Source organism: Canis lupus, chromosome 4, assembly GCF_003254725.2.
Source record: "Canis lupus dingo isolate Sandy chromosome 4, ASM325472v2, whole genome shotgun sequence".
Classification (NCBI taxonomy): domain Eukaryota; kingdom Metazoa; phylum Chordata; class Mammalia; order Carnivora; family Canidae; genus Canis; species Canis lupus.
Window position 1 is genome coordinate 41,541,829 of NC_064246.1, and position 544,578 is coordinate 42,086,406.

The 544,578-nt window shown below is 45.6% G+C and overlaps 5 protein-coding genes and 4 long non-coding RNA genes across 16 annotated transcripts; 3 read left to right on the forward strand and 6 right to left on the reverse strand.

The window, feature by feature from the left end:
* Nucleotides 1-24,964: 24,964 nt before the first annotated feature.
* On the reverse strand, nucleotides 24,965-46,866 carry LOC112651639 (gamma-aminobutyric acid type A receptor subunit pi). Of its 3 annotated transcripts, XM_025434957.3 has the most exons (11): nucleotides 46,478-46,861; nucleotides 44,615-44,722; nucleotides 41,834-41,930; nucleotides 41,248-41,366; nucleotides 37,183-37,250; nucleotides 36,173-36,390; nucleotides 34,013-34,095; nucleotides 30,316-30,453; nucleotides 29,681-29,833; nucleotides 28,959-29,146; nucleotides 24,965-26,868 (listed from the first exon to the last, which is right to left on the reverse strand). In XM_025434957.3, the coding sequence occupies exons 2-11, from the start codon at nucleotides 44,685-44,687 to the stop codon at nucleotides 26,566-26,568; spliced, it is 1,440 nt and encodes a 479-aa protein (XP_025290742.1). In that variant the 5' UTR covers nucleotides 44,688-44,722; nucleotides 46,478-46,861; the 3' UTR covers nucleotides 24,965-26,565. The 3 variants fall into 3 exon arrangements, with proteins under 3 accessions (XP_025290742.1, XP_025290743.1, XP_025290744.1); XM_025434958.3 differs by lacking the exon at nucleotides 44,615-44,722 and having other exon boundaries at nucleotides 46,478-46,859; XM_025434959.3 differs by lacking the exon at nucleotides 28,959-29,146 and having other exon boundaries at nucleotides 26,695-26,868; nucleotides 46,478-46,866.
* Nucleotides 46,867-80,383: 33,517 nt separating this feature from the next.
* On the reverse strand, nucleotides 80,384-425,592 carry KCNIP1 (potassium voltage-gated channel interacting protein 1). Of its 5 annotated transcripts, none has more exons than XR_004814985.2 (9): nucleotides 128,351-128,482; nucleotides 93,228-93,352; nucleotides 92,352-92,421; nucleotides 90,788-90,858; nucleotides 89,969-90,076; nucleotides 85,435-85,539; nucleotides 84,839-84,890; nucleotides 84,468-84,530; nucleotides 80,384-81,257 (listed from the first exon to the last, which is right to left on the reverse strand). XR_004814985.2 is itself a non-coding variant. In XM_025434121.3 (9 exons), the coding sequence occupies exons 1-9, from the start codon at nucleotides 291,004-291,006 to the stop codon at nucleotides 81,210-81,212; spliced, it is 684 nt and encodes a 227-aa protein (XP_025289906.1). In that variant the 5' UTR covers nucleotides 291,007-291,320; the 3' UTR covers nucleotides 80,384-81,209. The 5 variants fall into 5 exon arrangements, 4 of the variants coding, with proteins under 4 accessions (XP_025289906.1, XP_025289907.1, XP_025289908.1 ...); XM_025434121.3 differs by lacking the exons at nucleotides 84,839-84,890; nucleotides 128,351-128,482 and adding exons at nucleotides 97,719-97,751; nucleotides 290,946-291,320; XM_025434122.3 differs by lacking the exons at nucleotides 84,839-84,890; nucleotides 128,351-128,482 and adding an exon at nucleotides 425,208-425,592.
* On the reverse strand, nucleotides 334,449-348,601 carry LOC118354465 (uncharacterized). Its single transcript, XR_004814986.2, has 3 exons — nucleotides 348,358-348,601; nucleotides 342,396-342,480; nucleotides 334,449-335,717 (listed from the first exon to the last, which is right to left on the reverse strand). It is a non-coding gene; the product is annotated as an uncharacterized LOC118354465 (long non-coding RNA).
* On the forward strand, nucleotides 341,466-351,630 carry LOC112651177 (uncharacterized). Its single transcript, XR_003130655.2, has 3 exons — nucleotides 341,466-341,598; nucleotides 343,163-343,318; nucleotides 351,244-351,630. It is a non-coding gene; the product is annotated as an uncharacterized LOC112651177 (long non-coding RNA).
* KCNMB1 (potassium calcium-activated channel subfamily M regulatory beta subunit 1) lies at nucleotides 395,918-405,071 on the forward strand. Its single transcript, XM_025434125.3, has 4 exons — nucleotides 395,918-396,318; nucleotides 398,491-398,648; nucleotides 399,678-399,849; nucleotides 404,001-405,071. The coding sequence occupies exons 2-4, from the start codon at nucleotides 398,515-398,517 to the stop codon at nucleotides 404,268-404,270; spliced, it is 576 nt and encodes a 191-aa protein (XP_025289910.1). The 5' UTR covers nucleotides 395,918-396,318; nucleotides 398,491-398,514; the 3' UTR covers nucleotides 404,271-405,071.
* Nucleotides 425,593-470,303: 44,711 nt separating the features above from the next.
* On the forward strand, nucleotides 470,304-515,037 carry LCP2 (lymphocyte cytosolic protein 2). The gene is made up of 21 exons (XM_025434285.3): nucleotides 470,304-470,659; nucleotides 474,844-474,906; nucleotides 480,413-480,459; nucleotides 488,996-489,061; nucleotides 489,492-489,523; nucleotides 490,135-490,172; nucleotides 493,464-493,659; nucleotides 495,774-495,871; nucleotides 497,604-497,670; nucleotides 497,775-497,858; nucleotides 500,507-500,532; nucleotides 500,649-500,668; nucleotides 500,747-500,854; nucleotides 502,434-502,464; nucleotides 504,680-504,692; nucleotides 505,347-505,476; nucleotides 506,872-506,921; nucleotides 510,078-510,172; nucleotides 510,768-510,845; nucleotides 512,623-512,778; nucleotides 514,291-515,037. Exons 1-21 carry the CDS (start codon nucleotides 470,582-470,584, stop codon nucleotides 514,411-514,413), a joined length of 1,599 nt encoding a protein of 532 aa, XP_025290070.1. The 5' UTR covers nucleotides 470,304-470,581; the 3' UTR covers nucleotides 514,414-515,037.
* On the reverse strand, nucleotides 477,708-489,319 carry LOC112651262 (uncharacterized). 2 transcript variants are annotated; one of them, XR_007410241.1, is made up of 4 exons: nucleotides 488,978-489,319; nucleotides 487,796-487,882; nucleotides 487,122-487,425; nucleotides 477,708-478,055 (listed from the first exon to the last, which is right to left on the reverse strand). It is a non-coding gene; the product is annotated as an uncharacterized LOC112651262 (long non-coding RNA). The 2 variants fall into 2 exon arrangements; XR_003130699.3 differs by lacking the exon at nucleotides 477,708-478,055 and adding an exon at nucleotides 485,944-486,435.
* Nucleotides 515,038-516,442: 1,405 nt separating the features above from the next.
* On the reverse strand, nucleotides 516,443-523,253 carry C4H5orf58 (chromosome 4 C5orf58 homolog). Its single transcript, XM_025434290.3, has 4 exons — nucleotides 523,143-523,253; nucleotides 522,075-522,147; nucleotides 521,236-521,329; nucleotides 516,443-516,720 (listed from the first exon to the last, which is right to left on the reverse strand). The coding sequence occupies exons 3-4, from the start codon at nucleotides 521,327-521,329 to the stop codon at nucleotides 516,569-516,571; spliced, it is 246 nt and encodes an 81-aa protein (XP_025290075.1). The 5' UTR covers nucleotides 522,075-522,147; nucleotides 523,143-523,253; the 3' UTR covers nucleotides 516,443-516,568.
* Nucleotides 523,254-524,512: 1,259 nt separating this feature from the next.
* LOC112651261 (uncharacterized) lies at nucleotides 524,513-535,556 on the reverse strand. The gene is made up of 3 exons (XR_003130697.3): nucleotides 535,243-535,556; nucleotides 534,040-534,147; nucleotides 524,513-525,065 (listed from the first exon to the last, which is right to left on the reverse strand). It is a non-coding gene; the product is annotated as an uncharacterized LOC112651261 (long non-coding RNA).
* Between the last annotated feature and the right edge of the window lie 9,022 nt (nucleotides 535,557-544,578).

Here is a 544,578-nt window from a genome sequence, read left to right on the forward strand (position 1 = left end):
TGGGCCATCAGTCAATTTAACATTAAAGTAATTTTTCTTTTTTGTCCCAGGAAAGTAGGTGATGCCAAGGGCACCAAATAAAAAAAGCTAGAAATCACATAAATCCCCCTTTTCTAGGGCAAAACTACTCTATGTGGCCCTTGGAAGTATTAAGTTGTGAACATCCAATCAAAAATAAATGGGATAAGAAATAAAACAAAAAGTGGACTGGTGTTAAATTGTTGCTTCTCAACATTAGGGAGTACATTTTATATCAAGAAACTCATAAAGAATAGATGGTTTAGCTTAGCTCTCCTAACCACCAAGTTTTTTTGTTCTATCTTGTGCTAAAAGCTCCTAATATTTGGTAATACTTTTTTTGTTTTGTTTTTCCTCTTTGGGGAGTACTTTTTGATTGCTAACAACAGTAACCTTTTCTTGGACATAAATGAATCAAACCTATTCAGTTTTAAACCTGAATTGCCCACAAATCAATTACTTTATGGTTGGCTAAAGAAAACTCATGTCTGACTTCATTGTTCAGCTACTGTCACATATTAATCAGCAAAGCTGGCCCTTTAATTTTTCTGTGTATTACAAACAATATACTCACAACAACCTGTGCTAATATTATTCATGATAAATCTACCTGTCTTGTCTGCAAAAAGGTCTCACAGACTTTCCATAGCCAGTGATCAAAGTTCAAACTCAATCTATCATATTATCTGCCAAAACCCCAAAGAAAATCATACCCAATGGACTGTTAAACCACATTAGATTTGTATTATTTAACTCAAGAACATTGAATCAGAGTTAAGTAAAAGCAGTCTTGGAAATATTTTAAAAGATTTTAGCTTATTTCTGCTAAGTATATATCAGTACGTTAAAATAATTGCAAATGATTTCTTATGAATGTAAAAAAAATCATAATTATGTTGGCAAATGGTCATCTTGCAAAGCATGTGAATTCAGGCCAATACAAGAAGGTAGTAACGTAAATGAACAGAATAATGATTAAATATATTTTTGTAAATGTAGTGAAGTTTTAGAAACTTATCAGAAGATTTTGAAAGAATTCTATTCTGTGAATTCATTTTCTTGATCTTTAATTTCAAATAACATTATTATCCATGTAGAAATTAGAAATGATGGTATGGAAGGGTGGATAACCAAATAAAAAATGGTAGGATTGTATATTCCCAAATCATTGACATCACCAGCTCTTTTAGACTCATCTTCTCAGCTCTAGGAACTTGCAGATTGCATTGAGAAGTTGTGATTCAATGATACAAATGATGTTGAAGATTACTGAAAACTAGTTTTGATGGGTTTAAAAGTGATACTAGAGGACCTACCCTAATTTAAAAAATGTAAAGAAGGAGGAGGAGGAGGAGGAGAAAGAGAAAGAGGAGGAAGACACTGGAAAACCTAATCTTATGAATACTCATTAATAATATTAGGATCACTAGACTTCAAGTGTCACTTTGTTTCTATTACTCTGGAGAAAACAACTCTTGTTATTCATTTACAACAGAATACATTCCCAATAATAGGTTACTGCTGAATGGAGAGATTTTGAACACATGGATCTTAGGCAAAAATATTGTCTTTGCTAAGCTATGTAATTCTCCAGAGTTTTGACTTTCAGCAATCCAGTACTGCAATGCTTTGCAAACAGTGTATCCGTATTTGCAATTATCATACTGTATTGAAATGGGTTAACATTATTATAGTGGGGACATTGCTGGTTAAGCCTTATTTCATTCTGGGAATCTGCTTCTTGAGATCTCAAATTTTTACTTGTTGGAAACAAATGTAGTCGGATAAATTGCACCGATGGTCTTTTGAAAACTAAGTGGAATGATTATATTCTGAAATACATGTGTTTATACAATGAGCATCAGATGACACAGTAGGTTCTGCGTACTGATGTAACTGTTGAACTTGCCCTATTCCATTAATATCTATCTCCAGAACTGTATTTTGAAGTGTTTAATGAACAATTTAGAGCTCTGGAGAGCATGCTTTAAGACATTTGAAAATCTATAAGATATTGGAATGACTCATTTTTGGAGAATGAAATTACATTAATGTGAGGATGTTAAACTACGTCTGTGAAAGTTGCTTTATTTTTCTTCATCTTTCCCAACAAGTATAGTAGTTTTATGTTTACGTTGGCTTCTGTATCCTGTCAGGAAAAATGCAGCCTTATAAGAACTTTATTTTATCTTGTAATGGTGCTTAAGTGCCCCAAAATAAATGCAAATGACATAGGAAGTCTTTCCTACTTACTTAGTAAGTAATGTAGATTTACTATCTATTTAATGTGGTCCTTTCAAGTGTTATAAGTTTTGGCTCTTACACCAAAATGAAATTTCATCCAATTGATTATATGCCATGTCTACACTTAAAAAAAAAAGTGTTAAGTCCTATACAGATATAATTCATATTTATCAAGGCATTTACCTTGTATTGCCTTTTATTATTTTTAATTCCATCTAGATATCACTAAATTAAAATTTAGTTGATTTTGCATGATAACTATAGAAAAGATAGAGAAAGCTTTATTAATGTTTTGAAATGTATAAACAGAAACATTTCCTATTATTCAATAAGGTCACATAGTTGAGCTCTAGTACAGTTAATTTTTTTATTCTTGTATAATTTTATCTAGGGAGCATTAAATCAAGTTTCGGGCAATGAATTCCTTATACCTGAGTTTTTTAGATCTGCCGGAGGTCACATAACCTGGAAATTAAGTCAGATTGTAGCTACAAGAAAATATCAGGCTCTTCCATCATTTCAACACACACAGTCAATGTCAGAAATACAAAACATATGCAGAGATATATATTCTTTATTCTTTTTTTTTTTTTTTTTTTTTTTTATGATAGTCACAGAGAGAGAGAGAGAGGCACAGAGACACAGGCAGAGGGAGAAGCAGGCTCCATGCACCGGGAGCCCAACGTGGGATTCGATCCCAGGTCTCCAGGATCGCGCCCTGGGCCAAAGGCAGGCGCCAAACCGCTGCGCCACCCAGGGATCCCTATTCTTTATTCTTTAAAGATTCAAGGGGGTGGTATGGGGATTTTGTATTACCTGATTCATGAAATCCTTTGTATTTCATGCAAATATTGGTGCTCTTCTGAAGGTTTAGCTCCTTAAACTGGCAGACATTCTCATAGGTCTTTCCTTCAGGCCCACAGACCCTTTCCTAGTTCACACAGATGCCTCATGGATTGGGGGGTTTTCCATCCATCAGCTCCTCTGCATTTAGGACACATACCAGATGGTGCCCAAAATAACCATAGAAGTGACTTTTTCTGTCCAAGTCACAGAGCTTACCTTCCACATTCTAAGCAGCAGCCGCATTGATCAAACATAGTTGCAGACAGGTAGTTTGCAGGCTAGAAGCAAAGTTTTAAATCCTATTTTCCTTGGTCATCTCTTTCCTTGAATAATGTCAGCCAGCTCGCATGATGCAAACTGCTGGGGGCAGGGGGGGCGGGGGCAGGGAGGCTGCAAACCATGTAGCAGGGCTGCAAATACCACTATACTCACCAGAGGCTTTATTCAAAGGAAAGTGAACACAAGTCTTGAATATTTGGTTTTGAATTTGGTTTTGAGTGAAGAGAAAAAAATGTCCTCATGTCATCCTTTTATTCTTTTCCTCTTTCCCTTAAAAAAAAAAAAAAAAGACAAAACCTCACAAAAAACCTCATAACACCTAAAAAACCCATGAGTCTGCCACAGATTATTTCAAGCCAATATTGACATCGAATTCTAAGTCTACAGAAGATACATAGGATATTTTAAAATCCACAAGTACTCTTCTGGGCTGCAGTTTTACAAGGACAGCTTTTGGGTTTAAAACAAACTATACTCCTGGCAACGAAAGTATAGTTTTTGCCACCTGTTGGTTCTGGAAGCCAAGTCTCCAGACAGTTCTTTTATGAGAATAAAATTGTTTTATACCACCTAATAGTGAAGCCCAAGAAGTATTAATGAAGAAAAATTATGTAAAGTATAACGTTTATTTATTATCCTGTGTGATTAAAAAAATTTAGGGACTTTTCATTCTTTCCTTTCTTCCTCCCTCCCTCCCTTCTTATCTTCCTTCTGCTCTAGTCATAAGAGTTTTAGACAAACACGTTGAGTACACCTATGCTACTATTTTATGAAATACTAAAAAATATCTATGGCTCAACCTAATTTACCTGTGTTTATTTGAGAGTCAAGTGAGATTTTAAGCCATTACATAATACACTATGATTCTAAGAGAACTGCTAAACAAGAATAAAGCATTGGACTTCTGGTCAAACACGGTAAATGCGTTCTCATATGTATTTCTGTCCCCTCCTCGCATCCCACTAAAATGATAGTGAAGGAATTTGAGAAACACGCATAAATGAAGACAAAGAGAACAGGAGAGGGCTCCATAGCAAGTGGGGAAATCAGTGTTGGAAGCTGGAAAGCAAATGAGCTGGCGGTTACGGATTTAGCACAGCAGAGGGAGTGGGAAGCCAGATACCTACAGTAGGAGAGGGTGACAGGAAGCCAGCCACATTATACTGCAGAACTCTGCAATGTCAAGATATGACAGCAACAGGAACCTCTAGAGACAAAAGTTGTGGAGCGGAGCGGAAAGCAGGTTTTGAACGATAGCATATAGAACAGTGAGATCTACTCTCTGGTAGCTGTTTAAAAAACAAAACAAACAAACAAAACAAAACAAAAAAAAAACAAAACAAAACAAACAACAACAACTTGGAGTTTAATTTCTTGCAAGGTTTGCTCAGCTGACAGGGCTCAAGAGCTGGACCAGGAGATTTAGTGTAAGTCAGCTTCCGGAACTGCAAGACCACATGCCCATTTTCCCTCTGGGCTCCAGGGATGCTGGCAGCCAGGTTTCTATCTTCCAAGGAAGAAATGGGTGTCCTTGGGAAATATATAACCTTTATATATATATATATATATATATATATATATATATATATATATATATAATATAACCTTTGGGTAGTGAGTTTGAATATCTGTGAAAAAGCTGACCCACCACCTCATCATCCTTTTATTACTCTCTAGAAAGTTCACTAGTTGGATGTTCTGTCCATGCACAGAGCTTCTGTTTCATATTTAAGAGCGCCTCAGAGTGGTACAGGCAAGAAGAGAGCCTCTCATATGGAAGATGAGAGCCAAATAAACTGGAAAAATACTGCTTGAGGAAATAGAAACTTCAAGGAAAAGAAAACTTTTTTTAAACTATAATTTTAAAAAGCCTATAATTAATATCCTTAGAGAAAATAAAGTGTTGCCTTTTTGGAGCATGCATTGGATGCCATAATAAGGAAACATTCAGAGAAGAAATGATCTTAGAAATGAAAAATAAAATACTACAAATAACCCATTAGTTGGAGTAAAAGTTGAAGAAATCATCTAAAATATACACTAAAAAGGCAAAAAAAAGGAGGCAAGAAAAAAATGAGACAGAGGATCTTTTCTGGAATTCCCACATCTAACTAGTGAGAGTTCAGAAATAGAGAACAGAGATACTATCAAAGGGAAGAATATTATTAAAAAAAAAAAAACACCATACAGGAAACCTGAAGGATGTGCAGCTGTGGGTTGAAAGAGCCTGCTAAGAGCCCAGCACAATGAATAAAGCAGACTTCAAGAGAAATCAGTGTGGATTGGTAGTTTAGGGCTGTTGGATGAATGTTGGAGAAAAACAAAACAAAACATGCACAAATTGAAAAACCATAAATCACTTGGTACATTTGACCATACTGAGAGTTTTATGGTTCTGGCAAAGAGCTGGGGATGAATTAGTAATACAAAAAACATGAAATATTAAAGAAGTGGAATGGTGATGCAATTATTAATTCCAAGAAAAACTATTATACAAGAAAAGTTATCAAACCGGACTATTACTATTGCTTAGCTGTGAATAACATTTCTATGTCCAAATCAATATAAACATTGACTACTGATTTATTTTTATTTTTTTTAATTTTTTATTTTATTTATTCATAGAGACACAGAGAGGGAGAGAGAGAGACAGAGACACAGGCAGAGGGAGAAGCAGGCTCCATACAGGGAGCCTGACATGGGACTTCATCCCGGGTCTCCAGGATCACGCCCTGGGCTGCAGGCGGCGCTAAACCGTTGCGCCACCCGGGCTGCCCTATTGATTTAATAAAAACAAATCTTATTATATTAGGAGGAGGGGAAAGGCGAATTATTGGGGACGGGGTGGTTTAGAGTTAAATTTTCATCTTTCATAGTAATAAGTCCATTATAATTCAAAAGTTGAAAAATTAAGAAAGCAATTAAGCATATTTTAAAAGAAATATAAAGATAAATAACAGAAAAACAGTCAAAAGAGGTTTCCTCTGGGGAATGGGGATTACAGGTGGGAGGTATAGGCAAGGGACTGCTGCTATTTGCTCTAAGTCTTGTGGAATTCTTTAATATGTGCACATCTTACTTGGCTAAACAAATTCTAAATTTTTTTTTTTTTTTTTTTAATTTATGATAGTAACAGAGAGAGAGAGAGGCAGAGACACAGGCAGAGGGAGAAGCAGGCTCCATGCACCGGAAGCCTGACGTGGGATTCGATCCTGGGTCTCCAGGATCACGCCCTGGGCCAAAGGCAGGCGCCAAACCGCTGCGCCACCCAGGGATCCCAACAAATTCTAAATTAGAAGTAATAGTAATAGGGGACATTTGGGTGGCTCAGTCAGTTAAGTGTCCAACTCTTGATCTTATCTCAGATCCTGATCCTTAGGATTGTGAGTTCAAGCCCTGCATTGGGCTCCACACTGGGCGTGGAGCCTACTTAAAAAAAAAAAGGTAGTAACATAACACAATCAGATAATCATGTATGGCTTGGTTTGAATTTTGGCTCAGCCTATCACCAACTTATGACTTTGACCAACTTGATCTTAAAATTTTCTTACAATTGGAGAAATTTTGTAGAGTCGTAATGAGGACAAAATGATATACTCATGTAAAAGTTTCTAGGGGATATAGATGCACTTAATAAATAGCAGCTTTTTTTTTTATTAGTTCATGGCAATCAATAATTATAGTAAAAGTAAGTCCTTTTAGAATAATTAACCTACTCTGGCATAGTAACCTTTGACCAAGTATCACTCTAGGCAGAATATTATATTGGCTTTCTTTAGACTCTTGCTAAGTGGCCCGGCTGTTGCCTGAGAAACAGTGATTTAAACTAGACGTATGGATTTCTGTCTAAGTATGATAGATGAGGTGAGATAACAACTGGAAAAGAGGGAACTTCAAGGAAGGAGGGGAGGGAATTGATTTTAGTTTTCTTCAAAAGGCTTGTGTCATTTTTCTTAGATTTGTCATCATGTCTTGTTTGATCACTTGAAATCTAGGTGTCAAATGCACACTGCATGCTTCACACAAAAAAGCAGGTTTTATAGAGAAAATGTGAAAGTTTGGGAGATAAAGAGGAAAGGAGCATTTCCTGTCTGATGCTGGTTGCCATCCTGGAGAAGGACAGCTATGCAGGGCAGAGGGCATTGAGAGATGCCTAGAGGCAGCTGGATGGGAGTTTGGAGGGGACTCACATGAAGTATCTCTTATGTTCCAAGTCTTAGCTAGTCAGTTTCTTTTGAAACCGTACCACCCCAACCTTCACTCAAAAACTAGCTCATGATGCAGCTATTTATACTCCCCTTTGACAAATGAGAAAATTTAAGCAAAGAGGTTAAGTAATTTGTCCAAGATTGAATATTTACAGAGCCAGAATTTGTACCCAGGTGTATTTCTCTCCGAAGTCCATCTACTTTTTTCACATTATCATTCTCTCCTCAGACATGAACTTCTATTTATGAAATAAGTGCACTGCACACAAGCCCTTTGTAAGGCATAAAGTATTATATAAATCCAAAACATTTTAGATGTTATTTAACATCTGAAAGGCAAAAGATACTTGAAAACCAGAGAGGTAGTTATGCTTGTGTAACGTTCAACATATTTTAGTTTGTGGGGCACGTCAAGAAAAGAGAAGGGAATACGGTAACAAAATGGAGATGAAGTGAAGATGGAGATGAAAGGTAGTAAGTTTTAGTGATTCAAAGAAAAAGAATAATGCACATATTTTTGAGTAGTAGAAATTTTAAAGTTTAAATATTGGCTCTTGCATGAAAAATTATATAATATGAATGTTCTGGGAATAAAATTAAGGTATTACTTCAAGGCTGATCCTCAGAAAGTGTTGGTTCTTGCTACTCATAAAGTGTAGCTCAGGAACAACAGCTCACCTACTTCCGCTGGATGTTTGTAGGAAATGCAGAATCTGGGCTCCACTGCATCAGGGTGGACATTTGACTGTGACCCCGGATGACAGATCTGCACAGTGCAGTCTCAGAAACATTGCTTTGGGCCAGAAGCTAATAATGGCTGTGGATGAAGAGAAAGGGCATAACTTTGGGCAAGGGGTTTATATTTTAGATCTTCTAATGAGAAAAATGAATTTCAGGGAGTATACTGAGTATTTTGCATGACTCCAGTTGCCACAGAAGTGTCTTGACTGTGGCTGGGGAGTAGGGTGTGGAGGGAAGTTATGTTGTAAATAAAGTTCATTAAATAAACAAAAAGTTTAGGGGACTTAAAGGGGTAGGAACTTTAATTCAGTCTGTCATTTACCAATTATATTTTAACTGATGTAGTTAATTAAATAAATTATGCCAAGGAAGACATAAGTGAAATCTTGAAAATTTAGCTTAAAATCTTCCCTCTATAACATTACATGCTGATTAAAACAAAAGCAAAACTTTGTGAATTTCTCACTTGTCAAAGCGATTCAGTATTTTATGAAGAAGATTAGTTTATTCCTTTGGTGTGCTGAGGTGGAGGGAAAGGGTATCTGGAGTATCTGGCACCTTGTAAAGAACCCAGCAGTGGGGCAGGAAATGGTACTCTTAGGTCTTCTGAGTCCCTGCTAGGGGCTAGGCCAAATTTCCTGGCAGCCTGCCATTACCATTTATGACTGCACTCTCAGCAGAACATTATATTGGAAGAGATTGGTGGAGGCATGAGGCAGGGATACAGAGATTCAAGAATTTGCAGCAATTGCTATGGTCTCTGATTTTTTTTTTAAGATTTTATTTATTCATTCATGAGAGAAACAGAGAGAGAGAGGCAGAGACACAGGCAGAGGGAGAAGCAGGCTCCATGCAGGAAGCCCGACGTGGGACAGGATCCCGGGTCTCCAGGATCACGCCCTGGGCCGAAGGTAGCGCTAAACTGCTGGGCCCCTGATTTAAAGGGAATTATAATCCCTTGGGTCCTTAAGAATTTACACTCTTTCAATCAATCAATCAATTCATCAACAGGTATGTAGTGGGCACATACTTTGTGAAAAGCTCAATGCTGTAAATCAAAGTGTAAGCCATCATTCTTTTCTTCCAGAATATTTAACCTCTATGCCAGAATTGGCAGAATAATTCGTGGAGAGGTGGGTGATGTACATTTGGGTAGGAGGCATCACCAAAACAATATGCTGACTGTATTTAGGATTTGACAGTGAACAAAGGACCACCAGAATTAGTTTTCACATCTTAGAACTATGGAAACAAGTTTGGAGAGGTTTCATGACCCTCTTAAGGTCATCCCCACTGGTACACTGGCAAAACTGAAAATAAAATCCAAGATCTTTCATTGCTTAATTCCATGAGAAAGAAGAATCCAGATGATGGTGGTGATAGTGATGATAGTAATGATAACGGTGATGGTCATGATGACCATCAGTAATGATGGTGGTAGACATGATAGTGATGATGGTGTGGTGATGGCAGTGATGATGGTGATGCTGATGACAATGATGGTGGTGCTGCTGCTGATGGTGATGATGACGATTATGGTACTGGTAGTTAGAAAGGATATCAGTTCAGAAAGGCAGCGCTAGGGACTCTCTTCCTTAAACAAAGAACATTCCTGCTGCTCCTTCCACCAATGTTGCTTGTTCTGGCTGAAGGAGAAAAATGAGTGGCTTTGAGAGAATGAAACTGAGGACAAAAAGAGAGACTTGGGCAACCCAATGTGATCTTAGTACGTATGGGGCTTCCCAGAGTGCTATGAAATAGATATAAGTGAATAATCCTCATTGTGACCTGCAACTGAGGTTAAAAAAATCAGAGGCTTCACTAAATGCATGTGGCAAGCATTTCGTCTTCCCCTAAATAAAATAAATTCCCTTAATAAAGCCAATGGAGGCAGGGTTGGTGGCGGGGGTGGGGGTAGAGAGGGTGTGTATGATTTATTATGGAGCAAGAAGAGGGCCTTGATGGCTCTGAACTATCTATTTAGAACTGCTGGCTCTGAAACCAAGTTGTACATTGGTTCCTCTTTTTGTGCCAATCTTACATTTTTTAAAAAATATAACTTTTATGAATATCATCATTAGTGCTATAAGCACAGGGAAGTATAAGTTAATTCTACAGTAAAGTGATTATTAAATCCATTAGTCATATACAGGGAATCCATAATTAACTTATTCTCCAGCATCAAGTAAATGATTCTACTGTGTGCTTTAAGAAAGCAATTGTTCACTAATATGCAAAATACAGCAGAACTATTAGATCATAAAGCTATGCAATCTTATAATTAAATTATAAATTTTACATATTTTAATAATGTGCTTTATATACTTTAATTGTTTTCTACGCAAGATTAAAAGGAGGTGCCATGGTTTTTCTCAGACATATTATATCTTGACCTGAACCGTGCAATACTTAATAATAATTGATGAGTATCTACTAGGGATGACAGCAGTCTTTCAGCAGCATCAGATATTTCTTTGGGTTATTGCTGAGGACAAAAATAAAGATATGCATTAGTCTTAAGTGGAGTCGTAGCTCTACCCTTGGGCTTTCTTTTGTTTCCCCCCGCTTTTGCTGTTATAACAACCATAGGCATCCATGTTTTGTCTTCCCAGGCCACAAGAATGGGCTGGCCCCCATTCCCACTGCCTTGGCTGTATATGTGGGTAAAGGCAACATGCACATTAAATTCTCTGTAGGGGACTTATGCGCCTACATGAGCAATCTATTGTTGTTATTGTATTTTGGATTAAATAATGATGCCATTCTTTTCCATGTGCACAATTAAATGTGCTTGAAAGACCTGGGAAATACCACAAATCTGTGCCTCGGGGGGTGCCTCTGTAACCTTCTGTTTTTCCAAGTCCTGATTGCTGCAGTGGGAACTGTAGTTCTAGTTCCTTTTATTCTCTCTGAGAGGGAGCCAACCTTTCTTTCAGATGATTACACTATCCAGCCTGCTTTCCAGTTTTCAGAAGTAATGTTGCATTGATGATGATGCCTTCCACGCAAGTGGAATAAGTGGTTCATTCATTCCTTCACTCATTCAGTAAACACTGACCAAGGGTTGACCACTTGCCCGGGCCTGAGGTCAACATGGGGGGCGGGGGGAATTTTAAAAGATGAGGTTTTTTAACTTAGGTCCATGAAGCAGGTTTATCACTAAGGCTTACACAGGATGCTAAGTTTGTTAGTTTGCTAGGGTTGTCATAAAAAAGTGCCATAGACTAGGTGGCTTAAACAACAGAAACTTATTTTCTTGTGGTTCTAGAGACTAAAAGTCCAAGATCAAGGTGACCACAGGGTTGGTCTCTTCTGAGACCTCTCTTCTTAGCTTGCAGATGGCCACCTTCTCCCTACACCTTCATGTAGTCTTCTCTGTGTGTGCATCTGTGTCTTAATCTCTGTTTGTACAAACACCAGCCATATTGGATTTGAGCCAGCCCAATGATCTCATTTTAGCTTAATTATCTGTTTAAAGACCCCCACACTCAAATACGATCTCATTTTGAGGCACTGGAAGTTAAGACTTCAACATATGAATTGGGAGCTGGGGATACAATTCAATCCATAACACTAAGGGATCTCCAAAGGGCTGTTCCAAACCCAGCTTCAGATGAAGAAGGCTTCTTGGAGGGTAACTCTAATCTGAGTGTTGGAAGATAAATAGGATTTGTTCAGGTGAAGTGTGGTGAAGGGGGATAGGCAACCAAGGTGGATAGGCCATCATGCGATAATTAGTTTTAAATATGGTGGGATTTGAATGTGAAAGGGGTGGGGAAGGGACTGACATAATATTGAGTCTGGAACATGGGCAGAAGGCCAAACTTGGAGGGCAATGTGAATCATGTTAAGGGGTTTGGATTTTATCCTGAAGGCTGAGAACTACTAAAAGATTCTAGGGGAATGGTAAAGATGATTTTATTTTTTACAGAGAAGTTGGTGTATTTAGGGGCCTGATGGAAAGGCTGCCAATGTCCTAAAATATCCTTCCTGTGTGATTTGTCATAGCATCTGAAATTCTCAACACAAAAGAAATATTTCTTTGAGTCATTATCCTATAGATGCAATCATCTTTATTTTCTTAAGGGCACTATTCAGGATTTGTTATTACTGAATTTGTTTACATGTCTATTTCTTTGGTGGTGCATTCTCTGTATATCCCCTGCACCTAGCACAGTGCCTGGCACATAGTGGGTGCTCAATACACATTTGTTGAAAGAATAATGAGTCATACTAGTATGACTTACAACACAGTAAGCTGCTAAAACCAGTCAATTAACACAGAGTCCTTGGGAATAGGATAAAGGTCAGATATGTTTTGATAGTGGTAAGCAAGGAAGGGCAGGCCAGATCTAGTCAAGTTAAGTAGGACAGGCCAGCAAGAGGAGCTGGCACACTGGCCACTAATTTACTGGGAGGCTGGGTGGGGGGGTAGGTGGGAAGTAAGAACTGCTTGAGACCATGCACGTGGGAGTGATCTGCACACTGAACTTGGAAGCTAGATGGCCTGCTTCAGTGACAGGCCTCTGCCACTCACTGACCATGTCACTCTGAGTGAGTGCCTTACTCTCTCTGGATCTCCCTTGCTTTATCTTGAAATGAGAATAATGATAGTCTCTACCTTTTCAGTTGCTGTGAGAATTAAATGAATTAATATGAGGGAAGCTTTTATGATAGGGCCTGGCATATCATAAGAATTATGGCAATCTTGGTGAATATTATTACAGTATGTTTAAAAAATTTTAATTAGAGGATGCACAGTTGGTCCCCTTGACTCTGATTTCTGTTTTCTTTCTCCAGCTTCTAAGCTGCTCCCATTTACTCTCTAAAACCGAAGTTGTGCTACTCCTCTAGTTGAAAATCTGAGGCTTGAAGAAAGAATCTTGGTTTCAGTTTAGTTTATCACATGTGTATTATGTGACTGTCATGTTCTAGGCCCTGGAACAGAAGATGTGAAAAATTAAATTTTATTGATGATTTCATATTTTTTTTAAGATTGTATTTTATTAGAGGGATTGAGAGAGAGAGAGAAGCACACGCACACATGTGCATGCACAAGTGCATGAGCCAGCGGGAGGGACACAGGGAGATAGAGTAGCAGACTCTGCTGAGCAGGGAGACTGATGTGAGGCTCCATCCTGGGACCCCAAGATCACGACCTGAGCCGAAGAAAGATGCTCAACTGACTGGGCCACCCAGGCACCCCAATGGCTTCATACTGTTTTGAGCAGTTTTTCAAAGCTTGGCCCACAGACCTTCCGTTAGCATTTCTGGTGCTGAACAAAACTCTGGTAGACTATGATACATAAGTGCTCAGAGCAGAGTGAGGGCAGAAGTCTAAGGCTTAACCCAACCACAAAGGTACAGCGAAAGTTGTGGTAAGGAAGAGGTAAGAAGTGGGACATTGGGAGCTACAGTGTTCTTTCTAAAGGATTGGTCACATCTTTTATACTGCAGACAGCTTCTGAGTCTGAGGGAGGTCTAAGCTCTTGGCAAAAGGGAAATGCATGAAGAATTCAGACTTTCCAGGCCTCCTTACTTGGACTATATGGTGACTCCCAAAACCAAACCTGGCTTCCTAGAATTGATTGACAGAGCAAAAGACTGTTAAATTTGTGAGTTCTGGACACAAAATCATGCTTTGTGGCAGCTCAGATATTGGCAGTTGGGAGATTTAGCTCTGTCCTGTTTATATAACAGCAGTTGATAGATAGTGACTTCATAGTTGGATATTTATGAGAGGTTTCATTTCAAATAATATAGTTTTGGCCTGTGGCAATGCTAAGGCTTTTACCCATTATTACTGAGAAGCTAAATCTTTAGGATATTGTTAACTATAACTGCAGGGTCTGTTTGATCTACCCGGAAGAACTGGAAAAGTTAATATTTTTCAAAGCAATGAAAGCTTTATTATAAAAAGTCTCATTAGGAAGTTTGTCCCTAAAACATATAGGCTATCAGAAGGTCAGGTGTTAAAAAAAAATCAACTTTTCACACTTTTCTTTTACCTTATGACTTCCATCACATAACAAGGTAATTAAAAAGAAAAAAAAAATACTTTCTACTACTACTTTCCGTTGCAGAAACAAAACACCTTGCCTTGCCTTCCAAGCTGGGTCCTGGCTCTGAGGTGAGGTGAAGTCTGTTCTTCACTGTTTCAGGACAATGGCCTTTCCTGGGTTAGATATTGAGCCCTCTGCTGACTTAGTACTATTCCCAGACCTGCAAACTGTCAGCAAATCATGAGTGTTCTCCCAGTTGGAAAAGAACACTACTCCCATTTTAACACTACCTGGGCGTATCTTCCAGAGTCTGTGGGTTTTAAATCTTTGTAATGTGATGGGAGATCCTTGGCAGCTGAGGAGGTTATCAGGTTTGGAAAAAATGGGTGGGTATGACGGTACAAAAACTCTTTAAGGATGGGCTCTGGGAGACAGCAGCGAAGCAGCATGTTACTACAACTCTTCTCAAAGGGACACTGGATGGTACAACATGGCCCGAGTCACAGGGGCTCTCTTGCTTTGGGGCAGACAGAGTAAGATCTAAAATAATTGGAGAAAAATTGGGCAAGAAACAAGAGCGATAGATAACTTAGGAGAGAGCTTAAATATTTTTCTTTTTTTGTATTTGTAGTGCAGGAAATTGAGCAGGACACACAGTAACCAGGTGCCCATCCTTAAAGAGTCTTTAAGACTCTTTACACCTGGTGTTATGGGATGAACTATATCATTCCCCCCATCTCTGCCCTAAATTCATATGTTGAGGTCCTAACTCCCAGTAGCCTGGGGTGGGTGTGGGTGGGGGGCGGGGACCTGTATTTGGAAATAGGCCCTTTAAAGAGATGAAGTTAAAATGGGGGCATTTGGGTGGTCCCTTAACCAGTATGGCTGGTGTCCTTATAAGAAGAGGAGATGACACCGACACACACAGAAGGAAGATCACACAGGGAGAAGATGGCCACCTACAAGCCAAGGACAGAGTGTCAGAAGAAATCACAGGTTTCTTGGTCTTGGACTTCTAGCCTCCAGAATTGTGAGAAAATAAATTTTGTTTAATTTGCCCAGTCTGTGGCACTTCGTTATGGCAGCCCTAGCAAACTAATACATTTACTGAAGTCATCTGGGGGGAAAGGAGGAGAAGGGCAGATAGTAGTTCCTAACTGCATAGCACCAAGCACAATGTACTTCTTTTCAAAGTGTGAACTTTTAAGTGGGAAGCTCTGCCTTTTCCTGTACTTGAACTCTTCTTCAAGCTGTATCTGCAAACTCTGCTCTCAGGTATTCCAGGGGTCTCTTATCTCGGTCAAGGTGAATTGTTGGGATCTAAAAGTTTAAGGCTAGATCTTTTTTCCATGTATGTCTCATTAACTAAATTTTATGAAAGAGTTACTTTCTTGTTATTTTTGTATTTCTTCATTACATATAATATTGAAAGATATCCAGTCCCAAATTTTGTTTCTTGCTATTTTGCTACTAAGGTGTCTAATTCAACATTTTCTAAAGTATGTTCCATAAAGTATCCATGAGATACTTTAATATATTTTAATCACACAAAGGATTCTGTTGTTAGGGCACTTGGGTGGCTCAGTTGGTTAAGCATCTGCCTTCTGCTCAGGTCATGATCCCAGGGTCCTGGAATGGAGCCCTGCATTGGGCTCCCTGTTCAGTAGGGAGCCTGCTTCTCCCTCTACCTCTGCCACTCCCCCTGCTTGTGCTTTCTTGCTTTCTGTTGCTAGGTCTCTATCAAATAAATAAATAATTTTTTTTTAAAAAAGGAGGATTCTGTTGTCAAATGAGTTTGGGAAACATGGTATATTATGCTCTCCTCTTAGACATTTCCAGTGCACATTAGCATATTACAAGCTCTGAGAAGTCCTGCATTAAAGAAAGCCCCTTAACTTTATTTAACCCAATATCTTCCAAAATTATTTGACAAAAAATGCCTTTTTATCTCCAAATCATTAGCTGCAGTGGTAGTTCAAGAAATATAATGACAGTAGTTATATTCACTCAAGTATTGTTATATGTAGGACATTGCTCTAAGCAGTGTATATATTGTAATTCTTGATATCTTGATAACAACCCAACAAAGCAAGGACTCTTACTATCCTCAGTTGACAGATGAAGCACAGAGAGGGGGATTAATGTGACTAGGACCACGCAGCCAGTAAATTTTATAGCCAAGACTCAAACCCAGGCATTCTGGCTCCAGGGGGTGCTGCTTGGGGAAATACTGCTCTAGTCTCCAGAGACAGAATTTGGTTCAGAATTTCTGGATTCAGTGAATGCATCCATTTACTCAACAACATCCACTGGGTACTTAAAAAATATATATTTATTTATTTGAGAGAGAGAGAGAGAGAGAGAGAGAGCATATGAGCAGAGGGAGAATAATAGGCAGACTTGCTGCTGAGTGGGGGGCCTGATGCAGGGCTCACTCTCAGGATTCTGGGATCATGACCTGAGCTGAAAGCAGATGCTTAACCGACTGAGCAGCCCAGGGACCCCTCACTGGGCATTTTTTATGTGAGTTATTCTGCTAGCCACTGTGGATACTCAGTGAATAAAAGCAAACAGAGTTTTTGGCCATAAAAGGTGTAAATCTCATGGAAAGACAGACAGTAACCAACAAATTATTCAAATAGGTATAAAATTACAGTTATGGGGCTTTTAATGAAAGGCATACACTGCTACAGTCTATGAAACATGGAGATATGAGCTGTTCATAAGAGGGAAGGCTTCCCTAGGAAATAAAAATTAAGCCTAAAGAGTTACTACTCTGTAAGGACTCAGGCCTGCAGTTGATATTTAGTGAAAACCTCCATAAAGACTTGTTTTAGTTTTGCTTATTGGGAACTATGGGTTTTAATTCTTTAATGTGAAATTTTATGTGGTGTCCACTCTTGGTCAAATTGTCACTTCCAAATCCTAAGGCTCCCAGCAGCCTCATTCTCCTTTCCCTCTTCCCTGTCCAAATGTCTCCCATTCTTCATTCATACTGAGGTAAATCTACATTTTTTTCTTAGGTTAAGCCAGAAGCGAAAAACGGAAGGTCTAACAGAAAAGGTTTCCTTGGATAGGAGACCTATCAAAAGAAGGTCCTCATTTCAGCTCTGCATTAACCAGTCTGCTACTTTATTTTCAGTAGACATATTTAGAACTTTTTTTTTAAGTAAGAGTTTGGGAATGGTGGGAATGAGAGCTAAAACTTAATTATGTAAAAATAAGAAAGGATGGGATGTGCATTTCAGGGTGTGACATATTAATTAAAAAATCTAGAGACTCTAATTTCACAATCTTAGCAGCCTCAATTTCCTACTTAAACTGGCAGGAGAAATCAAATGGGTTCTATTTTGGGCTGCCAACTAGACTTCAATGTTAGCTGAGCCCAAACAAGAGCATCTGTTCTTGAAAGTAGAAACCCAATGCTCGACATCCATTCTTTGCTTTTAGGCTCTCTTAAATCAAGACATGTAAAGTCATTAGGTGCCAACAAAAACCAGTTAAACCAGAGACCGTGAATTTTCTTAACCAATAATGTGTCTTTTATTTTTATATAGATACCTAACAGCAAAATTTCCAATAAAAAAAATACGTAGTATTTATTGAGCATGCAACAATCTGCTAGGTGCTGGGTTAAGTATATTGTACACCTCATATTATTCAAGCCTATGAAGACGATTTTCCTGTTTTACAGAGAAAGAAATAAGGTTCACAGAGGTTAAGTGGGGTCACACAGCTAACTAATAACAGGCAGAGCCAGAGCTTAAAACCAACCTGACTCAGGTCAGAGCCATAGCCATTGACCTCTCCAGGGTACTGCTTGGATTTCCACAGTCTATTTGCCTCATCTTATCACCGTTGTGAGTTACTGCCTTTGGAGGGGGAAAAGTTCAATGGATATTTCTAAGGTAGGAAGGTGAAGGAGACATGTTCTCAGTATCATTTGAGTTTGTTTAATTCTTATTACAGTCTCAGATCCAGATTCTGAAGACTTCTAACAACTTTCTTTTTTTTTTTTTTTTTAATTTTTATTTATTTATGATAGTCACACAGGGAGAGAGAGAGGCAGAGACATAGGCAGAGGGAGAAGCAGGCTCCATGCACCGGGAGCCTGACGTGGGATTCGATCCTGGGTCTCCAGGATCTAGCCCTGGGCCAAAGGCAGGCGCCAAACCGCTGCGCCACCCAGGGATCCCTTCTAACAACTTTCTATAAGAAGGAGGAAGCACTATGGTATAATAGATAAAGCATGGGTCTTGAGACCGAATAGAACGAGGTTCAAACCTTAGCTCTGACCAACTGTGAAACTTTGAGCCAGCCAGTCAATCTCATTAATTATTGCTGTTCTTATTTTCAAAATGGGTTAATAGCATTTACCTTATAGGATTATTGGCAGGATGAGAGCCCGAGTAGGGTTAAGTGTGTATTACATGATGGACACTTAGTAAATTATACCTATTGGCTTACATTTACTTCACATCATGGGCTCCTATCCTTTTATGTGATTCACAATAGAAAGTCTGTCTAAATTACCTAGAAGAAGCAAAATGATAAAACCCCTGATGGATTACATCATGGTGATTATTCTTAATATTTCCCCCTAAAAGACTGAATAAAAGTTATTTTGTGCCTATGTTCTATTTGCAAAACATTATAAAACTTTGAGCAGACAACAGTGTTGTGATAGCACAGTGCTTACCAAAGCAATGTATGCTTTTCTGATAAAGATATAACTTTATTGCCCTTTATGTACTCTCTTGGTTAATACAGTAAGCAAATGGTAGATAATTTGAAATACTTTTACTGCCATTTATAGTGTCAGAACATACAACTTACCTTTAAAAATGCAAAAGATTCATTGCAATGGAAGGCATTGCTTATACATACAGACGCATTTGTAAGACAATCCACAGTGAGGAGAGAATTCATGATCTGAGGTCTTTCACCATTGCAGAAATGAAATAGGATTTTCTTGCTAACTGCATTCCAGGAGCAGCTAGCCAGGTCAGAGGTACGTTTTGTGAGAAGGATGCCAGTTTTTGTGATCTCCTCTACAGGGGGTTTTAGAAGGAAGGGGGGAAAGTGGGGCCTGTAGGCTAAGAAAATGACTTTCAAAAGTCCTTCATGGGGAAGAATGATCTGATTGGGTAGCAAAGATTCTGGAGATTTTGTCTCAAAATCCTGGGGGTAGGACAGTCCTGGCAAATTGAAAGAGATCTTCAATTCTTAGGCCACACACAGATAATGCCATTAAATCTTGATGTGGTTGTGACTTTTTGTTATACTGTAGATGTTGTCATATTTTAGTGCTGCTTCTGCACAGACAGAGCGTGAAACTATGTGTACAGAATTAGTTGAGGAAGTAACAGATTCAGTGAAAAGGAGGCTGGGTTTATGAGGCATGGCTTCTAGTTATGGTGGTATCCCGTGTTTGGTCTCCGATCATTCTTTCATGTCTTTGATCCTTATCTATTAATATGTCATATAAGCTTGTGAGATATCATGATGTCCCGGCGATATCCCAGTTCTCATTGTCTAGGGATATATAATATGTGCACAATCATATCTCAGATTAATTAGAACTTGCTTCTATTACATATTTCTAAAATACTTTTTAAAAAAGATTTTATTTATTTATTCATGAGAGAAAGGGAGAGAGAGGCAGAGACACAGGCAGAGGGAGAAGCAGGCTCCATGCAGGGAGCCTGACGTGGAACTCAATCCCGGGACTCCAGGATCACGCCCTGGACCAAAGGAAGGCGCTAAACCACTGAGCCACCCAGGGATCCCCTAAAATACTTTTATAATCTTATGTCTAACCCTATCACAAACCGGTGAAGTAGGAAAGACAAATATTTTTGTTTCATTTAACATATGAGTAACTTAGGCAAATAGAGATTAGGTTAATAGCAGAGCCCAGATATCTTGACTCTCATTCCTGGGCTCCTATATTAAATGAAACCAGATTAGTCTTTGGGGATATGCATGAAAGGGTATGCAATTGAATTCTTTGTGGAAAAATATAAGTGAATAAGTTATTTGAATTACTATAGGAGTAGATAAAACAAAGTTCTATTTCCCTTGTTGAGAATTTGCCTTTGATTCCTTCTGTGAAATGGATTAGAATATTTTGTTTGGATTTCAGAAATATACAAACTTAGAAAAGTTACGTCTCGTATTCTTTTAAACGGATAATTTCTCCTGGGACTTCTTTACATTCTGAAAATTCACTTTTTTTTTTATTGCATTCTAAGGTGTGTGGCTTTAAATGCCATGCCATCTGAGTCTAGCTTTTATTGGTGATATTTGTGGTTATCACTTTCGGCTGTCATCCTCTCCCATTTCCTTTGTTTTGTTTCATAGGTACAAATTGATTTATGAATGAGGGCATTTTGATTCTTCAAGATGTATTTTGGTGAATTGGTTCAATAACTTGTTATTGAAAAGCAAATCCATCAGGGACACATTTGCCTACTTCCCGTAAAAAGAAATCTCTGGTCGAGTCAACTGGTTATTCATCAGTCATGCCCCATTTCTGTGTGTTATGAGGACATATCCACATTTTGTCCATAGAAGTATTTAACCTGAAGAGTCAGCTTCAAGACTACTTCTAAAATTTAGAAATGAAACAAGTGTCTTCATCCATGACATAATAAGCACAATATAATTTGTATTCTGGCTCCTTGCAAGGCCTTTGGTACAAATGCAGAGAAAGCCAGTGAACCAGACTGAAAGATACCTTAAGAGTGAGGAAGGAAAGTGAGTTTTCAGATGCCCTTTTTTGTCACAACTTGATGGTCTCTGACTTCTCCCTTTGTCGTTCTGAGAGTTCTTAGTGAAACTTTGGGGTCATTCCTGAGAGCTGCTTATGAGGTGTCATTCAGACCAGCTGCCCTGCTTACCACTGCAGAAGCCAGAGTCTTCGGTTGCATGTAGTCTAACTTTTTGCTTTCCTATGAAGATTTTTAGTTCATTTGCATGAATGTTAAGGTTTACTGTCTCAGAAACTGGGAGTTGCAATGAACAACTGCTGCATCCCTATCCACCTTCAACCACATGTTAATCATTGGGTGTCTTTTGGTCATGTTGTGGCCGTATCAGAAATAGGAGGTGTCCTGTTCCTTTTTTGGCACTAACATAGAAGATTCATCGAAAAAATGGAAAAATTTTGCTTTCTGGCTGCTGTGTACATTATTCATACTCAATCATCATATTGAATTGGATTCTTTCCTTCTATGTGACAGACATACTGTATTATTATTTTTTTTTCCTAGAAAATATAGCTTTCATGCTGCTGTTGTCTTTTCTACCAAGGCATTTGGCATCTCTTTTCCCATCTGACTTCATATCAAAAACATCTGGAGAGCTTTGAAAAACACAGATCTTGAGTCAGTAGGTCTGAGGTTATTCTGAAATCTGTTGTCTGTAAAGGCTCCACTGGTCAATCTTATGCTTGGGTGGGTTCCAAAATGTGTGTCAGGGGTCCCCCAAGACCACCAATGGATTCACTGATTTTCTTAAAGGACGCATGGGTCTCAGCACATAGTCCTATCCACAGCTGGGATATGTTACAATCAACAAAGGGGAAAAGAGCATGGGACAAAGTCTGGGGGAAAGCAGGCATAAGCTTCCAGGAGATTTCTCCCCATGTAGTCACCCAGGATGTGCCCAATTCCTCTGGTATGGAATTGTGGCAAATATATGGAATGTTCTCTACCAAGAAGCTCATTAGAGATACTCAGTGTCCAAGATTTTCGCTGGGCAAAAATTGGCAACTTCTGCTTAGCACGATCCAAAATTCCACACTCCCAGAAGGGAAGCAGGTGTTCAGCATAAATCACATGTCTGATACAGTTTAGCTACAGTGAGCCACTATCACCTATTGGGGAATAATGGGAATTCTTCCCAAATCCAAATTCCCACATGCCAACTAAGGACCAACTAACCTTGCAAACAGACCTTTTTAAAGATAACAGTCTCAACTCTGGTATGTTAACCTTTTTCTACATAGTGTGTTAGCCAAGTTTCAGTATTGGGTAGGAGGAAAAACTTCCAGATGAAAATGGAGATTCAGGTGATGAAATATGAAATCCTATTCCTTGAGTATTTTAATAAAATTTGAAGCAGGCCATAAATGCAGGGTATGGAGCTCCTGACTCTCCAAGTCCACTTGGCCCTTGGCTCTAGTCTGATTTAGAGAAAAAGAGATCACAGAGACATTGGATTAACATGAAGCTAGCTACTCACTTTTTATGTTCTGCTCCCCTTTCTACTTTTTTTAAAAAAAGATTTTATTTATTTATTCATGAGAGACACAGAGTGAGGCAGAGAGCACAGGCAGAGGGAGGAGCAGGCTCCATGCAGGGAGCCCAATGTGGGACTCGATCCTGGGACTCCAGGATCATGCCCTGAGCTGAATGAAGGCAGGCGCTCAACCACTGAGCCACCCAAGCATCCCTCCTTTCTACTTTTCCAAATAGGATTGTTTCTTTAATTTTTGGAAAGACACAATTATAAATAATGAGATTGGATAATCAAAAAGCCTTTTTCATATCCAAGTCACTGAAAGCTGTGAGTCACATGACCTCCCCCCCCCCCCCCAATTCCCCAAAGAGAAATTATAATTTTGGAACTCAGCCTCGTGGGCCACCAGGAATACTTGTGGGTCACCTGGGAATATTCTTAGTCATACGTTCTTTGTTAGCAATACGTAGTATGACACTTTAATTTTCTCCGGCTAGCGGCATCCCCTGAATCTGCAATCTCCCAAGATTGCCTGCTAGAATAGAGTCGTCTGCTTTCAGACCTGTTGATGGCAAAATCAGAGGAGAGAGATGATTGTTTATTCTCATGGGAAACTACCAGATGGAGACTAGAAGTTTATCTGAGCATTTCATTACTCAAGTGCATTTCGTTATTTAACTTGCACATTTTCTTCTTTCTAGACAATTAGACTTTCTTTTAAGTTCATTTCTATTTACTTTTTATTCAGCTCACTTATTCAGGTGATTAGAACAGCATGTACTTTATACAAAGCCTTTTGTGAACCTAATAATGACAATCATTATGCAGCATTGCTTTTCAAGGTGCAAAAGCTCCTCCCCCTTAGACCTGTTTTTCATGATTTTAATCACTTCTACCATTTTTCTTTGACTCTTCCCTTTCTCTACATCCTTTTTAAAGGTATGATGACCAAAATTGGACTCAATATTTTTCAACTCAAATATATGTCAATCTGACATACATCTAAATTCTCTACAAAATCTATTGAAAATTATATTGCATATTTAATTATTCAAAAAACATGAAACAAGTGATCAAATGTTCTCTCCTTTAAAGTCATTGGTGTAAAAAAAAAATAAAGTCATTGGTGTAATGCATAAAATACATTGACCATATATATTGGGGTATAATTCCCTGTCTAATATGACTCTATTTTAAAAATGTATATTAAGAAGCAAGGATCTTTGGTAGTGAATGTATTATGGACTAATCAAAATTAACTATGGGCCAGAAGCTGAGAAGAATGCTCTGTATGTGTAATAGTAATGTATGGCATCGAGGAAGGACCACATTTCAATCCTGGCTGACTAACTGTCCCTAATTTCAGATTGTCCCTAAATGTTCCTGGCACTGAAAGCCCCTACTATACTTTTTCTCCTAATGGTACCCCTCTGTGTTTGTTTTCAACTTATGGTCTATTGTAATCTCTAGCTCCTCTCTGCTATGCTCATTTCTCCATTTGTCCCTATCTTTCATTGGAAATTAACCCTCTGTAATTTGTTATTGAATGTTTAATATATATATTTAATGAATATTATTTAATATAATATACATATATGTGATTTCATATATTGAGAATATTGATATTCCCAACATCAAAGGAATCAAAAATCATATTTCTATGACTTAGAATATTCTTAAATCTACATAGTTTCATGTCTTTGGAAATTTGGTGAGGTTAGTCTTTGAATTTTCACCCAAGAAATATTTTGAATGAAGTGAGTTCTAGGACCAATCTGGGTAGGTTGGATACATGGAACAGATCTAAAATTTTAGGAGTTTTTACTGAGAACTCTGATGTTGTAGCCTACATAAATGTCAGAGTGATACAAAATGCAAGAATTTTCCCCAAAGTATATTCTCAAACTTTAAAAATATCATTAAATAAAAACAGAAGTTAATTCCAAACAATGAAGAAGGCTTAGAAGGGAATCTGTGACATTTTCAGGGAATTTGATCTTTCAATAGCAGCAGGCCCAGTTGTTTAACTGCAAGGCAAGTGTTGCGGTGCCGTGATCTCAAAGAAAGAGATTGTGCCTCAGTGCTTATCTTCCTTGGCAGGAAATAGTAGGTGTGTGTGTTTGAATGAAAATGTGTACTGTCTCTAGTGGGGGGAACATGAAGATGTAAGACTGTGAGCCCATTGAGTCCGCACTATGATGTATACCTTTTCCAAATGAAATCTTACACTAGTCATTCTACAGATGACCACTTGATTTGGTGGGTAGCTAATATGGTATGTTTATTTCACAGTTTCACACCTTTACAGCTTTCTAAAAAATATGTAATGCTTAAACAGGGTTTTAGAGCAGATATTTCAAAACTTGAAAAAAATCACAAATATGATTGAACCATACAACCACATTCCACCACTTTTAATTCCCTCATCCCATTAGAAACATTTTGTTGAAAGCTCAAGTGATTACACTCATACACACTGAATTGTGAGAATTATCAAAAAGAGAAAAAGAATGAGAGTCTATGGTACAGAGGGCTGTAGAAAAGAGAACCCATAGTTTGCTTCTGAAAGAAAAGATATAGCCATACAATTATTAGAAAAGGAAGCTAAAGAATTAAAGATGGCAAGATTCCTTTTATGGAGATTGAGACTGAACTGAAGCCTTTATCATGACATGCTGGCAAATCTCCACTTACAATGCTGTTGGCTGAGCTTGACCAAAGAGCAAGGATGCACATAATGTGTTTCTTGTGTTAGGGTGAGAATGGCTGGACTTGAAAAAGGTAGCTCATCAGCAGCCTGCATTTAAGTTCTGGAACAAGTCCCATTGTTACTTAGAAAGTTCAGGACTCAGGGCCAACATTCTCCTACTCATGCAGGATAAGAAAGTCAAAGTAATCCAGCTGGAAGGATCAGGGTTCTGAGCAAGGCCAAGCTTACTTGTTCTAAGCTACTTGTTTCTGGGTAATGTACTTCATGATCTAATAAGCATCATTCCTGGTCACTAGAGCATAACAATAAGAGCTCCTCTTGGAAAGATGCAGGAGATCTGCTGCTGAGAAAGTGGTGCTCAGTGTCAGAGAAGCAGATAGAAACGGACTCAGTTCTTCAAGTATTGATGGCAACAGTTCAAAGTAAGACGCCTTAGACTAAGTTTTTAGAAAAATCTTCCAATTCCGTCCCTGGTAGGGGGAATGGGCTTTCGCATTATTGAGGACTGGTGTACATATAATAGTAAAATGATAAGACATATAAATGGGGGAATAAAGCTCCAGAGCCCTTTCAGTTCAGATATAGGGAAATGCATCATATCTTTGAAACAAATTTATGTTTGAGATTATTGATCCATTAATGTTTCCTTCATTTACATTTGATTTTTCAATGGCAGAACTTATTGGAATTTGGGGACAATTCTGCTGTGGTATCAAATACTGTAATAAAAACTCATCTTAGTATTGAGTTAGTGCAGTGACTTCCAGTGAATTGACTTAGGCCCACATTTTATTTTAATCAAAAACAAAAACTAGAAAATGTTACTCCCTAAATAGGTAACAATGCATTTTATAAGCACTGTAGAGATTTAGTAAATAGCATGTATGATTAATTTAGAAACAACCACTGACACTTGAGGGTTACTCAATACATATAATAGTTTCCTTCTCATTTTTTATATGAGGTAAATGCAGACCAGGGAGCCACTGAGCAAATAGGCAACCCTGAGTAGGTTTGTAATCTTAGGCTCCATGGGGACGTCTTTGGTAAAGATAAAAAGGAATGAGTTGATGTTTCTATTACAAGACTCTGTAATGCTGGGACTTCTACTCAGCTTAAATAATGGTTGGGGGAATATTCTTTGAGAAGAAATGCTCAAATGTTATTTTAGTCACTTGTAGCACTATTAGTGCACACACTTGGCTTAGAATACCATTTACACCATTACCTTGTTCTGTCAAAGAACCATGACATGCAACAATTCAATGTACCCTCAAAAATACATGTAGTATGCCCAGTAAAATACATTGGCTAGCATAAAAATTAAAGGAAATAGTAATTTGGAATATCGATCAACATTACTGGGGTTTTGAATTGTGAAATAATCAACAATCCTGCCCATCTTATCTCGGAAAACAAGCTTGAACTTGTCACTGGTTTTCATTGTCAAGTCACTATAGTCGACATTATCACCAGAAATTTCAATGCTGGCAAAGCTGATTTTCCGCTTAAAGCTAGAGATGGAACTGTTGATGATGTTAGTAATATTGACTTCTTCCACTTCTTTTGACGTCCCCTAGGTCATAGAGAACACAGTTAACTTGAAGGACTTGACTAAGCAAAATAAATAAGTAGGTATTTATGTACTTAGAAGCCTAAGTATTGAATAATTAGGTTTAATAGAAAGTGGCATGGAATGCCTCAGAATCTGGCCAGTGAGCCAGACTTGGCAGTCATGTTATCCTGCTTACGGGCATCTATCCCTGGGTCAACAGCTTGTATACTGTGAAGAATAACCATTGCCTACTATTGATATGCAGAGCTGTTTGCTAAATGCTCAGGCTTTGAAGTTAGCTGGCCTGGGTTTGAATTCCATTCTGCCTCTTGCTATTGTGAAATTTTAGTCACCTTTAATTCCTTTAAAACTTAGTTTCTTTGCCTGCAAAATGGTGATGATATTAATGCCTACCTCACGAGAGGGTATAAATTGTGTAAGATTAAATGGTATAAATTGTGGAAAGCATTTAGTAGGTGTTTGATGAATTCCATTCTAGTGAGGAGAGATTAATTGATTATGAGAGATAATAGGAATCTGCAGTGTCTAAAAGTCTCTGCCACACAAACAGAAATAGTGACGCTCCCTACAATTCCAGGGAGGTGTCATTTTCCAACATGCCTAGAATGGCACGGCACGTAGGAAGTGTAGTGAAGTCAGAGAGAGCAAAGTTGGATCCTTGGCCAGGCTACTTACTAGCTATGAGGGCTTAGGTGAGCTATCTCACTTCTTTGAGTGGCAGATTCCTCAATAGTAAATTTGGGATAACAGTGGTAGCCATCTAATAAACTGTTGGGTGAACTAAAGAAGATGTTTAGCACATAGCAAGTACTCTGTAGTGAAGCTATTATTATACACAAAGTAAAATAAGGGCTTTCTAGTGACTTGGTGAAGGATTTTAATAGTTCTCCAATCCCTTTTTGCCAGTCTACTAAATCCAGATTTTTTTTTTTTTTTTGTAATTAACCATTGTCCTCTTAAGGAAGCCTATAAAGGAGTAAAATAAATGAAATTCATATTCTTCTTTGGCTAGCAGATAGGATTATTTGCGTTTGGTACTGGGGAATATGACTGTATGAAACATTTTTCACGTTAGTTAAATGCAAAGGAATGGGCAACTGGGTCTCTGGGCTATTCTGATTAATTTCCTCACCATTAGACCCTGTGTGGTCCTGGCACTTTGCTAAAGATGGGCATCACTTCTGTGCTGATCCCTATCAGTTTCTTGCTTGTTAGCATGAGCTTTGGTATACCAGTGTTTATCAAACTGGGCTTCCAAAGAATCCAAGGGTTTCATGGGCCTGTAGAGGACAATAGTTAGGAACATGGCCATTGCCCACTGTAAGTGAGAATAGCAGATAAGGGTCAGGTTTTGGAGCTAAGCAGATTTAGGTTCAAATCCTAGCTCTACCTCTTTACCTACATCCCGTGGGATAAGTCACTTACCCTTCTTGTACCTCAGATTCCACAACTATAAAAATGGAGATAGCCTTACTGGGTTGTTATGAGTATTTTAAATGATATTTGCAAAAGGCTTGTGATTAAGTCTGGTGCATATAAATGTTTAATTGATAATAATGATTATTATTATTCTGAGAGCTGGACCACAGTGTTTCACTGCTAACTCAGATAATGGCAGTCTTTCCCATTATCTTAGCAGAAAGATATGCTAATTGAGAAATTTGCTGCAATTTAATTTTTTCCATACATTTTCCACCAAACTGTTATTTGTATAATTTAAGAAAATAAGAGTGCAACAAAAGAATTAAATAGTAAATACGTATTAATCTGAAACTTGTAAGCAGCTGATCACATTTGGTTTGATACTGGGTTTTTCATGGATACTTGTTCCTGTGGTTGTGATTTCATGTGGCATACAGGCAACAGTTATTTTCTGCTAGCAAATTAAACATGTTAATAACCCATTGTACTTGATGAGAAGAGCAGTCTTTTTCAAAAGGTTCCATGACTTCCAGATGCCCTCACCTAGACAAGGATGAGAGTCGCTGGAGCAAAGTGAATCCCTGGGGGACAGGAACCAGTCTGGGTCATCTCTACAGACCAGCACATGGCAAGTGATGAATTATATATAGGGCCCTCAAAATTCTTACCCTATCTTTGGCTGCCATCTGCTGTAAGGAGCTGTAGTGGGCAACTGCATATTCCAATAGGGCCCCAAACACGAAGCTAAAGCAGATCCCCAGGTACACATCGATGGCCTTTATGAAACAGTTGGTATTGGGAAGAGAGGTGCGGGACCCGATCATCAATGTTGTCATTGATAATACAGTGGTCACTCCTGGAAAACAAGTAGGCAATGTTCTCACATCTGTGGCTAGTGCACCTTTCACCCTTACCTGGCAGACTCACCATTCAGGAGCTGGCAAAGGGGACAGAACTCAGAAATGGGACTTTTTCGTTTTGAAAAATCTGTGATCTTCTAGAACAGGATCGATTTGTCCATTTTGAATGAATATGAGTGATATGGTTTTCTAAATGTTTCACCTTCTGTCTTCCCATTGGAGGGAGGTGCTCAATATACAAAATAATTGGCAATAGACCATCCAATCACAATTCTCTCTTATAATTGTAAAATATGTTTAAAAAGGCACTACATCTCTCTCGGTCTCTGTCTCTGTCTCTCTCTCCCTGCAAAAGATTTCTCAAGAAACCAACTCCTGGAACTGCCCTCTGAATATTAGTAAAAAAAAAAAAAAAAAAAAAAACTGGTAGAAGGTAAAAAGAAACAAAAAAAGACCTGTAACTCTAGTTATTAGAAATCTCCTGTTGAAAAAAAAAAAAAAAAAAGAAATCTCCTGTTGGAGCTGCTTACCAATACAGGTTCTTGCAGGAACTGAATCAAGGGAAATCCAAAACGAAACCCAGGATAACACCACCAGGAAAGTAGAAGGAACATAGGTTTCCAGAATGAAATACAGGACATTCCTCCGAAGCTCAAATTGCAAGACCAGTCGTGTATAATTTCCTGATAGGGTAAATAATTGATAGGAAATCATGTCTCCTCACATGGCAGAGTGCTTTCAATATGGGATGTTTAATTTAGATATATTCACATTAAGTTATCTGTTATTCACCAAAACCTAGTTAACCATGAACTGTCACTATAGTTTGAATGAAAGAAATTACTGTTGCATAGAATGGGATGTATAGGGGTCCTGATACCCCCACCTATGATCCCTTTCTTATGCTTTTCTCTGTCATAGTATTCCTGCAACATTATACCTGCTGGTTTCCTTGATGTCTACTTCATTAGACTGCGAGCCCTTTGGGGGTCATTTCAGTATTGAATGTGAAGCAGATAATAGTGCAAGGCCCAAATCCTCCTGCCCTACCACACTGTGGAGGGGTTTCTGGGCCCCAAAGAGATAAAATGGAGAAGAGATGCTAATTCTGACTCAGAATGCAACCTAGTTACTTTGCTTTTGAGCAATGCGTCTCACAAGTCACCTGTTTCCTGTTGCGATCTGGTGACCAAGGTGAAATACCGTTGTATGGTGTACTGAGCAAGCCGCAGGTTTTCCAGCCCACGCACAGAGTCATTCCCTCTCAGCCAGCTGAACTCCACATCATTTCCATCATAGCCCCCTGACAAGGAAAACAGTGCCTTGGTCAGTGCAAGAAGGTAGCAGATTGAACTGGTCCAGAAATTACTCCAATATAAGGGCAGCAGGGTCTCTGTCTTGATGGTGCTAAGTCCAAGGATGATGCCATGCAAAACTTGGCATGATTTCTCATGGGCACTGCAGTGTCTCCTCAGAATAGGATGACCTGCTAGGGCTGTTTGCCATCAATCAAAAATCAGTTCTTTGCTAAGCATTACATAGACTTGATAGGTTACGGGCCTCTAGAAGTAGCTGCCCTCATTATTTAAATGGTATTTATTGAACTCATATCTGTGGGCATACATAGCTCTATGCTCCATAGTGCCTTTCAGGACAGACTAGCAGTTCTAACGGTGTTTTCAGCGACTTTACCATTGGCCTGTTCAAATTTCCATATTGACTTAAATGCAAAACAAAAACCTGCAGCTAGCCCCTTTATTGATGTCTGTTAACATAAGCATTTGATAAATCTCAAAGTGGTTTTACTAATATAGTTCATAATAATAATAATAGCTACCTTTTATGAAACATTTATGGTAAGTCTTTTATACACTACATCTCTAATGTTCTCATAAACTTGCAAGACAGCCATTTCTATATTTCTTCACTAAAAATTTTTTTCTTTATAGTTTTTGAAATTGGGATGGATCTTAGAGTTGATACATACATACATACATACATATAAAGTAGAGCTTACTTTTTTTCCCTAAAATTTTATTCAATAGATGCTGTGCCTTAGAATGGAGGAACTGTAATGTTTCACCCATTTGAAACATGAAAATTCTCAGATTCAGAGAGATTACATAACTTACTCAGATAGCAAGGCAAGTTAAAAACAAAGTCAGGATTATACATCTGGAAAGTCTAAACCCAAAGCCCATGGGTGATAATGGTGATAATAATGGCTATCACTTAGTGAGCAATTACATTTCTAAGTGCTTTATAATATTGTCATCTCATTTAATCCTCAAAATATCTCTTTGAGAAAATAGATAAGTGTTCAATGAGCACATGAAAAGACACCTGACATCATTAAGGGCATCTTAGGGATAAGCACGGCAAAATCACAGTAAGCTACCACTTCACACCCATTAGAGTGGCTGTGATGAAAAAGACACAATAATCAATGATGAGAACGTGGAGAAGATGGGACATCGCCAGTGCAAATGTCAAATGGTGCAACCACTTTGGAAAACAGTTTGGCAACTTTTTGAAAACTGAAACATAAATTTACCATTTGATCCAGCATTCCACTCCTAAGTATCTGCCCAAGAGAAGTCAAATCAGGTCCACAAAAAACTTGTACACAGTTGCATTATTCTTAGTAACTACAGGGTGGAAACAAGCCAAAGGGATTTGTACTACTTGTACTCTTTCATATGGAATAATGAAGAGTAAAGGAATAAAAAGGAACAAAGTGCTGATACATGCTCTAACATGTATGAGCCTCAAAAACATGCTAAGTAAAGGAAGCCAGATACAAAAGACTACATGTTGTATTGATTATTGTTCCAATAAAATATCCAAAGAAAGCAAATTCATAGAGAGTGGATTAGTAGTTGCCTGTGGGCTGGTGGTGGGAACAGGAGACACTGTAAATGGGCACAAGGGATCTTTTTGATTGGTGGAAAAATTCTTTTTTTTTTTTAAGATTTTATTTATTCATGAGAGACACAGAGAGAGGCAGAGACATAGGCAGAGGGAGAAGTAGGCTCCCTGTGGGGAGCCTGATGTGGGACTCGATCCCAGGATCCTGGGATCATGCCTTGAGCCGAAGGCAGAGGCTCAAACAGTGAGCCACCCAGGTGCCCTGGTGGAAAAAGTTCTAATGATGAAATGTGGCAATGTTGTACTACCTGGCAGGTTTACTAAAAATCTTTGAATTATATACTTGAAAGGGCTGAATTTTAAGGTACGTACATTTTACCTCAGTAAAGCTGTTAAAAAATAACTCTGAGTCAGAGACTATTACTTTTCCTCCTTCACTGATGAGGAAAGTGGGGTCTGGAGAGGCTAGTGCTAGTCACCCAAAACTGCAGCTAGTGACAGGGAAACACAGTGATCCCAGAACCTGTGGTCTTAAACATTGGACTGTATTGCCTTCATTTCCTCAGGCTACTGGGAGATGAGGCTCAGTGTTGGGCCTAATATTTTAAGTCTTGCGGTATGCACTGTTTAACAGTGGCTATCTTCCCTCCATAGGGCCGAGAAGTAGTCATGAGCTCTTAGGGGACTTCCAGGTAAAAATTTTCTATGGGCTTTCTCTCAGAAGCACCCTAAAATCTACTGTTCAATCTAGCTGTCCAAATAGGTCTAGGATCCCAAAGAAATTAAAAAAAAAATCTAAACAAGTGAATGTACAAGCTTCTACTTGGACACTTTACTTTTACAACTATTAAATGCTCGTAATCATTACATTATCACTGCTCTTGTGGGATGCTAGCAATTCTTTCCTAGGGATGGTGTTCAGGAAAAAAAAAACCCTTGGTGAGGTTTCTGTACCCAAATAACTGCTAATAAACACTCAGTGAAAGCTTCCTCTGCTCACTGGGGATGGTATTCGTACAAGCCAAGTGCTGAAGTTTCCAGGAGAATCTCGCTCCTGGGATTTGAGATGAGCAGAGCCACACATGGAGGGCAATTACTTTTTCCATGTGGGGCTGAAAATGAGTTCTGTTTTTGATAACTTCAAGTTTTATTCTGCCCCAAATAGCTGTATTGCTTGAAGGAGGGTTTGCATGCATTTAATCAATAGAGTAATTAATCTGCCTGAGTCTTTAATTAAATGTCTACCCCTGAAAAATGACTGCTGCCTCATAATGCTTGTGCTTCTTGGATGTTGACCACTTGTGTCCTCATGTCAGAAGTGTCCACTGATCTCCAGTGCTTGACTATGGTTTTTTCCTCTTCACACAGGCCATCCCTTGATGCCTTAATGACTCCTATCTGAAGCATTGTTTCCCCAGGACACCTGTCACAGGAACCACTTTCCCAAGTTTGGTGGGCACTTCAGAACAATGGAGATTACTCAGCAATGCCATCTGATACATATCAAGTTAGAAAAAATGCTCATTCTTCATCATAAGTCCTCAGACTGCAGTTTAGATGCCCACAATGATGTGTTAGGCTATACATAAACCTAACAACTGCTTTTCAAAGTTGGAAGCAGTAGTGCAATGAATGTCAATGATTGCTATTTACCATTTTTAACCTCTGCTGTGTTCTTTCTGGCTTCTGTGCCTTCTCAGATTCTGAGTCCCACTCCTGGTCCTATCGACTCCCATTTCCTTCACCGTTCTATCTATTCTTAGGTAGAAATATTTAGTGCTCATTCACAATGGTCCTCCCCAAATGATGTAATGTTGGAAGATTTGTCCTTGAGAGGTCTCTAAGTCTCTCTGGACAAACGCTCAGAAGGCCTGAATCAATTGGAATCAGGACCAAGGAAAAAAAGGCTGCTCTATATAGGTCTCTCTTCATGAATACACTGATGTAAGTCACCCAGGGAAATCATCTCAGGGGCCTGCAGGATATATACTCACAGCTTTCCAGTTGCAACTTGCATGTCTGTGTGTCCATGGGGTATTTAGACAGGTCCATATTACACGCAACAGTCGTTGTGATTCTAAGAAATGAAAAATGGGTTCAAAAAGAGTGTTATGAGGGAAAGTATACATTCCCTTTTAAGGGCCACTCCAGGAGGACTTTCACCTTGACTTACAGTGAATGTGTGACTTGCAGCCTACACTCAAAACATTCCTGAGGTTTTCTGTGCTAAGTAACACCTTTGAGATGTGGTAAAAGCTGGAGTACAGAATGGAGGAAGCTAGAATGTTGGCAATGAAGAGGCAAACTTGCAGCAATATCACAGAAGAGAATCACTTATTGGCTTGAGATGCTTTTGCATCCAGTTTTAGAATTTAATCTTCATGACAAACCTATGAGGAGCTAGAACAGAGAACACTGTCACCACTATCTCCATTTGACAACAGACTCAGGGGGTGCCTTAGCTCACACAGCCCTTAGTTGCAGAGCTGGGGCTGGATCCCAGGTCTCCTGGCTGAGCAGTTCTCAGGGACCCTGTCTCCTGGAGGGGATCAGGATTCTCAGAGGAAGTAAAGGATGTTGGAAGGTCCTAGGCACTGTGGCTCTTGGGGGATCAACACCCAGAGACATTCAATTAAACATCAGTAAAGCCATCACAGTGGAGATTTCAATTGGCAACCTTTATCTTCCTTTTTTTTCAGCGTCACATATTTTTATCAAACACCCTTATTTATTAAGCAGTGTGCTAGGTTCTTGGGGAAAATGAAAGGATGCATGCATGGTGCCTATCTTGAGGAAGCTACACTTATTTAAGGGAGACAGAGAATGACAACAGCTATTATTTACCCCAAGCCAGTCCCAGGGCAAAGTGCTTCACATGCATTATCCCTTTGAATTTTTACAATAGCTTTATGAGGTAGGAAATTCTATTCTCCTTTTGCTGCTGAGGAAACCAAGGTTCAAAGAGTCTAGCAATTTCCCTAAGGTCACAGAGCAGGGAAAGAATAGGGACTTGCCCCCAAAAGTGTCTGATTCTAGAGCCAGGCAGTTAACCATTATCAATAATCCTTGGACAGGATAGACTGTGTCATGTGCGTAATATAGACAGACACATACACACACACACACATGTTCACACACAGGAAGGGAGACATTAATGTTGATTGGAGTTGAAAGCAAGGGAGAGGTGTAGGTTGGTTTCTTGAAGGAAGGGTTGGGGTTTTGGCTGGTTTTTGCAAAATTCAGTGTAGCTGAAGAATGCCAGATGAACAATTCAAAAATTCAGTTTATTGGATAGCTCAGTCTGTTTCATGTCAGCCTCTTACTTGGGATCTAAGATAAGTCCCACGAGTATTGGTTCCTGGCTTTCTCCCCAAGGACTGGGAGCATAAGGTTTGCTCAGTCCTTGCACATCCCTTGCATAGGCAGTGATGAGCCTCTGCCTGTGGGCTGCCTCTTGTGGCACCTTGGGAGTACCTTTCCTATTCTGGCCAACCAGCCAGTTGATGAACAACTGGGTGGAAGTAACTTTTGGCCTCAGGGATTTGGGAAAGGGACAGAGGGGAGCTCATGGCTACAGAGGGCAGAGGTTTTGAGGCACTGCACTTGGCTTCTGTGTAGAAAAATGATTCAGGCAAGTAGAGATGCATTCTGGGACAACTCTAACTCCACTGAGGCTCATGAAAAGAAAATCCCTTACGTGGACCTACCTCTCTATCTCCCTTGCTATTTCTCTTATTCCCTTGCTAACTTTTTTTTTTTTTTTTTTTTTTTTTTTTTTTTTTTTTACTCAGTAAGACTCCGCTCAAAGTTCCATGAAAGCATACTCTAGCATCACCCCCAAACCTCTAACTTCCTCCCTACCTCAGGCCCCTGGGATTCTGGTCTTCCTTGGCTTATCCATCTGCTTCAGGACAGTGTCTCATTCAGCTCTGTATTTTCAGTGTCTGCTGCAGGGCCTGGTACAGAGCAGGCATTCAGTAGCTGCTAGTTGAGCCAAACTAAGCTGAGGGAGGGCTCTTCTATCACAAGGACAAGAGTCTAGAAAGGCAGGAGCATGAGAAGGGGGGACCTCAGCCTTATCTGAGGGGTGGTCAGAACGACCCTTTCTTCTAGCCATTTCCCCTCCCATCCTGAGGTGGCAGGTACCCAATCACCTGAGAGCATACAGGACTGTGCCATTGGAGAAGAGACGGATGAGCCTGTTTCCCACAGTGACTTCATGGAGGAAGGACTTCTTGGACTCCACGATGTATGTATCCGGCACCCAGAGGAACTCCACGAGGCGTGCATCCAGAGTAAAGCTCTTGTTGCCTTCGAACACCAGCCGCTGGTCCGTCCAGCGTTGTCTGAGGTATATGGTGGCTGTGTAGTCCTGAGGGGGAAGAAGGGCAGTGGAAATGGATGGGGGGAAGGGGAGAAAGACTGAAAATGGAAGGAAAGGGGTGATGTCTTACTCCCCTTCCCACCTGCACTTAGGTCAGGAGTACATACTATAATAGACATTGGTGAATAAAGTCTTATTCTTGGGGGAGGGGCGTGTAGCAATGAGACCAAAGCACCTTATTTATTCTCCACCAGAACTCTCACTGCCAAAAGGGAGCCCCAGAGGAGCATGTTCAGGACCTTAACTTGCTTGCCTTCTAACCCAAAGGCCCCTCCGAGTGGTTGAAGTTTTGGGTGAGCTAAGTGCTTAGGTTGTCCAGGATTTACCCAGAATGCACAGCAGGCCCCCTTGGCAACCTGCCTTTAGTGTCACTTTGTCTTTAATGGGTTCTCTTAAGTGAGAGAATGGTGGAAAGCACTTATGTGATTGCCAGTTTTCATCAGCTTAGCTTAGCTTCCACCCTGGGAGGGTCCACTTGATATTCAGGCTTCTCCACTGTGCTTTCATTCATTACCCAGTTTTTATTCCTCATCAAATGCACCCGCCCCATTCCCTCATCTTTTCCTTCCTGGCCCTTGAATCCACTTTCTTCCTGATACTCAGAAGATCTGTTTTACAAGAATCTTCCACTGTCTTGAGTTTTGGGATAGGTCTCCAGTTTCTGTCATTTCAAGTACAAGGGGGCTGTGAGTCCCTATTCTGTTTTTGAGTAGCTAGAAAGTATATCCCCATAAAACACAAGAAGGACTCCTCAGGTAAAGAGGAAAGGGCCACACTTACCATGTTACTCTCTGAAATACTAGAAATACTTGCAATGTCCATAGTCAGTGCTATCTGAACTGGTTCTCCTAAGAAAAAACCAGAAGGACTTAGAAACAAAAACATTCTACATTAGCACAGTGTTTTAAAAATTAGAAAATATGAAAGTAACACTGACCTATTGGAAAATTTAAACCACTCTAGAAGTACATAAAGTAAAAGGTAAATTTCTATCCTCCCTTGTCAGGAGGAACCATTGTGTGGAATGAGAAAAAAAAGTATGAAAAATTTTTGTATAAGAAATGCACAAATATATAAATAGCTTAATGGGTAAAAGAGACCACACCATGCTCATGAGCATATTTTAAAGGATGTAGTGGTATTTGCTACTTCTTACTTGGAGGATTTTTCCAATGGTGCTTGCAAGGGGCAAGGGACAAATCATTTAGAAATATAGTAAGAGATTTGGGAATTTGTGCACAGATATCTTTTTTTTTCTCCCCTCAACTAAGTAAATTTACCACAAGATGGCATTCAAGACTGCTCATGGTTGAGCTCTTGCTCACCTCCTGACACTTTCCTCCTCTTCCTTTACTCCCCAGATAGCCTAAACTATCTAGAATTCCAGAACCTTCCCCCTGTCATCTGGGGGATTACAGATATTTGGCCTCAGGCCAAATTCCTGAGAGTGCCAGTCTTGCCTCCTGAGACAGAGGTCTTGGAGCCACCATTCTCAGAAGCCAGGCCAGGGCAGTGTGTTCCTTCTTAGCTGGGGATATGAAAGAAAAGCCAAGAATGGGAAAGATGTGAGTCTACACCTGGAAAAAGTTACTGAATCTTTCAGAACTAAGTTCTCTCACATAATGCTAATGACATCATTGTGTCATGGAGAGGGTTAAATGAGATTAGCAAGTGACAGCTTCTTTGCAGGATGGTGGCAAGAAGGTGCTCAAGAAGAATTATCTGTACAAAGTCCCAGGACTGTGTCTGTCACATAATAATAGAGGCTCAATAAATGGCATTTGCCTTCCCCATCAGCTCCATGATCCTAGCTAATTCTGGAAGAGGAACAAATTTACTCACCAGGTTAATAGCTGCAATAGCTTCCACTTGCAATAAATAAGTAGGGTGCCTCAGGGGACTGTGACAATGCATTAACCAGGATGAGGTGAGGTGGAACTCAAAAGGAAGTTTAAAATCATCTAACTGGTAGGAATCAGACAGAGCAACCTAATCATTAACAGAAGGAAACCCAGGCATAAAATACAGGCAGGAATCTGGAAATGGAGTTTTAGAATGAATGCAATTGAAATTAATTCAGCTAGTACTTGGTGTTAATACTTGGTGGAAAAATGGGGGATCTTTGAGGACAGACCCTGGAAGGTGCTGAAGGAGCATGGTGCTAAAAGGCAGAAATTAAGAAAAGGAACTTGGAGTCACAGTGTTTGAATCCCGTGCCTACCGCTTCACAGCTGGGTGACCTTGAGCAAACTGCTTAAGCTTTTTGTGCTATAGTTTTGCACCTGTGTGTGAGAGCTACTAGTGCCTACTATTGAGGATTGGGTTGGGAAGATTATAGGATCTATTTTTAAGTGCCTGGAGCACAGTGAGCAGTGGGTCAGTGTTATATGCTCTCCCTGAGGAATATGAAAAACAGAATACACAAGAAAGTTCCATCCCACTGCGCTTTCTGTTTGTTTGTTTCTGGCTAGTTAGGCGGGCCATGCTTCTGTTGGCTTCTTTATGGACCAGAAATTTCTTTCTTCCCCTTGAGTTATAAAAGTGAACTGTGCCACCAGAGGGCAGCTTCCTCCTAGGAAAGAGGTCAAAGCTAGTTCCTGGACAGTGTTCCGAGGGCCTGCTTACAAACCTGTGCTCTGTCTACCTCATTCCCTGAAAAATCGTATAGAGGACTTGTCTCTTAAGGACCTCAGGGACCTAGAACCCAGGTGGACAGACATTACGGAAAACATCTCCCCTGCACAGAACTCCAGGCTGCCACATAAATGTAGGTTCCTTTAGGAGACAGATTGCCAAGGTGTTGGGGTTTGTGCCTTCCCATCTTTTTGACAAAGAACTCCTTGCCCCCTTTTCAGCCCATGTGGATCAGGGCCTCACACTCCTTGGGTCCACCCCAGGTTCAGAATGGGAACTTTGCCTCAGAACCTTGCCTCTTGTAGACCTGTGAGCAGGCAACAAGAAAGGCAATATCCTGGCCTAAATGTTTAGGGCTTGGGAAGCAGAGAAATTGGACCTGACCAGGGTATATGGACTCATATGCTTATCAGTAGTGTTCAGCCGGGCCTGGGAAGACCAGGAGAGCTTGAAGCCTAGGTTTGTTAACTTAAGGACCTTAAATCTTTATTGTGTGGCCATGAAAATGGTCTCTCTGATCTCCAACTGAGTGGGTGTAATTGGCCCAGATGCTGTGCTCTGAAATCTTTTACCACACTTGCTCTTAGGCCATGCTTTCCTCAGGCTGCACCCCACCAGTGACAGAGTGTGGCGGGGATACTAAGCACACTGTTAGTGGAAGGCATGGAGATGGGAGACTCCTCTGATGGGAACTTGGGCTCAAGGACTCCCTGGGGGCCTCTCTAAACACGTGTAGAACTGCACCAGCACCATAGTCTAAGACATCTCTACTCAGCCTTCCTGCTATCCCTCTCTCCTTCCCCCCACAGTCAGCTTTTCTCTCTTCCCACCCATGTTCTGTCGTAGATACTGCCCCAATAAATTTCTTGCATGGATAATTGCCTTTTGGTGTCTGCTCCTCAGAGGACCTGGACTAACCCACAAATCCTAGATTTGACCACAGAATTTTATCATGTGAAGGGAGGAGCAGGAAGGAAAGGGGATTAGAATAGACTGCACCCTGATGAATGTGGCAGGCACCATGCTTCGTGTTCACACACTTCCTCTCAATCAGCCCCCTCTGTGAGGTGGAAGATATATCCCCATTTTACAGAAAGGGGGCTTAGAAAGCTAAGGTGCTTGGCAAGCAGTAGAGCCAGGAGCCAGATGGAGGTTTGTTCAACTCCGAGTCTCTTTCTACCACTTCCTGCTCTAGGTAAGGATATGTTAGCAACCACTTTGGCTAATCTCCATTTTATAAACAGAGAGATGGAGACCCAATGACGAGGTGTGTGATTGGTCTCATGCCTTCCCTCCTTGCTTCAGTCTGCTAACAAATACCAATTTACAACACACTATATGCCAAGTGCTGAGCTGCTGCTGGGGTTAGTGAGGTAAATAAAGCAAGACTCCCTCAAGGGGCTGCAGCCTAAAGCTGAGACAGATGTGAAGCTAGTGGCAATGGTAGTATTGCCAGGTAATGGCTATGATTTGGAAGTATGTTCAAAACAAAGTATGAAAGATGGGGGCCTGCAGGACGGGGCTGGCTTCTCAGAGGAGGAAGCCTTTGATGTGAAGCATGAAAAATCGGCATTTTGCCAGGGTGTCAAGTTGCAAGAAGTCGGTCCCAGCAGGTAAACAGTCTTAGCAAAGGCACGGAGACCAGGGGAAGCCAAGGAGGTCAGGGAGCCTTTGGGGTACACTCATAGCAGGGCAGAGAGGGGGAGGGGTTGGGGCAGGCAAGACTGGCAGGCAGATAGAGGCTGGGCTGGGAAAGCCTGGTGTAGCAAAGGGCTCTGGACTCTATGCTGAGGAGGCTGGGACATAGGCAGGTATATTGAGCAGGCCAAAGACCCAGGCAGGTCATCCAGTTGGGGATTAGCCTTGAGTGACCAGGCTGAAAGCTGGAAGGCTAGGTGGTGTGGTCCTGGCAGGTTCCTTAAATAATGACAGAAATGGGGACAGAAGGAAGATAGTATGTGAGAGGTTGTTAGAGACTCTGCTAACCTCTTCAGTGGGGAAGAGGATTTCTTTATCCTGCAGGTTGAGAGGCTAAGCACGTTCTCCAAAGTAGTGTGAAAATCACTGGCTGCCCTCATTCATCATTGCTAATCCTTAACAGGTTGCAGACCAGAAAATGGAGTCAACTAGAATCTCCTGAAACCCTCCTCTGCATATTGCCTCTGCTCTTGTCCTTTGGGATCGATGTCCTGGACAAAAAGGATGACCTACCGCCAAAATTTGGCCTGAGAAATTTGTTATATCCTGCTGTGAGATTCTCAAAGCCAGGCAGGGAGAGCTTGTCACTTCTGCTGGTCTCGATGTTGAACTGATTCCCCTGGACACATATCCTGGAACAGAAAATGGATGTTGGTGCACGTGCTTATTTATGTGTGAATAAGCACGTATACACATAAACTTGAGCTCTGTTTGCATGTATAAGTGTTGTGCCCATGTACCAGCCGTGACTTGCCCAGAGAGAAATCTCTAATTTTAAGCTGCTGAGTTAACATGTCCCTATCCTGCTCCATTTTATTACCCATTTGCCATACATCAGAATGTTGAGGTAATTTGAGAAACCCTTCAAGTGTCTTTAGAAAAAAACACAAGGGTTTCATCCATCTATGACCATTTTGGAAGCTTGCATTCTCCAAATAAAATACATGGCAGGAAATTGTGTTGTCTGGGTATATCAGGGAGATGAATGGACTAGGCTTTGTCTTGCAGTTGGAAAGTAGGAGGACCTGCCACTCTTCCTATTTTGAGCACATATGCAAAAACAATTCAGACCCAGGTCATTGTGAGGCAGCAAACTCACCTTGGAGTGAAGAGACTCAGACACATGAAGGTCAAGTAGAGACTATATTTCATGTTGATGAGGCACTCACGCAGAGAGAGACCAAAGTAGGAATCACCTGGGGAAACAAGGTGGGAGAGGTGACCCAAAGGGCTCACCTCCTTAAGCCCAGCTCCATCCTGTGGGTCATCAGCATTTTCTCAGAATGCATGGGGAGCATTCTCTTTCAACCATTTAGTTATAGCACCTATTCCCTGCATGCCATCCAGGAATGGCTTCATTTTGAAGAATCACATTTTAAATCCAACCCAGATAAAGGCTGACACCTGTTCAGAGAGTGGCTCGCTAGCACCAGAAATGCAGCCAGTTCATCCCGGGCTGCATATTTGAAGGGCCCCAATTGTCCTTTCCCTGTCCTTATCCTGACTATGCCAGCAAGGACACCCCAACTATGTACTCATCCAGACAATGCCATTTATCCTCAGGCCAAATTCCTGAGAGTGCCAGTCTTGCCTCTTGAGACAGAGGCCTTGGAGCCACCATTCTCAGAAGCCAGGCCAGGGCAGTGTGTTCCTTCTTAGCTGGGGATGTGAAAGAAAAGCCAAGAATGGGAAAGATGTGAGTCTACACCTGGAAAAAGTTACTGAATCTTTCAGAACTAAGTTCTCTCACAGGCAAAGAGGGATAATGCTAATGACATCATTGTGTCATGGAGAGGGTTAAATGAGATTAGCAAGTGACAGCTTCTTTGCAGGATGGTGGCAAGAAGGTGCTCAAGAAGAATTATCTGTACAAAGTCCCAGGACTGTTAAGTAGGTCATGTAGACAGGAAATGAAAACTTCCCAATAATAAACAAACAAACTTCCCAAGAACTTTCCATGTGCCAAGGAATACAGTAGATCCTTTCCCACGGATCTTCTCACTCTATTGTCATGTGCCTTTGTGAAGTGGGCAGGGTAATCCCATATTGTGATGAGGAAACAGAAGCTCACAGAAAGGTCACTGTGCTAGTGAATGTCAGAGGAGACTTTGAGTCCAGGGCTGGCAGCCTCGCACCCGTGATATTGGCTGTTCTCCCAACCTCCCAGACCTGCTCCCTGGATGCTCTGAAGCCGTTCAGCTGGTTGGGTGAGCATCGTGTATGCGTGAGGACTGTCAGGAAAGACATGGCCCAGGGGCCTGGCCTTTTCAGGCTTGGGATCTAGTGTCAGATGTTCCTCTGAGAGAGTAGCCAGCAGCCAGGCAGGTGAGCCTGTGACCTGTTATGCTGGTGACAGCAGAGTAGGGGTTCTTGGGTGCGCCTCAGGCCATGTGCCTAGGCAGGCAGTCCCAGGGTGGATCCCTTCCTCTGTAGCAGTCTCTGTGAACCAGGCCACTTTCAAGAGTCTAGCCATTCTGGGACTTAGGGTGTGATTTAGCCATTAATCAACTAATAAAATTTTACTTAGAAAACAAATATATGCTCATTGTAGAAATGAAAACAAGTTAGAAATGTATATTTAACAGTGTAAGTCCCAATGATGTGTCGATGGAGGTTCATTAGTTTAACAAACATACTACTCTGGAGGGGGATGTGATAGTGGGAAAAGCTGTGCATAGGGTGGGGTGGGGGACTCCATTTTGCTGCAAGCCCAAAATTTCCTTAAAAAATAAAGTCTGTAAAAATAGTGCCTCTCCCTCACTTCTCTCTAGTCTCATACCTCAGAGACAATCATTTGTCTCTTAACAGTTGTTGATCCTATGCATATATTATTGTATATTTATATACGTGTTTATCTGCATGAAGAAAAAAATTAAAAAGTAAAATTGGGGTGATAGTATGCATTTTTTGACATTTACTTTTTTGCTTAATAATGATGGCATACATTTATTAAATACTTAATGCATGCTTGTACTCTAAGAACCTCAGAAACCCTTACAACAACTCATCAAGGTAATTACTTCCATTCTCCTCATTTTACAAATGAAAAAACTGAGGCTTGAAGAGGCTAAGAAACAGCCCCAAGGTTGTCTAGCCAGTGAGGGACAGACCTGAACCCAGGCAAGCTCACCCCATCACTTCTAACCATGGCACCATGACACATGTTCTTTTCCAATGCCGTCTTTCCAATTCCTAAGATATGTTTCATTCTCTCTAATGGCTCAAGGTATTTCATAAGATTAATATACCAATATTTATATAACCTATGTCCTGTGTATGGTACTAACTTATTTCCACATTTTTTACTGTTACAAAATCAGTAGTGAACATCTTTGCACATATGTAAGCTCCTGGAACTCTGCACTCTGTCATATTTCTCCATCTCAGCCCTTTCCTTCTCATCTTTTGATAAATCAACATTATAAATCCACCAATGATCATATTCAAACCTTCTTCCTTTAGTTCATCCTCCCAGTCTCCGTTCATTCCCCTGTCCCCAGTATCAAGTTTAATAGGGTCTATGGACTGGCTCCCATGCCCTCCATCCCTTCTTTCAATTTTCCAAAGGCTTAACAAACTCCTTCTGGGAATCAGACAGATGTGAGGCATCACCAGAGTTCCCGTCTAGTGAGAGAGAGAGTGTAAGCAGTGAAATGACACTGTTCCCTGTAACTGTCCTATAACAGGAACTGAAGCAAAGGGATATATGGTGTGCAAAGGAAGCAAGTGGTCATCTCCATTGGGGGAGGGTGGGACAGTGCCAGGACAGGGGTCCTGGAGAATATCATCAGATTCCTGAAGAATGTGTTTGCATTTGCCAGGTGAACAAGAGAAGGTGGGGCCCTCCAGACGCTGGGCAAAGATAGGGAGGCTTGCTCACCAATACTCTGTCTTTCCCCTCGAGCCCATGGCCTTCTGTGACTTCTTCCTAGTCTGTTCTGAATCAGCTTCATTCTTATTTTGGGATGTTCCTAAATTCTTCCTCCTCCTATGGGAAATTGAATTTTATCAGGCAAGTTGGAGAACAACCTAGCTTCAGCTCCAAGACTCCTATTGAATCATGTTTCCCTGTGCCCAGCCCTATGTTAGGGCCCAAGGCCTCTGAATCTGCTTCAAGGAATCTTGTGTCTGAAAAGCTTTGCCCACACCAGACCTGAACATATGACCCCATGTGACCCTGTTTGCTGTGGTGAGGTTGCTGAACCTGTCTTGTTTTATTAAGGAAGAAAAGAGAAGAAACCTCCCCCCTAGATGCCCCCTAGGTCCTGTGCTTGGTGCTTAATCACATTTAATTCTCATGACCATTGGGTCTAGTAGGTGTTAATTTCCAGAGTCTCAGATTGGTGAAGGGATTTAGCCAAGGCCACATAGCAATTAAGTGCCATGATTTGAATCCAAGTCTTCCAGGCCCCTTTTCTTTGCACTGCATCTAGGAAGAGGGCCCCAGCTACCAAAGTGAATCAGATTCCACTTGACTCTGGTCCTTCTTACACCAAACCCACCTCTGAAATAGAGTGCTGCATCCACACTATGTTCCACATTGCAACTGCGCTGATGCCTTCACCACACATGGCAGAGGAGCCAACTATCAAGTGATGATTTGTGTGTCTGCCTGCCTGAAAGAAGTTTCCTGCCACCAGTGCTGATACGGACACTGGGAATGGCATTCATAGAGCCATGCACTGAACCACTAGAGGACAGTGCCCTGAGGGTTGTCCCCACAGCTACAGGGGACCTGGAGATTACAGAAGCAGCTCCCCATTCCCACCAGACCTACTCAGAAGGTCTCCAGAGGCTCCTGAGTAAGGGCAGCCTATGAACTACTCTGAAGGCTAGATCCTCCTCTACTAGCAGAAAAGCTTGAGCTTTTTGGGTTGACACATCTGAGTCATTTAACCTTTCAGAGTCTGGGCTTTCCTATCTGAGAAACGGGAGCAGAAATCATTCTCCTCTCCCTTTGGTGTCTTCTATGCGGACTTCAATGATCCCACTATGACCATGAGGCCCAAAGCTCAAACTCCTCCGATGCCCTGTGCTGCCACCCAGGGTGTGAGATAATTGTTGTGTCCTTTCGAGTACACTCATTTTGCCACCACCTCAGGAATGACAGGGTCAGACATAGGACTTCAGGGGCACCTACATGGCAAAAGGCAGCTTTTTCTGGACTGGCTCTGAGAAGCAGAAGTAATTCCAGTATGTGCACATTTCTGCTGCTCCCATTCCCAGAATCTCCATCACGTAGACAGTAAACCCTAAACATGTCATGCTCTAGCCTCCTTCCCACACAGGTAGAGTTCCCCTGACTTCTCTCACTTTGGCATAGACAGAATCATTTGTTGGAAAGCAGCAGTCGAGCCTAAATTAGGTGGAGGTGAGAAAAGGCATTATTGCCATGGGAACTGCCTTAAGAAAATCACAACAGGTGAGGTTGTGCGGTGTGGGCCCAGTTGGCAGTACAGAGAGGAAGGAGCATCTTGGGCTCTAGGGTTAGACAGGAGGAGCTCTAATCTTGACTCTGCCCCTGACTCTGAGATTGTTTTACTTCTCCCTGGGGTTTAGTTTCCCTCCACTATAAAATGGGAGAGTAATCAATAGTTCTTCAGACAGTGGCGAGACCTGATACAGAGTAGGTGATCAGCGAATTCTAGATCCAGTGCTCTCCTCTCAATCCCAGCAGTGTTTGTGACTTAATTTCCTTCCCTCTCCTCCCTCTAAGTACTAGAGGGGCCAGCAGTTTTCTTACCAGGATGCCTCTGAGGTTCTGTTAGGGCAGGGCCTTCAGGCCTTCAGGCCGGGCATTCAGGCAGGACATGGTCTTCTGGGTCCCCGCGAGTCTTCTCATCCTCAGCCTTGACCCGCTGGATGCAACACACAGCCACTCTCTGATGGAGCGGCTCTCTCCGAGAAGACAGAGCTGCAAGACCGGCTAGGCAGACAGGTGGGCAGCACCTCCCACAGCCCCTCCCTCGGGTGGAGCTCTGACTTGGTTCTGGGTGTCTGTGAGAATCGCCCAGCTCCTGCTATGGCTACTGCTACGCCAGGGGTTTGATTGTGAGTTGAGCTCCAGGACCACAGCCAGAAAAGAATTTTGAGATCAAAGACCAATGAAAGTCAAACACAGTGGGTAATCCCAGCCACCATGCCTGGAAGACAAGTCCTGGGTCCTGAATTTTGAGGACAACCTCTATCCTGGTATCATGGAACAGGAGTTAGCAGCGTGTACAATCTTGGGCAAAGCCACTTTACCTCTTGTCTTCAGCATTCCATCCTGAAGATAGAACTTGACCATTTCTAAAATTCTGATTTCTCGGGCATTTTAAAAGCACCTTTGGAATCAACAGAAAGCCTAGTCTATGTAAAAGGAGACTTGCAGATGTGAGAATAACATGCTTTCTGGGCTAGGAAGTTTCAAAGGGAGATATAGAGGCCAAGGGAAAGGAGGATAAAGCCTGAGGAGGCCAGCCCAGAAAGAGGTGGGAGGGACTGGGAGAAATCTGGCTAGATTTCTCCATCTCTCCTCCTTCCCCATCCCTGCTCTTCACACAGAGGGTTCTTTAACCCCTGCAAAGTCCCTTTAGGAGCATCCATCCTCCATAGCCAATTGAACCTCCTAACAGAAGGGTTTCACCAGTGTACACTGACCCCTAAAGTCTCCCTGTCACTATAGCCAGTGGCCCTGAAACTCACTCCTGGCTCCAGCCCCATGGGAAGGTGCAAAGAATTCCCTGGAGGCTTGGCTTTGTACCCTGAGAGAGCCAGGAGCCAAGAGTCCGATGGAGGGGCCTGGGAGAGTACAGAGGCTGTGTGGTGTGAAGCCCTGAGGCACCTCCTGCCTTCCTGACACCATTGCCAAGCTCCTGCCCAGACCCCTGCCAGGCCAAATCTCAGAGGGGAGAGGGTGATAAGACAGAAGAGAGGTAGGACACGAGTGAATGAAGCTGCAAGGAGCAACAGGAGATAGGACAGAGCGGGTGGGCCATGGCATGCAATGTCCCATAGACACCTTTGGCTCCAGACCAGTTTCCTTAGTGTACCCCAGAACCTGGCTCGCTTTGCAAACATTTCTGTGTGCCTGAAGAGAAAGCTCTTTGATTTCTCTTAAGAGGCCACTTCACTTTCACCTGGGAACCTTGAAGACGGCTGAAACAGGAATGGATGAGGAGCTGGTTTCAGGTTCTCAATGAATGGAAACTGCTCAATGGCTTTTCTCAGAGCTTCCAAGATGTGTTCACATAAAACAAAGGCTGAAAAATAACAAAGGCAATTCAGAGCCAGGGGTAGGGGAGTGGGCGTGGGGTGTCCTCTGACGTAGGAACAGTGAGACTTAGATGAAAGAACACGGGCCGGCTGGGTGGCTTTTGGCAAGTTCCTTAAGCCTCTTTGGACCTGCTTCCTTTTCTGACAAATGGAGAGGATGATTTCTCTTCCTGTCGCTGAAGAATTCAGCAATGACAGGTGTGCGGGCATATCTGAAATGACCTGGTGCATCACACCTGGCACACTGTAGGTGCTCACTAAATTGTTCTTTTTATCTTGATGTCAGCATCTTCTCATGTTTGTACTTCTCTGTCCAATCCTCCACCCATCTAAGTATCTATATCTATCATTACTTTATCATATTTATCATCTCTGTCATTAAGTGGAGAGTTTCCATGGAAGCTAAGTCCTGCTCCAGTGGTTCTGGCCTGCTTCTTGGTTACAGAACCCACAGGTCACCCTCTGCACCATCCAGGCCATCTATCTTCCAAGTGTGACCTCTACTCTGAGGGCACCTGAGGTCAGCGGTATTTCAGGATGTTCAGCTATGTAGACCTACCACCCATGGGTTACTCATCCTGGTGTCCACCTCCTACACCACATGGCTACACACCCTCCTAGAATGTGTCCCAGAAAAACAAAGGCTGGAGTGAGGGAGTATGCCTTGCCTGGTGCATCAATCACCAAGCACACAAAATACTAATAGGTCATAATAACGTCATACATTTATATGGTGCTTTGCAGTTTTTAGAGCCTTTATATTTGCATGTGCCTGTCTTACTTGAGCTGCAGCATACTCCTATGAAGCAAGCAGGGTTTGTTCCTTTATTCACATCTTGCAGATGAGAAAGCTGTGCAGAGTCACATAGCTACTATGTATGGACTGGAATCCAGGTCTTAGGATTTTGAGTTAGCTGCTTACCTCACATGTCCATTCAGTGACTTGGGGTGCGGGGAGCAGAGCAGAGGAACAGAGTTCAAGTGGAGCAGGAGACAGAGACAGCTTTTGGATCTTTCTCTGGCCTGAGAGGCGATGGTGGGACAGGCTACCTAGCACCTGTGCTTCCCAGGAAATGCTGCCTATCATACTGGATACCCCACCAACCTACCATCCCAGCTGGAAACTCTAGACAACCTGGAACTCCTTGTTCCCTATCCCACATCAACACCTGACTGACCCCAGACACTTTCTCATTTGTCTCATCTGCATCTCCTTACCTTGGAGACTGGGGTCTCCAAAAAGAGGCCCACAAACACCAGGCCCTATGCAAGATGAGCCAGACCACTGAGGTTTGGGGAGAAAATATTAGAATTTCTAAGACTTTAAACAACGGGAAAGATTTTTGTATGTTCTAGTATCTACCATGTGATAGGTACTGGCAGCTCACTGCTCTGTCAGTCAGTCAGACCATCTGAGGTCACAAACCGAGGTCACATACCGAATAGCCCGAGCACACTGGCCTGAGATAGAGCAAGGCTTGGCTCCCACTCCTTTGCTTTTCATGTAACTTGACTTTCTGCAGCGCAGGTTTGCCAGGTTAAATGGATTTATTATTTGTTTTCACTAAATAAACCCTGAAGGAATGGACACATGGCTTGAAAATGAGTCCCACCGGAAGAAACTACTTGCGGAAAATAGCATTAATAATGCAAACAGAGGCAAACAGCAAGAAAATGGTAGTGTTGACACTTGGCCTACCTAATGCCCAACATAATTAAACATCTTCCAAATGAAGAGTTTGAGTGGTTTTCAAACCTTCTGCTGAAAAATATAAAAAAATACAATTGATCCGTTTGCAAGAACAGTTGATGGACATCAGAGAAGATGGAAATTTACCAGCTGAATTTAAACAAAAGCCTTTGTGTAATTGGTGAGAAAGACTGAAACATTAATATTAATAAGCACAGCCAATGAAGTGCTTTTTTCATTTGGATCCCTGAACCTTACTGAGGTATCTTTTTTCAATTCTGAAAGCTATAAGAAAGAATCAAGTATCAAAGTAATTTACACTTAAAACCAGATCTTCTAAAAATTGTACTGCAAAATGTTAATATGAAAATGGCACAAACATAAAACATTTCAACCACATTGCACTCACGAGAAACATGAACATTCATAATAATTCCTTTCAGTGAAAAAGGTTTCTTTGTATGATACATACAATAAAATAAAAACATTAAAAGTAGTGTTATTTTATTCTTAGCTCATCCATTTAAATTCTTCTTTCTATGTCTTAACTGTGGTATTGTGATTTATAATATGAAATATGTGTTTGGCCTTTGTCCTTATTTCTGCCACAGAGCTAAAAATCTTGGGATTTTCCAGGCCAATGAGCTTGAGATCATATCTTTTGCTATGGTAATACCATAACTTTTGGAATGCCCCTGGGTCACCTGAGGAGGGGGCTGGTTGTCAGAGGAGACGACCAGGTGATTAGAACTTTCAGTCCCCCTATTTCCAAGGAGAATAGAGGGGCTGGAGGTTGAATCAACCCCCAGTGGCTAATGGCTCAATCAATCATGTTTAAGTAATGAAGCCTTCATAAAACTCCAGAAGGATAGAGTTCAGGAAACTTCTGCATTTGTGAACACCTGGAGTTGCCAGGAGAGTGGTGGGCATGGACAGGGCATGGGAGCTCTGCACCCAATCTAGAAAGTAAAATATTTCTGAGTTTTGTGAGCTGTTCTAGCAAATTAATTGACCCCAGGGAGGGAGTCTTTAGGACCTCTGATCTACAGGCAGTTGGTCAGAAGCACAAGTGACCGACAATCTATATTTGTGATTGGCATCTGAGGTTGGGGTGGGGGCAGTCTTGTGGGACCTGAGCCCTTAACCTGTGTGATCTGATGCTCTCTCCAAGTAGAGTAGATAGTGTCAGAATTGAGTTGAGTTACAGAACACCCAGCTGGCGTTGGAGAATTGTTGGTTGGTGTGGGAAAAAACCCACACATCAGAGTTGGGTGTAGAATCGTTACTTACACCCATACTGTATTAGAACATGAGACATGTATGTGATTTCTAAGCACATAAATATAGGTATTGAGGGTATAGAGTCAAGAAAGTATAGAGACAGTTATTAGTGTGAGGTTAGTGAGGAAGTTCCTGGCTATTCTTTCGGTTTCCAATTATATTTTGTCTACCACATATCACTGGACTGATCTTCATAAAAACTCAGAGGGGATCAAATTCCTAACTTTGATTTCTGCTCTCTTTTGAACCCCCTCTCCTAGAAAGAGCACAGCCCTAAACGCCTTCTTGGGCTGGGCAGCTAACTTGATGCAAGAAGAGGGTTGAGTGTAAGGCATGGTAGGAACCACGGCATGCAGGAGAGTTCTTTGCCTAAAAACATTCCAATTTAAAATTTTAAACTCTGGACAGGGAAGAGAAAACCCTGCCATGGTCTGGGTAGAACTTTTGGGCTGGCATTTGTAACTCCTGAGCAGGTCAAGGCCAACCTTGGACAACACTGTCCATCTCTCCAGACAGGTCTCCTGTTGCTTCCTCCCAAATGGATTCTACATTGTGGTCATTGCTAATTGGTGTTCATCTTGGCTCTCTTCCTGGCCAGGTAAGCCCCAGTTGAACAAGCCTGGTTCTGATACTGCCTCCTCTATGGAGCAACTCAGGCTCCTCTGTCCTGGCACTGCCTTCACATGTTGCTCTTGTTGGGTTTTACTGTTCTCAACACATCACTGAACTGCTTGCCTCCACGACTAAGCTGGCTGCTCCTTGAGGTCTTGTTAATCAATGCATCCCCAATATGAAGGTCAGCACCCTGGTCACATAGTGGGTAAGTCTGCTAGGTCACTGAATGCATGCAAACAATGGCACCTGTACTCTGGGTAATAGTAGTGCATTATTAACTTTATTATTTGCTTCTTATTTCTAATAATAATAAGTATATGCTTTATCCTTTCACCTCTTTGCTCTTTCTCTGCAACTCCTCAGCATCAATGCATAAACTTTTGGACTTTATGTGCCTTAGGCCTTCCTAGGGACAGGAAGGAAAAGAAATGGCAAGTGGTAAAAGTTTCTTTCTGGGCCATATCTCTGCAGTGGAGACAAAATCATGGAGCCCAGGCAGCGGCTCCCAAAGTATGGTCTACCACACTCCTGGGCTCCTCTCCTGACCCACTGAATTGGAATCTCAAGAAGTTTGGCTTAGGAAATCTGAATTTTCATAAGCTCCCCAGATAATCCTTTCTGGGTCTAACATCTGAGGACTGCTGCTGTAAGGCAGAGCTATTTCATTCACTCATCAATTCAGAGGATCCACAGTACTGAATACCTACCTGTTCTGTGCCAGGCACTGTGCTAAGTATTAGTGGAATATTAGTGGCTCACACCTGGTCCTTCCTTTTTTTGAAGCTCATAGTTTAAAAGTAGGGATAGGCAAGAGATAAGAAACATATCTAGCTACAACTTGTGATAAGAACTTAGTGGGAAAGGAGTAGGCTGTAACAACAGGAGTTATAGGGGGAGCTGGCCAACTTAGAGTGACCCTGGGATGGTCCTTTGAGACATGACATTAAAGCTGATCCGTAGAGGATGGGAAGGAGTTGGCAAGGGAGGTAGGATGGGGGCTGGGGGATACCCACTTTGTTCTTTTTCTCTCAACCTTTTCTTTTGAGCTGGTAAGTCACTGAAACCTATAGAAGACTGCCAGAAGCTGTACTAAAGTATGAAAGACCTCAGAGCTCACTCTCAAGCCACAAACACAATCGCTGGCACTGTTGGCCATCGGGCAGGTAGAGAAAGTGAGCGGGACTGCAGGGAAGCGGTGTTTAAAGAGGGCAGACCACCTATGTCCCTTACCGTGTACCAAGTGGAGCCATTCCCAGGAAAGTGGTCAGAAGAAAGATTTGATGCAGACAGTGCACTGGGCCAGCAGCAGAGCTTCAGAAGAGGGCAAGCTCTGGCACCAAACCTCTGCCATCACTTTCCTGTAAGGCATCATGCCCAGTATACCCAGCTTTACCATATTCCCTGTGCTCAAGAAACGAATCAAAACCAAACCCCAAACCCAAACCAAACCCGTATGTCATCACCAGAGGGTCCGGCTATCTACATGACTTTTATTTGTCAAAATGTTTCACTGGTCAGTTTTCAGAGGTCCTTGAATGTTGCTGTTTCCTATGAGCCCACTGTGGCCTCTCACTGCTTTGAAGAGCTCCAGTGGAAGAAAAATTCTTTTGAACAGAAGGCATTTGAGCTCCTGAAATCTCCTTTGAGCTCCTGAAAGCATTGCTTTTATAAAAGAACTCAAAATTGTCCCAAAATCCTTCCTCCAGAACAACCATAAAATATTGATTCTTATCATCTCAGATCTGAAGTCTCCACTTCATCCTAAATAGGCGTTGTCACAAAAATTGTTGTATCTCCTACCTATTCTCCTCAGGGCCCATTTATCTTTCCTGGAAGTCATTTGTTTTCCTGTAAGTGCTCGCTCTCTCCCCTGTCTCCTATTTCTAAGAGGTCACTTGTTTTCTGTAAGTGTCCTTCTGCCCACCCCTTCCCCTTTTAAGATGGCATATAAGCCCCAATTCTAACTGCCTCTGAGCGGTGTTTCGTTGTGAACTCCCATATGTATGTAAGTAAAAATCTGTCTTTTCTCTTGTTAATCTGCTTTTCGTCTGTTTAATTCACAGACCCCTAAACACCTTCATAAGAAGATATGGGAAACGTTTTTTTTTCCTCAGCAAGGTCCGTTTCATTTACCCACTTGCCCTTGCCCACCCAGGGTCCCTGACACCTTCCTCAGAAGTCACCAGGAGTGCCTCTGGATGAGAGGGACCGAGGATCTGTTGATCATAAGGAGGTGAGAAGACTGTGGTGAGGCCATCAGAACTCAGGGCACTAGGCCTGGTTTGGGATTAGCGATTTCAATTTACGTGGCTGAGTAGCACAGATCATAAGTATTGGAGTCAAAGTGGGTTCCAATATCTTGGCTCTGACAATTCCTACTCTGATCATGATCAATCACCTAATCATTTTGAACTTCAGTTTTTCATCTGTAAAATGGGGATAATGATACCTACCCTGCAGCATTAGCATAGGTAGTATACCTTGCACTCTGCCTGGCATGCAGGTGGTACTTAATCAGTTTTTTTTTATCTGGGATTTCAGGCCCAGGGTCCTTAAAAGCCAGTTGTACTCTCCGTGGCAGTATTTTGTGTTATAAGATGCTGACATGGCACCTGGTACCAGAAACCTACCAGCCCCAAGACATTAAGAGCAGCTTACATAGCAGGGCTCTCTGCTACCCGTTCTTGGAGTCCTGTGGTGCTGTCAGCCTGTGGGGTAGTTTCAGAGCCTGGGAGTACAGATATCACAGATGTGGGGCTCAGTTCACTGACCTTCAAAGCAGCTCCTCGCCACCCTCAGGGCCACCCAAGTCTGAGCTGCGTACTGCTTCAGATAAAAACGGGCCCTCAGCTAAGTTTTCTATTTCTTAGAAGGTCAGGATCTAATTTGAGAGCCTACTACGTGTCAGATGCTCTTTGAGGGTTGGGGACACAGCTGTGAATGAAACAGGCAATAGTTCCTGCTTTCCAGAAACCTATGTTCTAGTGAGAAGAGACAATAAATAAATGCATATGCACGTAGCTACAAAATCAGGTAGAGTTAAGTGCTATGAAGAACTACCAAGCTAAAGAGATGGTTCTGTTTTAGATGGGGTTGTCATGGAGGGCCTCTCTGAGGAGGTGATATTAGAGGGAGGCCCAAAGGAAAGCATGCTGTCCTATCCTGGTTTCCCTCCTCCAAGCCCATTCCCTGCCAATTCTTTTTCTGAAATTCTTCTACCATCAGGTAAATTCTCTGCTTGAAGATCCTTCAGTGGATTTTTTTTTTTTTCTAAAGAAAGACCTTTTGCCTTGGCATTCAAAAGCCTTCAGGGTCTGGCCGTAAAGATACTCATCTACCATCTCTCCTTCTCTTCACTCTATAATTATCAATCCATACCAAATGGCCCACAGTTCTCCAAATCTCCCTCTCTTTCCTCCTCCCTGACCTGGCTTTGCACATGCTGTTCCCTGTCAGGAACATCCTTCGTCCTTTTCTTCATATCCATCAGGCCAACCCCAACAGGTCCCTTGGAGTCCCTCTTGTCCCAGTGAGGCTTTCTCCCTTTTCTCTAAGCTGACCACTACACCATAGCACAGCATCCACTATACCACAGACCATAGAGTACCCTGTTCTTGCCTGCCTCCACAACAGATGATGAGCTCCTAGGGAAAGTATTTGCAACCATCCTTAAGGCCCAGCACAGAACTGAATACTCTGTAAGCACTGAATGAATTAATAAATAGGGAAAAGAATCCATTCTATTCATTTTCTGACACCCTAGTGAGCCCTTTCCAGCATGGTGTATTTTATTTAGCAAGAAAATTAGATCCAGTCTGTTTCCTCCAAGCAGTGTCCTTTTTCTCCCCACTGTATGTTTAGGGGGTCCTTTCCACTGTTGTCACCTGGTTCTCCTGCTTCATACTGTCTGTCTCCTTTCTGGACTCTCCTCTGCAGGCCTGCATCTCCAGTTGTGGGGCTATGGCTGGGCTGCACATCTGTAGCCTTGCTCCAACTCCTCCCAGCTGACCCAGACCTTTTTCCAGATGACCTAGATCTCATCTGGAATCCCCAGGTTGAGATGGGCAGTGGGTCCTGGCTGGCTAGAACTGAAGCCATTTTAAGCTAGGAGGCATCTGCTGAAGCAGGTGGAGCCAACCTGGAGGCTACCCCAGGCCTGAGGACAAAGGCAGACAATGGAGCTGCCCATGTCACTGTGACCTCAGGTCCTAAAGGGTTATCTGCATTGACCACACTGACTAGAGTCCAGCAGTTGGCTTTGGGGATCCCTTGGCCACCACCTTAAATACATGGCCCAGCTTTAGCTTCTATTAGCTTGAGCTTTAGAAATTTAAATACTCTGACCTGTTGTTAGTTTGATTCACTACTTTGCCTTGAACCTGGTGACCAGACTGTCTGACTGGTCATTCTCTCAGTGAGAGACCATATACTCATGCATGGCTTCAGCCATTTAACATGTATTTAATGGGTTGGGCCCTTTGCTAGGCTCTAGATCAGAGTCCATAAATGTGTTCTGTAAAAGGCCAGATGGTGTGTGTTTAAGGCTCTCTGGCCATACCACAGCAACAGTCCTGATGCTGTAGAGCAGAGGCAGCCACAGGTAATGCATAACTGAATAGGTGATGTCCCAATGAAAACGTATTTATGAAAATAGGTGTTGGGCAGGATTGGCTCACAGACTGGCATTTGCTTCTGTAGACTATGTGCCAAGAGCATTGTTCATGTGTGGTGATTTGGCCCCCTCCATTTAAAAAAAAAATTATTTATTTGTAAGAGAGAGAGTGTGTGAGCAAGTGGGGGGTGGGGCAGAGGGAGGGAGAGAAGCAGACTCCATGCTGAGCCCAGAGCCCAACTTGAGGCTTGATCCCATGACCCTGACATCATGACCTGAGCCAAAACCAAGAGTGCAACACTCAACCCACTGAACCACCCAGGTAGCCCTGATTGGACCTCTTTTAATGAAACATTTTGAAAACTGAATTCATTTCCAGAATTTTCCCCAGCAAATGAATATCTGTTCCCTCCTTCTGTTTTTTTCTTTAATATAAATCCTCCTTCCTGAAAACCCACACCCAGCACTCTACTTTGCTTCCACCTCTGTTATGGAACATATGCTTTGCTCATCACTTCGTATTCTTCCTTCTATACTTACTCGAAAGTGTTTATCAGGTGCCTCTTCTGTTCCAGGTACAAAATAGACATGGTGCTTGCCCGTATGAGCTTCCAGGTCAGCAAATGCTTTTTGAAAAGGGACACAGAGTAAACATTTTCAACTTTGTGGGCCTCATGGTCTCTCACAACTATTCAATTCTGCTGTTGTAATTCAAAAAAAGTCTCAGACAATACATAAACACATGCTCATGGCTGTGTTCCAATAAAGCTATTTACGAAAACAAGGCAGTGGGCAGCCATGATTGTTGTACATTTTACCACTGCTTCATCCCTGAGCTGTCTAAAAATTGTGATTCTGTGAAACACCAGCACATGAGAACTGAGAAGTACCTGAATCTTTAACAGAACAAAGTAACATGAAACCTTAGGAAAGTATATTTGGTGAATGAACACGTACTGTTTTAAGTATCCATTTCAGCCAAAAATGGAGGTGGGAAATTTGAGTGGTAGAATTAAAGGTAATGGGACATGAGAAAAGTGTTGCTGCATTCTATCTGAGATGAGAAGCAGGGTTCAGGGAAGGTTGATACCCCTAAAGGTGATACCCCAGAGCTGAATCTTGAAAGATGAGTAGGTGTCAGAGGCAAGAAGGGCATTTCAAGTGGAGAGAACAGTGTGAGTGAGGCACAGGGGGCTGACATGATCAAATTTGTATTGTAGAAAGATTACTCTGGCCGATGTTTGGTGGAAAGGTTGCAGTTGGAGAAATGAAAAGCAAGGAACTTAGCTCAGAAACCAGAGCAGCATCCCGGCAAGCACTGATGTGGGCCTAAACTGGAGAGCTTGGCGTGGGCCAGTCACTTCCCCACCTGTCCCTCAGATGTAAAAGGAAGGGGGTTAAGTTAGATGATCTCTAAGGCCTATTTGCTTTGCCTAAGGTCCCAGGGAGGGTTCATACTCCCTGAGATAGGGAGCAGGGTTCTCAAGATACTGAGGAGGACGCAGTGTGCAGTCGGGCCAGATTAGAGGAGCACCCTGTTTCTGGTGGGTAAAGTGGGGTGCAAAAGCCTGGGACAACAGTCCATCTCCAGGAGGGCTCTAGGGTGGCTGGAGATGCTGAATTCAGGTCCTAGGGGGCAGAATGAGGTCTATGAGACTCACCTCCTGTGCCTGAGACACTGAACCAGGCTGGGAGCCTGATCACCCCTCTGAGCTATTCAGAGCCCTCTGAGTGGCAGACACAGCCACCCCATGGCATCATCAGACACCCACTCCAGCTCAGCCCCACCATCTCCTGCTGGTTTATGCCAAGTTCTGCCTAACTGCTTCCACCCTGGCAGCTATATTCATGTCAGTGTTTGCCTCCCCAGCCTCTACATCTTCCCTTATCCTGCTCCTTTCTCTTCTCTGTATCTTATCTCTTTCTACCACCCTCCAGAATTCATTTACTATGTTTATTGCTTATGATCTATTAGTCTCTTCCCTATAGCTTATGATCTATTGGTCTCTTCCCTATAGAATGAAAGCTCCACATAGGCAGGAGGCTTCATATGCTTTGTTCCCTGATATATTTCAGTGCCTGGCACATAGTAGGAAGACGGATTTGATGAATAAACCACGGTGACTCAATGCTGTTGGCACTTTAGGATTCCTGTCTTAGGAAACAGCTAAAGAGCTGGAATGCCTTGCCCAAGGACACAACCTGCAAGTGGCTGACTGCCAAGTCTGTGTCCCCTCCACCCAGCCTGGCTGAGCCCTGAGCTGAAGTGGGCTGTGTGATGTGGTCTCACCTCTGGGCCCACTGTCCCTTCCCTTGATTGAGCCCCCTCAGCCCCATGGGAAACTCTCAAGGTCCCCCTCCTCCAGATCAAAGGAGATCTGCTATGGAGATCTGCCCTAGGTAGAGCCTGGAACAAGAAGATGCTTTCGGGCTGTGGTAGTCGATTGTGCTGAATTTTTCTCATGCTCAAGGATAGAAGTTCGAGACACTTGGCTTAGGGTGGGGGACGGCGTAGAGGCAGGTGGAAGGCAAGGGGAACAATTTGGCAGAGAGGTGATGCTTGCCCAGAGCAGCTAATTCTGGAGGTGCCTGACCGGTCCTATGAGGTTAGAGAATCAACCTAACCCATTTTTGCCACAGGCTCTGGCTTGCTCCAGCCCCCTCTTTCCTTGAATATTATAGAATGCAGTGTGGTTTTTTAAGCCCTCTAACATGCATTTGTTTTGTAAACATTCATGCAGCCAGTTCAGGTGTGGCTGTGGCCTGTCTGTGGCCTCGCCAGTCCTCTTCCAGAGCCACCCTAGAAATGCCCTGTTGCTACTGCCATCTCACCGAGAGGCTGGGATGTCAACCAAGAATGCTAACAAGTGCCAAGGTCTCCAGGAAGGACCCCCTAATGTAGCACCAAATTGACTTATCTTTTTGCCTTCCTCCCTTCTCAGCTCTGCTGCCACCATGCCCCAAACATACCAGGTTCATTCACGCCTCCTTGTTGTTGCACACCCCATTCTCACTTCCTGGATCACCTGCTCTGCTCTCCCCACCCACTGAACTGCTCCTCATTCTTCCAGAGCCAGACTCAGTGTTGGCCTCTCTGGGAGGTCTTTCTGCTTGCTGACCCTCTACACAGACACACACACACACACACACACGTACACACAAAAATACACATGCACATACACCACACACCCTATACACACATGGATACACACATCTATACACTTAATAGATACATAGATATCCATAATCTCCTTCCCCTAAATATATATACACCCCTATTCCCTTCCAAATACCCCCACTATGTACACAAACATATTCCACTGCCCCACTTTTCCCACACACATCATACACCCACAGTGCCCTCTGTGCCCTCCCCTGACACAGCAGCTAGCCACCCCTTTTCCATGCTCTGTAGAGTGCTGGGCACAGCTCTCATAGTAGGTCCCATCCTGGGCTGTGGCTGTTCATTTTCTGTTCCTCACTTCTCAACCAAGAGCCCTATCTGGGTCGCTTCAGAAGATACTTTAAGGCAACGTTTAAGAAACGCCCAGGCAAAACAATTTACCAGAAATATTCTGGCTCAACCTGTCCTTGGGCAAAGGGAACACTAAATGAATTTGGATCAATGGATAAAAGCATCTCTTATCCTCAAAGGTCATCTTTATGAGGTTGCCAAATGCTCACTAATTCAAATCCCTACTTGGAGATCTTTCAAGAGCTTCCCCCTAATCCTCTTGCCTCTATTTTCTCCCATATACCACACACTGCCCCAGCCCTCTTTTTTTTTTTTTAATGGTATCTTGGGGAACCATGCTCTGATCTCGTGTTCTTTTTTTTTTTTTTTTTAAGATTTTATTTATTTATTAATGAGAGACACACAGAGCGAGAGAGAGGCAGAGACACAGACAGAGGGAGAAGCAGGCTCCATGCGGGGAGCCCAATGTGGGACTTGATTCGGGGACTCCAGGATCACGACCTGAGCCAAAGGCAGATGCTCAACTGCTGAGCCACCCAGGTGTCCCCCAGCCCTCTTTCTAAAATGCAGATCTAGTCATGTCACTCTGCCTCAAAAGCTATCAGTGGTTCCCTACTGCCTTCAGTAGAAGGTTCTACATTCCACATTATGCCATTTCAGGCTCTCTGTGGTCTCTCCCAAATGACTTTCCTAGTCTTACTTCCACTACAAGCTGATTTTCAATATGCTCACCCCGTGTCCCAGCCGCACCAAACATGTTCTGACTTTTCTGCACACCACAGTTCTTCTGCTGCTTCCATCACCTGGGATACCCCCCGCCCCCCCAATCCTGCTAGGTAGCTTATCCTTTAAGACTTCAAGCGCCTCTTCTCTCCAAGAACATCCTTCTTGGAGTGAATCTGTCCCATAGCTCTTTGCCCCTGTAATCTAGCAAAGGGCAAGAGTTGATCGGATGCATGTTTATATCTTCCGCAGTATCAAAAGCTCCTTGAAGTCAGAAACTGTGTGTTATTAATTGTTGTGGCTAATCCCCCTCTCCCTTCCCTGCATCCAAGTGCTTGGTCTGGACTAGGAATTAAATAAACTGTGGAAATGAAGGGTTTTCTACAAACTCTTGTAGGAAGCACTGATGCTCACAGATGGAGGTAGGGGGCTCTGTAATGGCTGGCAATCCATGCAAATGGGGCATGGCCGAGTGGTCAGCTGGGGGAACACCCAGGGACGACACTGAGATTTTTTTGGAGACCAGGTTCCAGTGGTTAGGGAGGCCCACTCCAGCTGATGCCATGTTATTTTCCCATTTGTGAGACCCAGGCAGTCTCTTTCCTTTCTAAGCCTCTTCCTCTTCTGTCCGGCTCCCATCTCTAGCTGTCCTCCAGGGGAAATTTGTGTCTGTAATGGCGGAATAATTAGCTCCCAGTCCTGGCATGCATTAACCTTGAATTGATGGTGTCAGCTAATGAGAGAGAGGGAGCAGGAGGGCTCAGGCATTAGGGCTCTAACTGAATTCCTTTCTCTAGGAACTGGCCTGAGCTGAACCACGGCTAAGCGGCTACCAGGCCCTAAGAGCATCCTTGTACATGTTTTCACTCCCAAGTAAGAGAGAACCTTATAGGTTTTCCCACGTACTATGTCCAGCATTGGTGTTCTCTATTTTAGTCAAATACCCGCAACCTACAAACAAATAAATAAATAACAAATTAAATAGTGTATTTCTTCCCACAAAGATACCTTTACCTGTGGAATTCCGGTTGCCCTGGCAATGGGGAGATATAAGTCCTAACCCTTGCTTACTAACTGTATGAACCAGTCTGTTTTCTTATCTGTAAAATGGAGATAATTATAGTATCTACTTCATAGGGTTGTTAAATAGATTAAATGGCCTAATGCATGGAGGTGCTCGGTCATAGGGCTGCCCTCAGTAATGTGAGCTGTTATGATTATTTGGCTCAGATGAGCTGTGTAACCTGTACCCTCTCTGGGCCTCAGTTTCCCTTTTTCTAAAATAGGGGCTGAGACTTGGTCATCAGCAATTCTCTAGTGGAATGCTCAGATGGGATAGGTCTTAGATCTTTATCCCCACCCTATTTATATACCCAATCCTGCTGCTGTTCCTTATGACTTATAGTCTTGCCCGTTGTAATGTTCCACTGATGAAAAAGATTCCTCTCATAGTTGTCATCATAGTCCAGGTAACATGCTGATGAAGAGAAGTGATTTTCTTAACAGCTTCCACTAGAGCTGCCCCCTGCAGGTGGGAGAAGTCACCACACTTCACCAACTGCCTGCTCCAATGGCTTTTGTCTCCGGGCAGCCAACTGTATCAGTCCACATACTAACCCTCATGTCAGTACAGTACAGTTTTACAGTTTTTGGAGCTTTCTCCATCCCTGCAATTCCGATTCGCCCTCCCAGTAACCCCACGGGATAGCTGGACTAAATATTATCAGTTCCATTTTATAGATGGGATGTTCACTCATCCATGTGCTCATTCATTTGATGAGCACATTTGGGAGGGAGCACATTTGGTACAAGCGGCCCTGGCTCAGATGATTGGTGTATGTGGCTAGGTGTCCTTGCTCTAAGTGGAGGCTCCGAGTCAGCCTTCCAGGCCATACTGTGCTGGGTCCAGTGTGTGATGGCCCCATCCCTCTCCTGCAGTTGGCTCCGATCACTACACAATTCCTGGCACTGAAGCCCTCGTTGATAATCACTTCCAAGAGAGTGTGTCAGCCCAGGCAGCCCCCTTGGATTTGTCCTAAGCCACCTGGTGAGTTGACTTACCCTCTAGGTTCCAGGTCCTCTTCTGTGGAAGTTCCACGATTCTACCTCTCTTCTATTGTGTCAGCATGCTACGCTGGATTCATCTCTGTCACCACATTTATCACATTACATTGTACTGCTCCATATGTGGTATCTTTACTGACTGAGCAGATAGACTCATACCTGAGAGAGGGGCCGCTCCCCTGCCCCCACTCCCCAGTAATTTAGAACTCAGAGTAGACCTTTGAGAGTCACAGAATAAAATTCACACAAAATGAATGAAGGAAATCATCTATAGACATTATCCAAGAGGATGACAGAGTGTTTTTTTATCTTTTTTTTTTTTTTTTTTTTAGATTTCATCTATTTATTCATGAGAGACACAGAGAGAGAGAGAGAGAGGCAGAGACACAGGCAGAGGGAGAAGCAGGCTCCATGCAGGGAGCCTGACGTGGGACTCGAACCCGGGTCTCCAGGATCACGCCCTGGGCTGAAGGCGGTGCTAAACCGCTGAGCCATCCGGTTTGCCCGACAGAGTGGTTTTTGAAAGCTCACACTCCACAATCAAGGGGACCTGGGTAATGTCTCCTGGACCAGGTCCCACAGTGGAGCTGTAATGAAGGAGGCTGACAGGTCTTCAGTAGGATCACGTGCTCTCTGAAGAATGTGGGAGTTATCCAGAGGGGAGTTATCAGTCTGGAACCTTAAACAGAGCTCACAGATCAAGACCTGGGCAGTGTTTATCCAGGACCTGCCAAGGTAAAGGGGCTGGAATCTGCCAGAAATATTTTCAGGTCATTGGAAAGGTCTGTCTCTTGTTGGAAAAGGATAATTCATGAGGCCTCAGCACAGTTCTGGGCACTCCCCTCAATCCCCCACACCGCCAGCTCATTTCTCTTGGCTTTGATTTCAATCCAGGGAGTGATGTTCTGTTTATAATTTGGTTTCCCTTTTGTATTTTTTACAGAGACACCAGCACCGACCATGTCACATACCTATTCTGGCTTCCTTCCCGCCTTCCCTCCTTTTCTGCCTTCCTTTTCTTCTTCTTCTTTCTTCTTCTTTCTCCTTCTCCTCCTCCTCCTCCTCCTCCTCCTCCTCCTCCTCCTCCTCCTCCTCCTCCTCCTCCTCCTCCTCCTCCTTCTTCTTCTTCTTCTTCTTCTTCTTCTTCTTCTTCTTCTCCCTGTGCTTCCTCCTCCCCTCCCTGTCTTCTTGCTCTTAGTTTCCTTGTAGGTCCATTTCTCAGAATAAATTCATAAAGCAGGGTGAATTCTGGTTTGGTCCATGAGCCTCTTGTGAGCGTGGGTAGTATGACCTGGCTCCCTCAGAGCCTCTGAGGGCCTTGGCAGAGTCGAACTGCTGGACTAGGAATACTGGGGCCAGGCCCTGGGACAAGGCTGCCACACCACAGCTACCACATCAGGGCCACCTCACCATGGCCTCCGCCCCTGGGCCCGGCTCTGAGCTTTGTTCAATTGCAACATCCCTGGGCAAATAGGCAGGCAGTTTTGTGGTTTTATATACAATCCTGTAAATACTGCCTGTATTTTTCCAGAGCCTGTCTTATTGTATGCAGTCTTATAGACAGACACAGATCCCTCCCGGAGTGAAGGGAGGTAGAAGTAAAGAAATGCATGGTTTGACTCTTAGGCATTGAATGGAAAATAAGAGGCCAGTCTTCTTCTGGTGACCTAAGGTAGGGGAAGCTGATGTAGTCTAGAATGCAGTGTTCCTATGAGTAAAGGATCCAAGACCCCTGAAAAATGGGCCCCAAAGTCTTTACATTAAGTAACTATTCACTGCTGCCTCCCTTGGCAAGATACCAACTGGCTATCCTTTCTGCCTTGTTCCAGAAAAGGTGAGGAGCTGCCTGCAGTTTCAAGCACATCTTGAGCAGGTACGCTTCTGTAATCCTCTCTTATACACTGTATAGAGTGTATAGAGTGTAATCCTCTCTTATACACTGTATAGAGTGTGTGATGAGGCTCTACACTGAGGCAGGGGCTCTCATGGCAAGCGACAACTGGCTGTCCCATTAAATGCCATTGCTTTCTTTCTGGGAGATTGTGTTTGCCATGTTGACACTGAGCCAAAAGGAATGTCCGGAGTGACATTTCAGGTTCCTCTCCTTTTGGTTATATTTTTGAGTGCTATTGCTCAGCTCCCTGGCTTAAACAATACAAGAAGGAGGCAATTCATTTAGTTTAAAGGAAGGCTTGTGTATCCTTTATATAAATATTAACAGAGCATCTGGTGTTATAATCCCCTTTCAGACTAACAGGAACGAACCTGAGAAGTCAACATCTTGTTTGCTGGTTCACTGGTGACCAGCATTGTGTGGTTTGGTAGCCTGAATCTACGTCTTGTTGCACACATTAGAACTACAGGGCACCACTAGGTCATGGAGATGGGAATGGAGCTGAACATAGGACAAAGCTGGGTGGTAAGGGCAGGGCAGGGCTAATATGAGAGAGATCTGGACCTGGGCAAGGATAAAGATCTCGGATTCCTCCCCACATTCAAATTCCAGGCCCCAAGACAGAGTATTTGCATTTTATTATCTGCATCATATGGTTTTATCTAGGCAATCAGCAGGCTAGGGAAGTGGATGAAATCTTGGATACAGGAAAGCCATGGGAATGGGAGAGGCAGGGCCCAGTAAGAGCATCAGGATGACAGAAGAGAAACACCTCTCATCCCTCCATTTATTCATTCATTCATTCACTCAGTAACTCACTCAGCACAAATTTATCAGTACCTGTTCTGTGAAACACAAAGAGAAATGAAACATGCTGCCTAGCTAGCCTCAAGATGCTTAGAGGGGAGAAAGGCAAGTCAGTCATAATGATTAGAGATACTAACTGGGCCTTGCTATGTACAGTACATTTTTGTGTGAACCCCTACTTTCCTCTGGGTGACAGAAAGAGAGCCAGGTGTCACTCACACACACCATGGGTTGCATTATAGGAGAGGAGACCTGAGCTGGGGGAACCCGAATCCTTTATAGTGGACAGTAAGCCTACTGGCTCTTTGCTTTGGAGGGGGACCCTATCTGTCTTCTGAGGCCATTTGCTGTACAAACTTGCTGGAAAGATAGTCCATAACTAAGACAATGTCCCTGTTCACAAGATGTGCAGAGACATGAGAGACTCTTGGAAAACTGTGTCCCAAAAATGATCAGCTTTGTTTCTTTAGGATGATAGTTTTTGTGGAAACTGAGAAGGAGATACGGAGGAAAGTCCTCAGCTTTGGTACTGAAGGCTTTTACCCTCCTCTGGCAGGACTCAGTCCTGGGTACGGCCGTGGTGGAACAGGTAAAAGAGGTCAGCAGCAGGAGTGTGTGTGTGGGAGTGTAGAATCGGGCACTCTCTCCATTGGACAATGATAAAGGCTTTACTTTATGGAAAACATGTGTATTTTTCCTAGTAGCATCTCAGAGCAGGTGTCTAAAGAGAAAGCCAATCAGCCCTGGGTAGGCATGAGGGAGCATGTTGTATACAATTCAATGTGATGATCCGAAGGAAAGAAATTAAAATATGTTCAAGACCTACCAGATTCTGTGATCAACATTTCTACACTCTTCATTTCATCTAATCTCATAATAACCTTTTTTTCTTTTTTATTGTGATATGTATCATATAAAATTTACCATTGTAACCTCTTAAAAGTATACAATTCAGTGGCATTAAGTTCATTCACAACAAAGTTGTGCCACCATTGTCATTACCTAGTTCCAGAACATTTTCATCATTTTTCAAACAGAAATCCCCAGATCCATGAAAGCAGTCACTCCCATTCCTTCCCCCAATCCCCCAGCAACCACTAACCTGCTTCCTGCCCCTATGGATTTGTCTATTCTGTATATTCATAACAATCATTTGATATAAATATTGTTTTTCCCATTTTATAGATGAGGAAGTTGTAGCTCAGAGAAGTTCATATCTTGTCTAAGGTCACAGAACTGATAGGTGATAGGTGTGATGGCTTCTCTACTGAGCTCCCCAGGTGAAAGAGAAAGGTCAGTCACTCACATGGCCCGCAGGAGTACACCCCCTATTAACATGTCCGGGGCGTGGAGCAGAGCAGAGGAGGAAAAGCAAGAATGCAGTGCACCGGGCCTGAATCAGGAAGGAGGCAGGAAGGAGAGGTCTCCAGGTTGAGGATGGCTCCAAGCTGTTGACATGGGATAGCCAGTCAGCCAGTAGAGCCAGGGCCCCCACAGTGGGAGGCTCTCTCTTGCAAAGGTGTTGTCTGGAGCAGAGGAAGCAATCCTGAATCTGGGGGACCTCCTAGCAAAGCAGGCTGTGGCCCCCCCTACTTCAGACCTAATGGCTTTGTTCATTCCAGTGAGACCCCCAAGAGAGTGCCCCAGGAAGTCAGCTGACTCTTTTCTTTTTCTTCAGAGAAACCCAGACCTGTCTTGGGTGACAGTCTCTCTGTCAGCTGCCAACACCCCCAGGCTGTGTGGGGGGCTGAGAGTACTGAGCAGGAGTTGGTGAATGGCCTCCAGTCAGAGGCAGCTGCCAACTGACACCTCAGAATCACTGTGTGAGCCTTTTGTTCATTTCCTGGGAGCCCATGAGGAGCCGGGTCAGGGCGCTGCACACCCATGGCAGCCAGGACGCTGCGGCTTCTGCCTCTTTCTTCAGCTGCACTCTGGGTCTCCCCCCCAAGCCTTTCGGATTCAGGAGCCTTTTTTCTTGCTCTGGAGTACATGGTAGGTGTTTGGGTGTGTCCCTTCCTTGATTCCTGAAACCCGAGAGGCTCACGGTCTCTACCTTGGGGAATGTTGGCTTCTCCCCTTCCCAGCACTGCCTGCTCCACCCTGTCCTCCTGGGAAGCAGCAGAAGGGGGTGGGGGAAAGCGGGGTTCCTCTAGGGTGCCCTGGCTCCTCCTCAGTGGAGGGGACCCTCTCCTCTGAAATAGCTCTCTCATGGGGCTGTGGCATCTTTTGGCCCTGAGGGGCCTCAGAAGGGTTAAGTGTTGAGCAGAAAGCCCTTCCAGACAGTAACAGCTGCTGTGAAGGCTCTGCCTGCCTGAGGGCCTCTGGGACACGACTGTGACAGCATCTGGCTGTGTCTGAGTCCAGTCAGATGAGCTGAGACGTAAGGCATGTGGCTTCCTTCTGGCAATGATCTGTCTGTCTGTGAATGTGACCCCACAGATGTCCGTCTGTCTGCCTTCCTCGCACCACACCTCTCTAGATGGAGTTTCCAACAGCAACCCAACTCCATGGGCGAGCCTGCTCCTTGGTGGTAGGATGATGGCAGTACCTGGTTGGGGTGAGCGGGAATGGGGTGAGGGGACAGGGTAGGCACAGGAGACATCTGGCCGCCGGAAAGATGGACTCTGGGGTAAGAACCCTATTCCTGCTTGGCGGAGCTGGCGTGGAGGCATCGTGGATGTGGGTTCAGCCAGCACTGCCACATGCGGCCCTGTGAACTTGCATAAATCCCTTTACTTCTGAGAGCCTTCACTTCCTCATTCATGAGAGGGCATTAATAACTATTTTATTGAGCTGTTGTGAGGCTTCATGAGAAAATGCATGTGAAGTTCCCAGTTGAGGGGCAATAAATGTCAGTTTATTAAAGTCTAGTTATTTTAGAATTTGACCCTTTCATTTAGCGTTAATGTGCCCTAAAAGAAAGGTGGACTTGCTCAGGGGCCCCCTATGTCAGGGAGAGCCCTCGGCCTGCTTCAGCCTTTTCTGGGATGTTTATCTGATCAGTGACCTGGTCTTGGCCTCTGTCTGAGCGAGGAGGGGGCCCAAGGCCTTGACTCTCTCCTTTGCCTAGGAAGTAAGGCTGTCCTGCTGTGTGACTCTTTTCCCCTAAAGGCTTTAAGCCACAGGTCCCTTCCTTAGGTGAGGAAAGCCAGCTTCCACTCTTCTACTTGTCTCTTAGACCTTCCACCCTCTCTGCTCACCTGCTCTGTCAGGCTTGAAGAGAGGAGTGCTGGGGGTGGACACTTGGCACAGGTGTCTGAAGCAAGGTGCTCCTGTGAGTGAAGAGCACAGAGATTCAGGGGAAGGTGGAGACCCCCATGCCATTCCCTGGGGGAGGCCCTCTGGGGGGATGTTGAGGTCAGGGAATGCCATTCCATTATTTTCTTTAGGTCTGTAAGGGGATTGCACAGAAATCTCTGTACCAGACAGATCTGTGAATGGCTGTCATTTGTAGCAACAGTGATAGCAAACCCTTGGGTTGTACTCACTGTCCTGAGCAGCATGCGTGAAGAAATGCACTCCCTCCTCACAGCAGCTCGGTGAGACAGGTACTTTTATTACTTTTTGTGCTAGGTATGGTCCTTCAAGAAGCATAGGCCAAGATGCAGGTTCGATGGGCCAGGGACTTATTGGGCAGGAGGTGTGTGAAGAGTGGGACTGTGGCTGTGGGTCTGACCGCTGAGAAAAGGAGAGAGGGCAGGAGAGGTTGGCTAGCAAGAGCCTTGCACAGCCTTGCAGTTTTGAGAAACGCTTGGCAAGGCTGATGGCAGCCTCTGCGTAAAGGATGCCCCTTAGAAGGATGTGGCGTCCTGCAAGAATGGGCTGGAACTAATATGCCCTCCACGCTCAGTCACTGGCTGGGCACAGTGTGGACCAGCAGCAGCCATGCCCAGGTGCTTCTCTCCTGGGGTGGAGTGGGCTGGTCACATTAACATCATTGCCTGACTCTGAACCCTTGCACACGAGGGGGCAGGCGAGTTCTCCTGAAGGAGGTCTGAGCAGCCTATCTCCATGGCTGCCACACCTCCATTTTACAGATGAGGAAACTGAGGCACAGAAAGGTTAAGCTTCTTGTCCATGGTCCCATGGTTAATGAGTGGCAGAGCTGGCACCAAAGCTGACTGGTACTAAGTCCACCCTCTTAAGCACCAGGCCACACTGTGGGCTGATAGATTATTTGCTGGTGTGTAAGGGAAAGTGCTGTCATGTGAGCTTTGGAATCAGGCAGACCTGCATGTACCTTCTCTCTCTAGCGTGTGCTCACTGTGGGGAAACTGAGATTGGTGTGCGTGAAGAGCCTGCTGCAGAGCTAGCACAGAGATAGTAGGTGTTCGGTAAATACTAGTTCCCACTCTCATTCTACCTCCTAGGGGTGGAAAGACTCACAGTCTTTCCATTGTTGATGTTGCCTGGTTAATGTCCCACTCACTGAACGTCAGCTATGATTCCTGAAAGGATGCTTTTGAGCTGACTGCTCTACAGGCACCAGATGTGCCTGGGGCTCGGAGTGGATGGATGCTGGGGCAGGCGCCAGGCCTGGTCTTGGGGTGTCCTCCCCACTGAAATGCAGCAGCAGAAGCCACCCCGGGCCTCCTTCTGTCCTGAGGAGATTAACATTATTGGCTTGACGAGAGGCTAGGCAAAGTGTCTGGCAGTCTACAGCTTTATCTCCAATTTCTAAAACCACCTTGGGCAGGAGGTCTTAACATCCTCATTTTTCAGGTGAGGAAACTGAGTCTTATGGAGGTGAAGACGCTTGCCCAAGATCACACAGCTAATGAATAGCAGAGCTGGAATCTGAACCCAGTCTGACCGACTATAAAACCCACTCACTTTCCCCCACACCATGCCAATCTCGTGAGGTAAGTTATTATCATCATCCTTGCTTTCGAAATGAGAAACAGAAGCTCAGAGAGGTGGAGTCACTTACCTAAGGTCACACAGCAAGTACATGGCAACACTAGGGTTGGAGCCCAAACCTGTGTGAGTCAAAGGCTCCAGGACAACCTTTCATTCTGGGCTAGCCTGGACTCCGAGGAGGGCACAGGTGCTAGACTTGGAGAATCTTTTGTTCTCTAGTCCCCAATCTTCAATCCCAGTATCCATTCCTAGCTTTGTGGGTCTGGGAGATGGAGAAAAGAGGAGAGTCATGCTGTCTTTTCTGTTCTTTCATCCCAGCCTGGCAGCCCTGACTCAGCATGAACCCTGGATCAAAACCCAGAAGACTGGGTCAAGCCATGGCGTCACTCTCTTGTCTGTGGGCAAGTCACTCATTGTAAAATGGGGCAGCAAGCGCCCTGTTGGCTTCTCAGGGGAGCTGGGAGGAGAATCCAGCAACATGAAGGACCAGAAAAGACTCTGAAACCAGTCCTGGGTTGTAGGACCACATTATCATTTTGTGGTTTTCTTCCTCCCCTCTGCCCCCCTGCTTCCTGAAGCCACGACCAGCAGGGAGGGAAGGAGCTGTGCAGGCCTCTTTCTAGACCTTTCCATGGGGGCCTGGCCTAGCCTGTCAGACAGCATTCTCACAGTTCTCTCGCCCTTTGCCCTCCAGCCCTCCAACCCTTGGCCTCCTACCCAGCAGAGTACTTCACTCCCTGCGGGGGAGATTCCAGCGCAGATAATCAGCTTCGCCTTGGTGACAAAACCCAAAAGCAAATAAAGGAATATTTACTGAGTACCTGCAACTTGCCAGGCGCTTCAAGAATTTAATCCTCTGCAGCAACCCTGAGAATTCTTTCCTGTTTACTTTTGATGAAAGCGAGGCTCAGCAGGCCGCTTGCTTAGGGGCACAAGCAGCTGGAGAGAGGGGGAGCCAGGACTCCAGCTCTGGGCCGGCTCTCACTGGGAAGGCTACCCCTTGCTTCGAGTCAGGGTGCACAATCCCCGGACAGACGGACGACAGCCAAGGACCGGACTTGCCGCCGTCCGTCTGTGCAGGAGACAGAAGCCAGGATTAACAACTTGGGCCAGGAGGGCTGCCTCTTCCTCCAGGCTGCCCGGGATTTCTCAATCACTAGAAGAAATGGAGACTCTGGGCTGTTCTGCACCACCATCCTCCATCCCAGCCTCATCTGAGCCTCTGAGCACCAGGTGGGCCGGAAAGAAGCTGCCCGGGGTCCTGACAGCCGTGGGCAGCCAAGGGCCCGCGCTGGGGTCACGGAAGCCGCTCCCAGCCGGCGCATCAGCAGCCTGTATGTGGTCTTGGACAGGTCTCCTCACCTCTCCAGGTCTCAGTTTCTCGGCCTATAAAATGGAACCGTGTCCTCGCCTCGCTGCAGTGTGGGACTGATAAATGAGTGCGGGTGTGCAAGCGCTGTAAGCAGCAAGTTCTCGGCAGGACCTGCTGCATAATTTGCAGGGCCTGGTGCAAACAGGAGGAAAACGCAGATGTTCCTGTTGTCACATAATGAAGAATTTCAAGGCGGTGGTAGCAGAGCCTGACGCCAGGCGCCGGGCCCTGGGAAGCGCGGGGCCCTGTGCCGGCGCAGGTGGCAGGTGGCAGGTGGCGGGGGCGCGCCCTCCTCCCGCAGCCTCAGCCCTGAGCCCCGCCGGGCCGGGAGGCTCCGCCCAGGGGCCCGCGGCGCGTCCGGCGGGGCGCCTGCGCCATCTAGCGGCGCCAGGCGGAGCAGCACCCGCCGCGCGCACCCGCCCGCCACCTTCGGGGCCCCCGTGCGCCTGCGTCTCCGGCCCATCAGCGCGTGGTCGGCTCCGTCCTCCGGGGTCTCACCTTGTCCCTCTCCTTCGTGAGTTCCCGGGTCCGCTCGCCGCCGGGCTCACTCCGCTGAGGTCCTCAGCGGCCGTCCCGGAGAAGGAGCCGGTCCCGCCCCGGGCCCCTGGCGGCCCCCTCCGCCCCTCCATTCCCGCGGCTGCTCCCCGGAGCCCTGCTGGGGCTCCCCGCCGCTCCAGGGAAAGCCCGTTCCTTGGCCAGGCATCCGGGGCCGGCCCCGGCCGGCTGCTTCCCTGCCGGGGGTGTCTCCAAGTCCCGCCTCTGACCACAGCCTCCCGGGACTGCTGCGTCCTCGGAGCGCGCACAGCAGCGCCGGGGGTCCTCGGACTCGGAAGTGGCCAGGTCAGGAGCTCGCATGCAGGGATTTTTGTTGTGAAGATGAGATGAAAGAACTTCCATTAGGCATTCAGAACGGTGTCTGGCCCGTCATAAGCACAGTAAAGGTAGTCACAGTCATTATCCTCATAAACTCTGTACCATTAATTGTTAATGACCTTGGTCATGTGATTTCACCTCCTTGAGCTCTTCCCATCCAGAAAATGGGGATATTATTTATAACCTTATCCCACAGGTTCGTTAGAATACTGCATGAGGCGCAGCACAGAAGGTGCTAGACATGTAGCAGGTGATCGTGAGCGGGGTCCTCTACCCTTCATGCCATCCCCTGGATGCTCAACAGATAGTCCCCTTTCATAGTTCCTTCTTAGTTCTCCAAAATGACTTAATTCTACTATGCTCTGGAGGCCGAATTCCTTCTTCCCAGGACACTTTAGTCTTTTCTCTTAAGGTCTTCAGCTGATTGGATGAAGCCCACCACATAGTGGAAAATTACCTGCGATACTCAAAGTCTACAGAATTCAATGTTTGTTGTTGTTTTTACGGAGGTAAGTGTTAAACACATCTACCAAATACTTTTATAACAACAACTAGAATGGAATTTGACCATGGTACCATGGCCTAGCCAAGTTAACAAAATGAATCATCACAGTGGGCTAATATTGATCACATATGGCATTCTCTCCTCTGTAGAATCCGTGAGAGTCCATCTTTCTCCACCTCTCTCCAAGCATGTATCTATTCTATGTTGGCATTAACAGTGAGGGGCTTTGGCCCCTTAGACTGGGCAGGGAGTGGGGGGTTTAGAAGATAGGCGGACTGGATACCCTTAGTTCACAATCCCCTGCCACAAAATCCTTGCCTCTCATCAGGCATTCTAGTCTGGGTAAGGGGCCTCGACTGGGCTTTGAGAGAAGAGGAGGAGAGATGGGACTGGATTTGGCAGCTTTCCTGGTGGGAATGGGAGTGATGCGATGTAGCTGGAGGAATTTGGCTGGGAATGAGCTGGCCAAATGAAACACCAGGGAAGGTAGGATGATGAGGATTACTAATGCAAAGTTCTTCTTGTGGGGGTTGGGGGAGGGGTCCCAGGTTGGTAGACAACCTATGAATGGTATTGGTGGTGTGCTCTGGGATTCCGGACCAAGTATTTTTTAACATCTTTAAGTCAACAGGGAATCAACCACACGTATTTAAAATGTATGATTTCATATACCTGATACATGTATGCACTAGTGAAACCATCGCACAATCAAGATAATAAACACAACCATCATTCTCAAAAGTCTCTTCTTGCCCCCTCGGTAATCTCTCTTACCCCTTCTCTCTGCACTGACCCTCCCCATCCCCAGGCAATCACTGATCTTCCTGTCACTATAGATCAGTTTGCATTTTCTAGAACTTTATATTAATGGGAACATACAATGTGTACCTTTTTTTTTTTTTTTTGGTCTAGCTTCTTTCATCAGCATGATTTTGGGATTCATTCATGTTGTGTGTGTCAAGAATTCATTCTTGTTTACTGCTGAGTTGTATTCCATTGTAGGGATAGGCCACGTTTGTTTATCCATTTACTTGTTGATGGATAGTTGGCATCAGCCTGCTCTATTACCACCACTTGCTAGTGGGGAAATGAGCTGGTAGAGTTTAGTGCAGAGGTTGCAAATTGGTGACCCCTGTGCCAAATGCATCTCCTATACTTGTTTGATTGGGTGTTTCTCCTGTCTTTCTGTCTAGTTGCCAGAATACAAAGGTTGGGGGATTTCACACGCAAGTCCAGATTTTCAACTTTACTTGAAGAACTGCTAGGTCAAATAACTGGGCCCACCCACATACCAGCAACATGACAACCATCCCTAGAGCTGTGACATAATTCCTTCCTTTACCCTGGGCGTGTATTCTCTGGGTTGCCACTAATTTCTTTAATTGCCTGGCTCCATATACTCATTGAACCTGGCAGTTTCAGGCTTAGCATTCAGTGCAGCAGTCAGAGAGTCCTGGGTTCAAACTTCTCTCTCACTTATTAGCTATTAGATTGTGGCCAAGCCACTTAAACTCTCTGAACTCCAGTTTCCTCATTAGTAAATGGCATTAATAATAGAAACAACCTTAGGGTAGTGAGAACTGAATGCATGTGAACTATTTAGCATGCAACAAGTGCTCAATAAATGATATTTAATATTCTTGTTATATTATGGTGGCAAAGTAGATGGCAGAGCAGTACAATGGATATGGCATTAGACTAGATTTCTGGTCCAAGCTCTGTAGCTTGGGGCTTTGGTTGCCCCATCTATTATAGGAAGTAGTGGGGGATCAGTTAGCATGTGTCAAGCTGCAAGTTGCAGAAAGTTCAATTCAAACAGTCTTAAATGAGGACACCTGGATAGCTCAGCGATTGAGCGTCTGCCTTCGGCTCAGAGCATGATCCTGGGAGCCAGGATCGAGTCCCACATCGGGCTCCCTGCATGGAGCCTGCTTCTCCCTCTGCCTATGTCTCTGCTTCTCTCTCTCCGTGTCTCTCATGAATGAATAAATAAATAAATAACATCTTTAAAAAACTGCCTTAAATAATAAAAAATTAATTTGTTGATGTATGCAGCACAAACCACTAGCGGTACATGTAGTTCAGGTGAAACTGGATTCAGCAGTTCAATGAAATCATGGAGTCCATTTGTTTCATCTCCCTGCCTTGTCTTGTCTTCTGTGGTATGATGTTCATCTATAGATTGGCTTCCCTGCCTTCCCTATAGGTTACAAAATATTTGCCTGTATGTTCTAGGGCTACGTGCTTAATCATTCATGTCCAGTAGGGAAGAGTGACATTGTTTTCCTTGTTTTCAGCAGTAACTCTAATAAAATTCATGCTGTTTGCATTGGCTTAGGTCTTAAGCTATCCCCGAACCAGTCCCTGTGGCCAGAGGCATGGGAGAAAATGATTGGTTTAGTATAGGTCAAGTGTTCCCTTCCAAAATGAGAGTGCAGTCACCTTCCCAGAGTCTTCTGGGTCTTCGAAAGTCCACTCAGTGGGGCTGGCTGCCCCTAGGGTTTTTCTCCGATCTTCAAGATTTGGATTTTTTTGGCCTCCAGGCTGTCACTGTACTGGAGTGCAGAGCTTGTGGAAGTCTGAGACTTAGATTGGGCTTTATTTTGATATGGAGGGACACACAGATTTCAGGTCCTCTAAGAAATCCATATGGGCATCTTTGCACATGTCCTTGGCATTATTCCTTGTAGAGGAAGAGTAATTTGGCTTGAATTCATGGACTTGTTTTCATTGCTTTTTACTAATAGATTGCATGGCAGCTGCTTTCCAACACCGTCTGGTGTTTGTATATCATTAGAGCTTGTTTTAGGAATAGGTGGAGAATGGTCTTCATGTTCTCTAAGAAATGGAGCTGGGCATAGATTTTGGAGCCTGGCATGCTTTAAAGCCCATTTCCAGCTGTGTAGGCAAGTCCCTCAATGTCTTGGGGCATCATTTCTTTATCTGAAAAACAGGTGCCTAGAATTCCTACTTCACAGAGTTGTTGTGCAATTCAAGTATGATATCATCTGTAGACAACCTGGCACCAAACCATGGTCCCCAAAGCCATCTATACTTCCTCCTGGGAAATTCTTGGAGGGGCCTTACTGGCCTCTGCTCAGAGGATTACTCAGAGATGTGATGTTAGAGAACCACAGGATGGGTCGTGGAGGGATTCTGTATTTCTAGACATGGTTTCCATGTTGGAACAAGGGATAGATTCTTGAATGCCTGAGCAAGAAGTGATAGCAAGCTTAGAACCAGATTTTCTGTAAATGCCTGGTGATCCTTCCCATCCCTGGTCCACCTGAGATCATGTCCATATCAGTTCAGAGGGGCCATCCCTCCCTACCCTGTCTAGAGTTGCCTCCCTGACCAGCCCACTCACTCTCTACCATGTCACACTTGTATTTTCTTCATGCCACTTCACTGAAAACGTTTTATCTACTATTTACTCCTACGAGATACAAGGTTCATAAGAGCGGGATACATTATCTGTCCTGTTCAACATTTTAGTTAGGTTCCTCCAGAAGCCAACACTTCTGGGTGTTGGTGTCCAGTAGCTGATCTGGGAGGGGATCCCAGGAAGCAATGGTAAGAGAGTATAGGAAAGAAGAGAGGAAAGGGAAAGAGGTCAGTAGGGCTACACTGTTGAGCACAATACTGCTGTGAACTATTCGGTCTCAATCCTACTGGTGAAGTCTGGGAGACGGTATAGAAGTCACCCTGGAGTTCTTCCTACGGAAAGGAGATGGGTTTGGGATATTTATACACCAACTCTTGCCAGCCATTGGTTAAGGGCTGCTCCAGGGAAGTGTTCACTACGTGATACTTCTGGCCTGTCCTGCTCACAGGCAGAGTGCAGGCATCCTGACCAGGGTCTTTCTATGACAGAGTTATAGACAAAAGTTGCAGGCATTTCCAGGGGGCACAGTTGAGTGCAACTGTGTGGTAACAGTGAGTGTTAAGGGTGTCTGGGTACGACAGCCACACACTCTGCTGCTTGGATGAATCCCCATCAGCAGGCATGATTATTGGCAAATGGTAACAAATGTGTTGGGTGATTCAGGAGGAGCAGGATCCCTCCAGGAGGACAGGTTGGAGTCGGGTGTTCTAAGCGGAGAGCCTAGTTTCTCCGATAGCTCAAATGCTGAGAGGCATGGATTCACAAAACATGGGCCTCTCTTTGTTTCTGTGCTCTTTTGGAAACTGCTGTGTTTATTTTTCCCTTGTTCCTTTATTAAAAGCTTTTTGCTTGTTGGTTTTAGTATCACTCTTTTTAAATTAAGTTTTAAATTTTAATTCCAATGAAGTTAACAGATAGTGTTATTTTAGTTTCAGGTGTATGATATAGTGATTCAACAGTTGTGTGTACTAGTGCTTGTCATGGTAAGTGGACTCTTTAATTCCCATCACCTGTTTCACCCATCCCCCCACCCTCCCTTCTGGTGACCATTGGTTTGTTCTCTTGAGTCAAGAGTCTGTTTTTTGGCTTGTCTCTTTTTTTCTTTGTTCATTTGTTTTGTTTCTGAAGTTCCACATGTGAGTGAAATCATAATACTTGTCTTTTTCCAACTGACTTATTTTACTTAGCATGATACTTTCTAGCTCCATCCATGTTGTTGCAAATGGCAAGATTTTACTCTTTTTGATTGCCAAGTAATATTCTAATATATATAATCACATCTTTATCCATTCATCAATTGATGGACACTTGGGATGCTTCCATAATTTGGTTACTGTAAATAATGGTACTATAAACATAGGAGTGCATGTATCCTTTTGAATTAGTATTTTCATATTCTTTGGGTAAGTACCCAGTAGTGTGATTACTGGATTATAGGGTAGTTCTATTTTTAACTTTTTTGAAAAGATTTTCTTTATTTATTCATGAAAGACACAGAGAGAGAGGCAGAGACATAGGCAGAGAGAGAAGTGGGCTCCCTACAGGGAGCCCAATGCGGGACTTGATCCCAGGACCCCGGGATCATGCTTTGAGCTAAAAGCAGATGCTCAGAGCCACCCAGGCATCCCTCTATTTTTAACTTTTTGAGGTCCCTCAATACTGTTTTCCACAGTGGCTGCACCAGTTTGCATTCCCACCAAGAGTGCATGAGGGTTCCTTTTTCTCCACATCCTCGCCAACACGTTGTTTCTTGTATCTTTGATTTTAGCTGTTCTGATAGGTGTGAGGTGATATATCTCATTGTAGTTTTGATATGTATTTCCCTGATGATGAGTGATGTTAAGCATCTCTTCATGTGTCTGTTGGCCATCTGTATGTCTTCTTTGGAGAAATGTCTGTTCATGTCTTCTGCCCATTTTTAAATTGGATCATTTGTTTTTTATTAAAAAGATGAATGGAAAAAAAAGATGAATGGATACCTATATGTTTGTAATTGCTGCAATAGTTGCTCCCCACCCATAGCCCGAGGACAGACAACTTTCTTTCTGTTGATTATTCATCTCAGGACCAATTTTGAATCTTTCTTTCATCCTGATTTCTCTCTGAATATCTCCAGATACTGATTTTCCTCTTGGCATTCAGTGTTCAGGACTGAATTGGGTTTCTTGTGGCCTGGCCAGCACAGGAAGAAGAGTGCCAACCCTTCAACTTTTCTACATCAGGGGCTCTTAGCCCTGGGTGTGCACTGGAATCACCTGGACAGCTTTTAAAGCATAATGATGCTCAGGGCCCCACCTGTAGAGGTTCTTATTCAGCTAATCTGGGATAAGGCCCAGGCCTTTGGCACTTTAAAATTTTCCCCTTCTCTGATCCCCAAGCGATTCTGATAAGCAGCCAGAGTAGAGATACACTGGCCTAGACCTTTTTTTTTTTTTTTTTTTAAAGATTTATTTATTTACGATAGACATAGAGAGAGAGGCAGAGACATAGGAGGAGGGAGAAACAGGCTCCATTCCGGGACTGGCCTAGACCTTATATAAGGATCTAACACAGGCATCTGAAAAGGTCAGATGTATTCTAGCTTCAGGTCCAGCTTGCTCCAGCAACTCAGTGATCTAATTTAAGCTTTCAGTTTCCAGTGTGTTTTGTTTTAACGTCTCTGCCTTGTCTTCTGTGATTCTGGTTTATCTGCTCTTCAGTTACCAGATAACCCCTTGGAATTCCTAAATCACTACCAACATGTCCTTAGGACTGCATGCATCCCATTCATATCCAGTAGGAGAGAGACCAACTTTATCCTTTTGTTCCCAATACAAATCTTGTGATTCATGCTGTTTGGACTGGCTTAGGTATCAAGCCAATCACTGAACTAATCATTATGGTTAGAAGGATCGATGGTTCAGATCATGTGCTCCATTCATGGCATTGAGTGTGGTCAGTTCCCCACCTTAGCTCTGAATGTACATTACAATCATTTGAGCAGGTTCTAAAGAATCCTGATGCCCAGGCCTCACTAGCAGAAATTCTACTTCAGTTGGTCTGAAGTGGGGCCCATGCACTGGCAATTTTTCAAAGTTCCCCAGGTGATTGTGATGTTCAGCCAAGGTAGAGAACCATGGCCTAGAAATTGTATAGCCTCATGATGCAGGTTCAGACCCCGCACATGGGAAGGTTCATAAATACAGATCCTCTGCTTGGGCCTAAGTGTGTGTGTGCTTTGCTAGGGGCTGGCCACATGTCTAGCAGTCCTAGATGACCACATGGCAGCACGCAGGAAGCCTGGAGAAACAGAGCTGCCTTCTCTAAAGTTTCCAACCATGAGAGGCAGCAGCCAATGGCAATCAGACTGGGAGTATTTCATGAACCCATGACATGTTGTGGCCTGCTCTTGCTAGTGGTCCATGGGCACTTAAGGCTTTCCTCTTCACTGCATCTGTTTCCTCATCTGCTGTTTGGATTCAGAGAATATCCATGCCTCTTTGAACTGACTACAGATGAATGAGATTTGTGTGTGGTACCTTCATTGCCTTGGGGTGAGGGGAAACAGACTCTCCTAACAGGAAGGCTCTATGATAGAATGGGAAGAGTTTGATCTCTAATGGAGCTGTGATACCCTAGGCAGGTCCCCTCACCTCTGAGCTTCAGTGTCGAAACCAGGAAAATGAGGACTCTATCTCCTAGAATGTGCTACATAAGCATGAAATGAGATGTATGTAAGACCCTAGTAGAGCACTTGGCACATACTAGGGGTTCAGTAAATTGATTTCCTTCCAAAAATGCCATGGTTAGCTCTTCATCTTTTTAATGTGATGTTAAATGAGGAATCTAAGACAGTGTCCAACATAAGTAGTAATTTGTTGTTTATAAGCTGAAGCCACTTGGTCAACCCTTGGACTCTAAGCCGCTCAGCAGAAGTTCCAGCCACCTCTTCATCTCTGTATCCCCAACCATACCATGAAGCTCCAGACTTTCTATACCAGAGGGTCTTGAGAGCAGTAATCTTGTTGGAAGGAAGGTGTTGTGAAGGGTCTCCTCTCAAAGACATATTTGTTTATAGTCACAGTATTTGTATTTAAATGGGATGCTTGCTTGGGGGCAGTGGAGGAGGATGCTCTGACTGGCACTGGGTCTGGCACACAGAGCAGGTATTAATAACTGGATGACAACTCAATGGACGAGCCTTCCCTTTTCACAGCTTACCTTTTCTGGTCGATGGAGTCATGGAAAAAATGAAGATTAACAGTATAAGAAATAGTTCTGTTTATTGATTAGAACATGGTATAAAATTACAGCAATTTGCAGGCATTCTGGGCTTTCTGGGAGGGGCATGCAGTGCTGGACTCTAGCAGGAGATGGACTGAGGGCATGGACCACTGGGCATTGGCTTTCTTCCTGGGCACATTAAGGGACTTGCATTACCAGCACAGATGTCAGTGTGAAAAAGAATTATTGGTTCTTGCCTCTGGAAACAAAAGATGTGGGCAGTTTGGGTCACCAGACAAGGCCATGCTTAAGAATTCAGTTTTATCCTACATATGTTAGGTGCTGGCTCTCCCAATCTAGTCATATACTGATTTGTATTGTTCTGTGTAATGCACATTCTTCCCATCAAAATAAGGGAAACAGGCACATTGGTTTGGGAGGCCATCAGAGGATGGTGTGCATTTGGCTCAGGTCATCTTGCTTCCAGATACATCAAGGTCTGCTGGACTTGGAGGTGGTGGGCTGGGGCACGCAAGCAGAAAAGTGTGCACTACTGTTTAAGCTCAAGCAGAGGGACCTTCCATGGGGCAGCAGCATGAAGAGATGAGCATGCTTCCAAAACAAACCCAATTTAATCTTCTCTCTCTGAAGAAGATGGAGAAGGAAGGGTTGGCAATCAGAGACTGAGCCACGCGATGCTGGGTTCCATAGAAAGTCTCCAGTGGAGAATTCTTCCAATTTGTAAAAGGTGTTTCTGTCCCAAGAGTTGGTGTGTAGAATCAGAACAAGGGCAGATCAATGTGTTAAGAGGTGGTTGTTCAGTACAACGTCTCTGAGAGCCAGATGGCTATGTCCACAATTACATGACATTTTGGAATAGTTGGAGGGACCTCATGATGTTGTCATCCTGGAAGGGGAAGAGGAGGGAAAGAGAGGATGGTTAGAACTCTTTGAGGTTCCTCCTTGAGAAGCTCTGTAATGGTGAGCATGTGGGTTTCCCATGCAGAAAGAACTCTGCAAGGGTATGAGAAATACAGGGTGTGTATGTGAAGTACAGGGTGTGTGTGTGAGGGGGTGGGGGGGCGCTAGAGTGTGAGCAACTCAAGGCAAGAAGCACCTTCTGTGGCCTTAAGAAATTTGTAAGAAATAAATTATCCAGTGAAGCAGTATTACTTCTTTTAAGAAGTTCTGAGCAACTGCATTTTATCAAAGGATTTTTCTACATCCACTGAAATGATTGTGTTTTAAAAAATTCTATTATGTTATTAATTATATTGATTCTTGAATGTTAAACCAAACTAGCATTGCTGTAATAAACCTATTTGTTCATTTTTAAAAACCCATTACTAGATTTGATTTTTTTCGCATCTATGTCCAGAGGGAATATATTAGTCTGAACATTTTCTTATTTTGCAATGGCCTTGTCATGTTTTTATATTAGAGTTATGATATCCTCATAAATCAAGTTGAGAAGTTTTTCCTCTTTTGCTTTTCTCTGAGTTTGTATGAGACTAATATCCTTTCTTCTTTGGAAAGAGTTTGAAAGAATTTACAGGGTAAGGGATCTATGTCTGCCATTTTCTTTACGGGAAAAATGTAAATTAGAGATTCAATTTCTTTAACATAGATAGGACTATTCAGATTTTCTATTTCTTTTTGTGTTAGTTTTGATAAATTATATTTGCAAGGAATTTGTAGATTTCTATGTTGTCAAATGTATTGAATAATTAACTATTCTCTTTATAATGTCTGTAAAACCTGTAGTGTTGTTACCCTTTCCATTCCTCATACTGATAGTTTGAGTTTTCTATCTCTTTCTCTTTTGTTTAAATCAGTCTTGCTAAGCACTTACCAATTTTATTAATTTTTGAAAAGAGGCAAATTTTGGTTTTGTTGATTTTTTTATTGTATGTCTCTATTATATATTCTCCATTTTACATTGTTCTATTGTATATTCTCTGAAAAATATTGAATATAGAAAATCTTCAAATGTTTAGCTATTAAGCAACATACTTTTAAGTTCATGAGGCAGAGAAGGAAATATTTTGAATTAAAATATACTGAAAATATGACATTAAAATCTGTGGGATCTAAAACAGTACTTAAAGGAAATTTTATACCTTTATGTGAACACATTGGAAAAGAATGGCTGAAAATAATGATCTAAATCTTCATCTTAAAAAGCTAGAAAGAAAACCCAAACAATTAAATTAAAATTTAGAAGGAAGGAAGAAATAATTTAGAGCACAAATGATGAAACAGAAAGCAGATGTATAATAGGAGAAAAAAAGAAAGACAAAAGTTGACTCTGGGTATCTGAAATCTTTTAAAAGTTGCTAGAACTTTTAAAGTAAGTCTATGGGTTCTGGAGTCACGTTGTCCAGAATTCAAATCCCAGATCTGTCATTTATAGCTGAGTGACCTTAGGCCAGTTATTGAATCCCTCTGTGCCTCAGTTTCTTTACGTGTAAAATAGCATCAATCATAGTATCTACCTAAAGGTGGGTTGTGAGCAAAAAATAAGTGAATTAATGAATAGCTATAGAGGTTGCTAATGTGAGAAACTAAACAAATTTAAAAAACTTCGCTCACCTGTGAAGCAAAGGCAAAAAGGCAAACCGAAGTAGGGCATAGAATTTAAAATTATAATGATGGAGTTCAGGTTCCATCTCTGTCACCTACTCTGCCTTAGCCATTTCTCTTAACTTTGCAATCTTAGGTTACTCTTCTTTGAAATGGGCATGATCAATACTCCTGGGTCACCTGGTTCCTGAGGATTAACATGTTGAAATATTTCTAGCCTTGTTGGTAAATAACTGCTGACCTGAGCCTTCTACCCAGCATCTTTCCCTCTGTCTATCTGGTAATTGGCCCAGGACCCCTGGAGCACCCAAAGGTCCATTGGCTAACAGGTTGGCAAGCTTAGAAGGGTTCCTCTAGGGCACTGCCCCATGGCATTTGTCAACATCAGTTAAGAGTGGTCGATTCTCAGTCTACTCTCATTATTTTTTTTAAATTTTTTAAATTTTTTATTTATTTATGATAGTCAGAGAGAGAGAGAGAAAGAGGCAGAGACACAGGCAGAGGGAGAAGCAGGCTCCATGCACCGGGAGCCTGATGTGGGATTCGATCCTGGGTCTCCACGATGGCGCCCTGGGCCAAAGGCAGGCGCCAAACCGCTGCGCCACCCAGGGATCCCTCTACTCTCATTATTAAATATGTTGAATATCACCCTGGATATAGTGCCACCACCTCTCAGGGCTGTTAGTGAAGTTTATACATACACCTGAAACTTGGTAGGTGCTCGGTATATGTTGATAACTTCTCCCTGGTTTTGTGCATCTCCTTTTCTTATGGGTAAATTCGGAGTAACTGTGTACTTTTCTGAAATAAGGTGGGGATAGAAATGCATTTTTCTAAAGTAGATAAAAGTAACTATTTCCAATTGAGTTTCTGGCAGAGACTCTGGGCTAGTCTAGCCTTAAAATGAGTGAAAATGTGGTCCAAGGACCTGCAGCACCAGTATGACTGAGGAGAGTGTTAGAAAAGTAGCCCCTCAAACTCCCTTCCAGACCTATTGAATTAGAATCTACATTTTAACCAGGTCTTTAAGAAGGTTGGTTTGCCCATTAAAGTTTTAGAAGTATTGATCTCCAGGGCCATTTGTGTTAAAACAAAGATTTCTACAGCCTCTCCCCACCCCGCCCTGCCCCATCTAGTGTTCATTTTCAGTATCACTGGGGAATTCTTGGGCACACTATGGCTTGAGATTCACAGCCTTAGATTTTTTTCCTCAGTTACTCCCTTGTAGTCTAAGGAGCGGAAGCAGGTTAAAAAACGAGTATTGCTTAACTGGGAAGTCTTTGGTTTCACAGAGACCCCCTCTGGGCTTCCACATCCCCTCCCCCCCAGTCCTTCTCAGGCTGTCTGGCTCAGGCTGTGTTTACCCAAGACCAACCACAGGCCAGTTGGGATTCTGAGTTGCTCTTGGTGGAGTTGGTGGTGAAGGCTCTGACCTGAGGTCACAGGTTTCTCATTCTCTCCCTTCTGCAGACCCCAAGCCCCCAGATTTCCTTTCCCAGATCTAGAGGTTTTATGCTCTGAGGTCTCTCCTTACCTCTTGGCAGGATTCAAGAAATTCGTCTAAAGTCACGATGCCATCTTTATTTTTATCCATTTTCTGGAAGACACAACAGGAAGCACTTTAACAAACCTGGTAATCTGCATTCCAAAACTTTCGCTTTGTTAACCACCTTTGCCCCGAGAATTAAAGTGGTCTTCCACTGGCCAGACAACCCCACCCAGGCCCTGGTTATAGCACTTTGACTCCCATGAACTTCCTTAAAATGGAAAGACTTGCTCCAGACTCTCATCACTGGATTATTCTGCTGACACCTAACATGTCTTCCCCAGACTCTCTCCCAGCCTGTCCACCTGGCAGAGAGAACACTGCACATGAGAGGTTCGACTTCGGTCTCTGTCACTTACTGTGTGACCTTGAGTGAGTCTTTAAGCCTCTCTGAGCCTCTGCTTTTCCCATCTGCAAAGTGAGAGGATTAGACTAGAATGAGCTCGGACATTCTTCAAAACCCTACCACTAGCCTTATTATTATTATTATTTTTTTTTTTACTAAAACACCACTATAGTCATGCCACTCTTCTACTTGTGGAGTAACAGTAGTCACCCAAGCAAGGCTAAACCTCTTCAATTAAAGATCTCAATTCAACCCACCTTTGTTTCCAACCTTATTTCCCATCACTCTCCGGACATAAAACCTTAACAACTACATAAACATGCTTAATGGCATCTTTTCTGGCTACTCTGCTCCACTAAGGATTTTTATGGAACTTAGAGGCTATACCGTAGTATTTATACTTCATAATATACTTCCCTGTTCTATTCTATAGTAAATACTTGCTTACTTAATGAGATCATCTCTTACTTGAGGTCAGCACATCTTGTGATTCTTTTCTGTTTTCTACTATGCTTAGAACAGAGTTGGACAGAACCACTTGTTCAGATGCTTGTGGATTGACTGGTCTAAATTGGGCTTAAAGCTCACACACATTGTGTGGGCACTTACCTGGAAGAAGACATCTACATGCTGCCTTGGAGTGTCTTCTTTGAGCACAGGGTATGTGTATTTCCCCATCATGTCATAGATGGCTTTGACAATGTCCATCATTTCCTGGAGAGACGATATGGAAGTACAAAGTGGGAACCATGAAGTCAAGCTCTTTTTAGGTGACAGTTTGAGGCTCCCTGTCACCTTTGTGAATGAAGGCAATTAAAAGGACTCTCTTCAGCTGATGAGAGGAAGTTAGAAAGCAAGCTGAAGGGGCTATATTCTGGGAGCCTCCTCCTAGAGAGAGGGCAATGGAAAATTGTCTTTGCCTTCAAAAGCTGTTGGGTTAGTTACCTTTTCTTGAGCATTATCCTCAGTGAGGGGTTATGTGTGGGATTGGGGTGAATATGTTTGTGTACTGATTTGCCCACACCCCATTTTTGGAAGACTCTCTCCCTACTCCACAATTCCTTTGAATGATTGGGTGGGTGGCTGTGTTTGTACTGGGTGACTTGTCCCTGTGATCACAGCTAACTGGAACAAAGGTGGACATCTGACTGAAGCTGAGCTACTCTGTTTTTCTCTCTTGAGAAGCTTAAGTGATGAGGTGCAGAAACTGTAATCAGGAGTGATAGAACCCTGGAGCTCAAAAGTCAAGTGGATTTAGGACCAGAGTCGGTGCCACAGGCAAGCCATTTCCAGGTTTTAGCTGAGGTTGAATGAGAGCAGACACCTAAAAGTTCTGCAGAAGAGTAGAACTTCTGTGAAGAGTAGAATGAAGCAAATACACAAGAAAGTAGAGGAGATGGGAAAAATGCAGGGAGAAAGAGAGAGAGAAGAGAGGAAAGTAGTAGAGGCAGGAGAAGAGAGTTAGGGATTGGGGAGACACAGAAATCTTCCCATGAGCACATGCAAGGGCACTTGCACACACACATACACTTACACACACTCTCTCACACACATATACATACTCACATACACTCAGGCTTTCGGAGAAAAACAAATGAAGAAGAAAAACAGTTACAAAGACTGAGAGAATCCCTAGAGGGACAGTATTTCAGAATGGTTACCCTATAAACTAAAACCTCCTCTTGTACCTCCCCACCCCTATGTTGCTAGCAATTTGTGTCATTCCTGCAGAGGAGAGTGTGGCCATCTTGATCTCAGCAGTGCTGGAGGATGGGGAGGGAAGAGAGAGGGAAAGAAGAGGTGGTGGTGGCGGGAGGAACAGAGAGAGAGAGAGAGAGATTGGAAGCTAACAACCTTCTAACTTCAATGGGGATTACACATATTCCATCAGGCTAACTGTATTTTTATAGGAAACCTCTCAACTTAGGCTAGTCTGTGTTGATGATTTTTTACCTTTAACCAAAAGACTACTTTCTATAGAGTCATTCTTGTTTGATGGCCTGATAGATGGTACAAATCCCATCATGTTTTCTTTCATCTTTCAATGCTTCCCGATACAGAATAAGTGATTATTAAATACTTCTTAAAAGAGTTCTGATTCTTAGTTTATAGCTATTTCCTCAAGAGTTTGTGAGGACCTATGCTCAATCCTAAGGTCCCTGCATGGGAGGGAGCCAAGTAACTGTTGAGTGGCTCTGTGATGTTCTGATCACACTGGCCAAGCATAGTATTCCACGGCCCCTCCTTGGAATGCAAGCAAGAGGGCACAGGAGGACGGCCTTGTCTTTGAGATCTATGGAGACCCAGGAGACAGCCTCTATCCCGGGTTCCTTGTCTGCTACTCCTGGTTCCATGTGCTTATTTTATTGTTTTTGATTCATTTATAACCTATCAATAGTTTTAGACTTACACAAAATTGCAAGAATAGAACAGATGTTCATGTATGTATACTTTTGACCCAGCTTCACCTAACTTGCCAAAGCACAGCACAATGCTCAAACCCAGAGAATTAACAATGCTACCACAGTGCTATAGTGCTATTAACACAACTATGGGGCTTATTCACATATCATTAGATTTCTCCCTGGTGTCTTTTTTATGGTTAAGGATCCCTCATCTATCTAGTTGTTGTGTCTCATTCTCCTCTAAACTGTGATGGTTTCTCACTCTTTGTCTTCAAGACCAAAACACTTCTGATATGAGTACTAGTCAGTTATTTTGTAGAATGTCCCTGTTTGGGTTAGTCCCTGGTTTTCTTATGATAAGATTGAAATTACGCATTTTTTATGAGAATACTATAGCAGTGATACTATATCCTTCTTGGTGCATCATGTCAAAGAGGTATATGGAGTTGATATAATCTTATTAATGTTGATATTAACCTTGATCACTTGATTAAGGTGGTGGCTGCCAAATTCCTCCACTGATTTTAGCATCTTTCAGTGGATCTTGCCTGCAAAAATTATTACTGTGGTATTTGTCTAATGCTGACTTTGTATTTCCTTTATTCATTCTTTATTTATTAATTGGAATTCTCCTTTAAGGAAGAGTTGTCCCTTGTCCCTCATTTATCTGTGAATTCAATTATTCATTTGAATATATATTTATTATTTATTTGAACACATATTATTTAAATATATATAATCTATAATTATATATATTTAATTTAGTAGGGACTCAGGCATGTTTATTTCATCGCTTATAATCTAATATTAGCATTTTTAATTTTGCTCCTCAAATTGTTCTGGTTTTGGTGACTGGGAACTCCTTCAACTGATTCCACATATCATCCTTTCCCCTCCCTCCCTCCTTTCTTCCCTTCCCTTCCCTTCCCTTCCCTTCCCTTCCCTTCCCTTTCCTTTCCTTTCCTTCCTTCCTTCCTTCCTTCCTTTTTAAAGCACTCCAATACTTTATAGCACTACAAGGTACTCCAGGCTCATCTTCTGTTTTCTTGTTCTCAGTCCTGGTATCACCCAATTCTCCAAGGAGACTGGGTCCTTTAATTGGAGAATGGTGTTCAGAAACCAAGGTCTGGGTGCAAGATACCCTCATTGCTAGTGGGCATCATTGCTTTTAGGCCCTCCCAACAAACAGAACTAGGAAATACATGTCTCTATCCATGTGTTTCTTTTAAAATGTGGGCTTCATAAGTCCTTCACATCCACATTATCAAACGTTTCTTTCCTGAGTATCTTTTATAAGAGAGGGGACTTAAAGACCAATTTTGATTGCTCTCTCAGGACTTTTGTTGCCTATAATTTGGAAGAGATTATCTCCAAATGATTGCCAGGGGGAAGTTCCAGCTAGCTATATTTTCTAGGAAGCTACTTATCCACATTTTCTTTTTATTTTAAAGGGTACTTTATTAAGGCTACCATCTAGAGAGATCTATGGGTATAAATGGGGACCATTTTGTCTAGTCTGCAGATAAGAAAGAGGGAGCCAGGGTTAGTGAGATTATTCAGTGATGAAATTATGGCTGCACAAAGGTTGAAGACTGTGTTATAAGTCCTACTTTAGGGTCCTTTCTTTATATTTTTGTAAAGTAGTATTGGAATATTTTGGAGTATCATATATTTGAATAGGTATAGAAGCATTAAATTATTTGCAAAATTGAGATAATATTATACATACTATTTTATAAGGTGATTTTTGTGTAATCACCTTGTGTAATGTAATGTGTCAGATGAATTTTTATATCTTCTCACTTTTGTATGACCTTAAATGGCCACCTGCTATTCCATTACATGCATTTACTGGAATTCATTGAACATATCTGTTATTAGTGGATATTAGGGTCTTCACACTCAAGGGATCATCTACCACTTTATTTGCAGCATCTAGAACATCTAATAAGCCCTCAAGTATATGTTGAGCAAATACTTGACTGAATGAACATTATAGAGAAGCTTGCAAGATTGAAGTGAGAATTGGAGATGATATTTGTAGCTCTAGGCACTGCACCTGGCACATAGAAGCTCAGGGAGTGGGATGTTGCAGGATGCTATGTCCAAGCTACAAATTAGATACTAAGACACAATGGATATCAAAGAGAGTTTTGAGATATACCTTTGAGTATTTCACTGTCTAGATACCACATGTACTTTGAGGCTGTAAAAGTGTTAAGCAGTGAAGATTCAGAAATCGTTTGTCATGTCTTTAGAGATTGTCATACCTGCCATCATCCCTTCTGTGGTTTTATTAGAAGGCAAAACAGATTGTGGCCAATATGATCCTATTGTAGTCTCCTCTTCCTCAGAAATCTCCCCTCTCTCTTCTAGACCTTGCTTTCAATTGTACCATTCCAACATTTAGCTTTAGGTTGTGGCTGTTAACCTGCTAAATGTGAGTTCCCCTGGGAAAAGTAACTCCACACTAAAATCACTGACACCCCTTTTGGAATGTGGATTGAATACATGTGACTCAGTAATAATGAATCTGCTTAATCCTTTCTTGAGTACTTGGGAACTGTGCAGGGTGGAACAATAGGGGGAGGTCAAGGTGACCTTCACCAGGAATCAGCTCTGTTAGCCCCAAAGCAGGTCCTTGCTCATTCAGACAATTTCACCCTCATGACTGAGGCTGCTTTCTATTAGATGCCTTCATTGTAGTTCTTTCATGCCCCTAGCCTCAGCTCACTTACCTCTTTGTTTATGTATCCATCTTTATTGATGTCATACAAATTAAATGTCCACCTTAGCTTCTCATGGACGGTTCCTCTCAGTAAAATTGACAGAGCAGTTACAAAGTCCTGACAAGTGGAAGAGGCATAAATGACATTAACCACCAAGCCATGGGGTGGGTGGAACCTCTGTCTTTGGATCAGACTCGATGACTGCTTTCACTGAATTATATCTCCCATGTCCTCTGTCCTCTGAAGGATGTGGTCAACCTCAGGGAAAGTACCTCCTCTTTCATTCCTTACCCTGCCACATTTTAGGGGATGGAGTCTCCTTCAGGAAGAATGTATGTGCTGACATCTCCAGACCTAGGTAGACACTGCCTAATCCCACACCTGCAATTATCCCAAGGATGGTGGTACATTCTACTACTTGAGTTCATATTCCTGCCATACCACTTCCTAGCTGGTTGACCTTTGGAAAATCACTCCATCTCTCTTTGCCTTACTGTCCTCTTCTGCAAACTGGTAATAAATAATAGAACTCTACTTTGTAGGGTTACTGTGGGGACTAAATGAGTTAATACATGCAAAGCACAACTGCAGTCTGTCATGTGGTTAGCTCCATGTGCACATGAGCTATTAAACTGTTATCCTTAGTCCCTTGAGGCCCTGAGCTCCTGGAGGGGAAGGGCAGCTGCTGCTTCTTCCCCTATCTTCAGGAAATGCTTGTTAAGTGGACAACACACTGAAATGTCTGATGATCCAACAATCCCTTCAATATGCCACAGCTTGAAGGAAGAGTTTGGGGGGGGGGCGTCTAGGACTTGGGGACAAGCATACCTCGAACTTCACGGAGCCTGTCTGGGTGGTGTCGAAGGCGTGGAAGAGGTAATGGGCATACATGCTGGCATCTGCAAGGCACAGAAGGAAAGGTAGGTGACAGGAGCTGGGGCTTCACAGAGGGGAGAAAGAATCCTTGGCAACAGTGATAAAGAGAAGAGGGTGCTACTGGGGTGATGGGAAGGAGGAAAGGTGGTAAAGGCAAACCCACCATGGAATCTGGGACCTGTATAACTGTCCTGGGGTTTAGGTAGGAAGTTCTTAGAGCAAAGACTGACCCTTGCCCCTATATCTAGCCATCCTGGGAGAAAGACTCTCCTGCCTGCTGCATGGATAATTCTTGGTGGGTGAGTGACATGGCGACTGTGTGCAGAAGATGCTCTCATGAGTGAAAGAGCAATGCCAGGGAGTGAGCACCCACTAGGGAGCAGACAGACCTGGGCTTGGCTAGCAGCTCTGTCCCAGTGTAGCTCTGTGACCAGAGCATCTCTGAGCTCCTCTTTCCTGTCTCTTACAAAGGGATATAGCAAGATCTATCTCTCAGAATTTTGGAAAAAGTGTGTTAACTTTTCACATAGTCATGTCATCAGAACCATCACCATGTCACCATCACCATCACCAAACTCAATGAAATCTTGCCTACCACATGGTCAAAACTCAAGAGATTGAGGCTCAAGAACTCAACAACAGTGATTCTGGAGCCAGCATGGTGTGAAGCTGCCTCCCCACAACCTGGGTAGGGACCCTATCCTGAGTCCCCACACCTAGGAGGGCCCTGTCTGCTGCCAAAGAGGCCCAGGAGAAACAGAGTCCAAGAAGTGTTTGGGACACTTGGATCTCCATTTCATTAGGACCCAGGGAAGGGGTCCTGCAGGAGATAGCTCCTGGGGGTGGGAAAGGAAGTGGCATGTAACACATGGAAGCCATGGGGAGAGCCACTGATGTCCTAGGCCCATGGAGCCAGAGTAGCTTCCTTCAGGAAGGAAGGCATGGCATGGCATGGCAACACAGTGGCCTGTGGCCTGGCATACTCGCTAACCTGGACTTACATGCACAATTTTATGTTCCCTACGTCTTTATGGATTCATTTATTCCTACAGTCTCTGGTATTTATTAAAATTCTCTTTCAAAATTCCACCTTGCCTCAGCTGTTGTGAGGGAAAGAATGGAGGGCACGTGGCACAATGGTGGGGCCAACACAGAGAAGCTTTTCATCAGATGCTTGTGGGATTGAATCCTGCTCTGTCACTTACTAGCTATGTGACCTTGAGTGAATTGCTTAACTTCTCTGAGACAGTTGCCCCATCTGGCATATGGTATAGTAGCTGCTTTCTAGAGCTGTTAGGAGACTTTATGATATTTATTAATCTCTCCTCTCCTGAAAATGATCCATTTCAGAGCTCTTTTCCGCTCAAGCTTTAGCTAATTCTTTATCTTATACTAAGGGAATGAAATCTTACCCTGAGTTGTTCCTGACATTGAGGAGGAGAAGCATGCACTTGGAGGAAGAAAGGCTGTTCACCAGAAAGGGGGCTGGAAAAGATCTTTTGAAGATCAGACTCACCTCCATGGGGGAAAAACTGAGCGTAGATTTGTTTGAATGTTTCTTCATTGACCACACCACTGGGGCACTCCTGCATGAAGGGGAGACAGTCAGTGGGGGGGGGGGAGGATGGGGGCCCACCCCAGAAGGAGGAGACTGTGTCCATCCTTGGGGTTTAGGTTTCCTCATCATCCCTGATGAGTAGGGACTGGACAACCACCCATATGCTTCTGTATCACCAAGTGAGTAGCTGGGAGTTTACCCTGCCTTAGGACTGGAGCTGCTTTGCAAAATGATGAGGCTTTATCAGAGAATAGGTACTGTGAGTTGGAAAGAGCATGGGCTTTGGGCTTAGGAAGACCTGGATTTGGATCCTGGTTAAGCATCTTCTAGGCTTTATGACTTTGGGTGAGTTAGTCTCTGATTCTCAATGTCCTTACCTGTAAAATAGGGCTAATAGTACCTTCCTGACAAGGCTATCATGAAGTTTAATATAGGAAGTAATGTAGCAAATTAATACTTTGGAATTCAGGCTTACACATCAGTCTCTGTGAGCTCAGTTAGCACAGACTTAAGTCCCAGCAGTCTGGGGCATGGACAATATTGACAGTGTGAATGGGTTATACTAAGGCTAAAAGCTGGGCCAAGGTGATTTCTCCAAGGTTGCGCCTGCTATCCTGTGAAGTGCCTGGGCTACTGGCCAGTTTCCCATCTATAGAGATTGCCTCATTCTTGCCTGGAGTCTTTCTTTCTAGCCAGGTGATCTTGCTCTCATGCCCTCTTTATAGAATTGGCCTTTCTTTTACAACTGCATATATGGAAGAGCTCCCTAATGGGCCCTGTTGGCATTTGGGTGGGAAATCCTGCCTGGGCCTTCAGCTTCCCTGTGGGCCTTACATTTTTGAAGCCTCGATAAAGGACTTGCAGCTCCCTCTTGGTAAAGTTGGTCTGGGCCTCAAGCTGCTCCAGTCCCTCTGGCCGATGGCAAACCATGGTCATCTCCAACTCATCTTCAATCTTATCTGGAACCAGAGGAGATGGAGTTGGAGTGGCTGACCTCAGTGGCCACTCGTCAGACCACAGTCTTGGCTGTCAAAAGAGTGGGTGGTGTGACCTGGGACACAGGGTCGTGGGCTGGGGTCACAGTGCAGATGACCTTTCTGCCTTGATCCCTCCTCCCCCACCTCCCCTGTTCCTTGCCTAGTCACTTCTGTCTTACACTTCGTCTAGCCATAACTCCAGCTGTGTCAGATGCCACACAAGAAGGGAGCTTCAGGCAGGAGAGAAACACCTTCCAAGTGGAGATGAGGGTAGATGGGCTAAAAATAAGTCTATACGAAAACATTTCCCTTTTTTTCAAAGTAACTTCTTCACATATTCAATTTGCTGTCCCCCTGAACCATCTGAATATTCCAGAGAGACACAGGTAAGTGAGTGGAATCATTAACAGCTCCCAAATAGCAAAGAGAAAATCTATTAAATATGTAGAGCAAAGTCTTACCATTTGGTACAATTAGATGAAGCTAATACAATTTAGCAAAAAGTTCCAATTATGGCATGTTAAATATTAATACAAGAATATGAATGTATTTTATAGAGTTGTTTTATAATATATACTAGATATTCTTAAATAGGAAAATGACTTAAATGGGAACCAGTTGATATAAATCAAAGCTTCTGAAGCATTTGAAGGGCTCAGAAAACAGTTGTCTGAAGTAGCAGTGTGTTTCTCCACTAAGTATGACAATGTAATGTAATTTTCCACTAGTTTTTGAGAAAGTGTCAGTTAAAGCAAGAGATTTGCCATTGCCTCCTGAAGGATCACAACCTCCAAATAAGTGGAAGTTTCAATGTTTTACCATCCCAGAAGGCTAAATGAGTGTTTCCTGCCAGACGCTTTCTATAAATTTACTCCAATCAAGAATCAATTGTCGGCTAACCTTTTCTGCCCGTTGTTGTCATGCAGACATTACCCAATCCATATATTGAACGACTGTAAATCTGGTTTGGCAAGAATAGTGATGAGATGGGCAGGGTGCTGAGAATGCACACACACACCATGTCACATCCCATGACCATAGAGAGTGGGGACAGACTGCATTTCTGTCTGAGAGAACAGGGTGAGCAGGTGCTTAACACTGAGTACATTTCTCCAGTCAGTGCCAAGTTCTTGCTACCAGATTTTCTCTCCAATTGTCACTTTTTCTTTTGAGACTGTGATCTCAATACAAAAGGAATCCATCAAAGTGAGTTTGTATCTTGGACATCTTCCCTAAGGAAATGGACGTTTGGGTAAGGTTCCAAGGGAGAGACAGAAGAACTTGGTAATAATCCCCAATGGTTGTCTTTCGTATGTGCTGGGCAACAGGTATCACTTTATCCTCCCGGGAGTAGGGCAGATTATTCAATATAAATAAGATACTCTGATAATACAACATAGCTACAAGTGACTGATTTCTTCGTAATTCTTACAGAGCCTTTAATTATTGTTATGTTTGTTACTAACAAGTTAAGTAGTAATTACCTAAACACTGCAGCATTTCTATGTAAATCAAAGGGCCAATTTCCCTAAAAAAACAACTCTCCCCACATAAATCTAATTCAGAAAACTCACATGTATTTTTAGCTCATTTTAAAAGAGAAATAAAATTGTTAGTTTAAATCTCCAGTATTAGATTTAATAGCAATTTTATTTTGAAAAGTATACAGATATTTAAAACTCTGAGAAGAGGTGAACTATGAAAATGTAAACCAGGAAGACAGAAATACATTTTTTGGAAGAAATGATGTATTTTTGCAGGTGTCTGGTATATATTTCCCAGTTTAACTTATCCAGAAGCTAAAAAGACTTCTTTTACAGTGTTGTCTCATTTCTATTAATCTTCTTGTGATTGAATTCTTCACCAGATCAGGGAAGTCTCTGCGGAAGTTTGAGAGAATCTTTCTGCTTCATAAGCTGCACTTACCATCTCCTTTATTATAAATGCACTAAGTAGTTACTGAAATATCAAATATTAAGCCCACTTCATTAAGGGAGAAATCAACTTTATCAATAAATGGTTTGTTTGCTGTCTGGGCAGCAGGATCAATTTCCATATCGGATTCAGTAATATCTGAATATTGGGATGCTGACTGCCAAGCTTTGCTTTGCTTTTGCTTTTCATCACCTTCTAATTGTCAGGCTGTGGTAACATCAGTCACTGAAGGAAATTCATGTCTTTGGGGCTCGAGATGCTGGGAAATAGCTTGCATGTCTTAAACCAGTGGTTCCCAATTTTTTTTTGTTTTACTGTGTTTCAGAGGAAGAGCTACAATTTACATCACAATCCAGTATGCACAAACATATAAACAAATATTTTATGAAATATTTTGAAGCAAAAATCTCCTTAAACACTTTCCCCTGTTAATGTGAGATGTACTCTGTTCTCACTTTTAGTCTGGTCCTTTCTAAAATTATGCTGATTGTGACCATCATGTGTCATGACCTGTGGATGTAAGACACTAAGCTGTCTATACATGTGGCAACTTTCTAGAAGGGCCCACATCTCAGCATCCCCTTCCCTCATGCCTGCTCTCCCTTCCCAGCCTTTGTCTGGTTCCAGCCACTGTAAAGACATTCTGAAGAGATTTCTGAAGGGGCTTCTGAGGTTTTCACATTCCTCCTGTTGCACCTACCCCACTTCCCACCCACCTCCAGGGAGTCCCTGGGTGCTGCCCAGGTGGTCCCAGTAAAGGAAGCAGGGCCGCTCAGCTACTTGGATGGAGGAAGAGGACAACAGTTAATAGGTGGGGAGCCTCCCTGACAGTTTCTTTTTGAGGTCTGCTAAGAGTCTGCAAGGGAAAATATTGCTTATTGTTACTTTTGTTATTAAAAAATTAAAAGTAATGGTGAACCAGTTACTAAGTCAGACTGAGTTTGGATGATAGTCATCAAAATTAACATAGAAATGTAATACTATGGCGATAACTACATAACAAGAATAAATTAGAATACTTTCTGTTGGTAAAGTACTTTTAGTCTGTAAAATGTTGCCATGCCTGTTGTCCCATTACAACCTTGTATGTGTTGGGGAGTGAGGGACCATTACCCTCTCTATCTGAATATTAGATATTTTAAACATGTGGAGCCCATGTTAAGGAGATCTCTTCCAAGCTCTGTCACTAAATGGCTTTGCCTGAGTCACACAGCCAGTTTATGACAGAACAGGACCTAGAATCCAGCTAGTCCAGGGTCTCTTTTATAGATCTGGCTTCCAGTGCTCCTATACTGGCTTCCGCTTCCCTCAAACACAGACTACAAATTGGTTTGTAACCAACCTTACAAAGTAACAAGAGCAGGGCTCTGTGCCAGAGTTCAAGTCAGACCCCTAGACTATGAGCTGTAGGAGGAGGACCAAGCCTTTGGTCTCCTCCCTAGTGAGGTGTCTCCTTTGCTAGCTCCTTCTCCCTGGACTAGGAAATAGTCTCTCCATCATGGCATCTCTGGGTTGGATTTTATAATCATCCATCTAGTTTCAAAGTTACAAAATGGTGGCCCTCGACATAGAATGTAGTCCAAAGATTGGTCTTGTTTGGTGTATAAAATGTGGTGGGTTTTATGTTTTTGGAATTAACTGACAATATTTAAAGATGAGAGGTTGACAAAGTCAATTTTTAAAATTTCTCTTGGAAAATGGGATTATCTAACAACATTGATCTTAAATTCTCACAAGGCAATAGTTTACAGGAGCTGAGCAGTAGCTATTCCCTCTGAGCAGCCAATGCCTCTATTGCTCCCTTTCTTCACCTGTGGCTCACTTAGCTCATTTATGCTACCTTCCTGGCCCCATTGGCATTTGAGTTTTTGTGTCCTGATTTCTGCCTGCTTACCTCCCACCTACCTACCTTTCTCCTACCTCACTTACCACCCAGTCAACCAACTTTTCTCTCCCTATTTATTTAAACACATTCCACTTTGTTTCACAAAGGACTTAAAACTGATTATATGAAATAAATATAATAAAATAAAAAGAGATAAAGTAATAAGAAAAAACCACCCCAGAAAATGTTGAGTAGATTAGGAGGTCAAGACCATGGGGAAAAAGAGAACTTAGAAATTCAGGTCATTTGTTCCAAGCAGTGACTAACTTGAGCCACAAACTGGCTCTGAGCTTTTATATATGTCTTGTTGCCCATGAGAGAAAACCATAACAATTTCATAGTGGGAGCAAAGCTTTTCCTATAACTTGTCTCTAAAGAATGTTTCCGACTGTTTCTAGTAGGGTTTGCTAACAAGGGGCAAAGAAAATTGGTGAGTGAGTAGAACAATTACAAAATATAATTGATTAAGAAGCTCTTCTTTTGAAAGTAATGTGACCAAAGTAGTCAAGTTAGTTTAAACTTTTTTACCTCTCTGATACTGGTAATACCACCAGGCGATGTCTAGGAAAAAGTAAGAAAACATTTTACCAAATCCATTCATCAAAAAAACAAAACATACTTTTATTTTCCATGGAGATTGCACTCTGAAGGTGTCCAGGTCACCATACAGCTCGACATATGCAAAGAGATCTTGTAGCAGGGCTGGGGCTGACCTTTTCCCTATTCTTTTCCCACAGTCCGAACAGGCAAGAGCAATGGGTCACCTCGCAGTGCCCACGGCTCCCAGCAGGGGGCTCACTGAGCATGCCCGCAGCCATGCAGCCATGCAACCTGAAGAGAGATGGAATGGCATGGGGCAGAGGATGCACGGATGTGAATGGGTCCTTGGAAGTACTCGCATATTTGATTGAAAAGTGTCTTATGTGATACCCTTCACAACAGAGGCCCCATTGTCCCCCTCTGCCGCTTTGACATTTGAATCTGCACGTTTTGTAGGATTCTATATTTGCTCGGTCAACCATCATCAAAGACGTATCTACTATGCGCATTTCAGTGAACGAAACAACTCTATTCCCTGCTCTCCTGGAGCTTACAATCTACAACCCTTCTCTCTCCTTCTCTCTTCCCTTCTAAAGCTTGATAAGTAGGGGGTGGGCTGTTGAAAAAAACTGATTAGCACATTAGGACGGGTGAGCAGAGTGGATGCAGGTGAAGTCCCCTGGTATGCTGAATACAAAACATAAGACAAATCATCAGACCTGGAAGATCTGCTATGGCACGATGGAGCTGGGCGGGTCCAGGTCCCAGAAAACAGGAAATGGGGGGCTTTACTTGCTGCTCTCCTGCTGGTCTTTTGGGGCCTCTTTAGGGGTCAGCTTGGTTTTTCCTTTGTGGGCCATTATTTGAACTTCCTCCTGTCCTTCCATCACTCCTTTGTTTTTTTTCCTTCCATCACTCCTGATGGAGAGAGTGTGTCATACAGCCCAGCCTTCACTTTAAGTGTGTTTTGATCACTTCCCACCCACATTCTCAGACAGCAGTGGTTTATTTTCTGCTGTCCCTAAAGGTGGTGGTACTGTTAGATATCCACTCATAAATATTTCTGTCTTGTGTCCTGACCTGAATCCCCTGGGAGAAGCTTATTTTGCCAGATTTACTTGCTTTCTTTTATCAATCTGATTAATCACATTTACATTCATTTACTTTTTCTAATAGATAAATTTTAGAGCAGCTTTAGGTTTACAGAAAAGTTGAGCAGAAAATACAGAGTTCCCATGCCTGTCACCTCACGGTTTCCCCTTAGCCCTGGTATGATATATTTGTTCAGCTGATGAACCAAGATTAAAATATTTTTAGCTAACATCCATAGTTTACATTAGAGTTCATTGTGTGGTATAATTCTATGGGTTTTGACAAGTGTATAATGGTCTCATATTCACCACTACAGCATCCCACAGAATAGTTTCATAGCCCTAAAAACACCTTGGTAGCATTTTTGTGGAGGTATATCTATAAATATGTATTGACCATCACTGCCATGCCAGGGATGGGTTTGGAAAGAGGTGAAAAGATGTACTGTCAGTTCATATGGAGCTCTCTGACCGGCTGGGAGATGCACACAGAGACCAAGATCACAAACTCAAATGCCACCAGTAGTCAGTATGGAATTTAGATGAGTCAGGTGCTAGGTATACACCAAGAGAGACTAGCAGGGACTGAGAACTGGTGAGTCATTGCCCCATTAAAGGGGAACAGCTCTTACACAGCCAGTTGTTATTATGTAGAATTTAGGTTCAGGGAGTCCAGATCTTTAGATTTTTCTCAGGAGCTGCTACAATTAAAAGATTGTATCTTGATTCTTAGCTGTTATTAATGAGCTTAACATTGGGAACATACAGCATGAGCCAAATATAATATTCCTATTCATAGGATGCTATGGGTTGCTGGTCTGGAACTCTTCCTTGGTAAATCATGCCAAGTAGCAAGCAGTGTAGATCTGGCTAAGACACTTGGGAGCCAAGAAGGAAAAAGCTCTTGATGAATGTCACCTGGAAGGCATAGGATTGGAAGGGGTGACAGGGATGGCTTCAAGAGAAGGTGATAATTTATTTGAATCTTCAAGGAAAAGGGGAACAAGGGAATAGCCTATGCAATGATACATAAGCCAAAAGGCCCAGGAATGGTGAGCTCTCCTACAGCAGAGCTGACTTCTCACTGAGAACAATTTGAAAAGGAGGATTAAAAAAATGAATCAATTAAAAATTTTAAAAAAATTAACATAGTAACAACAAAAAGACACCTGAAGCCTGGGGGTGGTGGGGAGCAGGGGTAAAAAGCAACACATGTGTTTGAAGGCACTGGAGAGCTACCAAGGTATCCCATCTTTAGAAGCCGTGATTCTGGAGGGAAGAAAAACTCATTAAGTGGCTTGACAGTCGATGCTGTTGTTCATCTCGCAGTGTATGCTGATTTATAAGTGGCATGGATAATGAGCTTGAGAAACTGAGCAAAAAGGGTCTGCTAAGAGCAAAAACGTAAGCAGAACTTTCACCAATCTGGGAAGACAAAAATAGGATCAGTTCTACTAAGACATTCAGGGCTCGAGGGGTCTCAGAGGAGGGATGGATGCATAGACATAAGCCTAATTGCCTGAGCTATCCCAAGGGACAGAGGTCAAGGGAAACGAAGCAAGAACTGTACCCCAAGGTTGCAGAGCTAAATGGAGCTCTTGGCAGGCTCACAGTGTAATGGGGTATCAGAGTCTTCTAGGAGGGGGTTCCTGGTGAACATTCAGGTTTTCAGTTTGGCCCGGAGAGGACAATGTTCTAGGAGAAAGGGCACATCAGAAATAGATCAGGTCTTTCAAAGATCGAAATCCAGCCTCAAAACAGCCCAGTCCCCATTTGGATTAAGTTCATCTGCTCCTGCTCAGTTACCTTGCACGAGCTGAAGGCTCAGCCAGATAGTGTTCACATTTTGTATTCTAATGCTCACCACTCATTGAAAATTTGCCAGACATATTAAGAGACTGGACCGACAGAAGACAAAATATAGTAAATAGATTCATCGGTGATCTAAATATTGGATTCATCAAGAGTGAGCTTTAAAATGATGGTGAAATATGCTCAAGAAAATAAAAAGATGGAGATTCCACTAGAGAATCAGAACCTATAAAAGTAAATGAAAAGTCCTAGAATTGAAAAACATGCTATCCAGGATTAACAACTAAATAGATCAGTTTAACAGCAGGATAGTCACAGATGGAAAGAGAATTAGTGATTCAGTGATAGGTCAAGAGAAAAATATACAGACTGATATACACATAGAGAGAAACATGGAAAATACAAGCCCATAAAAGAGACATTGGATGTGAAGAAAAGTTCTAACATATATGCCACCGGAGTTCCTAAAAAAGAGGAGATAAAAAATGATGTCCAAGCAATATCTGAAGAGATAACAACTGATCATTTAAAAAACTGGATGAACGAGATTGAGCCACAAATTCAAGAAGCATAAACCCAAGCAGATAAACACAAAGGAAGGCACACTGAGAACATCACAGTTAAACCTGAAATACAACGACAAAGAGGAAACCTTTGATATAAGACAACAAACTTCAGATAAAAAACAAGCCCTAACTCAGTACTGCTTGTGAATCTGAAGACACAGAAAAGATAGAGGTGAAAGACGGAAAGTGATACAACATGCAAACACACATCAAGCAAGCAGGCGTGGCTATGTTAACATCAGATTAAGTAGAATTTCAGGCAAGAACCTTTGCTAGAAGAGGGAGTTTGCATCATGAAGGCACTATCCATTAAGAAAATACAACAATTCTAAATTAGTATGCACAAATAATATAATTTTCAAATACATACAAAGCAAAGACTAACAGAGAAAAGGAGAAATAGCAAATTCACAGTCATAACTGGAGATTTCAAAACTCCTTTCTTAGCAACTGATAAAAAAATCGATTAGGGTAAAGAGGATATAAGCAGTGCAATTAACCAATGTATCTCCATTGATAGGAGTGGAGCTCTTTACTCAACTGCCACAGAGCTCACACATTCTCAAGTGCTCAGAGAACATTGACCAAAACTGACCACTTCTTGAGTTATAAAGCCAATCTCAACAAAGTCTAAAGAACTGAAATTATTCAGAATGTTTTCTTTTTATTTGTTTATTTATTTATGATTTTATTTCTTTACTCATGAGAGACCCAGAGGGAGAGAGGCAGAGACATAAGCAGAGGTAGAAGCAGGTTCCCTTTGGGGACCCTCATTTGGGACTTGATCCCACGACCCTGGAATCACGACCTGAGCCAAAGGCAGACATTCAACCACTGAGCCACTCAGTGCCCCTATTCAGAACATTTTCTACCCACAGTGGAATTAAACAAGAAATCAAGGGAAGAAGAAAAAAAAAGACATTTCCAAATGTTTGGAAATCAAACAACATGGTTTGAATTCCTAAGAAACCCATGTATGGAAGAAGAAATCTCATGGAAACTAGAAAGCATTTTGAACCAAATGATAATGAAAATACGACATATTGAAACTGTGGGACACTGTGAAAACTGAGCCCAGAGGGAAATTTAAAGAGCATGACATACTTGAGCTGCAAATAATTTAGGTGACAGTGTGCATAAAATTGAATGCCATGCTGCCTCTTGAAATCATATTTCTAGTGCTTCCAATGGTTCATTTTCAGTGTGCCTAAACTATGTTGGTTACATTAAAGACTGTATTAGAGATGGCATGCTGGCATTTGAAAATGTGATCTTTTCTCTCTCCTTAAACATGGTTGATTGGTTTATTCTGGATGAGTTTAACACCATCTTTTGGTTGACAATTTACCCCATTATAATGAGTGAAGATCTCGGTGGCACCTGTATGGAACCAAGGGTGAGGAGCTGGGGTATGGTGGTGCACAGAGGGACGAGTTTCATTTGGTCTTGAAGTATAATCCTGGAGGCTGAGATTCTTATAGCCAGGGCTTGGAGGTTAGTCATAAACTCACTCAGACACACACAGCACACACAACTCATCAGCTCTGAATTTTATAAACTTAACGATGAGTCCCGGGAGTGCTGAGCTGAGCTTTGATAAAGATTTTTTGAGTGTTCTGGACATTTTTTTCAGTCTTCTTGCTTCAATAAAACTCAAATCATGTTTTGCTCCAAGCGTTTGTTCTCTTAATCTTGAAGCCCTCCTGCCCCTTTTAAGCAAAATTGAATTTATACATTTCTCATTCATTTACACTTCAGTCCTGAAAATCTTCTGGAAAAAAGAGTCCTATAAAAAAATCTTTGAGTACTGCTATTTCCATTAGATGGACTTGAAAATTCTTCCATATATAGTGTATTTCAGTTCTGTGACCTTTCTCTCAGAATAAGGGTGTTTTTGAATGTGGCCTTCAGATCAGCATATTGGGTGTAGGTATGTGGAAAGGGAGTGTCAGATGTTCCTTGGAAAGTGGTGGTAGTAGAAATTAACTGTCAGAAATATAATGTGATTATTAAAAGTCCACAAAGTCATTAAACAGACCGTGACATAAATCACAACTCTGTTGTGTGACAGCATGAAATTCACACATTTTCCAACAAGACTGGAAAGACAAACTACTAGGAAAGAAGCAAATCATTTAGATCCCAGGGTTGGCAGCCCTAAATGATGTCTCAGGACAAGGAGCAAGGTCACATACGTTAGGGACTCTTGTGTCCCTTTGCTTCCATGGCAACATTGCAGTCCAGTTAAGCCCCTGGCCAGGCTGTGAAATAGTGTCTCAGCCACAGGTGGAAATCTCTAGATGATGTTTAAATGGACTCTATCTGAAAAAAGTATTCTGGATGATTTACTTAGATGGCACCAGTAGTCTCCACAGCTCCAGGGAGCAATTAGTCACACGAGGCCCAAATCCTACAGCCAGCTGGCATTCGGGAGGCAGTGGGAAACCTCCTACCACCTCTTCTTTGGTCTTAGCTGGCTACTGCCCTGAAGTTCCAGCACATGGAGATGGCCAGTTCATGAGTGCTGGCTGCCCTGTGTTGGGGATGGGGGACACGTTGCCCAGGATAAGTGAGTCTTGAATATTTCTGTAGGAAGCAAGAGGATTGCATAAATGGGATTTTGTTGCTCCTCTTGACTGAGAGGCTAACATGTCACTTCACTGTAAATGAAGGGGAGAAGGGAGTAGAAGTATCCACGGAGAAGGGCATTGCTAGCTTTAAGTTGGAAATATGAAGGTGCTGAGAGAAGTCAAAAAAATTACTCACAGGAAAAGTAAAATTGCCACATAAATAGGACTTCTCCAAGATTGGCACAGAATTTTCTCATCAATGGAAATTTAATGGATCAAGGTCAGACTAAGGTGTGAAAAGCCAATCTTTCAGCCTGTTTTTTTTCAGCCTGCTTTTTGAAGAGTAGTTCACTGCTTTCCAGCTAACTCGGCAATTTGCCAGGTGATGGGTTTCCAAGCAGAGGACTTGCTTTGGTGGGCTGGTAAATGTTTAACAATTGGCATTTGGGGATGGTAGAAAAACCTGATGGATATCATTTTCTAATATCTTTGGTGTAAATATTCCCACCAGGCTATCAATGTGAAGTCACTGGATGTGGATTTGAGAAGTGAAGCGTGCAGCCTGTGGGTATGAGCCAGCTCCATCATATTACTGCTGCTATGTCAGAATAGCTAGTGTATGTTTAATTATCCCAATTAGTGTGCTAAGGGCCTGAAAACCAAATTCATAAAGTAGGTTTAGCCTCTGTAATCCAACCAAATAAACCTTTTCATTGTTGTTATTGTGAAAGTAAAGTTCAGTACATCATATAGAGTAACACAAGCAGGGAAATAATGGAGATTGGCTGGGTGAGCTTTTGCTGGAATTCAGTATTAATGCATCTTCATATTAAGTACCTGTCTTGGGGAGCTCAGAGAGCATGGTAATAGTTTTAGGATTGATCTAATCATCTGGTTGTCCCTAGGAGGTATATCGTTATTAGACTAATTTTATAATCATACCCACCTTGTAGTTGTGAGTCTAAATGAGATAAGATACGTAAAGTGATCTATGCACATAGTAGGTGCTCAAAAATGTTATTTTTTTGGAGACAACTATCCAATTGTGTGTCATGTCCATGATGTTAAGTGTTGAGGGTGATTCTCAAAGGCAGAATCCAATAATCAAGTCTGTAGATATTTTCTAGACCATGATTATGCCTTTTCTGATGGATCTAGTTAATTAAATGTGTTCCTCTTTAATATAGGAAGATCTGTTTGTTTTGTGACTTACTCTGTCAGAAAAGCATCCAATTGCGAGCTCAGGTTGGACATTAACTGGCTAAAGGGAATATTATTATTCTGTATTAGCTGCAGTGGACGTAAGCAAACACAAGATTCTGGATGCAAGAGCACCTTGGTCTGCAGATTGCCAGGGAACAGGGATGAGCATCTGTGAGTTGTGGACACCAGAAACATGGGGCCTGGAGTGTTAAGTCAACAGATCTAATAATTGATCATCACTGAGAAATTTCCTGCCTCTTCTCCCCTAGAGTTATTACATGGCTCCATGTCCTCTGCCCTTAATAATCCAGACAGTCAAAGTGTGTATTGTTTTGGTCCATTTCTTAGCTGGAGAAGGGAATTGGACATTGCCCTCCACTGGAACATGTACTGCCAAATGCAAGGACTGTAGCCAGTTCATCGGAGAACGGATGTCTGCCTGCCCAGAGGCAGGGAGAAGATGGCAAGGTGTCATCTGCAGGACTCGGCTCGGAAGCCTCTTAACTGTGCACTTAATAAATGAAGCCTTGGCAGACATACCTTGAATTATTAATGACGTTATTCAGCTTTGATTGTTTCCTTCTTTTGGGGAAAGGTTATTCACTCAAATGCCTTTGATTAGACTATACAATACATCACAATTGGGCATATTTTATGTGCAACTTTATGGTGATAATAGTTCTGTCTCATTTAGAAGCAAATCAGACATTATGAACTTCGTGATTTATTAATGTATTGATTTCTATAAATGTCAGCGCATCTCACAGCCCGTCAGAGAGCCCGAGAGCAATCAGTGGAGAGCCAATAAAAATGTAAAATGAAACCATCATAAAAAAAGGAAATACTGCCTGTTTCGGAGCCCTGCTGCCTCTCTGAATTGTTTCAGGATCCAGATCATTACCATGAAGGCATCTCCCCTACCCCCGAGGAAACAGCCCACAAGAAGCTGTCATGGGAAGGTCTGTCCTGCTTGTCTATTCTGCATAGAAACGCAAGAAGTGAAGAGTCAGGCCCAGAGGGGCCTCCAGAGCCAGTGCCCAGCCTCTTCATCCTGGAGAATGTGGCAGGATAAGGGGGTCCCTTTCCATCAGCTTTGCCCCATTACCACCTACCAGCTCCCTCCTGAGGGATCTTTAGGATGAAGCCTGGATCCCCCCAGAACAATTTCCCACAACTACCCAGCCGGGGTCTTCCGTAATAGCCGCAGTCCTCTGTCTCTGCCAGAGCGTGTCATCAGCTGATCCCAACCCCAGCCACCCTTTAAGCCTGCCTTGAGAGCTCTCTCCTCTGGGCAGCTCTCGCAGACACCACAGGGAAAGCTCTCTGTCCAAACTCCTGAGGCACTTACTGTCTCTATCATCACCCAGAAAGTGTCAGAATCTACCCTTGCATGTTGCAGATTTCACTTATGGGAGTGGGGTGGGGTAGGGTATGGGTGGAGAGACTGTGTCTTGTGCCTGTTTTTGTTTTGTTTTTAATTTTGTGTCCCACTCCTGCCATGATGTCTATCCGCTTTGCCTATAGTAGGTACTAAGTGCTCATTGTTTGCTAGAAGTGTGTAGAACAAGAAGCTAAATGGGAAATACATTGAGTCCTGAGAAAGCAGCCAAGAGACTATCTGGGAAGTATTTGGCTAATTCGGTGGCTAATTCTGTCTGACAGTTTAGTTTAGAAATCACAGTCTGGCAGCCTACAGGGTACAGTTGTTGTTTCACTTCTTTTAAATGTGAATTTTGACAACATTTATTTCACATAAAATATGGATTTTTTGGCTTCTCTTTAGAAATTGGAATTTATGTCTGTGTAGGCCTGAATTATCACATTATCACATGGCAACAATTGGCTGGAGCTGAGGAGTGGCTGCTTGCTTTAGACATGGCACTGCTCTCTAGTAAACCTCAATCCCTTCTACTCCCTATTACCTCCCCAGAATTAAGATCATGGGACAAATCTCTATTATCACTCATCCACATTGCCTGCCTCTATGAGGCCAGTTTATTTTTTTTATTTTTTTTAAATTTTTTATTTATTTATGATAGTCATAGAGAGAGAGAGAGGCAGAAACACAGGCAGAGGGAGAAGCAGGCTCCATGCACCGGGAGCCCGATGTGGGATTCGATCCCGGGTCTCCAGGATCGCGCCCTGGGCCAAAGGCAGGCGCCAAATCGCTGCGCCACCTAGGGATCCCTATGAGGCCAGTTTAACTGCCTCTTTCCCCCACCCCATACCATGTTTTTCCAAGTGACTTTTGTGTGTTTTGTGATAATCTAGAAACAGGACAATTTCATTTTGGGGGTCCCAAGCAGCATGGAGTAAAGAGGATGCCCTGTGATTAGAGAGGATTTCTTTTTTAAAAAATATTTTATTTATTTATTCATGAGAGACACACACACACATAGAGAGAGAGAGAGAGAGAGAGAGAGGCAGAGACACAGGCAGAGGGAGAAGCAGGCTCCATGCAGGGAGCCGACACAGGACTCCATCCCGGGTCTCCAGGATCACACCCCAGGCTGAAGGTGGCGCTAAACCGCTGAGCCATTTGGGCTGCCCTAGAGAGGATTTCTGTACAGATTCAGGTTGTATCCTGAGATGTATGCTTCTGTGTGGCTAATATCACACGTGCCAAGAATGAGGTAGATTTACAGGTTCTGTTTCAGTGCATTTCAGCACATGTCTGGCTTTTTACAGACAAGAAAACTGAGGTTCAGAGAGGAAAGAAAAAAAATGAGTTTTCCCATTTTAGGAGAAATGGGTTCAAGAGATCTTATGAGACCTCTCTGAAATAAAAAAGATGGCAAGTAGAAGAGCAAAGACTAATCTCATCATCTCACTGATAGACAGATGTTTTTTGGTATAAGGGACCATCCTATGGGTTGCCCTGGGCCTCATCCTGTGTCTTTGTGGTTGTTGCTCTGTCTTGGCAAGTCAGGGACCAAATTACTCTAAGCTTCTTGCACTTCTGCACTTGAGAATTTGCAGAGCCCAGTATGAGGTGGTAGGAGGGAAGACTCCAAAGAGTTTCAAGGGTCCCTTCCCCATCTCTTCCTCTGCCTCAAGCTCTCTGCCATTCATGTAACATTTCCAATCTTATTTCCCTTACAGCAGACTTTGCTCTGGGTGACAAGCTGTATAAGTCACAGAGCATACAAGTTACAAAGAGATGCTTTTATCCTGCCCTCTGACTTCATAGATATGGCCGCTGGGGGCCAGAGAACCCAGCAGAACTGGACTCGTCCAGGGCCACACATTGGATTCCAGGCAGAGCAGGCTTAAAACTCAGGTCAGTGTTCTTTTCACAGCACCATTCACTCATTCAACAAATAATCACTGAGTGCCTACGAGGTGCCAGCCACTCTTACAGGCATTGGTGACAAAGCAGTGAACAAAAGGTGGTGAACAAAGCAGTGAACAGAGGTGGTGATGTGCGTTGTGAATGAAAACGAAGCAGGGTTCCAGGACTAGAGAGAAATGGGTCAGGGGAGGCATCAGTTTCTACAGGATCATTGAAAAAGGTGGTAGGTAGCTGAATTGAGCATCAGCAGAAGGGGAGTAATGGTGAGCTTTGTAATCAAAATAGTCAGGCTTGAATCCCAGCTCTGCAGCTCAATAGCTGGTGAGCCTGAGCAAGTCACTTCCAGTCTGCAAGACTCAGTCCTCTCAATGGTAAAATGGGCACAACAGCATCCATCTTCCCAGTCTGTTAGGATCAAAGGAACCACTGCAGAGGAAGTACCTGGCACGTTGAAGGCATTTAATTAAATCCTCTCCTCACGTGGTGGGGTGAGTGGGGGCTGAGTTTCCTAATGAGTGTCTCTGCTTGGCTAAGCAGGGTGCAGCTCTGGAAAGCCCACATGATACTCTGTTAGCCAGGGTGGCCAGCTCCAGGAAAAGGCTTTTGCAGTTTAAGAGGATGCATGCACAAGGATTAATTAGCTGAGTTAGTTTGTGAATCCATTAGTGGGTCACAGGACTCTGAAGCTTTGTAATCTGTGGAGTGGTGGGTGGCAACCACTAAGCCTGGAGTGATGCTTTGATGGAACTTTCCAGAGTGGAGCTCTGGCTTGGAATTCCTAACCCTTCTAAATTCCCTGCTGTGAGACAGCGGTTTTTCTCATCATATGAGTCTCAAAGCCATAAAGCTTAAGTTGGATCATAGGAGTCTTTGAAAATTAAATCTCACATTTAAGAAACCCAAACAGCTTCTAGTCATGCCTTTCTGTGAAGCCTTCCTAGTCCTCCCCACTGGCATCTCAAATCCTGAAATACTTTGTCTATAATCGTCACTTATACAGGATTATGGGGTGGGGAGACTGGGCAAGGAGGCACATTTTCCTTTTCACCTTATAGCTCATTAGGGTTTGAAATATGTTTAAAGCTATGTTGTATGGGTTGTTTTGATAATTTTAATATTGTGGTTAAAAACATGACATTTCGAGGGGGTAAGTAGATGCTGTTTGTTTCATTGTGAAGATGGTCCCAGAAGTCTGGTCTACTGCGTTTGGTATTAGTTATGTTTGTTGTGATATTGTTTTTATGGAATAATTTTTTTTTCAAACAAAACATGACATTGTGGTGATCATTAGTGCTCATCACCAATTACTCCTGGTTCTCCTCCTTTCATGTGCATGTTTGCCTATACTTCCAGCCCCTCTGAAGTTAGGTGTGATCATGTGGCCAGTCCTAGCCAATCAAATCAAATAAGAACAGGGGTGCTGTGTGTGTCCTTGGGTGCAGGCAGATAGCAAATAAAAAATTTGGGAGGATGCCTTGGTGGCTCAGCAGTTTAGTGCTGCCTTCGGCCTGAGGCGTGATCCTGGAGACCCGGGATCAAGTCCCATGTCGGGCTCCCTACATGGAGCCTGCTTCTCCCTCTGCCCGTGTCTCTGCCTCTCTCTGTGTGTCTCTCATGGATAAATAAATATAATTAAAAAAATTTTTAAGTGAAGTGCAATGTGCAATGGAGGGATGCCTTGTGGACTTAACAGGCAGACCTAGCTGTCACCACTGGACTCCTCTGTGGCAGTCCAAATGCTGAGCCAAGGACAAGAAGGGGATGGCCATGTGCAGAGTGAGGGAGGGAGCAGCCTCTCCAAGGACTCCCAAGGAGAGAGCCTGCTCCAGGGCATGAGAGAAGGTGTCTTGTCTGGAGTCAGGGACATGGTGAACAAGGGACAGAGGAGTGTAAGGTGGTTATGGACTGTATTGTGCTGGGTTTTGGGGTCCATGTTAATAGTTTTTGAGGGTGGCAAACAGCACAGTACAGAAGGCTTTATTGTTTTGAGAAGCCAGTGGAGAGTTAGGAGTTATAACATTAATCACCCAATGAGAGCTAATACTAATCATAAGAGAACAGAGATGTCTTTGGCCCCTCTGACCTGTGAGGACCTCACGGAGAATGGCTTTGCAGGGTGAATTCTTTGCCTCATGGCTTTGTGCCCTTCCTCTCCTTGCTAGCTCACTGCGATGGAGAGCCTCCATTAATCAAATAGGCCTGAGACCTTAGGCTGGGTCCTAGTTCCCTGCAAGTGGTTGACAGGAAAGAAAGTCTGTTTCTTCCTATCAGTTAATGAAATCCACAATTTGAGATATTTGAAGTTTCTGCTGGAATGCCAAGGGGCCTGGTAATTCCTGTTTAGAATGCCAAAGGCCAGTCAGGCGTGACTGGAGATCTGACTCCATGGCATCAGGAATACTAGAATGCTGGAGAAAATCTCCCAGGACTGCTAGACTTCTAGCTCATAAGCAACTTCCTCCTTTATTCTTACTTTAGTTACCCATACCCTGTGGGAGAAGCAGGTCCTGGTAGTTGTAATTAAAAGGGAGAGGTTAAATATGCAAAAGAGGTGCAATAATAACTAAAGCAAAGCCTAGGCAGGTAGAAAGCCATGGGGCTAGGATTAGGGAATGTGGGAAATCCTATATGCATTTAAGATTATATTCCTGGAAGTGGAAAAAAAGCAGGCTTTGTGAAACAGGAAATATCTATCTGCCATCTCAAAGATACCATACATAAAAATTTTAGTTATTATTGAGGGTTGGAGTTATGGATGGCTATTAGGATTAGGGTTAGGGTTAAGATTTGTTATATTCTTTTTGCTTATGTATATTTTCTAAACTTTCTGCAATAAGTAGGTATAGGATTTCTAATACGAAATCCAAAAGGTTATTTTTCGATTGACTTAAAGAACAGATGGGGAGCACCTCAGAAGCCCTGACTGGGGGTAGGGTGGGGCCCAGATCCTGGGGCCCTTTCTCTGAGGAGGAGCCCAGGAAGCTACCCAGAGGTGAGGGTGGAGTGCTTCTGGCTTGTAGCCTTGGTAACACATTATGTTTTTCAACTCAGTTTCAACACTGGGAGATGGTGGGAATAATCCCTACTTTGCAGGACTCTTGTGAGAGTTAAATGAGGTAATAAACGGAAGTGCAACTGGCAGGGAGTATATCCCTAGATATGAAACAGCTCCTAATAACTCCTTAACCTGTGAGGAAAAAAAAAGACACACCTGGCTAGAGGCCGTGGGTTGGACAGGATGCCCTTCGTTCTGATGGAGGCCTTTCTGGGACACTGGGGGGCAGAGGGAATGTTGGGGGGAGTCTTCAGATTGATCAGAACAGTAGCTGACATTTCAGAAGCATTTCCTAGTTACCAGGCCTGCATCTAGTGCTTCATGTACATTATCTCACAGAACCCTCCCCAAACCCTGTGAGCTCCACACTGCTTAAAGACAAAGAAGCTGAGACTTAGGGATGTGAGGTTATCCACCCAAGGCCACACAGTTAGCAAATGGCAGACCCAGGACTCAAATTCAGGTCTGCTTGATACTGAAACTATGTTCTGAACTGCTGTTATGTTGTATCAGTTCGTAACCACACTGAATTAGATTGAAATGCCAACTTTGCCACTTGGATGTGATCTTACCCATGTGATAAGACACCCAGCAGTACTTGTCGCTGGTGGTTCCTTTCCATCATCTGGGGCCCCAAGAGGACATTCCCACAGCACTTGGGTCTTTTGAGGAAATGTCTCAAAGTGATGCTGCTGAAAAAGCAATTTTTTGCTGGAGCTGTGTGGATAGATTTTTAATATTTAATTAGGAAGACCTTCTGCTTGGAAAGAGGGCAGGACTTGTTATTAAATCCCCACTGCTTGGTCTCTCTCACTTGCCTGTGGGATTATTCATTCATTTCCAGTCACACAATTTAATATTGCAACAGCTAATGGGGAGATGTTGATAATTTGTAAAACTGGTTGGTCCCAAGGCCATTGGAAAAGCTCCACGCCTGGGCCTGATTCCGGGAGTGAAAGCAGATTCTCAGGAGATGAGGGTGCCAGAGAGCTTCCTGTTCATTATCTGCAGACATTCATGAGTGTCTTCTGAGATACCACATTGAGAGCCATGAGGATTAGAAAGACCTTCACCACACAGTTTCATCTTTGAGGAGTTAGGACCCTGGGACACCTGAATACATTAAAGGCTTTTTATGTTAAAATGTGTACCTGGGATTTGTTTTAATCAGGTACAGTAGGAAATGCAGACAGGGAAATGACTGTCATGAGAGAAGAAGTTTATACTCACAGATCCCTAGAAATAGGAGTTATGACACACCATACAGGGACACACAGGGAAGCACTGGAGTCGGTCAGAAGGCAGACAGGGATGAGGGGAGAGGATGGCCCAGAGCCTTTACTGGGGTTTTTGTGGGAAGGAATGGGCAAGGCAGGATAGGTATGCTGGGATTGGAAAGTTGGAAGAATCTTGGCCACCTCTAGGCTGTAGGAGGGTTTTCACCTGTCTGGTACCTGGTCCCGTGGTAGTTTAGGGCAGAGGGAATACTGACTTGGTGTGTGAGAGCTAGCTAAAAGAGATGGTTGGGTGTGGGCTCTGGATTTGTTTGTTTGTGTACCAAAGGCACACTTGCAAGGGAGTCATTTGCTATCCCTAGAAATTAACCAGCTCTGGGAGAGGCAGTCTCTCTAGGATCAAGGTCCCAAATCCCAGAGTATCCAGAAAAACAGAAAATAAAATACAGTCGCTAGAGTTTGGTTTTGCAGTTAGGCAGAGGTTCAAAATGCCTACTTTGAGATTTCCGCTGGAGCACTGGGCAGGAACATTCCTTGGACTCAATGCTATGTACTCAGCATCTCTCCCCAAGACTACCAGAAAGCTTCAGCCTCCAGCCTGTTGCCTCAACTCTACGAATGGGTTCTCTGCATGAATAGGTGGAAGGTTCTTTGTAAAACAGTCATTCATAGAGCACTTAACTGTGGCGTACCCAGTATGTGCCAGGCACTTGAAAGGCAGTGTGATTCCAAGGGTAAGCAAAGACAGGCATGGTTCTTGTCCACAGTAGGGTTACAGTTTGGTGCATGAGGGACTTAACCTAGGAATCACAGACACATGTGTAAAATTGTAACTGTGAGGAGTGCGGTAAATGGGAACTGTTTGGTGTTAAGGGCTGGAGTGGTGGGGAGGCTCCGGTGCAGGGAAGGTAGTCAGGGGACGCTTCCCTGAGGGAGTGAAGGTAAGCCTGAAATCTGAAAGAGAGAGAGAGAGAGAGAGAGAGAGAGAGAGAGAGACATCCTAACTGCAGAAGGAAGATGGGGGGAGCTTTTCAGGAACCTCTTGTCTGGAGGTTCTGGGGAAGGAGAAAACAAGATGTTCAAAGGAAATACATCTGAATATGTCCTTTGCTTTAAAGCCTTCAGTGGCTCCCCACTGCCTGCAGGAGGAAGGCCATGCTCCTTAATAAGGCCTTCAAGGTCTTTTATGATCTGCTTCCTGCTTTGCTTTCAGGGTCTTCTCTCCCAGCCACACCACGCTCCCCATATACTCACTCTCAAGAAGAACTGCTATTTCCCAACCAGACTTTCTAAGTGATGCTTTCATACTTTTGCATATGCTCCTGCTCCATCTCGCATCTGATTTCCTTCCCTTTGTGCTGGGTTATTTCTTGTGTTTCCCTCAAATCTATCCCCCTGTGCTGCACTCTCTCAGAGGGCACCATTTAGTGTGAATGGTACCTACTGCAACTGTACAGTCTTCTATAATATGTCACCTCAAGGGCTACTTCCTCTGAAATGGAAGCTTTGTACTCTTTCCCAGATAGCATCTGTATGGCAAGATCTCTCTCCTGTAGCACCCACCACCCCACATCATCATACAGAGGCCTTTCTGTCTCCCTTGACCATGGGCACCTTGATGGGATGGTGAGTTCATTCACTCACCTAACAAATATGTGTTGAGCTCCTGTTCTGTGCCAGGTTCTGTTCCGGGTGCCAGCAATGCAAACACAAGTAAGTCAGGCAACTCCTCTGTTCAGTGGGACCCACACGTTAACTAAATAATCACACACATGAATATGCAATTATGAATCCTTTTAAGAACCCTGACAAAAAGAGTGGGGGCAGTGTGAAGAAGAAAAACCAGAAGGATCCTGATTTGAGTTACAGGGAGGGAGAGTCTGTGCACATGGGAGCTGCAGTATAAAGAGGAGAAAGCATAGCAGGAAGAGTTTCAGGGAGCAGGAACAGCATGTGCCCAGATGAGAAAATGAGAATGAATTTGGCCTTTTGAGGAAGTTAAGCAGAGGGCAAGTGCTGGAGCAGAATGACAAGTGTCAGGTAAGAAGGTAATTATTGGTCAGACCAGTCAATTTAGAGTTTTTATCATTAAAGCAATGGGAATCAGGGGTATCAAGTTTATAACTGCCCCAAAGTCGAAAACCACCCAAGCATCCATTAACATTATAATCAACAAATTGTTAACACACTGACAAAATGAAATGCTGCACAGTGATGCAAATGAATTAATGACAGCACCATCCAACAGTATGGGGGGAAAATCGAAAAATCTACCCATGCTGCTATAAGTCAGGGGAGCAGTTATCTTGGGGAACTTGTGACCAGAAAGGAGGGAATAGAGGGCTTCTGGGATGCTGTAATGGTTTTCCTCCAATTAAAAAAGAAATCTAGATATTGGTTACTTGGGTTCTGATGCCTACTATAGTTTGATTAAGAGGTTTTTGTTATTGTTTTGTTCTTAGTTTTTTGTTTTGTTCTTAGTAGATGCAGAAAGACTGCCAGGAGAGAGTTGCGACTGGATGAGAGATGATGTTAACTTTGAAGGAAACAGATCAAGGGCAAATTAAAAAAAATTTTTTTTAATGTTTTTTTTTTTTATTGGAGTTTGATTTGCCAACATATAGTATAACACCCAATGCTCATCCCACCAAGTACCTCCCTCAGTGCCTGTCACCCAGTCACCCCCATCCCCCGCCCACCTCCCCTTCCACTACCCCTTGTTCATTTCCCAGAGTTAGGAGTCTCTCATGTTCTGTCACCCTCACTGATATTTCCCACTCATTTTCCCTCCTTTCCCCTATAATCCCTTTCACTATCTTTTATATTCCCCATATGAGTGAAACCATATTTCCAGTCTCTCCAGCAGACAGAATCCACAAGACCTGCTGATGTAGGGGAGGGGAAGCTTGAAAGAAAGGGATCAGGAGATGACAAGGAAGATTTTCCAGGCTTGAGCAATTGGGTGGCTAGTGGAACTGGGTTGTGCAGTGGGGACATCTGGGAGGGAACTTTGGCACACTTCCCTCTGTCCCCTGGCCCCAGCAATGTGGCTGTTATAGGGATGGTTTTGATTAATACTGACTTACCTTCCGCTAAATTCTAAGTCAATAAGTTGACGATCAGTGCTGGGAGAAGAGCCAGTTACCCGCCCCTTGTCTTCTACACATTTCACCTTCTTAGGATAGTACAAATTATTTGTTCTCCGAACTCAATAGCTTTTTGCGGTAGGGTTCACGGATGTTTGTCAAATGGACAGAACATATTTACCCTCTTTGTAGGTACAATGGCAGGCTATGTGCTTGGGCACATAGGTGTAATAGCTTCAGATGTTCATCATGATTCTAGACATTGAGGGAGAGGAAGGGACTTTTAAAGAGAGCTTCTCAGTGCGAGTTACTATGTCCAATGCATTTCTTTTTTTTTTTTTTTTGTCCAATGCATTTCATACCCTGCTTTATATACTCTTTAAATTACCTCACAAGGATTTATTTTATAAATATCCATTTTCTAGGTCATTATGGCTTGGTTATTAGTCATCAAGTAACAAAGTTGGAATTTGAACTGTGTCTGGTTTTGATTTTGCCTCACTGGTTCTGTCTGATTAGGGATGAAGGTCAGGGGATCAATGGTGTCTGTCTCCATGATGACAGGAGGGAGCCCAGATGCTTAGGAAGTGCTTGGAGATCTCCAAAAGAGAGCAGCTCTGAGGTTCTGTTTTGCCATTTTTAAAACACATTTACCCATAATATCTCTTTATAGGATAATAAAAATGAACCATCTGTGGTTCATTGGGAAACATGTCTCAGGCTTATTAAAAATATATGAATTTTTATTTTAAGACGGGATGGCCATATTATTCAAAATTGTAAGCCAAAATGTATTATATATTATTAATTTATTTTTAATAGACATCTTTCTTATAGATTAGCATTCTAATTACTTCTGAAAAAGTGGGCAGCAGCGAGGCGAGGTTTCCAATTAAAATTGTCCTGAAGATAAATGAAGGTCTCAGGCTGAGAGACTTCACCCTTTCCCCATGCAGGAGCAACCGTATCTGTCAACCCACAGGGGCCAGGTCAGGCTTCTCATTTGTGCTTCTCAGATCTGCCCTAAGAGTTCAAGGCTTTCCTCTGGGACAAACGGGGGAGCCTCTACCCCTACTTTCTGGAAAGGGCTGCACAGGTGAAGGTGAAAACCGTGGGGAGCACTATGTTCAGTTTTCTGCTGCTCTTCCCCCCTCTCTGCTGCCTGTCCTACCGAAGGCCCCTACATGCTTGCTAATCCCCTCCCAGGCAAACTGCAAAGAGTGCCTGCCATAGTGATTGCAGCCCACATTATATGACAGGAGAGCGTAGGGGCTCTTTCCAATCTTTATTTGATTGAAAAATCCCCACATGTATAGTTTGACTGAAGCTCAGTTATGTCAATTCCAATCGGGCCATGTTGATTATAAGCCTTCTGAGGTCAGATGTTTGCATCTGTCATGTTGGAGAGGTGGAAAGGGTTGGATGCTGGGCCCAGGGAGTGTGGCTTGAATCCCATACCTGTCACACACTTGTGTGGCTTCCACAATTGTGTTGTCTACCCAAAGGCATTTTCTTGTACATGAAGGACACTTACTTCTTAGGGTCTTCCTGAGGATTTAGATGGATACCCAGAAGTGTGAAGTTAGTAGGTGTGCAGTAGGTGTGGCCCCTGTCCTTTCCCCTCCTGTCCATTTCTGTGTGAGGAGGGGAGGGTGGTAAACTGAGCTCTGGGTCACTTTGCCTGGGTGTCAGTCTGGCACTATCTTTAAGGGACAATGTGTAGGAGGGCTGGCCCATTCTCAGGGCAAAGAGCACTGAACAACATCCCTCAAACCCCTGGTTCGGTGTTCTTTCCTGGGCTGGACATTTCCATCTCTGGGGTGCAATTCCTTCTGTAGGAGAAAGGGGGGATGAACAGGGACATTGGGTTTCTAGCCTTGCCAGTTCTTTATATTTTTAGTTTATTAATTAATTATGGATCTAGTCTTCAGAAACATCTCTAAAGTCACCTTGAACCTATGCCATTTTCAATTTATATTAATTTTCTCTTGAGATACCAAGGTTTACTAAATGTATTATTTTTGGGTAAGTCAGAGTTCTTTTTAATCAGTCCTAGATTACTTCTCTTGATCTTCTAATTTTAGCATATTTAAAATTTTCTCAACATTCATGTATTTGTTTAACAAGCATATAAGCATGTCCATGCTTTCCATATTCAGATTTTAGGAAAATGATTTATATAAAAGAAGTTTAATGAATTCCTACTATGTGAAGATACGCTAAGTGCTTTTCATTTGTTAATTTCCTTTTATCTTTCCAGAGATCCTGGGAGGTGCTCTTAGAATCCCCAGTTTGCCATTGGATAAGCTAAATCTCAGAAAGTTTATGTGACTCTCCCAGGGTCCCGCAGAGTAAGCACTTGTTCTGGGATCTGGAGCCAGATCTTTCTGTAATGTAATGTTGCAATGTTGTAGAGTTGCACCCAGCTTCTTTCTGCCTTCCTTCTCCTCTTTATACATCAGAGAGATGGAAGTTATTACTCTCAGAGTTGCTCAGCATTGATTCTTTGCTTCTTCAGACCTGGAGGATTTTTTAAAAGCCTCCTTGTCATGTCTAAAAAGGCTTTGGAAAGCCTTGTAGTGCAGACTCTATAAGAAGGGTCCTCCAGGGCTCTCATCCAGCAGTTTGCTTCTTTCCTGTTGCACCTGACCTTGGCAGGATCTTAGGATGAAGTGCTGGACTGCTGCAACTTAAGCAGACCTGGCCGAGTAGCAGCCTGCACATTTAATACCATGCATGTTTAATTGCATCTGGCCAATGAGTGCATTGCATGTTTGGGTATCTTAGGTGGTTCTTGGAGAAAATTGAGGGCATGTATATCAAACAATTTTTGAATTATGTCTCTATTAGCATCTGTGAATGTCTCCCTGGGGAAGCCCGGAAAGCTCTATTAGCAGAGCAGTTTAAAACAGGATTGGAGGAAGCAGTAGGGGAATATCCCATAGGGGACAATAATTATAAACAGCACTTCCATGTAAACAGGTCTTAATGTGTTTTCTATATTGAATTCCTGAGAGTGAGACTCTTGGGTGGTGTCTCAGCGCCCCCTCCAGGGCAGCACCCTTGAAGTGCTGGGAACTTAAGTAGAAGGCTTAGTGGGCCCCTCTGCCTCCCCCTGGGCACCAGAATCCTCTAAGAGCATGGCTATGCCGAGTTGTGGGCAACGTGATGATAATGCCATTGTGTGACCTTGGGCAAGTCACTTCCTCCCTTTGGGCTTTTGTACTTATAAACTCTTAGCACTGAGCCAAATACCCTCATACAATTCATTTTAATTAATCTTCCCAACATCCTACAAGGTGGGTTATATTACCCTATTTTACAGATGAGAAAACTGAGTCTCTTGGGAACTAGGTACCTTGCCCAAAGTCATTAGTCTGCAAATGGCAGAAGTGGGGCTTAAATTATGGCTTCTGACTCCAATGGCAGGTTTATTTCCAAGGCACCAGATCATTTCCATGCTCTTTAGGGTCTTGTCCAGATAAACATCCTATGAAATATACCTTTTCGGTACCAGAAGCTTGGTGATCTCATCTTGGCTTTGCAACATTCTCTCAACTTATTTAGACTCTGGCAGCCGTGAGAACAGATATATTGCTCATTAGTTCTGTGTTTACGGCTGTTGCTGGTTGCAGTGTTCTAGAGGTTAGGCTTAGGCCAGTGAACCCATAAGGCATCCTGTGGGTTGGTTGTCACGGTGATGGTGCTATAGAGAAATGTGGCCCCGGCAAGGTCGTATCCCTTCTGTCTACCTTGAAAGCAAGTACATCATGGATCTTCTTACATAAAGTAGAATCATGAGATCATGAAAACTTCAAGGTTGGATGGATCTTAGATGTTATCAGTGGTTTTCAAGCTCCTATAAAGGCAAGGACTTCTTCAATTAAAGACAATTTTGCATGGAGGCTAAGTAAAATAGATGAGAATAATCAGAGGCTGGATTAGGGAGGGAGAGCAGGAGAAGGCTTTTTCCTTCCCCAAATCCCATATGGCAAATTTGCAGCTGAGCATTTGGAGACCACTGATCTAATTCAACCTGCCCCTTTTATGGTTGGCTCTGGTGAACCCAGAGAGAAACAGGGTGGGCTTGAGGGGCAGGGCTAAGGCTGGAGTCCAGGCCAACTGACATGGGGCCTGGGGTTCTTTCAACAGCAACACAGAAGCAGTAATGAGGGTGTCTCAGGTTGGGCCTGAATGCATTCTCAGCTTCTTTGCTATGAGCAGGGATGGCCATTAATTTGTGCCCATTCACTCACCAGCTTTTACTGAGTATCTGTTTGTCAAGTCAGAGAACTTGCTCTATTCTTGGAATATTCTCTGAAATATCAAGGGATTATCCCCAGACAGGCCAGAGGGGAACAACCAGCTTGTCAATAATTAGAATGTGTATTAGGCAGGGAATAGAGAGGTCTGGAGATGGAGGCTTTGGGTGAAAACAAAGGCCCACTGGAGGGGAGTGGGAAATAACTCTATACAGAGTCTTTGCTAGTGAAGTTGGAAGGTCCTCCAAATGCATTCTGAGGTGTGAGGAAGCTTTGAAGGTAAACCTCTGGACTTGTCATTCATTAGTTATTTGTTCATTCATCATTCATTCATTCAACACTTCTTGAGCATCTACTATGTATTGGGCACTGTGCTGGGCAGAAGGAATATGTGATGAACCCAGCAGTCGTCAGGATTAAAGGCATTTGTTCATTCATTCAACAAGTGTTTGTTGGTGCCAGAGCAACTCTTCTCTCTCTCTCTTTAAGATTTTATTTATTCATGAGAGACACAGAGGGAGAAGGAGGCTTTCTGCAGGAAGCTTGATGCGAGACTTGATCTTGGGATCCTGGGATCACGACCTGAGCCAAAGGCAGACGCTCAACCGCTCAACCACGGAGCCACCCAGGCACCCTGCAACTTGTCTCTTAAAACTGATTCCCTTGGGAGGCAGAGTGGCTTGTGAGGGGAAAGGTCACCTCAGCTATTCTCTCTCTAGTTTTTAAAATAAGCAAATGTGAAGGCAGGTAACAGTGGAAAGCCAGTATACTATGTTAGCACCATCATTAAAAAAAAAAAAAAAAAGATTTTAACATGGGCTCTTCACCCACAAATTCATGGACAAAATGAAGGCCTAAGCAGGGGTGTGTTTTTCAGGGGCAGTTTAAGATGAGTCAGTGCAGAAGGGTATGTTTCGAGGGGGGTGGATTAAAAGCCAGGAAGTCAGGAGAGAACCAATGAAAGTCAGCCCAGGTGGGCATCATGGTAGAAGGGCCTGAGAAACATGAGACAGATTGAGAGCCCTGGGGCTGGAGAGAGAGAAGATGGGGTGGAGGGGCATGTATGCGGAGGGAGGGTGAAGGCAGACAGGAGGAATCTTTGGACAGCTTTGACTTTTTAATCTTTGAATATTGCCATGAGGGAAATAAAGGAACAATACTGCAGTGCTTACTTATTTCCAGGGCATCGGATCAATGGAGTAGGAGGCCGAATATATTAAACAAATGAGTATGTGTGTGCCATCGAATTCTTGGCTCAGAAAACTTCGCATGCCCGGTCTGAGGAAATAATGAGACAGACTTGCCATTTACTGCCAGGTTTGTAGCACTGGAGACAAAGGCTGGGTTCCTCCCTGGGGCTGGCTTTGTCAGGGGAGATGGAGATGGTGTTCTGGCTATGGCTCAGGTGCCAAGTGGGCTCCTGGGACTTTATTTTACAGCCTATGTTCTCAAGAGATTGGAGCACAGAGAGTGGTTGGTAAGCCCTTAGTAAGCTAAGCAGACTCTTAAAGGTGAATGATTATAGGATGGAACTTACTGGACACCCAACTGAACCACAGAGTGCTTGCCTCCAAATGAGCTGAATCTCCTTCCTGTTACTGCCTACCCTCTCTCCTGCCCTTTCTCAGTCCCACTTCTTCACTCTTCTCACTTCTGACCACTTCTCTCTTTCTTCCTTTATTCCCTGCTTCTCTCCTTCCTATTCTGTTTCTCTCATCTTCTTCTCCTCCTATTTCTGCTGAAGTTGAAAATATGATGGACTCCCTAAGCAGGTCCATTTTATTTCTTAAATGTATTTTATATTTACTTTTCTTACTATAGACCAGGCTGTGATCCTTCTGTGTTGGTACCAGAAGTCTAAGCACTGGTGTCACCACAGCACTTAGCCCTGGGGATAATGTGGGACTGGGACAGTTAGGCAGGCTATCAACGCTTTCACTTTATTTCTGTGGTGGGGGATTGTCAAACCATGAGAGTTCATTCATGTATAACTTGTGTAATTATTATGTAAATAAATAGGAGAACATGTTTTCACAAAGCAAGTGAGTTGTACCTTTGATAGTTCTCTTCTCTAAAGAAACTCAAACCAGCCACATGCAGTTGCTTTGATTTGTATGCATCCCTCACTTTTTCTCAGAATCTATCTTCTCAGATAGGAAAAGACATTTTAAAAGTTTATTAGGCTTGCTATTACAGACTCCAAGCTGCCAGCTATTCTATGCCAGCAAAATTAGTGTGTCTTTGTGTTGGATTTTAAGAGATTTTCTCAGATGCAGGATGTGTTTGGGGGAGGAGATGGGCAGTAGCACAGTGGGACCTGAGGTGAGTCTCATTTTATCATCAGGTGTAGGGGATGGGGGTCTGCAAGGTGTGGCTGAATGAGGGGTTAGCTTTATAGGCCTGGGTAGCTCTGGATGTCCCTGTGAGATTGCAAGGACTGGAAAAGGGGATCTTTCAGTTAGTGCCATGTATGTCATAGGAGACCTTTCAGGACAAACAGATGTCCTTCTGTTGGTCATAAAGATAGACAATTCTAGACACAGACCTGGGAGCCCACTCAGTGCAGAAGACAGGGTCATTCTCATGGGGGATGAGAGGTCTAAGGAAACTCCTCCTAGTTATTTTGAAAGAGGTATGTTCTTGGAACATCTTAAACCTTGGCAATGTAAAAAGATAATATAATTAACAGGTTTGGTAGTTCGAAAGGCAAGGCTGTGGAAGAGTAATCTACTTGGGTTCTTTTGTTTACTCAGTGGTGGGAGGGTATATGAAGGTATACCTCATATACCTATAGGTGTATGGGTATATACCTATAGGTGTCAGCAAAGTCATGGTCCTTTTAAAGGCTCTGGGGAGAATCCATTTCCTTACCTCTTCCAGCTCCTTGTGGCTGCCAGCGCTCCTTGCCTTGCAGCCCTCATTCCTATCCTTGCTTTCACCCTCAACTCTTCTGTCTAATCTCTGCCTGCCTCTCTTTTATGATGACATATAGGACTTATGATGGCATATACATATATATGAATATACATATATGTATATACACACACACACACATATATATACACATATACATATAATTAAGCATAATCTCATCTCAAGATCCTTAACTTAATCAAACCTGCAAAATACCTTTTGTCTTATAAGGTGACATTCATAGGTTCTAGAGATTAGGACACAATATCTTTGGATGGTCATGATTCAGCCCACGACAAACCTAACTGGATTAGGTTATGAGTACTTTACCAAGAGGAGTGATACAAACATTCAATGAACAGAAACAGTGATATTCCCAATGCTCCAGGCACAGTTTAATTACAAGTTTTGCTTCATTGGACAATAGAAAGGGCTCTGTAGTGGGACTCAGAAGACTTGAATTGAGTTCTGAAATTGTTACTTTTTACCCATGTGGCTTAAAGTCAAAGCCCCAGAATTTCAGTTTTTCAAAGCCATAAAATTAATTCAATAGTAATATAAGATCTCCATATATAACAAGATTTCTCTGCTGTCCAGATTCAACACTTGATGGACAATGGTTTCCTAGGCTATAAAGTACTATACAGGCACTAAGTCCATTAAGAAATAATTAAAGCAGGCTATGTGTGGGTAGTTGGCCTCATACAAAACATATTTCAAATCTTTTGCTATCAAGTGGATCCAGCAAACCTCTGGAGTTAATACTACCTGTTTCACACATTTTAGAATGCATAGAAAGTTGACTCTTTTTAAAGACCCCAATAAACACACCTGGATTCTCATGGTTTCCCTGAGTTTGTGAGGTTATTACTATTGCTATCATTTTTTTGGTGGTAGTTTGCATAGCTTGTGACATTCCCGATTCTGTAAACAAGCAAGCAATGGTTAGACACAGAGCAAAATAACTCTATATTAAGACAGGTGTAAGACATGGCAGCAGGAGAATCCACTCTGAGAAACACTGATGTATATGCCTCACCACTACAGTCAATGTCTGGCCCTGGAATAGTGAGCTACTTCTGAAGTTACTGTGGCAGCGCCAGTAGACATGATGCTTTGGGAAGAGAGGACTCCCATCTGGTGAGGGTAAGGCTGCCTCAGACTGGCCCAGTGAGCAGCAGGTGAGAGAGAAGCAGAGAATTCACTGTTAATGGTCTCTGAACTTTCTGGGGGGGATTACTTGTCTGTCACCACATGCCGCTGCCCAACCTTCTCCTCTCTGCATCCCCTGCTGTCCTCATTTTGGAAGGATGAGTGATAAGTCTGATTGGCAGGTCATGGCAGTGAGGCCTAGGCATGCACTGTGAAACAGCATATGGGGGGAAGTCACCCCAGTGTTTCTACTCTGGAAATTTCATTGGCAACTTCCAAACCCAAAGGGAAGGATTATAGTGCCCAAGAGGCCTGATGAACCTGGGATTTGTCTTTTTTCTGTGATGAGTAGTATATTCATTTTATTGCATGATGTAAGGCTGAAGAAGAATTAATCTTTTATGGGAGAGATAATTAGCTTGGTCCGTCCCCATGTGCCACTTCATTTAATCCCTACAACAACAATATGCAGCATTGCTTACTATTGTTACAGGATGACACATGGAACTTTCTCCAGAATAGACCACATATTGGGTCACAAATCGGGTCTGAACCGATACCAAAAGATTGGGATCGTCCCCTGCATATTCTCAGACCATAATGCCTTGAAATTAGAACTAAATCACAACAAGAAGTTTGGAAGGACCTCAAACACGTGGAGATTAAGGACCATCCTGCTAAAAGATGAAAGGGTCAACCAGGGAATTAAGGAAGAATTAAAAAGATTCATGGAAACTAATGAGAATGAAGATACAACCGTTCAAAATCTTTGGGATGCAGCAAAAGCAGTCCTAAGGGGGAAATACATTGCAATACAAGCATCCATTCAAAAACTGGAAAGAACTCAAATACAAAAGCTAACCTTACCCATAAAGGAGCTAGAGAAAAAACAGCAAATAGATCCTACACCCAGGAGAAGAAAGGAGTTAATAAAGATTCGAACAGGATGAATTGGGTCATCTACAAAGATATGTTGAAGTCCTAAACTCTAGTACCTGTGAATGTGACCTTATTTGGAAACAGAATATTTGCAGATAGAATCAAGTTAAGATGAAGTCATTAAGGTGGCCCTAATACAACATGGCTGATATCTTGCAGGAAGAGGGAGTAAAGATAAGGCACGCAGGGAGAAGATAGCCATGTGCAGGTGGAGACAGAATGCAGTGACACTGCCACAAGCCCAGGAACACCCGGGGTTACCAGAAATGGGAAGAAGCAAGGAGGAATTCCCCTCTAGAGGCTTAAAGGGAGCACAGCCTGGCCAACTTCTTGCTTTTGGATTTCTAGCTTCTGGAACTGTGAAAGAAGAAATTTCTGTTGTTTTGGGGCCACCCAATTTGAAATAATTTGTTACACTAGTCCTAGGAAATTAATACAACCATCATCCTCATGTCTCCATTATGACCAATAAGGAAAGTGAAAGCTCAGGAAGAAAAGGGACTTGCCCAAGATCATGCCATCAATAAATGGCACATCCAAGATTGGAATGCAGCTCTTTTCATTCTAGGCCCAATATCTGTATTATTCTAAAATTACTACTGAAAAATAAAATTAAGATGAAGCACCTAAGGAAGACTACTGATAGGCTCTTCAGAATTGCTCTCCTGCTCTCTTGAGGATGATTGCAGGATCACACTGGTCCCAGTGTACTTAATAGGAAGTGGTATTCTCCTCTTGATATTCAAATGGGTGAACAGAATTTCAGATGTCACATACACATTAAAAATGACATTTTGGACCATACGGGAAAGGCTCTGGCATAACAGCCTGTGTAGTATAGACTTAATGACAGACCACAGACCCCATCTTACTTGTTGAGCCACTTGGTATAGAGGAAAGAGGGTGAAATTTTAGAGACAAATTTCTTCACCCTGCTATTACTGTGTTTTTGGAAATTTTACATAGTTTCTCTAAACCTATCTTCTTCTTTATGTAAAAGGAACAATGAGGGGCACCTGTGTGGCTCAGTCTGTTAAACATCTGCCTTCAGCTCAGGTCCTGATCTCAGGGCCCTGGGGTCGGGCTGCCTGCTCAGAGGGGTGTCTGCTTCCCCATCTCTCTCTGCCCATCCTCCCCCCACCCCCTGGTGCTCGCTCTCTCTCTCTCTCTCTCTCTCTCAGATAAATAAAATCTTAAAAAAAATACTTTTAAAAAGGAACAATGATATCTAATTTCCAGTTCTATTTAGTCTTTTTCCTTAGAGTGTTATTTTGAGGCTTCCATTAGCTCATACATATAGGAACATCTGGCACTATACCTGGTACATTGTAGGTGCTGAATAAATGTTAATCCCTTCCTTCACCGAGGGTTCCTGGAGGCGGTCTTAAACATATGTTCTCTTCATTTTATCCTAATCCCCTCATTACTATAACATTAGATGAGTAACTGATATCTTCTATAGTAATAAAATCAAAAGCTATAATCTTCAGAAGCTAAAGCAGGGGAAGAGAGATGGGTATGATTGGATACAGAAAGGAATAACAGGGTAATATTTTCCACCACACCTCTAGCTTTATAAAGAAGTTTCTATGGAACTTTCTCTGACTTTAATTTGTAATCTTGGTGGGTATCTGCTTTGAAGCTCAGAACAGGGATGAAACATCTTTTGGGGATCTGGTGGAGAACAGGGGTTTTGCTCAATTGTAATGGGCTGGCAGGCTGAGTTTAGAGTTGAGAGGAGCACATATAAGAAGGGACCCAGGGCCTGGAAGAGTTCCTATGTGCACACAGAACTATTCTTTCAGATTGTTAGACTTAAGGTGGTTTTCAAGAAAGAAAAACTTTTCTGAATGTGCTTCATCTTCCAAAATCTCAGGGAAACACACTCATGGAATCATAGAATCATGGATTCACTAAAATGTAGCTGAAGCTTAGCAAGCTCTCACATACAGGTCTGGCATAAAGGGCAGATCAAGGGAAGCTGGTTTTATTGAAGCAGGGAAGAGCCCAGTGTCTGCCTTACTGTCCCCACCACAAACTGTGAACAAGAAAATGTTTGGGTTGCTCCAGAATCCCATGAAGCAGAGATTGAAAATGATCAATATTCTCATAAGGAAACCGAGATCCAGATAAAAAGTGACTTGACCAAGATTAAGTAGAGAGTGATCACTGATAGACACCAGGTATCTTGGCTCCTAGTCTGGAGCTCATCCAATCACATCATCCTGTATGCAGTCTCTGGTCTATCTCAGCTTTGGTTGGTACTTCAGCTAGTCCTTTGTCTACAAATTTGCCTACAAATATATTTCATTACATTCATTACAGGAGGTATCTGATGCCTCTTGGAAAAGAAATTCTGTCTACACTGTCCAATTATGGAAGAATATACAACAGACACACATCATATATACATTGAATATATATTGTTGGAGGCTGGTTTTGTTTAATTCATTGCTCATCGAAACTGAAATTTTCCCAGGAGTCTCATTTTATGTGATTGACATTATGTAAACAAACTATGTCCTACTTGGTACAAAATCTCAAAAGGAGGAAGAAAATACTCATTTCTTGAGGTCCTTTAACTTTGGGAATCAAACCACTAACTTCCTAGTCATAAACAGCAGGGGGTGACTCGAATTTTTGACTACTTTCTCACCAAGGAATGGAAGCTAAAGTCACAGCTCATGAGGTGCTTTTAGGGTAAGGATTCTTATAAGGGTTGGGGATGAAGGGCTGGGGAAAGAAACCGACTCTTGTTGTATGTCTTCTAATTGTCCGGCACTGTGATTAGCATTTTACAAAAGTTTTAGCACCGCCATCATCCCACAGACTTCTTGAACAACATAATGACTTCTAAAAGTCATTGGCTTCTATCAACAACATAGCTATCAGACACTCTGAGAGAGGACTGTGGTGTTTTTTTTTTTTTTTTAGTTTATTCATGAGAGACACAGATGATAAATAGATAGATAAATAGACAGATGATAGATTAGTTATATAGAGGCAGAGACACAGGCAGAGGGAGAAGCAGGCTCCATGCACCAGGAGCCCGACGTGGGACTCAATCCCGGGTCTCCAGGATCGCGCCCTGGGCCAAAGGCAGGTGCCAAACCGCTGTGCCACCCAGGGATCCCCCAGGACTGTGGTGTTTTGTGCTGGTCTCTCGCAGCTAGTGACCCGCCGGGACCCACATGCACACAGGGCAGGCAGAGACGAGCTCACGGCTCCAGTCCCCCCAGCTCTCCAGGCATAGGTTTCTGCACCACGGCCAGAGCATCACTGGGGCGTCGGAGGAGGGCGAGCTCCGGTACCCCTGGGATCAGCCAAGGCCTCCAAAGCTCTCGGGTCTCCGCGCTCCTTTGCGCGCGGTCTCTAAACTACGCGTAACGACCGAAGCTGAAAAACACGTTCCTATAACATAGGGAAGCTCAAGAGTGCGCTTACCGTCTGACAAGTCAATCAGCCCGAGGTAGTGCAAAAGTTTCAGGGAGGAGCATAGCGCCACCACTATTCCCAACGTCTGGAGCCCCTCTGCCTCGCCCTCCGCCCGCATCGTGCCGGCCTCCCGGGCGGTCTTGCCGCGGCTCGGCTCGCCCAAGTGCGCGGGGATTGTCACGTTCTCGCCCGCCTGCCCTCCCTCCCCGCCTCCCACTCCTCCCGCTCCCTCCGCTTTTCTCCTCCTCCCAGCCGGCCACCTCTGCGTGGTTTCATAGTGATCTGTACTTTTACCTCCTCTTTTCCCAAGGCAATCCCCCGCCAAAGGCTTCACCAACCCTACGCATCTGTTCCCCAAGTGTAACCCTAACCGGCGGGGTCTCATGGCACATCCTCTTCGCGACTCTGGAGGGAATGTGTGGGACTGTAGATTATTTCAAGACATAAGGGAAAAAAACTGCTTTCGATCTGTGACAGGTTTAGAGGGAAAGGCCATTTTTCAGAAGGACAATAATTTGCCTGTAGTCCTCCAGTAAAAACCAGTCAAGCTTATTCTGGAGTACAGGTGGTCCCTGTTTTGACATCACAAACTGCCCCTGGAAACTGGATCACCAAGAAAGAAACTGTAAACTGGGCTGAGTCTACAGTTATATTTGTATTTGGGCAGTTTTTAGTTCAGTAGAAGAAATTACTAAAAGCAAAACTGAGCAAAACTCCTAGAAAGAAAGGAAAAGATAGGGAAGCAAAAGTATGGGTTACCAGTGTGTCCTAAGCTTCTGGGCTCCATGGGGGGCATCACACTCTCCCTACACTGGATGGTCAGCGGGGAGCCTGGTGGGGAAGGGGGCACAACATAGAGAAGGAAGACTAGGAATTTTATCACAGAGACCTGCCCTGTGGTAAAATTCCTTGATCTCCATGAGGCTCAGTTTCCCCTTCTGGGAATAAACCTGCCTCAAAGAAGAGTGCCTGCCCCAGGTGTGAGAGCAGAGCGGGTACTTAGCAAATGCCGGCTGAGATTTGGAGCATATACCACGGGGGGGGGGGGGGGGGGGCGGGGGGGGCGCAACAATGTGGGGCCTGGGGAGGGGGGAGACATTCTCATGACCTGGGGTGGGTGTAAATGCATAAAACCTCTTAGGAGGGAAAAACCCATCAGAAATAAAAAGTATCTACACACTTTGGTCCTGGAATTTCACTTACAGGATACCTATGTGTGTGCATGTAGGTCTATATATGTAAAAAGATATTCATCACATCATTTGTTTGTAACAGGAGAAGACAGAAAAAACTTAGGTGCTTATCACTGAGGAAACTGGTTAAATAAATCATAGTGCATACTACACAGCCATTACAGATATACAACACATTTATGTACCTTCTCTTGGAAGAATGCTGAAAAAGTATTATTAAAGGAAAAAAGTAAGTTGCTTAGTACATTACCATTTTAATTTTGAAAAGGGACACACATACGCCATCTGTGGGCATATACATAATATAGTTTCAGAAGGATACACTGATAATTGAGAATTTTAGTTGTCCATGGAGGAGAGAACTCAAGGCCTGGGTCAGAGGGAGGCCCACTGTTACCATTTTCTCCCATGTATGTGATCTATTTTAAACAGCAACAATAACTAAATGTGAATGATTATCTCTCCTTCCTTTCCTTCTTTGTGGAAGGAAAGATGGTCTACATATCAGACTGAGGCACAGCACACTCTTGTCTTTGCTCTGCACCTACCTTCTTGGTTCTTTGTATCAATCTCCAATCTCATTTGCACGTGGGTGGTGCTGCCTGGAGTCAGCCCATTCCAGCTTATGAAAGCTGATGGCTAAATTTTTAGGGAATTAGCAAGGCAGTTATTAAGTCTTTGGTGGTTTGATGGGCCACAGCAGGAATATTTACACTATGGAGATGTCAAATACCACACCTGACCGCTTCCTGCCCCCCCTGCCCCCCCCACACCACTTTGCCATTCCAGACCCCACCCATCCAGAAGGAAACCTGACAAATTCACCTGCCCAGAGGTTTTCCTGACTTTCTGTGTTTCCTCTCTTCTGAGCCCTAGTGAGTATAACCGTTAAACCAATGGGCTTAGTGGAATTTTAGGCATTAGCATGGCCAGACATTAGGAAATGAATTAGGAGCAGAGAGACCTCTGGTAAGCCAATACTTTGTTCTCTTGGCTTCTCTGGCCTGTACCTCTCCTGGTTTCTGCCTGCTTCTTGCCCCCTCTCTCTTGCTTCCTTTCCAACAGCTCTCTGCCTTATAAGACTGGTGCTGTCCCTGACACTTCTCTTTCCCTCTGCGTTCTCCCCTTTTGCGAGCTGATGCATGCTCATTGCTCCAGATGTCAGCTCGGGGCAGATGACTCTGATCTCAGCCATGTTTCTGTCCCACGTTTTTCACTTTTTGCCCTATTTCACCTCACACACAGCATTTCCAGAGCAGTTCCACCGACGTGGATTACTGAGTATCTGTTAGATGCAAGGTCAGGTGCCAGGAGCTAGACTTCAACTTTTGCTGCTTTCTGGAATTTCTGGGAATGAATCACAAGAGAAAAAGGAGTAATGGCTCCCACTTTCTGCCTGCTATCACCATGTAATGATTTAAATTTTTCTTCTTCTTCCGTTCCTCCTCCTCCTTCTTCTTTTTAAAGTAGACTCCATGCCCAGCATGGAGCCCAACCAGGGTTTCAAACTCATAATTCTGAGATCAAGACCCAAGCTGAAATCAAGAGTTGGACACTAAACTGACAGTGCCACCCAGGTACCCCAAGGACTTAAATTCTTCCAGAGTTCTCTGGTCTCAAAGCCTGGACCCCTCCTGATGATCTCCAAACCCTTTTAGGGACATATGCCTCCTGGGTGACTTAGCTCAATGGCAACTAGACAGACAGAACTATTATTTATTTATTTTTTTAAGCAAATGTGGGGTGCTTTACACAGTCCATCTCCCTGGATTCTCACAATTTATCTTTGGGAGTATTGCCACTTTCATCTCTAAGAAGATCAACAGTAAATTCAGTTCTTATAGGTAATGGTTGTCTGAGTGTCAGGCTCAGATCTCCCTGCCCCAAAGTCCATATTCTCTCACATGTCCAGCTAATACATGAAGCATCTGCGGTTTGGTATTTATGAAAGATACATGAATTGTTTATTAGCGAGCCTGCTTTTTTCTCCATCCGATTTCCATCCAGCATCACGTGGTATCCACACAACTCTTCGTCTAAGTATAACCTCCTTTTAAATTTTTATTGGAGTTCCATCTTTCACTTGATGAGAAATTTTCACCCTAACTGGAGCACTTGTGGAATCCATCTCACAAATTGCTTTTTCTTATTTCCACATAGATCGTAAGGTGAATGTGTCTGCATTGTAGGCGTGAGCCTACACAGAATTGGGCACTTCTCTCCCTAGTTTGTCCCGATTTACTATTTTTTGGGCAAGGGTCTTCACTTTTGTGGCCCTCTTCAGTTCTTTGTCAGCATTGGCAGGCTTTATTACCCCCCTGTTCTGGGCTGTTTGCCATAAAGAAATAAAGGTTTGATCATTTAGAGACGTTCTCTTTGGGTGTGGATGGCAGGGGTAGGGCTAAAGGAGGGGTGTTGAGGGAGGGGTAGGGGTGGGTTGGTGGGTGGTGAATTGACCTCATATACCAGTTACTTGACTTTTGTTCTGATCCAGACACCACAAACGACTGGATTCCAATTCAGACCATCACACCCGAGACATGGATACTGGCCATGGACTCCAGGGTCCTTTAGAAATCTGACGGACCAAGATGGTCACACTCACAAATGCCTAGTGTTGCAGTCAGCTCAGGCCACTCTAATGTTATACCATAGACTGGGTGGCTTGAACAACAGATATTTATTTCTTTTCATCCTAGAAGCTGGGAGGTCTGAAGTCAGGGCATCAGTGTGGTTGGGATCTGGTGAGAGCCCTTTTTCTGGCTTGTAGATGGCTGCCTTCTTGCTGTGTCCTCCCATGGTAGAGACAGAGTTCTAGTCTCTTCCTCTTCTTATCAGGTCATTAATCCCATCATTAAAGCTTGATCCTCATGACCTCATGCAAATTTAATAATCTCCCTAATTACCACCTCCCAATGCCACCATATTTGGAGTTAGAGCATCAACATATGAATTTTTGGGAAACAGTCAATCCATGGCACCTAGCTTCTGCCAAACAATTATGAGTTCACAGAATCACTGGGTTTGAATTTTAACTCTGTCAACTACTAGCTATGTGACCTGGAACAAATAATTTAAACTTTTGGAGTCAGTTTCCTCATCTATAAAATGGGGTGATATTGATACCCATATTCTAGGATTGTTGCAATAATGAAATGAAATAATTTTATAACCTCTTTTTTTTTTAATTTTTTTAAATTTTTATTTATTTATGATAGTCACAGAGAGAGAGAGAGAGAGAGAGGCAGAGACACAGGCAGAGGGAGAAGCAGGCTCCATGCACCGGGAGCCCGACGTGGGAATCGATCCAGGGTCTCCCGGATCCGGCCCTGGGCCAAAGGCAGGCGCCAAACCGCTGCGCCACCCAGGGATCCCCTCTTTTTTTTTTTTTTTTTAATTTACTTATGATAGTCACAGAGAGAGAGAGAGAGGCAGAGACACAGGCAGAGGGAGAAGCAGGCTCCATGCCGGGAGCCCGATGTGGGATTCGATCCCGGGTCTCCAGGATCGCGCCCTGGGCCAAAGGCAGGCGCTAAACCGCTGCGCCGCCCAGGGATCCCTAATTTTATAACCTCTTAACACAGTCTCTGACACCCAGTGAATGGGACTAACATGGAGGTTCAGAGAACAATCTCCAGGACCAGACTGCCTGCACTACCTCTTAACTCTGCTTCTTATTCAGCTATGTGACTATTGGTGAGTTACTCAATTTCTCTGTGCCCAAGTTTTCTCACCTGTAAAACAGAGATAATCATAGTAGCTACTCAAGAGAGTTGTAAAGACTGAAATGAATTAGTAATTAAGCACAGAAAGAACTATATTAGTATCATTATCATTATTATCCATACACTTGAGGAGATAATATATCAGCTAGGTGTGATGGAGAAGTCATAGATTGAGCTGTTATAATTTGGAGGTTTGGATCTGGGGAGAGGAAGGAATACTGTTTAAGGTAGGGGAATCAAACTTCCCCTGAGTGCTTGAACTTCAGTTTTCTAGCCACAGATTTTCCTTCCAGACAAATGGTTTCAGGCAAATATTTGTTGCTGCTTAAATTTCACTTGCGTGTGAGCCCCCAGCAGTCAGAAAATAAAACTCTGTTTTAGTGAGCTACTTCTTCTGCTGTCAGTTTGCTCACTGTTGTGTAACCTGAAGTAAACAGGGCTGCCCAGTGGTGTAGCATCCCACAAGATTGAAGCAGTTCATGTAGTTCACTGAAACTGCATACGCAAAGCTACGTGCACATTCACTAGACATAGAAGGGCTTGCTGGTGGTATGTGGGTTTCTGAGTGGTCTCCTGGTAAGGTACTGTCTAAATCTCATTTGGATAAACTAATTTGGTAGGAGCCTCATCTTCCAGAACGTTCTGCTGCAGTTGGTATAAAAATAATGCCAATAATTGCATTTGGAGTTTTCTTTTCTTTAAAAGGTGGGAAAGAAATGAAAGAATTCCTTAGAGCACCATCTTTGAGCTCTTGATTCTACCAGAAAGCAAATTATTTAACTGCAAGATGGTTATGGTTCAGAGAGAAAATCATTACTATTCCCATCACTGGTCAAAATGGGAAAATTATTTCTGTGTTCTTCATCCTAGCCTTTATCTTGGAGGCCTTTTGGGGGCACCGGCTGGGTTTGTTTAAATTAGTTTCATAATGATGATGATGACTGTACAATAGTAAAGTAATGACATCTTCCCCCTTCCATTCCTTCCCTTCTTCCCTTCCCTTTTTTCTTCCCTCTCCTTCTTTCTCTGATATTTATTGGGCATGTGTTAGAGACTGTGCATAGATAAAAAGAAAACCTTTCTCATTAGGAAGTTCACAATGTCTAAAAAGTCTTCTAGGATTTTTACTTTGTGAGTTCTGTTTAACCTTTTCAATCACTCTGCATATTGTAGTTTCTCAACAAATATTTGTTGAAAAAATACGATGCCCTAACTTTAAGTTGGGGTGCAGCATTACTTCCATTTTGCAGATAAGAAAACAGGGGCAACGAGAGGGAAATAAATGCCTTTAGCATTTTCTTGGACCGGGCACCGTGCTGGACTTTCACACAAGGTTCTCCTTTATCTGAATCATCACAATAACTAATTAGGTGTTCACCAGTACCAACTTCCAGAGGAAGCTCAGATGGGGTTAAGTGTCTCTCAGGACATGACACAGCTAGTTAGGTGGCAGAGGCAGTCCTGGAGTTCAGGTCTCTGTATCCTTTCATTCAAGGCATTTTCTGGCTACTGAAGGCTCAGGTTCTGCTGGTGAGGAGTGTTGGGTGGTTAGGGATGGGTTTGGAGTTGGTTCTGGTCCCCAACTGTCCTGTTTCTGCTCAGTTTTCTTCCCTCAGGCCCTTTTGCTTCTCTCTCCAGGAATAACTATGGTACCAATAGCCACCCCCGCCCCACTGGGTCAGATATTTTAGACTTTTTGTCTCATTTGGTCCCAACAATGATTTTACTTCTTTGCTGGTCATTAGTGCCCCTGATTGGATATTTAGGGATTTATGGGGATGGGGCAGATGCTGAAATATAAAAAACCTCAATGCATCTACCTGGAAGCCTGTCTCTTACAGGTGCATTATTGGGAAGAGGGGTCCAGCTCCAAGCAGTTTCCTGTGGAATCCAACTGGGCTTGTTCTCCATGGACTCCAGGCTTCAGCTCTTAGCAGTCATTTCTCAAAGCCATCTTTGTTTGTTTGTGGGTTTTTTTTTTGTATATTTTTTTATTGGAGTTCGATTTGCCAACATATAGTATAACATCCAGTGCTCATCCCGTCAAGTGCCCCCTTCAGTGCCCGTCACCCAGTCACCCCATCCGCCCCCCACCTCCTCTTTCACCACCCCTTGTTCGTTTCCCAGAGTTAGGAATCTCTCATGCTTTGTCACCCTCTCTGATTTTTCCCACTCATTTTCTCTCCTTAAGTCAATTGGAGAAAGACAATCATATGGTTTCACTTTTGTTTGATTTTGATTCATCATCAGCTCCATGGAGCCTGGGGTCAAGGGAGACAATGGGAGGAAAGCTTTCTGGTTTTTCCTCTTGGATTTTAGAAAACCCTCAGGAAGGATCATCCCAAACACTTTAGGAGATCAATTTTGGGAGGATCCTGAATTTTACTTCAAGAATTCCGTGTCCTTTGGGATGAACTTCAGGAGCCCCTCTCTCCCCACCTCCCCAAGCTTTCAGCCTGCAGGCTCCTTCTACATTCTGCCCTCCCCTACCAGGGTGCCAGGCTAAGGAGATGGTGATGTAGGTCTCTATGCTTAAAACAGGCCAGAACACAGGAGTTCACATTGCCTAGCAGGGAAGAGTAATGAGCACATTTATTAATGAGTGTACAGTGTTTATGTCAATTTGGACTGGCAAATTGTTGATTTGAGCAACACTTAACTGCTGTTGGTGGAAATTCATTTGTAAATAAAGTCAATGAGATATGGTATTTAGATATCCACTGACATGTTTCAATTTCTACTTCCTTTGCTTTCTCAGAAGGGATCCAGGCTCTGTTGGAATTTCAACAGAAATTCTAATATGATACACACACATTGTTTCCTTCCTTCATTCCTTCCTTCCCTCCTCTCCCTCAGCTTCAGTGCTTTCTTCCTTCCTGCCTTCCTACCTTCCTGTTTCCCTCCCTCCAATATCATGTTTCCTGCCTACTATGCCCCAGGCACTGGGGATACATTGCTAAGATCTATCTCAGCCACCAAGGAGCCTCTAGACCAGTGACTATACTTACAAAGATGTGGGCACCAGTTCCAACCAGCTATGTTCCAAACAGAATGCATTTGACATTGCCTTCCTGGCCTGCAGAACTTGACTTACACTGCCCTCTGTCCATTCCCTTGTGTATTTCCCCATATGGAATGTTCTCTCTTCTCTGCTAACTAAAGCCAACCTGTCAAGGCTCAGCTGAACACCTGATGCTCCACACTCCTCCTACCTGCTCTCTTTTCTCTGACTGCAGAGCACATATTTGTTTGTCAATCATGTGTTTTTTGGGGGGAAATCTCTTGCTTTGATTTCTTGCATTCCTAATTAGCTCTCAGTTGCAATGGCCAGAGTTATTACTACTGTAGGAAGGCAACATGCTAAGGACATGGGATTTGAAGGCAGATCTGAGTCTATTCATGTCTCTGCCACTCACTGGCTGGATGACTTTCAAATAACTTGACTTTGCTGAGTCTTCCTTTTTGTACTTGTCAAATGAAGATAGAGGTGCTTCCTGAGTCCTAGGACACCCCTGTTGGTCATGAATACAGTGTTGGTTTCAAACACTCTGGCAGCAGCATCCACTTCCCTTGAAGGAAGGTGATCTCCTCCTAACCCCAAGAGATCTGTCTTCAGAGCCCTGTCAAGGGCCCGATGTGAAACAGTATGTGGGCTGAGCTTTGAAAACTGGAGGGATGCAGGTTTGCTTATATGTTTATCCATCTAGTAGACACCCCCCAACTCCTTTATTTTTGGGGATCATAGAATATTAGAGGACAGAATAAGTCTAAGGACACAACCTCAGGAATTCTTCAAAGTGATCAATGATTCTCAACCCTACAACACCTGAGGGGAGGACACATTCCTATTGGGAACAGTGGCCAAGGCAGTGACTCTTGTTTGATGATATGGGGAGTGAACTGGAAAGATTTCAAAATCTCTAAGAGGCAGATGTGTATAATTAAGAAAAGTTCCCAAGTGATTCTTCTATGTGCCCATCCCCCATTGGAACCACTCTGACTTCTTTAAAAAAACATTATGAAATATTTCAGACTTAGAAAGAGCCATAAAAATAATCTGATGATACTCATATACCCATTTTGGGAAACAGTTATTCTAATAGAATGGAAGCGCATGTGCCCTGCTCAGATTGCACTTGTGCCCCTCACTCCCAGGAACCATATACTGAATTTGGTTATTTTTACTTCCATTCATTTCTTTCTAGTTTTACTGCATATACACGTATATGTATATTCCTTAAATGGTATGTGGCATCATTTTATGTCATTAAATTTTATATGGATAGAATCATATGACATGCAGACTTCTGTAACTTGCTTTTTACTGTTTTGCTCAAGCCTGTATTTAGGAAATTCATCCACATTGTCATAGGTAGCTATGGCTAATTTTCACTATTGTATTATATTTCATTTCACAGCAATCCTGTGATAAATACACTATTCAGCTGTTATTAGACAGGTTGTTACCACTTTTATGCTATTGCAAACAATGTGGTTCTGTTCACTACTGAACATGCTGCTGATGCATATTTGCAAGAGTGCCTTTAGGGCAGTGGTTTCAATGGAGATTTTGCCCCCCCTCCCCACCAAGAGACTTTGGCAACAATGTCTGGAGACCTTTTCGGCTGTCACAACTGGGGGATGCTCCTGGCATCTAGAGGATAGAGGCTGTGGATGGCGCTAAATATCCTACAATGCACAGAATATCACAACAAAGAAATCCCTGACCCCAGTGTCAATATGGCAGAGGTAGAGAAACCCTGCTTTAGGGTAAGAGTAGAATTGATGCATCACAGAATCTTTACTAAACATTGCCACACTGTTTTCCAAAGTGGTTGTACTAATTTGCACCCACACCCCCTCATTTTATAGATTAAAAACCTGAGGACTGGGATGGGTGCTCAGTTGTTCGGCCAAGAGCATGGAATGATGAGGGCATTAATAAAACTTTGACAAAGACACAGATGTATTTTTCCAGAGAGGACACATCAAAGGAAGATAAATATAGTCCTTCAATGCAAGAGACATTTACAAAGTGTCTATTATGTGCCAGGAACTATACCTTATACACATTATGTCTCATCTTCCCCAACTGTAGAACTTAGTTTAAGAGGATCACATAACATACTTACTAGCTGGATTAGTATGGACTCTGAGGTCATAGGGACCCAGTGTTGGGTTCCTGAACAATATTTGCTAGCCTTGTGCCTCATGAAAGTTACTGGACTGCTCTAAGCTTCAGGATCCTCACCTATAAGATGGGAATCTTACCCATACCAATACCTATACCAATACCTATATCACAGTGGTGTTGTGATGGAGGAAACACAATGGGTGATTCATGAATATTAGCTGTCATCATCATCATCATCATCATTGCTCATTTAATAGGTAAGGAAGTGGAGCCTCAGAGTTTGAATAAGTTGCAAAAGGTCACAACTAGTAAGTGGTGGGACTAGAATTTGAACTCAGATCTGTCTGACTCCAAAGTCTATCTTGTTTTAATTGTGCCATGTTGGCTTCCCAAGAAAGGAGAACTCCCAGCTCCATCCCACTAATTTGGACTTTAGGGGAGGGGGTATAGTCCATATAAATTACTAAAAGTGAGGCTTTATCAAATACTTTTAAATAACACATTTTAATGGTTTCATGAATATTTAGTAACTCAACTAAGTCAAACAAATGCTGCCAAGACTTCAGTGCCCTGGGGACCTGCTGGCATAGACAGACAACGATGATCTGTAATTATAACACAGACTGCATGCGAACAGTGATTCTGCAGAATATGAAAACAACTCACTCTCTCACAAATTATGACTATCTCCTTTAGCATGTTATTGCTGTTAACCTGCCCCATCCTCGAAGACAAACCAACTGAAACCTATCACATCTGCAAAGGATCACAAATTTTGTATTAGTGGTGTCAGAATGAACGATGCTTGCCTTCCTACACCCTATTTGCAATCATGTCCTCCAATTTCTCCTCCCTTCTCCATCCCACCCCCTTTCCTCCTGGGAAGACATTTGTCTTTAGAGACTGGCAATGAGGCATTTGCCATTATACACATTATGACATATTTTACATATGCTCCAAGAAGCTGGGGCTAAATTACACTGGTGAGTTATTAAAAACAGCTCTCAATGCTATTATTATTTATTGCATTTCCAACTCTCTGCAGCAGATGATTACACTGCTTAATCTTGTATTTTTTTTAATTCCCCCCTCCCTGAAATTAATTCTCCCTGCAATGAATAAGCAAGGTCAGCCACACTGAGCACCCTTTGGAAAAGGAAGTTTGGATTCTAGAGAAGAGTTTGATTGACAGTCCTGGGACTGAGCCTTTCTTTCTTCAGAGGAGGAAGAGTCACTTGAAGTATGAGCACTTTTTCTCCAAAGAGCCTCCAGAGTTCTCCAAATCACAGGTCTCTCCATGCTAGTCCCCTGTCACACAGCATCCTTTGCCATCTTTGACTGTCATCGAAGGTCCTCAGTGCCCAGGCTCACCTCCCAGCCTCATCTCCCACAGCCCGGCCTCTCCACCTGGGGTGCTATCATCCCTGGGACTTATTTACTCCAGTGCTAGGCTCTCGCTGATGAGCCTTCTTACTACTAGTCATTTCACCACAAATTCTACCTCCACCCTTATTTCCTTGGCCAACACCTTTTCCTTTCAGATTCAACCTAGGAAAGATCTCATTTGGGAAGTATCTCTAGGGGGAACAAGGAGTGTTTCTTTCCTGCTTCCATGAAACCTCACACTTAACATGAATTGTAGGACTTGACACGCTGTATTGTCATTGTGTATTTATGTATCTGTTTCTTGTCCCACTGTGAACTACATGAAAGCAAGGGTAGATCTCAGTTGTTCAAGTTCCTAGCATAAAGCCTAGTGCAAGTAAGTACTTTAGAAATTAAGAAATCCCAAACTTGGAAGCAGTTAGTAGAGCAGAAAGAGCCAAGGCTCTTGAATAGGCACTTATGCATGCATTCATTCATTCAGTAAATATCTATTAAGCATCTATTATGAGCCAGGCACTGTGCTAAGCACTAAGGATACAATGAATCAGTGGTTATAGTGTTAATGGCCTAATAAGGAAGAGGTATAAGACTCAAATAATAGCACAAGCATATAATTATAAACTGTGATAAGTGCTACAAAGGAAAAATACTCAGTTATGACAATATAAACACAGTGCCCAACACACACTGATATTGGTGTAGGGAGTATCACCAGGGATGCCTTCCTTGAGGAAGTGATGCTTGAGCTAAAAGCTGCAGATGGATAGGTATTAACATAGGGAAGAGCATTTAAGGAATAAGTGAAAGTATGCGTAAAGGTCCTGAGGTATGTGGGAGCCTGAGTGCTGAAGAGAGAACTGCCAGAAGGCCAATGCAGGAGCCCAAGGAATGGGCACAGGGGGAGAGGGTATGATGAAAGGTAAGACTGGGAGGCATTCAGGGGTCAGGCCATGCAGAGTCTTGTAGACCATGTTAGGGATTTGTCTAGCCTGTGAACAATGAGTTTTAGGCTAGGAATAACATCATGAGTGTGTTTGCGTGTGTGTGTGTGGGGAGGACGGGGGTTAGGGCGTGGAGAGAGAGAGTTTTTTGTGTTTTAAAATGCCTTCAATGCAGAGAACAGATCAGAAGGTGACAAAGTACACAGATATTGGGGGATATGTACCTGTAGACTGCCTCAGAGGACAGAGTGGCAAAGTGAACTTAATGACCGAAGCACCACAATGAGGTAGGGAGTCTTCTAGAAGTCCTCATGGAGACACCCAAATAATATTTCAGGGTCATAGGCCTGCTCCAGGATATCTCTCTTCCAATGCAGAAACTCATACTGGAGTTAGTCGGTTTGGAGGCCTCTACTTTAGAGTTAAGCTCCCAGGGGCTGTCCTACCTGAACTCAGGATGATTTATAGTTTATGAATCTAAGGTAAAGAGGTTAGAGAGCTGAACTTCACTTCTAAGTTCTGCCTTTGATTTTTAGGTCTTAGAAGGGTTAAGTCAACTCCAGGCTAGACTTACGTTTCTATTTTGGGAAGAATGGGACCTGGGATGTCATCTGATTTCATCTTTCCATTGCAGCCATCCATCCATTTTTATCTATCCATCATGTACCCATTCATCCACCCACCCACCCTCCATTCAATAAATATTCACTGAGACAACACTGAAGAGTGTCTAGAACGTGGCCCCTTGATACAGTATTTGCTCTTTCCTGGTCCACATCTGTCATGATGAGTTAGTGTCTCTCAGCTATAGCCAAGGGGATGCAGTCTGACCCAGACACTTCACTGAATTTTCTTTCAGTTCTCTGGTTGCTGAATTGGAGCCTCAGGCAAACCCTGCATTCTTTTCTCCTGATTTAATTGGCCCATTATTTTAAACTTTTGTAGATAAGGGAATAAAAAAGTCAGTGGAATATTGTATTCATCACATTCAAATTAATATGCTTCATTACCATAAGACAAGGAGTGTAGTTGCAATATTTTCTCAAAACTTTTAATTGAACAGAACATGGGAGGGAGAAAAGCAAAAATGGAAACCACCAAGCTTGGATGTTGTTTTTCACTTTCTCAGAATGTGGGCCGTTTGTGATCCACTCATCTCATTAGTGTTAATTATGAACGAAAATAAAATGGCATTTAACACTGTGCTGAGACTTTAATTAAAGCCAAACCTTCATACCCAGGAACTCTCTGAAGTCCAAGGTAGTTATTTTAAATGGTATAAACATCTGCTGAGCCAGTGGTACCCACCACACCCATTCTATCCCTTGCTGTTGGAAGGCCACTACTAGATGGAAGCCTTCCATCCATCCATCCCTTCCACAAATAACCTTTAACTTCAACAATTAAACTGTAATGTAGTTCGGGGGAGAGGAGGCAAAAACAAATATTTGTTAAGTACTATTGTCTTTATCATTTTAAATACATTATATGAAGGCTAATACAGCAGTGGGAATAGAGGGAACATTCAGGTAAGGGTAATTAGCAGTATTATATACATTATATCATTTATATATTTGAGAAAAAGAGAGAGAGAGAGAGCACGTGAATAGGGAAAGAGGCAGAGGGGAAAGGAGGGAGAGAGAATACCAAGCAGACTCTACTGAGCGCAAAACCAGACAGGCTCCACATGGGGCTCTATCCCATGACTCTGAGATCACAACCTGAGGTGAAATCAAGAGTCAGATGCTTAACTGACTGAGTCACCGAGATGCCTCTACATTATCTCATTTAATCATCAAACAGTCCCATGGGAAGTGGGAGCAAATTATTATTGCATGTATTTTATAGGAAGTAAAACTTAAGTCCATAGAAATTAGGTGACTTGCCCAAGGTCATATTGACTCCATGTTTCCCTGTTTTACAATGCTGAGCTAGAAAGAGTATTCTGGGTTATCTAAATCCATTTGTTTATTCACTCAACAAACACAGATCACCTATTGTGTGCCAGCATCTGTGCTAGGGGCTGGAGAGACCTTGGTTCCTTTGCTCACAGGTTCAGTAGGTAGGTAGACAATTGTATGGTGATGACAAGTCAGTGATGGGTGCTCACAAAGATCACCAGAAGGACTGTAGGAGCATGATTCAAGGACACCAAGCCCAGCCTAGGAATCTGGGAAGAGTTCTCCAAGGAGGTAAGAGTCATAGAACAGTTTCATCTGAAATTCCTATAGAAGGACCCAGCGAGAAGGGTGCCTAATGGCTCTTCTTTCCAGAGACTGGTAACTCCAACTCCAGCTCCCAGTAGCAATATGGCACAATTTTCATCTGGTGAGACTGCAAGTGGGCTTCTAAGAAATACCTGGAAACTATCCCCACACAGCATGAGTGACCACATTCATCTGTACTACCTGGCATCAGGCTCCATGGATAATGATGAAGCATCAGTGTTGGCACAGATGAGTCACTGATAGATATTTGCATTTCCCTCCTCCTCTGTCATGATTCCCCAACTCTTTCTGTTTTCCAGTTGTTACCATAAGTAGGCTTTTCCCCTGCATGCCCACGGTTTCTTTATTTGGAGGGAAAAAATCAACGCAAGAGAGCAAGCACTGATATGGGCAGAGATTCAGGGATTTCTAGGGCTGTCATGGAGTTAGGAAAATCAACTCATTGCTCATTGACAATGGAGGAGGTGGTGGTCTGGACCGGGGCAAGCCATCTGCCCCATGCCAAAGAGCAGAACCAGAACTTGGGCTCAAGACTCTTGACTTTAGTTCGATGTATTTCTCTTATCCTAGCCCAGCCCTGGGGGAATTTTAAGGAGATCCTCCTGTACCAAGTGATGGGTCAGGATGCTGTAGAAAGTGAATCTTGCCCAAAGCTTACCTTCTTGTTTCCCCACCTTTGATTTACCTCCTCCCCTACTGCCTTCCTTGGGAGCCTCACTGCACAGGGACTCTGTCTGTGACTGACCCTGTCAGCTCAATACTTGGCCACTCCAAAGCTTCTCCTCTTCTGCTTCATCTTCAGGGAAAAGGAAATAGTTTCAAAGAAAGGCGTCTATCACCACGGGACTCACCACCTCTGTTCTCTGAGATTTTCTTTAGGAGGGAAATGTGAGACTCAAAGTGGCCAGTCCAGGCCTAGGATCTCCTCGGCCATACCGGTTGGTTCAGAGACCGGTGCATGATCCGATGGGAGCCAATGAGGTTCTGAGAAACTCCCGAGCACGCCTGCACATGTCAATAGATACCCTTCGGCTTAGTGCAATAGAGGCTAAGTTTTTTTGTTACCTTCAACCTGAAGAATCCCGAATGATAAAATAATAAACATAGTAAATAGTAGGAATTGAGTGTTTACTCTGTCCTGATACTGTTTTGAGTTCCTAATTTTGTGAACTTACTGAATATTCACAGCAACCTTGTAGACAACCAATAGGGTTATCCTTACATTAGACCTGATGAGGTTAAATGGCTGAGTGAGAGTCACCTGGTGGGTAAGTGATGGGACCAGAGTTTGCCACTCTGGCAGCCTGGTTCTGAGCCCCTGTTCTTGACCACAGTGCAGTACTGCCTCTCCATATGTATTCTTTTTAGTTGAGACCCAAGGGCCCACTTTTGCACTGCTGGTCCTGTAGAGAGACAGTTTCTTAGCCAGTCTGCCCCAATTCTTGGAAAGGACCAGATCAGTTTCCTGAGGTCTCTGGCGCAGAGGTAGTATGTGCATATATGTCTCTCCCAGAGGCCTGCCTACCACACTAAGCTATGCTTCTATCACTGGCAATGTGTTTCTTTGAATTATTAATAATTGTAATTATAGCGATCACTGCTTTTACTTGTTTAATGCCTGTTACTTGCCAAGCCCTCTTTTAAGTATTTTGCACACATTATTTCATTTAATCCTTAGAAAAGAGAAAAAGTGAAGTCAAAAGTCATGTCTAAGGTCCCAGAAGTAGGATGTATTCTTATCCTCAGACTCTGCTAGAAGACACATCCTGACTCCTGGGCTTTTTGAACCTATGACCCCCAGAAGGAAGAGTGGGAAGGGACCCAGTGAATAGACAACACAAGAAAGGCCAGAATGATTCATCTGCTCCAATTACATTTGTGGGACAAGGAGGCAAACCACTTCTCCACCCACCAGGGGTCCATGGTCTGATGGATAAGATCAAGAGTGAAAGTACAGAAAGGACTTCTCAAGAGATAGCAACTGGAAAAAAGACCATGTGGGAATATCCAAAATGTTAACTGTGGCTTTTTTTTTTTTTTTTTTTTTTTGCTGTTGCATAGTTAGGGATACTTATATTTTTTGCTATTCTTTCATAGAATTGCTAAATTTTCCACAACAAGCATGACTTACTTTTATGCTCATAAAGAAAATGAAACAAGACAACCCATTATGAAAACTAATATATTATATTAGGATATATTTCTTCCTTGGAGAAATGACTTGTTCCAGGGCTAAGGCTGGAAATATACAAAATGAGCCCAGAGCATCTTGTAGTGCCAGAGAGTAAGGAAGTGCTTGAAAACAAACAATCACCACCCAGCATTGATGGGGATATGTCAGAGATACAAGAGCCAACTGAAAGAGCTTCCAATGGCCAAAGGTGGAATAATTTGAGCAACAAAAAAAGGTAAAATAATATTGGATTATAGCTCAAATATAAACATAAATATCCACGATTCCATATTAATATAAACAAATACCTTGTGCAGAAAAATCCAAATAATTTATGTTGATTCTCCACCTTCATGGAGGTGGAGCATTAGTCCCTGTTCTTTAAGTGTGGGCTGTGCATAGTGACTTCCTTCTAAAGAGAACAGTGTGGGGCAGCCTGGGTGGCTCAGCAGTTTAGCACCTGCCTTCAGCCCAGGGCGTGATCCTGGAGACCTGGGATGGAGTCCCACATTGGGCTCCCTGCATGGAGCCTGCTTCTCCCTCTGCTTGTATCTCTGCCTCTTTCTCTCTCTGTGTTTCTTCTGAACAAATAAATAAAATCTTTGAAGAGAGAGAGAGAGAGAGAGAGAGAGAGAGAACAGTGTGGAAAGCAGGAGGGAGAGAAGCTTTACAGAGGAGAAACCTGACAAGCACGACCTCAGCTAGGTGGTCAAGGTCAACATCACAGTGAGAAGCCATGTGATTGTAAGTGTACTTGACATGATGTGGTGTGGATGGCTCTTTACCCTTTCTTCCTCCTAAACCCATACATAACTCTAGACTAAGCATGAGAAAAACTTCAGAGTAAACCCAAATGAGGGATATTCTGCAAAACACCTTGTTAGTAACTCCTCAAAACTGTCATGGCCATCAACAGGAAGAAAACTCTGAGAAATTGTCACAGCCAAGAGGAGCCTAATGAGACATGATGACTAAATGTACTGTGATATTCTGGATGGGATCCTGACACAGAAAAGGGACATTAAGTAGAAACTAAGGAAATATGAATTAAGAATGAGCTTTAGTTAATAAAAATGCAACAACGTTGCTTCATTAATTGTGACAATGCTGAAGTAAGGGATTAATGGAGAAGCTGGGTATGGGGTACATGAGAACTTTCTATACGATTATTACAATTTTTCTGTAAACTAAAACTATTCTAAAGTGAAAAGTTTATTTTAAGAAGTGAGATAGGAACAGGGGGTGTCAGCAATAACCTCTGTGGAGACTCAGGATGATCACTCAGGTCCAGCAGCAGTTTCACTGGAAGGAGAAACTGTTTGACTATCAGTGACTCTTACTTTGCCTTTGTTTCCTTAGAAAAATCTAGAGTTCTGTAAATAAGTCTGTTTGCTGGACTGGAGGGGAACAAGGTTATTGTATCTAACCGGCCTTCTCCAGGTCCACAGGGGTTTCATGGCAGTTAGATTCATTAACTTGGTATTTTCTAATCATTAACACTGATCAATAATCCACTGGGTCTGGTCCTTAAATCAATTGCCCCGTTAATGAGAATGAAAGCACCATTTTATTATCAAGCCTTGACCTTTTGCAGAAAAGGCTTCTGGGGTTTTGGGCTGCCCTTCTCTCTGCTGCATATCGGGTTAATTAAAACTCCCACTCATGTCCCTCAAGCCTCATGCTTGTGATTTGGAACAATATCAGCTGGAGGGAGACTTAGAAAAATGGGTTAGTCTTTCATTCAGAGTGACAGAGAGCCAACTAAGTTTTACTGAGGACCTACTAGGTACCCAGGTCTCTGCTCAAATGCTACTTCCTCAGAGAGACCCCCTTCCCTTATTCCCTTCTACCACCCTATCTAAAACATCAGTGCCCACACCCTCTGGGGCCAATGCCTTAGTTTTCTTCCCAGCGTTCATCACTACTTGATATTATATTGAATATGTTTATTTATTGTTATTTTCTGTTTTGTCCCCCACTAAACCGGAAGTCCCATGATCCTGAAGGTGATGGCCGGCCATGGAAAGGAATGGCATGGTCAGACCTGTGTTCTGGAGAGCTGACTCTGGCCTGCAGTGAGTGGTCAGGACTGTAGGCGGGTGTAGATGGGATTAGAGGAGGGTGACACAGGACTGGAAGAAGGTGGGGATAGATTAGAGGAGGATAGAGCTGAACTGGAGGAAGGTATAGACAGGGCCAGAGGAGCATGTAGACGTCACTGGAGAAAGCTGTGGACAGGTCTGGTGGCAGGCCTAGTGAATGCACACAGGTAGCTGGGAGGCAGTCTGGGATCTGGTGACACATGATGCTGATGGGGTGGAGGATGACTGCCACAGGTTCTTAGGAGGTAGAAAGGACAGAATGTGTCACATCACTGGCTGTGGGTCTAGAGGGGGGTTTCAAGGATGACCCTCATGTCTTTGCCTTGGGCACCAGTCCCTGAGGCTGGGAGCACTGCAGAAGGACAGATATGAGACATTACCTGTGATCAGATGAAAGGGGCCTTTGATGTGGAATCTAGAAGTTCTTTTTCTGTTCTGCTACTCTGACAGTGCCCCCACTCCCTGTCTTTTACAGCAGAAACCCTGGAGGCTGGGGCTAACATCCCCATGAGCTGGTCAGGGAAAGAGACTATGTGGGAAGGAGGGGTTGGTGGGGTGGGAGATGAAGCTGCAGGCCATCTCCCTCCTGGTTCTTATAGAAATGTGAAGCATGCATGATGTTAGGCGGACCCCTCAGGTTGGCGTGGTAGGAATGAACAGATTGGTAGGTGTGCAATATATACTGTTACATTATATATGCTATATTATTATGTTGAATTGCAAAGAAGGGCTTCTCATTACAGAAACTAAATCAAAAGTGTTAAGACTCTGAACCCCAGCTGGCACTGCCCTGTGATTTACTTCAAGCAGACAAACGAGTGCGTTGTATAAAAAACATTCTCCTTTAAATATCAAGGGGGGGGGGTAGTTTTCCCTTTTTTTTTTAAGCACGGTTTTTATTATATCTTGAGGACAATGACTTCCAAGTTCAAAGTGGAAATCAATGAGAAACATGATTGGATTTGGAAAACTTTGTTTTGCCACCAACAGTTTTAGACTGTGTCAGAAGTTCTGAAGACTATAAATAGGTTTATAATCCATACTAACATTTTGGGGATTTGAAAAGCAACTGGATGTCACTTTTCCATGAAGCTAACTTAGAAACCAGTGTCACTTCAAGTCTATAATGTTCTACCTTCTTTTAACGCTAGTGACATATTGAGATAACCTTTTCTTTCTACCTTTCCCACACTCCTCCATTTCAGCAAGTCAAGGTGAGGATTACATGGACAGCAAGAAATAGACCAGAGGGGGCAATAAATAGTAGGTCTATCATCATTCTAATTATGGAAGCCCAAAGGGGCCAGGAAAAAATCTAGGGGGTTGTCAGCAGGTGAATAGAAGGGTTGTCATGAAATAAAAGTAATTCCAGTAGTAAAAGCTCTGCTCTCAGGGTTAAAATGCTGGAAGTACATGAAAACATAACAAAAAGGCAAGTGGTCTGGTTTAGGGCCTGGTTGAAGACAAAACATGGAACATTCCATGTGCTGTGTGTGCCAGTTCTTTGCTACCGTCCACACATTCTGGAATATGTAAGAAATTTTCAAACCTGCAGGATGCCAGGCGAGCCTTCAGGAAAGCAATGTTTCTCTAGAGAAACAAGGAGGAAGGAAGAAGAGAATTCTCCACACAGTGTCAACAATGCTTTTCACTGTGTAGCAGCAGTTCAGGTCACTTGTTTTTGCCTTCCTGCTAGTCCTCTGTGTTTTCCATAATGAACGTATATCACATTCAGAATAAAATCCCCGTTGCTGCACGCCCTACTGGGTTTTCCCTACATCTTGCCACATCTTTGTCATGAGTCCCTTTGCAATATACTAATTTGAGGGTCCATCTGTTTTGTTGGGATCCTGACATACATTTGCTCTACACAGAAGGCCACTGGAACCGTGAAGAGAGTAAAACAAATCAATGCCACGGAAATTCAATGAGAGGTTGTTGCTTGCCAAAGGCTCTAAGATCCCCACCTGCCTTCTTTTGGTTACTAAAAACAAAACAAAACAAAACAAAAAAGTGGATGGGGAAGACTGGCTTATCTTTGAGAAATGTGCACCATAAACCCCATGCTTCTGGAAACATTGGCTTAGGTGGCTGCTCATTTTTTGTCTGCTGTGAGATTGCAAGAATTTCTAGGTTCTCAAGGCCAGAAAAGAACCTAAGAACTATTATGTGTTCAGACCCACTGTGGAAGACATGGTTGTGTTGGAAATTTGGGACTGATGCAGTCTTTAGAGTGACCTATCTCAAATGCAAATCTGACTAAGTCACATGGCTACCTTTGTTTCTTCCTCAATTCACTTATTCGGTAAATATATCCCATGTTCCTGCCCAGATCGGGGCATGATGCTAGACTTGTGGCTTCGGTGGGGGCACAGGACAGACTCCTCCCTGGCTCCTCCTAAAAAGAAGGTCTTAATACTTGTAGGAGGTCCTCTATGACCAGCCCCTCTCCCTCTGCTTTTAAAATGCATCTCCTGCCACTTCTAAGAAAAGTGATTGCTGGTATGACACCCTGTACTTTCGCTTCAATAGACTCCCCATGGTAAGTTTTGGGAGTGTCTGTGCTTTGCCTTGTATGGATGCCTCTGCTTGCAATGCCATTCCTTCAGGCATAACTCAGGTGTTATCTCCTTCATAAAGCAATGGACCTTCTTAGAGACCTTTTTGATATGAGGACTCCTATCCCAGCAGTCATTGCATCCGGGGCCTCATCTATTTCCTTCCTGGGGTATGAACTGGGATTTGGGTATCTATTCACTTCTCAATATGTCTGGGATCTGGCATGGAGTCTGGCAGCCACTTGGCATGTAGTGAAGGTCTGTTAAATGAGCAACTGAGAGGAGATCCAGAGGGGCTCCCCAGCTTGGAAGTAAAGCCACCTGACTGCCCGCAGTCTGTGGGTATGCATATACACTCCTGGTATGCACCATGTACTCCTAAAGTGCTCATTTTGCATTAGTACTGAGGTCTGTCTATGTTTTTAACTCTGCTCTACCACCAGCGGCCAGGATCGCAGGTGATGGGAGAGGTCGTTTCTGTAGAGCTGAGGGAGCATGAGGGGGCTTGGAATGTTCCATCATCATTGCCTTGCTGTTTCCAAGGCAAATGGTCTGCCTTTGGGAAGTGGTTCATCTCAGGGGTGTCAAGCGCATTTGACGTGGAGCCACACAGCTGGAGAGCCCATAGAGACCCACGAATCGAACCCGTTACGTTACCTATGGGAAATTGTGGCCTGGACAAGGAGTGGGGCTGGCCCGAAGGAGCAGGTGGCAGGGTTGGGGCTTCAATCCAGGCCTTTAACCTCCTAACCTTACGTCCATTTTTCCATTTTGTAGGACTCAGGAGCACTGTCCTTGGGACCTCTCCTGTCATTTGAACCTAATGAAATAAAAATGTGGTTTGGGGGTCCTCTAGGAGCAACATTTAAGGCTTTTTTCAGGTGTGAGTGTGCCTGTGTTATGTGGGTGAGCAGGGGCCTTAAACTGGATGTGTCCATCCCATAAGGACAGGGATATAGGTGAGCGTGTGTGGGCTACCGTGTGAGCAAGTACACATGTACCGTGTGAGCCACCTTCCAGGGGTCCCTCCTGTTGTGGGTTTTTTTAAAGGACAGAAAGAGACATCCATTATGGGGATGCTCCCAATGTCCTGCTCGAACTTATGAGTCACACAGTGTAGGAGAGAGAAGAAAATACTTTTGAGACAGTAACCATGCTGCATAGTCTCCATGGCCACCGTGGACCCAGTCTGCTTCTGCCCCTGATGGCCCCAGAGGCCAGAGCTCTGAGCCTTGCAGAGTGAGGCAGGTGCATATAGGGTCAGTTCCAGGCCTGCTCTGCACTTCCTCTTCCCCTCAGCCCTGCCCCACCCACACCATCCTTTTGGGGCCCCCACGCCTTTCCAAGGCCATTGTTCCAACCATCCCCAAGCTTTCTCCTAAATGCAGATCTTTTCTATTTGCCTGCCCTGAGAGCCATCGGTCAATGAGTAGGATGACTGATTGGTCTGAGAGGGACTGGCTTCCAGAATAGAATTTTCCTCCACAGCAAGAACATGGTAATTAAACTCTGTCTTAGTGGAGAGAACAAAATTTCCCCAAGCAGAACGTCAATTCTCAGAGCACAATGCAAATCAGAAGTGGACTGGAAATAGGATCAGGATCCCAGCCATGGAATGCGCCTGTTCTTACCAGGCTGAAAGCCAAGTTTACCCTTACTCTGACCCACCAAGGGGCAGTAGCATGGAGCTGCTGACACTGGGAGAAGAAATCAGCTCTGTAGATCTCTCTGTATTCCTAATAGCCACCACCACATCCACCACCACATCCAGACCTGTCTTTGTGAAGGTGGGCACAGTGCTTGGAGTTGGCCAGTGTGGGTGAAGTCACTTCAGACCCTGATTTTGGCTAGCTGCATGCAAATGAAGCCAGGTAGAGGTAAAAGATCTTTCTGAAAAGTGAGGGAGGGAGGAAGAAAAGGAGGGGGAGGGAAGGAGAGATGAGAATAGAAGTGAAATGGAGGTGAAGAAATTCAGTCTTGCCATCTGAAGCAAAGCCCTACAGTGGGTCATGACTTTTCCTCGCCTTGGTTTCCCGGCAGCACCTGTCCTAGATAGCATCGCACGGGCTGAGTGTGACCTGCATATTAACAGTAACACACATGAAACAGGAAGTTCTCATACAGCATAGCTCCAGATACGCACAACTTCTTCATCTAACACACAACCAAGGAAAGAGAAATTTATCTTGAGGTTGGAGAAAAAAAGTAGGTTTTGTTGGAGGTATTCTAAATTAGTGTACTTTCACGTTACATTTTAAGGATGATTTAGGGAATTTCAGGGGTAACTTTGATTACACTCAATTGTTCTCTTTTGCGTCAATTCCAGAGTCACTGAAATCATTATTTTACAACCTTCTTTATCCGGTTAACTTACCAATCCTTATTTTTGTAAGTTGTAATGATGCAACCTTGACCCTAGCTCATTTTTGAATTGTTTCAAATTTCAGATTAGCACGCTCTAAGATGGTTTTATAATACACATTATAGCTAGAGTTCAGAACCAGATAGTGTTAATATCATTTTAGTATATTCTAAAAATCCATAAAAAATTCTGTTTGTACCATTAACCAGATAATGTTAATGCAAGTCATACACCTAAATGTGAAACTATTGGCACCAAGAATACTCTGGAAATAAGTTAACATTGTAATTTTCACCAGAAAATGTCTAACCTAATTTAGCCACAGGTAGACTTGAGCTGTATCCAGATGCTTGATATACAGGTAGATCACAGATAATATCTACATAGGAAAGAGTAATGAGCAAATTCAATTGTAGCTGGAATGAACACTTTGTTTTAAATATGTTTTACTCTCATTAAATGCATTAATATTCATGAGTAAATAATCATATATATGAATTTTCTTTGGTAATTACCCAGATTCAGCCAATCCTCCCTCTTTTAAAATGGATACTCAGCATTCAAGCACAGCATGGTTTTATTATGACTAGAGAAGTATGTAAAATTTTATGAATTTATTACCCGTTTGTGGACATGACTTGAATGTGAATTCATTCAAGTTTCAGTGGTGCTTTACCTTTGGGGTCATCCCCCCAGCACTGAGGTACAGAGCCTGGCATGTGATGGGCTCTTGACAACATCTGACAAATGGAAAAAAACAGGCACCCAGGCTAATGGCATAAGTACTTAGCGGCCGAAAAGCACAAAGAAAGGCAGTTCCTGGTGGCTGCAAGGACCAGGGCAGCCTTGGGGGGTGGGGGTTCTGGGATGAGGGGTGGGAGATGACAGAGCTGAAGCCCAGAGAAGGGGAACACTGGTGATTGGTGAAAGTTGTGCAGAGGACACTTCCTAATGAGAGAAGGGAAAGATAGAAGCAATGGTGCAGGAAAAGTGAAACATTGCAGGAAAGCAATAAGGACCATGTGACTTTTGTGGAAGATGGATTACTGGGGGACGGGGTCACCTGTGGGCTGGTCACAGCACACTCTCTTTCTTGGGAAATGTCCTCCTCCACTTCAAATGTTTTTAGTGAAGACTGCAATATTCTTACAATATGAGCGGCTCCCTGGCTCCGAGCTGCTTGATGGGCAGGACCTGCCAATATTCTTCAGGGAATGTGGGAGCTGACAGGATTATCAGTTCACTCTCTGGGAGGCCAGGCCTTTGACATAAAAGGGCGAAGGAAGCACAGATGGGAGAGAGTGAGAGTGAGAGTAAGTGGGGGTGGGGAGAGGGGAGCACGCTGCAGGGGGGGTCCCTGAGCACACCAGGCCCCCATCCTACCCCGCCCCGGGCCCAAATGCCACCTCTGTCAGCACAGCACACGTCTGAGAAGCCCTCCCTTTGGCCTGAGATAAAAGGAGCTGGTTTCTGGTACTAGACACCAAATTAGAGATTTTCATGTGCATTTGCCTCATGAGTCTGGATTGGGCAGAAAGGACCCCACAAAAGTTATGGCACAAAACCCATCTCCAACCTGAGGGGGTCTCACAGATTTGTATTTTATGACTGTGAGGAAAGTGAGGAAGATGAGGCCAGGAAGGAGATGCATGTGTCGTACTGCTTCCTCATCTTTGCCAAGGTCACCAAGGTGATCACATCTGGGCAGCAAGAACACTTGTCCTACTCCCCATGTGCACGCAAGATGCAGAATTCTGGGTCCAGAAAACTCTGACAGATGCCATCCCGTTGGCTGGTACTGAAAGAAAGGGGCTGCAGAGCAGGGTCATCTTTCCTCCTCCATCTCCCCCATGTCAGTTCTGTCTGCCTCCTGGTCCTGCCAGGCTGGGACTGCTCCTCTGACTCCCAGCCATCCCCCTCCTCAGTCCTCTCCCAGTGGGTGGGAAGGGGGTGCTGCACACTCTGGATGTAGGCCTAGACTTCCACACCTTCACCCCGGCCTGGTGTGTCTCCTGTCATCCCAAAACAAGCACAGGAGAAATGAAAGAATGAAAATCAGGGCATGTTAACGTCCAGAACCAATGTTAATGGGTATAAGCTTCTGGAAGGCAGGGACTGTGCCTTAGGTTTTTGTGTTTTTTTTTTTTTGTGGAGTGGGGAGGGGGAAATGCACTGGGGCCTCAGGAAAAGCACCTGGTCTGTCTTTGTGCTTTGCTTAATCACCCTGACCTCCAGCTTCCCCATCTGTAAAATGGGAAAGCAGCGACCATATTTCCATAGAGATGTTTTAATAATAAAAAAAGAGATGATGCATGTAAAGGCACTAGCACATGCCCAGCATGTTGTAGGTCTATAAACAAATGGTAGTTCCCACCTGCCCCACCAGGTTCCCTTGGGAGTCTGACATCTGATGCCACTCAGACAAGCACACGTGAAAACCCAAAGCCTGCTCCAATCCAGCCCTCTGCTTCTTATCCCACGAGGGCAATGCTCCTTTTCCTTTGTGTCTGGCTATCTCAGATGAGACCCAGTAACTTCTGGCCTTCTCTTGGTACCCCCACCTCTCACATCGAGGCTCCTTCCTTGCCCCCTACAACTACCTGGCAGCAGGTAGGGCAGCTATATCCTCCTCTTTGTCTCTCACACTCTCTCTTCCTCTCCCACAGCCAGGCAGCTCCCCATCGCTCACCCAGACAGCCACAAATGCCTATTTATTTGCCGACTAACTTCCTGGTGGTTTACTATCCCCTTGAATTACTGTACAATCTCTTTCAAGTTATATTTGATTATTTTTCACATTTAAAAACATGAACACAATTACCCAACAATGGCACGTGCTGTTACAGTCAGAAATAAAATAGTACTGCAATACTATCTATGCATCTTAGACAAGTAGTCAGTCCCTGGAAATTATGTCTCCAGCATGAGCGAGATCTGCAGTGATAGGTACCATATAAATGCATATGAGACAATAAATAGTTACAAAGGGAAAGGATGCTGAATAATTAATCCACCCGCCTCTCCAGGAACATTGTTTATAAAGCTGTCCCAGGCATTCATTTGTTTTTGTTTTTGTTGTTGTTGTTGTTTTTAACAGAAGCAGATATTTAAAAGTTAAGAATAAGTAATGTCCAGGAAGGAGAGACACAAAAAGAAAAAAAAAATCAGTGGGAGGGAGAGAGAAGATTACAGATGGCCAGGGTTCCAACACTGCTCTAACACTGAATGGATGGCACTTGTTAAGGAGACGGACGAGGTGAGGACGGAATGAAGTGTCCCATGGGGAGACAGGATTGGCCTGATGTCAGAGCTAAGCATTAGATATTCATGCTGTGGACGTCTTATCGGGGCCTAAACCTATGTGTAGTTGGAGAAGGAAAAAGCCACTGGGACATATTTAGAAAGTTCTAGAACTCTCTGTCCCTCCCTGGGTCCAATCCAAATTTGGCTTTGATTTGCATCCTCCGCTGAGGGCAACTAACTGCCTATTAAGGTGACTTATCTTATCTCTGGAGGTCCTGACTATTAGAAAGTTCATCCTCTGGCATCCAGAGTTGTTTTGCTAAGACCTACCTTTCTCCAGTTGTCACCCCAAGAGCCAAGAAGAGCCCAAGCCCTTCTGTCCTCAGATATATTACCAGAGATCAAGTCCCACCCACCCTTTGTCCTGGCTCCTTGATCTAAAATTTCCCTGACTAGAAATGTCTCTGGCTTCACAAGCTTCCTTGTAAAATGTATTCCTTGTACGAATCATTCATACCTTAGTGGGAAATATGGTTGTTATTCTCTTTGCAATTTCTGAATAACTGATATTCTTTATCAGTTACATGCTTTGCAAATATTTTCTCTCACCCTGTGGCTTGCTTTTTCCTTTCCTTAACAATGTCTCGTGGAGCAGAAGTTATAAATTTTAATGAAATCCAATTTGCTAATAGAATGATGATAGAATGTAAAATGGTACAACTCCTTTGAAAAGTCCTAAGCTGGCAATTTCTTAAAAAGTTACCCATTCACCTGTCATATGATCCAATAATTCCACTCCTAGGTATTTACCCAAGAAAAATGAAACCATATGTCCATATAAAGACTCATACATGAATATCATAGTAGCTTCATTTGTAATAGCCCCAAACTGGAAACAACCCAAATGTCCATCAACAAATGAACAGATAAACAAACTGTGGCATATCCACACGATGAAATTCTATGATTCTACTTGGCAATAGAAAGGAATGAAGGAACAAATATACACAACAATATGAATGAATCTCAGAATAATCGTGTTGGGTGAAAGAAGCCAGATAAGAAAGAATACATACTGTATGATTCCATTTATATATAATTCTAGGAAATGCAAACTACTCTGTAGTGACCAGGAAGTGGACTTGTGTTTGCTTTGAGGTGGGGGATGGGAGGATGGGCACGATGGAGGGAAGGCCACAGGGAAGCTTTTGGGCATGATGGCTATATTCATATCTGGATTGTGGTCGTTTCATAAGTGTAGCCATATATCAAAACAAATAACATTTTAAACTGTAGACATGTACAATTTCTTGTATTTCAAGAACAATATATCTGTTTTTTTTAAAAAAATAGATTTGAATCTTTACATTAAAGGATACCTAATTTATAATCCTCAGCCATGCTTCTTAATATTCCCTTCTTTCTCCTCTCTGATTTTCTTCCTTCTCCCAACTGTTTAGGACTCTCTCACTCTTTCACCCTGTAAAGCATGGAAAGCTCTCAAGGTCATGAATCCTCTGCAACTCTTTTGGCTCTTTCCCATACTCACCTCTAGCTCCTCTTATGATCATTTGTGCGGCTCTGGCTTCTTTTCAGTATTCTTTCCTTCCCTGGGTCCCTTACTTGGATTCTTCATGACAAAGGCAGGACAAGGGATTGCTTCAGCTTCCTCCTGCCTCTCTCCATTTCCCTGGTTGCATTAAACAAGCCTGAGTACCTGCCTTGTTAGGACAGGATTGTACTGGAGTGGAGGCATTGGGTGGAGAAGAGGGCAGGGATCCTACAAACCTAAAAAGTACCTTTGTGTGAATTAGAAAATGATGCTCCCACTAGGTGGATGAATTTTAAAAAAAATGCCACCCACTGGGCAGAGCCAGACTTGCAAGCACCTGGTTTGGGGAACAGATGGCATCACTATGTGAAGTAAAAGGTGCCCCTTTTCTCTGCATAGACATACCCTGCACCAGGACCCAAGGCTGGATTTCAGCTCCCACTCACCCTCTCAGGACCTTCTGTTTGGTGCATGAGCTAAGCCACACACAGTGGTAGCCCTGACAAGAAGAAGCTTTGATAGCACACAAAGCCAAATATACTTAACAGGAAGGGAAATGGGAAATATTGCTTGATAATAAATCTCATCCGTATGTGTATTTGTATTTTGCATAAAATGAATGTAGGCACTCAAATATTGAGGAACACACAAGTGGCATCCAGTTTTAGCTGTTGTAAATGATGCTACAAGTAATATCACATGTCTCTTGAGGAACTTGTTCAAGAGTTTCTCTAGGGTGAATACTTCATTGTGACATTGTTGGGTAACCTGGGGTCACATTCAACTTTTCCAGTTCTTTTATTGCCAAATTATCTTACAGAGTGGATGTACTAATTTACTTTCCCACCAGTAATTAATCTCTAAGCTTACCCCGTAGCTCCAATTTCTCACCAATTCTTTATTACATTTCTTCATTCTTGTCAATCTAGTGGTTGTGAAATTATATCTCACATGTTTTAATCTGTATTTTTCTGACAACTAATGAGGTTTAGTAACTTTGCATAAATTGTGGGTCTTTAAATACTTTCTTCTCTGAAATTCGTTTTTATATCTTTTGTCTACTTTTATGTTGGGGTGTTTGTCTTTTCAACTTAGTTCACAGGCCATGTTTATAGGATACTAGTCTTCTGTTGATTATATGTGCAGGAGATATCTTCTCCCTCGCCATGGCCTGTACTCTTACCCTCTTGAAATTCTTGGACAGGACTTTTAATTTTAATGTGGCCAGTTTACTAATCTTTCCTTTCTGGCTTATATTTTTGGTATCTCATTGAAGAAATTCTTTCCTAATTTGAGGCCATAAATGTATTTTCCTATATTGTCTTCTGAAAGTGTTACCATTTTCCTTTTCACATTTATGTATGTAACCCACCTGGAATTGATTTTTATGTAGGGTAGGAAGGAGGAGTTCAATTGCATTTTTTTCCATCACAGATTACCAATGGTCCCAGTCCAGTTATGTAAGTCCATCACCCTGTCCCCTGCTCTGCAGGCCATCCCTACCACATGCAAATATCTCCACGTGTGGCTCTCCTGAGCTTTCCAACAGTCTATTTATTGACTCCCACACAACTGCACTACCTCATTGCTCCTGTGTGACCCGAAGTCTTATGAGTTGAATCAGTCCTTGCATCTTGTTCCTCTTCTTCAAAAGTATCATTGTCATCCTTGACCATTTGTGTTTCCCTAAACATTTTGGGACTAGCTTTTAAATTTCCCAAATGTTGGAACTTGATCAGAAATGAATCAAATTTCATAGTTCATTTTGGGATGAATTGACATCTTTACCTTGTTGGGTTTTCCAATCCATGATCATGGCATATTCTCTCCATCTATATAGGTCCTCTTTAATGCCTTCGATCAAGTTTTCAGAATTCCTCCACAAATGTCTTGTACAACTTTTGTGAGATTAATCCTACATATTTTATATGTTTAAATATTATTACATGTAGTATATTAAAAATTCTGTTTTCTATCTTTTGGCTTCTGGTGTTTGCTTTTTTATTGATTTTTATCCAGAAAACTACTGAGTACTGGAATTCTAATAACATCTTAGATTATCACTGGGTGTTATTCTGTATGTTAGTAAATTGAACACCAATAAAAAAAAAAAAAAAAGAAAAAAAAAAAAAAAAAAAAAAAAAAAAACATCTTAGATTATTTGAATTAGGCAAGCATATTATCCATAACTAAGTTTTTTCTTTTCTAATTCCAACACATTTTATTTCTTTCTTTTGCCATCCCTGTGTTAGCTAGGATTTCCAAAACCATGTTTAAAGGGAGTGATCTCAATGTCCTTAAACCTAAATGGAATACTTTCAATAATTTCTCCTTAAGTGTGATGTTTGCTGTAGGCTTTTTGTAGATGTCCTTTATCAGGCTAAGGAATTCCTTTCTACTCCTGGTTTACTATGTTTAAAAATATAATAGATGGATGGCAGATTTTATCAAATACTTTCACTTCATCTGTTGATGAATATGATTTTTGTCTTTTAATTTGTTAATGTAAATATCTTGAAGTGACTAATGTTAGACCAACCCTGCATTCTTGAGATTTGACTTTTTTGTTGCCGGATTCTGTTTACTAGTTTTTTGTTGAGGATTAAAAAAAATTATGTATATTTACATGAGTAATATTAGCTTTAAATTTTCCTCTCTTTGTCGGGATTTGATGTCAGGGTTATGTTAGCGTCATAAGAATTTGGGGGGCACTCCTTCTGAATTTTTTCCTTGAATAGTCATTATAATCTACCAGTAAAAGTGTATGGACTGAGGTTTTTGTCGAGAAAAGGTGTTTATCACCTTTTATCACCTATTATCACCTGGTAATTCCTTTTCAGTCTTCAATTTCTATAAGGTTTCAATTTCTTCTTGAGTCAGTTTTGGCAAGTCTTCATTTTTATAAGAAAATGTTATACTTCTTATGAGTTTTCTAATTCATTGCAAGAAGGTTGTTCAATATATCCTCTTAAATCTTTGAAGGTCTTCAACATCTGCAGATAATCTTTCCTTTTTCCTTCTTAATATTTTTATATCTTGTTTTTCTTGATAGATCTTAACAAAAAGTTTATTCTTTACAAAAATTAATTTCTGCTGTTACCTTTATTAGTTCCTTTTATCTACTTACTTTAGATTTATTGTTGTTGTTCTTTTTTTAAAAGGCTTTATTTATTTATTCATGAGAGGCACAGAGAGAGGCAGAGACATAGTTCAGAGGGAGAAGGAGGCTCCCTGCAGGGAGCCCAATGTGGGACTCGATCTCAAGATCCCGGTATCATGACCTGAGTCAAAGGCAGATGCTCAACCACTGAGCCACCCAGGGTCCCTTTATTGTTCTTCTTTCTCCATATGTCAGGTTGTATGCTTGGCTCATGAATTTCTACCCTTCCTTCCTTTCTCATACAAGCATTAAGGTCTTTCAGACCAACTTGCGAAGGGCATGGGGACTCTCCTGAGGCCCGAGGGGTGCCCTGCCTCAGCTCTGGGCCCTGCTTTGCTGCACTCACTGCAGCAGAAGTTTTGGCCAGAATGCTGGTGACCTGACCAGGGCAGCGACAGGAGGCCTCAGAGAGTCAACTGGATCTGAGAGTCTAGCCAGCACCACACTGAGGGACCTGTTTTTCAAAGCCCTTCCATTTTCCATCATCCTGAATTCTTCCCTACTTCTCTTGTCCCAGCTGCTGTTGGGACACCCATCATTTCCCCCGACCACCACTCTGGGCATCAACTCTGTGACCTGCCTGGGTGCTGGGTTCATGGATAAAAATCAGTACAGGGTCTGGGGTGACAGGCAGGTACTCTTGCTCCTGCTGTCATTCAGCTTAGCCTCTTCCCCATTCCTCCCTGAACTGACCCAATTGTCTTGACTCTGCCCCTGGCCTCTCTGTGTTCACCTAGAAAAGTCAGCTTGATACTCAAAGATGTCATCACATTCATCTCTGCTCAAAAGTCTACTGCGTTTCGATTGCTGACCAGTGCCAGCACTTGTCTGGCCCCTCCATGATGGCAGGGACCTTGTCCCTTGTGGACACTACTGAATCAGAGCCTGGCATGGGGTCTGTGTGGTAAATGCTTGCGGAGACAATGGGAGAAAGGTGCCATTCAAGGTCCTTCATAATCTGGCCGCACCTTACTCTTCTCAAGACTTTTTATCTGCCCTTGTACCCAGACTTGTCCAGGAGGACAAAGAGGCAACAGCCTTGCTCTGGGTTAGCCTTGCCAGGCAGAGGTTAGCACTGATGTGGAGGTAGATGCTCAGAGAGGTTCATCAACCTGTCCAGTGAGGGCTGGTGAGTAACAGCCTGAGCATGCATAACTCACTTGCATGCATCCCCTCACTCTATCCCCAGAACAACTCTGGGAGGAGCTGCTAATGTCCCATTACAGATGAAAGCATAAGGTACAGGTGGCTGAAGGCCTGGTCCACACCCTCCCAGCTGGCTGGGAGCTGAGACCAAAATCTGACTGCAGTTCCTCTGCTTTCTACCTGACCACCTTTTCCTACTCTGGGGTGGGAGGTAAAGAAGCCAGAAAAGCCATACTAGCCACACACACTGGAGGTAGTTAGATAAGCAGGGCCCCTGTCCTAGAAAGGATGGGATCTAAGGGAAAACTCACAGTAGCTGTATGTTGTTCTTAATGAGGGGGAAGGCGAGTCCTACTTCCTGGTCACCAGTTACGCATCAGGACCTGGGGATATAGTGATGAGATGCCATGGTCTGGACTTCAGGGATCTCTGAGTCCAGGGGAGTGAAGGTGTCAGACCAGATTGCACACCCCCCTGTCAGTAGCAGAACCGGCAGGATTCACCATGAGGCAGAGCAGTGAGGCAATGCCAGTCACGAGATTTGGGATTTTAATTTCCTATGGCCACTATAATAAATGACTGCAAACTTGATGGCTTAAAAAAAAAACACACACACACACACAAATTATTCTGTTACAGTTCTGAAGCCAGAAACCTGAAATCAGTGTTCCTGGGCCAAAGTCCTGGCTCCCTAGAGGTCTGGGGGAGAATCAGCTTCCTTGCCTTTTCTAGCTTCTAGCTGCCAGCTTCCTTGGCTGGGACTCTGTCCTGGCACCATGCCAACTTCTGCTCCCATGGTCATGTCTCCTTCTCTCTGTGTCTGACATCTTTCTGCCTCCCTCTTACAAGGACACTTGTGATCACACTGGCTCCACCTGAATAACTCAACACCCTCTCCCCATCTCAAGATCCTGACCTAGCAGGGAACATTCACAGCTTTCATTCTGGGGGCCATTGTTCAGCCTGCCACACCTGGATCACTTACTTCCTGACGTCTTGGGTAGGTCACTTGGTCTTTCAGAAACATATGTTTTCTCCAGTATAAATGGAGATAATAATCCCAACTCAATGGGATAATAATCCCAAGAAGGTTGTGGGTTTGAAGTTTAAGTGGAAGGATATGAGCAAGTCACCCTGCATTACATGGGATACTGATTGTAATCACTGCCCTAGAATTCACTTTGCTCAGATCTGCTGGCAGCCCTTGGCCCTGCCCTGGCTGGGTTTGATGCAGACATAGGTAGACAAATTCAAAAACAAAAGAGGGTGGGCTTGAAGTAAATTCCCTTGGGAGTACCCCCTCCTCCAACTTTTACACCTGGCTGTAGGGCAGGGGAGCACTGGCCTGTGGGGCCCCAGGCTTCATTTTGATGGCCATATTGGGAAAGCAGGATTGGAGGCTGAGGGTGGCACCCGGCTGCCCCCATCACCACCGTGTTTATTCAGTGAGTGAGGACCCTCTAAAGACAGTGCATGCTGGGAGAAGGGCAAGTGGAGGGAGGGAGAATTCCATCTGCTTCCACAGGCTTTGGAGCTCTGTGGCACTAGACAGGAGTGTCAGGGTCCCTGCACTGTGTGCACACAGTCAGTGCTCAGTACATGTGGGCTCCTCCTCCTTCGTCTTCTGGTTGCCCCATGGTTCTTGAGGGCAGCTCCTGGGCTCTTGATGCCCTTTCTTTTCTTTTGTCTAGAAGGCCATGAGGGGTGGTGACAGCATCTGCTAGGGCTCCCCAGCAGCCCTGCTGCCTCCTCCTGGGGGCAATGGCTGAGCAGCCCTGTCCTCAGTTCCTGGAAACACCCCCAGGCCATGGCAGGGAGTAAATGCTCTGTGAATAAATGCTGGCAGCTAAAATGAGAGTCTTGTGCCTTACCCTTCCCAGGGGTATTTGCAGTCTACAGGGGAGATGGGGTGAAGACCCTGCTGGAGGGAGGATAGTCCAGAGGAGGGAGTTTTCAGGCACAGGGCCTCCATGGGGTGTTTGGGGCTGTGTGACTCAGTGGCACGCTTTGAGACCTGTGAGTCCCCTCTTCTATGGGTACCCTTGTTTGATATGTGGGGAATGATAATCATTCATCCCACCTCACAGACAGGAGATTTTCAGGCAGGTTGGAGGGAGTGTGGGGGGGAAGGTGGCAGAAGGGCTTGGAGGGGGAGGGTCTGTGCAATGGGAGGGGGAGCTGTGTCCTGCAAGAGGCAACACTTTGGACGCCTTCTCTCTGACTCTCGCTATGCTTATGGCCCCCCTGCCTCCATTAAGAGCTTTTCATCTTAGTCTTAACCATTACACCCTTACAATTATTTTAAAGGAGACCTCTAAAGTGTTTAAAGATGAACTATTCTTAAGCTCACAGGGCTTTTGTGGGCCTCAGACTAGAAAATATATGTGAGCCCTGAGAGAACCCCTGCTGCCAGCTCCTGTTAGGCGATGCTGGGCACTTCAGTTACCCCCTCCCTCCCTCCCTGCAGGATCCTGGGCTTCTGAGCCCTTTTTCCAAAGGCCTCATTTATGCCAGAAAGACTCTGTCCTGGGAAGAATGGAATGGTTTATGAGCAACAACATATCATCAATTTGATTTTGGGAAAACAAAGCCAATTGGAAAGCTGAAGTATCCCCAAGAAAATGGTATTGTTTGTGGGGCCAAAGACCAGGCTGGGGCCCAGGGAGACAGGACTTTCCTAGCCCAGACAGATAGGAGGATCCAGGGTCCGGATGAAGCATGTCCCCTGGGAAGAGACCTATCACTGCCACTGGTCTCAGGGACATTTCACTTATCAGAGAGGGCAGCCTAGTGCCAAACCCTGCATTTCCTGCTCCAGACTCACTTTCTTAAAGCTGGGGTGTGAAGGCATTTATCTATCCCTTCATCCCATATTCCCTTGGATATAGAGTCTGGGAGCAGCCACCCCAGAGCACCTCAGGAGAAATTCTGCAAACCTTTGAGCACCCATTACTAAAGCATCTTGGGAAGAGTGATTTGCATATCCCTACCATGTCCTATTCCCTTAAAATCCAGAAAAAATGAATTTGCATAGCACTTGGGAGAAACTGTCCCAAATGTCCTTCCAGGCAAGGGAAGGTCCTGCCCAAATGACTACCAAGAAAGTAAAGGGGGTCAGGATGATGGGTAACTGCTAGGTCCTGGGGATGCACACCCAGGCACACCCTCGCTGTGCTGCCCTCACCAGTGCCCCATGAGTGTTTGATGTTTCAATGTGAGAGATCAAATGTTGCTTCAGAAACCTGGCCCTACAGAGACATCACAATCCAACCCTCTCACACACGCAGTAATTAGAATAGAAAACTCTTCCCTACTGGCTGGAACCTAGATGTGAGGTGATGGTGAGAGACAGTGATAGGAAAAGACAGCCAGGGTGGGTGACATGTCTGGTGGGATGCCATGAGTTTGGAAATGGCCGAGGCTGCATGCCGCCAAGGATGAGGGTCTTCTGGAGCATCCAGGTGGGACTGTCAAGATCCCAGAACGCTCCCTCACCCCTCCATCCCAGCCAGCAGGTCTCAGCTATCTGAAGCTGCCAGAAGAAGCTCTTCAGAACCCATGTCGTAGATCACACAGAGATGCCCCCCTTGGAGCAGGCAGCCCAGTGCAAGCCACATGCACAGACAATGGGGCCAGATACTGGCCCGACAGTACCTAAAGCCACTGTCACCTCTGTCACCCCCGATCAAGGATAAGCAATCAAGGCTAAGGACTCCCAGTGAGACCCTGAGGTTTGGCATCCTCTTTTCCAGTCCCGGAGAAGTCTCCTTTGGGAGAGGAGAAGTCTGTACACAGAAGGTTACCCCAGCTGAGAATTGAGATGCAATGAATCAATCATGTCTTACTGTGGCTGCTTTTGCTCCCAAACTGCCAAGTGTGTCATCACACCGCCCTCCCGGCTGCTCAAGCCTGACTTACCTGCAAGAGAGAACACAGATGGGGGGATGACCGAGACCTTCCCTTGGGACCAGCATGGCCACCAGGACCAGGCCCTTGCAGCCCCTCAACCAAAGGCAAGCTGGCTCTGAAAAGGCCTCCCGAGTGGGGCAGAGCCATCAGGATAACCCACACTCTTCTCTTGATGCCTTGACTTTGACTAGGTCAACAGTTAAGAGAGAAATGGGACCATGCAGACAGGTGGGTCTGGAAAGAGGCTCTTCCCAGGAATCCAGGGTGACGGGGAGGCTGTAATGGACATGAATACACTTCTGGAGGCAGCAAGGGATTTGCTTTCTGGGCTGAAAGGTGAGGATTTCCTCTTCATGTATCTTTCTCTTGGGGAAAAGAATAGTAAGGCCAAGATATATTCTTTTCATTTCACAATCAGGGACTTTGTGGTTCTCTGAATGCTTTATCCTCTGCAAAACTGCAAGCCAAAAGGGATCTGCTACTACGGGGTGGATTTTAGATTCTTTTTAAAAGATGACACTGCTGCCTGTTTCCTGTGTGTCCAAAGGAGACAGAGAGCCCATTCTGTTCTTCCCATGCCAAGGCATGTTTTACTACCGTATTTTCCTTGTAGGATATTCCCAAGCTCTATAGTTCTCTAGACCATGAGGTGTGTTAGGTCAGGCAATGGTAAGATAGGGCTGAGAGTTAGAAATACCAAGTCTTATCCCCAAATAGATACGAACATGACTAGCACACATGAGGAGATTTTTAGTAAACAGTTTATCCCCTCAAGTCATGCTCCATTTCTGATTGAGTTTATATTCTTGTTGTGTATGCAGAGTAATGGACACTCCATTACTGTCAAAGGCCTGAGGTACCAAACACCCTCACTGTCAATTTTTCCCTTAACAAGATTAATTTCAACCCATCTTTGAACACTGGCCTGAAGTTTGGGAGCACCATTGTCCAGGGGCACACAGCCTAAAGAATAAGGCAAATGTTCACCTGAAATTCAAGATGGCAGTTCTGGGCTCAAATTCACCTAGATTTTATTGATTTTTCCACAGCCTGCTAATGACTTTCTAGCACCAGGTTGGGTTAGACAGGTTCTGCCCTGCATGCTTCCTTACTATGTTGATCTGTTAATGCACATTGTGACTTTTTAGAGTCCACTGCTTCCTGACCATTGGATCACTATCTTTGTCTCAGGAGATGGGAACAATATCCATCTGGTCTCACATCAGTCATTCAGGAGTCACACTTTGAGCCTCTCTGGTCCTCATTTCCACAGTGAATCCATCACCAAGTCTTATTGATTTTACTCTCTAAATCTCTATGGAATCCACTACCACCGTCTTAGACCAGGCTACCACATTCTGTGGAACTAATGGCAGGTGCTAAGGCAGCCATCTTGGGCCATGAAGTAGCAGCCACGGACTGATATTGGCAGAACAGGTAAATAGAAGGAACCCGAGTTCCTCATGATTCCTTGAAGCTGCCATACCAGCCCTGTACCAACCCTCTCTTGCCTTCTTTTATGTGTGAGAGACCTCTTCATGGTCTAACATAATGTTATCTTGGAGTTTGATCACACACAGATGAACTACATCCAACTACAGGGTTGAAGTAAAGAGAGGGGAGTCTGACCTGTGAACAGGTGTACACGAGGTGGAACCCACATGACTCTTAAATTAGAAAAGCTTGGGTGGGTACAGGGGGAAGGAGACGAAGGTTCTGCAGGTGAGAGCAGACTAAGGGACTTGTGAGGGGAGTTATCATGCAATCACAGGTGGTTGGGCAGTCACCCGACATGGGCACCACACGTCCACCTGTGTTACCTTGGCCACTCCTCACAACACACAGCCCTATGAGTTTGGCTCCATTATTATTTCCATTTTACAGAATAGAAAAGTGAATTTATGGAGGTGAAGTAATTTGCCAAGGCCACACAGTTAGTGGTGGAGGCAGGATTCAAGCCCAGGAAGCCTGGCTCCCAGGGCCTGGCCTTCCACCACTAGCTTCTGGCGGTGTGTTTGTTGTTGTGAAATATCCAACAGATAGGTGTTTTGTATGGTATGTTTTTGTGTTGTTGAACTGCAAATCGAACTATCAGTCTCAAAGGAAACCGTAATATGATGTAACTCAAAGGCTTTCGGTTTATTATTATTAATACAGTACTACTATTGGTCAAATGGAATCTCATGTGGCACCTTGTGAAGGAGTAAAGGGTAGGCTGCCCCAGGTGAGGCGGGGTGTTTGGCCCCAGAGACATCTTGCCTGCCCTCCAATGTGTGCCTCTCTTCCTCCTGTGGAGGAAACCACCCATCATGTGGAGACTCCAGCACTCTCTGCAGCCTCGCTCTGCTCTGGGTCTTCCCCAGGCTGCTGCTGCCCTCTGCTGGGCACATATGGAATTGGTGGACGTCTCCTCCCAGTGCAGAGGCCTGAAGCTCCACAGGTTTGGGGGGCTGGGAGGGTGGGGGGTCCTCCTGAGCGGCTGCTCCCGCTGGCCTATCTTCGTTGCTGTGTGGGGAGCGGCCACATGGCCTGTCGGGAGCTGAAGGAAGAGGCTGCCTTAGATGCACCTGGCTGCCCCCAGGAACTACCCACAGGGTTGTCCTGGGGGCCTGAACCAGGATGGCCTAGGGTAGGGGTCAGGAGGAGGAGAAAAGAAGACCTCTACTGAAGGGGCTGAGACAACCTCACTGTGGCCTTTAGTGACACACCTACCACCTGCATACAGCAGTTATGACTTTCATTTTCAGAAACTGCCACTCAGGGTAGTGGCTTGGCAGAGATGATGTCCATGCACTGCTGCCAAGACCTCAGACTAAGATTCTGTTTGCATTCCAGTTTCAGACATTAGATGGGTGACCTCAGAAAGGCACTTCATTTCTTCCAGGCCCGCTTTTCCCACTGGAAACCAACAGAGCGGCAGTGGCAGTGGACAGGCACCCATGAGGGGGTGCAGGAGGAACTCTGGCACAGGCCTGGTGTGGGGTAGAGCTCAAGGCCACGGAGCAAATGCAATTTCTGTCCAAAACACCCCTAGCAGATGGCTGCAAGGCAGGCAGCTGTGAATGAGGTTAATGGAGCAAGTGCCAAGGTAATAGGTGGTGATGTCCTGGGAAATAGGCAAACTATACATCTGGCAACAGCCGGGCCCTCCTGCAGTCATCTCAACTCTTGCCTACAGTCCATGGCATCTCAGAGATCTCTGAGCACTTCCTCCACCCCTGGGAACCACTTTTCTTCATCTTTTGGACACCTCTCACTTCCTGCTTTGAGCTGAGTGGAGAGGGTGGAGAACAGGCAAATCTCTCTCAGAGTCCCTGCACCATTTTATTCAACATTCATTTATTCAGCAAATATGCACCAAATGCCCTTTCTGGACCTACCACCATTCTAGGGATGAAGGAATCAGCAACGAACAAAATAGACCATCAATCTGCCCTCATAGAGCTTACATTTAAGTAGGGGTTAAGGGAGATAGGAAATCAATATGTATCAAATACAATATACAATATATATAGTATGATAAAGAGTGAAAATGTCAGGGAGAAATATGAAATATGAAAAATATGAAAGCACAGCAGAGGAGAGAAGTGTTGATACCAGAAATAGGGGATCAGCAAAGGTCTGCCTAAAGGGACATTTGAAGAGAAGAAGATGAGAGGTCAAAACTTGTGGATGTTTGGGGGAAGAATGCTCCAGGCAGAGGGTACAGAATGAGCAAAGGCCCTGAGACAAGAGTATGGGTGCCATGTTTATGGAGCAGCAAGGAGGTTGGCGGCATGGCTTGAGCAGAGTGAGTGGTAGGGCAGATGGGGAGGGGGTAAAGGAGGTGGGGTGGGTGGGGGAGGGAGTATTTAGGATCTTGTAGGGCCTTTGGCCTTTACTTTGAGTAAAGATACTCAAAGTACTTTGAGTGAGATGGCAAGCATTGGAGGGGTTCTGAGCAGAGAAGAGGTATGGCCTGACATTTTGACATTTTGTGGACCATCCCTTTGTGTACTGGCTAAAAAATGGACTAGAAGAGTAGGGGGCAAGGGCAGAAGTAGGCAGACCAGTGAGGAATCTCCTGCAAGAATCCAGGCCAGGGAGGTGGGAGCGGTAGCTTCCCAATGAGAAGCCTTGCCAGATATTTAGGGTCTGAGAAGAGAAGAATCAGGGTAGGGGAAGGAGGGCTGGGCCAGTGTTTCCAGGCTGGTAGGACCCTGAGAGTGCTGGAAAGTAGCTGGAAAGGACAGATGAATCCAGATTCCCACCAAGTATACATATGCCTGGGATACATGTATGTATATTTATTCTAATGTTTGTAGATGCTGTGTCACAAAAATGTTCATTTTAAAATGTTGCTGATTTATCATATGCTTTGAAGGCATCCATGTTTTCATTCACTGGATCCTACCCATTATTCTGTTGGTGGTGGGGGTGGATTGGGGGCACTGGGGTGTCAGCGTACCCACTGCCTCCACCGCAGACATGGAAGTGCAATCTGGATTTAGACAGCCTGGCTTGCAGGCCTGGCTCTGCCACTTATAAGCTGTGGCCTTGGGCAGGTCATTTTGTATCTCTGAGCCCCCATTTATCCATCTGTGAAATGAGGATTATCAGACCTACTTCATGGGGTAGCTAATACTCTGGGTAGTGCTCTCGGTATGTAGGAGGTGTTTATAGGAGGTGCTCAGTAAATGCTGATTTCCACCACACTTTCAGCCCGGCCTCGTGCTCATGAAGGCTGGCTTGCTGTGTGATTGTGGGGGGCCTGCCCACCTTTAGGGCACACCATTTCCTCCCTTTTAAACAGAGATGAACCCAGTATGGAAAAAATGTGTTCAGATTGCTGGGATCAGGGCATGTGACTGTGTCATGGTTGAGCAATTTGATGAGGTCTCTGTATGCAGAAGGTGCTCAGCTGATATTTTCCTTGGGGATGACTCAATGCTGCTGGTCCAGAGGAACAGGCCTGGGAGAGTTCTTATGGCTCCAGGGCCTTGGGCCTCTTCACGCAATCCCCTCGTGGCCAGAGCTTGGGTCCTTGGAGCAGTCAATCTGGCTGAGGCCCTGCCCGCAACGTCCCTGCGTGTCCTTGCAGTCTCCACAGGGAGATGGCCAGGCCCGCAGGGATCAGGTCTCCTCCAGCTCTTCTCTGGACTCTGTCCCTTGAACTCAGCTGGCAGCCAGCTTTGGGCACTGCCTGTGAGCCTGCCACCAGGCTCTCCCCCGAACTCCAGGCCCTCATTTCTAGCTGCTTTCTTCTTCACATTTCCACTTGTGTTTACCAGCACCCTCAGACTTAATAAAACAAGACTTCTGGTATTTTCCCTCCAACCTGTCTGCCCTGTGTCTTCCTCATGGCTTTTGATGGCAATTCTTCTCCCTGTCTCTTAGATGTGACATCTGGGACTTCCTTGACGTGTGTCTCCCTCATACCCACATCCAGTCTGTTAGTGTATCCTGCTGGCTCTCCTTTAAAGACACACCCAGAGACTGGCCACATCTCACCATGGCCACCATCCCCCCGGACTGCCCCATCCCAGGCCCTGACACTCCTTACCTGGCAGTGGCTTCTCCCACCTGGTCTCTTTGCACCCCACCCCCTTAGTCTATTGTCATCACTGAAGCCCAGAGATACTTTTATAAATTGAAGTGAGATCATTTTATAAATTCTATAAATTAAAGCTCAGAAGGTTTCTGCTTAAAATCCTCCATAGTTCCCAATATCCCCTCAGAATTGAAAAAAGATCTTTGTGAAGAGACCTGCGTTGGCTGGAGCTAAAACCCTGAACAAGGCCGAAACTATGCTTGTCCGCCTGGGGCTTACAGGGGGAGGAAGCCCTTGGCAAGTGTGTAAACAGCCAAGGCACAGATCGTTTCAGACTGCGATGGTTCTAGGAAGTCCCAGCTGACTCGGGAGGAAGGCTACCTCGTCCAGGGGTTCGGTAAGTCCTCTGAAGAGATGGTTATGTCGAAGAGGCCAAGAACTGAAAGGGACTCTTGAAACATCTATGTAGTAAATCTTCCTTCCCCATTTGTATATGGAGGAAAAAGAAGCCCAGAGAGGTAAAGTGCCTTGCCCATGGCCACACTGCATATACCTTACAGAACTGGAATTCCAAGTAGGCCTCCTGACAGCCTGGTCCATGCCTCAGGATTGCTGGCCTAAAGCCGCAATTCCCAACAGTGATGTCGGGGAATGCTATGAGATAGTAAGCTCTTCACTAAAATACATATATATTTATCTATATATATATATATGTTATATTTTAAGTCTAATTTATACTTAAGTTTATATGTTTTTTTGTATTTATTCATATTTATTTTTAGTATATCCCTATCTTATTATAAGATAATATATATTAAATTAGCTTATATGTATTATATATTACATATACAAATATATTTATATTTGTTATATAACATACATAAAGTAAAAAGGGATACATAATATATAATACAGATTATATGTAATACATAATATGTTATAATTATACTATATAGTTATATAATTATATGATATAGAGGATAATGTAATGTATAACATAATATATACATCGCCTTTATATATTTATTTTTTAAAGATTTATTTATTTGAGAGAAAACACAGAGTGGAGGAGGGGCAGAGAGAGAGGAACATCAAGTTCTTAAGCAGATTCTGCTCTGAGCACAGAGCCCCACGCGGAGCTCAAACTTACGACCCTGAGATCATGACCTGAGCCAAAACCAAGAGTCGAACGCTTAACCAGCTGCACCACCTCAGTTACCCTCCTTTTATTTTTTAGTAAAAGAAGAATCACACATTATGTCATATTAAGTATGAGGCCATATGACTAGATGCATCTGAGTCAGCAGTGCTGGGCAGTGTCGATCACCCCTTTTTCCTAAAACCCTTTCTCCTCAGGCCCCCAGAGCATCATATCTGCCTGGTTTTCCTCCCATCTCACTGTTCCTTCCACTCAGTGTCCAGAACTAATCCTTCCTCCTTTCCCAGTCTCTTGCCCCTGGAAGGCCAGGGCTCCAGACTTGTCCCTCTTCTCTTCCCTCTGGACATACACCCCTTGGAGATGTCCTCCAGTCTCATGGTTTCAGGCACCAAAGACTTCAAAAGCCTGTCTCCCGCTGAGGTCTCTTTCCTGAACATCAGAGTCACATAGCCAGTCACCAACTTCAGTGCTACTCAGAGTGGTCCACAGTCTGGCAGCAGAGGCACCGGCTGGGAACTTGTTAGAAATGCAATATCTTGGGCCCCAGCTCAACCCTAGTGAATCAGCACCTCGGGTGGGGAAGGACCAGGGTGGTGTCCAGCATCTGGTTAACAAACTCTCCAGAGGACCTGATATGCTGAAGCTTGGGAAGCACCTGGCTTCCTGACCTCTTTGCTTGGATGTGTAACAGGCACCTCACACTTACCATGTCCACACCTGAGCTCCTGACACTTCCTCCCGATGAGCTCCTCTACCAGTGTTCTCCATCTAGCTTAGTATTGACCTGACCTCATCCTGCCTTTTGCTCAGACCCAAACCTCTGTGGTCATCTTGGACTTCTCTCTGTACCTCACCTACACATCCGGTCTGTCAGCAAGCCCAGTTGGCTCTATATTCAAAATCCGTTCAGAGACAGGCCTCTCCCCACTGTCGCTGCTACCTTCCTGGCTGGACCCACCGTCACCTGCCGGTGCTCCCCCTTCTGCCTGGGATGGCACAGTCTGGCCCAGTAGCCAGAGGGACTCTGTTAAAAAGCAGTCGGGGGCACCTGGGTGGCTCAGTTGGTTAAGCGTCTGCCTTCAGCTCAGGCCATGATCCAGAGTCCTGGGATGGAGCCCTGTGTAGGGCTCCCTGCTCAGTGGGGCATCTGCCTCTCTCCCTCTCCCTCTGCCTTTCCCCTGCTCATACTCTCTCTCACTTTCTCCTCTCAAATAAGTAAATAAAATCTTAAAAAATATATATAAAACACAGATCTTCTTTCTTTTGTACTCCAAACCTTCCACTGGCTCCTGTCTTCATACCAAGTAAAAGCCACAGCCCTGACCAAGACCCTATAGGTGACATGGTTTTGACCTCCTGTGTTGGTTTGAAGGCCGCGTTGCTGTGCCTTCCCCTTGGTTCTCCTCTGGCCCTGGCACACTCCTGGCCTTGCACTGCCTGTTCCTTCTATCTGAAAAGCTCTCCTTTCAGAGACCTGCATATCAGGCCTCAGCTTCCTTCAGGTGGTACCCTAAGTCTCTATCAGGCTTCCCCGACCACCCTACCTGAAATATCAGTTATTCGACTTTTATTTTGCCCTTATGACTAGCTGCCCTATTTATTATTATTTTATTTAGCTTGTTGTCTATATTCAGTAAGGGGTGCACTCCCCTGGGCATTGCTCCCAGGGTACCCTCCTCCCCTAAATTGCACCTGGTTTCCTATAGCCCTGTGCGCACACTCCCGCTTGGCCTTGTGCTACCCACTTTGGACACCAGGTGGAGCCCCACACTGCTCCAAGCTTCCTCTGCTCAGCTCCTGCAAGAGTCAGACACCTTGAGAAATCCGCCCAGGGAGGCCAGGGGCCTGATCCTCATCTAGCGACCTCCCCTTGAGAGGAGGATATGTTTTTTTTCTGAGTCCGTAATGAGGATGGCTCCATTGAGACATGGGGATTCACAACTCTTCCCCATGGTGGAGAACCAGCCTCTTCTGGGTGCAGTCTGGGTCTAAGTTCCTCACCGCCCTGCCCACGCTAACGAACCTCGAGGACGGCCTACTGTGTGCTGGCTGCTGAGCTGGGTGCTTTTTCCCAGTTGTCCTACAGAATCCTTGTCTTAGCTGTCTTCTCATTTCCAGACTTTAGATGTGGAAACTGAAGCTTAGAGAGGCCAGGTTGTCTGCCGGAGGTTACACAGCCGGTGAGTACAGTCCTGGGGTTCCAAGTGTGGCCCACTGGACTCAGAGTCAGGGTTCTGCTATATCAGATGTGTCCATCTCCCGTCCCCTCTACTTCCTACACTGAGCAGAGAATGGCCTGGAGAAGAGGCAAACTCAGGGGCTGGTCCATCTTTGGGTTATCACAGTTCAGAAACCATTTTACATTTCAAGAGAAATTATACTTGTTTGCGATGACCACTTGCTTTCATTTACTCATTGTCCATGTCCTGGTGCTAAGGATGTGCAAGCGGAGCCCAGAGAATCTATGGCCCAAGGTGATGCAGAAGAGCTATGTTCTTAATCCTGACCTCCCTGCCTCTGCCCGCAACCCGCCCCCTCCGGGCACAGGGATACCTGGGGGAGGCAGGGGGTGCGGGCAGAGCTTTAGGCAGCCTGTACCAAGGGAGGTCATGTGCAGAGAGAGAGGAGTAGATTCTCTTCAAAGCATTCTTCAAAGCTTTGCAAAGAAGCGCCAAGGAGTGGGCTGAAGCCCGGAAGGGGCCTCCTTTCTCAGAGAGAGATACAGGATTGGAGGAGAGAATCAGAATTACAGAAGAGCTAATGATTCAGCAATCATTGGCTTTGGTTGGATGGGGCTTGATTTCAGGGTTTTTCTAGTATTTTCTGCAACTCTTCCTATATTTCACCCTGGGGTATCTTCTTTCCCTCACTACTTTAAGCCCTGATTCAGGTGCTTATCTTATCAAGATGATTCCAGATGCTGGGACATCTGGGTGGCTCAGTGGTTGAGCATCTTCCTTCAGCTTAGGGCGTGATCCCGGGGTCCTGGGATCGAGTTCCGCACAGGGCTCACCGTAGGGAGCCTGCTTCTCCTTCTGCCTATGTCTCTGCCTCTGTGTGTGTGTCTCTTGTGAATAAATAAATAAAATCTTTTTTTGTTTCTAAAGATGATTTCAGATGCTTATCCATCCAGATGAGCCTGGGTTGGAAAATGGGCAGATTGACAGAAGAAAAGGAATGAATGGCCTCTGCTGCAGAGGGGAGGCACAGAGCTGAGTGTGCTAACTGGCGTCTGGCTGTCCTGGACACTGAGGGTGGGCTGTGAAGGGGAGGCACACCCTGAGTGTGGCCAGATGGTCCCCCCATGGCTGCTGCATCATGGAGCCCTTTCCCTGGTCAGGACTGGGGATTCGGGCCAATGGGCCTGACCCCGGTCACCAGCTGGTCCAAGGGGGAACTGGGATACCTTCCAGGTCTGTGGCCTGACTTGCCCCCGGGATGGTTCGAGCTTTTTCTTCTGCTCCTGAGGAATTAGGAAAAATAAGTAAATCAGCAGTTTGGGGACTGGCGGCTCCGTGGTTGGGAGACAGATCTCCTTCTGTGCAGGGAGATAATTCTGTGTTGTTGTTTTTTTAAAAATCCCATCTGGGAAAAGTTCCTCTTTGGGTCTCCAGCTGCTTTGGAAAAGCTTTTGATCTGGAGAATGGCAGAGACTAATCACCGAGGCTCAGACTTACTCTTGATTCCCGAAGCCCCGTGCTTGGGCCCTGGGGCCCTGCTTGGTGCTGGCAGCATCATGCTCCATGTTTCCAGAGCTCCTACTTGGTGCCAGGCCCACAGTGCTCATGCTCCCCAGCCATTCGCCGCTGTCATCCTCACAGCCGCCTGGGGAGACAGGATTCATGACGCCCATTTCACATAGGAGGAAACTATCTGTCCAGTGAGCTACAGACGGGAGATGCCCTCTCCTGTCCGAGGCTGTGTCACATCCTTGATCTCACGGATTGTCCCTGTTCACCGAAGAGGGAACAGAAGTTATGTGGCTTTCCTTTCTCAGGCTCAAGTTTAATTCATTTCACAAATATCTTTGGGTGTGCACTCAGTGTCCCTACTAGGTGGGTGGTGCTGGGGATACTGTGGGGCATGGATGGGGGATGGAGGTGGCAGCCCTGAGCCCTGGTGCAGTCCCATAGGGGGAGGGTGCCCAGACAAGGCCCCAAGGTGGGGTGAGTCTGACCTAACTGGGTAATGACAAGGAGACCAGGATTGCTGGAGTGCTGGAGGGAGAGTGTGGTGGGGCCAGGTATCTCGACTACCCTCTCTGGGCTGTGGTGGCCTTGCAGCTGCAGGGCTTCCCATTGGCTGTCTGAGATCCTTCCTCACTCCCCCTGCAGGGAGATGGGTCTCTGACTGAACAGGGGAGGTGGGGGCAGGGAGCGGTGGGGGGGATTGGTTGTCCAGGCCTCCTCTATCAGTAGGTAGGGCATGTTCCCAGAGACTAGCTCCTTAGCCTGCCAAGAGTTTCCGACTCATCCATCTGATCTACATCTTCCCTTCTGGCTCTGATCTAGGGTCTCAGCCAGGAGCTCTCTGCATGGACAAGGGCTCCCCCCTACCCTGTGACTCCCCTTGTCAGACTCACTAGGCCTGCCTGTACCCTGTCAGCTCAGAGCCCCCAGACCTGCACGAGGGTCAGGAGCGAGTGCATGTTTCCCAGGCAGTGAGTCTGAGCAGCCAGGCTAGCACGAGATCGATGCATATGTCAGGGGTGAAGGAGGGAACAGATGTTTTCTGAACAGCAAATCCATAGATGCCGGAGGTGGGAGGGGAGGGAAGGAGGGATGAAATGATTTTGCATTCTGGAGTCAGCCCATAGCATGATGGATGGAAGTGCTCAGGCGGGGCTGGGGGTGAGGGGGAGCCTGTCAGAAGCACTGGGTGGGCTCCAATCCAGAGCTACCCCCAGGGCCAGGCTGCAGGTCTGGTAGGAGGGGAGGAGGCCAGGGGCAGGTTTTCTGTCCCACCCGATGCGGGCTGGGGGCCAGACCTGTACTGCTCAGAAACGCCAACCATGAATCTCACAAATTAACCTTGAGCTCCCCTAGAGGAGAAACGCCATTCCCAGAGACATATGCACTGCAGCAATGTGTGTGTGTAAATATTCATGTAATGATGGGCGTCTTGGTGGGACAACCAGGCTGGGAGTGGGAGCCTTAAATCACAGCCTCAGATCTCAGGCCCTGGCCATGGAAAATACCCCATGTTGCTTTTTATGACTTTTATGAAGAAATAAATGCTTCCTTTTTTACTACACATTTTATTGATTTCCGTCCCCCCACACCAAACAGCATTCCTAGCCGTTTCCTCGTAGGGTCTTATGGAGGGCATTGTAGTTAGGGAGAAAAAAACCCCATGCCTCTGGAGTCAAAAGGACTTCAGTTGAAATTCTAGCTCTAATACCTATTCATATGCAATTTTGAGAATCTTGCTCTCTCTGAGACTGTTTCCCCACTTGTATGAATGGGGATATTATGTACAGGTGCTTTATGAGGATGAAAAGCCATGGCTTGGATAAGGTGAGTCAGGCTCACAGTGGCCCTTGGGGATGGTTTGTCTGACTTCTCAGTGATGAAGGAGGCAGCATGTATGTTTGGGAGGAGGGTGAGGGGGTGCCAGCCAGGGGGTGTGACTAACAGCCTGCCTGGGAAGACACCCGGCCGGTACTTCCCCCGTGTGGGCCAAATGCCACCACAGAGACTCTCTCAGCAACATTTTCATTTCCTAATGCCATCTCTGTGGTGGTGGTGGTGGTGCTGGGGATTCCCAAGGCAGGAAATCCCTATGTGCTTCTCTGCATGTAGGGAGAGGAAGAAGGAGGGTGGGCCAGGCCAGAATCCTCAACACCTGTGAGATTAGAGCAGGCATGGTGTCTGGGAGGAAGACTTTTTTTTTTTTTTAAGATTTATTTATTTATTCATTCATAAGAGACACACAGACGGAGGTAGAGACAGGTAGAGACGTAGGCAGAGGGAGAAGCAGACTCCCTGCAGGGAGCCCCATGGGGGCGGGGGGACTCAATCCCTGGACCCCGGGATCATGACCTGAGTCAAAGGCAGACGCTCAACCACTGAGCCGCCCACACGTCCTGGGGAGGAAGACTTTTTAATAATAAAGCTCTTATATTGCTTGGAGAGAAAGGCCGCCTGATATTCCCATGCTGTTGAGACTTCTCCGCAGGCCCCTGGGCTCTGGAGTCAAGGGGAGCCCCCAAGTCCCTCTCCTCTCCAGCCTCATCCCTCAAAGCAGGAGCAACTCCCCAGCCTGGGCCTCTGTGCTTGCCCGCCCCGAGAGAGCAGGGGACAGGCAGGGAGCTTCTCCCTTGGCTCTGGCCTTTTCATGTGTTACCCAGGGGGAGCTAAACACCACAGGTTGATTCAAAACAGATTTGCCAATCAGAGAAGGACAATCATCATATGGTTTCACTCATGCGTGGAATATAAGAAATAGTGAAAGGGATTATAAGGGAAAGGAGAGAAAATGAGTGGGAAATATCAGAGAGGGTGACAAACCATGAGAGACTCCCAACTCCGGGGAAACAAAGGGTTTTGGAAGGGGAGGCAGGCAGGGGGATGGGGTAACTGGGTGATGGGCACTGAGGAGGGGATCTCTTGGGATGAACACTGGGTGTTAGTTACACTATATGTGGGCAAATCTAACTTAAATAAAAATGTTTAAAAAAAAACCAAAAATAAAACAGACTTGCCAAGTGCTGTCTTCAAGTCAAATCAAAGTGCTGTAGGCTTTGGTGGATGGATACCTGAGGACCATGAGTGCTTGGGCATGTGGGTGCATGGGGTCAGCTAGCCTCTTGGGCAGTGGCAGGGGGACCTGGAGCTTTGTTGTCTCTCTGGGACTTGCAGTGACCTTGGTCCCTTACTAGTTGTAGCTTGGCATCGTGCGAGGCTGTAGGCAACTTCTTGGGCACAGGGGGTGGCAGTCTGGAACATTCCCTGAGCTAGTGTGGGTCAGAAAAACCTAGTGCTCATTCTGATGGGGGAGTGCAGGATATTTGCCATAGGCAGGAGCAATCTGCCAGAAGGGGCTCAAGAAGCAGGGGAGCTCACAGTTCAGGAGGAATGTGCCCCAGCGGGGTGCCCAGTGAGGGTTCCATCCCAGGCAGGGCCAGTGGATCTCAGCCTGAGCCTCAGGCTGCTGAAGCCAAAGGGGGATTAATGACCCAGAAGGCCAGACAATCAGGCCTGAAGATACAGATCTTCTCTCTTCATTATAAAATGATTTTTTTTTCTCATGTTGTTCAGGACCATTAGCAGCTCTGTCACAGTAGCATTCTTTGAGAGCCACTGAACAAATGATGAGCAGGCTGTGGGAAAATGCTGGAGACAAGGCCCCCTGTTCCTGACTATCCTCCCTGTGAACTGCGTGTATATACACATACACACAAAAGTCGGGGCACGGTCAGGGCCGCAGCTCACAACGCGCCCTGGGAAGGCACTGGCCACAGCTCCTGCTGCAGCCACCAGTTCTCTTCTTCCTGGTAAGTCACCTGCCTCTCTGTCTCTGGTTCCCAGGCTTCTTGGGCCAAGGACATGTGCTCACATGCTAGCTGCAAAGGAGGCTGGGAAAGTGGCTATCTGGTCTTCCAGGCTTCTCAAGAGGGAGGTGGGCCCTGTCTCCCATGGAATTCAGAGATGAAAGGATCTCTCAAACTGAGGAGGGGGTTTTCAAATGCTGAAGTAGCCATCACAATCCCAGCCCCTAAAAGACTGATGTCACTACTGGAGTGACAACCTCCCTGCAATGTGCCACCCAGGCTTGCCAGGCCACAGCCCTGAGAAGTCAGCTTCTGACTTCTGTCTGGGTAATGGTAGGGCAAGGAAGCCCTGGGGGACACTCCTCAGGTCTGCAGAGTCAGGGGCAGTACTAGCAGCTCCTCCTAAGCCTGCCTATTCCTGTGTGAGCAGCCCTGCCCCTGTCCCAGCACGGTCAGCGGGGTGTGGAGTTTCTCAGATTGCAGCATTTGCTCTAGGGCTTTCCTAGCACCCACTCCTCCTTGGCTGGTGTCCAGGCTTATAGGCTGGAGCAGTGACACCTGCTCGGGGTGGTGTGAGAGCCTGCAGGGTCCCTTCTCTACCCCCATTAGGAAGTCAGCATGCTCTGATGGAAAGAGCTAAGAGCCAGGAGTCTCCAAGTCCTGGGCATGAAATTCAGCCTCTGCACCTAACAGCTGGGGCTGGGACAGCGTTCCCAAGCCCCAGTTTCCCTGCTTCCTAAATATAGGAGCTCAGACCTAGATGACAGGGTTATTCTGAGGATTAAAGGAAGTAAACACTTGAACATGCCACACATAGCACCTGGCACAGATCTAGCCCAATCTCCACAACAGTGACAAGTGGCCATATCCCTCCTTGGCCCTCAAACTTTCCAGGGACTTCCAAATTTCTTACCACAAACCGCAAGAACCTGCAGGCCCAGGCCAGCCTTCTCTCTGACCTGACTTATCCCATGCAGCTCACCCTGACACTCACTACGCTTTGGGCCTCTTTTGTTTTGTTCCAGCCAGCCAGCTGTTCCCACGTGGGGACCCTGCCCTCACTCATGAGATCTGCATGGTCCCGGATGCTTGCCGCCCAGTCTGGGCTCTGGGGCTCCCTGCTGCCTCCTGGTGGTGCTGCCCAGTTCCCCTCCCACTTTAGCTCCAGCCTGGTAGGTGGGTGTTGTTTTGCTGCCTTTGCCTTTCCAATGAATGCTCTGCATTCCCTGAAATCATCGGAATAGCAGGTAGGAGGACACATCTTGCTGCCCAGGATTCTGGCTAACGCTTATTAAAATCTGGGGACAATGACTGGGAAGCGGCTCTGTGCACATAAGTAGAACAAACAGAGTTGGATGCATGTTAGACTTGCTGAAAGTGGGATGGGTTTGGTGACCACACCCCTCCCAGGTATACAAGCAAAGGCTAGAAATTCTCAAAGGGATGGAAGGAGATTTGTAGTAGAGAGCACTTTGGATTTTCTCTTTCTTCACCACACAGAGGTGTTCCCCCTGTGTCATGGCTCAGTAGTGGGGAGCCGGGGGTGCCCCTCTCAGAGATGAGAGTGTCCATGCTAAAAGGAGGCTGGTGGTTCACACCACAGCCGGGGGCCCTGAGCTGTAGACACAGGCCTGAGGTGGCGACAGAGCCCTGGAGGTTGAACCCCCTTAAAAGATTCAGGATCTGGGGACATGCTGAAGCAGCCTGAGGTGGCTGAGTAAAGAGGCCGGCTGGGCACATGCCCTCCTGCCATCTGGTATGGCAAAGTCTGTGGCCAGGGGGACGCTGAGGAAGGTAAGTGGGCTGGAGGCATTGGTGTGAGATACCCTCCCCTCCTTGCTAAGGGAGCTGCTGCTGGGTGAAAGGACCCAAGCAGGGGCTGGGGGGGCCCAGGAGCAGAGGACACAGGGAGCTGACAGGGGCATCTATCTACAAAAGACTGGGAAAGAACCCTCCACCAAGGAGCCCGATGCTGGCAGTGCACCATGTCACGGAACATCACAGACAGCTCATGTTGGCCCAGAGAAAGTCACTAACAGCCCCAGCCAAGATCAGAGAACTTTGTCTCTCTTTGCCAAGGCTTTCCCTGCCCTGGGCCAGAAGCAGGAAGGGTAGCAAGTGGAGGGGAAGAAGTGTGGAAGCTCCCTTCCAGGTCTGAGCTCTGGGGCACAGAAATGGTAAATGGCACAAGAAGTCCTGATTGGATGAGACTTTTCAACAATCAAAAACTGACATTGTTACTGAGATGACAGTGGAAGCCACCGTAAAGCTAGGAGAACAGCTAGAGGTGCCGTAAAATGGAGAGGGATGGAGATGAAAGACTAGGGGGCTGAAGATGAAGTTTGGAGAAAATGAAGCCCCTGTTGTCTGTAGGTACCTCTCACTGAGTTTAGCCCCATCAGTGGTTGGTTATCGCTGCTTCACTTATTGTTCATTCATTTCCTGCCTCCCCACCCCCACCTGACTCTCAGTGCCACCTGATTGGGATCTTCTCGGTCAAGGTCACACTGTGTGCTCAGTATCTTGTGTGTACAAGTCACACAGCTGCTCAGTACCTAGAACGGTGGCTGGCACATGGTAGGTGCTCAATAAATGGACTCTGAATGAGTCAAAGAACAGCGAAGTAGACACTCAAATACGTTCACCAGTATTGCTACGACCTATCTCACGAAATTGGTTGAATCCGTCATTCAGCGGTTGAGGACTGAGTTTGTCCCGGTTAAAGCAATCTGAGATCCTCAGGCCCAGGGACTGATTGCTCAGGTCAGTGCATTAGGCAGGGCGCCTTTCTCCCAGAGGCTGTACCACTGGAGGCAGGAGGCACAGGGCCTCGGGGGGTCTGGGCTGTGGAATGAAGGCAGGGTCTGGCCGCAGCCCTGGGACATGGGATGTAACTGAGTTCCTGCTAAGAACAGCTCTGGGGGGCTGGTGGCCCAGAGTCCCCAGCAGTAGCCTTCCTATTTCACTCATGTAGGCCACCCATCCTGTTAGTCTGCAGACCATTGTCAGAGGGCACGGGGATCACCCCTCATTTCCAGGGTTCCACCCCTTCCTGCCCATCCTTACTGCGCCTGCATCCCACACTTCCTTACGTGTACTTAATGAAGCAGTCAGTGTTCACTTCTACTGTGGTTCAGGGAAGAGGGGTGGGGGAAGAAGGGTGGTCTCCTTTCCCAGGGCAGCTGTAACATAGCACCTCAAACTGGGGTGGTTTAAAACATCAGAAATGGATTCCCTCCCAGCTCTGCAGGCTTACAAGTCTGAAACCAAGATGCCAGCAGGTTCATACTCCCCTTGAGAATCTGGGGAAGAATCCTTTTTGCCTTTTCTAGTTTCAGGGTGTTCCTTGGCTTGGGGCAGCAGAACTCCACCTCTGCCCCTGTATTCACATGGTGTCTTCTCTGTGTCTCTCGGCGTCCTCTCTTCTTACAAGGACACCAGTCAGTCCTCTTTTCTTGTAAGGACACCAGTCATTGAACTTAGGATCCACCCCTAAATCCATCTAGGATGACTTCATCTTTGGATCCTTAACTAATTAAGAGACCCCATTTTTGCAAAGACACTATTTCTAAATAAAGTCACATTTCGAGTGAACATGAATTTTGGGGGAACACTGTGCAACGCAATGCAAAAAGAAACTTGATGAAGACTTCCTTTGCCCTAGGGATGGTGCAAGCCACCTTTATCTCCTACTTTTGATTATGTTCCAACAAACTAAGAGAGATACATGATTGTTCCCACTGTTTTTTTTTTTTTTTCCCAGAAAAGGAAACTAAGGCTCGGAGAGGTCCAATAACTTGGTTCAAGTCACACAGCTGCTCAGCAAGGGGACCAAGGGAACCAGGATTGGAATCAGGACAATGAGACTCCAAAGCTGTCTATATTCATTTATGAGCAGCTTGAGGACAGAGAATTTTGTCTTATTCAGCTTTTCCTCTTTCTTCTCTCATCATTTCTGGACCTGGTGCTCTGTACATTGATAGCTCTAAAAACTGATAAGAAGATGGGGGTCACTGACCTTAAGAAAGACCCAGAGCGGGTGTATCACTGACTTGTGCTGAATGTTAGGGCTGCTGAGGTGTGTGGCTGACCACCCTCTATAGACCTCCCCCAACAACGCTCTGCAGTGACAAATGATAATGCTATCTTTTATTACATAGCTCCTGCTCCACGGAGAAATCTTGAAGCCCCTTGAAATTTAGATCTTTACTGGCTCAGGAAAATGGGAAGAGCAACCACAGTTATGACAAAAATCTAAACAACAGCTACAATTTATCAAATGCCAACTGCCCCCAGGCTCTCGGGCAGGCATTTTACACATGATGTCTTGAAATTGTCACAAGAGCCCAGCAGGGTGAGTATCATCCTCCCCTTGGCAGATGGGAAAACCGAAGCTCAAGAGGGGTGATGTGACTTTGGAAGCTTGGAAAAATAGAGCTCAGCTTCTGAGTCTCTCTGACCCTGAAGTTGGTGTTCTTTCTCTGGCCCTATCTTGCTTTTTCCCAGCTTCCCTGCCACTGGGTTCCAGTATGACTGGGAGATGGACACTTCTCCTATAGCAGACTCCCTAAGCAAAGGGAAGAAGTACAAGGTTCCAGGAAGCAGAGTATCCAGGCCGCTACCTGGATTCCTGGGTCCACGAGGTCCATGAGGTCCTTGTACTGCTCTGAGTTTTAAATGACTGAAGAGAGAGCAGAAACCAGTCCCTGGAAAGCCAATTAATATGAGAGAATTGGCATATCTAAATTGGTTTATGAAAACTGTGACAAGCTCCCAATAGACTTGGGGGTGGGTTCAGGCATGTTGAATACCTGAAGGGTTTTTTTTTTTTTATTAGTTAGTATGCTTTTTATTCCTCCACAAATTTCACTTTATCTGGTTTAAGTAACAGAGGGAATTCACTAGCTCATGGATCTAAGATGTGCAGATGTAGATTTCAGGTACAGTTTGGTGAAACCTCAGCATCGTTTCCGGTGGAACTTGCTCTATACTTAACCAAGTTAATTCTGTTCTCATGGCGAGTTCCTTCATGGTAGTAAAATGGCTGTAGCAGCCCCAGTCTTCATTTTTGCACCAAACTCCTTCCAAAGAAAGTTCCTCTCTTTCTAATCAACAATCTAGATTTCTGATTTTAAGTCTCATTGGACCAACTTATAGGTCATTTATCTTCCCCAGACCAGTGATCGAGACCAAGGGAACCCATGGGATTAAGCTGCTGCATGTGCACCCATTGGAGCCCACTCTCAGAGCTGGAGGCGGGATGATGCCATCTCAGCTGCCGCAGGACAAGGAAAGGGTGTGAGGGATGTTGGGAAGACACCCCAATGTCTACTATAAAGTTCTCCAGGGGGAAAAAACATAGAACTGACATTTTTTGAGCATGTGCTATGAACCAGACCCTACATTAGTTTATATACCACATTGCATGGTATGTGGTTTTATTTCCATTTTCAAGATGAGTAAACGGAGACTCAGAGGTTAGTAGTTAATAATACTCTTGAGGTCAGCAAGTGGTAGGCTTTGGGCCAGAATCTTAGGGTATTTGCCCCATGCACCTGCCATTTGCTGAGGGGGGTCTGGCTCTGTTACTTCCCTTCTTCAATTTTTTTTCTTCAAACCTTTTACCATTCCTCCCAGTTGGAGCTCTGTGAGTGGGGGATGCTGGCACAGGTAGATCTGAAGGTTCCTAGCTGAAAGGTACACAGAATCCAGTGTTGACAGTACCAAGAATTCACAGAATCCTCTAATTTTCCCCAGCACCATCAACCAACAACCGCCTTTCAGATTGTTGGGTAGAGGCACAAGATCACAAAGCAACTAATTAAAGGCCAAGACCAGCAAGAGCCAGAAGGCCTGTGTTCTGATCGTGTCTTCTTCCAATCATTTTCAATTGCCCCTCATGTTTGGAGCTGAAGCAGGACATGTACCTAGTGTTTCTGCACTTGGAGTTGCTGGACATTGTCAGAACCTTGAGTTCAGCTTCACATGTGGGAACCACTTTGGCCAAATCAACTTCACCCCAGCTCTGACAGTGGTGAGCTTCTTAGGGCCTGCCAGAAACTCTGATCCAACAGACCTCCTGAGGTGCCTCCTGCCCATAGGCTCCCAGAAAGCCTTTGGGTCCACAGGCCATTTGCATCTTAGCAAATGGTCTTGTTTTCCCTAGGATACAGGTGAGAAAGCTGAGGCCCCGAGAGTTCAACCACTTGCCCAAAGTCATGAACCAGGCTATGAACTCAAGTCAGTGCCTGACTGTGCTAGCTCTAGCTGAGGCCCTGGGGAAGGATTTGAGGAGGAGGGAACATCACATCTATGTTCTGAAGGATGAGGGGCAAGTTCAGCTATTGAAGGGTCCCCCTCTCCTTGGTACAGTGTTTTTAAGGTTAGGTGCTATCCCCCTAGAGCCGCACCCTCCTCATTCAATCATCCATCCATCCCTTTAGTAACTGTTTACTGAGCACCTGCTATTTGTCAGGCACTGTTCAGGCTCTAAGGATACAGTGATGGACAAGACAGGGTCTCTGTCCTTATGAAGTTTCTAGTTAGGTGTCTCATCAACAGTGAGAGACAGGCCAGATATCACTGCCTAGGAAACTGGGGCTTAGTCAAATGATGTGATTGGTTTGAGGTCACACACATAACCTGAGTACTAGCATTTGAATTTTGGTTCTCTCACCCCTTTGGTTGTAGTGCCTTGACCACCAGTGAGATGGCAAAGGTGAAAATGTCAGTTCTCTTTCTTTTTCTTCCTCTCCCCTTCCTTCCTTCCTTCCTTCCTTCCTTCCTTCCTTCCTTCCTTCCTTCCTTCCTTCCTTCCTTCCTTCCTTCCCTCCCTCCTTTTCTGGCATAAAAATATAAAGAAGACTGTGTCTTTTTACTAGGCTCTATGTGGAGAGTGCAGCCACAGGGAATAGTACCAAGGCCTAGGAACCTTCCCTAAAGGTTCCAGAACTTTGCAATCAAGGTCCTTGTAGGGAAATGGTTAGCATACATGTAAGTCATTGCAGCCAACCCAGGGTTTTTAATCAGGCAGCATTTAAACTGTCCCATTTTGCCTGTGATTGCGCCGGATGTTTACATCATTTGTAATGAGGCAAATTGGGACAAATTGCCAAGGACACTTATGTAAATGAAACCAACAGAAATGTTCCCATCTCCAGTGGTTGGTCGGAGGGCTTCTTTCAGTTTCTCTTTCCTTTCTCCCCAGGGATGTTTAGGGGAAGAAATGGTGCTTTATATTCTGAAAGCCCTCTCCCTGGGCAAACAGAACATTCCCTGTAAGACGACTGCTTTATATCTCCGGTTGGTAATTCTCTCCTTCATCGTATTTACTCTCTCCTCCAGCTCGAAGGAAAAGTGTGCAATAAATGCAATCGCTTTAACTTCCTCTGTCAGTCCCTGCACAGAGAATGGGTTCGATCTGCATTTCCTGGTGTTTGTCTGCAGGACCTTTGGTGGGTCACAAGAAGGACTGCTTATTCTAAAACTGAGTGTAGGGAACAGGGCTGCGAAAGTTAACCCAGCCTTTCCTGCAGGACATTTCAGGAATCTTTGTGATGCTATTGAGCAAAAGGACTCTCCAAGAGCACATGTGGTTATGGGATTCTGAGCTCCCTTTGTAGGAGACCTTTTATGGAATTGGTCATAAGCAGAACCAGCTTTGGAAAAGTCAAGTAAACACTTTCTCCAGAAGGACATGCAAGACAGCCTAACTAACAGAAGCCTGGACCTCCCTCTGGCCGATTATAATTTCTAAGTCTGGTTTACGATAATCCAGATTCTGGAGGGCGAGGTCTCAACCCAAGCATGTAGCATAACTGGGATGGACAGGAGCCAGAGGCTCATGGTGTGTAAGCCTGCAGGGGTCAACATCTGACCTCAGTCAGGTTTTCCACTCATGGGCAGCCCGGGTGGCTCAGAGGTTTAGCACTGCCTTCAGCCCAGGGTGTGATCCTGGAGTCCCTGGATCAAGTCCCATGTCAGGCTCTCTGAGTGGAACCTGCTTCTCCCTCTGCCTGTGTCTCTGCCTCTCTCTCTCTGTGTGTCTCTCATGAATAAATAAATAAAATCTTAAAAAAAAAAAAAGTTTTCCACTCATCCTAACCTGCTGGTCTTGTGATTTCTGGCCTCCTGCCTTTGCTTCTGTCATATCCTCTGGCCTCCTCCATGCTTTATAGAGAAAGCGTATTATCATGTAACTTCATCTTGTCTTCCCATCCAGACCTGGAATCTTCAGGTCAGGGACCCTGTGTCCCTATCTTGAGATAAGGATCTCCAGCACAGGACAAATATTTATCATCCACTCACTAGGTACCAGATCCTGGCCTGGAGACATTCAGGAAGGCTGGATTCCAGAAGGCATTCCATGTAAGCAATGACATGGAAATATGAGTTAGCCGAGTGAAGACAGGTATAAGGGGGTGTGTTCCGGGCAGATGGAATAGCCTGGACTAAGGCCCAGAGGCGAGAAAGAATATATTGCTTTAAGGAACTAGATGAAGGTCAGGGTGGCTCTGGGGGAGCATGGGAGATGCAGAGACCAATGAATGCCAGATTAGGTGTCCAAGGAGCAAGAGGGAGCACTTCTTTCACAGACAAAGGGAAGCTCAGGGCCAGAGGGATCACTGGCTTTCACAGCGAGTGCAGAGATAGGAAAACAGAGGTGCCCATCCCTTTTCCCAGTCCTATCTGGGCACCTGGGTCTTGCAGGGTCCTCCCCTGACCTTGTTGGTTCTGTGCAGGGAATGATTTGTAATCACACACACACACACACACACACACACACACACACACACACACACATTCAACGGCAGAAGCATCCTCTAGTTGTCCTTTCTCTTCCATCCCCTAGAACTCTTCCCTCAGGTGATCATATGACTTGATCTCTCACTTCAGACTTTTCCACAGATGCTCAAGTGTCACTTGGAGCAGGAGACCCTGTTCAAACACCCGTTCTAGAGAGTAGCCCAACCCTGCCTCCCCACCCTGGGGAGCTCCAGGAGACCGGGCCATGTCTGCTGAACCCCCATGCCTTGTCAGTGCCTGGCCCAGAATAAGTGCCTAATAAAAGTTGTTGGTTGAATGAATAAACTAAAGAACAGTTACAGGCACCAGATGCTTCCACATATATGGAAACTACCCCAGGAAACCCAAAATATCATCCTCATTTTTGGGGAAGCTTGGTGGGAAAAGGGATTTGTTTAGGGTCCCATAGTCAGCTGTTGGTAGAGTCAGGAAATCAATCCAAATTTGCAGATTTTTGCTACTCAAAAGGCTGGAATGATATTTCTTCAAAGGCTGCCACCCCTGCTACAGTAACCCGCTCCTGAACATCCCAGTTCTGCCTCTTCCTAAGTGACACAGCTCCCTGAGCTTTCTGGAGGGGACAGTCAAACCAAAATTAAATAAAGAATAGGCACTATTTATTGAGCACCTACTGTATGCCAGATACTGTGCTCAAGACTTAACCTGAACCAAGGCAATTAATCCTCACAGCAACCAAATGGGATAAGTATTATCACCCCCTTTGACAGGCAAAGAAACTGAGGCAGTTTGAGTAGCTCGAGGCCCCAACAGCACATGCTGAGATCGGATTCAAGTACATGCAGTTGGACTCAGCTCACATTCCTCTGTTCCCACGGCTGCGGAGGATGCCAGGTGACAGAGAAATCTTTTCTACTCTTCGCCAACTTTAATCTGGTGGGAGAACCCACATTGCTGGGATTCTCTCTGCTAGGAACTAGCAAGATCATGATTGTGATGGCGATGGTTTTTTTTTTTTTTTCCCTAGGACAGACAATTAATCAGGAGTATTAATGAAAATGCCAGCTCTATTATTGCAGAAACTTAAGTAATTTATTGGGAATTGAACTCAGGCCATTAAAATGTTATTACGGGCTTGTCAGTTGGTGCTAAGGAACCGCTGCCTTAATGAAATTGTTTGGTGCTCCTGACTGAGAGTGATGGTGTCGGGGTGTGCTGTGCTGGCGAGGGTGACCTCCCACAGCTGTACACTACCTTGGGCCTGTCCACAGCCTTGCTTTTCCCGTCTGTAAGCCTCCTACTATGTATCAGGCACTGAGAGTGGAATTCCAGCCCTCAAGGAATTTGTAAACCCAGGAGGGAAACTCCTATGTCAAGATGGTGGTTAAATGTACAGGAAAACAGCGTATGTGGCGGATGTTCGAAATCTCAGTTCTGGCTCAAGGAGGATGAGAGGCTTCCCGGAAGAGGTGTCACCATGCAAAAAAATTTCCGTCTTGCTGAGTTGATTTTCTCCCCTAAAATGTGATGTGGGACTGATTACAGAAATGTGTTATATGAAGGGCTTTTGTGTGCAACATGCACCTCAGTGGGGATGGGAGCATCTTCACAGGGGTGCAAATTGCTTCTTGCAGGGGATGGGAGTGTGTGCAGGAAAAAACTCACCTTTTTTTAATGAATGGATACCACAGCTGTCCATATGGTACATAAACAGGAATAGAGTATATTTCTGGCATTAAAACTTCATAGTGATCAACACTAATTTGGTGGAAGGGCAGTTTAGAAAAAGAGACAAAGGAGGCTCGCCAGAAGAAGGGAGATTGCAGCTGGAATTTTAGGGCAAAGGCAGGTGTTTGCCTGGTGGAGGCAGGTGCGCTGAGGACAAAGGGATCAGACACTATAGTCACTACAGTGTGAGAGATGGGCACGGCTCCGGGTTGGAGGCCTGCAGCAGGAGAGTCATGCTCATGATGACCAGCAGGAGAGCTAGGAAGAGTGGATGGGACCAGAACTCAGCCCAGGACCCGAAGGGGCTGGCACAACAATCCAGGGAGAGGCAGAAAGACAGGGGAGGGACCAGCAGAGCCCACAGGCTGGACCCTTGGGCTAGAAGGGGAGTCAGCCTCAGGTTTCTCGCCTGCCCAAAGGGAGCAGGGCAGGGCACAAAGCCATTGTCTGAAAGAGGGTCCACCACAGGTCACACTGAGTTCCCTGAATTATGCTGGCCACATTCACTAAAAGCCAAACCTAACCTCATTAGTCTGGGGCAGGGCCATCAGTCTGTTCTCTTCCCGCCACCATGACAACGAGACTCCACTTCATTAAACCAATTTACTCCATCTCCTTAGACTCAGGAAAATGGGAGCAATCTCTGGGGAGGGCTGATCCCTGACCTCCGGTTCACCCCAGGGAAGTAGGGCTTCTTCAGCCCACGGGCAGAAGGCCTGTGTGCTGTCACTGGCCCACGCGGTTACTGCGGTTCCCGGGGTGTGTGATTCAGCTGCGGGATCTGCACCCTCCTCTCCAGTCACCCCCACTAGGCTCGGAAGGGGAGAGCAGGTGCTTCCTACTCACGACGACGGCTCGGTCCGCCGACTGCACTCCTCTGCAGCGTTCTGGGAGGCTGGCTGGCCCAGGCGCTTGAAAACCAGGCCTGTGGCCGCGGGCTGCGAGGAGAGCTGGCAAAGGCGGGGGCTGGGAGGTGCTGGTGGGGGGCAGAGGCTTAGAGCGGCAGTGCCAGGTGGGCCAGGTGTTCCCTGAAGCTCGTGCCCTTTTTTTGCCTCCTGCTCCATCTGAGTGGTAAGTGGGTGTCTGCATGTCCAGTTCCCCACGGACCATGAGCTCACCGAAGGCAGGGACATCAGTGTCCTGCCGTGGACATCTTGGTCTCCAACATCTGTCCAAATCTGGCATAGGGTAAACACCCAGTAAATGTCTGTGGATAAATCAGGGCACTTATTCGGTAGAATGTAAGCTCCATGAGGGCAGGGGTTTGTGTCTCTCTTGTTTGCTGCTGCATATAAGCACCCAGTGTGGGGCCAGGTGAGTGTTCAGCAAATACACATGGAATAAATGAATGAGCCAATCCTCCCTCTCAGCCACCCTGCAAGGTGGACGTGGCAGATTGCATCGTTTATACAATGTTTCACTCCCTTTCTTTTCCAGCCCCACTGACTTTGGGTTTGGTCATGTGCCCAATACAATGACTGGGAACCCTGGCCTGACTCCAAAGTCTCTGTCTTTCCTGTGAGGGCCATTAGCTCAGGAAAGGGGTCACACTTGGAGGCGGGGCACGGTGGGCTTTGGAGGAGAGTGTTCTGACTTCCCGGGAGGCCAGGACAGAAGGGAGGTTGGACACGCCCATATCTCTGTGGCCCCGACCCTGAATGGGTTTGAATGATACCCCCCCACAAGGGTTACATGGGTAGTTCCACATCTTCTGACATTTTCTTGCTCTGAGCAACTGGCCCTAACTCTCTGCCCTCAGATTCTTCCTACACTCTATTGTGCCACGGTTTTCATGGGGATTAACTGTAACTTTGAGAGATGTAGTGGGGCATGGGGCAGAGAACTGAGCAGCAGAGGTGGACGGCTGGAGAACTGGCTGTTTTGAGGTCTCCCTGGGGGCCCCAGGCAAGTGAAGCCCCTCTCAGCACCTGGACTTTCACAACCGTGAATCAGCGGTTTCAACCAGATGAGTTCAGATGCCCAGCCCTGCTGGCATGCTGAAAGCTGCCTCCCTTCCCCACTCTGAGCGGGGCTGAGAACCATTTCTCTCAGAATCTAGGGAGCTGGAGAGAGCACATTCTCAAGAAATGACTAATGAATCTGAGTTGAACTGTTGAGCCACAGATCTGGAATCAAGCCCTGCCTATAGCGTTTCTTACCTGCATGACTTTAGAACAGTCAGCTCATTTGGGGGACTTGACTTATCTGGCACAGAGAATGGGCAGTGATAGAGTGCAGAGCCATTGAAAAGATGAAAGGGGATGACATGTGTGAAAGAACCCTGCTCATCCTAAGAGCTCACTAGTTTGAAGTACGCATCTCTAGACTAGTCCTCCAGGGCAAGAGACATGGATATAGGCTGGTGGCTTGCACAGTCACCTATAAGAAATACACTCCATCAGTGTATAATCATTGGGCCATTTGTAAAGTATCTTAGTAGCCATATTAAACACTTTGCCCATTAGCCTACTAAATTTTTAGAACAATTCTATAGAATAGGTACAATATTTTCACTTTACACATGAAGAAACTGAAGCATAGAGAGGGAATTCAGGAAACTGGCCAAGGTCACTCAGTTAATGAAAGGCATAACCAGGATTCAAATCCAGGTCAGCCTGGCTCCAGAGTCTTGGCTCCTACCAGCTAAGCAAGGAAGCTCGCCAGGCTTCTGAGCTGTGCAAGAGTAGGAAGCCCGACCATCATCCTGTGTGTCTGGAGGTACTGCTTGGGCCCTCTGTTGCCTTCATAAGGCTCCACGGGTCTATGCTGAGGGGACACTTAAGGAAACAGCTCTTCCAGGCTCATGATGGTTTGTATGATAGGGATTTGGTGAAAATAATTGCTCGCTGCAACACAAGGGTGTGGGAGAAATCTCTTCTAGACATATATGTCAGGAGCTAGTATGTTCTCATTCTAAGGTAAGTGGTTCCCAGACTGGAATGTGTATCACCATCACCTGGAGAGCTTGTTAAAACACACATGGACCTTCTTTAAAACACACACACACACACACACACACACACACACACACATGGCTGGACCTCACCCCAAAATTCTGGGCTGGGGCATGAGAATTTGTGCATCTCACAAGTTCTCAGGTGATGCTGAGGCTACTGGCCTGGGGACCATATGCTGAGAACCACTGTTGTGGAGATTTGCATAACAGATCTTGTTTCCATCTTTGCTAGGGCAGCAAGGAAGTTCACAGCCAAGTGGCCAAGTCAGGAGCCACTCCAGCAACAGTTCATGCATTTTCCATTCTAACTCTGCCCAGCTTCCTTTTATCTTTATCCAGATGACAGCTGGATGTTTGCATCTGTCCATTTGTCCATTCCCTCACTCACATAAATGAATAAACTAGCATTAACAAAAATTTTGTTCAACTGTATGTCTATACCTATCACCAAAAACCTCCTGAAATGCACAAAAAAATAGTTTCAATTGAAAGTTTCACTGAAAGGGCTAAGCTTAGATTGGAGCCTCAGGCTGACAAGGGATTCAAATTCAATCTCTTTATGCATCAGTTTCCTCATCTGTAAAATAATAACTTCTGCTTCCTAAGCCCTTCAGAGAGACAGGGTGCAGTAACACATGCAATGAAGTGCTTAGCACGGTGCCTCATACAGACAGCTCGATAAATGGAAGTGATTATTATAATTATAATCAGGGAAAAAAATAGCCTGGTGGCTGTCAGTGCTCTCTGTTGACTCTCCCATGTGACTGGAAGGAAGAAAGGGAGAACTTTCTTGTTCTGTGCGATAAGAAGCTTTCTCTTTTCTGGTCTTTGCTGCGTATGGTTCTGTAGGAGATACAGAGAACATTCGCCATGGTGATCAACTTCTCCTGCCCAGAGCACGACACTGTGGGGAGTACTGTGAGGCCCTATTCTCCTGCTGCCACACTGGGAGGAAGCAGGCTGTGGGAGGGTGAAGAAAGGTAATGGTGAAAGCACAGAACCCAGGCAGACAGATCCGTGACTCCCAGCCAGAGGAGTCCCCCTCCTCACCTCCACCGGGGATCACGCTTCCAATGAGCATCTTAATCCTGGGTTTTCAACTTTTCCTCTAGCAGAAAAGACTCTGCAAAGTGCAGAAGGAGTCATATGGCCCTGTGACTGTCATTTCCCTGAACTAAGGGTGGTCACCTAACTAATCACCTTCACACCAACTTCATCTTCATTATTAATCAATCAGACATAGTTGTCCCCCTCTTATGGGTGAGTAAACTGAGGCTCGGAGAAGCAGAGGTCACATCACTGATGTCATCTAACTTCAGCAAGTATTCTCACGTGACTATGATATGTAATCCCACAGATGTGCTAACTCAGGTTCAGCTGGATGCATGCCCCTTCCCCTTCACCTCACTTGAGGCTTCTCTTGGGTTTGCTTATCAACACTGATGACAGCTGGATGAAAGAGGTTCTTATCTGGAATGACATTAATGCTCCTCATTCCCAGGAGAGCCTGGGGCCTGGGTGACAGCAGTGGGAGGCTGGAGGAGGGGGTAGGATATGAGGTATGTGTCAAATAGGACTCTGTCAAGGCTTGGTACCCATGCTTTCCATGTCACCACTCTGTAGGCCCTAGCACAGGCCTTCAGGTGAAAACCTTCCAGATAGTATCTAGGTCACCCAGACAGGCCCTAAATCAGGGGCCATTACCATGGAAGACCCAGTGGAACAAGAGTTGGGAGTAGTGTGTTGTATTGTAGTGGGAGAGAGCGTCGGACCTGGGTTCAGGAGACCCAGTTCTAGCCCTAGTACTGCCATTTGCCAGGGGTAGTGTGATCCTGTGTCTGACCTAAGTGGGAACCAGCTGCTTCAGACAGCCTGGCTTCCAGCTTCACACCTGCCTTGAGGCCATTCTCCTTCATTCCATCCTCCCTATAGTAGGCTGAATAATGGTCCTTGAGATGTCTACATCCTAATCCCTGGAACCTGTGAATGTTCCCTGGTACAGAAAAAACTTTGCAGATGCAACAAAGTTAAGGATATTGAGATGGAACACCACTTAGGACTATCCAGGTGGGCCCTAAGTGAAATCCCAGGTGTCCTTACAGGAGTAAGGCAGAGAGAGCTTTGACACATTCAGAAGAGGAGGAGGCAATGCGGCTGAGGAGGCAAACATTGGAGGGATGTGGCCACAAGCCAAGGAACATTGGAAGCCATCAGAAGCTGGGACAGGCAAGGAACAGATCTCCCCTATAGTCTTTGGAGGGCATGGGGCCATGATCACACCTGGACTTCAGTCCAGGGGTACTGATTTCAGATTTCTGACCTCCTAAATGGCAAGAGAATTCATTACTGTTGTTTTCAGCCCACCTAATGTGTAGTTATTTGTTATAGCAGCCACTGGAAACATACCTCCCGCACATACACAAATTCAATTCTAAAAGCATTGGCAAACTGTGTAGATTTTAGTGAAAATTTTGTGGGGGGTGAGAAAAAGAATTCACATTGAGTAGGATATAGCTGCAAATTACCCAGACTGCATTAGAGACCTTGGTCTTCACTCAGCTACAACCTTCACTTTATCTCTCTATAATTCTTCTGTGACCTGGGAGAGTTCTGAGCAGATCATCCACTGCCATCCTCAGGCAAAAAGCACATTCCTTGAAACAGAGCACCCAGGAGGTGGGGCTCAACCTTATGTAAGAAGACACTGCATTTTTTTTGGCCGTGAGTGGAATGAGCACAGATTTTATGGTCAGACAAATCCAGAGTCCTCCTCTTGGCTCCTCCCCTAACTGCTGGTGCCTCATGACCTCATCTACTAAGTGATGGTTGGATATGGTCATTGCAAAAATAGAAGCAGACCCCAGTCCTGGGTTTGGTATATATTCATCCCTCAATGATTGTTTATATTAGATAATGATTTTTAGGTTAACTGAGCACCTACTGTGGGTCAGGCATATTCTAAGCCTTTTATAAGGACTAACTCTATGAATTAGGAATTGTTACCACCATTCCATCCATGAGACAATGGAATACAGAGGCTAAAAACAGGAGCTGACAGAAAGTGACTGTGGTTGGTAAGTGGATGGATCCAAACAACTGCGGTCCAACTCCAGGGCCACACCCTTAGTCTTTCAGGACCCAGGGGAGAGCCAGAGGAGAGACGTCCTGTTGAGAATTGAAGTGGAAAATCGAGCATGTCCAGCCATGTCTGGGCACACTTGTGAACCAGGCATGGGTCCTCCATGGGCCTTGGCCAGGAGACCTGAGGCCTTTCCTTTGAGAGAACACACCGTAGGGGAACGGAGCTCACAGGAGAAGCTGGACAGTGAGTGGGCAGCATGGTGGCATCTGGCCCCAGCCATGGGCACTGCCTGGCGGGAGGGGGCAATTTCTCAGACAAAGCACTGTTTCAGGGAGAGAAACCAGATCAGCAGGAGAAAGAAAGAGCTGATGCCGCATTTGTGGCTAAGGTTCTGCAAAGAACAAGTGAGAGTACAAGCCAGGGACACTGGAATACTGGTCAGGACAGTGGCCCCACCAACATAGGCTGGTGAGGTAACACTTATTCACTTGAATAAGGGTTGTGTTGAGGACTGAGGTCATGCATGTGTACTACACATGTCACATGGCCTGCCAGGCCCAGATCCCCAAACTGCCAAACCCACAGCCCCAGAAGAAAGAGAAAAGTCTGAGATGGCCAAGTTTAGGCGATGGGGCTCCAGGCTTCTCCCTTACTTCTGTTCCTGGCAAACTGGCCAGCAAACACGATCAGCATTTCATAGGTTTGGGAGAAATCACTGCCTGTCGAGGTTTTTTTTTTTTTTTTTTCAAAGGAGATAGCAAGTGTTGGCAAGGATGTGGAGATATTAGATATTAAAGCCCTTGTACATTGCTGGTGGGAATGTAAAATGATGCAGCTGCTGTGGAGGGTGGTTTGGTAGTTCCTTAGTCAGTTAAATACACTACTGGGAGCCCGCAATTCCACTCGTAGGTATATACGCAAAAGAATTGGAAACAGGTGTTCAAACCAAAACTTGTAAATGAATGTTCATAGCGGCACTATTCACAACAGCTAGAAAGTGGAAAATTCCAGATGTCCATTAATTGATGAATGAATGAAATGTGGTCTATCCATACAATGGGGTTTAAGAAGGAACGAGGCACCAATGAATGTGTACCATGGATGACTCTTGAAAACATGATACCAAGTGAAAGAAGTCAGACACCAAAGGCCACATATTGTATTACTCCACTAATGTGAAATATCCCAAGCAGGCAAATCCTCAAAGACAAAAAGCAGACTGGTGGTTGCCAGGGGCTGGGAGACGGGGTACGTAATGGGTACGGGGTTTTCATTTGGGGTGATGACACAGTGTGGGAACTAGACAGTGGTGATGGTGGCACAACATTGTGAACATTAATGCCACTGAATTATACACTTGGAAATAGTGAATTTTAGGTTATGCATATTTTGACACAATAGAAAAAAAATAAAGATAGGCTGGGTCTATCGGATTCTCCCCCTACGTGCCATAGAAATTGTCACTGGGAAATAACAAGGAAACAAAGAAATAGGAGCAGATGCTTAATGATCCTGAGGAAGAACAGGGCAGAAGGGCTCCAGGACCTGCTGTGGTCATGAGCACGCAGAGACCAGGATGCATGGAGACAAGACAGAGGACAGAGGATACCTCCCACCGCCGAGGTAGTTCACCTCGGTCTACAAGGGCAGAACCGAGGCTCAGAGAGGCGAGGTCACTCCACGCTGCCCACTGTCACAGAGCTGAGAAGAAAACCCATGTCTCTAACCGCTGAGCCACACTGCACCCTAGGAGGGAGACATGGGGACTCAGTGGCTCGGATAACTGGATCTGCTCAGGAAAGAGGCACTGCAGGCAGCCAATGCAAATGGCCCTTTGTTTTTCTGCCAAGAAGCTGTTTGCAGCCCTTCTTAAGCTGTGATATATGTGGATGCATGCATTAGCTGGTCCTCTCCCTGGGGGCTGAATCTGTCTTGGTGCAGTTCTCAGTCATTCCAGCTGCATGGGAGACGAAGTCAGGGAAGGGCAGATCTGGGATATGCCTGAGCTGCCCTGCGGGAAAAGCTCTCCCAGTTAGCTCATGAAGGGGGGTCTCCAACTTCCATTAAATACTGGAATGAATGAGCAGAGAACATTACTTTTCTGTGGCTTCTACTTCTTCATCCTGACTCCTCACCTGTCAGGCTTCTTGGGAACCACACAGCCCACATTTGCACAAAGCCTTGCCGTTCCCAACTGTCCTTCCCTACAGTGTGACAGGAGCCACAGTGAAGATCAAGATGGGCTCTGGTGCCAAGGATCCTGCATATCCTGCTCAGCTCAGTGTGGTGTCTGCTGTTTCCTTCTTCTGCTGCTCCAGATCCACTCCATTACACTGTGTCCAACATAAACTGCTACCCATGGGCTTCGGCATGAGACAAGGTTACGAAGGTTCCATTGCACCCCATCCCATCTTTCCTAAATGTCATGACTCAATATGTTCCCCAATCGCATTCCAATTGATTTTCTGTCGCTGGCAACCCAATGAATCCCCATGAATAGGAGCTGAGGAAACATCCCTAAAATCACACCTGGCCTTCATCCTACCCTTCCCGCTCTCTTAACTGGTGCCATCTGCTGGTCAAGCAGCCACGTTCAAGGCCCTTCCAGTCCAACATTCCCAACACTGGTAAATCACCTGGGCTGATTTTACTTCCTACCACCTCTTGAATTTGTCCCTTTCTCTCCTCCTTAGTTCAGAACTCATCAACTCTTGCCATTAGCAATTTTCTTTAGCAATTTCCCAATGGGCTTCCCTGTCCCCAGTCTTTTCCCTCCCACCTCTCATTTCTCCTCCAGTCTACCCTCCAATAGTAAAAATAAAGCCAGAGTGAGTGGTTGTCCTGAAACACAGATTTCATGCTCCATCCCCCCGCCCGTCAGCAATAGCTGTGGGACTATACTAAAGGCCAGGTGCTTTTCTTGGCACTCAAGGCTCTGTCTGGTCGGGGCTCCACTTATTTTGCAGCCCCAGCAGGAGCCCTTTCCCAACCACATGGGATTCTTGAGAGTGCCAGGCTCTCCCACCCCATGCCCTTGCTCACGCTGGCCCCTCGCTGGGACACCCTCTGTCCTCTGGCTAGCTGGTCACCTTCATGAGCCCTGCCCTCTCATGCCCATATTTGTACCTCTTGGCCTCCCTGGGGCTCCCACCCAGAGCCCCATGCATTTCCTGTCGTGGCCCACGTGTTGCGATGCTCTCTGTACTTGTCTGTCTCTGTGAGGTCTGTGCATCCAGATATGGCATCTGTCTCATCTGTCACTGTGTGCCTGGTTCCCAGCACAGGGCCTGCCACATGGCGGGGGTTCAATGTCTTTGATTCAGTAAATAAATTAATGGAAAATGATCAATGAACCTAGTTCAGGGCCCTCAACTGTAGGGGTAAGGAAAGTGGAAGCATTTCCTTCCTCCCCTCCTTCCCACCAAAGGTGTGATCTGGATCATTGCGGCTCCTCTTTGCACCAGTTCGGCTCAGCAGAACCTCCAGCGACACTTTGAATTCCTGTAAATTACTTTCCTGCTATGACTTGTAAGCTGGGTTGCCAAGCAACGAGAGGGGATTTGGTCCTTATCAAGGGGCCTCATCCACACATCATCTGCTCAAAAGATGTCCTGGAACAGGTCGGGGGTGAGAAGAACTCCACTCTTGCAGCCCACTGCCTTGCTGGGTACCTCAGCTGCAGCTGGGCGGGGGTCCCAGCCCTGCCCCGACAGGAGCTAATCATGCCGGGGACATCTGAGATACCTCTTGCGGAGATGCCATCCTGACTGGCTCACTCTGGGGGCAGGAGAGGAGAGCTGTGGGACCGAGTGCGGAACACTGAGACTACCCACTGTGGAATCAGGAAGCTTGGGGTTTGCAGCCCAGAACTGGCACTTAGCCACATGCCCTTGGGAAAGTCCTCCTCGCTGAGTCCCGTTTGCTCATCAGGTCAGTGTAAATATTAAGATCCGGCTGCCTGTGCTGTGGGCGGCTTAATGGGATGCTATGGGAAAAGCCTGCTGTGCTGGCTAGCACTGAGAGGCGGTGCGAGAACGGCCACTGTTCTGATCCTGCAGGCCTGACACTGTCCGGGGCTCCTGGAAACCACAGCCCTGGATGTCAGGCCTCCAGTGAGCGCCCCTACTTATGCCCACCACTGAACCAAGGAGCCAGCAGAGGGACCGAGGTCACTGTTCTATCACCCGCTCCAGGCATCACAGCCCACACGGCAGAGAGTTGGTGCTCAGCCTCCAGATTTCCCTCCCACACTGAGGGTTTTTTTGACTGCCACTTACTAGCCTCTGCTACAGCCAGGAAGTGAGCCAGGAGCCCCTCTCGTCCTCCCAAACAGCCGGTGATGAGGCTGTTAGCGTCTCTCTGAGCACCATGCTCAGCTGTGGGGTTTGAATGCAGCCGTGTCTAGTCTGAGAGCCCCTGTGGCTGAGGTGGAGAGCTGTGAGGCCAGGTGGCAGGGCCACTTCTGCAGGCCTGGACCAGTGCCAGGGCACGGGGCCCCGTGGTAAGTATCTGTCGATGGGCTGGCCTTAAAAGCCAAGGATACCCAGGCCTTGTGCAGGATCTGATAGTAAACTGTCAGAGTTCTGGGAATTAAAGGCACCACAGAACTATTTGTGTGTGGTGCAGGGTGAGACTGACCTGAGCTTCATCTTCCCAGAACCATCTCAGCGTCGGCAGCACCTTCTGCCCCCCTACTGCCTGATTCACTGCCCTCTATCAGGGTTGAGGCCCAGGCTAGAGGCCAGACAACCTCCAGCTCTTCAAGGATGTCTTCCCTCATGTCCGAAAGCTGCACCGAGGATCCCTTCTGCGCTGTGATGCCTCCTCCACAGCGCAAAGCCCACGTTCCAATGCCTTCTCTCACGCCTGAGCACAGGACCCAGGTCGGGTTCGTTCTGGTCCACAGCACCCAGCACAGGGCCAGGAACAGGGAGCAGGTGTCTGCTGGAATTGTTGAAGTGGAATGAGCTTTTCCTCCTGCCGTCTCCATTGCTGACGTCCTTGTGGTTATCTCCCGTCCCTGCCCCCAGATTTCAGGATTTTGCTCCATGTTCTTTCATATTGTATGATTTTGTAAAACAACTTGTGTCCCATTGGGATTAAGAACTCAGAGAAGCCCTGAGTGGATAAACTGCTTTATCCCAAAGAAGGTGTGATGAAGCTTGAGGGCAGGGCGGAGGCAGGCCAGTGTGAAGTTTCAGGGGGTGCTCTATCCAGCTCCAGGCAAGGATCCCCCATTTGCCTCCATCTCCTCTTCTGTCCCTGGGGATGGCTGGCAACTGACTGTGGTTCTGATCCATTGCTCCCATAATCACTTCCAAATGTTATTTTCATGAAGCCATATTCTCCACCACAACGCTGTGACTCCCAGCTGTCCCCACCACGTGCCCCATTAGCTCCAAACCTGGAGCTGGTATATTTAAAAGGCGCTGCAGCCCAGCCCATGGCCCTAGCATATGAACTGGAACAGGACTTCTCTGGAGAGAGAGGACAGGAACAGACACTTATCAAACACCTACAAGGTGTCTTGGACCTGGCAAGGGCAGGTGCACTCTTTGCAATGACCTGTAGCATTGGTATTGCATTTATAATCCAAGGTTGTTGTTGTAAAAGATTTAATTAATTAGTTAATTACTTAAAAGAGCTGGAGGGGAGGGGCAGGGGGAGATGGAGAGAATCTCAAGCAGACTGCGAGCTGAGCACGGAGCATGATTCGGGGCTCGATCTCATGACCCTGAGATCATGACCTGAGCCGAAATCAAGAGTCAGATGCTAAACGGACTGAGTCACCCAGACGTCCCTACAACCCTGTTTTAAAGTTGAGGCATATAACCTCCCAAGGCCACACAGAGACAGAACCTGAGCTTATATCAGGGCTAACTGGTCCCCGGTCTATACTCTATGCCTTGCCCACATGTCCTCCCAGAAGCACCACAGGAGACCTGGGATCATGTCTTGGGATAGGTAAAACCACAAGTCCCGGTGAACGGTGGCTCTGTCTTGTCCAGGCAGCTCTACGCCCTCCTGCCATCCTCACAGAGCCCTCTTTCCCTTCAACACCTGCAGCCAGAAGTCTGACCCCACAGTCTCACTCTGGGTTGGTCCAGGCCAGCCTCCCTTGTGAAACCTCATGTCCCTATACATAAAGGTGTGCACCAAGTTTACGGCAGACTTAATTCAATAAACATGCACTTAAATAATGGTAAGGAACACTTGACTGAGCACTGGTTGTGGGCCAGGTACCATGTTAGGCATTTATCCTCACAACAGTCTTCTGAATTGAGCCCTAACAGTAAGCCTGCTTTCTAGATGGGAAACAGATCAAAGTCGGTGACTTGTCCAAGGTCATAAAGATGGTAAGTGGTGGAGCTGGGATTCAAAATTAAGCCTGTCTGATTCCAGCCCAGTTTGGAGGTGCATTGTTTCCAAACATTGATTGGCCATCTGCTCATTACATGCTGGGCACCACACTAATTAATTTATATGAGCTATCTCGATGCATCAGCTCAAGGACCTCGAAGGTGGATCCTAGTTACTATTAAATCAAGTTTGCAGAAGGGGAAACAGAGGCTCCAAACAGCTGGCTGACTTGCCCAGGGTCATACAGCTAACAAATGGCAGACTGGAAATTTGTATCAGGCCCTTTTTGTTTCTAGAGCCTCAGCTCTAACCGTTTTCTGCCCTGCCCCTGAAAATAGTACGTGCCTACTGAATGCAAGGCATTGAGCTAGGGCCTTGGGGGACAGCAAAGAAGGGGACATGTTCCAGAAGATGCCAAGGAAGTCCTCAGTTGGAGGGCAGTGTGAGAAGAGTGGTCTGAGATGTCTGACCAAGCTGGGGGAGAAGAGTAGCAAGGGAACGAGCATGGGTGCACAGAGCTCAAACATAGCTCCCAAGAATAGGGGGACCTTACGTTGGATCTTAAAGAACAAGTAGGATTTGGGTGGGGAAAAGGGGATTTGGGAGAGGGAACAGCCTGTGCAAAGTACAGCATGATATACTCAGGAAACATAGGTCATTTCCTGTAGCCTTGGCCAGGAGTTCCAGGTGGTGAGCAAGTTAAGGTGAGGCTAGAGAGGCCGGCCAAGGCCAGGCTGACTAAAGTATGAGTTAAGAACAGCAGTGCAAGGACTACTGACCCCAAGTTCAAGTCCCAGCTCTATCGCTAACTAGCTGTGTGACCCTGAGCAGGTTAATTGACTTCTCTGGGCTTCGGTTCCTTTATCTGAAGTGGTGACAACAGAAGAACCCACCCCATAGGGTTTTTCTTATAAGGATTAAATGGGTTGGTGCCTATAAGAGTGTCTATCACACATGTACTCTCAATAAATGTTAGCTCAGGATTGATGAGGATCTTGAGTACCAAGTTAAAGAGCCCTCATTTTCCGCTGAAGGGTGTAGGTGGTGGAAAGAGAGTGAATGGTTTTAAACGTGGGGAAGTGCTGTTCTATTTCCATTCAGTAAGTACTGTTGATTAAGCCCTCTGTCTGTCCTCATTCAAATAACTCAGGTCAGTGCTACAGAAAAGGAGGAAAGGAAGGAGAAGATATTTAGGTTAAAATCATCTGCTTGGCTTTCTGGGTTCTCCGGTTTCTCTTCCTTTCCCCATTCACAGTGTTCTGACTTCTGGCTCCCTTGTTCCCAGACCCACCACACACCCATGTCCACCCCGCAGTCCTGAGCATCATGGAATCCTGCCATGACAGGGCACCTCTGAGCTCCCCTTGGCAACTGCCTCCTCCTCCACCTATAACCAGGAGGGCTCTACTTGATTGTGTCCAGTGATAGGAGACTCATTACATGAGATAAAGGACCTATAACTCTGAAGAGGTGGGCAGTGGTAAGACCTTAGCTGCCCTGGTATCATTTGAGAAGTCAGAAAACGAAGCAGATGCCACCATTATGTTGCATGAGATTCCAGGAGGGAGGAAACAGCCTGCTGAGTGGTGTCTGGGTGAGAGGCCACAGGTCAAAGATGAATGCACTGTGTGGTGCCACAACCTTCCCCTCCAGTGTAACCATAATAGCTAGCATTTATTAGGTATTTATTGTATGCCTGGAACTGTATTAACTCATTTTAATTGCTTTTCCCACTGTCACTCACAAACTGATGTCAAATTTTTAGAAGCAACATTTGCTAGAGGAAGGAGGAGTGAGTCCCCTTTGTCTGGCATGTGCTCTAGTGCTCTTCAAGCCTCTGGTTCTGACTAAGAGAATGTCCCTGACCCTAAGGCACCCTTGTGTACACCTATGGGATCTAGAAACAGCCTTACTTAGGGTCAGGGACCTCAGCCTTATGATCTCTGTTCTGTCTTCCCCTCCGGCTCCCCTTTCCCTTTTCCCTTTCCCTTTCCCCTTTCCCCCTGCAGGTGGGGGTCCTGGCGGGGGGATGTCAGATGTGCTTCGGGGCTTGTCTGCACTCTCCATATCTGTTTCAGTTTAGGAATCTGCAATGGCAGGAAGGCCCCCGCCCTGCATGGCCTCTGTTGACTTTTGTTCACTGGGCCCATGTAAGGCAGGACAGCCCCCTCTTCCTGTGCAGGGAAGTGTGAAGGGGCCCCCTTGGCACCTCCCAGGCCTTCCCTGTCTGTGCAAGATAGAGATCTCCTCTTGTGCAATCTTCCAAGCCTCCTCCTTCTCAGCTGTGGGTGTCCCTGGCAACAGGCCCTGCCCCAGCTCCTAGTGTGCGCACTTTTAGTCAGATGAGCTCGATGGATCAGAGGGTATGGGGGTTTGTTCAAGGTTCCCAATGCTTAAATAATGCCTCTGCCATTCACTTGTAGGACTCTGAGTGTGTTCCTCTCTCTTGCTTCTTTGATCCTCACAAAACCCCGTGAGAGAGGCCAAGGAGGCATTACTGTCCCCATTTTGCAGATTAGGAAAATAAGGCTTAGAGAAATGACTTGCTTCCCAAGAGTTGGAGTGAGAAATCAAACCAGGTCTGAGTCCTGATTTTCTGCTTCTTCTGTGCATGGATTCCGGGGGTTTGCTTCCCGGAAAGGACTAGGTAATGTGTCTGGGGTCACACGGGTAGAAAAGAGCACTGACAAAGCCTGAACCCAGAGACCATGCATGGTGTCTGGCGCTGGGCAGGTGTTCACCAAATGTGGAGTCAGATGACTCCCCCACCTTCCGCATCCCTCTGCTGGGTTGCCTCCTCTCCTGCAGGTCCTGTGGATCTGGGCTCCCTCTGGCCATCTAGCAGGCAGGGGGAGGACTGGCATTCCCTCCCTCCTCCCAGCTTCCCTGGCTGCCAGAGAAGCAGGTGGCTTTCCCTCATCTCCCATTCAAAGGGTGTTGAGCTTGCAGAAGGCAGATGAATGAGCTGCTCAGCCAGGGAAGATTTTGTTGCTAAAATACATGGTCTGATTACGAGTGATTGAGGGGCTGGAGAGAGAGTGAAGTTGGCTGTGATTTGTTCTGATTTGAAGTAGTTCTAAACAAGTCACCAGGAGGCAGGATGGGGGCCGCAGAGTTCAGCGGCACAGGGCTTTGGCAACGATACATTTCCTGGGGACGCCAGGGCTGTTTCTGACAATTCCGGACAGGGTTTTCAAACAGTTTTTGAAATCAGATTCAGAACATTTATCTTGTCTCCTTTCCATTTGGCATGAAAGCTTCCCCATTTTGTCTTCCTCTCTTTTCTTTCACATATTTTATACACACACACACACATACACACACACACATATATAATTTTACTTTTATTTCTCTTCAGCATCGGAAGTGAGCCACAAATTAAGTGGAGGCGGCTTGGGAAACTGAAACCAGCCTGGTGTGGAATAATGATGTTATCTGTGGCCCAAGATTCGTAGTGGCACTGCCTCCCGTGTCTGTCTGACAAGGAGAATCTGCTTGAGGGAATTCATCTTGTCAGGATTGAAGGCAGTAATTGGGGCCAGTGATTCATGACCCCTTTATGGGCTCATGAATACATTCATCTTCCAGATTTATCTCGTTTCGAAAATCCATGATTGTCCATTCCAGCAGGAGGTGGTGGGGCGGGGTGCAGTGGGGGGAGCAGGGTAACAGGGGAGAAGCCTCTTCACAAACAAAGATAAAGGAGAGACGTGGGGCAGCTCCTCTGCATGATGGGAAGTGTGGCTCAGTGAGGAGGTTTCAATTAGATGGTTTTTGAGATGGCTGACTCAACCCTGCAATGATCCTGACAGCTCTTCCCTCACCAGGAGAAAAGGATGAGAGGTACCCCCCACCCCCAATTTATCACTTCTGCCTTGGTTTGAGTTATTGGATTGCCACAGCTGCAAGTGACTGTCCTGCTCCTGGCCTCTGAACTGGACTGAGCCAGCCAGCTACCACTACCGGTGGATGCTCCGGGGCCCAAATGCTTATTCTGGGTGATGGCTCTGGACCCATCCCAACAGTGGCAAGAAAACCAGCAGTGACACATGAGGAGTGCAGATGCTGGCACCAGGTCAGCTGGGTCCAAACCCAGGCTTCTCCCTTCAGCAGCTGCTGCATGAGCTTACCTTAAACGCTCTGTGTCTCAGTTTCTCTATAAAATTCACCCACAGCCTGACTGTGCAGAAGAGGAGTGACTCTACTTTAAACATTGAGCATTACCTGGTATACAGCAAGCACTTACTTACTGTTGGCTAACACTACTTCCTATCCTTTGCTTGGCCTGTCTACTTCCCAGAAGCTCAGGCTGACATCTGCTGCCAGTTCCGTTGGTGGGGGACCTCTGGGGCACCCTTCTTTGGTTTCTAGAATCCCCATTTCCTGCATATACGTGGCTTTGATCACAGCTGCAGCTCAGGCCCACCAGAATCCTGCTGACTAAGCAGGCCCCAAACTGGAGGGGTGTGCAGGCAGGGTGAGAGCTTTGAGCCAGTTGTCCAGTGGGATCTGTCTCTGCAGATGGTGGAGGCCCAGGGGAAGGAAGGCACCTGTTGGACGTCACTGGCCAGGGACTGGAGGAGCTGGCAGCCTGGCTCTTCACTCAGTGCTCTCTCCACCACTGCTCCATGCTGCTCAGATGGTGTTTTCTCTGCCGTGCCACTTCTCTTCTCCTTGACTATGGCTCAGGCTGGAGTCTGGGTTCTTGTATGCCACCCACAGTCTGGCGTGGGTCTCTAAGGTAGGACTTTCTCCCTTCACTCTTGGTCTAAGAAGCAGCTGCCCATGTGACATGATGTCCACATGGCAGCCATGGCCTCACGGGTCCTTGGGTGCATGGGCAGGCATGCCATAGAGCAGCATGTTCACAGAGACATGTACTGACTTACAAATGGACACATGAGCCTTCTAGGATTTTATTTTTTTATTCATGAGAGAGACTGAGAGAGAGGCAGGGACATAAGCAGAGGGAGAAGCAGGCTCCTCATAGGGAGCCTGATGCAGCACTTGATCCCAGGACCCTGGGATCACTCCCTGAGCCAAAGGCAGACACTCAACCACTGAGCCACCCAGGTGTCCCTGGGTCCCTGCATATTAATGTTGAAAAGACTTCTGCAAGATGGTATTTGCACCACTGGCAGCCTTCCTGTCCAGGCAGGTTTGGAATCAACTTGGATGAGGTCCACCACCACCCTGACACTCACCACTCGCCCCCCCAACACATTTCCACATTTCCCCATACAGATGCCTTCCTTATGGCTAGAAGAGGGGACTGCACGTCAATCGCATCTGTCTATACCTGTGATGCACACTTGCACAATGTAAAGGGATCACTGATAGGCTGTAAAGAGCCTGCCTCTTTGGAGTCATAGTGCTTCAAATCCAGCCACTTGTTAACAGTGTGACCTTGGCAAAATTATCCTTGGTATCTAAGCCTCCACTTCCCCTTCTGTAAAAGAGGATAAAAATAATTACGTTGCAGAATTCTTAGGAAGAGTGAATGAACTCTCTCCTCCCTCCACATTCTAAAACCTCAGCACTCTGGCCATCAGACTCTACCCTGGGGAGTTAGCCCTGGCGGTGCACAGGAAATCAGCCCCGAGAGGCCTGCAGGGGAGAAGTAGGGGAGACCCTTCTTCCCATCATCTTGGGCCTCTTTATCAGAGCACTTCCAGGCAAGGTGCCCAGTGCAAATCAGTGCCCCCTTGCTCAGGAGATCCCAGAGCCTTTCCCTGGGGGAGAGCAGATCTTCTAAAATAGCTCAGTGGGGAGGGAGTGTGGGTAGCACATAGGGTTCTTGGCTTCTTTGACTAGTCACACTTGCATGTGAGTTCTTTTTATGGATTCCCTTACTGATGAAACTGGACGGGGCTCTCTCAGACAGAACTCCTGGTCCAGGGGCTGTCCCTGTGGGCTCTACTTCAGGGAAGACACAACTGATCTGTGCTACTTCCTTCCTTTACCGGCTCCCATCCCACACTCCATCCTCACCCCCATCTCCACTCCTCACGCCTCCAAGCCCTAGCCCCAACTAAACCCCACTATCACTGATGCACACCTGCCCCTCAGGACTCTTGGAAGGAGCTGGGCTTGGGGAGTGGGATTTTCTTTGGCAGGATTTTGGTGGCCTCGAACTGGATCCTTACATGTACTGTGAAGGAAGTGGACTGGCGTGCCTGTCTGAAGAAGGGGTGGTTCAGTTGGATTGGCCTGATGCTCCCTCCCTTCTAGCTGAGCACAAAGCACTTAAAACCATATGACTGAGTGGCACCTGCTACATGCTTCATGAGAAACCCAATGGAAACAATGGCTAATGTGTACCACATGTAGACACTGTGCCAGGCGCTGCCTTTTGCAACTCCTTGAGAGGACTGCAGTTATTTCTAATTTATAGATAAGAAAACTGTAGTTAAACAGAGTCTATAACATGCCCAACCCCATGGTGGGAGAGGTTGTCTTTGAACCCTGGTGTTCTGGCTACAAACTGCTATGCTCTTAACCACACAGCTCTACTGCTTTCCTGGGGAGGGAAGAGCTAAATGTTGTCTCTTTCTACCCAAGGCAAGGGATAATCCAGGACACTTCCCAAGGTGTTCCACACCCTGTGGCTGGCTGTGCACCCTACATAATCCCAACGGATGCCATGTATTAGGAAGGAGGAGGTACCAACAAAAATAATGAAAGACAGGAACATTTGTGAGGCTCCTACTATGTGCATCATACCACGTAGGTCTCAGCGAGTATTTAAAGACTCTGGCCCTGCCCATTTCTAGGTGTCAGGTAGGGGAAGTCCACTTTTTGGAGTCTTGGGTCTTTCATCTATAACATGAGAAGTCCCTCACACAAGGTCAGGTGACTCCTTCTTGAGCATGAATTATATCCTGACTCAATCTCATATGGGTAATCTTGTATTATTGTGTTATACAACAGAGGTCCAGAAAGGCTAATTGGCATTTCCTAGCTTAGATCCCTCCTGAAACTGGAGTCTATGTTCTTCCCTTGATCTCTGGCCTCCTCTCCCTTTTCTGCAGTAATGGCTGGGAAAGGAAGTCCCCTAATACACATTCCAAAACTCCAGCCCTCTCTGAGGCCCATGGCGAGGCAGCCCTCCACCACTCCACTGCTCCACTTCCCTCTACTCTGGAGAGGGAAGAGAGCATCAGGAAGAGGGACCCCAGCCAGGGATGATGTCTTGCTTAATGAGGGATTGTGGGAGGATGGAAAACGCGCTCAATTTATCTTTGTTGCCTAAATACCTCTTAAATTCTCCCTTGAATACTTCTAATTCAGCAGAATGTGAACAATTATAGCAGGAAGCTATTCATAGGTGGAAGGGGGCTGATGGAATTATTTATCAAAGTGACATTTTAATTATAGTGAAGAATGAGTTTGTTGTCACTGAGATGGAAGGCGGTGTTACCAGGCCTCCACACACCCCTCCAGAGTAAATTAAAAATGCTCCCTCTTCATGATAACTCCATTAGGTGCTGGAGATGCAGAAGCAAATGGCAGGTTCTTTCTGGGGAAACACTTCTGGGAGTTGCTGAGGTGAATCCCTCGGAGGGTTTCTGATTTATGCTGGGGTGTGTGGGGTCTCTGAGACACAGGAAGTTGGTAGGTACAAGCTGGATGAATTCACAGTCTTTTCTGCTCTCAGGGGTCCCTACTTCCACCTCCATCTCCACGGACCAGACCTTCTTTTTTTTCTTTTCTTTTCTTTTCTTTTCTTTTCTTTCTTTTCTTTTCTTTTCTTTTCTTTTCTTTTCTTTTCTTTTCTTTCTTTTCTTTTCTTCTTTCTTTCTTTTCTTTCTTCTCTTCTCTTTTCTTTCTTTCTTTCTTTCTTTCTTTCTTTCTTTCTTTCTTTCTTTCTTCTTTTCTTCTTTCTTCTTTCTTTCTTCCTTTCTTCCTTTCTTCCTTTCTTCTCTTTCAATTTATTTATTCATGAGAGACACACAGAGAGAGGCAGAGACGTAGGCAGAGGGAGAAGCAGGCTCCCTATGGGCAGCTTGATGTGAGACTTGATCCCAGGACCCCGGGATCATGACTGAGCCAAAGGCAGATGCTCAACCACTGAGCCACCCAGAGCCCCACTTGCCCACACTTTCTTAGCGCATAGACTCTTTTCTAAAGGGCAGTATATATATGCCCACAGTAAATTCCAACTATATAAACATGTATACAGCAAAAATTAAGTCTCTTGGAATACGTGAGCCACTTTCCTTCACCTCCCTGACCTCTGGCTCTCCTTCTCGGATGCAACTAGCATCCTGATTCTCCTGAATTGGTCCTGAGATAACCTACACAAACTCAAGCACATTTGCAGCCTGTGCTGGCTTCTGTGCTCTTCTTCTTTAGCTGTGGCACGACTCTTTTATCTCCCCAACCAGGAGGAAACCCTGTGAAAGGCAGGAATGATGTTCTAAGCTTCTTCTCCCATGCCGGCCACAGTTCCCAGCACAGCCGACTTAAAGACTTTCACCATTCAGGCAGTACCTGGACCACGCTAGGCACCATGCTCCGCACTCCGCAGAGGTGCTAGTTAAAATCCTCCACATAGGCCACTAAGGACTGAACTCCTCTCTCCATCTTGTAGATGAGAAAGCCCAGGTTCAGAGCAACCACAACAAGTATTCTGTTGTGCCATGTGGTGCTTTCAGGTGTGGTACTGGGTGTGTCCACTCCTTCAGATTTGACAGATTCCTCCCCATGCCTACCACTGTGTCCAAGGTAATTAAGAGAGGCACCCACAGTCTCTAGGTGCTCACAATCTATGTGTGGTGGTGGTGGGAGGGGGCAGGGAGGAGGGCAGATAAGTAAATCAATGTGCTAGTATGTTGTGATGCTTGTTTAATAGAATGGAATTAATATTTGGAAAGAGGAAGATGTTCTGGTGGGAAGCCACCTGTTGTCATGTTCAGCCACAGAAATCCTGGAGCTGTCTGTTACAGCATTGGCATTGTTTTAATACAGCCCACCAGGGGACCCAATTATTTCAAATAGAGACAGTTTCAAGAATAATCAACAAAGTAGTAAATCTCTCCCAGCTGGGTTGGTGATAGCTGGTGGGGAAGGTACAGGAGGTTCAGTGTGAGACTGGAACCCTCCCATCACCCTCCAAGCCAGGGCCTCTCACCAACACTGACCATCACCAAACCATAAACCAGAGCCTAACTCCTAAGCTCCTGCTAACTGGATAGAAATGGTTCAGTGACAGCCATTCCCCTCACTGGGGAGCTCATATCTGACTCAAGACTTGCTTGCCCACACTTGCTTTGTCTGCCTCCTAGCTCTCAGTTTCAATCAGCAGGATGTGACTGTCTGATCCCCAGGCTTTCCCTGTGAGGACCTGTGTCTGGCAACTATCACAGCTGATGCTCTGGCAGGGAGTGACTTTGACCAAAACCCCGTTAACAGGGTGCTCTAGGATGACAGCTCCCCAGTATCCCCTGGGTAGGCCAGGGAAGTGTAAAAGCTTCCAGCTACCTTCTATTCACATTTAAGGTCATCCCTGCTTGCTCTGAGTTGCCAAACTCACATCCAATAATACAAATATCAGCACTTCTCAATTATAGAGTGTGCACTCTAGGACAGGGTCTCTGCTCACACTTAATGTGTTTTCTCTTCTCATCCCTATGCCCTTCCTGGCAGTTCGGAGCCACCCCCATCCCCATGTTACAGGGAAGGAAAGGGACACTAGGAGAGGGGAAACCACCTGAGCTGTGCATCTCAAGAGTGGCAGGGCTGAGATTGGAACCGTCAGTGGTCTGACCACAAAGCCCGCTGCTCTAGCCAGACTTCAGATCCTGAAGGCCAGCGGGCTCCCAGACCAGAATCAGCCCACACAAAAAAGAGAATAATTTAAGTACAGTCATCAAGCACCTTCCCATACCCCTTTCATTCAGGTCTGTGCTCCCACATCACCTCCTCTGGGTCTAAAATAAACAGAGCTCCAGGCTGCTGGCCCCCTCTACCCCTTACCCTGCTTTAATTTTCCTCCAGAGCATTTCTATCTCTGAACTTACATGCTTATTTCTGTATTGGGTGTCTCTGCTGCACTACTCTATAAGCTCTAAGAGGACAGGGATGTCCTGGATTCCCTGCCATACTCCTAGTGCCAAACAATGCTTGGCACAGAGCAGGTGCTCCATAAATGTGTGAATTATTCATTCTAGACTCTGAACACCTGATGAAATTAGGTAATAGCAAATAGCACTGACTGGTACCTTTTAGGTGTTAGGAATTGTGCTAATGCTAACATGAAAATATTATCTCATTTTATTGAGGAGGTAAACACCATTATTATATCCATTTTATCAGACGAGGCTACTGGGGAGAAGTGACATGCCCAAGGCCATTAGCTGGAAGCAGAAAAACATGAAGAGCTCTGGTCTTTCTAACTTCCAAGCCTGGATGCTGAGCCTCTGCATAATACACCCCTTCTCCCCTTGGGCTGAACTTGGCCCTCAACCTGTGGCCATTTGCAGTCAGACCAAGTCACGGGAAACAGCTTAGATATGCGAACAGGGAATGGTCTGCTCTGCAAAGCTACCAGGCTCCCTGGCAGTGTCTTGTACTTCCTTCCCCAGGGAAGCTGCATAGAACAGCCGCAATCCAGGCAGCCAAAGGATTTGAGGAGGAGGGTTGGAGCTCTCCCTTGGTCCTGCCTGCCTTTCTCCCGACTCCACCTTGTTCAATAATGACAGGGCATGCCCATAGGCATGAATGAGTGACAAGCACACCAGAAGCTGATGCATGCTTTTTAAAATCTTGCAAGACTGCAAAATCATACACATAATCCAGCAGGGAAAAAGAAAGTTCCCTTAGGGATAAAGCTGGGCAGCCCCAGAAGTGGGTTTATTAAATGTGTGGGATAGAAATGAGAGTGCTGGCTCTGCAGTCAGGCAGCTGGTGTCAAGTCTCTGCCATTCTCTAGCTGTGTGGCCTTGGGTGAATGACTGTACCTCTCTGTGCCTTTAGTCATTCTCTGAGAAATGGAGACAATAGTGGCTGTTGGAACAGAGGACTGTGGATGAGATAAAGCATCCCACATGGGGTTATAGTACATGGTTGGTTTTGGAGGGCCCTCCTTGACTTTCAGCTCTTGTGCACAATGAGCCTGAAAGGTTTAACTTTCCAGCAGGTTTGATGCTCGATGGTGGAGGGCACATCCATAACAAAGCAACTGGTTCTCAGGGGACCCATAAGAGTCCATTTCAAATATGGACTGTTTAGGCCAGCTTAGTCTTGTTGCTTTCCCTCCATCTTTCTCTGTCATTCATTCATTCATTCATTCATTCATGACCTCTGCTGTACCAAGCACTGAGCTTAGTGATGATGAGCATAGGATCTATCTGAAGTAGAAAGCCTCTGTGACACTGAACAATGTCCCCCTAATGCAATGATGCCTGTGTTCCTAATTCTTGGAATCTGTGAATATGTTACTTCACATGGTATGAAGTGAATGAAAATGGAATGAAACCAAGGATTTCTGAGATGGAGGGATTATCCGGAATTATCCAGGTGGGCCCATTGTAATTGCAAGGCTCCTTCTCGGAGTCCTGTGGATGAGAGACAGAGAAAGGTGGTGTGAAGACAGAAGCAGAGCTTGGAGATGGAAGACGGAGCCATAAGACAAGGGATGCAGGTCGCATCCAGAAACTGCACAAGGGAAGGAAATACATTCTCCCCTGGAGAGCACAGCCCTGCAACATGGTTGTACATGGTTGGTTTTGGAGGGCCCTCCTTGACTTTAGCCCCTTACAACTCATTTCTGATTTCTAACCTTCTGAACCGTAAAATAATATATTTGTGTTGTTTCAGCTACTAAATAAATGTGTGATAATTTGTCACAGCAGCAATAGGAAACTAGTATTGCTCATTCACCCCACATTATTTCCTATCATGCAACTTGTTGGCTTTCTCCAGAGCATTTACCCCCACCTGTAAGGACAAACTGGTAGCTTCTCTGTCCCTCAAGGTGCATGTACAAAGGAGTACACAACCCTGGTCTAAAGGGGAGTGTTGATCCGCAGGCGGGGTGACCAGAAATGTACTGGCAAGAACAGCAATGCCTGCTATAAATTGAATGTGTGCTAGGCCAGGAACTGTGCTTAGCACTTTATGAGCATGGCTTCATTTACTCCTGGCAATAGCCTTATAGAAAATGAGGGACAGAGGCCCGGACTAGAAAAGATGAAGTAACTGCCCTGGTCACACAGACTGGTAATAAATTTAAGCACAACTGTCTTAACTGTCTGGCTCTAAAGTTCATTCAATTTCTACTATGACAAACGACTCCCCCATGATTTCCAAGGTCCCGTAAGGCTTTTAAATTCTCACTTATCCGCCTCCTGCCCATCATTTTCATCATCAGCATTATCATCAGCACCATCTTAATCTCAACATCTTATTATAGCACTTAATAAACACAATGAAGATTACACATAGGTAAACCTTATTATTATTGTTACTATTATTGGTGCCTGTGTTTATTGAGCATCTACTATATACAGGGACTGATTCAGACACCTTGATACTTGATCACATTTCATTCATATGGCCATCCTATGTCATATGTATTAATTACTCCCATTCTACAGATGAGGGCACTGAGATTCAGGGACGTTGACCAGCTTGCCCAGCATGAAGAGGAAAGTTGACACTTGAAAGCATATTCATTCGACATCAAAGGCTGTGCAATCAACCACCGTATCCTCCAGCCTCCCTACCTGCAGGGTCAAGGCTGTGTCCTTGTGAGGTGCTACAGGAGACATGCAGACACACCAGCTCCTCCCAGGCAGGACTCAGGAGGGCCAGGGTCTAGGGATGGAGAATTGTCTGATGTGTGACCAGAGTGGTAGATAGTCCTGCTCCCGAGAGGTGTGAAGGTGACTCTGCAAATGAGTTCCATGTGAATATCTGTCATGGGTCACTCAGAGAATGGTCCCATCTAACCTGGGAGGAATTTTCACCATGAATGCATTCAGCTCTAATTTTCTCCATTTGCTATGCCATTATCAGCCAAGTTCTTGATGCTGCTGGGTACATTGATTCCTCTAGTAATAACCGAGCCATCTCTGCCACAGGGATGAGAAGTGGCACTGATATCTTCACAAGGACCGTGAGCCTGGTAATGGGCAGAAACGATGTGCCTGGGAGACTTACAGGTGCAGCTGAACATCTCTGAATGAGGAGGATGGGGAATCACAGTGCTGAGTGGCTGGGGGGATGTAGTGAATCCAGTCGTGGTGAAGGCCTTTTTGAGAATCTAGGTATCAGGACATCACCCAACAACTGGGCCAGAGGCATACAGTTAAGAAAGCAAGATTTGAACTTAGAATATTTATAGATCTTATTAATTAATTAATTAATTATTTTTAAAAAAGATTTTATTTATTTGAGAGACACACAGAGAGACAGAGACATAGGCAGATGGAGAACCAGGCTCCCTTCTCAGAGCTTGATATGGTACTTGATCCCAGGACCTTGGGATCACGACCTGAGCTGAAGGCAGATGCTCAACCACTGAGCCACTGAGGTGCCCCTAGATTTTATTTTTTTAAATCATTTTTGTTTCTGGAATTACCACTTATTAGCTGTGTGACTTTCGGCATGTTACTTTGTCTTTCTTAATCTCAGTTTTCTTATCTGTAAACTATAGACACTAGAAGTTCCTACTTTCTAGGGCTGTTGGGGGTTAAAGGGAATGATGCTTGTGAAGTTTACCCTCTGCTGGACACAGAGCGCTCATTAGAGGGGATCACGATGACGATCATGACATCATGACGCCGCAGACCCTCTCTGCCCTGGGTTGTCAATTCCTTGTCTTTGGGAGAATATGGGAATATTCGACCCCAGGACACTGCAGAGAAGAATGTGGAGCAAGGGAAAGAAAGCACCTGGATTTCTCTATTACCACTGATTGAAGCTGAAAATAAAACTGAACTTCAACTAGAAGGAAGGGGCATGTGAGTCACTACGGAAAAGAGCCCTCTGCAAGCCGCTGAGTCCTATGAGCTGTCCCTCCGCATCTTCTTGTCCTTGTCACCATGACCTTCCTCTCCCATGGGCTGGGCACCTCCCCCACACCTCACTGACTGCAAAGCTCTCCAAGCTGCTCCCTCAGGCCCCTCAACTCCTTGCTGCCAGATCCTGCTGTGAAATGTGGCTTTTCTTACATTATTCCCCTGAGCCCAAACCTTTCACGACTCATGGGCTTCTGAGTTTGGCATTCCGGGCTTTTGTAAGTTCAGGTCCCAATCTCCACTGGTGACCTTATCTCTATCTGCCCAGTCTGGTCTCTGAAGACCCCTGTGAATGGGCCAGGAGCAGCCTCTCTCAAAACCCTTCTCTGAGCTTGGCATTAATGAAATAGTTTATGCATTCATTAATTTATCTAGCCAATGGGTGAGCACCAGAATTTCTAAGAAGCACAGAGTCTAGGAAGCATGGTGTAGCCCTGGTGGCTAGGGAGTGGCTGCTGCCCATGGCAGACATTACTAATAGGTCTCAGATCTTTTGACTCACCAAGTTTAGATTCAGCCTCAGAATTCTCAAAGCAATTCCTCAGCCAGCCTCTAGTCATCAAAGGAGTTGGCAATACCCATATTCCATCTTTAGGTAGTAGAGTCAGACAGATGGGGGATCCAGCCCCATCTCAGTGCCACCACTTAACCCTTAACCTGGCATGATCTCCGGGAAGGCCTCCGTCCACTCTGAGCATCCATATCCACAGGGTTAAATCAGGCCAATTATTTTTACCTCCCAGGGCTGCTGGAGGATTGGAGCTCATGAATACTGCAGGATAACATTTTGGGATTTTCTTGCTACCCTTCTCCTATTTGCTCGGCAGCATTCACTGCCTCAGGGGTGGTGGGGGGATGCAATGGGAAAGCTGAGAAAAGATTTTCAGTTTATTAAGACTCAAGAGCCTAAGCCCTCAGGATCATTTTTGTGCCCCAAACAGTAGATTTCCAAGAGCAGAGGAAGAGGCAGGCTACTCTGCCCTCAGACTAGATAAAGCTTCTCTAAGCCAGGGCAAGCAGGGGAAGAGGGGCACTAAAGATGCTGGTGGTCGCTGAGAAGGGTGGGCAGTAAGGTGAACCCCTAAGTCCATTTGCAGATGACGATGCAACTGGAAACCAGGCTGGGCACCGGCTGTCTCCGTCCAGCACAGCATAGGGGCAGCAGGGACGTCTAGGAAGATGGGCCGAGGGAGCCTCCCAGCATAGCCATGCCCTAGTGCCGGCTGGCCCAGAACCACAGGCAGCTCCTCCATGCCTCCTGGGGGGCACCTTGCTGAGGTCTTGGGTGGGATGGGAAGAAGGCAGTGGGAGTGCCCAGGACCAGATGGGAATGAGGAGGTGTCTGCATTCAGTGATGTAGAGGAGGATAACTGGGAGAGCTGGGTGTCCCTAGCCTCCACTGACCCTTCCTGCACCTGCAGCTCCTGCCCCACGCTTACATGCAGTGGCCGGGAAGGAAGGTGGGAGGAAACTGACAGGACAGTGACTTGGGTCCTCCTACGCAAAGGGCTGACTGCTCAGGATGGGCATAAAATTCAGGGATGATAGAAAAACAAACTTACATTTCTCTTTGTTCTGAATTTGAGGACCGCAATTCATGCTTACCACCTGCATACAAACAAAGTACCTGCTAGCTATCGCTATTGCAAGTTTCAGCCATTTCCCTGCTAATTATTACTGTTCAGTGGAAGTATTATAAGTGTTACTATGGTGGAGAATAAATGGAATAATGTTATATAAGCCATGTGACACACAGTAGCACTAGGTACTGAGCACTGACACTCAGTAATAGTAGCTTCCTCATTCTCCCTTCCCCGTTGGCAGAGCTAAAACCCACAGAATCTGAGAAACTCTCATTTCTACCATATAAGCAACTTCTCAGGGGCTGTGAGACTTATGATCTGACTGGCTGCTAGCTCTGTTTTCAAGTACATTTGATCCCAGTTCACTTAATGGTCTTTAAAAAATGGCTTGCACTTTGATAAATTTGGAAACAGCAGGCTTGGGAGGCAGATTGCTCCCCTGTAATCCAAGGAAGCATGCAGTCCTTCAACATCGAGCCCTCGGCAAATTTCACATTCATGGTCTCTGGCTCTTTCCCGACATTTAGGACCATAGTGTGGACTTCGAGAGTGCCCATGGAGGAGAACTGGAGAGTGAAACGTGTTACGAAGGTAAGAACTTTTTCTGGCCTCCCTTCCCCCCCACCCGGTTCTCCTCTGCTCCCTCAGCAGGAAAGCCGTTCCTGGAATCTCTTTGGGAAAAAAAGGACTCAAAAAATCTGCCCCAGACCAATAGCCTGGCATTGGTGACCTGTGTTCCCTGGCAAATTGTTTCTGGTGGCCTTTGCTTGAACCCTTAACAACACAGACAGATGCTAACACGGAGAGAAGGGAGTAGAGGCTATGCTGCTAGTACTTGCAACTATTCATTGAGCAAATACTAAGCATTACATTGTGCTGATTACTTACATTTTCTCAATTTCCCGTGGGAAACTCCTGAGGAAGGACCTAGCCCTCGTTTTACCAACTCGCAAAAAGATCTCCGAGAAGTACCAGCTTATGATCACCCGAGTAAGCTCTTTAGCCACCTGCAACCCAGAGCAAAGCACTTGAGTAAAAATGAACTAGAAATTGTTAATTCAAACCATCTACATATGACCTATCATCACTCTCTATTGCTGGGGCTTAAGGCTACTGTGTATTTTTTACATTCCATAGGTACGTGTAATCATCATACAAAGACCCTTGCCTCATTTGCACAAGTGAGGTGGTGAAGGCCTTATCTCACCTCATAATCTCTTCTGCAGTATTCATATCACTTCCAGAGAGGTCAGTGCGCTCATCCAGAAAGTCAGTGAGATGGACCAGCTTAAGGATGCCAAATCCTTGGCACGCAGGTTGTCACTTTTCTACCTGTGCCCCAGGCAGCCATCAAAAATGATTTACAGATCTCATTTTCACTGAACCCAGATGTGGCCCCAGATTCTTTCTGAAAGAGCTCTTCAGGAAACCATGACGGATTAATTAAAAACTGGCACAGGAAGCGAATCCTATTTGCCACCGCTGCTTGAGGAGACTGCAAAGTATCCTTCATGTTATAACATGCTACGAGGCCACAGGGTGTGAGAGGTGACCTGGCAGTGAGCTCGGGAGCTGGGAGCTCTGAGTCTCGCCCACTTTGGCCACTTGCCAGCTCTGTGACCTGGGACAAGTTCATCCCTGTCTCTTGTTTTCAGTTCCTTCATCTGTATCATTTAGCTCAGTGGTCCTATCTAGTTTCAATAACCTGTGATTCACAGCAGATCACCGGATGGGGGTTGGATGGGAAGTGATCCCACAGAACTTGCATGCTAGGCCAACAAGACATCATCTGGGAGTGATGATACCTACCTTTAGGCCTATTAAGAAGGTGTCTATGTTGGGCATTTGAATTACAGCATAAAGTGCTACTTAAGATGGGCACCAATGACTCACGCATGCTAGAATCATAGATACTTTGGATCACAAGTGCCTCAAAAACTATTTGGGCCATCTGTATCTGACACTTGAGTCCACTCTCTACCATGCCCAATGAGATGTTGCCACGTGCCTGCTTGCACGCTTCCCACAACAGGGCGAGTCCTACTTCCCAAGGCAACCCCACCCTTTTTGGGACACTTCTGAGTTTTGAAAGGTTTCCCTAATTTGCTGCCATTACTTTACCTCATTAGACTCTATAACTCTTGGGCTCATACGGGGTCATCTAATCCTTTTGCCTCTTCTGGCGTTTGAAATTAGTTTCCATACCTTGCACTTCTCTATTCCTATTCAACCTGTCACGAGACTAGCTTGTCTTCATGCTAAAACATTCTCAAGTCCTGCCACTATTCCTTATGTGATGTGGTTCTGAGTGTCCATGCCCTGGGTATGCCCAGGGTTGTCTACACACCATTCAACCTAAATGTCGCCATGTAGGCATCGTCTGCTCAATGCAACATGAAGTGGCAGGTGGTGAGGAGGCTGGGATTCTGGGTCCTAGGAACAGAACATTTGGATCTGCACCTCCACTCTGTGTGATCTTCCATTAGGGACTTCTCAGAATCTCCACTATTTTATCTGGAAATGACAATGATAACAGTATTTGCCTCATGGGGTTATTACAAAGATTAAGTTGGCTAATAGATGCAAAGGACACACAGGAAGTGCTCAATTAATACTAGCTATTACCATCCTGTTTTTCTAGACGTGGTATTTCTGTTAGCATAAACTAAAGAAATAACTTTCTAGCAGTGTTTCCAAGAAAGTACTGAATCCTGGGAGCAGTCCAGTCATTTTGACATGGGCAAGGTCCAGCATGTGGTGGTAGAAGGGTCTGGAGGAGGCTAGCACACGCAAGCAGTTAATGGCCAGGGGACCAATGGCCAACTCTCCTAAAGGCTCAGAAAATCAAATTTAGAACAGAGAAGCCTAAACCCTGGCCGGACAGAAAGCACCTGGCATACCTGTGAACTTGCAAGAAACTCATTATTTTCTTTTTTTCTTTCCCTATTAGGGCTGCTCATCCCAGGGTGTTTGAGAGCTGGTTCAGGGCAAAGTATGTGAACTGATAATGAGCTTTCAGAATGCTTCCCCCCACTCAGGCAGAGATCAGAGAAGATGCACGAAGGGCTGTCACAGAAAGGCGGAGAACGCTTGCTTTGATTCCTTGTGAGCCACTATAAGTCCTGGCCAGCAGGTCTTCCCGCCTCCAAGCTAGGAGCCAAATCCGGCTCTAAGCAGAGGATGAGGAGCCTTAGAATCCCAGGAAACCTCTCCAGGCTGTTTGAAGAACCTCCGACTTCCCTTTAAAATGCCGGAGGATCCAGCAGAGCTCAGTGAGGAGCAGAGCTAGGGGAGGTGTGCTGCCCAGGAGATGCCATTAACTCATGGCTTTCCTTGGCTGGCTGGGCCAGCCACATGGCATCACAGTGAAGAGAAGTGCATGCTAAAATGCCCAGGTGTGCTTTGTGACATTGGAAACCAAGGAGGGCAGGGCCAGCTTCTCCTTTACCCTGAAAGTAAACAGCCAGCACTATTTTTCTGCTGTGCCTGTGCTGTCTTTGGTGAATTTTCCACCACTGATTCTCCAAGTGTGGTTCATGGACTGCCTTCATCAAAATTACTTGGGAGTGATATTTTTAAATGCAGATTCCTGGGGCCTTCCAGGGGCCTGGGATTTTTAAATGCAGATTCCCGGGGCCTCACACTGAGGCCTGGGATGTTACATATTTAACTAGCTTAATGTGTATTTCTCGTGCTCAGTAGAATTTGAGAGTCACTGCATCTGGACGTAAGCCTGGTTCTTACACACGCAAGACATTCTGAGGCTGCTGTAGCTTTCAGAGCAGAGAGCGTGTATACAGGGAGGTAGTGAATATGGATGGAAAGAGAATAGAGCTTGGGGAAATTCACAGCCCCAGCTAGTTGTTGTACACTCCTCAATTTGGGGGTGGTTTGTTACACAGCATGATAGTGACAATCACTGACTGACACATTGATGGCAGCTATTTTAAAATCAGTTCACCAGGCTCTAGTCACGGCTGCCTCTCTGTTCCTCAAACATGACAAGGTTGCTCCCACCTCAGGGCTTTGCTGTTGCTGGTCCCATTCTCCTAGCACCCTCACAACTATCCTTTTCTCAGTATTGATATTTTAGCTCAAGCAACCTCTCCTCAGAGAGATTCTCCTTGACCAGGCTATCTAAGGAGCCCTCTTCCCTCCTCGGTCCCCTTTATTTCTTCCATGGTACTTATCACTTCTTGAAATTTATTTTTTTGTTCATTGTCCATCTTATTCTACTTTAAGATACCATATTGGTTATGTTCATTGCTGGGTACTCACTGCCTAGAACACAGCTGGCCATATAGTGGGCATTTAACAAACATCTGGCAAATGAGTAAATACACCACTTTTCCCAGTACCATGTGTCTAAGGTCACCAGGGCTAGCCCTGGGGTGATTCTTTCAGTGTCCTCTGACCTGTGGCACTCTGGATCTCTTGCCTTAGCTTTCCACCATTCTCAGCCTTACCCCCCTCAGTATGCACTGCTGCCTGCGAGATTCCTCTAGTTTTCTTTCCTCCCTTCTCCCTCTGTTGGCTCCATGAAGGTGGGAACCTTTTTGCCCACCATTGGGCTCCCAGTGTGTGAAGCAGTACCTGCCTAGCACATAGTTGGCACGCAGGACACATTTGCCGACTGAGTGAATAAATAGTACGCTATACACTTATCCTAACAATTCCACATTTAGCGATCTATCCCAAAGAGGTAATCAAATCTGTACAAAATGGTTCACCAAAACATCTTTTTATTGAGAAGGGACTAACTAGATAAGTTGTGATGTAGAATAATATGGGATTTGCAGCCGATAGAAATGAAGCTCTTGATTTATGTGCATTTAGGTGACTTCCAACTCTTTTCTGCTGTTGTAAGTAACATTGCATTGGACATTCTTCTTCTCAAATACATTTGCTCATTTCTGACGTCCTTGGGATAGATCTCTAAAATTTAAATTATTGGGTCATTTGACCTTAACTCTTTTGAAAAAGGCCTACCAAATACACTATACTGTCCCCCAAAACTGGTCAACAAAATTACTTAGAGCACCTTAGAGAGAGAACACTGTTTCTTTGTTTCTTTTACCCTTTTAAATCAAATGAAAACAGTATCAGCGCAGAGCATAATTAACAAGCAAGACATTGTCTATGAAATGATTCAGTTAGAATGAAGACAAAGGCATCATATGAGCTCTGACATTCACATGCAACAGACACATAAATGGATTTCTCATAGGCTCCAGCTTTTGACTCAATGTATCCAGGCAACAGAAGTCTGGATTTAATAACAGATGTTCGCTGCATAGCAATCACCACATAATGCCAGGGTAGACTAAAACAGCATTTTATCAACCAATAAATGTGCTGTTTGCTTTATTTTACCATGTTGTTCTTCAGTTCCCTTCAAAACCGCGAGGACAGATTGAGTCACTCGGCATCTGCTGGGAGCAATATGCTTGGCTTCATTTAAAATGAAAAATCAGGTCTGTGTTTACATTTTTCACCAAAGCATGGGATCTGATGTGCTAACACTCCCAACTGGGCTAGCCGGAAGGGCTTTCAGGAAACCCTCAGGGGAAATGGGACCAAAGTGGGAAGTCAGTCACCCTTCTGGGAAAGACATATGGTGGCCCTTCCACTTCAATCAGCCCCACCAGAGGGAGATCTGGATTTCCCCCACCCATAGACGAGTGTTGGCAAAAGGGCCCCTGCTGGGCTCCTTCCCACAGCCAGCAGCTTTGAAAACAAGTCTACTTTCAAAAGGCCAATCACCCTGCAGGGTTTGAATAAGGATCTATGTGTAGCCTGTAAATTTATTGAATAAAACATACATAGTTTTCTGAGGGAAAATGCTTCCAAGGTGGTAGCTAAGAAGAATGCCATTTGAGTCTGTCCAGGTTGACTGACATGGATTTGGGGAAGAGAGAATGAAGCTAACACGTTCTAAGCGCCAGGTACCCGGCTAACTTTTTATATAGTATTTTGCTAAATGATCACAGCATTACCCTGAGGTAATATTATGTATGTGTCCTCACTTTCGTAGAGGAGACAGAAGCTTGGAGAGTTGAAGTCACTTGGCCAAGCAGCTACCACATGATGCAGAGTGGTGGCAGGCTGTGGCAAGATAACTCTAGGTGACTTCTGAGGCTGGATGGTAATAGGCAATACAGTTTCTACCTTTGTCACTGGAATGCTTGTTCTTGAAGCTTTTAGTCTGTTCTTGAAGCATCCCGGCTGCCCTGAAGCCACCATCTACTCTGAAACCCAAACAAGAAGCCTATGGGGAAGCTTACATAGAGAAGAAACAAGCTGCCTGCCAGTAGCTCTCAATCGACAGCCAGCGCCAGTCTGCCAGCCACGTGAGGGAGCCAGCTTGAAAGTGGATCCTCCAGACCCCAGCTGAATTACCCTACCTGACTCCACATGGAATAGAGACAAACCATCCCTACCAAAGACTGCACAAATTGCAGACTTGTGAAAAAAGAAGTGATTTTTATTGTTTTAAGGTGTAACATTTGGAATGATCTGTTACATAGCAATAGGGAAGTGATACATTGGGGAACTCAGGAGATGATTAAAAGAGCCGGATTCACTCTCTAATCTTCAGTGCCTGGGTGAAACTTTGCAGCAAGAGAAAAAAGATGTTTTCTATATAACAGTTGTAATAAAGTGAATTATTAAGAAGAAAGACCACTTGTTGTGTGCTGTTCTCTCCCACTTCTACTTCATTGTCCAACCTCACAAAGTCAACTATGCTTCTAAAGGCATATTGAGAAAAATCGTTCTTTCTTTGTCCAAAAGGAGAGAGGACGAAGGGGAAGTGGGCTGAGCGGGTGTAAAGGAAGCAGGGGAGAGGACTAAGTGAGGGGCAGCTTTAAGCCATTCTGAGTAGCAAAGCCTAAGGGATGGGCAGTGGGTATCAGCACACACAAATAGCATGCAGCCACAGGAGCAATATGAAAAATATTTAATCACCACCCAAAAATGAGAACCTGGTTCCAACTTAAGCTTAGGGTTCTTACTTGATAATCCTCTCTACCCTCAGACTGAGGTGGAGACCTCCCAAAATAACTAAGATAGAATTTTCTAGCAGGGTGGCAGGTGGCAATTTAGAACAGACTACACTGATTTTAAGATACAATGTAATTGATATTTCTTGCATCCCTTTTTTTTTCCTGTTAAACTTGAGTAACATACACCCTATTAAAGAGGAAAAATTTCAATGTGTTGACTTGTTATTTAATACAGACACATATAAAGCCAGGTATAAAATCCTTATGCTTATGGCTTTTACCGAGCTATAAAATGGAAACAAATTTCCAAATTAAACACAAATAAGACTGCAAAACCAATAAACTTCAAATTAACAATATTAGTTTAATGTGAAGTGGTTTGGTTGAAAGGGAATTGCTGCTTGCAGTGTGACTATGGTGTGGAGTTGACATTTTCTTTCATTTTACTTCAGCACTACCTTATGCTATGATGGCTCAGGTCTCACAGCTCCTCTCTCCTGGAACCATTAGAAAATTGCTTTTGTTCACTGGAAGGCACGTTAGGTACCTAAATCCTGCTCTTTTTCCTTATTCTCTTATGACAATAAAAATAAAAGCAAACAACCCCTCCCCCCAAATAAACAAGTACCCAACACAGCTGGAAGCAATTGTAAAATATGGATTGTAAAATCTCATTGCATAGATGATGGGTTGGTGAACTTTTTCTCTCAAGGGCCAAATGGTCAATATTTTCTGCTTTGTGGGCTATATGGTCTCTCTTCCAACTGCTCAGCTCTGCTGTCTTATTGCAGAAGCAGCCATAGATAACATACAAGCCAATGAGAGTGGCTGTGTCTCAATAAAACTTTACTTACAGACACTGAGGTTGGAATTTCATACAACTTTCACATGTCATGAAATCTTCTTCTTTTGATTTTCTCCCCAATGATTTGAAACTGTAAAAATCATTCTTAGCTCTTGGGGCCTACAAAAACAAGTTGGGCTTGGGTTTGGTCCATGGGCTGTAGTTTGTGGATTCCAGGCACAGATTATTACAGGTGGCTATGATAGACGATCTAGAATATTAAAGTGATGTTTAAATTATTCTTATTTAAGTACAACAATTTAAATAAAAAAAAGTTGCCCTTGAGAATTCATAGACCTGGAGAATAAATATCTCCAAGGATCTGAGTTTGAGGGGCACTGCCCTGGAGTATCCGAGGAAAGCAAGTTCCAGGCATGTTCAACAGAAATGCAAGAGCTGTTGGAGTAAATCATCTCAATCTTCCACCATATCTTCCTCCCCAACCGCAAGCATAGGTGACACGTTAGAGGTATAACAAAATTACCAGCAGTACCCTGGACCCCCAGAGAAGCAGTGGAGTAAATAGGGTTTCTGGAAAAAATTGTTCCTTCCCAGCCAGTTGGGGAGAGACTATTTGCTCTATGTTGAGGCTGGACATAAGGGAAGAATGCCTGAGCCGAGTGAAGCAGGAGCCTGGACGCCGAGCTGGCCTCTGCTCTACTGTTTATTAGTTGTGTGACCTTGGCTTAACCTCTCTCTGCCTCATTTATTTTGTGTGTAAAACAGTCATGCTGCTACCAAGGCTCCTTGCCCTTCCCCTCCCCACATATATTACAAGATGTTATGAAGCACAAACAAGATAGGAGGTGTGATGTGCTTGGCATGATACCTGGAATATAGTAAGCAGTCCACAGATAGTAGCCATTAATTGTCCTGGTAATGACAGTTGTTGGGTAGTTATTTGAACTCCCCTGAGCCCATCGGTAAATGGGAGCATGGGGTAGCTTCGTTTAGTCTCAGGGGTCGAATCAGCCAACACAAAGTGCTGGGCACCCCACAGATGCCCTAAGCCATCATTAGCCCCTCCCCCAGACTTGCATCTGTTCCAGAGGCAAAGCCTTGAAATGAATACTTCTGTTCCCATCAATAACATCGTACTACTTGTGCTGAAAACAGAGAAGCGATTAATCATTGAAACCGGAAGCATTTGATCCTACAGCAGAGAGGAAGTGTGAACAATGTGAGTGATTTCAGTGTTCCTCATACGCCTTGATCTTTTAAGCACAGCCTGGTCAGGTTATAAATATTTTGCCTTTGGTGTTGAGAGTTGCTCAAGCTTCAAGAAAGCACTGTGAGTGTAAGAAGGGAGTGTTTTCATGCACAGGACCCTGGGCATTGACTGGATTCGGATGTTGGGGTCCCGCCTGAGTCCATTTCCAAGGAGACTGCTCTGCTCAGCAGGAAAAGTCTGCAGGAGTAGCAATCTAACAACCAAAACCCCTCAGCAGATGTTTTATTTGGCTTGTTTATTTTGTTTTTGTTTGTGCATATGCGCGTGTGTATGTAATTGAGGCAATTCTTAAAAACTGGGGTATTATACTTGTGGTCTATTTCTAGCTTCTTTTGAAAAGCCGGAAGATCTGGCCATATTCCCCTGGGCAACAGCAGACTGGGGGTGAGAAGCAGCTCTCCCTTTAGATGGGACCTGTGCGCCACCGCTCCCCACAGCCCTCCCTCCCCACATCCTTTCATCTTTCCGACAAGTAGACTGCTTGGGTCGTCATTTATTACTGTGCATGGGGTGCTATTTGTCTTATAGTAGAGACATAGTTCTCTGTATTCACATCTCTATTAAACGTAGGGAAATGAAAGATAGATCAAGAGGGATGCATTTTTCAAGGAAAACGATGGAAAACATATTTTCTTGTGATATTGAAGAATATTCCTCTGGATTTTGTATGCAAATAGCCAACTTGGATCACTTGTGTGCCTCATCTGGCCCAGAGCTATAGACTGCCTGATTCCCTAAACCTCCAGAACCCCCCCCCCCTTTAAGTCCAGTCTCATTATTTCTGTAACTCACTCAGCTAATGTCTACTGAGCACCTGCTCTGCCCTGGGCACCATGCTTGGCCCTGGACTATGGTGTTGAACCAGGCAGACATGCCTTCTGTCCCCTCTCAGCCTGGACAGCCAAAGGAATCCCAACCATGCAAACAGGCCATCCCAACAAAGGACTGGCTGTTGTAATAGGAGGAAAGCCAAAGCAGTATCAATTGGGGGGGGGGAGGGGAACAAACACCTAATTAAGAGTTAGCAATCTTTTCAGGAAGAACTGATGTTTCAGCTGAGATCTGGAAGGTGAGACATAGAGAGCTCTTCCCAGATAGGCAAAGCATGTGCAAAGGCAGGAGGGTATCTGGAACCAGAGGAAGCTAAGTCTTGTCAGAGCACACAGCACAGAGGTGAATGGGTGGGGGGAATTGTCTGGAAATGAGCTGGTGAGGTGGGTAACAGCTGGGACGTGATGCACAGGCTGTTGGAAAGTGTTAGTGGTTCACTGAGGGTCTGAAATGCACGGATAAATTTCAGTAGCCAGGGGAGAACAAGAGTCAGCCACAGCCCATAAAATAACCCTGCAGGGGAAGAGAGGGAGGTGAGCAGACTGGACCCATAGTGCAGGCTGATAAGGAAGGCAGGACATCTAGGTTAGTGGCCCCCCAACATCTTTGCAGCAGTTCCCTCATCACAGGAGTGATCAAGGCACAGAGGACACAGTGCAGGCTTCAGAGCTGGACTGAGGTCGCCATGCCACTTCCTGATGGACCTTGGGCCACTACTTTCCATTTTGCAGCCTCCTCTTCCTCTTCCCCACTTACCAACTGGGACACTGGTAAATACCTCCATGACCTGCTGTGAGGGATAAATGAGGCTACAAGCATCTGGCACTTAAAGAGAATGTAATAAAAGTAAGCTGAATTTCAATTGATTTTGGTGTGCATTTTAAAACCTGATGCCTAACCTGGGATGACTTAGCTTTACATCCTCCCATGAGGCATCTCCTGTTCGGTGCCCCCACCCAGGAAGAGCCCTCCCCAGTGCCTGCCATCTGTCACTGGCGCTCCAGTGCTGACCTGGAGCCTGGCACGGGGCTGCAAGGATAATTACCACTTCTGAATCGATTCCTTCGAGCCCTTTTGAGCAGGCTGAAAAATGCTGTGATTAAAATGATTAAAAACCTGCCTCCTATTTCACAGCTTTTAATATTTGATAAGATTTTGGAGAGAGGAATGAGAGCAAGGCATGAGATCTGGCAGTTTACAATCCCAGCTTCCAGCCCTCTCAGGAACCTACTGGGGCACTGAAAAGAGGAGAGAGAGAAAGAGAGAGAGAATGGATATGAGGAAGGATGAACTGGTGTGCATTTTCCAAGGGAAAAAAGCATAACAAGAAAAGGAGATGAGATTCTCATTCTTCCAGGTTGTTCATGGTCTTGAATGCCAGTCATAATTAACATTATTATTCATGAAATAATGATAAGAAGGAGACACTAGCAGCTACCATTTCTTAGGTATATATGCCAAACCTGTGTGTAAGGAATAACTGTCCTTGAATTTTTTCAATGATCTTCTAAGGGAGTGTGTTTTTTCTTAATTGTACAGAAAACAGAAGCTCAGAGAGATGAGATGAGCATCTCATCTTTTCTGGTATCACTCAGCCAGTTACTGGAAATGCTAGGTTGGGCCCTACACCCCCTGTGGACCATAAAGCAGAAACAAGAAAATGCTGCAGAAAATAGGGGACCTTCGGTTCTTCTCTGTTCCTGTCCATGACAGTCCTCTTTGGAGAGAACAGCTCCAAATGGTTAGATACCAAATGTCTGATGTTTTACTCTTTCTGTGACAACAGCTCTTTCTAAGCCACTCTCCATGTTAATTCCCTTCATTTCACTGAATCTTGATTACTCCGCTGGAGTCTAAGTTCACTGGGGACAACTTCTCTGTCTTGATTAAAATAATAAGCCTAACAAAGCTAACTGTGGGCTTGAGGCTTCCCAGAGTGAGGTCTGGGAGGGCGCAGAATGTCTGCCAAGAGTGTCAAGGAGAGCTTATGTTTAGAAAGCCTCGTCAGTGAAAGTCCTTCTCCTGCTGTGCTTCGGGTGCAGATCAACTGGTTCAGAATGGGCTCCATAGAGAGCCAGAGAAGTCGATTTGTCCTTTCAATTTTGGGAATGTTTCAGGTTACCTCGAAAGAGTTCTATCTCTATGTTCCTGAGGTCACAGGAGGGAGGCCATGTCTGTTGGTGGAAGGGTCACAGGGTTGCAGCAATTGGCTGCTTTCCACCTTGAGAGGGAAGGAATACACTGGGGCTCATTCTGGGGAGGGTCACTCAACAGTGCAGAGTCTGAAAACCATCCTGATCTAGAGAAGCCTCTTTCTAAATTGGATGCAGTATGGGAGAGGAAATAAACAAGTCTGGGGAGTTTCAGGGAAAAAGACAGGACCAGAAAGACTTTAGCTCAACATAGGTATGCATGCTCTAGCTACAGTGTTCTCTGAAAGGAGTGACATACCTCTGGAGGTGGTGAGTTGGTCACCACTAGAAGTGTGAGAGCTATAAGGCTACTTACTGGGATGTTATAGAGGGTACTCAAGCCTAAGGAAGGCATTTATGAATTTTAAGATACCTTTCAAACCTTAGGAGTGTAGTAAACACAGACTAGAAATCAACCCCCATACCTCCAGGAATTTCAGCATTCAGAATGTGTTTGGGATACCAACTGCCAGGAAATGTTTCCTGAGTGAATGAATGATTATCTGCAACAGACATGATCCAAAGTGTTCAGAAACACCAGGGACAGAATCATGTTCCAGTAATAACAGCCACAAAGTCTATAGTTCAGGTAATCCACAGTGCTAATCTCTGTTGCTTCTATTTTATACATGAAGGAACTAGGTTCAGAGAGGGGCATGACCTGCCATAGGCTGTGCATGTGGAAGGTGGCAGAGCAAGAATTTGGACCTACCTGGCTCTGACTCCATAGCCTATGCTCTACACACCAGGGCTGCCTGATTCATTGGTGGCCCCTGGCAGGAAAGTGCTCAGACTTCTTGGCTTTATTCAAACTTTTGTCCAGAATGCCATTGTCTTGACGCACAGCCCCCATGCTCACTTCCCATCCAAACTCAGACTATGATCGCTCCTTGTTGACAGCCTTTCTTCCTGGCTCTGGCCTCAAATGCTCTCCCTCATTGCTTCTTGATCTTTGCTTCTTTGATGATTAGATCCTGACCTTCTGTCTGAGCTCAGGAATTCCTTTACACCTTCTTCCTTCTTGTCCGACCTCCTGTATGATCTCCTAATCTGATTGATTACTTAACCTCCTTGTGTCCTTTTAACTCAATCTCTAGTCTGGCCTCTTTTTCTATGGCTTCCCATCTGATGTTCAGTCTGGCCTCTAACACCCTAACCTCCTACTTCTCCACTCATCCCTTAGACCACAGGTTCTCTACCTGGGCATTTGGGACTGGTTAATTCTTTGAAAGTAAGCTGCCCTGTTGCACTGGAGGATGTTTGGCAGCACACCTGGCCTGTACTCTCTAGATACCAGTAGTAGTCCCCACCAGTGTGACAGTCAAACATGCTGCCAGATAGTCTCAAACATTTTCAGAGGTAAAACCCTTCTATGTTGAAAACTAGTGCCTCTCCCCTGAGTGCCTGCCCCTGCACCTCAGACACCGATGTGTGTTCCATTGTCTACAACAATTGGGACTTATGCACTTGTTTACAGCTCTTCTAGGTAACAAGTATTCCCACTGCTCAAGCTATAAAGCCCTGCCCTCCGAATCAGATTCTTCTTCTGAATATCCAGCTGCTTGTCACAGATTTTCTGTCCGTTGTAGTCCATGCAATAGCTTCCTTCTTCCTGATTCTTTGTGCTTGTTTTCCTCCGTCTCCTGGTTTATGATTTTGCATTTTAATAACCAGTTCTATTTCTCAGGTGCTTTGGGTCGGTCATTAATTTCATGGTGCTCCATCTTAACAGCATTGCCTCTGACAATCAGGGACCCATTTAACCTCCATCCTCCCCCTCCTCCACCTTGTTTTTTGCTTTAATTCAAGCCTTCTCCACTGGTCCAATCTCCAAGAGAGAAATCAACACCAGCCCATGCACCAATGTAGACTATGTAGTCTCTGAACTATTGCAGATCTATTTCCCAAGTGAGGCAGCATGGTGTAGGGGGAGAGCATGGGTATTGCAAACAGACTATTCCAAGTCCTGTCTTGGTCCCTCCAGTCATTGTATGACTTTGTTCAGGTCAGTCACTGAATCTCTCGGAGGTTCAGTTTCACACGTCTTTCCCCTTTTCTCTAAAAGGTTAAATGAAAATACATAATAGCGCAGATAGCTCAGAATTAGAAGATGAATCTCTTCTCACAATTGTCGTCTTTCAGAATCCATCTTATACAGACATTATTGCTAATATATGTCCTGCACTTGTCTCATTTTTGTCATCTTCTTACATATGAAGCATCTTAACACTTTACTGTTCACGTGGAGTCAGACACTTGAATTTAAATGCATTATCTAATTACTCCTCCCAACAATACTAAAAGACGCACATTATTTCCTCTCATTTTGCAGATGAAGAATTTGAGGTCCCAGGTCTCACAGGGAGAAAGTGGCAGGGCTGGGATTACAATCTCAATATCCCCTACTTAAAACACACATTTTGAAACAAATGGCATATTGCTTCCCACATAAAATTACTGGCTTTGAATGAGATAATGTATGTAGAGCACCTAACAGTGCCTGCACACAATATTTATCAAAGGTCAAATCTTTTCCTCACCTATTTTTTGGGGAGTAATAAATGGAAAGTGTGAGTATTTAAAAAACAGCAAAGGCCTTTATAAGTTCTTCTCCCTCCCTGGCCATACTTTTCACTGGGCTCCAGGTTCTCATAGGCAGAGGTGGTATATGTCCCTATGTTCCCTGTAGCACCTCAGAGAAGGTTTAATAAATAGTTATTGATTCAACCATTGATTAAAGCAGCACTGGGGGTGCCAAGTCACCTCTGTGGTGGCTCTGTGGGGGGCAGGGGAGCTGGTGCGCTGGCCCGTGGTTGCTTTCAGACAAGGGCATTTGCATAACTGGAACGTGCTGTCCCCATCTTTAATAAAGATCTGAACGTCACTAATTGGCAGGCAGAGGCTGTGTTCTCTCCATGGGAATCAGAAGGGAGCGGAATGTGCCCTGAATGTTAATTTTCTCTGCAGCTTGCACTTGGGGTGGGGGATAAGAAAGGGAGAGGAAGAAGTGCTGAGGGGCACAATACGTTCTACATATGAAGATCTTGTCTGGTGGCCATTTCATTAAAATGTCCTGAAGTAAAACTAAAAGAACACAGAATTTGGAACCAGGTAACTTCTGAATCTATTTCTTACAAGCTAAGTCGGTCAGAAATAAATCTTTTTCAGCCTCAGTTTCTGTATCTGCCAAATGAAAATAAAATTATAGTAAGTATAACAGGCAAAAACATTTATTGAATGAATGGATGAAAACTGATGGACTTTTTAAGACATCATCAATAAAAACGATCTGTTCTGAAAGAGTGTAAACATGAAAAAAGTTTGCTAAAGATAAAAAAAAAATAATGACTAACCACATGCAGGCTTCTGGGTGAGGTTGGACAAGAGTCCATTGTATCTCGTGGTGAAAAGCAACACCATGTCCTAGCCTAGGGGTGCCCATGCCAGGTTGAGCGATTAGGGAGGTGCTTTTAAAGATACAGACTTATAGTCTGCATCTCTGAAGAAACTGTTGTTCAGTAGTCCTGGGAGGGTTGGGAGAATCCAGGAATCTGAATTTTTATCTGTGCCTCCTGCCATTCACCCTGTGAGCAGTCAATTCAGCACCATGGACAACACCACCACACAGCATTTTCTCTGCTACCAAAAAGACCAAATGGAAAGAGAGGAAAGATGCTATTCAATTAAGTGTTGTTTTCAATTTACCCTCCACGACCCTTAGGGACATTTAAGGATATCTGAACAGGGGTGAGATATTCAGACAATAAGAAAAGCATGGAGCTACAATTCTGGGACACCTCCAGAAAATATGAGTATAGGGTTTCAATACATTATTAGCATCACTACCGTGTTATTATAACATACCTTATCAAACATGCATAGTGATAGCAATTACAAATGATAAAATTCAAAATTATCAATAGAAGGCCAATGGTTTTTTTCTATATCTGTGATAACCATTTGTGTACCCTTGGCATGCACGCTCCTCAGTGTCATAATGATGGCTGTTGAAGATTCAGCAGACTTTTATTGTGCATCTACTCCTTGGTGTGTTCACAGTGTGCTGTGACATGGCAATAGAGGAGGGAGGATGCAGGGTAGCTGAGGATTGTGCATGCATGCGTGCATGCGTACATGTGTATGTGTGTATAAGAGCAGTGTTTGGAGGCGGGGATGTATTGAGATGGGAACTTTCCTGAATATGTCTAAAATCCTAAAACCTCCATGCTTAAATTGTGTGCATGTGCCTTTGCATTCCTCGTAGGTAAGACACAGAAAGAAGACTAAGGAAGATTTTAACTGTACCATGTATGCCAAATATTTAGTGCAGATCCCCCTGCCTTAGAAATCTCATGCCAGAGTGTGAGGTATCTGGAAAAGGACAGGAAAGGATGCTCAGTACATGGGCAGGTGATGTCAGGGCTATACAAATTGAATGCAGGACTATGAGCCTGTGTCTAGCAGGCTCTGAGTACCACTCCATGCAGATCCATCAATAGCAGCCACTGGGATGTAATTCCAATAAACTGAGCAGCTGATTGATCCAGCGTCAGAACACTCACTAGATTCATTCCTTCCCCTGCTGTGCCTGCTTGGTTGGGCAGTGTAAACTGTGTCCCAGCCAAGGTGGAGAGCAGCAGCACCTGCTAAATCAACAGGCTAGAGAGTCATTTGTGCTCCAGAGGAGGCTTCTGACCATGAACAGGGATGAGCAAATGACAGATTGGTAGATGGGAGACAGGGGAGCACTGAGTTTCGTAGGCTCTCCTAGCAAGTCTCCAGCACTGCCCAAGACTGAAAGGGAAGATTATGAGGGAACTAGATCTGGGTTTGGAAGGCTGTGGGTGACCTGAGAAATGTTTCAGGAAGCCAAACCAACAGTCTAAAAATTGGGTGGCTCAGGCTCTTGGTTCCCCTTCCAGAGTGGAGGAGAAGATGGACACTGCCTTGGGGCCAGGGACTATAGGAGCCACAGGACTAGACCCGGTCCTATGTGTTATTTCAGGGCCTGAACCTCATTCTGGGCAGATGTCCCACTTGTTGTGTTTCATTCTGTACCTACAGCTTAGAGCCCTGGGCTCAGGAAGACATATTTCTCTGTACTACAATTCCAGGAAAGTTTACATGCAAATTTGCTCCTTGTTGAAAGGACTCTTGAGAAATTGGAGCATGCTGTTCTTAGACCCAGCAGCTCAGACGCTGAGAGATGGCATACAAGGGATGAGGGAATGGAGCATCCATAGGACGCCAGGCTTTGTAAAGAGTTCTTGCAAAACAAATGCACTTTCAGGACCCAATGGACTTTGGAACTGGACAAGAGAAGGAAGGCCAGAGAAGACGTGTGCCAAATGTTTATCAAGTGTCTGCTACTTGTCAAGCATTCTTCCCATCATGAAAATACAGAAGTGAATAAGATAGGTTAGGTCCCTGCTCTCACAGAACCCATGTGCTGGTGGCAGAAACTCAACAATCACATGGTCCCTGGGCACAGATTTCACAATGAAGCTGTTATGACCATGTCACTGACCACTCATTTATCCCTTGTCACTAAGCACACCTAGGCTCAGCCCTACCTCCACACTAGTGTTAGGTCCTCTGCCTAGAATTCCCTCTGTCTCTGATCTGCCTCGAAAATGCATGTTTGATCTTTGGATCTCGGCTTTATTTAAGGTTTCCCAGGAAGCTCCCCCTGTTATCCTTGCTGGGCCAGCTGCCTATCCTCTTTGCATCCATCTACCTTAGCATTTGCCTTTTCTATTTGTCTTTGAGAACATAATACACTTCTTGGGGCCAGATCGGAGTGCTGATCATTTTGTAGCCTTGTTCCTAGAGTAAGGCCTCTTACCTAGAGGGAACTCAACAAATAAGTATTGCATTGAATTGAATAGGTCATCCTAGTATACCCATTGTGTGCTAGACTGTGTGTGTATCAAACATCATGGATGGTGGGGAGATGAATCAGACATGGGCCCCCTGCCTCAAGAAGTTCCCAGTCTAGTGAAGGGTGGTCAGCCCCAGAGGCAGGGACTTTGCATCTAAGGGATAAGTGCACAGGTGAGCTTTAGGCAATGCCCTGAAGGTATTCAGGGACAAGAGGGACAAGAGCTAAAGAAGGCAAATGCTGCCTTTGACCTTGCCTCCCATGAACCCCCTTCATACACCTGCTCCTGTACACCTTCTGCACAGTTCTGCTCTTGGCCCGGCCTCACTCCACTCCCTGCTTCTTTTTGTGAGGTTCTCCATGCCTGCAATACTCTCACAGCCACCTCAGCCCATTTGGAATCTGCCCACCCCTACTGTCATGGCCACTGTGGCTGCCTTGTCATCTGCATGCCAAAAGCCCTCAGTGGGGTTGGCAGTGCAGGCAGGAGGGCAACGTTCATCTGACGATCTAGGGGCCAGCCAAGCAGAACAGGGACTTTTTAATTGACATTTAAATGTCAATGCACCACATTAAATGTTATGGGTGTTTCATTGCAGCCCGAGAGGAGCATAAACACATCTCCAGCTCCTTAATCACTGCCCACATTAATTACAGATGCCCTTTGGTAAGTGGAAACAAACCACTGCAGATGTCATGCTTCAGCCAGGAGGCTGGGCTCTTGCCTGCTGGACAGCAGGAATGTCTGTCTTATGCTATCTTGTATAGGGTGATTGGCCTAGCAACTGGGCCCCAGGTGGGATCTCTCCTATGACAAGGATGCACAGTTAGGGATGGAAATAGAGAGAGACCAGTAGAGAAGGAGAAGCAAGTGAGAAGGAGCAGGAGTGGTAAAGGGCGAAGCAGAGAGAGAGGGATGGGAAGGAAAGGAAAGAGCTGAAGCAGGTACAGGGGTAAAAGCAGAGTTAAAACCACTGAGAGTAAAAGTAGCAGGTGACCAAAGGAAATGGGGTGAATGCAAGAGACAGCTTAGGACAGAAAGAGATAGACAAAGACAGAGCAAGGCAGTAGGAAACACAAAAAGACACAAACATATGCAGAGAGGGACAGAGAGAAACTAACAGAGAGATGAGAAAGAGACAACATCTAAGAAGCATTCATCTCTAAATGAAATTATTGGACAGTCCTGAAAACTCTGGAAATCTCTGAGACACACACAAGTTGTTCGCCTCTTACTCTCACTCTCACAACTGGATCACTCTGATCCCTGGGGGTAGGGTGGTGGAGAGATGGGACTACTGGCTAACATGCGGTTGTCCCAGGAGGGAGAGGGTCAGCAAACTCACAATGCTGTGCTGTGTGCCAGGGAAGTCCCACTGCCCTCATGAGGGCCAAGGTTACAGGGTGAGATGCCTAGGTTCCAGGCAGAGTTGAGCATAAAACCCAAGTCTTGTCTTTCCCAGGGCTTTTGCCACAAGCCAGTGTACCTACCCAGACATTCTGATTCTCCTCCTTGATCAGATCTGAAGCCTGACCCAATACTTTTATGCTTTCAGCCAAGATCCAGACTGGAGCATGTACAGTTCACTGGGTCAAGTCATTGAGAAGAGAACAGAGAATTCTCTTAAGAAAGCATCTGCTTTCTGCTGCAGGCTCAGATGCTGGGAGGGGGAACTGGAATCTGGGTGATGGTTGGCCTGATGAGCAATGCCTACCATCTGAGAGCTTACTACCCTGAAAACTTGACCTCTCTTGGTTCCACAGAAAGCATTTAGGGAACTTCTGGAACCTGCTTTTACACTGACTACTGGCATTACTTATCAATTTAAAAATTTTATCTCATAAATTTTTTCCTTACAAACAGTTGATTTACACAAAATGAAAATATGGAATATATGTTTGTGTTGCAAAGCATACCATTAAACTTAGTAGTATATGAACTACCCATACCCCCATACTTAAGAAACAGAACAGTGACAAAGTAGCTGAATGTCCCCTGGCAGATACTGTTGGCCTTATTCATAAGGATGAGGGAGAAAGCAGGAGGAAACTGGGGTGTGATAAAGATGCTCAGAGGAGCTGGAACGGCAATCAAGATTCTGTCTAGCGTTCTGGATGAGATGTTTAGAACTGTTAGGTCTTGCTCAGTTGGGGGCATCTGTCCATGCTGAAGTGGCTTTATTCAGACCCCTGACACATCTGTTTAATAGCCTTACCATTGGCAGACAATTGAGTTCATATTACCTAACTTACACCAAAGCACTCATGGATCCTGGCCAAGAACCCTGGGGATGTAGAGGTAAGATGCCCAGGGGCCCTTCTTTGAGGATCCCCAGCCTAGAAGGGAGAGCTGACAGTAAATGGGTTTTGGCAGCACACGATTTCCAGGACAAGAGCAGAGGATGGGTATGAAGGCTCTCAAAGTGAGACCTAGCCTGGAGAAGAGAGAGTTTAACAGAGGAGGGGATTCTGGTGTTGGACTTTGAAGGAAGAAGAGGAGTCTGCCTACAGGCCAAGGAAAAGATAGGGCCATCCCAAGTACAAGACAGAAAAAGTGTGAAGTTATGAAGTTTGAGGAACTAGGGCATGTTGGCAAACAGTTCCTATGCTAAGTACTGGGGAGGAGGCCAAAAATAAATAATATGTGTTCCTGCTTTGCAGGCAATTTGACATATATGCAAATAACTGGATTTATTGTGATAGCTTAAATAAGAATAATATAAATAATGCTCTGTGGCTATAGAAGTAAAATTTTGAAAATAATTCACTTTATCGCTATCAAATCTGTAAAAGGAGTGTATGCAGTCAGAGAGAGGAATTAAATCTGTCTAGAGTGATGGTGGATGCTACCTTGAGGAGTGATACTTAAACTGGGAATGAGAAGAGAATTCTCAAGAGCAGATCAGTCAAGGTGCCAAATAAAGATACTGGGTAGCCCGGGTAGACTTGCACTAGGAAATATTTAGGATCAAAGCCTGTCTGGGATGGAAGACAACATGGGTGTCATGTCTTTTTTTAACCCTTGTATTTTACAGATGGAGAAACTGAGGCCCTAGGAGGAGATGAGACTTGTTTAAGGCCACATGGTTTATTAGGGGCTAACAAGATACAACCTCATATGTCAATCTGCGATTTATGGGTTGGATTTACAGGCACTTTGTTTTATTTTATTAGGTTTGTGTGTCACAGCCGATACCCTTAAGGATTTCTGTTGTGCTTTTCCAGCTCATTAAAACATAATAATAGACTTGGGGACCATTAGGATTTCCCTGAATCAGCACCTGGCTGCCTCGTTCTGGAAAATGCACAGGTGCACTGGATGGAAGCACCCAGGGTCATTCCCAGCTGGTCCCAGGGGCTACATAAGCTGCTGTATTGACAGCTTCCCTTACAGCACACTCAGGGTCACCCTGAGAGACCTCCTGAAACCTGGGATAGAGTCTCTCTACCCACTCCCACCTTGCTCTGAGCTTGCTCTACTGGTGAGCTCGGTGTTCAGGGATGTAGTGAGAAGGGATTTTTCCCTGATGCCCCAGCCAGCTTGAACCTTCTGATTTAGATGGCAAAAGCAGTTTAAATAATGAACATCTTTGACCATAATTCTTTACTTTTAAATTCACAGACACAACCACCTAGGCAGGGAATGTGATGTAGTCATTTTATAAAAGCTCAGGGAACAAAGGGGGCTTAGCTAAGGCACATAAGCCAGGGAGAGGCAGAAATGAGACTTGTTGCCCAAATCTATGTAACTTTAAGGACAGTGCTCTTTCTTAAGCCAGAATGTCTATAATGTGCTAGCAGACCAGCGACAGGGTCAGTACTAAGTGTGGGAAGATGAAGAGTGGCCATAATAAAGGCTAACAATTATTTAAGGCACCAATATGCTAGATGTTGTTCTAAGTACTTTACAAGTGTGTTTCCAAGTCTCTTCTCATTTAACCTTCATAACAACTTTATGCTAGAAAATTCAGACGAAGCCCAAATTTCTCACTGTGACTGCAGAGCCCTCTATGACGTGATCCCTGGCTATTTTTCAACATTATTTCTGTCCACTTTTCTCCCTCACTCTAGTCCAGCTACTCTGGCCTCCCTCTTGTTCTTCAAATATGTTTCCACCTCAGGGTCTTTGCATAAGCTGCTCCCTCTGCCTGAAAATGCTCTTCCTTCTAATGGTCATATGGCTCAGATACTACATTTACAAAGAAGCCTTCCCTGATCCCCACGAGCACTATTTCACAACACTGTGATTGTCCCTAAGAGGACAGGGCCCACATTATTCACTGCTGAATGCCTACTACCAAAAGCACAAAGTTGGGCACACAACACGGGCCTTGGTAAGTGCTTATAGCATAAGCTGCATGAAGAATGCCAGGGGGAGGCAGGAGAGCCGGAGGTAAGGGAAAGAAGGAAAGAAGGCATGAGGTACCAGAACCACCTGCCTGTTGCCACTCCTCCAGGCCACACCTCTTTGAGATGCCTTCACAATGGACATATCTTCAGGAGAGAAAACTATTGACTGAAGTTTATCCATATTCATTCCGGAAAATATTTGCCATGCCCTAATAGTGGCTAATAACTTACAGTGCTTAAAATGTACCATGTCCTTTCAATGCATGAGTTTGCTTCATCTTTTTGACAACCCCATAAGGTAGATACATGTGGAGTCCTATTTTACAGCTCAAGAGACAGGCCCAGGGGTGCTGAGTCACTTGGCCAAGGTCACACAGTTAGCAAGGGGATTGCACACTGGAGTTGGGATTGGAGCTTTGGCAGCCTTATCTCTGGAGTCCATGTACTTAACCTCTACACTCCACTGCTTCTCAAGGGAAGTAGAGGAACCTGTTCAAGGTCACACAGCTAGTAAAAAAAAAAAAAAAAAAAAGGTCACACAGCTAGTATATAGAAACCCTGGGATATATAAACCCAGGTCTATCCAACTCCTGAGGCAGAATGACCCAGACATTTTTGACAGGTAACCTCAGCAATTGGAATCCAGGCTGCAGATAAGCAAGAATTCCCTTCTATGGCAGCTGGAGCAAGATAAGGATCTAGAAGCATTCTGCTGCATTGAGGAGTGGGGTCCCCCAAGTGCCTTTGCTAATCACAGCTCAGATCCTGGAACAAATGCCCAGGGCCTCTCTCAAAAAACGAGTCATCTGCAGATGGGGCTGAATGAAGACAATCAGAAAAGATGCTTCAGACTGCCAGAGCCGGGCAGCTGGCTCCAGCCTGCTTCCGGGCCCATCTGCCACACACCCCGTGTCTCCCTTCCCACCGCCCCTCTTCCCTGCTGACACCAGCCCCCATCCTTCCATCTTTGCCTGGGGAGAAGGCTCAATCTGTGGGAAGCAGGTCCCTGACCAGCAAGAGCAAGGGCAGCATAAATAGCACCTGAAGGTGCTCCCAAGAGTGGGGCCACTGGGCAGTGAAGCCAGGGCCTGACAGCACACAGTGTGAAACTCCAGAGTCTCCCCAGATTGGCAGCTCAGAGGCTTTCCTCCCCCACCATCACCTCTCAAACCATTCCTTGCAGCTCCTCCAAGAAAAGCTCTGGAGTTTGAGGGCACCTGGAATACAACCCATGTGGAAGGAGGTTTTATTACACAGTGCTTTAGACAAACTATTAGGCCCGAGCTTCACTCTTCATTTGCTGTTGACATGAGGGAAGAGGCTTGAGGAACCTCACTGTGCTCATCCATCAAACAGGGATAAGAGAATTTGCTTCTTAGTGTCTTGTGAATTAAGTGTAGTGACGTGTTTCATGATATGATGCTGTGCCTAGTATGAATTTTGTAACAATAACAGTCAAGTTGTTGCTATGAGCCTTGCTGGAATAGGTCCAAGGTCCCTGGCAGGCTGGTCTCCACTGGCCTAGCCCTGCCTGGCACTAGCACAAGAAGCCAGGTCATGGGGTACCTGGAAGCCAGGCTGAGCTCGGGTGTCCCATTAGCCTTTCCTCAGCAACTTCTTTCCCCTGCCTCGTCTCCTTGGTCCCCTTCTGAACTACAGCACAGCCTCAGTAACTTGCTTCTTTACAATTCCAAAGGCCTTCTCGATTTTCCTAAGACTCTCAAAGATGCTATCCAAGCTCATTTCACAAGAACTCTGAGCCCCTTTTTCACAAATGAGTTCACCCTCATTTCACTATAGAACCACTGGGCATCATGCCTCAGAGGGAAGCATTTGCTCCTGACTTGGCTAGAACTTTCTAGCAGCTCCCCAGTAGTCAGGTGGGGAAGGGCCTGGAGGTGGGGGTGGATATGTGGCATCCCTGGGACACAATGCCATAAAGCAGAAAGAGCAGAAGTAGTAGGGTCAGCTAGTCCTTGGTTATAGTCCTGAGGCCACCACAGCTGACTGGGTGACTTTTCCTCACAAAGCCTCAGTCTCTCTATAATATGGGATGATGATGCTGACCTGGCAGGATTATTGTGAAGTTTAAATTAAACACCAGACACAGGATGCCTGGGTAACTCAGCGGTTGAGCCTCTGACTTTGGCTCAGGGTATGATCCCAGAGTCCTCAGATTGAATCCCACATTGGGCTTCCTGTGGGGAACCTGCTTCTTCCTCTGCCTATGTCTCTGCCTCTCTCTCTGTGTCTTTCATGAGTGGATAAATAAAAATCTTTAAAAAACAAAAACAAAAACAAAACACCAGACAGGTGCATAGCAGGTGCTTCATACATGTTGGCTCCTGGAGAGGTAAACTCTATCCTTTTGGAGGGTATGGTTCCCACCTCAATTCTTTTGCCCTTAAAGGCCATCCTTGGGGGCAGTTTCCCTAGTGCATAAAGCAAGTGCTCTGAAGTCACCTCCACTGCTGCTGATAATCAGTGGCATGTCTGCATTAACCTGAATCATGGCTGAGCTCGGTCTCAGCCTCATTGGCGAACCTAGGCAGGCAGGTTGTTTATTGGTGGAGCAATGGAGCAGTCTGTGTACTCTTGTTCTAAGAAGATGGGGCTGGGAAGGAAAGTGATTCTGCTCCGCCTGCCAGCAACGAGGGATAATTACAGCGCTTGTCAAAATAAGATGTGGAGATAGAGCCCATTGCCCGCCAGCCGGCTTCTCAAATCCCCTGGGAATCCCTGGTTTAATTAAATACCTGCAAATGCTCAGCACCAGGTGTCGGCAACACGCCTGGATTAAAAGTCCACCCCAAATGGAGCCAGGATGAGCACGCTGCCCCCTCCCTCCTTCCCCACGCAGGCTCTGGGTGGTATGGAGGAAGAGAGTGGGGGAGAAGAAAGATGAGAAAAACACAGGAAAGAGAGAGCGAGCTCTGGCTGCAGCTGAAGGGATTGAACTGAACATGAAAAGAGTTTCCCAACTGGGAAGAGTGCCTGCAAGAAATTTTCTCTCTTGAGAAAATTTCTGAGTTTGAGTTTGGCCATGGGTGGTGAATCTCCATCTGGAGAAGGGTAGCTGGGCTGTCAGCTCTGAACTTGGCCTTTAAGACAACACAGCTTGTTGAGATTAATGCTCTCATCAAGCCATCTTCCTGGCTTCCTTCCACATTGGCCCAGTTTTGTACACAAGATCCATCCTTAATCCCACTGCAGAATGTCCAAGCTTGGTTACAATGTTGGACAAGACAAGAAAAAAAAAACAAAACAAAAACAAAAACAAAAACAAGACCCCAATGTTGGACAAGATGAAACTAAAATCCTGGGATGACAACCAGAAAATAAACAAGGATTATACCTTGAGTCTGGCTGAGCCAGCATGCAGAAGGCAACTTCCTCCCGGAGGCTCCTGGGACCTTCTCTTCTCTTCTTTTCTTTCTTTTTTAAAAGGTTTTATTTATTTATTCATGAGAGACACAGAGAGAGGCAAAAACACAGACAGAGGGAGCAGGCGCCCTATGGGGAGCCCGATGCAGGACTCGATACTCGAACCAGGATCATTCCCCGAGCCCAAGGTAGACGCTCAACCACTGAGCCACCCAGGTGTCCCTTATCTTTCTTAGTGGTCACCAGCCAGAGTCCACTCTGGCCCACCTCCTACTGATTCTAGACCGGGGGCCTCAAACCAGTGGCCCATGGGCTTGGTCTAGCTAGCCCTTAGCTGTATTTGCTTTGGGATGTAGCCTTCTAAAAACCAGTCAACTGTGTATGACATCTGTATATTCAGGTCATCATGAAAAAAAATATGATTCTCATGAAGACCTGGCCACACTGGGCCGCATTCCCACAGGCTTTAATGACCAGCTGGAGCTGAGGAGGAGCTGCTCCCTATAGATAGGATGTGCCCTTGCAAACATTCTACACTGTCACACTGGTTTAGACTCTGGAGTGTGAGGGAAAGAACCAGATGTTGCCTGCTAGCATTGTACTACATGTTGAGTTAGCTGTAAAAATGTCCTCTCGGACTTTCTCATGGGAAGGGTAAGCCTGTGTTCAACCATTCATCTAGCTCTCCACTCACTGGTCAGGTGTTACTGAGCACTTCCTTCTTTCTAGGTACTATGGGAAGTCTGGAGACAGAAAGTTAAACCAGACACACATCTTAGATGTACCTTCTTACTCCAGGTTTCTTGTCCGATGCCCTGCCCTTATGTAGAAGGAATAGTAACTGGGAACGACTTCCCCTTCCAGACAGGCCAGTCTGCCATGAGGTGTCCTTACTCTCACAGAACCCAAGGTGGTAACTATGCCACCAAACAGCTCTGCAACACCACTGTATGTATAAAACATGTGTTAGCCTACTAGGGCTGGGAGGGTAGGGATAGATCTTTCTACTGTTCTAGCTCATGGACAATAGAGGGGAGGTGGCATCACAGAGGGTTAAAAAGAATGTTGATTCTGGGGCAGACTGCCTGTGTTTAAAGCCTGGCTCAGTGCTACCATGGACAAGTTAGCCTCTGTAGGTCTCAGTTTTCCTCACCTGTTAAATGGGGATAATGATAGTTCTTACCTCATGAAGTGGTTATAAGAATACTTGTAAGATCTTTGGAAGGTAGCAAGCACTTTATTTAAGGATATGATTAATAACTAATGAGAACCAGAGATACACACAGGTTCTGAGACAGGAGAGCAATCACATGATTTCCAGGCATCCTTCCCTGTTCAGGATTTTAGGATTCATCTGCAAAGCAGAGGTGTTCCTCACGGAGCCGTTGTGAGTGTTATCCAGAAAGTGCCTATGGTGTTCTATCCAGTATCTGGGCCACAGCAGGTACTCCTTGAGGTTGTTCCTTCCTCTCTCCCTCAGGCACTCAGCTGACAACTTGGTGCTGGTGTGTAGCGCAACAAACCCTTGGGAGGAGTTCCCTGCTTATCCCAGCAGCCCGGAGCTGAGGATGATGTCATTCACTGCAAGTCTCCAGGGCTGCCAGGGTTTCCAGGGAAGGGAGGGAGATGCTGGCTCCTGCTCCTCACCAGCACCAGCCCTGGCCTCACTGCCTCTGGTCCACACTATCCCCTCTGCAATTCATTTCCCACACCTAAACCTTTAAAAGCATCAATGGGAACTGAACTGGTCATTTTTGCTTAAAACATGAGAGAGGCTTCCATTGGATTTAGAATAAAACCCTGCCTCATTAGCATGACCCATAAGGCCCTGCATTGCCTGGCCATTGCTTACCTCTTACCTGCTTCTACAATTACCCTGCCCCTCATTTACTGCCTTCCTTCCCTTCTCTCTGCTTGGCCTGAGAGGCCTTCCTTTTTCCCCCAGATGTTTAGACATCTGGCCCCTTCCTGTTACTGACATCTGAGCACAAGTGCCACCTCCTCAGGCAGTTCTCCAGGATTTCAACATTTAAAGCAGTTCTCCACTCCATCTGCACTACCCGCTCATGACCTCCATTTATTTCCTTTGTGGCCCTTATTATCACCCCCAGTTGCCTTATTGGTTTGTTTCCTTGATTGTTGCCCACCTCTACCTGAATTAGTAGAGCAACAGATCATAAATCCCATGAAAATAAGCACTTGTTTCTGCTTTTTTGTTCAACTCTATATCCCCAGCTCCCAGCATGGTGTCTGGTACACAGCAGACCTTCAATAAATATTTGTGGAATCAATGTGTAAATGAATGGATTAATTCCTTTCAGAGGCCAAGAGATGTGCCCTGGTCCCTCCCAGGGTCTGATGCTACAGTGAGACCTCCTGTGACAAATGGTTCTAATTTTAATAACTTCCTAAAGCCTGGGAGAACACAGCATCCTTGATCTATAGAGTGGAAGATTGGTTCTCCTTCCAGCTCATCCCTGACTTCACCATGAACACTCACACAGCCACCTACATGCGTGCATAACAACATAGCTCTACTGAAGGTCATACAGATAAATGCAGAAAGCATGCAGGAAGCTAGGCAAAAGCATATAGTAGTCCATTCCAGGGTGGAGATGAATCAAAGCCTTCACTCTGACTGTTAAGCTGGACCCTGAAGGATGAGTATATGTTTTGCTAAAAGACAAGAAGGAGAAAAGACAAGTAAGGGGAGGAGGATGAGAAAGGCATGCAAGTGTCAATGTGCATGGTGTGCCTGGGGTCCAGTTGGTTGAGTGGAGCTGAACAGGGGATACATGTGAAAGGGGAAGAGATAAGATTGGGAAGGGACGCTAGTGAGTCTGGAATCCCTGCTACACCACCCAGGCAGCTTCACAGTAGGACTTGAAGGCCTGCCAAAGGGTCGTTGCTATTGTGGGGACACAGATTAGAAGACTGGAAGATAGAGGCAGGAAAATGAGGTAAGGGGGCTATTGAGAAAGGACCAAGGCCTATTCGAAGGTAATGGAATTTCAAAGAGAAATGAGATGTATTTATGAGTTATTTAAAAAGTAGACTTATAGTTCAGTTCTTAGTGACCAACTGAATGTAGTATTAAGCACTAGGACAGAGTTAAAGATTACCACTACTATCATCACCATCATCACTGTCATCAACATCATCACCACCAAAATCACCATCATCACTACTGTCATTGTCATCACTACCATCGTCACCATCCCTGTGATCTCCACCATCACTGCCATCATCATCATCATTACCAATACCATCTTCATCATTCTAGCTAACATTTACTTGACTTGAACTATAAATCAGATATTGTTACATGGCTTATTTTGGGAAGACTCTTCAGATCCATGGTAATTCTATAAGCCTTAAAAACCACCTACTTTACTTCCTTGTCTTCCCTGAACTTCCTTTCCTAGATAAATGTTTTCTTCTGTTCCAGAACCAAGTGTGTTTGTGCTTAGTATTCCTTATGGTTCTTGTCAGTTATGTTAGTTAGTTCTGGAGCTTTTAGTCTAGGCAAAATAGCCAACTGCCAGGCCAACTGCCCAGATCATGGGCCTGTTCCATGGTTCTGGTCCAAGAGCTTAAGGAACTGGTTTCTAATACTTGATGTTTATTTCTTAATGCTTTCCCTGACAGTTTAATGCTCTTATAAATGCTACAAAACAGAAACCATGTCTGTTTTCTTCACCAATGTATACCTATAGTCATAGGTATAGGAGGCATTTAACAAGTATTTGTTGAATCAATGTTATTTGTATCTCTACAACCCATTTCTCAGTGTTTATTGATGGCATATGAATTTCTATGTCAGAAATGAATTCCATCCAAAAAACGAATTCTCACTGTTCCAAATTTCTTATAATTTTATGGTCAAATATTCTCAAATATGATGAAAACATCAAATCAAACAAGCTTTTCAAGTGTAGGACTTCTCAGAACCTTGAATGTTCTAATGCATGTTGTGAATCTCTAAGAGAAGTTTTAAGTATGTAACATTTCTTAAGCTTATTTAAACATAGAGGCCCTCCACATGGTCTAATGTTTTCAGGAACACACTTTCAGAAATGCTAGAGTTCAGTCCAGTGCTCAGTGATTTCAGCAGCTGTAGACCAGCCATCATTATATTATGCCAGGTTTCCTTATTTATACTGTCAATGTGGTTAAGGAACAGAAAATCAATTTTATCAATTAGTTGTATGAATATCAGTTCCTTAAATCAGAGCAGGTTTGCTTAGCTAAGAACATCATGGCCTAAGGTTGGTGCTAAAATTTTTTTCTCTTAAAAATTTAGAACCCAAGGACACCCATGTTGAGGGTATTACGCTAAGTGAAATAAGTCAGAGAAAGACAAATAATACCATATAATCTCATTTCTATGCAGAATCTAAAAAATAAAGCAAATGAACAAATAAACTCATGGACACAGAGAAGAGTGGTGGTTGCCAGGGAGAAGGGTATTCAGGGGGGTGGATAAAATGGGGGAAGAGGGTCAGGAGGCACAGGTTTCCAGTTGAGAAATGAATAAATAGGTCATGGGTATGAGTTGTGCTGCACGATGACTATAGTCAATGGTAATGTACTGCATATTTGAAACTTGCTGAGAGAGTGGATCCTCAAAGTTCTCATCACACACACACAAAAACAATTTTTTAAATAACTTTGTATGGTGATGGATAGTGACTAGACTTACTATGATGATCATGTGCAGTGTATCCAAGTGTCAAATCATTACACTGTATACCCAAAATTAATATTATGTTGAATGTCAATTATACATCAAATAAATACATAAATTAATTTTTAAAATATTTTATTTATTTATTCATGAGGGACACACAAAAAGAGGCAAAGACATAGGCAGAGGGAGAGGCAGGCTCCCTATAGGGAACCTGATATGGGACTTGAACCCAGGACCCCAGACAAAGGCTGATGCTCAAACACTGAGCCACCCAGGTGTACCCTAATTAATTTTTAAAAAGAATCCAGGAAGTCCATATCTGAAACTGTGGGTGAAAGTCTAGATTGGCTGAGGCTCATATAAGGCATATACTTTTTTAGCCCAGGCAAGAATTTTTTTCTATTATAGTGAATACAGCTTCAGATGACAAGGTAACTGTCTCTGTCAGACTTGGAGTAGCGACAGAGGGGCTTATCTTGGGGTGTGCTGAAGCCAAGCAGGCAGGGACCCTATTCCTCATAGTCACCATGAGTTCCCTAGTGCACTGCCCACCTTCTCCAGTCTGTCTCTATGCTAAAAGTCCCAGCATTAGGACTCTCCCATCTAGAGAGGTTCAGGATGGCTTAGCCTGGAGCAATTTGGAAATCAGTGACTCTGGAAAGCAGGTCTACTGTATTCAAATAATGAGCTGTTAAAGAGTTATGCACCCATGGGCCACTCCCAACTCCTGAGGGTAACTGCAACCCTGCTTGGAAACCAAGAAGTAAACCTAGTGGGGTCCACATAGATCTTGAACCGCAAAGGGCTAGACCTTTAATATAATGGAAATGAGAAATGAATTAACACAAAAAATCTGCCTATTTTGACTTTGCTGTTGGAGTTAGGTGGGGAAGGAATGGAACTCATTTTTCTGAAAATTTGTAACCAGATTTTAGCCCTTCCTTGGGTTTTTGGTCTGAAAAATCTCAAGTAGAAAATCTTATTTGAATGGTCAATGATTAGTAGTTTTCCCAGATGATTGGAAGAAGCAGACAGTTCTTTCTGGAGAAGTGAAAATTTAACACAGTCCTCAGATAATTCTCGAAGATAAAGCCTCAAAATACAAAACATTCAAATAACAAGGCACTATGAAAGAGAGCCATCAGGAATAATATATAGAAAAATCAGACATATAAAGCTTCAGGTATCAGAATTTCTATGACACAGAATGTAAGATGACAATGTTTATATGTTTAAAGAAATAAGAGAGGTGTGAAAATATGAGCAAGTAACATGATATTATAAAAATGTCTTACCAGATTTGAAAATGAATCATACTGAGCATATAGAACTGAAAAATACACTGGTTAAACTTTTTGAAGTCTCAGTGAATGGATATGGATAGGTTAAATGACAAAGTAGACATAATTGAAGGCAGAATTAGTAAACAGATAAATGTAAATAAAAATTTTCTAGAATTCAGGCTAGAGAAACAAAAGTGGAAAAATGATATAGGATTAAAAGTCATGGAGGACAGAGTGAGAAGACCTAATTCAGGGTCATTGCTTATGATCATTCAGATAGTATACAGTAAACTTCTATGAGGTGTAGGGTACATCACAACTGATGGCAGAGAAATATTAAAAGCAGTCAAAAAGAAAAGTTAGAACATCTACAAATAAGCAGCAATTAGGGTAACAGCTGTCTTCTCAACAATAACAATGGAAGCCAGTATATAGGACAATGATATTTTCAGTGTGTCAAGAGAAAGGAATTGGTCACCTGCAAATGTATACCCAAAAGAAAGTATATTTTAAGAATGAGAGCAAACTAACGGCATTTTGGGACAAAAATAGAGTTTATCACCAACAGATCCTTAACAAAGGAAATTCTAGAAGATATAGCTTAGTAAGAAGGAAAATTAACCCAGACAGAAGGTCAAAGATTCACAAAAGAATATAGATATGTGATTAATATTCAGGTCAATCTACATTAAAATTACTGTATAAATTAATTTTTAATTTCTTGACTTGAAAATAACAAGATAAAGTAGTATTTTCAGATAAGATGTAGTAGATTGTGGCAAGCAACTTCCCCAGTGCAAAAAAAAAAGCTGCAAAATTTTGAACATATCAGAGTATGGAAATGAAGATTAAATGGACCAAAATTGCAGAAAGAGAACAGCCCTTCCTAGGTAAGCTGATGAGCACTGACAGCTTTCTCCCCTGGAGACATTTGTGATTTTGGACATGGGTTGAGGCTGGCATTGGCCAAGGAGAGGTAGTCTTCTGAGGGAAATTGAAACTAGCAGAGCTTTGGGTAGTTGTGCAGAACTGGCATGATGGATTGAACACTAGAGGAGCCAAAAATATAAGGACAGTTTTCCCCCACTGGACACTGCTGAGTGCTGAAGGAACACAGGTAGCATGGAAGCTGGGATGGAAGGTTGGAATAAAGTTTCATAATCTCATGGTATTTGGAGACAGAGTTCCACTAGGCGGAGAGAGCCCAACATAAATGTCTGACTGTTTTGCCCTTTTTAGGGATAAGGAGACAGAGACGATCTAGGCTCTCATTCAACAGCCCTGAAGGGCCACACTCAAGTAATAAGGACAAACTAGATGTGATAGATTCAGTGCAGTATAAATTGCAAGCCGTCTACAACACACCTAAATTGCTGACTGGACTGAGATAGTCAGCCTTTCATCCTATCCCCTTGATACAGGAAAGGGGGAATCTCTCTGGTAGAATATATCTGCTGGAGCTTTCACAATGCTTTACTACACAATGTTCAGTCAAATTTATAAGGACTGTGAAGAGGTTAGAAGTGAAAGAAAAAAGGAAGCAAACAACAACAATGATCTGCAGGAGATCCAGATACTGCAGTCATGAGCCAAGGATGTTAACTATGATTACTTTGTTAAAAAAAAAAAAAACACACAGAGAAAATCGTGGGCAAAATGGATGAAAATATGTAGCCTTCCAATTCTACTATCTTTCCACAGTTATTGGAAATGAATAAAAAAGTAGAAACTTATTGGATGGGCTTAACAGTAGGCAAGACATAACAAACTACAAGATCAGTAATTTAAAGACAGAACAATAGATAAAAATTAAACTAAAATCAGAGAAGAAAGAAAGTAATGTCAAAAAAGTGTAATGTGGGTCATTGTAAAAGGTCTAACATACACATAATAGGAGTCTCAAAAGTAAGGGAAGAAATTTGGCAGAAGGAATATTTAGAAAGATAATAGTCAAGAGTTTCAAAACTGAGAAAAGACACCAACTCATCAACTCAAGAAGCCCAGTGAAGCCCCCAAAAGAATTAAACACAAAGAAAAATCATACCTACACACTTTACAGTTAAATTGTTGAAAACCAAAGAGAAATTCTCAAGAGCAATCATAGATGAAAAAAGGGAACAAATTATCTTCAAAGAAACATTAATAAGTCTGTTACCTGACTTTTCAACAATAACAAATGAACTCTAGAAAATGTCTTTAAAATGCTGAAATAAAAAAAATAACAAAACTGTCACTCTTATTTTATATACACAGCAAAAATGTCCTGCAGAAAATGAAACAAAATAAGACATTTTCAGACAAATGGAAACTAAAAATCAGCAAAAACTGAAAGCCATTAGATCAGCATGAGAGGATACAAAGGATGTTCTTCAGATTGAGGTAAAAAGTATTCCAGCCAGAAATTCAAAATTGTAAGAAGATTAGAGGACACTACAAAGGAAATATGTGGTTAAATATTCAAGAATATTAACTGGTTAAAATGACAATATTAATAATGTCTTGAGGAATATGTAGATGTCAAATATTTAACAACAGTAGCCAATGGAGTTCATCTATTCTAAAATTCTTGCATTGTTCAGTAAGCAGTAAAAGTCCAAACTTAAAAATAAATTAGGATGGCTAAGCCTTACAGGCTCAAGATGTATATTTAAACTTGTGTGGTCACCACCAAAAAATAATTCCAAAACATGAAGCCAAAAGCCAATATGAGAAAAACCATAGAATAATAGAAAAATTTGTTTAATTTCCAAAAAAGCCAGCAAAGATAAAATAAAGGAAGAAATGAATAGAAATAGAAAACATAGCAATGTGGTATATACATAGAAATAGAAAATAGAAATAGAAAACATAGCAATGTGGTATATACATAGAAATAGAAAATAGAAATAGAAAACATAGCAACTGCATCAGTTGGTATATTAAATATAAATGGATTAAAAATAACAAGATAGAACTAAAATAATGAACCATGACATTTAAGCTTGAAAGGAGGTAATCAGAGTGCAAACACTGTCAAGCTATCATTATTCAGATGAAAGGTAAAGATATCGGTGTTAAGTGTGCATGTTAAAACATCTAGGATACATACTTAAAAAGAATCAACCTAGTAAGCTCGCTATTGTGAATTCCTTTAGAAATTCCTGTCAATTCCTCTGAATTTGACAATTAAGTCATTATTCACGTCTGTATAGTTACAAGGTTTGGTAGAGTAGTAAGTCTTCATAACACTAAAATATTTACTAATGAGCCTGCCGTTTATACTCAAGTAGCACTCCCCATTAACACTCTTTTCTGACTTTACTCACCTCACCTAAGCCTTTGTTGGTTTTCTTCAGCTTGTTGGTTGTTTAAATGTCTGAAGATGCAATGGAAATTCAAAGGAAACTGATGAAAAGAAAAGGTGCAAATCATGAACTAGATCAGGATTTCCTGAAGTTAGCAAAAATGCTGTTGGGAAACAGCTCTGCTGACATTTAAAGTACAATGAAGAATTGGCAGAGTTAAACTAGTTAAGAATTGAAGAAGAGAAAATCGACAAAGATGCCAGGTGTTTCAAAAGAGAATAATTTTATCATCTAATGACTAGAAGATGCCCTTGGGAAAGCTGATAAACCTCTGAAATATTTGTTCAGAATGACATTCTCTATCACCGTGCTGTGAAAGTCAAACACAAAATGAAGAATGTTATGTTGCACTAGGATAGAACTCTGTCTAAAAAATTTCACCCCCTCCTCCACCAAAAAACCCTAATCAACACTTAATAAGTCCTATTTTTAATAGAAAAAATGAGCTCATTTGACATTAGAACCTACATTTTGTTATGAGAAATGCTTTCATGCTTTGTTTGTTTTTCAAGGTAAGACCCCATTCACACTTTTTTCCCCTCAATATTTATAATTAATATTTGTTGTTTTGTGAAGTTTCTCTTCTCGTGGTATTTTGTTGGTACCAATTTTCCTTAGAAAAATTCTTTTACCTAAGATGTATCTTTACCTACATACCTGTGTATATAGATATGTGTGTCTTCTTTTTCATGCAAGACTGAGTCTTGACACTTCTTGGGTTTTGACAGTTACTATGAATGAGACCCTCTGCTAAATACATACCTATGAGACATTTAGACTTAGAAGCTGAGGTCTAGAAAGTTGAACTTGCCCCGTGCCATACAGGAAGTTTACGACTCAGTTCCAAACCAAGCTTCTGATTTGCATGTTATACTTTCTTATTCATCTTTCTCTCTCCCGGGGCCATCACAGAGTCTGCCACAAGGCAGGTACTTAGTACATTTTGGCAGGTCCACATTGGCAGGTCCTCAGTTCAGTGTAATATGGCCAAACAACTACGAGTACCATTGTTCAGTTCGACTTTTGGGTATATGGCGAGAAGCCCAGGTGCTATCAATCTGAAGATGGGGATGCCTCTTTAGAACAGGAGCTGATGGTGGAGCATTTTTCTCCCCATCTTAGTTCATAGATATCATGGGAATGGGAGAACTGGAAGGGAACCACCAGGTCCTGAGCTTCTACAGTGTGCCAGACAATCACTGTCTGAGGTGTTTCAAGTCTGTTATTTGTACCTCCTAAGAATGGTGCAGCAGGCATTACAATCTCATTATTGAAGATACACAAATTGGACCTCAGAGAGATGAAGGCACTTGCCAAGGCCGCACAGCCTGCAAGTGGCAGAGCCAGGGTTCAAGCTGTCTGACTGCAAACCTCTTCCCTCTTCACAATGTTGCTTTATTATTATGGCTTGGACTGTCCGGACTGGGTCCGAAAGTGGAGATGAGGGGCTCTGCTTGGTGGTGCTGTCATGGCTGAGAAGGACTGCACAGTACTTAGTCATCTGGGGGGATGGAAGGTGGGGTTTCAGGAAAGGAGCTTGCTGGTGACAAGTATTGACTCACCCAGCCCTGGTTTCTGGGGCATGGCTGAGAGCATCATTCACTTAGCTGAGAGAGGTGAATCCCTCCCAGTGGGATTCATGGAGCTGGTAGCACTTGCCATCAGGGACTGGGTAAAAGCTTATTCTGAGTTCAGACAGAAGCCTCACCTTGGGGGACTGGAGGGACAATGCAGCAGACTCAGGAAGGTCAGGGAAAGAACCAACCTGCCCAACAAGGATGCCTCAGGCCTGGCATTTGAGACAGAGAGGCCACAGGGTCATGTGGAACATTGGTCACTTGCAGTGTAGGAGCAGGTGCAGCAGTAGGAAGGGGCTCAAAGGTCATCCTTTCCTCACTCCCCACGCTTAGCCCATTTTACAGACTGGGAAAACAGGGCCCAGAGAGGCAAAGGGACTTGTCTCGAATCACATAGCCAAGATTATCAGGCCCCTTATTTCTTATTAAATTTCAAATTTAATGCAATATTTAGAAATGTGTTGCTGAGGGACATGTCTCTTAAGGGTAAATTTAAGAAAAACAAAGAGAAAGGTAGATGGGACAAGGAGTGAAAGGAGGATTGGTGCTTCAAAGGTACCAGAATGTTCTGTTTTCAGTAAAGTGCAGTGTACACAAGTGTATTTTGTTTTTATACGGCTCTCCAAGCCCATGCTTCCACAGTTGAGAAATGAGTTCAGAAAGGAGAAGTCGTTTGCATACACATCCTATGAGATCATCTAGCCTTACACCTCCATTCTATAGAGAGGACCACTGAGGCAGAGATGAGACAACCTAGAATAGCAGAGTGAGCAACATCAGATCTACCAGCTTCTGGACACCTTTTGGTGCAGCTGCAAAGATCTCCGCCAGCGACAATGAGAAATGCTTGGGGTTCTTATGCCACCCAGCATACATTTCAACCCTTCGACCACCCATCTAGCTTGTGACCTTTCTGGGGCCTCATCTTCTGCAGCTGAAGGTCGGTTAGTCTGAAGAAAGAGCTGCCATCATGCAACCCTTAGGGCAGATGCGGGAATAACGTAACTCATCAGTGTTTCTGATGTATCAGTTGCCTCAGGGCCCTGCTGGGAGTGGGTCACCATCAGTAGCTCATTATATCTTATTACCAAGGAGGGGACCACTCCATTTTGTCAATCTCCAGTCTGTGCTGTGCTAAGGGACGGGCAGGTCTTCACCACATGGGCCCTGTGTACTTGCCACCTGTTGTCTAAGAAGTGCACGGTAGCCAGCAACAATCTGGCTAAGTTACAGTCTCTGCAGTCCATAATCTGAGTAGCAGTGCTGGGCAATGGATATGGGGACAAAAGCTCACTGTGGGGACGCTGTGTGAGCAATGCGGCTTTCTAACTGCCAAACCCAGGGCTGCGAGTCTCTCTGGGCTCTAGCAGCCTCTTACTATGTCTCAAAATGCCTTTTGAGACTTTTGCAGGGGTGCAGTGAGCATCGCCCCTGGGCAGTGCAGCTGGTCGCTCTGTAGGGCATGAGCGTGGGCAGCAGGAGCTGTGCCCCCGGAAAGCTCGTGGGCTCATTGCCATGCCTGGAAATCTTAATTGTCTCTCATCTGAGTTTTCCTGGTGTGTAGTGAGGAGAAATCTCCTTGGGATCTAGAAGCAAAGTAGTGTGTATTGGAACCTCATCAGACACAGGAAGAACTCAGAACTCAGAACTTTCTGCTTCACAGAAAGTGAACAGGTCAGATCCACACTACAAGCTGGTTGAGCCACTGACACCAGAACACAGTTTGAGGGATGATTCCCTTATTATTACTATTATTTTAAAAATCAAATCTCTTCTTACTTCAGCTTGAGCATATAAGTCACTGGGGAGTATAAATGTTTATTCACCTTGAGTTCTTCATATACAAGATATTCGCCCTGAGAGCAGAGAGCTGGGTTTAGAAGACAAACTTGGAGCTACGTGCTTGGCATTTGCTCCCTGAAAGATAACTTGCTTAGCACCTGTGCTGTGCCAGATCCTGTCCCAGATGTTGCAGAGACACTGGTGAACAGGTTGACCAGGGCCCTGTCTGAAGTCTAGCAGGGGTGACAGACACCAGATGAGCGAGCAAACAAATTTGCAAGAGATACCTTTAGGTTGGGATAAATCTACTGGGACGATAAAATGGAGGTAAGATGAGAGACCCATGGGAGCAGAAGCTACTTCTGCTACCGTGGTCAAAGATAGGAGAGGGGGGTGGGGGGGTGCATTTTTACTGAGACCTGAATGCTAAGAAGGAGCTTCCAGCATCGGAAGGTCTGGCAGTAGAAGGCAGGAATGGGCTTGTTTGCAAAAGCACAAGAAAGCCATGGTGAGGGTGGGATATGAGTTTAGGGAGGTCATGGGGCCAGGCCAGGGGCTGTCTTGAGGGCCGCAGTCAGGAGTATGGATTCTACTCCAGGTGCCAAAGGAGACCGCTGGAAGGTTTATGTGAGGAAGTGACAGCCTGATATTTTAACTGAGAGTGATTCTAAGAGGCAAAGTTGGTAGCAAGGAGACCAGTCTGGAAACTACTGCAACAGTCCAGGCTAGAGGTGAGACTGGCTTGGACTAGAGGGCAGTAGACATGGTGAGGAGAAATGGAAGAGTCAGGATGCGTTTTATAGGTCATGACCACAGGACCTGTGAACTATGTATGATGATGTTTAAGGCTAGGAGAATGCATGAAACCACAGAGGGACAGACAGGAGCTGGTCCAGAGGCCTGGGGCCAGCCACCATTGAGTAGGTGGCAGTGGAAGAGAAGCCAATGAAGAGGGCTGAGAAGGCATGGCCAGAAACTGAGTCATGGAATAATACCGGCTAAATGAATGGATGTGTCAGGGGACATGGCCACGTCTTTGCCTTAAAGGAAATATGGTAAAGGGCTCCTGAGAAGGATGATACCCCTCAGCTGGAACATGGAGTGCTGAGCATACTGTGGTCATTTGCTTCAAGGTCGTCCCCATGGACAAAGAGCTTCTGAGGGCAGGACCCAGGTGTCATTTATGCATCTCTTGTGCCAAGAACAAGGCTTGATGTGAAGGGGGCTTCTGGAATGACAATGGGAGGACACAACCATGTATGTCATGGGATATGAGAAGTGCCCAGAGCCATCTATCCTAAAATAGCATCCCTTCCTTCTCAACTCCCCTCACACCCAGGGGCAATGGGGTCTGAAACTCCAGCCTTAAACCCACTCCAGGCTGGAGTCTTTCACTCTGAGTGAAACCCTGTCTCTAATTAGATTTTACAGCCCAGAGGGGTGCATGTTTTCTCCCACCTCCCTAGGCTCCAGTAGGGGAGGAGAGGAGCCAGGAGAGGACAGAGAGCCTAGAGGAGGGATGGGGAGGGAGCGAGATGAGAGTGAAAGGGGAGCCCCCACCCTGCAAAGTCCAAAGCCACAGCCACCCGCTAGGTGTTGAAAACAGGAGCTACCAGGGTGGGAGGTAGAAGCTGGCCTCAGGGGACTTCCCATCACTGCCCTACTGTGAAAGAGTTTTGTAACAATAGCAAATAGAATATTTACCATCTATTGTGTGTCTGCCTTGGAGGCCATGCGGGACTTATCATATCAGCTGTGCCTAATTATTAGCCTGGATTCCAGACCAGCATGTTCCTCAGAGTTGGTTAAGGACAACGCATCTACTTGAGAACACGCCTTGGAAGTGTGAGCCGTGTGCACTCAGAGGCTTCTCTGCCTGTACCAGGGAGGGAATGCAGGATAGTCTTTAAGGGCTTTAGACTTAGTCCTGGCTAGAGCAATTCCCAGAGCCCCCGTTTCCTCAAATGCAAACTGGGAAGAATCACAGTAGCTTCCTTCCCAGTGCTAGTTGAGAGGTTAGGTGAGATTTCACTTGTAAAGGCTTAGTATGGAGCTAAACTCAGCTTGTGTTAATTATTCTTGTTGAAAGTACCAAGTCGGTGGCCACAGGGACAACTGCTTCAGGGTCTCAGCTGGACACAGAGCCCACTCCAACTGGGTAACTTAAAGACAGTCTAACAGAGGGACTATTTACAGTGCTATAGCCAGGGTACGGGGAAGCACATGACAGCACAGGACCCTGGGCTAGGGACAGTGGGAGCCTTTAACACCCCAATCTAAAGAGTGGAGGGTGGCTATGAGCACCCAGTGACAGGGCTGCCTAAGGGGGACTTGGCCCCTTCTTGAAAGCCTGGCTGGGCCGTCCACTACAACCTGATGGGGAAGGAGCCTGTGAGTAGATACCTTTTTTTTTTTTTTAATATTTTATTTATTTTTATTTATTCATGAGAGACAGAGGCAGAGCCACAGGCAGAGGGAGAAGCAGGCTCCATGCAGGGAGCCCGATGTGGGACTCATCCCAGGACTCCAAGATCATGCCCTGGGCTGAAGGCAGGCGCTAAACCACTGAGCCATCCAGTGATCCCATGAGTAGATATCTCGATGTCATTCTTCTTCTGCCCTCAGGCTCCTGCAGCTATCTCCACTCAGAACAGCCAAAAGCCAGAGGCAGAGGCCTCACAATTACGGTCCCCCCAGATTGGCCTCCCTACAACACAGAGAAGAGGAGGCACAAACAGAGCCTATCCAGCACAAGGGTTTATGTGAGGGGAAAGTAGACACTTGTGCATGCCCATATTACAGATGGAGAAACTGAGGCTCAGAAGGGTGACATCATTTGTCCAGAATCACAGAATTTGGGCCACCTAACTCCCAGGTCCATGTTCTTAACCATTATCTCACATGGCTCCACTCATCAATACCCTGAGTTGGGCATTATTTTCCTCATTTACATTAAGGGAACCCATGCTCAGACTGGTAAAATGACCAGTCCAAGGTCACATAGCAAAATCCAGATGGTAGAAACCAGGCCTGGTGGTCCCAACACCTGGCTACTTTCATCACTCAGCACAATCCTGCCTTGTCAGGAAGAGAGAAGCTTCCAGAAGCTATGTTGAGATCAGAGCTGCTACCTCTCTGAGGCACCAACCCAAAGCGAGGTGCTCTATGCCAAAGAATGGCTGTGAGGATGGGTGCCCAGGGAGGGTTGGTTGTTCCCCCTTCTCACTTGGAGAAGCCCTGCTCTGCTGAAGCAGTGGGACGTAATCTCTCCTCAGCAATGATTTTTCCAGAGCAGAGCTTCACAGGTTTGACTCTCTTCTCCTTAATCCATCTTGCCTACTGCCCTGGGGACATTTCCTACTATGCTTCCTCCCCACTCTTCCCTCTCTCCCTCTCCCTCCTCCTCCTCCCCCCAAAAGCTCTCCAGGCTTCTGAGTGGGTTTTCTTTGACTCTGTTCTCTGCACTAGACAGATAATACAGAAGGCTGTTTGCCAAGGTCATTTTTAACTCCAGTGCACTGCAGGTGAGGGAAGGAGGGAGGGAAGGAGAGTTAAATCATAGACAGCCAGCCAGGGCGGCTCCCCTTTCCCTAAATTCTCATCAGGAGTGTGGAGGGGGAGGAGACACTCTAGTCCCTCTCCTCCCTTCCCCTGCCCTCCCTCTAACTTTAGAGTTGGGACAGGGCTGGCAGCAGGGAAAGACTTGCCTGCCCTTATTTCATCTTTGGGGATGGTGAGGTGAGGATAAAAGGGGCAGAGGAGGAGAGGGTCATATTGATGATGGTAGAGAAAAGGTTCTGGCCACAGTCTGGAAAGAAAATGGGCAGCTCTTGAGGGAAAGTGAGAGAGGACTCTACCTGCTTCCTAAGGGAGCAGGACCCAGTGACAGGGCTGCCTAAGGGGGACTTGGCAAAGTCCCATTCTGCGATGGGAAAACTGAGGGAAAGTAAGGCAGTGCCCCAGGACAGATAGTAGTAATTGGTGGAATGAGACAGCAAACCACCTGTGCCCTGGGCCAGGTCAGGACTAGGAGTCCTCAGTGTGAATCTGGACTCTCATCTGACTTGCTGTGTGAGCCTGCGCAAGTCACTGCCATTCTCTGGGTGTCAGAGTTTGATGGTTTTGTTTTTATTAAGCACCATGTGTGAGGCACCAGGATACCTCAAAGGACAAAAACAATGTTCCTTTTATGGACTTTACGATCATTCCCAAAGAGTCTCATTTAGGCCCTCAGCCGGCATCGTTTCTAATCCCTCACACAAACAACTAAGATACGTATTGTTGATGCCATTTCATAGGTGACAAGTTCAAGCTTCTTCTCTGCCCCGATGGGACCAGAGGAGGTGATTCCTCAGACAATTCTTTCCCACCTCCATGTTCTGGCAGAGAAGCAGAGTGTAGTTCAGGTGATGCTGCAGATCTCAGAGACCTGAAATTGTATTTATTTGGGCTAGAGATGAATGATAAGATTTTTTTAATTCAAAAGTAGATTTACCTTTTTAATTGTGTTTGAGTTAGATTTACAATGATATTAATTTCCACTCCCTGAATACTCATGGGAGACAAGTGTTTATTTAGGGAAAGGCCTCTACCAGCGAGAGAGGCAAGGGGTGGAGGCCAGCAGCCAGGGATTTCTGAACTTCTTGCAGGTTTTCATAGGGTGATCTTTCACATAGTAGAACAACAGGGAGGGATGGGGTGGGGGTGAAGTGGTTCTGGAGTTAGAAAGAATTTGGGACTAAAGAGGAGGGAGCCTCTGAAAATGGTCCCTCCCATCTTTTCTCTGGTCCTTTATCAACAGATGCTGGGTGTTCATTATACATCTACTAGATGTTGTTGGGAGAACAATGTAATGTGCAATACCCAGGTCCCTGTTGCTCTGGTCTGAATACTTGTGTTCATCCCCTCCAATTCATATGGTGAAACCTAATTGCCAATGTGCTAATAGTAGGAAATGGGGCCTCTGGGAGGTGCTTGGGTCATGAGAGTGGGGCCCTCCTGAATGGGATTAGTGCCCTGATAAAAGACACCCAGGGAGCTCTCTCACCCCCTCCACCATGTGAGGACTCTGTGAGAAGATGGCCTTCTATGAACTAGGAAGGGGGCTCTTGCCAGACAGTAAATCCTGACAAAGCCTTGATCTTAGACTTTTCAGCTTCCAGAACTGTGAGGAATAAATACTGTTGCTTATATACCACCCAGGGTATATAGCATTTTGTTTTTGTTTTGTTTTGTTTTGTTAGCATTTTGTTACAGTAGCCAGAACGGACTAAGACCCCACCTGTCTTCTGGTTTTTTCTAGCCCACAAAAGCTTCTGGCCTTTCCTTGCAGCCTCTGGCTCACAGTAACGATGTTAAAGAGAGCTCGTATCCTCCCTCCTCTTCTTTTCACCCGCGGGTGCTGAGCTGTGAGGCCAGAGTTCAGCACTGGGGAGAGGAGGACACAGCATCGTCTCCTAAAGTCTCCAGAGATAGGAGCTAACCTGATCCACACCCTGTGGGGCACATCCTGGCAGGCCCTGCTGCTCCTGATCCCCCTCCAGGTCTCTGGGATGTCCCTGGGACCACAAACTCTGCAGCCCCTGTGGTCCCAGTGGCTGCGTCAGCCACAACAGGACGATTTAGCAGCTAATGAGAAATGGAAACTTTGAGAACAAACAAATGAAGCAGCTACTGCTGTGCAGGAAACATATTCATCAGACACTCTCCAAGAAACCAAGGCAGGCAGCTCAGGCCACATTGCACACAGGACCGGGCTTTTGCTCATAAGCAGTGTCCAGGGATGGGAGGCAGAAGGTGGCCATAGCCGAAACTCCCAGGAGGGCCTGAGCGTCACTCCGTAGGCTCATGCCTCCTGGGCCAGGCCGCCAGTCTTGCCTGGAGCTTGCATGGGGCCGAGACTGCCTGGAGGCTGGGGCTGGGGGCCTCCTGGGGCCTCATGCCCCAAGCACCTGCAACCATACCAAACCAACGGCTAAACTCCCTGGGAACACATTTGCAGGCCTGACCCCACTGCCTACCTAGTCAAGTCCATCACCCTCCTGCCCCCTCCCTGTTGCAACGAACATTTATTTACTGTTTATCAGAGATTCTGGTTGTGCCCAGTTGGTAGATCAGGAGACTGGCATTTGGAGAGGGGACGGGACATGTCCAGGGCTGTAATCTAAGAGAAGAAATTTAAACTTTGTGTGCACAAGTCTTAGGATTCAAAGTCTGAGCTCTTTTGATCAAACTTTAGCCTTCAGTCACTTATGTCCACAGCTGCCCTCGGCTAAAGAGCCTATCTTTTTTTTTAAAAGATGTATTTATTTATTTATTTGACAAAGAGCGAGCCAGAGAGAGAGAGAGAGAGAGAGAGAGAAAGAGAGAGAGAGAAAGAGCACAAGCAGGGGAAGCAGCAGAGTGACAGAAAAAAAAACAGGCTCCCCAATTCAGGGCTCGATCCCAGGACCCTGGGATCATGACCTGAGCCAAAGGCAGGCACTTAACCACCTGAGCCATCCAGGTACCCTGGCTAAGGAGCCTATTATCCACCTTCTAAAGATGACTGAAGTGAGGCCTAGAGTTGATGAGCCACTGATGTGATGCCAGTAAGTAGGAAGTCACCGAGCAGAGTTCCACATGCTGCTCCCTAACAAGTCCTAGGCACTGTGCCAAGGCCTGGGCAGATGAGGCAATAGAGTCCAGTGGGTAAGCCTCCTGAGGCTTCGACTGCCAGCTGGGCTGTGGACTCCGGCAGCGTGGCCTCAGGCAAGCTAGCCAACCCTGTCCGCATTAGTTAGTTTCCTTAGGTGAGGAATCAGGATAAAAATAGTACTTGCTGCAGAGGTCTGTGAGGTAGCATGAGGCAAGCAGTGCCATGCTCGCTAGAAATGCCCCATAAATATTGGCTCCTATTAACCCTCGCTATACTACGCCTGGTTTCGAAATGTAGAGATTAGGGAGGTGCCTTCTTGCCCTTTCTGAGCTCTCTGATCCATGTGTTCCCCTTTCTTGGTATTCTCAATGCCCAGAAACCCCTCCCTAATTTGGGGTACAGGCAGGTGTTCCACACTGACCGCCTCCGGAAAGCAGGGAACAAAGAAGGTACTGCTTGACTTTTGAGTCTCAAAACAGACTTGGGCAACTGTAGGCCATGACATATAGACGTGAGAGGAACTCTTTCTGATTTCTTGGGCTCTCTGAATTCCAAAAGCCCAGAGCTTTGAAGGACTCATGCACAAATAACAGACACGGAAGGCTACATGCTCGGTCAGAGAATTCGGTGCCTCACCTCTCCCTCCCCTGCCCTGTACATACAATGTGCCTGGACTGGGGTGAGGAAGAGGAGAATGAAAGGGAAGGAAGTTGAGGTATTTATTGGTGGTCATCTGAAAGGGGACTGTCATCCTGCCCTCAGCCAAGTCCCTGGGCAGGGCGGGGTGGGGGGAATGCAGACAGCCCCTATATAGCCAGAGGAGTGAGTTTGAGAGCAAAGGGTAACCACACAGCTTTGTGGCCCATGATCCAGGCACCAGGATGGTTTTAGAGGGTGTCCAGGGCAAAGGGTCTGAGGTGGTGTCAGAGGATCTCATTTCACAAAGCCCAGCATCTGTTTGTGCACAAGGGGGAGGGGCAAAGGAAAGAATGAACTGGACTCCAGAGGCCTTGAAGCTCAGATGAGAATACCCCAGGGATCATCATTGCCCTGTGAACTGCAGCAAGATGAGTCAAGGACACCTGGTTAGATGCCAACACAGAGAGAAGGCTGAGGACCAAATGCCCTTGACCCTGCTCCTTCCTTTGGCATCCCTGCCTGAGATGGAAACTGCCAGTCATGAAAATACAACTCCAGAAAAGAAGGTGGGAAACCTGAGTTGAGTAAGATTTTCTTTCTTTCACTTGGCAGAACGGGAGCTTGAAGTTGAAATTTAAGTTTGGTTCCTGAACAACAATATAACAGTTCTTGCAGGCCCAAGTCTGTGGTCTGAGTTTGCTGCAGGCTAGAAGCCAAAAAGATTCTTAAAATGAAGCACTAATCTCCAGGATTTAGATCAGTCTAAGGACTAAAAGAAAAAGAAGGGTCTTGGAAGGCTTCCTGGAGGAGATGACTCAGGAACTGGGTTTTGAAGGTTGTGGAGGAGTTGGCCAGAGGAATAAGCAATAAGCATATTCCAGGTTTGGGAACTGCCTAAGGAAAGGCTTGGCAGAAGGAGAGGGCAGTCCTCTTTAGGGAATTAAATAGTGGCCTAGGGCCAGTTAACAATGGAAAATAGTATGAGTTCAGTTTGGAAAGAGAGAGGGCCAGGACTTGGATGTTAGAAATGGTAAAGATTACAGTGAAGATTTCAGAGGCCATGCTGGCTGTTTCACAGGCTGCTTCCCACAGATGGGGGGCTGGGGCTCCTGCAGTGCCTCACACACTGCTGGCATTCTCTGGGCTGAGTTAGAGGTAAAAATAGCACATCACACTCCTATCATATTGCCCTGTGGGGCAAAGGAACCATCCTGTTTATTCAACAAAGCAAATTACTAAAAAGTCCTCATTAGGAGCAGGAGTGACATAACAAAGCATGTTAATTATGAGATTTGAAGCTGCCACGTACCTGAAGACTGCTATCACCAAAATTTGGGATAATTGTTAGTAGTGGACTTGGCCAGGGAAGGATGTGAGCTCATTATTTCATGATACTTTAGTCAGCATTTATGTGACATGCATATGTGAAATTTTGCCTGAGGCCTAAGGGTCATAAGAACCTCACCACCTCACTGGTGGTCCTCAGATTATCAGCATCAGCAAAACCTGGGAGGGGGAAGTGCTGGAAATTAGGATCCCAGGTCTCAGTCCAGATCTCCTGAATCAGAATTTTCATATTAACAACATCCTCAGGTGATCTATGTGCACAAAAGTTTCAAAGTGCTGATGCAGACGGCAAAGGCTTCCAAAGACCCACTGGTGTAACCCTCTCTAATTCCCACAGGTCTCTTTGCTGTCACAGCCTCACCTGGTTCTATGGACAGTCCAGAGTTCATGCTGCCTTCCCAGAGGACCATGCCTAGGACCCACACATTCCACTGTATGAGGATGGGTCTATTGGTCAGGGCCCTTGGTTACAAACTATAGTATCCCCTCCAGTTGCTTTATCCAGAGAAGGAGCTTATTAAAAGATACTTAGTAATTTAGAGAATCTCCAAGAGGATCAAGGTATTAGGTTTGGAGGCCATCCAACCCGGAGCAAGATTCAAGCCCTATCATGGAGACCTCTCCAGAAAAGACCCCACTGCTTCAACACAGGCACCATGGACACAACAGAAGGAGGCTCCAGGATTTCCCCACCATGACTTCCAGAGAGCTGTGGGCCTCTGCTGCCTCTCTCATCAAAAATGGATTCCAGGCTTAATCCATTTCCTCTTCCAAATACAGCCTCACCTGGGTTGGTGTGCTATCTTAGCCCTAGATGTGAGGGTGGTAGGTAGTCTGAAGGTGAGATCCCTCCCTAGGGAGGGGGTATTTCTAATGTCAGAAACTCTCCAAACATAGAAAAAATGTTCAACAGATTCTGGAAAGCCACAAACTTCCAGCTAAGGGGGCCAGTCTTTCAGGCAGCGCCCTGAGTATGTGAGGCAGAGGGCAGGCAGGAGGGAGTCAGGCAGCCCCATCCTTGTCCTTAAAACCCAGCTACATGTATGCTAGCCTTTGGGCAAATCATCTCATCTCCCTGAGTTCAAGTTTGACAAAATGACAAGAGTACAGCATCTCTGTGAAGATGAAAAGGAGCAGCTTGCAAAGCCCCTAATACAGTATCCAACACACCAACTACCATTAACATAATACTCAATAGCTATGAGGTCACCACCAGGACACCACTCCCATTGTCAAGTCTTAGCAAACTGCTGTGCTTTGATTGTATTTGTGTTGCCCTCTGAACCAGCGAACATTTGATGAGCCCTGAGCACCTGCTATGTGCCAGGTACCGCATGAGGTGCCGGAGTGATAGATGAGAGATACAGCTCTCTGCTCTCCAAGTGCTAGCCAGCTAGGAGAAATGAACACCTCCACAGAATTCTGTGCACATAGTGGTGCAGAAAAGAGTCCTTCCCATCATTAGTCCTAGAAGAAACTACTTAGACAAGAGAGCATTTAAGGACAAGTTTGGCAAGTGAGCTAGGAGTGGGAAGAAGGGCCTCTAAAGTTTATAGACCAACTGAGAACAAAGGGGGAAATCATGAGGCACTTTTTGGGGAAGAGTATATGACTAAGAATCTACACTCTGAAGTCAGCCTGTTTAATGTGGGTTCAAATTCCAATGCTGCCATTTATAAGCTCTGACTCTGGGCAACTCTGTCCCTCTACACTGTGAGTCTATGGTTTATCTTCTATCAAATGGGAATATTGGCAATAGAAGTGATCTTAGAGTCCACAGAAGATGGCGCGTTCAACAGCAAGCAGGGCACCTAACACAAAGCAGGTGCTCAGGAAACATAAGCAAGAATGATAGAGGGGAGGGTGAGCATGGCCTCCGTGTGAGATTAGGCTTTACAGAAACCTTGCATCCTTGAACAAGGCAGTGACATCTGTTGTTTCTGCTGACCCAGCAGCCATTTGCCTTCTAGGAAGCGCTCCTTGGTTTTCCCACTGTCCTCCGAACACAGTCCATCTGGTGTTGAGGCAGAATTATCCTTGTCCCAGATCCTGGCCGATCAGAGCATAGCACACAGCCGACCGAGGCCAGTGAGAGTCAGCCCTGGGACTTTTCCTGGGATTACTGAAGAGAAGCCTTTCCCACTGGAGTTGCTGCCAGTGTACAAATCTTGGCACCCCAAGGTTAGAGCTCTCCTGAGAACAAAGCCAAACAAGAGGAGAACAGACCTGAGAGAAATGGAAATCAAGATTCTTGTTGACATTTTCTTTGAGCACCTGGATGCAGCTATGCCTAAAGCGAACCCTATCCTGGCTTTCTTATTAGATGAATCAATAAATCCTCTTTTCTTCTTAAATGGTAAAAGTTGGCTTTCTGTATTTAAAACTGATAAGGTCCTGGCTAATTCCATCCCAGATGGAATGCCCACTCACCCTTCATCCCACAAAGGGCCCACAAGTCCATCTTTGAGGCTAATGACCATCTCCTATTTGTTTATTTATTAAAGATTTTAATTTATTTATTTATGAGAGACACACACACACAGAGGCCAAGATATAGGCAGAGGGAGAAGCAGGCTCCCTATGGGTAGCCCAATGTGGGACTCGATCCCAGGACCCCGGGTTCACAACCTGAGCCAAAGGCAGACGCTCAACCACTGAGCCACCCAGGTACCCTGACCATCTCCTATTTAATAAGATCAGTTGGATGGAGCCCACTGGGCTCCAATCTCAAATTCAGAGCTTCACCCTCTCCAGAATGAATTCCCACTTGCATTTGGAGACAGAAGCAGCACAAATCCCTGGGAGAAGTCTCCTCCTTCCCAAACAAAAAACGGCCTAAAGTTCTTCTAGACTCTTGGATTTCTCTGACTGTCACTGATCCTGTGACATCTTGAGGTCCCAGAAGGGGTCCTGCCTAAAGCAGAGAGTGTGAAGTGGGAGGTAATGGGCCCTATTTATTCTGACATCCCACAAAGCCCTCACTGTTCCAAATAAGCCTGGGGTTTGCCCCATATCAGCAACATCACATCCTATGACATTTGTTCCAGCCATCTCCCAGACGCTTGAGAAAGATGGACTAAGTTTTCCAGGGCTCCTGCTGTGTGCCAGGCACTAGACACGAAGCTTCTTATTACCTCCTCATGCCAGCCACGCAGGCTTATCTACAGATAAGGAAGGTCGCCCTGCTAGCAAATATCACAGCAAAATGAAGTATGGCCTGCATTCTTTGCACTAGTCCACATGATGTTAAGAGGGCCTAAGGCCTTCAAAGCAGCTCTCCAGATACGCAGAGACCGTTCACCTACAGCTCAATCCTGACAAGGGGGCATGGGGATTGGGTCAGGGAGGGTCGGGGTGCTGGGTAGGGTAGGAGCCAGGGAGCCCGCCTTAGACTCTGGTTCCAGAGCACCTGGGATGCTGAGCCAGAGCAGCCTGGGTGGGAGTCACTGCTGAGATGCAAGTTTCCTCCAGGGCAGGCCCCAGGGCAGAAATCATTCCGAGTTCCTGAGTTCCGACTACAGTTAATCCTTGACATTCCAAGGAAAGTCCCAGAGACCTTCCCAAATCCTCCCACTCACATATACCACTGCAGCTTGCCATCTCCCCAATAACATACAGTAGAGGAGGGAAAATACCCCGTTAGAACTTCTATGTTTCTATAAATACAGGACAATATTGTTTTTGAAACTATTGAAATAAACTCTGACCCCAAATAAATGCTATGTAACATTAGATCACATCATGACTCAAAACAAAGGTGTTTTGTTTTTTAAGACTTTTGCTCTTACCAAGGACCCAAGGACAGAGGAAAATGCAGCTGTTTTGAGATATGTGTCCTGGGGGTGGGTGTATGAATGTGCAAGCACATGTACAAACTTCTAGCTCGCTGACATCCCCTTCCCCCCACACGTCCAGGCCTCCAAAGAGCACCATTCAAGTTCAGACTTTGTACAACAGTGACTATCTGCCACACAGTCTTCCAATCATTTATGAATATTTTATTTTTTTAGTTTTTTAAAAAAGATTTTATTTATTTGAGAGAGAGAGAGAGACAGTGAGAGAGAGCATGAGCAGAGGGAAGAGGGAAAAGTAGGCTCCCCACTGAGCCAGAAGCCTGATACAGGGCTTGATCCCTGACCCTGGGATCATAACCTGAGCTGAACACAGACGCTTAACCGACTGAGCCACCAAGGAGCCGCCATTCATGAATATTTTAAAAGGCCAATGTCAAACTCCTCTGCTTGGATCTGCCACAGCTTTGAGCCGCTGACCTCAGCACATGGCCTCATACTGGGTCCTTACAACATTCAGAGTCCCATTTAATGAATGAGCTAACTTAGGCCGTAGGAAATAAAAGGCTTCTCCAAAGTTCTACAGAAGCCACAGGGTCAGGGTCAGAATTTTCTCCTCAGTCTTTCTGATGCCATGCCCACATCGTTTCTTCTGGGTCAACACCCCGCCTCAGTCTAATTCAGCTCTGCAAACATTCATTCATTCAGATGTCTCAAGTCCTTTTTTGTAATGAGGCAGGATATTGGCAAATAAGTAAGTAAATATATAGCTTTATTTAACTCCTGCCATATGTCAGGCACTATAAACGGTAGGCTTGCTCTCTGACCTTAAAGCTTCATGGCCTGGACCCGCATGCTGGGCTCCTGTGAGCAGCAGTGTCCTGGAACAGAGAGAAGTTTCACCTAAGCCGGTCTTGAGATGGAGGAGAGGCAAAGGATGGCTTTCTAGGAGACGTGATGCCTGTGTCAAGTCCCAGAGGACAGAAAGTGGCTAGTCAGAAGAAGGTGCAAGGACGGGCAGAGATGTCCCAAACACAAGGCTGACAATACTTCTATTTCCCCTTCCAGATGTCATGACCTGGGTTCCACTAGTGACTCTCTAGTTCCAGCAAATCTTCAAGGCCCAGAAAGGACAGATCTCCAGTTTAAAAGAGGCATAATCTGGTGCAGTATGTATCTGATACGCTGGAGAATGAACCTCTGCAATGATCTCCAGCACAGCCTGCAAACAGCAGAAAAACCCAGGATTTGGAACTTGACAGACCTGGGTTTGAGTCTCCCCAAGCATGTCCATTGAGTTGACAGACCTCCTTTACTTCATCTGTAGGAATGGGCTACTGCATAAAGTGGATGATTTCCAGTGTGTACGACTGGCCAGGGACCATTCTAAGCTCTGCAGAATTGGTTCTCACTTCATGGTCACAACACACAAACTGACTTTTACAAATGAGGAAAGTAGGTCTCTAGGAAGGTGACATGAGTGTGGCAAGTCCACAAAGCTGGAAGGTGGAGGAGGTAGGTTTTGAACCCAGCCGTAGGTGAAAGCCTAATGATCCTGGACAGAGAGAGGGAGCCCGTAACGTGAGACTCGGCAGGGCTGAGCCAGGGCCTGGCACAGGGGAGATTCCAGGGGTGGAATGACACGGAGTGCGTGTTGCCCCAGAGGAGAGCCTGGCTGGCTCTGGCTTTCTCAGCAGGCCCATTTCCCTGGTGGCTCTGACACACAGTCCTGTGCAGAGATGAGATTCCTGGGCATGGGGCAGAGGGTAGGAGGCACAGTCAACACATCCTCAATGAATATTCTCGCCTGTTACTGAGGGACACAGTGGGGACAGAGTTACTTGAATTACTCTCTTCAACCAGGGCACCCCTGGGTGTCAGATGGCTCCTCCACCTCACCTCAAGCCTTCAGAACACCCCTGCCTGCCTCTCCTCAGTTGTCTGAAAAAGGGGCTGGATTGTCACCACGTTCTGCAGTCATTGCAATACTGCGTTCTGAGTCAGAGACCCATGTGGCAAGACAGGTCAAAGCTTCCTAATTAACTCGAGGAAAAACTGCCAATCAGCAAAGATCTATGTAGGGTTCTCATAGAGGTCTTCCTTCTTGTGCATTCCAGGGAAAAAAACATGCACTAGTCATGTGCAGGGATGGGTGTCCTCTAGACACTGGCAGGCTTGATTATTCTCACTGTTAGATGTGTGTGGAGGCTTTGCTAAGAGTCAGGCATGACCTAGGGGCTTTTACACAGATGATGTCCTTAATTCCCACAAAACCCTAGGAGGCAGGTGAATATTATGATCCCTTATTTTATAAAAGAGCAAGCTGAGCTCAGGAAAGTTAAGTCACTTGTCTGAGATCACTCAATTGGTAAGTGCTACAGCTGAGGTTAGGATCCAAGAACTTGGCAGGCCCAGCCCCTCTGGGACAGGCTCCTCAGACACCAAAGACAGGGACTTGCTCAGAGACAGGGACCTCCTGCCCTCGGCTGCTTCCCAAGCCCAGGCTGGCCTCTCCAGGCATGGGCTCTTCCCAACGATGCTGGGCACACAATGGGACCCAGTAAATGGGGTACCTCAGGCCTCAGTGAGACTATAATGTCCTAGACAGAGTTCCCCAGGCCCTGGATGGGAGCACACCCCTCATTGCACCTGCCATCACATGTCCCCTTATTTAATTAACTTTGAATAAACCAAGTTGCACATTTTTCCTCCCCTCCTGCTTTAACTGACTTGTCAGAGGCAGTGGTCTTGTAGGAGAGGACTCCCCGCTCACGACTGGAGAGCCCTCATCACTCAGAGAACCTGACCGTCCAGAGGGAGCTGTCTGGCTCCAGAGAGCTCCAGGCTGGGGTTTGGGAGCCAGGCTCCAAGGGTGACCAGGGTGAAGCCCTTCTCCTTCTCAAAAACTCAGTTTCTTTCTCTGTACAATGAAGATGTGAACTAACTGGAATCTTTTTTTTTTTTTTCCTGAATTTGACATTTTGTGAATATCCACCTTGGGACATGCAGCAAACATTTGATAAAATAGCTACTGTGCACCAATTATGTTCTGAGTGCTTTACATGAATTATTTTACTGAATCCTCTCACCAACCCCATGGGATAGGTTTTACTGAATCCTCTCACCAACCCCATAGGATATTGTTATCACCACTGTTATGTTATAAATGGAAAGAAAGAAGAACAGAGGGGTCAAGTCACTTGTCCAAAGTCACACAGCTAGCAGGTGATGGAGCCAAGATGCAAACGTAGAAATGCTGGCTCCAGAGCCTAGAACATTCACTCTTACACTCTCTCCTTCCACACTTGCACTGTTAGGCATGACAAAGACATGTCTGAGGAAGCAGAAGTGTGGCATCCCATAGGGTTGGTTGTCATGAGACTGGCAGGCCATGCAGTGTTGGAGTACAACCAGCTTGAGCAGAGCCTGAAGGGGTACAGCCGGTGCTGAGGGCAATGGGAAAGCACTAAAGGGCACTAAGTGTGGGAAGTTGCAACCAGATTGACACTAAGAGAGATGGATCTGGAGGTAGTGGGAGGATGGTCTCCGGAAGATGAGGGTGGAGGTAGGGAGGCCAGTGAGGAGACCACTATATGAAAGCTGGAGATGACCAGGGAGCCTGTCCCTGGGCCACGCAAGTGGGGTGGGGAGGAGAGGCAGAATGAATTGATGTGACGTGGCCTCAGCCTCACATGACACAAGGATGGGGGAGGAGAAGGTTAGGATTTGGATTTCTACCTAGGGGTCTAATCTGGGAGGATGAGGTGTTGCTGGCCAAAAGGAGAATGCTGGCTGGGGGGCAGATTGGAGTAAAATAGGCAGAGTGTCAGTGGGGGTGTGATGAGCTCCAACTGAAGGAGATGCCCAGCATGCATTTGAGGATGCACAGCTGAACTGAAGCTCAGAGGGCGACGTGGGTGCTGGGGAGCTTGGCATCATCAGCATGCAGGTGCTAGTGGGAGGGGATGGGCTCTCCTGGGGAGGTGAGGCTTGGGGGGGTGTACAGGGGGGCTTAGGTTAGAATGCTGGGGACCCCTTCCTCAAAGAGGGTGAGCGGAGGAAGAGAGAACTCACTGGCTTCCTACCTCTCTCGGCCTTACGTTTGCCAAATCCTGGCCCTGCCAGGTTGGAATCCTAGGAAGCCGAATGGTTACCCTCTTTCTTTTAGACTCTGCTCTGAGAAGCGGCAACCGGCCGCCGTCCCGGAACCCTGCCTCTCTGCTCTGGCACCGGCCCAGAGTTCTCCAGCAGGCTCTGAATCGTGTAATTATCCATGCAATAATTATGCCTGGCAGAAGCTGCAGCTTTCCTGGGGGAGGGCTTCCCAGAGCATCACCCAACAGCCTGATCACCATCACACCGCTCTGAGGACCCCCGCTGCAGCCCAAGTGAGCCCTGCCCAGCGTCAGAGCCAGTCCCCGCCCGAGGGAACAGAGCGGACACATCCCAGGCAGGAACAGGTGGGCACCTGCACGTCCGTCCCTCCAGGAGCCCCTCAGCACCGCTCGGTTTGGCCTCCTGGACGCACACAGCCCCATCTCGATTGCTCCCACCCCGGGAGCCGCCATCTCCCATGGCCCTATTTATGACCCAGAGGGAAAAAAAATATCCATCAACTTGAAGCGAGCCGCTAATCAGTTTACTTGGTTGCCTCGGGTCTTCCAATGTAATTATAATTCCTACTAAGGCACTGGTGAGCGTCAGGCTCATTTCACCAACTGCTGCAGACACAATAATCAAAGCGCCAGGATTCCTTTGTTCCAAATCCGGTACAGACGAGGCTCACAAGGTATGCTTTGGAGGGAAGACTAAGCACAGGATTGTTTTTTTCTCACCTCCTCTCCTTCCTGCTTCCTTCCTTCCACAGATTGGGGAGAAACTGCTGGAATGTCCCACATGCAGCTGGAGACAGACCCGTGCCTCCAGAGCTGTGAACGTGGCTCCCACAGGCTCACGGGCCAGCCAGAGAAGCCTCGTGATGAGGCAGGAGCGATGCCCAGGGGAGGCTGCTGGCTGCTTCCCAGAGACCTCACAAGGTGGCATTTACCTTGGCACATTCCCCAGCCTCTGGCCCCCAGGCTCGGAGGTTCGGAAACCTGATTTTGCTGGCACACCCAGAAGGGACCCATCTGTCAGGAGAACACTCTCATTAACCCAGATCATGAGACCAAAATATAAACCACACTGAGAAATGGAGCTGCCCTGCAAAACACGGGCTGCTGAAGTTGTCACGAGCGACCCTGTCTTCCCCTGAAGGCAGGGCTGCCTGGGGAGGCACATCGCAATAATGTCCCCTGGGGAACCTAGAACTGTCCAGATGCCGTCAGACCACTGGATGCCTCTGGCTCCGACTACTGCCTCCTCTCCCTGGGAGGGAGACAGCTGACACCACAATCACATGGGCACGTCCCCCTGGTCGAGGCAGGACTTCCCTGGGCAGGTTCTGTGTGACCCCTGCCAGTTGACCTCTGGCTCTTGAGCTGTCCTCCTTCATGCCCATGAGCTCGGAACTCAGACTCCTTCCCCAGGCAGGACCCAGCCCACTGACAGGGGGCCCATTTTGTCTGTGACAGGCCCAGCTGTGGTCTTTATGCTACTTCCATCTGGTGCTTCTCCAAGGGTATGGAGGTGTCACTGGACCAGCCAGAGACCACATTCTCTGCACCCCTACCCGCCCTTCCATCTGGGTGGGGTTATGCAGCAAGCTCTCCCCAGTGAGACTGGTCACTGTTAGGTCACAGCGGTTAAGAAGCAGTGTGCCATCTGTGAACCCTTCACCTAGAGGTAAAGGTGGCCCTAGGATTGGTGGAGTGATGAGATGGAAGGAGGCTGAGTCCCTGCATGACCACACAGAGGAAAGTGACTTGCCCTTCAGGAGCACCCACACTGAACAGTTATATGCACGATAAGTAAAATGCTATGCAGTAATCCATTGAAACACTGGGGCCTACTTGTTACCACAGTTAGTATTACTTTAATGAATAAATGTTCTATTCTTGGTCTACTTCCCTGAGACCTCAGTCATCATCCAATGGAGTGTTAAACCTTCTGAGACTTCAAATTCATATTAAATCACCATCTCTCGTGTCACTCCTAAGGGTGGCTGATGGCAAGTTCTGTGCATGGATTTTGTTTTCCTAAGTTCTAACTTGATTCCCTCCTCCCAGATATGAGCTGATATTCCTTGCAGATCTTAAGCCATAGGCATGACATGGCAAGCAGAATTCTCAAAGCACAGAGATACATACAAACAAACCAACGACAGCCTGGAAGAGCAGTTTAAACACACACACACACACACACACACACACACTCACAAATGCAGAAATGCAGACAGGAGCCAGACATCCTGGACTGTAGAGAGGGAGAAGCAGATATAAACTTCATCAGAATGGGGATGCAAATAAATTTCATCTGTCTCCCATGCCAACTGTAATCAATTGGTAGGGGCTGCATGAATGGCGTGCTGTGTTAAGAAGGATGCTGAGATCACATTCTAGCACTGAAGGAAAAAGTACTATGACAGGTGATCAGTATCTGTCATGGGCAATAGAAAAGGAGTAAGAAAAAAAAAAAAAAAAAAAAAAAAAAAAGAAAAGGAGTAAGAGCATGTGCCAGGAATTGTCATACCTGGGCTAGGGACTAGGATGTGGTTGCAGAGGAGCTTATGTTCATCAAGGCTATATAGCCTGAGACTCACTGGGTCAAACCATAACAACGAAGCCCTTGTTAACCCTCAAATGAGGGCATTTCATACATACTTTTTTAATTCCTCCTCCTAGGAAAGAGGAGTCCCTAGGAGAGAGCTATTACCCCTATTTTACAGATGAAGGTCCTGAGGCTCAGAGAGAGTAGGTGACTTACCCAAGATCACAAAGCTTAAGAAAGGCAAGGCCAAGGTCCAGGCTAGGGCTGCCTGTCTTCTCAGTCTGTGCATCTCACTGTTACATGGAAAACCTCTAAATTAAGTGGGGTCTGGATTGAGAGGAGCAATGTATTAGCATACGTTTTGGCCTGGCTACTGCCCACTGACATATTGCCCCATAGGGCAAGGTGGGTTTTTCTCCCAGAAAACTCATATGGAAGTCGTGTAAAGACCAAACCAATTTGGGGTTTGAGCTTCCTACAGCCTTCCCCTGCCTCCTGAGTTGGTTTATTGTTCCTCCACAGTTCTGGAAGAAGGCCAAGACAGGCAGGAAGAGAAGAAGGAATAGGAGATTCTTGTGTTGTTAGTTCCAATGATGTGTGAGCCACCAGGGTGATATTGTGGGGTTGGCAGTCAGGAAAACTGGGACTAGTCCTGTGTTGCTTCACGTTGGCTGTTCAACTGTGGGAAGCAGCTTTTGCGAGCTTCAAATTCCCCAAATGTCAAATGGAGCTAATACCAGGGAGTGGGTGTAGAGTCTCTGAGTGACAGTGCTACAGAAACTAAGGGACAGGCAGGTCTGGGTTCAATACTGTCCCTACATTTACCAGTGAAGTAACCTTGGGTAAATCACTTCTCCTCTCTGGGCTTCAGTTTCATCACCTCTAAAATACATATAATAACAGCACCTACCTCATAGGATTGTGTGACAATTAAAAGATGATTTAGGGGGTGTGACCAGCATGGGGTCTGATATTTTATATACAGTAGCATGCCTTCTCTCTCTGCACAAATGCACACACACCAAACATCCTTTAAAGAGCTCTTCCTATTTGGAGTGCTTGGGTGGTTCAGGTGGCTGAGTGTCGGACTCCTGGTTTTGGCTTAGATCGTGATCTCAGGGTTGTGAGATGGAGCCCCATGTTGGGCTCTACCCTCAGCGAGGAATATGCTTGAGATTCTTTCTCTCCCTTTGCCTGTCTCCCCTCTCAAAAAAAAATCTTTAAAGAGCTCTTCCCATTTGACACAAAGAGTCACTGGATGGTATTAGAAGTTGTAGGGGGACAGCTCGGGAGCAGTCCGTCTCAGTTTCCACCCTTTACAGATTACACATGATGCTTGGTAACCTTGATCACATTCAGCCTAGGATCTGTCCATCCCTCCATGATCTCACTCACCCTGTGTCTCTGCTTGAGTTCTCCTTTCAACCTGGATTCCTTTCCACATGTTTTGACAGCAAGAACAATCAGAATAAAAAGGACACCAGTGAACCCTCTATCAACTGCTTGCTCTGGGAAGGCAACCTGCTACCTGCACTTTACATGTTTACATTTTCTTCCATACTCTTATTACCCCTCTTTCTCCCTTTCTTTATCCCCTCCTTGACTTTGTTCAGGGTTCGGAGGAATAATAAATCAACTCCAGAGACAGATAAAGGCTGTCAGCAGCTCTAATCCCAAAAGTACTTTGGCCTTTCCATTACCTCCGGTCCTGAGCTGCCTGGAACACAAATTTCCACCCTCACTCCATTCACACTTTATTTTCCAGATTCTTCCCAAGGAACAGATGTGGTCAGTATTATTAACCTCACTGGACACACAAAGAAACCAAGGTTCACCTAGTAACTCACCTAAGGTCACATGGCCAATGAGAAGCAAGTCTGAGATTTAAATCTAAGACTATTTAATCTCCCACTCTTAGTCCTTATTCAGCACAACAACACCTGAATGCTATTGCCTATAGGTCATCCCCATCTTTCTCAACAACTGTCCCCCAACAATGTGTGATCTCTTCAGGGGACCCTGTGGGCTCAGATTTCCAAGACCAGGGTTTTCAAGATGAATCCAAGCCACACGTATTCCATTAAAGAAAGATATGCAAAGCCTCCAGTCTATCATTATTCACCACTTTCTATGTTAATCTCTCCACTAATGATAGAAGTAATATGTGCCACTGATATTAAGAATTACTACCATTTATTGAGCCTTTACTATATGCCACATACTTAAAAGCCAAAGGAACCCTACAATGTTGACATGTGACTATTCTTTTTCTACAGTGAATGGAGAGAAAAGCCCTCCAGGTGCCTCTAATTTGCCCAGGGTAGAAGGTGGGCTGTGGAGGCAATGGATTTGAAATCACTGCTATAATCCCTCCCAGGCTCAGGGGGAGGGGACCTGCTGCCAAGAAGAATGTCTCCGAGGGCAGGACATGCCTCCCCTCCCATTCCTGATGCAACAGGAAGGTTGCTGAGGAGAGAGACATGAACACTCCGGAAGAAGCTGATGGGAAATGCCATTTTCTCCATTGTTCCTTGTGCTTAGTTCCTGTAGAGTCTGGGCAGAATGTGTTCAGGCCAGGGTGACATTCACGGAGCTCCCCAGAAGTCTTCCCAGCTTGCTGGAACAGAAGGGTGGCTGCACTGCCCATGCTGGTCATGGTGTGAATGCAGCTGCATTCTGATGGGATAGAGAGCTGCCTGACAACCCTGCATACTTTTGGAGGTGGTACATTTAAATCTGATGAGTTCATCCATGAGTATAGCCAATATTCTTCTGCAAGTTCATTCTTTCATTCCACAAATATTTATCAAAGACTGACTGTGTAGCAGGCACGGCACTATGCTATGTCCTGGGAACGCAAGTGTCAAGAAGGCAGTCTGTATGAAAATTATTCTGAAAGTGCCAACCATGGATAAATCTAGAGGCATGAGCTGATGTGTTTTATTCTTTCTTACTGTTGACAAATATATCTGGGGGAATTCAAATTCTCAGAGTTAGAAATCCTTCTGTGTAGACTAGTAAAGAGGATACATTGAACAAAGGGAAAAATAGCCTCAAGTCCACCAGTGCCACTACCACCACTACCCCCATTATTACCACCATCATCGCACCACCAATACTACCTCCAACACCACTACTTTACCACCACCATTGTTGCCAACATCGCTTCTACTATTATCACCACCATTACTAATACCACCTCTCATCACACCACCACCATCGTGCCCCATCACTACCACCACTACCGCATCACTGTTATCCCTACTATAATCATCACAATTGCTGCTAACATTATCATGCTCCAGTAACACCATGACCTACCAGCACCACCATTACTACCTTAATACCATTATTCTCACTGTCATCGATATCTCTGCCTTCACCAATATTATCCCTATTGTATCCAGCACCACCACTAATAACACTATCTGCTATCAACTATCACTGTCATCATTGCTACTAACACCACCAACACCACCATCACCGCCATGAGCATCATCACCACCACCATCAAAAGCATTACCACGTCTGTGATCATTATCATCATCTACATATTAATATTCACCATTCGTACATTGCCTTAAAGTTTATAAACACTTGCAATCACATGATATCATTTAATCCCCATGACAACCTAGTGGGTTGATGTCATGATTGCTGTTATTAATAGATGAAGAGACTGACATACAGAGAGGTGTCAAACAATTTACTTCAACCACGCAGCTTGTAAAGGGTAAGCCAGGACTGGCCTTCCGTTCTACTTCACCCAACATGCCATACCTTTTCTATCAACTCTAAGCTGTTATGAAATGTCTCCAATGCTCTATGTTTTTTCACTAACCTACTGTCTTGGGTCCTGTGGGTATGCTGAGAGGAGCCTGAAAGTTATGCCCAGCTTTCTTTGTTACATTAATCTCAGTTAGGGAATAATTCCAAGTCCTCAGTGCATCTCAGTAAAATGTCAAATCAAGCCACTGAGCACCAATCATGTGCCCAGAATGGTGCTGGACTCGTGGGAGAAGCTCAGAAGGGCAGAAAGAAAGGTTCCAGTCTTTGAGGAAAGTGTACTCTTACTGAAGAGCCAGGACATGTTTACAGGGAGCGATTATAGAGCAATTCAAGGCAATCAATTGTTAAATCATGCAGGACAAACAGTAAGCACACCGGGAGGGGGTAGAGGAGGGAGCAGCTGTGGGCTGAAGTGATCCCTGGGAGACTTCTGGTGAGACAGGATGAGGGTGAGAGGGGATAGTCTTGCTCCCCACTTACCTTGGCCTATTCTTATCCTTCCTCTCTGGCACCTTTCAGGACCTTCCTCCCCCTCGCCCCCCACCTTCCTGAATGTGGATACCTGGCTCTGGTCTCTGTCTCCACTCTGTTCCCTCACATATCTAATGATGACCTTCCTACTGACTTCCCCCAAGTCACAAAAGTGAGAAACATCACTGTCATTTTTATTCCTTCTCCTTTATTGTCATCTCCTTCAATGACATTGCTCATACTATTCCTTCTGCCTAGAACTTTACTAACCTACATTTTGGCATGGGGCAAGCCCTTGCTCTTTCATCAGCCTCAAATGCCACTTCTTTCAGGCCTCCTCCCTGATTCTTCAGACGCACCCTCGGAGAGAGATGCCTTTTCCTCCTACAAGCCCGCACGGTGTGACACAATCTGCACTAGGGTATAGGTTGATGTTCGGATACAGTCTAGCCTGGTGATTAAGTGGGCAGATGCTGGAGTCAAACTATTTGGATTCAAATGCTGGCCTGGCCACTTCTGAGAGGTGAGACATTGGACATTGTTTTATATTCTCTGTTCTTCAGTTTCCTTATCTGCAGAGAGTCCAGTAATAATGCTGACCTTCTTGTAATGCTATAAGGCCTAAATGAAACCAAGCTGCTAAAGTGTCTGGCACATAGTTGGAGCTCTACAGATTCACTGTTAATATTATTGTCACCAGAGTGAAGCTCCTTGAGGGCAAAGACAGTATCCTACACCACTAATCTTCTAGCAGCTTTTTTCTTCAGGGTGGCGGGGGATGGGAACCTGACTTAATTCCAGTACAGGCTATACGGTGTGGACCAAAGCACACAGTGGTTGCTCTGGACGGTGAGGAAGACCCAGAGATGTCGGAATGGTAGCACAAGGTGAGGGCAGATGAACAGGCAGTGGGGAGTGGAGGGTGCTCCTGAAAAAGTCAGGACAGGATTCAATATTTAGGCTTTAGTCTCAGGCCTTCACACCACCGCTCTATATAAGGCACCCCGGGGGCGGGGTTAGGGTGGAGAGTAGCACATATCTGCATTTGGAGGCAGTCAGAGTTGGTGGGAATCCTGGATCTTCCACCACACACCTAGAGGGGCTTAGTCAAGTCACTTCCTCCTAAGCCACAGTTTTCTTATCTATAAAATGGGGGATTGAATGCTACTTTTCATAGTTTGAGATTTCATGTGTTATATGGGGAGAACCATAGTATTGGGTTGTTGTAAGGATTAAATTAGTTTAATATACTAAAAGCACTTAGAATAGCACTTGGCAAAAAAAAAAAAAAAAAAAAAAAGAATAAATAGCACTTGGCAAAAAATGCTGTATAGGTGTCATTTGTTTTTACTATTCTTTTTCTTATTACTATGACAGCTTTTAAAATAGTATTTGTGTTATTATTGTTATAGTTGTCAACACCTTGCACAGTGCCTGGCACTATGTGCCTCGGTCCTCAATACACTTTTTTTCCCCTGTCTGGTTCCAACTTCAATGCAGAAATACCCAATGGGCACATGCAAGAGAGGCTTTAAGCACCATAAACATGTTTTGACAATGTATTTTCTATTTTTTTTAAATCATCAAAGCAGTCATCATGGAAAAAAATCCAAATTTCATTTGGCTTCCTTAGACTTATTTTACTGTTTCTGTCGTGAATTGTCTAAGTAGTGGCAGGTAAGGGGGGTGGGGTGGGCAGTACAATCATTGTAGCTGTAAATGCTCAGAGCCTTAATCTAGCCCTGGGCTGACAGCACACAAAGGAGAGAGGAAGGGAATGGAATTGAGCCCCCTGCTGCCCCCGCTAGGTGAGCAGGGAAGCCTCTGGAAGAGACCCCTGCTGAGTGTGCAGTTTGGCCATCTGGGAGACTGGCACATGGATGAGTGCCAGGGATGGAGAGAAAGTGCAGGCTCAGCCCCACACAGAGGCCAGCGCACTGGCTTCCCCACAGCGCCTGCGTGCTGTGTGGCCTCCAGAACCCTCCCTCAGCTGCCAGCAGATCCCTCCTCTATCTTGGGTGTAGGCTCTGCATGAATGAGGAGGTGACAGGGCCAGTGGGAGGCTGGTGACTGTCATGTTTGGTTCCCAGGGGCTCAAAAGCTAGCCACTGTTGTTCCAACTGCTTCTTGGGCATCAGAAGCCTGCCTATCCTGGACGGGGCCTCAGGCTGGAGGAGGAGGCCATGGGAGGGGGATACCTTGGTATCAGACAAGCTTCAAATCCTTGCTCTTTAGTCACTAGGCAATCACAGAACCTCTCTGAACTTCAGTTTCCTAATTCGCAAAGGGAGACTAACAATACAACCATCACAGGGCTACTGCAAAAGTCAACGGAGGTCAGGTATGCAGAAGGGTCAGGGACATACAGGCCCTTAAACAATTTGAATCCCTCCTCAAGTGATGCTTCTCTATCCCTCCAATTTCTATCCCAAACAAGCCTGTTGACCCCGGATGAGTCTTGCTCAACCATTTAGTACAGGAAGCTTTCTACGACAGCCAGGAGGATTGCTTGTTGGTTTTCCAACAGAGAGGTCCTACTATGCCCCATGGAAAGCACTTCACTTCCATGCTTCAGGCTCTTCCTTTACCTCTTAGACTCCTACTAACTCTGTCATACCTTCTGGCTTCAAATCCCACACCAAGGCTTTGTACAGAAACCAGGCTGCCAGCTTTGTGACTCTGAGCATTATCAATGAAATCCCTTGTGGAGAGAGAGGTCTTTCGCCCACATGGCTCAGCCTGCACTCTGTCCTGGCCCATATCTGAGATACAACTAGCTGTCTCCTTGCCACATCTTCAGATAGCACAGAACTTATAGGTACTGCTAAGGTGAGGGCTGCAGAATTAAGATTCAGGATCTCACTTAGCTGGAATAACATTTTAAATTAGTAAATTAAAACTTAATGGGCATATATAGCCCTGCACTTCTGTTTTATTTAAAAAAAGATAGAAAGAAAAGTTGAAGAAATGTTAATCTGGGGAGATCTGACTTCATAGCAATTCATGTGAAGACAAGCAGGGCTGGGGAGGCCCAGGGTTCGGATCCCAGATTGGACACTCAAGCTGGGTGACTATGGGCAAACCACTCACCTCCTTAGGAACTCCATTTTTTAAATTTTAAATGAGACTTGAACCAGGAAGTTTCAAAGGTCCTTCCACCTTGGTATGTAAACTTATAAATATACATATAAGCACATACATACTTACTATGACCTGTGCTTCTGTGCTCTGGGTCAGTGGGCACAGAAGCCACCTGGAGATAGTAGTAAAATGAAGGTTTTGGTCCAGTAGGGACTTGAGACTGCATTTCTAACATGCTCCCACAGGGCACCAGGCCTGCTGGTCTGAGGACCACATTGAGTAGCACAGTTCTCGACAGTCATAACTCCCTGCTTACTGCATTCTTACTATCTTTTGACCACTGTGTCTTACATGCATTATTGCAGTTCATCCTCATAACAGCCTTGGAGGGGATTACTACCAATATCTCAGTTTTCTAGATGTTGAAATGAAGGCTCACAGACATGGAGGGCCTGCTTGAGGTCACACAGCTAACATGCTGCAGAGCCAGGGTTTATATCCGGGTCTAGAGTATATGCCCATAACTGCCATACCACCTGCAGATGTGTCATAGAGATTTAGGCCAACCTGTGGCCAAGGACAGGAAGGAACTAGTGTTCGTTTCCTTTGCAATGATGACCACTCATACAACAACTGACCCCTCCCTGCCTCTCTGGATCACGTGAAGACACTGACTGATTCTGGTTCCCGATTCGGAAGGTCTGAAATTCTAACATACTTAGAGATTTAAGTGCCCGATCCTTCACTGACAGGCAATGATGTCTGCAACAAAGGGAAAAGAATTTAGTTCACATAAATGATTAGAGCAGAGGAGCGGTGTTTAATCCTATTAATGAATTTGCTAATTGGCCTTCTGCCCCCAATCATTTCATATTTAGGCTTTTGCAGTGTCAGATTAAATGGAAACAGATCCAGGGGTGGTCTGAGATGAGGCTGAAAGCATTTTGCTCAAGGCCTGCAGATGGCTCAGTTGTTCTGTATGGCTAATGAGGTCTATCCCTGAATGCCTTCTCAACATCCACATTTCACATTTGGGCTGTTCTTCTGTGAGGCAAGGCCAGGAGGGGAGGGGGGTGATGTGGTGCCTAAGAGCTCGGGCTCTGGGACCTGCCAGAATGGGGCCCTGCTATCCATGAGCTGAGTGACCCTGGGCGACAGACGAGCTTCCCTTCTTAGAACCTCAGCTGTTCATCTGCAAAATGGGACCCTTTCAGGGCTGGGAAGATGTTAATCAAATAACGCAGGAAAAAGGCAGAGCACGGTGCCTGGCAGACAGCAGCAGTCAATATCAGCTATTACTATTATTCACCCTGGCAGATGATCCCCACGTTCCTATGTCACCATTGGGAATTTCATGACCTAAAATTCCCAGCTTCCCCTAGGAGTTACCGGGGAAACTGCTTGGGGCTCCAGTGGCCAGGGTTGTGACAGCTCTGGGTCCCCAGGGGGATGGAATCAGAGGCTGCAGTTCTAAGGGACACAGCTCGCCAAGGACTGCCCAGTCACGGTGCAGATGAAGCAACAGAGGAGGAAGGGACCAGCTCTGAGATGCGATAAAGGAAGCAGCAGAGCCAGTACTACCCCGAGTTGCCAAAATCATCGCACCTTAGGCGAAGTACTGTGCTCACTACCTCCTTGACCCCATACGCAGCCCTGTAAGGGAGACACTGTCATTGTCCCCATTTGATAGAACAGAAAACTGAGGCCCAGAGACCTTGAGCTAAGGAGTCACAGAGCCAGAGTTTAAACCCAGGTCTTACTTTCACTCAGTGGTCCTAATCTCTTTTGAGATCCTGTTCCTGGTGCCCTGATTTGAGTCGAGTGCCATTACCATTTCCCCCACTGCCCCAGTGAGGTTTCCGCCTGGCCTGGCATGGCAAGAATCCATCCAAAGTTCTGCTCCTGTGGCTACGGGACAGGAAGCCAGAGAGCTCCAGCTGATGGCAGCAGCTCCCCAAAGGTGACCCATTTAAAATACTTCCTACAGGGAGGCGAAGCATTTAAAGGTAAGTCGACTTTTTCTGAAGGTCCCAAGACTCGGTCACTCAGTCAGTCTCTCTCCCTCTCTCTCCTAAACACTGCTCACTCTCTGCCTGATGAATGGCAACATCAACTCCAGGGCCATTATGCAGAACTTTGCGGCGCTTCTCGCCATGAGCAGACCTGGATTTCTCATCTGCGCCGCTGCACTCCTGCACTACCCGGAGCCATGGAGAGCACACACCCTGGCCCATCCATCCTTAGCCCCACACAGCCAACAGTCATCAACTCTGGACCCAACATCCGGCCTGACAGAAACTATGGAATAAGACTCATGACCTTAGAGCTAGTCAGAGAGATGAATGATTAATCCATAATCACATAATGTTCACGATTGTGGCAAGGGGAAGCAGCAACAGCTGCAGAGGTAACAGGGGAGGGAGGGAGAGATGTGCTCTGCCTGCAGGAGCCTGGGAGAGGGTGATGCTGAATGAGGTCTTGAAGGATGTGTAGGAGTTTGCCAGGTGACTGGGGAGGTGGAGGTGGAGGGTGAGTGGAAGCCAGAGTGGGCGTTGGGCAGAGGTAACATCAGAGAAGCAATGATGCTTAACAGGTACTTAAGAGATTGCTTAGTGAACAGATAAATGGGTAGACAAATAGACAGGTTCCTGATCTCAGCTAGACAAGGTAAATGTGAACCTGAAACATAAGGGAGGTCATTCTAGATCAGTTCCTTCCTTCCTTCCTTCCTTCCTTCCTTCCTTCCTTCCTTCCTTCCTTCCTTCCTTCCTTCTTTCCTTCCTTCCTCCCTCCCTTCTTTTCTTTTTAAATTAATCAACAAAAGAGTGAAAGTAGAGATATTTTCCCATCTTCTCACCTTCCCCCCAAAATACTACACCCCTACGGATATCCAAAAACTGCCAGAATTCTTCTTGACTGAATTTAAAATTTTTAGCTTTCTAAGAAGCACCTGTTGTTAAGTTACTGGTAATTATTGCACCAGGGCTTCCTGTACCACTGACTCCTTCCAAATTTCATGGTAGACAGCTAAGGTCCAGCATTGGGGTAGCATGACAATCAATGCTCTTCATGCAAAGACTTCATTACTAGGACTAGGACTTCATTACTTCATTAACTTATGGGTACATTCATTCATGCATGCACTCATGTCTTCAATCATTCCTTCTGGCATTCAATTGATAATTCATTTGCTTGCTTCCTTCCTTCCTTTCTTTCATTCATTTATTTATTCCTCCATTCATTCATCATCCATTCTTTCACTCACTTGTTGACACATGCGCTCACTGTTCATTTGCACATTTATGAAGCATTTATGAGCAAAGCCCTCAGAGGCATATAATGAGGTTCAAGACGAGGTCCCTTTCCAGATACTAGTCTGAAAGCCTCCTCATGTTAGGTAACAGTCCCTCACTTTTATTTTTTGGTCTTCCCACCTCCCTCTCCCTCTTTTTAAAAAAATTTAAAAAGATTTATTTATTTATTCATGAGAGACACAGAGAAAGAGGCAGAGACATAGACAGAGGGAGAAGCCCAATGGGGGACTCAATCCCGGATCCTGGGATCACACCCTGAGCTGAAGGCAGATGCTCAACCACTGAGCCACCCAGGCATTCCCCCACCTCCCTCTTTCTGTTTGCCCTGATCCTCACTGGGTTTCTTCTGGGATTGAGGGCCCAAGAACTGTGTCTGGCACTGGGTGTGGGGTCCTCATCCTTTTGTGACTATCAGGAGCAGGGGAGTAGGAACACTGCTCTCAGCATCTCCCTGCTAAATGGTAAACAGATTCAGTACATTTTGTGGACAAAGCCAATTCAAAGCCAGCAGACCAAATAAGAGAATTCATTCCAGGCAGAGGGCTGGTAACTGAAATTCCAGTGGGAAGCTAACTTTTCCTTCAGGGTCTGCTATTAGACCCGGGATCGAATCCCACGTCGGGCTCCCGGTGCATGGAGCCTGCTTCTCCCTCTGCCTGTGTCTCTGCCTCTCTCTCTTTCTCTCTCTGTGACTATCATAAATAAATAAACATTTAAAAAAAAAAAAAAAAAAAGAATCCAAGCTGGGGACCATGAGGAATGATTCAGACAAGCACCCTGCAAGAAGCTGACACTCTGGAGTGGTGGATGGGGGTGGGGGATAGCAGGGGAAGATGGGTTAACACCTCCATCCAGTGCCCAATACAATGCATGACTTGAGAGTCATGGGAATGCACACCTTAAAAAAAGTAAGGAATTTAGATGGGGCCTGGGGAAGTCTTCTTGACTGTGGAAACAGCTGAGTGAGGTCTTGGAATATGAGTGGAATTATAACTATTAGGCTAGGAGATGAGGGGAAGGGTAACAGAGTGAAAAGGACGAACAAAGATGCAGAAGTGGTTGACACCGCCCAGTACAAACACCCCTGTAAATTAGTATGCCTCTCTTAGACATCAGCAAACTGGCATTTCCAAGGTAAAATGACTTGCCAAAGGTCCTTTGCGACAAGGGCTATATGACAGCAGGGTTACTGCTTCTCTCCTCCTCACTGCCTCTCCTTGGTCTCCTACAGCTTCTGGGTTGAACATGTTGCCCAATGAAGGAACTACAGACCCAGCTTCATCAGGAGCCCTCTGGTTGCATATATTCTCCAAGGTGTTCACTGATCTAGGAAGCGGGGAACCAATTCCATATTTGTCTCTAACTTGCCATGTGGTTAGAATAAGCTTCAAGTAGTTGTGGGATTTAGTCAGCTCATCTATTCAATGAGCACTCTGAAGATCCCAAGCTCAGACCTTCCTGAAGGTTCTGAATGCTTTCTCTTGGTCATAGAGGACTGATAACCAGTTTGCTTATAGGCAAAAATCTTCACTGAGATGCCCTCGGTCTAGCGATGTTCTACCTAAATTCTCTTGCCCCTCACAGGCCCAGCAGCTACACCTGCATCATCCCTCTTTGACCATCCCACACCCCAACCCTTTGCACTTATTCTTTAAAGCCCAGAATAGTATGAAAAGCACAGACAAAATTCTTGCAGCCGGAAATTCTATCTAGGACTGGGATGCAGAGGCTGAATCCCCCAAAGCAGGGCTTTTCTCATTAATTAAAGACAAACAAAGATTCTAAACAGAGAAAGAAAATGAATTAGAATATTTTTGTTTGGTGACATGGCTCTAAAATTAATTTAGATTTCGGCTGCCTTCAGGAAGCTCTCCCTGAACACCCAGGCTGGGCTAGGTGTTTCTCTCTCTCTTGGCACTAATCACGTGGAGCTTTGCCCTACTTAAAAAAATTTATATGTGCCACCAAATTATATTTTGGAAACATTCAGGGCCTTTGTTCAGTAGGCTATGTTTGTTTCAGGACCAGCCACAGAACAGAGATCAGTGGGGGCTGCAGTAACAGGACCAGCGTCTGTGCCTTTAGGGTTTTGGGTCCAGTTCCCTGGACAGCACTGAAAGAGGGCTCCGGAAATGAGCTATTAGGACTCCCAGAGGCACTGCCTACTTCCAGGATGGCCTTATTCTAGACATTTGGAAGCCACAAACAGTAGAGCTATAAATTGAACAGTGGCTAAGATTTGCTGACCACTTACTACACAGCAGAGCTTGTGCTGATCATTTGACTTGCATTATCCCTGAAATCCACTCAACACAGCAGCTATTTTAAGATGGTAACTACTACTGTTCCTGTTTTACAGTTGAGGAAAACAAGGCTAGGGAGTGGTAGAGCCTGGATTTGAACCTACCAGGGAGGTCGAATCCTGAATTGAGAACCTTTACCACCCTCTTCCAAATGCCTTAATTAGATCTGAGTCTGATGTCTCAGAGATCATAGTAACAGTTCCATTAAGAGCATCAGCAAGAAAAATCTTCAAATCTGAGAACAGGATGGAACCTGAGGAGAAACTGAAGCTCCAAGGGGTTAAGGGACCTAGCCAGGAAGCGGTCCCTGACCTCTGGCCTCCCCCAGCCACTTTCCAAGTCACCTTCCTCTGCAGGAAAGGTCTCCTGCTGATTAGCATTCCACAGAGGAAGGTGCTAAGATAAGACTCTGATCAGGGCAAATGCCAGGAGAAAGGTACACAGCTGGAGCCCTGAACAATGCAGCCAATGTGGTGGAAACTCTGTCCAAGAGGGCCTGACTACCCAGGGATGGTGCAGCTCGTCATGGTGGCCTGCCCAATAGCCCTGACCTGCTGTGAGCTTCAAGCAAGCATTGTTGTGAGAGTTAAATAAGAAAGTGCAGGAAAAGCATGCCACAATGTGCCAGGCACACAGTAAGGGAGGGATCACTGGAAGCTGTCACCCTTGCCCCCCACCCCCGTCTTCTGTTTCTTAGGCTCCTGGGAGAGAATGAAGAGCTCTGGCCTCTGGGAATCCTATGGGAATTCACGGGAGTGACCTAGAATTTTGCGTAGGAGACAGGAACGGTAGACAGTAATGTCTGAGCTCTTAATCTTCGCCCGACCCTATGCAAGGAGCTCCGTATCCATCCTTCGTGTTTTCATGTCCTTACAACAATCTCCCTTGGGTCCCTGGTGGTTCAGCCAACACTGTATATGAAACAGGGTCCTCCCTCCCTCTACTCCCTCCACACTGAGTTTCCTGCCTGGAGATGCTATTCTCACCCACTCTATGGATGAGAAAACAGGCTGAGAGGGGTGAAGGCTGGCCTGAGATCTCAGAAGGAGGGAGTGATGAAGCTGGGATGCACGCCCAGACCCTACTGGACTCCAAAGCTCAAGACCTTTCTGTGACATCTATCTGCCTCGCAGAAGTGTGACAGGCATTGAAAATATTTTAAAACAAATCCCTGGGTTTCTTGTTCCATAGTCTCCTGGCCTCTGGGACCTCATAGCGGTCAGATAAATGATGGGAGTTTGGTGCTGAATTTTGTTCCTACACAAGTAGTATCCGAGGATCTGTGAGAATCAAGGCTCTGGATGTCAAGGTCCTGGGCCAAGGCTTGAAGACATGGCCTGCCCAAGACTGGTAAAAGGCACCCAGACCCTTCCCTGCTAGAAGGATATGTAACTCATGTGGCCTTAGACCTGTGTTCTGGGACTTAAACACCAATCCAGCTTTATCCCCTAAGATCTATACCCAGAGATATCATTCCTTACTGCTCACCCAGACTGATATCTCTGGGAGCTGGGCCAGATGCCTGGACCCCTTGAAGACAGGCTACTCATGGGGAACTCTGAGATGTGAATTTGCCCACTGAGTCAGGAGAGACCAAGCAAGTCCTAGAGCAGACTCACTGAGTACCTTGGGGTCCACCCATACCTTACTACAGTTCTAATCACAACCCAGAGTAAAGGTTGGGAACTACAGCCCCTGCCTATAACCAGAACCTGAGATCCAGATCCAGTGGTGGAATGTGAAGGTCTACGGCTCAGGTTACTTAAAATCTTTCTTCCACTCACAACAGGATTTGAGCATCAAATAAAAGAAAATAAAACTCATCATTTTCTTTCTTCTTAACCGCATCCTGTCCCTTCATTCCAATAATCAACTTTCTCACTGCTGGGGAGGAGGCCTGCATAAGTCCCCTATGGCGCAACATATGTCAGCGCCAACTTCACATGGACCTATTTGACAACCGTCCCGCTGGTGAGACTGGGCATGTCTCAGCTAGGGAACAGCGGCTATCATGCTTTCTAATCCTTGACATAAGCTCACTGCTCCATCACACCTTGACAGCGCCCTCAGCTCCACAGCGGCTCCCAGAGCACAGCAGCACCCTGTGTGATACCCTCGCTCCTAATGACTCCCCCAGCCACCAGGACATGAGCCCTGGGAGTTTTACCGCTTGGCAGCTGGTGATTCCTTTTGGCTTGCAGAGGTTTACTGGGGTAAGCAGACAGAGCACTCTCCCTGATGATGGGCTCCAAGGTCTGCATCAGCACTGTCACCCGGAGGAGTGTGTGAATGTGTGAGCACACTTGCTGGGTGCCCACAGTTGCACAATTGCCAGCCGTCATGGGAATGGGAAGAGCTTCCCAACATTTCCACCCAGACAATCCAGTCACCCCCACCTGTGAATCTGACTCTCCCTTCTGCTCCTAGAGCTTTCCAGGAGGAGTGTCCTGGCACCTGGAGCCCCAGAGGGGAGCTCCCCCACGCCAGGGGCCAGCGCCCACTCTGGCTCCCTCCTCTGCGTGTTCACGATATTCACACCAAACCTCCCGCCAGGTTTCTCACTCCTCTAGCTGCAAGAACCTGCCCTTGCTCCTCGTGAAGAGGAGGGTCCAGGCCAAGGGAGGCAGGTGGTACACCCCAGCTCAGCATGCAGCACCCCCAAATCCAGTCAGGGGAACAAAAGGAGGAAGGAGGTGGCTTACCTTTAGAAGGTCGCCTTTGTTTGGTTTGCAGAGACGAGAAGGTGCCCATGACGGCCCCCATGGCAGCGAAGACTTGTGTGCGACTTGGGACCCCTCGCCCTGCCCCTGCCCTCCCCTGGAAAGAAACCAGTGTGGCTCCTCTACTCCGAATTGGAGGAGGACACAAAAAAGCACCCGGCAGCTCGCCTGCAGCTTGGTATTCAGCGAGCGTGGGGCTGGGGCGCCGGGAGCCTTGTCTCCCCTTCTTCAGCCCCGCACATGCACTGACTCACGGCCGGGCGCTCCCCGCGAGCCTTCGGAACCGGGCCGGGCTGTTCGCGCGCCGCGGGCCCAGGACGCTGCCCGCAGCCCGCGCGGTGCCGGCCCCCGAGCCAGCCGCGCTCCGCCCGCCCCTGCTGCCGCGCTGCGCCCCGCTGCGCTCCCGGCGCTCGGCGGGCTCTCGGGGCCGGGACCAACCATGAATGAACAGCGCCAGGGACGGCGCGGGGCGGAGGAGGCGGCGGCGCGGGCCGGCGGGCGACCGGGGGGCGGGGCGGGGGCCGGGCCCCGAGGGGCGTCCGCAGCCGCAGCCGCAGCCGCAGCGCTGCCCCCCGCCCCGCGCGCCCGCACCTGTGAGCGCCGCGCGCCGGGGCGCACCGACCCGCGTGGGCCGGCGCCTGGCGGTGGGCTCGGGGGGCAGCCGCAGACCGCCCCGGGAGAGCGGCGCGCGCGCGTGTGTGTGTCCCTGCGTGCGATGCACTATTTCACCTGACTTAAAGGAAATCTTATTTAATCCACCCTCCGAATTCATCGGGTGGGGGAAATAAAGTCTGCGCCACCCAGGGAGAGACGGAAGATCCACATCTAACTGAGCTGTCGTGGGAGGAAGGGTCCCCCCTGCTCCGCCAACACCAGGGCCACCTTCTGCGGACTGAGAATTGGACAGGGTAAAGGAGCCCCTTTGGGCCCTTGCTTTCTCTTGTTTCTCCCCTCACTCTCTCCCTCCTTCACCCTCCCACCTCCTCTCAGACCCCACAGTAATTTCTTCACCATCAGTCATGGGGTAGACTGTGAGTTAGTGCTGAAGGGGTAATGGCTGAATTTGGGAAACAGTCTCCCTACTGTGAGTTTTCACTCCAGATCACACAGAACCCCAACTCCTATCTCAGCGTCTCATGCAAAAGGGCAAAGTTTGGGTTCACCCCCATGGCTTCTCCTCAGCATCCTGTGATGCCGAAATGCAAGGTCTGCTCCCTGAAAGCCAGGGGAGGACCTACGCCTCATCCAAGTAGGAGCTGCCTAGGTTCCCAGTATACACTGTGCCTGCAGACCACAGGTCCCCCAACATATGGGCTCACAAACACACACATACATGTAGTCAGTCACACGAAAAAATAGAGGCACAGTCCCACAAGTCCACACAGACGCGCTCAGCCCATCATACACTCATAGGATCATCCGCAGGACCTCACACAAGATCCAGACACAGGAACACAGAGGCACAAAGGCATACAAACAGTGCGAAATGGCATTGGAGTTACCAACATTCACGTACACTCAAAGCCACACAGGCAAATAGCCATATTCCAGCCTACGGGGCCTCTCAGGTACTGTTTCTCCTCATTCCAGCACATTAGCTGCCCTTTCAGGGACAAAGGTGGCCTGATACTTGGCCAGGGACCCTGAGTAGTTTCCTTTACCTATTCAGCGCTTAATGCTTTCACAAATCCAAACACGTCATATTTTGTGCAACAGGGAAGGTGTGCTTAATAACATCTGTCCCTTTTATTTGCATTGCCGTTTGCTATGTATAACCCACATCACCTCCAGCCCTGTGAGTTAGACGGATCGCGTCTAATCATTACTGTAAAGAGAAACTGAGGCTTACCTAGGGTGAGGAATTTGCCTGAAGTGACTTAGCCAGAATGTGGGATTAGAACTTGGAGTTCAGGACCGTGTCACCACCTCCTATCGACAGGTGAGGACACCGGGGACTCCTGAGCCAGGGAGACCTCCTCTAGGCCCCGCTAGATTCAAAGCTTCAGCTCTCATACCAGTCAGAACTTATCTGTGTGTGTCCATGAGGACTAGAATCCTGGCTGATGGAGCAAGACTGCACCTTGCTGGAGAAGGGTGGAGCTGGGGTTGAAGCCAGGGGTCAGGAGAGGTCCCATCAGGATGGCCAAGACTCAAGGAGCAGAGGAGGGACTTTGCCGGAGAGACGGTGGTGCAGCCCTCTCGGGTCAGGCACCTGCTCATCTTCATACTACCTAAAGACCAGGACCAGCACTTGAGAGTTTACAGAAAGCTAGGATGCCATTCGTGCATTTCCTCTTCTTCCCCATTGCCATGTGAAAAAAGGAGAGGAGAGATGAATTGCTCCGTTTTAGAGATCAGAGATCTGGAGGAGTTTGTGACTGGCTGCTCCTAAGCAGTGGGAATAAAACGAGATCACCAAGGTGAAGTCCAAATCGTTGAGTATTAATTATGAGGCCCTTCTGTGGCCTGGCTTCATCTACCAGTCTCTCTGCTCACTGGTGCTCCCTTTAGGGCTCTGTCCAAACAGGACCTCACTGGTGCCCTCTAGGGTTGTGCTTCAGGGCCTTTGCCATTCCCTCTGCCTAAAATGTCCCTCACCTCCTTCTCCTTCTGGTGACCTGCTGCCCATCCTTCAACATCTAATTCAAGTGTCATTTTCTCCAGCAGTCCCCTCCTGGCCCTGAACTGGTGCCTGCCCCAAGTTCCTGCAGCACTTGGGGCTTTTTGCCCATCAGAAAAGTCATTTCCTTGGTTTTCCTTGTCCCTTTCCTGTCCGTCTCTCCCTCCTCACAGAGGGTTCTGTAAGAGCAGGGACCACTATTGATTTAGCTCTACACTGTCTACTTAAGCCCCTGTGCAGTCTGTGCCAAGTGAATGAATGAATGAATGAATGAACTAATTTTCTTTGCTCACTCAATTATTAAGTAAAAACTGGTGATTACCAGATCATCCTAGCTCTTCAAAGGAAGAAGCATACTCTTCCAAGCCAAGATTCATTTATTCAACAAATATTTATTCATTCATATGTCAACCATGTACCAGATATTTATATGCACAACAGCTCCCTTGTTCCTGATGGTGTCCTGCACGGTAGGTATTATTGAAAGGTAAATGCACACACACACACTATATGATGCAGCAGACATTGCCCATGAGAGGCTAACAAAGAACACATCTAGGGAGGAGAGCACATCAAGAGAGAGATGACAACAGACCCACTCCTGCCTCTGGGAGACTTGCTGCAGAGAGCAGAGAATCATGTGGGTGATTTGTCCTGCTGTCCCCAACATGTACTCACTAAGGCCATTGTGCCAGCTCTGTCCAACTGGGGCTTCACTGGCTGTGGCTCCTTCTATTCTTGAAGGTGAGCTAGCTCATGCTCCATGGCCAGCTCTGATCCCTCCCTCACCTATCCTCTTACGGACTGAAAGTTTGTGTCCCCTTGAAACTCATATGTTTAAATTCATATGTCCCCTACCCCCCTGCCGCCATCCCGCATGTGTGGCTGTATCTGGAGATGTAGCCTCTAAAAAAGTAATTAAGGCTAAATGAGGTCGTAAGGATGAGGTCTTGGTCCCATGGGATTAGAGTCCATAATGTCTCATAAAAGCAGACATCAGAGAGTTCCCCCAAGCCCTGAACACATGACTAAGAAAGGCCTTGTGAGCACACAGGGAGCAGAAGGCAGCCATCTGTAACCCAAGGGGAGAGCTCTCACCAGACACCCACCCTGTTGGCACCTGGATCTTGGACTTCCAGTCTCTAGAACTGTGAAAAAATACATTTCTGTTGTTTAAGCCACCCAGTCTGTGGCATTGTGTAATAGCAGCCTGAGCTGAGTAATACACACCCACGGTGCCTGTCCGTGCCCTCAGAAAGCTCTGGAGGCAAGGCCTTCCCATCCCTCTGACATACACACCCATGTAGGGCTCCTTAAGGTCCCCCTGGAAGGCTGTTCAGGGAGGAAGGGGTGAAATGGTTAGAGACCCAGAGGGGTCCGATGAAAGCATGCCCGTGCTGGGCTATGTAACACACAAGCCAAGTTTGCTCCCTCCCCTCTTCTGGCATACACTCACTCAGCCACGTTTCTTTCCATCCTTGGGGGCCTGGGCAGGTCACACGTGGAGGCAGCAGTGTCAGATGAAGAGCACGGATCTGGAGGCGCTGCTGGATCTGGGTTCCGATGCTGATTCTGCTGCTTTTTAGCTGTGTGACTTGGAGCCTGATGAGTACTTTCTCTGAACCCTACTCTCCCCTTCTGAGGACTACATTAGCACCTACTTTTTAGTGCTGCTGTGAAGACTTGGAGGTGATGTAAGGCCCTTAGTAGGTGCCTGGCACATAGCGTGGCCAGTTGTGGAGGACGGACTGCCACTATCACTGTTGCTGTGGGCCAGGTATCGTGCTGGGCTAGAGGGGTGTAGAAATGAGTCAGCCACAGCCCTTCCCCTTGGCTTCCATCTTTGCTCTTCATCTGTTTCATAGGAAATCTATTCTCAGGGTCCCCATCTGGTATTAAAAGACTCAGATTAGTTAAGGAAGGGAATGTGGTTGGCACCTGATTATGTGCAATTCAGCACTATGCTAGCTGCTGTCTTGTACCATTTCCCAAATGTTCTGCATGCATAAGTCTGGCCGCCTCAAATAGATCCTGAGTTTTTAGAAAGCAAAGCAGGCACCCCCTCCCTGCCCCCACCCACCATGGCTTAGTCTGCCCCAGGACATCCTAAGTGTTTGGCAAATATTCAAGCTGAGATTATCAAGACAGGGGAAAGGGCACCATCACTTAACCCTGGGATCAGGTCCCACTTCTCTTACTAAATGTGCATCTGGGCCTGGGTTGCTTCTCTCTGAAACATGAACCAGGTCCGTCCTTTCAAGGGTTGGTGTGAGGATTGGGTCAGATAAAGTAAGGGGAAAATACTTCATTTCTCGGTAAAGCACTTTGCAAATGTCTTTTATCATATTTCTGTGCTGGGGCTTATTTAGTTATACATTCATTCAACAAATATTTATTAAGCACCATCTACCTGCCAGGTACCATTTGAACGAAAGGGACCAATAATGAACAAAAAGAGGCAGGAGTCCTGTCCTCATGGAAATGGTGGGCTAGGATTGAAGACAATGAGATCCTCTTACCATTACAAACTGTGATCGGGCTGGGGAGAAAGAGGGAGCAGATGAGTTTGGGATGAGGTGGGGTGGGTGATGCTCAGAGAAGCCAGGTAGATAAACCTTTTGCAAAGTACAAAGTTATGTCACAACTAAGTATAGATCCTCAGAAGGCAGGGAGTTAGATATAGCTTTCAAGTCAAGGAGATCAGGTTGCAAATGCTGGGTTTGTTTTGTGACCTCAAGCCTGTTATTTGACGTGTGAGAGCCTCCATTTCCAAAATCTGCAAGCAGAATAATCCCACCAACCTCATTTGCAGGGTGAGGCTGAAAGTGATCACGATTACAAAAGTGCCTGGCAGAGGGTCTCCTGCCTAGAACACAGCCTTGGCTCAGAAAATGCTAACTCCATTCTTCCGTTTCCCCTTCCAGTCTTCTTTGCAAGCAACTTCTTCCCCACTTTCCCAGGAGGAAGAAAAGATCTTGAAATAGGACTTGGGCTTGGGAAGTGCCTCCCCAGGGCCACATCCATATGCATCAAGCATGGCCTCATCTGTCAAGGTTGATCGTGACCCTTCAGGGAGCAGGACTGATGCCAGGGAAGCCAGGTCACAGGCTCTGCCTTGGGTGTCTTGATGGCTGCACTGCCCCAAGGGTTCCCCCTTCATGCTCCAGTGCTGGAACAGTCTCTGCCTGGGGCTGAAATGAGTTCAGACAGAGTGCAGCCACCCACACAGCCCAGACACTTGCAGCACAGCCCTTCCAAGTTACCCAGTTCCAGAAGGGGGGGGGGGGATGACATTCCAGAGCATCCTGGCTTACATTATCTGAAGCAACATACATAATGTGCCCTGGAGACCAGAGGGGTCATGGGTGCCAACCCTAGGCCAGGCACAAGGTCACTACTTCATGAAATTGATCAGATGGCTCTCTGGGGGTGGATGGAAGGCTGCGTAGAAGAAGGAATGGTGGGGAGGGAGGTGGATTCAAATACGTTCAAACAAACAGTTAGGTATCCAATGAAACCTGTGAACCTTCTTCCCCAAAATAGCCATGCATGTGTGAACACGCACTCACACCTTGCATAAAATGTTATGGTGTTCACGACTCTCCCACACGAGGCACATCCATGGACACCTAGTTAAGAAACTCTGTGCAACAGGGGAAAGATGATAATCAGGGATTTGATTCACTCAGTTCTTAGCTGTACCACTTGAACTTCTCTGAGTCTCAGTTTCAACATCTGTAAAATGGGTGTAAATAATTGTGCCTCTCTCTTGAGACTGTTGTAAGGATTACATGAGAAGAAGCATTCCAGGGCTCTAGTGTAATGGCTGGTAAGGCTCAGGGAGAGGTGTCAGTCATCGTAAACAGCCTCATTACACTTCATTCACTCACTCATTCATTCATTCAGTCACAAGGTAGTGAGTGCTTTCTGTTCCATCACACCCTGAGATGGTCTCTGGGGCTGCAGAAGTTTATGCTCACTTGCTTGGGGAACTCAGAGTCTAAGGGGGCAATGGGCAGGTAAGCAACTCACAACCCATCCCAGATTTCCCCATGAAAGAGTGGGAATGACTTCTCTAGGTCTGCCACTGAGAAAACCAGCCTGGGACTCTGGCTGAGCCGGCCAGCCCCACACAGTCCTGGGAGAAGCAAAGGTTTGGACTCAGCAAGGCCAGGGACCTAGAGCAACCTAGGAGGACAAGGTCAGGGTGGAAGTGGGGTGGAAAAAGCAAGACTGGAACTAGGTAGAAATGGATGGAGTTGCAGGTAGTGCAGGTGAGAGTCGGGGCAGACAGGACTGAGAGGGAGTGAGGGTGGCCCTGGAAAATTGCCATGGTGGTGACACTAAAATGGCTGGGGCAATGAGGACAGAATTTCAAAAGTGTCTGCAGAACATGGATCCATGATCTCCTTGGGTAAATATGCAGGAGTTTGTCATGTTTACTCCCCTCCTTTATTCTCCTTAGATTATATGATAATTGCCTTAACAGTGGTAGCCATTGTCTTTGGGATTTTCACTAAGTACCAGTTTGTTCCTGGTCCTATTAATTGTTTCGTTAAGGTAGGTATTGTTATTATCTCCCATTTTATATATGATGCAACCAGAGCACAGAGAGGTTAGTGATCTGCCCAAAGCCACACAGCAAGGAAGTGGTGGAGCTGGCTTTGAACTTAGGTGGTCTGATTCCAGATCCTATATTCCCCTTGGTTCCAAGCCCTCCTGCGGCTATTTTAACTTCCTTTTTCAGCACTGTTTCTCTGGGAGGTAGCAATTCACCAGGAACTCACAGGTATGGTGTAGCTTCCTAGAGCCAAGGGATAGATGCCAAGGGGAGGTCACTGGGTCCTGGCCCTCTGGCTGGCAGTTGTGGCTCCTATCCATACCTTTTCTGCCAGGCGGCTGCAGCCATACCCATCTGCCTATGGAAATGCGAATGCACACAGAGTCTGTTTTCCCTCTGTGACTTCTCCAAACTGAAGACCCCAGAGGAAGTGAGCAGGGGAGGAGGGAAGGAACAGCAACCATGCTGGGTGATGATTAGTAATAATGCCAGAGATGAGCGCCCCTGGCCCTCCACGGCCCGCTGAACCTGTCAGCGCTGGCTCCCAGCTTCCCAGCTAGGCGGCTGCTGCCACAATTGGAGCCTGAAGAGGGAAAAAAAAAAAAAAAAGTCTGAAGCAAGGAAGGAGGAAGGAAGGAAGCAGGGAGAAAAAAAAGTCATTGTCGCCTTGATACCAAGGGCTGACTCTGGGACAGAGCTGCAGAAATGAGGCAACATGAAAGTACAAGGTATCAATGGATGCTTCTTCTATTGTTTTCTGTGACCACACACCCTGCCTCACATGTGAGATCTGTAGCACTCACTGCCTGTGGCAATAAGACACAGAAACGAAGGGGCCACCTTCTTGAATTTTGACTTACAAAGGCTCTGGTTTGAAAAAAGGCATAGAAGAATGTGGGCTCGGAGACAGGATTTGTCCCTGACCTACCTCAGGCCAAGCACCATGAGCACTGAAACTCCAGACTTGGGTGGAACCCAGGGGTCAGGGAGACCCTGTCCCTTTCCCAAGCAGTGTCTGGGAAAGTGGACCTGACCCCAAGTCCCCCTCCTGGCTCTGCCACTCCGTTATGCAGCATAGACAGTGCATATTCCACTAGCCTGTGTGTGTTTGCTCAGAAGGGGCTCCTGACTTGTTTCTCCTAGTGGAGTCCGGCAAGGAGAGAAATCTCTCCTCTGGGCTCACAAGGGCCATGGCCCACCATGCCCCAAAGAGCAGGTAAACCTTGGTTGTAGGCCGGGGGTGGGGGTGGGGGGCTCAGCTATGACCTGGATGGCAGAGTAAGCATAGAATGCTCAGGAAGCAGGACATCCTGGGGCTGCCTGCCTGGAGAGGCGATAGGCTGCACAGCAGAGGTTGAGCCCACCCCACACCTCCATGCTTCATAAGCCCTCAGAAGATCAGATAATGCTGAGAAGATCGGGCTCTTCTGAGTTTATTGAGATTTCCTTTTTGCCCCCCACCCCCACGAAGAGTAGGAATTTGGAATAGAAATTAAGATTGGCAATTTAAGAAACAAGCCAAGTAGCGCTTCTGGCACACCAGAGGAAGTGGCCCGAAGTCCTTAGCTATCTGTAAACATTCCTCATAAGACTCCTGTCTCGGCTCTCTCCTCCATTTTATACGTTAGCAGGCCGAGAGGCAGAAGTGAAATCATCTGCCCAAGGCCATAAAACCGGAGACAGCTGGAGAGTCAGGGTTGGAACCCATTTCTGTCTATCTTCAAACCATGCTGTTACTCAGGAAAGAAAGAGGAGGAGATCAGTGCAAAAAAGAGAAGAAGTGGGGAGGGGGGAGCAGTGCCAGGAAGAACAGGTGGGATGAGGGGGTGTTCTCTACTTGAGGTCCTCCCAGATGAGGCCCTGGGTCAGAGGAGAATGCCTGTGAGGAGCCTGTGTCTTGGCTTAGAGGGCTCCATGGTGGGTCACAGGCCACGTGCACTGAAGCTGGCACCCAGGTGGCCTAGCTTGCAGCTGTCGGAGTGGCGGGAAGGGTAATAAAGCACCTCTGAGAATAGGAACACCATCCTTCCTCCTGAGCACCTCTGGGAGCCTCCTTCCTGAGAGGCCAGGCTGGCCTTCTCTCCCACTCCCTTGCATGGAGGCCCCCTTCCTGGGAAGCCACGAGGCATTGCTTTGACCACAGTGGCACTTTGAGATGACTGTGTCTGTTGTCCCTTCTTGTCCTGGCTGGCCCGTAGTGAGCAAGGGGGTTGGGCACTCTAGCAGGTGCTGGGGGAGCTCATTGACAGTCCGGGCTCTCTTTCTCTGGGTTGGCATTTGCATGCTGCATTAGTATTCGTGCCCGCAGCTCAGGGCTGTTCTGGATGGAGGATGCTATGCAGATGAGCATCGAGCCTGGTGTGTGATAGGGACCTGGTGCAGTTTGCTGCGAATCAAGGCTGCCGAGTAAGGGAAGGCTGTGGGAGGCTGCAGATGAGACTGGGGCTCCTCGCCTGGTTCCCACATTGCCAACCCCTGGAATCTGCCATCTATGATGTATGAGCTCCCAGCCAGGTCCTCCAATGATCCGCCAGCACAACTGAGCCCGTGCTCTGCCCCAGCTGTCCTGTGGTGGTAGCAGAGAAGCAGAGAGAGGTGAGGTGGGCTCCATCCTGGCCCGTAGGAAGCTCCTGTCCTATGGGGACAGAGTGTGACATACAAGCCATTTGAGGACTGGGAGATGGGCCTAGAGCAATCAGCTGAGAGACCACATGAGCTCAGAGAAGAGATGTCTGATTCAACCTGGGGGAAGAGTGGGGGTGGTGAGGGCAGTCAGGCAAGGCTTTCCAAAGCAGAAGACGCTGGCACTGGGTCTTGAAGACTAAATCAAATCTGGCAGCCAAACATCACTGTAAACACATGACTTGGTTCAGGGACCTTCTCCTCAGCAGCTCCACGGAGCCACAGCCTAATTCCTCTCGTGGGAATGTCTCACTGGCCAGAGCAGCAATGCACCACTGTGCCCATTTATGGATTCCCCAAACCTAGAGTTGGACAGACTTTGGAGAAAGCAGGTCCAGGCATCATGTGACAGATAAACTTGTGATAGATGATTGAAGTGAGCAACTGAGTCATCCAGAAACATCTCCAGGGCTGGAAGCCACCTGGCTTCTGTGTGCAACCTGCTCTAGCGTTTTATCATGCCCAGAGCTAGGAGGTGCCTCCTAACAGCTCACCGATCTGCTAAACTGAAGGGGATTTAATATTCTCTTAATATTCCAGAAAGCAGGGGATGGAATGCCTTGCTAAAAGCCTTGCTTTATACAAACTGCCAGAACCACACAAAGCCCTGACTTCCCCAAGCTAAGCCCTCAGGTGAGAGGGAAAGCCCAGGTTGGTGGTGGGGGATATAGCTGTTTTCTACAGCGGCAACTGAACGGCTAGAGTGGGGGTGGGGGTGGCTAAGGGATTGACCTGCACCCTGGGCTCTAATTCTGAATGTGCACATTTTCTCGAAAACTCTTATTCTCCCCAGAATAGTACCCTTTCTTAGAGTTATACAACTCAAAGCTGTAAAGGACTTTATATGCCACTCTACAGATGGCCAGGGGAGGGAAAGATGTTTGCTTAGGGAAATGTAGGGAGAGAACAATAGAGTTGGGCTCTGGAAAGGGTCTTTCATATTTTAAAGTACTAAAGGTTGTCCCCAGCTGTCACAGCCTCTTCCAGAAACAGATCTGAATTTGTTCTTGGCTTTCTATGAAGCATAACTTTAATGGGCACAGGAAATGTGCCCAAAATGGACCTCCCTCCCCTTTACTGAAATTCCCTCGAGATGAATATCAAGTAAAGTTTATACTACAAATCTCTGGAGGAAGTTGGCACTGACGTGGAATTCAGACTAAAGTTTAAATGACTGATATTATAAGCCAGATTTGCTAGTGATCGGGAAGGGTGGCGATTAGGAAGAAGTAAGTGCACAGGAGAGTTGAACTGGATTGAGGAGTGGGGACCAGCAGAGTAGTCTGGGCCTGTAGTAGGCCTCAGGGAGGTGGGTGTGCATGTCTAAATAATAGTAGGAGTCCTGGTGGAGAACCTCTGCATTAACTTCCTCTTTTCTTCTTTTCTTTCCTCTTCTCTTCTCTGCCCTTTTCTTTCCTCTTCTCTTCTCTTTTTTTTCTTCACCACTGCAGAAATGTAGTCTGGTATGATGCATCCATCCATCCATCCATCCATCCATCCATCCATCCATCCACCCATTGATCATTAATACATATCCCCTACCCATCTGTGATACCTGCCCCTGTTGTAGGTATTAGGATATACCAGTGACCAAGACAGACCATTTTCCTGCTCTCCGTACCTTCCATTCTCATAGGGAAGGGACATCAGGACAGTGCACAGCACAGAAGCAAATAAATCAGGTTACATTTGTTGGTGATAGGCACTCTAAGGAGGTACCAGGAGGTGGAATCCTTACAGTGGGAGAGCTGAGGGGGACAACCTGAGATAGAAGGCCTTGCTGAGAGAGGCAGGGTCGATTCTGAAATTTGAATGACAGACAGGAGTTATTCATGCTTAGGATTTAGGGTAATAGAACTAGACATGAAGGCCCTGCAGAGGGAATGTGTGCTGGGCAGGCTCAAAGCACAGAGGGAAGGGCACTGGGGCCGGGCCAAGCAGAACAAGGGAGAAGGCTCCAGAGCAGGCTGGGGAGGCTAGGTTGCACAGGGTCTGTCATCCTGGATGCAGTTTGGATTTATGCTAAGAGCAAGGAGAGGCCATAGGAGAATATATTTTCACTTTTTATTTTGAAAAAATGATAGACTCACAAGAAACTAAAAAAATAGTACAGAGAGGTCTTCTGCACCCATCATCTGGTGTCCCCCAATGTTAACATCTTCCATAACTATAGTCTAACATCAAAATCAAGAGACTGATGTTGGCATAATCCACAGACCTTGTTCATATTTCAGCAGCGTCACACCTATTCATTAGTGTGTGTGTGTTCCTCAGCTGTTCTAGCCCATCTGTAGGTTGTTGTAACTACCACCGCAATCAAGATACCAAAACTGTTCCATCACCACAAAGAAACTCCGTTGTGCTTTCCCTTTATTGTCGCCCCACACCCCTGTGTCCCATCACCATGCGAGAAATTCAAGGTGGGGAGTGGGAAGATCGGAGAGCTGTCAGCGGGGGCAGGGACATTAGCCTACCCATCTTTGGAGGCCCTAGAGGCCTCTCAACAGAGCAGGTTCAACATCCATATGGATGGTTTCAGATGGCTTCACTTTGCAGTTGAAGAGCAAGAACAGAGAGACTGAGCAACTCTAACAAGATCACACAGCACTACTCAGGGCTTATGGGCTGTCTCTTATTTGGATGACTGTGTCAAGTCTGCAGAGCCTGGTGTGCTGGTCACATGGGAAACCAAGCGTTGTGGAGAAAAGGGGCCTCTCCCCAGGCTACCACTTCAAGGCCTCAATCCCCAATCTCCTGTACTTCTCTATCCCCATGGGTGGAAGGCTCTACTACCTATCTGAAACAGGTGAGGGATCCATGAGAAGATACATGCAAAGTGCCAGGCATAAGGGAAAATCCTTTCTGCTGTCAACATGCCAACATTGACCCAAAAGTACTGGAGAGAAGCCTTTGCCCTTCCTCCACCCTCCTCTCCCATTTCAGTGGGGAGGCTGGAAATGGTCCCCCTGGGGGACTGGTGATCAGCCCTCAGATCCTGTAGCTCAGCTCGTTCTTCCAACTGCTCGGCTTGTAGGTCTCAGCTCTTGCCTCCCTCCCACCCCCAAGCACAAGGCAGGTACCCCAGGCTGTCTGCACATACCAGAGGCTCCCAGTTCTCCATTTGCTCTGCATGGGACTCAGTGGCCAAGCTCTGGAGGCTAGAAGTTCTGCACCATCCCCCAGTGTGTCTCCCAGCAGCAACAGAGGGGGAGCCTTCACCGCATCCAGGCTCTCCATCTCTCTCTCCAGTGGTCCCTGGGAAGGGCGTTTAAACTCTGAAACCAAGCACAGCTCTGCACATAGCATTCCTGCCCCAAATAACGTCCCACTTCATTTAGAGTGGTCTGCTCAGAGCTGCCCAGGGATGCAGGGGTGTGGGAGGGCAGAGGACAGAGAGGAAGAAACAGGGTCAAGCAAGATGGGGAAGGGGAAGGACCAGGTGGCTCCGGGGCCTTCACAGGGTGCTGAGGGAGATCAGAAGGGTCAGCCCCCGCCCGGGGGGCTCCTGCACAAGGCTGTGAGCCCAGGCCACTCTGCTCTAGGCCTGGCCTGAGTTCCCTCAGCCACTGACAGTCTTATTCCTTCTCTGACCACAGAGTTGCAATCTCCACTTCCTGCAGCATGGCTTCTTCTATCTCAAGGAGAATGTCCATTCCTGGCAGCCATCCTCCATCCTGCAGGGTCAGTGCTGAAGTGACGGGTGGGGTCTCGCCCTCCTTCAGTGCCAGTGCTCCCAGGCTGCTCAATCACCACTAGGGGTCGTGGGGTCACCCTCCCTGCCTGGCCAGCCTCCTGCCCTCAGGCCTCCGGGGTAGCAGGCACATCCTTCCTCCCTCTGACGCTAATGAAATCTTCCTTCTGCTCAGGGCTCAGCCGGACTCAGGGTCAGTATTTTTACCCATTCAGCCGTGCCTTGTGCTCCGGCTCTGGAATGACACCCCACACCTCATTACGAACAGTCCGTCTTGGCACATGAGGAAGGTTTCTCTACACCATCACCCCTCGGAGACTTAAGAAGTCCTCCCATCGCCACAAGGACTATTGATCCAGGGCCTTGTGCTGGCATCTGCTCACGTGAGTGCCCTTTCCAACACACACCCTCAGGATGCCCTTCTTAAGCCTTCATCCTGTCCATGTGAATCCTGTTCCTCACTCCAGACTTCACTCATGTAGCACCTCCCCCAAGAAGCCTTCCTTGATTTCCTATACCATCTCTTCCACATTCAGAGACCTTTGATTCTTTCAGGGACTGCTTGCTTCTCTGAGCACCAAGCACCAGGCACTGGGCTTGGTTCCTTGTAGGTGCATAAAATAAATGGGGAGTGGGTGACTGCATGAATGGATGAATGAGTATGCACTTATACATCTATCCTCCTCCTCTGACACTTAGCCATATGTTATTTGGCTTTGCTTCTTAACTGCTTCACAGAGAATGATGATGGAAAGCCCCTGAAGAAAGTGACCTTTTCCTAAATGTACTTTATTCATCACCCAGGCATGTTGAGCAAACCTCCTACTCTGCACCAGGCATGAGGCCTAGAGCAGCTATGAGCTTGTCTCTACCCTTGAGAAGCTCTCCCTAATGTCGTGACTTCTGACTTCATGGGATTCTTGAAAATCTGATGAATCTATAACCCCTCACCTCAGAAACACACACAAACACACCCACACCCACAGCTATACCCACCCACAGGTGGGTAAAATGTGGGGTCCATTTCAAAAACTGAAATCGCCAGTCACAGTTTAGGAATGCCTAATCTGATGAGAAAGAGAAACAAGTTAACATCTCTTGCTCAGGGCTCTGCCAGGAGGCACAGACAGCGTGTATACTGGCGAACACAGAAGATGGGATGATTAACTCACTCTGAGTGGGATGGAGTGTCTCAGGGAGGCTGGAGTCAAGGAGGAGATTTCAGAAGGGCTGGCTTTCGAGCAATGAGTAGAAATTTGCTAAACGTGTGCAAAGGGAGAGGAGGAGGAAGGTGAGGCAGCATGTGCAAAATACAGAAGCAGGTTTCCAGGAGCTGGGGGAGGGAGGAACCAGGGTGACTGAAGGGCCGCATTTCTTTCTGAAGTGACAAAATGTTCCATGATAGGATAGTGATGATGGTTGCACAGGTTTGCGAATAGGCTAAAAACCCCTCAGTTGTATGTTTTAAGTGGGATGATTTTATGATATGTGAATTGTGATGGTTAATTTTACGTACCAACTTGCTAGGCCACGGTGTCAAGTTGCTTGGTCAAACACCAGTCTAAATTTTGGCGCAGAGGCATTTTTAGCTGAGATGAACATTTGACTCAGTAGACTTGAGTAAAGCCAATTAATTTTCATAATGTGGGTGGGCCTCATCTAATCAGTTGAAGGCCTTAAAAGAGATGGATGTTCCCCTGGGGAAGAGAGAATTCTCCCTCCAGGCATGAGCTGCAATATCCTGGAGACGCTTCCTTGGGTATCCAGCCTGCTGACCTGCCCTGCAGATTTCTAATTTGCCAGCCTTCACAATTATGGGACTCAATTCCTTGAAATAAATCTCTCTCTCTCTCTCTCTCTCTCTCTCTCTATATATATATATATATATATATATATATATATACATATATATATATATATATATATATATATCTCATATATAACACTGTTATATAGGGATACCTGGCTGGCTTAGTGGTTGAGCATCTGCCTTTAGCTCAGAGCGTGATCCCTGGTCTGGGGATCGAGTCCCACATTGGGCTCCCTGTGAGGAATCTGCTTCTCCTTCTGCCTATGCCTCTGCCTCTCTCTCTGTCTCTCCTGAATAAAGAAATAAAATCTTAAAAAAATAATACTGTTATATGTAATAACCAATATATTAATATGATTGGTCCTGTTTTTCTTGAGAACCCTGACTAATAAATGAGTTATATCTCAAATTTAACATGCTTGCTAGTGGGGGGACTAGTTCAACAAAAATGGCACAACCATAGAACATAAGTGGGCAGGAATGAACCAGTGTGGCACACTTGGGGTATTGCAGGCACAGGTAGGAAGAAGCTGGTCGGGGAAAGTTAGGGAGGCCCGACCATAAACAGCCTTGATGATCACAGTATGGCTTTCTATTGCCTGTAGGATAGTGATATATTAGTTAGACTTATTTTTGGTTGCAAGCAACAGAAACTGACTCTGGCCAACTTTAGCAGAAGGAGGAAATTATGAGAAGAGTGTGGAGACTCCTACACCCAGAAGAAGCTTAACAACTAAATCCAGGAACTGCCAGGATTCCAGAAGTCATGGTTATGAGTAGGGTCTCTTCAGGATAAATCCATTGCCACTACTTTTTGTTCTAGGTTGCTCAGTTTGAAATGTACAGTCTCAGAAGGCAAAATTCAGTGGCCTCTCTTGAGTTCATATGCCCAACCTCTAAACTGGGAGGGCAAGACAGGAGCTGTCATTTGACCTCTCTGCCAATTGGGTGGTATCTTGGGTGCCTAATCAGGGTGCTGGATATCAGCAGAAGCGCATGGTATTGGGATCCTTGCCCAGCCAATGACAGCGCTAAATGATCTATTAAATGAGCTGGGGCCTGGTGTTCTGAATTGAGTTCCTGGGTCTCTATTACAGCAATGACACTGCTCCTACCCCCAGCTGTGTCAGGACCACAGGTGGCCTGTTGAGATATTTAGGGGGAAGACTGGAGCTAGACAGGCCTTGATGCTTCCAGATGTACGGACTTGCTCAAGTCACTTAGCCTCTCTGAAACTCAACATCCTTGTTGTTTGGGACAGGCCACTGTACCTAGCTCTAGGTTTCTGAGGAAAGGTAAATGAGAAGACATATGGGATAAAGCCTGGCTCGGGGTCTGACAATCCCAAGGGTCTGTTCTTTGTTCCAAGGATTGTCTCCAATCTTGGCAATGGTACTGTGTCTAGAAGAATGACACAGGGGGTCCTGTCCAGTCAGTTTTCAGTTAAATTGAGACCAGCAGTGATCTGAGGCTGGGCGTGGGGCCAACGGTGTGGGTCTTGGGGCAGGGTTTAGCTGTTCTATCTTTGAGCTCCTGGCTTTCTCCTCCTTCATGTACCAGACCCAGTGGAAGCCTAAAAGCTGCCTACCTTCCTCTGAGACTCAGTAGCACCCACCCCTCCTCAGCCCCTTCAGGAAGGGAGAAGAGGCTCAGCCCCTGAGAGGCGGAGGGTGGGTCCCGTGGAAACTCAGACCTGCCCCAGCTCCTTTGCAGATTCCTGGAGGTGGTTCCCAGAATAGTCCCTGCAAATCCACAGGACCCTGAAGGTGGGGTGTGTGAATGTGTGTGGGCAACATCAGCCACCCTCTTTGTCCAGACCCTGGGTCCAGAGCTGGGCTCTGTGGGCTTGGCTTTGGGATATGGAAGGAGGAGTGGTGAAGGAGGGAACAGAACCACCCGCTGGAAGGAGGATGGGATTCTGCTCTAGGCCCAAGGCCAGGGGCCCTGTCTGGACCAAGAGTTTTGTAGGGCAGTGAAAAATCAGCTCTCACTCCTGTTTGGTATGGTTGGAGATAGGGTGATGGGGTGAGGGGTTGCAAATGGAGGAAGAGATGGAGGAAGCTGGAAAGGGAGCCAGAGCCAGAGAGATGGAGTGAAGGAAGAAGAGACAGAGGGAGGGAGAAGAAAGGGGGGGGGGAGAGAGAGAGGAGATTGAGAGAGAAAATGAGTGTCTGGCCTTGGAGGTAGAGGTGGAGCTGAGTGAGGCCCTGTGAACCCAGTTATTGCAGCCTCCCCAAGATACGCATGTGGCAGAGGGGTGTGCTGGCTAGGAGTCGCCAACCAGGGTTCAGGGAGGGGCTGCATGCCTGGTTAGCTTGCTGGCTTGTTTTCGCTCCCTGATGTATGACAGCACTAAATGATCTATTAAAGCAGGGTGAATCCTACAAATGCTTCCGCCCCCTGCCGCCCCCTAGGGAAACGTACTATATTTGTGAGGTGACTCATCCTGCTGCCACAACCCCTGGGGATCTGATGCAGAGTGCTTGTCAGGAGTGCACCTTGAAAAGGCCACAGGGACGCGGTGACGGCCCCGGAGGGGGTGAGTGCGGAAGGAGAGATTCAGATGAGTGGGTTTATCAATCCCACTGGGGTCTGTGTGAATCCAAAGGACTGCCAGGGCAGGAAAGTGACGGCAGAGTGCTGCTGACTAGTCTGTTGGCCTGAAGTGACTGCTTTCCTGCTGCCCCTGTTGGACGAAGTCCCACTGGGGGACCAGAGAACTTATCTAAGAACTTTTTGTTTCTCTTGGAAGCAAAGTGATGAGGTGGGAAATGGCTGTTCTCCCTTCTGGTTGCAGCTTCACCCCCATTTCACGCTGCCTCGGTACCGCCCTACTTCTATCCTCTTGCATTTCCCGGAGGCATGATGTTACACTTCTCAGTGCGGTGTTCTCATTCTCATTACCGCCTGTCGGGCCCAGTAGACTGACAGCTTCCTGCGAGCAGGGATGGCCATGGGCTTGGTGGGCTGTGGAGTCCTCAGCATCACGGTGCCCTCTCAAGAAGCACTTACAGAACGAACGGACACTAATGTGCCTATTTAGGAATCTAGCGATGCTGAGATCTTATCCCACGGAGGTATCTTTTACAATCCTTTTGCAAATGAGGAAAAGGAAGCTCAGAGACATGTAGCTGCTGACCTGGGAAGGGGAAGAGTGGGGATTTAACCTAGGATTGTCTGATTCCGGGGTCATCCTAACCATCACTCCAGAACCTCACTGGCCCATGCAAATCATCATTGACGGACATTTGCCTGAGTTTTGCAGTGATTTGTACTTTCCTCTTGCATGCTAACTCCAAATAACAATGTTGGTGTCTTTAAAGAAAAAAAAGCAAGAGAAATGGTAGCAGACAGGAGAGATGGAGAGGCTGGATCAGCGCATTTTAAGGGGACTCAGAAGCTTACCTTAGGCAGATCTGAGCAATATCCCAGTGATGATCACAAGAGAGTACAAAAGTTGCATTTCCTCCTGGAGTGGCTTCTGGCTTTCATCTTTTCAGTCAGATGGTTCCCAGCCTTGGGTCGCCCTAAGTTATTTCCCCCAGGACCCAGCTGGCTCCCACCCAACAGTCACCTGTAATTTCTGGGCCTAAGTAGGTGTAGTTCCAAATAAATACCCATCTCAACAGCCTGCAAATGAACATTGTCACTGCCCACACTGTCCAGACTTTCACACACAAGACCCCCTTTTGACCCCATTCATCCTTGGAAATAAGACTGAACAAAAGTGAAGAAAATTTATTTCTCCCATCTGATATTTTAAATTTAGAATTAGGCTCTGGAATAAGGCTCCAGGGGTCACATGGAGTCTAGTTATTGCCTACTTGAAATACTGTATGATCAGATAAAACCTTTTAGGAGAAAGAGATTGGGACAGCAGTAGCAAAATGCTTCTCCTAATAAGTATCCCAAATATATGGCTATGAATGTCACTGAGGCTGTGTCAGTAGAGGGAGAAATTGGTGAGAGAGGGCTTTGGAAGCTATTATAATTTTGGAGTTAATAAATCTCTCTTTCCCTCACCTTCTCCTCCCTCTATCTCTCTCTCTTTCTGACAGCCTTGGCCTTGGACATTACTTGACTCTCATAGCATACTAGATAAAACCTTCCATAATTCTGTCAGGATTCTGTGGATTTTTAAAATATCACTACTGAATCCCCAGCAAAGAGAAATTATATCAGAATCTCAGGGGACTATGGTTTTTGTCAGGAGGTGTGGTTCCTGAAAACACCAACATCACATATGCCTGTTTCTGAGCTCTACGATTAATCAGTTGTGAGTCCTTGAGAAATCACTTCACTTACCCAATCCTTGGTTTCTTCAAAGGTAAAATGAAGCAAATAATTGTACACATTTCATTGGACTCTTATGAGGATTTTATGATATGATAACTGTAATGAGCCTCATACTGTGCTGGGCATTCAACAGAGATTCAAAAGGTGGCCATTGTTTTAATTATTGTTATTCCTGCTAATAAACATTGACTAATACTTGGCTAAAAGTCGACCCTTCCTTGGCCTCCTTGGGGAAAGGACATAAACTTGACCTGAAACATTTAGAGTTATGGCAGGTTGATGGAGCAATGTTGGAGGAAGACAAATGGCACTGCAGAGGAAGTATCTTGTGCTATCTCAATGGTAGACCTCTTCTCAGAGTGGATTCCAAGCACTCTGGAATCAGTGAAAAGATACAGTGTCTTTTCCTGCTAACAACTCTCTTAAAAAGCATTAACATCTTCTAGATTCTCAATTGGCCTAACATACCACTGCTAGAGGGAATGCCAATACATCACGCTTGGTGGAAGATATAGATTGCAAAGCATCCCGTCACCACAGCCAACATTCTGTTAACCATGTTGGAGAGAAGCAAAATGCTTTAGCAGTTGATAAAAGACTGGAATTCCAGAAATTCACTTTACTAAATCCATAAACAAAGAATAAGACTTAGAAAGAAAGGCTCAAAAGCAAGCAATGGCAATTGCACTTCACATCTGACCATGTGGGCTACTCAGAAAACAACCCCAATGTAGATTTAGGCCTTTTCACTATAAAATCAACTATAAACAACCATTATTATGGAAGGTGGGTGAGGTTAATCTCAATGTTTCTTTCTGTCCTAGTATCTCTAATAAATAATATAAATCCCTAATAAATTAACTCCTTTACTTATGGTTATAGTTATTTATGGTTACTTAACCCTTCATTAAAGTGGACTCAACCGTATATCTACATTCTTTAATCAACTGACTACAGATGAATGAAAAACATACAAAATTTTATATCTATTTATTTTATGAATATAAGACAAAAGAAAAGTAAGGCACAATTTACAGCTTGGATGAGAGGCTAAACTGGCATGTCATTGAGAAAATCTATTTAAAACTTTCATATCAGAACAGCATAAATGAACAATGCAATAGTTCTATTGGAAGCACTGATGTGAACTCCCTGACTTTAAACATTTTTCCCATCTCTGTGGCTAAAAGTAGACCATGGCAGCAGCAGCATTTATATCCAGCCACCAACTCTCAAGTGCCCCCTGATGCTCAGATTTTAACTCTAATAACTTTTCCCCAGTGAAAGAAATAGAGCTCTTTGGAGGGTCACCTTAGGTAGGAAGGAAGTTCCTTTTGTGCAGAGAAAGTAAGGATGCTCTTCAGAATGCCACCGGTTAGCTCTGAAAGGACCAAAAAGCTTGATTAAAGAGGCTTCCACTTAGTCAGGCTCTGGTAATTTGAGCATCAAATGAGATTGATAATTATAATTAATTTAAACACATGGTCTCTTGTGAAGGGCCATAAGTTCCTAATGAAGCTCAAAAGAGAAAAAGTTGATATAAATTGTACAAAACATGGTGAACATGATACAGTTTCATTTTATATTATTTTAAATAGCTGCCAATATGAATGATCTTGTTTCTTCTATTAAATATATGTTGGTTTGTTAGGTACCTTGGCACTTTTCTCAATCCTTGTAAGGAAGAAAGAGTGGATTTTGAATACATCTAATAGTTATGGAGAAAAAAATAGAAATTAGTAGTAATGCACAGTAACAGGAGGGAAGCAATAAAGTGGTAGGAGACCCTGAGTCGGCTAACTGTCTTCATGAAGACAGCAAGATGCTGACTTTCTATCCCTGGTTTTGCAGGAGATGAAACATCATTGGGGAGAAACTTCTGGTCACAGAAAAGAACATCTACATGAAAGGCATGGACTTTCACATTCTTAGTGAAGCCACATTTAACAATCTGTTAATAATAAGCGTAATAATGTTGGAAGACTCTTTATTGGTGTCCCAAATAAGGAACAGTGACCCCCAAACGCTGGCCTGACATGATATTGTTTTTCTTTTGGTATTAGAAGAACTCTGTAATCAGAGCAGAAAATAATTTTTTTGCCCTAATTCTAGAAACTGCCATATTAATTCTAAGAAAGTAACTCTGAGAAACTGTAAGTATAAAAATAATGAAACATTCCACCTATATCCATGATCTTTATACTTTGTAACAAGTTTAAGAGCAACTGTAAGTCTGTATTTTTCAGTCCTGGTGATCTTTTGTGTGCATTTTGGCTGACTTTTTAGGTGCTTAAAGCATTTAAGGGAGTCTGACACGTTAAACTTAGGGTTTTAGTGAAAAATTTTGGAGACTGTGGGTAAATAATTTTGTAACAAATGTTCATAAGTTTGATAAATTCTAATTGGTTCAAAGTTTAATAAGTTTTGATTTATCGATGAAGTAAATAGTGTTTGAATGTCAAGGAAAGATTGTTGAATAGATTCATGAGATTGGGAAGTTGAATATTATGCAAAGTGTAAAGAGGTGTGTATGTGGCTCCCTCCTGATGACATATGTCCCACAGGCATGAAAGGACTATCAGTGCATCACAGCCAAAATTCCAGAGCCTCTGAGAGGGCCAAAAAGAGAGGTATCATCCTCATGGAACTGCACTATGATCAGAAGGGACTGAAGATTATTTTTGCCTTGGGGCATGCCACACTGTGCTTGCATTTCACGTGAAGATTCTTAGAAGTGGAGAAGTCTTCATGTCTCAAAGGAATTGATCAAATGGAGCTTTTCCAGGTCCTATGCAGAAGATGAGAGGAATCTTTGGGGCAGGAGTCCTAACCTCTCAGTCAATTGTCTCTGGTGCCTTACCAGTCCCTCCCCCGAGGTTTGTCATTATTATTATGACATTGTATTGTATATGTTATAATATATGATTTTATCTGGTATTATTATTATTTTCTTTAGAAAAGCAGTATTTTATCATATAGGCCTGTTCAGTGCCTCCAGCTGGTGACTTCTTCAAGATGCCCCCAGGCAATAAGTCCTAGTTTTCTAAGCAACCAACAGAGAGAGGTCCCCTCTGAAGGCTTGCCCCTGCATGGCCACACCACATATTTTGAATTCTTCTGGTTTGATGCTTCCTTGACAGGTAACTTGCAGTTCCACTTTTCAAAGTCCAAAGAAATTAAGATTGAAACATCTGGGGGGCAAATGCCCTGAAAATCCTGCCAACCCTTTGCTTTCTTTTCCTTTTCATTGACCACCTCAAGAGTCAGGCATGAAACTCAGATCTATATTGCTGTTTCATTTGTAGGAAGTGTTCAGCTGTCTGTGTCATTTTTATTCACCCTAGGCACCTTGAAAATCCCACTGAACCATAATCTTGAAAGCTAACACCTTTCAAGAACCTTTTCTTTTTTATTTTAGAGCTTACAAGTATGTCCTACTTAAAAGGAACCCAAGATGCCAAAATTCTCACCTAGAAACTTAGGAATGCAGGGAATTGTTCTGACAATGCAGAACTGGGCTTGACAGGGAGATGGTGCTCCTAGGAAAGTGAGCATGGAAAATTGACCTTGGAGTTGCATGGTCTTGCATAAGCCCTCCAGCTTGGGCTGAGTTTGGAGTCTTCAGGATCAGGTTGTGAGTGCCTCGGAATTGGGGGGTTAAGACCCCCTCTTGAGAACAGCAGAGGAAGCATTCCATGGGCCTGAGGGATCCATACCCTTATCAAGACCCATGTCAACAGCAGGTACTCTCCTGCGACTTGAAGGCCAAAGAAGCTTTTCCTACTATCATAGGTGCTGTGACTTCTCCTATTCCATTGAAAAAGCCAAATTAAAGGGCTTCTGTCCTTTGCCTGTGTCTGTGATACCTTTCTGACCATCATCCACCAAAGTTTAGGATGAGTGTGTAATAACTAAACAAGGAACTTACAAAAGATACCAAAGGAATATGATTACCAGAGAGTCTATTTGCGTAAAGCACCAGCTGTTACCTGGCCTACTAGGGCCTTCTATCATTCAATCCCCACTGCCCTTCTAGATGCATCTTGACCCCTGAATTCAACCCCGCTGCTTCAAGCCTCCAGAAGGTGCTAAGATCCAAGTGACACTTTTTCTCTGAAGCCCTTCCTGACCTCCGACCACAAGGTGACTTGTTCTTACCCTCCTTGAATGCATGAACACTGGAGTTTTTGTCATGTTCTATGGCAAATGCTAACTTACACATCTCTGAAGATGTGAATTCTGAGCACAGGGCCATGTTGGATTCATCTCTATCTCTCCAGTGGCACTGCAAGAGGCCCACACAGCAGCATTCAAACACATCTGTTCAATGAATGAATAATGACAAGAGCCTACGAATGACTCTAAATCAGGCTATCAGGTAAAAAGTTAAGAGCCAAATCCATGAAATAAACAAGTGGTTGTCTTAGACTCGTAAAAAAGAAATATTTACTTTCTGGTAGATATAAAATCCCAAGGGGAAGTTATAGGTCCAAGTAACGTATAGGAAATGTCCTCATCTGTGGGCCCAAGGGAAGGCCATTTATAACAAAATATTTTGCATTTCAAAACTGTCTTTGTGCTTCGTAATTGATGTTGAGCATTACTGCTAGGACGTGGTCAGAATATTTTCGTTTTTCTTGAATGTGAAGAATTTGAGGCTCTTTGCTCCATAAAAGGAGTGATGTGTTAGCTTGTGGGGTAACAATGCTTTTCTCAGAGAACGGCTCTCCAAAGCAGAAGTCAGCAGAAAAACAGGTAATTTTATTTACCCAAATTTGCTTTAAAATCAAGATTTCAGGCTATTAACCATTTCAGTGAGTCATACCACTGTACCAAGACTATAATTTAGAAACAAGTTATTTATTGAAAGGTCAAAATTCAAGACAAATTACAACATGTCTATTTTTTAAGGCTAACCCAGAATCTTTTCTGTTCGTTCTGTTATCAACAGTATGCCTTTAACTGGTCAGCCATGAAGAAGAAAATAAAAACCCAGATTGGAACAGAGACAAGTCTGCCATCTAAGGTGAGGACACTAAAATAATTGAGTCAGACTGTGGAGGAAAAGAACCTGTGGTCCCCAACAGGAAGTAAGAGGACAGCTCTACGCTTTGACCTTTTGTCATCTGCCATTGTGACTAACCAGAGAATTAGCGCCTGATAATTTGGAACTGCAAATTAGAAACAAATTTAAACCCAAGCCAACCCAATAATCATGAAATCATCTCCCTGACCCCAGGAAGGATGGGGTCACAGCCACCCCTGAACCCATCATTGGAAAGAGGGCGTCCTGGATCACTCAGGATTTCACTCTGAGCCGAGGGTAGGGTTAGCTTCCCTGGGGGATGGAATAAAACCCGGGTCTGTTAGCAGGGAGGTAAGAAGGAAAGGAGGGAAGAAATGGAAGTGGGGTGCATAACCAGGGCCTGCTCCAGCCCTCTTTAAGTGCCCTTGAAACTGCAGATAAAAACTTCCCAAAGGGGCCCTTACCCCAGTTGTGTTAGGGAGTTGTATACAGAACAGAAAGATATTTTGAGAGTTCTTGTAACTTTGTGACTTTCTCTTTTTGTTTTCTTATTTTTATCTCCTCTGTTTCCTTGTTTTACCAGAAGAGAGAATCCTTAACTTAGAACAACCTAAGAAAAGCTGCCTGCTTGCTCCTGGGACAGCAGCGTGGGAGACTGACTGTCTCTCTGGGTCTGAGGTGGGAGGCAGGGAGGCTTCTCCCCGCAGAGACCCTCCCCTTCCATGGAGGTGGTGGGGGGAGGGAGGGAGCAGACCTGGCCTGTTCAAACAGCACTCAGCTGGTGTGTGGCACACAGTAGGTGCTCAGAGTGAGGCTGACATGAATGTATGGGAGTGGATATGATACAGAGGAAAACAGGGCAGCAGAAGAGAAAAGCTTTGAGATTGGTCAGAGCTGGGTTTAGTTGCCAGCATCCCTATTGACCTGGCTGTGTGAACTGGGACAGGTCACTTATGCTCTCTGGGCCTGTTTCTTCATCAGCAAAATGGAAATAATACTGATGACCCCAGAGGAGTTCTTGTGGGAATCAGAAATCATCGTACATAAAGCTTACAGTAGGATGGGGCCTGGCACTTAATAGGTACTCAATAAATGGAAGGTGATTTCATTCCTGGACCCACACACTGTGATTCTTTTCAGAATAAAAATATCATTCTGTGTACGCTTTACCAACACCACCTGTCTCCCTGCTTACCTCCTGGTGGGGTTGGGGTCAGAGAATTGGCAATGTTGCCAGGACCGTGTTGCTATTATGGGATCTGTTGAAGAGGGGGCAAGAGTAGAATCCAGCTTACTCGTAAGCACCACAAGCGTGCTCACATCTCCACATCAAGCTGCCATGGACTCTGGTATTCACTGACCTCTGCATTCCCCTCAACTTTAGGGTGAGGGTCACCCTGATTATAAACTTCCCTGGCCTCTCCCTGATTCCTCCCAGGGCATTGACTTCAAATCTGGCTCCACTACCAACTAGTTCTGTAACTTTGGGAATATTGCATTTGCCTCCCTTTGACTCTGTTTCCTCATCTGTAAAATATGGATGCTACTAGTCTCAACCTTATAATCCTAGTAACAACTAGGACTGTCGTAAGGATTTTGTGAGTTGTGCAGATAAAGCCCTCAGGCCTGGAACAGGGCCTAGAATAGGCTAAGCCGTTAATAAATGTCGACCATGCCTGTGACTATAGATGACCTGCAGTTTCACCCCATCTCTTCCCCAGATGATCTGATTCATAGGCCAGTGGAGACAAGTGTCACCATGGCCAGCTTCCATACTTATAGGTTTGCCTCCATCAGCCTATTGGGGTGGCTTCTCATTTCAGGATCTTGCTTCTGACTCTCACAATGGCTCTGTCAGGTTTGGACCAAAACTATTCCCATTTTGCAGATGAGTAAGTTGAGGCCTGGGGAAACTCTATACAGGTATCCCCCATATGAGGAAAGGTTGTGTTATATTACTTCATTTTTACAGAAGACCTAAATTAGTACCACTTTCTGCTACTAAAAGAAATCCAAAGATTTTTTCTTTTTGCAAACAAAGGTGAAAGTGAAAATAGTCTGTGGTGTGGGTTTTGCAGAGAGCTGTTATAGAGGCAGCGCACACCCCAAGCAGAGCAGTGACAGTGGCCACACAATTCTCCTTCCCTGGGAGCCACACTCAGCATCTCAGCATCAGGCTGCCACAGCTCTGAACTGTGTCTATGAGCATCTGTGCTTTATCCTAATTTATTTTGTGCATCCATTAGCAAGAGGTGGCCAAAGACATTAAAAAAAAAAAAAAAAACCCTAAGAGAGGTGATTTTTGGGGTCTGGAAATGCTCAAAATTTCTTCCACATAAGTAACTGCTTCTTTGCCTTATGCCATTTGGGCTTAGGGAAAAGTTTCATAGGGGCACTCTACTTTCATGTAGTGGGGAGATCTGTATTTCCCAGAGACATGCCTGGCAATCTGTGGCAGAAGCAGGGCTTTGCCCCAGACCTCCCGACTCCATGTCGGGTACTCTTTCCACCCCACCCCTCTGATATGAGAGTGAAGCCTGAGGGCTGATAGAGAAAAAGGGTCAGGGACATGTTCCCCTCACCTCAGCTCCTACAGGGCCAGAAAGGCCTTTGACACTTCTCTCCCCAGAGCCTCCACTCCTCCCACCTGGCTGCCAGGAGGCCTCTAGTGGAAAAGTGAAAAATGAGCCACTAAATGTATTATGACTTGTGAGACTGTCTTAATAATTAAGTTTTATTAAAACGAACACCAAGAAATTTCCTGACACGGCTTGCCTGGAAGAGCTCATCAAAAGGTGATAAATGAATAGGTTTGGAAGAAAGCGAGATGTAGAGGGGGAAGCAGGGATCCAGGGAGGGCCTCAGGCCTGGGATGCAGGTGGAAGGAGGCCTGAGCACCGTGCCCCAGGCAGCACATGGGATGAGGCCTGGTACGTCCCTGCTTCTGCCAGGAGCAGTATCCAGGCCGGGGGACTTGCACTGTGGCATGGTAAGTGCAGCTTCCTTATCAGAACAGACTACAAAGCCCAGCTGGGCCACTGTTGGCTATGACAGCTTGCCTTTCTGAGCCTCCCTGTCTCCCTGAGCTGTAAAAAAAGTACGAGAATTTTCTTTGTCTGAAGAGGGGTGAGCAGCCCTCCATTGCAGGAAAGTTGGCCATTTCTTCTGCAGACATTTACCAAGCTATCCAGCACACCAATAGCGGCTTCTTCTGGAAAAGGCATTGGGACTGGGAGATGAGATTACTTAGAGCTATTCTTTTATCTGGATCTTCTCTTCTATAATAATCAGGTATAGCTTTTGTACAGAAAACCAATAGATGCCTCTACCCCGCACACCCTAAAGAGCTGGGCTGAGGGTCAGGGCAAGGTGGAGAGCACAAGTCAATCCAGATCTGGGTCTTGCCCCCTGTCTGGGGAGAGGGATGTGGGGCAAGAAGGGATGTCATTCATGGTGTGCATGTGCTAGGGGCTGCGGCAGAGGTGAACCCAGGCCAGCAGCACAGAGGAGCCTCAGGAGAGGTTTATTGACAGGGGACACCTGAGCTAAGTTTTGAAGATTTGGATAGTTTAGCAGAAGGAAAGAAGAAGTAGAGGAGGGAAGGACCCAAGGGAAAGCCCAGAGGCATGAACAAGTGCTAGGAATTCAAAGACTTGCAGCTCCTTCCATAAGGATGGGATGGAATCTCTGATGGGCTCTTCAGTTTTCCCACACAATGGTATCAGTTCTACATGTGCTGATAGCTCTGCCCTCAATCAATAGCCCAGAGTAATAGCATTCTGGACCTCGCCAGAAAATAGAGTCTCAGACCTCTGTTATCGCCATCTCTTATTAAGAAAGAAAGAGAAAAGCCTAGTGGAAGCAATTGTTATTTATGGGGGATTGAGCGAAGGACATTCATGCCCTGGAAGAATCTAGGTTTTATCCTTGATTCACATCAGGCCATCAGAAAACATGTACCCGAGGAAAGAGTGATCCATGGGATAGAGTGGAAAGTCCAGAAATAAGCCCTAATGCCAATAGGAATTCAGGACCAGGTAAAGGTGGCTTTGCAATTCAGAGAGGAAAAAGATGGCTCAGTCAGGGGACACTGGAGGAGGGCTACTGGGCTTTGGGAGTAAAACAAAGCTGAAGGCTCATGCCTCACATCCAAACATGGATCAAACATTTACATGCAAAAAAGAAAAAAGAGAGAATGCAAGATATAGGAAGGAACACAGATAAGATTTTTATAATATTAGAGTAGGAAAAAAATCATTCTGAGAAAAACAATGAATCTCAAAAGCCACAAAAGACTGACATATTTGATTACAAAAACATAAAAATGTCTATATGATAAAAAAAAGTCAAAAGAAAAATGATTGTGTGGGAAAGAGATTTTCAATGGGAAGGCGCTAAGGGGTTTTCAGCAAGGGATTGTGGGGGAAACGGATGGAGCGGGGGTGGGGGTGGGGAATAAGTCATCATAGTTAGGTTTATATTTTGAAGAAAACAAACCAACAAACCCTCTCTGAGCGTAGTGGAGATGGTAGAATGATGTGGGGAGAGGGTGTGGGGATCAAGAGAAGGCTGTTGCCTGTTGCCAGTCAGAAAGGAGATGATGGTGGCTTGGGGGGGCTGCAGGTGGGATAGCCAGCGGCAGGAGCAGGAACTTGTTGGGGGGCTTGGTGGTGCCATGGATAAGGGCTGGATGGTAGCCCTGCCATCTATGAAAACAGGAAAGACAAGAAAGGACAGATTTGGTGGTAGGGTGGGAGGTGTGTGCTTCTTTATAGGCTTGAATTTGAGATGTCTCTGAATGGGGCCACCTCTTGGGTGCAAGACCTGTGTAGTCACATAAGGCCCACACGTGGTTTAATACTCTTCTGTTGCCATCTTGAAATCCTTAATACATTTTTAGCAAAGGGATCTTCATTTTCATTTTGCACTAAGCCAAATAAATTATGTAGCCAGTCCTCCTTTGAGCCATTGGAGAAGAAGAGCTTCTTGAGTAGTTGTCTAGATCTATTAAGAATTTGGATGGGGCTCCCGGGCTGGAGACATACAAATGTATGCATCAGCTGTTCATAGGTGGGGACAGAAACTGTGGGCAGAGACACACTTTAGGAAAAGGTTTAGGATGACAAGAGGACACTTAAGGACCAGGTTCTAAAGTACTTGTAGATGTGATATCTAAGTAGGAGAACATGTGAGGAAAGAAAGTGGTAGAGGGCAGAAGGTAGAGACTGTGGGAAGCCCAGTGAGCAAGAAGAAAGAGAGAGCAAACTGTCACGGCCACAGATCGAGGAAAAGAACTGAGTCCTCTCTGGTGGATTTGCTGCTGTGGAAGCCATTGGTACCTGGGTATGTGCCATTTTGTGTGCTGAGGGGGTTTGTGGGGTGAGTGGAAAGGTGGGCAGGGACATTGGGTGGGAATAGAGCACCAGCTCCATACTCAAGATGAGTATGGCCACAACTTGAAGGGGAGAGGGGAAGCCATATGCCAAGAAAGAGGTGAGGGATGAAGGGAGCAGCTTTTACCTTTATTTTTATAAGCTACGTGAATTATATCATTAAGCGAAAAAACCAGTACAGAATATTAGACAGAGTAGACCTCTTTGTATACAAAATGGTGGGGTAGCAGAGGGGAGGGTGTTTCATAAGTGGATGAGTAGAGGATTTCTGCAAGGATCCTCAAGATACTAGTAGTGATGGTTGCCTGGGGGATTGGCCCTAGGGGCTTCACCTTTTCCCTTCTATGTTGGTTGAATTTTTTATCATAACTATATGTTTTTTTAATAATAAAAAACTATTAATTTGATGCCCTGAGGAAAGCTCTCTGGCACTTAAAATATTATTCAAAGGTTTCTTCGGTTTTTAAAATTAATGTTCAATTTATTAAAGTTACAAATTCATACAGACCCAAGTTCTTTCATATGCTTTAAAGTTTAGTTTACAAATCCTATTATTTATTTATAAGTCTAGCAAATTTTAACAATCACTTTTAAGGGCACCTTTGAGAAATGTTTCTTCGCATTTACAAATGGGTTTAATTAAATTGCTGTAAACATTGTAAACTGCATTTATAGATTTAATATATTTGAATCTCTTTTTAAGTACTTCAGTTGTCTAACAAACCTTTTAAGTATTAAGTAACTAGTGTAAATATAATTCATTAAACTTACAAATACAGCAAATCTTTTATTCTTTTACAGGTTCCAATACTTATTAGTTAGATTTCAACTTAAAATCTGAAGTCAATTAATTGCTCAATTAATTATTTTACATTAGAATGGAAAAGTTAGTCTGTGACTCTAAAAGGCCACACTTTCTTAAACATGACAGGTATATAAGCTCAGCTTATTACAAAGCACAAATATTGTGTTGCAAAGGGTATGATTTTCTACTACACTTATCCACTTAATTCCAAATATTCCCAGGGTAAAAGTTGCTCCCCTACTGTGGGCTGAAGCTCCTAGCTGACCACAAGAGTCATCTTCCAGAGTGTATGTCTTCTAGCCTTTCTTATAATTAGGTATGACCATGTGACTGAGTTCTCAGGGATTTGAATAGAAGGAGAAGTGACATGAACATCTTCAAGTCTGGCCCATAAAAACCTCCCATGTGTATTCCTGTCCTTATAGACACATACCCCTAAGAAGTACACATTAGCTAATTCTTTTATCTTATGCTGGCTCCCTTGTTAACAAGACCAAGAGCACTTATTCTTAAGATCAATTCATTGGAGAACCTGAGTTAACATTCTAAAATGTAAAAAGATAAACTGAGAATGGCACATAGCAAGCATGTCTAGGGTATGGTGACTTCCCTTTTCCATTTATGCTTTTCCGAACTTTTAAAAAATACATTTTGAATATGAGCATGAATTACTTATAATATAAGAAAAACTGTATAACTAAAATGTATTTCAGTCTGAACCTTGACACAGTAGCATTCACTGAATTGTGTTTGAGGATTCTACTCCTGACTTTCTCTACTTCATGACACCTATCTTTGTATTTGCACCTGGATGTCTTCCATCCCTCCCCATTACCCCAATCTTTCCTCTCCCCCTTCTGTAATTGCTGCCCTAAGGTCCCAATTTCCCCTTATTTTCAGCATTTTCTCATATGCCTTGTCTCCATCTCTATTCCTTAAATTAATCCAACTTGCTCCCTTGGTGACCATTTCCACTATGGCTCAAACCTATGGCCCTGCCACTGTCACCTCCCTCATCCTAAGAGGATGCCCTCCTAACTTGGACCATGTGTGGGGTCCCACTCTGTTGCCTGCTGCTGCACCCGCTGGCCTCCCTACACCTGCACCTGCCTCTCCTTTCTTCCTGTGAGTATACAGCTGGCCCTCCTCCCAGCTGAGGCCCAGACCCATACCCTGGTCTTGCTGTGGGCTTCACACGTTCTTATTGCTGACATCCATCATTTTCTTCCTCCTATAGCATTCCACAGTTCCCTCTCACTTGCATACTTCTCATTAGCATTTTAAACATGCTTGAATCAATCTCAAAAAAAAAAAAAAAAAAAAAAAGAGTAAACGAAAGTACTGTGACTCCCAAGCCCTATTAGCCATCTTCCCTTTTATCTCCTCTGGGTCATGGCCAAACTGCTTTCAGGGGTTGTCTACACTGGGTATGTTCCTGTCCCCATCTTTGCCCGTCCCTTAGCACACTGTACTCTGGCTCTGCGCCTTCACTCCACCAAAACTTCTCTCCCTAGGGTCACCAATGGCAGCCATGTCACCATACCCAGTGGCCAGGTTCCAGTCTTGTTTTGCTGGACTTTTCTGTAATGTTTGACTTCAGATTTGCTGCATTTGAAACACTGTATTCTCCTCCCTTCCATGACATCATCCTTGCCTGATTTTCATCTCTCCTTCCTGGCTATTCCTCTGCTTCCTCAGCTGTAAGACTTGGTCGTAGATCATTTACCTTTCTCACTTTTCACTCTTCCCTTGGGCAATTGCATCCATTCTTTTGACTTCAGTCACTATCTCTTCACAGATGAGGTCTGTATCTTTACTCCAGACCTGTCTTCCAAGCTCCAGCCCTATATACCTGCTTTCTCACTGGTCAAATTCACTTGGATATGTGGTCCAGCTTGAACTCATGCCCTATCCCCTGTCAACCACATCTTCCTCTTGGGCGTTCTCTCTCAGTGAATGACACCACCATTCACCCTATTATGCAATGCAGATTTGGGTGTTATGCTTGGCTCTGCCTTTCCTCTCTAGTGTCATGCCTCATCTGTCACCATGTCCTGTCCATTCTTAACTCATAAATATCTTTTAACCTTCCTACTTGTCTCCATCTCAATTTAAAACACCCTAGTGCCAGCTAGGCATTATTTCTTTGTTGGACCATTGCAAGAGCCTACTCACTATCTCCCACATCTGTCCTGCAAATCCCCTCACTTGTCCTCCAAACCACAGTTCACAAATGCAAGGCTTATCACTCTGATCATCCCTTCAAAGACCCCTCAGTGGTTAAATGTAACTATTAAGGTAAAGTTTACACTTCACAATGTGGCCTTCCTGACCCTCCCCTGCCTGATTGTCCTGCTATTCCCCTCTACCCTCTGTGTCCCAGAGAAACTGGTCTTTCATTGGCAGGAATGGACCATTTCCTTCTCTCTTGGGACCTGGCATAAATGTTCTAGAATGCTGTTCCGATGTGCTCTCATACCTATCTTACTCGCAAATTCCCACTCATTGCTCAGACCTAGGTCAGAAAGCCTTCTCTGCCCTCCAGTTCAGATGACATTCAAAGCAGTATCTCCATATCTAATGCATATGTATTAGTGTTATGATTTGATCAAAATCTGTCTTCCCCAGTAAACCATAAGCCCTTTGAAGTCAGAGGCCCTGGACAAATGACTGAGTTTTCTAAGCCTTTGTTGTCTTATCTGTACAATGGGGAATAATAATACATGCTAGCGATGGGGATTCTAGGCAGAAGGAGAAACATGGGCTGAGACTCAGAGTTTGGGAATACAGAGAATGGTAGGAAAGCTGTAATAGCCGAATGTAGCTGAAGTGAAAGGGTTGGGCAGGTCATGCAGGAGTGTGTGAAGTTGGGCTTTATCTTGAGATCAAGGAAGAACAGAGGAGTGAGATATAGTCCAACAATTTAGCAATTTTTTGAGTGTCTACTATGTATCTGTGGGTAAGTCAATTAACACAACAGATTTAAAAATTCCTTGTTCCATGGAGGGTATATTCTAGTAGAAGGGGTTAGACAATAAATAGATTCAATAAATAAATAAATAAATAAATAAATTAATTAATTAATTAATTAAAGAGAATCCTGAGAGATAGATACTATGGTAAAAGTATAAATAAAGCAAGAAAAGGGAAATTGAAAGTTCCTGGGGAGTGGTAGAGAAGGTGGGTACAAGTCATAATTTTAAATGGTGTCCTCAGAGTGAAGCCTTCTTGAGAAGTTGACTTTTGAGCAAAAATGTAGAAAAAGTGATAGTGTGAGGCATATAGTTATTTGAGGAAGGCATGGTACAGGCAGAGGGAAGAGTTAACGCAAATGTCCTGAGGCTGGAATATACGTGATGTGTTGGGGGGAGAGCAAGGAGCTCAGTGTAGCTGGAATGAAGCACACAAAGAGGAGAGTGGACAGAGATGATGTCAGAGGTAAAAGGTTCAGATCAGCATAGCTATTATAATGAATTAACTTTGAGGTGAAATCAGGAGGGACTGGAGGATTTTGAGCAGAGGAGGGACACAATCTGCTTTATGTATGTATGTTTTATTTGCACTGACGAGGCCAGAGAGGAGAATGAAAGTGGGCAGTTGGAGGCAGGATAACCAGTGGGGATTTTAGGGATAGCTAATTCATGTTTTTATATAACAGATTTACTGAGACATAATTTACATACTATATAATTCACCTATTTAGAGTGTATAACTCAGTGGCTTTTGGTATATTCGCAGAGTTCTGTGACCAGTAACACAATCACTTTTAGAACATTTTTATCACTTCCAAAAAAAATTTGTTCCCACCAGTAGTCACTGCTCATTTTCTCCCCAGCCCCATCTGTAGTCCTCGGTAACCACTAAATATACTTTCTGTCACTACAGATTTCCTTATTCTGGGCTTTTCACATAAATGGAATTATATAAGAGGTATCTTTTGTTGAAAAAAGCCTGTAGCCTTTTTTTCACTTAGTTTAATATTTGTAAGCTTCATCTATGTTATGGCAAGTATCAGTACTTCATTTCTTTTTATGGATAGAGAATATTCCATTGAATAGATACACAGCATTTGTTTATCCATTCATCATTCGATGGGTGTTGGGCTGTTCACACCTGTTGGCTATAGTGCATAGCATTTCTGTGAATATTCATGTGCAAGTTTTTGTTTGAACGCTTGTTATCCAGTCTTTTGGGGATATACCCAGGAGTGGAGTTGCTGGTCATGTGGAAAATTTTATATTTAACTTACTGAGGAAGCAGCAAACTGTTTTTCCACAATGGCTGCATCATTTTATATTCCCAGCAGCAGCGTATGAGGGTTCCAGTTTCTCCACATCATGCTGCCAATTCTGAAGTAGCTCTCCAGGATAGCTAATATTTATTAAATTACATGTCAGGTACTAGTCTATGCACTTTTCATAACTGTCTCATTTTATTTTTTTTTATTTTTTATTTTTTTATTGGTGTTCAATTTACTAACATACAGAATAACACCCAGTGCCCGTCACCCATTCACTCCCACCCCCCGCCCTCCTCCCCTTCTACCACCCCTAGTTCGTTTCCCAGAGTTAGCAGTCTTTACGTTCTGTCTCCCTTTCTGATATTTCCCACACATTTCTTCTCCCTTCCCTTATTTTCCCTTTCACTATTATTTATATTCCCCAAATGAATGAGAACATATAATGTTTGTCCTTCTCCGACTGACTTACTTCACTCAGCATAATACCCTCCAGTTCCATCCACGTTGAAGCAAATGGTGGGTATTTGTCATTTCTAATAGCTGAGTAATATTCCATTGTATACATAAACCACATCTTCTTTATCCATTCATCTTTCGTTGGACACCGAGGCTCCTTCCACAGTTTGGCTATCGTGGCCATTGCTGCTAGAAACATCGGGGTGCAGGTGTCCCGGCGTTTCATTGCATTTGTATCTTTGGGGTAAATCCCCAACAGTGCAATTGCTGGGTCGTAGGGCAGGTATATTTTTAACTGTTTGAGGAACCTCCACACAGTTTTCCAGAGTGGCTGCACCAGTTCACATTCCCACCAACAGTGTAAGAGGGTTCCCTTTTCTCCGCATCCTCTCCAACATTTGTTGTTTCCTGCCTTGTTAATTTTCCCCATTCTCACTGGTGTGAGGTGGTATCTCATTGTAGTTTTGATTTGTATTTCCCTGATGGCAAGTGATGCAGAGCATTTTCTCATGTGCATGTTGGCCATGTCTATGTCTTCCTCTGTGAGATTTCTGTTCATGTCTTTTGCCCATTTCATGATTGGATTGTTTGTTTCTTTGGTGTTGAGTTTAAGAAGTTCTTTATAGATCTTGGAAACTAGCCCTTTATCTGACATGTTATTTGCAAATATCTTCTCCCATTCTGTAGGTTGTCTTTGAGTTTTGTTGACTGTATCCTTTGCTGTGCAAAAGCTTCTTATCTTGATGAAGTCCCAATAGTTCATTTTTGCTTTTGTTTCTTTTGCCTTCGTGGATGTATCTTGCAAGAAGTTACTATGGCCGAGTTCAAAAAGGGTGTTGCCTGTGTTCTTCTCTAGGATTTTGATGGAATCTTGTCTCACATTTAGATCTTTCATCCATTTTGAGTTTATCTTTGTGTATGGTGAAAGAGAGTGGTCTAGTTTCATTCTTCTGCATGTGGATGTCCAATTTTCCCAGCACCATTTATTGAAGAGACTGTCTTTCTTCCAATGGATAGTCTTTCCTCCTTTATCGAATATTAGTTGCCCATAAAGTTCAGGGTCCACTTCTGGATTCTCTATTCTGTTCCACTGATCTATGTGTCTGTTTTTGTGCCAGTACCACACTGTCTTGATGACCACAGCTTTGTAGTACAACCTGAAATCTGGCATTGTGATGCCCCCAGATATGGTTTTCTTTTTTAAAATTCCCCTGGCTATTCGGGGTCTTTTCTGATTCCACACAAATCTTAAAATAATTTGTTCTAACTCTCTGAAGAAAGTCCATGGTATTTTGATAGGGATTGCATTAAACGTGTATATTGCCCTGGGTAACATCGACATTTTCACAATATTAATTCTGCCAATCCATGAGCATGGAATATTTTTCCATCTCTTTGTGTCTTCCTCAATTTCTTTCAGAAGTGTTCTATAGTTTTGAGGGTATAGATCCTTTACATCTTTGGTGAGGTTTATTCCTAGGTATCTTATGCTTTTGGGTGCAATTGTAAATGGGATTGACTCCTTAATTTCTCTTTCTTCAGTCTCATTGTTAGTGTATAGAAATGCCACTGACTTCTGGGCATTGATTTTGTATCCTGCCACGCTACCGAATTGCTGTATGAGTTCTAGCAATCTTGGGGTGGAGACTTTTGGGTTTTCTATGTAGAGTATCATGTCATCGGCGAAGAGGGAGAGTTTGACTTCTTCTTTGCCAATTTGAATGCCTTTAATGTCTTTTTGTTGTCTGATTGCTGAGGCTAGGACTTCCAGTACTATGTTGAACAGCAGTGGTGAGAGTGGACATCCCTGTCTTGTTCCTGATCTTAGGGGAAAGGCTCCCAGTGCTTCCCCATTGAGAATGATATTTGCTGTGGGCTTTTCATAGATGGCTTTTAAGATGTCGAGGAATGTTCCCTCTATCCCTACACTCTGAAGAGTTTTGATCAGGAATGGATGCTGTATTTTGTCAAATGCTTTCTCTGCATCCAATGAGAGGATCATATGGTTCTTGGTTTTTCTCTTGCTGATATGATGAATCACATTGATTGTTTTACGGGTGTTGAACCAGCCTTGTGTCCCAGGGATAAATCCTACTTGGTCATGGTGAATAATTTTCTTAATGTACTGTTGGATCCTATTGGCCAGTATCTTGTTGAGAATTTTTGCATCCATGTTCATCAGGGATATTGGTCTGTAATTCTCCTTTTTGGCGGGGTCTTTGTCTGGCTTTGGAATTAAGGTGATGCTGGCCTCATAGAACGAATTTGGAAGTACTCCATCTCTTTCTATCTTTCCAAACAGCTTTAGGAGAATAGTTATGATTTCTTCTTTAAACGTTTGATAAAATTCTCCTGGGAAGCCATCTGGCCCTGGACTCTTGTGTCTTGGGAGGTTTTTGATGACTGCTTCAATTTCCTCCCTGGTTATTGGCCTGTTCAGGTTTTCTATTTCTTCCTGTTCCAGTTTTGGTAGTTTGTGGCTTTCCAGGAATGCGTCCATTTCTTCTAGATTGCCTAATTTATTGGCGTATAGCTGTTCATAATATGTTTTTAAAATCGTTTGTATTTCCTTGGTGTTGGTAGTGATCTCTCCTTTCTCATTCATGATTTTATTAATTTGAGTCTTCTCTCTCTTCTTTTTAATAAGGCTGGCTAATGGTTTATCTATCTTATTAATTCTTTCAAAGAACCAACTCCTGGTTCTGTTGATCTGTTCCACAGTTCTTCTGGTCTCGATTTCGTTGAGTTCTGCTCGAATCTTTATTAACTCCCTTCTTCTCTTGGGTGTAGGATCTATTTGCTGTTTTTTCTCTAGCTCCTTTATGTGTAAGGTTAGCTTTTGTATTTGAGTTCTTTCCAGTTTTTGAATGGATGCTTGTATTGCGATGTATTTCCCCCTTAGGACTGCTTTTGCTGCATCCCAAAGATTTTGAACGGTTGTATCTTCATTCTCATTAGTTTCCATGAATCTTTTTAATTCTTCCTTAATTTCCTGGTTGACCCTTTTATCTTTTAGCAGGATGGTCCTTAACCTCCATGTGTTTGAGGTCCTTCCAAACTTCTTGTTGTGATTTAGTTCTAATTTCAAGGCATTATGGTCCGAGAATATGCAGGGGACAATCCCAATCTTTTGGTATCGGTTCAGACCCGATTTGTGACCCAATATGTGGTCTATTCTGGAGAAAGTTCCATGTGCGCTTGAGAAGAATGTGTATTCAGTTGAGTTTGGATGTAAAGTTCTGTAGATATCTGTGAAATCCATCTGGTCCAGTGTATCATTTAAAGCTCTCGTTTCTTTGGAGATGTTTTGCTTAGAAGACCTATCGAGTATAGAAAGAGCTAGATTGAAGTCACCAAGTATAAGTGTATTATTATCTAAGTATTTCTTCACTTTGGTTAATAATTGATTTATATATTTGGCAGCTCCCACATTCGGAGCATATATATTGAGGATTGTTAAGTCCTCTTGTTGAATAGATCCTTTAAGTATGATATAGTGTCCCTCTTCATCTCTCACTACAGTCTTTGGGGTAAATTTTAGTTTATCTGATATAAGGATGGCTACCCCTGCTTTCTTTTGAGGACCATTCGAATGGTAAATGGTTCTCCAACCTTTTATTTTCAGGCTGTAGGTGTCCTTCTGTCTAAAATGAGTCTCTTGTAGACAGCAAATAGATGGGTCCTGCTTTTTTATCCAGTCTGAAACCCTGCGCCTTTTGATGGGGTCATTTAGCCCGTTCACATTCAGAGTTACTATTGAGAGATATGAGTTTAGTGTCATCATGATATCTATTCAGTCTTTGTTTTTGTGGACTGTTCCACTGAACTTCTTCTTAAAGGGGAATTTTAAGAGGCCCCCTTAAGATTTCTTGCAGAGCTGGTTTGGAGGTCACATATTCTTTTAGTTGCTGCCTGTCTTGGAAGCTCTTTATCTCTCCTTCCATTTTGAATGAGAGCCTTGCTGGATAAAGTATTCTTGGTTGCATGTTCTTCTCATTTAGGACCCTGAATATATCCTGCCAGCCCTTTCTGGCCTGCCAGGTCTCTGTGGAGAGGTCTGCTGTTACCCTAATACTCCTCCCCATAAAAGTCAGGGATTTCTTGTCTCTTGCTGCTTTAAGGATCTTCTCTTTATCTTTGGAATTTGCAAGCTTCACAATTAAATGTCGAGGTGTTGAACGGTTTTTATTGATTTTAGGGGGGGATCTCTCTATTTCCTGGATCTGAATGCCTGTTTCCCTTCCCAGATTAGGAAAGTTTTCAGCTAGAATTTGTTCAAATACATATTCTGGCCCTCTGTCCCTTTCGGCGCCCTCGGGAACTCCAATTAAACGTAGGTTTTTCTTCCTCAGGCTGTCGTTTATTTCCCTTAATCTATCTTCATGGTCTTTTAATTGTTTGTCTCTTTTTTCCTCAGTTTCCCTCTTTGCTATCAACTTGTCTTCTAGGTCACTCACTCGTTCTTCCACCTCGTTAACCCTCGTCGTTAGGACTTCTAGTTTGGATTGCATCTCATTCAATTGGTTTTTAATTTCTGCCTGATTAGCTCTAAATTCTGCAGTCATGAAGTCTCTTGAGTCCTTTATACTTTTTTCTAGAGCCACCAGTAGCTGTATAATAGTGCTTCTGAATTGGCTTTCTGACATTGAATTGTAATCCAGATTTTGTAACTCTGTGGGAGAGAGGACTGTTTCTGATTCTTTCTTTTGAGGTGAGGTTTTCCTTCTAGTCATTTTGCTCAGTGCAGAGTGGCCAAAAGCTAGTTGTATTGGGAAAAAGAGAAACAGAGAGGAGAGAAAGAAGGAAAGAAAAGAGAAAGAGAAAAAAAAAAGGGAAGAAAAAGAAAAAAAAAACGAAAAAAAAAAAAAGAAGAAAAAGAGAAAGAAAAAGAAAGGAGAAAAAAAAGGGGGTGGGGGAAGGAAACAAATCAAAAAGCAAAACAAAACAAAAACAAAAACAAAAACAAAAACAAACAAAAAAAGAACCACCGGGGAGTATCTTCTGATTCTGTGTACTTTAAGTCCCTTGGCTTCTCCTGGAAGTTGTCCGTCTAGCTGGTGTTCTGGGGGAGGGGCCTGTTGTGCTGATTTTCAGGTGTTAGCAGTTGGGGGAGCTGCTGTGCCCCTGCCTGGTGCAGGGCTCAGTGGGGGTTGTTTACCCCGTGAGGCCGCAAGAGGAACAGCCCCAGTGGCGGGGCAGCTCTGGAAACCTGGATTCAGCTCCGGCAGGAACTCCGTCTGCAGGGCCTGGAGGCTCCGGGCGGGGCCGCTGATCTGCTCAGCTGGGGCAGGAGCGTCCTCGCTGTCCTGGGCCCTCCCGGCCTCTGCCTGTCCCGGGGGGAGGCGGGATCCTGGGCTGTGTCCGGGCGCCCTGTGCTCCGGAGCCTGTGCTGGTGGATTCGCGCTCCCGGGCCGCGCAGCCCCCTCCGCGGAGCCGCCGCCCGAGCCCCCCCGAGCTGCTCCTGGAACCGCGCAGCCCCCTCCGCACGGAGCCTCTTCCTCTGCCCGAGCCCCTCCGAGCTGCTCCGGGTCCCGCCGTGCGCGCTGCAGCCCTTAGGGAGCTCGGCGCACTCTCCTGGGCGCGCAGTTGCTGTTACTGTCCCGGGGAGCCCGAGGGCATCCCCGCCCTCCTGGGTCCTGCTCCACCTCCCTGCGAGCCCCTTTCCCCCGGGAAGGTCGGTGCGGCTCCTGCTCCTCCGGGACGGGGCTCTCCTGTCCTGGGGACACTCGCCCCGGCCTCAGCCCGGCTCCTCGCGGGGCCCCTCCCCCTTGGAGGCCTTTGTGTCTTTACTTCTTTTTCCCCGTCTTCCTACCTTGAGAGAAGCGCGAACTCTTCTCACTGTTGCATTCCAGCTGGTCTCTCTTTAAATCTCAGGCCGAATTCATAGATTTTCAGGATAATTTGAAGGTTTTCTAGGTAGTTTGGTGGAGACAGGTGACTTGGAGACCCTACTCTTCCGCCATCTTGCTCCTCCCCCCAACTGTCTCATTTTATCCTCATAATCACTTGATGAGGATGTACTATCATGACCCTGTTTTAGAAATGAGAAAACAGAGGCTCAGAGGGTTGGAGAGACTTGCCCAAGGTCATACAGCAGGTAAGTGGTAGAGGTGAGAGAGATGAAGATGGTGTGGACGAAGGTAAAACAGATGCACTTGACTTAATGGAACTTACTCCACAGTGGACCCACCCCCCACCCCTCTGTTCCAGTCATCGCCTCTAAAATTGGTGGCTTAAAACAACACTATGATTTTCTTCTCTCTCATCATCTCAGTGGGTCAGGAACTCAAGAAAGGCTTATCTGGGTGTTGGCTCAGTGTCTCATGCAAGTGCAGCTAGATGGTGGCTGCAGTGGGGGCCTGGTTGGACATCCATTTCATTTCAGGGAGTCTTAGAGTCTCTTTACATGGTCTGTGTATGTGGACAGGTTTGGACCTCCTTACAGCTTGGGGATCTCAGGATAGGCAGACTGCTTACAAATCAGCCAAAGATCTCAAGAGAGAGCATTCCAGTAAGCAAGGTGGAAGCTGAGTTGCCTTGGATGATCTAGCCTTAGTTGGGTCATTTGATCACATGAGGTCGTTTCTGCTGAACTCTATTGGTCAGTCAAGTACCATACAGATTTCAGGGGAGGATACACAAACCCCAGCTTCAATGGGAGGATTAGCCAGATGATACCACAGATGACAATGTAGGATGCTGTCATCCTGGGAAATAATCTGCCATGCCTACCCTTGGAGGAGGAGGGCCCCAAGCCCATCTTGTGATGAGTGAGTACCCTTTCTGTGACCCTGCACTCTAGGATTTTCTTTGCTCATCTCCTGCCACCTTCAACCCTGGCCTAGGGTCTGAGACCCTGAGCCAGGACTCTCTCTAAAGACCAAGGCCTAGTTTTGGCCTAAGCTGCTTTGCATGGGGCTGGCATTTGGGCAGGGATTTTTTAGCTCAGCTCTACCCTGGGGACTGTACCCAGGGACAAGAGACATTGAATGGAGCTGAAAGTGTTGGCCAAGTAGAATTCCACTGGTTAATGAGCACCAGGAGAGAAAATTGATAGATATGATCCTCTTGGTGAAAGAGACCTCCAGAGTGAGATCCAGGCTGGATTAGATCATGATTATAGAGGGTGAGGAGGGTGGCAGAGAGAAACACTCTTATGGACATCATTTGTGCACAGGGCACAGTGCAAGCACACCATAGGCGTTCATCTCCAGTTGCCATCCCAGCAACCTTATGGGGCAGGTACTATGTACTTGTAGAAATGGGAACACAGAGGCTCAGAGAGGTGAAATGATATATCCAGAGTCACACAGCTGATAGGAGGGTGAGCCAGGACTACAAGGAAATTCTTTTAACTCTGACTTCTGTTAGAGTGCTCTTCAAGAGATATGCCCCGAAATTACTCTCAGATCCATTAAAAAGTGAATTGACAACAGGAATGTAGTTCCATTCCTATAGGGTATGTGGCAGCGTACCTCCAGTCAGTGGGTCACATGGTGGCCATGGATGCCTGCAAATTGCCTCCCGCAATCCTACAGCACTAATCCAGCATATGGAGAGACATGACGAAGACTGTTATATTGAAATGGGGGCTACTTCCTCTAGTACAGTAACTTTCCTTTAAAGTTAAATTGAGAAACTAAATGAGTGGGTGATACCCTTTTAATAGCTGCTGAGTGTAAATGCATTTTGAAGGCAAATGGTCCTTCAGAAAAGAGCATTTCTAATGTTCTTTCAAATTGTCAATTTGGAGGGTGAAAGGAAATGTGATTAGAAGACCAAAATAACACGAATTTTGAGACCAGTAAAAACGTTGACTGCACGAATGTGTAATTTAAACTGCCAAAGTGCTAGCACATTTTTGATGCCAAATATACTTAATCAGTAATAATCCTATCCCTCAAGAAGGCTCCTAATTTGCTTTATTGCCTTTTTAGATTTGTCCCCTTTCATTTTCTAAAATATAATCATAGTTCAGTGACTCCATCTGTGAGCGCTCCGGCGACGAATTCTGGGTGGTAATGATGTACAGCCAGCGAATAACAATTCCTTAATCACGCTGTTTCCTCTACTGTTGCCTCATTTGAATTCATGGTTTTCAGAAAATTCAATTATATTTGCAATTTCATCAAGAAATTACTCAGATAAATAACTGACAGAGTAACAGTTCATTTGTTTGTCAGGAACGAAGTGAAGGGGAGGGGCGAGAGAGAAGAAACAGCAAAAGACAAATTTGATAAAAAGCATCATAAAGAAGTTTTACTTTTCTGAGAGGTGAGGAGAAGGGTGACAATTTGACACCTGCCCATGTCAGCTCAGCCCATGGATGGGAGGTGCCGGGAGCCCTGAATGAGACTTCCTCATAGATCAATCCTGGCCTAATATCCCTCTCTAGAGCCATCACTGGCCTTTGCTGACATTTGTGATGCCCTGGTTCTCATTCCAGGTAGAAATTTATGATGGGACATTTGTGACACCCATTGCCATCTTTATCATCTGGGTTTCATATTGGATTTCTGCTGCCACAAACGCCAGGTGCTTTCTGGCTGCTGAGGAGAGGCCTTACCTGGACTTTAATCTTGCCCATTAAGATACTCTGAATTTCTACAAAGAAAAGAAATAATCATTCACAAGGCAGACTAGCATCTGTTGGCCTTCTGCCTCTGTGAGAGATTAGACCCATTATGCATCCACTGTCAGAGAAGATCCAATCACCACATAATATGTCTCCGATGGGCGCTTAGCACCCAAATCTGTTCTGTTCTCTGTCCCAGGTGCTATCAATCAGCATCCTCATTGATGTTTCCACAGGAAGCAGGACTGGGGGTAGAAATGGAGCCACAATGGTGTCCACTGGATGGCAGTGATATCACCAGGCATTTTTGAGGATGGCCTTGCAGACAGTAACCAAACTATGACAACAGCCACCGACTCAGGCTTTATCTGTACAGAGAAGCTCCTGGGATGGACACCATCTGCCATGTGCTCCCCAGGAAGCAGATGTCATTATCCAATGATGACACTCAATTTTTCAAGAAATGATAGTTGATGTTCTTCCAGGGGAGACACACCCATCATAGACAGCCAGGAGGTCCACAGCGAAGAAGAATCTGAGGCAACAACTCTCTGGAAAGCAGTATGATGCTCAGGGTACTCTGCTACAGCACAAGCTCTCTATCAGAAATATATTGCTCACCATTAGTTTTGCAGGTATTTTTTTTATTTTAAATTTATTTATTTACGATAGTCACACTCAGAGAGAGAGAGAGAGAGGCAGGCAGAGACACAGGCAGAGAGAGAAGCAGGCTCCATGCACCGGGAGCCCGACGTGGGATTCGATCCCGGGTCTCCAGGATCGCGCCCTGAGCCAAAGGCAGGCGCCAAACCGCTGCACCACCCAGGGATCCCGCAGGTATTTTTAAATTAAGATTTCTTTTAACAAATTCAGGGTGATAGAACCTGAGTGATACCAATGCCCTTTAACCAAAGGCCTCCAGGGACACACTTTAGTTCAACAGAGCTGGGTTTCTTGAGTCTGCAGTGAGAGTAGATGTGTATCATGGGGGGGCAATGAAGTACCTGAGCAAGAGGGTATGAGGAAAGACTCACTCAAGAATATAGGCTTGTGCTAGGTGAACTTAGGGAGTGCTCAGAGAAGTGGGGCTGTGCCCTTAGTTGGATGTTGTCAGGCTGCAAAGGTAACTCTATCAATAGGGATCTTTATAAATTCAATCAGTAAGGTAGAGGAATGATACTGTCATTGGTAAATAAGTAGCCATTCCTCAGATTAGCTTGGAAAGGGGGACCTTGGTCATTTTTGTGGTTCAGACAATGTTCCATTTTTGAAGACTTTATTTATTTTAAATTTATTTATTCGAGAAGGAGAGAGAGAGAGAGACAGAGACAGAGACACAGGCAGAGGGAGAAGCAGGCTCCCTGTGGGGAACCTGATGCGGAACTCTATCCAGGACCCCAGGATCACAACCTGAGCCAAGGCAGACGCTCAACCACTGAGCCACCTAGGTGCCCCCTCAATGTTCCATTTTGTCTGTGCTCAGACATGACTACAAAGTGGTCTTATTTGTGACTTGCTCCATCCTGGTCAGTGTAGCCTTACCTCTATGTTCTGTGAAATCATTTATATTCAAAAAGTCAGCACCAGGGCCCAGCTGTGAGTGCTGGGCCAGCTTCAGAGTCATGAACATCTTCATATTTATGTTCTCAGTAATTTTCATATACTCTTCTAAATATTTTCAAGCCCTCCCTCCCCTATTGCCAGTGTCAGTGCCAGGACACAGCTCAGCCCTCCCTGATCCTGCAGAAGCAACAATTACAATGGAGTGCTGCAAGTGCTCTGCTTGAACTACACAAAGATGTTATCAGCTACAAAATGGAAGGCACTTGGCATGGCCAGGGTTCACTTTCTGCAAGAGCTGAACCTTAAAAACGAGAGAAGTTGGCCAGAGAAAGAGAAAAAAAAAAAGTGTTTCTAGTCAGGGGAACCATTAGGTCAAACAGATCCTTAAGCTCTGGCAGCTGCAAACGGTTTTGATGAGGTGAAGCTGGACAGTAGGCAGGGGCTAGGTCAGGGGCTAGGTCAGGGGAGGCCTCACACTCCCCTGGGGAGTCTGGGTGGAATTTAGGCTTACAGAGAGCCATGGAAGAGTTTTTACCTGGGAGAGACATGATCCCATGTATGTTTTACATGAAGAGATGCTCACAGAATGGGAGAAAGGAAGATAGCCGTTGGTGGCTGGAATGAGCATCCTGATTAGTGAGTAGAGACCCTAGGGCCATACAACTGCTCCTGGTTATCCAAGAGGAGAAGAAGCTGCATGGGGAGGTGGGCCAGAGGTGAACTTGAGAGCACTGACCCATTACTGAGACTGAGAACTGCTGCTACTTCCAGGGCTGGCTGATGTTATTGGGCCATCAACAAACCCGGTGGCATTGCTCAAAGCTCTGTGCATGATTCTGTTATTTTATCCTCATGATGATCCTATGGAGAAGGTGCCTTTTCTGTTTTTTTTTTTTTTTTAGCTCTGAGTTCTAGGAAGGAAACTGAGGCACAGGGACCTTAAGCCATTTGCTCCAGATCATCTAGCTCCTAAGCAGGAGAACTGGGGTTCAACCCTAAGCAGCCAGTTCAGGATCTGTCATACTTTCCTCTGTGCTCTCCTCAGCCCTCCAAATGTCAGGCTAGGCTCTGGGCTCTTTACACGCTGCAGCAATGTGCAGCTCACAAAACTGAGTGTGGAGCTTAGGCTGATAAAGTCAGGAACCAAAGTGCAGTTCAGAAAGGAAAGGCTACTTTCAGGAGTAGAAAAAAATGGACTGGAAGCTCAGCATTTATGGAGAAGCTTTTTTAACTTAGCATGTGTGCCAAGTGCCCACCACAAAGCTTGCTGGTTTTGCACTAGAAGTTTGAAATTGGTAGGTCTGTATGAATGTATGTGTGAATGGATAAACAAATCAACTGCCTATCTTTGAAGTAGATGACAATAGAACATGGTGCAGACAAGACAGGAGAGAGCTGGAGTCGCATCCCTGAGAAAGCTTTCTCACGAAGATGCTATGACAGTGTTATAACACAGGGAGAATTTGCTGCCTTGAGCGGAGTGTAAACTGAAACACTGCCCCTGAACTTCCCACCTCTGCAACCCTAGACAGGTCATTTAAACTCCATGGGCCCCAGTTTCCTCATCTGTAAGATGGGAATAACGATGCTCACTTTACAGGGTTGTTTTCAGAATTAGAAAATACATTTTAAATATCTGTTTGAGTATGTGGCACATAATGGGTGCTGAGCAAATAGCTGGTAACTATTAAAAACTGTAATTTTATACCAGTGTTACAGATCACTGAAAAGCAGAACTTTCTCTCTCTGCAGTGGGAGTGGAGGAGTGAGGAGCAGGCCTGGAACTGGGTCCAGACCAGCTCATGCACTATTATTTGTTTGCGGTGTCTTTTCATTTGTGGCTTTATGTCTTACCCAGTCTTGAAAATGGTTAAATAAATGGATGCCTCTTTGGTAATTGTTCCCTTTGGTGGTCAGTGTTTCTCAAGCAATTCTCTCTATTATAGAGTCACCATGGCAACCTGCCCATTAAAGAGGCTTGCAGCTAGCCCGTGCTTCTCCCAAGGAGCAACAGCCACTCCTCCAAATGCCCAGGGCCTCCATAACTGGCTGAGGAAGAAGGACAGTGGCAGTGTAAGTGCTTCTACCTGAAGGATCTTAAATGTGGGCAGAAAGAGGGAAGGAAGAGATCTGACACCCAGTGGATACATAAGAAGTGCTGGTGGAAGTAGGATAAGGCAGCACCATTGTAGGGAGGGGTTCTAGAACAGGGCAATTGCCCTGAATCTGAAAGCTTAAGATGCCCTACACTGCCAGAAAGTGATGGTGGGGGCTCTACTGGGGATTGTTCTGACCTGCGATAGTTTCATTCATTCATTCATTCATTCAACAATACGAATAAGCCAGGTACTATAATACAATGAAATAGAGTATCTCTCCTCATATAACTCACAGAGCAGTGAGGGAGATACAGAAATGAACAGACGAGATCCAGAGAGGTAAGTGCTGCCAGGAGGGACTCACAGTACTGCAGGAGCCCAGACTTGGGGTAATCTGGGAGGTTTCTCAAAGGAAGAGCCACCAATGCTGGCCCTTAGATGGATAAGTACAAGTTATGTGGAAGAACAGGGATGTGGATGATGGCTCCAGGTGGAAGAAATGGCATGTGTGGATGACTCCAATTGGAGACTCAAAACCATCTGTTTCATTCAGGGTCTTATTTGTAAATGACAAATGCTAAGCCTGGCTTATCAGAGCAGAAAGGGGATTGATTAAGTGACATTAGCTGGCTCACTGAATCTCTAAGAGACTAAAATCAACTTGAGGCCATGAGCCAGAAACAACCCCTGAAATGACATTGAAGAACTGGCCCTGTGAAGACTCCCTATCCCTGTCAGCTTGCACTGAGGCTAAATTCTGGATGCTGTCCCTGGAAACTAGATATGGTGACTTCCCTGCCACTTCCTTCACAATAGGTTCTATGTGGTTCTTCATTTTTCATGTCACCGCTTCTGGTTCAAACTTTGGGGCAGGAGAATTTGGTTGATTTGGCCTAGGACATTCATGTTCACCACAGCTGCAAGGGAGGCTGGGGCAGAGGGTATTTGGCATTCCCAGCTTTATGGTGGGAGGTGAGGTCTGCCTCATAAGTTGAGTGTTTTTCCAAATATAGTATGGAGGGATAAGCAACAGCAGTGAACTAACAAAGAGAGCATCATCATGGAAGACATTGGGCCCAAAGAGGTGAATGGGACGTGATAATTGCCTTCAATCTAATGGAAGTGACAGTACTCTCCATAACACAAGAGGATAGAGAAAGTGCAGGGAGGGGATCCAGGCTGAATATGGGAAAGGAGAAGGGATCAACATCAAGGCTCCAACTTGGAGTCCTGGGATTGTGATGTGGTAGGAATCAATCTGACACCCGGTATGAGTAATGCTGACCTTGAGCCATTCTGCCTATGAGGTCTGTATGAGTCAGTGGGACCAGGAGAACATAACAGTCCTTTAAGAAAGGGTTGTCCTCCAAACATCTGGTTACCCTTCATCAGTCATTAATCTAACCTTTCCAGAAATAATTTATATTTCATAGTTGTAATGACCTACATTATTGGGTACTTGAACTTGCAGGGCTATAATTTCACACCTGAGTTCTCCCAAAAGATCACCTCAAATCTTTAGGACTGTTGCCTAATGAATATGGTATAATTCCTGATGGATTTGAGGGGTCTTCAAGCTTATGAGAATAGGAGAAAGTGCTGAGGGAGCCTAAGAAGGCAAACCTTAATACCTCAATAGAACTGGAAGCTATAATGGGGGCCCAGCTAAGGAGGGAGCATTTAGGTTCTGATCTCTTTGGACAGGATCTCTGCTCTTCAGGATCATACATCCAAGTATGTTATTTCTTAAATAGGACCACTGGGGGACATCTGTATTTCTTTTTGTCCTAGAATGTTTTTGTTTCATCTTTCAGATCATTTATATTATTTGTATTTAGGCAATCCTGCTATTCTTCTAACTTTCTAATGCTAGACAGACATCACTGAGAAAGTCCATAGTCACCTAGAATTCTCAGTGCTTATGGTGAGTGGAATGACAGCCTCCCCAAATATATCCATGTCCTAATCCCTGGAACCAGTGAATATATTAATGTTACATGGCAAGGGAGAATTAAGGATGCTGATGGAATTAAGGCAGCTAACTAGCTGACTTTAAAATGAGGAAATTATTCTGGATTATTCAGGCAGACCAGATGTAATCACAGGGGTCCTTTAAATGTGAAAGAGGGTGCCAGAAAGGTAAGACTCAAGGAGAGATTTGAATATTCTATGTTGCTTTGAAGATGGAGAAAGGCAGTCACAAGCCAAGGAATGCAGGTAACCTCTAGAAGATGAAGAAGGCAAGCGAATGGATTCTCTCTTAGAGCTTCCAGAAGGAACCCAGCTCTGCTGAAATCTTCATTGTAGCCTGATGAGATCCATTTTGGACTTCTGTTCTCCAGAACTCTAAGATAATGAATTTGTGTTTCAAGCCACCAGATGAACGTTAATTTGTTACAGCAGCAAAAGAAACAGGTACAGTGCTCATTGTCACAACTTCACTATCAGGCAAGAAACTACCAGGAAGAAGGAAGGTATAATACCCTTGAGGGCGTAGAGTTCTGAAGAGAGAACAAATGCCATTGTATGTACACTTGCTCCTGATAAATAATGATCCCAATGTCCTGTCATGGGAGATTCGATTGTTATGGTGATGGGAAGAAGTTAGTCTGAGCTGAAAGCAACTACTGACCTTATGTGGGGAGCCTGATCTTAAAAATATCCCCCTTTGAACTGGTCCTGAGATGCTGCATTACCTGCTAGCCATTGTGACATCAAGACATTCCTGAGATTTTGCCAGCCAGGTTTCTGTTTTCTATTTTTGAGGGGTCATATCTACTGGTGGTAGTAATATAATTGATGAACATGGGAAACAGAGGTGAGTTAATGGTGGAGGGAGGGCTTCTTAAAACCTAACAGGTTTAAGAATACTGGGCTGCTCTGCAGCCTGTTGGGGATGGTGTGGCTCCTGGAGGTTACTCCCAGCTTGGTTGTGCAGGCTGAGAACAGAAGAGGATGGAACTCAGAGGTTAAAATAGATCCTAAGTGAAAATGCAGGACAGTTTCAAATAAGGAACCCATTTCTAAATATTTGATGAGAACTGAATGGATAGTAATGTGAAACCAATGAGACCAGGGCAGATATCTCGGGTGTTTTGTTTTGTTTTTCACACGCCAAATGTCTACTATTCCCCTTTCTGCTAAGAAATATTTCCCCTATTTTCTTTTGAGAACCTACCCCACTCGTACTCAATCTTTTCGGCTAAGATGAGGTTACACACATCTGCTAACTGGAGGGTGTGCACAACCCAGAACTGGCCAATCCAGAGTTCCATTCCTCTGGCCACAGTGATTGGCTCATAGTTGGCCCAAGCTGGCTAAATGGATGGAAGGTAATTTGAGTGCTGCCAAAGACCAGCTTGTTAGAAGACAGAAGAGCCCCTAAGAGTGGTGAAGACAACATAGCAGAAAGCGGCAGTAGGGAGGGGAAAGTCTCCTGAAGACGTTGTCTGAAAATGCAGGTCCAGATGTACCCGAGTCCCCCTTATTCAGTCCATTGTGTTGATGAATGGAAGAATGCCACACCCTTAGTCCAGCAGGAGGCAGGGTCACCTCACTCAGAGTGGGAAGCTCCCCAGCTTGCAGCCCAGCTGGGAACCCCACACCAGTTCTTACCGTGTGTGCAGGGTGCTGAGCCAGGCACTGGTGGGGCTTCGCCGGGACCTCCGGGGGTAAAACGAACGACGGGAGACACGGACATCTAGAGAATGAAACTATATCTAAAGCACACCATTGGCTAAGGCAGGAACACCTATTATGCCTCGGCACCAGAGAAAGGAAACCAGTCAGGACCTGGAGGGGGTTCCTATGTTCCCAGGATCCCAGGGGAGGGATGCGGAGGCCCAGCCGGACCACTTGGTAGAGTGTTAAGGACAAGAAATGGAGTTTAAGGCGAATTGCAGGTCCTGCCTGACTTACAACAGGGCTAAGGTAGACCTGGGAGAGGAGAGGTGGGGTGTCAGCAGTTGCCTGCCCAGACCCGCTGCGGTTTCTTGGCAGTCACGTCAAAGGCTAGGACACAGATAACTGGCAGCAAGACTTGAGCTCAGAGAGAAGATGTAATTGCCTGAGTTCACACAGCCCATGCGGGAGTTGACTAACTCCAAACCCAGTGCTCTGTGCACTACTCCACGGCAGCAGGCATCAGAAATGGATTATTCCAGTCAGAGTTTTCTAAGCCTCAGCAAGTGAAACAGAAGGGGAGAAAAATCCCCAGTCCTCCATCCCCTGGCTGCTGTAAAGGTACCAGCTGATGCCAGCCGTGCTGCTGGGACACTTGCTGGGGCTTACTTTAATGGCTGCTCGCCCTCAGAGCCTGTCAAAGGGTAATAAAGGAAGAGGCAGGAGCTATTCAATATATTTTAAACTGTCATTCTCTCTAGATCCTGCAGCACACTTATGAAGGCTTGAACAGAACAGATGGCCGATGGCAATTTCCCTGGTCTTGGCGCAGACTTCCTGGAAGCTGCACAAATCAAGCACTTCTGCCTTTGCTCAGGGAAAGTAGCTGAGAGCAATCAAGAGAACTGAGTTAGGAGGTAAGGACTCGAAGTATCGCCCCAACTCAGCCCTTTCGCCTTCTTCATTCCCCATCAGCATAGCCTGGCCTTGAGGTGGTTTAGACCCAAGGAGATCACCGGAGATGAGAAGGTAGCAGGGCGTAGTGGAAGAGAGGTTAACAGCCACCAAGTGGGATCTGGGGTGACTGTATATGTACCAGTGAGGTAAGGAGACAAGCTGATCTCTTCAGTAGAGAGTCCAGGTTCAGACCCCAGCTCTGACTCTTACCAACTGTGTGGTCTTAAGCATGTTTCTCTTTAATAAGTCTGCTTTCTTTGTAAAGCAGGAATGATAAAGAGTCTGCTGACCAGCCCCACTTCCAGAGCCGTCTAGGCCCCACAATCATAAGGTGGCTGTGTGGATTGATAAATTCCAGCAAGTGCTCTGTAAGGAGCAATAGGAACCTACCCTAGAACTCCTCCATGTTCTCTCTCAAAGCCATGGTAACATGCTCAGCCAGTTCTCCTCTTGCTTTGCTCTCTGCTTTTTGGTTGACGTGATATGGTCATTAACTGTCAGATCAGGGAGGGCTATTCATTCATTCAACAACATTTGCTGAGCATCTACTATGTGTTCAAGGTTCAGGGAGAGACAACAGTGAGTGAGAGGGGCCAGCGCCCTGCCATCACAATGTGGCTCCATTGCTCATGAGATTGATAAGAAAATTGAGGCCCAGAAGGAAGAAGGCCTCTGCCCCCAGTGACTGAGCTAGCCACTATGTATTTGCCACCTCTGTGTCTCCCAACTACAAGCACTAGGTCTGGCAAGAGCAGATGTTAAATCAATATTTGCTGAACTGGTGAGTGCATAAGTCGATAACTCCCAGTCTAGTGCCCTTTCTGTGGCCTGTCCCCAAATAATTGGGCAGAAAGCAGGTATATGGAGGAATAAGGGTTAGTACTATTCACTGTCTGGCCCCAATTCCCTTCTCCCTCTGTAAAGGGTAGGCTGAGAGAATTGAAGGGCTTTTATCTCTACTCTCAGAACACTGCCAAAGTAACATAATAATGTCATTGGAAATGTGGAGCTCATGCCCAGGCCTGCAAATTGTGTCAGGTACATAGCTCCGAGGTCTAAAAGAAATCAGACTCTGAGGAGAATTGTATTTTTTAAAAGTCATTGTCAGGCGCTAATATTACTCTTTCAGGATTCAACAAATCAGACTCCAAATTTCTGTATGGCTTGGAACAAAACTACAAATGGAAGCTGTGGTGGGCACGATAACGGCCCTCCAAAGATGTCCACATCCTAATTCCTGGAACCTGAAGTTATGTGATGTCCTGTGACAATGTTTGCAGATGGAATTCAAGTTGCTCATCACCTGACTGCAAGATGGGGAGATTATCATGGGTTATCTGGGGGTGCTCAAGTAATCCCAGGGGTCTTTTTTAAGTGGAGGACCGGAGGCAGGGGTGAGAGAGTCAGAGAGATGGCAGTGTGACAAAGACTTGACTGGCCATTGCTGGCTTTGAAGAGGGAGGAAGGGGCCTCAGGCCAAGGAGTGCGAGCGCCTCTAGAAGCTGGAAAAAAGAAGGAAATGGATTCCCTTTAGAGCCTCAGAAGGAACACAGCGCTGTTGGCACTATGACTTTAATCCAGTGAGACCAAGTTCTAGCCTCTAGAACTGTAAGATTAGACAATTCTGTTGTTTTAAGCCACTTAATTTGTGGTAATTTGTGGCAGTAGCAAGAGGAAACATGTAGAGGCCTACTTACCCTATGTCTAAATATTTAAAGTTATATATCAAGTCAGCTATGTGCTAAATAAAATGTATTCTATCTTCCTATGTTAACAAAGATAGCTTCTTAGCTGCTTGAGTTTGCAGATTTTTAACCTCCTTGGAGTTCCTCAGGAGAACATGGCAGGGCAGGAAAACTAGGCCTTAGCTCCCACTCCTGGCCCATGACCTGATCCCTTTCTCTTCTTCCACTTCTCACCCCTCCTGGAAGAGGCCTTCTGCACATGCCTGTGGGCGTCCGGCCCGCTGTGGAAGCCGATCCACAGCTCTTGCAAACGGCTGCTTCTCAGGAAGACACACTCAGCAAACAGGCCTGTGCGGAGGCTCTGGAAGCAGTCCCAGGGCTACTAGGATAGGGAATCCTGGGGTCCTGGCACCAAGAGTATGGTCTAGATGGAAAGAGGGGATGGGTTCCTGGTGGGCCAAACCCCATGGCCCTTTCTGTCTCCTCACTTGTGGGGAGGGCACAGCTGGAGGACCAGAGGGGTGTCATCTAAGCAGGAGTCCCACATAGCGAAATCTCCCATCCTTCCTCCTAGGTGTCCCCTTTACTTTCACACAGAACACTTCCTGTCATCAAACATGTAGGGGTTTTCCCATGCCAAGCAATCCTCTGTGACACCAGCTGGCCATCCTATAATGCAACTCAGTTCCAATGCTGCTGACCTAGTGTCATATCCCATAGGTGAAGGGCTCAGGCCTACCAGACTGCCCCCACCCCACCTCAGGTGCCAACCACAAGTCTAGGCTGTCCTGTGTTCCTGACCAACCAGTTATAAATCTGAGGTTCTCATGACCCGCTCTTCAGGTCCAACCAATTTGCTAGAGTGGCTCACAGAACTCAGGGAAACAGTTACTTACATTTACCAGCTTACTACAGTATATGATGAAGGATTACAGATGAACAGCCAGATGAAGAGATACATATGGTGAGATTCAGGAGGGTCTCAAGGGCAGGAGTTTCTGTCCTTGTGGAGTTGGGGGTGCATCACCCTCCCAGTACAGGGAGGTGCTCACCAACCTAGCTCCCCGACCCCTGTATTATTAGGATTTTATGGAGGCTTCCTCATGTAGGTGAAATTGGTCATTAACTCTGTTTCTAGTCCTTCTCCCTTTTCAAGAGGATGGGGATGAGTTGAAAGTACCCAGCTTCTGATCAGGGCTTGGTCTTTCTGCTGACCAGCCCCCCTTCCAGGAGCCATCCAGGCCCCAGAAGCACCTTGTTGGAACAAAAGCTACTCCTATCACCTAGGAAATTAGGTTTCAGGAGCCTTATGTCAGGAACTGGGATCATAGACCAAACATTAGAACAAAAGATGCTTCTGGTGCTCTTGTCAGTCAGGAAATTCTGTACGAGGATTTCAGGAGCTCTGTGCTAGGAACTGGGGACAGATATATTTATTTATTATCTCACAGATTCCAAGGCAGGCACACCTCTTGTCCAAACCTAAGGGTGGTCCTCATCACCAATAAGCCTTCGTAAGCCCAGAGAAAGTTGAGTGATAAGTTGATGGGCAGCTGAGTTTTGTAGCCATGGGAAAGTACTTCAACTTTTTTTCTCCTTCCTTTACTGACAAAGTAAATCTTGCTGAACCAAAGCTTACTATGTCACATTAGGTGAATATGTGGTTCAAATCCATGATGAGGCCTCAAAAACCAAATGTGTCATGGGGAAGAGAACTGCAGAGTTCGAGGTCAGGGCTAATCCAGAAAGGCGGGAAGCCTTTTCTCAGCCTTTCACTGTTCAAGAGACTGCCCTGTAAAGTAGTGAACCTCCCATGGAAGGGAGTATTCAAGAGTAGGTTATCTTTGGGTTTTGTAGAAGGGGCTCCTGTACACAAAGGCACAGGTTTCTGTGTCCCCTGGAACATAGCTGCAGCAGAAAACCTATTGTGACAAATCGAAGCCCAGCTTCTTTCTACTCACCTCCTGTGTTCTGGGTTCTTTTCTGCTATGAAACATGCCTGGACTGGCAACATTAATCTATAAACATGCTCCCTCCCCAAAGCCAGAAAATCTCCACCCTAGAAGGAGTTGTTGAGGATGTCAAGTGACTCAAATGTGGTGGTGATGTCCTTAGATTCACTTGACAAAAACAGGATGTTGTCCTGAGTGTAGGGACAGAATGCTCTGAGAGTCACATGTGCTTCCTGCAACCAGACTCAGCCAGGTAATGGGATGGGTTTCCCTTAGAAACACTCATCTTATACACTGAGTGAGAACCCATCTCTAGTTAACCCAGGGCGGGGGCCCAAGGTCGGGCTGGATCCTAGGTCAAGTCCAGAGCCCTTTGCAGATGAGCACACTCTCAGCTGAGAATGAGGCCAGGACCTGACCATGGCACATATCTAATTAGTGCCAAAGTCCTGAGTAGGGCTCCAGGGACCCTGCAGATCTGGCCCTGCTGGCCTCTCAGCTTCACAGCTTCAGCCATATGGCCTCCTTTCTGTCCCTAAAAGGACCCTGTTACCTAGCACACAGAGCCTTTGTAATGCTATCTCCTCCACCAGGAGCTGCCAGAAGGGACAGACACTTATCAAAGGTCACAGAGCTCATCACTGGTTAACCTGGGATGTGACTCGAGCGTCTACCCCTTGCCCAGGCCTGCAAGGGAACAAAGGGGACAAAGCTAAAGAAAGTTTTGGGGAATGGACCAATGCTGAGAAGAACCTTGGTTCCCTCTCTGATCAGTTGCTTCCTCTGCTAGAGTGCGTGCTCATTCAGTAAAGAGCTTCTCCTGTTCTCCCAAGAGCCAAGCACTGTGATGGGCCCCAGAGACCCCAGGCCAGAGCAGGCTCTGGAACTGCAGATGCCTCTTGCCTCCTGTGCTCCTCTGTCTCCCACTCTGGTCCCTGGCTGGGAACGGAAACACACAGAGGTGCAAAGTGCGTGCACAGATGTGCGCAAACTCATGCAAGTGGCCACCACAGCTGCACCACCAGATGCTCACAGGCAGGGACCTCCATCCTGGCCAGGGGTGGGGGTGTTGTGTTGCGAGCACGGGCTCTGTGAGGTGTCTCTCCCCACAGGGGGGCACGCCTTTGTTCTAGGCTCCCTGGAGCTAGCTCTGTTACCTGAATCACAAAGCCTCACTAAAAATGGCCCCGTATTCCTTCTGCTTCCAATCAGACAGATTTCAGACAGGGCTGTTGCATGTCATTGGCTTCGAGGTCTGATCAGATCACTGCAGATGTCCTGCGGTCCTCCGGCAGGGCCTCTGCAGGCCTGGGTTGGCGCCCGGACGAACATTCATGCAAACTGAAAACAGAGTTTACTTACAAGACACACGGGGAGTCACATTCTCGCATCCCTGCGGCTGCAGACCTGAGATACATCCCGGCCACGCGCGTTCAGACAGACTGCCGACGAGGAGGGACACGGCAGGTGGAGAGAGGACGGCGAGAGCAGGGACGGGGGGCAGCCGCGGACGCCCGGGGGGACTCCGACTGAGCCCTGGGGCGCCAGCAGCCCTGCCTGCCCCGACGCCCACCCAGCCTCAGCCCTGCAGACAGGCATCCTCAGCTGTGAATGTGTGCCTGCTTCTGCTGTCTCCATGGCCACCAGGCTTTCTCAAAACACCAGATGTTCTTTGGCCAAAGTTCCATTCACATTTCTCGGCAGCCCCATTTCTGCCCCAAACTCAGGGGGCAAAGCAATTGCAGCCCCCACGGGACTCGCCGCTGAGCTGCTACCCCTGGGAGAGACCAGGGTAGCCAGGGCTGAGGTCCTGGCCGAGGCAGGGGGCAGAGAAACAGGAACTCTGCCCAAATGTCCAAGCCCCAGGGGACTGACCCAGGGGTCTTCCGTACTGTTCTGGGCAGGGGCACCATGTACAATAAGTCCTTCTCTTGTCCATCATCATTGTTTTAGAGTTGATTGTGGTGTTTGTGTGTCACGGTGTCATCACGTCCGCCAGCTCTCCTGTGAGGTGGCTACCGTTAATTTCTCTACTTTAGAGCGGGGTGGGGCCCGAGGCCACGTCACAGATCTGTGGTTGTGACGTGATTTGAACTCCGGACCTCTATGTTCTTCTTTTAACACCACCACCAACAGACCTTGCATATCATGTTCCAGCCTGGCTTCTACCCCCATTACTCAACAGAATAAACTCTTTCTAAAGTCACGGGTGACCTCTGTGGTGCTGAACGCATCATACTCATTTGGCCCTTGTTCTGTTGGCTTCTCAGCTGTGTGACACACTCGTGATCACTTCCTCTTCCCAGAAACCTTCTCCCCTTAGGCTTCCATGACACCATACCTGGGTTGCTTTTTCCCCATTTCCCCCTCCCTGATCCATGTTCTGCCCTTTCATGCCCTACTCTGTCCCCCTGGCCTGTGCTACCCTGGCTCCTTCGTCCTCTGACTCTGGCTGGGTTTGGGCAAGGAGAGAGACATCAACAGATCGGAGAGCAGGAAGACGGGAGGTCAGGCACGTGTTGCTGCAAACTCCTCCCATCCACCTGCAGGCCTGGTGGTGGCTGCATCCCCGAGGCCACAGCACCAACCTGCCCTCCAACCCAGCTGCTTCAGGCCCAGGGGTGCTGGTCCCTGGGCACGCTGCCATCCTGGGGTTTCTTTAACACTGTCCATGCCTCTATATACAGTCCCTCCTCTAACTCTCTTCCTTTAAACTCATTGAATGTGCCAGTTCTTTCCTGGGGGACCCTGGATGGCACATGACTCTCCTAGTTTTCCTTCTACTTCTCTGGCCATTCCTGTTTTTCCTTCTTATAAGGCTCACATCCCTTAACTGACCATCAAACACTGGTGCTCCTCAAGGACTGGCCCAAGGTTCTCTTTCTCTCATCCCATACCATCACCCTGGGTGATCTCCTCTGCCCCCAGAGCTTCTGTTGCCCTCCACTCACATGACTCCTCAGGGTCTCTTTCCAATTCAGCCTTGTCTATGTCTTCCAGACCCTTCCCTTTCTTAAGGAATGATGCCACCATTGACTTACACATGTAAGGCGACAACCCAGAGGTCATCCTTGACCTTTCCAGGTGCTCCCCTCCCACACCCAATCCATCACCATGTTCTGCCCATCTCTGTCCACCTCCACACACACCTGGTCCAGGCTACCATGGAATTGTGTCTTGGCACTTGGCCTACTCACACTCCTGTTGCCTCTCCCAAGCTCTCTGCAGCTGCTCTTTGCAATGTGGTCAAAGAAATGTTTTCCCAACGCAGAATTTATCACACCACCCACTGCATAAAACCTTCAGTGGCTCCTGGCTGCCCTTAGTACTTGCATAGTCTATCTCTGCCATCCTCTCCAGTGTGCCATGTATTTGGCCTCTATCTCTCCCCCTCCAGAAACAGCAACCCCTTGCTCCTATCCACACGTACCTCCCCTTGGCAGCAGAATCTTCCCATGTCATTCCTCACCCTTGCCCTCTTGAGTTCTTAACTCCAACGTTTCTACTCTTCCTAAAACTCTCAGCTTGATGGTCACAGCCTCAAACTGCTTCTCTGGCTCCCCTGACCAGGCCAGACTCGTACTAGAGTGGGCGCCTCTGCTGTGCCACGTTTTACAGTTTCAGTTTTACACTTATGTGTATGTTTCATAAATACCTGGCTCCCCACCTGCTGTGTGAGCGCAGGCGCCATCTGCCCATCACTCCTGTTGATTGGTCTCAGTGTCTTTGTCACCCAGCCCGGAGCCTGGCTCTAAGCAGGAACTTGATGTTTGTCAAATGGGTGAATGAAAGCACAGTTCTACCAGGGCATCCAAGAGGTGGTGTTTGCACTGTATTGTTTTTTTTTTTTTTTTTTAGGATGTATAGGAGTTTTCAGCAGAAGGAAAAGACGTTCCCAGGGAGACAGAACCTAACTCATTGATTGTAAAAGAAAATTCGGTTAGAATCACCTTAGGTGGTAAAACGTCTGAATTTGTCATGCAGACATTAATTGCAGTTTTCTAGTAGAATTTCTGAGGCTATAGCCTGGCTTTTTTTCAAATGCTTCCTTCCCAAATCCCGGGTCATAGTACGGAGCCCCATTTCCAGGATCGCCTGGTCTCAGCCCTGAGCCATAGAAGAAGGCTCTGCTTTGAGACCTCTGGGTCAACCATGTGTGTCTGCCTTCTGGTAGCCACTCCCGCTCCTTACTGGGGCAGCTCTGAATGTTTGCATGCCAATGTCTTCTCCTCCTTTATCTATTGCCAGGGGTGGCCACGTGGTCCAGGCCCAAAGCCAATTGTGCATCTTGTTACCCTGGCCTCCAACATAAGCTATTTGGTCAGCAAGAAGCCCAGAAGGTTTTCAGGAGCTACTGTCAAAGACTCTGGCTCTTTCCCATGGGATTCGGGCCTGATTTGATGTGAGGCTGGAGCTGAGAGGTCAGTTTGTCATCTGGAAGGAAAGACCACCAGAAGCCACCATGTGAAAAAGAAGCCCACACAGGAAAGCAGAGGCAGGAAATGGAGAGAAACCAGTCCTGTTCATATCACTGGATCCAGCAGTACCTGAATTCCTCCTACCCTTGAACGTGTGAATTATGCGAATCATGAAATCTCTGTGAAAGCAAGGATGAACCACTCCTTTGGGCTCTGAGTCCTCTGAGGTCTGCAGGCCCATCTACTCTCAGGAGGTCCTGGGCTGTCTGCCCCCAGTGGGCAAAAATGGCCACACACATGCCATCTTGGGACGGAACTGGGGCGGGGGCTGCAAAGCCTGGGAAGGGGAATAGCTCCACAGGCTCTGATCTGCTGCCTCAACCTGGAAATACTGAGGTGGAAGCAACCCCTGGAAAAACCTTCTTCCTTAAGGCTAACTCAGAAGGACCGTGCAGAGTGCAGGAACCCCACCCACTCTCTCCTTTCTTGAGTAAGCATCCGGTCTTCTTATTGAGAGGCAGTGGGAAGCAAAAGGGGGACAGATGCCAAGCTTATCCCCTTTCCTCCCATCATGCTCAGCTCTCCTGACACATTTGAGGAACGAGCTGCAGCGGCAGGTGGTGGGGGACTTCCTGGAAGGCAGCCCGGGGCCCTGGCACTCGGCCGAGCCTGAACGCTTATTCCTCACCTGTGCCTGCCTGCCAGTTAGCCTGACGAGCTTTATAAGTGCTGCAATTTGTGGAATTAAAATCTTCTTCTTATTTGCATCTGGCAGCATGCTGGCCAAGAGCAGAGGAAGGGGTAGGTGGGGGCTAAAGCCTTCTGGTTGGTTCCTGAGCCTTCTATAGTGGAGATGCTAAATGACAGGGACCCCTTCTTCCCACCCAGCTGCAGGGACAGGGAGCATCCATGACCCAGGAGGCTCCTCCAAGGGATGGACACAGGTGACAGAAGGGGACAGAGAGGCACAGACTGCAGTGACTGGGGTGGCAACAGCAAGAGGCTGAGCATGACAGGATGACCACAAATCCCTCTTCACTGCTTCAAGCCTTGCTCCCTGTCCCCCATCCATCCTCACATGGCAGGCCAGAGGCAAAGTCTGCCACGACACCACCTTTGTCCTAGGTCAGGCTTCTGGAAGCAGACCCTGAGACCAGAAGTTGTGTGCATGAGATTGATCAAGGAATTGTTTCCAGGAGAAACCAGCAAGGGCAGGGGAGAAGAAACAGAAGAGGAAGGCAAGAGGCCACATGAGGCTATGATCTCAGGTGTGATCCTATTGGATCTCAGGAAGGCCGCTTGTGCTCAGGATTAGTCCTACCTCTGGGCAAGGGAGCAGGGCTTTCCCACTCCCAACATGGGCTAAGGTCCTGAAGAAGGGATGAAGGAGCATGAGATACACTCCCAGGCACTTCAGGCTCTGGGCAACTGAAAAAAGCAACTGTAGCAGCCTGGGGACTGATTTTGGGAGGGAATGACAGTTACGTGCTTGATGGGACTAATACCCAACCAGAATGGCTGCCTTGGCCTGATGCCAAAAGGTAGACCTAGAATTGGAACACGGGAATCTTGGCTCTTGTGACCCAAAAGGCTGGAAGGCAAAGCTCAGCACTGGCCAAGGGAGGAGGTAAGGGGTAAGGGGCTGGCTCAGCAGAGGATGAGAGGGAGAAGCTGGCCAGTGCGGGTCTGGGGGGGAGCCAAAGTGCCTGAGTAACACCCAGAAGAGCCAGGAGAGTCACACACTTCTTGGGTGTCCTGTGCCTACTGGAGACCTGTTGGTGGAGCCAGTAGCCTTGCATTTCTAGAAACCCGGAGGCCGGTGCCAACAAGGACAGCAGAGGCTTCATGGGGGGATCAGGGCTGGGGATGACAAAATGGTGTGAAACCAGGACATCAGCCTCAGAGCAAACTCTGGAGAGAGTCCAAGCTTAGCCTGGTCATGAGCTGACAGTACAGGGCAGAGGGACCAGGAAATCCACTGCAGTGTGCCTCTGAAGACCGCAAAGGCCCGGAGTTAAGGGACAGCCGGAATGCTTTTAGATCTTTACTTAGTTCCATCTAAGAGTGTGAAGAGGGAGGAGAAAGAAAGCACGGGACAGTGGTGGGGGAACTGCCTTCCTGCCATGGGCCCCGCCCAGCGTGGCTGCTCAGGACCGGGGGACTGAGCCCAGCTTCGAAGGGGAGGGTCCGGTTTTGCTTGTCACACGGTGTCTTCTCTGTGTTCTTGCTAGTAGGCTCGCCCTGTGCCGGGCTCCAAGCCTCCTTCCCGGGCCAGATGCTCTGGTTTGAACCTTGGCTTGCTTCCTCGGTGGGGCAGTCGCTTCATCTCTGTGACATGGGCAAGTGTGGGTTTGTAGGTTTGTTTCAAGGACAGTGGCTGGCCTACTGAGAGCACACAGGTGTACTTTGTAAGCAGCCTAGTGGGCTTACTTACTGTGAGGCCTGGAGACAACGGCCTGGACAGGATTTGTGGATTCTAAGGAGCTGGGCCACAGTCACTGTTTCTGGTCTAGTCTTGTTCTCTGTGACTCACAATGGGGTCCATAAGCTGGTTGCCAACCAGGAGCCTGAACTAAACACTGCAGAAAGCAGAAAACAGGAAAACACACTCACTCACTCAGGCACTTGCACATGCCTGGGAACTTGTCAGATATGCAAACTGTCAGGCCCCAAAGCTGGGGGTGGGCCCAGCCCTGGGGGTCTCACTGAGCCCTCCCAGGGGAAGTCTGGTGTGTCCTCAAATTGAGAACTGCCGAGCAGGAACAGGTGGGCCTTCCCAGTTCTGGCCTCTGGCCTAGCAGCTGATCCCTGTCACCCAGCATGGAGCCTATCACCCTCTGATGTGGTTGCTGAGACCTTTCTGTTCATCAAGCAGAGCAGGACTTGGCCCTATGGGGGAGCAAGCTGACTCAGCCAGTGTTTTAGGCAATCTTTACCTGGATCCACATTCTCTCCTGGAAATGAATAGCCTTGAATGGCTGCATATTTGCATAATGGTTCTCTTGTCCCTTTCACTTGCCTTAATTAATTGTTTTGGAATACTACTTCCCTAGTCTGGTTGCCTGGAGTAGTGCCTCAAAAAATCACCTGGGCAGCCTGTGAAAATGCAGATGCCCACCCCCAACCAGTCCTCATTCCAGAATCCTGTAGTGTAACTGGAAGCTCCATTTGCAATCTACATAAAATTGAGATGAGGCCATGGTCTTGGCCAGTGACCAGGTACAAGGGTGCTGGTCTGATTGAGATCCAGACAGCTGCCCTACACTACCTCTGTAGCAGCCTGAGGGCACTGGGGCTGCTCCAGTGGTAGGAGGCCCCTGGAGGTGGAACTAAGAAGGTGATGGGAGGAGGGGGGAGAAAATGGGGGTACTGGCCCTTGAAAGAGCATGCTCTGGGTGGTCTCCGAGAGGCCTACCCTAAAAAGCAGTAGTGTTACTCTCTAAGCACTGTGCAGAGCACTGTGCACATGGTTTCTCATTTCATCCACCTGTAAACCCACGGGGTAGGGGTTTTCTCTCTGACTTCACAGAGGTGAAGTGGCTGGTCCAGAATCACATCACTGGTCGGTATTAATCACAGTCCTGCTCTGTTTTGGAGTTTGTGCCTTTGGCATCATCTTGTTGTACCTCCTCCTCTTGGGAGAAAAAGTCAAAGACATAGCTCAGTGCCCGGCACAGAGTGAGCTTCTGGAAAAAACAAAACAAACAAACAAACAAAAAAAACAAAACAGCTTAATGAACCACCCCTTCCAACCTCACTTCACAGATGTGGAAGCTGAAGCTCTGAGGGGTGAGCTGTCTGGACCTACAGATGCTGGGATGCTCTGCAAGAATTTAAGGGCTTACTCTCTGTTTGTAGCGAAACTTCTATATGCAGGCTAAGAGAATCCAGAAGACCTCAGACTTGGGGTAGGGGGCAACTGGACAAGAGAGGCAGGGTGCTTCTGGCTTTCAGGGAGGAGGAGGGAGACCCTGAACCCAAGAGGTTGGACTTAGGTGGTAAAACCTTGCTAGGAAAAAAGGTGGGCGGGTGAGCAGGAGCAGGCGAGCCCGTGGCCTGTGCCGCCCTCTGCTGGTACAAGTGGTACTGGTCACAGTTGGTCAGGACCGGCTCTTGGGGCTGTCCGGGACTCAGGCTAGGTCACCAGCGGGATTGGCTGAGACCTGACCCTGGCCAGTTCCACTCCAGCTCAGACAGTCTCACATCAGCGGCATCCAAGTCCATAGATTGGCCGCTCGCTGGAGCCACGCACTCCCTTCTATTCTGTTCTTGGAGGAGGAATGACTGTCACTTCAAACTCCCTGTCAACCCAGGTCCCTGGTGCTGTTCCTCCTGTTTGCAGGGGCCAGATAGCACCCTACCTAGAATGGCCCCGATTTGGGGGTTGGGACGTTAGAGTCCAGGGTTCCTCTCACTCCAGCTCCTGGAGTTCCTGACATTACTTGAACATTGACTATATTCCAGTTGCTTTTCTAAATATAATGAATACGCATTAAATATATACATATGAAGTCCTCACAACAAACTTAGGAGGCAGAACTAATATGATCCCCATGCCACAGAAGACAAAAATAGACACTAGTTTGAGATCCCACAGCCAGGAAGCAGTAGAGCAGGATTTGAACTCAGGATTTGGTTCCTCAGTCCTTGCTCTTTAACCATGGCACTGCCCTGCTCAAAATAGGCATAACCCATGCAACTACCTCTGTGGCCAGACCAAAGCAAGGCAGCCCAAGGTGAGGCATCCAGGCCAGCAAATGGTGCTGAGGTGAGCAGGAGACCCCTCGGGATGGATGGAGATGCAGAATTCAGGGGAAGGAATGCAATGTCTCAGCCAGGTGGGCCTGGGAGAGGATCCCAGTGCTGCCCCTGGTGAGCTGGGTGACTCTGGCCAATTCCCTGCTCTGAGCCTCAGTGTCCTTATCTGTAAAATAATACAACATTCCTTTCTCTGAGGGTTTTGGTAAATGTTAAATGGAATAAATAATGTGACACTCAGTAAGCCCTCAACAGAGGCAGGTTTCTTTCCTTTATTTGAAATTGGGCTTACGTCACCAAGCCATCTGGAGGAGGCAGGAGTAATGAGGATGGAGATGTTGAAAATCCCTCCTGCTTACTGCTATTGAACATCCACTATGTTCAGCCAGATAACTCTGAATGGCTGTTGTCGGTGAGTGCCTTAGCTTTGGACTTCTTTTTGCTCCATTTTGATGATTCACCCATGAAGGTTTTATTTATTTATTCTTAAAGATTTTATTTATTCATGAGAGACACACAGAGAGAGGCAGAGACACAGGCAGAGGGAGAAGCAGGCTCCACGCAGGGAGCCCGATGTGGGACTCAATCCCAGGACCCCAGGATCACGCCCTGGGCTAAAGGCAGACGCTCAATCACTGAGCCACCCAAGTGCCCCTAGCCATGAAGTTTTTAAAAACACTGGCACCCAGGTCCTACTGATTTAATTGGACCCACGCAACATGAGATCATGGCTCCTCAAGTGGTTCATGTGGTGCACCTGGGATTGGGATTGCTGAGAACAGTCCCTCCTGCCTGCTCTTATCCCATGTCACACTTACTTATCATTCAGATCTTAGCTCAGGTATCATATCTTCAGAGAAACATTCCCTGACCACTTAGACCAGGCCCATTTTCTTTGTTTTATACCATTATATATCCCTTTCCCTCAGAATTTATCTCACTTATGTTTATTTGCTTGGCCATTTCAATGTCTGTCTCTTTCAGTAGACACTTTTCTCATCTGTAAAATGGGGACCTAAGGTCTTACATCACAAGGTTCTTGTGAGGATCTAATAACAAACTGCAGGTAAAGAGCTTGGGGGGGGGGGGGGTCTTCTAGGTGGCTCCAGGGCCCTAGGGCTAACATATGGCTGTCTTCTAATTTCCCAAAATAAACATCTGGCAGCATCAAGCGTGGGCCTGGCATCAGTCTCTTTGGATTTAGGCCATGAGGTGATCCTCAGGTCATCTGAACTCCCCTGATGGCGTGGCCTCACATCAGAGCCCCTACACTGTGGAATCCTGAGCCCTCTAGGGCCAACCCTGAGCTAGTATTCTTACTTTGTGTGCTCAGATTATTGGTATTTTTGATAATCAGATTATTTACTCCATAAATATTTATCTAAGACCCAGTTAGGTACCTGGCCTCCTCCCAAATGCCTTACATGTATCATCTCACCTAAGCAGTTTTGCGTTTAAATAAAGCCTGTCCCCCTATTACTAGTTAAAACCTAAAGTAAATGTCTATATGGACAGGAGTTGATATAAATAAGTTCAGGGAGGGTTTTTGGGGGGAGGGGTGGGGAGGAATGGTCCTTCAGCTGTTGCAATCTCAGACCTCCTGGAAAAACTCCGCTCTTCAGCATCATCAAATTGTTTCTGCACAAGCACAGAACTGCCAGATTGCCCTACTTTTAAAGAGAAACCAGCAGTCTGCATTTTTATATGGAAACCTCAGCTTTTAGAAAATGGCCCAATTTGAAAAAAAAAAAGACATAATACCGTTGAGGCTAACCAAAACTCAGCTATAAGATGAATCTGCCCTTGAGCAGCCTTCAGCCTTTGAGGAGAGAGGGTGGGATGTCCTGGAGCTAGGCAGGGATAAGAGTAAGAGAAATCTTGGAGGGGGGAAGAGGGAAAAAAGAGAGACTCATCTCCTTAAGTCCACAAAGATGCTGAGCACATGGGTGGGTGGTAGAGATTTGGTGGGTGTGATGGGTCATTCCAGATGCCAGCTTGTCTGGGCTAAGGGATGCCTAGATTGCTAATAAAACATTACTTCTGGATGTGTGTGAGTGTGAGGGTATTTCCAGAAGAGTGTAGACTGAGTACTTCGCCAATGCGAGTGGTTATCATCCAATCCCTTGTTGTCCTGAATTGAACAAAAGGCAGAGGACGAATGGATTTCGTCTCTTTGCTTGACCTGGAATGTCTACCTTCTCCTGCCCTCCTCAGACATCACAGTGGATGCTCCTGATTCTTCGACCCTCAGACTCTGACTGGGACTAACACCATTGGCCCTCGATTCTCAGACCTTTGGAGTCAGATGGGTTCCTGGTTGACCAGCCTGCAGATGGCAGACTGTGTGACTTCTTGACCTTCACAAACACAAAAGCCAGTTCCTATGATAAATGTCCTCTGATTTACATCTATGTAGATCCTATTGGTTCTTTTCCTGTTGTGGAGAACCCTGAGGAACCCAGTGGGAGCGCCCGGCTCTCTGTGTACAGGGTCTGGAAAGCCCAGAAACAGCAGAGACTTGGAGCTCCACTGACTCCAAATAGCAGAGGCTTGGACTAGCAGGACTGTGGGGGCTTAGACACTGGGGATCTGTTATGAGTAAGAGTCTACCGATTGGAACCCTTTTCCCTGTTTTTTTTTTTTTTTTTTAAGATTTTATTTAGTTATTCATGAGGGACACAGAGAAAAAGAGGCAGAGACAGAGGCAGAGGGAGAAGCAGGCTCCCTGGGGGAGCCCCATGCAGGACTCAATCCCAGAACCCCAGGATCACGATCTGAGCCAAAGGCAGATGCTCAACCACTGAGACACCCAGGTGCTCCCCTTTTCCCTGTTTTTGTTTTCCACACCATCTAATATCTTCTTCTTTTTAAAAGATCTTTTATTTATTTATTCATGAGAGACACAGAGAGAGAGAGAGGCAGAGACACAGACAGAGGGAGAAGCAGGCTCCCTGCAGGAGCCTGATGTGGGACTCAATCCTGGAACTCCAGGATCTCGCCCTGGGCCAAAGGCAGGTGCTCAACTGCTGAGCCACCCGGGTGTCCCTATCTAATATATTCTTATGTGAGGCTAGAGCAGGGGGAGAGCAAATCATTGAGAGAGGAGATGCCGCACCTGCCCAGGTTTCAAGAACAAACAACAGACAAATGGACAGACATTTCTTCCACCGCTGAACATGGGGAGGACGACCCTGGAGTGCTCCTCGCTCCCACCACAAACGGTTGTCCAGTCAATGGAGGAGAAGCCTGCACCGTGACAGGCAGCGGCTCAGCCTGGGAAGATGATGAGGCCGGTTGGTTTCTGTCGAGCCTGTAAACTTTAATGTTCACTTCGATTCACAACCCAATTGTCTGTAAAATGAGGCCACTTTTGGCAGGTCCCATAATTAGAATCCATTTCTCTAACTCAGAGGCAAGCGGTTGAACCTGTCTGCCAGCACCTACTGATGGAGTCAGTGGGAGAATCTGCCCTGGGGGAGAGGAAGGACGGGGAGGGACAGGGTGGGACGGGAGCCTGCTTGGATGCAGCCAGCTGTGCCAGGAAGGCAGACTGGGGGCAAATTCTGGGATCGAGGAAGCAGTTTGGCCCCCTCTCTTTTGGAATTGGTGAAGACGTCAGTTAAAGAAAGAGCTGAGAGCCCATAGCAGCCACAGTGACCACAGTAGTAGCCACAGCTACCATTCTTGGGTCACTTCTCGGGGGCTGGGAAACTGCACATCATCTCACAGAATCCCCATGATTCTAAGTTCTAGGTCCATCTCTGCTACTTCCTGACAGTGAGCCAGGGTTCCCAAGGTGACCCTTCGCTTTAGGCAAGCATCTGCCGACTGGTTTCTTTAGGCACAGGGCTGCAAAGGTGCCCAACAGGACTTTCCAGGCCTTGGCTAGAAATGAGTATTTAGGAAAGTCACCAAGCACCAAACAACACTAAGTGCTGCATTAGCCACCCAGGGTGTGACAGAACCAAGGAAGTAACAACATATTGTTCTTTGGGTGGAATAGTAGCCCAGGTAAGGAGGGTACAAATGAACTGGGCTTTGAAGGGTGTGCAGAAGTTTGACAACTGGAGAAGGTAGAGGGATATGCTGGGCAAATAGAACGAAAGCATCAAAGTGTTGGGGGAGTAACAAGAGCTTCAGTGTGCTGTAACCTAAGGTATAAGAAGATATGTGTTAGAGGGAGGGTCATAAGAGACCAGGCTGGAGTTGGGCTGTGACAAGCTTCTCAAGCTTCTTGCCCTGCCATGAAGCTGGATTTTATTCCCTAGACCCTGGGGACTCACTGAAGGGTTTTTAGCAAGAATGATTTATCCAATCCAGCTCTGTGGTCTACCATGTGCCCTCTGGTGGCTGCTGTGGAAACCAGCTGCTGAAGGGATATGAACGTGGCGGGACCAGGGCAATGGAAGGTTACTGAGAAGTCACCTTGCGTTTATAGAAGGGACTGCCTAGCACATCCAGCTGTCCTGTGATGAAGGGGTGGTGTCCAGGAGTAACAAGTTCCCCATCAGTGGGGGGATCCAAGCGGAGGGGAGGCCTCCTTTGGTTCCTTCTTGTCCTGAGACTCCTATAACTGAGAGGATGTGAGGAGAACATCTGTGGCTGGGGTGCAGTAGAGCAGGCCTCTCCACGCTCGCTCCCCCCCAACCCCTGCCTCATCACTGGGGCGCCTGGGCCCCACTGGGCCGCCCTGCTGCAGCTCACTCGCTCAACAGCTGTCCCTGCCCCCCTGATGGCAGAGTCCAACTCTCACGACAGGGTTGACAGACCCCAGATACTTTGCCACACTCCCAGCAGGTGAGTGGGGGCATAGCATGGAAGTCGGTGGGATCAAGGGGGCGCCAGGATGGGGCCCATTTTCTTTCCCACATAAAGGCCGGAAGCGAAGGAGACACACACCTTCCCTCCTGTCTGACGTCGGATGGAGTTGGTTGTACGAGGCTGTGATGCCTGCGGCACGCTGACCTGTCCTGGGACTATTGACAGGACAGCAGGCTCTGGCAGAAGCCACCCGAGGCTCGGCACGAGGATGCTGCAGAACCCGTGGCCCTAAGGTTGCCCACACTGTGACCTTTTGCTCTGGAAGGCAAGGAATAAGGGGTTTAAGCGATTTTTAAGTCAGATACTGTTTCTTGCCGCTACATTTGGTCAGTCAGGGGTATTGTTTTCATAAAAACACAAGATGAAATTAAAGAGAGGCCCGGCCCCAGGACACTGGTAAGCAGTGTAGACCCCGACTTACACTGTTGTGGGGAGATGGAGGAGGGCCTTGCACCCTACATTCTGCATTAGGGGAAAACCCCTTCACCCTTTCTGCCCCTTCTCTCAAGCTCGGGTGCTTGCCACATCATCTTTCCCAGCCTCCTCTCAGCTCTCGATTTCCTTTTCTCTTATGTGGAGCAATTTAGATTTTCCTTAACTTCTTCGCTAAGGAAACCAGAGGTGCCTGGTAGGACCCATCCATGTGGGGGGAAACAGGCTGGAAGGGAACATCGGAGCATGGTTTGGCAGCATGAGGAGGAGTTCGCCAAGCCAAGTAGAGGAGGGAAGAGGGCATTCTGGAAGTAGGGAACTGCATTTGTAAATCTCACAAAGCTGTTTTCTTTCTATCATACACCGAAAATGCTAAACTTGAAGCCAACCCATAGGCCTCTCTGGAAGGCTCTGGGCAGTTTGCTGACTCTGGGGGTGGGGATCAGACCCAGAGGCTAGAGAGAGTGTGAGCAGAGGTGATGTCTCCGGGTCTTGGCAGCCTGGCAGCGCACTGTCCCGTGGGAGGCAGGGGAGGGGGGGGGACCCCACTCTCAGGAGGAAGATGAAGGTGACGGACCTCTCTGGCCTGGCCCGAGAAGAGCCCTGGCACCTGCCGCCGCTGGGAACGCGGGGGGTTGGGTGCAAGGGCTCCCGGGAACAGCTCCCTTCCACACTCCAGCGCTAGGCGCTGCGGTGGGGGCCAGGTCTTGCCACCCACTGGCTGTGCGAGCCCCGAAGTCACTTCCTCTCCCTGTGCCTTTCTCAAAACTGGGGAAACAGGAATGCCCATGGAGACAGGATTAAGCGATGTGGTCGTAGCTACGCTGCACCTGGCCAGTCTCCAGAAGAGGGTGGCCATGAGCTACGCATGCCTGGCTCAGAGCCTCCCGCCCTTCCCTGCGTCCTAGTATTAGCTCCTAGTGGGGGGCACGGCAAGAGAAGGGCAGGCTTCCAAATGGGGCCCGGAAATGAAGCAAATAGGACATGTGGGTGATGAACAGGTTATCAACGCAGCGGGTATTATTAAGAGCTGCCTCCTCAATGGTGTGCATGACAATGTGAGACAGAGCGTGTGAGCACAGTGTCTGTAAAGCCCCCCCACCCCCCCCCCCCCCCCCCGCCCCGTCCCTGACGCCCAAGGAGCTCCTCAGGTGTGGCGGGGCCCTGAGGCTGTAGAGACCAGAGGCGGACAAGAAGCGCCCCTTCCCTGGAAGGGCTTCGTTTCAGAGTCAGTGCAAGAAAGAGGAACTACCTGTTGTGATGAGGAAGGGACTTACTGAAAAAAACGACGGTCTCCAAAGTCTCTGGAAGGGCCGGAGAAAAGGCCTCAAGGGAGACCCTGGAGCAGCGCAGGACTGACCTGCCGGGGCCACTTGCTCTGAGGTGGCCGCTGACTTTGCTGAGCTCAGGGGCCCGCTGCTGGGGCTGCAGGGCAGGAAGCGGGCCCCGGGAAGCTGAAGGGCAGAGGGTGGAACAGAGCCACGGAGAACCTGTCTCCAGCACTTGGTCTGCCAGCCAAGAGCTGCCACAGGAGCAGAAAGGTGGCTTCTGCCTTCCAAAGCTTGCTCAAGCCTGAATGATGTCCAGGGTCTGGGCTCCAGGAGGTTTGGGGTCAAGCCATCCAACCTCCACTGCAGAGCAAGGGGCACTTGCAGGAGGGGTGGGTGGGGTTGGAGCCCAGTCAGGGCCAGCAGCTGAGTCTTTCGCAGTCATGATGGGGTGTCTACAGCCTGGTCGGCACCAGCAGCCTGCCTCATGTTCTGTTTTCTCTTTAGACTCAACCTTGCAGAGATAAGACACTGGTTGTCTCTCTGGCCTGTGAATATAGGGAACTCCAGAGGGTCTCCTGAATTTTCTCCATCACCTCTCTGCCTTCCTCCGTGACTGACATCACCTGCAAGGCTGGGCTACCTACAGGGAGCTTGGACCTGGAGGTGACAACTGGCTTTCAGATTCAAATCCTCTCTTTCTAGGGGCCAGGTGAGGGTTACCCTGTCTGGATGCAGGGGAAATGGATGTGGCAAGTCGATTCATTTATTGAATTGATCTTTATGGGGTACCTTCTGTTTCAGACGTTACTCTAGGGCTAGGGAAACAGTGGTGAATAGCTCAGATATCTCTCATGGAGTCTACGTTCTAGTGAATCAGAATATAATAAGCAAGTCAAGAAACTGAGAAAGGAATCAGTGCTTCAAAGTAAATGACCCAGAGCTGTGTAATGGAGAGAGTCTAGGTGAGAGCAGCTTTCGGTGGAGGGTGCAGAGAGGGGTTTCTGGGAGGTGACTTTGAACTGAGGTGGATTGACAGGTTGGAGTCTGCCATGGCAAGATCTATGCAAAGGTCCTGAGGCAGGCAAGAAGGCAAAGGTGTCTGAGGATCAGAAAGAAGCCAGGATGTCTGGACAAAGGAGGGAGGTAGGGAAGAGCAAGCAAGTGTGGCAGATGTCATTTCAATGCAAGGTCTTGAGGGCCATGGGGGGAAGGTTGGGCTTTATTTTGAAAGTGGAGGGAAGCCATTGGATGCTTTTAAATAGAAGAGGGGCATGGTCTGATTTATGAGGTGAGTGGGGGAATGATGGATTGAGGTGAGAAAATGAAAGAAAAGAAAAATGAGAGCAGGGAGGCTGGCAGGGGGCGAGCATGGTAAATGGTGAGAGATAGCAGAAACTTGGACTAGGCTGCTGGCCCAGGAAATGGAGTTCAGGTCAGAATCTCTGATCCTCTCTCATCCCCAAGCCCGAGCTCAAATGAATCCTTAGTTCTTCAAGTCCTGCCCTGGCCTCTGTTGGTCTCATCATTGCCAAAAGGCATCATGAGATGTGTGGAGTTTGGGGGCTGAAGTGATGTTGTCCTTTGTTCTTGGAAAGACATGTGTGATGTGCCAAGGCTCAGCCAGACCTGGGTTCAAATACAGGCCCTGTTTCTTACTGTGGGACCTTGGGCAGGTTACTTAATTGCCATAGGCCTCAGTGTTCGCATCTATAAAATAGGGGAATAATGCCTTCTTGTGGTGAGGATGAAATGTGAGAAGCCAGCACAATGGTCACACGCAGTACAGGGCCTCCAGAAATGTCTGCTTCATGCCCACCATACAGTCCACATCCCTTCACATGCGCTCCTGCTACCCAGCATGCGGGTAGGGAGGGGGAGCCACATGGTCTGTCTAGAAATCCCCCAGTAATGAAAATGTCAGCAGCTGAAGAAAAGGAGCCGAGCTCTGCTCTGACGGTGGTGATGGCAATGAATGATTTATGTCCAGCCTAATGGTTACATAAGCAGCTGTTACATTTTAAAAGCATCATGCAAACAATATGAAACATTTATTTAAGTGGTTCTGCACTATGGGGAATTTGATTTAATCAGCCTTTATTTCTGTTCTCATTAGAATGAAGTCTGGCAACTCTAGTAGACAGCCCTACCTCCATTTGGTAGCTTCTAGCTACTGAAAGCAAATATTTTTACTGTGTCACAATTAAACATTTATGCAGCACCCGGCTCCCCATCTGGCCTGCGGATGGGTGGGGTGGTACAGTGAATTCATGCCACGAAAGTCTCACAAGGAATGAAGCAAGAAGCACCCCCGCATCTAACAGAATTAATAAAGCATATGAAGAGCCCATTTGAGAATGAAAAAGTTTACTGATTCATAACACTTCTTGGTTGTGCTGGGAGCTGTGCGTAGGTAATCTGAGGATTCTCTAGGTGGGCTTTCTATCTTCATTGTTCTGGCCCAGGTGGGATATTTTGTCTTTATTTTTAACTCTAAGACCATCACAAGTTACAAACCATGGAAGAGGCTAAAAGAAGCCTCTGAAGATGATGGGATTTTCTTGAAATTCCACTGGAATATCCATGAATGATATCACCAAATTTAGGACAGGGATTCCCCTGGGGAGAGACGGGGCAGCTATACAAGATTTTTTTTTTTTTTTTTTTTTTTTTTTTTTTTACTACATTGGCAATGCTTTATTTTTTAAGCAGGTGGTGGCAACATGCATATCTTGTGTAATTCTGTAGATCTTTTTGTATCCCTAAGCAGTGTATAACAGCAATAGAAAAAAAGAAAAAATGAATTTACTGGGTAAAAAAAGTGAAATTCCAGTCTTGGTTCTGCTACTATCTTTGTGAATCTGACTCACCTCTTGTCTTTTTTGGGACTCAGTTTCCCTATCTGTGCAAAGGCAGAGTTGGGCTACAGCAGTGTTTTTCAAAGTTTGTTTCCTGAATCACTTCTTTTTTTTTTAATTTTTTAAAATTTATTTATGATAGTCACAGAGAGAGAGAGACAGAGAGGCAGAGACACAGGCAGAGGGAGAAGCAGGCTCCATGCACCGGGAGCCCGACGTGGGATTCGATCCCGGGTCTCCAGGATCGCGCCCTGGGCCAAAGGCAGGCGCCAAACAGCTGCGCCACCCAGGGATCCCTCCTGAATCACTTCTTAAGTGATGTCCCTTAGAAAACAAAACAAAGCAAAGCAAAACAAAAACAGTTCCATAGTTAAATAAGTCTGGGAAATGCTGTGTACTGTCTGCACTCTGGGAAAATCATAGTAAGTTAGAGGTTCTGAGAAGTCCTGTGGCAAGGAGGTCTGTTTTGTTAAATACCTATTTAACCATCATGAGGTACCAGTGTTCTGTAAAATAGTCTTTGAGATTTGTTATTCTGAATTAGTTCAAAGATCCTTTTCAAGTCAATGTTCTTGAAGTTAATAATTTAAGCCAGTTTTCAGCCCCTGAGCAGGATAATCTCTAACTATCCCTGGCATAGAGAACGAGGACATCCCGGCCCATCACTTTTCTCTAGGTTAGCCAGCTGAGCATCTTTTTTTCCTGTGCCTGGGCTCATGCCCTCCCACTGGTGGGAAACTCTTTCTCAGCCATTTACTGCATATCTAACATATCTGTCTTTCCTTTCTCCTTGGCTCCCCATCTTCTAAATGCAAATTGTCCAGATTGCTTATTGCTTAGTATAAGATGATAAAGCTGAGGACCAGAGAGGTTGTGTGGCTGAAACATGGTCACACAGCCCGGGAGTGTCAGGACTGAAACCAGAAGGAAGTTCCCTTCTTGTCCTCCTCAAATGCTTGCTTTATATCTAATTTGCATCCCGCCCAGTGTTGCAATTGAAGGACAATTTAAGTCCTTGCTTTCTATCATGATGCTGTTTTTCTTGTTATTGTTTAGCTGTGACGGTTTTGTATGGCTCCCCTGGGAAGACTATAATCTCCTTAAAGGTGACCATCATGTCTGTGTCTGTACAAAACCCAACACTATCCTGAGGACAGTAAGGTGCTGACAACACTCTCAGTGCCAAGTCAATGAATGCCCCACCTGCTTCTTACTCTGCCTGCCAAGCCATGTTGGTGCCAAGCCTCCTCTCCGGAGTGATGCAGTTATATGATTTTATTCGTACAAAGCCATGTTTAAGGCTTCCCCTCCACTGTGGGGGTAATTCCAAAGTCTAGAATCACATCAGCTCTCATCATAGGTTCATAATCTATTATTCACATTGGGAAAACTTTGGTAACCGAAATCCTTGAGTAACTGCACCCAATCTGAGTGAGAAAGGTACAACTTGGAAGAAACCAGGTTTTTAGCATGGATTAGAAGAGAAGCTGTATATTATCTGGGGAGAAGTCCTTCATACAGCGAAATTAGGTGTGAAAAAAAGCTCTTTTTGAAGGACTGTTTTCAACACATCCTGAAAAAACTTTTTTTTTTCTGTGTCTACGAAAGGAAAATGAATCGCAGCTGAGGTTCACCAACAGCGTGTTAACCTGAATTTGCTCCATGGCTGCATATCTACCCTGGATACTGACTCCAAAATGACATCCCCCTCCCCTCAAGTTCTTATTTGGGGAGCTTATCTGGGGACCATTGTACTGGGTGCAGAGAATTTTGTTCTGAATGGTTTTCCAGGAGAGGAGCATCTGTCCACTAGATGGCAGTGTGCCTGCGGCCAGCTCTCACCAGGTCTGCCAGACTGGGCGGCATCTGGGGAGGGTAGCCACTACCACATGTGGCTATTGCCCTTGGAAGGTAGCTAGTCCCAACTGAGGTATGTTCTATGTTGGTGGGGGGGGGGGGTGCGTGGAGGCAGGGAAAATGTACAATATCTTATGAATAATTGTTTTCCATTGATTGCATCGCATGACATGTTGAATATATTGGGTTAAATAAAATATGATATTAAAGCTGCTTTCACCTGTTTTTGTTTGCTTTTTAATGTGGCCACTAGAAAATGTATATGGGGCCTCATTATATTTTTGTTGGCAAAGAAAAGAGAACAGAGTGTGTGGGCAACATGGTGATGGGACAGCTGGGCAGAGCCAGCATAAGGCTCTGTGCAAAATGAAAATATGCAGGCTTTGGCAGATGACCAGCTGGGCTTGAGTTGTGGCTTCTTATTTATTCTGGACTCATAATTCAATCACTTTACGCATCCCCATCCCCATCCCCATCCCCATCCCCATTCAATCACTTTAGGCATCCCCATCCCCGTTTTCCCCATCTGTAAATGGGCACACAAATGTTATCTGCTTATATGAAAGTTGAGAGGCTTAGCTGTAGGATAGCGGTAAGCTGTGGTTCACACAAGTCTGCATCCCAATGCAACATCCACAGCACCCTCTTCAGTCCCAGAATTGTCCCAGTTAAAGTAATACATTCTACAGTCTCCCTAGTTAAACGAGAATATGAATATTGAGCACCTGGCACATTGGAAGCACATAGTTTTATATACAAAAGATCATACAACTGAGATATGAAAGATGCTGACTTCTGTGGCTCCATGCAATTCTAATTTTGAGCTCTACTTCTGCTTGCAGCACAAAACTCAACCTAGTCATTTTCTGGCAAATTCATTATTTCAGGATTGTATTCAAATTCAGAGTTCTGTTTCCTCTCTTCCAGCATCTAAGCCTGGGGGAGGTCATGCAAGTCGACAGCAGCAGGCAGGGAGAGGGGATTTTGGCTATTTATTTGCTTTCTCCACCAGATGTTGTTCCTCCATTTCTCTGGTCATCGTGTCCGTGGCTGATGAAGTCACGGTCCACAGTACCTCATCTGCTGTGCCACCCCCCTCCTTCCCAAAATCTCTGTCTTCGTACCTTCCTAGGGACTGGCTTTTGTTTGTCTCTGCAAAGGTTGGGACCGGAGGCTGACACTGTCCATCCCTCTTATGTAAGCTCCTTCCTTCCTCATTCAGACGACGACTTTACACTGTAGAGCAGGAGCCTTTGGTACACAGCCTTTGTGACTACTTAGATTGAGACCCCTGGCTGAGCTCATGGGATACAGAGACAAAAATAACACCGGCCTCTATGACAGCACAGTCTTAATCAAGTTACTTACCCAAATGCCAACTGGGAAAGAATCACTTCCTAGAAAGAAGTACAACCAGATTAGGACTTTGGAATGGGTTGCTTATGGGAAAGAAAACTGTGTGGGGATCAGCTTTGTTGAACAGCCTTGGAGGGACACTTGGAAAGGTGGTAGGACGTGATCCAGCAGAGGACACAGTATGAGCAAAGACTTGGGGGTGTAGGGCCACAGCTCAGTTTGTTCAAAGGGTGGAAGATTGAGGCATTTGGGTTTGGTCGCTGTGGCCCTGGGTTTTGAGTATGAGAGTAGACAGGACCAGAACTGTATTTCAAGGACCCTTTGCTGGAAGTCGCACATAACACAGATTGAGGAGGGGAGGTGTGGAGGATATGGGAGGCAAGCAGACCCCACCAGGAGACCTGGATGTGGGAGCCAAGTGGAGAAATGGCGTGAAGGGGTTGTTTGAAAAAGACATTGCTGAGGTTAACTTCACAGGCTTTAGGCACAGAAAGGATGTGACAAAGAGGGACAGATGAGGATGATTTGAGGTTTGGAGAGGGTGGGAATGGAAGGGAAAAGAAGAGAGAATTCAGTTTGGGAATAAATGTTGAAGTCGTGTTTTGGGCATGAGTATTATGAGTTCCCTGGTTGTCCAAATGAAGATGTCTGGTGGGCAAGACCAGACCATCAGGAGAAAAAGTCAAGTTGGACAGGTCAACTGGAGAGTCATTTTATTTTAGAGAATTATGTCTAAGGAAAAGAATAAAAAGCAAATAGGTAAGTGTATGAGAGTCTCAACCAGAAAAAGATGACATACTAAATTGTGGTGATGTAGGAGAGTTTATCTACAAAAGGACTAATGACAAAGGTGTCAGGGGGTGGAGAGCACAGGAAGAGCTGGACAACCTTGCTGTCTCCTCTCCCCACACTGGGAGGGGAAGCTCACCAGCACCCAGCAAATAGGGGGTTGTGTAAAGTCAGGTACCTTGAAAATGGCTGTCTGTCCAAGTGACCTCATGGAGAACAAGCCAGGTGAATGGATACCCTGGCCTCGGGCTCTCCCACCTCTGATCACCTGCTTCGTCTCCCCATTGGCCAAAAGCAGATCCTCGGAGATAAACAGAAGGCTCCCACAAAGTAACTGTAGCCCTGATTGTCAGAGAAGATGCGAATTCCTCAGGAGAGAATGATTTCCAGCTGCTTATTCTTTTATCCAATACATTTTATTGGGTTTCTTTCTTATTACAAACGTAGTACATATTCATTGTCGGAAAATTAGAGATTATAGACCAGCAAAAAGAAGAAATTAAAAATCATTAGCAATCCCATTGCTCAAATCAAATCACTGTTTATTAAAATGCAATTTTTCTGGACTTTTCTATTAAATATGTAGTGTAGATGACTTTCCATGTTGGTACATATGAATAATGTCATTGTGAGCAGCTCCTTCTATATGGAGGACCCACAACTTATTTGAATAACCCCTCTTAATGGAGGTGCAGGTTGTGTTCTACATTTTAAACGATACTGCATCTCTGCCACTGAATATTTATATCTTCTTAGGCTCAGGATATTATACGCTCCTAAGCATGGAATTGCTGAGGCAAAAGGCATGTTAATTTTAAAAGATAACGTGCAATATGCTGGTATTAGTTTAAAAAAGAGAATATAGTTTAAGGGTTAGAGTGTGGACTTCCTGACCTAACTTGATTTAGAATCCTTAGCAAGTCTGGGGAAATTAAATAATCTCTCTGGGCCTCAGTTTCCTCACTTATAAAATGGGGCAAATTGATAGTATGGACCTCCGGGTTTTGCTGTGAGGATTCAGTGAGTTATTATGCATGATATGCTTAGAATAAAGCCTAAAACATGGTAAATATCCAAAACAAAGTGAGCTGTTATTATTACCCAAAGTCTTCTCATGCAGGAGATACTGAGTAGAGTTGTTCATATTAAATGCAGAAATCAGCTTTTTTTCTTAAAGTCCTCCAATACCAACCCAGCCATAATGTCACAGCACAGGATGGGGAAAGGAGCTCTGGTAGAGTGGAATTAATACAACCCAAGGCTCCAGGATGGCTTCACTGGGCATAATGAGCCTCTTCGATGCTCTTTCCTATGTATCACTTCTTTAAGCGGATTTCTGTGAAGAGCTGCAAACAGACACTCCAGGCTTCCCTTGCCAGGACTTGATACTGTAAGGGCAGCCTATGTCCTTGCAAAGGGTGGCAAGCTTTTCCCGAGAAAGAAACACCCTCAGCAGTTTTGCCTCCTGGATGGAAGGACCCTCACCTACCCTGAGATGTGGCTTGGGGGGGTCACATCAACTCTTGCTTCAGCCTTGAGAGTTCAGACCAGATTTAAGAATCCTCCCCAACACTGCCCATTGTGGGGCTGGAGAACAGAGAGAAGAAAGAGACAGGAGGCCAGGGATACCTTTGGAGGCATCTAGGGGGTCTCCAAAGGGCTTGCTGTCACTCTTAGAATTAAAGTCTGCACTCCTCAGCTTGGTCCCCCAGGCCTACAAATCAGGCTACTTTTTGGCTCTCGTGCCCCTCCTATCTCTCCCCCATCCCTGTCTGCCAGCAACCTTCCACATGCCAAGTGTAACCTTGCCTATGAGCTTTGCAATGGCTGTTCCCTCTGCCTGGAATTCTCTTCCTCAAACTTCCTGTGGCTGGCAGCTTTATATCCTAGAGATATCACCTCCAAAGAGGCATTTCCTTGCCTTCACCCATTCAACAACATTTATTGAGAACTATTAAGTGTTGGGCACTTCTAAACCCTAAGATAGAAAGACAGTCAAGATAGAATAGGCCCCTTATGGAACTCACACTCTAGTAGAGAGAGGCAGACAACCAATAAACAAACTTATGCCTGGGAATTATCAGAGAGAGTTACGTGCTTTGCAGATAAATGAAGTCCTGTGGCAAAATGGAGAGCTCTGAGGCTGGTTTGGACCAAGTGGTCACAAGGCTTTCTGAGGAGGTGGCATGGATGCTGAAATCTCTCAGAAAGAAGAAAGCATCTGTGCTCCCAGGGAGGTTACAGCAGTAGTCTTCAACTTGGGAGATTTGGCTCCTCAGGGGCCATTTGGCAATGTCTGGGGACACACTGGACATGTACCCTGGACAACATGGTTGTCATGACTTGGGATAGGGGGTTGCTACTGGTATCTAGTGGATAGAGGTGAGGGATACTGCCAACTGCTACACAATGGACAGGACAGTCTTCCAAGACAGAAAAAAAAAAAAAAAAAAAAGATTCTGCCCCAAGTGTCAGTAGAGCTGAGGTTCAGAAGTGAGAGCTATAGGATAAGGAATCCAAAGATGAGAAATATACGAGGGGAAATATGAGGGAGAGACGGACAGCAAACAAACAAATACAGAAGTGGGAACAATTAGCAAGAGAATTTCTCCCTGGAAATCCAGCACATCCCCTCACTCAGAAAAATAATGAACCAATGCCCATATGGGTTATCCCAATTAACCCATCATGTTTGCTCCTAGAAAAATAAAAATTTGACAGGATATAATATTTTATATTGAAATTCAGCCAACGTGACAACACTTACGAATCATTAAAGATACACAGAAACAGAGATGTCTGGGTGGCTCAATGGTTGAGCTTCTGCCTTTGACTCAGGGTGTGATCCCAGAGCCCTGGGATCGAGTTCTGCATCAGGCTCCCCACAGGGAAGCCTGCTTCTCCCTCTGCCTCTCCCTCTGTGACTCCCATGAATAAATAAATAAATAATCTTAAAAAAATACACAGATGCTGAGTTCATCATTCAAAGCTCCTTCCATGAATATTTGCCAAGTACCCACTATGTATCAAACATTAGAGACCTTACCAGTACACATGGAAGCAAGAAACAGCCAGAGTGGGAACGTCTGGGTAAATTCAAGACATTTCTTTATTCTCCAAAAAATACCCATCATATTTTTGGTTGAAGAGCTCAGGTAGGTTTTGATAGAGAAGGGATAGCAAATAGTTATTTCCTTCTTTCACACACACACACACACACACACACACACACATTTTATATTTTATATTTGTAAATCTTATATATTTTTATATTTTTAACATTTATATCATTTTTATATTTTATAAAATATATATTTTATATTTATAAGGTTGAAACTTGGATCCATCCAATAATCAACATCTACATGTAACATTTAATAGAGACCTTTTCCAGAAAAGCTGTCATTAGGTTGATTGCATGTCTCAAAATAGATTTGGCTAGATATAAGAAAGGATTATTGTAAACGACATTTACGAGTAAGCTCCCCGTCCCTTGCCTGGGGCAGACATTGCTAATTGACTGCAGCACTCTTGACTGGATGCAGAGCTGTGGACCTAGCTCTTCATGATGCGGCATCCCGGCGCTCAGCGCCAGTCAATCTAGGTTACCATGAGGATGAAACATTTTAGCCTTCTATGCTGACTGTTTTGTGCATCATGTCATTTCTTCCCCAATCTCAACTGGTGCAGCTGTTTTTATGAAACCTTAGCTCAGAAGTGGTCACAGACACAGTTAGACAAGAATTAGGGAAAGAGTCAGGATGTGTAAATGGCTGTGGTTTGCTGATTTCCCTACAGGAAAGAGACATGATTGGTGCTGAGTTGGTTGATGGCTTTTGCTCCTCTTTGCTGTGACGGCAGGTCCCAGGGGGAGGCTGGGCCGATGAATGGGGGCAGCAGAGTCTATGATGAAGCAGAGCCACAGTCAGGAGACCATTTTTATATATTTATATATATACGTCGTGTCCAAAGGGCTGGGCCGGGCAAAGCGGAGAGCCCTGGAGCTGAGGGCAGATCAGATGTGAGTTAGGAGTTGAAGGCTGCCAGGAGACGCTGAATGATATGGAATCACCCGGCTCCCCCATTCAGAGCCAGCTCCTGGTTCCTGCAAGGATGGTCCTGGGGGCCTAATACCATGGACCAGAGCTAGAAACTCTCTTGTCCAGACCACTCCTCTGCCCCTTCCCTGTCCCTTGCCCAGCACGAACTGTCACTGTCCTTGCACTTTAGATAAATTACTCCCTTTAATGGAGCTCAGGCCTCGAGCCACATCTCCTCCCTCCCGCCTCCTTCCTTACCATTTCCCAGGCACGAGCACAGAACGAAATAAATGGCAACCAAACACTCCCCCAGGAAATTCTGAAACAGTTTGGATCTCTGCTTGCACTTGGAGCCTGCAGACAAAGAAAATGAGCTCAAAGCACCGCCCCTCATCACTTACACTGGGATTCTAGAAGGGGAGAACTCAGAGGCACCCCCTCCATCTGTGCCAGCCTGTGCCATGCTCCCTTCCTGTCATTGGTGTCCTCATTCATAAATGGTACATGGTAAAACCTGTCCTCCTTCATACGAGAATCACGTAACATTGGGTAATCCGTGTGGTACTTTTCAATTTATAAAAATCTCTCATCTCGGTTAATTCCTTGATCAAGCCCCACACTGTGACATAGCTACTGACTGTTATTATTCCCACCTCACAGACAAAGAAACTGAGGCTCAGAGAAATGAAGAGTCCTCCCCGAGAGAGAGATGGGTAAATTTGGGATGCGAATCCATGTCTTCTGACTGCAGGCCTTGAGTCCTTTCCCATATGACACAGCTGCAGTGTAAGTGCTACGACATTTCAATTGAGTGTGGCTATGTTTGGAAAGGTTTCATTAGGACAGGAAATGACCCCACTGAGTGCCAAAGGCGGGCATAATTAATTTGAAAGTGTTCATTGCCCTTCTGACACCAGTGAGTAGGGCACGGAGGTACTCAGGCCAGCCTCCAGCTGCTCAGACCCTGCAGGCCTGCAAATAGCAAGGCATTGCCCTGGTCGCTCCTTGGTGCTGCTCAAACTGATGTCACATGTAAGCCACAGACTCACAGATTCACCTGTCCATCATTCATTCATTCATTCATTCACTCATTCAACAAATCCTCATTGGGCACTTAGCGTGTGCCAGGTGCTGCCCTAGCACCGGATACCCCGGCCTGTGAAATAGATGACAATCCCTACCTGCGTGCACTTGAAATGCGGAGGGCCTGTGGGTAGAGGGTGACGGGGACAGGTACACAGAGTAAGTCAAATAGAGAGTATGTCAGATGGTAACAGGAGCTGGGAGACAAGTGAAGCAGCGGCATGGGGTGGCAGGTGTTTGGTCTAAATGGGGTGGGGGGATGGAAGGGCATTTCAATGGGTGGTCAGGGAAGGTGTCATTGAGAAGGAGGCATTTTTAAAAAAAGATTTTATTTATTTGAGAGAGAGAGCACGAGTGAGATGGGGGGCAGAGGAAGAAGCAAACACCCCGCTGAGCAGGGAGCCAGATGCGGAACTCGATCCCAGTTGGACACTTGGACACTCGGACACTCGTACCTGAGCTGAAGGCAGACGCGTAACCCACTGAGCTACCCAGGCGCCCCTGAGAAGGAGGCATTTAAGCAGAGATGAGAAGGAGTGAGTCGCATAACTGGAGGAAAGGAAGCACTCCAGGCAGAGGGAACAGCTGGTGCACAGGCCCTGAGGTGAGAGGCAGAAGAGGGCAAATGGGAAGCCCGGGAGCTGGGGCTGCTGGCCCGCTCTGCGTTGTGCCCCTAGAGGGAGCTACGTCCCAGTGTTCTCTGTCCTAGATGGTGCTGTAAGAATCTCCAGAAACTATTTTTTATATTCCCCAAATGAATGAGACCATATAATGTTTGTCCTTCTCCAGTTGACTTACTTCACTCAGCATAATACCCTCCAGTTCCATCCACGTTGAAGCAAGTGGTGTTTGTCGTTTCTAATGGCTGAGGAATATTCCATTGTACTTGATGGGATGAGCACTGGGTGTTATGTTATATGTTGGCAAATTGAACTCCAATTAAAAAAAATGTAAAAAAATAAAATAAAATAAAAATTTTTTAAAAATTAAAAAAATTTAAAAAAGGAAATATCAGAAAGGGAGACAGAAACAAACAAACAAACAAAAGAATCTCCAGAAACAGTTTTTTTCCATGGGGGTTCCCTGATATCCTTGGACAAATGTCTAGAAATCAGATTTCTAGATCAAAGAGTTTGCCCATTTTAGATGGTAAGAGTCACTTCCTGAAGCCTTGTCTTGTAGTATTTTTCTTCTTTCCTTTCTCCACCTCAGGACGTTTTGCTTACAGACTCACATTCAACTTCGCCCAAATTGTTGGCTTCCTGCTACGTGAATGTTCAGAGACTTCAGCGGCCACCGCTTGCCAGAGGGAAAAGGCTAAACTTTTTGGCCTGGCAGTCAAGGCTTCTCCCGTCGGCTCCCGACAGGCTTCTCCCACCTTTTCTTCTGCTGCAACCTTACACATCTACTCACTTCTCCAACAGACATACCCCACAGTCCTTGGTCACACCTTACCTCTCAACCATGTGTCCTTTATTGTCACCCAACATTTATTCATTCAGCAAGCACGTATCATCACCTGTGAGAGGCAGGCTCTCTGTTAAGCCCTCAGGACCCCCATATGGGTACTATTAGGGCCCAGTTCTGGTGCCTTTCCCATTTCTCTCTCTGAATTCCTCCAACCCTACTAGGATTCCACCTACCTTAGGAATCTCCTTGATCACCCCAGAGCCCGGTCAGCTCCCTCCTCTCACCTCCTATAGCACCTGGTCTCTGCCTTTCATTTGGCACTTGGCCTGAGTTTATTTCCACGACCACTAATTATTTTTGATAGCTTTGTGTTTCAGCACTCCAACCAGACTAGAGCTAGGAGAGAACAGAAGGCTGTACACCTTGTTTTAGATCTTTGTGATGCTCTCTGTGTCTTATAGATTATCTGGCACATCATACTTGCTTTTTGAATATCGTCTGTTGTGGATTTGATCATTCTTCACCTCTACTCAAAAAACACTTAATAAAATCCAAATTCCTTAGCCTGGTACTCAAGATCTTTACTTTAGGACCTGACTAGACATTACCTCCTCCAGGAAGCCTTCCAGGAATGCTTATCTCAGGTTGGTGCAGTGCCATGCCCTACAGACACACACACACATGCACACGTGTACACACACACATGCTCCTCCGCTGTCCTCTGTCACAACAGCTGTCTGCAAAGTGGTTGAGAACTTGGTTTTCAAAGGCATAAACCCCTGGGTTCTAACTCAGCTCTGCCACATACGGGCTGTCTGGCAGTTCCCTCAGGCCTTAGAGCTCCAGCTTTCTCATCTATAAAATAGGCATCATAATCACCTTTGCCTCTTGGCAGGGATAGAGGGCCATATGCTGTGAGAAAAAGTGAGCAAATGCTGCCAAGGGGCTCCAGCACCGTGCTTGGAAAGCCGCGGTAAATTAGCATCATCTTCTCGCTAGCCACATAATGTGTCTGCGTGCTCCCTGGGGGTAGTCCGGGGCCGGCTTTGCTTCCCTCTGAATGGATGGTGCCCGTGGGGGTCTGGGACAGGGAAGATGTCTCATCAATGCTTGTTGGGTGGGTGACCATGTGTATTTACCTGTCACCCCAGGAAAACAGAGCTACAAGCCCGCTGATAGGGCCCTGGGAAGGGGTAAGGCCTAACTTGGGAGTGAGCATGACTCTCGGTGGGGCCCTGTTTCACGGCCCTGCCAGGCTTCCTTGGGCAGCGTTCTGAGCCAGCCTCCACATCCTTCTGCCAGACCCACTCAGATTCATTTATACTCCACTGAGTTCCTCCTTTTTATCTTGATCCAAATAATGTATATTTTCCAATTATAATTTAATTTTCTCTCTTCTCTCAAACCAGAGCACTTTGCCCATAGAGATATGGGCCACTGTCTGCATTTATAGCATCCTTATTAATCCTGCCCTGACCTCTGGGTTCAGTGCTCAGCCTGGGGAACAGCTTTAGTTCTCTTTCCACAGGGCTTATTAAAATGCTTTTCTTTTAATTGATCTAAAACAGAAGATGAGAAAAAAAAAAACCAGCTTTCCTTTTCCATTTCAGGGTGTAGGAAGGACACTGCAGGTATAGCTGTGTCGTGTTTGCAGTGTCCTGTGTGAAGGACTCAGGGGACCTGCAAGGGGCAGGCTGATGAGGCAGGATGGCTGTGGTGGGGACCTCACAGACCCTCCAAAGGCTCTTCTAGATTTCTGATGGTGACACTCAGGCTTAGAACAACAACAACAATAAAAGAGTAAAATTGAATAACACTGTGGATTCAAATTTGGCCATCAGTAAAATTGTCCTTTAAAAATGCTCATCATAGGCACCTGTGTGGCTCATTCAGTTAAGCGTCCAACTCTTGGTTTCGGCTCAGGTCATGATCTCAGGGTCATGAGATCAAGCCCCATGTTGGGCTCCAACTTCAGCAAGGAGTCTGCTTTAACACTCCCTCCCTCACTGCCCTCCCCACCTCCAGCCCTGTGCATGCTCTCTCTTTCTAAAATAAGTAAATAAAATCTTAAAATAAAATATTGGTCAGAAACTATGGCTAATCTTCTAGATACTTACTATATGCCTTGAGCACTTACTATGCCTTAGGCTCTGCTCTAAATGTTTCCTGGGTATTCGTCCCTCATACCCTCACACATCTGAGAAATATAATATTTTTTCCATTTACAGGTGAACATATTGAGGCACCATGAAGGTATGCAACTCAACCAAATAACCTAGTTCTGAACAGCAGACAGCTGTGGCTAGCACACATGGATCCCTTCTGGAACTGGTGTAAGATACCTTGTTCTTTGGGTGGTGGTCCAGTGGCCAAAGCTTGGTGATAGAAGTGTTGGGTGCTAGTCCCCCTTGCCATCTTGGACCGAAGACCTTGCGTAGGGTATAAACCATCCAATACTCCATGGTGGCTCTGGTAGCAGAAGTGGGATCTGAACCCAGACTGGCTCTGGAGTCTGTGTGCAAAACTCCTATACAACCCTGCCTCTGCTGAGCTGATTCATGGGGGCTCTTCTGTGCCTGAGTTACCAGAGCTGAGAGCAGAGCTGGGGATGGAAAAAGAACTCAGTCTTGTTGGTTTGCTAAGAGCAACTGGTCAGGAGGGTTCATGAACATGTTGAGGGCCCAGGACTAAGCCCAGAGGGCAACTCTCTGGGGTCTGAAGCTCCTGAAGGCAGGTCTTAGGTGAGTCTCTGTATAGATTTGTGTAGGTTAGGAACCCACTCTCTGATAAGGGGGGTACAGAATGACACTGCCAAGTTTGAGATCTCAGTTTCAGGAGATGGCATGGTAGACAAGGGCGGCATGGTGTTAAGCATCAGACAGACCAGATTTCTGTTCCAGACCCGCCTCTCACCACCTGTGTGACTTTGGGTATATTTGTCACCCGCCACGCTCAGTCTGAGGATGAAACAAGTTGTTCTTCTTGGGTACCTAGAACAGTCTCTCCACTCTGCTCCCCCAGCTCTTTAACTGTGGAGGTATTTCACACTCTGAAACCAACCTACCACACCAACCATCCTTCTTGCCCCCCTAGGCCCACAGCCCCCTCACCTGGAGAAGTGAACAGAGTTCCTACTGTGTGCCCAGAGGGTCTCTGCATGAGTGTTTTAATAAGAAGGAAGGTGATAGGGGAGAGTTCTGGAAACATTTTACTCCCAGATCACCTGGGCTCTGGACGGCTGGGAGCCTCTCCTCACTAACTGCACCATCCCCCCTGGGCACACAGGAGTAGGAACTCAGCTGAATGAATCTTCACTCTGCTTCTCTTTTCCTGTGCTTATTTTTCTTTTCAACTGAGACTTTGAACAAGGGCTGTGGTGACAGCCAAGAAAACATTCTTCAAGGAGCCAGAGAACATTTAAAATATTGTTTTCCCTTTGCCCCAATAAGAACTACCAAAAATAACACAAGACACTTGGATGGTGACCATTTCCTCCTTGTCTGGCACACATTGCAGGGGCTGGGGGTGGGGGGGACAAGTGTGGTCCTGATAGGGTATTCTGGATCTCCCAAATTTAGGATGTAGGATAATTCTGCTCACACCAGCACCTCTACTGAGTTACATCACAGAGAGATCACTCACTCTGCCTTTGGTGAAAGCAGATTACAGGCCAGGGTCTGGCCGAGCCCAGGAGACGATCTGAGGAATAAGGGACACATTCGCACCCAAGCGCCTGAGCAGCATATCCCCCTCTGATGGGCCCAACCTGTCTCGTGGAGGCCCCCACAGGCCAATGACTCTTCTGTAAGTAGTTCCCTCCAGCTAATAATAACAATAATCCGCTTCCATCATCCAGCTTCCTCCTCCAGTGAATCCTGCCCACCACTGACTACTAGGGGAATTTCATGATGACAGTAAGGACAAAATAACAACACCAGCTACCTTTTGAGTTCTTATCTTGGGATTCGTTCTAAGTGCTCTACTCATGTTACCTCCCTTAATCAATCACAGAAGCTAGAAACCATAATTCTCCCCATTTACAGATGGGAAAATGAAGGCTCCGAATGATGAAGCAACTTGTCTGAAGTCACACAGCTGAACAAACTGTGATTCAACAGAACCCATATCCTTGAAGGGCTACCACCCTGAATAAGATGCCACCAGCAAAAGTCACTCTCCCTCGCCTGCTGAGGAAGTGTTCTGGGCAGCAGGGGCATTTATACCCTGAAATCCCCTGTTCCCAAGCAGGCATGCGGCACATGGTCCGAGTCGGCACTCATCCTCTCAGCAAGTTCTATGGTGTGTATGCCCTGCCCTTGGGAGGCTCGTGGTGTAGGCGAGATGGCAAGATTAGTAACCGGGAAACGATGACAGAAACAATGCAAGGTGGATCATGAAATATATCCCATCAATTATAAATGTCACAGGGAGTGCTTTCAAAGTACATTTTAGAGGAAGGTAGTTGCATGAAGTGTTAATACATCTTCTAAAAAAATATTCTGGGCTCAGCTTTCATTTGTGAAGCGGTGGGCTGAGCTTTGCCAATTTTGCTTCTCTACCACAGGACGTCTTAGGACCTTTCCTCTCCCAATTTGCGAGGGGCTCTCCATGCTGCATTTCCTTGGCCTCAAGATGCCATCAATTCTAAGAGGCATCATTAATGCAATAACTACTTTCCTAGGAAATAAACACTTTCACATTTGATGTATATAAAATGTAAGACACGTGTTGATTTCCAAAGTGTTAATATGTGCAAATCAAGGAAATGTATTATCAGGCAGGGTTTTCCCAGGACTTTGGGCCAAGGAAGTGTCTCATGTGGGACTGGTGTTCTTCAGAAAAGTCTTTGGATGGGACGCCTGGGTGACTCTGGTAGAGCATCTGCCTTTGACTCAGGGCGTGATCCTGGGGTCCTGGGATCGAGTCCCACATCGGGCTCCCCACAGTGAGCCTGCTTCTCCCTCTGCTTCTCTTTCTGTGTCTCTCATGAACAAATAAATAAATCTTAAAAAAAAATCTTTGGACACCATGGGAGGGAGAAGAGAGTACCTCAGAGCTCAGGTGGCCAAGGAAACATTGGGGGAGGCAGCCTGGAAGTACCTCTTGAAATTTGGGCAAGTGGGAAAAAAGAGAGGCAGGAGAGGCGTGGGGTGGGTGCTGGGGACACAGTGAAGAGCTCCTCCAACCCCAGGGACTGTGTCCTGCATGGCACCCTGTTATGAAGGGGGCCTACAGGGAGCAGGTGGAGGATATTCTTGGGACATATTTCCCCACCATGCAGCCAAAAGCCGAGTACAGGGAGCAAGCAGCTGTGGTCCCTGACCTGGGGACCTCAGAGTCTATTATGGAGAGCTTAAAATCATCAGTTTCAGCCCAGGCCAGGCAGGCTATGGCAGAGGAAATATGGGTGCTATGAGAGCCCAGAGGAGGATGCCCTTCCTGGCTGGGAAGTGGTCAGAGAGGGCTTCCTGGAGGAAGTAGCTTTTAAGCCAAGGTCTGAAGGATAAGGGGAAGTGAATAAAATTAGTAATAGTAACCTAGATGTTGGAGTCGAGAACGGGGCATTGAAAGGTCCAGGTCACACAGGGTCTTGAGAACCATGGGAGGACATAGGGATCTCACCTTGCAGACAGTAGAGACACAGTGTGAGGTTTAAGACCAAGGGTTCTGGAGACAGGCCACGCTGAATCCAAATCCCTGCTACAACCTTCCTAACTGTGTGGCCTTGGGCAGTTAGTCTCCAGAGCTAAACCTCAACTTTATCATCTATAAAATGGGAACAATGACAGTACCTACTGCAAAGCTGTTGGGAAGGTTGTCTAGGAAAGAGTATGTAAAGGGCATGGAGCACACTGCTAGGAAAGAGCCCCGGCACCAGAGTCGGTCTGGCTCTTTCACATGTTAGCTGGGGGCCTCATCACCTCATTGGACCTCACCTCACCTTTCTACCTGTTCAAAGACGAATATACTGTCCAACCTCCTAATGTGGGATTTTTTAAAAATAGTTTTTTGGTTATAATCTTAGAAAAGGAAAATCGAGGTATCAATCAATGTAGGCATTCTGCTTACTCTTTCTTTCTAGATTCCTGCCCTTTCTTGGATCTATAGGTGTTCCTCCCATTTGCACCAACTGCACACCAGACATACCGTGGAGACCCCAGGCTGCCCACTAGCTTCAGCCCCTCGGATTCATCTCTAGGTTCCACACTGCTCTGTGGATTCCATCAACTGATGGTTTCATAGGCTGGATATTTCATCAGCAAAAAGAGAGGTTGTTTTGTCTCGAAAAGCCAACAAGTTATTTAAAATTGTACTAGGCTCAGGGGAATAAGCTGATGGCCTCACATCACTTGGGGTTCTTACATGAGGTCTCCAGCCCTGAGACCTTCTACTGTCGCTCCCTACAGAGTATCATGGCCCAGGCTCAGGCAAGTGGCCTTCTCTTCTTTCTGGCTTTGGACCTCACCAATGTGAAAGGCCTGGAACTTTCCACACTCTAGGCAGGGAGGAAGGTCTTTTCTGCGTCAGGATCCTTCTGGCTACAGTCCTTGGAGGGAGGAAGGAGCCTAAGAGGGTGAGTGAATAAATCCTCTGTCTTCTCCAAGCTGGAGCCAACAGGAAGTAGAGAAAGATGCTATGGGAGGAGACAGAAGAGGCTTCTTGGGATATGAAGGCCATCTGGCTGGTTCTGGTCCCTGCTGAACAAGTCCCAGTCAAGGCTACTTTGGACAAGCCACAGAGTTCTTTGTGTCCAAATCACCTTTTTCTTTTTTTTTTTTTTAATTCAATAGGTGCAATTATTACTACCTGCCATTTATTGCCCTAGTCCTCACAATTATCCTTATGGATTATTATGTCTATTTTACAGATGGGAAAACTAAGGCACAGAGAGGTGAAATAACTTGGCTATGTTTACAGGGCCAGTAATGGGTGTAGTAGAGGTTGGAACTGGGGTGTACAAACTTCAAGTTTGTGAGCTCACACATGATGCCTCTTCAACCTCTCCAACCTACTCCTCCCTGCTTCATTCCAAAAGTCAGTCCCATCAGGCTCCACAAGGTTCTTTCAACATCCAGACCCATGTATCTGATTTCCCATGAACGTGCCCCAAATCTCTCTTCCACCAACCCTCTAATCATGGTATCCAATATTCCCCCCAGATTATGCCATCCATTTCAGAAGCCTTCCATATAGCTGTAAGTCTATTATCTTAGAGGAAAGCATAGTCAACACAATCATTTACCTGATTATTCTGTGTGTTAAAAACATGGGAACTGAAGAAATAGCAGTGGAGGCAAATAAGTTTTGAGGAAGTGGAAGAGGGTGTCCCCACTGGGAGGTTTGTCCCAGGGGAAATGGGGATGGGTCCCAAGTCTCCATCCAGAAGTGTGACCAACCTCAGTGTTGCCAGTCATGTGGGTTTCCATGGGGATCACCTGGAATTATGGTTGAGCAGGGGCATTGCACACAGCCATGGGAGGGACTGCCATAGCCAGCCCAACACAGGAATCTCTCTGAGGTCCCACCTGCTCCCCAGTTCAGATACAGATGGTACAGATGGTTAGAATCACTGGTCCAGGAGACATATTATCCAGGTGCTGACAGACAAGAGGTGAGAAATTGCAGGGGCCTGAATCAGTTGTCGTCTACCACAAGGCTGACCCTTGGACACTGACCACAGATACTAATGTTGCCCAAAGAAAGCCTGTGCTTTTATTCCAGCTCTCTGACCTGGTACACCAGAAAGCAAGGAGACCCGAGGGAAGCCAGGTGGCCCGCAGGAAGGCTTGCATACAGGCTACTGCTGAAAATCACTTTTCTTGGGGTTGGAGGCAAAGCAGCACTTCTTTGCAATACAACTGGACAGTATACATCAAGAGTATTTTTAAAATATACCATTTTTGGCTCTATTTCTGGGAGTGTATTCCAAAGCAACAATGAAAATGACAGAAATAACTAACTGCATAAAGATATTCTGTGCAGACTTATTTATAATTGGAAGTAATCTTTATATTCAACAGTTGAGGAACAGTTGAGTAAACTGTAGTCTATCTACCATCTAACCATAATGCAGGCAGTAAAAATAATGTTGTGAAGACTTTGTATTAATAAGAGAAGATGATCATAATACAATAATAAATGAAAAATCAGAAGAGTACAAAACTATATAGTTACAATCGATTGCAAAAATGGCCATAGTATTTTGCAGATTCCTCTACCAAGAGGTGATCTTTCCTTCCCTCTTGAAATGGGGCCAGCCTTGTGACCAGCTTGGACTAATAGAATATGGTGTAAGTGACATGGCATAAGTGCCATGACTGGACCTTGAGAGGATTTACAGGTTCCACTTCACTCACTGCCCTTGAAACCAGCACCATGAGAACAAGCTCATCTAGTAAGCTAAGAAGCCCCTTGTCACTCCAGCTGATTGATAGCCAGCCAATCAAGGGACATGACTGAGGCCTACAAGGGCCAACTGAGTACATAAGGGGGACCAGCTGAGGTTGGCCAAGCTCAGATCAGACCAGAAGAACCACACAGCAGAGTCATGAGTCATTGTTGCTAAATTTGGGGGTAGTTTGTTACCCAGCAGTGGATAACTGATACATCTGTCTATGAGTATAACTAGGTACAGAAAAACCATTTCAATGGGGAAAAATTCCCAGAGGAAAAGATTCCAAAATGCAAAGACTAGGATTAAATGGTGGGATCATTTCTTTAAAAGATTATTCATTTCAAAATTTTAAGACTATGTTTACACAATTTGCAATGAAAAATAAATGCACATTTTAAAAAGTGAAAAAGGAGCTGAATTTCCTTATCTGAAGAGTTCTAATTCAAATCCGTCTGGCATGTTGGTGTTTTGAGTTATGATCTCTTTAGTCTGCCTACTACGGATGCAGAGGGAGGCTTGAGCTGTGTCCTCCAGGTAGGGCCAGGATGGTGGGTTCTGGAAGGGTGTCCCTGGGACACTGACCCTCTTTCCCAGAGGCTCTGAAACGGGAAACTTGGGAACTGTTCTCTGGTGTTTTCAGTAGCCACCAGTGGCTCCCATCCCTGAATCTCTATGGTATTCACAAACCAGAAAGGAGGCAGTCCGACACCCCCATTACCTTTTGCTTCACTGTATTTGGAGAGCTCCAGAACCAGAGCTGGCATAGCAGGATGAGCCTGGCATTTGGAATGCAAAGGCCTGGACCCAAATTACAGCTCTGCCTTCCTGGTCCCTGCATCCATTCCTTGGCACTGACTGTGCTTAAGGGCCTGAGCTGGGCCTGGACATTTAGAGGTGAAGCAGACATGGTCTCCTAGGTGAGTCCTTGGTCTTATGGGGAGACCTATCCACTCAAACACCAAAGTTAGCATGGCCACATAACCTACTGTTCAAGTTGGATTATTTTTGAAAGTGAAGGTGGCTTACTGGAGTAAACACAGGCTGTCTGAGCTACCAGGTACCTGTGGTCATGCTACCTGGAGCCCATTCTCTCCACATGGAGCTGTAGTCTAGAAGTACAGTCCAGAAAAAAAGAAGACATTTAAACAAATTAAAAAGAAAATCACTGATTTCCTTTGAATGCATAAAAGTGGATAAAACTCATAGTTCACAGTTACATCTCTCATATTTTTCCTCTGCTCCTGAATTTTTCTAACAGGAGCTGCTCCAAAACCCCTCACATGTCAAACCAGAGAAAATTTTCTAGGACATCTGGCCCATATGGATTTTCTCTCCTTCTGCCACCCCCTCCCTTTCCAGCTCTCAGCTCTGTGTTACCTCTCTGTCTCCGCCTCTCTAAAGCCACTTCTCTCCCCCCATCCTCTAGAGGGACAGGCAGAAGGAGGGAAAAAGAATCTGACAGTTGAGGGCAAAGGACTGACTGCTCGGGTAGTGGGGAAGGAACAGGGAGGCTCGAGTAGATAAATCTGATCAATCTTATTCTTGGCAAACACACAGATAAATAACAGTGTGCAAAGTTCAAAGATGGAACAGACCCACCTGAAGGAGGGGCACAAAATCCAGATGACACTTAATAAATATTGACTGAATTCTGCCTTAAAAACCGTGTGACTTTAGTCAAATCACTTAACTCTTTTGAGCCTTAAATTCATCTTCTGGAAAATAAGTGAAAGAATGAATTACATGAATGAGGAATAAATAAATGAATCATACTGTGGCAGTCACAGACTGACCAACAAAGTTTCATCCTCCCACCCAATTCATGCTGGAAAGTGGCTGCTCATCTAGGACTACATTTCCCAGACTCCATTGCATCTGGGTAGGACCATGTGACTGGTCCTCACAAATGGAATATAAAGATAAGTCACATCGGTCACTTCTAGGTCAAGGTGGTTATCTATCAATTACCCTCATTTTCTCTCTGCACGCACTCCCTCCTTCCAGTCTATTGGCTAGATAATTCTGGAGTCACCTCAAGGCCACAAAACAGTGGAGCCACAAGATGAAGAAGCCTGATGCCACTAGCAACCACCTAGAGGGGATCCACCCAACCAGAAGCATATATTTGGGACTCTCATTCCATGAGAAATGCACTGTAATTGGGGAAAGCCAATAATATCTTGAAATTGTTGCAGCAGTTAATCCATCCTGGCCAATTCCCCTGCCTCTCAAGGTTGTCATGCAGCTTAAATAAGGTGAGTTTAGTGGCTTCAGTGGAGTCCCAATTCCTGCCCCAGCCCCCCCTACCTGAGAAAAGCTTTGGTCATGTCCAAATCCCTGGAACCTGTGAATGTGGCCTTATTAGAAGAAAAAAAAAAAAAAAAAAAGGTCTTGCAGATGTAATTAAGGATTTTGAGATCATCCTGGATTATCTGGGAGGCCTCTAAATCCAATGGTAACTGTCTTTGTGAGACAGGCGACACAGAAGAGGAGAAGACTGTGTGAAGACAGGAACAGAGACTGGAGTGGCACAGCCGCAAGTCCCCAAATGCCTGGGGTCACCAAAAGCTGTGAGAGACAAGGAAGGATCCACCCCTAGAGTCTTTGTAGGAACAGGGCCCTGACAACCTCTTCATTTCAGACTTCTGGCCTCCAGAACTGTGAGAGAACAGATTTAGATTGCTTTAAGCCACCTAGTTTGTGGCAATTTGTTACCGCAATGCTAGAAAACAAACACAGTGAGGTGTGTACAGGGCCTAGCCAGGTGCTGTGCATAAAGAAGGCACTCAGTAAATGGTGAATTAAAAAAAAAATCAGCACTGTACACTTCTACAATTTGCTCCTTAAAGATAGGGTCTTCTGGGACAGATAGAGTTCAAGTCTATCTTTTTAACTCCCAGAGAAGGTTCTAGTGAAACTCATAAAGGTATTTCCACTTAGAGTAAATGGAGACTTTGAGCTTATTATTTGTGGATCACAAACATATATATTTATTAATGTGCAACAGGCGGATTAAAAATCTTTTCTCTGCAGCATCTTTTTTTAAATGCCTGCAGGAGGCACCTACTGGATCCAGCCCCCTCTGGGCAGCCTAAGAGCCAGCGTCAGAAACAAGGGGTGGCCTCTGCTCGGGGTCCTGGCTCAGACTGAGTCACAGGCTGAGGCTTGATGAGGAGCTTCAGGAAGGCCAGGCCGGGTCCCTCCCCAGCTGAGGAGAGGTTGCAGGGAGTGCCTTCCCAGGACTTGTCAAGAATGGTGACAAGTAGCCAAAGAAAAGGCAATGCCAGGGGCCAGCAGTTTATGACTTTGTAGACTGTCTACCAGTCGCATGTGGCTGTTTAAACTTAAGTTAATTAAAATGAAATAAAATTTTAAAAATTCAATTCTCCACTCACATTAGCCACTTACAAGTGCTCAAAAGCCACATGCCACTTGTGGCTCCCATATTTCGACAGCTCAAATTTCCATCATCATAGCAAGGAAGGGTAGGAGTCTCAGCTCTGTATGTGATCTTATGACCTTGGACAAGTAGGTCTCTACTTGTCTCAGACACTCTCTGTTTCAGTGTGTCCACCTGTAAAGTGAGGGCAATCATAGTACCTCCGTCATAGAGTCAGGATCAAATGAGATACTATGTTCTCAGTACTTAGCACAGGGCCTGCCACATGTTAGTGGCCAGGAATTGAGGGCTCTAGTTATGGGTAGAGAAGTAGTCTACAGAAGAGGAGTAAGGCAAGAACACTGCCTGGGAGTCAGTGGACATGGGCTCCAGCCTCAGTTCTGACACCCATGAGAGGCTGTAATGTCTGAATCCCAGTCCCTGCACCATTAAAGCTGCATGGCTTTAGGTAAGTTGCTTTGAATAAGTCTCTGATCTCAGATAGCTCACCAGTAGAAGGGAAGTTTGAATCTTATTGGATCTAATGCTTCCAGGAAAAGTGAAGGGGGCTGAAGCCTTTAAAAGGCTAATATTCTTTGATTCCTGCTTTTAGAAGTCTATTGGAAGAAAAGAATCAGGTGAGCAAAGACTGATGTTCAAAAATTGTCATTGGAGGATGGCTAATAATGACAAAACTTTGAAAACAGGCTAAATGTCTCATAATAGGAAAATACACATGTTATAGCACATTGGTAAAATGATCTATTAGAGACATGAAACCCTATGCTGTAAAATAATATTACATTAATGGGAAGGTGTTCCTGTTTAAAATAAGGACACATTTAAAATTATACAGAATATTCCTAAATTTATTTTTAGAAAGCATTTGCATTTGTCTTTAGAATATATTCTAGTGGTGGCTGGGTGACTCGGTCAGTTAAGTGTCTGACTTGATTTCGGCTCAGGTCATGATCTCAGGGTTGTGAGATTGAGCCCCGTGTCCAGCTCCATGCTGGACATGGAGTCTGCTTAAGATTGTCTCTCTCCCTTGGTGTCCATCGAAAGATGAATGGATAAAGAAGATGTGGTTTATGTATACAATGGAATATTCCTCAGCCATTAGAAACAACAAATACCCACCATTTGCTTCGACGTGGATGGAACTGGAGGGTATTATGCTAAGTGAAATGAGTCAATCGGAGAAGGACAAACATTATATGTTCTCATTCATTTGGGGAATACAAATAATAGTGAAAGGGAATAGAAGGGAAGGGAGAAGAAATGGGTAGGAAATATCAGAAAGGGAGACAGAACATAAAGACTCTTAACTCTGGGAAACAAACTAGGGGTGGTGGAAGGGGAGGAGGGTGGGGGGTGGGGGTGAATGGGTGACGGGCACTGAGGGGGGCACTTGACGGGATGAGCACTGGGTGTTATTCTGTATGTTGGCAAATTGAACACCAATAAAAAATAAATGTATTATTAAAAAAAGATTCTCTCTCTCTTCCTCTCCCTCTGCCCCCCCTGTTTCTCTCTCTAATAATAATAATAATAATAATAATAATAATAATAAAACATTCTTTTTTTAAATAACATATTCTAAACACCAGTACTTTGACAGTGGTTTCCTTGGGATGTTGGACTTTGATTGCTTCCTTTTATCTTTCTGTACTTATTAGATTCTCTATAACTTGCCTCTATCAGTTTGTGAATAGAAAACCTGACACACGTACAGGCTGTCAACCTACATGATCTCTAACCTATGAGGGATATTCTTTGACTCACAAAAGGGATAAATATATTCTGTTTGCAGCCTCAAAATCTCCACAACTCAAGGAGATGGAAGTGGGCAGGCAAGGGAATGTCAATCTGTCCTTTGACCCCATTCTGACAGGTACCTGTAAGAGCAGATAATGTAGATTGGGGGCCCTGGTCTTGCCAGAGTCAAACATATCCTGAGCATCACTTACATTAGACATGCCATGAACATGTGCCCAATGAGTTTAGGAATGAGTGGTAAATCGAGTGCTGGCCATGTGCTGGGCACTATATGAATTGCTTTCATAGATTTTCTTCCTCTGAACTTAAAAAAAAAAGGGGACAAATAAAATATTTTGCATCTAAATAAATATATGAAGAACTGCTCAATCCTTGCTGGTAATTTAAGCAGAGCCAAATAAAACTGGGACTAAAATTTTTTCTTCTAGCTAATAGACAAATATTTCTAAATTTCATCGTGCCCAGGATTGGTGAATATGTGTGAAATCAGCTACTCTATGTACCGGCTGTGTACACATATTTATCAATTGGTGTCAATTTATGGAAAACAGTATACAATAAATATCAAAATCTGAGAAATGTCGAAAGCCTTTGCTCTAGAATTTTTGTTCAGCTGTCTGGTCTTTATTCTAGGGAAATGGAATGGGCAAAAAACTGCAAGGAGTATTTAATGCAGCACTGTTTATGTCACCTGAGCTTTCTCAGCTCTCATCAGCTGGAGGCTACAAATGAGCAACATTTATTTTGATATACAAACATTTGGGCTCAGAGGCACAGCTCACAGCTCTGCAGATATTCCTGGGGGTTTGCAGAGATTCCCTCTTGTGCTCCAGTGCTCTCTGCTCTGATCTGCTTGCTGATTCTCTAACCCAAAAGCCACCTCAAGGAGATGGACTCATATCTTCTTGGGTACCCTTTCAGACCCACTCCCCACTTTGCTTTAGACTCTTCCTGCAGGCTGACCATAGGGATTGGAGCAATCGGCTTCTCTCTACCAGTTGGATTCAGTGAATGGGGTTCAGGAAATCAGAAGAAGGGTCTCCAGACGGTGAAATCAGCTCTTCATTCCCCCAGCTTAGCCACTGAGGGTCCCAGGCTGGAGGTAGCCCCTCTCAAGGAGACTCTCTTTCTGATGGTGGGACACAGCTCCCTTCCCTCAGCCCTCAGGCCCAGGCTAGCTCCCAGGGCACTACAACATTCCCTGTGCTTCCCTATCCACCCCATTGTCAGTAGTTCCTAAAACCTCCTCCATTTTCCCAATTCGAGTGTGCCCTTTAAGTGGCAACCTGGGAAATGGTTCTTCAAAAAGCAAAAGCCCTGCTTTGCAGTGTTTGTAGATTTCGCTCCCCCTGTGGCTGATTTGCAGCTCTCAGTGACTTAACAACAAGCACTCTCTTGAAGCTGGTGTGAACCTGCTCAGCACATCACCAGCCCTACCCTTCTTGCAAGACCCTGACTGGTGCAGGACTATGTCGGGCCACTGCCTCTGCTGCAGCTGCCAAAAGTCATGATGCAGATTCCCTTATTAGGGGGCTACTGCCCAGGGCCACAGCATCACTGTGAGCCCTTTGTTCTCATCACTCCAGAGTCCCAAAGTCCCAAAGACTATGGGGTGAAAAGAGCTCCATCAGCCTGCATCTATTCCCTCTGCCTTGTTTCTCCCTCTTCCCCCAAGGCTCAAATCAGGCCTGGACAAGGCTAGGAAATTGAAATCTGCTGCCATCTTCTACTTCTTTGGCTCTGTCATCTTTATCCCCAAGTTCTGGTGCTTAAATTGTGTCCTCATAGATCCAATCTCCCCCGTACCTGTCAGTTCCAGAACAATGATGGGTGTAAGTGCGGTGGAGATGGATGGAACAGGTCCACCCAGCAACAGAGGAGGACTCTGAGCTCCAAGAACTAACAAGCATCCTTCATAAATATCCAACACCATACCTTTTAAATTAAATATACTACAGCTTACCCATATAAAACAGTACTGTGCAAACTTTTAAAAAATGTTTCCTGGTATGGCAAAATGATGACAGTATTCCATTACATTAAGGAGCAAGAGGTTTTTTCCTGGTCAAATGCTACAACATAGATGAACTTTGAGGACATTATGCTGAGCGAAATAGCCTGACAGAAAAGGGCAATTCTGGCATGATTCTATTTATACGAGGTATCTAAAGTAGTCAGACTCAGAAAAACAGACAGTAGATGGTGGTTGCCAAGCAGGAGGAAGAGATGGGGAGTTGTTGCTTAATGGGTGTAGAGTTTCAGTTTTGCAAGATGACAAAGTTCTGGAGATCTATTGCGCAACAATATCAAAACAATTACCACTCCCAAATTGTACATTTAAAAATGGTTAAGATGGCGAATGTTTTTTGAAAAAAAAAGAGTTTTTTTTTTTTTTCAAATTAAACCACAAACCACAGCAAATACCCCAAAGAGTCTGTTTATCTAGAGATGTGACAGTGAATCAGAACAGTTCTTGCTCCGGGTCTCAGTGAGCTTACACTCCAGTGGGGAGACCTGTGAATGGGGAATAGGTGCAACATTACAAGGACCGTGAGTGCTCTGAAGATGCTGCACACGGTGCTCTGAGCATGTGCAATCACAGCACTGACCTGGCCCAGAAGGCAAGGAGAGTGGCTAAGGGAACAGGAGGTGGGGTGAGGATCCCAAAATCACATCCCAGGGAAGAGGAAGAGCGCCCTAGCAGGTGGGGACACAGGGATGTGCCCTCCGGAGGGAGAGAATGCATGCATCCTTTTATGAGCATCTGGAAGGACACACACACACCCTGACCAGCAATTCCCTCCCAGTTATCACTGTGCCTCATCTTCTTAGTGCGCTTCTCTATTGTACAACTTTTTCACAGTGAGCGTGGATGATTTTGCAGTAAGGAAGAGGCATCAGAAAGCAACCTGACCGCACAGATGGAGAGCAGTGCTCTTTATTTATTTATGCTCTTCCTTGTTTCAAAGAGGATTTCAAGCTGCTTACAATTATGTTAACAATATAGCAGGCTAAAATACCTTGTCACTAAGTAAGAAAAATGAGGGGAAGCAAAAACACTGGCTGGAAGAATCAGACGAGAAAGGTGGGAGACTTCCCTTCCCTCAGAAGGGGCAGGCCTATCCTGTTCCTCATTGGGTCCAGTCTTGCCATTTAATTCAAATATGGACATTTAATTGTCCTGTTTTTATACTTTGTCTCAACTCCATTGAAAAATTTTTCACTGATTTCCTCTTTTATTACTCTCTCTCCCTGAAAATATAATAGTTTAGTTTTCCGTTGTGTCTTTTTGCAGTTTTTAAAATCTATGTCTCCCCTTTCCCACCGGGATCCACTATAGCACAGTGACGTATTCAGAGCCTCTGCGAGGCAGGTCCTCAAGGGTCTGTGAGCAAATGGCCTTGTGAGGACTGAGGGCGACTCACACCCGCTCCCAGCGACACGCGGCTGGGGACACACCCTCAGCTCGGGCTCAGGACACGGTTGCCAATTTGATTTATGGGACTTATTATCCCAAGTGGTGGCAGAGAATAGATATTGATTCAAACGGGTTTAAATAAATAAGTGGATGCAGCATCCAGAAAGGGCTATGGACTGAGGAGAGGGGTTTGCATAGCAGCTGAAGCTGACTTGTGAAAAAACTCTGGTTCTCTTAAAGACTGTGCCTCAGGGAGTCACGGGCGGATAGGAATGGGCTGTGGAGTCAGCAAGCGCAGGTTCACATTAGGCTCCGTTGCATCAGGTGACAGGGGAGTGACCTTGGGCAAGTCATAGAAACAAGACCTTTTGTGAGGACTGCTGAGAAGAATGGATATGTGTATATGTTTGTGTATGCATATACATCTGTGTGTATGTGTACACGTGCATTTACACGTGCATGTGCACACATGTATATATGCACATAGTGTGCATATAAGTGTCCATATGTGTATAGGTTTATGGATCATGTATGTGTGTGCATGTGTGTATGTGCATTGTGTGCACATGCATATGCATATATCTGTACATGTGTGCATGTGTGAATGCATATGTGCATGTGTATGCATGTATGTGTCATATGTGCACACATGTGTATATGTGTGTAAATGTATGAGTATCCCTGATATGCATACATATGTGTATATGTAGATATGTACATACTTACTGCACGTGTGCACTGCTTGCATGTATAAATGTAAAGCCATGCATATATGTATATGCATGTGATGCGTGTGTGTGTGTGTGTGTGTGTGTATTCTCACATATGGATGTAGCTCATGCCCTGGCACATAGTAGTTGCTTAAGAAATGAGAATTCCCTCTTACAACACCTCCCTTCTATTCCATTTGTGTAGCAGTGAGCAACCTGAGGTCAGAACATATAGAGCACTTCTAAAGCTCCCCCATCATACTCCCTGTAGTCATCTCAGGGTTTCTCATCCCCACTGGTTCAATACTACCACAATCACCAGCAACAGTAAGTTTCTCTTTTAAGTCACTTACAGTATATTCCAGTTACTGTGACTATATTACAAATTCCCTCAAAATATAGCGGCATAAAACAACTGTTTAATTGCTCATGGATTTTGTGAATGGGGAATTCAGAGAGTGCACAGAGTGGGGGGCTGATCTCTGCTCCATGATGTCTGAGGCTTCAGCTGGGGGGCTTGATGGCTGGGGCTAGAAGCATCTGCAGGCTTCTTCACTCACATGTCATTGGGGGATGCTGGTTGTTGGCTGAGAACCCAGCTGGGGCTGTCAGCTGGAACACCTACATGTGGCTTCTTGGCTTCCTCATAATCCGGGGGCTGGCTCTAAGGGAAGTGTCCTGAGAGGGCGCCCAGTGAAAGCTGTAGCACTGTTTATGACTTAGCTTTGGAAATCACACAGTGTCACTTCCACCACATTCTATTGGCAAGGTGGTTACAGAGCTCTGCTAAGGTTGAAGGATGCAGACGCCCCTCTTGATGGAGGAGTGTTGATGTCACGCTGTAAGATGTGAGACAGGATGCATGTTGGCGTGGCCATCTTTGAAAAATACAGTCTGCTGGCTAGGTAGCTTAGGTGATCTTTTCTTTTTCAAACACAAAAAGGGGTTAGGTATAAATACCTCCATTCTAGAAATGGACACTGAGATTCAGAGATGCAAAGTAACTTACCTTGGGCATTTTATTTAGCCTCTCTGAACCTCAGTTACCCTGTCTATAAAATGGGCAGAAAAATCTCTACCTGAATAGATTGTTATGAACCTGCAGTGCTTATTATGTTAGGGCGTTGGAAGTTTGGAGTTGGGAAAGCATTTTGTGATTTCTAACAGCCAGTGTTAATGCAGAGCGCTAATCTTTATGGTCATAGCATTGTGATCTCCTTGCCCCTCACCTACAGCTCCACAGCCAGCTGGGGACAAGAGATTTCTCCACATCATCTAGAGAACAGAGCTTGTCCCAGCATTTTGAAGGGGGCTTCCATGATGAGAGCTCACGGTCCCCCTTCCTTGCTTGTTTCTATCTTCTGAGGGGAAAAGTACCTTGTGAAGAATGCTGGTATTTGCTTATAAATTCCAAATGTGTAACCCTTAATAACTCATTCAGTCAATTATGCACGCTTTGATCATACTTAAGAGTGGCTTAGTTGAATGTACTGTGTATGTCGCCCCCACGGGAGCAGGAGGAAGGACTGGCATTTTTGCATTAATTCTTGGGCCCCAGAAGGACTATTCTGGCCCCTAGATGGGCCGAGGACCATCTTGAAAAATCATTTCTCCAGGGATTCATTCCAGGCCCTGTGTCTCTCGTTGTCAATCTACCTGTGAGGTCTCAGGCCTTAAAAGACCTCTTTGCTGTTCACTTGTCATATTGAGAGGAACAAACCCCTTCCCATGACCCCAAACTGTCCTTTGACTGTCTCAAGGAGGCCACTAGCTGAGCAAGCTGTCCCTGGACCTGGCTGGCTGGAACTGCCGTGGAGCTCTCACTGCTTTTAGCTTCTGCTTGGCTGAGCTTTAAAAGGTGGGTTCCTCTTCCTCTGCCTCAAATCTCTATTATCCCTAACACTCATCATAACCCTAAACAAGTTAGTTTAAAAAAAAAAGTCCTAATAACATAGTTGAGAAAATTGAGGCTCAGATAAGTAGCTGTGACCTGCCCAGGTTCACACAGTATGTAAGTGCCAAAGGTTCAGGAGGGTTTGGATGCTTCTATGGGGATATGTCAGCCCCCTAGTAGCTGATAAGCCCAACCCCTTGGAGCTCTAACTCCTCCTCCCTCCTTTGTGTCAACGAAAGGAAAATCATTTCCTATTCCTGGCTTCTCTGCCAGCCCAGAGAGAGTGAATGACGAAGAAAAGTCTCTAAATGTACCAGGATGGTCTTTCCCGGTTTCTCAGTTTTGCTGTCTTTTTTTTGTTCAAGATCTGTTTCCTACAGACCCTGAAAATTACAGGTGTGGAGGCCTGGGTAACAGCTGCCCTCTTCTCCTGGGCTTGGTCCCGGCTCTCTGGAGTTTGTGTCCTGGGGCTGTGTGCTCAGACTTGACCATGTTTGGGCATGGAGGCTCGTCCCAGATGGGGACCAAAGGCCGCTTTCCCAGAGATGGGCTGGGAGCCCAAGCTTGCTGCTGCAGCTCAGACAGCCTCTTTTGGGGTGGGGGCTGGGGGCCAGGCAGAAAGTATCCGCCTGCTGAAGACTCCAGGGCAGCAGAAACTGTGAGTACTGCGTCCAGAGCACTCGGGGAGTGGTTTCTCCAAACACTGGGGCTAGAGGGGAGGTCTTGGGGGAGAGAGGCTGGCAGTGGGAACTTGCTTCCTTAAGGGAAGTCCATCAGGATTCTGGGCTCCAGGGGGGCTGACAGTGGTGTCACCCAAGACTAGCACTGCTGGTGTTTGTGCCCATTCTGGTGGCCTGCTCCATGGCTGGGTCACTCCTAGCACTCAGGTCCCAGGTTCCAGAGCAGCCAGAGGGCAGCAGCCTGGAGAGCAGCACCAGTCCTGGCACTTGTCCCCAGGGGAGGAGTGGGACAAAACTTGGCTCAGCAAGAGCCCTGGGGACTTCTGCTCCAAGCCTTCAGGATTCCCTTTGTTAAGAGTAACAGCTAATATTTATTGAGAGCTTGTGTTGGGTCAGACACTGGGATCAATATGTGATATTTGGTATGCCACTTGGTCTTTGTAGGAACTGTCTGAAGCAGGTACTATTATTCTCCTTTTACAGCCACATGGTTGTTAAGTGGCAAAGTCAGGATTTGATCCCAGATCCACTGACTTCAGAATCCCTGCCCCACACTCCACCAAACGCTTGAACACTGTTCTCTGTGCCCTGTCCTCCTAAGGACAAGAATGCCAACCAAAATGCTAGGTCCTATCTTCTTTTAATTTTTCCCATCTTTCCAAAATTCACCCCAGACATTGAGTGACTTTTCTAGATGGAAGATTAGCCAAAAAGTCCAGAGGTATTTAGCAACTCAAAAAAGTGAGAAATTCTTCTTGGAGTTTAACTGAAATCCCCCCTATTAGAGCCACAATCCATTTCTTCCTTTCTAGGCCATCAGCAGTGCCTACCCTTCGTCCCGTCTGAAGGTTCTCACTATGGTTGTCAAATCGTATACCCATACCCATACACATACCCATATCCTCACCCCATTCCTGAGTGGTCTTTGGAGCATTGATCATGACTCTGCAAACCTACTCACTCAGTGTACACAATCTCACCAGAGCGTTGTAGACAGGTGGGATCTGAGCAAGCGGCAGGTTTCAGACTTCCCTGTGACAGGGGAGCCTCTCAACTCCTCTCCTCCTGAGTTCCCAGATCTGGTCACACAGCACGCCTGACTTCCCAGTGTCCGGAGTGCCCAGGGCCAGGAGGACACAAGATGTTTCGCAGCAGAGGAGTTAATGCCCCTGAGACAACTGAGTAGCCTGGAAGGTAGGGCACACGCCAAGGGCAGCTCCTCAGGTACACCCCGTCTCCAGGAAAGAAGTGGTTTTATTTGGGACACTGAGTGGGCCCTGCTACCACTTTTCTGTTTGCTGCCCCCAACTCAGCCAGGCTTGCTTGGGATTGTGTTCACAAACTGTGAAATGTTACAGGTTTTTCTAAGATGAGTGTCCTAGAAAAAAATGCTCAGATGTCCCACCCCTGCTGCCCACTGTATTCATCTATTTCCTGTATTACTTTTCTGTTGCTGCCATAATGCATCACCGCAAACTTGGTGGCTGCAAATAACGGAAATCTCTCACATAGTTCCGGAAGCCAGTGAGGTGTTGGTAGGGCCGAAATCAAGGTGTCTGCAGGGCCCACTCCATCCAGAGGCTGAGGGGACAATCTGTTGTTCCTTGTCCCCTCTGGCATCTGGTGGCTGCTCATACTTCCTGGCATGTGACTACAATGTTCCAATCTCTCTTCCCTGGTCATATCGCCTTTTTCTCTTCTGTGTCTAATCTCCCTTTGCCTCATTCTTGTAAGGACCTCTATGATTACATTTAGGGTCTACATGGATAGTCCAGGATAATCTCTCTATCTCAGGATCCTTAACTTAAAGTCTTTGCCACGTGAAGTACCACTCACAGATCCCAGGGCTGAGAGGATGGACCTCTTGGGGGCCATTACTGAACCTATCTCACATCGTGTGACCTTGGACAAGTCACTCTACCTCTCTGAGCCACAGATCCTTCAACTGTAGAATGGAGATGATAACACTTGCCTCTCAGAGTTAATGGGAGGTTTGCATGAGTTCAAAGAGCCCTGTGAAGTTACAAAACTCCATACAGAACTAGAGGTGATGTTGATCACTGAGCACTCTCCCTTTTTACCTGTCCCCCCTTCTGTGGATTACTTGTTGCCTGGGCTGATCTCATATCTGTTTGCCTCTATGGCTCTAGAAATGACCACTGCCTGCCGTGGACATGGGCAAGAAGCTGGTGATGGCCCAAAAGCGGGGAGAGACTCGAGCCCTTTGCCTGGGTGTGGCCATGGTGATGTGTGCGGTCATTGCCTACTATATCCTGGGCACGACCATGCTGCCCCTCTACCAGAAAAGGTAGGACACTCTCCTGGCCTGCTCCCATCCTCCAGCCCCTCTCCTAAGGCTCTGGTCTGCCAGGGACCCCAGTCTTCTTCATACCCCTCCCCTTGACTTCACACCAGGCAGGAAGGTCTGGACAATCATTCTTAGGGTGAAGGGTTCAAGTGCAGGGAGGGTAGGGCTGGCTGGACTCTGATCATCGGGGGTTCTGGGACTTGGGGATAGCAGATACAGGAGGCCCTTCTCACAAGAAACAAAGAAGGATCAGAGCAAACATCCCAGTGTGAGTTTGATCCCAGGAGAAATCAGAGGTTTTAGATTTTCATAGCTTGTCTGCACTGCTTGACTCCCCCTCTGAAACCTCCTGGTCAGGTGGGTGTCTAGCCTCCTGTTGAATGTCTCCAGTGACGGGGAGCTCAGTACGTCACTGTGCATATTTCATTTTGGGTTTTTTCTGTAAGTAGGAAATGTCTACAATGAACCAAAACCTGCTCCAGTGGAGCTCTGCTCTGGAATCTCAGAGAATGTTCCTTGCTCCTTAACATGTCAACCACTTGAGCTTTTAAAAGGAAATCTGTGAAGTTCCTGACCCATTCTCTGTTTGGAATAAACATGCTCAGTTCTCTCATCCTGTTTTTTGAGGCTAAGTCTCTGACCCTCGCCTCTGGGCATGTTCCAGCTGCTGGCAACCCCTCCATCTGGTGATGTGTGTCCTGCCTGATAAACGGGAGATGAGTCACAGTTGATTCTCTGATGTGTTGATGAGCCTGTTAGTCTCTTCTGGGCCTGCTTCCTCCTCACTTTTTATAACCCTGGAGTGATTCCAGGTTGGAATCTTACCCAAGGGGTGATATCTAAGAGGCAAACGAGCACTGATATTCTGATTCTATGGTTCTTGCCATGGGTTGGGCAACTCTGCATTCACACTCCTTTAGTGCTGGATGCTTACGACAAGACGAGGGTCCCAGCCCTAGGTCTCTCTAAAGGGGTTCAAGCCTGGAGCCCATGTTCTGAGATATGTACGTGTGTGCATGGTCTCCCCAGTGTGTGGACGCAGAAATCCACGTGCCATCTGATTGAGACCAACATCAGGGAGCAGGAGGAGCTGGAGGGCAAGAAGGTGCCCCAGTACCCGTGCCTGTGGGTTAACGTGTCAGCTGTGGGCCGGTGGGCTGTGCTGTACCACACAGAGGACACTCGGGACCGGAACCAGCAGGTACTGATGGTGGTGGTGGGGGGGGGGCAGCTGGGCACGTGTCCCCTTGCCCCTGGCAGGTGTGGGGGCCTCTTCCTAAGGAATCCCCATCCCTGCTCTGGAGAGTAAAGGCTAGGAAAGCTGAGCTTACTTGACATGGAGGTCCAGCTAGACTTAGCTCTTCTGGTTCGGAGTCAGACAGACCTGGGTTTGAATCCCCATCCTGCCACTAATTGCTGTATGGCCAGGCCACTGAGCCCTTCTAAGTCGCAGGTACCACCTTTGCTGAAATGCTGTTATGAAATCAGAGGCTGTGTGGTGTGCTGAGCTCCATGTCAGGTGGATAGAAGGCATTTCTATAAAGCAAGTCAAATGAGAGGCCAGACCCAGAGCTGAGCCTTGGAGGAGAACACCTGAGACACCCCCTGTACCCCGGTGAAACCAGAGGCCCAGGGCTGAAGCAATCTCTGGAGGCCAATCAACGCCCGGGAGATTTTCCCATCATTGCCTTTCCCCACACACACCCCAACCCCCCATCCTATCCTTTCATATAGAAAATACAAGTTGGCCATATCCATTTAATGATTCACTCACTCATCTGGTAGTCATCGAGCACTTCCTGTGTTAGGAGCTCTGGACTCAGGAGGAGAGAGCTCATCTGGGAAATAGTATGTAGTGGGGAGGGATTGGTGCCATGGAGAGGAACAGAGAAAAGTATGGGGTTAAAGGTGGCAGTAACTTTTTCCAGCCAACAGTGAGGTGAGGGTATCAGAAACGCATTTGGGTTAGACTTTAAAAATCAAGCAGATGTTAGATACACAGACACGTGAGGGCAGCATGCATGGTGAGGGGAGGGCATAGACCATGGCATGGTGGGAGGAAGGGCCTAGAAGAGACGGGACTGGAAGGAGACAGGGTGCGGTGGGGCAGGGAGAGGCTGCAGAGGTGCATTCCACAAGACCCAATTATGGAATCAGAACGCTTTTTGTTTGTAGTAAGTTGCTGCTTGTTTTTTGAGAGAAGCAAAACTTTAATGAAGAATGGTACAAGTTATGGATAATAATTAGTCCCATATTTAAAGAAATTAATATAGAAAACACTTTACTGATTTATTTATTTTGCTAAAAAGATAGTCTTTAAGGATATCTGAGTGAGACAGCAGATACAACGCAGTAGGAAAGGAGAAACGTGTGTTGAATTCCAGTGCAAGACACCACATAGCACGATTAAGGAAGCAGGTGGAAGAAGCCATCCCACAAAACATGGGGTTAGGCATTTATATCCAGTTGGGGTTTTTTTTTAAGCTTTAAAAGTCCAACATAAGGAAGAGAATTGGGAGAAGGGCCAAGCTTATCTATAATCACCGTTTTACCAAAAAACACACTGATTCAACCTTATGAGAGGGGAGGTGATCTTCCTCAATACCAAAAATAGTAAGAGTGAATGCCAAGGCAGTCAGGTCTCTCTGATCTATCAGGACGGGTCTCTCACCAACCTGGGCTCGGAACACACGAAGTTCCTTTGCATTTGTTTCAGAAGGTCAGAGCTTTATCTGGAACAAGTTCACTCCGATTAATGCTCATGGTGCAGATTTTAGCAGGGAGCAGAGTCATAAGCGGCTCCTAACTGATCCTCCATTTCCCGTAGCATTTCCCAGGGGAAGGTTCTACTGGTTCCCAAGAATTTAAATTCAAGTAGACCGTAGAGAAGGCAAATGCTAATAATATTCTGGCACCGTACAGGCTGTGTGCCTGTCATCTCTGCCAAGGACCACTGAATTATGGAATTAAAATGTGATTGGGCAAGCTGGCACTGCTCAGCTCTGGCTGTGCATTGGAACCACCTGGGCACTTACCCAAACTGGGTTTCTACACCAGACCAACTGATGCAGAATCTCTGGAGTCTCCAGGTGATTCTGAGGTTTAGAATTATTTCTATGAGTGACCAGGAGTGTTTAAAGGGTCTGTGGTCCTAGATGCATGATCAGGGTGGTACAGAGGAGTGGAAAGTTCAGTGGTTGGGCAGAGAGGCTGAGGCCATGGCCAACAGTAGGGGTGGAGATTGAGCCTGTGGTAGGGATGGGTGCTGTTGGTGAGCGTTTGGTAGCTGATGGGATGGGGAGGGCAGGGTGCCAAGGGCGAGGGCGTGCAGTGGGATTACTGACAGTGTTGGGGCGTCACTGAGAAGTGGGTCTGGAGAGTGCAAGGCAAGTGACTCAGTGCCACCAGATGGAGGTAGAGCCTCCCAAGTTCCCTACATCAGCTTCTACCAGGACTCCTGCTTCTTCTTTGACATCTAGTGGCTGTTGATTTATCCCGAGGAGCAAGACACAAATTTCCAAAGACAAGCAGGAGCGATCACTGGTGTGCTAGGGCTTGGGAGCAGACTGGCTTGCCTGACCTGAGGTCGCCAGCCTCTCCCTGGGTCAGTTTCTGCAGCACACCCTCCAGTCCTGTCTCCATGACAATTCATCCAGGCAGCTACCCTCACAAACCTATTTTACAGGACTCAGAGAGGTTGTGGCATTCACCAAGGTCACATAACTTAGAACTGGTGGCTGAATGCAGGTCTGTCTGGCTCTACAGCCACACCTTTGCTCAATGAGCTGGGTTACCCAGAGCCAGAGTCAGAGGCATTGGGGAGATGGTCTAGGTCCTCTCAGCTCAGAATTCTGAATTCAGCTGCTACTGGGACCCTGCAGTATCCAATGACTTTGAATGTCAGATTCCTTGGAGGCAGGTTTCCCGCACCTCAGCTGCTCCCTGGCAGGCTGGAAACCTGCTCTGGACACAGCTTCCCCACTTCCCAGACTGTCAGAGCCATGATGCAACCATTTTCTTTACTGCTGGCTGAGTGCTATCAGGGCAGGCAGCTTTGGGGCCAGGGTCTCATTCAAACCCAGGGAGTAGCCAAGGCCTGGGGAGAAGCTGGATCAACACTACATGTTTTGATCTCAGACATGACTACCAGGCCAGCGGTCTCAAACTATTGTGCGTGAAGGAGTCACTTGTTTGCAGGGCCCCACCCTCAGCAATTCAGAGTGAATAGGAACTTGTGCTATGGTCAGCTCTCCAGGGAGTCTGCTGCAGGTGCTGTGGGGAAACCACCTTGCAGAACATCTCCCAGAGCCTCACGTAAACAACATTCAGACCTCCCAGCACAGAGCAGAGATAAAACCAGCATTTCTACTTTGTGCCTTCTTTGCAGAGCTTTCCAGCTGGATCTCATCTGACCAAGCCAGGGGCTCCTAGCCACAACAATCAGTGTCAGAATTAAGTGTATACTATGCTCTGCCTGTACAAGCTCTTTCCAATGTGTTCTCTCTTACTTTTGGATCCCAGTGTCAATTACTGGCTTGCCAATGATCTTTTGTTTGGCTCACACAAACCCTCAAAGGGTTTTCAATTTAAATTTTTGCCAACATTTTAAAATTGTGAGAGTTCACATTAAAATTTGGCTTTCTGGCTTTTCTTGAAATGTCAGAGGCCTGGCTACAGTAGGTCTCCTGGATCGCCTGGCATCCGTCATACAGATGGCATGATCATTGCCAGTCTGGATGCTTCTGGCTTTCTCCATTTCATCAGGCGCCACCACTCCCTGACAGTCCTCTCTGGTGCAAGGCAAGTGTCAGCTGGCATTTGTCATCTTCTTCCCTCACCCACTTCACATGTGGACATTTACGTGCATGAGCCCTGTGGGGAATTGAGTGTATGACCTCTGTCCCGAGCCTGAATACAGAGCCCACTCAGTCTGTGTCACTCATTGGTTAGATAAGCTTGAAGTCCCTCTTTAATTACAATCTTTGAAAGAGATACTGCTATGAACCCATTTAAGAGCTGAGATATCAAGGCTGAGAAAGGTAAGCAATGTGCCTCAGGTTCTACATCCAATGGAAGCAGAGCCAGAGCTGCAGCTGGGCCCCTGGCTCTGGGTGTGCAGTGGGTACCCTGAGCAGCTCCTGGACCCCCACCCTCACCAACAACACTGTGAAGGCTTCTCTAGAACCATGCAGTGCACAGCCTGCCAAGCTTTCGGCAAATTCATTCCCACTGGGGGCCCCGATTCCAAAGCCAACACTTTTCTTTACTTCATGCTGGCCCCTCATGTCTCCCAAAGAAACAGGGATTTCCAACTTCATGGGTGCTCTTGCTTCCCTCCCCACCCCCTTGCAGTGCTCCTACATCCCAGGCAGCCTGGAGAACTACCAAGTGGCCCGGGCCGATGTGGAGAAGGTCAAAGCCAAATTCCACGAGCAACAGATTTTCTACTGCTTCTCAACAACCCGGGAGAACGAGACCACTGTCCTGTATCGGCGCCTCTATGGGCCCCAGACCCTCCTCTTCTCTCTCTTCTGGCCCACCTTCCTGCTGACCGGAGGTCTCCTCATCATCGCCATGGTCAAGATAAACCAGTCCCTTTCCATCCTGGCAGCTCAGAAGTAGACCTATCCACACCCCAAAGCTGCCTCACTGCAAAGCTGCAGGGGGTCCCCTGGCTGCTCCCTAATTACGTATCCCCGCCTCCTCCCCCTGGTTTCGCACTGTTCCACTAGGATCCATAACAACTTCTGCTACATGGTTGGGCTTTGGGAAATGCCTCTGATAAGTCATTCTCGGGTAAGAATGTACAATGAGTCCCTGGGGCTTCAGAGAGCCCAAGGCCAGCTGGTAACAGCTTTCCATTACCTGTCCCCACTCAACTAACTGAAACCCTACTGTGCCACCCACCAGCCCCCAGATAACAATGATGCTTATCTCTGTGCCTGTGTTCTCATGGTTGGCCCAAAAGCCTACCTTTGCCATCCTTGGCAAACCTTACTTTCTTCTTTGAATTCCATAATGAGAATAACAGCAGCTCCCATGTATAGAGAACATTCAGAATTTACTTTTAGGACACTAGGTGCTATATACATTTTTATTCCAATATGAACAAATATAGTTACAAACTTCCAGTTATACATGGTGACTGTAATTAACAATACCATACTGCATATCTGAAAGTTGCTAAGAGAGTAAATCTTGAAAGTTCTCATCAGAAAAAAAACATTGTAACTATGTATGGTGACAGATGTTAAGTAGATTTACTGTGGTGATCATTTTGCAATATATACAAATATCGAATTATTATGTTGTATACCTGGAACTAATGTAATGTTATATGTACAATTGACATAAAATATGTCAACAAAAATATGTATCACAGGAGGCTATAAGAAAATATACTAAAGTATATCGAAATATTAACAGTGGGATTGGGAATTCAGATGGTGGCTAATTTTAATTTACTTTCTCATCCCTCTTTTTATTTTTGGTACTTTTCTAAATTTTCAGCAGTTGGAAGATGTGGTTTTATTGTTTTTAATCAGAAAAGCAGTGACAGATATTATCTTGGAAGGATTTGGAGGAGTGAACCTCACGTCACCAAGCAGGAGGAAGTGTACTGGGAAGGGGCTGGGCTCCAATCAGAGGCAGACTTTTGAGAACATACAAATTTTAAGAACTCTCTGTGGAAGGAAGGTAACCACATAGATGGGGATTTATAATTTATAATGCAGGTAAGTGTATGGCACTGGCCCTGCAAGGGAAGCGTGTCTCACACTTGAAAAGGGCATAAGTGTGGCATGCCATCATCTCTATTATTACTACTCCAAGAAGTTTTCCTAGAACAGTGGTTCTCAAAGTATGGTCCCTGGTGCTGTGACATAAGCATTCTGTGGGGCCTTGGGAGAAATGCACATTCTCTCCAGCCTTTCCTAGTCAGAAGCCTCAAGGGGATGTGATGGGGTGAGACGAGGTGGCAGACAGGGGACGGGGACAGCACTCTGTGGTTTGACACTGGCTTCAGTGGCTTCTGAGTGCCCTCAAGCATGACAACCACTCGTGTAGAGAACCAGTGCCCTGTCATTGGGCTTTTCAGAATAAATAAATGACTGCTTGACAGGGCAAGTCCTGAGCTAGATGTGAAGTTAGGCTGATGTCTCTGAAGTTCCTTCAGGAGCTGTGATTCCAGCCACAGCCCCTGGATATGAATCTGTCTCTGCCTCTGCTAGATTTCATCTCTCTGGTTCTCAATTTTTTCATCTATATAAAAAAGGACTCCTCCTATTGGGTAGTTGGGAGGGCCGAATAGAGATTTGACACATGGTAGGTGGCCAGAATGGAAGTAATTGAATACTCAGAAACTTCCAGAAGCAATTATACCAGTGATAATGTTAACTAGCATTTATTGGTGCTTAATGTATTACATGCCAGGCACTGTGCTAAGCAGTTTGCCTTGTAGAAACTCAGTTAGATACTATTGAGTCTACCTCAGAGAGGAGGAAAAGCAATACAGGACAGTGGTTATGTATGTCAACTTAAATGTGGCTTCAAATACCCAACCTTCCCATTCATTCACTAGCTGGATGGCTTTGGGCAAATAACCTCTCTGCCTCAATTTCCTCATCTGCAAAATAGGAACTAATAATATTTCCCTTTAAGTGCTGGTATCATATTGGTTATTCTATAAGCTTCCTAGAATAGTAACTGATACATGGTAAGTGCTATATGATATTATGAAAAACTGAAGCTCTAAGAGGTCACTGGCCAAGGTCATTCATATAGCAGGTGATGAGCTGGGAATCAAGCTCTGGGCTGTGTGATTCCAGATCAGACTATCAACCATAGTAACTTGAGCAGACTCAGCTAAAGAGCTGGGGACCCTAGTTCCTCAAAGCCCCAGGGGCCAGGTAGGGAACAGTGTTGTGTCTCTGGAACCCAATGTGCCCTCATACAAGTCAGGGATGTGAGAGGAGGGCATCTATATTCTGCTTGAGCATCTCTCACTTCCAACCAGGAATCCCTGATGTGTCCCCATACCCTCCAGTTTCTTACTTGGGGACATTCCTTCCAAGGGAATATAGTACACCATTCCCCAGAGTTTCTCCCTTCTGGGGTCAGGGAAGTCTCGAGTCTCCTGATTTGTTAAGAAAGCCACAGTGATGACCTTGTACTATGGTAATGGTACTAATGATACGATATTACTTTGGGGGGAAACTAGGCCAAGGGTACAATGGGATCTCTCTGTATTAATTCTTATAATTCTGTGGGAATCTGCAAGTATCTAAAAAATGTGAGTAAATTTAAATAATAATAAGAAAAAAAAGCCCCCACCATTAGTCTCACTGAAAGGGACTTCTTAGCACATGGTTTCCATGTACCTGCTTTTGGGGCTAAAATACATGGAAACTCAGAAAATCCAAACAGCCTCTGCTAGGGGAAAGGCCATGTGGCTCTAGAACAATGCCCAGCCCCCACTGCCCTATGCATTATTGATAATGACCTTCATTGGGTTGGGACAAATGCCCTCCTCCTGTCAATGAGACTGGCTTCCATCTGCCTCCTGCTCACAGAACTCCATGGGCAGGATGAACATGAAGTAATGGGCATTTCAGCACAATAAGTTAGACACTGAGGAAAAAAATTTTTTGGGATAATGGCTGCCTAGGAACAAAAAGCCCTCATCAGCTCTTAATAAATCACTGCTAATGAACATCTCATGTTTCCACCATTTTTGCTTTTCATCTCATGGGCCAGTGACTCACACTTGGAGAGGTGCACCTGGCTTGCTCTCCTGTGTCCCTCCCCTGGAACTCAGCCCACGTTATGGGGATCAAAGCCGGAAATGGGGAGGGTAGAGATGAATCAGACCCAGTGCCTGCCTTCATGGAGCTGGCCACTCTTCCTACCCCCACCCCCACCATTATCAGGGGCCTCCTTCACAATGAAGAGCCTAATTTACACAAATTCAGAATAGTGCAATATAAAATATTAATAAAATCTTTTTGTGACTTATTGAAGTGACTCCAGCCCCCACCCCATCAATAATTTATCCAAAATTTCTCCTAATTTTCAAACTCCTTTCTAAAGTGAGTGGCTTGATTGTAAACTGCATTCATTCTTTGCTAATTGACGATATAGGCTGGTACGTAAAAATATGTCATATCTTTAGAATTAGAATTGCATTTTGGGAATTTTTAATTACATGAAATATTCGGGAATATGGTCTTTGAACAAAGTGTAGCTATCCTATACCTCACCAGCGGCTGCCTTTTCACATGGAGGGAAAAGAGAAAGGTTGAAGCAAGATGAGAAAGACACCGAGAAATTCACTTCAGACTTGTATAGCGGTTCTCAGGGAGGAGGCTTATGAGGTCAGAACTATCCATGATAAACTTAAGATGTTCAGTTTCTTCTTAGATTTCCACGACTCTCCCTTCCCACTCCTATAAAGCAGATGATCCTCAGTCAACTTCCTTAAAGGATTTGAGAGATGGGGAAGGCCTGGATGTAGATGTGAAGACAACAACTTCCAGCTGACCAGTGGACAAAGTTGGGGACTTAGCCAAAGGCTTGAACCTTCTCCCTCAGTTGCACTCTTTTGTTTTTTAAGATTGTTTTTATTTATTCATGAGAGACACAGAGAGAGGCAGAGACATAGGCAGAAGGAGAAGTAGGCTTCCCATGGGGATCCTTATGAGGGACTTGATCCCAGAACCCCAGGCTCACCACCTGAGCTGAACCCAGTACCCCAGTTGCAGAGTCTTTAATCTCCTGTAATCTCCATCACCCCATACCAATCTCTCTCTTTTCTGATATATGTAAACTAAACACAGGGGCTTGCTAAGTATATGCAGCTTCAAGACATGTCTTCTCTCCCCACTCCCGGTGAGATGGTTGCGAGTGTCTGAGCCCTCTTGTGTCAATTCTGGAGCCCCTGCTAGTTCATTCCACGTTGATTGCTCCTATTCAAATACAAACTCATGTTCTCTGAAGGTAAATAGTTATTTAAAGATCATCTAGTGCTGGGCGCCCTGGTGGCTCAGTCAGTGAAGCCGCTGACTTGGGAATTGGCTCAGGTCATGATCCTGGGGCCCTGGGATCCAGCCCTGCATCTGGGGCTCTGTGCTCAGCTCAGCAGGGAGTTTTCTTGAAGATTCTCTCTGCCTCTGCCCACCATACCTGCCAGCATTCATGCTCTCTCTAAAATAAATAAATCTTTTTTTTTTTTTTTAAAGATCATCTATGCTTCCTCACTTTTTAATTTGGTGCTTGGGTCCTCCAACAACATTCCTCTTTAGTGACAATCTATGTTAATATCCTTTTGACGAGCAACTCATTGTACTAGGAGGCAGCCACTTCCACTGGGGATATGTTTAGCAAATGCCTCCCTGTACAAGAACACGTCATCCCTAATAGTAGAGCTAATATTTATGGAGAACTTTTAGGTCAGGATACGAGTTGAGATTTTACATGTGCAGCTTATGTCACCCAAACAATGCCCTTTAGGTTATCATTGCTATCTTCACTTCCGAAATGAGGCAATTGAGGCTCAGGGGAGGGTCTTAACTTGCCACAGACTGGAAGTTAGTCAAATGCATAGCTGGGATTCAAACACGGATAGCATGGCTTCAGACCTTACTCTCAAAGCTCTGTGATTCCTGCCCCGTGGTCTCTGTACCAAAAATGGAAAATGCTGAGCAGAGCACAGTCAGGAGTGGCAGTGTGTTGGATGCTTCCATATACCTTCCCACAGAGCCCAGGCTTCCTGTGGGCTCCTCCCTGGAATCATGCCTGTGAAGAGTGAATGGAGGTAGGTTGAGGTCCAAACATAGGTGTCCTAAAAAGGCCTGCAAAGGTTCTGACATGGGCGCTGCTAAGACAGACGGGCCACGCAGTCAGCTACAATCTGCAGGATTCCACGCACCACCCAGCCCACAGCCCGTCAAACACTGGGCGGGAACCAGACAGGCCAGGACCACAACAGTCCCTGAACTGGTCACTCTATCAAAAAGCAGAATGGAAGAGAGGCTGGTCTGACATGACTCTTTCTTGAGGACCCCATGCTTCTCTCAGCAACCCCTGTTATCTTTTCCCATTATTCCTAAACCATTGGTTTAATAGTCCACTCGGCCACTCTAGAATTTGTCCAGGAGTTGACAGCATGCTTATTTATGCATAGCTTTAGAGTCTTCTCTTACTATCATTAATAAAAATCAGGCCATGTGACTCTTCTTGGCAATTAAGTAATGTTTCTGTGACTCTGTTGGCCACTCAAGTAGTCATATTCTTGGAAATGTCTTATATACACATGTTTTTAAACCCTGGTTTATACTCCCTCCATTGAAATTCCCTGAGCCACAAGCCAGAACCCCATTGATTTGGAGCAGCTAGAGCGCTCTGAGCTCCTGACATGACGTGAGCCTCTTAGCCATCCTGGCACATGGCTCCCAGTCCAGATCTCACTCCTTGTGGGGGAGGCGGGAAAGTACCCAAACACAAGTGGGTATTGCTTGCCTCTCCATCAGATTATCTCCCCAAGTAGACTCACCCATCAGCTAGTTTCACCGTCTCTCTCTCTCCAAACATGTTCTAAAAGCTTTTTTCTTATCCTTACATTTTTGGGAGGTAAGTTTCAACTTCGTGTGACCTTATTCTCATGACTCTGAGTTACATGTTTTGTCTTTGGAGAGGGCAACTGCAGGGAAGAAAGCTCAGAAAAGTAAGAGGTGGAATCTGGCTGAACTGGGACCTCAGGCAGTTTATTTAATGTCCTCCAGTCTCCCCTTCCTCAATTGGAAAACAAACCTAACACCGTTCGTTTTATAAATTCTTCTCTGTTTGAACCCATAGAGCTTCCTACTGCTCCCCTTTCCTTACTACTAACTTCTCACTTTCTGTTCTCATGAGTGGCGCTGGGGACCACCTTGCCTCTCTGTCCCTCTCAGTCCATTTCTAGCTGTATTCCGTCTTAAAATTTTTGTCCACAAACAGACTGCCTTCCTCTGCATTGAACTTTCTTTAATCTACTCACATAAACTTAGTTCCCATGGAAACGCAGTGCCTGCACACAAGGGCCACATCCCCACCCTGCTGAACCATCCAAGGGCCAATGAACCAGTGACCATGAAAGTCCACTTCTTGGGAGAACCATCAACACTGACAACAATAGATCTGCCTGGAATAATCTTCCAATTGCGAGCCATGCAGATACCTTGGCCCAGAAATCAGGCTTAATTGGAAATTAAATTGCATTTCCATGCCAACTGCAGGACGCCTATATCCACAGCTAAATTATCAAGGTGATGCCTCATCTCCAGGAAGCCCATGGGAATAGACTGGCTGCATCAGCAAAATGACAAGCTTGTATCTGATGAAGAGAACTTTCTTTAACGTGCAACCTGAGCCCTTCAAGTTTCTTATTTGGGGTTCTGTGCACTTACTGGCTGCCTCCTTTGTGCCAGATGCTGTGGCAAGATTTGGAGGAATGGATGCCAGTGGGAACCGTACTGTGTTTTGGCTGCTCCTGGCCAGAGGCAGGAAGAGAATCACATAAGCAAAAGATTTCTGAGCCATAACACTTCCCTTAGTTACCCAAGGGTTGAGTTGCTTTGGGAGGTAGAAGGCATCATGGATAACATCACCATTCAGTTTCTATATTTAACATTGGTACTAATAGTTCACAATGCTCAAGGGTCTGCCGGACTCTTCACTAAGCCCTTTGAACACATTTATCCCATCCTCCAGGCATCTGTAGGATAGAAATACACTATGATTTTCATTATCCTCGTTTTACCTACAAAGAAACTGAGACCTAGAAAGCAAGTAACTTGTTTTAGGTCACTGCTGCCCTATCAGTAGAACTGGGATTTAAACTCAGCTTATTTCATAGCACAGCCTATATCTTTAAGCATGACATTATACTGCTCCTTTATTTCTTATTTATTTATTTATTTATTTATTTATTTTTAAAGATTTTATTTATTCATTTGAGAGAGAGAGAGAGAGAACAACTGAGGGGAGGGCCAGAGAGAGAGGGAGAAGCAGGCTTCCCACTGAGAAGGGAGCCTGATGTGGGGCTCCATCTCAGAACCCTGGGATCATGACCTGAGCCAAAGGCAGATGCTTAACGGACTGAGCCACCCAGGTGCCCTTCACCAGTTTTAATTTAAAAAATTTCCAACTATATAAAGCATTACAAAATGAGTACTAGGAGATGTACTTTGTTCACAAACTGTTGTCAATATTTTGCCATATTTGCATTCCTCCTCTTTGTTTCTTTGTACGTGTGTGTGTGTGTATGTGTGTGTGTGTGTGTGTGTGTGTGTATTTCTTTTTCCGAATCATTGGAGAGTTATATTCAGGGACATAAAACACAAGTCTGGTTTGGAAACCACGTGGGGACCAGTCTGGCTGAGGGAGAACGCAGATGGAGGCAGGGAGCCACGAGCAGCATGTGGGCTGAGGCCATGAGCTGTGGGACCCAGGTTGGTAGGTTCAGGGCATGCTCTAGCATGTGGGAGTCTGTGGTATCATGATAAGGAAAGCATGGCTGTCACTGAAGTTCTTGAGAAGAAGTAAAAACCTGCAGATGTATTTCAGCAAATGATTTCTTTATGGACTGATTAAATATACATGCTTGTTGAAGGCAGTGTAGTGTAGATGATACAGATAAGTGTCAAGAACTTTAAAAAATCACCCTTAAGTCCAACTGAAACCCATGCTACTACTTCAGTTTATTTATTTTCTATTTCACTTTTCTGTACACATTTTTTATAAAGATTGTATTTATTTATTCATGAGAGAGAGAGAGAGAGGCAGAGATATAGGCAGAGGGAGAAGCAGGCTCCTTATGGGGAGCCTAATGCAAGACTCCATCCTGGGATCCCAGGATCACGCCCTGAGCCAAAGACAGACGCTCAACCACTGAGCCACCCAGGCGTCCCTCTGTACACATATCTTTTCACAGATTGGAACTTTATTGTACATACAGTTTTGTATTTTGATTTCTTTTTTTTTTACCTAATATTACGTTAAAAGCATTTCTGCTTGTTTTTAAGTGGTCCTCAAAATCATTTTTCAGAGATGTAACATTATTCCAGCAGATAGCTGAGCCTAAGTGATTTTAACCCACTCTTTTTTGACTAAAGCTTTGCTTGTCCCTGACTGTTCACTGCTATGGTGCGATACCATGATGAACACCCCTGGGTCACAGTCTCTGTGCACATCTCTGGTCACCTTTTAGAACAGATTCTAGAAGTGGGATCCTGGGTTGAAGGACTGGATGGATTTCTCTTTGCCTGGCCCGTGGTGTAGAGGGAATGGGAGAGGGAGATATGGGAGGAAGTGCAGGCTGCAGGCTGCTGCAGCAAAGCCACTGAGACATGGTGAGGGTGTGGACTTCAGGAACAGCTCTGAGAATGGAGAGACAGTGATAGGAGAAACACTGGCAAGAAATGATCAGTAGGACTTAGTGAGGAAGATAACTGCAGGGTGAAAGACTGGGGACATAGAGAAACAGAGGAGTTGAGAGAGAGGGAGCTGCTTTGCTTTTATAAGGGTCGAGTAGTGGCACAAGAAGACCTTCATATAGAAGGGTTTAAGATCTGTCCTCCCTCCCTCCCTTCCTCCTTTCCTTCCTTTTTTAACTCATCTGTCTGTTGGACTCCTACTCCATACCAGGCCTTGTGCTGCCTATCAGGCATCTTATACAACTAAGATATGGCTCCTGTCCTCCATGAGCGCACAGTTCAGCCAGGGCATCTCCTGCAGGCCTGGAACTTAAGAGACAAGCCGGGGCAAGGGAGAGAGACACAGGAGGCCCTACTGGAGAAGAAGACACAAGGTCAAGGCTGCAGGGTCACGGCTGAAGAGACGAGGAGTCTTGCAGTCATTGATGTATGGCCTGGAAGAGCCAACTGTTGGGTGGCCACACCTCTGTAGGGAGCTGGGTCTCTCTTCATCCTGGTGCTCCTGGCTGCCAGCCCCCAGACTCTGCCTCAAGATACCTACTTCAAGGGTGTTCCTTGTTTTAGCCTCAGTTTCTCCATCTGTACACCGAAGGGGTTGGGGTTGGAGTGTTAAGGAGGAGTCTCACGCTGGTCACTTGCCTGGGTGGCCTTGACTTCCTTTCAACTGCTTGCTTGCCATCAGGCTCTTGGCAGATTGTTTGGGAGGACTTCAAAGTCCAAGGTATGACGTAGAGGCACTGGTTTGTGCTGGGGAGCCCCATGCTAGCTTTCCTTCTACACTAAAGAGTCCAGCGAGAAGGCCAGCAGGCGGGGGCAGGTGCTCATCACTTTCTGGCCTTTAGCTCACCAGATGTTGTTAAATGTCCTGCCAGAGCCCATCTGCCTTGGGGTTTTGAAACTGGAGGTCTAGCTTAGGGGTAGAGGTGTCCTTAGGGAAGTCTGACCCAGGGTAGAGGTGTCCTTAGGGGAGTCTGACCCAGGCCACAAGAGATGTTTTAACACTCAGGTTTTAGGTTTATAAAGCTAAGGTCTCATTGCTGTACTTATTATTTTGTGCCCACTTCCCGGCAGAAAGCAAGACTCAAAGAAGCGATGGACCTTCTGAAGGTCAAATAGCATCCAAAGACTAATGGTTGGCTTTGGAGACTAATGACCTCCAAAAATCATGTTCCCAGAAGGTCCTGGATTCCCAAGGGCTGGAGCACAGGTAGGGAAGCCAGCTGTGTCTACAGCCTCCAGAAGCCTTTGCCGGTGACTGGTCACTTCACACAGTAACAGAGGAGACTCCCAGCTGAATGGTGCAGAGCCAGAATGGAAAATAATACTGGTCCTTCCCTTGTGGCAACACTGCCCTCTTTCCATGGGAAGAATAGATCAAAGATTAACTAAATGGCCTGTAGCTACAGTGACAGGAAGGGACAGTTCTCAAGATGAGGGGCTAAGGAGCCAGACAAAAGGCTCAAACCCTCATGTCCGATTGCAGGATCACTGGTGGCTTTGCTAAGGGATGAGCGTGGATGGACAGATAGACTTGGGAAGGTGGGTTACAGAACCAGGGCCTTTAAGAGAACCAGAGGCCCAGATTCAAGGCCAGTTTTGTTGCCTGCTTGCTGAGTGGTCTTCCCTGGGCCTCGGGCTTTTCACCTGCCTTGTTGACCCTTCAGCCTCCACTGAGTCTTACTATGTGCTGGGCCCTTCACCGAGTACTGGGTAAACAGTGATAGCCAGAACAGTCCCTGCCTTCACTAAGTGAAGCAGAACTCTTAGTGGGCAAGCCAGACCAGAAACAGGGGAATCAATGTGTAATGTCATTGCATAAGCAATGAATGCTATGTGGAAAAACGAGGCAACCTTAATGGACAGAAAGTGACTGATGTGTGTGTGTGGGGGGGGCAGTGGGGGATGAGGAGGTGGGGATTACACAGGAGGGGATGTGCCAGACAGATGAGAGCTGACAGTGCCCGGTGCAGGTAACAGTAACTGGGAGCATCCAGAGCTGGTGCTGGTGTGCCAGCAGGAGCAACTGGGCCTGGTGGCTCGGGTACACCGCAGGGACACCAGGAGTGGAGGATGTAAATGCAGAGGGCACATCAAGCAAAGCCCGTAGGTCCCAGAGGAAAGTCTGCATTTGACCCCAGAGGTATCAAGAAACTGCTGGAGGCAGAGTGGTGAATAAGGGGTGAATGGGATCTATTTTGTATTTTAAATATATGGGAATGGATGAATAGCAGGAGAGGAATGGGTAAAATAAATGATGGTCCATCCATACATGGACTATTATTCAGCCTTGAAAAGGAAGGACATTCTGATACAAATGTGGATGAACCTTGAAAAAATTGCCAAGGGAATATTTTCTAAGCCAGACACCAAAGGACAGCTACTGTATGATCCCATTACATGCAGCACCTAGAACAGATAGATTTGTACAGATAAAAAGGAGCCCTGGTGGTTGCCAGGGCTAGGGAGAGGAAGATGGAGAGTCAGTGTTTACTGAGGATACAGTTTCAATTTGGGATGCCGGAAAGTTCTGGAGCTGGACGGCGGCGATGGTTGCACAAGAGCGCGAATGTGCTTAATGACACTGAATTGTACACTTAAACATGGTAAAAATGTCAAATATCATGTTATGTATATTTACTGCAATAAAAAAATATGGGAAAGGATGCTATGCAGAGAATTGTCTCTGAGGTTATGTCACTTTTTGAGGGCTGCCATAACACGATACCACAGACTGGGTAACTTGACGGAAATTTATATTTTCGTGGTTCTGGAGGCTGCAGGTCCAAGATCACAGTGCTGGCAAGGTTGAGATCTCTCTGGTGAGATCTCTCTCCTCTGCTTGCAGATGACCCTTGTCACCTCCCGTGGCAACCTCTCCGTGTGTGCCTTTCTTCTTACAAGGACGCCATGAGGCCCCACCCTTGTGACCTCATTTAACCTTAATTAACTCTTTCAAGGCACTGTCTCCAAATACAGTCACCTTGGGGGTTAGGGCTCCAATAAATGAATTGGGGAGATGGCACAGTTCAGTCTATACTTGGCAGTAAAAGTGCTGAGAGATTTGACCGAAAGAGCCTTCCTTGAGGGACTGCATGGAATCTTCAGTCGCACTTTGGCTCTGTGACCTCGGAAAGTTATTCAACCTCTCCCATCCTCAGGTGAGAGTAGGTAACTTCAGGGCTGAGGCTGGACTGAATGTAGGGGATCCTCAGAAAGCCCCAGCAAATAAATAACACTCAAGGGACCATGGCGATTATTATTCTTTGCACGGTGCCTCTTGAGTTTGGAATGACAGGCTGCTGTTTCTGGGCTTGTGAGGCACGGGCAGGGTTAACCAGCACAAGGATGGCCGTGCCTTCTGCAGGCAGTGTGCCTCCTGTTGTCCCAGGCTCTGAATGACAGCCAGTTCCAAGCTGATGCTTGCAGATAGTGAGCGGCAAGCCTCGGCTTGGCTCTGCCTGCCAAGCGTAGATGGTTTGAAAAATGCCACCCAAACTGGTCCAGGGTTAATCAGAAGATTACAGAAAGAAAATTAGGGCAGGCTAACCCCGGCCTCCCAGACACAAGCATCAAAATCACATCTCCCTCCCTGATTCCTGCCCAGGTCTCTGCCTCTGCTTCCAACCACCTCCTTCCAGCAAGAAGTGGAAACTGGCCAGACTGGCAATTACAGGGGGAAGGCTTGCAGAGTGGCATTTCCTTTCTTTCCTGTCCTTGCAGGCTGGGCTGTCCAGCCAGTTCTCTCGTATTTTCTGCTGTTTAGCTGGAAAAGATGGCCAGCGGTGGTGGTTTGCGGGGGACTTGGGTCTCAGGGGAATTCTCTGGGATTGTGCTGCTTCAGTCAGAACAGAGGTCTTGAGGCCTTGATTTCTGAAAGAGCACCACACATCGCCTCTTGGCCAAACTGGGAAGGCACGAGCTTTGTGTTCATTGCTTTCCCACCCTGGATCTGAGTTTTAGAGACGGAGGGCGAGAAATGAGGGGTGCAAAGCCAGAATGTGGAAACAGACAACCTGACTCAGAGCCTGGTCCTTCCCTTTCTGACGCTCCGGTTTTCTCACTGTAAATGGGGCTGACGAGAGCACCCCACCTTCTTGTGCTTTTGGGCGTGCACTGTGCTTGGAGCAGTGTCCGGCCCAGAGCAGGTGCAGCAAGGAGGATGGCAAATACTGGTATTGAATCTTAAAACTCTAAAGCTGGACAAGAACTTCCAAATCAACAACTCCCCCATTTTAAAGATGAAGAAACTGAGGCCCAGAGAAGGAAGCCACCTGCTCAGTGAGCAAACATGATGATTTGGATTTGAACTCAGGTTTGGCTCCGAGGCTGTTATTTGATGGAGGTCTAAGAACACGGGCTGGGCGTGTGGTGGCTTCAGCCAGAGGGAACCAGGGTTGACTTGGTGTTTGTGGCCTCCCTGCCCTCACCTCATCAGGAGGAAGGCTTTCTTCTGCCTCCAGACGGAGGATCTGTGAGGCATGCAGGGAGGGTGGTCGCTGGTGATGGTAAACGCCTTCCATTCACGTCTTTTCCTGGGGTCCTGGCCTCCTTCCCTCCCTGCTGGCCCCGGCGAGGCTATCTCATCTCCTGCTTCCTCTCTTTCTCCAGCCCTCTGCCTTTCTGTGGGGTCCTCAGAGCCTCGGCCCTCCCTCCTGCCCTCCTTGTTGGGGCGCAGATGGACACCGAGGGGCGCTGGCCAGCCGCGGTGGACAGGCGGTGCGGGCCTGCCGTCGAGGGGCCGATCTCGCAGAGCACAGGAAAACTGGAGTGGAAGTGGGACCAAGCCTGGGTGTGGACTGGGCTGACCCATCATGTCATCACGGTGGTTCCGGCTGGTCACGTCTGTCACACTCCTGCACAGAATCCAGCACGACATGATGGAGAGTGAGAGCGGGCCTCAGCAAGGGACTCCAGTCACTGATGTTGCTGGGGGGGGACACTTTCAGTCACCGTGCATTCAACCCACTGGGTACTCAAGGAGCCAAGCACAAGCCCCACACATGAGCCTTTATAGGGTTCATGTCCTCAAGCGGACTGGGTAGGTAAACACATAAACCACTAAATAAAAAGGATAATTTCAGCTGTTGACAAGTTCTCGATTATAGAAGTTGTCACTAAGAGTGATAGGATGGGGGGACATCTGGGTGGCTCAGCGGTTGAGCCTCTGCCTTTGGCCCAGGGCATAATCCTGGAGTTCTAGGATCGAGTCCCATATCGGGCACTCTGCGTGGAGCCTGCTTCTCCCTCTGCCTGTGTCTCTGCCTCTCTCTCTCTGTGTGTGTGTCTCCCATCAATAAATAAATAAAAGTCTTTAAAAAAAAAGTGATAGGGTGACGGGACATGACCTGAGTAGCAGCACATCTGGAGAAGAACTAGAAGACTTGACACCCAGCCCACCTCATTCAGCAGTGTCTCCTTTCTCCTGCCTACCAGTCCAAGGGCTCATCACTTGAGAAGAAGAGAATGACAGAACTTGGCCTCTACCAGGCAGTTGCTAAGTGCTAGGTACCACACATGTCACAGGCACCATCCGATTCAGTCTCCTGGTCACCCTGTACAGTGGGAGCTACTGGTTCCACTTTCCAGGAGGAGGACATAGACTCAAAATGAAAAATAGCTTGCCCAAGGCTATCATGCCAGGAAGTGGCAGGATTTGAACCCAGGGCTGGCTGGCCCCACAGTCTTTCTCTGGCTTTCCCTGCATCATGCTGCCTTCCTCCGAGGCTGCCTCATGTGACCGCATCCACACTTGGGAATCAGCAGCTCTCAGGGACCTGGGGCCTGGGGTCTGGTGAGAGAGGTGATCCAAGGAAGATTCTGTGCCCTGAAGATTCTGTAATCCTGCAAGGACTGGGGGAGGTGAGGGTCATACTGACATGATAAGGGACCTCCAGTTCCCTTAGGACCTGACTTGATTCACTCCACCCTTGTCTTGGTATCATAACCCGTAATGCCCCTCCTGTCTGCCAGAGAGGCCATTTCCAGCTACTTTTAATTTGGACCAAACCAGCCACTCCCCCGTGGTCCTGAAGTTAATAGGATGTCTGTGCCAGGATAGTCCTGAACAAATTATTCCTAGCTAGTATCAGGTTATCTGGAAGACAGGCCCAGTGGCCCCAAAGAAGGACAGCCTCGGCAGGTGTCAGGAAGCTGCTATGGGACTAGGGGGACCCTAGAGAGCACCAGGCCAGTGAGATGGATGAGGGAGTGATGTGTGTGTGTATAGAGGGCAAGGATGAGAGACAGGTAGGCTGGGATGAGGGCTAGTGGGCAATGGGAGAGCCCAGATGAGCTAGTTTCCCACGCTTGTCGGTTCTGGCTGTGACTAAAGAGGTGGGAGTGGACCAGAAGCCCCAGTGATTGAACTTTCTGCATATGGCAAGGCACAAGCACTCAGGGAGTAGTACCATGATGCAGGGCTGGTCTTTCCTGCCAGGACAGTGAGCTAGTTGGGACCCAGGGCGGTGGGGAAGTGCACGCAAGCTGAGCTGCTCATGGAACTGGTGGCATTCTCCTTTTGGCAGAGGGCTCTGTGACATCTCATAGGTCCTAGGGTTCCCAGGGTCTTTCCCAGAAAATTTAGTAACTAGTCAGTCTCTCAATTCCAGAGTACCTGGTGCCTAAAACCTTGTGTATTTCCCCACTGACATGACCACTCCCCACTCTTGCCCTATGTGAAGGGAGAGCGGTGTGGAGTGTCCCTCATGGGCTTGGAGCCCATTCAACAACCAGCAGGTGCCTGGCCCCAGTGTCCCTATCTGAGAGGTGATGGTGATGCTGGAAGAGCATATATGAGGCTGTCTTGCTGACCTTGGCCTGTAGAGTGTTCTATTCCCCATAAAGCTTATTTCTTAACTCAGGTCATGCCACATTAAGGAATTTGTCACAACCCTTTGGAAGACGGGTGGCTTCCCTGAAGAGCTCCAGCTGGTACAACAGTTCTTTACAAACCCACCTATAAAATTAGTGGGAAGCTGGGGGTACTCTTTGCCATTGACAGGTGGGGAGAAATCTCCTCAGGGGTGTCTTCAGCCCATGCTGTGGAAAGGCAAGCACCTGGTCCTGGCCCCAGTAGGACCTGGGTTCCAATCCCAGCTCTGCCACTTACTGCCAGCTGGGCCACCTGGTAAGTTTCCTTATCTGGTAAAATGGTGATTGCAGCCCCTACTCCCAGGGTCAGGACTGGGACAAGACAGGTACGATGTAAGGAGGGACTCACCGTCAGCTGCCCGCAGCCTGCCACTTGTGTCATCCTCACAGAGTTACAAAACAACCTTTGCACTTGGTGGTGTTGTTACCTCCAATTACAAGGGATGAGCCTTGACTTAGGGAGGTACCTGACCTGAGCTCACACAGCTGCTAGATGACAGGGCTGGGACTCAAGCTGGGCCTGCCTGAAGGCAGAGCCAAGTTCAAGGTCAGTTCCTTGAGAGGCAGCAAGAGGAACAGTGTGTCTGCGATGGGTCTGAAGCACAGAGAGAAACCACCCGCCAGAGTGGGAGAGCGGAGTCGGGGTTCTAGGACATTGTCCTTGAGATAAATCTCACGAGGTCAGCCCTTCCACCCCCTCCCCACCCTGCAGCCATGTGGGTGGCCTGGACAATGAGAAGCTCTCCTGGATTGGATTCTTCCCTCCTGCTGGCTTTGGCTTCGCCATCTGTGCCAGGGGTGACAGATGGGTTCCCAAAGTGCAGAAGGAGAAGGGATTGAACCTCCCCAACCAGAGTGAAGCCTGCACGACTTAGGTTCCCACCCATGGCCCCAGAGTCTCTGAAGTGGTGAGGGAGTTGGCTGTGTAGGAAGAGAACCAGGCAGGTGCCCAGACCCTGGGGTTAACCAGGCATCTAAGCCAGGAGCTGAGCTTCCATTCAGTTAAAGAGCCAGGGAGGGCCTGGCCCTGGGAGTCATGCTATTAAACTCCTAATAAGGGAATCAGGTATGGGAAATGGCTCAAAGTCAGTCTTACTACTAGGTGGGACCTTAAGAAAGCAAGTTCTGGAGAGGGGAATAGAATATTCTAGAGAGGCCACTCTCAGAGTCTGTACCAGCTACGAAGAAAGCAACAGTTAGTGAGATGGAGTCCCTGCCCTGAGGCACTCACAGGCCTGGGGGCAGCTAATAACTGCAGGCACATCAACAAACATTTCCCAGGACTTAATATGCAGGGAGCTTTATAGACCCACTCTTGTTTAATCCTTGAAGGAGGGCATTGTAATTCCATTTTATAGATTAGGTAACTGAGGCCAGACAGGTGAGGGACCCTGCAGGAGACTCCTTGGCCAGCAGTGGACCCAAGGATGTCCCAGTGGACCCAAGGATGTCCCAGTCTGGCAACCTACTGTGTTTTGCACTGCATAAGTGGTTTACAAACTTTGTTTTGTTTTGTTTTTTAAAAAGCGAGAGAAACCTGTTCTTTAAATTTCAGGGAAATTCAGTACATAAAACAAATCAAAGTAGAGCTGAAGGGGCAGGGATGGATGTGCCAGCTCTTCCCCTGCGCAGCCTCCCTCTTGCGGGACAATTAAATGCCGCTCCCGAGACACGGAGAAGGCTCAGGGACGGTTCTGAATGATTTGCCTGGCTGGAGGCTCATCCTCTGGCCCCAGACTCAGGTCTTGCAGCCGGACAGAGTTCACAGAGGGTTTACTGGGCACATCTGGGACGGGGGCTCGCACAGTGTGTCCTAGAAAGCTCCCACTCGAAACATCCTCCCTGGCTGACGTCTGTGCCCCGAGGTGCTGCTTCGTTCATGTCCTGCTGTCGGCAAAGCAGCCACTCCCGGCCTGGCACCGGACGAGCGGCTCTGGCCGCGGTGGTGACGAAAGACGCCTATGACCCCGGCCGTCCCAGAGCGGAAGTCCAGTGGGGAAGACAGCCTTCAGCAAACATGTTCTTAAAAGGAACGTGGACCACAGATTGTGATCAGAGCTATGAAGGGAAAGCTCAAGGTCAAGGAGATGTGTGAGCAGGAGGACCTCATCAGTTCAGCTCTGAAAAGGGTGAGAAAAGTCTGGGCCACCCGCAGCTGAGACCAGTGGGCAACAGGATTGCTAAAACTGGGAGGAGGTGGCTGTGGTCCAGGAAGGGAAGGACAGGGAGGGGTGGTCTTGGGCTCTCTCCGTTCTCCAGGAATTCCCAAGGCAGGTAAGACATAATGAGTTGAACCCACAACCAGCAGGAGATGCCTGGTCCTGTAGCATCTTTACTTTCTTCAATTCTGAAAGGGACAGGGAAAAGTCCTTCTAAGGGTCGGATTTTTGCAACTTGAGGACCCAGTGCAATGAGAAAGGAGTAAGTGAAATTGCAATTAAACCCAGCAATCATTAAACTACCATAATATGTCCATGTAGGATCTGACCTAGAGTCACCGAGGGTGGCCTATGCATTAGAAAGACCTTTTTTGCTCCCGTGCTCCAGTCCTGGCCCTGCTCCCATGGTCATTTATTTAACAAATATTTAGCAAACACCTGGCTTGGGCAGAACACCAGTTTCCCAGTGCGTGTCCGGCACAGAGCCAGTGCTATGTAAACACGTAGTGCTCTCTGCAGAGTGGGGAGACACCATCCTGCCCTGGTGCCCACTATGTGCCGCCTCCGTGAGCCCTGGATCTAGGGAACGCTGTAAGGATGCAGGTCGCAGAAGGGCCAGGCGGCCACTGGGTCCTCAGTGCTGGTCCCTGGGGACCCCTTTCTGTGTTCCATGGATCTTAGTCCCCTTGATTCTGAGCGAAGAGAGGGGCCCATCCTGACCTGTGCTGTCTGGTGTCTCTGCAGAGGCTGACACCCCAGTGCTGCTTCCTCTGCTAGCGCCAGCCTGCTTCCATTGCCTTCTCCTGCCCTGCTTCTCATCTCTGCTGATGCCATGTTTGGAGGAGCCTCTGAATCTGCCCCAGGCTTCTCTTCTGGGTGCCCTTCGGTCCCCTTGCCTCCCTCCATCTCCGCACTCAGCATGGCTTCTGGGTGATGTCTGTGTATTTATCCTATGCCCCACCAGAGTGCACATGTCTTGATGGAGGTCTTGTGTCATATTGTCCATGTGTCCAGTGTCCAGCAGTTAGCATAACACAGGGTAGGAGCTTAGTAAATAAATCTTAAGCAAATGATTGGAGGCAAATACAAAGACAATATCTTCCTGTTCATTTATTCAAATAGCCATCTCTCTCTCTCTCTCTCTCTCACACACACACACACACACACACACACACACACCCCTTTACGGGCTCTGTCTCCCTGACTCACTTTCTCACACTTAACTCTATTGCTGTGGTCTCTCCCCCTCTGGAGCTCCTTGGAGTGTGCAGACCCACCTGCAGTCAGCTACATTAAGGGCCTCTGACCCCGCTCCTGAGGATGGCATGGCCTGGGTTACCCTCTCCAGACCCATGCCCATCTCAGTCCCTGATGGCTCCCTCACATCTTGTCACTACCATGGAGTCCGTAGAGGGATCCCCTGTCTCAGCTGCCCCGGATCCTCTCAACAATGCTGGGAGATAAACAGGATGCTGGGAACAGATTCATTTTACAGATGAAGAAACTGAGGCTCAGAGAGGCTGAGGCCTGCACAGGGAGCAAAGCCAGAGTTGAGACCTAGGTCAGACCTGAGTCTGGGCCAAAGCTCTTTCTGCTAAACCTCTGGGAAGCAAAGGCTGAGATGGGAAGCTACCCCTCACCCCTCATTCCCTAAGATCCTGGAATCCGTGATGTGGGAAGAAAATCCGGTTCGGAAGGATCGAAATCCGGGGAGATCACTGCTGTATCCTCTAATCCTGGCTCCCTGCTCCTCACCCCTGTCCATCCCACGTGGGCCCCAGTACATCTGCACACAGCCTGAGGCTCAGCATTAGACTGTTGGTCACCCTGGGCGTCCTGGAGGCTCAGTGCCCTATTTGAGAACTGTGGTGGAGGCAGAACAGGGGTAATGATGGGGCTGAGAAAGGATGTAGGCAGACCTCACCATCCCCCCACCAACACACCTGCCTTTCAGTTTGTACCAAGCCCGACCTGCTGGGCCTGGAGCTCCTGCACCGCAGCATCACAGCTGGCCACACGCAGCTTTTATCTTCTCTCCTTGTCATTTAAAAAAATCCTGGTCAAGGTTTTGCGGCCCTCCTTCCTTGGATACCCAGCCTGCTGCTTCCACTGCATCTCCCCTAAAGACTCTTTCCTCCTGAAAGAGGGTATGAATATTTAAAGACTTTTTTTCAGCCAGTGAAACCACATCATGCTGCTCTTTCTCCAAATTTTATCTCCAAAAAGTTTGCCAGAGTCTCTCCGAGTGCCTCACCCTCTGTGACATAGTGTCTATAGGGGGCTCCAGGGACAAGGATGGCCCTGAGAAGTCAGCCTCCCCTCTGCGTCCTGGGGCTGACTGGCGCATACACGGTCCTAGGTCTGGTTCACAACCACCCTTTCTGCTGCCTGGGGAGTTGAACCTAGCACCCCCCTGCTGCCCCAGTTCTTGGAGAAGTAGAGAAGAAGACAGACCTTGACACAGGCAAGATCCGCAGAGGAACAGGGGTCCGAGAAAGCAGAATGATGAACAAAGCCCCGGAAATGCAGGACCCTGGAACCCAGTGGGAGAAAGTCCTTGGCACATGAGACCCAGAGCGGATCCGAATCCCACGATCACCAGCGCGGTGGATTCCTGCCCTGCTGGCCTCCCCAGGCGGCTCTGGTCTGCACAATTACTCGCAGCCCACCGCATCAAATCTCCCTTTTATCAACAAGACACACCACTCCCTGGATAACTTCTTGAAACTCTAGTCACGCTAAGCAGCTTCCAGTGCTCTGGGAAGGGCTCTGTCCTTCTGCCCGCCTGTAACCAATCAGCCACACACCACCAAATCCATTTCCAAAGTTCCAGGCAATTATGGCCGGCTGAGCTCCCTGGCGTGGTGCCGCCGGCTCGGAGGCTCGGAGCCGGACCCAGGTTGTCAGCAGCCCCGAATCCCAGCCACCCCTTCCCCCCCCCCCTCGTCGGAGACCCTGGCACACCAGAACAGCCGCAGACGCAGCACCAAGACACTTGCCACTTTGGCCAGCCAGACCACATGAGGACGACGGAAAATGAGGGTCAAGGCCAGGCTCCCTACCTTTGCTGAGGGTTCCGGTGATGAGCTTAAAGATGGTCTGGGCAAATTTCACGAACCCAAGCTTGCATCTTTTGGAGCAGCCGCTCATGGTGGCGGAGGGAAGGTGGGCTCTGCGGTCAGCGCCCAGAAGGGAAAGCACCCACCTTGCGTGGCCCTGGAACTAGGAGCCCCCCTAGGCAACCCCTGCGAGCGGATGTACCCCACAAGCTCCGGGAACAGCACAGCTGCCTCTGCAGTGAGTCCGGCTTCAGCATCCAGAAAGCCTGCGGGGCACGATGTCTGCTCCCTTCCTCCTTGCCTGCCTCCTCCACCCCCTCCTGCTATCCACTCAAGTCCTCACCGTGGGAGGACCTCGGCACGCCGGGCTGGGACGGGGACGCAGTGCCAGGGCGCAGGGCGCTCCGGCTCCGAGGGAGCCAAGGGGGAGCGAGGCTGAGCGAGCGGGAGGAGGAGCCGGCGCTCTCGCAGGCTTGGCCGACGTCTTTCTTACATGGCAGGGGTAATGTAGCAATTAATGGTCAGAAGGGAGGGACCGCGCCGCGCAGCACTGCGCTCCGCGGCCCCTGCTCGCCCGCCCGCGCTGTCCTGCTGCTTAGTCTAGTGGAGCAGGTCCCCCTGCCCGACCCGCCGAGGCCGCCCGCCGCCGCCCGAGCTCGGGGAAAGTTCGCAGGCAGCGGCGCGAGCGGCCCGGTTGGCCTCGCGGAGCCGGGCTGAGCGGGAGCCCCGGGGAGCCGGCCCCGGCCCCGGCTCCAGAGCAGGGGCTGCCCGCCTCCGCCACCGGGAAGGCCAACGCCTCCGCCCGCCTCCGGCCGCCTCGGGCCGCGCAGAGCCCGTGCGGCTCTCCCCAGGGCAGGAGCGCGCCGCGCCGTCCACCCGCTCCAGCCCCAGCCCGCTGCGCGCCCCGCGGTGCCGAGGGCTCCTCGCAACGGCCGGCGCAGAATTCCATCCGATTACGGCGCAGCACTCTCAGAAGTAAAACTGCAAGGCCCTCTGCTAACAGGAAGCTTCCTAACGACCCCGACTGCCCCGCCGTACCACGGCCTGCTGCTGTGCGCATCCGCAAGGACCTCGGCGGACACCTCATCCCAGCATCCCAGCCCCTGCCCACCGCGTGAACCTCTCCCGTGACGCCGCACTTGACTTTCTTTGGCGATTCAAAAGGTCCTCACGGGGGCCGTTGGCATGGGCGTCACCTGCTAATGCACTGTGGCCACATGAAGAGCAGATGTGAAACCCCCCATCTGCTGCACTAAGCCACACCCTGGGAAAGCCTTTCTCTTCCTCTCCATCTTTCGTCTTTCTCTTCTTTCCTTGTCTCCCTGTTATTTGCTTCTCTGGGATGTTTGAGAAGAATAGATCGTCTAAGATGGGCTACCAGTTGATAAAATGCCAGATAAATGGAATTCGGGCCCTTCCCATCTTCCATGAGTCATGTGGAAGTGAATCCTGAAACAAATATCAGCTCTTGGACAGGAGTCACCATCAAATTTCAGCTCTAAGACCAGACTCTGGAGACAGTCCATACACACAGAGCACCCTGACTCACCAGCATGGTATGAGTCACAACATATACAGAGAAAGGAATCCTGATGGAAAATATCCCATTGTGCTTGATGTCTTAGGGCCTGAATTGCCATGTTATTCACTCTTTGTCTTTAGGGATCGAAGGTTCCAGTTAAAAGGCCCATGGTGTCTGGGAATGATAATGGCACTGTCTTTGGTTTACCTATTCACGTGAATATTTGCCAAGCTCCCAGGATGTAGAAACACTGGGCCAGGCAAACTGGACACACAGAGTCAGTGCCTTCCCAACCTTAGGGTGGAATGGATTCACCATCAGGCACCAAGCCTTTGTCAGGAGCTCATTTATCCGATAAACCTTGTTCAATTTGCACAATCTTAGTGGGATGGAGACAGGGCAGGTAGGTACAAAGAAGGGGAAGGAAAGAACTTGACATTGGAACACAGCTGGTGGGCAAAGAGCTAACAAGGAGCAGTACTACCTGGCATCAGGGAGGAGGAGAATGTTTAGAGAAAGATCGGGGGAGGCTGTGTTAGTCACCTGACCACCTGCCTTGGCTAGACCCCCCTGCCTCTCTCTTCCATCCCACAGGAGACAGGGACACTGAAGAGTGAGAAGCCAGAATAAATGGTGGCTGTGACTTTAGTGGCATTAGCAGACCCAGAACTCTTCTGCCTCGAACCAGGCCAGGACACTGCAAGAAGAGTGGCTCCCTGAAGGCTGTGGGGCAGCATCTACTTCGGGATGACAGGAGAAGTCCTGGAGGGACTCGCCTTTGGGCTCCAGCTCCAGAATCTGGAGTCTTGTCATTTGAAACATCGGGTTGGGGGCGGTGGTGGAGGGGAAGAAATCCAGCATCGTGGTCTGAGGATGCTGGCAAATCCCAAGAAGGAGTAAGTGTCTTATCCCTGCTCCAGGCAAGACATGAACTCGTGGTTAAGAGCATGGCCCTTTGCCCGAGGCTTGTTCATTCCATGTATATGATTGGTGAAGATGGGCGACCTTGGCCTCTGCTCTAGGTGCTGAGCAGAAAGTGGGGAACAAAACAAAGTCACTGGGCTTACTGGGGTCACATCCCTATGGTGGAAGGACAGATAGACAATGTGTCTGCATACAGGACTGTGCTTTGAAGGAAGAGATCTGACGAAATGGGTGGAAAGGGACAGGAGCTCCTAAGGTGACAGAGTCACCGAGAAAAGCTTTGCTCCATTAAATGACATTGAAGCAGAGATGTGAACCAGCCACACAGCTTGTAGGGAAATAACTGTTCCAACAGAGAGAACAGTAAGTGCAAAGACTAGACAGTCCTGAGATGCTAAGGTCTGTAATCTAGCAACTGTTGAGCAAGCAACAGAGCCTCAGTTTTTCCTTCTGGAAAATGGGAATAATAATCTTTAACCTCATCTGGGGAGGCTTCGTGATGAAATTAATGTGCTTAATCTAGTGCCTGGCATAGTAAGACACTCTGTCAGGGCACAGGTCATTATTACTGCTCCTACTGTTACCACTGTTGTGGTGGTGCCACCACGATTGCCCCTGGCATCTAAAACAACTCCATACAAGTAGAGGCTGTATGAGTAAACCTTTGTGATGATGGAAAATGCTGGAGCCAGGCTCCAATTTTTAATCTCCCCTAGTAGTAACTCAAACACTAAGCATTTCAGATTCTCCTCTGATCTCAGCAAGGATAAGTATTTGAACTCTCAGTGTTAGGGAAAGGACTCGGGCCCAGAGAGGGCCAGCAGCATCCAAAATATTACGCAGCAAAGCCTCCGATAACGTGGGCAAGGTATTTAGTGTGCCAAGACCATTCCCAGCAAAGGAAGCCTGGTTTTGTCAGTATTAAATTCATAATAGAAGAGTATGGGAAAGAATCGTTCTCGGCTTAAGGAACACACCATTCTGCAAATAAGGAATAGAAAGGGACACACGGTAATGGAGCATTCAGGTGGCACCAGGGAAATTAGGTCATCAGCAGGTTTGTAATTAGTCAGCCTCCCTGTCGCAGATGTGCATTAGCCAAAGGAACTTGGGAAGGCAGAGTTATTGGTCCACCTGCTACTGTTCACAAGAACCTTCACACGGATTTCCAGGGGCAGTAGGAAAAGCAGATGGGGGCTCCAGATGTCTCTGCCCACAAGAGTGTGCTGACTTCTCCAAGAGCAAGAGGAGAGGTATGCTGTCCTCTGGAAGGTTGAAAGGCTGACCAGATAGAAACATTCACTAAGAACCTTCTATGTGCAGCCAGCATTCACTGATTACCTGCATATATGTAACCCTACAACCCTATGAGGCAAGTATTATTATGCTACCCATTCTATAGATGAGGAAACAGGCCCAGAGAGGGAAAGGGACTTGTTGATGGTCACACAGCTGGGGCAGAAGCTGAGCCTAAGGCCATTTGATATTTGAATCTAAAATTCATGGAAATTTATTTCGTATCTCACCAGGGCTCAAAATTAAAGCCCCTGGGCATTTGAATAAGACATATTTTGCCTTGATTTGAAAGAAACAAACAGCTATTATAATCATAAGCCCCCGTTCCTGGAAGCATCATGGAGTGAGTTGAGACGAAAGCCCCGAAAGGAATTCCCTCCACGGCCATGTCCATGGGGGTGTGAGAGGAGGTGGCGGTGGGCATGGCTAGACGCAGATTTCAGCCACACTGCAGCCAGGAAACACAGCCACACCTGCTCTTCTGACAGCAAGAATTTCATATAAAGACTTGTTACACGGTTATTGGAGGACGGATGAGGGCAGAAGGGGACCCTGCGGAATCACAGAGGTGGTAACTGTAGGAAGCAGCTGCCAGCTCTGGCGCTGGGCGGGGGGCAGTCAAGGAAAGAACTGGGATTCTCAGAGCCTAGAAGCCTGGAGGAGAGGCTCCCTGAACCTGAGACCTGGTCCTCTGAGGATGGGGTGCTGGCTGGCTCGTGCTGGGGTCTCTGAAGGGGAGTCATGAGGTTGACTCTGGGAGTTCAAAAAATAGGTATCAGCAATGAACTAGCCTCTGCCACTGGAACCCGATGCCATTGCTAGTTGTGCTGGGGACACAGGCAGGAGCAGGAAGCTGCCTGGAAGCAACTTGGCCCCCTCCTCCCTGTCCCTCTACTGGCAGAGCCTATCTTGGGGCTGCTGATGGCAAAGCAGAAATGTGGCTTGCAGAGTCCCATCCCAGCAGCACCGAGCAGGATGGAGAGGGGCGCCCTTGAAGCTGGGGGTCAGTAGTTTGTTTTTTTTATTTTTGAAAAAGATTTTATTTATTTATTTGAGAGACAGTAAAAGAGAGAGCATGAGGGGTAGGGGAGGAGCAGAGGCAGAGGGAGAAGCAGACTCCCCGCTGAGCAGGGAGCCCATACAGGGCTTGATTTCAGGACCCCGGGATCATGACCTGAGTTGAAGGTGGACATTTGATCGACAGAGCCACCCAGGTGCCTGGGAGTTGGTAGTTTAATAACCAGAATTAGAATTCCACCTTGTGCCAGGTATTGAGGCTACACCGGTAAAAAGATAGCATCCCTTCCCTTGTGAAAATTGCATTTTAGAGGTGGAGTCGGGTAGGAGTGCTCAGACTATAAACAAGCAGACAAAGGTATAAGGTAAAGAATTTTAGAGCATGCAAATACTCAAGCAAATAGTGGCCAGTGTTTTCCAATCTAATAGAGCCCTCTCAGAGCTCACTGAACAGATCATGATAGAATAATCATTAAGATGAAGAGGGCAGATTCCATGGGGGTCATGGTCATTATAAAAATAAATCATCCTGATTTGTTAGTCTGTTGCCAGATGCTGTGCTGGGTGTTGTGTTTGGATTATCTGGGTCTTATAACAAACACCTGAGGTCAGTATTATTTATTATACCCATTTTACAGATGAGGAAGTGGAGGCTCAGTCAGATTTGGTAATTTGCCCCAAGGAAGAAAGTGGAGTCAGTAGGACTGGTGACTGATAGGAGGAGGTCTAGGGAACAGGAGGGGCTCAAAAGCCACCAGCAGTTCTGGAAACAAAACCAGGAAAGGTATAAAGAGGATCTGGTCTGGGGAGGGAGATGGTTACAGATTTCAAGTGTCACACAGTCAGCTGCTAGGTGCATATGAAGATGAGAAACTCAGGAGAGAGGGTAGGGGTTCTAGAACTCTCAAAAATAAATGATGTTTTGTTGCCGCTTAGGAAAAAAATAATAACTGTGGTATCCCAACAGGCCAAACGTATTAGCATTTAAATACAGGCTTGCACAGGTGGGTATAAAGGCAATTTCCTAAGAATTAAATCAGATTTTATTTTTCCTCTAAGTCTCAGAAAAAAATTCCCCTCTGCTTAAGTGGATCCTCAGAGAGGAGTCTGCCCTGGTCTAGGCGCGTGGCAGCTCCGTGTTCTCAGTGGGACCCGGTGTCTGCTGCCTGCCAGGATTATGGGGAAATGATGCCTAAGAGCTGATCGGCATTCATCAGCACGGCTGGCGGGAGGTCCTCAGGCTTATTCGTGTGGAGGGCAGGGCAGCTCGTGTTGGGGTCCAGCGCCCTCTGCTCTCTACTGTGTCAGCAGGTCTGCAGGGCCTGGCTGGGAGCTGGAGGAACCACAGTTTGCTACAGAACTGGCAGGAAGGGGAGTGCGCAGCTGCAGCTGCTTCTAGGCAAAAGGTAGGAAGACATCACGTTGGTCCTTGAAGCCACCCTTTCTTCCTCTGTGTCCCCAACTGCTACCCCATTGTTGCCCATTGACATGTCCTGCCCATTGCTATCTTTTCCTGCCCCCATAAAATGCTATGCTCTCAGCTGGACTTGGTCCTGGAATATCACGGGGACCACTTTATTTTGTAATCATAGAAAGAGAAGAACCAGTTGAAGCTGGACACCAAAGGCCACAGGTGTGGGCTCTGGTTGCTCCAGGCTGAACAGCAGAGAGCCCTCTAAGACAAGTCAATTAATGTGTTAGCGCTGCCTCCCCTCTGCCTCCCAGAGTCACTGAAAGCAGGACCCCCCCCACCCCGCCGCAAAGTGCAGAGATTAGGGCTGGGGTCCCAATTCCTAGATACAATGGATTCCGGATGCCTCTGTTCTCCTGCTTTCTCATCACTGTACACCTGTCCTGTGTTCCCGTTCCTCGGGGTCCTGCTCTTTGCAAATAGTTCAGATGGCTTCTCTAACACCCTCTAGCTCAACAAACCACATTGTCAACATCTCGGACCCTCGGGCTGTAACACTCAAAGTCACTCTCGACTCTCCCTCTTCCTCTTCCTCTTGGCGTCGGTTTCTGTGGCAACTGTAACAAATCACCCATTACGAGGGGCTTGACACAGCAGGGTCTCATCTCTCATAGATCTGGAGGCCCAAAGTCTGAGATCAAGGGTCTGTAGGGTTGGCTCTGGAGAGAAACTATCCATTTGTGGCAACAAGGCGGGGTATGGATAATAGTAAAGGAGTAATGAATGAGTCAAGGGTGCCCAGTCCCTTTAGTGTCTCTGATTCTTCCTCCCTTTCCCCACAGGTCAGGGTCCTATATGACCAGGTCCCTGCAGAACAGGGGAGCTAACCTTAATGTTCACAGTGAGGCCCGAATGACTGGTCCCCTCTACCTTTAAGGCCGCATCCCAGAAAGAGGGGAGAACGGTCACGTGACCATTCACAGGGCCAAACCACAGGCAGCTCCTGGTCTAAGTCAGAACAGTCCTTCTAGAATCCATCCAGAAACGGCGATGGAGGAAACTTGGAGAGGAAGCATTTACTGGTTAAATAAGAGCCCCTTTAAATATTCATCTTCTTCTCGGTAATTACATCAGTGCCCAGAGGGCCTGGTGGCTAAAGGGCAGGCAGGAGACAGTGAGGCGTTTGCATAGGGAACGTAGTGGGGTGCTGAGTATTTCCCATACTCTGGTGTGATGCTCACTGCGGGATAGATAACTTGTCACTGTGCCCAGTACCTCAGATGGCAAAACCAACCCAACTCTCAGAGGAATTCAAGCCAGCCTGAAGTTGGTGTGTTCCGGGAAGGGCAAGAGGCAATAAGCATGCCAGAGGAGACGCTCAGCCTTTTTGGGTGGTTTGTGTCATTTTTGTCCATCTAGCCTGTAGGCTTGCTCGTGACAGGGAAGGTCTCTGTTGCTCCTCTTATATACACCCTCTGCCACCCCTGTCCTCAGTGGTGTCTCTGCTGCAGAGTCAATACCCCTTCCTTCTGCATCACCCTCACATTCCTATGAGCAGAGGGAAGGCAGACTGACCCCTTCTTTGTGCAGGCCTCAGTTTCTTGCCTGTGCTACAGTTGTAAAAGAGCTTCCAGGTTAGGTGTTTCCAGATGAGGACAAACGAAATAATATGTGAGAGTTTCATTTCTAAATTGCAAATTGTACACAAGCATTAAATGGCGTACTGCTTAAGAGGCAGTGCTACATGGTGGTTAAAAGCCCAGCTCCTACACCTCCTACCTGTGTGACTTGAGACAAAGGAAGCCATTTAAGCCTCTGCTTCCCCATCTATAAAATGAGGGTAATCACAGTACTCAGATCATATGATTATTGTTTCCAGTGAAAGGTATGTGTAGGATCTGGGATGTAATACGTGCTCAAATAGTGTCAGTCATTATTACTTACCATCAGTGCCATTGTTATTGTTATAGTAACTGCGGAGCCCACTACACACATCCGGCCCATCCAGGGTGTGTGAGTCCACATGGAATTATCTAGAATCTGGAATTACTGTGAGTCTCGCCTCTTTACCACTCAGAGCTCTTGTCTCTGTCTCCAGCCAGGAGTCTGAGAGCAAGGTGTCCTTGGGCTTCAAAACTTCCAGAGCAGGAGGACAAAGGACTGGACATAATGTGAGTTTCCTGAGTCCTCCTCTTGATGTGGCTTCAGCTTAGGTTGGAAAGGGTATGGATCCTGCATCCCCCAAAGTGTTGGTGGACTACACCCTCACAGGACACACCTTTACTAAGACTCTGCCATGTAGATGGAAAAATGCTTGAGTTTGATTCTCTGACTTCTAGTTGGGGAGCTGAGACCCCTCAAAAATAACTGTGCAGAAGAACAAGGAGAGGCATTGGAGCCCCTCTGGGGCCTCCCACGCCGCCCCCTGCTCTGTGCCCATCCTTCTTCTCTCCTGTCCCTGGCCCACATGAACAGGGAGCCCAAAGATAAATACAAATGTGGTGGAGAGAAAGAAGTCATTATCCCATCAGCTGGCACGTAAATTCCTCTTAGGGAAGGAATTGTCTTTGTTGGGGCATTAGTCCTGTTGGAGTGTGGGTCCTGGATGTTGCCTTGATGAACAATGATTGACAGAATATGCCGAAAGAAATTTGTAAACTTCTCTGTTGCAGGAACCAGCAGGAAATTGGGGGTGAGAGAGAGTTGATGAGGGCTTAGGAAAGAGGACAGGGAGACTGACCTCAAGGTACCAGAAGTAGCCAAAGGACATTTAGGAAGATGCCTGTCTGACACTCAACTTTCAGTTATCTGTGTGGCTATGAGATAAACTCCCTCTATCTCCTCTGAAGTTGGCTACACACAAGGGATTTGTCAGATATTTTTAAAATGAAAATTAGGAAAAGGGTTACAGTACAAATTCAGTAAGATTTGAGGTAGAATAGGACCAGGGCACAGAGGAAACCAAGCAGGTCCCTAAAGTGGCCTAATTCAGTGGAAGCAGGCGCTCAGAGGTCCAGGTGACCAGGAAAACCCCTACCCCACCCCTACCCCACTCCATCTACATAATAGGGAGGAGAATGGGACAGAAAGGATTCTGCTACCTGGTGGGGGGACATTCACACAAAACCCATATCTGAGTCTTAAAATATAAGGGATCTCAGATGACTTCTCCATTTCAAACATAATAGAGATAATAATAACAGCTTGTGCATTATACTTCCCAGAGTGCCTTCCCATATTTTGTCCCTTTTAACCTCACTAGTTTGTTTCAATTTTCAGACAAGGAGACTGCAGCCCTGAGAGGTCATGTGACTCCTTCCAAATTACACTGGCCCGGGTCTGCTCCTCACTGCTGTGGGGACCTCTGCTGACTCAGCAGAGTATAGGCATCTGATTGCAATAATTTGCTAATCATTAGGATGCTGAGTGGCTCCAAAAATATCATGGGGTGACTCTTAGGAGGCAAAGCTGAACCTGGCAATGGGACTCAGGACCAATCTCTGTCGTGACCCATACACCCCTACCCCCAGCCCAGTGGGGTTGTGGTGACAAGCAGGCTGGGGTCAGGGGCAAGCCCAACCCAGCAGGCCCAGCAGAAGAGTCGGCGTGTGCTTAATGTGGCAAAGAGGATGGCAAGGAGGCCCCTTCCAGCGAGAGGCCTGATGGGGGCTATGGTGAGGCTAGATCCAGTGACCTGGATGTACACAGCTGAGGGAAGTTCAGGTTCAGAGGCAAGTACCTCAAAAGGGTGAGAATTCCAAGCAGCTCTACTGGGGCGTTGTTGCTGGGCTTGATAGCCACAGGAGGGAGGTGCCGTTTTCGATCAGGACTCAGCCAATCCCACCATCTTCTTGATGGGGAAGAAGTCCTGCAGAGGTGACTTTGTGCCCAGGATGCATGCAAGTCCTGCACTGCCTCACTGCCTCACTAGGGGGAGCCCAAGTTCCCACTCGCCACCTGCAGGCCACCTGGCCAGGTGTGCTGCTTTTCTGCTGGGGAGAGGATGTGGGTCCAGGGGCATGGGAGAGGCAGCCCTCCCTCCTAGGACTGGGGAGGTCTCAACAGACTTTGGAAAATGGTTTCAGGGATCACAGGCAGCAAAGGCTAGATTTGACTACAAATGAGTACTGTTTCTCCTCACAGTTTGCAAGAACTTACAACCCCCACCGTGAATCTGGTAGTCTGTATTCCACAAACCCTGGTTTCCCCATCCCCGGACCAGGGCTCTTCTCAGCAAGTGACACCAAGTGCAGCATCCTGGCAGCCCAGACACAGGATAGGTGATGGGAAGGCTCCGCTATGTGCTTGACCAAGACGATAAGACACGTCACCGATCAAGGAGACAGTTTGGTGGTCAGACCTATAGGCTCTGGAGTCAGACTATCTTGTTTCCAAATTTTCCCCACCTAGATGTGACTGCTGAGAGACCAGGAACACTGTCTGTCTTGTGTACCACAAAATCCCCGATGCCTGGAATAGAGTCTGGCACAAGGAGAGCAGTCAATATTTTATGAATAACCAGAGGCTCCGACTTTACTGCTTCTTTAACCTTGCACCAGTTACCTCAAGTCTTTAAGCCTCAGTTTCCCCATCTGTAAGACAGGACAAAAACAGACTTGCCAGACAGGGGATGGTGAGGACTAAATGAGTATGTGTGTAGTCTGCAATAAATAGCAGCTCCCAGCAGTTCTTACGTGCCAGGCACTCTGTGAGGTGCTGGCTATGCATTTGTGTGCATACATGTGTGTACATGTGCTTGTGTATGTTCACATAATCTCATTCTACCCTCCCAGGAGGATGTGTCTATTATTATCTTACTTTTATAGTTAAGGAGACTGAGGCACAGAGGTGCTGTGTGTTCTGCTGGTATGTGGTAGTAGAAGAAGATTTTTAAGCCCAGCAAGTCTGACTCTATAGCTTTGCTCTCACACTTAGAAATTACTTGCTTAGAGTCCTTCTGGATCTGGTCTTCTGCAAACAACAATGTACTGTTTGGGGTCGTTTTGTGTAGAGGACAAGGAAAGTGTCCGGCCATCCTTTTCTGCAGGTGATGCTTCTAAAGTCTATCACCAGAGAAACCCAAGAGCTGATGAATTGAGTTGCCCAAGGACTCGATGATCAATTGCAGAGTGCTAGTCAAGTGTAGAGGCCAGTGCCTACCTCCAGCTGATCAGGACAAGCGGATGCTGATTCTGTAGGTAGACTCTGGGGCCTGACTCTATGACAAGCGACTTGGGTAATTCTAAGCAAGTGTTCTTTCTACATTTGGAAATTTGAAAAGAAAAAAAAAAGATCTACTAGATGGGTATGTACTCAGGAGGGAAGGGATGAGCAGGCTTGCTTTGGCTTTTCAAGAAAGAGGGGAATGCCAAAGAGATGAAGGTCTATGGGTATTCCCCTTGCTCCCCACACTTGCCAGCCCCTATCCCGCAGCACCCCCCCAAGCACCATTCCCTCGGCCTACCCTCCAAGGAAGTGCTGAGTTGCCTCCAATGGGCAGAGAATATTAAACCCAGATAAGTGACAGGGTAGGGAATCTGAGCTCTGTCCTTCGTCCTGCTCTTCCACCTCCCTTTGCTTCCATTGGAAAAAAGAAAATTGCCAAGTAATTGCTCCTCGACAACCCCCGCTGGTCCTCAGTCTTCTTTCTTGCTGAGATTATAATTAGGGAATCAGTAAATTTAAATAGAAAATCCCTGAGCAGCACAGAGCCTTCATTTTTCAAATGCTGTTTCATGTACCTTGTAAGTGGCACTTGCACTTAGTTGTGGGCAGCGGTGGCGGGGTGAGGCCCCAAGTCAGGTGGGGCAGGAAGCCAGAGAGCACAGCTCCTGGGCTCTTTGCAAAGATGCAGGAGCAGTTGCAGCAGTGAGGGGGGGATTTTCTGTGTGCTGGAGGCTGTGCCAGGTCTTTTCTAAGCCTTGTTATATCCACCATTGAAGGTGCCACTAGTTTTATTCCCGTTTTACAGATGAGGAATCTACGGCTCAGAGGGATGATGACTTGCCCAAGGTCACCTAGCTAGTAAGGGACAGAACAGGGATTTGAAGCCCCAGACATCTGAACCCTTAGCCTGTTCATCTATCCTGAGATTTGACTGCTTTTCCAACAGAGTAGGGGCCTGAATCCCAGATTTGAGTAAATTCCAGGTGTGTGGTCCCTCTACTTCCCCCACTAAAGTCCGCATGTAGCCTGGGCCTGTCTTCTCCCTTGGGTCCCTAGATTAATGGTACTGCCTCCCTCCCCTGGGTCCTCAAAACAGCCTGTCTGGGCAGGAGTAAACATCCCATCACCTCCATCTCCCTTTTAGAGATGAAGAATCAGAGGCTGCAGAGAGATGAAATGACTTTACCCAAGATGACTTAGCCAGCTACTGGCCTATAGATTCAGGACTGGGGGCCTCTGCACCCCACCCCCCACCAGGGCTGAACTGCTTCTCTACAGCTCTGTAGCTGTGCAGGGCTGGGCTTGAGTTGCGAGCTATGGGCTCATCCAAAGAGGAAACCAAAAAGATGACAGGCAGGGCAAGGAAAGGGAGTTCACATTTCTTGTCACCTATGACGTGTTGGCTGCTAATGGGAAGGGTTTGGGAGCCACTCTGTCAACAGTAGCTTTTGGCTTTGCCTTTCTGTGTTATATGAAAAGTGGGGGTATTTTGTGGCCCTCACATGGTAGAGATGATGTGTAGACCAACTGGGATCATGAATGTAAAGCACAGAGTTGGTGCAGTGCTGAATACATGGCAGTTGCATGCAGAAATCATTACTTGTTTCCTTGTTAATACTAATATTATTAGCAATTCTTCCAATAATGCTATGAGATATTAATATCTCCACCTTCCAGATGGGAAAACCAAGACTCTGAGAGATGAGGTGATTTGGTTCGGACACATAACTCATGAGGAGCAGAACCAGAGTTCCACCTGAGGGCTGTATGATCCCAGGCCACTGGGCCCCCTCTATGACCTCATCTCCAGCTTGGGGACAGCACTAGGACAGGGATATTGCAGGGGACAAGGGGACATGAAGCACCCCAGACAGATCAACTCATGACCTGGGCCACTAGGACAAGCTTCTATATCTAACATACTGTACTTCTCAGCCACCCTGCACCCCAGAGAAATGCCTTATACCTATAAGTCATCCTATGGGACAGTAACAAGAGCTCTGAGGTCCCAGCTGGTGCTTAACTGGTCCTGATTCTTATGGAAACTTCCTGGATCTCCAATTACCTGCTCTGGGGGTTTTTATTCAGTAGTAAATAAGGAAAAATCCTTAAACTCGTTCTGCTCTCTTCAAATCTTATTGATGATTTTAAAAAATATTTGAGAAGTGTTTCACTTGTTTTCTTTCCCTCACTCTTCATTTTTAGTCTCTCTGTCTCAGTCTCTGTGTCTTGCTCTGGCCTCCCTCTTTCCCTCTTTGCTTCTGCCCCTGTTTCTTGGCTTGGGGGACTCACCATCGAAGGAGTGAGTCCCCCAAATCAGGAGTGTGAGATCTCCTCCTTTCTGATGCTGCCCTCCCCAAGCCCTGCAGCCTCTGGGGCTCACTCAGTACCAGCTCAGCACCTTGTTATTTATCACTGTGATTTTCCCTGGCCTCAGAAAACTCACAGCTAAGCCTCTTTCCTCCTATCCCTAAATGTAAATAAACATCATCCTCAGCTGGGAAGGGCAGGGTCATAAATTGGCCAGGATTTTGCAAAGTGGGGCCTTTTAACCAGAAAAAAAAAAAAAAAAGCAGACTCTGGTCTTCCTGCCTGGAGGGGAGCAGAGAGGGGAGAGGCCAGAGGCTCCCCGAGGATGGGAGGAAAAGAGAAGGAACTGAGGGATGTGGCAGGGAAAGAGAGAGAGAGAGGGCAATGGAGGGTGGGGGGGAGGGAAGCTGCAGAGAGGCCCGTGAGAGTCACTCCTATCTCTCTCACACTGTAGGTAAAGAGTTTAAAATTAGGGCGCCTCAGTGGCTCAGTGGTTGAGCATCTGCCTTCAGCTAAGGGCGTGATCCTGGGGTCCTGGGATCGGGTCCTACATCAAGCTCCCCACAGGGAGCCTGCTTCTCCCTCTGCCTATGTCTCTGCCTCTCTCTGTGTCTCTCATGAATAAATAAATAAAATCTTTTTTAAAAGTTTAAAATTAGGTGTTCCATTTCACTGACTTCTAAACTGAGGCTGCAAGAACCTCAAGGCGATATGAGGAAGAGGAGGCTGAGTTTGCTCCACTATTGATGGCGGCACAGCGAGGGCAGGGAGAAAGGGAATTTCGGAGCTCCTGAACCCCAGAAACTGAAAAAACACATTCTGCATCCTCTTTCTCCCAGCGGAACAGAACTGGCCCTTCTAGTCCAAACCTGCTGTTCTGCTGACTTAGCTCTGCATGCCAAATGCGTCTGGGGCCTCTGCAGTCTTCCAGAGGAGCAGCACATTTCCTAAGGAGCTAGCACTGCCACTTGACTCCTGTTCTTTTCAGTTTTGGGGTCCACCCAACAAACAACAGCCAAACACCACTTTGCTAAAAGAGGGAAGGTTGTACAAGGGTGCAGTAATGTTAGCAGGCGACGGTGGCCAGGCAGGGTCTACAGGGGAGCCAGGGTGTTGATGGAGGGGCCCCGGGGAGGCCTCGCACCCTTTTCTCAGCCTCACCATGTAAGGGATGGGGCAAAGCCCTAGGTGAGAGGCTTCAGCCCCCGTACTTTCCCCGGCTTCTCCTGACACAGTCCACAGCACTGATGCTCAGAGCAGCAGCAGCAGGACCTTCCCAACACCTAGGTCAGTTGAGGACTCAAGAGCTAATCTGGCTTGCAGCTTGCCACCCCTGGAGAAAGGCCACATTTTGGCTAAAGAGCGTTTCCTGTAGCTGCGGACCGCATGGTGGGGGGTGGGGGAGGAGAGCGATGCTGCTCTGCCCTCTGTGGGCCAAGTACAGTCAAATCCTGGAGGCCAAGGCGGGGGAGCTGGCTCTCACAGTTCTTGGCTTCAGGTTATCCAGGTGGAAGCCCTAGTGCGCTCTGTGCCTCACGAGCGGAGGAAACGGAGACATTGCCTGGCTGGTAGAGCAGAGGCCATCACGGGGTCTCGACCCTCGGCCTGGAAAAGACAGTGACCAGAACTCAAACTCAGAATGGTCCTGGCATGTCCCCACCCCGGGTCATATGCTAAACAACCTTTTCTTTTCTGATAAAGCTTCACTAACAATATCTGTTTGTTATGTTCCCTTTTCTCCTAAAAGGGGCGTGTAGGCATCTGCCCATCTCTGCGTTCGGTGAAGTGTCTTCTGTTTCCTGGATGACTGTTTGAATTTCTCTCCTGCCTGTGGTTTGTCGGGCCCATGCCATTTTGCACTGACCTCTTGTCCGGATGGATGCCTGGGAACCTCCCGACCCACTCCAAGCCTCTGTGGCCAGAGACAAGTGCTGGCTGGCTTTCGGTCACCAGAACAGCCCTGTGGCAGCCTCCAAGTGATGTGGAAGGGGGTGGAAGGGGGGCAGACAACTGGTCCACAGAGCAGCGCTCATGGTCAGAGCTATGGATGCTTTGGAGAGTCTCTTGGCTTTGCTTGGTTTGTCTCTCTCCTCTCCGTCCTTCTCAAGGGTGATGGGTAGCCTGCAGGTAGATCATAAGGACCAGGAAGCATCTTTTCACCAGAACAAGGAAAACAGCAGAAGATGCCTGATCCAAGCCTTCCCAAAGGCTCATCCTCCCCATCCTCAAGGAGCTGTGGAAACACCCTTCATGGATTCCAGGGGTCCCCTCCCTGCAGGCCCCTTCCTCTTCGATCACCCTGGTGCTCTCTGGAGAGAGGGTTCCCGGCCCACTTCTTTGCTTAGTCTGAGCTGAAAAGAAAGAACCCTGTGGGAGCCACAGACCTGGCCATCTCTCCTCGATGAGGGTCGGGGAGAGGACCGGATGAAGGGGGGTGGCATGCAGGGCTGGGGCATGCCATGGAGTTCTCACTAATTGTCTCCCCAAAGGTAGCAGCTCCTGAAGAAAAGTTTGAACGCACCAGTAACTAGCTGTGGTGCCAGATATGAATGGCCTCAGTTTCCCTTCCCATGCCTTCCCTTTGCACATGAATGTGAGCACACACATGCACATAGCCCCCTTTGCCACTCACGGTGGAGTCTGCTGTTTGCACTAGCCCCCTTTCCCACCCTCGCCACATCCATACACCATAGCAGCCGCACCATCCCCAGACCCTAGCCAAGTCCTGAGAATATGGGCTTTTACCAGGAACAAGGGCATCCTTGAGAGAGATGAGCCAAGGGACCAAGATCTTTCCAAGCCACTGTATAGACATGGGAATTTCCCTCTGGGTCAGAACCACGTCTCCTTCTCAGCAACTCCTTTTGACCCCGAGAGAGCAGGGGGGTGGTGGTGTCTTATGCCCCCAAACAGAATGGAATTGCCTGTGACTCATACCCAGCCTCACTGGTTGAGAAACCTACTTCCTGGGGTTAGGGGGTGGGGGAGCGGTGAGGAACTGGGACCAGCATATGTGTGGAGGGGGAGGGGGTTCACAGTTGGCCTCCTAAGAAAAGGTCTGGTGTGGCCCAAAGTCTGTTTGGGTATTTTTACAAGAAGAAAATAGAACTGAATGAAAACAAAAATACTTGATCTGTGTGAAGCTGAATTAGCTGCTCCCACTCCTGTCGGGAAGGGGAAGCACTTTCTATAAGCCAGGTTTGGGGCGGGGGGTCGCTAAGAGGCTCAGCCTGATGCCATTCCTGGAGTTCCCAGCTCTTGGGAGCCCAGGAAGAGGGCTTCTTCTTCTGGGCTTCTAAAGCCCTGGAGAGGCCACACTGCCTTCCTTCCTCAGCCACTTGTGTTGACACTCAATTTTGCTTCAAGGGCAATGGGGATTGTCATGCTGGATCTTGAGGGACAGGGAAGTGAAGCTGTTTCGGTTTTGGTTTTGCATTTCTTTGTTATTGTCACAAGCGGGAAATATTAATTTGGATATAAAAGAAATGGGGAAACGAGACACACTGCATGATTTTTGCCATTTTCTCACTTTGGTAGAACAGAGGAGAAGCATGAAGTTGCTTTCTAATGGTAACTTTTAGGCAACAAAGCCATTGTTAGTTCAAAGTGATAACAGGAGAGCAAATAATGTTTGTCAAAACCTTATTTTAGCAAACTGTCTTATTTGATCTTTCCCCCCATGGGGATGGATAGTGACATAGGTACTTGTGTCCTCATGTCATGGTGGGGATACTGAGGCTGAGAGTTGAAGTGACTTGTCCAAGGTCGTACATGCAGAGATGAATGCCAGAGAAAGGATTCAAAATCTGGGCCGATAACCAACAAACTTGTGTGTTTCCCGAGTTCTCACACCATCCCCAGCTCTCTCCCCTTTATCTGTGTGCCTACAATTGCTCTTCTCCCAGGATCCTGAGGAACTACAAGAGAAATAGTCCTGGACCAGGAGGTAAGGGCTAGCCCTGGACTGTTTCCAGGCAGGGCTGCTGTCCTGGTTCTGAGATGCAACCAAAAGTTTGTCTAATGGCCACTTGTCTAGAGCTCAGGACAAAGGTTGGCTCACCAGATACCAGGTGGTCAGAGGAGAGGCCTGGGTAAAGGCATTGCTGAGGACTCAATGCGCAGATGAGCCACAGACCAACTGAATTCAAAACAATGCATATGCGCTGTGTTTATGTATTCATCTACTCCTTCATTCACTGAAGAATTACATCTGTCTCTAACTCAGAATGAGATCCAAACTCCATTCTGTGGCCTACAAGCTGCTGCATGATCCTGTCCCTGGGGACCCTCCAACCTCACCTCCCACCCCTCCACCTGCCTACTCTGCTTTTCTGTTTCTCAAACACACAAAGCTCATTCCCAGATGCCGCACTTTGCTTGGCTGCTCCTTTACTACCATTTGGGGTTCATTATAAATGCCACCTTCTTATAAGGTGACCTGACCATTCCTTATAAAGCAACACCCTCTGTGACCATCACTCTGGTTAATTCACTTTATAGTAAGTCTCACTCATTTATTTTGCTTCTTTGATTCTTTATTTCCATATTCTGTGCCCCTGACTAGAGTGTAGAGTTGGTGAGAGCAGAGCCTTTATCTGTCTTGTTCTTCTCTACATCCATAGAGCCTGGAAAAATGGCTGATACACGGAGGATATTCGAAAGATTTGTTGTATGGATGAGTGAATGGACAGATGGATAGACAGGTGGACAGATGGCTATATGGAAGAATGAATAACTGAATTGATGAACTGATGAATGATTAGATAAATGGTTGGATAGATGGTATTTACTAGATCCCAGGTCCCAGTGGGGGTATAGAGATGAATCAAATGCTGTCTCTCTGGTCAAAGAATTGACTGTGAAGTAAGGGAGATCTTCTCACACTCAGGTGGACGTGATGTTCTGGGAGAAGAAAGAAGCATATCTGAAGTAGAAAGGAGAAGGGATCCATTCTTGCCGGTGGATGATAGGGAGGTGACACTTCTAGCCATGAAGGATAAATGGCAATTAGTCAGGTGATCAGTGAATTTAAGAGCCTTTCCCATAGCTCAGGAAAAGGCAAAAAGGCTGAACCCAGTCTTACACAGCCTAGAAACTGTAAGCTGTTTGCTGTGGTGAACATGGGGTGTGTAAGATCTTGTACTGTTTACTGCCAGGACTGAGGTATTTAGCATCTAGTTGCCCTACTATTGGTACTTGATAATACTACTCAAGCAAAGGTGTACTCAAGGATTATTTGTTGAAGAAAGAAACAAAAGGAGAGCACGATGGGAAAGAAGCCTGGCAAGGTTGACCAGACTAGAGAATTTAGACCTTAGCTGGAGGACACAGGGAAGTCACAGAAAGATTGATTAGATGTGTGTTTCTGATAGCCACCCACCCTGCTATAGTACAGGAAATGTGCTGGGGAAAGCCCATGCCAAAGCAGGAAGGAGGTAGATTATGGTAGTGGCTCAAGTGAGAGATGAGAGGTGGTCCAGGAGGGATGTTGAGGACCTGAGCCATAGAAGATGGTTTATATGAGGAGGTTTATATGAGACACCCCAGAGATGTGAGGAAGAGAGATTTTACAAGACTGCATCCTTGATTTTTTATGGTGAGGAAGGGAAAGGGGAGGGAATTGAAGGAGAAGAAGGCTCTCAGGTCTCCAGCTGGAGTGACTAAGTGCTGGTCACCGAAACACACAATGTATGGGGGAGGGGTTCATTATGAAGCTAATGAAAGCTATGCCAGGATTCCTCACTCTCACAAGCCACTTTCCTGAACCTGATTTCATATTCACTGTTTCGTTTTTCTCAGAGCCTTTCTCTGTCCAATTTTGGAAGCTGCAGGCCTCACTCAGCCTGGAGCCTCTTCTGGAAACATAATGGAGATAATTTTGCAAAAAAGATTCTAAGTTCCATTTGGACCATGTTGAGTTTGAGGTAGATGAAAAACCTCCAGGGGGAGATGTTCTGCAAGGAGCATAGTGTGGTGGTGAGAGCATCCGTCAAAGTTTGGATCCTGGCTTCAAGCTGTGTGAATTTGGGCAAGGTGTTTGGGAATCTGTGCTCAGTAAAATGGGACGATGATATTAGTAGCACCTTCCTAGGATTGTTGTAAAGATCAGATGAGACAATGTCTGTGAAATGCTTAAACAGTGCCAACAGCATCATTGGTCCTCATGACAAGCTACATGTCAGCTCTTGATATTATGTGGAGAAGTGTAGATTTGAGCATCATCAGAGTGATGGAGGCCTTGGAAGGATCATGCAGGAAGAGTATGTTAGGGCATGATAAGAAAGCCAAGGACAGAGCTCTAATGTTTATCAGTATGATCAGAGGAAGAGGAACCAGCAAGAGAGGCTGACAAGGATCAGCCAAATGGGTGAGGTGGGGAGAGTGGGCCCTGGAAGCCAGAGGAGGAGACACTGTCCAGCAGGCACTTGGTCATGAGTGTCACCTGCTACTGAGAATTAAGGCTCTGGTGTGGGTTTTAGGGAAAGTCATTGGTGAGCTCGTTGAGGGCTTCAGAGTGGAACTGGACACTGAGGAATGAACATATGTGCAAACGGCAAGTGTAGACCGTGATCTGGAGGACCCTGGCCATAGGAAAGAGTACAGAGGCAGAGAGAGAGGGAGACAGAACTTTGGGGTACTTGGTTTGTTTCGCTACTGGAGGAAGTGAGTTGTTTAGAGATGAAAAACACAGGCTTTGGGGGTTGTGAAGAAGACACGAGGCAGAAGATTTGAAATTTGGGAAAGCAATGAAATAACTGACGGGAAATGTGGCTATCCTGGAAGGATTAGGCAGGGGAGGATCAAAGACAAGATGAGGGGTCAACCATGAATGGCTCTCTGAGTCTAGAAGGAAGGGGGTAAGTGGGGAGGTTATAAATAAGTGTGTATGTAGGAGGACAGGAAGTGGGGGGTTATGCCTGTTGACCTCAGTTTTATTCTGTGAAGTGGGATGATGTGTTATCTGCAGAAATAGTAAATATACAGCATCTCTCTAACTATAGGGCATTTAGGAGAAATTGTGATTAAGAATCTTAAAATTTCAAGGGGGGGAACCAAGGCTGTGGGAACCAAAGCTGATGATGAAGCTATTAATATCCGTATAAGTTATTTTATATCGAGCAATACAAAGCAGTGCACACAGCATATCAAGAGGACAACCTCAGAGGCAATCTGCACATCTTTATTAGTACTAAGCAGCTCACATAATTCACAATCCTTTGTTTGCTTGTGAGCTACTGGAAGCTTTTCAAGCCCTTCCTACCCTGCAGGTTAAACAAAATGCTTACAAATTCATTTTTTAAATTATGAATAATTCGAAACACAACAAAGTTGAAAGAATTTTATAGTGCATACCAATGATTCTATCATTAACATTTTACTAAGCTTGCTTGTTCATCTGTTTGCATATTTTAAATATTTATTTATTTATTTATTTTAGAGAGAGAGCTTGCACAAGGCCTGAGGGGCAGGGAGAGAGAGAATCTCAAGCAGACTCCCACGGAGTGTGGAGCCGGACTCAGGGCTTAATCTCAGGACCCTGAGATCACGACCGGAGCTGAAACCAAGAGTCTGACGCTTAACGTCTGCCCCACTCAGGTGCCCCTCAGCTTGTTTATTTAAATAAATTTTTTAGAGTAGTTTTGGATTTTCAGAAAAATTTGAAGATCATGCAGAGTTCCCATGTCCCATGTGCCACTTTCTTCTATCATTAATATTGAATAATAATATAGCATATTTATCATAATTAATGAGCTAATATTGATGTACTATTATTATTATTAAAAGGGAGAGAGAATGTGCACATGGGAGGTGAGGAGGGGCAGAGGGTGAGAGAGAATCTTAAAAAGGCTCCATACCCAGTGTGGAGCCCAACATGGGGGCTCAAACTCACGACACTGAGATCTTGACCAGAGCTGAAATCAAGAGTTGGTTGCTTAACTGACTGAGCCACCCAGGTACCCCTATTTATATATCTTTATTGTTGGAAGTCCAGTTCTTTCAGATTTTCTTCATTTTTTGTCTAATGTCTTTTTTTCTGTCCTAGGATTCCATCCAGGATTCCACATTACATTTTGTTGTCCTGTTTCCTCAGACTTCTTTCAGCTGTGACATTTCTTAGGCTTTCCTTTTTTCTGATGACCTTGAAAGTGTGAGAAATAATGGTCAGGTATTTTATAAAATGTCCCTCAGTTGGGATTTGCCTGATGAATTTCTTTTCCTTTTAAAATTAATTGGTAATTTTTTCCAGCTTTGTTGAGATATAACTGACTTAAAACATTATGTGGGTTTAAGGTGTACAGTCTGTTGAGTTGATATACTTATGTACTATGAAATGATCACCACAGCAACTTAGTTAACACCTCCATCACCTCATATATTTAGCTTTTTGTTATGGTTAGAACACCTTAAGGTCTACTTCCTTAGCAACTTTCAAGTTTATAATACAGTATCGTTGACTATTACCACCAAGCTGTGACCAGCATTTCCCTGATTTAGCCCATACCCTACCTTCTGGCAACCACCTTTCTATTCTGTTTCTCTGAATTCAGCTTTTTTAAAGATTCCACATATAAGTGAGATCATACAGTATGTGGCTTTCTCTGCCTGAATTATCTCACTTAGCATCATGCCCTGCATGTTATCAGAAATGTCAGGAATTCCTTCTTTCTCATGGCTGCAGAATTTTCCAGTGTGTGTGTGTGTGTGTGTGTGTGTACACCACATTTTCTTTATTCATTTGTCTATCGATGGACACTTACCTTGTTTTGGTACTTCACCTAATATGATTATTTTCTCACCATTACACTGGAATTATGGGTTTGGAGAAGAAAGAGCACATCTTTTCATCTGTCCCCATTGGAAGGAAGTCCCCGTATGTAGCCCACATGTGAAGAGCTGGGAGTTGGCTCCACCTCATCAAGGACTTAAATTTCTTTTCCTCATCCACCAGTTAGTCATCCCTCTATCCATTAATCCATATTCTTTTATAAACTATATCTCAAAATAAATTCGCAAATTTATTTTATTTTGTTGCAGGTGATGTACACATGAAGGGGTATTATTTCTGTGCCTTGTCTGGTCCTCATTCCAAGTTTTGATTGTATGTACCTTCTTGGTTCTGCCTTCTGGCTCCCACTGGGATCCCTAAATCACAAAATACTGTCAATCATGAAAAGGAAATAAGCATGGACTGTTTAATCCATTGGTTTGCATATCAAGTAGACATTTCTCAAGGCAACTGCTAGTCTTTGAGATGATAGGTCTTGGCTCAGCTACGTAAATATCTTGCACAGCATGCACGGGCAGTACCGTGCATCCTAGCTGCCTCTGGCCTGTTCTTTCATCACTTATAGGGCTTCAATGCAATAAATAAAGGGAAATAAATAAAAAGAATAAATAAACCTCTGCTGACCTTCTGGTTACATTCTCATGCCCTAGTTCCCTCTTTTGTTAATTATCCCCACCGAGATGGATACTAGATTTACAAACTGAAACTCAAAGTCTCCAATTCCCAGTACACATGCATACATTAGATTTGCATTTCACATAAGTGAACTTGGAGTTGAAGACAGATATGTTGTGTTTTATAAGGTATACACAACATAACAACTACTGCACATTTTGCAAACATGCCAAATTAGGTATTTTGTGCCAATGTGCAAATAGCTGCATGGGTACAATCCAGGGGGAAGAGTAATTGAAAACTGTTGGATTTAATTTGAATTTGGAAAATTCTTGCTTAAGTGGAAACTACTTCAGAAACTTTTCTTCAGCCATCAACATACTTCTTTGATGATACTCATCACACTTTGTCATGTTTGCTGTATCTTCTATCATCTATATCATCTTGTATATCTCATGAGCCCAGGGTGTGTGCTCGTCAGAACAACCCAGAATTATTGGCTATTTGGATGGATGAATGTAATTTCTATATATTTTCTAAGAAATGCCTGATCTTTTGCTCGTACCGTTTAGTCTTCCTGCTTCCATTAAGAAGTATTAGTAGTGATGCTGACAACCCTTGAAATATATTATTACTTCCAGGATTTAAAAAATTCTACATTTTAAACTAACACACAGTAATACTGTCTTTTTTTATGTGTGTAGTTCTATGAATTTTAAGATCTGAGTGTGTGACAACCACCACAAACAGGATACAGAATGGGTTCTAACCATCCTAAAAAGCTCCCTTCTGCTACCCCTTTGTATCCTTACCCCACCCTACCCCCACATCCCTAGACTTTGGCAATCACTGATAGAACTTTGAGATGTGGCACATATTGATAGTTCACTTGTTTCATTGCACACTAGTATGCCATGGTATAGATGTACTGCCATTTGTCTGCCTGTTCACCATTTGAAAGACATCCAGGCTGTTTATATTTCTTGACAGTTATGAATAGTACCACTATAAACATTCATTGCACAGGTTTGTGTGAACATTAAGTTCTCACTTCTCTAGGGCAAATACCTAAGAATGCGAATGCTAGTGCACATTGTAAGTGAATACTTAACTGAATCAGAAACCGCCAAGCTGTTTTCCAGAGTTGCTGTACCATTTTGCATTCTCATCAACAGAATGAGAGTTCCAGTTGCTTTCCCATCCAGTCCCCAATAATGGAGCAGGCTTTAGAGCTGAGACTTCATTTTCTCCATGCTCGACCAGCAGTGCAGGTCCCTGGGATTGAAGCCAGCCTTAGCAGTGTGCCTCTGGGCATCTGACAGCTCTTGATGATCTGGCCCTGGCTTCCTTCCCTCATGGATACATGCATGCGCTCTTCTAGAAGCATAGCATGCTCCCTCTTGCTTCAAGACTTCTTTTGGACTTCTGCATGCACTTTGAATTTTGATTTGTATTTGCATTATTTGTATGATTTGAATGCTACTTTTTGAGACTTTCTCTATGGCAAGCACTTTGCTGAGCACTAATTCTTAATTATTATTGTTAAATATTTCAAACACATTATATGATGATAAATCCCAACCTATCCCTCACTCCAATTTGACTAATTAACATTTTGCCCATTTTGCTTCAGATCCTTTTATAAAAATTAAAACTTTACAAGTACATTGATGTCCGCCTTCCCCAAACCCATTTCTTTCTCCCTTCCTAAAAACAATTGCTTGCCAACAATTGGTAGGCAGCCTTCTTCCGTGTTTTTATATACTCACTACAAATGTAAATATTCATAAGAACATATTGTATTGTTAGCTTATACCCCTTTTCTTTTTTATTGTGATAAAAAAGTGACTTGAAATTTTTCCTCTTAACACATTTTTATGTGCACCATACAGTAGTGTTAGCTATATGTACTTGGCTCTACAGCAGTTCTGTGGAGCCTTTCCATCTTGCAGGGCTGAAACTTTAGGCTGATTGAACTACTCCCCACTCCCCTTCCAGTCCTGGCAATCACAATTCTACTTTCTACTTCTACTAAATAGTGCTTGACTACTTTAGATACTTCATATAAGTGGAATAATGCAGTTTATCCTCCTGGGGCTGGCTTGTTGCATCCTGCATAATGGCAATGCCCTCAAGAATCCTCCTAGTTGTAGCAGGTGACAGGGTTTCCTTCTTTTTTGAGGATGAGTAACGTGCATTCCCAGGTTCACTCTGGCATTATTTGCAGTAACCAAAAAGTGGAAACTTGCTAAATGTCCCTTGACGGGTGAATGGATAAAGAAAAAAATGTGGTAAGACATATAATTGAATATTACCAAGCCTTTTCCCTTTCAATATATTACCTAATTTAATCTCTCTGTGTTATAATTCCCATTTTAAAGATGAGGATACAAAGGTCCAGTTAAATGGTTTCTCCAAAGATAAATAGTAATTAGGGGAGACTTGTAAATATCTGTTTGACTTAAACATGGCTTCCCTCACCTTTCTCCTTCACCTCTACAATTCTTCCACAATAGAGAGAAAGGTCAACGCTCTCCTATTCCTCTGGTCCTATGATTATGAGTGCCCCTCTGCCAACACCAATGAGCCATGGGAACGGATTACCTGTCTTGCTCAAGAGGAATAGGGATTGTGTGCTAGTCTTCTGTGGAGTGCCAGCACACAGCACAGTGTCTGGCACCTGAGAAATGGGTAATAAGTTTTCAGTGAATGTTGAAGAAAACAACAAATGGGTAGAAGGTGGCTCAGATCTGAGCTTCTCCAGTGCTAGGAGGACAAGCCTCATCCACATCCTTGGGTTAATACTGGCCAGAACTCTTCATTTTCTAATTCATGGGCTTCCCAGATCTTCCCTTTATATAATCAGTAAAACCTCAACTTGCCTCTATCATTTGCTCATTACAACTGGACAGAAGAGCCTATATCTCTTGATTGGGGTGGTACTTCCAGGTAAAAGACAGATGTCCAAGAGTGAGCAGAAGCTTAAAGAGCATCCCTCACGAGTGAAGAGGCGGTGCAAAGAAGATTCCCACTCAGGAACAGATTCTGGCCTGAGACGCTTTCCAGAGGTTCTTCCCATGTTCCCGGGATCTCGAGTTTCAGACCTTCATGTCTCACTTATCAGGGTGTTTGTTTCCTCTAAGATGAACCACCATTATTTCTACTTATTTACCATTTTATGTTAATTCAATTAATTTTTTTAAATTAAAAAAATCTTTTCCTTTTTCTGAAAAACATCCATGAAATCATGAATTAGATGAACTCATAGTATTTTTGTATGGGAGCGTGGGAGTGCTGCATGCACAGTACTTGGATTTGTCAAGCATGTGTATTCATCTGAGTCCTAAGTCACAGTGCTGTGGGTATCACACCACTAGAATTCTGCACAATACCAAGCTGCCATTGTTGGGGAGCCTGTATTTCACCACCCTGAATGTACAACTTAGGAAATAAACTGGTATGCAGGCCTTGGTAAGGAAATCGAACCAAAAAGTCACTCTTTTTGGGTACCACACTCTTTTTGGTTCTAAGTCCAGCCTAGCCCAGCCTGCCCTAGGTATTTTTTGATACATGAGCTCTCTAGGAGGGGAGCTTTTTGCAAAAAGAGCTATAAGGCAGAACTCAACTTCCTTATCTGTAAACTGGGGGTCAAAAAAATCCAGACTCTTAAATACTGAGAACAAATTGGTGGTTGCAGAACGGGAAGTAGGTGGAGGGTTAGGGAAGATAGGGGGGAATAAGAGTTCACTTATATGATGTGCACCAAGTAATGTATAGAATTGTTAAATCACTATATTGTTCTCCTGAAACTAACATAACTGTATGTTAATTATACTTCAATAAAAAATATAAAAGTTAAAAAGTAAAATTTAAAAAAGGAAAAAGGATCTCTGGAGTCAGATTAGATTTTTAGTCATAAGCAGCAGAAATAGATTCTGCATGGAACAGCAAATGGCAAGTATCTAACAACTTAAGGGGCTGGGGGCTCAAAGAACTGAAGGGCATGCAAATGGGCTGGGAAGTGGGCAGCAGCCATGGGATCCCAGAGGGCCGGGCTGCTGGCCCCACACAGCAGCTTCCCACCGCGGGAGCCAGGTGAGCCGCACAGTGCTCCAGATATTCCAGCTGAACCTATGTCCTTCTTCGCACTACATGCTCAGAGCTCAAAATCCTGGGACAGAGTGTCTGATGGGCCACATCAATAGGAGAAATTGGCCCACTTTGATTTTATGGCACAATACACAACCCTTCCATTTCACATTTCATACCCTGATGGAGCATTCCCTGAGGGACATGCAAGGCATGAATTGGAAGCAGGGTGGTAACACTGGACAGCCTAGAGTGGCAACCTGCTGACACTGACCAATTCAAATTGTTTTGAGAATTTGAAATAATTTGCATAAGGTGATTGACAGAGTGCCTAGTACTTAAACAATTAGATCTGTGGCCTGAACAGATACATGGAAACCTGTAAGGAGAGGTAAAAATAGGAACAATAACAAAATGAAATGAAATGAAATGAAATGAAATGAAGTGAAATGAAATGAAATGAAATGAAATGAAATGAAGTAACATAAAACAAAACAAAATAAAACAAAATAGCAACTGTCTTCCTGGAAGGACTTGAAAGAACCATTGTAGATCTACACTTAAAAACTCTCTTTTGGGACACGTGGGTTGCTCAGTGTTTGAGCATCTGCCTTTGGCTCAGATTGTGATCCTGGGGTCCTGGGATCAAGTCCTGCATTGGGTTCCCAACAGGGAGGCTGCTTCTCCCTCTGCCTATGTCTCTGCCTCTCTCTTTCTCTCTCTCTCTCTGTCTCTTATGAATAAATAAATAAATAAAATCTTTAAAAACAAAAACAAAACTCTGTTTTCCAGACTAAGCCACCAGTTATGAATGCAGCAGTTTCTAACACAAGGCTTCTGCAGACAGAGCCAGTTGGAGGCAGCACTTATATTGCCAAAGGACATTTAAATGGAAAACAGGACACCCTCCAGAATGACTGTGTTCTTAGGGATGCAAGTGGAACACTGGGCTCTGCTGCTCAGTCAGCACTCTGAACTAGAAGGCACACTTCACAGGCCCCCTGAGAGATTGGTCTAGGGTGGAAAGAAAAATATAACATCACAAAAAAAGAGTTTAAAACTAAGACCTTGTTAAGAGGCCCAAGACCATGCTGTCTTCTGGATATAGTAGAAATGACACTTCAGTTAGTGTTTTTACCAGAATGAAACAAAAATGGCATCCTTTTCTCTATAAGTCTCCAAATATTCAATTTATGGTTATGTCTAGCACTTCCAAGGCCAGTTCATAGTCTGGCGCCCAGTTAGCTATAAGGATTACGTGGGAGTTTGCTAATGAGACCTCTGGGAGCCACCTGGAGGCCTGAGCTGGGGTACTCACTGAGACCCCAGGATCTGCATTTCCCCAAGGGCACCAGCCAAGGAGTCTGTGACCTGGTGTCCATACCCAAATTAGCTTTCCCTTTGTCTTGGAGAAAGCTAGCTAGGACAAGCTATATGAAAATAGGGTCTATTAGACCAAGTAAAATTTCACAGAAAACGTTAAGAAACACTGAATTACAAAACAAAATATAGTAAATATTTAAGGAAAAAATATTTAAGGAAATATTTAAGGAAACTCATTACGGACATCTCTTCCCATGAGAATAGTTGCTACATTAATTAGAAATCATTCTTGAGAGTTTAACAGTTCTCTTAAGGTAACAGGTCTCTTAAGGGCCTCAACTAAACAATTTATTATATTGGCTCAAAGAATTGTACCTAGTTAATAGTACTTCCAGCTACACTGTGCTGAAGCCTCACTTGGTACTTTGTGCTGTGGGCTTTAAACACCTGGTTACATTTGATTCCTGATTTAACATACTACGATGTGATATTCTATTTCACAGCTGAGAAAACAGAGGCTCAGTACCTTCTTGCCCAAATCAAAGTCAAGATTCAAACCCAAGTCTGTATGACCCTAGAGTCTATTAACCTCTGTGTTGTGTTTGATAGGACCATCACAGCATTTAAAAAAGTTTATTTATTTATTTATTTATTTATTTATTTATTAATTAATTAGAGAGACCGAGAGTGAGAGAGAGTGCATGCAAGTGCCTGGAGGAGGGGAGGGGCAGAGAGAATCTTAAGTAGCTCCAAGCCTAGCACTGAGCCTGGTGCCGGGCTTGATCTCATGACCTCAAGATCATGACTTGATCAAAAATCAAGAGTCAAATGCTTAACCAACTGGGTCACCTAGATGCCCCCATCATGGCATTTTTAAAATCATTGTTTCAGGGTGCCTGGGTGGTACAACTGGTTAAGTGTCTGACTCTTGGTTTTGGCTCAGAGTTGTGAGATGAGGCTCTGTGTTCTGCATGGAGTCTGCTTAAGGTTCTCTCTCCCTCTCCCTCTGCCTCTCCTCCCCCTGGGTGCTCTATCTCTTTAAAACAAAACAAAACAAAACAAAAAAACAACAACAAAATAAAATCATTGTTTCAAGTGTGATGATAATATTCTTACCTGCCATCCTTGGCATAAGCCAGATTATCGATGTTTCTCTAGAGCTTTTCCCAGGTGGGTACTGGGGCCAACTGCATGGCCTGCCACCTACCATCCCAGTGAAAACAGATTGAGTGAACACCAAAGGCAGGTCTGGCAGGAGGAAATGGCACAACACGATAATGCATACCCTTCTGCCCTGCTGTCAGGAGCCAAAATTAAAGCGTTCTTGGTAGAGAGCAGTGGGTGAGGCATGACAAAATTATAAAAGTTCATATTCTTCACCTAAGCCAGTCTACATCTAGCAATTTAACCTAAAGAAATAATTGTGGCTGTGAAGCAGTTTAGTTGAAAGAATGTTCATTTCTGAGTTGGTTATAACAGTGAAATTTGGAACCAACCTAAGTATCCAACAATAGGAAATTATTGAAATAAATTCTAGTACCTGCACATCGCAGGACATGCTGCAGCCATTTAAAAAGCTGCTTTGGGATGATATTCAACCATATGGAAAGTTGCTCACAACATGTTGCAATATATAAAAAGACCAAAAATGTTATAAAGAATTGTGTGAAGTGTGATCCCATTTTCACAGCATGAAAATTCTTTTTTGCAAAAGGAAATAATAAAATTTTAAGTGCTTAATTTTTATTATACTTTTTTCTTGCTGCTTTGTTTCCATGATGACTATGTTTTACCTTTGTAGATAGAAAAAAATTATAACTTCGTTCAAACAAAATAAAATATGAAGGTAACAGACAACTTCAAGGGATTTGGGTAATACATGTGTATAAAGCCACTAGTCCTCCATTAGCCCCTCTGGCAATCTTCCAGACGTCTGCCTTCTGACTGGCTCAGCACCCTAGATCGTGCCAGGGATTCAGACCTTCTAAACAGGGGTGTCTCAGAGCCTTCCTGCAGATGCAAAAATCTCTATAGGCCATTGCGGTTATGTTATAGAAGTCTGGTTTCCCTGCTTGCAATCACAGGGGTTCTCAATTCATGTGCTTCTGAACCTCTCCAACCCACGGTGAGCCCATGGATCCTTCAGTTTTTTTTTTTTTTTTTTTTTTAGGAGAAATCAGAGAGGAAGCTAAAGGGTCACGAAAGCTGGAGGGATTCCCACCTATAGGAAAAAGAATGAACACACCCTCTGGTTTGCTACGGTCCTGGCAGCAGGCCTGCAGCAGCCTCATACTTGGACCAGCTGGACCTTATAAGCCTCAGTCAGTCATGTGTGCCAGGTACCCTTGTCATTCCTACAGATACCATATTGGTCTGCCTTCCTAGAGACCCTCTTCTAGTGGGGGAGATGAGCAGTCAGAGGACCACTCCTGGTTGGTGTTAATGAGGCGCAGCACCCCCAGAAGCATTGAGGAAGGACCCCTAACCCACATTTGGAGGCTCAGGGAAGTATTCCAAAGAAGGTGATGTTCAGCATTGACAGAGAAGAGAATTAGGAAGGGGGCCCTTTACACATCCTTATAGAAGGTATAGGATAATGTTCTTAATTTGCATTGAGTCATTTGAAGTGATTCTGCAGGCATTTGCCAGATAAGTGGGTTCTGGGGGCTCTGAGTCTGGTCATGGGGTCCTAAAGCCTTGGTCAGGTGACCAGACAAAAGCTGAGAAGAATCAGGAGGGGGTCCATAAGCCCAGTGGTGGGGGGGAAGGCAAACAAACTCAAAGGTAGACATCAGGTCCAACCAAGCTTCCATCTTAATAGGGTTGGGCAGAGAGGGAGAATGGAGGTGTGTGTGGAGAGGATAGAGCAGAGTAGGGGCAGCAGAGGCCCAGAGGCATGCAGCTTGGAGCAAGGCCCCCAGGGGGAGCTCGAGGGAGCTGTTGCTTTCAGCTCTCTCCACTGTGACTGTTGCTTTGAGCTTGGTGCCAGTAGAAAGACCTGTTAGGGAACCAACTAGAGAAAAGAGGGACAAGGATAGAAGGAGTGGTATTTGACATTAAACCTAACAGGGGAGACAGAGTGTACACTTAACAAAGAAGGGCCGGTAACAAGAGTTAAAGACTCCCCTACTTAGTTAGCAGTTAAGGAGACCCACACCACCCTGTGGTTTCCCCAAGGTCAGCTATGCACCTCCCCACCTTCCCGATGGCCTGCCCCAATCCATGGCCCCTTCCCAACTTGGACCCCGCTTCCTGGTGACATGGTTCCTCCCCGCTGTATCTGGCATCCACCAGCATGAGGTAACTTTCCCCAAACACCCAACTGAGAAGACCCTCCCACCCCTGCCCCTGCACTATGCTCTCTCTCACACTGGCTCCTTTCCATGTGTCCACAGTGGTCATCCCTCCTGAAAATGGTCTTCTTCCTGCATTCATTGTTTTCTCTCCCACTGTGCACTGAGGACAGGACCCTGTCATGTTCATCACCATTATCTAGCCCTTAATGTGGCTTGATAGAAAACTGCTGAATGAATGTTTGAATTAATTATAGACGAATGAATGGTGATTGTGTCTGGGGGAAAGAAAATAAGCTCCAGAATCAGACACAGACAGGCCCAGGATTGAACCCAAGTCTACCACTTACGCATGGAGTAATCTCTGAGCCCAGGGTCCAAATCTGTGTAAGAATTGTGGATTTGCAAAGTGCCTCATGTAGAATAAGTTGTTCTAAAAGGTAGCTATTTAATTTTACTACTATGATAAAGAATAAGAGGGAGAATTTTGCTTTTCTACCAGAGGTGGGATGGGTAAGAGTCCAGGATGGACAGCAGGCCAGCTGCATGGGTCAGGAAGGGGAGGCTGGAAGGAGAAGATGGAATGGGCTGCTCTCAGGCCCTCCAGGCCATTGTGTGGTGGGAGGAAAGGCTGAGCTGCCAGGTCCCTCAGCTCTCAAGAGCAAGCTGAGTGTGGTTTCTCTGAGCAATCCCTGGGCAGAAACCAGAGCAAACTCATGACCCACTGTCATTGCTCAGAAGCATGAATGTATCTGGGGTGGATGCTCAGAATGGGCCACATTCCCCCATCATGCCCCAGCCACAGGGCCCTATCTGTACACCTTGCTGCATAGACTGCCCCAGTAGGGGAACCTGGCTGCATGTCTTGGTGTCCTGTTGCATTTCTTTCACATGATGTAGATGACTCTTCAGATATTGCCGTTGGGCCAGGCCTGAAGAAAAAGGGAATGTTCAGCCAAACAGAAGAACACAGCCTGAAAAAAATGGAGAAATAAGGAAGAAACAGCTGGGTCATGGGAAAAACAATGACTGAGCAGAGGAGGAAATGCTCATTAAGAGCTCTGACAACAAAGGGAAAGCTGCATTGGGTGGTAGGGAACTAGAGAGAGTCCAGGCCCAGGGGTGGGAGGCCTGGGGCTCCAATACAGGCTCTGTCCTTTAACTGCTGTGTGGGTTTAGGCCAATGGCTTCCCCTCTCTGGGCTTCAGTTTTCTCAATTACCACCTGTTCTCCTTCCTGCCCTCTACCATTTGCTCATTGATTCACTGATTCAACAATATTTCTCAAGCACCTACCTGGTTTGTGCCAAGGACTGCTATAAGTACTGGGGGTTCAGTAGTGAGTAAAGCTGACAAAAATGCCCACCCTCACATTTACTGCCCATGGTAAATGAAACCAGGAAAATATGCTGTATCTCAGTTCGGGATTAAGCACTAAGGAGAAAAACAAATAGGGAAGGGTGACAGAGAGACTTTTGCAAAATAGTGACTTCAGTTAAGTGTGAGTCAAGACCTAAAGAAGTAAGGGAGTGAGCCAGGATGTCATTTGGGCAAAGGAGGCTCCAGGCAGAGGGGACAGCCAGTGGGCAGAGCTGTCTTGAATATGAAACTTTCTCATCTCCACTCCTTTCCATGCTCCCAGCTAGCTTTCTGGTTTGAGCAGCTACCTAGGGGCCTCCCTGCCTCTACTCCTACACCCCTCTCTACCCCTGTCTCTACCCATGACTAGGGTGACCCTTTAAAAAGTAAGTCAGACTCCCTCACTTCTCTGCTCAAAACTGGTCAGGTGCTCCTACCACACTCAGAGCAAATGAAGGTCCTTCACTGTTTACTGAGCCTAGATCTCTCCTCTTGCCTTGGTTTACTCTTTCCCAGCTACTCTGGCCAGGCTGCTGTTTCTGGTACACAGCAAGCAAGCTGCAGCCATAGGGGTTTTACCCGTGTCATCTACTGAGATATCCTTCCCCAGTTACCCAAGTCTGGTTTCCTGACTTCATCCAGATGCCGTCCCCTTTGGAGAACCACCTCACCAACCTGTCCACACAAGCAGCCATCACCCTCTAGCCCCCTCACTGTGTTTTACCTGTTTTCATAGCATTCATCACTCACATCATTTTATATATTCACAGTAATAGCTGTAATTGATCAAATGGTTATGTTCTAAACACCCAAGCATTAATTTATCTTCACTCGATCTCTCTAAAGATGGTATTATTATTAACTAGATGCTATAGGTCAATAACTTGAGACACAGAGAGGTTAAGAAATTTGCTCAAGGCTCCCAGCTGGAGAGTGTCAGGGAAGATTCAAATCCTGGAGTTTCCATTATTAACCACAACACTCTAGACCAGCACTACCCAAAACAGCTCTGTGTGATGGAAGCATTCTGAGTCTATAATGGTAGCCACTGGCCACAAGTGTCTATTGAGTGATTGGAATGTGTGTGACCAGGGAACTGAAATGCTAATTTTATTTCATTTTAATTATTTTAAATTTAAGTATCTACCTGTGGCTAGTAGCTACTATATTGGACAGTGGAACCCTAGTGCCTCTTAACTTGTTCTTTCTTAATGACTGTCTCCCATATAAAGAGGGAACTTCTCTGTGCCTCAGTTTCCTTATTTTATAGTGATAGAAATACTTCATAGGACTGTTGTGAGCATGAATGTATGTATATACACACACATTATATAATTTTATTACATTATATTTCTCTATAGCTATCAATATCTATACCTATATATAGTATATAAAGGGCTTAGGACATAGCCTGGCATAAAGTATATACTCAGTGCTTGTTAATTGCCATAATCATCACCATCATTGTCATTCCTATTATCATTATGAGACTCCGTAAGTCCAAGGACTTTGTTCACTGGTGAATCCCATTACCTAGAACATTCTTAGCACATAGTAAGTGCTCAATAAATATTTTCTGAATGAATAAGTGAACTGAATTGACTGTGGGACTTGAATAAAAATCAATTGCCACAAACTCAAACTCTCTGCGGCTCTTAGCAGGGAATGTAAATGAGTGAAGGGGAATGGTCTAAGATATTGGGGGAGGATTGAGGACTATGGTGAACTGAAGAGAACATGCTCCAGGTAAAGGCTTTCAAGGTCATTTTCTGAGGGTGGGGGCAGCAGAGAGCACTGTGGTCCCGACAGAACACTCACAGCTAAAAGGCACCCATGAGCTGGTATTTTGGAGGACTTTGCTCCTCCACAATTACAAGTGTCTGCTTTTCTTTCCCAGAGGTTCAGTTCTAGACATTCCTGTCTTGATAGGCTTTCTTTGTATTGTAAAGCAATTCCAGACCCAGGGCTCAGAAAACCAATGCTGTGGATGGTGCTGAATGAAGACATATTTGTTAAGAAATTATTACGAAAAAAGAAAAAAGAAAGAGAAAAAGGAAGGAAGAAAGAAAGAAAGAAAGAAAGAAAGAAGAAAGAAAGAAATAGGAAGAAAAGAAAGGGAGGAGGGAGGAAGGAAGGAAGAGAGAGAGAAAGCAAGTAAGAAAGAACATGAGAATGGCTTGCAAAACAGGAACATCCGTCTGGGAAGTGGCAGCAATGACAAAGAAAGGATCCAGCAGAATGCCCTCTGTCTAGAAAGAAGTCTTTTTTGGACAGGATTTAAGGTCTGAGAACAGCAGCTGTAGTTGGCCTTCTGGAGCTCACGGGGGCATTCAGTTTTCATTGTTGAATAGAACAGCTGGCAAAAAGGCCTCCACCATTTGAACAGCTAGTTCTTTCTCTCCCAGCTCCTATCGTGGTGTTGATGTAAGGCATTAAGTACTTGTGACGTGCTTGGATGCTATTCTAGGAATCAGCATCCCTAGTGTGAGTCACTACTGTGTGATCTTGGGCACCTCTTAGAAACTGATTAGGCCATCAGATACTTCTAACATAAAAAGTAATACATCATTCAGTGATTCTAAATCGGAAGTGGCTCATAGGTACACTACAGCCAACACCTGTGGTTTGTTTGGCCCACATGGTTTTTAAAAAGTTACTCGATACATTATTTTTCTACTGCTGCTGTGACAAATTTTCACAAATTTAGTGACTCAAAGCAATACAAACTCATTCTTACACTTCTGGAAGTAAAATTTCTGACACAGGTCTCACTAGGCTAAAAAGAGGGCTGCGTTCTTTCCCGAAGGATCTACAGGAGAACCTCTCTTCCTGCTTTTCCCAGCCACCACTCACATTCCCTGGCTTGCAGCCTCCTTCCTCATTTTCAAAACCAGAACATCATATCTCTCTGTGCCTTTTTTCCATAGTCACATCTCCATGAGCTCTTTCTTCTTCTGCTGCCCTCTGCCATTTTTAAGGACCCTTGTGATTATACTGGGCCCATGCAGATATTCTGGGATTCTGAGATTTAAAGCCCAGCTGATTAGCAACCTATATTTCTCTTTGCCATGTAATTGAACATATTCACAGATTCCAGGATTAGGACATTGATTACATTTCTTTCTTTCTTTCTTTCTTTCTTTCTTTCTTTCTTTCTTTCTTTCTTTCTTTCTTTCTTTCTTTCTTTCTTTCTTTCTTCTTTCTTTCTCTCTTCTTTCTTTCTTTCTTTCTTCTTTTCTATTCTTTTCTTTTCTTTTTCTTTTTCTTTTTGACATAAAATCTAGTTTTCCAGTTTCCCTTAAGTAAATATCTCCTGACTGTGACCCTGGGCTCCAATCCTGCACTAGCAGGCCCTCATTACAATATGGCAACAATTAGCTTGAACAGAGCTGCTCCGTTTCCCCCAGACTTCACCCTTCCTTGTCATCTTTCTGACTAATGCCATTTATAAGTTGCCATTTGTTATTTCACGGGGCTACTGTTTTTTTCTACCAAGCTTTCTTCACTCACTTGCATATCTCCCCGCTTTATCAGCCCCTGAACCTGTAGCACCTCTTCTTAATTCTCAAAAAGTTTAACTCTGTCGCTCTTGCTACATGTCTCCATCAGAAATAGTACAGAGTGATGTATGCAGTTGACCCCCACCATCTCCCCAAGGGGAGCCTGGTGTTACACGCAACCTAGGGAACTCACAGCAATAGGGAACTAACTGCCCCTCTGGGCTGGTGCCTGGGGAGGGATGAGACAGATGAGTTCCCAACAGTGCACAACGCCGGCAAAGATCACCATGTAGGGTGTGCCAGGGACTGCACTCTGCTTGTGATTTTCTTTTGCTGGATCCTCTCAATCACTCAGTGAGGATGGATGTTATTATTTAGCTTTCCCCATCCCTTTGTGAAAACTGAGGCACAGAGAAGTTAAGTAAGTTACGCAATGTCACACAGCTGGAGAGTAAGAGTTGGTATTCAGACATGTTATTCTGACTCCAGAATCTGAGTCTTGACTCCTGTAGCTTCTGTCATTAGAGAGAATTGCATGTGCTTTCAAGCTTTTAAGAGGCTGGATTTGGGAAGAAAAGCCATACCACAGAGGTCATTCTAGCAGGTCTCCAGAATGGACTTGAGTCCTCTGAGTCCCTAGGTTCACAAGGGACTGAAAGAGAAACAAAAGCCCTGTCAGAGGATGCTATGGCTTGGGGGAGTTTTGGTCTTGACTTCCTAAATTATAACCCTTACAGTCTGGGAGTACCAGATGCTTGTGGAAGGGCATGAACTCTGTAAGAGATGAACAGGGAACACTGGCAGGGTGGGGGAGGAGGAGGGAAGCTTGTTATGAAAATCTAGTACTTCTGTTTGCTTTTCACACATTAAATTTAGAGCTGTGAACTTGCATAGTTTTCTGGATTTAAAAAGAGTGGCCAGGCCCTCCACATCTAGTAAGGACACGTTAAAGCAATGCTCTGAGGAGGCCCATCGAACAGCTGGGCAGTAACAGGCACTGGGCTCATGGCCATATGCTTGAACATGCCTCCACCTAAATTACAGTCTGTCTGTGGCAAATGGGATTCTGACTTCTTGCTAAATGCAAACAGAGTCAGCATTTGCCAGGACGAGTAAAGCATAGGAAACTCTGTTGGATGAGGGCAGATGAGACCTCGCAGAAGGCTGGCCAAGACACCAGTACAATGTGTGATAACTGAGTTGGGTGCCCACTTGCAGGAATGGCCCAAAACTATGCCTTCTGTCTTGGAATAGCTTTTAAATCACCCCTTCCACTTTTTAAAAAAGTCCCAGTTTAGTCGATAATAGAAATGATCACCCTCCAATGGTCCTCTGTGAACACTTTTTAAAATAAATCCTCTGTATCAGGTTATTGGTATCTTTTTTTGTTTCTATCCCCAAAGAAAATGGATAGAAAATTAACCAGCTATTGAGAAGTAGCATAGAAAGCGAGCATCACAGAGAAGCTCTAGAAATTGGGGAAAGGAGACAAATGGATGGCATCTCTATTATAGGCCAGACACAGTTCAGGCACATAACATGAGCAGCTTCATTCCTCATAAAAGTGCCTAGAGGAATGTTAAGTATTATTAGCCTTTTTAAAAGATGAAGAACCTGTAAAAAGGACTCAAGGTCAGACACCCAGTTGAGGGCACTATTGTGATTAGAGCCCAAGCCTGGAACCTCCCCACCTCCCAGTCCACAGCTACCATCTTTACCTCAGGCTGCCTCTTTTTCTTCCCCTTGACAGTTTTTGGGCCAAATTGATGAGGAACAGTCCATATGTCTTGGGATAGTTATGGATTTTTTATGATGCTATGGCTTGAATATTTGTGTCAAACTCCTATGTTGAAATCCTAATGCCTGATGGGATGGTATTAGAAGGCAGGGCCTTTAGGAGGTACTTCGATTGTGAGGATGGAACCCTCCAGAATGGGATTAGTGCCCTTGTTGGAAGAGTCCACAGAGCTCTCCAACCTGTCCTGCCACAAGAGGACACAGCAAGAAGGTGCTGCCTAAGACCCAGGAAGAGGGTCCACCTGAACATGATTATGCTGGCGCCTTGCCTGTGAACATCGGGCCTCCGGAAGTGTGGGAAATAAATTTATGTTTGTATATAAGCTACTCAGACTGAGAAATTTTGTTATAGCAGCAGGAACTGGACAGGCAACAGAACCCAACTCTGTGCAAAAGTGTAACTTATTAGAAGAAGATGGGGTATACACATATTTGTAAGGATGGTTTGAAGAACTGGCTTAAACATGAAGAAGCCAGACAACTCCAGGGAGTCTCCACAGCGGGGCGATACAGAGCTCCTCAAGGTCCCAGCTGGAGTGAGTGTGGGCAGTCCCTCTCCTCTCTTACTTCACTCTTCTCCAGCACCTCACCTCCCATCTCCCGCTCAGCCTAACCCGGCTGAGCTGCTGCCCCACATGCATGTCTCCCTACTTACTTACAGGACACATTTGAGGGACTCAGTGAACCTGTGCCACTCGCCTGGCATTAGAATTGCCAAGCTTGTATTTTTTTTTAAAGATTTTATTTATTTATTTATGAGAGCCACAGAGAGAGGCAGAGACACAGGCAGAGGAGAAGCAGGTTCCCTGCGGGAAGCCCAATGTGGGACTCGATCCCGAGTTCCCAGGATCATGTCCTGGGCCAAAGGCACTCAACTGCTAGCCACCCAAGTGTCCCGAGACAGGTCTAGTTTCAAATCCCAGATTCTATCTGTGAAGTCATGGACAGGCACCTGTTCTCCGCAAGCCTTTCTCTGCAATCTGTAAAATGGGTATGTGTCCTCCATCACCCTTTCCCCAAGAGCACTCATAGGGCCACATGCTGTAATACACATAAGGTTCTAGCATTCCTTTCCCCCAAACCCTTGATGGTTCATGGAAGGGTTGGAGAGGCACAGCATGTGTTTTCTAGATCCTCTTCTCCCCAAGCCCATAACCCAGTTCTAAGGGACCCGCTGCCTGCTCCAGGACCACGCTCATAGGAAAGCTCTGACACTCACGCACACTAAGGTGGGATGGACTGATAAAGCCCACCGGGGTGACTCTGTATTGGACAGTGTATTGGAAGATGCACTCTGTCTGGGTCAAACACCTGGAAGGTCAGCCAGAAACTGGTGGCCAGGGCACTGAGATTTTCAAGACAGGCAATGCAGCCAACGTCAGGAGCTCCAGAAATCGTGAGAGCGCCACAAGCACCGAGGCCACAGGTGAGGCAGGAAAACCCAGAATGAACATCAACAGCTTAGTGACTTGCCAAGATTGAAGGGACAAGTCATACAAGTAGAAACGGATGGAAATCACCCAGGCCTGAGTGGACATTCCTGCTCCCCTTTTGCTAGCTGTGGGAATGTGGGCAAGAGAATTCTGGTATCTCAGCATCTGTGAAATGGGAGCATTACCATCTAGTCACAGGGCTTTTGTGCAGATCAAAAGGGCTGAGAGCTATAAGGAATTTGCTGGGTTCTCTTGTGGCAAATCTTTGGCTGCTCAGGGCATGTCCCTGCTTCCTGGGCCACTGCTCTTCCTTGGGAAGAAACAGCCAAAGTAGGCCACATCCACCTTTTCTGAGCTGTGGGTGAAACTGCTTTTGCTTTTCTTGCCCTCAGCCCCCCCCCCCCGCCCCCCCACCTCTGCCTTTCCCCAGCCTGCCTCAGGAAGGGGGCAGCGCCTTTTCTCTTTTATGGAGATGAAAAGCTTGCCTTCCCCTCTCCTGCCCCTGCCTACATCCCACCCACCTTTGTGGCCACTTGGGGAGTTTCCCTTGGTGGCAGAGCTATCTGGGGATAGGCTGCTGCCGTCAAAAATAGGGCAGACAAGGAAGGGAGGCTTGACAGGAAGTCCAAATAAGCACTTCCTCCCGCCCACTTTCAAACTTCTGAGGTACCTCAGTTAAAAGAACAGAGAAAGAGATAGAGAGGATGAAAAATACACTTTTTTTTTTTTTTTAAGAATGAACTTGTCAGCTTGGAGGAAGTGGAAAATATTGCTCCTTATCGTCTCACATGTAGCAGCTGATTTCTGTTTTCCCCATGTGGATCTAGGGATGGGGGAGGTGAGGACTGTGTCCAGGCTGCGGGGGGCAGGAGTCCCTCGAGGGCCATCGGGAGACTACAGCATGGCCTGAAGAAGGGCTGCTGTGGGCTGGCACCAGTGTCTCCCCTCCTTTCCTACCCCGCAGCCTCCTGGAACATGGGTGAGCAAGGCCCCTGCACCTCCCGGTGTGGGGAGGGGTGGCATGGCAAGCCTGTCCCTCCTGGCACACCTACTCTGAGGCAGCGTCACCAAAGTCTGCGTCTCAGTGCGTCACACTGGCTGTGTGGAGCTACCCTGCCCAGGGGAAGTGGTCAGGGCCCCTTCTTGGCTTTCCCGCTCCACTCTCCTGTGTGGAGGGAGCCCACTGCCATCCAGAAGGATTCCACACGGTTGGAATTGTGCATGGAGGGGAAACCGTCCTCTCCTTGTGAAGGTGACAACTCTAGTTCTTATTTCCTTTCCAAGCAAATCCACCCAGGCCCTGAAGAAAGTTCAACAGCAATTCACTTCAGCAGTACCTCACCTCAAGCGGTACTGGCAGCCATAAAGGGTTGGTGGAGGTAAGGTTGGTGGAGGTGAGGCTGGGGTGAACCCATGAGATGGCATTTGTCTGCATTGCCCATAGCACCCCATGTCATTGCCTTCTCTGAGCCACACGCCACTACCTCTGTCTCTCTCCCCAGACAAGACCCTCGGTACAAATCCAATCCGAATAAGCACATCCTCTTACCCACCTTCTAGTGTCTTGGGGCCTCTCCTAGGAAGGGCAACACACTCCCCCCTCCAAAGTCGCTAATTTCCGTTCTCTCCTGGTGTCTAATGACAACTCCCCAGACCCTGCCTCTACCCCACGCGCAGAAGCTGCAGCTCCCAAGTCTCTTCTGATGAACTGCTTATCTTCCTCCCTCTCAAATTAGCTGTGAAGAAGACAGTTATCTCTCCACCTGGTTCTGCTCTGGGTTAGTGGGCAGGGAGGGGCTTCAAGCCCAGGTGGGACGGGGGATGCAGGGGAAAACGGGGCAGATCCCCGACTCTGGGTTGCATTGTGCGGTTCCTACATCTGCTTCTTTCCCCTGAGGTAGAAAAATCTGACACATCACTGCCTGTAAGTGTCACTTTCTTGTCCACAAGCTCACTGTTCACACATTTAAAATTCCTATCTCGGGACCCTTTGTTCCCTATACCAGCAGGTCATTCTCACTCTGTGCTGGGACTGCTTGCCCCCTTCCTAGTCTGGAGATGATATCACAAAGCCTAAGAAGGCCTCTGCTAAGCTTTCCATCTGCTCCTTCGTGAGTCCCGGGTTTCTGCACCCAGCTGAGGGAGAGGGAGCGATGGGAGAGGGACTTACCACCCAGGCAAGGGCTATACAATGATTGCTGCACCTAACCTGCCCCTCTCTGCTCTGGTTCATGCTTGAAGCCAAGACCCATGCCCGTTGGAGGACTGCTGGGAGCCGGCCCAGCCCTCATCGAGGCAGCGTCCCCTCTGCTGTGGGCTATACCCAGAGGCTGCTATTGTGACTCTCTGTTTTACACAAGCAGGTGGCCTGAGGCTGGGCTGGGTGAGCTGGCCTGCGCAGGATCACTATGGCCCTTCTGGCATCCTGAGCCTCCCTTGGGGACTAACTGGCTCTGCCCCCAGAACTTCTGGAACCCATGGCCAGAGACAGGAGATGTGAAATTCATGAGTGTTGGGAAATCACTGAGGACTGAGGAAGATGAAAGTCTCCAGACCCGATGCAACCCACTTCCCCTCGAGTCACCTGTTCTTGCCTGCCCAACAGCTCTTCTGAGGAATGGCCCTGTGGTTATATGGGGGGGGGGGGGGGGTGCGGCACCAAAGGCCTGCCTCATAGAAAGTGCTGGATTCTCTTTGTGACTTGTCCAGATCGACAACCTCCCTTGCTCTTCACGGAAAGGAGACTGATAGAATAGGACAGAACACAGGCTCAGGAGACAAAGCTGGGTTTGAATCCTTACTCCACCTGGGTGATTTATGTAATATCTCAGAGCCTTGAGCTGGCAGAGAGGTAAAGACAGGGGCTCTGGACCCAGAAAGGATGCCAGTTGAGACCTGGCTGCACGACCTATTTGCTGGGTGCAAGGCAGCAAATAGCTCTACCTCTCTGAGCCTCAGTTTTCCCTTCTGTAAAAATAGGATAAATAATAGTGCCAATAATTCTTTTAAGATTTTATTTATTTATTCATGAGAGATACAGAGAGAGAGAGAGAGGCGGAGACATAGGCAGAGGGAGAAGCAGGCTTCCCGGGGGGAGCCTGATATGGAACTCAATCCCAGGACCTTGGGATCAGACCTGAGCCAAAGGCAGACGCTCAACCACTGAGCCACCCGTGCCCCAATAGTGCCAATAATTAAATAAGACAATTAGTGGCAAGTTTTTAGCCTATTCCCTGGCACAGGAGAAAGACTCCACATGTTTTACCCGTGATGATTCTTATCTCCATCATCACTGTCATTCACATTTCTTACCTTCTGCGTCTCTCTTCTAAATGAGCTCCACGGATTGTTCATCTTGGCCACATTTATAGGATAATTCTTTCAAAGGAACCTAGTATTTAGCTATACCTTAATTCAAAGTCAGTGCTTCTGTAGATATTTATTTTTCTGAGTGGGAGTGAACATCATTAAAAAAATGTTTCTCTTTATAACATGATCTTAAATATTCCTTTACACAGGTGCTGTGTGTTTTGTTTGCTCAGGAAGTATATGACAACACACATACCCACAGGTCCAGAATGTCCTCTCTCTCATTCAACTTCCAAGTCCCCACTTAAGTCTCAGATAATTACACAACATCTTCTTAAAAAAAAAAAAGATTTTACTTATCTATTTATTTGAGAGAGTAAGTGAGCATGCATGTGCACTTGTGGGTACACGGGAGGGGGGCGGGCAGAGGGAGAAGAGAGAGAGAATCTCAGGCAGACTGCCCGAGGAGCATGGAGCCCAACTCAGGCTCGATCTCATGACTCTGAGATCATAACATGAATGGAAACCAAGAGTCAGACGTTCAACCAACTAAGCCATCCAGGTGCCCCCCACGACATCTTCTTTGACTACCCTATCCGGAAGTGATTTCTCTCTTTTCCCTCTTTGCAAATAACTTTGTCATTGACCACTATTCCAGTGATTTGAAACACCAAGTGACCTCTCCCACCAATGGCAGAGCTTTTGAACAGCAGGGCTGTGCCCTGTAGAGCACAGTTAGTTATCAAGGGCTCTTCCAGGCCTTGAGAAGAGCTTTGGATTGACTAATGCCCCCAGCCCCCTGGCACCACATTTTATGGACTGCTTCCCAGGTGCTGGGCCTGGAATGAAATGCAAATCTCCTATAAGCGCACAACAACCTGGAGAGGCTGGTGCATTGAAAGTAGGGCTCCTTAGATTGTGTGTAAGATGGGAACCACGCATGGCCAAGGCTCCCCTCAGAAAGGCTTCAAGAAGGTACCTCCACATGACATAGTGTCACTTAGTGCAACAGAGCTTAATTCTTCCCTCAAATATCAGAGCTGATGGCTCTGTGTGTGTGTGTGTGTGTGTGCGCGCGCGCAGAGCATTGGCTGAAGTGGAGGACCTATGTTTAGAGACTGTGATGTTGCACAAATATATTTGCTTTTTTACACTGGATTCTCCCACTGCCAATGAGGTGCACATACTAGGAGAAGTGCCGGGGTCTGAGACCAGCTAAGAAAGCAGCAGATGCCCTGCTGCAGGGCCACTCCAGCGAATGTCCTCTTTGGGTAGAAGATACGGGGGGATCAGTGGTGACTAGAGTCTTTGGGGGAAACAACAGAAAATAGAGCCTCGGGCAGCATCAACAGTGGTCACTATTTGTGTGCCCTTAATTTTTTTCTCTTTAAGTTTGTCTAGTTAGCTGCATCTAAGGGTTATGTGTATATGAGACAATTCTTGTTTTCCCATTTTACGGATATGGAGACTGAGACTCCTAGATTTTTAAGCCCTTGCAGGAGGTTACGCAGCATGGAGATAATCTTACCAGAAATTGAACCTAGGTCTACCCCTTTCTCAACCCTGGGTGCCCAGCTCACTCACCGAGAATCCTCTCATAATTATACGGAGGCTGCTGAAGGAATGTCAATGTTGTCCTTTTGGGAGAGACTGAGGGATGGCTGGAAAGCATTAAAAGGCCATGCTCCTTCCCCCTGGCACTTTGCTGATGTGGGAGATCATGTGTATTTTAGGTCAACTGTCAAAATAGATTTTCATCTGCAAAGACCCGGCCCAGCAGGACTGCGGGACAAATATCTGGGTGCCAGGAGTTTTAATGGACACATACTTGGGCTCACACTGGAATCCAAGTCCCCTTCACTGCCTCTCCCACGGGGCGGGGCTGGCCGGGCCAGGGGGTACAATACCAACCCTGTCGCTCTCTCTACCTCCTCCAGCCACCAGAGCTGGGCTTCCTTGTTTACTTATTTAGAGCCGAGCAGAGGAAGTGGTGAAGGAAACTTGCTGAGTCGTTTTCTGAGAAGAGACCATATTTGTTCGCAGAGGAAGCTGTTGCTTTCTGGGATCTGGTTACAGCAGAAAAGCCCTGTGCTCCAACAAGGGTGTTCCAGACGGTGACTGGAAGTTGGAAGAGCCAAGAACACCTCCACGCTCTGGACTGGGGTTCTCCATCCATGGGTGCAGCACCCATGCTCAGCTTGTGAGTTCTGTCCTGGGAGAGCAGCCATGGCATTGAGGAACGTGCCCTTTCGCTCAGACGTCCTGACCTGGGACCCCGACAACCTGGCCGACTACTTCAGGAAGGTGAGTTTTGCTCTTTTGTGGGCGGGGAGGCTGGCTGCCCTCAGCGGGGTGGGCAGTGGCTTGAAGAAGGAGTCAGGCAGAACAGCGCAGAGAACTTCCAACCCCGTGGCAGCCTTACCAGTTGAGCGAGCACCATGTAGATGTCCATACACCCCTGAGTTTCTTGGCGATGAGTTCTGGGGAGAAGGGGTCCCTCCGATGGATGTGTATCTACTGAGCGCCGGGCTTGAGTGTGCGCTCTGCAGGCACTGTCCCATTTAACACTCTCCAGTATTGCGGTCCTCTGGGCTCAGCTGAAAGTAGGCTCAGGAAGGTTAAATGGCCGAAAGCCCCAGGGACTACGAGTGACAGAAGCAGGATTCCAGTCACGCGTTTCTGGCTTCAAAGTCCGTGCTCAGGGGACTCAGAACTGCTGAAGCCACTAATGAGATCAAGGCTGCTTACTAGAAAGGGGTGAATGGGGCCCTGGGCATGGGAGAAAGAAAAGGCAGGGCAGGAGGGACGGAGAAGGCTAGCACGAACAATACCAGAGATGGTGGCTGGGCAGTCATTGCTCGTGACCTGAAGGAGGGCTCCTCACGGAGAACAGAGTCTCACTGGAGCTTTATGAGGGTCTTGTGAAGCAGGTGGGAGAACTGCTATGAGCTCTAGGTTATGATCAGTTGAGATAGCCAAGGAAACTGAGGCCTGTAAGAGGAAGAGCTCTGCCAGCAGGGTCAGAGGCCAAGCCTGTGGCAGACCTGAAACTAGAGTGTTACCATCCTACCTTCTGGCCCTGGAGGAGCTGCTCAAGGACCTGTGCTTGGTCATCTGCTGAGGAGACCACAGGTCACACATCTGCTTGAGTAGATTCCAAGCCACACAACTTGGGTACTCTCCATCCCTGTTCAAAAGATAAGAAGTCTTGTAAGGAACATCTGAGCTTCCAACACCCCAGTCCCTGGAGGATGGGATGGAATTCTGTTGACACTTCACATGGTTGTAAAGATGATATTTTAAAGTCAAGATTTTAGATGTCACTTAAGTCAACTTTCTGTTTTTTTTTTCCCCTGGGGGTGGAATGGGGCTCCCTGGGATGTATAGACACATGGGGTCTATATGATACCTAACTGCTCCCCATCAACCTAAAGAAGAAACATGTGGAGATATAGAATCGAGTGTGGCATGAAAGATGTATAGCCCACAGATCCTGTTATTTGCTGCTTTGTGTGTATCTTGTTTTTGTTCTTTCCTCCAAAAGGTCACAATAAGCTTAAGCTTCAGCACTGTGGGTACAAAGATGCTTGAGACAACTGCCTTTTGAAGTATTTTTCTTAAATGTAGACCAAATAAATTAGGGCAAGAAGACGAAACTTGCCAAGATGCTGTAAAGGGCGTGTTACCTCAATTAAAGAAAGGAGAAAATACTGAGATTTGGTGAGAGAACCCTAGGAACAGACTGAGATGCCCAGACAGGTCCTGTCTTCAGTGTGAGAAGAACTACACAACCTGGTCGAGTAATAGCAGAATCCATGGGCAAATCTCCCCTTAGTGCAGGGAGGTGGACTACAGGTCAGGGGTGATTTAAACAAATCCCTCACCAAAATGATGGTAGAATGAGGAGATCGAAAGGAATCTGTGCCGGCCATCTGCTTGAGGTGGGGGAAGGGAGAGCTGCTTCTTGGAGACCTCAGACCCTGGGACCCATCTGCAGCATTGGGACAGTTTCATTCTTCATAAACCGCCCCCCCCCCAAAAAAAAACCCAAACCAATCCCTCATCAAAATGATGGTAGGATAAGGAGATCGAAGGGAATCTGTGATTCGGGAAGTCTCAGCCCCCACAGACTCAACTGCAAATCCTAGGAACCTTGATTTCTCCAGAGAGAAAACATCAAGTGAACTGACCATGGAGTCATTTGGGAATGGATCTTAGTCATCAAATATCCTGTTCAAAGGATCCACGAGCAGGTGCAATTTCTAACAAAGCAGAGAGGTTGGGCCTCTTCGGAGACACTTCCCAGCCAGCCCTGTAGTCAGACACTTTGCTCTGAATCCTGGCTCTACCACCTGCTAGCTTAGTGACCTTCCTTTCACCTCTCTCTGCCTCAGCTACTTCACCAGGAAAAGAGAGATGCTAACAGCAACTTCCCTCATGGGATTGTTGAAAGAATTAAAAGAAATATGGTGTGTGAAGCACTCAACAGATTGAGGGGCCAATTCATGTCTGAAATTCCCTTTTTTGCTCTGTTTACCGGACCCTAGCTGCGGACGTTTATGCAGATTGACAGGCCTTTGTGTCTTCCTATCTTAGATATGTGTAGTTCATCCCCTGCCTAGAATAGAAGTCCTCTCTGAGGACTGAGGTCATGTTTTGGATTTCTTTAACCCCTCCAATTTCTTTTGACTTGGCAGGAAAGCATTCCTGGGCCATGCAGTGGAAAGGCATTGACTCAGAGCCATTACTAATCCCGGTTATGTTCCCAACCAGCTGTGTGACCTCAGACCAGTCCCTTCCCCTCTCTGAGCATCAGCTGTCCCGTCTACAACAACAGTACCTCCTCTAGACTACCAGAGCTGAGTGCTCGTAGAATCCCCTATATGCTTGCTAAAAATACGAATTCTAGCCCCCAGGCCTACGGATGCTTTCCTGGTATCTGGTTACTGGATCAGAATCAACTTCTAGAGCAGCCCCAGTCTGCAGAGCTATCTGTGTATGTAGAGTCAAACCTAGCAATCTGCAAAATCAGAGCTGTATCTGATAATGATGACAGTAAATGATGAATTAAAGGCAGTTAAATATTCCAAGAACTACTTCTACCTCACTGCATGGAAATAGAAGGGATGATCAGGGTGCCTCAAATGTTGCTCACATTCCAACTTGACCTCTAAATCAGCTTTTTCTGATAGTTTTAAAGTTTATCCCATCCTTTCAAGCCAAGAAATTACAACAATTCTATTCACTTTTTAGATTGATTGACCATTAAAAAAAAGACCAAGATTTGCCCCCAGAAGAAGGTTGCCACAGATTGTGAGCCTCATACTTTGACAAGAACCAAAGGTTCTCCAGGACAGACATTTCACTTTAAATACTCCAGCCCAAAGTATCACATTTGGAGATGTTTCAAATGCAAATTCTCATGCTGCTGAAGACAAGGTGAAACAGAAAACTGAGATTAATAACAGATGTGACTCTTTGGGAAAGCAACCAAGATCGTTCCTGTGAATCTTATAACTCTATTCTGAGAATCCAGTTTAATTTATCTTAAATAGAAAAAAAATATGTGTGTAGAAGGATATCCATGATGTTCTTTCTATACTCTGATCCGGATGGTGTATTAAGGTACACTTAAATTTGTTTGCTTTACTTACTGTAAATTATCATGTTACCAACAAAGAGAGGACATTCCTGACAGAGACATTAAAGCTTTGTTCTGAAGCCCGATTATCACCTCTGTCACCTGCTACCCATGGACCTCATGCAAATTGCTTAGCCATCTGCACCTTTGTCTCTGGAAGATGTGAGGATTAAAGACTTAAGATTGGTTAAAATACACAGAAGAGCGCCTGCCAGATAGCAAGCGCTCAATTATCAGCAATTTCTGTTACCGTTATTGGAACAGTAGTTTGGTAAACAACCTAAATGAACAGCAATAAGGGAGTAGTTAAAGAAAATAGTGTTTAGAATAAGTTTGTGATAACATGAGGCAGTACCTATATTATCATTTTAAAGCAATTTTAAGAGAAAAAGTTAGGATAATAAGATTAAATGTGAAATTTAACCTCCATTCTGTTTAGAGATAAGCTCAGAATAAAGCACTGTAGGAAACACATCGAATGTTCACCAGGGTCATCCTTTGGTGGTGACACAATGGTTGCTACTTATTTTCTTTTTCTCACCTATTCCATATGTGCCTAAGGAGCATGTGGCCAGTCTCTATAGGCTTGAGGACACTCTCTTTCTGTAGGGGTTGGCCTCAAAACCTTAGACCGGGGCAATTTCTCCATTTCAGAGAGTCCCAAGGGGCAAGTGAAAGCAGAGTTGAGGTAGGGATGGGGCCCTTCTATTAGACTATGGGGGTAGGGGGGTGGGGGTCTGGCTAGCCACAAGTACCACAGATTGCTAAGCTTCTGGGCAGGCAAGTGAGGGGAACCAATGGGATGCACCTGCCTGCCACTGACAGCACCTTCCCCTCCTCTCTGCAGCTGAACTACAAGGACTGTGAGAAGGTAGTGAAAAAGTATCACATCGACGGGCAGCGGTTTTTGGTAAGTGCTGACCACTTCGACACAGTGAGACCAAAGCTGCTCTACACTCTAACCAGTCATGGCCAGGCCAGCTGGTCTACCTAGTTCATGGGGATGCGCAGCGTCAATGCCCTCTTCAGGATCCGCACACAGCCCTTTGCCATCTTCTGAGGTTCTCTATGCCCTCTGCTGTCATCACCTCTCACGATACTACTATTCTGGATACCTTCCAGGTCTTTCCCTGATACCATGGCACATTCTAAAGTCAAAGTATAAGGAGAAATCCAGATACAGTTCACACACACACACACACACACACACACACACCTTAAAAATCTTTTCAAATGACATCCATACTTTGAGAAAAGCCTAAGGGAAAAAAAGACCATCTGGGAGAACAGAAGATTATTTTTTCCCATCTCTCACGCTGGAGTACATACTCACTGAGTGGAATACGGTGTGAAATCACCCTCATTATTTCATTACATACCTCTTTCTCTCTATCAAATTCACATAGTTGGTTTTTTGCCAATTAAACACATATGTGATAGGACGCTACTCCATTATATTGCCAAGAGCTTTAATATAGTACTAAAATGCAGTCATACATGGAGGATTAATCCTTTGAATAGAAAGAGATGCAGCTCTGACAGGTGGTAGGTGGCTGGGAGGTGGTCTGAGCATTTCCCTTGAAACGCCACCTTTGTCTGTGGGTGAGACAGACCCTCTCTACCAATCTACCCATTTCCCATCTCATGCTTCTTTGCCCTTCAAAAAAGAAGTGGGAATAGGACCTCAAAGTTCTCTTGGGTAGATGCTCCCAGTTGGAGTTGGAAGGAGGGCAAAGTAAGTTGTGTTTCCCTACAAGCCATGGTCAGCATCCTTGAGGTCAGCAGCCATGAGACTTCAGAGTTAGAAGGGGCCAGAGAGGTTACGAACTCTAACTTTCCACCTGGTACTCCAATCCATTTCCCATATCATATCCCTACCACTAACATCTGCTTGAATTCTTTTAGGGATGGTGAGCTCACTACCACACATAGTCCTCTTCCTTTCTAGGCAGCTGTTAAGTTTCATGCTGAGACCAAACTGTGCCCTGTTGGTCTCAGTTTTTCTTTCATGTGCCATGTAAAACACGTTTAGTCACTGTTTCACCTAAATCATGCATGAATTCACCCATCCATTCATTTCACAAGCATTTTCCTGGGCTCCCTTTACGTACTGGACCATGCCACATCCTGGGAATATAGAGACGACTAAGGTGTGATTTCGGCCTTCCAGAGCTTGATTTATACAAAAAAAATCGTAGAATTTTTTTTGTATAAATTCTCAAAAAAAAAAAAAAAACAACAACAGTTATCTTGGGAAGGCTCTAACCACCCCATTTGCAACCGAGGAAATGTGTACAGAAGAGTGATGTGAATTTTCTAAGTCCCATACCTAGTCATTGAACTAAAGCACACATTTAATTTACTCTAACACTGCATGAATTTTTAACAATGTTATTTCTTCATACTGAGCCTTGAGCCTACACAATATCTGGAGTTTTGTTGTTGTTGATCTTGCACATTAGTACTAAATGTAAATACTTCCTTCTGGTACCTTTACCACCAAGAACTAAGATCTGAGACTTACTAGTGTTGAGTGGACAGGGAGTAAGACATCTTTGAGGGTGGCCCTGCTTGCAGCCCTGATGCTCTAGCTCACCCTGAGCAAGCAGTTGCCTTCTCAGGGCCTCTCTCTTCTCCTGAGAAGGAGCACGTTGGACTGGGTCACGGTGGGTGATAGACCCTTCCAGTCCCCCCAGCACTCTGTGTGTGAACCTCAGGCCTGCTAGGATAGGATTGTTTAAGTGGGCTGAGAAATGGTATCTGAGGGGCTCTGGCTCCTCTGCTCCCATATCTAGGACCCATCGGTCCCTGGAGACTGCAGTAGAGTCTCCTCATTGTGTGACCAGGAGGAAGTGGAAAGAAGTACCCTAGGCACCAGGAGAGCAGGGGGCAGAACCTTGTGCCTGGCCCTGCAACTGGGAGGCTGGGTTTCAGCCTCCACCCCCAGGTGCTCTGGGTACAGTGTGAGCTCCGATCAGAGCTCTAATTTCTCATCTATCACTCCTGTGTTTTTTTTTTAAAGATTTTATTATTCATTCATGAGAGACACACACACACACAGAGGCAGAGACACAGGCGGAAGGAGAAGCAGGCTCCAAGCAGGGAGCCTGACGTGGGACTTGATCCTGGGTCCCCAGGATCACGCCCTGGGCTGAAGGTGGTGCTAAACTGCTGAGCCCCCCGGGCTGCCCAACTCCTGATTTTATAATATCCAGGGCCATTCTGCTTTTGAAGGCAGCAGCGGAAGTCCACATTCTCTTTGTCTCTCTGTCCCTCTTTCTTTCTCTCTCTTCATTTTTTTTTTAAATTTTTTTTTTATTTATTTATGATAGTCACACACACACCCACACACACACAGAGAGAGAGAGAGAGGCAGAGACAGAAGCAGGCTCCATGCACCGGGAGCCCGATGTGGGATTCGATCCCGGGTCTCCAGGATCACGCCCTGGGCCAAAGGCAGGCGCTAAACCGCTGCGCCACCCAGGGATCCCTTTCTCTCTCTTCATTGCTAGTAGGTCCCTTGCATCTGTTTTGCTGCTATTTTGGTTTCCCAGTGAGAAGAGTAGGACCTTGTCTGGTGGGGAAGGGGGTGCCATACTTCCATACTTCAACCTTCTGGAAGTAGGTTGAAAGAGAGGATGAAAAGTGTTTGGGAGCATGTCAGTTAGGAAGGCATATGGGTGCCTATAACAGAAACCCAACCACAGTGGCTTAACAAACAGGGGTTTATCTTTCTCAAGTGATAAGGAATCTAGAGTAGGCACCAGGGGCTGGTGAGCTACTTTAAGAAGTCATCACGAACCCAGACCCTGTCTAGTCTATGGAAAAAGCTTGTGGCTTCTGTTCGACTCATTGCAAGTTGGCTATGCCACCTCCAGACCTCACACTTCCATTTCAGGCAGGAGGAGGGGCAAGTAGGGCAAAGATTAAAAGGCACAAAACTGCATGGGTAATGACTCTCCTTCTTTTAAGGGGAGTAGGAACTTCTCCAGAAGTTCTATCCAGTAGACTTCAGGTTATATCTCATTGGCCACAGCAGAGTCCCGTAATCTCCGTTATCTGCAAGGAAGTGTAGGGTGTTAAGTATTTTGGACATGGAACATTTACAGCCCCAAACAAAATCCAGGTGAAGTCAGTAAGGGAGCAAGAGAGAGCAGATACTGGGTGGGCAGGCAGCAGTGTCCGCACGTCGCTTCCCCAGGCAGGGCCCATCTGGAGGGCATGCTCAGCACCTAACCACGCTCCTACAAAGGTACAGGTGATCCTAAAGGTAACACAGAGTTGCTGGAGGTTTAAGGAGGAGGTAGAGGAGGGCTGACATCACGTGGCAGAAACTCTCTGAAAATCCCATTGGAACATCCCTCATTTTTCCTGCTAGTTCCTGTCCCTGTTCTAAAGGCCTTTCTCTTTCCTAACATCCTGTTCCTCTGTGTCTCCAACCTGTTCATGTCCACCTTCCCCTTCATGCTCTTCTTAGATTCCCTCAGCCTACATCCTCAACTAAGCCAAACAGAAGGTAGTGGCCAGCTGCCCAGCACGCAGCCGCCAGCCCTCAGGCAGCCCTGTGCTCACTGTGCCATTCTGAACATGAGTCTCGGCACATCCCTGAGAGGGACTGGTGCTGGGGGAAGGAGGAGCCACTGCTTAGGGATATTGCAAATAAAAGAGTGGGAAGCCTGGGTCGCACAGTCGGTTAAGAGTCTGATTCTTGGTTTCGGCTCAGGTCATGATCTCATGGTGGTGAGATTGAGCCCCAAGTCCAGCTCCACACTCACTATGGAGTCTACTTAAGACTCTCTTTCCCTCTCCCTCTGCCCCTCCCCTTCTTCTCTCTCTCAAATAAATAAATCTTAAAGAGAGAGAGAGAGAGAGAGAGAGAGAGAGAGAGAGAGAGAGAGAAATCAAGAAACCTGACCAAAAGCCTGATTGTCTCAGGACTCAGAGCAAACCCCAGCACCAACCCTGCTGCCAGGTGTGCTAAGGGGGCAGGTGAGCCCGATAAACACATTGTTAAGATACCCTACCTAGCCTCTGCACCTCTGGCCTCAGAGGGGACCATGTGCCCTCTTCCCTATGGAGAACCTGCCAGGCAGCTTCCAGCCCAGAGTGGGAGCAGAAGCAAAACTAACCTCTGAGAGCCAGCCAGACTCCAGCTCATTAATATTTATTATTTATTTTCACATATGTTACTCACATAAAATTTATTATTCACAGAGGGTGTGTCGAGCGCAGAGACAAACACAGGACACACATCATCTCGTTCAGTGCTCACAAGCCCTGAAAGGTGGCCCTTGTTAGTATTCTGATTCCTATTTTACAGATAAGGAAACAGAGGCTCAGAGAGCTAAGGGTATGCCCCAAATCAGAATGCTGCTAAGTGGATGGACCAAGATTCAAACCCAGCCTGTCTGACCCTAGAGCTTCCACTCTAACCCCTGTTTTCTAGCCTCAGTTAGAATGTCAATGGATCGTTTTCTATGGCTCAGCATTAGTTCCGTGGAAAGTATGCTCACCCTCTTTTCTGTTTCTGGTATTGGCACCCTGCCTCTCCTTCTTCGAGCACCTTCTTCTCTTCCTCTTGCCACCTTGTCCCCGGGTCCCTCAAAGGGATCAGATGTGGGAAGAGGGAGGTTTGCAAGAAGAAAATTAACCATGGATGCCACAGAGTAGGGCTTCAGCCCCAGCTCCATCACCTGCAAGCTGAAATTCCTTTAACATCCCAGAGCCTCAGCTTTCTCATCTGTAAAATGGGAACACTGATGGTTTCTAAATCACAGGATGATGTGAGGGCTAATCAGGGTGAGAGTAAGACAGAGCCCCAGAGTCAGTTCTTCACAAATATTTCTTTCTCCTTTCCCCCTCTCTGTTCCTTCAGGAAAGCCTCTTTATTACATCCCCACATCTAGAGAACACTACCAATAGCCCTGCTGAGAGAGGCTTTGGGGTGTGATGGTGGTATAAGGGCCCCGACCCCTTCTTCAGGCTGGCTTCTCACAGCTTCTCCATATGGAAACTGAGAGGGACCCTGAAGTCTGGGGTAAGAGCTTAGGAAGGGGTCACAGCATGACCAAATTCGGCCCACAAAACAAAACAAGTTGTTTGGTTCTACAATTTAGCTCTCATAGTGTTTGTGTGTTTGCTTAACTTAAAATTATTTGTCAATACTTCAAACTCAGGCAATTTCACATAAAATCCAGACTTGGGGATTCCCTTTGGAAAAAAGTATATCTGGCAACACCAGGCCCACAGGCGTTTTATGCAACATCTAGAAGGTGTCGCTTTGCTTTGGGTAGGTGGGGGAGGTGTATGCTTTGGGTTGCTGTGGTCCTGGCTACTCCCTATTTCTCACTTTCTCTACTCACCTGGCCCAGGGCCCTTCCTGTGGATTGTAACCTGCCCATGTGTCTTCATTTCAGAACTTGACAGAAAATGACATCCAGAAGTTTCCTAAGCTCCGGGTACCGTAAGTACTGCCCCTGATTCCTTGTTTGGGGAAACAGAGGTCGGAGTGGGAAGTAGTCCAGGGAGAGCTGAGACCCTCACTCTGTCACTGTTGGTTTACACTAGGAAAGTGAGCAGGAAGAGTAGAGGCAAGGGCAGGGGATGGGAAAGAGATGTGTACATGATACATGGAGAAAAAGAAGTAACGGATCCAGCCCAGCTGGTGTGTTGGCTGCTCTTGCCAAAGACAAGCCTGATTGGGGACTGTGTTTTCATTTCCTCTCTACCAGTGGGGAGACTTGGGCACCAGAGTCATGAGACCTGTTTCATGACGGTGTCATCACCAGAACAGTGATTGCTTAAGCTTTCTAGACCTCAGTTTCCAACAACTTAGTAAATGACAGAGTTGGACTAGATGAAGAATGACAATGGACATCATTCTGGCTGTCAATACCAATTGCTTGGATGGCTTCCAGGGGCACAGTCTTAAGAATCCTGAGGAAGGGAAGTGGGATGTAATGACTGACGTACACCCCACATGGGTGCTGAAATGAGATGCATCGTGCACCTCTTACCATGTGTTTTCATTCCTCTAGGAAATGTCTCACATACTCAAAAGCTTACTGGAGCCAGGCAGGTGATGTAAATATGTAAAATGTGCTAGGTCAAAAAATATGAAGTCCTATCAATTTCTCTTTCATTTTACCACCTTTGGATAGACTATGAAGAAATATTTCTCTACTCTAAGAAAAATAATAGTACAAGTATGATGATAAAAGAGGTCATCAACACAAAGCCTCACTGTTGTTGAAAAAATAGGGGTCGTGGAGACTGTGGCAAATCAGAATGATGATTTCTATCTGAAGAGAGCTCCAGTCCATATGGACCCAATGATGCCCAATCTTTGAAATTATCAAGTCACTAGAACTATCAGTTTTATGTAATATATTCTTCATATACATAATAATAAGTATGTAATAGAATATATTTTTGTGTATATGTATATACATATATATACCTGGTCCTTGAGAGCATTTGGGTTTGCATCTTCTGGTCCCCATACAATAGTAATACTTCATTCATTTAAGGAACTGCTACTAGATGCCAATATAATGTGTCAGGCCTTTGTTACTTAGGCTACAGACATAAGGAACAGATTCCCTACCTCAGGACACTCACATTCTAGAGGGAGGGTCAGAAATACAAAACAATCATACTTCGATTACGATGGTGCTGTGGCACATGCAGGTACATGTTCCTCAGGAGTATGAAAGGAAGAGTCAACTTTGGCAACAATGCCAACAATGGCATTCAGGGAAGACTTTGGGGAGGCAAGGAGGCTAAATTGGATTTTGACATATACCAGAAATGGTCAGATAAAGAATGGGTTGAAGGACATTCTGGGAATATGTTGCAAAAGCATGGACACCAGGGAGTTTAATGAAACTGCAAGTGGGTCAGAACAGCTGGGGCACACACAGAACAAAGAGGCCGCAGTAACTGGTCACAGATGAGAAGGATCCTGTGAGCTGTCCTAAGGAGTCTGAGAAGGGTGGGGAGGTGAGGGCAGAAGGGAGCACACAGAGGTCAAACTGGTGTCTTGGCTTTCTCCAGGGCAGTGTAAAACACAGCAGGGTGAGGGGCCCAGCTGCAAGCAGGGATACAAGCTAGGGGGTAATGGGCATGACCCTGCTAATGGAGTAGGAGCCTCAGGGAGGGCCGTGGCCCTGCACAGGCAGGGTGAGGGGATTTAATCAGAGCAGTGGAAGAAAAGAGATAAGGAAGGCACTTTCAGCTCGGAAGATTCTGTTTTATCTTAGGGCTGAGCTCACTTGCTGTCTGGAGCTATGCTTGAGTGTCTGGAGAAGGAGGAAGGTGAGACATGGTTGCTAGTGTGGAAGGCGGACTGTAAACACTCATGTTGTGGGTGTGGTAGAGGTGGGGCATTTCTTTAGCCTCCAATGCACGCATGTGTGCTCCAGGCAAGCTAGGAACCTGCCCATGGAACACGGAGGTGAATGGGGAGTGCTGGGGTAGGCGTCTAGAGAAGGTCCTGGTTGCCTTGATTAGGAAACTCTACTGGGTTACTGTCCCTCTTGACAGACATAATAACCTGTCCCAGCTCTATTTATAGAGAACTCTGTGGCTGGGATGAGTCCGTAGTCCACTCCCAGTTTCCCAGTCTATAAAATAAAGGAATATGACCATGGAGGCTCCCTCTTCTAAAGGTTATAATTTTAGGTATGAACAGGCAGACAGAAGAGCTTAGTGAGTAAAAATGTAGGCTCTGAGGTCAGACTACTTGAGACCCAATTCTTCCATTCACTAGCTATGAATCTGTGGGCAAGTTATCTGGGTTCCTCAAGCCTCAGCTTTCTCATCTGTAAAATGGAGATCTGTAATAGGAGAACCAACCTCAGGGAGTTAGCAGGAATGTTAGAGAAGATAATGGGGGAAATAATAGTAGGCACTGAACGAGTGTTAGCTGTTTCCATTACTTTACACAAAATCTCAATGAACACAGTTCTAAGTTTTTATTAATCATGCTATGCTGTCAAAGGAGGGATTGAAGACTTAAAAGGCATGGGTTTTGGAACAAGAGAGAGCCAAGTTCTAAAGCAAGCCCTGCCTCCCACCAGCCATGGGACCTTGGGAAAGTCCCATCGATCCTCTGAGCCTGTGTCCTCACCTATTTTTAGGGAAAAGAACTAGCTCTTGGGAATGCTGGATTTTAAAGGAGGCAGCCCACATAAGCTGCTTGGTATTGTGTAGTTATTCAATTGTATAGGATTGTTCTGTTCCCTTGTACATAGGTTCATTTGCCATCATCATTACCCTAAAGGGCTATGGGAAAGAAACTGTGTTTATGTACAGCAGACCAAAACAAGATTGCGCTCCTCTAAATATCTTGATTTTCTTTCCCCATGCTTAAAAAAAAAAAATCTCTATTAAGTAGATTTGTAAGAAGGCAGATTCTGGTGAGGAAGGCTTTGTCTGCAGATATAGCTACTCCCTCGGACAGTTTCTCCCAGAGACACCCCAAATACTGAAATGGAGGAGAGTTTCTAAATAAAACAACAAAGCAGGGCCGCCCTGGTGGCTCAGCGGTTTAGCACTGCCTTCCGCCTGGGGGTCCCAGGATTGAGTCCTGCATCGGGCTCCCTGCATGGAGCCTGCTTCTCCCTCTGCCTGTGTCTCTGCCTCTCTCTCTGTGTCTGTCATGAATAAATAAATAAATTCTTTAATAAAAAAATAAAAAATAAAACAATAAAGCCTCCTATATAAGGAGGGGCTTAAAATCCATGGTATAGCTGAGCCTTATCTGGCTAAATTGGAATACAATAGAATACATGTTAAAATGTATGTTAAAATCTGCTGATGCTTATTTGGAGCTTATTTTAAAAATGTGATGAGCTTTGTATTTAAATCCATAGTGTAACTTAAAAAAATAAGAAGGGAGTGATGCGGTGGTGGTGTAGTCAATAGATAGATGTTGGATGGGTCTATATCATGAGTTCCCATTGCACCCATTACCGAGAGTGGAATTGGGCTAGGAAAAGCTAACTCCTATCAGAGAGGGGATGCAGTAATATCTGGTTATTCGTCAATCCTCCTGCGAAAGCTGCAGGCCTTCTAACAGCAGAGTCAAGTCTACCTGAGAAATAGTAGGGAAAAAAGGAGGAAGTGAGGACCAAGGGAGGGACCCAGAGATAAGTGGGCCTTTCCCAGGCCCCTCAAAAAAATGTGACCATGCCTTCCCACAGAATTGCTACAGTGACAGATCTGTCTCCACTTTCTCCCATTCATGGGCTAATCTCTGTCCAGGGAGCCAGTCCTCCCCACAGGGGAAGTGCTTCCTCTCAACTGACGGCCACTCCTTCTCCACCAAAGTAAGTCCTGAAAACTTGACTTCCCAACTCAGTTCCATATTGAACTTGCTCAAGTGGCCCTCGACAAAGCCCTCTCTCAGTGTCTTGCTTCTTTGGTGGTAAAAATGGGAACAATCTGCCTACCACAGAATAAGTGTGAAGTGCCAATAAAATATTAGATGTTAAAATTATAGGGGGGGGTGTATAAAGCTGAGGAGCAGGGAGACCATGCTAGGCCTTCCCACATGTGGTTCTCCCCTGAGGCCTGTGATGATGGTGAAAGGCACCTCCCTGAGTCCCAAGACCCACACCTGGCTTCTCATGTCACAAGGACAGAACTTCTGGAGGCCTGGCTCTTGGGTCAAACCCTGTGCTCCTTTAAAGAAGGATGGAATCTATTTGCAGTGACATGGATGGAGCTAGAGGACATTATGCTAAGTGAAATAAGTCAGAGAAAGACAAATGCCACATGATTTTTTACTCATATGTGGAATTTAAGAAACAAAACTGGTAAGCATAGGGGAAGGGAAGGAAAAATGAAATAAGATGAAAACAGAGAGAGAGAGACAAACCATAAGAGACTCTCAATCAGAGGAAACAAATTGAGGGCTACTGGAGGAGGGTGTGGGGTCACTGGGCCTGGGCATTGAGGAGGGCATGTGATGTCATGAGCACTGGGTGTTGTATGCAACTGACGAATCACTGATGTCTACCTCTGAAACTGGTAATACACTGTATGTGAACTTGAATTTCAATAAAATCTAAAACAATAAAAACATTAAAAATAAAGAAGGATGAAACGCAGAGCAAGAGCCAGAGGCAGTGTGACAATGTGTGCTGGGTGCGGGTGGAAGGACTGAGATGGGGACAGAGGACTGGCGGGCAGTGAGGCCGACTGGGAGCTGGAGGGGTGTGCTGCAGGAGAGCACAGGGCCGACTTCACCTGAACCTTCTGGGTCTGGGAAGGTGGGGTCCTGGGAGGGAGCAGCGTGCCCTCTGAAATCCAAGTCCAGGGAATAAGGCTCCCACCGAGGGATGCCGGGAGAGGGAGAGAAGGAAAGCTGTCTAAAGCTCTTACTGAGAGCTCTGGTGAGAAATGTGTGTACACTGTAACACGAACACATGCGACAACGTGGGCACCAGAGAGATGCCTCCTGAGTGACCTATTCTTTCGCTGTGCTAAGGGCTCTGGTACGTCCTCTCCTGCTTCCTTCTGCCCTGGCCATCCCTTCTCTCTCCCTTCCCTCCTTTCTGCTGGTCTTTCTTTGTATGCTTTCTTTCTTACTTCTCTGTGACCAGCAAAGTTGATTTCAAAACCCAGAGTGGACCTCTACTTGCTCTTGGTAAAGCACAAGAGACCGATGAAAAGGAGGCCGTGTCCTCCTCCCGCATCTCCTCCTCCTCCTCCCCCATCATCTCCTCTTTCATCTTCTCCTCCTCCCCCATCTTCTCTCCCTCCTCTTCCCCATCTAGTCCTCCCCTCCTCCCCCTCCTCCTCCTCCCCCAACTATCCCCCCACCTCCCCCTCTTCTCCCCCTCCATCTTTTCCTCCTCCCCCATCTCCACACCCTCTTTCCCCCTCCTCCTCTCCTTATCCTCCTCCTTCCTCCTTCAAATTAAAAAAAAAAATTCCAAGAATAGCAAGAAAAAAGATTGATTTCGTAAAATTTACAGACTATAGGAATCACCAGGAAATTGGTTGGTGTCACTGCTCCCAGGCCTCACTCAGCCCTGTAGGTTCTGACAGGTGAAGTCTACAGTGAGCCTGGTAATCTGTTTGTAACAGGTGTACCCAGTGTAATTCCAAAGTCAGGCTGGTCAGGGATTCCCTCACCAGGGCTAACTCTCTTACTTTGCTGGTGAAGAATTTGAGCCTCGGGAGGACAAGTGCCTTGCTGGAGGTCATGCAGCAGGCAAGGCTTATGGGGCAGGATGCTGCAGTCAGACTCAGGACAAGGACCCACAGTCTGTGCCTCCTAACATCACCAGGAAAGTCCTGCGGCTGAGAAATCAAAGCCTGGCTGCCGTCACGTAGCAAGCAAGGGATGCAACCACCCTTGGAACCATCTTGCTGCAATGGCCTGACTTCCTGTCAGAGGTTCAGCCCCAATTTGGAGGCCAGCTTATCCCTAAAACAAGACAACGCAGAGAGAATTATGTCTACATGCTGCCCAGTCCCGGTGCTGAGTGAGGCCTGGGGTTTGCGGGGAGGAGGAGGAATGAGTCACCTCCGGCCGCTCACTGTCACTTGGTTCCCTGCGGGTGTGAGAGTGGGGGACTTTGAAGGTTCGCACACAGAGGCGGCAACCAGCTCTTTGCCCGGCCCACGGGCCCTGCCACCTGCCACCGGCCCACTCCCCCTCAGCAGTGGTCACAGCTGGCTCAGAAGGTGTTCTCAGAGGCCTGCTGAGACACGGGGGCCCCGGGAGCCCCTGTTTGGCTGGCCTGGTGGGCCCGCTCTGCATTCTGTTGCCTCGTTGCTGCTCTTCTGTCAGGGCCTGCGGTTTGACATTTCCTTCCTTCGCCAGTTAGAGCCCCGAAGGCCTCCAGCCTGGCTGCTAAAGATACTGGTGAGAAGAGACACGCAGAGAGCGGGAGGTCCTTCGGGATCAAAGCGGCGTGAGCCGGTCAGAGAGCCAGGCTCTTTGGGAGGGGCACCTTGAGGGGCGCCCGGCCCCACCTTCCTCAGCTCCTTGCTGCCGGGTCATCTGGGTGCCCAGCCTGCTGGTTTTCAATTGCAGCTGCGCCCTACCCGGGCGTCCCTGTCCTGCGCCCAGCCCCACCCCCATTGCCTGTAAATATAGACAACACTTACCTAGAATTTCACTTCCCTAAACGTTCAGCGTTTGTCTGTCTTTCCACGGGCATGTTAAGCTCCTTGAGATCCGGGACCTTTGCTTTGTTCCTCGAGGCTCCTGAGCTCTCAGCAGAGTTCCTGGCGCTTTGAGGGCCCTTCCCGCATACCGTTGGGTGGAGCATGCCTGCTGGGAGGGCTGCTGCGGCCACCACTGCTGCCGGATGTGGCCGGGATGCCCACGCCAGCGGGGTTCCTTTGGTGCCTCTGGAGGATGTCAGGGGCAGGGAGGAGAGGGACTCCCAACAGCTTCTCAAAATGATTGCTTAAAGGAAACAAAAGATGTGTGTCACAAGCGCTCCGGTGGCGGTGTGCTCAAGAGGTCACCGCAAAGTCCCCACTCCCTCTTTAAAGCATCTCCTCCCCGGGTGTGAAATCCTAGCAGCGACATTACAATGGAGGACGAAGACTTGCCCTCTTTACTGCTCGGTTCCCTGAAGTCCCCAGGGTGTTTATAAAATGTATCCTGTCGTTTGATTGACGGAGAAGGGCTCAGAGCAGCAGTTCCCTGAGACCATGGCGAAGTGGGGGGCGGGGGGTGGGAGCCTGGGGGAGTGATGAGGGAAGCAGGAAGTAGTGGATGCAAAGGGCCACTTTGCTAACTTAGCAATTCTGTTTGAGGCCAGACTTGCTACCTTGAGATGGTCACTCAGCTGCAGGAATGTTGATCGTGGCTCATTCTCAGATGGGCCACAGGCTCAATTGCATCGGCTCCTGGGGAGCTTGAGGCATAGAGGAAATTAACACGAGGCTATGTTAGGTTGGAAATCGGGGAGTCTGGCTTCAGGGGCGGGTGTGTTTTGTGGGGAGGGAGGGCTTCATCACTAAACTGCTCTGTGAACCTCTGTGGCCTCATCTATAAAATGACCTTGGGTTAGATCATCTTTGAGGCTCCTCCTAGCTGCCTCCAAATCTCTAGGGAATACTGAGCCTGTTTACTAACGAGGGTTTCCTTGGTCTCAGCAGTGGGTGCTAAGGGAGGCTGGAATCTCCTGTCCCGGAGACTTGAGAGACCCCGTGGACTGGACTCTTACTGCTGGATGTGCCTGAGCTGCAGTTCTGTTTGTGAAGGCCCTCCCTGTTGTGGGGTTTGAGGATTTGCTAGCTCACAGCACTCGAGGACTAAGAGCATCTCCAAGGGTCCTGGCCAAGGTTGGCCTCAGGACGTGAGTGAACCAGGGAGTCTCCCACTCTGCCGGGTGTGCCCTGATTGGGAATGCTTCTCCAGAGTTTATAAAAAATCCATGTCACCGAGGAGGAGGCACGGGGGCGGGGGAGGGGGGGAACAGGAGGGAGATGAAAGGAGATACAGGCCAAAGAACAGCTCACCCCAGAGCTCCCGTCAAGCTCTGCAATGAGCAGCTGATTCCTCCAGGTTTCAGAGGTGGTCTGAGGGTTCCTGGAAGCCTGACATCACCACAGGGATGTTAAACCAAGAGTCAGGGGACCTGAGCCCCAAGAGCAGTAAGACAATAAAATACACAGTGGCTGTATCAAGGTTGTAAGGCTACAGAATTTCTGAGAAGGGGAGCCAGGTGAGAGCTCGCAGGTCTTCACAGAGGGTCTGTGAGCTTCACTGAGGAGGCTGAGCCAGCACAGAGGGCCTGCTGGGCAGAAGCAGGGGACCGGAGAGGGGATGAAGGCAGCAACTGCTCGGGGGAAGTGAGGAGCAGACGCCCAGTGGAGAGGACTGGCTGGAGGCCAGTCAAGGAGGCTGGCCAAGGTTGGCCTGGATGTCCGATGTTACGCAGATCAGGGAATTCCAGGACTGATGGGAGAGTTGGACTGGGAGAGAGATGATGGTTTTGTCACCTTACCTGTCCTTTATCTTGTAGGATTCTCAGTAAGTTAAGTCAAGAAATCAACAAGAATGAAGAGAGAAGGAGCATTTTCACACGCAAGTGAGTAGGGAATCCAAGAGCCCAGTGACACTGTAATAAGACCCAGAGAATTTTCAAATCCAAGCCAGAGGCCCAGGACTGCTTTTGCCTCGATTTTCGACCTACAGCACTCCTTCAGGCCCAGGGTCCTGAAGCTGGTGCCAAGGAGGGAATTGGGAGCTCCTTTTCTTTGCCCTTCATCCTGCTTGTTGGCCTATGACTTCAGGGGAACTTCCCCCAAAGACACAGGCAGTCATGAGCTCCCAGTTACACCACCAATGTGACTCTGATAGGTTCTAGAATTTGGGGGCAGCTTGGCTCAGGTTGCTGAGCAGTCCTGGGAGGTGAGACAACCCCCTGTGGGGGGCTCCTCCCGCAGGATGGGATTGAGGAAAGAGGGAGGTACTCCTAAGCCAGTATACCACTAATGCAATGCTGTTTGCCTTTGCAGACCCCAAGTCCCACGGTTTCCTGAAGAGACAGGTAAAGGTGTCAGGGGTGAGAGTGATTGCTTTAGGAGGTGACAGGCAATTCGGTTCTTCTGTCTGCTGATTCCTGGGACTCCTGGGGTATTGTGCAGATGACCTTATTCATTTGTCTGTCAGATAGTTCTCTCCCAGAAAGAGGTTCGGGTCCAAGGTGAGAGCAGGAGAAATGGTATCATGCTGGACACCTGCTTTATGCCCCCTGCTCAGCTGGGAGCCTCTATAGATCTGAAATGACGAACTCTGTGGGGAATCCTGGGAGGACCCAGGCTTTGACTGAGCAGCTGAGTCAAGCCAGTGTCCCTCCATCTGGATCTTTAAAGCTTTAAAGAAGCTTTAGGGGTAGGTCCCCAGTGTCTGTGTATTTTAAAGCCCTCTTGGGTGACTGTTCTGTGGGGAAAGGTTGAGATCCACTGCTGCCTCCTGGTAGAATGAGCTGCTCAGGTGGAAATTCTAGAGCTGATACTAAAGCAACCCTCAGATATGAGGAAGGTAGGATGAGGGCCTAGGATGGGCAGTGGCGTGAGAGCACATCAGATGGGATACTGCTTTGACTTTCCCTCTAGAGGCTTCTTTTGGTACTGATAATGGTGTTGTCTTCTTCCACAGAAAGCCATGAAGAAGACAATGGGGGCTGGTCATCCTTTGTGAGTATGGTGTGGGCTCTTCTTCTACCCTTACAGCAGTTTGCAGAGCACCTTGGTAATGAGGAACTAGCATGATGCCAAAAGGAGCAAGGCCTCTAACAAGATGCCAGTATAACCCCTCACGGTGCCATGAAATATGTTCTCTAAATGTCAGATAGTAAATATTTCCAGTTTTGCCATCCATTCCAGCCTCCAGCTCTTCTACTCACCTCTGCTTTTATAGCACAAAAGCAACCATAGATGATAGCTGAACAATTGCGCTTGGCAGTATGCCAATAAACCTTTGTTTACAAAAACAGGTGGTGGGCTGGACTTGGCCCATGGGCTGTAGTTTGCAGATCACACCATTATTCACTATTATCACCCCCACAGCAGGGCCTTCCCAAACTCCCTCCCTAGATGGTACACACGAAAGTAGCTTAAAAGAGCTTATCTTTTTTTTTTAAGATTTTATTTATTTATTTTTTAATTTTTATTTATTTATGGTAGTCACAGAGAGAGAGAGAGAGAGAGAGAGAGGCAGAGACATAGGCAGAGGGAGAAGCAGGCTCCATGCACCGGGAGCCTGACGTGGGATTCGATTCTGGGTCTCCAGGATCGCGCCCTGGGCCAAAGGCAGGCGCCAAACTGCTGCGCCACCCAGGGATCCCAAGATTTTATTTATTTATTCATGAGAGACACAGAGAGAGAGACAGAGGCAGAGACACAGGCAGAGGGAGAAGCAGGCTCCATGCAGGAAGTCCTAAGTGGGATTTGATCCCGCGTCTCCAAGATCACCCCCTGGACCAAAAGCGGCGTAAACCGCTGAGCTACCCAGAGATCCCCAAAAGAGCTTGTCTTATAGATCTAAGTTCCCACTGCTGACACAGAGGGAGAGAGATTTCAGAATCAACTATTCACTCTAAAAGACCTCAGGGACGGTCTAGTCCAATTGGGTTTTATGTTTGAGGTGGTCACAGTGAGCCCTTTGAGAGTCTGATGGACTTTGGATATCCTCTTCCCAGAAGACTGTGTTCAGGGTTACTGTGCATGAAGCTGGACTCTGGCTAGGTGCTCAATTATGGCTCACAGCCCAGTGTGTTCATTTTACAGATGAAGCAGCTGAGCCCTGGGGAGAATGGGACCTACAAAGAGCCACACAGCTAGTTAGGGGCAAGCCTGGGACCCAGGTGGGGGTCCTGGGTCCTCAGTCTAGTGGTCCTTCTGGTGAGCAGCTGCCTCAGTGCCTTTAGGAAACAGGGAGAACATCCCTTGTCCTATTGAGATTCTGGCAAAAGGAAGCAATGCATTTGAAAAATGCTAGCTATGTCTGTGCTTTCTATAAAAAGACAAAGGAATTGGACAGATTTGTTTTGTGCAAAAGGGAAAATAGACCAGAGGTTCCCCCACACTGTGTACAGTTTTGCACAGAAGCTGCATCTTTGCCACTGTTGGCCACGTGGCTTCTTCGGTGTGGGAGCCCAGCCTGAGGCTGGTGTCCTTCCCTCTCTCGATGAACAAACTGAACACAGGCTTCCCATTAGCCACTGCCTCAAACGCTCATGGATTTCACTGCATGTCCAGCCCTGCACAGGGCACTAGATGGGCTGGGATGGAGATAAGGAATCCAACCCTGTGAGCATTTTATAGCATGGATATCACATCCACACAGCAGAACGTGATTAGAAACAAATAGATGCATGCAAATTTAGGAGCCAAATCATTGGGGAAACCCACTGTTCTAGAAGTGGAGAGGAAAGGTCTGCTGTTGAGGAAGGTGTTCAGGGTAAAGGCAGGTAGAAAGCAGGAGCAACAGGGCTGGGGTGTGTAGGCTGAGACCATCTAGGGATTCCTCTCTTTTGTCAATGGCAGCCCCCTCCCTGGAGAGGGGTGGAGGCCACTGTTCTCAAGACCCCTGACTCAGGGGCTCCCTCCCCTGCTCTCAAGTCATAGGAACACAGAAGACACAATGAAGTCTTTCTCAGAGTTCAGGAAGACACTCAACCTCACTTTGCCTTCAAATATTAAAAAAATATATATTTCTCAAATCCAGCATGAACACAGGAATGTTTCAATTGAACAGCTTAGTCTTTCTTAAGTCATCTAGCAAAGCTATGAGGGTTTCTAGGCTATTGGTACACAACTTTGCTCATCAAGATGCAACCCCCGTTGCTTCTTTTCATACTGCTGTTGACTGTAGAGAACTGCCCCGGGCCCATTTATTACCCACCTGACTTTGGCATCAGAAGGATAAGGCACTTGCCACACAGTGGCCGATGGTGCCACCCCTGCTTGGGAAATCATTATTATGACTGACCCCTTTCATAAGCTGCCTCAAAGGCAATCACTCAATCCCCAGGGCGCGCTTTCCCTGAGGCCCACAGAGAAGCACACGTAAAATACGACACAAAATTTAAAATTTAGAAAGAGAGTCCTTTCTAAAAGAAAGCAGCTTTAGGGAGATCCCTGGGTGGCTCAGGGGTTTAGTGCCTGCCTTTAGCCCAGGGCGTGATCCTGGAGGCCGGGGATCAAGTCCACACCGGGCTCCCTGCATGGAGCCTGCTTCTCCTTCTGCCTGTGTCTCTGCCTCTCTCTCTCTCTCTCTCTCTCAATCTCTCTCTGTGTGTGTGTGTCTCTTATGAATAAATAAAATCTTTAGAAATAAAAGAAAGCAGCTTTAAACTCAGTGTCAGATGTGACGAATAATAAGCTGTTGTTTCTATACACTCAGCCCTCAGCCCACAGAATCGCACAGCCCTGACTCTCCCCTCTCAGACACAATTTCATCTGCCTTCTAATTAATAGGCTTTGGTTATCTGGTTTCCCCATTAGCATGGCCTTCAACACTGCATGAAGTTATGATGAGAAGAATGTTTTGAGCTCAGGCATACTAAGAACAGAACTGACAATGAACTAGTGGCATCCCAGATGCTCCAGGCACTTAGTTTCTCTCTTCGTGATTCCTGGAATAAAAAAACACATTTACTCACAACAGCGCTGGTTCTCCTCACCCCTCTATTCCAGTGTCCTGCTCATTTCGTGTGCTTTTCTCTCTTGTGCAAAAAGGGGTAGAGGAAAATGCCTTGTGGTCTAAAGGATTGGATGGAGGGCCCACTCCACAACTCGCTGGCCCTGTGATAATGCATTCCCCAACCTCAGTGTCCTCATAAATAAAATGGGAGTGATGGTCCCGGTGCTGCTGCCCCCCACACCAGCACTGTTGGGAGGTTTGGCAGAGAGAAAATCGATGCAGGCACACGGGTACCACAGAAAGCTCTACAAACCGGTCTGTCTCCGTCACTGTGTTGGCAGGAGGATGACTATGAGAGCCCCACCGACGATCAGGACGGGGAGGACAATGATGACTACGAGTCCCCCAACGAGGAGGAAGAGGCACCCGTGGAAGACGATGCAGATTACGAGCCGCCACCCTCCAATGATGAGGAGGCCCTACAGAGCTCCATCCTGCCTGCCAAGCCCTTCCCCAACTCCAACTCCACCTACATCGGTAAGGCCCTGCAGCCCACGCACCAGCACTGCTGCCCCGCTGCCCCTCACGGGCCTGTGCCCACGCAGCGCAGAGCTTCCTTGCGGCCATGCGGCTTTGGACAGGTGCTCCCTCTCTCTGGGCCTCAGTTTCCTCATCTACGAAATAGGATAATAAAAATATAGACCACAGACGTTTGCTGGGAGGATGATAAATATTGCAGACAAATCATTGCCTGTGGTGGCTGACACTGACACTGAACTACCACGTAAGGTATTCGGCAGTAATAATAACTCATTTCATGTATTACTTAGGTACTCAAGAGTACCTTCCCATTTCTCCCCATCTTTCCACCAACTCATAGTTATGTGGGACTTCTTCTACCCACAAACGGCCACAATCAACATAACAATACTGAGGGGGTGTGACCGTAACTTCAAAATAATTTTTTATACGTTATTTAAGATTTTTACTGTCAATCTGTTCTTATCAGCCTGTGTCTCCTTCATTCATTCATTTATCCATTCAACAAAAATGACTGGTCTATTGTGAGCCAGGCATCATTCTAAATGCCAAAATTTGAAATCCTCAGGAAAGAAGATGTAGCCCTTGCCTCATAGGTCACACTGTAGGAGTGGTGGTGAAAGAAAACAGGCTCATGCACACTTGCACAGCAGAGTATCAGAGAGTCAGCTAGAAAGTTGACAATCTATACCATAAGCAAATGGACACTATCCATCTTTCATGCTGTAGAACACTTTTGCCATGTTAAAGCCCTTTCACACTTTGTCAACATTTTGTTTTGTGTTTTTAAGAACAGTCTATGATATGGGGAGCAAGGATGATGCCGGTTTCATATACAGGGAAATGGAGGTCCAGAGAAGAAATGATTAAATGATTAAATCAAGTGCCTTATATGTGCCAGTTATGGAGACACAGAGTGAAGACAGTCCTCACCCCAAGACTTCATAGTCTAGTGGGTGAGGTAACATCAAATGCACACAGCACAAATGCCTTAATTAAACCATGATATGTACTTAGGAAGACAAATGCGGGTGAGAAGGCTGGGACATATGCCTAGTCCAGGCTGCTTCACTTAAGATATGAGCTTCAAGTTGCAGTTCCACAGATGAGTGGGAGTTGGCTGTGGAATTGGGGTAGATATGGAAAGTGAGGGTGGGTATTTTCAACGGTAGGAACAGTTGTGCAAAGGCTCTGGCTCTCAGGAGGACAGCATGTCAGAAGAGCTGAGAGCTGGCCAGTGCGGGTAGAGTGGCATCAGATTAGACCAGGCTTGCCCAGGTTCTGAGCCCCACTCCCTGTGGAAGAGCAGTACCTCTCCAAAGCTGGGATTGGGTCAGGCAACAGAGGCATGCTGGGCACAGAATGTGAGAAGCTCTCAGTCACTATCCTGGCCTGGTCTCTACCCCATCAAAGAGAAGGGACATCGCTAGCCTATCCACCTGGCCTTGGGATACTTCAGTGGTTCAGAATACTGAGTTTCTTCCAAAGCAAGTCCAAGTAACCAGCTAAGAATGTGTGGTTCCAGGGCCCCGGGCTGGCTCTGTCATGGAGACTGCGACTTCTGATCTCAGGGTTGTCAATTTGAGCCCCATGTTGGGAGTACAGATTAAAAATAAAATCTTAACAACAACAAAAAAAATCTGGGATTCCGTAAGGGGAGTTGGTGACCAGCCCCTCCCTTTAAGGGAAGAGAGGAGCAAAAGGAGGAAGTGGGAAGGGGAGGTCAGCCCCAGAGCATTTGTGAGGGGAAGGAAGGGGACCCAGGACAGAAGGCACGAGAGCAGACCTAACCCTGCGGGGTCACCTGGGTGTGCGTGTGAGAGTGTCTGAGACCCGGGCGGGCAGGCCTTGGGCTGGTGGGGAGTTGGCGGGGAGCTGGGGGGGCTGGTGGGGGGCTGGCGGGGGGTGGCGGGGGGCTGGGGGAGCTGGCAGGGGGCTGGCGGGGGGCTGGGGGGGCTGATGGGGGCTGGTGGGGGGCTGCGGGGGGCTGCGGGGGCTGCGGGATGGGGCGCCCCCGACCTCCCCGCGGCGCAGAGGTGCTCGCAGCCCCCGGCCGTGGTGGGGCATGTCTGCTTTCATTTCACTGCCCTCCTGCCCTTGCCCTTCCGCAGACCGGCCCCCGACCAGCAAAGTCCCGCAGCAGCCGCCCGTGCCCCCGCAGCGGCCGATGCCCGGGCTCCCTCCTCCGCCCGCGGCCCGGAGTCACGCGGTAGGCCCCCTCGCCCTCCTCCCCGGGGCTGGGTGCGCTCTGATCCCTCCTCTGCCAGAGACCAGACGGTAGGGACCTCACCCGGCGCCGACCAGTGAGCGGAGATTACAGACAGGCTGCGAGCATGCAACCCGGCACCGGCAGTGGGGCCTGGGGGGTGAGACCCTACTGGTTCTTGTCCACATCGTAGTGCATGTCATCATCGGCATTTTCTTTTTACCCAAAACAAAAATTTTTAAAGAGTGTATTTATTTACTCATGAGAGAGAGAGAGACAGAGGCAGAGGGAGAAGCAGGCTCCACACAGGGAGGAGCCCCGTGTGGCACTTGATCCCGGGACCCCAGGATCACGCCCTGAGCCAAAAGCAGGTGCTAAACCGCTGAGCCACCCAGGCATCCCTTACCCAAAACAATTTAAGCCGCTTCAATAATGAGGTTGTGCTATTATCTCCCTCCCCTTTGAAATTAATCAAAGCTTTGAAATAAACGGGTAAGTAAATGGTCCCTATGGCCATGGCCTGGAGCGCGGGGTCACTTTCTCTCACCTGCAAGACGTGTGCCACCTGCCGGCCAGAGGCGGAAATGCCGCGGGCAGGTGGCTTGAGCCCCCAAGGCTCACAATGCAGTGAACCTAGAGGAGAGAGAGGCGGAGAACCCCCTTTCCTCTTTCTTCAAGCTTACAGTCTCAGGCCCTGTGGGTCCAATTAAGTACTCAGAGAGACCCCCAGAAGTTCAGGCTAATGTGCCAATAGCTGGAAACGTGTTCTCTTCGTGAGGGGTCTGAGAGATTTAAGGGTGGTAGGCAAATGCCAGTGTCCAGGCCTAGAGGGAGAGAGAGAATGTGTTTTCCCCAAATCTCAAAATGCAGACCACCCCACAGTTGGGACCTTTCATCTAAGCATGCGTGGCTTCCTCCTGCTTGTGCAGTTTTCTTGCAAAGAGGGGGGAGACTCATGGAGATGAATTGATGTACAAAAACATTCTGCTTTGAAATCTGAAGGCTTCCACCTGCCACTACTGGGATGCAGAATTCACTCATTCAGTCAACAGACAGTTATTAGCTGCTACTGTGTGCTAAGCAGTGTTCTAGCTGCTGGGAATAGAGCACAAACAAGACAAATAAGGTCCTTGCTTTTATGAAGTTTCAATTTTGGTTAGGGAGAGGCAGATACTGAACAAGTAAACAAATATATACACAAGACAATTTGAATAGTAATGTGTGATCAGGGAGACAGAAAACCCAGTAACTTGATGGTGGGTGGGAAGGCAACATTGATCTGGACAGAATGGGCCAGTTGTGGCAGGAGGTGGGGAAAGGACATTCTAGGCAGAGAAAAACACAAGTACAGAGATGAGAAAGAGGCCATGGCATGAGCTTGAGATTTTGCAGGAACTGTAAGATGACATTTAGAGTGGGCGCCCAGTGGACCCTGGAGAGAGGAATCTAAGAAGGACTTGGAAAGATGGATACACAGCGAGTTCTTATTGTATTCCCTATGAGAGGGGCCATTCAAGGCAAGCTTGGCAAGGGAGTGACATGCTCACTCCACTGCCATGCAGATAATACCTTGGATGAAAGAGTGTGGGATGGGGAGCTCAGGTAAGAGGTTACTGTCCAAGAGAGAAATGATGAGGAAAGTGAACAGTCAGGCTATTAGCGGCAATAAGGCCACTAGGACTTGTGGCTATATTCCAGTGAGATGCTACTTAACATATGGATCTTTTTTAAACAGCCACTCCCCCCGCCCCAGCCAAACCACGAAGAGCCTAGCAGAAGTAGAAACCATAAAACAGCAAAGCGTAAGTACAGGGGCTGCCCTCCATCGCCCACCAGCGTACCTGTTCCTTTGGCGCCAAACAACTGCTCTCTTCTTAAAATTGACTTCTGTCTTTTCCCCTTCCAGTCCCTGCTCCTTCCATAGACAGAAGCACGAAACCTCCCCTCGATCGTTCCTTGGCCCCATTTGACAGAGAGCCCTTCACACTAGGTTAGTATTACTCTATTTGATGCCAAGTAATCATGGCCAATATGTATGGGGTGCTCACAGCATGGTTTTCACGTGCACCACCCCGATCATAATGGTACTGTGATGTGGGACTATTAGAATCACCCTCATTTCACAGATGAGGCAACCAAGGCACAAAGAGATAACTTTCCCAGATCACTCAGCAACCCAGTGATGGGGGTAGAGCTCCTGCTGTTAGCCCTGTGCTGGGCCTGCTTCTTCACGGGTTCCAGGTGCACACGTATCTCATTGTCCTCCTGAAGGATGGTGCAGTAGGCATCACAGTGTGGCGGGGGGGGGGGGGGGGGGCGTCGCGCAGACAGAGACAGGAGGCATGGAAGAGTGTTGTCAGCTACCTTGGCTGCTACTTAGCAGCTTACTGACCACAGGGACCATATGTGTTCAGAGATGTCTCCTTACTTGTAAGGTGACTAGAAGAAGAAAATGCTTGATAAAACTCCAAGGTGCTATTAAAATGTCAAGGTCCTTTATTGTTGCACATGTGCTATTGACCAAACTGTTTGTATCCTACAGTCCTTTTCCTCCAAAATTGGCCCAGAGTGTTGTTGGAGTATGGCTACCTCTATGTAAAGCTACTTTTGATTCAATTCTAAAATTTTCTGAGCACCCACTATGCGGCAAATAAATACTTTATCTACCAAAAATAACTTACCCATATTATCCTCACACCAACCCAATGAAAGGGGTGTATTGTTACCCCCATTTTGCAGATAATGAAACTGAGGTTCAGAGAGGTTGGCTAACTTTCTCATATTTGCATAACTCGGTGTAGGATTTGAATCCATGACTGACTTCACAGCCAGTGCTCTTTTCCACTACATCATGGGACAATCAGAGACCTTGGATTTTCCTTGCTATGGGGTAGGGAGTTTGGGAAAAGGAGCTGTGAGCCTTGAAAGTTAAGGAGCCTCAAATCCTGGCCACACCCAACCTTCCTGACCTGCACTTCGAGCAAGGCAGTTAGGCTTTTGTGGCCTCAGATTCCTCTCTGTGTGCAACGAATTTCAGTTCTTAAGGCTGCTGCTTGGGGCTGTTTTCTACTGTACCACAGCTCTGATGACTCATGCAAAGCTCTGTCGGCTGGCTGTTTGAGCTCAGACTGGTCTGCTGCAGAGAGCTGTTCAAATTATGTCAAAATGAAGCCAGAGAGATTAAGTTCAGACCCCAGGTCTGCTTCCTACCAGAAGTCAAAGCGTCCAGGAAAGTGGAATACTGGTATGAAATCCTTGAGAGTCACCTCCTGCACAAAAGTTTCCTTTTGATAGATTCTTTTATAAAAAAAACTTTTTAAAGCCTTTCTTGACAATACGTACTCTTGATTACTTCTTTGTTCATGATGTTTTGAGAGTACTAGCCTCTTATGATGCTCGGACTCTTAACAGAGACCATGCCCAGAGACTATGCACAAATCAGAAGATTTTTTAAAAAAGAAAATCTACATAAGCCTAAGAATATAAATCTAAGTTTTCTTAGTAACCCTGTAAGGTAGGGTTCCATCTTAGGCTGAAGTTTTATGAGTAATAAACTTTTCTTATACCATGTCTCCCACTGGGCAGTGAGCTTTTCACGGTAGGATCAGATTCTTAGGACCTGTCACAGGCCTGGGTGTATATCATGTTGTGAAAATCATATCATCATTCACCTTGGGGTGTTAACTGCACAGAGGTATGAGAAGGAAGGAAAGGAAGAGGAAACATCTGGCCCCCATGGATCATGTACTTGACCCTGCATATAAATTGTTACCTGATCCTTACAACAAACCTATGCACTTTTAACCTATAAACTTCACTTTACAGGGGAGGAAATTGAGACTCAAAGACCTTAGATAATTTGCTCAAGGCATACAGGATTTGCTTATAGACCTAGTTGAATACAGTTAAGTGGTACTTCTTCCTGCACTGAAACCATAGGGCATATCTACTCAAAGGGACTCCAGACAGAGTGAAAAATAAGTTGCTTTGAATGACTTTGCAGTGCAGAGTTCTCAGGTACACCTCGCATTTCTTTAGGGAGCCTTCATGTCATCTGTTCTAAGAAAAAAGTAAAAGGAAGAAAGAAATAAAACCCAACAAAAGTTAAGGCGGTATGACTGGCACCCCATCAGGAGTATCTCCTGAAATGCTCTCCCCCCACATCGAACATTTTCCCGGACAGGAAGTGTAATACTTTATGTAATGTCCAATGTACCACGAGCCTGAAGGAAAATTAACCCCTCCGGGCAAATGGGTTTATTTCAGATACAGGAATAAACTTAGGCTACCCACAGAACTTCTTAGTCCGTGAAAGACGCATGAAATCCCAAGTAGACATTAATCCTTCTTATCATCAGTTACATAAAATCAAATGTGGAAAAAAAGCATAGACTCTGGAATACTGTTTGTATGTACACAACTCTGTGTGGCCTCGGGCAAGTCACATAGTTTCTCGGAGCCTGTAAAATTAGGTGCTCTAGGTGGGCATCTTCCACATCCGAAGTCTGTGATTCTCCAGAGCTTACAAGATCAGCCCCCTCACAGGGCTCGGGCTCAAGGTTTCATTAAGGGATGAATGGATACCTCCTGCTTAGCTGATAAAGTATTCACGGCCTGCCTGCTGTTTGTCCTTTACAGGAAAGAAGCCCCCGTTTCCTGACAAGGTAAGCTGTTTCCCTGGTTTGTTATGTCTGTCGTTATTTTTGTTTTATTTTGTGTCTTTTCTTTGTTCTTTGAAAAGTGCTGAGGACACTCACATCTCTTCTCCCCTGTCTTACAGCCCTCAGCCCCAGCGGGAAGGTAAGGTGCCCTGTTGCATCTGTGTGAGGGTGCAGGGTATATGCTGTATCTCACTCCTCCTTTCTCTCAACCCTGCAGGCCTCTCGGGGAGCATTTACCCAAGATGCAAAAGCCTCCTTTACCACCAGCCACAGAAAGGCATGACCGGGGTAGCCCCCTGCCAGGGAAGAAGCCACCTGTGCCCAGGTAACTGGCTTCTGTTGTGTGGGTTTGTCATTCAGAGCAGTGACGGCAACAACCTGCCCAGCAGTAGCCCACAAGGAACTACAGATCCCGGCTGCTCCGGGGGAGCAGCGGTTGGTGTTGCGGCTGTGGCTGGAGGAATTCTGGCTTCTCAAGTTGGATGCCAAATCCCGGGTCCTTTTGAAGATGATAGTGATGTAGCAAAGAAAGGAGTGGAGAGGGCAGCCCGGGGGCGGGGGGTGCTCAGCGGTTTAGCACCACCTTGGGCCCAGGGCATGATTCTGGAGGCCAGGGATCGAGTCCCAGAGTCCCACGTTGGGCTCCCTGCGTGGAGCCTGTCTCTCTCTCTCTTTACTCCCTGTGTCGCTCATGAATAAATAAATTTTAAAAATCTTAAAAAAAAAAAAAAAGAAAGAAAGGAGTAGGGAGATGCTTCATTGGGAGGATGGGAATGGCTGCCGTCTGTGGAGAAGGCATCCTCAACCAGTGTTTTCCTTTCATCTCAGTACGTGGGAACGGTACCTGCCGCATCATTTTTCAAGTCAGGTAACAGAGAGGAAATAATCGGGGGAGGTTTTTAGGGCAGTGTAAGTGTCTTCCTCACCGTCCAGCCACATTTTATAATGCAGAGTTCTGAAGTCCAATATTTCTAAAGTTACTGTAAGGTCTTTTGGGGCCTATTGCACCAAATGGCATAAATGTATCTGAGGTCCGTTTCCACCTTACTGCATACTAAGGACACAGCCAAGGCTTCTGTTTTTCTCAGTCCGTGCAATGGGGCCTCCTAGCTCTGGCTGTCGTGTGGCTGGTGTGAGGATTAAACCAGGGCCATGGCTAGAGGGCACTGAGAAGACCTCAGGAATTAAGTTAATATTTTAATGGATGTTTTAATGGATGTTTGAATCTTTTAAAAAACCAAAATGAATGTAAAAAATATATAATGAACAAAATACCAAAAGTGTAAGTGAACACCTGATGGGAGGCTGACACGTGAAGCGTCTGACAGAGGCGGTGGCGCTCAGTATATTCCTTCTCTCATCCCCCCGACCCGGGAGAGCGTGACGTCAGCCCAGACACACGGCTGCCTGCCCCAGCTCAAAGGCAGCTGTCACCAAATCTGTGTGACTAGCTCACGCATCTGGGAAGAGTCCCAGAGCAGTAGCATTTTCTGTCTTCTTTTCACCCAGAGGGTGAGCCCTGAGATGGCTGTTTTAAGACATCAGCAAAGGAGAATATTACCTAACATGTTTTCATTTGCTTGGAGAAACATCTACTCGGTGAAATTTAATAGCTACTAAAGAGTTAGTTTGCTGACTAAACCTTTTTTTTAAATATATGTGATTATTTGCTGTGGTAGCTGAAAGAATAAAGGTTTGCCTAGCTCAGCTCACAGTGGTGACAGAACTTTGAGTCCCCAAACTTTCCCTCCGCTCCTGCTCCCCTGCTTTTCTGCTGGGGGCGGGAGTTTCTTCCCATTTTATCACGGCTCAGTGGGTTTGATTTCTCATTAAGTCGAACACTGAGGCTGGCTTGCTGGAACTCCTCATGCTCAGTTCTTTTTCTCTGCCCTAATTCGTTTCAGGCATGGATGGGGACCAGAGAGAAGAGAGAATGTAAGTACAAAAACCCTTTTGGTAAATGCCCGGCACAGGGCAAATCAGCGCAAGCTCTGTGGAGCTTGGGGTCGCTCCTTTCTCAGACTTCACTAAGACCTGGCACAGGGAGCAAAGCCTGCACACAGTAGGCCCTTAAGCTGGTGCCTGTTGGGGCCTCTATTATTTTCTCCTGCCCCCGGTGTTGCATTGCTTAGCTCTGGTCCCTCTGAGAAGTCCCGGAGTGGTGGGGTTAATCACAGCCCCATGTACCAGGTGCTAATTCACAATGTAAAGTAACCATAGTTGGAGGGAAGGATGAAAGGAGGGATACCCAAGAGTCTGGGTCTCACAGCTAAGTTTACGAGGCCTTTGTTTTCCCTTTTAATAAGTCCACAACCTGAATAACAGAGGGAATAGCAATTACTGGATGCCTGCTATGTGCATGTTCCAAGCTAGGGAATGTTTGGATGATAAGCTGTTTACCTGGGAAACAGCAATGGAAGTTTTATGTCCAGTTTTAGCAATGAAAATCTTAAAGTTCCAGAAACCCCATCAGGTGCAGGCAAACTGGACTGAGATAGTTGGTCACCCCAACTTTACACATGTTTTGCATTTAATGACCTTATGAAGAATCATTGTTTGTTTTACTAAGAGGAATTCAAAGTTCAGAGGGGTAAGATACTTATCACAAGTTGTGCAGCTAGTAATTAGCCAGGATTGGAATCCAGGTCTGTCTGATTTCCTGGAGACTCTAAGCCCTCTGGAGGTGATCACACCCCTATCACTATTCAAAGGCTCAGCCCACAAGTGCCTGCTATCTTGTAGCTCTGTGCTAGATGCTATGATGGTTCAGATAAAGTGCTAAGATATGAAAGATGAGCAGACCCACATCCAACATGCTCAACAGCATGTGATCATGAAACAAGCTCTAGCGATGGAGGGAAGAAAGTAATTGATGGGGCTTGAGGACCCAGGGGGTGATTTCTTAGACTTGAGATTTATGATATCATTGAATGATGGGGAGGGCACAGAATAGAGTCTTCCTAGGAAAAGCCCAGATGTATTACAGCCTCAGGAATATCCCGAGCAAAGGCACGTGGGTGACATTGCCCGTTGACCCTAAGGATATAGCAAGGACAGCAGCTTGGCTGTAAAGCCGTAGGGACAAAGAGGAGACAAGGTTGAAAGTGAGGGTAACATTATATTCTTGAGGTTCTCAGTCTCTGGAAGGGTTGACGGTCATGTCGTGAGAATCTGAGAGTTGTAGAAAGAAACATGACATGGTTGTAACTGGTGCTGAAGAGGTATTTCATTGTGGCCATTTACTGAGCTCATGTGTACTTATTCATGGAGCCCTCTGCTGGGACTCCCAGTTGGCCAACTGGGATGAATGATTCTGGCTATGATTCTTCTTATCTTATCTCAATGGTAGGACTAATGACAGCTAACTTTTCCTGAGCACTCCACATACAGCAGACACATGTGATAACCAACTTACTCCTTGCAGCAACACTTTGAATAAGGTGGTCTTTCTTCACCAGTGTGCTGGCCTAACAAAACAAGTCCAAGTGGTCTATTTTGGCCTGCTTGTCAATGGCAAAATTGTTTCGCCTCTTGAAATGTCGTTTCTCATCTGAGGAGTACAGCAAATAGCTAGCTCCTCCTTTGCCTGTTTCATGGATTGCCTGAAGATAAATGCTGAGCAATGTAGACACCTTGTAAACCACGTTATACATAAGTAAGATGGAGTTGCTTTTACGGGGCGTGGCCAAAAGAAGGCTGAGACAAATTAGGGATCGAATCCATTTCTATAACCCTTGGCAAGTTAGGACTCCTTCCTGAGCACCATGTTTCCATTTGTAAAATGAGGATGTTAAATTTTTAAAGGGTTGTTAGGAGAATTGGATGAGACATTGTGTATAAATCTTTAGGGCACATAGTAGATACTGCCATTATTATTGTGTCTTTAGGCCCTTTTGGGCACCTCAGAACCTATTTTATGTAATGTATACAAGGAAAGTCTCAGATCGGAGTGTCCTTAGATGATTGTTTGTATTAAGAAATGATGAACTACTTAGCAAGCTCTACTCTTCTCCACAATATATTTATAATGGAGACACACAACCGCTAAAGAAAGAAACAGACATTTATATGATTGAAAAATGCAGTTCTTCTTTTAGGAATTGTGTTTTGATGATAGGCTAATAGCTTTTTTTTTTCTTACCCTTACCAGGATGAAGATGATGGTATGTTTGGAAAAGCTTTCTTACAACTTATAGCCCATTCCTTCATTTTTCTGCTCAGACATCACATGGAATTATTTAGTACAGAAGCTCCATAGAATCAACTATAATTGTTAAATTAGTATTAAGTAGACATATATCAGTTGGTATATTGCATTAGTTATCTGGGTTACCAAAGAGAACTGTTATGTTCATAAATAATAGTGCAAGTAACTTAATAGTACAACAAATTAAAAATTGCATATGTAGTTTGATAGAAAAAAATGTGATATTTATGCCTTCTAATACAGGAAAGGATCACTAACTGTAGATAAATGAGGCAGCATAAAATTTGGCTCACATAAAACAAAACTTGTGAATCATTTCTGAAATTCATATGGTTTCCAACTGATAATTTTCTGCCAAGATAGCATTTCGAAAATGAAAAAATAAAATGAATGTATATCATAGAGAATGATACAGAATGGCAGCATTGTAATGCATTCTAAGGTGGCAAAGCATCTAGAAATACCTTTGAGGTGGAGTTCTATCCTACCACTTTGTAATTACGTTTGATCTTTTGACTAGCTGCTTCTAACTTACTGGGAAACAGTTCTGGAATGTTCCTGTGACACTTGGATACTAACAATCTGTTTTATTTTTCCTTTTTGCCCACAGTGCATCAAAGACCATTGCCTCAGCCCACAATGCCCTCCATGAGCTCCAACACTTTCCCTTCCAGATCCACCAAGCCATCACCCAAGCACACCCTCCCATCACCTCACATGCCTGGAGCATTCTCTGAAAGGTATGTGGTAACATCATTCAGTGCTAACTTAACATCACACCCAGGTCCATTGGTAAGACCTAATGTTGAGTGGTTTGGGGAAGAGAGGAATGAGCCAGTGGTAGTCGGGTCAGAACATTTTGGGTCTTCAGAAACAAAATCAAGCTGAGCATAAAGAACTACACATGTTCATCCACTGCTATTCTTGAAGTCTCTGTGCTTGGAGTTGGAGGGGTACAGAACTGACTGTTCCATGGTCACCCAGGCAGAATGGACCCTTGGGCAGTAATGGGGAATGTTTTCACTTTGTGAATTGAAACAAACTCTCAAGAAACCCAGTTAATTTAAGTACTTGGAGCTCATCCAGATCTTGGATGGGAGGACCTAGCAGATGCTATGAGGTCACTGCACAGGCTCTGTCCCTAGTAGGCCTGCTTTTGCAACAGCAACGGTGTTTCTCAGGGCCCGTGATGAGGCTGTCTGGAGGCAGAGGCAGGAACAGGAGAAAGACACAGGCCATTTCTCCCTCCACAAGCCCAGGAGCTACTACCTGATGTCCTCAAGGCCCCCAGCTCATTCTCTTCTGTGCAAAAGGAGAGGCTCAGACCCACCTTCAGTATGGAAGAAAACCACCAGCACCACCTCACTACCCCTGCTAGATATCTAGAAGGACTCTCTAACTGTTTTCATTGCCCCTGGGTGCCTCTTGCTCTGATTCTCTGCTCTTTGTTCTCACTCTTCTCTGTTTCTCTTCTCCCATTCTCTCATCCTGCTCCAACCCTCACTGGGCCCAGCTCTGTCCTTCTTCTTGCTGAATACCACCCAGCAAGCACCACTGCTGAACAGAGCAGACTGACAGGTTTGGTGTAGGGGGCAGAGGAATGGCTGCTCAGCATGGAGCAGGAAGCATTTCAGGGCCCCCACAGCTGCCTCCTCCCACACCTGTCCCTGAAGATGCTGTTTCTGTCTGCTGCAGTTCCACCTGACCCTCTCTGGTTTTTTCACCCAGCCACCTACCCTTGTGGACCATCGGACCCCAGGATTCACTATTCCCAAACGACATGCCCATTTATATGTGTTCCTAACCAAAAGTGAAGTCCTCTCCTCAGAGACATCTGCCATTCTCCAAATTCAAAGGCCTTAAAGGCCTTATTCTTAAAAATAACCTTCAAATACCCTTCTCAGGTTTTCACGGTTTTGGCTTGCAAAGTCTATTAGCATTTGGGGTAGGCCACCTTGGGGCAGTGGTGAGGCGTGCCCCATCAGCCCTCCTCTTTGCTCAGCAGCCATGGCTTCAGGGAGGGGTGTTAGTAGACACAAATGAAGTGGCATTCCAGTGGGTTTCCCTGACCCAGCTTCCCCATCAGCCTCTTCAGCTCAACCCAACTTACATCTGTTCTTTCTGTGTCTCTGCAGTAACAGTGGTTTCCCACAGAGTGCCTCCCTGCCGCCATACTTCTCTCAAGGTTTGTACTCTGGGCTCTAGTGACTTTCTCCAGGTAACATGCTTCAATGACCGGATTCCCAATTGTCACAAAGCCTTTTGGCAAAGGTTTGGTTATTTCCTAAAAGCCAGAAAATATGTTTTCTTATTCAATACTTAATTCAGTTTCTGCCATGTGCCAAGGACTGATGGAATGCTGGGATGCTACATAAGACACACACACACACACACACCCCTCTGACCTCAGAAAGGTGGCTTTGGCATTAATTATCCCATATAGAGCTTTTCCTCCCTGCTATTTTTATATGGTGCTCAGGAAAGTGCTTGACTTTCTCTGTAGTTTTAGGTTTCTATGATGAATCCATCCTTGAGTTGCAGGTTGAGGAACATGTTTAAAATACAGATTAAGAGAACCCAACCCTCCAAGATTCTGATTCAGTAAGTCTGGATGAGGACCTGCATTTTTAATAATACCTTCTCTGGGCATGCATGATAAATATTGCTGAGAGTGCTCTCAAACTTTAATATGAATACAGATCACCTGGAAATTGTGTTAAAATGCAAATTCTAATTCAGTGGGTCTGGGGTAGGATGTGAGAGTCTGCATTTCTGGCAAGTTCTCATGTGATGCTGATCCTGCTGGTCCACGGACCACTTTGAGTAGCAGCAAAGGCCTACAAGGTAAGACTAGACTGTGTTTATCTTTTAGCCTTAGAGACTTGCCAGTGATTGGCACATGGTAGGCACTTTTTTTAATGTTTATTGAATGACTGAGTGTTGAATGACTGTGGAAAGTTACCCAACTCTAGTAAATAGATTTTTCTCATGCCAGGAAACTGGTCTTAGTGATGCCAGATTTTTTGGTTTTTGTTTTTTGTTTTTTTTTCAGGAAAAAAATGGAAATATGGCTTTTAATATAAAGTACCTGATTTTTAAATGTTTACTTAAAGTTTTTTAAAATGCTATAAGGAACAAAACAACTATTTTGGTCATAGTACACATGCAAGAATACCAGTGTGTATTATAAATAGAAAAGTATGTTAGGACTTCAATTATGACTCAAGAGTCAAGATTTTTTTTTTGAGCACATCCATTACATTTAGTTGAATATATTGTCCCATAGATGTGCAAGACCCTATTGCTGATACCAATAAAATCCATTATGTCTTCAATGTTTCCTAAGCATTTGAGGGTATAGTGCTTTCCACAGTTGCCCCTACACCCCTCAATTTTCCACAGTGTCCACAACTCACTGTGTTTTGTGAATTCACATTGTGTTATTTGCCTGGCTTCTACAGGCATCTAGGCTTCCAATACTTCACTTATAGCAGTGTCTCCCAAAGTAAGTTCCACAGACCCACAATTTTATGAGTTGGTAGCAGAGATTATTGATATAAATAGTTGGTTAATTTTGGTGGGGAATACTTACCTTAATCAAAATTGATCTTTTTTCCCCTAAGATAGGCAGGACACCTGGTCCTCAGTCTTCTCCTTTGGCTGCTCCCATATTAGGAAGATAAAAGCTGCTCTGTAGGTTATCCAAAAAGTCCACCCCAGCTACCCTGAGGATCTCAATAATAAGGGTGGTGTGTGACTGCAGTAAAAAGTAGTCTATTGCCTGTTGCAAATGTGACTTCATGGTGCTGGCCTGCAGGTGCAGAAGCAGAAAGAGAATAATCCAACTCCAAAGTAGCCATGCAATATAGGCCTTGTTTCTACTTCAGTTAACTGTAGGGTTAGGTTTCTTTCATTGAAGAAACAGTATAAAACTGCCTGGCATGTTGGACTGCAAAGGTAGGGATAGGAAAAATCTTCTTAGGCCTTGGGAGTCTTAAGAAGGAAGATCAACAGTTCAGGCAGTCTGATCTGCTTATTTAGAAGCAGGGAATGCCATGGTGAAGACTCCTGCTAGCATGGCTCAGAAGACCTCAGCCTTTCCCAGGTTATTCTCCTGGCTCAGTGGCCTGGGCAGGCAGTGTGACACTTCTAGCATATTGTAGATGGAGGAACAATCCTGCTGCAGAACCACCTGCAATACTTGCTAAATGCAGATTGGGTGATTTGAATTTCATCCTCCCCCTTACTCCCCCCCACCCTCTGCCCCCAGGGTTCTTGTTTATGTAGAATATTGTTTGGGAATCACTGGTTCAAGTCCTGACCCTGCCACTAAGATCCCATGATTGGTGTGATTTGTTCAGGCTCTCTGAGCCACTGCTTCCTCATACTCAAAAGAAGAGAATAAACATCTTGTGGTGTTGCTGTGAGGATTAAAGGTAGGATACAGGGGTGCCTTTTCACTCAAGACCTGGGCAGAGTAGTGCTGAATAAATATTTGTTGAATAAATGAACGGATGACACATGAATAATTCAAAGAACATGCGGCTCACAGAATTTTTCAGTTCTTAATAGCTGTTCTGGCATATAGAAAACAGCCTTGGCGATTACAATTCCACACAATCAAACCTTTGCTGAGATCGGGAAACACATCCTCAGAAAGTTTCAGGGAACTATAAAGACAATAAGGTGTTAGGGAAGCTGAGACACAAATGCTGGGTAATTTACAGATACCTCACAGACTTCCTGATTGATTAGGTAGTTGGCAGCGTCTTCTGTGAGGGTTGAAGATTTCTACCTCTTTAGAACATTCAGTTAGGAAGAGTGGGTAGCAAACTCTGATTCCTGAAGCTAACAATATTTTCCAGGTAATTTCATCTTGTCTTGGGTGACTTACATTTCTTATTGTGTCAACAAATGAGGATATAATTGTCTTTATTTACTACACTGTCACAATATCAGTGGTTGGGAATCCATTCTGGGTGTGCTGGAGTCTGTGAAAAATCAGTCCCCTGAATTTTCTTTTTGGTGGTCACATTAAAACTACTGTGACTTTTTCATTAATGGACTAATTATTTTATATTATGTACCATGCATATTTAAGAAATCACTCAAATTCGTGGAACTGTTCTCAGAATTTCACTGACATGGTTATAGAATGATGCCTGAACAGTCAACAGCCCTTGTGGTTTTGAACAGGTGAAAATTATTTTTGAAGCTATGGCTTCTTAAAATGTTAATTGCTGGGAACAATTGCAAGGGCATTTTAGGGGAGAAATGTGTGATGACAGAAATGAAGAATAGCTTACAGCAAGTTAACTTTCAAAATACTATATTTTTGAAGGCCTTGGCAACAGACCCCCTCCTAGAGCTGAAGGAAGAAACTTTTCCTTGCCAGTTCCAAACAAACCTCGATCACTGTCTCCAGGGGAAGAAGAGGTAATAAAGCATATGTTTTTATTTTCTTTTTTTTCCCAGAAAATAACAATCTCCCATTTGATACTCTTTTGTATTCTTATCATTTTAAATTACTTTTAATTTTTTTTAGTAAAAAAAATTAAAGGGGAGGATCCAGATGAAAAATATGTTCTTTTTCCTTAATGTTTTTCCAGTAGGAAATATGTGTTTTGTTTTTGACAATGAGAAAAATAATCCTATTTTTCATTTGTTTTCTAGCTCATGACCTTGAATAAGCCACTTAACTGCTCACTAGCCCAGATTTTTCATTAAGTATATCATACTAAACTGAAGAAATTATTATACCCGTATCTTCCCTGATTAAAACTTCTATTATATATGGAATGCTTATTCACAACTACCTTTGCAACCAGTGTCATGATAAAAAGTATTTCATGCAAAATATCCTCTATTTAACCCCACCTAAGTGATTCTATATTCAAATTAAGAAAACAAACATTTCAGAGCTCATGGAATTGAGGTGGTGATTTATGAAAATGATTACTTGGAGACTTTTCTTTTCACTTACATATGTAACTGCAAAATTTATTCAGTTTTTAAAAATTTACATTTTCAGAATTCATTAAATGAAGAGTGGTACGTTTCTTATATTACCCGACCAGAGGCAGAAGCTGCTCTTAGAAAGATAAACCAGGTACTGTGCTAAAGTTTATTTTTAAGTAGTTATAAATATTGATGGAAGGAGAAAAAGGGAACTGGCTTTTATTGAGGACCACTTATGGGCTAGGAATTCTGCTAGGTGATATTCATGCTGTTATACTAGGGGGACCCATTAGTGACAGCTTTATACCTACCAGCATCCATAGCAATGATTCCTAGGATCTGGGAAAAATCTAAGTTAAGGCAGTCATTCAGTTGGCAGAATCTGAGAAGACTATATTAACTAGAAAGGTCTGTCTTGTCATAGGAAGCATAGCCTTATCAAAAGGAGACTCTTTCCCCCAAACTTTGAACATCTTACTGATTCTATCTTCATTTTTAATACACAATTGTCATCTACACTGATGTGAAGGGGTCCATATGGAGAGAGACAGCAGAAACTTCATGCCCTTTCCCCTAGAAATTTCTAGTTTAACCAGATCTCCTGTGGTCTGGTAAGAACCATAACCTTAAATCTATATATCAGAGAAAGAAAAACAAAGATCCTTCATCTCTCAAGTCTTGAGTCTACAAGAATAGTTCTCAATCTTAGATGCACATTTAAATCACCTGGGGATCTTAAAAATTCTGATTCCTGGGTTTCACCTGGAGGGATTCTGATTTAGTTAGTTAGGTGTTTTGTGTGGGTTCTGGGAGTCTTCAAAACTCTAAATTCTAAATTCTGACTGCGAATGGGTCCACAGTTATATTTGTTGAATAGAAGATGTTCTGAATGGAATTTACTCAATTGAAATAAAAAGAACAAAGGAAAGCCATTATTGCAGATTGATGGCTATTTAAAACCATCATGATTTAATACACAAACGAGGGAGTAGTTTAAAGCTGCCTTACTAATTAATCCTATTTTAATATTAGATCTTTGTAATATTAATGTTATATAGCAATAATTTATGGAATAACATTTTAAAGTACAGGACAAATCACAACACTATTTTAGTAAACAGAAAAAAATGGTTAAGAATGCAAGATGGTCCACATTTATTTATGGTCAGGTGTTTTTTTGTTTTTGTTTTGTTTTGTTTTGTTTTCTTTTTTTGGTCAGGTGTTTAATGATGAATGTTTTACATGGAGATCACGAGGTTTTTAAATGGATGAATTTCATAGGCATTTGTGTGTTTTCTGACTTTGGCTATGAAAGAAAGGATTAGGGAATTAGCTCCCAGGAGTAGGAAAACAGATACTTAGTTAACCAATAAAGTCCTTATTTTGTCTGGCCCTTTATCCACTCAACCACTTATTATTTGTCTTATTACTACTGAAAAAACGATGTATCTTTCATCAAGGGACTTCAAAGAGGTCTCTGAAATTTGGAAATTTCTCTAATACAATCTTTGCTGCCTCTTGACAACCAAATCCATGGCACATGGGACTGTAACTGTTCAGGGAACTAAATGTTCACTGACTTGTCAACTGGTTACGTTTCTAGATCTTTAGAGGCTTGTCTACTGCTCTTACAGGCAACACAGACGGTGATATTTACTGAGGCACCTGGGTGGCTCAGTCAGTTATGCCCACTCTTGATTTCAGCTCTGGTCATGATCTCAGGGTCCTGGGATGAGCCCTGTGTTGGGCTCTGTGATCAGCAGGGAGTCTGCTTGAGGATTCTCTCTGCTTCTCCCTCTGCTCCTCCTCTTACTCATGCATGCACACTCATGTGCTTTCTCTCTCTAAAATAAATAGGTTTAAAAAACAATTAAAAAGGAAGTATTGACATTTGCTGCTCACATAATAACATGAATTTATTCTTTTAGGATGGCACTTTTCTGGTTAGAGACAGCTCTAAAAAAACAATAACTAATCCGTATGTCCTCATGGTGTTGTACAAGGATAAAGTTTATAACATCCAGATCCGTTATCAAGAGGAAAGCCAAGTTTACTTGTTGGGAACTGGACTCCGGGGGAAAGAGGTAAGAAATTTCAGTTGCAAAATTTCCTCAAATCCTCTGTTTATGCCATTTCACATACCTGTCAATATGGAACCTTACTGTAATATTCTTTGGGGATCCATACTGTATGGCACTGTTAGAGTTAAATTTCATTGGTGAAGTCCTTCCTTTACTGGAAGGAAATAAAACAAAATGACAGTAGCTACCTGTGCCATGGAGTCTTTCTTATGTCTTTTATTCCAAGTAGTCTAAAATCACACGTATAACTTATAAATTAAAAAAAATAATATTTGAATTTAAAAACTGATAGTGTCAAAGGTAAGTCATTTCTATCATTCACCTCTGTAACATAATTTTAATGTAAGATTGAAGTGTACTTATAAGGCTGTATTGACATTTAGAAAAGGGTAAAGAAACAAAAGCAAACCCAGAATTCTTGTTGTGGTGATTATTTAAATACTTGAGTCCTTTTTCACTTAAAAAAGAGGTTTGGCCAATGAAGGTGGCCAATCTGCCAGGGAATTTTTCCTCTGTTTAGCCAATGTTTATGCTAATTACTTTTTGGATGGCAATCAAAAAAGCTGCTTTTGCAAAGGAAACTAACAGCTAAACTTAGGCTCCAAACATATTTTTTAAGTTCAAAGTTCCAGGAGGAAGATCAGCTGAATCAAACATTTCCAGAATGAAAACCAGATAACTCTTAATTTCTACTTCACTCCAAATATTTTTAAGTTATGATTATGTAAATGAACAGGAAAAAAAACCCCACATGATTCTGATCAGATGTTTCAATCGCTGGTTCAGTGTGGATAGAGCTGCAAAGCTGCTATAGAGACAGAGATGTCTGCCCTCTAGAACTTCTGTTGGTCTGGTGTGAGAAACATAAGTAGAAACCATACATTGCAGCTGCCCTTGAAAGAGGCGCCAGCAGAGTAGTTTTGGAGGAAGTGCATATCCTTCCTGGGGTACCTATGTGATTTTGATCTATGTCTAGAGGGATGCATTTTTTTTTTTCCAGTCTGGCCATTAGGGATAAGATGATGAAGGCAATGGTTGCAAAGACTTGGCTGCAGAGACTTTGTGAATGTCAGGTGGCACTGAAGACACAGCAGAGGGATCATGAGGGAACCATTGTGCAATGCTATGGATATCAGCTCTAGACACTGGGACACTGACTTCCTGATTTCTTATACCTCATCACACTATTTGTGACTAAGAGTGAAGTAGGGATACAGAAACCAAAATAAAAAACACAGAGTAATCCTAAGGCAAATACACACACATATATATAGTCTTTATCCATAATTTGTTGCTGTTGATGAATTATTTTTTCAAAATTCTACAGCAGAAATCATTAAAATATTTGCGAAGTATTAAATATTTTTTCTTACCATCCTCATAACTTGTAGAGGTAGGATATAATGCAGGTAAAAAAACAAAACAAAACAAAACAAAAAAACGAAAAAAACCTGAGGGTTAAATTCATGCTACTCATCCCAATGTTGATTTATCTCCTTATTTTGAATTTTTCAGGACTTTTTGTCTGTGTCAGATATTATAGACTACTTCAGGAAAATGCCACTTCTGCTCATTGATGGGAAAAACCGAGGCTCCAGATACCAGTGCACATTAACACATTCTGCAGGTTATCCCTAGCGAGTTAGGCAAGCAAATGAACCTTGCTCCTGCCTCTGTTGCCAGCATGGGAAGATCAATCAACCTTGGTGAACGGACAAACACTTAGGACTGAATCAAACCCCTCAACATGAACACAAGGTTTTGACCTTTCATATAAAAAAGTGTTTGAAATGAAGACTGTCAAATATATCATAATTTATTTATTCTTCTTCAATGTTTGTAAGCATGAGTAATACTGTTCACACTTGAAGTCTAGTAGTGCACTGTAATGATTCATTTAAAAAATGTGTATTTTGAAATATTCATTTCAAAGTACAGTAGTTTGCATAGCTACAGAAATAATTTGAGGCAAGATTAAAAACACTGAAACAGTAATAGTTTTTGATATCACATAAAACTGATTTTTTAATAGCTAAACCTTTGTTGTTAGTCAGAGGCAATCATCAGTTTTATATATATGATTTGAAAATTTCCAAATTTCACTTTCTTGGCAGCAATAATTTAAGAGGCTTAAAACTAGTTCATCCTTTCTTATTTGTTTCTTTTTTTTTGCTGGGGGCATATTTGTGTACTTTTTTATGAAAAGATAAATGCATGATGCGATAACTTCCTAGGATTAAAATTAATTTACCTTTTGCTTTACTTTTGTGTTCTTAAAACTATTGACTTTGTTTAGTCCATCCTATTATATTTTTGTTTTAAAGCAAATTTAAGCTGTTAATACCACAAGTAATCATTTTAAATTTAGAGATAAGGCTTTGGTGTCAAATATAGCTGGATGTAAGTTCATCACATCCCAACACCCACATTCCACCTCCCCTGCAACTCCCACAACTCCAAAAGCATTTCCAAGTGATGTCGATTTTATCCAAGTCTTCCAGCAAAGATGAAAGAGCAATGCATATACATAGAAAAATGTGACCAGACTTTCCTATTAGATGCCTTTCTTCTATCTCTTTTATCCCCTGACAACTCTACCATAAAGCCCTTCTCATTGTCATTCCTAAAAAGGCTTTATAAATCCTTTGAAGCAATACAGCTCTTTCCTTCAGCTTACTCATCCTACTTAGCAGACAGTAGTAGGTGTTCAGCACAACAAAACCAGGCATTTGGTTGTTGTTCTTCAAGTTTTCCCCTTTGGGGCTCTGTTATTATTCCACAAATTTTATTAACCACAAAAATTTTTGGCTTCTCTAGTTAATCTGCAAGTTTTCTGAGTGGCCAAAAATATCTTGCACCTTCATTTTCATAAGTTTATTAATAGAACATCAGAAGGGAGCTTAGAAGTTACCTGGTTAAAACTGATAACTTGCTAAGATAACAGGTATGTGGAGACTTTTAACCAATGATGATAATAATGTTTCATCAAGCTTCATCTTTACAAACTGGTAGGTCTCTAGGGTCCAGAGCTAGAGAGTTCTAAAGTTGAAAAATCTGCATTCATTTACATGCTTATGCAACAGGATGTCAACAACCATTTATTTAGTGCCTAATCTGTGTTAAACACTGACTTGAGTGGTGAGGACAGCAGACACTGAGCTGACCTTGTGTCTTGGTTTAGGTTACATTATCTTAATTTAAAATTTTAAAATTTCTAAAATGAAGGAGGTAACAGATTTCAAAGCAGCTATTTGGTAGTGAATCATGTCAGATACCATGTCTCTACCCTCCTCAACTTGCCATAGGCAGGAAACCAGTCTATAACAGAAGAAGATAAAATCAATGCACAGAAATAGAACCAGGTTAGAGACATAGGATAAATTAGTAGAGTCCCTGACATCTCTTTCAACCATGGACTTCCAAGTCACAGGACCCAATAAATGCTTCAGCTAGCTTGAGTTTTTTGGTACTTGTTACAAGGAGAGATCTGATTCAAACTCATGCGATCCATTTATAATTTGGTTAACTCTTTCCATCTGAGCTAAATTCAAGCATAAAGGATAAGCAATGCCCCCATGGTCAATTTCCTATGTCATATTCTTGCCACTAGTGAAATGAATTAGCCATTCTTTGAAACAATAAAGCAAGTTTCAATAATATTAAATGGTTATTTACAACTCATCCTATTTTTATTTTGTTTATCATATTAAATATATTAGTAAACTCAATTCTCTCAGATACATGTTAATTCCACAATAAATACAGTTATAAATTCACAACAAACAAAAAGAAATCAGATAGAAAAATTATTAGAGGCAAGGGACACATCTGATATTGCAGACTCTTCAAAGAGGCGGGTTTTTCCTTCTGGTTCCTTTAAGTCATCCGTCTTCACAGGATGATTAAAATGTAGAGTAAGGTCACAAAGCAGCAACTGGGAGAGCTCTGTGTAAAACAAAATAATAGAAGATACTATCTTGGAGAACATATGTCATAGACAACTATTATTACTTTTTTTAAAAAAAACTACTTTTGGGGGTGCCTGGGTGGCACCCAGTCTTTAAAAAAAGTCAGTTGAGTGTCTACTGATTTCAGCTCAGGTCAAGATCTCAGGGTCCTGGGATTGAGCACTGTGCAGGCTTCTGCATTCGGCTCAGAGTCTTCTTGAGATTCTCTTTCTCCCATTCCCTCTCCGGTCGCTTGCACTCTATCTCTAAAATAAATAAAATCTTTGGAAAAAAAATGACTTTTTTTTTTTTTTAAGTAATCCCTACACCAATGTGGGAGTTCAAGAGTTGTATGCTCTACCAACTGAGCCAGCCAGGTGCCCCTATTATTACTTTTAGTAGCTATTTCTAATTCTTAGTTTTCTCCTAAGTGATTATTGATCAGACCACAGTTATGTATGGCTCTAACATTATAGAACTCCCTTCCTTCAGTTCTTTAAATTTTTCTCAGGTTAGTTCTTTAATGAACTCCACACCCCATGCATTGTCTGTGTTCCTTCTTTCTAACACTCCTATTTACTGAATGTTGAACTTCCCTTTTTTTTTTTTTTTAAAGATTTTATTTATTTACTCATGAGAGACACAGAAAGAGAGGCAGAGGCACAGGCAGAGGGAGAAGCAGGCTCCACACAGGGAGCCTGATGTGGGAGTTGATCCCAGATCCTGGAATCATGTCCTGAGCCAAAGGCAGAAGCTCAACCACGCTGAGCCACCCAGGTGTCCCAATGTTGAACTTCCTTGATTGATCTTGTAATTTTTTTCTCCCTAAAACTATCCACCTCTATTTTTTTTTGCACTCTAGAGAATTGTCTTCATTTTATCTTTAAACCCCTTTGCAGAGTTTATTTTTATTGTCCTACTTTTAATTTCCAAGAATTCCCTTCTCCAAACTTTTCCGAGGACCATATTCCTGTTTCATGGACATAGAATCATCTCTTACTTCTCTTCAGCTATTGAGAGTTTCTTGGGAGTTTTCATCTCACTCCATTATTTGTTTCTCTCTCATTGATGGAATCCATGTATTGACTTTGTCTCTGCTTTTCATATTAGATGCTTTCATCAAATATCTATTGCACCAGAGCTATCTACTCATATTTAAGACCAGGGCACTAAAGATAACTGGAAACTCTGTGCCTATGGGATAGCCTGTATTGGGGGTGGGCATTTTGTTGGGGGTAACCTCTGCTCTCAGTGTCTTTAGATTTTTTTCTCTTAGGCTCATAAGATTCCTGAAATAAAAATCTGCTTGAGGGTATAAGTCTGACTGCTAATGTTTTATAGCCAAGTGGGAAAAGAAAGCTGGGAATCTTGTAAATCAGTTTGTAAAACTTTGTCTTAATATCTTTGTTTTCAGTACAGTACTCTTTGCCTCAATTTATGACTAATGGCTCCAGACCAGAGATCCTCTCAGGGAATCAAACTCAAGTGTACTGTCACAGAAAAGTAACCGTTGTCTAGTTCAGAGAGAAGAGAACTTAGGGGGTACAACTTTTTTTTTTTTTTAGAGAGTGGTGAGGGAGACACAGAGCAGACGGAGAGAGGGGGAATCTCAAGAAGGCTCCATACCCAGCATGAAATCCAGTGCAGGGCTTGATCTCATGACCCCAAGATCTTGACCTGAGCAGAAATCAAGAGTTGGATGCCTAACCGAGTCACCCAGGCACCCCTTTTTAAAGTTTAATTAATTAATTAATTAATTAATTAATTATTTTTAGGAGTCTACAATTTCTTAAACATTTAACCAGCCTTCCTGTTCTTAGCTCCACCGTTATCCCCATTTCCAGAGGATTCTGGTGCTACCAGAATTGGTATTGGTATTGATTCCTCATTGACTCTAATCAGTGAGCTCATAGCTCAAATTTTTGGACTTTAGGGTTCAGACTTTTCTGTTTGCTTCTATTTGCCTTCTGTTTCGTTAACTTTTTTTCTGAGAGCTTTTCATCTTGTGCATTTTTGTCTCTTTAAAATCACTTTAAATTTAAATCTCAGGTTTACTAGTGACTAGTTGTGTGACTTTTGAGAAGTTAGTTAACCTCTCTATATCTGTTTCTGTAATCTGTAAATGCCAATGGTAGTATTTTCTACCTCACAAGGTTGTGATGAGAATTGAGTCCATTTATCCAGAGCTCTTGGAACAGTATCTGGATTATGGTAAATGCTATGTGTCAGCTATTGACATTATTATTGAGAGAAGGAAGTGTGGCTAAAAGGAGTGTTGATCATTTTATTAGAAGTCTGCCCTCTTACTCTAGCTCTACGAATCCCTATAACCTAACTGCCTGACTTACCCCACAGCTTCTCAGGAACACATCCATCACATCTAGTTCTGTTTTACTTCATGAAAGAATAATCTCCAAGCTATAACAGTTAGATAATCAGTTTGAGAAAAATCTAAAGCTTCTCTGTTTTAAATGAGCACAAGCATCCAGACACCAATTATTCATTTAGTAAATATTTCCAAGAACCTCTTATATCAAGGCACTATGTTTAAGTGCTAGGAAAAACCTTAAGGAGCTTACAGTTGAGCAGGGATAGGAAAAGTAAGTAAACATGCAATTACAACACAATGTGATAGATGATATGAAACAGTAGAAGCGATAACATGCTTGCTTAACAATTTTGCCAGTGTAAGTAACCTTGACTAATAAGCAGCAGTTAACTTGGCTAGGTGGAGGTGGAGTTTGCACAGTGGGCATTTCTGAAGATGTATGTGTTAAGGTACAGACACGAATAGAGAGCAGATATGTAGATTTGCAAATGGTTCAGTATGGCTGAAGCACACAATGTGCAAGAATAAAACAATGATAAGATGATACTGGAGAGGTAGGCAGAGGCTTGATCTCAAGAGGTCTTATAGTCCATTCTAGGAAGTTTGTTGGACTTTATTCTGGGTCAATAGTGAGTTAGTAAGAGTTTTCAGGAGATTCACATTTTAGAATCGAAATTCTTGCTATATTGTTGAGATTGGTTTTGAGAGATGAATTAAGCAAAGATAACCAGACTTTTTTACATCAGATTCCTCAGAGCCTTTGTTAATATGCTCTGTGAATTTTTGAGAGAAATATACGGCATAAAGCACTTCCCAAATTTATTTGACCATAATAACATGGACTATATTCTTACTGCACACCACTTATTAACATCTCTTGAGATAGCCAGGTTCACTGATCAAAATCTGGGAAATGTTGCCCTAGGAAGAACACGGAGAAAAAACGTAACAGGCACTCACTATTTGGTGCCTAACTAACAATCTATCCCCTCTTCTTGGTGGCATAACTTGATTCCATTTGAGATGATCCTTTCCCCAGCTCCAGCAATAAGTCCTGACTGGTCCAAACTAGTCTTGGCAGTCCCATTCCCCTTGACAGTGGCTGGTGTAGTCATATGCATTTGATGCAAATCTGGCCATGAAAGGAAAGGGAAAATGTGCTAGAAGGACCTGGGAAAATGTTTCTATAGAAACATAGGCAGATACAGTATCTGTAGATGGCCACACCTGCTGGTCATGACTACGAGTGATAAGAGTGATAAATAGAGTGAATATAATAGAGCAGAAAAATGGAAGGAACCTGGTATAGTCAGAAGCCTTTAAAACTCTGAATTATTTCTGGGGCTGCCCTACCTTGGATCTCTTAATTCCTTATTGTATAAGCCACATTAAGTTGGTATTTTGTTACTTGTAGCTGAATTCCTTGTAACTGACAGAGAGGCTATCTTCAAATATCCAAGGGCTGTCATAAGAAGAGTACTTACATATTCAGTGTAGTTTCATAGGAAACTAGACCAGTGTGTGAAAGGAAGATGGGAACACATTTCAGCTAGTCCATAAGGAGGAACCATCTAAAAAGGAAGAAGCTAACGGGTGAGATTTGGAGTTCTCCAACAGAGGAAATATTTGATCAGGGTTAGATTATCCCTAGAAATATTCAATCACGGAAATTTTGCGTGTCTGGGATAAAATAACAGAATGTCTGAGATGAATGATTAAACATCATGAACTGTAAGGTCTAATCCTACTCTAGGAGTCTGTTTAAAATGAAGAACCCTTAACTCACAGAATCAAACAAACATAATTTTAATTTGGAAGGAAATTTAGGGGCTTAGTAAAAATTAACGGATAGAGATACTGAATTTTGCAGAATGTGACATCATTGTGCAATAGTTTATTGAATGGAAGGAAGGAAAGTAAATTTAAAGAGGTTAGTTAGACAACACCATAAACTCGTTAGTGTCAGGGATGGGAATTCAAGTCTGCTAACTTCCAGGAAAATGCTCAAACATAATCCATCCTTAAAAGATCTAGTTTATATTACACGGTCAACATTTCTTAAGTAAAGAAATCCTAATTAGTAGGCAAAATTCAGTTATATCCCAGAAGAAGCACAATTTTGCTCTAGTGTTTGTTTTAAAAATAAGGCATGCAAACATTTTAATTCAGGGATTCCATACTTACCTTTCATCTTCTTTAACTCCAAAGAAATTGTGTTAATGTTTTTAATTATGGTTTCCACATTAGGCTTATGGTCAGTAACATTATTCTTAAACATCTGATTTTAAAAGAGAAATAAAATGTATAAATCAGAAGCATTTATGTGCACTTTGAAAATACTTAAATTTTCAGTATTTCTAAAAGTAAAGTCTATTATTTCAGAATTGAAATAATTGTGAAATAAGTCAATATAATGGTTAGAATTCTAACATAATAAGGCATCAATTTGCTCATATTTTCAAACAGAAGACACCTCCAACTAGCACTCGTACGTTTCTTCTTTAATGAAATCAGACAAAATGGGGCCCTTATAATGGAAATGCAGATATCCCCTTTTCAGAAAGCCTTAGCCCTTATAAACTACCTTATAATTAGTTATAAAACTTTCTCTAATTTTATGTAAGACACTGTATTCTAACTTATTCTGAATGAGAGGATCCACAATAAAACTCTAAGTACATAGTAAAACTCAAAGTAAGATTCAATTATAATTCATAAACTAAGAAAACTAACTTTTATTTTAGCTTTGGGAATTAAAGCAATACACTTTTTAAAAATTCTGGTTAATTAAAATGTGTAAATCAACAGGTTACCATGTTCTATGTACAGTACATATTTTTTAACCAGTTGTCTCAGGTAGAAATACATAAACGGGTGGTTCACTAGAAACTAATCTTAGCCATTCCAAACTCTCAAAATGACTTGAAAAAATAAATAAACAATTAGCACACACAATTCCAGCAATTGAAAGGCAGACAGTTATGGGTCAGGCTGCTTGTCCAAAATAATGAAAATAAACCAACCGTTTAGTCAACTTCTTGCCTCTGCTTTCTCCCGAGTGGAGGAATTTATCCTATTGCACTCACTTTAGAGCCACTACAAAGGAATAAAAATTTTGTTTTCCAATGAATAAAATATATTTTGCATCCACTTACAATAGCCTAGAAGCCAAAAAGGGAATGGTAGCTATCTTACTTGGTTTGGAATAGCAAATCAAACGATTTGTGTTTGAGGGGGGAGAGAAAATATGATAAAAGAGGGTGGAGAAGGTGGAAGTAAAGAACTTTAAAAATGTGGAATGGTTGTAAAACAATAATTAAAAATCCAAGAGGGAAGGAGAAACTAAGTGGTCAGAGAAATGCCCAAGAAAGTTGACCCCACCCCGGGTCGGCTTGGGCAGCGCCCTGGAGTGCCCTTGGACGGGTGGGGTCCGACGGCAGAGCTGGGCTGGGGCTCGACCCCACGGGGCTGGAGAGAAGTCAGAGACGAGAAGTCCAGATCTTCCCTGGAGATCTCGGTGAGGCCGTGGCTCAGGGAAAGGAGGGGCAGGGTCCAATGGCATTTCCCAGAGGGGACAAGCGGCGCTCAGGCCCCAGGAGCCGGAGCCCACGCCACTGTGGACAGAAGGCGCTAATGCAACCAGCCCTGACCTCCAGCCAGGAGGGCAGAGGCCCAGTTCCCTCGTCCTGGGCAGCGAGGCTCATCCCTGCAGCTTTGGGGCCTTTGCAGCCTTTTCCAAGGCCAACCCCTCCTCCCCACCGCACCTACACCAGTCTGGAGCCCCAGGTGCCGCCGGCCCGCCCCACGGCCGCTTGGTGACTGAAGCAGCCTCGAAGTTTCCACGGCCCTCCTGCTCCCAAACCCGACTGAGCCCACGCAAAGCGCGCTGCGCGGTCCCGGTGACCCCCGGCCCTTGGGACGACCCCCGGCCCGTGGGGCGCCCTCCGATGCCTGCCTGCGCGGAGCCCGCCCACTGGGAGGCTGACCCTACAACCTGAGGCAGCTGGGAAATCTCAACAGCCTTCGCCTTCCCCTAAACCCTGAGGAGGATTATTTAAAACCCAGTACCCTTGGCCGGCCCACGAACTAACCGGGCGAGGACCCGCCGGGCCAACGGTCACCGGAGCTCTGACCGCAGGTGGGGCGGAGCCGACTCTGAAAAGCAGGACTCTGCGACCGGATTGGCCAGCTTCTCTGCCTGCTGCATCCTGGGAGTTGTAGTCCAGGCAAGACCCCTGCGGGAAAGATGCTGGAGGCGAAGCTAGGAGGGCCTAGCGCTGACCTGTGGGCGGAGAATGTCGGTGGGGAAGGCGCGCTGACATTTTTGCTTCCTGTGTGCCAGGCACTGTGCTACGTGCTTCCCAGGCCTTGTCTGCATTTAATTTTCACAGCAAAGGAGTGTGATTAAGGCCAGATTCTGGGCTGAAACTGCCCAGGTGTGAATCCTACTCTAGTATTTGTTTAGCTAGAGAGGGGCCAGTAAGCAGTGTAATCATTTAGGGTTCAAGTGTCCTCTTCTATCATGTGAGTATAATAATAACTGCCTTCTAGTGTTCTTTTTTAGGTTTAAGTGAGATAATGCATCAAAGGGGCTTGGCAGATGATGTGCCCAATAAATGTTAGCTATTACCATTCCTATAAATCTTTACAGATGAGTGAAGAGTGTGCACGAATGGAGAGGTATACACTGGTCTCTTGCCAGTGGAGAAGCTGGGATTCAAGCCATCTTTGCTAGATTCCAAGAGGAATCTCTGGCACTGGAACCTCCGGGGCTGACTCAAGGAATTTCCCTCTCAAAGGCTTTAGGCTTGCAAAGTAAGCCTTTGCTTCTCTAAGCCTCCCATATAATATCCAGCAGCCTCTCAAACCATTCTTCTCCTGACAACCCACAGTCTGTTGTTTATTTTATATCCAGTCGCTTTCAGTTTGATACTGTGGATATGTCGTCTGATGCAGAGTTAGATGAGAAGGTACATAGGACAAGCAACTTTAATCCTAAAATGAACTACCTATGTAATCTTGGAAACCAGTGGCTGACTTTCTCCCCACCTTAATTTCCATAGGAGAGGGATGGGCTAGACCAATATTTCCTAAATTTCACTCACTGTAAGGCCACTGTTATGATTTTTACCCCTAATCCTGTACCACCTATTTTATTACTTGAGTCTTTTAAAATTACTTCCCTTTACAATTTAAATTTGCTTAAAATTTTTATATCACTAATATAAACAAAAAGTAATAAGAAAAATAAAGACAATGGAAATAAGATTTGTAATCATCCAGACATTCGTGTCTCCCGGGGGCTGTGTACCTGCACCCGGATCTCCTTTGTTAAAATGGGTTATTTAAGTGTTAAGGAAGTGTAGAAGATGATGTAGCACAAACCGCAATTTTCTTTTGATGTAATCAGAAGAATTGAAAGAGTTGGAAAGGGAATAACTCTCACTCATGATCCATGCTTTTTAATGCCTTGGTACCATATGAAACCATCTCTCATATCCCTAATGGGATATGTCCCATACTTTGCTCAACCTAGATTTCGGTGCTGTTCAGTATACAATCCCCTTCTAAAACTCCTTCATTCTCAACGTGCTATGAGTGCCTTTCAAAACACACTTCAATCCTGGAAGGCGTCTTTTTGAATTAGCCCTACCCAAACCTGCAGTTTCATCCCAGTCTCTCTGCCAAGATTTCTCTTACTCATTTTGACTGTTAGACACTTGCTGGTATCAGAGTCTTGCATTTTCTTATTTCTGGTATATGTGCTGGGCATTTGTCATTTAATTCTTCGAGTAAAAAGAAGCACAGGTCAGGTAACAAACATTCTTTTAGCATTCATTGTATATTAAGAATTATGGGGATCCCTGGGTGGCGCAGCGGTTTGGCGCCTGCCTTTGGCCCAGGGCGCGATCCTGGAGACCTGGGATCGAATCCCACGTCGGGCTCCCGGTGCATGGAGCCTGCTTCTCCCTCTGCCTGTGTCTCTGCCTCTCTCTCTCTCTCACACTGCGTGCCTATCATTAAAAAAAAAAAAAAAAAGAATTATGTTAGAAGCTTTCATCTTCTGACAACTCTCTGAGGTAGCTGTTATCACCCCAGTTGTGTGGAAAACAAAGCTTGAGCTCAGAAAGTTTAGTGACTGCTCAGGGGCACAAGAACCAGATTCCCACCCTGTCTGTGCAACTCCAAGGCCTTCTGTTCTTTTCTCTGCACCAAGCTGTCTCCTAGACCAGGACACCATTTCTTGAAACAGTAAACAAGTACCATCACAGTTTTATAATGTTTGGGCTTCACAGCTCATTGAACTTAAACACACGTGTACTAATGCACACACAAGCATCCAAGTGACCAACATAGGGTGAACACCATTTACTTTCTAAATTAAGAACATTAGCAAAGCAAAAATAATTGCCATCACTGTTTTTGTAAAAGCAGGGATCAATTAACATCAAAAAAGAAAGAAGGAAGAAAAAAGAAGGAAGGTTAAAGTAATTTCAGAATAATATCAGCTTATAAAAATCTTACTGGATATGTCTTTTTTTCTCCTCCTTCTTTTGATTCAGACTAGTAAAAACTGTACCCCAGACCTGCATCCAGATGTGCATTTGGAAACTCCACATGGGGACGCCTGGGTGGCTCAGCAGTTGGGTGCCTGTCTTCAGCTCATATACTGATCCCAGGATTCGGGATCGAGTCCTACATCAGGCTCTCTGCAAGGAGCCTGCTTCTCCCTCTGCCTATGTCTCTGCCTCTCTTTCTTTTTCAGTCTGTGTCTCTCATGAATAAATAAATATTTTTTTTAAAAAAAGGAAACTCCACATAGATTATAGCAAGAGGAAATGAGGTGCTTGAGAGAAGTCAGTTGGGGACTCTTGGGTGGCTCAGTTGGTTGGGCATCTGCCTTTGGCTTGGATCATGATCCCAGGGTCCTGGGATCAAGTCCCACGTCAGGCTCCCTGCTAGGTGGGGAGCCTGCTTCTCTCTCTGCTTTGCCGCTCCCCCTGCTTGTGCATATTCTCTCTCTCTCTCTCTCTCTTTCTTCCAAATAAAATCTTTAAAAAATGGTTTAGAAGTAAGGTGAAAAGCATATGTGGGTTGAGATAGCATTAAGACAGAATCCTGAAAAGCCAGTGATGATGAGGGCTGGGGCTTGGTAGAATGTGGTGTCTGTGGGGCCCCATCATTCCAGACTGACTGACCCCGTTCACAGGATTCAAGAGGTGTTTGCAGGACCTACTCAGATATCTGTGGATTAGGATTCTGCTTACAGGACTTCTGATAGAATCCAAAGAACTTCTAATTATCCCAAAAGCTGATTCTTATGAGTAGATTCCAGTGCTGTAATTTGGAAAAGATCTTTGTTAAGCCTTTAAAAAAATAGAAGAAGAATCGACTTTGTATTTCTTTAAAACAAGTGGTGTAAGAAGAAAAAAGAGATGTGAACTTGGAAAAAGATAGATTGCAATAATGTATTTTCCTTCATAAAAATGTCTTCGAGTAATGATGACTACGTATTGTAGTATTTTTCCTTCCTAAGCAACTATAGATTCTTTTTTCTTTTCCTGAGAAAATAAAACTTTAAAAGCATGATCTGCTACTTAAAGCTTGAAGACTCTTATAGATGAGGCCCTAAAAAATCTATCTTCCTTAATAAGTTTGCAACGCTTTACTGGACTCCACACAGGTTGCAGTTGTTGATTCTAATGTTAATCAAATAAAGAAGATTAAAAAGCTGGCAAAATCTCCCATAAAGAGAAAAGTTGTTACAGAACAACAAGGTGATTAAGCGTTTTATGGAGTCGGGTGTGAGTGCCTCAGTTAGTTTTATTACGAATTCTTGACATAAAGTCTTTGTTTCCAGGAAAACAAATTGAGTAAATTATCTCACTTCTTGCACTTGCTCTCAGAGTTTTCATTTCCATTGTTTCCCTGCTCATCATCAATTAGAAGTGCTGGTCTCTATACCTGGGGATTGGCTTCCCTCTGGAGCGCCAACTCCCATCTGAATATGGCTTTCTTTGTACAACCTTCTTGCATATAAATTTCAGAGGTGATGAGTGCGTGCTTAGATCATTACTTGTGGAGCATGACTAGTATATGATAGATCAAGGTAATCTCCACGTGTCAGAACAACCAATGTTCTCCCCATAGCCTCATGGAAAGAAAGGGAAAAGCATGTGACTTAAGCCACTGAAGTCTGAGGTAAAAGGTGGGCTCCCACCCTTGTCCATTGTCTTCTGTAAGCAGGTGATGTTCCATTGGGCAAAATCCTTTTCTTTTTCTCCAGAAGAAACACTTCTGAACTATAAAAGGTGTTATTAACAGAAATCCACATTGCTTGCTGCAACTAAAATATTTTCACTTCTAATTAAGAAATTACATGAAAGAAGGATAGATATCCTGGCATTTGTGAAACAGGAATGGGCCTTGAGGCCATTATGCTAAGTGAAATATGTCAGACAGACAGCATCTAAAAACATTGAACTCATAGAAACAGAGGGTAGAATGGCAGTTAAACATGAAGATGCTGGGGAAAGGGGACAGATTTTCAGTTACAAGATGAATAGATTCCAAGGATCCAAAATGGTGACTGTTGTTAACAATGCTCTTTTGTATATTTAAAAGTTGCTATGAAAGTGGAGCTTTTAACGTTTTCACGATAAAAACAACAACAATAAAATGCTTATTATGTGAAGTCAAGGATGTATTAACTAACCTTGTTGTAATGTTGTAAACACTTCACAATAGTTATGTATATAAAATCATCCCATTGTATGCCTTAAATTTAATGTACACCTCCATAAAGCTGAGTAAAAAAAGAAATTGTAATCTATACCAGCATTTTCCTCTGAAATAGGAAACTACCCAAAGACAGTTGCCAGATAAAATACAGGACACCCAGTTAAACTTGAATTTTAAGTAAACGACAAATAATTGCTTTACTGTATTTCCTGAGTATTATGTGGCACATACTTACATTTAAAATTTGTTTATATAAAAGTCAAATTTAACTGGGAATCCTGTACTTTTATTTGCTAGATTTGGCAACCCTATGCCCCAAACACTTCAACCCTTAAAAGAAAAGCAAACAGTCTGAAGCCTTGTAGATTTGGTAGGTTGGAAGCCAAAAGAGACTATTGAAGTTTTCTAACTTGATGCCCGAAATAATAAAATATGTACACTTACTGTGCCAGAATTTGGCCCTCTTCTTCAACATTCCTGTAATGCGAGAATGAAGCTAGGTCTTTGAGAAAGCAAATGGACAAAAGCTGACAATATTCAGCATGATGCTGTTTTTGACAGTTGCTTGCTATGCCTGTTTGTCTGAAAACTCTTTGTGCTTGGCTTTTTAGAAAATGCCTTTATCCAGCAAGGCATATTCATGATATAAGTTGTGTTTATTTCCAGAGATCTACCAATCAGAGAAAACCTTTTCTGTCCCCAAATAAAATATGTTTCCAATTCAATCACATCAGCCTGGCATCACCCGACAATACTTCCCCTGTTTATTAAAGACATAGATCCTGATCAGATGTTTCTCCCCCGAGGCAATACCCTCACCTCCCTACACCTCACCCTCATCAGCCAGCTACGCAATGAAAAACGAGCATCTTCATAAAAAAATTATATTCATGAAGTCAACTACAATAGAATATAAGTGTATACTCACCTTTTAAAAATGAAAATATGTATATGTGCATAAAAGCAAGTTTGGAAGAATATATAAGGATCTCTGGGTGGTGAGATTTATGGGTGATTTCATTTCCCTGTGTTTATTTATTTAGCCCAGCTGTGATTTTAGTCCCAATCCTCTTCTCTATATTTTAAACTCTCCAGGGCATTTTTCAATGTGGTACAACATCAATCACTGTAAAGCAGAGCTTCTCCAAGCTTTATGGTACACAATCGCTTAGGAAGCTGATTCCTGGGCTCACCCCAAAGACTTTGATTTAGTACATCTAAGGTAGAGGTCCCTAAATGTGCATTCTTAATCCTTTCTCTTTCCATTTTAACCTAGTTTGACTGCAGACCATACTGTGAGGAATAGTGAGTGACTTATGAACTTCACTGGGCATTTTCTACAAATCCCCTGTGCATGACCATGGTTGAAACTTAATTTGGCCACCGATGCCAGAATTCATTATATATATATATATAATGATGTACATGCACATATATATATATAACTATATATAAGAATATATATTATGTACGTATTATATATATATATATACATATAATTTTCAAGCATAAATCAGTCCAATTAATTTCCCTCTGAGAGAGGAAAGTGTTTTGGGTGGAAGACTCCCCCAGCATAGCAGCACAGAGACTCACTATGTCCTCTTGATTCTTGGGGAGGGGGGAAAGGAAGGAGGGAATGGACATTCCAGCTTCTAGTTCTTCTTAATTTAGGTCTGTATTTCTTCTGTTTCCTTAGTTTTTTGTTTGTTTGTTTCCAATTTCTCTTGCCATCATTATGGAAAATCTAGTGCTAAGGTCTGAGATTTTATGTATTTTTTTTCAAACATTTACATTTCTATATGTAATTTTTGGCAATAAAAGTCTGCCTACTTCTAGCTCTGCTGCTTTTCCCCTGAAGTGGGAAACCACCATGCCCTTCCTGTGCTGCTTGCAATGGCATCCTAACTGGTTTTGCCACCACTGCTGTTGCCCATGATGATCTGTTGGCTCTCCACACTACAGCTGGATGAGCTTTTTAAGATGTAAATTAGATCGTACCACTTAAAACCTTCCAGTGGCTTCCTGTATCCCTGGGAAGAAGCACCCACCTGCGGACCCTGTTTATAAGGCCCCGACCTCCAGTCTCTCTCCTCCTCATTCCTCATATGACTCCAAGCCCATGCCAACAACTTTTTTGTAACTGTTTCCTTCTGACCCTCTCATACTGGCTCCTTTTCATGCTTTAGGGTTCACAGAGGCCATCCTCTAATGTTACCCCATTCTCTCTCCCAGGCCCCTGTTTCCATAGGACACTCGATACAATTTGAAATTTCAAAATTTGTTTCTTCTTACTTTTTCTTGGTTTTCTTTGGGTCTGTCTTACTAACATATACCTCTTGGAAGGGCAGGAACCTCTTGTTCCCCATCGTCCCTCATTGTTTATCACTGTATCCTGTGCCTAACCCAACTCCAGGAATAGAGTAAGTGGTCAATAAACCTTTATTCAGTTCAGTCCAGCTTGGGTAAATGAATTGGCCTGCTGCTATAGTGGTATCCCCGAGAGTCAGAGAAACCAAGCTATGCATTAGCACCTGCTGCTCTGCTGGACTCCCAGCAAAGCTCTGACAGCAGAAGTCCCCCTCCTTGATGACTTCTGAGTCCTCTGAAAGAGGGACAGCCCCCCTGGGAGGGAAACAGAAAATGGATGGACTATAGCAGTGTAAACACAACAAGCATTTCCCCTTAGTTCTGTCTGCTTTTTCATGCTGGCACACAGACTAAAGATCCGACACAGCCATGAAAAGCAGACTCATGGCTGTTCTAGAAAACAACAACAGTCCTGGAAGCTTCAAAGCAGCTTTGTGTCGGAAGGATCACGAAACTCCAGTCCCTGATAAAGGAATCATCAGGGCTGTGGATCATCACTTGAATAAAAATCAAATGACTTAGGATCTGTCCAAAATGAAGGATGTTTTAATACTTTGTGTGTAAAAACACTGATATTTTGCTTCTTTTTTATTAAACAGATTTTATTATTTTTCAGAATCTTGTCAGCATAATCGTTTTATGGGTGGATGAAATATTCAGCCCTGCCTCTGCAGGAGTTCTTTCCCAGCAATTACCTTGTGGCACTTTCGCTGTAATTAGGTTTTTGCCGAGGATTTTTCCCCGGGTCTGTGTAATAAATGAAATATGACCAGAATTTAAATTTGTCAATTACAAGCAAGCATAGTGCATAAACACACAACAGAGCCATGAATTCCAAACCACAGGCTGTTGCTGGGGGGCAGACGCTCTGAAAATTAAAATGGAAATAAAACTACTGACTGGCAAGCGAAAAGTGGCCCCCAAAGAAAGCAAATCTCCCCTAACGCTCATGCATGATTTTACCCAGTGGTGTGAGCTCTTGATTACAAATTCTTCAGCGTGAAAACTGACAAATTAAGGAGCAAGCAGTAGATTTGTGTTAAAATAATCTACATGGGCCTCTGATCTCCTATCCTATGAATTCCTATGTTTCTTAAGGCCAGATCCAAAGGATTTTTGACATGGTGGGCCAGGCCTCCACTGCCATATGCCACCTGGTGGTGGTGGTTTCTGAAGGGTTCAAGGATGGACAGATTCTGGGACAGGGTCTGGTGTCTCAGCAACTGCTAGTTTCACTGATCTGACTTCAATAATTGCTCCTCTGGGGCCCTCTGCCGACCATCTCTTGTACATGGGGGGAATTCCAGGATGCTGAGGACTCAAACCATTTATTTCCTTAAAACACCCACAAAACAAAAGCAGAGTTCTAAAACTTGCATGTGTAAGGAGCCATAGGCAAGGAAAAAGGAACTCACAATTTTGAAAACTTACTGAATACCGTGCATTAATGCATGCAACGAATCTTTCTGAAATATCTCTTCTTGGTGCCTGTGTTGGACAAGTTTTAGACATTTAGTGGTGAGCCCAAACCAACAGATCTTTTGCTGATCTTGGGCCAGACATTAACAGCTCATGGTCTGGAGAAAGTGGCACAAATACATAATAAGTGACAATTTAGGCACTGTCCAGGAAGAAGACATGTCATCGTGGGGATAGCTTTCAGAGAGGGTGTCCTAGAGGTAGGAGCATTCAGGCTGAGATCAGAAGGGGAGGAGAGCAGTCTAGGCAGAGGAAATAGCATGTTCAGGGTCCCTGTTTCAGAAGACAACCTAGTAGATGTGAGGGCTTGAAAGCATGTCTCGCAAGACTGGGGTGCAGGAAGCAAGGGAATGCTTTGGGCAAAAGGAGACCAGAGAGACAGAGGTGAGGCCCTGCCAGGGCCATGGGGGTTGTGTTGAGGATTACAGTCTCTCCTGAAACCGGTGGGAAGCCACCAAGGGTTCTTAAACAGGTGGAGGTTGGGAATGGTGGTAGTCAGTACAATCATATTTGTGGTGTGGAAAGCTGACTCTAGCTTCATGATGGAGAGCAGACAGAAAGAACAGAAGAATAGGCTCAGGAAGTCTAGTTAGGAGCCTAGTGCAGTACTTCCTGTGAAAGATGGCAGTGCCTCGTTCAAAATGGCAGCAGAAGAGATGGAAATGAGATTAAAGAGCATTTAGGAGATAGAATCAGCACAAACTTAGTGATGAATGATACATGGTGTTGGAAGGAAAGGGATAATAAAAATGGCCTATGTTATCTCATTGAATTGTTCCAGGCTTACAAAATAGTGTTATCTCCATTTTACACATGAGGGAATTGAGGCTCAGAGAGATTTAGTGTTGGGCTTGAGATCATTCAGCTGGGAAGTGGCAGGATCATATACCTACTCCTCCCCCACAGCATTTGGGGTCTCTGAGGTCACATGGGGTGTTTGCTTAGGATCTCATCTCCCCCACATCCTCTCAATGTATCCCATATATTCTTAAGAACACTCCAAAATACTCACTGTATTTGTTTCCTTGTTTTTCTTTTCTGCTAGAATGTGAGCTTGCAGGGGCCTGGGGTATGTTTGCACCTGTGTTGTCAATACTTAGTCCAGTGCCTGGCTCAGAGTGGGAGTCGGGGAGTGTTTGTTAAGTGAATAAAAAATCTTCACCCATCTCCTTGAGAAGGGAGCTAGTTGGAGGGCAATGTGTCTTTTAAACAACATCCTCACTGGCTAATTCTTCTTTTGTATCAGGACCACCACAACTTGGGAATTTTTTCTGGAATGCTCAAAAAGGACTTTCAAGAAGGATCTAGAAATTTCTGGTAGTCTAGTGTGACTAAAAGAGCACAGGTTTGGGATCATGTGGCTCTGAGTTTTCCATCTCAGCTCCTTAGTTTACAAATTGTACATCTTAGAATTACTTATCCTTTCTGAGTATTCAGTGTCCTTATGTGTAAAGTGAGTGTAAGCTTAGTATTTACATAATAGGGCTATTGTGAAGATGCATTTGGTCATCTGTGCCAAGTGCTTGGCACATTAATATATACATTTCCTATTTTTGTAGGAAAAAAGGGTCAGGATTTCATGGCTATCCAAGAACATGGATGGGGATGGGAATTTCTCTCCACTTGGCCTCAAAGTTCCTGTTACTTACAGACTCCTCTTCCTGTGGTTTATTCTGGAATGAGGAAAGGGGAAGTCTGCTCTCTGGGGGTCCCTGGCAAGCTGACAGATGTCTCCTAAGGCAGCTTTCAACAGAGAGCTCTTTATTATTATTATTATTCTTTGTGATTTACAATGTGTGCCTACATGCCTCTGGGCACAATCACAGAGTAGGAAAGGAATTAATAAATTGGATCTGGTTCTTGCTTAATTCATGGCTGTGACAAAATTAAAAATGGAGACAGGTAGGAGAGCCTAAGCAAACAAAGTGTCCCAAAGCCTAGATCCTGGGACATGTGGGGCTACAGGAGGAATACTACATTGCCAGAACTGTGGCTGAAGCCAGGCAGATATCCAGATGGAGCAGAGAAACCTGAGAACGCCCTAGAAAGCAACAAAGCCTTTCAATCCAAACCTGTTGGATTTAAGGAACCCCAGATCCTGGAAGCACATATGCATGGGTTTGAATTTGGACTACACTGTTTATTTCTGCAAGCTGAGCAAATGGCTCAAGATCACTCAGCTGGTTATTTGCAGAACTGGATTTGAATGCACATCTGAACCCAAGTCTGGTTTTTAGCCATTATAGGAGAGAAAAAATAATTTCCGCTCTACCCTTATAAGTTCTTGGTTGAGACTCCCCATAATAAAAGACAGATTAACAAGAGAAAGACAAACAGAAGTTTATTAACATTGTTAAAAAACGAAAACTCAACTGAGTACATTTTAAAGATCTTACTGACCTCATTCAGTGATGCACGATTTTGGCAGCATCCCATCTACCTGATAGGAGCGCCCAGGAGCTCTGCAAGATGGACTAATAGGCAGAGGGGAGCAGGAATGAGGAAGTACTATTAGACAAAAAAGAAGGTTGGTTATTGTGAGGTTACTTTTCCTTTAGGGGTGGCAAGGATCTATTAGGTTACCTAGCCAGTGCTGATCCAGTGATTTCTGGTGGACCGGTTTAAGATTCCATTTCTGGGAGCCAAAACTATAATTTAATTAGGTCTCAGTTTGGTGATGTGGGGCTTAATGTAAGTGACTCCATTTTGGGCCTGTTGTCTTGTTTTTACCAATATGTATGTATATCTCATGCATACACGGGAGATACCCAGAGGAACTGAGAAGCTCTCCAAGAGAGCCCAAGCCACCAGCTTCACCATCTTCACCTAAAGACAAAAGAAAAATGTTGGGAAGAGGAGGTGGGGGCCAATTTGGGGGGTTTATCAGGAAAAGCACAGTCAACAAGGGTCAGGTTTGCTATGCAGATTGAAGTCAGTGTCTTCTTCACTGATAAAAAAGTTTCTTGTGATTAAGAGTCATTCTTCTTAAAAAAAAAAGTCATCCTTCTTGGTGCAGAGAGGAAGACATTTATAAATGGAGACTTTCTTTATAAATATAAATGTCCTTTATAAAAGAGTAACTTCTACTCTGTTTTATAGCTTCTCTAATGCCTGGTTCTCAGAAATAATCAGCTCAAAATAATCTTTATGTCAAAGAGGCATATTTTGAGGTGGCATATTCTGCTACCCTTCACCATTATATTTTTTCTGAGTATAATATGGCATATTATCAGTCCTTAAATATTTACTGCATAACTATGAACTCCTTTAAACAAATGCCTGGTATACAGAAGGGGTTCAACAAACTGCATGCTGTAAGTTTTCCTGTCTTAGATTTTTTTCCCACTGAAATTCCCCATCCCCTCATTTCCCAACTCCCACCGCACAATTATATTGATCACTGGAAAAAGCATCCTCGAGAAATACATCTTAAGACTATACATTAAGAAAATACCAAATTCACAGTACAAAAATCGTATCCACACAGCATGGGGCAGTCTTTCAAATAACATTTTCTTCCTAAGTCATGAGATTTCTGGGTAAACCTTCACATCACACATTAACCACTGACTTTTTCCCCTATCACCCATAACCACTCCTCACCAAGAAACAGCATTTTGATCTTACGAGACTTGCTGCATCTGTGCTGCAGAATCAGGTGGTGGAATAGGGCAGTGGGCAGTTGTGCAGTTTTCTTCCTCCAGCTCAAGGTCAGCGGAGTTCACATTCACCCCTCAGCAAGATGTCAACCACCCACGTGTCACTCAGTAACCACTGGGGTGCTGGTCCACAGTCAAAGCCAGTGAATGCCAGGCCCGAGTCAGCAGTGTAGTGAAGCCACCGTGGGCCATTCTTTTCCAAGGCCAGACCCTACCTTCCTTTGGGCCATGAACACTTTCCTATTTTGATCCTGAGATTCCTAACATTTCCAGGCTTACATCTTATCATAGTTGATGTATTGTTTTTAACTTAAATATTTTTTCCTGGCTACAAAACCAAAACCATCACAGAAAACTCAGAAAAACATCCAAAAAGAAAAACAAAAAATCACCTGCAATTTCTCCATGTAGGGAATGCAACTGCTAACATTATGGGCAAAGCCCTTCCAGTCTACCCCCTCCGCCCCATCTATGTATACAGCTTTGAAAAGAGTTATTCCTTCAAATGTTCTCATGTTTAAGAGGAGAAAAAAGTCCTTATATTATCCCTTCCAGAAAGAACACAAGTGATCCCTATTATGTAAACTCTTCAAAGAAACAGTCTGTTCAAAACTGTCCCGAAGTCATTTGTTGCTATAGCAATTCTTGGCCCAAGAGTGCAATAAACAACCATCCTGACTCCAGCCTCTAAACAGAAGCTGCCATTATCTCCCTCAGAGCTCTTCAGGGGGGCTCATTTTGCCAAAGTTATTCATTTAAATTAGCAGCTCCCTTCTTAGTCACTTGAATTTCTTTTGCTTCATAGGAAGCCACACCAGGGGGCTGAGAAAGCAGCTAGGGCAATAAATTGAGATGCTGAGGATGGGGGCAGCACTCCTTTGGTTGGTGGCCTTCTGAGGATGTGAGATAAACTCAAATTCTTTTCTTCTGATGCATGCTGTCTTTGCTGGGCACACAATATACCATTTTGTATGCATGTTACCCAGGGCAAAGTAAGGTTAGGTGTCAGGCTTCTGAGGACAATCCCATTATAGTGTAAGTTCTGCAACATCGTATTTAATCAAGCCCAGGTCACTTTTCTGAACTAAAAGTACGGAGAAAATACCACAGAGAACATTCTGGAAAGCTTTTTGCAATTTGTGTACAGTCACAGAATATTATAGCTGAAGGGATGAGGGGTGGGGGGAGGGGAAGATAATCAAGGTGCTTGATATGAATTAATTCATTTGATTCTGACACCATTCCTTTAGAGGCAGGCAGCATTTCTTTTTTCCCTTTCTTGTTTTACAGATAAGGAAACAGAGGTTCGGTGAGATTAAGTGACTTGCCCAAGGTCTCTGACCAGAAAGTGGTAGAGCCAGTTTCAAACCATTGCTGTCTGTCTTAGAAACTGCTTTCTTGACCCTTATATTGCCTTTAAGGACAGGAAAAGACATGTATGAAGCTCCTCCTCTATGCACAGGATGCTAGAAATTTTATATACATTGTTTAAGTGTCATGATTGACCTGAGTAAATGTTTTCATTCTCCTATGTCAGATAGGGAAGCTGAGACCTGAGATGTGGTAGGCCCAAGCTCGTCCAGCCAGTCACAATAGAGAGAGATTTGAACTCATGGCTGCCTGGCTTCAAAGCCTGTGTTTTTTTGTCTCAAGAGCATTGCCCGATACTTAGAAATCATTAAGCCTGATGCCTTCTTTTTACAAATGAGGAAACTGAGCCCTGGAAATCCTAAGTGGTTTGCCCAGTGTCGTCCTTCAAGGTCTAGAGACTGCCTTCCCCCAGCCTGAGCAGACGGATGGAAGAGAGTTCATTTTCTCTAAGCCAGCCTTGTGTGCTTTAGGTCAAGTCCCAGGGGTGTCTGCAAAAGCTACTGTACTGGAAGAGTGTGTATTCAGTGTGGGATCACCTGCAGTGTTGAGTTGTTTCTGCTCTGTTACTGGTCAGCTCTTCTCCCTAACTTGGCTTTGTCGAGCCTTATGTCAGGAGAATTCAACCTGGAAGTGAAGCATCAAAGGCCTTCCTCCAAATGACATTTCTGATAGTAGGCCTTCTTCATTGGCTCTGTTCCTTCTCTGCTGGGTCATTGAGGCTGGTGGTCCAGCTTCCAAGGGTCACCGTTCCTGTCAATCAGGCTTTCAGATGACCAGATTCTGGTAACTGCCACCTCCCCCTCAGCTAGGGGTAGAAATGGTGCCCAGCTCTTTTTAGCCACAGGGGTACTGCCCCATAACCTTTTCTTTTATCTGATCTTGCCCACACTTTTTAAAACTGTCTCTTTAATAATTATCCAATTTGAGTATTTCCTGCTGAGACCCTGACAGATTCACTCCCCCAGTTACTCTCTGACTCATCACCCAATTTATTTCCTGTCTAATACTTACCACACTCACTAATTTGTTTCATTTATTACATATTTGCTCTTCCCTAGAATGTAAGCTTTGGGAGGACTAGGACTTTACTGATTTATTATTAAAGATTTTTCCTTTAAGTCACGATGGCCATCTTCATAACCCAGCTGTCAGTGGTACAGGAAGTTTGCAGGAACGATTGGTTGCAGTTGGACACAATGTTGGTGGTGTCTCAGTGGAAAGGTCCCTTCTAAGACTCTTCTTCAGGATGCAAACAAAGGTCACATTTCAGATTTATAACTGGCCCTGATTGTTATTTGCTTATCTGGATTTGTCCCGGATAATTCCCACTGTGACAATGCTGTCAAGATCATAATTATCATCATGCTGTGGTCAAATTCATCTCAACCAACAAGCCATGTCCACCAAGTGTGTACACTCAATAGTGGTCTGTGTCCAAGAGAACGGGAAACCCATTTGGGTGGAGCATGACCTGTCTTGGGTTGCTGTTCTCAGATGAATGCTCATTATCAGGCCAAACACTCTTGGAAGAATCCCATAGAATGTACACTTGAGAAAAGAAATGGAAACCCTACCCATAGGTCCACCCAGATAATTTATCAAAAGACATTCAGGAGGAGCCATCCATGTGGTGCCAGAAGGAAGACTCACATTTCAGACATGCAAGGGCCGCCACTTGCAACATCAGGGGTTCCAGGGAAGCCCCTGGCTGCCTTCTGAGGACAGTCTCAGCCTCAGTTCACTGGCCACAGCTTTGAACTTTGCTTTAGCTGCAGAGACAGACAGCACTGAGTTTGAGACTTCAGGCTCTGGAGTCTTACAACTTGGTTCTAATTCTGGCTTTCCCACTCAAGAACTCCCAGATTCTGAATAATTCACTTAACTTTCCTGGACCTCAGTTTTTCATCTGTAAAGTGGGAATGCCCACACCTCCCTGGAGTTAAGAAAATGAAGTTGAATGCGATAGTGCAAAAAAGGCACTTAGTGCATGCTCAATGAAGGGTAAGCAGCAATTTTAGGGACATGTCAGATTTCCTATCTGCCAGTTCTGCTGGGTAATTTTTACTTATTTATTTGTTTTAAAATTTTATTTATCTGAGAGAGAGAGAGCATGAGTGAGTGGGGGAGGAGGAGGGGCATAGGGAAAGGGAGAAGCAGACTCCCTGCTGAGCAGGGAGTGGGGGTGTGGGGCTTGGGGCTCTGGGCTCCATCCCAGGACCCTGAGATCACTACCTGAGCCGAAGGCAGAAACTTAACCGATTGAGTTACCCAGGTGCCCCTTTGCTGGGTAATTTTTAAACAACCTAGTTTCCCAGCTACTTACCTTGTACCCCTTCTGTATCATCTTTCCTTTGAGTTTCATTGTTTCTGTAAAGTAGTCGTTTAGACTGTTTCTTATTTCTACTCCCACCAAAAGTTTAAAAGGTTTACTTGCCACTGCTTTCGAGGCTCCTGGTGGTGTGGCTGCAGAAGATGAATTAGTGACATGAAGTATTTCCCCCCTCCCTCAGGCCTCCCAGTCTTGCCCTGGGGCTCTTTAGCCACCCCCACCGCACCCAGGGTTCATTGTCACGCAGGTGGGCAGCGCCACAGTGTTGTGGGAGCCTTGGAGTGTGTGAGCTAATGAAAGAAGCGGGGGCTCTGCGCTGGACAGGTCCGGGTTGGAATCCTGCATCTGCCACCTACTTAGATGTGTGAATTTATGTGCCCTACATAATGGCCCTACCCTCAATTTCTTTGTGAACATTGTGAGAAATATTTAGGCCCAGGGCTCAGAAATAGTAGCTATTTCTGTTATGCCAAGGATTTGCTGCTAATATATTTGGGATGATAAAATTAGTGTTTCTGAAATGCCCATGTTGAGTCAATTAGTTATTACTGGTTAAAGTTCCTGAGCGATTGCATTTCTGAGCATTCTAATCACATTATAGATCACTGCCGGCGACTTTAGTATTGATCTGATCAAAGGCTAATTTCTTTACTTTTTCTTTTTCCTTTTTAGAGGGAGTATCCTAAGGTCAGTGATCAGATGCTCAAAACAGGACAATTTTTGCAGGTAGAACTGTCCCTTGGCTGCTCTACAGGACTCAAAAGGGAACAATGACCCTGGCAAGTGCTTCTGCGGCGTGGGGCCTGCCCAGTGCCCAATTCTTCATTCATCCCAGCTGAGAAAGCTGCCCGCGGGTCTTGCTGCTCCCTCTCCAGCCCTACCCAACACCCTGCCGTTCCCCAGACACACCAGCTTGCTCTGCATGGATTTGCCTTTGCCCCCTGCCCTGACACCCTCCTCTCTCCTTTTCTGTCTGTTATTTCTTCCACATGCAGGTACTGCGGCTCCCCCAAGCTCTAAAGCAGTGCTTCTCAAAGTGTGGGCTTTGAAGGGGCCAATTTGCAAACTGGTGCTGGTCCACGAGGAGGGAAGCACAAAAATAGCAATTCGACAAAATAATTTTGTCTGTTGAGTCTAATAATTGTAAATTTGTGATATTTTGTATAATTCTGCTTTTTAGTCTACATTTTTCTTGTTGTATTTTTATGGAAGTATTGGTGTTTCGGGGAACAGAGAAACAAAACCAGAACTTGTGCTTTCCACAGCTGGTCTGAGAAGTACTGCTCCAGGCTGACTTTCCCAGTTATGGCTTGATCACCCATGAGCCCTCCCCAACCTCACCCTCCTCTCCATCTCTCCTTTCTACATCACTCATGCTCCCACCTGCTTCTGGCCTGGAACCTTCCAATGTGCTTTTCCTCCTGCCTGGTGGCTCTCCCATCCTCTCTCCATTTAGCTTCTGCTCCCTAGCCATCTAGGCAGCTCAAATGTGACTCCCTTGGTCAGACCATTCCAATGCACCCCTGGTCTCAGGGCTCTTGTTCTACTCAACACCTGTTATTCTTCTTTCTTCCCAGCTAGAGAGTTTACTGGGGGTTCCACTCTTTTAAGCTAAACGTGCCTTATACCCCCGAGCTATAAGCCCCATGAAGGTAGGCATCATTATACTAGCCTGTCCATCACCATCTCCTGGTTTCCAGCAAGATGCATAGCACATAGGAGGTGCCCAGGAAACACTGTTGTTTTGGGCTCATTGGATAAATAAGGAAATGAATGGCTCAACAGAACTCAAAGATCATTAACCATTTTAGTGAATTATCCGCCTGCCTCTGGGAAGAGTTACTCATTCCATCTTCTTGACCCCCTCTTAAGCCTCTTCTAACAATTCCTTTTCTTCCAATATATACTTCCCCAAAGCAAGGCTTTGGCATCAGGGAGAACTGAGCTTAAATCCCAGTTCTTCCACTGACCAGCTGTACAACCTTAGGCAAGTAATTTGAACTCTCTGTGACTCAGTTTTTCTCATTTGTAAAATGGATATAGAAATGCCTACCTCATAGGATCGTTGGAGGATTCGGTAAGATAGTACAATTAAAAACACTGAGTAGAGAGGCCAGGGTACATGCTCAATCACTATTAGCTCCTTTCTCCTCTTGTTCACCCTCCATGCTCTGTGATGACTTCATGAAGGCAAAGGCAGTGGCTTAGTCATCATTGTGTCTCTGGAGCCAGAGATACAGCAGGTGCTAAATACAAGAGTGTTGGGTGAATGAATAAATAAATCATTATTAAATTATTATTATTAAATTGTTAACTAAAAAGTAATTCTACCAAGTAATCCATATTTTCAGTTTCTTAATCCAAAAAAGGGGGCGATAAGCTTTATTGCTGGACCAATAAAATAACACGTGTAAGTGCTTAACACAGAGGTGTTCAAAAATTAGTAATTATCATTATAATTAATAATAATGATAATACACTAGATGGTATCTCAAATCCTCAGCGCTACATTTGTCTGAAATAAAGCAAACAAACAAGCAATACAAAAATCCAGTGAACAGTGGACTGGCTGGACTCCAGGAGTGTAGTGAGGGGGTGCACATGGGTCCTAAGCACTTAAGTGAGTCTGGCTATAGTCTGGATTGACAGCAGGGGGTGCTGTTTCCTTATTATAAGAGACAGCCACCTCTCCACAGTGCCGCTTTGATACACGATTTGAGAACTGAGCTGAGCTGGAGGTCTGAGGAGCAGCAAGTTCCTGTGGTAGAGACGGTGTAGGTTCTGAACAGAAGAAATCCCTTGACTTGGCACTTCCGTGTCTGAGGCCCAAAATATCAGCCCATGTTTTTTTGGCTGCCTTTGGGACTGCAGGCTGAGCCTCTCTTGCAACCCCCCACCTAAAGGGAGGAGTCTCTACGTGTGGATGGAAGAGGGAGAGAAGTAGAGAACAGCACCCTAGCACCTGAAAGGCACCCTCCCCACTGCTTCCCCCACCAGACCGCAGAGGGGGGTGGGTGGAGACTGGGAGTGGTGCTGAGCTGCTGAGGCTGCCCTTCTTTATTCTTCCTTGCACAAAGACCCCTGTGGGCTAGCTCCAGCCTTTAAAGCACAGCTGGTGTTCACCAGGGTATGAATACATAGAAATATTCACAAATTTAAAAAAAGAGGTTGTTTTAAATTTATTTCAAAATCATGTTGACAAGGGAGTGAAGGAGAATAGAAACGAAACAAGCTTCGTCATGAGTTCATAGTTCTTGACACATGTGAGTTCACTGGACTTCTCCTTCTACTTTTGAGTGTATCTGAAACTGTTCCTTTATAAGGTTTTTAAAAATGGGATACATAATTCTTTACCTAAGATTTTTCTTGGCAATATTAGGAATCTTCCCAATGAAGATGGGAGGAGGCAGGCTACAGACCAGCGTTGGTAGGTGTTGTTTATTATTCTCAAAAGCCAGCCAATATCAGTGCTGGGTAAAAGGAAGAGAGCAGGTACGGATTTTTAAGCAATTTTTCCAGATGAGGAAGGAAGGTAACATTTGATCGGACTTTGAAGGATGAGTGTAAGTTTGTTAAGCAAATAGAAGCAGACCTGGAATCAGCCATTTCTCCCATGAAGCCCTGTGTCTTTGGAGTGATTAATGGCATTTAGAGATTACACTCTGGAAACGTTCCTTTTAAAAATATAACCCTACTGCCATTATGATACCTAGGAATTTAACAGTCATTTCTTAAAATATGAATCCTTTTAAAATACCCCTCTCATGTGAAATTTTCGAGGCACATTCACTTGACTTTCACATCCTAATCTTGTAGTTTCCTCTTCAAAATTTATTGTGTGAGACAATAATGCTAACACTGTGTGCCAGTCACCAAGTGAGAAGCTCTGTGCAACTCACTTAACACTTGGAACATACCAAAGGGTAAGGAGTATCATCCCCATTTCATAGACAGGAAAATGGAGGTCTAGAAATGAAATCACATGCTTATGAATAGGAGCTCACATAGAATAATGTAAGTTGTCTAATTCTGGGCCCTATGCTCTTTATTCTACTGTACATTATGAAGAGGGCATATGTGGAAGGCAGACATTATCATTTTATTTTTCAGACGTTATGATTTTAAAATGTCATTTAAATATATAGTATTTGTTGCTGGTTATAATGATTAGCATTCTCTTAGTCTATATTTAAACAGTCCCTCATAAAATAAATTATCTTTGCCTTGGATGTAGCTGGTCTTTTTAAAAAGTATTATTATTACTATTGGAAATAGCAAAATTTCACCTCCTAGTTTGGAGGAAAGCCTGTGTTTATTTTTGCCTTCTTTCTAGAGGACTTGAAAGCCAAGGATCTTAGTGAAATCAATTTTAGGGATTTTCCAGAGAGGGTTGCAAACTGTTCATCAAATTCGCATCGATTTCTCTCCCTCAGGAATTGCCAACTACACAGGTAGAACAAAAAGGATTTTCTTTCTGCCTCCTTGTAGCCCTCCTAAAGAAATATCTTTGAAACAAAAATGCAGAAATAAATATACACATCCATGGTCCTCAAGGCTCTGATGTTAGAATCTATAATTATTTACCTTGTTTGAATCAACCACAAAGTACTCATATTCCCTTCATTTAACAAACATTTAGCAGGCACTGTTCAAGGCATTTTACAAATACTTGCTCATTTAATATTCCTATGAAAACCTCTCAGATGGATATCATCATTATCCTCATTCTATAGATGAAGAAACCGATGCACAGAGAGGTAATTGCCCAGCTAATAAACTGGGGGCCCAGACCTAAGTCTATGCACCTAACCCCTATGTATGATGCCTCTTCAGTTATAGGTTCTTTAGAAGCAACATGTGCACCAATATGACTGAAGACCCTATAACTAATAATCCATTTTCTGTCAGTAAATGTACCTGGAAAAAAGTACCTTCGAAACTTAAGAATTATCTCGCCTGACTCAAGATTTCAGACCAGATTAGCAGAACACTTCCATCTTGGTTCTGGACACAAGAGATTAGGAATTTGAAATGACGTGCTTTGTTTTTCCCCATCAAGTTTAAGTTTCACAAAAAAACAAAAAACAAAAACAAAAACAAAACCACCACCACCAACAACAAACCAGAAATTTTGTTTGCAGAGGAAGATTCTACTAGAGGCAAGACCCTCAGGTGCTGTGGAACATCCAACATCTGGGTGAAGAGTCAATTACACTTCCAGGTACTTAGGTTTCCATGGCAGCAGCTGTCTTAATGTTTATGTCTGATTCTTTTCCTTTCAATATGGCTTCAGCAATAACAGGCATGATAATACTATAATAACACAAGTCACAATCATAATGGCCAACATTTATCCAGTATTCGCCAGTGTCAGGGACAGTGCTAGGAGCACTATGGGTCCAATGTTTAATGCTCACAAGAAAGCCCTGAGGCAGAGGCAATGCAATGTTTATTTTACAGATGGGGAACCTGAGGTACAGAGAAGTTAGGTGACCTGCTTAAAGCCACAGACTTGCAGGTCCGAGATTTAGAACCATGTCTCTTTGACCAAGGCCTGAGTAATTTTCCAAATTACCTCTC

Coding starts and splice junctions, on each gene's coding strand:
- LCP2 (XM_025434285.3), top strand. CDS start 470,582: ATGGCATTGAGGAACGTGCCCTTTCGCTCAGACGTCCTGACCTGGGAC. Junction 500,533..500,648: donor AGCCCCCGTTTCCTGACAAG/GTAAGCTGTTTC, acceptor CCTGTCTTACAG/CCCTCAGCCCCAGCGGGAAG. Junction 512,779..514,290: donor CTGGACTCCGGGGGAAAGAG/GTAAGAAATTTC, acceptor TGAATTTTTCAG/GACTTTTTGTCTGTGTCAGA.
- KCNMB1 (XM_025434125.3), top strand. CDS start 398,515: ATGGGCAAGAAGCTGGTGATGGCCCAAAAGCGGGGAGAGACTCGAGCC. Junction 398,649..399,677: donor CTGCCCCTCTACCAGAAAAG/GTAGGACACTCT, acceptor TGGTCTCCCCAG/TGTGTGGACGCAGAAATCCA. Junction 399,850..404,000: donor CTCGGGACCGGAACCAGCAG/GTACTGATGGTG, acceptor ACCCCCTTGCAG/TGCTCCTACATCCCAGGCAG.
- C4H5orf58 (XM_025434290.3), bottom strand. CDS start 521,329: ATGTTTAAGAATAATGTTACTGACCATAAGCCTAATGTGGAAACCATA. Junction 516,721..521,235: donor GGAGTTAAAGAAGATGAAAG/GTAAGTATGGAA, acceptor TGTTTTACACAG/AGCTCTCCCAGTTGCTGCTT.
- KCNIP1 (XM_025434120.3), bottom strand. CDS start 128,459: ATGCGGGCGGAGGGCGAGGCAGAGGGGCTCCAGACGTTGGGAATAGTG. Junction 93,353..128,350: donor GCTGATTGACTTGTCAGACG/GTAAGCGCACTC, acceptor CTCTGGTTCCAG/ATAAGATTGAAGATGAGTTG. Junction 90,859..92,351: donor TCAGTTTTTCCCCCATGGAG/GTGAGTCTGATC, acceptor TGTGCCTTGCAG/ATGCCAGCATGTATGCCCAT.
- LOC112651639 (XM_025434957.3), bottom strand. CDS start 44,687: ATGAAGCTGATTCAGAACAGACTAGGAAGAAGTCACAGAAGGCCATGG. Junction 41,931..44,614: donor AGGGGAAAGACAGAGTATTG/GTGAGCAAGCCT, acceptor TTGTTTCCCCAG/GTGATTCCTACTTTGGTCTC. Junction 29,147..29,680: donor TCCTGCAAGAACCTGTATTG/GTAAGCAGCTCC, acceptor CTTGTTTTCCAG/GAGTGACCACTGTATTATCA.